This window comes from Diabrotica virgifera, chromosome 8 (assembly GCF_917563875.1).
Source record: "Diabrotica virgifera virgifera chromosome 8, PGI_DIABVI_V3a".
Classification (NCBI taxonomy): Eukaryota; Metazoa; Arthropoda; class Insecta; order Coleoptera; family Chrysomelidae; genus Diabrotica; species Diabrotica virgifera.
The window spans coordinates 131,337,498-131,914,213 of record NC_065450.1 but is presented as its reverse complement, the minus strand read 5'-3'; the positions used below and the strand labels follow the sequence as shown (position 1 = coordinate 131,914,213).

Here is a 576,716-nt window from a genome sequence, read left to right as displayed (position 1 = left end):
ATTATCTAGAACATTATTAATACCTTTGGCTAACAAATTCATGTCAAGTGATTTTGCCTCTTCTAAACAATTAATATTTTGAATAAAACTTGGGAAAAGAAGTACTAAGGAATCTACTAACTTATTTTTATCATTGTCTGTATTAGAAAAACTTTCCTTGTTTAAGGGAGGTAAAGGTTGAGACGGTCCAAATCTGAAAGGGATGAGATATGGTGTAGGATCTTCGGAAGTTGGAGATGATACTTTTCTTTTTTTATTTGCACTATACTCAGTGCTTGATGTACTACAGCTTGGTTGGCTAAAATTTTTGGGTTTCTGTAGATGAGGCCTCAATGGCTTGAAATAAGGAGATGTACTAACTTCAGAGGAATTAGGTAATTTTGGAAATTCTTTGTCTGAATTTGACAATATTTCAAATCTGTTATTATAAATAAGACCAGAAAATGATGAGTCGCTCAAATTTTTTGCCTCCAAATATGAGATTTTATGTTCAATCATGATATTTTTTATTTTTTTTTGATGTTCGAAAAAAGGACAGTTTTTAGAGATCGATATATGCTTATCAGTTTTACAGTGTATGCAATACTTTTTTGTTTCATCACATGTATGTATGTCATTTTTAATTTGTCCACATTGTATACAGTATTCCTGTGTACCTTTACACTGTCTAGAAATATGTCCATATTTGAGGCATTTATAACATTGCGTCACTTTACCCAACAATTTTTCCTCTTGGAAAAATACATAATTTATCACAACATAGTTTGGCAAACAATTGCCTTCAAAAGTAATTATAACATTACGTCTAGGGACGTATTCTGTATTTCCATCTTTTTCTACTTTCCTGTGCATTCTTTTAATATCAATAATTGGTGAACTAGAGCTCATATATTTTTTCAAATAGTCAACATTATATTTGGTATCAACATCGCGTATCAGTCCTTTGATTTCCAAGAGGTGATTTGGAATGTACGCTTTTAAATTATCGTCCTTTAAGTGACTATTATTGACTAAATTATTTGCATCCAAAATAGATTTGAGGATTACTTTAACACGGTTTCTTCCTATACCTTTAATTTGCTTAATATTATTAATCTTTAATTTTTGATGTAAAATATCTGCAACAACCATTGGATGCAAACGGAAAATATTCTGATCATTGGTCTTCTCAACATAAACACAACAATTTTGAAAGTCGTAACTATTACAATTAATATTAAAAAGTTTTACCTCCCTTGTAGCAGAAGAATTTGTGGTGATAGTTCCTGTATACATGTCTTGATTACTAACACTAATAACTTCAGCAGTATTTAGTTCGCACACTGGCGTCTTTTTTATATTTTCCCCCATCTGGGGAGAATATTTTCACTTTTGTATCACTATTCTACAATATGTAAATGTTTTTACCCACGACGAAATTTAAAGGTTTTAATTGTCACAAAAACTGCGAGCTGAATGTCAATATTTAGGTACGTTTAACCGTGGCCAAATTTTAAACTGTTCACACAAAAGTTAAACACCGTGAAAAGGAGCCTAGGCTGTTTAACCCATAGGACCGAGACTTCTTATCAGTGATAATTAAAACCACTATAAAATTAATTTAAGTTAAACTACTAAAAAATTAATTTTTTCTGGAGCTATTTTAGATGCAACCGTATTTGACGTTTATTAATGTCAAAGTGCGATTAGATATATTTAACGACATAATTATCAATAATTCAGTTATTCATGAATTTAAAGAAGTAATTATTATTCCTATTCTCAAACCAGGTAAAAATTCCAACTTAGCAGATTCGTACAGACCCATTTCCCGTATGTCTTGTTTACTAAAAACATTAGAACGAATGATCAAACATAGACTAGAATGGTGGTTAGATAGGAATAACTTACTTCCCGAATTTCAATTTGGATACAAAAAAGGATGTGGTTCTATAGACGCTATTGCTACATTAGTAACAGACATTCAGGATACATTTACCAATAATACATATCTATCTACAATATGTTTAGATATAGAAGGTGCATATAATAGTGTTTGTCTTGACATCCTAATGGAAAGAATGATTAGAAATTTTCACATACCAGCTGCATTAGCGAAAACCATACTCAACTTTTACACCTGCAGAAAAATTTATCTGAGATCTAATAATAATAAACTAATAGGTCCCCGATATAATAACCTAGGACTTCCACAGGGATCAGTTTTAAGCCCTCTATTATTTAATCTGTATACAGCTGACTTGCACAATATTTCAATGGTAAATAACAGCTTTAATATAATACAATATGCTGATGATTTTCTGATATACTCATCTTCCAAATCATACGAGAAGTGCATACAAATTTTAGGAAAAATGGACGACTTCTCTAATAGCTGGTTCAAAGAAAATGGATTTGAAATAGCACCGAGCAAATCCAGTATATGTATTTTCACGAGACATAATCTCCCAAAAATAGACGAAATAAGAGTAAGGAGTCGTGAGTATAATTTCTGGGCCTCAATTAAGTATTTAGGGATGATTCTTGACCGTAAATTAACTTGGAAGCTACACATGAATTCACGTTAAACAGATTCAACAAGGGATTAAATTTCCTTAAAGCAATTTCTAAAACTTGGTGGGGAGCCGATGTAGAAACGGCATTGCTTTTTTATCGATCGTACATAAGATCAATCATCGATTATGGATGTGTTTTGTATGGTTCAGCAGCTAACTATATCTTGGGAAAAATAGACGTGTTTCAAAATACAATATTACATATTTGCCTGGGTACTATGAAGTCAACTCCAACCAGTTCGTAATATGTTGAAGCTCTTGAATTTCCATTGAGGTATAGAAGAGATTTCCATTAATATTTGTCATAGAAACCCCTCTCTCTACTCCAATATTAGCAAACTTAATAATGCATATTTAATAAATAAATATTGGATCCACAAGAACTCTCCTCCACTTTGTGAGGCTTTTAGAAATCTCTCATATTGCGATTACGCCAACTCACATACATATAATAGCTCAAACTTTGAAGACTTTGAGGCTTTTTTGCAAACTATTACGGTAATTAAACCAAGATACCATGTGAATACTGTAATCAGCTTCAATATTTTAAGAAATTTATTAGAAAACTGGCCAGAATCAACAGTTATTTACACAGAGCATCAAAGTCTTCTTTTGGCACTGGATGCGCTTTTTATATCCCCTCAAAAAGTATAGAAAACATGTTTAAACTGGATCATAATTTTTCAATTTTTACTGCTGAAGCCATAGCAATTACAATACATTACATTACTAATCAACAATGATCACTATCAAATATTTAATTACTGTCACCAAAACTGTCAATGTCAACTTTTATTGGGTTGCTGAAAACATAATTGATTAAAATTATGAGATTAGTTAATCAATTAACATAACAATTATTAACATAATTGATTAAGTAATTTCATAATTGTAATTAATTATGTTTTCAGCAACCCAAACAAAGTTGACATTGACAGTTGGTGACAGTAATTAAATATTTGATAATGATCATTGTTGATTAGTGATCGAACAACCGGCCCTAAATCTATTATCAGAATGAGATCTGGACACGCGTGTTATCCAGCCCATCTGGCAAAACTTAGAATTTTAAGTTCCAATTTATGCGGAGATTGTCAAAAAGAAGCAGATTTAAACCATATTTTCTTTGAATGTACAAAATTATACAACACACTGATGACTTAATAAAAAATTTAATCAAACATAAAATCCTTCCTCCCTATAACATTTGCTACCTTTTGTCATTAAATAATAAAACCGTATATGACTATTTAACAGAATTTATTTCAAAAAGTAACCTTAACTTGTGAGCACAGTTAAACTAGTAACCTTTGTTTTACCCCATTTGTTTAAAACCTTCTTTCCGTGACCCAGTCTAGTTTGTGTATTAATTTAATGTCTTGATGGGTCCCTAGACGAGAAGCGAGGAACCATGTGTATTCCTTACTGATAATCAAATAGGTATTGTGATAATTACTTTCTTTTCTTTGCTTTAGGAAGAACTTAAAAAGTTGTGACTGGCTGAATGGCAAAAGCCTGTGCCAAAAAAAACTAAGGCATGTGATATCGTACCACTGTGTAAATTATGGCAAGTCCTGGAAAAATCCCCTATTAATATAACTTTAATAAAAGCAGTGCAAAACTTATATATAACAACATCGAAGCAATCATAAAAATCAACCACAGATTATCCGATAGCTTCATGGTGAATAATGGACTACGGCAGGGATGCAGCTTATCGCCAACACTGTTTAAAATCTATATACAATAAATGAGGTCTCGAATTAATGGCGGAAATGATGTTCTGGCATGGGTATTTTAGCTAAACGACGACCCAACACTATACACACTACATTTTGCTGACGATCAACTGGGGATTGCCCAGGATAAAGATGACCTATTACATATTTATGACAAACCAGCTGTCTCGAGAATACAAAAAATGGGGCCTATATGTTAATATAGAGAGAACTAAATACATATATTTATAGGAGGAGAGAAAAATGAGTTAAAACTAAACGTGATATGGTTATCGAACCAAGCTCAGATTAGGTATACCCAGGGCGGCGCGAAGGCTTTCCAGCGCCCCGGTGCAAGTAATTTTAGGCGCCCCTTCTCTCGTCCATTTGTAATAGTAGTTGTTTACAACTTAGTAAATAAGTCCATGTACTCACGGTTTTTGCTCCGGATTTTAAAGCACCGCTTGGATTGACATGAAATTTGGCATATGGATAGCTAACATGTCAAAAAAAGTGATATTGTGCCGATGTGTGCTTTTGCTATAAATTTCTAGGAATGAGTTTTACCCCTTCTTGGGGGTGAAAAACTATACGTTTAAAACAAGTCCGGAAATGGATAAACTGACTAATTCTAAGCAAATTTTGTTCTATATAGTTTTTTCACTAAGTCAATACTTTTCGAGTTATTTGCGAGTGAATATGTCCGTTTTGCAACAAAAAACATGTTTTCGCAAATAACTCAAAAAAGTATTTAATCAAAAAAACATTAATAGCAAAATGGTGTATGCATGAAGTCTGTAGACCCAGTAGAAGCAGAGTTGCAGCTAATAAAAACTATGATCTTATTCATCAAATTCCAAATCAAATATTTCAACGTGAAATAAACAAAAAATTAACTCTTAGAGGAAAACTCATTAAAACTTTTTTAAAGTATTTAAATCATCTTTATTTTTGTTTTTTAACAAGTTTCTAGCATCAAAAGTAAACAGGTTACTCTCAAAATCATGTTGGTCCCTTTTTTAGTAAACAAAAATCGTGAAAATCTCCCCTTAATTAGCATCTCAAATGACATTATTCCTTACGGCTTCACAAGTTGCTTTACCTATGTATTAAGTTTCATCGGTACAAAGTGCTTATTTTTGAAAAAAAAATGGTTTTAAAGTAATTTTTTTTAATTTTGAAAAAATGCCATTTTTTCAAAAAAAACTTAAATTAATAATAGTGATACCAAAAATCTCAGAGTAAAAAATGTACGTTTTACTGTTCTGAATATTTTGGATTTTTTGTTTCTCTGTAAGACAAAAATTGGTTAAGATATGGTTGATCAAAAGCATACTCTCGTGATTAGTCTAGCTAAAAAGGGCTCGTCCAAGCCCTTTCAACTACAGCCCTTTAATAAGCACTTTGAACCAATGAAACTTACAGATCATAAAATTAATACATAAGTAAAGTAACTTGTGAAGCAGTAACGGTTAATTTCATTTAGGATGCTATTTAGGTAATGACTTTCACGTTTTTTTTACAAAAAAAGGATCAACTTTATTTTGAGCGTAACTTTTGGTGCACTTTTCAGGGTAACACCCCGAAAAGTGCTTCATCTTTGGTTATTTCATGTTAAAATATTTGATTTGGAATTTGACGAATAAGAACATACTTTTCATTGACTACAACTCTGTATTTTTTCTAAGAATATTGTTTTCGATAAAATACTTAGTTTTTGAGTTATTTGCGAAAAACCGTCTAAAGACCTGTTTTTTTTTTGTTGAAAAATGGACAAATTCACTCGCAAATAACTCGAAAAGTATTGACATCAGTACAATATCAGTTTTTTATTTGGCAGGTTAGCTATTTGTATGCCAAATTTCATGACAAGCCAAGCGGTTCTTAAAAATTCGGAAGTTTTCCAGTATTTTACTGGGAGTGAATGGGCTAAATCGGTATTCGGTATTCGCTCCGTGCGTGACCATGGTGGGGGTACCTTGAAACGATGCCAGCGTGAGTAGTGGCGAAATGTGACAATATTGGAGCTATCTTTGTAATGTCATTCGCATTGTTTGTATAACAAATTTGATCAAAAATGGTAAATCAATGTTACCTATTTATCATATGCTTAACGTCAATTTGTACACTCAAATGTCAGGTGAAGCTAGCTGTCGCGTCAGTCCTACACGGAATGAATTACTACAAACTATTTGTTATGTATTAGTAAACTAATAAATATACCGATAAGTTATTATGAATACCACAAATACATATAAAAAAAACGATTCCACTATCAGATAACTAATAGTTCAGTTTAATAAGAGAAATAAGGGTTCGTACAATTATGGGATCAAAGTAATACTAACTGTTATTTTTATATTTGCCTGCGATTGGTAAATTTTTAATTTTACAAGATAATAAAATATTACTAATTGTTCCGGTAATTTCGTTACTTTCAAAAATCTTTTTTTTCGGCACCTACTGGCGCCTTTTCGAATACGGCGCCGGGGGCACCGGCCCCCTTCACTCTTATGGACGGGCGGCCCTGGGTATACCTTGGAACGAGAATCTAATAAAGTGGAAGGACAGAATTTGAAATAAAGGAGAGAATTATGAAAGGAAAGAAAGTAGTAGGAGCGTTGAACTCACTACTTTAGTCAAAAACCATATCAAAAGAAAAGAAAACACAGCTATATGTATAACAGCATCTTTAAAAGCGTGGTAGTGTATGGATGTGAAACCTGACAACTGAATAAGTAAACAGAACAGAAATTGCTCACACTAGAAATGGACTTCTGGTGATTATCGGTCTAGTCCAGAGAAATAAGGTTTTTGTCGAGACACTTGAGCAGCCAGGTTGCAAATGGGTTTTTTGGATACTATATACCTAATACATTATACATACAAAAATGCCCGTCACAGTTCAGACGAGAATTTTAGTTATTAACAAATGAGGGTCAAAAATAGCAGTTTTTTCGTTTAAATCGCTACAGGTAAAAATAGGATTATTAAATATCTTATTTATAGTATTTTTCTTTTAGTAGATGAGCCAATGTTTAAAATGGCAGTTTTTTTATTTTTGTCCGATCATTTGTTGCTTCGAAAATTGCAAAATAATACTAAAATTTCGAAAATAAAAAATTTGCTGTAACTTTCGCGAAAGTGACCTTACAACTTTTATATTTCACAAAAAGTTGAGCCAAAGAGTCCATATATTGCACAAAAAATTTTAAGACGATTCGTCAATTAGTTTAAATTTTATTCAATTTGTTTATCCCAAAGAGCTTTACTTTGTAATGTTATTGTTCAGAAAATAATAATTATATAGAAATTATGTGAAAACCACATGAAAGAACAATGGTCTTGTTTTCAAATTACTGAAGAAAACCATTAAAAAGTAATTTTTGTCACTACAAAAACATTTTACTAAAGTAGAGTCATTTTTGACTTGTAAACAATTTGAATAGCTTTGTTAATATTGACTGTAAAGTAAATTTACCTTGTAATTTCAAAAGCTGGTATTGTTACACAAATTTTCAAAAAAAAACTTTTTGCCTAGGTTAATTACGATCAAAGTTAGCCACTTTTAGTATTTAATTCACAGGTACTTCAATATACATAAAATTCTCCTGTAACAGTGTTGGTTACCATACTACTCCAAAACGGCTTGGCCGATTTTTATGAAATTTTACATGTATATCCTATGGGACTGAGAATAGGATTTAATCTATTTTTCATACCCATAAGTTATAAGGGGGGTTGCCCCCTGACATTTTTTTTTTATTTTTTTTGGACAAAATTGTCTATTTTAATTTTATATGATGTAGGATTAAAAAATACATACAACCCTTAATTTACACTTTTCCATCACCAACCCCTATTTGTTAATACCCATCTATATATTTACATCTATAAAATTCTCCTGTCACAGTGTTAGTTGTCATACTCCTCCGAGACCGCTTGACCGATTTTTATGAAATTATATATGTATATTCGGTAGGTCTTAGAATTGGTCGTAATCTATTTTTCATATCCCTGAGTGATAAGGGGAACTCCCCTAACATTTTCAAATGTTAGGTGGGGATTTACGTACATAACGTACTCTACAAGACTACGAGTACATACAATTTAAAAAAATTATGATCAAAATCCATCAACAAGCTCTGGAGATATTAATTGCAGCATATGTTTGAAGAATCAGTTTTATTTTTTGAGTGCACGGATTTTAATAATTTATTTCCACCGACCACAAATCGATTTCGTTAGAACGTTATTTTTAAAACTTTATTAACAACTCTGTTGAAGCTTAAAGTTTACACAAACTTTTACACATAAACTATATACCTGCATCTTCGAAATGGTGCTAGTTGGGTTGCTTATTTGTTATAAACAAAGTAGCTGTCAATTAAATAAAAAAAGTGGCTAACTTTGACTGTAATTAACCTAGGCAAAAAGTGTTTTTTTTTTGAAAATTCGTATAAAAATACCAGCTTTTAAAATCTCAAAGTAGTTTTAATCTACAGTCAATATTAATAAAGTTATTGAAATTGTTTATGAACTAAAAATGACCCTACTTTAATAAAATGTTTTCGGAATGATAAAAATGACTTTTTAATGATTTTTTTAAAATACTTTGAAAACATGACTTTTCTTCTTTCATGTGGTTTTCACAGAATTGCTATATCATTACTATTTTCTGAACAATAATATTGCGAAAAAAAAGCTCATTGGGATAAACAAATTCAATAAAATTTAAATCAATTGACTAATCGTCTTAAAATTTTTCGTACATTATACGGACTATTTGTCTCAACTTTTCGTGTAATATGAAAGTCTTAAGATCATTTTCACAAAAGTTATAGCAATTTCTTTATTTTCGAAATTTTAGTCTTATTTTGCAATTTCTGAAGCAACAAATGATCGAACCGAAATTCAAAAACTGCCATTTTAAACCTTGGCTCATCTACTAAAAGAATAATAGTATAAATAAGATATTTAATTACCCTATTTTTACCCGTAGCGATTTAAACGAAAAAACTGCCATTTTTGACACTTATTTGTTAATAACTAAATTTATCTTCCGAACTGTGACGGGCATTTTTGTATGTATAATGTATTAGGTATATATTACCCAAAAAACCCATTTTCAACCTGGCTGCTCAAGTGTCCCGAACATGGTATATTTTTGCCTTATTTCCCTGGAGTAGTCTGCTTCTCTAGGATCTAACACATAACGAATGAACTCGTACGAGACATGATGAGGAAAACAAACGTAATAAAAAATCCAAGAGAAACAACTTTGTTGGTATGGTCATGTACAAAGAATTAACGAATATCTACTCCCAAAGCTAATAATGAAATGGCAACCCTCAGAACGAAGGAAAATGGGCAGACCGAAAACTACCTGGATAAGTGGAATCCAAAAACCATGTCTGAGAGGGAACTAGGACCAGGAGATTGGGCAGATCAACTCAGCTGGAAAATAAGAACCGGAAGGCACAGGACGCCAAAACCGGTGTTATATAATATATACTTTACTATATAAACTTTACTACTAAACTGGTGAATAGTGAAGTGATAAAAGTTAATGTACAAGACGGTGAAGAGTACAGAAAATTAATAAAAGCTTTAAGAGAGGAAAATATCCAATATCACTCATACGAAAACAAACAAGAAATACCGATAAAAGTTATAGTAAAGAGATTACATCACACTTGCTCGTCCCAAAAAATTGTTGAAGATCTGCAAAAAAGAGGCTATAAAGCCATAGACGCAGTTAAAATGCTTAAGTGGCAAACCAAACAGCCATTAGACATGTTTATGTTAACCTTCAAACCAGACGAAGATATCAACAAAATATATGGGATAACGGACATCCTAGGAACAAAAGTTGAAATTCAGCCTTTTAAAAATTCCAAACTAATACCGCAATGCAAACGATGTCAAGCATATGGTCACACATGGAAGTTCTGTGCTAGAGGGCCAAGGTGTGTTAAATGCACAAAAAAACATCTTACTAAAGATTGCGACAAACCTGAAAATGTTAAACCAAAATGTGTCCATTGTGGCGAAAACCATCCTGCCAACTACCGAGGATTTATCGTCGCAAAGGAAATGCAGAAAATAAAAAACAGAGGTCTGAAAAAGACGAATTTGCCACACCCTCCAGACAGAAGGTCAACTGAAACCAAGTCAAATGCTGGTGAAAGAAAACAAACACAGAAAGTTACTAGTAATAAGACATATAATGCGGTAACAAAAGGTCACAATGAAAATTATCAGAATGATAAAAACCAAAAAACAACAGAGATTGAAAAAGAAACAGAACAAACCCTACAAATAATATTACAGGAGTTGAAAAAATTAAATGAAAGGGTCACTTCCCTGGAATATAGAGCTCAAGGTGCTATTCCAAAGGTAAGAAATGGCTAATGATCTTAGAATTGTCGCATGGAATGCCAACGGGTTGCTTAATCATCATCAAGAACTACAAGCAATCCTTGACATCGAAAAAATTGATTTGTTTCTTGTCTCTGAAACGCATTTCACAAATCAATCCTACATCAAATTTAAAGGATATAAGGTATATCATACAATACACCCTGACAATGCGGCCAAAGAGGCAGTGCAATCATCATAAAGGATAATATATGTCATCATGAAGAGTTGGAATATAAAACTGAACATATTCAAGCCACTGCAGTACACATAAAAACTAAAACTTTTAAAATAAATATAAGTTCAATATACTGCCCACCTAAACATTCCATTAAAAAAGAGTAGTATAATGAATTCTTGAAAAGCTTAGGGGAAAGGTTCATTATTGGAGGTGACTTCAATGCAAAGAACACACACTGGGGCTCTAGAATCACTACTACTAAGGGAAAGGGGCTTTTGTTAGCCATTAAAGAACAGAGGTGTGAAGCACTATCAACTGGTAGACCAACCTACTGGCCTACGGATAGAAACAAGACCCCTGATTTAATAGACTTCTTTATTATTAAGAATATTTTAACTAATTTCATAGACATTGATGACTGTTGGGACTTAAATTCTGATCATTCCCCTATAGTACTAACCATGAGTGACAGGATTATTAAAAAACAAAGTAACCCCACATTAACAAAGAAATGGACGGATTGGGATAGTTTTAAGCTAAGCCTTGAAGAGAGAATAAATCTAAGTGTACCAATACAAAACGCAGAGCAATTAGATAAAGAAGCAGAATTGTCGGTGAACAATATCCAGCAAGCAGCATGGGAAAACACTCCTACGCTGAAACCTAGGCTAAAAGAAAATAATTATCCAAAGGAAATAAGGAACATGATAATTGAAAAAAGAAAACTGAGAAGAATCTGGCAACAAACAAGGTCTCCTCAAGATAAGACTAAACTAAATAGTGCAAGTCAACAACTCAAAAGAACTATCCTACAATTAAAGAATGACTCGATTAATTCTTACTTACAGGAGCTAACAGATGACGGTAGTACAGATTATTCCTTATGGAAAGCTACTAAAAGACTGAAAAGACCTATTATGCACTCTCCTCCTATTAAACTAGAAAATGGTAACTGGGCCAGAAGTAGTGCACAAAAAGCAGAGCTATTTGCCATACATCTTGAAAATACATTCAAACCAAATGAACCTCAAGGGGATGAAGAAAGATGGGAGGAACCTGTTCAATTAGAGGAATAAATTCGGCTAACTACACCAAAAGAAGTACTTGAAGAAATAAGGGAAAATATTAATCAGAAGAAAGCTTCGGGCTATGATCTAATTACGGGTGAGCTGTTGAAAAATCTTCCCCGAAGTGCTATCGTAAAATTAACAAACCTCTTTAACGGTGCATTCAGATTAAAATATGTACCAATGATATGGAAGATGGCGGAAGTCATTATGATTCCTAAACCAGGAAAACCAGCACATGAGGTTTCGTCATACAGCCCGATATCTCTGCTTCCTGTAATATCGAAGCTGTTTGAGAAACTGCTCCTTAAGCGAATAAAACCAATTATTGAAGCAAGGAATTTGATACCGACACATCAATTCGGATTTAGAAATAAGCATTCAACAATTGACCAGGTGCACAGAATCACAGATATTATCGAAAGATCCCTAGAAGAAAAGAAAGTCTGTTCAACTGTATTCCTTGATGCTGCACAGGCTTTTGATAAAGTCTGGCATGAAGGTTTAACATACAAACTAAAATGTTTTTTACCTATACAGTACTCAAAACTTTTACAGTCATACATAAAAGAACGACATTTTAGAATTAAGCAAGAAGACTGTTTTTCAGACTTAAAAGAAATTAGAGCAGGTGTTCCACAAGGCAGTGTGTTGGGTCCGGTCCTATACCTACTATACACGTGTGATATACCTGTACTGGAAAACAACACAGTTGCCACCTTTGTTGATGATACAGCTATTCAAGCAGTAGGGACGACAAGTGAAGAGGCGACCAACAAGGTCCAAATAGCAGTTAACCAAATCTATAAGTGGACACAAAAATGAAGAATCAGGCTAAATGAAGCTAAATCTGTCCATGTTAATTTCACCAACAAAAAAATACAATATATACCAGTTATAATCAACAATATCCAAGTACCATATGCAGATACTGCTAAGTATTTGGGTATAACATTAGATGCAAAACTACGCTGGAAGGTGCACGTTAAGAAAAAAAGGGAAGAACTAAATATAAGATATAAAAAAATGTATTGGCTAATTGGAAGAAACTCCACACTGTCGGTGCATAATAAGTTACTAATTTACAAACAAATATTGAGACCTGTATGGACTTATGGATGCCCACTATGGGGGTGTACTAGACCAAGTAATATAACAGTAATACAAAGATTCCAGAACAAAATACTAAGAAATATTGTAGATGCTCCTTGGTATGTTACAAACAGTGATCTCCATAAGGACCTAGGAATGTAAACTGGATATAATCATCAAGAAGATGGCAGGAAGTCACGAGCAACGACTTCACATGCACGAGAATATTGAGGCAATCCAGCTCCTCGATACTAATGGGCAAGTTAGAAGACTGAAGAGGACAAAACCTTATGAACTAGTTTAAGTGATAGGTGATAGTGAAAAGCAGAGCATAGTGCTTGTGCGCGTTAGTGTGTATGCTAGAATAGTGCACTATCTTGTTAGGTTAGATAAGAGACGCTATGGGGCAAGCTCTTAATTTTAAGGAACAGTAATAATTTAGGTTAGATTAAAATTGCTCATTGGTCAAGTATGACCAGATTGTAATTGTAATAATCATCATCGTAGTGATGATTATGGAAAAAAAATATATAATATATGATAATTTCAAAATATGCAATATTTTTTCCACCTACCTCTACCGCACCAAACAGATGCCAGTAGGAAAAAGAACAAGAGGAAGACCGAAGCTGAGATATTTAGAACAAATAGAAAATGATATAATAATCTTAAAAATAAAAAACTGGGGAAAAAAAGCACGAAATAGATCAGAATGGGGAAGAATCCTGGAACAGACCAAGACCCAGAAAGGGTTGTCGAACCAGTGATGATGATGACCTCTACCGAAAGTATACTTGATTGTAGGGAGCAAAGTTGTACTTTTTCTCCCTAGGGAGGAAAAGTAAAAGTGACATCATGATATTTCATTCATGAAATATAATTTATTGACGCCCTGTACAATATCGATTTTCTATTACGTAAGTATCTATACATTTTAACGTTTATTTATAAAACACCCTGCATTTTGCAGAATGGTAAAAAACAGTAAATTGTTATATAGTCCATTCTTTCACGGTTTTTGCTCTAACTTTTAAAGAACCGCTTGGATTGACATGAAATTTGGCATACATATAGCTTACATGTCAAAAAAAAAAGTGATATTGTGCCGATGTGTGCTTTTGCCTGGGGGTGACTTTCGCCCCTTCTTGGAGGTGAAAAAGTATATGTCCAAAATAAGTCCGGAAATGGATAAACTGACTAATTTTAAGTAACTTTTGTTCTATAGAGCTTTTTCGCCAAGTCAACACTTTTCGAGTTATTTGCAAGTGAATATGTTCATTTTTCAACAAAATAACCAAATTTTTAAACGGTTTTTCGCAAATAACTCAAAAATTAAGTATTTTGTCGAAAAAAACGTTCTTAGCAAAAATATAGCCTATAAAAAAGTAAAAAAATGGTGTACGCGTTAGGTCTATGGATCTCGTAGAACCAGAGTTATAGCCAATGAAAAATAGATTCATATTCACCAAATTTCAAATAGAATATTTCGACGTGAAATATCCAAAAAATTAAGCACTTTATGGGGAAAACCTATTATAACTTTTTCACTATTAAGTGTTTAAAAAAAGCTTTATTTCTGTTTTTACAAAAAGTTTTTAGCATTAAATTTAAGCAAGTTACGCTCAAAATAAAGTTGGTCCCTTTTGTTTTTGCAAAAAAAAAATCGGGAAGACCACCCCCTAATTAGAAACTTAAATTAAATTAATCGTTACCGCTCCACAAATTATTTTACTTATGTTGTGTTTATATGATCTGTAAGTTTCATCGATTCAAAGTGCTTATTTTTGAAAAAATTTGGTTTCAAAGTAAAATTTTTAAAAATTTAAATTTTGAAAAATATGCTTTTTTTCAAAATAACTTAAAATTTGTTAGAGATACCAAAAATCTCGAAAAACAAAAAAAGTTAGATTTGTTTTTCTGAATATCATTATTTTTTTGTTTTTCTGTTGGACAAAAATTGATTAAGATTTGGTGTTTCTAAATTTGCATACATTCGTGATCAGTAACTCGTTTAACCCCTTTTAACTACAGCCCTTTCAATAATAAGGACTTTGAACCGATGAAACTTACAGATCATATAAACAATATATACAGGAATCAAGAAACTTATGAAGTCCTAACGATTAAGTTCATTTAAGATACTAATTAGGGGGTGATTTTCTTGATTTTTTTACCAAAACCAAAAGGAAATAACTTTATTTTGAGAGTAACTTGTTTAATTTTGATGCTAGAAATTTTTTTTATAAAACAAAAATGAAGCTTTTTTTAAACACTTTAAATAACTTTTAATGAGTTTTCCCCGAAATGTGCTTCATTTTTGGTTATTTCACGTTAAAGTATTTCATTTGGAATTTGACGAATATGAACCTATTTTTCATTAGCTATAACTTTGCTACTAGGTGTCGAGACGTGATATATACACCATTTTTTTAAATTTTTTACAGGCTATATTTTTGCTAAGAATGTCTTTTCGACAAAATACTTACTATTTGAGTTATTTGCGAAAAACCGTCTAAAAGCGTGGTTATTTTGTTGAAAAAATGAACATATTCACTGCCAAATAACTCGAAAATTAGCCAGTTTATCCATTTGATGACTTTCTTTGGACGAAAATTTTTTCACCCCCAGGGGAAAAGCACATATCGGCACAATATCACTTTTTTCCTTTGACTTGTTAGCTATGTGTATGCCAAATTTCATGTCAATCCAAGCGGTTCTTTACAATTTAGAGGTTTTGCAATATTTTACCGTTAAAGAACGGACTAATATTGATTTAACAATGTTTACATTAATAATTTGACTTATATTTGACAGTTGACAGTAGTTTTAGTTTTAATAAATTTTGTTGGTTAGTTACATAAATAAATTAAGTAAAAATGAAAAATGACTTGTTATTAATTTGAGGAAGATGGAAAAACCATATAACCAGTAAAGCGCCTTTTCGTCCCTTGAATGATTAATCCGCTACGCGTCGGGCAGTAAACTTCATTCTGGGGAGGAAAAGTAGCACTTTCCTCCCTTGTTATACAAATAGCTAATTTCCGTACTTAAGTATATTTAAATACATTTTCTATACGACTTGATAGTATACTAAGTATACTGATAGTAAGAGTAGTAATACAGTTAGCGTAAGTTATTATGTTATTATACGATTGAATGTATTTACTCTCCCATGCGGATAAAACTATGGACAGGCTCTTTATTGCTTGCAAACAAAGGAATAAATAATAATGAATTGTGAAATCATTATCCATGAAATATTAACAAATAGTTTTAATTTTAAAGCAATCAAAGCCGTTTTCTTAATTTGAAAAGTGGTATCTGTAAAATTTGCATAACCTTCTAAAAGAATCGAGGCGTGACGTTGATGGTACTTCCATCTTGACTTCAAGCGGAAGTTGTGATACGATCAGTTGTGAACAGAGAACATTTTCAAGGTACCTAAATAACAGTACACTGAAAAAGGCAATAACTTTTCTATTGTTTGTTACGTTACCCTAAATCGACCGTGTACGATTATATTTAGGATCCAGGTATTACTAAATTGGACGGAACATCAATCATTGAGCTCGTTAAGTTATGCCTTTTATGTTCACAATTTTTTAAAACATTATTATTCTATATATTATATATTTAACAAAATATTAAACAGGCGTATTTTGTAAGTACCTAATACTTACGAAATAAAAACTATTACCTACTTGTAGCAAAACAAAAAAACTAGTTTTATACTAAGCTAAAATGTTATACTTACTAATAGCAGTGGCGGATCCAGAAATTTTTTTCGGGGGGGGTCATGGGGTGGTTGAGGGTGATTTTAATATAGGATTTAGATTTTTGCACCTTTACGATTGATATACAGTAGACTCTCTCTATAACGAACACGGGTATAACGAGGTTTAGCTTATAACGAGGTACACTAGATGTCCCATGAAATTCCTATCGAAATATAGCACCTCTATAACGAGGCATATTTGGTTATAAGGGAGCGTTCAAGTATTACGTAACGCGATTTCTGAAGATTTTTGACCCCCTTCCCCCCTATGTATCACACCGTAATTGGGTGTTCAAGTATTACGTAACGCAATTTTTGAAGATTTTTGACCCCTCCCTCCTCCCAACCTGCGTTACGTAATACTTGAACGGCCCCTAACTAGGAAAAATTAAATCGAAGAATATGATGATTCTTTACCTGTTTTTGGCGTGATGATGGCTATAAATAATTACCCCAACTGCGTGTATATAGGATTTCTCAACATCTTTGTGTTTACCGAGACCAGTACTGTAATAAATTTCACCGCCTGTAATAAACTTCTTCCTGTCTATTTATCTATCAACCGATATTGAATTTTACAATTTACGATGGCCAAGTTTCATTGTTGAAGTCGTTCATCGACACCTAATAAACTATGTAAGAGGCATCAAAACATTTCAATAGTGGTCGTATGCACAATATTATTGTTGTCTGATATAACGAGATCCGCTTATAACAAGGTAATTGGTCCGCCATTTCAGTTCTCTTTATAGAGGGAGTCTACTGTAGTTTATCCCTCATGTAAGGGAACCATTTTCTCAATAATAATTATTTTAAGAGATAGTAAAATCAAGTGGACCTACAATCAAAGGAAAGTTATTAAATTAATATAAATATTGAAAAATCAAAAACGGTCAATTAAAACTATTTTAAGATAATTAATTTAAACCCACTTATCCTATGGCTACAAAATCAAGAATAAAGCAAGGATCAATAAGTATAAACCACAGTTGCCATTTAAATGACAGCTAAATAAACAGAAGGAGACTAGGGAGGTGGAAACATTCGTGGCTCCAAAACTTGCGGCAATGGTTCGGATTGTCATCTGCCGTAAACAAAGTCAGAATAGCCATGTTAATTGCCAACGTTCGGAACGGACCAGTACGGAAAGCATTTTATTTAAATTAATTTATTCAACAAAAAAACATAATGCAAATTAAAAAATAGTTATTTAACTAAGGCATAATATTAGGCTACAAATAAGTGAAATATTTTTTTACTCGGTAGGTAAATATTGCAATTTTTCTTACGAATTGTCAGCGCAATAGCCGGCAACGAGTGGTAAATAAAAGTTCACATTAAATGCTTTCTTGAGGTACGTACGGTTTCGAGGTATGTACATACCAAAGATATGGAAGCTGACAAAAATCATAATGACACTAAAACCAGGAAGACCTTAACAATTACGACAGTTGCAGACACGTGCATTTTAGCAGTCGGAAAAACCACGAGGAAACAGCAACCATGCTACAGAATTCTGTTTGGACACTAATTAATATCTGGACTAGGCGATGGCATATCAAACTGAATAAAACAAAATCTGTTCATGTCAATCTTACTAACAAAAGAGAATATTAACATATTCCAGTCAGTATAAATAGAAAACATATAGAAGTATCGGAAATGGATTACTTACGTAGAGCATGCAGGGTATCTAGATTAGAACACGTACCAAATGAGGAAATAAGACGACGGACAAAGAGTTTATATTCCACGGTTGACCATATAGAAACAAAGAAATTGCTATGGTATGGTCATGTTATGAGGATGTCAGAGAAAAAATGACCAAAAAGAGCATTAAATTACACACCCATAAATAGAAGAAGAAGAGGAAGGCCTACAGAAACATGGAAGAGAGGCATAGAACAGTCTATGACAGATAGAGCTATTGACGAAAACAAATGGATGGATAGAAAACGATAGCGAGCGAAATGTGGGATGCGGAGGAGAACGTAGGAACCCCACTACTTATATATATATATATATATATATATATATATATATATATATATATATATATATATATATATATATATATATATATATATATATATATATATATATATATAAAACAAGAAACTACAAATATAAATATACAGTATTTAACAATTAGTCTAACTAAAATCAATAAAAATTGTTATCTTTGTGCCATCAAAAATCCAAAACACCATAGTTTTCTCTCACTAAACTAGGTGTCTAGGATCCCCAGAAACACAAAAATAACAAAATATTGCTCTGAGAAATGCAGAGCTAATACTCTCACTATAAACACCGCACATCACAGAACAACCTTACTAAAAAATTATTTATATGTTTTGGTACTTACATTATTTGAGGATGTAGAGCCTAGTTGTTAAATACTGACATAACAATGAAATTTTGTCTTGGTAAATAGTAAATAATATAAATTAAAGTAAAAACTATATAAAAACTTATAAAAATCTGAGTATAAAGCGATAAAAGCTAAAATATTTTTTAAAAAATTATGTATGTCTAATTGGCATTTTACAAAATGTCTAACAAAATGTTATGGATGTTTATTCATTTTTCTTTGAATTCATACGGAAACGTCACATTCACTGAACCAATTACAATTTTGTTATAAATTTCTAATAATTTTGAAATAGGAAAAGAGCGAAATGATAATATAAAAGTTTTAATAAATGCAAAATTGTTTCATAGTCCTTGTCTTTTATTATTATGTAGTATACTGAAAAAATCTACAAATTATGTATCAAATTAAAGAAGAATCTGAATTATTAAATTTAAATTGGTTATTTTTGTCTAAAGTGAGCAAATAAGAATAAATTTCACTGAGATGTCTTACATCTGATTTTTTGTTTATCGAATTTTCTTCTTGAAAGATAAAAGCCATTTCCAAAAAAAGTTTATAAAAAAATATAAAAATATAAGTTTATAAAACTCCTGCATTGTCTTGTTCAAATGTAGTTTATAATATACCATGTCGTAGTTGTAATATGAGCTATATAGGTATCACCTCGAGAACTTTATCATCTCGAATAATTTCACATAAAAGTGATTCTAGACTACATCCTGAACGTTGTGCTTTAGCAGAACATGTTTCCAAAGAGGGTCATGTAATGGATTATCAACATACTAAAGTACTAGCTTCTGAGAACTCATATAAAAAAAGACTTTTTTTGGAAATGGCTTTTATCTTTCAAGAAGAAAATTCGATAAACAAAAAATCAGATGTAAGACATCTCAGTGAAATTTATTCTTATTTGCTCACTTTAGACAAAAATAACCAATTTAAATTTAATAATTCAGATTCTTCTTTAATTTGATACATAATTTGTAGATTTTTTCAGTATACTACATAATAATAAAAGACAAGGACTATGAAACAATTTTGCATTTATTAAAACTTTTATATTATCATTTCGCTCTTTTCCTATTTCAAAATTATTAGAAATTTATAACAAAATTGTAATTGGTTCAGTGAATGTGACGTTTCCGTATGAATTCAAAGAAAAATGAATAAACATCCATAACATTTTGTTAGACATTTTGTAAAATGCCAATTAGACATACATAATTTTTTAAAAAATATTTTAGCTTTTATCGCTTTATACTCAGATTTTTATAAGTTTTTATATAGTTTTTACTTTAATTTATATTATTTACTATTTACCAAGACAAAATTTCATTGTTATGTCAGTATTTAACAACTAGGCTCTACATCCTCAAATAATGTAAGTACCAAAACATATAAATAATTTTTTAGTAAGGTTGTTCTGTGATGTGCGGTGTTTATAGTGAGAGTATTAGCTCTGCATTTCTCAGAGCAATATTTTGTTATTTTTGTGTTTCTGGGGATCCTAGACACCTAGTTTAGTGAGAGAAAACTATGGTGTTTTGGATTTTTGATGGCACAAAGATAACAATTTTTATTGATTTTAGTTAGACTAATTGTTAAATACTGTATATTTATATTTGTAGTTTCCTGAAGATGATAATAAACATTATCGAAAGCTTGGAATTATTATAAAGAGTTTTCTTTGAGATTGCTGCTACCCCAATATTTCAACCTTGTTTCCTAACTGTTCAGCAAAGATTATATACCTGTTATATATATATATATATATATATATATATATATATATATATATATATATATATATATAAATAGAAACCAAGTAAGTAGCTTACGCAAGTACGGCAAAATATTTGGGTATGACATTAGATTCAAAGCTACGCTGGAAAGCGCATACATATTAAGAAAAAAAGGAAGGATTAGAAATTAATTTCAGAAAGATGTACTGGTTGATGGTGAACTAATCCACTCTGTCTACTTACAACAAATTGTTTGTACAAACTTGCTTATTGATCGTAGTAAAGATCAGATGGCAATCAGCAATAATCATAAGATTCCTCAAACATTTTTTTTTCAAATTTACAATAATATTTTGGTCTAAATTAAATAGTTCGGAAAATGTTTTACCTAGGTAGTACTTAAACTACTTCAGAAAGAACCTGTTAATCACTCTTTTTTCCATGCTTGCTTTAAAATTTTTGTAAAATCTCCTTTCCAATATTACCTTTAACGTTTGATTACAATGATTCAAATTCATTGGAATCTTGAAAATATCAAGATATGACTGTGATAAAAAAATAAACAAATAAAGGCAAACGGAAATTACAAAAATGCCATGAAAAAAATACATCGATTTATTGCGAACCACACTTGTATTACCACGTATTAAAAGATATTACAATTTTTAACCTGTAAATATTTAAAATAAAACAAAACGTGTTCAGGGATTCAATTTTACAACCAAAGTTATTTTTAAATGTACCGTCAATATAATTTTTTTTACCTAAACCCTTATTTAAGGGCCCCCTGTTAAAAATATTTCCCCCCCTGTTAAGACATTTCCTTACAGTAAGGAAGTCCTGACGTTTTCTTCAAGAAATTTTGACAGGAATGTCAAAATTTCCTGGCGATTTGCGGAAAAAGAGATTTGTTCCTTCATAAATCTTCTAGTTAAAATACAAAGAGGGGTAGGGTAGGTAGGAAGATTTTGTTTTTTTTTTGCTGCATGCTCAAATCGGTTTATTCAACTTGAAATAACAGAGAAACTGTCGATTTTAGGTGTCTAATGACACTTATAACTTTTGTAGGACTTGAAAGGACCTATAAAATGAGCAATACTAAATGTCGATCACATTCAAACTAAGCGAGATATTGTGCAAAAAAGTTGATGACTAATGTATTTTAAGAAGAAATGAAAAGTATATTTAACCCCTCATCAATCATAACTTAAATACATTGTGTTCCTTCTACAATACTTTTTATTATAGCGTTATTTCTATGTTCAAAAAGTTGGACGGGATTAAAATGAACGGTTTTTGAAAAAAATAAGATTAAATTATAGAGCGCACTTTTAAATTTTCTTAAAAATCTTCCTTTTCCTCCATGTAACTCGAAAAAGATAAGAGATACGAAAAAAAGATACCACACAAAAATGTAGGGATTTTTTAGGAAGAGACATTTTTATTTTTTATTACTGTATCTCTTATCATTTTGAAGTTACATGGAGGAAAAGGAAGATTTTTAAGAAAATTTTAAAAGGCGCTCTATAATTTGATCTTTTTTCCAAAAACCATTTATTTTAAACCCGTCCAACTTTATGAACATAGAAATAACACTATAATAAAAGGTATTGTAGAAGGAAAACGATGCATTTACATTTTGGTGGATGTGGCTTAAAATTACTTCTCATTTGTTCTTAAAATACATTAGCTATCAATTTTGTTTGCAGCGTCTCTCGCTTAGTTTTAATGTATTTGACCTCTAATATAGCTTATTAAAGAGGTCTTTTCAAGCACTATAAAAGGTATTAGTAGCATTATATACCTAAAGTTAACTGTTTCTCTGTTATTTCAAGTTGAATACACCAATTTGAGAATGTACCAAAAAACAAACTATTTTCACCTAGCATATCTCTCTTTGTATTATAACATGTATAACTTTGTATAATATATAAAATTTATGAAGGCAAGTGTCTCTTTGTTTTTTATAACCTACAAAAATGTTTACTATATATTTTTTAGTTAGATGCATTGTTTTTAAGGTATTCGCAAAAACCGTTCGAAAAGTTATTATGCTTTAATGAAAATGGCCAATTTTCAACCACGAATATCTCAAAAAGTATTGAGTATTCAAAAAAATATATAGAACAGTTTTTGCTTAGAATAAGATTCTCTAGAGAATTCCGTGGTAATTTTAACCAAAACTTTTTCCACCCCTAAGAAGGGGTGGGCACCACCCCCAAGATAAAAGCACACATCGGCATAGGGTAGACTTTGAATTAGGAGATAAGTAGAGGCTAGGCCCAAAATTTCATTAAAATCCATGCAGTAGGATAGAATTCGGAGGTAATATCCTATTGATATACTCCCATTGACTGGCGTATAAATTTCTTATCGTTAAATACCTAAATATATTATACCAACCTAATCAAAACGAAAAAGGAGCCACTAATATTGAATATAAATTGTTTATTGCATTGGGCAGGAATTTAAATATGCACGTCCACCCAGTAGACACAGATAGTTTTATCTTCGTTTTTTCTGTATTCAGTAAAAAAGCAAAATTTAATAACATTTTGGAATCATATTTTTTAATCCGTTATTGAAATTTGGTCGATATTAATGTTAAAGTTGCTAATTAATGATGGATTTTGATTTGATTGGAAGGCCCCGAAGGCGCAGAATGTATCTCACAGAGATTCAAATTGCTAGGGCAATAACTGTCCAGCAGGTTACTTATGCAGCCGTACAACAGAAGTCTACTGCTAAGTTATTGTAAGGAGGTAGTGATTATTCAATGCTTAAGCGCTATAAAATGAGTTGGTAGAAGCTACGAGTACAATAGTTAATACTTAACCTATACTTAGCTTTACGAACATGGGTTGAATGCAAGAATCATAAGAGCTAGAGTACCTCCTTTGACCCCTGCACATCGTAGAGCCAGATGCTTGTTTGCAGACACATGAATTGGACAATTAAATGGCACAATGGAGTAACGTGATGTTTACTATCGAGTCCAGATTTCTCTTAAATAATATTGATGGACGTGATAGAGTCTGGAGAAAGTTAGGGAGTTAGGCTAGCGCTTTTAGATTCCACAATTCAAGAAATCTGGGCTTTGGGCGGAGGTTCAATTATGGCTTAGGCTGGGATATGTTTTAGTGGTCACTTTGACCTAGTCCTTATTTGGCGAGGGGCGATAACGGCAGAGCGGTACATTAACGAAGTTCTTGAACCACATGTCCCATTTGCTGAAAATATTGGTCTAGAATGTATTCTTCGATAAGACAATGCGAGACAGATGTGGCCAGGGGTCGTATTTTAGAATTCATTCGAGCATAATTTCACATACGAAATTAGAAGAAATTCGGTCGAAATACTATTTCTTGTATTTTTTTCGAATACGAATTTTTTTCGTATACGACGACTCGAATGGGTCTAAACCATCCGAATTTCGATGCTCGTATACCATTTCCGTTGTCACCGGGCCCGTGTATGTATATCAGATAAGATATCAGCTGATAGTTTTGAATCGTTGTTGTATACAATATTTTTACATTGAACTTACATTTTAACATTAGATGCGTCTCAAGAAATTCGATCAGCTCTTTTTTTGTTCAGTCGATACTGAACCACCATGTTTCATGTCCTTTTTTGCTCCTTGCAGTTAATTTACAAGAAACGAATCGTTTCAGATAACAGAATTGTAGCAATATGAATGCTTGGTCAGATGGGGTCAGGGGTTAACAGAAACTACTCAGATACTGGGGTCGGAATGGGGCTTTAAAGAAGAAGATGCAAAAACAATCAATCGTTCAATGCGAACGGCGCTCAGTGGGTTGTTCGGAGAAGTATGGGCATGGATACGTTTTAGGGGATGAAGGGGTCTGGGAAGTACTAACTACCATCACCAAATGAAACAAGGATACTTACACATACATTGCAGGAACCTCCTACTGTTTTAAGAGAACGGTTTGGAAAGGTCCTCTACTTCCCTATCGGATACTAACTGGATAGATACTTTCATGATAACTGATTGATACAGTCGAACCCGCTTATTGAAATAGCCTTCTTGACAATCAAACGTATTTCTATAACCGGTATATTCTAATAACCGATATCTGGTCCTCTTTCGGGTTCAACTGGGGGGACTCACATCTCTTACTTGGGCTTCTTTGCAACATTCTTTTTTCTTTTCACTAAAACTCATTACAATGTTCGTGAATATTTTTAGCAAGGGTAGTATAAATAAAAAAATGGAACCAGATGCCATAATATGTGACAAAAAAACAAATTACGTTTTCTATGTAGGTTCGCCAAATAAAGCCCGGTTCCTAATAAAGCCCACTCGCCCTTATTCCTCAGGATGGACAAATAATGGCAGTATGCTGCAATGTACAGACGCAGTAGAGCCATCTAGGTGCAAATTGTTACACTAAGTTGAGCAGCGACGCGAACTGTCGCTTTTAAGGCGCATTTAAATCAAAGCGAACACGAACGAACGAACGAAGGAACGAATTCGTAGGTGTTCACTTGGTCATTCGTTCGCTACAAAATAGGGCCATTTACATTGAAGCGAACGTTCGCATTCGTTGATGATCCGGAGTGCATATTGCCCGCAGATGTTTTTAAGATGGGCTGATGGGCCAGTGCCAGTCACACATTGTGTTTAAGTTTATTTTCGTGTCTCTTGCTGGGTAAATTTTAATACAATAATTAGCCCTGTGATGTAACAAACCCGTTATACATAACGTGTACACGTTATGTTAACATAACGTTTGATTATAACAGCCTGTATAACGTGTTGCCAAAAATTAGATGTGATGTATCATGTTTTTAACGTGCACGTTATCCAGAATGTTATTTTCAAAACGTTAAAGTATCGTCTTGCGCGACAAGAATAACAGTATAGAGAAATTGAATACGTTAGAGGAAGACAGACATAAACATGCAGCGTGCGGCGAAGTACGCATCTTGTTCATCGCACTTTTGCACATCTGGCCTGACCCTGGCACCAAAACCAAGATGTTATTTGAAATTCCCAGCCCTCGGCCCGTGAGGTGTTCTTTCTATTGTGCATTGTGCAGTTTATTTAATTTTTGTTTGTAGTGTTGTTTCAAGGATTGAAATAAACAACAAAACGAACATTCAAATGGATTTACCGAATCTGGCCAAACTGGTCTCTTATATTCTGTATGTTTTCTTCATTTATATGAATAAAATGTTTTTGTTTACAAATAACATAACCTCAAAAATAATACACTATTTCTAAAAAATAACTTTACAAAACTTCTAATAGCATCATCTAATTATTTTAATAACCCTACGTTTACAATCTGACAAAATTCTGGACTAAATTGTCCATTTTTTATATTTATTTATTCTTTATACTACACGTTATTTTATACCAAGAGGTTAAATAGGTGGCGTTAAGTTGAACCTGTTATGTTACCAGATAACGGCTACACGTTATGAGGTAACGCTTTTGAGAAACGTTATCTGTCATACATCACATCAATTTGTAGAATTTAACGTAAATGCAGGATAACGTGCATGTTATTTATAACGTGTTTGATACATCACAGGGCAGAATAGCTTACAAAAATAGCAGGTAGCAGGTATTATACGCTGATTGAGGGAACTTAGAAAATAACATATGTAATAAAGAACCAGCTTTCTTAAAATTCTTCCTCGATGATATTATGACTATATTATGTTCAAATAATAAATTGTAAAATTGGTGTATCAAAATAAATTTGCTTTTAATTAATTTTAGCAATTAATTTGATTATCCAAATTTATCCAATAAAAACATTAGGCTTTTAAAAGCAAACCACTTCGAACCCTCTTTTTGTCTTTCTCGTCTGAATGATGCCAGAAGCTAATTCATTTTTTTAGTTCAGAGACATCACAACCCATTCCTATAGAAATGTTAAAACAAGCATCAGTTTTTCTGTTTATTATTTTATATAGCTTCGATTTTGGGTTTCATAGGTATATTCCATATTGCAAAATTATGTTTTCACAACTACACAATAAACAACCTTCTCAAACTAATGTTTGTAAATAAATTAAATCAGTACTTCTAAACGAATTCGTTCGCTACCGTCTATCCACTGTCCACATTGAACAACGATTTCCTTTGATGATTCGCTCACTTACCGACATCGGTTGGAACATGTGCGAATGCGAACGAATTCGTTCGGTCGTGCTCGATTCGCTGTACAAATACAATAAAGTTAACGAACGAATTCGTTCGTTCGTTCGTGTTCGCTTTGATTTAAATGCGCCTTAAATATGATCATACGTTTACAGTGGTCAATGGGTAAATATCCAATCCAATATTGAGGTTAGTATACTTTTGTAATTTAATACGATTATGAGTGCGATTTTTTTTATTCTGCATGACATTTGTGTACTTATTAGTTGTACTTTCATAGTACCTGAATTACCTTATGTTTATTAAAACGTGAATAATTGTAATGTCTAAAAAACATTAATCACCTACAGTATTCCTAATAAGGCCCGGGTGGGCCTTATCAAGACTACGGGTGGGCCTTGTTAAGACCGCTACAATAACACGTTTTATAAGTTTTTAACTTTGTTTCAGAAAGAATACTAAAAAGCTTAAGATGCCTAGAGCTTTATGGACTGAAGAACAAATGGCTTTGGCCTTGCAAGCAGTTAAAAATGGGATGTCAGTAAGAACGGCCGCCAAAGAATTTAATATTGCCCGTCGAACACTTAGGAATCATTTGCTTAGTGGAAAAGCGGAAAAGAAACTTGGACGCCCTTCATGTTTAACCCCCCAACAAGAATCTGAATTGTGTGGAAGAATTTTTAGGCTAGCTGACGTTGGAATGTCTCTGAAATCAACAGTCATAAGACGTTCTGTCCATGAATATTGCCAAAGAAATGGCATAACTGCACCTTTTATCGATAAAAACTTAGCTGGTCGAAAATGGCTCAAACTTTTTTTAAATCGACATCCCGAAGTAGTTAAAAGAAAATCTCAATTCACGAATCCAGCTAGAGCCGCCAAATTAAACAGATTCATAGTCAATGACTATTTTGAAAAGCTACGCGAAGTTATGTTGAAGCTTGATATCCTGCAAAGCCCTCAACGCATTTTTAATATTGATGAGAAAGGTTGCCGCCTAAACCTTCATAAATCACAACAGGTATATGCACGTAAAAGTGTCAAACGAGTTCATTTGATTTCGCAAGAGCACGCTGAGAATGTGTCAATCGTCGGTTGTGGAAATGCTATAGGACAAATAATTCCACCTATGATCTTGTTCAAAGGAAAAAGAAAGAAGAATGAATGGTATGACAATCTTCCTGCTGGAGCAGTTATTGAAATGACCGAGAAAGGAAGTATGACTACGCCAGTTTTCATTAAGTGGGTACAACATTTTGCTAAGTACAAGCCAATAGGAAGAGTACTGCTTATTTTTGATGGAGCATCGTCCCATTTGGATGCAGGTATTGTTGATGAAGCCGAGTCGCATGAAATTACGCTTCTTTGCCTGCCAAGTAATTGCACACATGAACTGCAACCTATGGACAAGGCGGTATTTAAAGCCTTCGAATCTTACTGTGACGACGAAGTTATCACCTACTGGACAAATAAACCAGATCGAACGATCAATCAATTTTCGTTTGGCATAATTTTCTCAAAAGTATGTCCAAAAGCAACTGCAGCATCAAATGTTATTCCAGGTTTTCGTGCTACGGGAATATACCCGTATGATCCGAGTGTCACTCCTGACATAATTTTTGTGCCCATCAGACATAACAGAAAATAAATTAGACTCAGAAGATTCTGCTATTCCATCAGCTTCGACTTCCGCAACGAATAATCCTATTGGCAGCTCCACTCCAGACAGAAAAAAGAAAATAAAAGCTCTAAAGGAGACAAATACGCAAGATAGCTCTGAGAGTTCTGACGGTTCTGACAATGAATTTTCAGTACATGACAGCTCAGAAGAAGAAAACGAAATGTCAGTAAGTTTCAACGCAGTGTTAATAACATCAGAATTATTGAAAACTGGAAAACGCAAAGGTGCTAGAAAGAAATCCCTGAACTATCGAGCACAGGAAGTCACAAAATCATTGTTTGATGAAGCTGGTTTAAATGACCCTAAAAACCAATCAAGAAAAGGAAAAACTTGGCAAACAGAAAAATAGTCAAAAAACAACTAAAAAAAGGAGAAGAGAAAAATAAACACTGCTCACTTGAAATCTCAAAAAACAAAGAAGAACGAAAAGATAGTTGGTATTGTTTCGTCTGCAATGAGGATGTCGTTAAGGATATGAGACTTTGTGACAGCTGCAAACGATATATTCATGAAGAGTGTGTAGGACTTTCAGCAGATGATAAAGACTTAGTTTTCATATGTCCAGACTGGTTGCAATAATTATTTTAAGTACCTATTATTTTTTACAAAATAAATGTCCTACATGTCACCTTTGTTTAATTAGATTAATGTATAGTTGCACCAATAGACCTTAAGCTTAAGACGTGGAACGTCAATGCGACATAAGCTGAACTGGGCTAAACTGGAGCTGAAGATCTGTTGGTGCAACCAGGCATAATTGTCACATTTAAAAAGTGGGCCTTATTAAGAACATGAAGTGGGCCTTATTAAGAACATGGTGTTCCTAATTAGGCCCAGAAGCAACCATTTTTTAAAGACTAAAAAGTAACAACTCATAAAACATTTGACAAAATTTAACAATCTCATATTAAATTTAATTATGTGATTTACCTTCTCTGTGGTTTTCAGATTTATATCCTGATTTTATTTATCAAAAAACAACTAACAAATATTAAGTGGGCCTTATTTGGTCAACTTACCTTATTAGTCTGGGCTGATTATCGGAGAATAGGCCATTTTTGGGAAAAGTTATTTACCAGCAATTTTATTGCTGGAATCGAATCTTATGATTGTATATATTAATAATATAGGTATGTCCGCAGATAGTGTGCTACTTTTTTTATAAACAAAATGGCGCCCGAAAATCGTGTTTTTTTCAATTTTTGCTTTATAACTTTAAAGATTTTAACTTTACACCAAAAACATCCAAATAAAAATTCACCGCAATTAAATTCTGCATAGAGACGTGTTTTCCTCGATTCACTTCGACGAAAAGTTTCCCCGAAAAAAGCGGATTTTTCCAACAAAATCTTTAATTTTCAACTAAAATTTTAGATAAGTAATTGTTAATCGATAATTAAATAACTTGGTAATGTAAAAGCCCTTTTCGTATGGATTATAATTCCAGAAGCCGATGGAAATTGAATGAACAGTTTAGCAACAATTAAATTGTTAATTAAAAATTTAAGGTCACTATAATAACGACAATAATTATGATGCATAAGAATAACTATGATTTTTTCATAAAAAGATACTATACCTATCTAATGTACTTTACAGAATTGCCATTGGACTATTTAAGCGGCCTCAAGAATATTTTAAAATCATAAAGAATTTTTTGGCTTATAAACAAATAGAATATTTCGGGAAACATTAAATTAAATTAAATTGTAAAAACAATATTCGAAAAACAGTGGCAGGACGCTTCTTTCAAAAGAATAAACGTTTAATTATGATGAGCAGTTCCTGAGGTACAACCGGTCAAAGTTGACCGGAATTTACGGCAAAGATATAAACAATAGGATCATAATTTTTCAACAATCGCCTTTTTATTTTTGTCCTCTTTCTCCACACCAATTTTCATATCCTTAAAATACTCATAACATATATTATTATAATAAAAACGATCGATAATACGTGCGAAAATTGCCAAAAATAGCAAAATTCCAATCAAAAATTAGGTTGCAGAAAATGTAACCCTCAAAGTTCAAAATCGGTATACGTTAAAAAATGCATTTTCTCGGCTTCCCATGGAGCAATTTCCTTCATTCTTTTTTTGTTTCCAAGTAACTCGAGTAGAGCCATCGAACTAACGTATTACTAAATGTCAGACTTGCTTTTGTTTTGTTATAATAATTTAATTTATTTATTATAACACAACATTTTAATTTGTTTAAATAAAAATTGTTTAAATAATTATAGAGCTTTCAAATTAAAATATTTGTGTGTTTAACTTTAAAAGGTACACTTGTAGTAAGTTTATCTAAAAAAAAAGCCTACAACTGGAAAAAATATATAGTTTTCTGTTCTTATAAATAAATTAATATATTATAACAAAACAAAAGCAAGTTTGCCATTTAATAATGCGTTAGTTGGATGGCTCTACTCGAGTTATTAGGGAACAAAAAAAGAATTAAGGAAATTGCTGCATGGGAAGCCGAGAAAATGCATTATTTTAACGTATACCGATTTTGAACTTTGAGGTTTACATTTTCTCCAACCTAATTTTTGATTCGAATTTTGTTATTTTTGGCAATTTTCACACGTATTATCGATAGTTTTTATTATAATAATATATGTTATGAGTATTTTAAAGATATGAAAATTGATGTGGAGAAAGAGGACAAAAATAAAACGGTGATGGTTTGAAAATTATGATCCTGTTGTTTATATCTTTGCCGTAAATTGCGGTCAACTTTCACCGGTTGTATCTCAGGAACCACTCGTCATAATTAAACGTTTTTCTTTTAAAAGAAGCGTCCTGCCGCTTTTTTTTCGAATACCGTTTTTACAATTTAATTTAGTTTAATATTTCTCGAGATATTCTATTTGTTTTTAAGCCAAAAAAATTGTTTATAATTTTAAAATTTACCATGTACCATACATATTTATAGACCTAATACTATAACATAATAACTAAACCTAATGGGGAGTTATAAACGCTTAATTCTGTACTTTGTTATCTTGCAGTTCTTTAATATTATTTAAACTACATTGCTCTCGTAACACGAGTTATTCGCACTTTTTGTTTTCACATATTTTTGGATCGAATACCCATTATGACATTTAAAAAGTTGAAAATATTCGGATGTGGGTAGTAAAAACTAGAATTTAAAACACACTGAAATGATGCGCATGCATTTCAAGTGCGGCACATATAGGTCTGGATCCCGCGTATGAAAAAAAAGTTGATTAATAGCAAGCTGAAAATTTGTTAATAGCTTAAGGGTGTCTATACGGATAAACTTTGATATATGGGAACACTGGAACAGGGGCAGTTTTAATTGTGGAACAGGTTAAAAATTTGGAACGGTCAGATCACGAAAACGGCACATTTATTTTGTCCGACAGAATAGACTTAAACTCTCCGAACAGAAATTAAACTCTCATGCAAATATCAGATTTCTGTTTATCACCTATCATAATTTCTACATATTCTACATGTTCCACTCATTAAAACGCCCATTTGGTGATAAATAGCAGTCTGATTTTTTCATGAGAGTTTAATCTCTGTTCGGAGAGTTTAAGTCTGTTCTGTCGGACAAAATACATGTGCCGTTTTCGTGGTCTGACCGTTCCAAATTTTTAATCTGTTCCACAATTAAAACTTCCCCTGTTCCAGTCTTCCCATATATCAAAGTTTGTCCAACTAGACACCCTAAAGCTATTAACAAATTTTCAGCTTGCTATTAATCAACTTTTTTTTATACGCGGGATCCAGACCTAATACTATTTGTACTACTTGCCCTTTCTGGGGAAAACCTATATTCTTCCAAATAGTTTTCAACAACTATGAAATCAGTAAAATTCTTTACACGTTTGTCATCCGGGATTTTCACAAATAATTCAACTTCCAACTTTCGTTGATTGTAAAAAATTAATCCAAAAAATAATTTTAAAAATTTCCCAGTATCGGAATTTTTGTCATTATATTCAGAAACTGAACCTAAGCTTTGGATTTTGCGATACCAAGCTTGACATATTACAATCGAGAACCAGTTATTTTTTATTCAGGCCACAATGCTTTCACAGCATTGTGAATCCCTTTTCAAAATCTATTATGATATTTTTTGTATTCATTTTAAATTTAACGACCTACATTTTTCCTCGATTATGCGAAAAGAATTGAAATAAGTGTCAGTATTTTTATTAGACAAAAAAGCGAAATCTACTGGTACATAAAAACTGTTTTTAATTGCATTTTTTTTTAATGGATTACCCTATCTATAATTACATTTTTTTGTCTTACAAGTAATTTCAATTGTCCTTGAACTGTCGCCGTTTGAAAACTTGCCTTCTGGACACTTTGAAGGTTGAGAAAATGCAAACCGTTTGACTTAATCAAAACGACTTAAAAATATAACCAAAATATTATGTATTTTAAAAATTCGATATTGTTTAAGGTCTCTTACAATGTCAGTATATATTATTGAACTAAAAAAATAAAGTTAAATAATAAAAACCAATTTTTCTCAAAAAAGTGCAAGAGTCTTGCAGGTTGGTCTTGGTCTTGAGTGGTCTTGCAAGGTTCGGTCTTGGTCTTGGTCTTGGTCTTGGTCTTGCTGCAAGACCAAGACCAAGACCGCAAGACCAAGACCAGTCTCGCTCATCACTGCACACAAGTAAGGGCTTCTAATTTATTTGACACGCAATAAGAGTACGCCACACCATATAACCTCCATCGAGAGGTTATATGGTTCCAAACATTACACCATCCAAATGAACTATTACACCCACATCTCATATCACAAAAGATCAAATCCTTCAAAAAGCATTTATTGTGGGGTTTTTGTCGGGTTTTGGGACTGCTAAACCTTGAGATGACCCCATCTTGTGAGTTCCACCGCTGGCTAAGATAGGTATTATACCAGCGTAGATGTTAATGTCGAACTGAACTATTTCATAGTCTGACGTTTTCGTAGTCTGACGTTCAAAACCTGTAACCTGTTTCACAATTAAAAGTTTCCTGTTCCAGTGTTCCCCTTCATCAAAGTTTGTCCGACTAGACACCGTTAAGCTATTAACAAATTTTCAGCTTGCTATTAATCAACTTTTTTTTGGTACGCGGGATCCAGGCCTAAGGGTACTGTAACCGAGATTCTCAATATTTAATGGATTCATAAAAAAATTTTCTATTGTAAATATATTTATTAATAAAAACAAAATGAATGTATTGAACTTTTTATTTATTTTAGTTTATCCCATTTTTTATAGACCTGGATTCTACGTACCAAAAAAAGTTGATTAATAGCAAGCTGAAAATTTGTTAATAGCTTAACAGTGTCTGTCGGACAAACTTTGATGTATGAGAACACTGGAATGGGGGGAGTTTTAATTGTGGAACAGGTTAAAAATTTGGAACGTAAAACTACGAAAACGTTCCACATATTTTGTTGGACAGAACTTCCAATTGATTTGTTACCATTCACTAAATTCTCATGCAAAAATCAGACTGGTGTTTATCACCAACTGGGCATTACCTGGGCAACAGGGAGGTAGATGGCGCACGAGTAGTACGTTGTAGTTTTGCAACCGCTCTTCAAATTTTTCCCGATATAGTTAATTGCATACAGTTTTTAATTACAAAAGTTAGTATAAAGTGTAGTATAAACTATTGTTTTGTGTTTACAATACATTTTCAGTGAGATTCGCTATTATTTGCTTGCAAAATTTGGTGAATATTACAAAATCTAAAGTGGTTCAGTCGCCATTATGGTAATATCGACGACAGACATGCGCGAAATCAAAGGTGCCATAATAAGTATTTTTAATGATAAATACTTTCAAGAAATCGCTGAAAAAGTAGCAGGAATTGTAGCGAGCAAGCTGGAGGAAAGAATGGGCAACGTGGCATTAGATAGAAAACAAAGTGTTTTAATTTTCGCCTGCATTTTACCCGATTTTCGCGTGGTGCAGCGAACATTGAATGCTGAGTGAGTGAAAAAGGTAAGGTATAAACTGTGCCCTACCTAATGCAAGAATAATATAAGTAAAAACGGTAAAAAATAGTATAAAATACTAAACGGACAAATAAAAGTGAGGTTAACAGCTAACAGATAAGCTTATAAACACTGGCGAACGCTGGTCAAATTTCAAGCGGTGTTGCCGGATTTAAAAAAAATAGAAACACCTGCCGAAAAACAAAAGCAATTTTGGTGCGTGGATAATTGGGCATACCTCCTCGTGGTTGAAACGGGTGTGCCCAGTTAACGCTACGTACAAAATGGCTGAGAACGAGTATAGTGTGGACGAAAAGACAAGAAAAAGAGGAGATGAATCGGAAGATGAGGCAGACGATAGCAGAAGTAAAAAAGTACATCGGTCGCCTGGGAATGATAGGCAACTAGAAAAAATATTGGAGAGCCTAAATATTATCACAATGGAAATAAGGGAACTAAGAGAAGAGCAAAAAGAGTACAGAGCGGAAATGAAGGAACTCAGACAAGAAAATGAAAAGCTGAAACAGGAAAACAGAGAAACCCAACAAAAAGTGGAAGAATTGGAAAATAAAATAGACAGAATGGAAAAGGACAAAAGACGAAATAATATAATACTGCAGGGAGTAGATATGGATACCTACGATCAAAACATAACAAAAGATAACGTCCAAGATTTTTTATGCAATGCCTAAAAGTTGAGACAAAAATAAAAAGCGCAAGAAAAATTGGAAGTAAATCCTGCTTGATTGAGCTCGAAAATGCAACGGACAAAGAAGAAATTATGAAAAATAAAGGCAAATTGAGATAAAGGGAAAAGAAATATATATTATTGACGACATGGACAAAAATGAACGGATGATACAGGGTAAAATCAGAACGAAGGCAAAAGAGGCTAAATTGGAAGGAAAAAACGTCAAGGTAGGATTTCAAAAAATAAAAATAAATGAGGAGGTATGGACATGGAATAAACATCAGCAACAACTCTTAAAAATAGAAAACCAAAACAGAAACCAAAAAAACTAAACGACGTAAATGAAACGGTAGCAACAACGGCAATGGACAAGGAGACGATTGGGATTAAAAACAAGAAAATGAAAACTAATTTGGGAACATGGAACGTAAGAGGCACTTATGAAACGGGAAAACTTAAAGAATTAATTAGAGAAACAAAAAGATATGAAATAGATATATTAGCTTTACAAGAAACAAAACAATTAGACACAGAAATAGTAGAAATAGATGATATAGTATTTTTTAAAAGTGGGGGGAATAACAGATTGCTAGGAACAGGCTTTATCATACAGAAAAGATGGAAAACCAGAGTGATGAATTTCAAGCCGATATCAGATAGAATGTGCACAATCAGGTTAAAAGGGAATCAACGAAACATAAGCATAATAAATGTACATGCACCAATAGAAGACGCCACCGAAGAAGACAAAGATGCATACTATGAGCAACTAGAGAGAGAATATGACAGATTACCAGCATTTGATATCAAAATAGTAATGGGAGACTGCAATGCTAAAGTGGGAAAAGAGGATATATATGAAAATATAACAGGAAAATACAGTAAACACGATGTATCAAATGATAATGGTCAACGAATTATAGGTTTTGCCACAGAAAGACAAATGGTAATAAAAAGCACATACCAACGCAGAAAAGATATACATAAAGGAACGTGGATTTCCCCTGACAAAAGGACAATAAATCAAATAGACCACATATTAATAGAGAAGAAGCACGCCCATAATATAATAAATATAAAAAGTATGAGAGGAGCGGAATGTGACTCAGATCCTTTTTGGTAAGAGCAGCCTATAGAATAAATGCTAATATAAAGAAAGACAATCAAAGGGACAAAGAAATCAAAAAACAATTCAACACAGCAATACTAAAAGATAATATGACACAGAAGAAGTACGAACAACAAATAACCAGCAGACTAAACGAAGAACCAGAAACACTAGACCCGGAAGAAAAGTGGGAAAGCATAAAAGAAGCAGTTTTAAACACCAGTAAAGAAATATTAATTAAAGGTAATAGAAAACAAAAAGCAAAAGAATGGTATGATGAGGAATGTCAAAAAATAGCAGAAGAAATTAGAAAAATAAGAATAAAAAACTTAAGAAATAATAGTGACATTAGCACACAAGAATATAGAGAATTGAAGAGAATTATGAAGAGAACATGCAGAAATAAAAAAAGAAAATACAACGAAGAAAAACTCAAAGTGATAGAGGAAAAATTCAAAAAAAAGGAAATAAGATCCTTTTACCAGGAAACAAGAAAAATGGAAAGGGGATATCAGAAACATAACCCATATATGAAAAATGAGGAAGGAATATTAATAAATGAACCCGGGGAAATAATGAGAAATTGGCAAACTTATTTTACACAACTTTTAAACAAAAACGAAGAAGAAAGGGGAACAATCCAGGAAATTGAAGATGACCATATAGTAATAGAAACACCTACGAGGGAAGAAATAGAAAATGAAATAAGAGGGCTAAAAAACAATAAAAGCCCAGGAATAACGGAAATATCGGCGGAAATGATAAAGGCAGGAGGAAAAAGACTACACAAGGAGATACATAGCCTGATAAAAAGTATATGGGAAACAGAAAGAATGCCAGGAGAATGGACCAGGGCAAGGATATGCCCCATACATAAAAAAGGTGATAAAATGAGATGTGAAAATTATAGAGGTATCGCGTTGCTAGAAGTCGTGTACAAAATATTGACAAACATCTTAAGAAAAAAGCTGAATCAATACACGGAAAAGATATTGGGCGAATATCAGGCAGGATTCAGAAGTAATAGGTCGACGACAGACCAAATATTTGCGTTAAAAGAAATCCAAACTACGTGCTACGAACATAAAATAGCAGTATACGTCCTGTTCGTCGACTTTAAACAGGCCTATGATACGGTAAAGCGGCAACAGATGTACGCACTAATGAAAGAAATGGGCATACCAAGTAAAATCGTCAGGATGGTAAAGATGACTATGGATAACTCCACAAACGAAATAGCATGGAAGGGACATAAATCAAATAATTTTGAAACAAAGGAAGGATTAAGACAAGGAGACCCACTATCAACGACTCTTTTTAATGTAATACTGGAAGGAATAATCAGGAAAAGTAAAATAAGCACACAGGAAACGATTTTTAAAAATGGCCACCAATGTATTGCATTCGCAGATGATCTAACATTATTATCGACAAGTAAGAAAGAGCTAACAAAATTAATGAGCAATATAATAAAACAAGCCAAACCTTTTGGTCTTCTCATAAATAAGGAAAAGACAAAATACATGATAATGGGAGAAACAGATAAAGAAAATGAAGACAATTTCACATTGGAGATAGAAGGAGAAAATGTATGCGCATTTAAAAGAGTTTCAGAATTTACATACCTAGGTGTAAAAGTAGATGAAAAGGGACATGGGGAAGGGGAAATAAAAGCAAGAATAGCAAAAGCAAACAAAAAGTATGGAGCATTGCGTCCATTAATGAAATCCAAAGATGTGTCAAGAAAAACAAAAATAAGAATCTACAAAACAGTTATCAGACCTACAGCTACATATGCATGTGAAACAAGGGTGCTTAAAAAATCAGAAATAGACCTTTTAGAAAGATGGGAGAGGAAAATACAACGAGCAATATATGGAGGCGTGAAAATAGACGGTCAATGGAGAAGAAGAAATAATAAGGAACTTGAAGAATTATATAATGAACCAAAAATAACGACGGCAATCAAAGCACAGAGAATCCGATACTTAGGACACATAGAAAGAATGGGAAAGGCGAGAATGCCAAAAATGGTTCTATTACGTAAGCCAATACAAAAAAGAAGAATAGGAAGACCAAGAAGGAGATGGAAGGACAGCGTATATGAAGACTTAAAACAAAGTAATATTGTAAACTGGAAAGAAAAAGCTTTGGACAGAAAACAATGGAAGGAAGTGGTGAAGAAATGTATGGAAAGACTATAATGTTAAGTGTAGTATTAAGTGTTTTATACAAACAAATGTAATATTGTATATATTATAGTAGTATAGGATATAGCATTATATATAAATATGTAATAGTAATTGTAAGGAAAAATTAAATCTTTCAGCCCTAGGCCTTCACGGCCTGTTGAGCTTAATAAATAATAATATAAGCTGGAGGAAAGGCTTAATCAGCAGTCGGCGGCAATTGATGCCCTTCAATCCCAAGTAAACACATTGGTTGAAGAAAACAAACGACTCCTGAAAATGTCTGACGACCATGAACAAATATCGAGAAATCAAAACATCAGAATCTTCGGTCTAAATAGTGAAAATGAAGAAAACATTGAAGTAAAAGTTTTAAGCCTGTTTAAAAATAAATTGAAAATAAACTTGGAAAAAAGTGAACTATTAAAATGCCATCGTATACCTAATAAAACCAAAATGATAACAATTTGCCAAGCGGAATTTTAGTCAGGTTTACGACGTGCCAAGTGAGAGAGTCGATTTTGAGAAACCGAAAAAATCTCAAAAATTCGGGAGTGCAAATCAAAGATTTAACAAAATTGCGTCTTAGTTTGTTTAGGAAGGCCATACAGCTTTTCTCAAAAAATAGTGCGTGGGTGTTTAACGGCAATGTTTTCGTGAAAAATAAAATTAACAAAGTTTTTCGCATTCACAGTGAGCCCGAATTGGAAAAAATTTATCATGGAAACTAACCACTATGCTATGAATTAATAAAACACCGAATTATGGTATGGATTAACGTTATTTACATCTCTTCTTTGCTGAAGGTAACCTTGTATGCTGTGTTTTATGTTGATTGTTTGTGTAGATAAGTGATATTTGTCTATAATAATACAATATTTAATAATAAAATTATTACATTATAAGACTAGGTACCTTTCTAACATTTAAAAACTGGCTCTTTTCTATACTGTTTATTATTCATGTCTTCATTTTTTATTATTTTTTTCTTCCGAATCGATATCAAAAAATATCAAAACTTTTCGTTAACTAATATGCTAATATTAATAGCCTAGTAGCAAACTTACATTATAATAATATAATAATGGGTAGGCTTATCGTTCCATCTTATTCAAAAAGTCGAAAAATGTATGTATATGTATACGCATACTTACTTTGTAAAATTGTAAACAATAACAAAACAAACAGAAACTCTTTAAAAAATGTTATTATCTATTAGTAGATTTTCTTTTTTGTATATATTTTTTTTCTTTCTTTTTTCCGGGACATTAGTAACTACTTAGATAAAGTTAAATAGGCGGGTTTGAGATAAAATTGAAAAATATGAATTATTTAGTTAGGGCAATTTTTTTAGTTATTAAAACTTTTTTAAATAATCTTTTGGGCAAAACTGAACTGTGTAATCTGGGAAGAGGTAATTTGACCTACATTGGTGCGGGGAGAGGAGCTATTATGGGATATGGCTAATTATTTGGGCACTCGACAGTTGGAAAATAATAACGACGATTTTTTAATAAGCAATTTGAGTAATTTTTCAGTAGGCCATTTAAATGTACGATCTTTAAATACTGGTTTTGACGAGTTTACAAACTATATGATGGAATTGGACATTGACATGTTGGGGTTGACTGAGACTTGGCTAAACTCCGACATGCCAAGTTTCACCTACAGACTTCCGGGATATAGGTTTGTAAGAAAGGACAGATTAGCAAGAGCGGGTGGCGTTGCACTTTATATTAAAAATAATATAAAATTTTCTTTGATTAATTTAAACTTTCCCTTTTTTGAACACATTGCCATAGAATTCACTGTAAAAAATATAAACTATATACTTATTAATATTTACAGGCCACCTTCTGTAAGCGAATCTGTTTTTCTAGACCAGTTTGAGGATTTACTGGGTTATGTAACCGTTGCACATAAGAACATTATTATTGTCGGCGATTTAAATATCAACTTTTTAAGTAGTACAACATATCCAAACAGACTAAAAAACTTGTTACAAACTTTACAATTTGATCAACATATTAAAGAGCCCACGAGGTTTAATTTTACAAATAACACATCTAGTTTAATCGATATAATTATTACTAGTCAAAACATACAATGCATAAAATCAGGATCATTGGCAATATCTCAATGTGTGACGGATCATAACCTGGTCTATACAATACTGAATCTACCTAAAATAACCTGCCACAAAAAAACTGTAACGTACAGAGACTACAGTAACATCATTTATGATTTATTAATGAAAGAAGGAAGAATGCTCGATTGGCAGCAGCTTTTCGTGACTGATAGCATTGAAGAAAAAGTGGAGATTTTCACGTCTCACATAAATAAAATTTTAAATAAGCATGCTCCAGTGAAAACCAGGAAAATTTCCGAAAAACCTTATTTGCCATGGATATCTACCAACATAAAGCAGTTGATTAAGCTTAGAGATAAAGCACATAAAAAATATATGAGAACAAAAACGGAAGGGTTTCTACAGTACTACAGACAATTGAGGAATTTTACCAAACATGCTATAATACGGGAAAAAATCACATTTTTTAATACATTTGGACAGAGTAAAGGGAGGGAATTTTGGAAAACAGCAAAAAAACTCAATCTTACTTATAACGAAAATCAATTATATATACCAGATAATCTTAACAATGCGACAAATATACACAACTTTTTTTCAGAAAGCGATAACAAAAACAACACAGTTTCTACAGATTTGATAGAATTTTATAAAAGCAACAGGCTTACAGACAACACTGACGAGTTTAATTTTACACTATTGGACAGGGAAAATTTAAATAAAATCGTATCCAAAATATCGTCTAATGCAGCTGGTGATGATGGGTTAACAATAAAAGATATAAAATTATGCTACCTTTTTGTGCAGATGCATTATTGAATATAATTAATTCGTGTATTTTGAATTCATTCTATCCATCTGGCTGGAAAAAAGCTATAATTAAACCATTACCTAAAATACCTGAACCAAAGGAGCTGAAAGATCTGAGACCAATAAGTATACTTCCTGTCTTATCTAAAATTTTTGAAAAGCACTTATATAATCAAATTGAGTCATTTGTTGAAATTAACAAAATAATACCTGATTGCCAGTCCGGTTTCCGGAAAAATTTTAGTACCACTACAACACTTGTCAGCATTTTGAATGACATCAGAGAAAATGAAGAAAAACAAAATAGTACTTGCATGACCCTTTTGGATTTTAGTAAAGCATTTGATACTATTGGTCACGAGATGCTGTTGGCCAAACTTCATTACTTTGGCTTTTCCAACAGTGCAGTCAATCTCATGCAAAACCTACTGACGAATAGATTTAGTTGTGTTCTTGTTAAAAAAGACTCGAGTGTTGATAAGTTAGAATTTAAATTAGTTAAAAATGGCGTCCCACAAGGTTCGGTAATTTCACCTCTGTTATTTTCCATTTATGTTGCTGACATGAAAAACTGCATTAAATTCTGCAAATTTAAGCAGTTTGCTGATGACTCCCAGTTAAAAATACCTATAAATAGACACACTATAATAGACACTCAAAATAAATTAAATGCGGACCTTAAATGTATATCTTCCTATGCAGAAAATCACAATTTACAATTAAATGCATCCAAATCGCAAATAATAATTACAAATAAAAATAAAAATGCCAGAGAGCTTATCGAAAATACATTACAAATTAACATTAATAACAATCCAATCCCCATTGTAAAACATGCAAAAAATTTGGGTATTATCTTTGATAATGAACTTTCTTTCCAAAAACATGTAAAGAAAAAGTTAACTGCAGGATATCTCAGATTAAAAAATTTATATAAAATAAAAAAATACTTAACATCTAAACAAAAATATTATCTTTGCAATACTCTTGTCTTGTCCCTGTTTGATTATGGTGACGTTGTTTATGGCGACTCTATATCTTGGTTACTTAAAAAGTCAATCCAAAAAATCCAAAATAGTTGTGTAAGATTTTCATATAGAATTCCGTATAATCGCCATATAACACCTTACCTTAATCAACATAACTCCCTAAAAAGGGTTTATCGAAGGAGGCAACATATGTATAATTTTATATACAAAATTGTTAAGACTGGGAAACCTCCATATTTAAATGAAAAATTTTCAGATTTGTCTAGAATACATACTACACGGAACACTGGAACATTTCTTCTTCCGCGTCACAGAACTGCGGCTTTCCAAAAATCATTTTCTTATCTAGCTGTCAAAATGTGGAACGGGCTGTCAAAAAGAACAAAAAACTTGTCTCTGGTTAAATTTAGAAAGTATATAAGAAACATGTTATTACAAGAACAACTTAACTAAATTAAATTATTAACAACTATTTTTCTACCATCGATCCAGCTGTCGAGAATCTGCACACTGTCCGGCTTCTCGTCCTTGGCACTTTTTCGTTGGGTCTAGAAGTTATATTATAAATATTATCGTATTTGATTTGTTAGTGCCCTTCTCCTTCAACACAGTTCAGTTTTGGTTTAGTTTATTAAATTTTTCTTTTGTCTTATATTAAATATTACTTCTCATTGGGGTCTTTTCGCAAAGGTCTACCTTTGTGGTGGACTTTCTGTAATCGGTTTTATAATCGTGAGAAGATCCTTTTTTGTCTAAAAACGTTTTGTATATTCTCTGTTGTATATTGTAATATTCTGTTTTTTTGGCAAAATAAACTTTTTGTATTGTATTGTATTGTATTGTATTTTAATGAGTGGAACACGAAGAGCATGTCAAATGACAGGAATCATGTTGGTTAGTAATAGCAGTCTGATTTTTGCATGAGAGTTTAATGAAAGGGAACAAATCAATTGGATATTCTGTCCGACAAAATATATGTGACGTTTTCGTAATCTGACTTTCCAAATTTTTAAACTGTTCCACTGTTTCCATACATCAAAGTTTGTCCGACTATACACCGTTAAGCTATTAACAAATTTCCAGCTTGCTATTAATCAACTTTTTTGGTGTGCGGGATCCAGGCCTATTAGGTAGTTTTATTTTTAAATCCAATAATTTTAGTTTTTTATCTGCCTCTTCCCTTTCTATCTTCTTTCCTTCTGTTCTGAAAATATGCAATGCAAATGAACATTAGCTTGCCTGTACATGATACTCAATTATTTAAATAATTTAAATGATTTTTAACAAATAAAATATTGTACCAACCTTTCTTTTATTCTTCACTTTTATTTATTATATTTCTATAACTTTCTACCTTTTGTAACAAAAGAAGTTCCTCCTCTTTGCTAAAGTTTGTAGAAGTAATTTTTTGTTATCTCGTTATATGTCCATTTTTTTAGATTTCACTTTTTATTGATGAGTAATTAAGTAATAGTAGGTGTATATATAATTATTAAATAATAGTAATACCTATACAATAATAAAATTAAAAAGTAAGTATTAGGTGATTAAAACGAAAAATAGAGTAATAATAAATATATAGAAATAGTAATAATAATTAAGTAATAATAAGTAACTTTTTGTAGTAAAATCAAAAATTATAGGAGTAGTATCCCAGAATAGGTATTCTACAAAACGCTACAAACTGGCAAAATGTATGACATTCAAATGTCATTATTTCCATTCTAGTTCAAATATAACATAATTCAGTTTAACCAACAGTATAAAATTTCATTAAAACAGACTTTACTAAAAGCATCCTTTAAACAGTGCCGCGCCAGCACGTGGTAGCGCCTGTGTGCAAAATATTTAATGGCGCTCAAAAATACGCAATTTTTTTAAAATCGTCTCATTAAATAAAACAATGTGAATAAAAATGAACAATTATTTATTGTAAACAACCAAACAATACATACATACATAATCGATGTTCCTCTTGTACCGGAAGGTGTCGAAATGTCTTCTTTATTCGTTATTCTCTGCGAACTTAGGCCATTTTTTCCTGTGCCTAGCTAATTCATTGGCTTCCTGTCGCGATTTTCCTCTATTCTTCAATATTTCCATCACACTTGTATCCCAGGTTTTCCTTGGTTGACCTCTCCTGTTTTTCCCTATCGGCCTCGCTTCCCATGACATTTTAACTTGTCTGTTGTCATCCATTCTAAATAAGTGTCCAGCTCATTTTAATTTCTTTTCATGAATTTTTTCCTTTAATGTTTTTACTTTTAATTCTCTTTTAATATCATTTGCAATTTGTGTGTCCCCTTCTTATTTAAAATTATTCCAAGGTATTTAAATATCTCTACCTGTTCTATTTATTATTGCCTTGGATTTCAATATTTAGGACAGCCGCTTTAAAGTCCACTTTAACATAAAGCCTCCTTTTACTAAAGTCCATTTTTTCGAATGATTATGAAATCGGCTGTAAGAAACCTACAACATGTCGAGCAAGTTCTCATGGAAGAATGGGAACGACTAGAGAGTAACTACCTATTCAAAAAGCGATTGAAAACATGTCTGGATGTTTTGCAGAAATTCGGTGAGTTACAAAAGCCTATACAGGCTATTAGTTTTGTATTAAAATAATTTTTAGTAACGCTTTTATTAAAAAAGAATTCTTCACATTTATCACTTTTTTATTTCCACAGGAAAATTTACACTATAGTAATAAAAACTTTGCTATATTTATAGCCTTAGATGTAATTGAATAAAAATGATATACCTAAAAGTCCACGAGAAAATTAAATTCCTGTACCTGCCTCTGTACCATAGATCACAAAAAAAATCAGTTAAATTCCTTTGTAAAAGGTATATTTATAAAAAATTTCCGAAACGGGCTGTATCACAGAACGTTTTTCCTAATAATGATTCCATCATCAGTGCTTATTAAAGGTCACATGACATGTTTGAGACACCAAGAGATATAGGTAAAAACCCTTTACTTTTACCCTTTATATAATGCGACCTGTACTAAACACTGATGATGGAATCATTATTCCGAAAACTATGTATGATGTATCCCCTTTTAGGGATTTATTATAAATATACTTTTTACAGAGGAATTTAACAAATTTTTTTAAATAATATAATCATAAAAAATTAGTTAAAACTATTAAAATATTTCAATATTCAAATAATGATATCAATTTTATACAGACGTTTTGATTAGGAGGGGTATGATGAACTTTAAGAATACTCTCTGAAAATTTCAGATGGATCGTAATGAGAAAAATTTAGCAGCTGTTCCCTTGTCTTTTGTAAATTACTCCGCGATTCAAAAACATATTCAGGTGTGCATCATTTTACGATTAGACAGACAAAAAAGAAACTGAAAATAAAAGTTATCAAAACTCTAGACACGTGTTTTTCTCAAAACTGCTTTTTTTGAAAGGCGGTGGACATACTAACTCAAAAACTACTTAACCCATCCACCATGGATTTTCTTTAGATATTTCGTGAGGTAACCCTGTCGAGACATTTTTTGGTTTAGGCTTATTTTTTGTTTAGCAATAATAAATATGTTGATTTTCATCCTTTTTTTACAAAAATTTTCATGAATTTGACTTCATAATGATACCTTCTTCTTCATTACGTGCCATCTCCGCGACGGAGGTTGGCAATCATCTCGGCTATTCTGATCTTAGATGCTGCTGCTCTGAATAGTTCGATTGATGTGCATCCGAATCCGCACCATGTATATACAGAGTCCGTAATTTGGAATAAATTCAATAGTTAAAATACTAATTGTTTTTTTGAAAAATACTCAGACCTGTATTAGTATTTCAAATTTAAATTTTTCACATATAATAATAATGTATACAGAGTGTCCCAATTTAGAGATATGACTTCATCGTTCATTTCATTAAATGGCAACACTGTTATTTTGATAACTATTTACATAGATAGGGCGTGCAAAGTTATACATAGCTGCAAAATATAAAATTTTTATTTCCTACCATTTACAAGATAATAAAAAATAAGGTTATGTCTGTAATTTGGAATAAATTTAATAGTTAAAATACTAATTGTTTTTTTTAATGCTCAGACCTGTCGATTAGTATTTCAAATCGAAATTTTTTACATACAATAATAATGTATATATTACAATAATACAATAATAATGTATATATTATAATGTATATAATACAAAATGTCCCAATTTATAGATTGAATATTATGTTTTATTATCTTGTAAATGGTAGGGAATAAAAATTTGATATTTTGCAGTTATGTATAACTTTACACACCCTATCAAAATAGGTATAAAAATGACAGTGTTGCCATTTAAGAAAATCAACATGACGTCATACCTCTAAATTAGGACACCCTGTATACATTATTATTGTATATAAAAATTTAGATTTGAAATACTAATCGAGAGGTCTGAAAATTAAAAAAAAACAAATAGTATTTGAGCTATTGAATTTATTCCAAATTACAGACTCACTCTGTATGAATGATAGCAAAAACTCAAAAATCACTAAAACTAAAAAAAACTCGACAGGGTTACCTCGAGAAAATCATAAGCTAATTTGCTGATCAACTCGAGTCTGGCTCTATATCCTTTTAGTCCAGAAAGCCACTGCGCATCCGCTAGGAAAAATATTCCGATTCGGATTTTTTGCACAATCTTACTCAAAAAGGACCCCTTTTAACAAATTTGCATGTTGCCAGGACCAAAAGTGAGTCACAAATTTTTTAAACGTTTTTTTTTGTTTTTCTCCTAAAATTATTTTTTTTTCATGGAACAAAGTTTTTTTGGGTTTTTTGGATCATTCCAAACAGAAAAGTTCTTTAGTGACTTTTCTCTAAAGTTGATATTTATTGACATATTATAAGCGATTAAAAATTGAAAAATTGCGAAATCGGCCATTTTTAACCTTCAAAAAATATGTGAAAAACTTAAAATTTGAATTTTGCCAAGGTAGGAAGATATTCTTTAAACATCGATTGATGAAATCCCGAAGAGTTTTTTGCAATACAATATTCAAAACTCCTTTGTTTTTTAATTGCTAATCAAGCGTGTGCGACACTATTTCCCACCGTTGCATGTGTATACAGTATGGTGCAAATGAAAGGAATAAATTCGTTATTTCGTAAACCGGCGACTTTAAGGAAAAATCCGAAAGAGTTCGATTTTTATTTTTAAGTTATGATATTGTGGTATATATGGTATACTAGTGACGTCATCCGTCTGGGCGTGATGACGTAATCGATGATGTTTTTAAATGAGAATAGGGGTCGTGTGGTAGCTCATTTGAAAGGTTTTTCAATTCTCTATTCAGTAATGTAAACATTTACATAATTATTTATACAGGGTGTCCAAAAAATTTTTATTAAATTAAATTATTTGACAAAACAAGAAGTAGAATGACACCCTGTATAAATAATTATTTAAATGTTTATATTACTGAATAGAGAATTGAAGAACCTTTCAAATGAGCTAGCACACGACCTCTATTCTTATTTTTATAAAATTATTTATTATTTATTTTAAAAATCATCGATTACGTCATCGCGACCAGTTGGATGACGTCTCTAGCATACCATATATGCCACAATATCATAACTTAAAAATAAAAATCGACCTGTTTCGTGATTTTTCCTTAAAGTCGCCAGTTTACGAAATAACGAAGTTATTCCCTTCATTTCCACCATACTGTCGGTGGAAAATAGTGTCGCGCACTCTTGATTAGCATTTAAAAAACAAAGGAGTTTTAAATATTATATTGCAAAAAACTCTTCGGGATTTCATCAATCGATGTTAAAAGAATATCAACCTACCTTGGCAACATTCAAGTTTTCAGTTTTTCACATAGTTTTTGAGGCTTAAAAATGGCCGATTTCGCAATTTTTCAATTTTTAATCGCTTATACATATGTCAAAAACTATCAACTTTGTAGAAATGTCACTACAGGCCCTTTCTGTTTGGAATGATCCAAAAACCCTAAAAAACTTTGATTCAAGCAAAAAAAATAATTTTAAGAAAAAAACAAAAAAAAACGTTTAAAAAATTTTTGACCCACTTTTGGTCCTGGCAACATGCAAATTTGTTAAAAGGGGTCCTTTTTGAGTAAGATTGTGCAAAAAATCTGAATCGCAATATTTTTCCTAGCGGATGTGCAGTGGCTTTCTGGACTATTTGTAGAATACTGATCAGGTTAATGTATTTCATAGGTAGTCCATTTAGTTTCAGAATCTTCCACATTTGTTCTCTGTTTATACTATCGAAGACCTTTTCAAGGTCAATAAACATTATAATTATATTTCTTTGCCATTCACTAACCACTAACCTGTTCCCAGATAATTCTAGAGTACCAATGTGGTCGATCGTGGAGCGTTTAGCACGAAAGCTTGGTTATTTGTTTCTTAGTTTCTTACTTAGCTCTGGCTTCAGTCTACTCAAGATGATCTTGGACAGTATTTTGGAGTTACTCAGCGGTGTTATTGCTCGCCAATTCTCGCATTTACTTTTTCATTCTTTTTCATTCCTTTGGTAACTCCGTCTTAGCCCAAATTTCGAATGGTGGTGTATTGTCTTCTCAGGTCATTTTCTTACGCAAACCTTTTCTGGCATTTTCAATAGGTATATCGTTTATTACATATTTCCTTTTTTCTTTCTGGTTAGCTTTTTAACTGCTATTTTTTGTATTTTCTTTCAAGAACTTTCTTTGTTCGCTTTCTTCCTTTTGTATCATTTCTTCTTTGAATTTCTTTCTTTCTGGAACGTTTTCCATCCCAATCGTTTCGTTTGCAATTTTTGACATTATGTCCTTAAACTTATTCCATATTTTCTCCACTGTTTCCTATTTTTGGGGCGATGCTGTGTTTGGTTTAAGAGCTTCGACATCGTATCCTCTTCTTCTGTCTACCATCTGGTTTTTGTCTGCTAATTTCATCCTTATTTTGGTCCTTACTAGCATTTGGTCTGATCCCACATCTGCTCATCGTAGGCTCCTAATTAACTTGTAGCCAGCTTTTTCATTTTGACTGGATCAGTACATAGTCGATTTCTATATCTTTCTCCTAGAGATCTCCACGATTGTTTGTATGTCTTTTTGTGCTAAAACATAATTCTACCCATTATAATCTCAATTTGTTCAAAAAACTGTATCAGTCGACATCCATAACCATTTTTTCCTAATAATTCCTTTCCCAAAACTGATTTATGTCCTGTATTAGCATTTACTACCTTGACAAGACTATGACAAACCACGAAGACAAATTAGAAATAGTAGTCAAACAGAATAAATTAGAGGAGGTGGCAGATAATATACCTAAGACAGATAATAAAGCTGAACAGGGAAAATCAAAGAGAAGAAATAAAAAGTAGAACTAGATTAGCGTGGGTATCATTTGGTAAACTATCATATTGGTTGGGTATGCTAAAATGTGCAGTCACTAGAGCGTTATGGGGACCAATTGGGTTGTGAAGAGTAGGTCCTAAAACCAAAAAGAGTTAAGTAAAGTTTTCCATTTTAGTGCGAACTTTCCATTTGTGATTTAATTTTCCATTACCAACAATCGATTTTTTAGATTAAAGCACTATCTATCCATAATTCGAAAAAATGTCTCAAATAAAAGTTACTTATTTTTACGTAAGGAATACAAATCTGCAAAAAAAAGTTTGGGCTCCCATTTAAGATTTTAAAGTAACCCCCCACCCCACCTCTGTGGGGGATAGTGTTTGGTGCCATTCGACAGATTTTTTAAAAATATTTAATAAGTGTATTTTTCAGTTTTTCGATCTGATGTTCATTTCGCGAAATATCGCGGGATTCGTATTTAAAATTTTAAATTTACCCTCCGCCATTCTTCGCGGGAAGTCGTGTTTGATATCATTTGATAGATTTTAAAAAAATATTGAGCACGTATTTTTTAGATTTTTGATCTGTCATTCATTTTGCAAAATATTCGCTTTTTTCTTGTGAAACTTTGGGACTCACTCATTTCCTTACGCCCAGCTCAAATCGTCAGATTTTTGAAATATACACTGTTTTGCATGTACTTAACTTACCTTATCTTAATCTGACGAGTTCGTGTTTTTCTAAGGATAGATTTTTTTTCGGTCCCCCTTAACGACCTCCCCTGCATTAAGAGCCAATATATGGTAGAGGTACATTTTCAGGCTACAAGGTTTCTCCCCATGTAATAATCTGACGCGCTTGAGTAACTGCAAAAATCCCCGCTTGGGCTCCCCTACCATATTATTCTAAAAATAAAAAGTACCCTTAATATATGCACACGAAAGTATTCAACTAGTGGATATTACCAGCTGTCACATATGGCTCACAAACATGGACTTTCACAAAGGACAACATCGACAGGATATCCTAAATACAAATAGCAACGGAAAGAGAGAACGGATTACAGACAAGAAAAGAAACTCACGGATCAGAGAAAAACCAAAGGTGAACAATGTATCAAGACAGGTTACAAAACTTAAATGGAACTTCGTCGGCCACACTCTGCGGCAAAAAGATGAAAGATATAATAAGCGAATTCTACACTGGCGACCATAGGAACAGAAAAGAAAAAGAGGAAGACCACAGATGAGACGGACGGAGGATCTTAAGAGAACGGCAGGAAAGGACTGGATGCAGATGCCCAAAATAGAGACCAAAGACCAATGGAGATTAACAGGGGAGGCTTACACCCAGTAATGGAAGTTTAAGGCTGATTAGATAGATAGACCTTGACATTCAAATCCCTAATTACTATTTTTAAATCTCTATTGTATTTACTATTCATATTGTCGTATGTGACCTCTATATATAGCGTTCATAGATTTCGAAAATGCTTTTGACGTTGTCGAACATTGGGCAGTGAAAAGTTCTTTGATTAACAGCAGAATTAACCACAGATATACAGACCTAATAGCCAATATACATATATATAAAGAAGCCACAACAACAATTAAAGTATACGAAGGAACACAATCAATTCAAATAAATAGAGGAGTAAGACAGGGTGACACAATATCATCGAAACCTTTCAATCAAGCTCTGGAAGATATCTTTAAAAGATTAGAATGGGAAGTGTGTGTGTGTGTTTAGATTTATGACCTTGGTTTGAACCAATTGGCCAGCTCAAAGAATGGGAAGAAAAAGGATAAAAATTTGTGGACAACGCTTGAACCACCTAAGATACGCCGATGACATCGTATTGATAACCGATAAAAAAGAAGAATTGTTTGAAATGATGAAAGAACTGGACATAGAAGCCGGAAAGATAGGCCTTAATATGAATTACAGCAAGACCAAAATCATAACAAATACAGATGAGGACATCACATTATGAGGATCGGACAAGATGAAATAGAACAAGTTCACGATTATATATATCTGGGTCAAATTATAAAACTTAACAAGGAAAACCAAACAGCAGAGATCAAAAGACGAGTTAGACTGGCATGGGCGGCATTTGGAAAACTAAGCTACATCCTTAAAAACAAAAGATATCCACAACATCTTAAGATCAAGGTACAATCAATGCGTACTTCCTGTTCTCACTTACGCTTCCCAAACGTGGACGTTTACAAAAGCAAACATGGACAAGATCATAAAAACGCAAAGAGCAATGGAAAGGCAAATGTTGCACATAAGACTGTTGGATAAAAAGAGAAACGAGTGGATAAGAAAGAAAACCAAAGTTAGGGATGTTAGACAAGAAGTTGCAAAGTTGAAATGGAGATTTGCCAGACACACTTTAAGACAAAAAGAAGACCGATGGAACAAAATTCTCATAAGTTGGAGACCGTGGGAGTATAAACGAAGCAGAGGAAGGCCACAAATGAGATGGGCAGATGATGTCAAGAAGCACGTGGGCTCTAAGTGGATAACTGTAGCGACAGACAGAGAAGAATGGAAAAGGATTGGGGAGGCCTATATCCAAAGATGGACCGAAGAAGGCTAATTAGATAGATAGAGATTGTCGTATGTAGCTTGACAATACTACCCTTAATAATTTCCTTTTTAATAATTAATAATAATTTCACTTTTGTGTTTAAAGACTCTTCACGGCAGTGGCGCACCCAGACTTTTCCTCTAGGGGAGGTTGGCTTGGGTGGGGTTTGGACAAATAATCCCTGACAAAAAATCTCCACAAATTATCTCTGGACAAAAAATCCCTAGAACAAAATCCCCGGACAAATAATCCCAGAGCAAAAAATCCCCACAAAAAATTCCGGACAAATAATCCCCACAAATTTTTTTCGATAAAATATCCCCACAAAAAACCCTCATGAAATATTTGCTTCCGGATAGTTCTCTAAAGGTTTTCCCGTGAACGCAATCGACTCGAATATTTTTCAGCCTCAGTGCATAAGAGTTATAGCGACGGAAATGAAACAGCTTTTCGGTACGACAATAATGATTAGTAATTAAGTTTAAGCATGAATTAATGTAATTTCGATTACCAAATTTCTAATTATAGTTACATGCCGAAAACTTCAAATTTTACATGACCAACGAGTGTGAGTTTTATCAAAAATCTTGGAAGATATGGTGAATTAGCTAAGGCTGTGGGAATCATGTTGTAATTATTCACTTAAATCTTTTGCTCACTTTGCCTTGAATAACTAAGTTTAAAACATTGCCTATTATCTGTCTGCATCCATGAAAACATTTGCGCTATTAAGAATGTTTAGCTTTGTTTTGAAAACGCAGAACACAGGTTTTTGACATAGCTTTTGAAAGCTTTTGAAGCAGGTTTCTGAAATGTTGCTTGCAGTGAATTGAAACTGATGACTAAATATTTTTCGTTATGTATTACTAAAAAGATTACTACCATACGCCGAAGAAATACTTGGTGACTACCAGTGTGATTTCAGGCCTGAAAGATCGACTGTTGATCAAATATTTACTATTAGACAAATGCTTGAAAGTATTGTGAGTATAATCAAGACGTGCATCAGATCTTTATAGATTTCAAACAGGCTTATGATTCAATTAATCATCCTACACTATGGAATACAATGGTCGAGCTGGGCGTACCAAAGAAACTAACTGTGGTAACGCAAATGTGTGTAAGTAATTTCTTTGCACAAGTTAGAAGAGGTGGGGAAATATCAAATGCTTTTTGTGTAAATTCTGGACTCAGACAGGGAAATCCGTTATCCCCGTTGTTGTTTAACCTGGCCTTAGAATATGCCATGCGAAAAATTTATCCAAAAATCAAACCAGACATAGCTGCTCGGGGAGAGGCCAGATGGGAGAAAGTCTGTAGGACGGCCTAGAAAAAGGTGGAAAGATGCAATCAGAGAAGATCTGGAGAAAATGGGAGTGAAACAATGGGAAATAGTGGCACAAGACCGACACATGAAAGGCAATAGTAAACCACTCACAAGGACAATCGAAAAGTTATAACGCCATTAATGATGATAGTAACTAAATATTTTTGACGTTAAATTTACAATAAGTAACAGGATATTTTGGATTACAATCAATATTATCGTTTTCAGGACCAGCAGTTTTCATCACGAATAGGCAATGTTTTGAACATAGTAATTCAAAGCAGAGTGAGTAAAAGGTTTAAGCGAATAATTACAACATGGTTCCCACAGCCTTAGCGCATTCCCCATATCTTTCGCGATTTTTGAAAAAACTCACGATCGTTTGTCATGTAAAATTTGAAGTTTTCGATATGGAATTGAAATTCAAAATTTGATAATTGAAATTAAAATTCATGCTAAATATTAATTGCTAATCATTATCTTCGTGCCAAAAAGCTGTTTCATGGCGATTGCTATAGCTCTCACGCACTGAGGCTGAAAAACATTTCAGTTCATTGCATTCACGGGAAAATTTTTAGAGAACTATTCGGCAGCAAATATTTCTTGGGGATATTTTGTCCGGGATTTTTTTGTGGGGATATTTTGTAGAAAAAAATTTGTGGGGATTATTTGTCCGCGATTTTTTGTCCTGGGATTACTTGTCCGGGGATTTTTTTGTCCGGGGATTTTTTGTCTGGGGATTTTTTGTCCGGGATTATTTGTCAAGGGATTATTTGTCCTAGCTTCGCTTGGGCACCGAAAATTTTTTATTGTTTCTGAAAGACAAGTTACATTTTCATACTATTCTTTATATTTTGTATATGTCCTGGGAGGGGGTTTAACCCCCAAAACCCCCCCTGGGTGCACCACTGGACTTCACGGCATTTTCCACTTTTCATTAATTTTTCACGTACCGTGTTACCTACTATGCGGAATTTTAAATAGCTATAGGAGTAATAGTAAATTAGCTCAGGATGTTGGATAATTTTGTATGTAACGTTTATCTTGCAAGTTCGATCTATTTCCATTCTAAAAACTATAACTTGCGATGCGTCTACAGCTAATTAAATTTAACGATATCGACAAATAATATTTATAGTCGTTTTCAAAATCGGCTACTCACCAAACTAGGAAATAATGCTTTTTCTAGATCAGTGCTTGATTGTTCATTGGTAAACGATTTAATTTAATTTATAATAAAATTATCTCGGGACTCGAATATTCGTAAATTACAAAGTCGGCGATTGCCTTTTAAGATATTCCACCTAACCGCCGGCTAACTGACCGTAATTTATTATTGTGAGCTACACGTCACTTCTCTTTTTTTACACAATCATCGTGCGCCTGCTTGATATAAGGACATTCAGAACTTGGTTTATAGTTAGCTCATACCAAGCCAACGCAACATCAGAAGACCATTGCTTTACGCAAATTTAGGTAAAAGCCATTGTTTTAAAAATCGTCACTTGTTACACTTTCGCCACAGTAAATTGTCTGGCAGTCTTAAATTTAGTAAAGCATCTGTCGTTTTAATATTAAATTAAGAATGGCTTGTGCTCAAAGTTACTTTTGCCGTTTTATTAAATTGATTAAAATAATTCACAAATAAGATAAACAACCCTGACGAACAACTTCTTACTATTCTAAAGATTAAAGGATTTTCTTGTAGTGCGCAGCTTACTAACATTTAACTATTTATGCCCACTGTCGGACATAGGTCCCCTCTACATCAAACGATGGACAATGTTTGAGGTACACAAACTGAACGAGGCTGCGTTACTCTGAGTTGGAAGAGATTTGGGAGTGGTTTTTACGACCTTTCTACACCACGTCGAAGAATATAGCATAATATAGGGAAACGAGACACCAACGGTTCGTTATCCGTGATTGCATGTATCATCAGTACCGGATTAACCAATAGGCAAAGTAGGCAATTGCCTCGGCCCTCGACCTCAAAGGGGGCCTCGCAGGGCCCAAAATGAAAAAAATAATAATAATTAGATTTAAATACAAATTATAAATCATATTATGTGGAAAAATTCAAATATCGCGCAATGCCATAAAAGTGATGGTGGGCGTATAAAACTAAATTACAATGCTTACTTGTGTTTACATAGAAAGCCTGTGTTGTGAGAATGAGTCGCTAATGAATGCCGTTTGGTAGAAGGAACAGTATTGCCTATCAGTTTGCACAGTTTCTTAGAAAAGTATGTTGTAAGAAAGAGCAAGAAATGAGTCAGCGCCCCCTTGCTACTCTCTCCTTCATTACCCATGCATTTCGCTACATGTCAGGCAAATACAATGGTCTCCAGGCTCATTCATCTAAGATTAACAAAATTGCAATTTACATTTTTTGTGCCGCACACTCGCTTTAGTTGAAGTAAGTGCTGCTAAAAGTCAGTGTTGCCAATCGCATTTCTCTAGATTATCCGATGATCGCTCGAAAAATATCCGATTTGTCACGAAAAGGTACGCTAGGTCAAAAATTATTCTGTTATTAAAATTAATGTTGCCAATGTTATTCTTTTAGTCCCCTTAACAACCATCAAATAACAAAATCCGTTGTTCGTACGCCAATCAGTTGATTGTAATCAATTATCATTATGATAATTAACATAATTGATTGATTAATTAATTATTAATTATCAATTAACGTAACAATTAGGGAGCGTTCAAGTATTACGTAACGCGATTTTTGAAGATTTTTGACCCCCCCCCCCCGCGTTACGTAATACTTGAACGCTCCCTTATTAACAAAATTGTAATCAATTATGTTTTCAGCAACCCAATCAAAGTTGACATTGACAGTAATTAAATATTTGATAATGATCAGTTGATTCCATTTCTGATTAGCGTTCGAACAACCGGCCCTTTAATCTACTGGATTCTCTATTTCACGGTTTAAAAATTTTCGTTTATAGATGAAAATCTCGTATCCTAGCTGATTATTACCTAATTCATGTATGTAAATGCTATTTACTTACTATTATTACTATTCGTATTTTGTATTATCGTAAGTGTTAAATTCTAAATAAATAAATACATAAATCTAAATATTTCATTATTTGGATCGTTATATACATATATAGACAAGGCGGAAACGGCGGGTTCGTTGGGAAACATATTCCCATGAGATATTTTTGTATAATCACATTCGTGAGACATCCCAGAATAAGCTTCAAGAAGTCGCCCACGTGAAAAGTTGGCCAATTTTTTTTAACAATTTTTTTTAATCAAATTGTAAAAATCAATATTTTTGGTGCGGATTAATTTTTTTTGGGTTTTCTGAACCATTCTGGACAAAAAAGGTCTCTTATAATTTTTCTCTAAAGTTGATCTTTTTAGAGTTATAAGCAATTTAAAATTTGAAAAACGCGAAAATGACCATTTTTAAGACTTAATAACTCGGTTAAAAATTATTATTATGAAAGTCAGAAAGTGACTAAATCAAAGTTTAAAGTCTCCGCTACATGATCCTAAAGAAATCTGTGTCATTAATTTACCACTAAGCTGTTATTTTTAATTAATAACAATGAGCGGTTAGATCGTATTGACGCGATTGTAAATGTGAGTGCGAGTAAGATGCACAATTGGACTGCTGGAATGGCTTCTCTCTCGCACTCAGCATTTATAGACGCCGCACACGTGCAAGGCGCTTATTATTATTACTTAAAAATAACAGCTTAGTAATAAAATAATGACAAAAATTTCTTCAGGATCTTGTAGGGGGGGCTTTAAACTTTGATTTAGTCTTATATTGACTTTCATAATAATAACTTTTAACCGAGTTATTAAGCCTTGAAAATCGCCATTTGTCGTTTTTTTCAATTTTAAATTGCTTATAAGTCAAAAACGATCAACTTTAGAGAAAAATTATAAGAGATATTTTTTGTCCAGAATGGTCCAAAAAATTAAAGAAAAAATTGTGCGGGCCAAAAATATTTATTCTTGCAATTTGATAAAAAAAATTGTTAAAAAAAAATTGGCCCACTTTTCACGTGGGCGACTTCTTGAAACTTATTCTGGGATGTCTCACGAATGTGATTATGCAAAAAAATCTCATGGGAATATTTTTCCCTTCGAACCCACCGTTTTCGCCTTGTCTATTAATTTATTATAATTATTTAAGTAAAAAAAAACACTTTTAAATATTATTTTAATAAAACGTAATAACTACCTAAAACTAGGTACTGGAAAAATAAATAATAAGTAAATCAATACAAAATAAATTACAGCTACATTAATAGCATAGGCGCAAAATTTCTGGTCAATGCTTTTAAAATGCATTATTTTTATCGAGTCCTGAGTTACTTAAGCACTGCACTACATAAAATGAAAATAAAACTAAATCGTGCGTGAACTAGCTTTCATAAATTTAAAGATACTAAAAACTAAAAACTCATCGGACGGCAATAAACTCATATTCATCGAACTAATACTCATCAAAGCAATAACATCGGACGGCAGACGGTTTTTCAAATTTGAATTGTATTAGTATGCCTTAAGTGGATGCACTTGTGTATTTAAATTCTAAACAAAAGAATCGGCACATGTCCCTTTTGTCAAAAGATGAAAAGTATCGGATGTCAGTAACATTCATCCAGTATAGACTATTTATAAAAATTTGGGGGAACCAAACAAAATTATTGTGTTGTTGGTGTTGCGAATATATGGATGAGAAAGTTTTAGTGGATGGTAGGTAGATACACTGAAAAATATCCGCAAATATCCGATTTATTTAAAGATACGAAGAAGATACGACAACTCTCAAAAAGGTACGCAAATCGGATAATTATCCGCCGATTGGCAACACTGCTAAAAGTTGCGTTGGACCCGTATTTTGGATTTTGGAGCAATATCGTATTTTAGATTTGTTTAGTCCGTGTACAACTTTTTTTCAGCCTCGACCCACCGTTGGGAAGCTACCATCAAATTCTTAAATCTTAAATGAAACTCAACTAAGCAATCCCATTCGCCACGATCTAAACCTTGTCCTTAACCCGCCGTTACACGCGTCTTCTATTGTGACGTGGTTGCACGCGTATGAGCGTCGCCCTCACCTACATAAGTTCGACTTATTTCGAGGAAGAATGAATGTCAACATGTATAAATATAAAATGGGTTGTACTCACATATTATACAAAGTCTCGAAAACCAATTTTTTTTATTAATTTAACAAAACAAAAGTAAAAATAATATACATAGATCAAAAGCAAGTTTTCTTAATTTTGAATTTCAGCAAGCCACTGAAGAAATTAACGTTCTTTACGCGAATTCATTTTACTAAAAATACAAATTAAAATTAACAACTGTTCTGAGGCTATTTCTTTGTGGTGTTTATGTAATTAACTATTAATATTTTGTATTTTGATAACGACGTCCAAGGTGGAATTCGAAACGTCAATAAAATCAATTTTTCAAGTAAAATTGTGGCTTATTTCCCAATTAGAATAGGTAAATTTAAAAATGGTTTCTTAACCAGTGGCGCACCTAGAATTTTCCTCTGGGGGGGGGAGGGGGGTTGGCTTGGGCACCGAAAGTTTTTTGTATTATTTGTGAAAGACAAGTTACATTTTCCTACTTCCTTTTATATATATTTCTATACGCTCTGGGTGGGATTTTAATCCCCAAACCCCCCACTCGGTGTGCCACTGTTCCTAACCTAATCCAAACAATAATACTTTAATTAAACCTACCTAAATATTAAATAAAAACCTAAAAGTTTCTTTGAGATAACAGAAACGTGATTTCACCGTGATTGCACGCGCAGTGAGGAATTCCCTCACTTTAAGAGGGATGTCTCATCTTTCAACTATCACACAGCACACTGACCGCCTGAAATATTCTATAACTTTTTCATACCCTCTCATGAACCATGCTAAAGGCATTCCTGGGTGCTTAAAGTTATCGTATTAGTTTACACAATTTCATTGGTTATAAACAAATATGGTGAGGGATTCCCTCATAGCGCGTGTAATGGCGGGTTAAATAAACAAGCAGCACTCGATGAACTGCAACGGCTGATGCAACAAGAGCTTTGTCTAAAGGTTACAACGCCTTTAAATCTGCTCTTCATACCCTGGCTGAAGACCCTAATCAGAAAGCTGAAACAGTTCTTGCCGTAAGTGTTTGTTGAAAGAAATATCAAAACAGAAAAATTCATACTGAATGAGTTTTGGACAACAATTTTAAAACCCATAAACGCTGTCAGTAAATCATTACAGAGAGAAGAGATTGAACTTGAAACTGCAGTACAGCTTCTAAAATGACTTTTGGAGTTCTTAAAATCCCAAAGAGTTAATTTTGCTTATTACGAGCAAAAGGTCAGCGATCTACAGTACTCTGAATATACCGACGCACGAGAGTAAACAAACGCGAGCAAGAAAACTCCATTTTGATGATGCTCATTCCAATAAAGTTTTTCTGCAGGGTGGAGAAAAGATAAAGGTTGAAACTAATCTACCAATTTTGGATAAGCTAATTATTGAGCTGAGTCGTGAGTTGACAGCGTACTAGTCAGTAACTCCAGTATTTGGCGTTTTGTGTGTTTTTCCTAAACTGAGTGATACTCAAATAAAGGAATGAGCAGTTCAAATATTTTATAGTCCATCTTCAGGACTTGTAGCGAAATAGCTATTTGTATAACAAGGGAGGAAAGTTCTACTTTTCCTCCCGAGAATGAAGTTTACTGCCCGACGCGTAGCGGAGGGCAGTAATCATTCAAGGGAGGAAAAGGCACTTTACTCCCATGTTATACATATGGTTTTTCCACCTTCCTCAAACATCAAGTCATTTTTTCATTTTTACTTAATTTATTTATGTAACTATCCAACAAAATTTATTAGAACTAAAACTAACAAGTAGGTACAATATAACTGTCAACTGTCAAATATAAGTCAAATTATTAATGTAAACATTGTTCAATCAAAATAACAATTTACTGTTTTTTACCATTCTGCAAAATACAGGGGGTTTTATAAATAAACGTTAAAATGTATAGATGCTTACGTAATAAAAAATAGATGTTGTACAGGGCGTCAATAAGTTATATTTCATGAATGAAATACCATGACGTCACTTTTACTTTTCCTCCCTAGGGAGCAAAAGTACAACTTTGCTCCCTACAATCAGGTCCGGAAAAGTATACTTTCGGTAGAGGTAGGTGGAAAACAATTTATTCTTGCTTCATAGTCTTTTTGAGCTATTTATAAGAACAAATTCGAATCGAAGTTTCGAAATTTGTCACTAGCTTGAAAGGTTTATCTTAAGGCGGGTATACATATGCGCTCTGCTCGGTGTGCGAGCCGCTCGCGCGCAGCATATTTGTTAGATTAGTACGTGTTTTCAAGTGGCACACAAACGGCTCGCACACGACGCACCACGATCTAACTTCTGTCGGCTTTTCAACAGATGCTTTGATGGTTCGCAATACGTATTTGGACGGGTTTGCGAGTGGTTTGTTGGTTTTGGGGCGCCTGAGTTGAATATTTGTTAGTAATGGAGTGTTAGGAAGGAAATATCAAACTTATTGATGTTTACCGTGGAAAGTGAAAATGAGATGATGACATTGAATATATTTAAACATGTTAGCTTGCAACCCCCAATTTGTAACCAACTTGCAACCATCTTGCAACCAATTTGCAACCAAGTTGCAACCAATTTGCAACAAACTTGCAACCAATTTGCAACCAACTTGCAACCAATTTGCAACCAACTTGCAACCAATTTGCAACCAACTTACAACCAACTTGCAACCAATTTGCAACCAACTTACAACCAATTTGCAACCAACTTGCAACCAACTTGCAACCAATCGGATTGAAACCAAACACTTCTCGATGAGAATAGGAGAAGCTACTCCCGACGTCGGCCGATATCGGATCTGATCTGATCGGAGAAAAACGGATCCAATGTAGGCACCCACATTTAATACTAATTATCTACAATTACTAAATGTTCGTAAGTTTCCTCTGGATCGCGGAAGGTTCGTCAAAATAAAAAATTTTAACGAACATTAACCGCGCCACGAACGCGTGGCGCTCACACGGCGCGGAGTTCGCGGCGCGGATATGTATTTCCGCCTTTACGCTAACGATTACAAATGCAACAGGCAAACGGTCATTTTCAAAAATGATTATTATTAAAAACTGTCACCGTCCGACAGTGGGACAAAATAGACTAGCATTTCCTTCAATTATTATGAGGCTATTGAGAATGATGTGCTCGAAAATTTGGAAGTTGAAGATATTTTAAGTAGTTTTGTTTCTAAACTCAGATAAGTTGCTTTATAATAATTACAAGGCTTTGAAAACTCAAACTAAATTTAATCAGTAATTATTTATTATTATCAGTAGTAATTGCACAAGAGCTCTGAAATTCTATATTAATTTCAGAGATCGTGTGCAATTTGTTGCGATTATTTCATGAATAAAACTGTTCAAAACCAAAATTTAATTGTAATTTATTTTTGTAAGTACAAAGTACCATTAAACACACAGTTTTTATAAATATAATATGAAGATTGAAAGTCATCACTTTTATAATTTTTAAAACATTAATTGTCATTAATGTCACTGAATCTATTTTTTCGTAGCAACGAAGGGCATCTGACGTAATATGCTTAAAGACGGGATATTATCAAAAATTATCACTTTAATTTGCATTTCTGTAGCTTTCTATTGGTCAGAATCTCCTATGAATGAAATAATCTACATAATTATGTAATAAGTAATAGTATATTATTCAACGAGCATCTAATGATGGGTATTACTCACGATGATGAAGTTTGCGATACGAACCAAAGGCTAGTGTCGTTATTAATCAGAGTGAGTAATATCCATTACATGTGAGTAGAATACTATACTTTTTCTACGACCTCCTTTTTTTCATTATTAGGAAAATTATTACACTTTAAAATGAATCGTTCGTTTATTGATAACTATAACAAAAAAAAAACTAAAATTATTTTTTATTGCAAAATTTAAGCAAAATTATAAAAATAAACAGTTTATTGACAATTTCTTTGTTTTATCTCTTCAAGCAACAAATGAAACAAAAATTTAAGTATAAATGTACAAAAAATGTCCACTAATATATTAAAGTAATACCGCTCGGAGATAGAGGAGTTATCCGAGGTTTTGGAGGAAAAAGACAAAAGGTTCTTAAGGGGCCTCCTAGCTTGGGTTGCCTAGGAGCCTCAAGATTCTTAATCCGGGATTGTGTATAATGTATAGTCGCGGTCACTGAATAGTTTACACCTTCATTTTTATATTGTAATAAGTACTGTAAAATCGCAGTGTCATACGGATTTACTATAAATGTCAAATTTCTTGTAAAAAATTTCGCGCGTATTGAAAAATAAAATAAAAAGCTATTAAACGCGTCCAAATGGCGAAAAAAATCAAGAGCAGTTGCCAAACTCAATAATTGTAACACAATTTTATTAAAAAAACTGATTTCTATAATTTCCATTTTGTTATATTTTGTAAAATTTATTTAGTTTATTTTGATTTCCTAATTTTAATTAACCTATTCTGGGTCCGCAACTGGTAACGTCACTTTGAGGTAAAAGGTGGGTGTAAGTAAACGAGGGAAAAATTCAAAAATTTGGTTACTGAATATTAAATGGTGTAAACTATTCAATGGCCACAGCTATACACTAAACAGAAAGTACCAAAAGTCTGAAAACGCCTAATTTTCTCTTTCATTGATGGTCCTAATTGTACAAAAACCAGGATACGTCTATTCTGCCATATGGAGATTTCACAATTGATGCTTGCAATGTTGCCAGATTTGCCATTTTTCTGATATTATTAGACACTTTTGTTTTTTAAACATAGCACTCTGTATATTGCCATAGTCAAGAACATCATAAAAAGGTGAAACAAAATCCTAGAAAAATTTTTTATTCAAACTATGTACAACAACATTTTAACATAATAAATAAAACTTCACTACATTGCTAAATTAATGTCTACCTAATCAAGTCTTCAAAATGTCCTCCGTCATTGATTTGATAGTATCCTAAGTCCTAAACGATAATAGAATACGGTTATGACATTTCCGCATGTTTCTCTAGAATTAATATGGATTTACCGATAATGATTTGCCTTAGCTCTGCAACATTTGGTAGTCTAGCAGTAATAAATTCTACTTTTCAAATACTCCAATAAAAAAAAAAGAAAAACAATAAAATCCTTTATAAAAGGTATATATTTAAAATCCCTAAAAAGGGCTACATCACAGAACTAGTTTTCGATTGGTTGACCAATCATCATCAGTGCTTACCTAAAATGAATATAACATGGTAAAATAATGCAAAGATTTTGAAATTTTGACTACGAATAAGAAAAGTTGTAGGTTATACTCACGTGAAATTTACATGCTAACAACCAAGATATAGTAATACAAAAATATGCAGGTAAAAACCCTTTACAAGTAATCCGTCAAGGAAACATCGGTTAAAAATATGGACTTAAGTGAAGTATGGATGTTTAAAATATTCCGTTACTACGCTCCAGGTAACATCTGAGCTATGGTTTAATTTGTTTACATGATGACAGTATGGCAGCGAGTGGCAATGAAATGGATGGGGACTCCTGAACGATGACATGACAGAAGTGACAGTTCCACAGGGAGTTGAAAAATTAGCCTGTCATATTTAAAGACTATGGTGTAGAGCTACAGTTTGTCTAATTTACTGACCGTTGCATGTCATTATCTATGTCAGAGATCTAAGTTGACATTGTTGCCAAAGTACAAAAAAAATCCTGAATCCATTTTAAATCAAATAGATCACATAATTATTGCAAACTTGGATTATATAACTTGGTGTATGTAACTGTGAAAGTTACAGCGTCTTGAAACCATTCCCTTATCACAATCCAATTACAATAAAAAATTAAATATACTTCATCAAATAGCCTTTAATAACGGTTACGATCCACACATCATAGACAGGCTCATTCATAAAGGACAGCTTAAAGTCTTAAGACATGCTGCGTTCCCTAGGGATTTGACAACCAAACCTACTTATGCTTCTATACCCTTCCACCACGATAGGCTATCTGGGGATATTGCAAGTATTATCAAAGATCAGTAGACAACACCCAACTTTCTTTTAAAATATCCAACAACTTAGGACAATCTCTATCCAATTCCAAAGATAGTATCAATTAGTGGTGTTTATAGACTACAATGTTCTGACAATGATGCTACTTACATAGGAAGAACTTGTAGATCACTTGCTTCTCTCTCTCTTGAACACACCAAAAGAGAGAACACCTCTACCTTTTCTTAACATCTTAAACATAAAAAGCATAAGTTGAATATTCCAGATGATGTCTCTCTACTTCACAATATCCCACAGAAAGACTTCTTAAAATTAGACTTGTACGAGGACCTAGAAATAATAAAAAAAAGTCCGAATTGTGTCAACCGCCATGTTTCGTTCAATCGGGACTTCCAACCACTCCATCGACAACTGCTTTCAAATTAACACATTTACAATATTATTTTTCACCTCCTTCTACTGCTTCGTTTACGTGTTCACATTCACACTTATAATTTATCTGGTACAATTCAAAATAATGTTTTTTTCATCTTCACTCATTAAACCACTTTCATCTATCCATAACATACATATAAATTACTGATATCATCATCCACACACATCCACATTATATAAATTTTCATCTATATACAACCCACTACCATATTTCTACATATGACTATTCTCACCCTATCTATTCAATCTGTCATTACCAACATATAAAACTCATCTATATTAAAATCAAAAACTCTTATTTTCTCTCTGGGTCCCGTTCATGTTCCATTCTCATTAATTTCCTCACAGACATTTAATACCCATCCCCTCCTCCCGCCCTACTGTCACCTTCATCGTATGACGGTTTGGTTTTTAGACCCTTAGGGATCCGGGCAGCCTACGGGGTCTTTAGGAATTAGTCGCCTAAGTTTGAGCTTGGGCTTTCTTAATGATACATTTACCTAGATTATTTAATACACTTTTACACTTCAGTCACCCCTACTGTGACCTCTTTTTTTAAACTTACACAAATTCCAACAGCTACCAAAAAGTTAAATAAACTCGATAACTTTAAATCAACACAAAATTGCTTTTTTAAATCTTAGGTCTTTTCACAATAAGATTTGATTACTGACTTTAGTTTTCGAATATAACCATTTGTGTAATGTAGTTTGCCTAACCACCTCTACTGACAATATACGTGAATACATTTTTAACTACAACATCTAGTTTATTTTATTTTAAATGGTTATTTTTCGCAATAGAGTGAGTGTTGTTACATCATTTCTTATTTTAACTAGCTGTACACCATAGTCTTTAAATATGACAGGCTAATTTTTCAACTTCCTGTGTAACTGTCACTTCTGTCATGTCATCGTTCAGGAGTCCCCATCCATTTCATTGCCACTTGCTGCCATACTGTCATAATGTAAGCAAATCAAACCATATCTCAGATGTTACCTGGAGCGTAGTAACGGAATATTTTAAACATCCATACTTCACTTAAGTTCACATTTTTAACCGATATTTCCTTGACGGATTACTTCTAAAGGGTTTTACCCACATATTTTTGTATTACTATATGAAGAGCTCAAGAATAAAAGGATGAGGGTCCATTATTTCTCATTATGGAGATAATACTAGTTTCTTGTACTTTATCCCATGTAAAATATTGCATGGTATCTAACTAAGCAATAAAGATGACGGTGTACAAGCCATTCAGCTTTGAAAAATAGGTCTTCTAGGCTAAAAGAATGAAGGTGCTACAAACGCAGGCTAAAAGGATGACAGTCCGCCTACTTCAGATTTCTGACCACAAAGATCTCTGCTATTAGAGTTGTTTGTTGCCCAGAGGTTTGTAAACGTACATACCTGTGTTTATAGCTTTTTGTTATTTTGGTGTAGATTGATGTTATTACATTTTTAAACTCCTGTGCTGTTTAAAATGTCTGACAACGAATATTCTGCAGCAATTGAAAATTGTTCAAGGAAAAGAAAAAGTTTTGGTCGCTAGTTTGGTCTTGGTATGCAAGATGTAATGAAAAAATTGAGGTCGAGACTTGATAAAATAACAATTTTTTTCCAGTCAGAGGCCACTCGTACCTCGAGTGTGACAGGAACATGGGCTTAATCAATCAAAAATCTGTAGTTAAAACCCATTCGAAGTGTAACGAAATTATTGAACACTCCAGATCCAAACCAACACCATTTAGAGTTATTTCTTGCGAGAACCAGGAAATATTTAAGTCAAGGACTAAGTTTCTTTCTCCTTTGTATCCAAAAAGTTGTCATTTCAAAACACAACCTGTACGGCAACTAAGCATCGTTTCTCATCACCCTCGAATGATGTTACATCGTCAAACTGTTAATGGCCCAAATGAAGAAAGTATTGTTACTAAGCCTAAGAGGAAACAAATTTCACTACATGAAGGCTGTTTCCACCTACCAGAGCTAGCATATTGTGAACTTTTACCTTTAAATAAAACAAAATTCGACGATATTTAACATTTGAAAAAATTTTGCTCTGTAAAGCCTCAAGCATATTTTGACGCACTGCCACATGCTTAAAGCGTTTATTTTTCATTGTATATTATTTATAGCTATTTGGAATATAAACTATTTGTAATATAGACTACTTTATCTGTATTTTTAATTTCATTTTAAGACACGTTAATGGACCCTCATCCATTTAGCTTGAGATTTCGTGACATCAAAAGATAAATAAATTTATATTTATAGTAATTTGTAAATTGATAACACAAAAACATAACCTATACATTCTCTGTAAGTTATTGAATGATTTAGTAACCAAAATCAAGTGCCTCTCTGTTAATTATTTTTATATCTAGTTTTAAATCTTAAAAACTTAATATCTCAAAACTTGTCTTTTTGGACCATCATCCTTTTATTCTTGAGCTCTTCATATCTTGGTGGTTAGTATGTAAATTTCACGTGAGTATAACCTACAACTTTTCTTAATCGTAGTCAAAATTTCAAAACCTTTGCATTATTTTACCAGCTTATATTCATTTTAGGGAAGCACTGATGATGATTGGTCAACCAATCGAAAACTAGTTCTGTGATGTAGCCCTTTTTAGGAATTTTAAATATATACCTTTTATAAAGGATTTTATTGTTTTTTGTATTACATGGTATACATCCAACTACAGGAAAACGTGTTTCCTTGTGAACTCCAATAAAAATAATCTGTGGGATTCAAATCGGGTAACGAGATTGTCATTCAATCTACCTAATCTACTAATCCATCGTCCGGGATAATATGTTTTAGAGTCCTTTTACACGTAACGTTTCTCTTTTTACACAATCATCGTGCGCCTGATTGATATAAGGACATTCAGGACTTGGTTTATAGTTAACTCATACCAAGTAAACGCAACATATGAAGACCAATGCTTTAAGTAAATTTAGGTAAAAGCCATTGTTTTAAAAGTCTTGTCTGCAAGTCTTAAATGTAGTGAAGCATCCATCGTTTTAATATTAAATTAAAACACCACAAAAAGTGGTTTGTGGTTTTATTAAATTAATTAAAATAATTCACAAATAAGATAAACGACAGTGGCAAAAACTTACTACTACATGCTACTACTACTACTATTGGTTTACAGCGGTCTCCGACGCCTTCCGACTCCTAACCGCCATTTAACCTCTGTTTAACGATAGACCTGGAGGGATTTCTCTTTCCTCTAGTTCTTTTTCAATTCCCTCCCTCCAGCTTCTTCTCGGCCTTCCTCTTTTTCTTCTCCCTTTTGGTGTCCATGCCAAAATCTGCTTAGGGATCCTGTCATCTGGCATTCTCTGTACATGGCCGTTGTTTTGTTTTTATGTCATCAATTATTGTATGTGTGACTCCCATCATTTCTCGTATTCTCTCACTTGGTATCCGATCTCTTCTTGATTTGCCTGCTGCTCTTCTCCAGAAGTTCATTTCTGTTACTAGTAACATTTTTCCGTTCTTTGTATCAGTGCCCAAACTTCACTGCCATATGTGATTATACTTTTAAGTATGCTATTGTATATGAGCTGTTTGTTCGCTTTAGATATTGTCTGGTATCTAATATCTATATCTAAAACTTATTTACTATTCTAAAGATTATAGGTGTTTGTTATAGTGCGCAGCTCAAATTTTTATCACTATCATTTAACTATTTGTGTTAACCTAAAACTCTAAACGTTTTCGAATTTATTTATCTTATTATAAATATGCAGTTGCTATCCAGTTTATAACACAATAAACTATGGACACCGTTTGAGATGCTACAATGTTTGTACAAAAAATGAACGGGGCTGCGTTACTCAGAGTCAGAAGAGATTTGGAGGTCGTACTTACAACATTCTTACAACAAACAAAAAAATTTAAGAGAAAAAACTTGGGAGATGATCACTACTAAAACTCGGAGACACTACAGGTAGAAGATTGGCTTTATAGGCTCTGGGCTAATTAGCAAAATTCATTGAAAAGTTATTTGCCAGCAATTTTATTGCTGGAATCGAATTATAAGATCCTACATATGAATAATATACGTATGCAAAGTCCGCAGATAGTGTATTACTTTTTTTATAAACAAAATGGCGCCGACAAATCGTATTTTTTTCAATTATTACTCTATAACTCCGAAGATTTTAACTTTACAACAAAAACATCCAAATAAAAATTCATCGCAATTAAATTCTGCATATAGATATGTTTTTCCCAATTTGCTCCGACGAAAATTTTTCTCGGAAAATGCGGGTTTTTCCAACAAAATATCTAATTTTCAAATAAAGCTTTAGGTAATTATTAATCAATAATTAAATAACTTAGTGACATCAAAACAATTTGGTATATATTGTAATTCAAGAAGCCGGTGAAAATTAAACGAATATTTTAGCAAAAATTCAATTGTTAATTAACAATTTACGATCGCAATAATAACCAAAATAATCACGATACATTGATCAAACTTATTAAAATTATAAAGATGAGATACTTATTTAATATTTTATCGACAAAATATAAATTTTTCGTTTTTTTGCATAATCTTAAAATTTTGAAAGAAAAATAGTTATAATGCGCTGGTTTAATTAGTAAAGTACAAAGAAAGGTTATTTACCAGCAATTTTATTGCTGGAATCGAATATTATGATCCTACGTATTAATAATATAGGTATGCAAAGTCCACAGATAGTGTGCTACTATTTTTATTAACAAAATGGCGCCTTCAAATCGTGTTTTTTTCAATTATTGGTCTATAACTCCGAAGATTTTAACTTTACACCAAAAACACTCAAATAAAAATTCACCCTAATTTAATTCTGCATAGAGGCAAGTTTTTTCGGATTTGCTTCGACGAAAATTTTTCTCGGAAAATGTGGGTTTTCCCAACAAAATCTCGAATTTTCAAATAAATTTTTTGTTCAAGTAATTATTTATCAATAATTAAATAACTTGGTAAAATAAAAGCTTTCTTGATATAGATTATAACTGCAGAAGCCGGTGAAAATTAAACGAATATTTTAGAAACAATTCAATTGTTAATTAACAATTTACAGTCGTAATAACAACCAAAATAATCATGAGACATTGATCAAACTTAGAGAGATTATAAAGATGTGATGCCTATTTAATATTTTGTCGACAAAATATAAATTTTTCGTTTTTTTGCATAATCTTTAAATATTTAAAAAAAATAGTAATAAACAAATTAACATTTCTCAGAAATTGTTTATTATATTATAATTTTAAAAAATAATTAAAATGCTTATTTCAAATGTCTTGAAAATGAATGCTTTAAAAAAATTTTCCAACCATTTGCAAAAAATTTATGAAACAGCAAAATAAACATACGATGGCTCCGTTGTTTATAATTTGTTTTAATTGTTTCAAAAGTGAGTTTATGGTACAAACTAATTACTCTCAAAAAATACCAAACATTAGTTCAATGGTTATATTTTATTCAAAAATAAAAATGTCTTTTTTTGTAATTTTTAGCGCGAAAGTAGGCTTGATACAGAGCCGTGGACGGGTTATAATACATAATTTTATTTATTAACTACTCAACGTCGCGCGGCGGTCGTGAAAATTTTAGCTACGGTACTGTATTAGTCTATATTCGGTATTAGTTTATATTAATAAAAAAAATATTTATAATCTTTAATTAAAATATAAATATTAAACTAATAATCGATATTTTTTGTATGCAATTAGCTTATACTTTGAACTCACTTTTACGCTTTGAAAGAATTAAAAAAATGATAAACAACGTATGAATCGTATGTTTACTCTGCTGTTTCATAACTTTTTTGCAAATGGTGGAAAGCATTATTTTTAAAAGCGTTCATTTTTAAGATAATTGAAATACGCATTTTACCTATTTTTTAAAATTAGAATATAATAAAAACTTTCTGAGAAACGTTAATTTGTTTATAACTATTTTTTTAAACAATTAAAGATTATTCAAAAAAATTAAAAATTAATATTTTGTCGACAAAATATTAAATAGGCATCTCATCTTTATAAGATTTCAAAGTTTGATCAGTGTATCATAATTATTTTGGTTATTATTGCGACCGTAAATTATTAATTAACAATTGAATTGTTGCTAAAATATTCGTTAAGTTTTCACCGGCTTCTGGAACTATAATCTAAACAAATAAAGCTTTTATGTCACCGAGTTATTTAATTATTGGTAGAAAATTACTTATCTAAAACTTTATTTGAAATTTAAAGATTTTGTTGGGAAAACCCGCATTTTCCGAGGAAAATTTGCGTCGGAGCAGATCAGAAGAAACATATCTTATGCAGAATTTAATTTTGGTGAATTTTTATTAGGGTGTTTTTGGTGTAAAGTTAAAATGTTCGGAGTTATGAAGCAAAAATTGAAAAAAAAAACACGATTTGGGGGCGCCATTTTGTTAATAAAAAAAAGTAGCACACTATCTACGGACTTTGCATACCTATATTATTATTATATATAATCATAAGCTTCGATTCCAGCAATAAAATTGCTGGTAAATAACTTTTCTCAAAAATGGCCTATTCTCCGATTAATCAGCCCAGACTATTAAGAAAGAATAGGAAAAATACGGCAAAATGGAACACCTCTCTTTAAACCAATAAGTAGGTACACATAATGTATCCAAATAGCAAAAAAAATTACAATTACCTTGTATGGTCTTTCAACAGTCCCGTTAGAACTATTTAGTCATTACTCAAAATAAAGGAAGATTGTAGGGGAAATTAAACAATACAAAAGTTGTTTGAACAATATATTGTAAACAAGACAAGTTTTTATTATTTGTTAAAAAAATGGCTTTACCAAATGTCTCCATAGAAAATTTGATAGGCGTGGATACCGCTTAACAAAAAAAAAAAAGAATGTGTGTGTACTTTGTACGCACGTAAGAAGTTATACTTCTATTACTTATATGATTATATGATTATATACGAAATTAATATACTTTTTATTTATATTTTATTTAAATATTAAATTAATTTATACTTACTACTTCTCAAACATTTTTATTAAAACAGTGCCAAAAATTAAAATAATAAAAAAATAAAACACACACAAACACATTAAAAATGCCACAAATGATTTCTGAACATTAATTGTCGGAAAATTTTTTAACTAAATACGTATTTTCTGAAAATAAAATTATATAATAAATATACTTACAATCATAAAATGTATAAAAACAAGAATGTGTGTGTACTTTGTACGCACGTAAGAAGTTATACTTCTACTACATATTATGTGATTTTTAAGACAATACCAAAAATTTAAAAAAATAAAAGAATAAAACGCACACAAACACATTGAAAAATGCCACAAAGAAAAAATGATTTCTGAACGATAATAATTGTTGGCAAAAATTTTAAATACGCATTTTCTGAAAAAAAAATTATATAACAAATATACTTACAATCATAACATGCATAAAAAAATACAAAAATAAAACCTGCATCGGGAATTGAACCCGTGAATTTCGTGGCACTTTGATTCGTAATCGAAGCGTAGACTCACTCGTCCAATCCCACATTATTTATCATGTGGAAAAATACGGTAACTGAACGTTTTACTGTTTGACAGTTGTTTTGAAAATTAAATTATGTAGTTTAAATTTTGTGGAAGAAAATATAAAAATATAAAAAAACAGTAAGAAAACAATATATTAGATGAAGATTGGTAGAACTTTTGTTGGTAATCAAATTAAGTATGTAAATCAAAGCATTACATACCTACAAGATAAATAAATCTACGCCAAAAAATCATAATTTAAAAATAAAAATCGAACCTAATTTGGGATTTCTCTCTAAAATCCGCATTCTTGAGAAAATAAATGTATGTATTTCAACCTAATCCAAATGTACAATTACAATATGATTATAATAAAAACTAGTTACCAAATTAGAATGAGTTTTCCTTGTCCAAAATAGTCCAAAAGTCTAAAAATATAGGTATATGAAAACTATTTAAAAACGCAGTATAACTATTAAGTAACTTTTGTTTGTTGTTTCTTTTCACACAAATTTTAAAACGCAACAACCATAAATAATCTAACTACAGCTGTACCACAGCCGCCATATTGAATAATTTTTGACATGTCATTTGAACATCCAATCAGAACAAAGTTATAATGCGCATGCGCCCGGTCGCTAGGTTTTACCATATATAAAAGTCACCCTCTATCGCCGGTAAAGAAGTGTAACTTGATAAAATAAAAAAATAAAAGTTTCTATTGGGATTCGAACCAACTTACCACGCGGCTGGTATTTGCGTTGTATTGGGATTCACTCGCATTAAAACTTCGCCACAGAGACAGTTTGTCATTATGTGCGAAGATCGCCTAACTAAACAGATTAACCTTTTGACATTTTTAACTTATGTAATTTTTTTTTTTTATTTTGAATTGAAATGATTTAGAATTGAAAAAATACAACAAAACATAGAGTAAGAAAACAATATATTAGGTGAATATTGATAGAAATTTTGATGGTAATCAAATTATGTAAATAAAAGTATTACATACTACTTATGTATTTTGGTAGGTTCAAGGTAGGTATCGGAGCCCGTATAACGACTAATAAATTTCGCAATCACTTGCGTCGTGCAAAGTGGCTATGTTCAAATATCATAACAAAATTTGATCAACTATTTATAAAACACTTACTAGTGAAAGATTCTTTAGCTTTGAATAAGCGAGATCTGCGGCACTCATACTAGTCACAGTTTGATGAGCTTTCACATTGGCATGCAACAATCATCTCTTCTATGTCAATAAGTCCAAAAATATAATATGAAAACTATTTAAAAAGGCAGTATAACCATTAACTAACTTTTTGTTTGTTGTTTCTCTTCCTACAAATTTTAAAACGCAACAAGCATACATTATAACCAAACCACAGTCTTACAGATGTGCCACAGCTGCCATATTGGATAATTTTTGTCATGTCATTTGAACATCCAATCAGAACAAAGTTATAATGCGCATGCGCCCGGTCGCTAGGTTTTACCATATAAAATTTCACCGTCATTACGCCCGTAAAGAAGTAAAACTTCAAAAGTTGATTAAAAGCAAGCTGAAAATTTGTTAATAGCTTCGGTGTCTAGTCGGACAAACTTTGATGTACGGAAACACTGGAACAGGGAAAGTTTTAATTTTGGAACTGTTTAAAAATTCGGAACGTCAGATTACGAAAACATCTCATGTATTTTGTCGGACAGAACATCCATATTGATTTGTTACCCTTTCATTAAACTCTTATGCAAAAATCAGACCGCTGTTACTAACCAACATGATTCCTGTCATTTAACATGTTCTTCGTGCTCCACTCATTAAAATGCCCAGTTGGTGATAAACACTTGTATGATTTTTGCATAAGAGTTTAATGAAATGGTAACAAATCAATTGGAACGTGGAAAAACTTTTACATACATGACTTTCAGATAGACTAAGAGGGAATTTAAGGTACTGGGATACTCCCAGCACCTGGCGAAGAATCATTTATGACTTTGATAGCGGCAATTTTTAATTGAAATAAATGATTGGATTTTTTTTTATTCTAATCGAAGAGATAATGAAGTGTTTTTATTTGAAGATTAAGCTGAAATTCGAATGAATAACAAACTACTGTGAATCTTTTTTCGTTGACAAGTGACTGGAACATATACATTTTCTATTCTATTTCACTTATACAAACAATATTCTCAAATAAATTCTCCGCGGTTCTTTACCGCTTAACGTGCTTACCCGAGTTAACTCGGTTTTAAACTACGTTTCTATTTTCGCTTAACCGAGTTAACTCGTGTTTAAAATATTTGTACGATATATAAGGCATCTACGCGTTTTAACCCCTCTAGCGCTAAATAACGGTATCCCCTCTTTCTTGGACGCCCATACCTATGGGACGTGCCCCCCTAGCTTTTCGGATGCTTTAAACTATAATATCGTTATCCAAAGTATACGAAATGTAATCTGCAACATCTTCACGTCTGGCCCCCCCTAAAATTTTTTATATGGGGGCCCATGCCCACTTGTTTTCTCGTTTATAATTTTAAACTTTCTACGATCGACTGCCGACTGGGGTGTGATCACGATGAGTAGAATTCTATTTTGCTGACGTCACGTTCTGCTCTGACTGTGACGTACCTCTGTGTGTAATCCTTTGTTTTAGAATGTACCACACTGTTAGCAATATTTAACATTATTATACTTGAATAATTGCGATTTTTTTTTCTTACTTGTAGTATTTTGTATGTAAAAAGTTACGACCGAGTTAACTCGGGTGAGCGCATGAGGGTATTTGTTATTTTATATTTTTCTAATAAAATATGCGTATTTTTACTTTATATTATATCTAGTGGCAATAGTCTTGTTCGTAGTTTATTTTACTGTAATAAAATAAATAGATACTTTTTTGACGTATTTTTGCAAATAAATGTGTGCGTTAAGCGGTTAAAATATCTTCGTTACTTTGACTATTTCTATGCTCGTTAAGCATAGATCGTTCTATTTTCCCTTGCCATAATTTTAGTTTCATCGTGGATAATTTTGTTATAATACAGTCTCCTACCCGTGTTATTATAAACGCGTTAAAAGTTTTTTTTACTAAAAATAAATGTGTTTTCCAATGATAAACCATTTGTCCGTCCATTCCATTTAGTCCAGAGAAATAAGGTTTTTGTCGGGACACTTGAGCAGCCAGGTTGAAAATGGGTTTTTTGGGTAGGTACTATATACCTAGTACATTATAAATACAAAAATGCCCGTTTCAGTTTTGACGAGAGATTTAGTTATTAACAAATAAGGGTCAAAAAGGCAGTTTTTTCGTTTAAATCGCTACAGGTAAAAATAGGGTAATTATAATATAAATTATTTAGAGTATTCGTATTTTAGTAGATCAGCCAAGGTTTAAAATTGCACTTTTTGAATTTTGGTCCGATCATTTTTTGCTTCGGAAATTGCAATAGAAGACTAAAATTTCAAAAATAAAAAATGTGCTATAACTTTTGCGAAAATGGCCTTAAGACTTTCATATTGCATGAAAAGTTGAGTCAAACATTCCGTATAATACGCAAAAAATTTTAAAACGATTCGTCGATTAGCTTAAATTTGTTCAGAAAATAATAATGACATAGCAATTGTGTGGAAACCACATGCAAGAAGAATAGTTATGTTTTCAAAGTATTAAAAAAATCATTAAAAAGTCGTTTTTGTCATTCCGAAAAAGGCTTAGTAAAATAGAGTCATTTTTGGCTTATAAACAATTTGAATAGCTTTGTTAATATTGACTATAGAGTAAATCTACTTTAGGATTTCAAAAGCTGGTGTTTTTCCACGAATTTTCAGAAAAAAATTTTTGCCTAAGTTAATTAGGCTCAAAGTTAGCCACTTTTATTATTTAGTTCGCAGTTACTTCTATATACATCAAATTCTCCTGTAACAGTGTTAGTTACCATACTACTCCGAAACGGCTTAGCCGATGTGTATGAAATTTTACACGTGTATCCTATGGGATGGAGAAGAGGTTTTAATCTATTTTTTATACCCATAAGTTATAAGGGGGGCTGCCCCCCTGACATTTTTTTTTATTTTTTTGAACAGAATTATCTACCTTAATTTTATATGATGTACACTTAAAAATACATACAACCGTTAATTTTCACTCTTTTATCACCAACCCCTATTTGTTAATAGCCATCTATATATTTACATCTATAAAGTTCTCCTGTCACAGTGTTAGTTTCCATACTCCTCCGAGACCGCTTGATCGATTTTTATGAAATTATATATGTATATTCGGTAGGTCTTAGAATCGGTCGTAATCTATTTTTCATATCACTGAGTGACAAGGGGAGTTCTTCCTAACATTTTGTAATGTTAGGTGGGGATGTGTGTACATAACGTACTCTATAAGACTACGATTACATACAAATTAAAAAAATTATGATCAAAATCCATCAACAAGCTCCGGAGATATTAATCGCACCATATTTTTGCAGAATCAGTTTCATTTTTTGAGTGCATGGATTTTATTAATTCCCTCCAGCGACCACGCATTAATTCCGTTCGGACGCCATTTTTAAAACTTTATTAACCATTCTGTTGAGGTTCAAAGTTTACTCAAACTTTTACACATAAACTATATATCTTCAACTTCAAAATAGCTCAAGTTAGGTTGCTTAATTGTTATAAACAAAGTAGCCGTCAATTAAATAAAAAAAGTGGCTAACTTTGACCATAATTAACCTAGACGAAAAGTTTTTCTTTAAAAGTTCGTATAAAATAACCAGTTTTTAAAATAATATTGTAGTTTTAGCCTACAGTCAATATTAACAAAGTTATTCAAATTGTTTATAAGCCAAAAATGACTCTATTTTAATAAAATATTTTATGGGTGACAAAAATGACTTTTCAATGATTTTTTTAAAAGCTTTGAAAGTATGACTATTTTTCTTTCTTATTGTTTTCACAGAATTGCTATATCATTATTATTTTTTGAACAATAACATTGCGAAAAAAAGCTCTTTGCGAAAAACAAATTGAATAAAATTTAAACTAATTGACGAATCATTTTAAAATTATTTGTGCATTGTTTGACTCAACTTTTCGTGCAATATGAAAGTCTTAAATTCATTTTCGCAAAAGTTATAGCAAATTTTTTATTTTCGAAATTTTAGTTTTATTTTGCAATATCCGAAGCAACAAATGATCGGAACAAAATTCAAAAAGCAATATTTTAAAGCTTGACTCATCTAATAAATGAAAAATATTATAAATAAGATATTTAATTACACTATTTTTACCTGTAGCGATTTAAACGAAAAAACTCCCATTTTGACCCTTATTTGTTAATAACTAAATTTCTCGTCCAAACTGTGACGGGCATTTTTGTATTTATAATGTATTAGGTATACAGTGTGTCAATTTTAAAACTTACAATGGCTATATCTCACGAACAAAAGCTGATATCGAAAAATGCTTGAAACCGTTTCTAGGATAGTAAGGGGGAACTAAAATAACATGAAAGAGAACTCACCCCCATCAACCCCCTAGGTCCCACCCATCACAACCAAAAAAGTTTAAATTGCAAACCCCTACTTGTGATACATCATTGAAAAGGCTATAAAAATTGCTATTCAATGGTATAAATGGTAATTATACAGGGTGAAGCAATAATTGTGAAACTTTGGCTTAAATGAAAAATTTAATAAAGTTTTGTTGAATTACAAATTTATTAAAAATGTCAATTAAGTAAATATGTAATGTGAATTCCGTTGTTTGGTAAACAATAATACAGCCTATTTTCAAATCCTGCACGAAATTTAGCAAATGTTCTAGTAATAGGGCGACATGCTTGAGTAATTCTTTCTCGCAAATCCCCCAAGTCAAGCAAGTTGAGTTTTATAAACAACTGATTTAGGGTAACTCCATAGAAAAAACTAATATACTATCCTACTATAAAAAGTACTATCCAATGGTATAAATAATAATTATACAGGGTGTTAATATCAGCTGGCTTACTATGACTTTTGTATTTGTAATGCTATCTCCCGGACTATTATTTCAAATGGTAAGTGTCCGCTCGTACTTTTTTTTGTTAATTAAAACTTAATTTGCCATTTTTGCCTTAAATCAGTTGTTTATAAAACTTAACTTGCGTCACTTGGGAAATTGCGAGAAATAATCACTCAAGCATGTCGCCCTATTACTAGAAAAACATTTCTCAAATTTCGTGCAGAATTTGAAAATAGACTGTATTATTGTTTACCAAACAACGGAACCCACTTTGAACATTTACTTAATTGACATTTTTATCAAATTTGTAGTCCAACAAAACCTCATTAAATTTTTCATTTAAGCCAAAGTTTCACAATTATTGCTTCACCCTGTATAATTATTATTTATACCATTGGATAGCATTTTTTATAGCCTTTTGTATCACAAGTAGGGGTTTGTAATTTAAACTTTTTTGGTTGTGGTGGGTGGGGTCTAGGGGGTTGATGGGGGTGAGTTCTCTTTCATGTCATTTTAGTTCCCCCTTACTATCCTAGAATCGGTTTCAAGCATTTTTCGTTTTCAGCTTTTGTTCGTGAGATATAGCCATTGTAAGTTTTAAAATTGACACACTGTATAGTACCCAAAAACCCATTTGAAACCTGGCTGCTTAAGTGTCCCGAACATGGTATATTTTTGCCTTATTTCCCTGGTGTAATTCTCACGTATTCACTTCACTTCAGTTCACTTGTTGATTATTTCTACATATCCTTATTTTGTATCTTTTGTAGGTATATATGTTTTTTAAAACCGGATCTATTTGTGTTCCAATAATCTAAACGTTTTCACTGAGGACCAAACTATATGAATCCTTGTTTTGTTTAGTTTATCCTTAGGTTCCATAGCGTCGGACCCAAGACAGATCCCTGGGGTACACAGTACACCTATACCGTCACATCGACAATCGTGTCCGTCTCCACCATATTTCTTCTCTCAGACAAATACTTTGCTACCACGTTCATCAGGTAATCAGGACATTCTATTTTCTTCATTTCTTTAATACCTCGTTCCACTGCAGCGTATTGAATGCATTCTTAATATCTAACAACAACAGGACCGCCCAATGGTATTTATCCCATCTGTTGTACCCTCTGAGTACGTCGAATATACTCACAATTGAATCAGTCGCGCTTTTCCCAGTGCAAAAACGAAATTGCCTCAGGCACAAGCTTCCCGACCTCTCAATCATGCCATCGATGCGTCCTCGCAACATCTTTTCATACACCTTACCGACGGGAACGCTCGCAAGCTTTGGGGAGTAGTACCAACCTCGATGTCCTCCAAGGCTCAGGAAAGGAACTAGACTCTTTACCGCCTCAGGTGATATCTGATCCAGACCGGTGGACCTGCGAGTCTTGAGTGCGCACAATGCCTCAACTAGTTCATCCATGGTAAGGGGTACGGCCCGTTCAGCTCCCTCGTCCCTCAGTTCTATCGTACATGCCATCTGACGGCGGGAAAGAGCTCTATAGCTTTTTGTTCATAGGCATTTTTTACGAGGGGTACGCATGGAACTTTTACGTGTCAGCATGGGGAAAGTAGATGGAGGAGTAGGTCAAAACTTAGATTGGAGGATGGTGCAGAGGAAGATTTTAGAGAAATAGGTGCAGCAAACGGATAATGATTAGCAATTTATATGGCTGCCGCTACCGGCTAAATTATACTTGACAAGCTCAAAGATTTACTATAGGGCTGTAGCACAATTGATGATAATTTGATCTTGTGCTTGTTTAGGCATAAATTTGTATTTTAGTTACTGGTGGTCCTCAAAGTTTTATGGCTTCTGCCATTATTCCATTCTTTACGTGTACACATTTGTTCCTCATTTCAAGAAGTGCATAGTAGTATATTTCTTCTTTTGTAATCTCTGGTATAATCTTATTCTCTCCCTGAGTTGATATATTTGCTTTTTAGCCATTATCCGCTAACTTTCGTGCTTTTGGTGTGTTTCGTTATTAATTACCTCCCCATTTTTGTGTTCCCTTTCATCCTTTATTACTATTAAGATATTTTCATGCTTCGTTATTCTTGTTTGTTTATATTTAAATATTCTTCGATTAGTATTTTTTTGCTCTTATATTTTCATTCTGTGATCTGAACTGATTTTATTTTGGTTGCATTTTGTGAGACTACATTTTTGTTGTATTCTGTCTATTGTTTAGATTATGGTTTTATTTGAAATGTTTGTGTCTTTAGTTTCTTCCGTTTCTTCTACAGTTTGTTTATTTGTGGAGTTTTTGCACTCATGTCTTATTTCTATACCTCTAAATGGTATTATTGTCTTCTTTCTTATCTTTCTGTCCCTCTCATTGTTAATGTTAATATGTTTATAGTTATCTAACAATAAAACACTGAAAATGTTTGTTTTCTATACTTCCACAAAATTTATTATAACTATGTGACTACAGCTGTTTCGGCAGAGTGCCTTTCTCAAGTGATTTAGTTTACTATGTGTTTGCCTTTTTAAAGCCTTTAACTGAACAGGTTGAGGAGTGGGGAGCTGTTTGTCTCGAGTTGGTCATTCAGAATTATATCTGTATTTTTCAATTTATTAATTTCCATAGATTCTAATAAAGATAGCTTAAGGCATTTATTTTGAATATGCAGGATTTGAAACTCTTCATTAAAAGAATGATTATGATCTAGAAGGTAAAGTGCATATTATACAGAAGTGTCTGTTTTTCTACTGTTAAAAGCTCTTTGGTGTTCTGCTATCCGTTTGTCAAAGGTTCTGCCAGTTTGAGTGATGTAGGTTTTCGGACAGTCCCCAAAAGTTAATTTGTAAACACCACTCTGTAGTAGCTTTCCTTTTCGGCTCTTATTGTTCTTAATATATTTGCTTAAATTGTTGTTAGTTCTGAAAGCTGGTGGTATTCCTTTCTTATTTATGCATCTGGCTATTTTTTTGTTATCTTGCCAGTATATGTGATAGAGCAGAAGGTACTGGGTTCTTTCTGTGGTGGTGGATAGACTAATTTTAGGGCTTTCTTATGGAGTTTTTGGTTTAAAATTTTGTTAATAGTTTGTTCGTTATAGCCGTTGTTTACTGCTATTTGCTTGATGATGTTCAGTTCTATCTCGAAGTTATTTTTTGACATGGGAATTTCTGTCAGTCTATGTATCATGCTATGGTAGGCTGCTAATTTGTGTTGTGTAGGATGGGATGATGAATTGTGTATAGTTGTGTCATCATCCCATCCTACGCAACACAATTAGCAGCCTACTATAGCATGATACATAGACTGACAGAAATTCCCATGTCAAAAAATAGCTTCGAGATAGAACTGAACATCATTAAGCAAATAGCAGTAAACAACGGCTATAACGAATAAACCATTAACAAAATTTTAAACCAAAACCTCCATAAGAAAGCTCTGAAATTAGTCTATCCACCACCACAGAAAGAACCCAGTACCTTCTGCTCTATCACATATACTGGCAAGAAAACAACAAAAATAGCCAGATACATAAAAAAGAAAGGAATAACACCAGCTTTCAGAACTAACAACAACTTAACAGAACCTTTGACACACGGATAGCAGAACACAAAAGGGCTTTCAACAATAGAAAAACAGACACTTCTACATACGAACTTCACCTTCTAGATCAGGAGTGGGCAAAGTGCGGCCCTCGGGCCGCATGCGTCCCTTTACACATTTTTTGCGGCCCGCGGAAAAAAGTGAATTATTTTTATTTTAAAGATTTTTTTTTAATTATTGCTTATATTAATAAATAAATATAGATAATGTAATTAATACTTTCGCAGCGGGAGATTTTTCTGCAAAGTTTCAATATAACGCGGGAAATTATTTGGGTTTCCGGCAGAGATTTGTCTTCTGACTGAATGAAATCCACGAAATTTCAACAAATGGAAACGATATTTTTTTGAAGTAGTCTGGAACTGTTTGGAAAATTTTAAATTAGCGCTGTAACCACCTACTAAGTGAAATAACTGACGGAGCATCAACTTTAAGAGGAGCAAAAAATATTGTAATGTTGAGAAAACTTAAAGATTACGTCCATAAACAATTTTCAGAACATCAGTTATTATTTTTCACTGCTTAATCCATGAGCAGGTTGTGCAAAAATGTTTTGCAAGTAGTCAACGCCAACGTCATTTCAATAATTATAACTAATATTGTTAATAGGATTCGTTCAATAGAATTAAATCATCGTGCATTTTTATATTATTTAATTGAATCAACGAAAACAAAAACAATGAAGGGAATCTAAGAATTTTCAAATTTATAACTTTGTTTATTTTGATTTAAATGAAGCGTGTTGCATATTACGTATGATGCGTGTTTGCATCGATTTAAGCACGGAATTTCCTTTCAAATATTTAGAATTTACTATTTTTTTTGGGAATAAGCCACAATTTAAGTTTGTAATTAAATTTATTTGAAGTTTCCATTTCCACTTCGGAAATCGTTATCAAAATACAAAACAATAATAAATTGAAATAATTAAATAAATGCTTAATTTGTTAATGTTCTGTATTTTGATAACAATTTCCGAAGTGAAAATCGAAACATCAGATAAATTTAATTTCAAACTTAAACTGTGGCTTATTCCCAAGTAAATTGCATAATATGTCACAAGGAAATAGGTTCAGAACAAAATTAGGGAAAAAAGGAATAGGTTCATGGATAAAATAAAAATAAATAAATATATAGATACATATATATTTGAGGGAAATACCATACTTAATTAAGTGCGAATGCTGTTTAGGGGAAAGGGGTACGGTTTGAAAAATTTGAAATTTTTGATTTTTTTATTATTTTAAATGAAAGTACATAAATAAATAAATAAATAAACTTCAATAATACTCTCTAAAATTTTCAGCTTGGCCGGAGTCAAATTACCGGAAGTAAAACATGTTTAATGCGACTCGCTTTGCAGTAGCTTGAGCGTAGTGAGAAACGTTCAACATCTGTTCTCGTCTCTTTTGTAAATTACTCTGCGATACAAAAACATATTCCGGCGTGCATCCCTTTACCATGTGACCCACAAAAAACAAATTGAAATAAAAGTCGTCAAACCAAACGCGCCTTTCTCAAAACTGCTTTTTTTCAAAGGCGGTGGACATTGTACCTTACTCAAAAACTACCTACTTGACTGATCCACCTAAAATTTTTCACATATTTTCTTTAGACATTTGGTGAGGTAACTATGTTGAGACATGTTTTGGTTAACAATAATAAATATGTTGATCTTCACCCTTTTTTACAGAAATTTCGTTATTTTAGCTTGTATTTTGAGTGATATCAAAAACTCAAAAATCGTTAAAACCAAAAAACCCAACAACGTTACCTCGAGAAACTCATAAGCTAATAAAATATTTTTGAATTTTTTGTTTCATATGATCCATTCACGAGTTCTACTTCCAAATCTATTTTTTTGGAGCTGCCTGAAAAAATTTGCCACCGCGTTGGCCTATTTTTCAATATTTGGTCTTGAATTTTTTTTGAATAATCTTTGAATTGTAGTGAATATATTTATCTAATTTAAAAATAAAATAATTCTACCATAATTTTAAACCAAATTCAAGAAAAGGTGCTTGAAATGTTGATTTCAAACCATGCCCCTCCCCTTAAACAAAATTAGTAAAAAGTTAAAAATGTTAAGGTAACAAATATTGCGGCCCTCGGTAATTGACCAAAAATATTTGGTGGCCCTTACTTAAGAAAGTTTGCCCACCCCTGTTCTAGATCATAATCATTCTTTTAATGAAGAGTTTCAAATCGTGCATATTCAAAATAAATGCCTTAAGCTATCTTTATTAGAATCTATGGAAATTAATAAATTGAAAAATACAGATATAATTCGGAATGACCAACTCGAGACAAACAGCTCCCCACTCCTCAACCTGTTCAGTTAAAGACTTTAAAAAGGCAAACACATAGTAAACTAAATTACTTTTATGGTGTAACCGTCTGCCGAAAAAGCTGTAGTCACATAGTTATAATAAATTTTGTGGAAGTACTTATAGAAAACAAACGTTTTCAGTGTTTTATTGTTAGATAAAATGAACTTCCATAAAGTAACGGTCGAATCCATCAATTGTTTATAGTTATATTATATTATAACAAGTTCCGTATCGTGACAACTTCTTTATGATACAAACAACGTTTTGTCAACCAAGCATCAGCGACACAGATCAAAAAATATTAGCTTAGATCAGCTTTATAAAATTGTTTTGTAATTTCTGGTAACAGTTTTCTATTAGTTATTTCGTTGCCATATACGCCTTTTAGTTTAGTAATTTTCTTTTCTTCTCTGTTAACTTTCTTTGCATAAACTTGCATACGTTTATTTTTCTCAATGCTTTGTTCTATTTTCTTTTTTTTTGTATATTCTTGCGAGTTTGCGTATCTCTTTCGAATTTTGTTTGATTTCTCTTAGTTGTTTGAATCTTCTTCCTTATGAGCTCCCTTTACTTTACTTCAGATTTGTCTCTTTTCAATTATTTTTCTGCCGTTCAAACTTAGTTTATAGTCGTTTGTTTCTGGTTAGTTGCAAAATTTTTCTTGTTCTGTTAGTAATATTTTTGCGGTGTTGTTATTTAATATTTTGATGTCAGACGCGGCTTGGTGGTTCAGACCTATAGTGATAAAGTTTTCATACTGAACAGTGTTTTCCGGTCTATCCCATTTTTCTCAGTTTTTTTTGCAAGTATCATCTTAGTTCTTTCATGTTTCAGATTTATTTTAGCTGTTTCTCTTACTGCTATATTATCGCTTCCTATTCCAAATTTGTTTCAGTATTCTAACACAAAAAGGGGAAACAAAAGAATTCGAAATAAATAAAGGAGTGAGACAAGGTGACTCACTGTTACCAACACTATTTAAACTGGCAGTAGATTTTGTATTAACCCGGCACCTGCCACGTGGGGTGCTACTAGCACCCCATAACACATTTTTATCAAATGTTTGGTATTTCAAGTTTGGTAACCGAGCTATGCGTCATAGTAGCTTTCTATAATATTATATAACATAGATGTGTTAGTGTTTGAAGTAGTTATTTAGTGTCATTCTGAACTTGTAGCTCTAAAGTCGAATTGGGGTGTCATCGTCTGGCACTTAAAGTTTTAAATTTTTTTTTGTACTTTTGATAAACAGGTCAAATTTACATTTTTTATTAAAATAACTGATTTCAATTATTAATATAGACACTCTATATTCACTAAATATTAATTTTTTTAGATATTTTACTTGACTTCATTTATTATGGCTTGGTACTTGCTAATTTAAATTAAACATAAAAATTTTAATTTTAATTAATTAAACATAATACAAGTTTATGCTCCGACTGCGGACAAACCAGAGAGCGATATTGAAACTTTCTACGAAGACCTAGACAATATTATAAAATCCATTAAAACGCAGGATGTTACAATTATAATGGGAGATTTTAACGCAAAGGTTGGAGACGAAAAAGTAGAAGAATATACAGGAGGATATGGTCTGGGCAACAGAAACGAAAGAGGTGACAGGCTTATCGAATTTTGCCAAAACAATAATTTTGTCAGAACTAATACATTGTTTAAAATGCCAAAGAGAAGACTATATACCTGAAAGTCACCAGCAGATCAAGAAGGGAGAATTGTAAGAAACCAAATAGATTATGTATTGATTAGACAAAGATACAAGAACGCAATTATATCTTCAAAAACCTATCCAGGTGCCGACATAGGATCAGATCACAATCCAGTAGTGACCAAAATTAGGCTCAAAATGAAAATAATAAAACGCAGAACAACAGATGTAAAAATCGATACAAGTAAACTAAGAAACCCACTCATAAAACAACGCCTGACAGATGAAATTAATAACCGTTTAATGAATGTTAAAGAACAAATCCAGCAAAATACTGAAACAGACACAAAATGGTTATTAATAAAGACAGAAATAGATAAATGTCAAAAAGAAATTCTTACACCAACCAGATACAAAAAGAAACAATGGATGACGGAGGAAATCTTAGATTTAATGAAAGAAAGACGTCAGCATAAAAACAAAGATAATCAGATGTACAAAAATGTGGATAAACAAATAAAATCCAAAATTAAACAGGCTAAAGAACAGTGGTTAAAAGAACAATGCGCAGAAATAGAAGAAAACCAGAAAAGACATGATAATTTTAACACACATAAAAAAATTAAGGAATTAACGCAGATCAACAGAAAAAGAAAACCGGGAATACTAAAAGATACAGATGGGAAACTTGTGTTGAGTACTAACGAAAAATTAAAGAGATGGACAGAATACATAAATGAATTGTTCAAAGACAATAGAACAGAGCAGATGGAAGTCGAAGTAGAAGATGATACGGTTTTGAAGATATTAAAAGAAGAAATTAAATCGGCATTAAAAAACAGCAAAAATGGTAAAGCAGTAGGTCCAGACCAAATCCCAGTAGAAAGCTTAAAATGTATAAATGATGAAACCTTAGACATTATCGTAGACTTGTTTAACACAGTGTACAAAACAGGAAACATACCAAAACAATGGTTACTCTCAACCTTTTGTGCTATCCCTAAAAATACAAACGCTAAAGATTGCAGTGAATACAGAACAATATCATTAATAAGTCACATTCTCAAATTATTCTTGAAAATAATACATGGTCGTATAAACAAAAAACTAGAAGAAGGAATAGATGATAGTCAGTTTGGGTTCAGAAACGGACTAGGAACCAGAGAGGCGTTATTTGCTTTTAATGTGTTAGCTCAAAGATGCATGGACATGAATGTGGATGTGCATGTTTGTTACGTTGATTTTGAGAAGGCTTTTGACAAAGTAAGACATGAAAAATTAGTCCAAATTCTAAAGACAAAAAACATAGACAAAAGGGACTTACGAATAATAACAAACCTTTACTGGAATCAAAGAGCACAAATTGTAATAGATAACGAACCCAGTCCAGAAATTGAAATCAGGAGAGGAGTTCGGCAGGGATGTATTATGTCTCCATTACTCTTTAATGCATATAGTGAAGCCATTTTTGAAGAAGCATTGCTATCTCAAAGTGAAGGAATAATAATTAACGGAAGATCTATTAACAACATAAGATATGCAGATGACACCGTGATTATAGCAAGCTCTGCTGAACAACTCCAACTACTACTGAACAAAACAAACAATTTCTGTAAAGAATATGGACTAAAAATGAATATAAAAAAGACCAAATACATGATAATAACTAAGAAAACAAACATACAAACAAGCATATATTTGGAAAATGTACCGATAGAAAGGGTTGATAAATACAAACACCTAGGAACCTGGATTTCAGAGAAAAATGATCAAACAACAGAAATAAGGACCAGGATAGAAATAGCAAGAAATGCGTTTGTAAAAATGAAAACAGTTCTCTGCAACAAAGACCTTAGCTTAGAACTGAGAGCAAGAGCTTTGAGATGCTACGTGTTCTCGATACTACAATATGGACTTGAAAGCTGGACATTAAAGCAAGAACACATAAATAAGCTACAGTCATTTGAAATGTGGTGTTACAGAAGAATGCTTAGAATAGCATGGACACAGAGGAAAACGAACACGGAAGTACTGCGAGAAATGGGTAAAGAATGCGAAATAATAAACACAATAAAAATAAGAAAGTTACAATATCTGGGACACGTAATGAGGGGACCGCGATATGAAATGCTAAGACTGATAATACAGGGAAAGATAAGAGGCGGAAGGAGTATAGGAAGAAGGAGAGTGTCATGGTTAAAGAATTTAAGGGACTGGTTTAGATGCAGTTCTATAGAACTCTTTAGAGCAGCGGTGGATAGAGTAAAGATAGTGATGATGATATCCAACCTCCGATTAGGAGACGGCACTTGAAGAAGAAGACTTGCTAATTTGCTAATAACACCTTTTTCATTTTGTTTTTTAACTTTTATAACATATTAGTAGCTAATAAGTTAATAAATATGTTTTTTTATATTATTGTGTTACTCAACACATTATTTTGTTTTTTAAACAAGTAGATCACAGAAAATGTTTAAGGGATGCTGTGAGCACCCCACGTGACAGTTGGCGCCTTGCAAAGCCACGTGGCAGGTGCCGGGTTAAGAAAGATCCACAAGGGAAAACTGAGAGCATCAGGTTACCAACTAATTGCCTATGCAGATGATATAGCGATAGTAACAAAAACAAGAAAAATCATGAAAAAATTATTAATGGAGATTGAAGAAGAGGGAAAGAAGGTGGGACTAAGAATTAATGAAAAGAAAAGAAAACTAATGAGACTCGGAGAAGCAGAACAAAACAGAGAGAAGAACAGAAGTACAAAAACTTAAATACCTGGGCGTTATGAAACAACAAAGGGGAAAGAAAAACGGAGATCGAAGAAAGAATAACTGCGACAAACCGGGTATACCAAACAAATAGAAAACTACTAAAGAGTAAAATATTGACCAAGCAAACAAACATGGATATAGTATATAAAACAATAATCAGACCAATAACAATGTATGCAGCAGAAACGATGATTATGGCAAAAAAGAAAAGAAATTAAGGATAAATGAACGAAAGATAATAAGAACAATACTGGATCCAGTGAGAATCAAAGAACAAGAGTATAAAAGGAGAACGAATAAAGAAATTTTAGAATAATTAAAAATGGAGAAGATATAGTAAAGAAAATAAGAGAACAAAGAACCAAATGGATGGGTCATATATGGAGACAAGGACCAGAATCAGTATCAGAAGCTATGGATATTATGGCAACCAGGAGGAAAAAGGAGACGTGGTCGACTCAGATCGAAATGGTTAACTGAAGTAGAGAAGGACCTAAGAGGAGCAGAAATTACAAAATGGAAACAGAAGGCAATAAACCGGAAGAAATGGAGACTTATTAGTGAACAAATACAATGATCATGGGGACTGATCCATCCCATAAAATGGATCTAGAAAGCGAAAGCGGCGAAACCCCACATGGGGTGTTAAGACATATACTATATTATTCCAAATTTGTTTGAAACTGTGACATCGGTTACAATTCGCCTGTATAAAGAAATCTATTTCATTTTTAGTTATTTCATCTAAACTAACGTAAATCCATCTTTTGTGACATTTCTTTTTCTTTGTCTCTACAGCACTCTATTCTCCCAGTCACCTTTTCTGATGCCTTTATTTATCATAGCATTTCCTATGTATATTTTCCATCTCATAGCAGGTCTTCTCCTTCGTCTTCTTCCCGGCGGACAGTCCAATATTCTTTTCGACCACCTGTGCTCTAGCATTCTTTGTACATGCCCGTACCACTGCAGGGCTCTGTTATCTAACTTTATTGTACCTAATTGAATATTCCAAATCCATTCTGTTTTATAATAAGAATATTATTTCCTCTGTTCTTATTCTATCCTCTCTGATGATTTGTAGATATCTTCTCATATTAATTCAACTGTTATTTTTTTGTTTTGTATTATTGTTGTTATTGACCATACTTTCGTTCCATATAGGGTAATATTCAGCACTGTGGTCTGTAAGATCCTTTTCTTGTTTCCTTTGGTTTAGTGGTGTTGATTATAGTTACTTTCGAGTATTCGTTACAAATCGTTACTTTTGTATAAAGTAATCGTTTACAGTATTCGTTACTTTGATTACTTTGATTACTTTTGTTACTTTTCGCATTTCCTAGCACATATAGTCGGAGAGATAGAAGCGGATTTTGTGCGTGATAAGTAATATGGAAAAACTATACGGGGATATGTTGAATTAGTTGTGTACATGACTTTCACCAACGGCCAGAAACCAGAGTTGGGGCCGAGGGTAGTTATAAGGGGTCAAAGTCGCGGATTTTATTATTTTTTTTTATGACGCTCATGACCGAGATAGTGCACCAAAATTTGGGAATAAGTAGGTCATTACGTAACTAAGTAAAACTTCTAGGGGCGGAACGCTGCGTGGCCGACAAAGGGGTGGGGGTAGGAATGAATATAAAAAATATAAAGGGTTTTTTTGCGACGTTCCTGATTGAGATAGTGGACCAAAATTTGGGAATAAGCAGATAATGACATTACTAAGTAAAATCTCCAGAGCCGGAAACCAGAGTTGGGGATGAGGGTAGTTATAAGGGGTCAAAATCGCCGTTTTTATTATTTTTTTTGTGACGCTCATGATCGAGACAATGCACCAAAATTTGGGAATAAGTAGGTCATGAGGTAACTAAGTACAATCTCCAGGGATGGAACGCTGCGTGGCCGATAAAGGGGTGTGGGTAGGTGTGAATATAAAAAATATAAGGGGTTTTTTGCGATGTGCTAGATTGAGATAGTGCACCAAAATTTGGGAATAAGTAGACCATGACTTAGCTAAGTAAAAGCCCCAGAGCCGGAAACCAGAGTTGGGGATGAGGGTAGTTTTAAGGGGTCAAAGTCGCAGTGTGTATTATTTTTTTTGTGACCCGGCACAACATTTGTCCCCAACGCAGTGTTCCGCCCCTGGAGAGTTTACTTAGTAATGTCATGATCTATTTATTCCCAAATTTTGGTGCACTATCTCGATCACGAACGGCAGAAAAAACCCCATATATTTTAATACTCACCCCTGCCTACCACCCCTTTGTACCCCAAGCAGCGTTCCGCATCTGAAGATTTTACTTAGTTACGTCATAACCTACTTACTCCCAAATTTTGGTGCACTATCTCCATCATGAGCGCCACAAAAAAAATAATAAAAACCGCGACTTTTACCCCTTATAACTACCCTCGTCCACCACTCTGGTTTCCGCCTCTGGGGATATTACTTAGTTATGTAATGGTCTACTAATTCCCAAATTTTGGTGCACTATCTTAATCACGAACGTCGTAGAAAACCCCTTACATTTTTTTATATTCACCCCTGCCCCACCCCTTTGTCGGCCACGCAGCGTTCCACTCCTGGAGACTATACTTAGTTACGTCATGACCTACTTATTCCCAAATTTTGGCGCGCTATCTCGATCATGAGCGTCACAAAAAAAAATAATAGAAAACTGAACTTTGGCCCCTTATAACTACCTTCCTTCCCGACTCTGGTTTCCGGCTCTGGGGATTTTAATTATTTATGTCATGGTCTACTTATACCCAAATTTTGGTGCACTATCTCAATCACGAACGTCGCAAAAAACCCCTTATATTTTTTATATTCACCCCTACCCCCACCCCTTTGTCGGCCCCGCAGCGTTGAGCCCCTAGAGATTTTACTTAGGTACGTCATGACCTACTTATTCCCAAATTTTGGTGCACCCTCTCGATCATGAGCGTCATAAAAAAATAATAAAATCCGCGACTTTGACCCCTTATAACTACCCTCGGCCCCAACTCTAGTTTCCGGCCGTTGGTGAAAGTCATGTACACAACTAATTCAACATATCCCCGTATAGTTTTTCCATATTACTTATCACGCACAAAATCCGCTCCCAGCTCTTAGACTAATAGTTTGTATTAGTATTAGTAGGATACTTTGATTATTATGATTACTTTTGTATTTGAGTAACGGTAATCATATCAAGAATCGCATTTCTCAGTATTTGGTATAAGATCCGATAATATAACAACGACCTTCACCGATCTATTTAATGGATGGAAATTCTGGATAATGGATCTATTATGCTAAAAATTATTAAAAACAAGGGGTGCCCGATATAATTTTGTCCAGACTAATTAAAGTAGAGCGTCGATTATCCGAACGTCGATCAACCAAACGACCGCTTATCCGAACTCCCGACATGTGTAAAAATTCGATTGAAAATTCCTAAGTGTAAGCGTATTGTCCTTCCTATGAAAAATAAACACGAGATAACAAATGGTTAGAGGGAGGTGAATCTGCAACCAATGTATCCAATGAATACAAAGTTAGTAGGCTGGTAAGACGAATAAAAAAACAAAAGACGTACATAAGTAACTTTATGTTCCGGCTTAATTCTTCTGACGGATCCACAAATCGTAATGCGATAAACCTTGCCTTAAACACGGATTTAGATGATGCTGTATATAAGAGCTTTACTCAAAAAAGATCCCGGGAAGAACCTATTTCTCCTCCCTAGATTCCAGGGAGTTTTAGCTTTGTTACCTATAGTTTGTGATGCCAAACTGACATCGAAAATTAAATTTCGTATTTTTTAATCCATTCTGAAATACTTTGCCAGACACATGGTTAAAAAACACGTAACCCAGCCGCTCGTAAACAGGTAGGATTGCTTTATCAGAAGAAAATTGAAAAAATCTTCATTTTGTTGCAAATGCAGACAGCACTTGTTTGTTTAATTTCTGTCCTATTTGTCACTAAAGATATATATGTATGTCTGTAAGTATGTAAAGATGTATGTAAATAAGGCTTTCATTCACCTATAGATAAATAGTATTGCTGTATCAATACAGTTCGATTATCCGAAAAAATCGATTTACCGAACACCCATGTCCCCCAATTAGTTCGGATAATCGACGCTCTACTGTAATAATTAAAAATGATTTTTTTTATAAATTCTACCAATTTTTTTGGCCCGGGCAGATATTATTTTAGTTTTATTGGATCATGACAATAAAATACACATAGACTAAGACAATTAGGAAAAAATAAATTATTTTTAGGGAAATAGTGAACAAGGAAATAGTTTTCAATGGAAAATGGGTGGAAATGCAAATAAGAATAATGTATATTTATTATTAAAATCTAATGTATTGTATTTTTATTTTCAAAGGAACTAAGATCTGTGAAATTGTGTGAATTATCTACCTCGACAAATCGTATGTATATACATCTGTTTCTGGGTGCATGCTTTGTTAAATGATACCTCCCTCTGTTTCAGCTACTTCTCAGCGCCCTGTAATCCTGTAAAACTCTTCATAGCCTTCGCTCTTCATAGATACCATTTTAGTTAACTGTACTGATACCGAACAGTCGTGGAATACCGGTCCGATTCCTATATCAACCGATTGTTGTAGATACAATACTCAAAATAGGTACTCGCTCTGATACGATTGGTACTTTGTTACGAAGTAATCAAAGTAATCAAAGTAACAATTTGCCTCTATGTATAGTAATCGTTACTTTCTGTATTCGTAAGTAACGAGTATTTTATAACGAATAGTTACTTTTTCAACATCACTAGTTTGGTTAGAGTATTGTTTCATATCACTCCTCGAGTACATTATTGGCTTGTTTTCCCCATGCTATACCATTTCTTTTTGAAAAAGTTATGCAAGTTTCTGAGGTGTCGGAAGAATATCAGTGCCTGCTTTGGTATTAAAGTCGCCTATCAACAAGCTGTAATGTTTCTGTTAGAAACAATTCCATGTCTTCATAGAAATTACCTATGACCACGATCAGACATGATTTTTATTTTTATGTTTTTTTGTTTTTAATATTGAGGAAATATACTACGCCACCATCTGAAATACTGTCAATTGCCTACACTTTCTGACTACACTTACTGACACACAGATCTGACTGTACGGTAATAAGTATTTCTACGCGTCGTCTCAATTCGCAGAAGTCGAATATGTCCCATTTTATTTTTTTAAACCTTCTTTTAATTGTAGCAGTTCTTCCTTAGATAATAAAGTTCTTACGTTATATGTTAGGATTTTAATTACACTGGTGTGATTTCTGTGTATGTGAACGTCTCTGTTTGTCAATCTTCTGTACCCCCAAAATTCGTGAGATTTTGAATTTATTTTAGCTGTTCGTTCAGTGCAAGATTCTAGATAGTGTGTCTTACTCATCATCATAAGTGGTGTTACAACTCTTCGTGAGTCGTTGCTGTGTCGTTTACTGTTGCCTTCCATGTTTGTCGGTCCTGAGCCACTGTTTCCCATTGTATCACTCCCATTTTTTTAGGTCATCTCTAATTGCATTTTTCTACCTTATTCTAGGTCATCCTCCATCCTTTCCATCCAATAGACCTTCTCCCATCTGGCCTTTCCCAAAAACACACTGTTTTAAGGCAATTTTCGTTACTGCGTATTATCACAAGCCCTGCCCATCTGAGTCGATTTGCCTTAATATATCTGACTAGATTTTCCTTTCCGAAGAGAGACTCAAGGCCGTCAGCACATGGGGCGACGCTCGAACGACTTGACTCGATTCCAATAGCGTAGGTCTCTCCCCGCCAGTCAAGTTCCTTCGTTGTGGCATTGAGCTCCGTATACGGAGCGTTTAAGATTGCAAATCTCCTCGTCTTGTACGACTCTCGTCCCTTGCGATCCGTAGTGCACGAGAAAGTTCGAGTGAGACGCACGTTTCCAGTCATGGAGGTAGTTTATTTTAAAAAGACTAAGTTTTCAATCCAATGGTATATAAAACAACATAATGTTATTCTCGGAAGTATGTATGAACCTAAAAAAATGAACAATATTATACAAGAGATGCAAAGGTTAAATATCGATATTTTAGGTATCAGCGATACAAGGTGGTCGAGTTCAGGCAGCTTCGCGACAAACAACGGAATGATATATTTTTCAGGAAATAATGACCCACACCACAGATATGGAGTAGCAATTGTTGTATCAAAAAAAAATGATGAAGTCTGTTATTAACTTTACACCAGTGTCTGATAGAGTAATATTCCTTCAACTTTATACAAAAACTGTAAATCTTAATATCATACAGGTCTATGCTCCTACTGCAGAAAAATCAGATGAAGAGGTTGAGGAATTCTATGAACAAATTAACCATGTTCTTAAATCTATAAAGCCAAGAGACGTCACAATTATCCTTGGTGATTTTAATTCCAAAACTGGGGAAGGAAAAAGCGGCAAATATGTAGGAAATTATGGTCTCGGGTTAAGGAACGAGAGAGGAGACCGAATGTTACAGTTCTGCCAAGAAAACGATATGATTATTTCAAACACATTTTTTAAACTCCCCAAAAGAAGGCTTTATACGTGGACATCACCTCAACATAACGCACAGAAAATAGTTAGGAATCAAATAGACTTTGTGTTGATAAATGAAAGATACAAAAACGGCATAAAATCGGTTAAGGCGTACCCAGGCGCAGATGTTTCTTCGGACCACAATCCCTTGATAGCGCGTGTAAGCATTAAACTTAAGAAACCTTCACAAAGGGTAAAACCAGATTACATAGATACCAGCCGCTTACAGAACTCAAAAATCAAAGAAGAATTAAAGCAACAGATAAATGGTAACCTAAGAATGTTGTCTACAAAGGAACCAAACACGCACGTGGAAAACAAGTGGCAAGACTTAAAAGAAGCCCTAATAAAACCCGCTCAGAATATCCTTAGCAGAGGAAATACGACAAAAAGACAAGAATGGATGACAGAGAAAATTTTAAGCCTCATGGAGGAACGAAGACAGTTTAAGGGAAAATGCAAACAAAAATACAACGAGATACACAAGCAAATTAGAGATGAAATAAGGTCAGCGAAAGAAAACTTTTACAAAAGAAAATGTGAAGAAATTGAAGAACTGCAATTAAAACATGATACGTTTAACCTACATAAAAAGGTAAAAGAATTGGCAGGTATACAAAAAAGGAAGCATCCCAATGTGCTCATACAACGCAAATGGACAAATAATAACTGACCTACAAGAAAAGCTTACGACCTGGAAGAATTATATAGAAGAACTCTTTGCCGATGAGAGAGAGGATCATGATATTGGTAACATACAAGGTGAGGAAGGACCAAAAATCTCTAAAGAAGAAATACTATATGCTATAAAAACAATGAAAAATAGCAAATCACCGGGTCCAGATGGACTTCCATCGGAACTTCTTAAGCTTGTGGAAGATGAAACAGTAAATGTTTTGGTTGACCTCTTTAACTGCATTTATAAAACGGGAGAAATACCTAAGGAATGGCTTCTGTTAACTTTTGTGATTATTCCAAAGAAAACAAACGCAAAACTGTGCACCGACCATCGCACAATAAGCTTAATGGGACACACACTAAAAGTATTTCTTAAAGTGATACATACAAGAATTCACAAAAAACTAGACGCTGACATCAGTGATACTCAGTTCGGGTTTCGAAACGGGCTTGGAACAAGGGAAGCACTATTTGCACTTAATATCATGTGCTAAAGATGCCTGGATGTTAACCAGGATATATATATATATATATATATATATATATATATATATATATATATATATATATATATATATATATATATATATATATGTGCTTTATTGACTACAACAAGGCGTTCGATAAAGTTCGCCACGAACACCTGATGAGACTGTTGGTAGAGAAAAACTTGGATAAAAGGGACCTCAGAATTATTTTCAATATTAACTATAACCAGAAGGCGAATATTAGAGTAGAACCGGAAACAACCGAGGAACTCGAGATCAAAAAAGGCGTAAGGCAGGGATGCATACTTTCACCAACCTTGTTTAACTTATATTCAGAAGATATTATAAACAGAGCCCTTGCTGACCAAGATATAGGAGTTAAAATAAATGGCACTTTAATAAACAATTTGAGATACGCTGATGACACAGTATTAATAGCAGAAACCCCGGAAGATCTCCAAACACTGATAAACAGAATAGTAGAGTGCAGCGAAAAGTTCGGTTTATCACTTAACATAAAAAAAAAAACAAAAATAATGATGGTGTCGAAATCTCCACAAAATTTTTCTGACATAACCGTACATGATCAAAGAATTGAGCGTGTTAGAAAATATAATTACCTGGGAACTGTGATTAATGAAAACAACGACAACTCTGAAGAAATCAAGATCAGAATAGAAAAAGCTAGAGCTACTTTTACCAAAATGAAAACAGTTTTATGCGTAAGAGAGCTAAGTTTAAATCCTTAAATTCGCCTGATGAGATGTTACGTGCTGTCAGTTCTTTTCTATGGAATGGAAGCTTGGACACTGAAAAAGATCGATACAAGGAAAATAGAAGCATTCGAGATGTGGATGTACCGCAGGATACTGAGAATATCGTGGACAGAGAGAGTGACAAACATGGAAGTGTTGCGAAGGATGCAGAAAGAAAAAGAACTTGCGCTTACTATTAAATAGCGAAAACTGCAATACTTGGGACATATAATGAGGGGACAAAAGTACCAGCTACTACAATTAATTATTCAGGGAAAAATAATAGGTAAAGGATCCATTGGCAGAAGAAAACATTCATGGTTGAAGAATTTAAGAGATTGGTACAGCAAGTGCAGCAGCTGCCAATTATTTAGATCTACGGTATCAAAAATACGCATAGCCTTGATGATAGCCAAACTTCGGAACGAGGACGGCACCTGAAGAAGAAGAATGTTATTCTACATCTAACCAGACTGAAAACAATGGGAACCTTCTCTGGTTACACCTCCGAGGCTTCTACAATTTGCAAGCCATAACGGATGCTGAGACTAAGGAAGATGAGGGAATTTTACAATTTATAATTCACGTTCCATCTGCTCAGCGCGTAGTTTATTTTATTTGTTTCCTTCGTTTTTTGTTGTTTTTTGCGCTAAATTAAATTTTAGTTTTATTTAAAGATCGGTGCATCTTATGTTCGTTGATTGTAGTACTAGTAGCTATATGTAAATATATTGTTTGTAATATAAAATTCTGAAGACATTGAACTTCTGTTTCTAGATGTTTATTATAAAATTCGTTGGGGAACTAGAAAAATATCCTCAATTGTATAAGGCTCATTGCATACAAATTATACTAAAAATGTAACAATGCCGTACTTTTCACATATCGAAATAGTTCTTTGGGTTGATATATAAAAAATGCGTTCTTCTTGGTTGGAATATGTAGGTGGTATGGTGTGGAGAAAACTGAACCGACCAGCATGCACTGTTATCTTTAATGGCAATTACGGTTCATTCTCTTTAATTCTTGACTAAACTGGAAAGGTGGCGCCACTAAAGACTTTTCCAATTGCGCATGTCATCGCATCTGCAGAAACTGCAACAGTGTTGCCACATTTAGTAGATTTCTACTTTTTTGGTAGATTTTTGATATTGTTTAAAAAATTCTAGTATATAGGCAATATTTTTTAGTAAATTTTTGGTATATTTCAACATTTTGTTATGACTGAAATAAAATTTGCTTTTTATAGTATTTACCCCATTTCTAAATTAGTTTTCAGACATGTTGTTACAATTTCCCAATGTCATTACCGAAAATAAGATTCAGGACGTAGATGATGAATTTAAAGGCCGCGTCTCACCATCAAATAATTTGATCAAACAGTTTGAGCAAACTCCGGAAGTACGTCAAAGTGACGTCACAATTGCAGTTTTTTTGAAATTCTCAAAATCTGTGCTCTCACTATCAAGGGCGCGTCCCACCATCAAATAATTTGATCAAACTGGTTTGAGCAAACTGAAAGTGACAGTTAGTGACGTCACATCCTGAGTGTTCATTGTGGATAATAATGAAAAATTTAAATTTTAAATAAAGTACAAACAAGTTAGACAACTCAATACAAAAAATTTGATCAAACTAGACTGATAGTGAGAGCACAGATTTTTAGAATTTAAAAAAAAATGCAATTGCGACGTCACTTTGACGTACTTCCGGAGTTTGCCCAAACTGTTTGATCATATTATTTGATGGTGAGACGCGGCCTTCAGTCTAGTTTGATCAAATTTTTTGAATGGAGTTGTCTAACTTGTTTGTACTTTATTTAAAATTAAAATTATTCATTATTATCCACAATGAACACTCAGGATGTGACGTCACTAACTGTCACTTTCAGTTTGCTCAAACCAGTTTGATCAAATTATTTGATGGTGGGACGCGGCCTTTACAGAGAAATGAAACTGGATTCTGGTGCAGTTTCAACAAACTTGCAGATTTCAAGTAGTAGTGCAAGCAGTATATCAGGTGTTATTGAAGAGTTATGGCATTCGGTGAGCCTATTAGAAGCTAACGATGGAAAACTAAAATATCTAAGTATATGTAACTTTGCAAAACAAAAAATGTTGTGTTTACGTGTTTCCAATGTAAAATGCGAAAGAATTGTGTGAAGAATTTGATCCCGACATGCAGAAATCAGTGGATGACAAAATATTATATACAAATATTAAATATGAAACTGATAAAAATTAATTGTAGTTTTTTCCCAGTTAAAATCTAAAAAAGTTTGGTTTTTTTACAAATATTCATATTATATTAATTTCTAGTTAGTCAGCTGTTGTTTTATTATAAAAAGTTTTAAATTATATACAAATACGTTAATAAAGTTTTATAGTATATTTTAGTTTTTGATTTAGTAGATTTTAGCTAAACTTACAAACCGTAGATTTTCTAAATAAAATGTGGCAACGCTGTGAAGAAATGTCATTTTATTTTGTCTTGTCAATGGCATCTGATGACATCGTTGTTTGTTTTGGAATTTCTTAATTTTGGAATTTCTTAATGAATTTTCAGCTTCATATGGAAATTATACATGGGTATTTACAGATGGTTCTTTAGATCCCGAGTCGAGGACAGCAGGTTTTGGGGTACACATACCTTCAATCAATTATAACTATGCATCCAGATTACATGAGCACACTCAAATATGCACTGCAGAAATTATTGCAATTAACAAGGCAGTATCTGTTTGTATTGAAAAAAATATTAAAGAAGCAATAATTTTTTCAGATGCTAAAAGTGCTATCCAAAAATTACATAACACCACCTGGGGGACAAACAACCATATTGTAAACCTAACTAAAAGACTTATTATTGAGTCAATGGAAGCAGGATTTAATATAATCTTAGCTTGGATTCCAGGCCATACTGGAGTAAAGGGGAATACAGAGGCTGATAAATTGGCAAATATAGGCAAGACTTTAAATGTTCCTGCAGACATTAAAATAGATAAATTTGACTTTTTGCCTTTTATTAAACAAAAAATTGTAAACGAGTTTAAAGTTGAATGGACAAAGCAGTTTAAAACTAAAGGGAAATGGTATCAACAATGCCAAAGTGATTTTTCTATGAACCCTTGGTTCCACAAATTCACATTTGTGGATCGAAGGCACTTAACATCTATTATTAGAATGCGAACGGGCCATTGTCACACACCAGACCATTTGTTTAAAATTAATTGTAGTGATACTCCTTTTTGTGAATGTGGACAGATAGGAAGTATAACTCATATGTTACTTGAATGCCCAATTAACAAAACAAATCAATTTGACCTGTATCAGGAACTAGTTAATATAGGAAGTCCAACCCCTATTTCAATACAAAATCTCTTACATAATATTAATGACCAAACCTTAAGAAAGATCAATCAATTTTTAACAATATTTCAAATTAAAATATAAAATAAAAATAGTTATTTGAAAATCATATCACAATGAATTTAAAGAAGGGAATATGGAAAAATCCAGACCCTTTGAAAAGAGGATTCCCTTCCAGTTAGTCTAAATACGAGGACTGGCCAAGTACCTAAGAGGTGGAGGCCATGAAACTACAAGAAGAAGAATCGTTGTTTGTTTACATACGTGTTTGGATTTATTTTATTGAATAGTTTTTTTAGTTTGTGTGCAAATTTTTGAATCAATGGTGTTTAAATGCTGTGTACCAAACAGGACTGAGAAGTAAGGAATATTCTTTTGGGTTACTTTGCATCCATGTAATTTAAAAATTTTGTGTTAATTTCGGCGCTGCCTTAATGTCAGGATTGATGTGTTTATAAACTCGGCAATGTTACAAAAATATATTGGAAATATTTTAATTTTATTATGAGCTTTAATTTTGGTACTTTCCTGTAAATTGTGCCGTTAATTTTTTAAATAAATATTTTAATTTTTGAATTTTTTTTTCTACCTTTCCTATTGTATGAACTATATTTATAATTGCAGTAAAAGACTCCATAATGTAATGCAAATTACAAAAATAATCGCTAATGTAAGAAACAATTGTCGATTATTTTTATAATTTGCATTATGTTATAGAATCTTGTTTTACTACAATAATTAGCAACAAAGCTTATTTGAATGTTTAAAATTCCCGCCATTGTCCATTTAGTTCATGACTAAACCGGACAGAGGGCGCTGTATACATTGCAATTTTACGTATTAAAGAGTTGCCTATCTATTCTACTTATATATACCTTATCTATGATCGACCAGTGTGCGGAGAGCAATCGCTTGGGCCGCAGGGTTCATACAAGACGAGCAAGACGCGCGAACTTCGAGACGTGTCTCCGATCGACCCATGTGCGGAGGGCCTTCTCGACTCGTTCGTCACGCTGTCTCGGAAAGGGCCATAATTATATTATTCGAAAGATTTTACGTTCCCACAGCAGCAATTTATTTACTTCTCTTTTTGTTAGCGTCCATGTTTTGCTTCCTTACGCGACAGCTGGTGTATTATGGTCTTATATATCTGGATTTTTGCACTTCGTGAGAGAAGTTTTGACTTCATTAGATGTTGTATTCCAAAGTAATATCTGTTGCATTGCGCGTTAGTGTGTGTCTTAATAGCCTGGGGTAATATGTTTGACATTTCATCACGCAGATTTTGGCCAGTCTCAAACCCTAAGAAAAAGAGATTTGGAAACTAAAGTTAACTTTTTTGACCAAATAATCCGTATCAAAAATGTAATAATGGCTCAGGCTAGAAGAAAAATTGGACAGAAATAAAATAGCATATGTTCTTATTGTTAATATATTTTCCCTTGTTTAAAATTATACAAAGTATAATAATATACATAAAACTTTTTAACTAAAATCATTTAAATAATATATTACACAATGTACAAACTTTGGTTTTTACAGGATATATTTATATAAATAAAAATCATTAACAAAATATTACACATACCATAGTTTTACTCAAGTTGAGATAAATGCTCACAAATATGTAGTAAAAAATATTACAATAGGGATAAAAATAACATGCACAGACAGGTCTACGTATGTACTTATATCTTTCAATTTCATATTAATTATATTTTTGATAATTTGAAAAATAGTTGATGACAGATGGAACAAAATTAAGATTGACAGTATAGTCAAAAGTTCCCTCCCCCTCGTATTTTTGGAAGTTTATACTTATAACTGAGGTAGGAAAACGGACGTATGCTTGTCAAATAGTCAGAACAGGTGACAGAATAGTGAAAAATGACTGTGCAGAGCCTTCTTGACCGATAATTTTAAGTGGGACCTTATGGCAAGTGATATCTCGTTTGAAAATTATTGAAAATACCTATTCAATCATACTAATTTTGTTTGGGTTTGAAAGTTGATTTTGATGAATAAATTAAATAAATATAAAATGGTAGTTTCGCATGTAAAGATTCAAAGATCTGCCTATGGTTAATTGTCAAAACAGTTGACATTGACGTAAAAACAACAAAACAACTAGAAAATTAAAAAAACCGTCAATTTTTTTGACAAATAACCATAGGCGGATATTTAAATCTTTATTAATTAAATGCGAAATTACAATTTTATATTTATTTAATTTATTCATCAAAATCAACTTAAACCCAAACAAAATTAGTATTAGTGAATACCTTTCAAATGAGATATCGCGTACCATAAGGTCCCATTTAGAATTATCGGTCAAAGTGGCTCTGTAACGTCATCTGTCACTATTATGTCACCTGTTATGACTATTTGAGAAGCCTACGTCTGTTTATTTCAGGATTGTTCCAACACAACAAAAAACCGTCATGTAAAGATCACGCTCCTGCGCGCAGTAAACAGAAGAATACGTTCCATGGCTTATTTCGTTTACTGCGCAGGATGGTGATCGTTACATGATGGTTCTTCGTTGAGCTGGAACAAACCTTTCCTCCCCCTAAATTTCACTTTTATAAGTAGATATTCTATAACCGTTCAAAAGATACGAGGGGGAGGAGACTTTTGACTAGCACTGTATATAGCTTTTAGTGTTTAATATTTTATTGTTTTTGGAATGTCTGCTTCTTTTTACTTTACAACAATAACAGCACAATTTAAAAAATATTATTAATTGTTGGTAAAACAAAATTCCCTGAAAATTTGAGATGAATACATACGTATTTCTGTGTTAAATAATCTCAATATAAGTTTACTATATAATATTATAAGCTTGTTTGTATACAGTTTTAAATAGGTTTTCCTACATCTTTGCAATACTTTTATAAATAAGTTAATTTGTTATTACAATTAAATTAAATATGTAGAGGTTGCTTTTTAGATATTGAAATTTATAGTTAAGTTAATAGAAAAATGGCAGTAACAATAAAACTTACAATGTCAAGTATCTATATAAATTTGTGCACGGCATTCGACCACAATAAAACTAATTATTCTCTCTTTGACACTTAATGCTATTTAAAGCCTGAGCAGTAGTTACATTGAATTTTATTGACAAAATTCACAGATTATAATAATAATAGTCACGTGCATCATTCATTAAACTTAAAAAGTGTCTTTGCTGTCGAGATATAAGGTTAGAACAACGTCTAAGGATGCTTCGGTGTTACGTGTTCTCTACTCTTCTTTATGGCTTGGAAGCGTGGACATTAAAACAAATCCATCTGAATAAGTTGGCCGCCTTGAATTTTGGTGTTACAGAAGAATCCTACGAATATCATGGATTCAATGAATGTCAAACGTGGAAGTAACTAGAAGCATAGGAAATGAAGCGGAAATAATATTGACTATCAAAAGACGAAAACTTGATTACTTAGAACATGTGATAAGGGGGCAAAAATATTCATTATGACAGCTTATTATGCAGGTCAAAATCCGAGGAAAGCGAAATGTTGGGAAGACGAAGAACATCCTGGCTTAAGAACTTACGGGAATGGTTCGAATGCAGTAGTGCAGAGCTATTTAGAGTGGCAGTCAACAGGGTCCGCATTGCCATGATGATTTCCAACCTTCGATAGGAGATGGAACTTAAAGAAGAAGAAAAAGAAGAAGAATTCACGATAGCTAACTACATTTCATATGGTCATATGGTTACTAAAGCGTTATAGATACCTATTGGGTTTTGAAGATTAGGTCCTAAAACTCAAAAAAATATAACCGCAAAACAACTTTGTAATAATAAATAGTTAAAATATTCTTTTTTTTATTGGTAGCCCATTTTGCTTATTTAAAGTTGGTACTCCTCAGCGTGTTTAAATTCGACTTTGAAAAACGCGCGTGTTTTAAAGTTACCATGGCAACATCAACAGTTTTAAATATTGATCTGACAGGAGTACATACCTTGTAACGTCAAATAAATAAAATATGAATAAAATATCACTAACAAATGTTTTAAAAGCTTTATTCAAATATTTGAAAATCTTAATCTTTTAAATGAATGTGAAAAGTACAGTTGGTATTGTTTGAAATACTTATATTTCCGTTTTTAAATCAGAGGAAATTATGTTCAAATTAATACTACCACTAAGCAAGCGCAACTCGTTTATCTCTATCTTTTACCTTTCGCTCTTCCATCCATTTAATGAACTTGTCTTTCGTATAAGCATCTTCTGATTTTTGCCGTATTAACCGCGATTCTGCTAGTATTCTTTTTCTCATGATCATCTTTCAGTGCGTCACAGTTTTTCGATTTCTTTCTAACGCATTAAATTGTATGTGACAGAAAAAAGGCACGTCCGTGATTACAGACATTTACAACATTTATTCTAGTTATTCTAGTTGTCGATAGATGGCGCCATAATAAAAAAATAATTTTTTTAATTAGATAATGATATTACAAATATAATCTGTATAATTTATAAGACTATACAAATTAAAGAAAATACCATTTTATAAATGCAAGAAACACATTTGATTTGTTTTTATTCCAAATGGAAAATAAAATGTGATAACTGTCTATGTGATTTAACTAAAATGTCATGTTAACATAAATGTCATAAATGTGTATTATCACGGGACTTACCCTTTTTCCTATCATTTGTTACGCACTGAAAAATGCTCATGAAGAGGACTATATTTAAGTAATCACTGTTAGAACTTATTTTTAAGCAATATACACTATACAGTCGGAAAAATGAAAGAATACCCATGAACGATCACATCAATCACTTATTTTGTAATTGCTGTCTTTTTCTATACGCTCTGAGCTTCGCTGGTGTCGCTCCTAGCGGTTACTAATTCAACTTTTACTAGTAATTTTTAAATTTATTATTTAATTGTTATCGCTTAATATTTACAACGCAAAAAAGCAATTAAATTGTAATCGATTTTTTTTTAAGATTTTTCTAATCATTTTGACGTTCTATTGATAAAATATCAATTTCTTACATCGGATACTTTGACAATAATCGTGTAGATGGCGCTAAAATTATAATAGATTATTTATAATTAGATATTACGGAACATTAAAAAAACTTAAATTCAGTATTTAAAACGTAAGTATATTTAAGGTAAAAATTATATACCACAGCTTTGACCAACTAATATTGTTTATAATTAATGTTTTTAATTTTAATTTTAAATTAATCACTTTGACATTTATGTCAAATTTCCGGTAAACGTTTACAAACTTGTCATTACTGGCGTTCGCGAATTTGTAAATATCCCCTCTACGTACGAGCTCACAGCGTATAACAAACGTTTGTTATTTATAGAAAAATGCAGCAAATACAAAATAAGTGATTGATGTGATCGTTTATGGGTATTCTTTCATTTTTCCGACTGTACAACCAGTAATAACAATTAATCTTGTGTGACAGATTGCAAAGTAATTTTTGTTTTTCTCATTTCCATAACAACGAAGGGTATACATCACAAATTCAACCATTTTACATTATTGGCTCTAATTTAAATTTTTCGTAGTAATAATACATGATTTCAAAGTGTAATAATAAAAAAATAGTGTAAAATGTTCGTGGAAAACGCGTTTGAAAGATCTCAATATTAACTTATACTTTAATATACTATTTTTGGACTCGATTTCCGTAGAGGAGGTTGAAATGTCACAACAATTATAAAATATATAGTACAGAAAGCCACTGCGCATCCGTTAGGAAAAATATTCCGATTCGGATTTTTTGCACAATCTTACTCAAAAAGGACCACTTTTAACAAATTTGCATGTTCCCAGGACCAAAAGTGGGTCAAAAATTTTTTAAACGTTTTTTTTTTGTTTTTTTCCTAAATATATTTTTTTTGCATGGAACAAAGTTTTTTTAGGTTTTTTGGATCATTCCAAATACAAAAGGTCTTTAGTGACTTTTCTCTAAAGTTGATAGTTTTTGACATAATATAAGCGATTAAAAATTGAAAAATTCGGCCATTTTTAACCCTCAAAACCTATGTGAAAAACTGAAAACTTGAATGTTGCCAAGGTAGGTAGATATTCTTTAAACATCGGTTGATAAAATCCCGAAGAGTTTTTTGCAATACAATATTCAAAATTCCTTTGTTTTTTAATTGCTAATCAAGCGTGCGCGACACTATTTTCCACCGACAGTATGGTGGAAAACGGCGACTTTAAGGAAAAATCCCGAAACAGGTCGATTTTTATTTTTAAGTTATGATATTGTGGCATATATGGTATACTAGTGACGTCATCCATCTGGGCGTGATGACGTAATCGAATATTTTTTAAATAAGAATAGGGGTCGTGTGCTAGCTCATTGATAGGTTCTTTAATTCTCTATTCAGTAATATAAACATTTATATAATTATTTATACAGGGTGTCCTTCTACTTCTTTTTTTTGTCAAATAATTTAATTTAATAAAAATTTTTTGGACAGCCTGTTTAAATAATTATGTAAATGTTTACATTACTAAATAGAGAATTGAAGAACCTTTGAAATGAGATACCACACGACCCCTTGTCTCTTTTAAAAAAATCATCGATTACATCATCACGCCCAGACGGATGAGGTCACTAGTATACCATATATGCCACAATATCATAACTTAAAAATAAAAATCGACCTGTTTCGGGTTCTTTCCTTAAAGTCGCCGGTCTACAAAATAACGAATTTATTCCTTTCATTTGCACCATGTATGTGTATACACATGCAACGGTGGAAAATAGTGTCGCGCACGCGTGATTAGAAATTAAAAAACAAAGGAGTTTTGAATAATGTATTGCAAAAAACTCTTCGGGATTTCATCAATCGATGCTTAAAGAATATCTACCTACCTTGGCAATATTCACATTTTAAGTTTTTCACGTAGTTTTTGAAGGTTAAAAATGGGCGATTTCGCAATTTTTCAATTTTTAATCGCTTATATGTCAAAAACTATCAACTTTAGAGAAAAGTCACTAAAGACCTTTTCTGTTTGGAATGATCCAAAAAACCTAAAAAAACTTTGTTGAATGCAAAAAAAATAGTTTAAGAAAAAAAATCAAAAAAAAAACGTTTAAAAAATTTTTGACCCATTTTTGGTCCTAGCAACATGCAAATTTGTTAAAAGGGGTCCTTTTTGAGTAAGATTGTGCAAAAAATCCGAATCGGAATATTTTTCCTAGCGGATACGCAGTGGCTTTCTGGACTAGTAGTAAAAATGTGTTAATTACAACCAATTGTGGCTTATTTAGTGCAGTCACTGAAGGTTTTCACCTCCGATTCCGTTTAACCTCCATCGATTTTCATGAAAATTGGTGAGAAGTTAGAGGATACCTCAAGGAACAAAGATGACATGATGCCAACTTGCGCTTTTACCCTGGAGGTGGATGCCACCCCTTATCGGGGGTGAAAATTATTTTATTAAAAATAATAACATAAGTCGATAGAGAGACAACTTATAGGCAAAATTTGTTATATAAAGTTATTAAAATAAATTAACACTTTTTGGGTTATTAAAAACCAAAAATTTTATTTTTTCGTAAAAAAATACATGTTTTAAATTTGTTTTTCACGCATAAATCAAAAACTATTAGCTTTTGCAAAAATGGTATTATTACTGGAATTGAAGATAATAAAAAAAATACATTACTCATATAAAGAACTAAGCTAATAATAGTTCAAAGTGAGTTATTGGCAATTGAATGTGTAGTTTTTTCGACGAGTACTCAAATCTAAGTATTCAAGCTTAAATAACGTGAAAACGATGCAATGTATAAAATATTCTTGCTAAACATTTGCCGAAGTACTTCGGTATACCTATCAAATGAGCTTCAGAACAAGGTAAGCGTCAAAATTAGGCAAGTTATAATGAAAATAAAAGAACCGTTTCGAAATTTTTTGGAAAAAGTGAAAAATAAAACATACGCCATTTCCACAAAAATTAAAATTTATCGTAATCCTTACAAGAACTTCTTTATATTATCATAAGTAATGTTTTTGATAATTTTGACTGGTTTAGAATGCATATTTTTGAAAAAAATATAATTTAAAAAAATCGTAATTTTTAAAATTATTGTAATTCTTATATTATTTTGATAATAACTCTAAAAATACTCAATATACGCAAAAAATTATATTTAACCAAATTTTAGTTTTTTCTGTGCCAAATATTTTAGCTGTTTTACTATTTCTATAGGGTAAAAAATAACCGAGATAGAAACGTTTAAATCTTAAATTTTGCTGTGGGGACCATGCAACCGGGGTCATTTAATCTTTTATTTTTAAAAAAGTAAGAGGTTTAAAAGATTAGATTCAACGTACACTTCGCGTCATATAAAACTGGTACACTTTTTTTCCCAATGTAAACCTGTGTTCAGACTGACAATTATTGTTCGTGAATCACTTTGTTGTTGCCATCACAGATAACGGAATTGCACTAAATCTTAATACAAAAAAATAACGTTTAAAATGTATATTTCGAATTGTAATACATATATTTAAATTACACACTTGTTCACTGTAAAAGTATTCATTTTGTATTAATTTCAAATTAAGTTTTTAATTTTTCCAGTGTGTTTTATTTATTCTACACAACTTAATGCAGTTTTGTCCTACAATTTACGAGAAACCAATCACACCTCTCGATTTGACATTAAACATAATAATTTAAAGTCATGTCAAGATTTATTATCTATCATTATTTTTGAATTGAAATATTTTCATAAATTATAATAAAACACGAATCAATGCATGGATACTTGATTGAGATGACGGAAAATTACAATTGTTTTAGTTTTTAGTATATTAAAAAATGCGGTCAGTCGCACAGCCCCGTTTTTACCTAGTTTGATATAATATTTTCGTTGAACTGGCAACGTTACCCTAGAAATTAGAATGACACTTGTGACAAGATCAACTTACACAACTTGAAAAACACGATTTTCGGTTATAAGAGTTGTACCAGTTTTTTTTTTGACGCGAAGTGTACTTAAACTGCACTTGGAATTAGCCTTCAAGCAGTTTTTAGATGAACCTGATATCGTCAGAACCTATTTTACTTCAAATTAGGCCCGAGGCACTACATAATTTTCGGGCCCCTAAATATAATTTATTAATAATATTAATTAAGTTAATTAGTTAATATTGATATCAAATTTTTTAATTGTTCTAAGACCTTCTTCTTCTGCTTCTTAACGTGCCCTATCAAGTCCTCTTGACGTTGGCGATTAACATGGCGAAACTGTCTCTGTCTCGAGCTATTCTAAATAGTTGTTCTGCTTTCTTTATTCTTGTCCACTCCCGGATATGCTTCAACCAAGATGCCTGCTTTCTACCAATTCATCTGCGTCCTTAGATTTTACCCATGATAATAAGTTGAAGAATATTATACCGGTCTCCCCTTACTACGTGTCCAAAATAGGCCATCTTTCTATATTTGATGTTATCAAGCAGCTCGCGGGCAGCATTTGCTCTCTTAAGGACTGCCACACTTGTCAGAGTAACCGTCCATGGTATTTTCAGTGTACGTCTGTCCAGTCACATTTCAAAGGCCTCCAAACGATTAATCGTCGATATTTTTAATGTCCATGCTTCGACACTATACAAGAGGACTGACCAAATGTAACATTCAATCATGCGCTTTCGAAGTTTAAGTTGCAAGTTATCATTTCAGAAGAATGACTTCATTTTTAAAAATGTCGTGCGGGCTATCTCCATTCTACATTTTATCTCTTTATCTGGATCTAGTTTTTCAGTAATATGGCAACCAAGATTGTATTTAAAACTGAGTACTCTTTGAATTATATGATCATCAACATATAACTGTGAATATTGATGGGCCAAACGGCTAAATACCATGTATTTTGTTTTTGAACAGTTTATGTTTAGGCCAAACTCTCTTCCCACTGTGTCAATGGCATTTAAAAGGTGTTGTAATATGTTCATATCATCACTTAAAATAACTGTATCGTCTGCATATCTGATTGTATTTATCAGAATTCCATTCACTTTTACACCCTATTCCAAAATATGGAGCGCTTCCTTAAATATTATATCTGAATATAAATTGAATAACAGTGGGGAGAGTATACAACCCTGTCTGACACCTCTTTGTATTTTGCATATTTCTGTTCATTTTCTTTTTATGCAAGCTGTTTGACGCCAGTATAATTTTTCTATGATTCGTACATCTTGACTATCAACTCGTTAATCCTTTAATATTTTAATTAATTTGTGATGTTGTACTCGATCGAAGGCCTTCTTATAGTCAATAAATACAGCAAATACGTCTTCTTTTGATCTCGGCATTTCTGCAATAATACATTTAGTGCAAAGAGTGCGACCCGGGTTCCCAGTCCATTTCTGAAGCCAAATTGTGTTTCATCCTGGTCTTCTTCACATGTATCTCTGATTCTACTGTGTATTGGTAGGGGAGCAAAGTATGCTAAATGTGCAGTCACTCGAGCGCTTTGGGGACCTCTTGGGTTGTGAAGAGTAGGTCCTAAAACCAAAAAAAGTTAAGTAAAGTTTTCCATTTTAGTGGGCGCTTGCCATTTTTTAATTTAATTTTCCATTTCCAACAACTCTTTTTTCCGATTATAACGCAATCTATCCATAATTCGAAAACATTTTTCGAATAAAAGTTACTTATTTTTACGTAAGGAATCCAAATCTGCAATAAAAAATGAGGGTTCCTATTTAAGATTTTAAAGTAACCCCCCACCCCACATACATGGGGGGTCGTATTTGGTGCCATTCGATAGATTTTTCAAATATATTGAATAAGTGTATTTTACAGTATTTCGATCTGATGTTCATTTCGCGAAATATCGCTGGATTCGTATTTAAAATATTAAATTTACCCCCCACCCCTCACCGTGGGAAGTCGTGTTTGGTATCATTCAATAGATTTTTAAAACATATTGAGCACATATTTTTTAGTTTTTCGATCTGTCATTTATTTCGCAAAATATTCGCTTTTTTCTTGTGAAACTTTGGGACTCGCCCATGTCCTTACGCCCGGCTCAAATCGTCAGATTTTTGAAATATACACTCTTTTGCATGTACTTAACTTGCCTTATCTTAATCTGACAATTTCGAGTTTTTTTAAGGATAGACTTTTTTTTTCGGGCCCCCCTTAACGAACTCCCCTGTGTTAAGAGCCAATATATGGTAGAGGTACATCTGAAGGGTACCAGGTTTCTCCCCATATGCTAATCTGACGCGCTCGAGTAACTGCAAAAATCCCCGCTTGGGCTCCCCTACCATATGATACGTAGAATGATTTTCAAAGTGTGGCTCATGTGGTTCTAAGACCGCAGTTGACAAATTTGAAAATGTATCTTGTTTTATTGCAATATAACAATTTTTTAATGATCTTTCCGGGCCCATTAAAATGCGGGCCCGAGGCAGGTGCCTCATTGGCCTAGTGGTAAAATAGGCCCTGGATATCGTAAACATGAACGGAGTTTTTAAAAAGAAACAATAACATTTTTTGGAAAAAATTTTAAAAGATAAATTTTGAAAAAAAATTTGGGCATAAATTTTAACGCTATCAACATGTTCGGTGGCTCATTTAATAGATATTTTTAATTACTTTGACAAATGTTAAATAAGTATATGTTATAAAATGCATCAATTTCCTGTTATTTCAGCTTGAATACTTAGAGTTTTTTACTCGCCGAAAAAAATATACATTAAATTACCTATACCTATACCTCACTTTTAGTTAACATTAAAAGGTTTTTGTAGTAAAGGGTTTATTTCATTTTTATTGGCTTCAATTTTGATAATAATAAATTTTTTGTAAAAACTTACACTTTTTGAGTCATTGATGAAAAATTGGTTAAAAACATGTATTTTTCTCAAGAAAAATTAAAATCTTTGATCTTTAATAACTCAAAAAGTTTTGATTTATTTTAATAACTTTAAATACTTAACAAATTTTGCTTGAAATTTGTCCCTCTATCGAATTATGGGGTTAGTTTTAATAAAATAATTTTCACACCCGAGAAGGGGTAACATCCACCCCCAGTATAAAAGCGCAAGTTGGCACCATGTTACCTTTGTTCCTTGAGCTATCCTCTAACCACTTACCAATTTTCATGCAAATCGATGGAGGTTCAACGAAATCGGAGGTAATAGCTCATATCCACCTTCAGTGACTCCACTAATTCCCATATAGGCATAATTATTAATGTATATTTGCCACAAGAAAAAGTTTCAGAACATTTTTATATCCTCCTTCAATGAAGAAAAGATCGAAGTTTAAAGACGACGAAGTGTATGTACGCCAGTGGACCAACAAATTATTTTTATATGATTGTGGTATGACAATATTAATTATGAAGTTATATAGATCCATAGTAAGAAAGATAGAGTGAGTGGATGTAGTTATTAACTAACTTGTCCTAATGAGTACAAAATGATTACACAGAATGATTGGGAGTTATTTGAATTGTATTTGTATTATGTTTAAAAATGTTTTTCAAACAGTGATGTTTTGCAACATCTCTTAACTAATTCTATCTGTGATTATAACGGGCTGCCAGTTTGTGTAAATTAGAATTAGATTGCTGAATTTCTCTTTTTTCAAGGTAATCATTACATATACGTCATTTTCAACAGTTTAGACGTCATTCGTTCATATTTTATGGCAATAAATATTTCTGCATTACTATAACAGTCCTTTAAGGGCCTTACCTATTTAATAGGTACTTCATAAAAGTAAGTAGAATTTCTGATATATTCTAAACATCTAAACAGAATATTTTATTTTAAAATATCTTCATCTTATCTTATTTTAGTTAAATTTTTGTTGTAAGTAAGGGGATTATAATATTTACTTGGTAACTTTACATAAATATGTAAATATTACAAAATATCTCAAGGCGAAAATAATACAAATTAATTTGATGTTGGAGTGATTTACGATATGTATTCTAACATCAATTCTAACATTTGTAAAATCAAGAACTTTCCGAAAAGTTTTGTTTTATACCTTAGAAACACAAAAAGTTTGTGTTTTAATAACAATCACTTAGATTATTAAAACATATAAAATAAATAAGAAGATACACTATAATTGCAATATCTAAAAAAACAGAAAAATTTTCAACAGAAAATCCAAACTAACAACTATACCTTTTAGCAAGCCACAGAATTCACTTATTATGATGAATTATTGCTCGTAAATACAAAAAGCACGACAAGTAACGCAGTAAAAAAGGCGCATAGCATTAATAGCAAACAGCTATCTCTATATATTCAGAACCAAAATTTTAGACCGGTTTTAATATATAGTGCTGAAGCATGGACTTTATCCCAAAACTACGAGAGATACTCGGGTAACTTTCAGAGAAAAATACTTCCAAAGATTTTTGATGCCGTAAATGAAAATAGTATATGACGTCGAAGATACAACTTTGAATTTTACCAGCTATAAAGGAAAGTTGCTAAGAATTAACGAGAGTGACGAATTGTCTGCGATCAGGCCAAAATCATCAAAAAATTGTCGAGCCAATTACGATGAGAAAATAAAAAAAGGAAAAAAATGGTGTTTCGATACTTAAAAAAAAATTGGGAGTCTATTAGCAGAGAAATAATATTATCATGGAGAATTTCATAGATTTGCCTGGTACATATTACAAATGATACATTATATTACCGGGTGTCCATTTATATTTTCCCCCATTTTAACTACCTATAACTTCTAAACGGCTCAAGATAGAAACATGGGGTTTTCGCTGAAATGTTTTATTTTACTAAAAGTTTTGTATGAATTGATTGAGTTTTTTATATCGCTTTCAATTACGAAAATAAAAATGGCGGATTTTTGAACAAAACTTTGTTGACTTTTTTTTAATGGAACACCCAGTATATTTTTTTGTAAATTGAAAGAACGATCATTCACCTATCCAGCGATATAAAGTTTTTTAAAATCGGTTGTCAAATCACTGAGTAATTAATTTTTAAAATGAGAGGTGCAGCGTGGATAATCACATACCTAAATAACATGTAACTAAGCAAAATGATATTATGTTGTGATTTTCATATTGCATCTCTCATTTTAAAAATTAATTTCTCAGTCATTTGACAACCGATTTTAAAAACAATTATATCGCTGGATAGGTAAATAACCATTTTTTCAAGTTACAAAAAAATATACTGGCTGTTTTAATAAAAAAAAGTCTACAACGTTTTTTTTTTCAAAAATCCGCCATTTTTTATTTAAAGGCGATATGAAAAATGGCCATTTACCTAAAAAATTAAAAAAACGATCATTTACCTATCTAGTGATATAAAATTTTTCAAAATCGGTTGTCAAATGACTGAGCAATTAATTTTTAAAATGAGAGATGCAATGTGGAAATCACATAACATAATATCAATTTGCTTAGTTAGAGAGTTGCACCTCTCATTTTAAAAATTAATTACTCAGTCATTTGACAACCGATTTTGAAAAACTTTATATCGTTGGATAGGTGAATGACCTTTCTTTCAATTTACAAAAAAATATACTAGGTGTTCTATTAAAAAAAAGTCAACAAAGTTTTTTTCAAAAATCCGCCATTTTTTTTCGTATTTGAAAGCGATATAAAAAATTTAATCCATTCAGACAAAACTTTTACTAAAATAAAACATTTCAGCGAAAACCGCATATTTCTATATTGAGCCGTTTAGAAGTTATAGGCAGTTAAAATGGGGGAAAATATAAATGGACACCCGGTATAAGACGATAGATAATAATTAGGTGACGTATACATATTATTTCTAGACCAGGACTAATCTGTAAAAAACCTTTGGATGTGAGAGGTGGCATTCGAATTTTTGCAGATAAAGTTAGGTGACACCTTCAGTAATAATAATTGACTTATACTCCTTCTCAAATATGCCCGGAACATTAATAAAAAAAATAAAATATTTAAAAATTTCGAAAAACGTCGATTTTTTTCTGCTTTCTTTGCTTATAACTTTAAAACGATTCGTTTTGGAACAAAGTCGTAGAGAAATAAAATAAATATAATTGAATTTTGTATGATATACGACTGGTCAAAAATTTCTTAAGGTATTACCTTTTCTGCAATATAGCAATATATACGAAATAAGGGGGCAAAATACGCCTGTTGTTATTCAATGTTTCTTAACCCCCTTGGTGGCACTTAGAACCTAAGTAATTCGCTTAGAAAATTCTTATAACTTACTTAAACGATCTACCAAATTTCATTAAAATCGACCTAATATATTTTGCATAATAAATTTGCAATATAAATGTTTTTAAAAAAGTTCAAATTATTTTAAAATCTTTCTGAACCAAAAGTAGACCATTCAGAAGTTGGCTAATTTTTCTACATATAAAGAGGTGCTTTACCTATCTAATACACTTTAAAGAATTAAAATAGCATTATTTAAGGGGCCTCAGTAATGTTTTAAAATTATAAACAATTTTTTGGCTTATAAACAAATAGCTTTATTTAACCTTTAACTACCCGCGCATCGAGTTATAACATAACTACACGCGTGGCGTACTTTATACGCCACAAGAAAATACACTTAAAAACAGCGGATTTGTTTATTTTTTTTTAATACACTTAGTTGTTTGTTATAAACCTTATTCGGCATCAGTGAATAGTTGGAGTTCCTTCTCAGTAAGCCAATTGGGATTTATAACTGGAATCATGAAATAACTGGATTCCATCATAAATACAATTACTAATAAACAATTTTTTGAAATGTGATTTTTTACAGGAGAAAAAGTATTATTTATAAAGAAAAATATATTTTGTGCCATAATGACTAAAAAACAATTGAAATATGTACTTATAATTACTACTTATATTAATGTAATCGTGGCGTATATTGTCCACCACCGGAAACAACAAATAATAAACTGTAAATTACGATCTTCCTAGAAAGCCGATTATAACGAAACTAAAACCAAATTGTAAAGCACATTCCAGTGATAGGTTAGAGAGATAAACAAGGTCAAAAATTAAATTTTTAAATATATTTCCAGTAGAATTCTTATATCTGGCGTACAAAGTACGCCAGCGCGTGTAGTTAAAGGTTAACATTAGGCAAAGTAGGCAGTTGCCTAGGGGCCTCTGCCCCAAAGGGGGCCTCGCGGGGACCAAAACGAAAAAATGTTGAAATATTCAAATATCGCGCAATACCATAAAAGTTATGGTGGACGTATTATAAAGCTACATTACAATGCATACTTTTGTTAGAATTTGTCAGTAGAATTCTTATATCTGGCGTACAAAGTACGCCAGCGCGTGTAGTTAAAGGTTAATAATAAAAAAATTAAATTTTAGCAATGCAAATAACTAAAGCCGGTATAATTTGACTTAAACTTTCAAATGCTGTCGGCAGAATTGCTAATTTATTTTTTAATCAAAAGTTATTCGCGTTCAAAAATTGCAATTTTTCGATTTTTTGAAAAGTTCCACCGCGTTTATCTCGAAAACTATGTATCATACGAAAAAACTTGTAAGAACATTTTTTGCTTAGAATTACCCAAGAAATACAAAAATGTTTTATTTTGCGAAAAATCGATGGTATGTAATTCCTCAAGTTCTTTGTTTATAACAATCTTATCAACATCCGGATCAACTGTTACCCAAAAAATTCGTGTTCTACGGGTCAAAATACATAAAAAACTTGGGTAAACCACCTAAATAAAGAAGCCCGTAGCCCCCCTCCTGGCCACAGCATTAATTTAAAACATTGCTCAGGCTGCTTAAATAATCCGATTTCAATTCGGTAAAGTGCATTAGATAGGTGAAGTGCTTCCTTATATGTAAAAAAATTGACAAATCTTTGTATGTTCTAGTTTTTGTTGTGCAAGATTTAAAAAAAATTAATTTAAAAAAAAAAGTTTAGATTGAAAAATTATTATGCAAAATCTAGTAAGTCAATTTTAATGAAATTTGGTAGACGGTTTTAGCACATTACAAAAATTTTCTAAGCGAATTAGGAAGGTTCCAAGTGCAGCCTAAGTGATGGAAAAACATTGAATAAAGACAGGCTTGTTTTGCCCCCTTATTTTATATTTATTGCTATTTTGCAGCAAGGGTGATAAATTCAGACATTTTTAATCAATCGTATCTGATAGAAAATTTAATTGTCTTTCTTTAATTCCTATACTACTTTGATCTAAAATAAATCGTTTTAAAGTTATAAGCAAAGAAAGTAGAAAAAACGAAGTTTTTTGAAATTTTTAAATACTTTATTTTTTTTTATTAATGTTCCGGGCATATTTAAGATGGAGCATACGTCAATTATTATTAACGAATTTATCACCTAACTTTATTCGTAAAAATCCGAATGCCACCTCTCACATCCACCTAAAAACAGATCATTCTTGGTCTATTCTGGCTGTGTGTTCTTAATAATTTTCAAATAATTTTAGTTTTCGCATTTTTTAGGAGTTTCGTTGTTGTTCAAAGTTTGTTGCCTCTTCACGTACGAATAAATCCTTTATTGTTCATATTTATCTATTCCTTGTCAAAGTTTTATTTTATCCTATAGGTATTTTTTCATATAAATATACCACCTGATCGTTTGTGAACTTATCTTTACAGACAATGGGGGTATCTTCTTCTTCAAGAACCGCTCTTAAGGTGGTTAGAAATCCTAAGTGGAGAATAGAGCTTCAGTGAAAACGCGCCATCTGGTTCTATTTTTCGCTAGGCCTTCACCTCATTGCAAGACTTTCCTTGACCTCTTATTTCGTCCATGATGAATCTTCTCCACGTTTGTGCTGAGTGACCTCTTTTTCATTCTCCTTGGGGGTTTTACTCTAGGGCAGTATTTGCAATACTAGAACTATATTTTGGAAGTTTGTGACCGATCCAACCTCACTTGCTGGACTTTATTTCATTTTCTACCCTCTTTTGTTGGGTCGTTTGTGTGTAGTAGATATTCGTTTCTGATGATGTTTGGCCAGAAAATGCAAACAATTCTTCATAGAGATTTGTTGACGGAGACCTTCACTTTGTGTAGTAAGGGTTTTTGTCACTTTCCAGGTTTCATATCCGTAGAGTAGAACAGATATGACATTTGACTAAAATATTCGGTTCTTGTTTACACTAGTATAGTCGCCAAACCTCCAAACAGAGTTGAGCATGCTAAATGCTTGTTGAGCTTTTCGTATCCTCATACAAATATCGTCTTCTCTACCTCCGTTTTCTGTTATGACACTTCCAAGATACGTAAAGTTTTTCACATTTTCAATCTGCATGTTGTCGATAGTAAATAGCGTGTTGTTCCTTGCATTTATTTTCATGGACTTGGTTTTAATAATATTGATTTTCAAACCTATTTTATTGGCTACAGTTGAAAGTGTTTTCAATTAGTCAGCCACATTTTGAAACCTTTGTCCTAATAGGGAAATATCCTCGGCGTATTCTAGATCGCTTAGTCGTGTGGTTAACGTTCATTGTACCACTGTTGTGTCGGAGTCTAGTTTGGAAAGAACATAGTCTGTAGCTGTGTTAAACAGAAACGGCGAAAGCACGCATTAATGTCTGACTCCAGTATGTACGCCAAATTCGTCACTGTTGATCCCATTGTGTGTCACGTTGCATTTCGCCTCAGATTCAAAATAGACTATGGATAATTTCTTCTCTTCTTCTTCTTCTTCTCGCGACTAGGATTACTCCTGTTTGTCTGCCTCTTATTCTGTTTCAGTTGTTGTTGACTGTACATTGTCTTTCCACCTTTTCGGCGGCCTTCCAACGTGTCTTCTGCTATACGGCTTGTTGTTTTTACAGATGTTCGCTAATCTATCTGGTTACATTCGGTTTACATGTTCGTTCCAGTTTTTCTTTCTTGTTTTTATTCACCTGTTAATATTTTGAATTTTGCATCGTTCTCGTATACTTCTGGCTATTCATGGTTCTCGCTATTCATCTTAATACTTTCATTTCGATATTGTTGACTTGTTGTTTCTCTTTCTTGTATCGGTCCTTGTCTCCGCTGCATATGTTAGGATCGGTCTTACTGTTGTCTTGTATACTTTTATTTTGCTTTCCTGGTCGAATATTTGTTTCTCCATATCGTTTCTCGGAGGCAACCACTTACTCTGGCCTCTTTTGTTGCTTGTGTTGTGGTCTCTGTTCTTATATACCTGTCACTAGTGATCTCTACTCCTAGGTAATTGAATTTCATTACTTGTTCTACAATTTTGCTGTCTATTTCTAACTTGCATCTACGCGGCTCTTTATTTGTCACTATACATTTAGTTTTTTCTACTGATATTCTCATATTAAGTCTATTTGCTGTGATATTGAAAGTGTGGAGCTGCCTTTGTAGGTCATTCTCGTTATCAGCAATTAGTACTGCATCATCGGTATAGCATAGTATCGCGATTTTATGCGCTACCATGTGATATACATGATACATGTCGTTTTCTTACTTCGTGAATTTGGATAATTTAACAATTGCAAATCAATAATTTAAATCAAACTTACCAAATACTCTAAAGGCAAAAAGTTCAATCCGTACGTGATACCAGTTCTTACATACGGAACTGAAACTTGGGCCTTTAACAACAAGTGAGTAGTCAACGACCTTCAAGTGACTCAGAGAGCTATGGAACGGAGAATGCTTAACATTAAGTTCAGTGATCGTAAGTCCAATGAAAAGATAAGAAGACGATCAAAATAACAGATCTGATCCAGAAGATTGCCATGTTAAAATGGAACTGGACACATAAGAAGAATGGAAGACAACCGTTGGACAAAGCGAATTCTCGAATGGCGACCTAGGGCAAGCAAAAGAATTAGAGGCCGACCTTAAACAAGATGGACTGATGACATCAAGCGAATGGCTGGCCACCAGGGCCGCCGCTACCATGTGTGCAAAGTGTGCATCGCACACGGGCGGCTGATTATAGGGGCGGCCAAAAGCAGGCCACTGATGATAATACTTTTTTTAAAACGAAAATAAATTCAAAAATAAATAGTAATAATTCAGATAATTCTATAATAATCCAAACCATCTAAACAAAAATACCAGAAAATATTATTTATTATATGAACTGCCCTTTTGCCACTGTATTCATAAAGTAGTTCCGGGAATGCTTTTTAATTCTAAATGGCTGTCGGCTTTCGGACTTAAGATATTTTTATGTAGGTGGTCCATATGCGATTTTTTCAAATTCTGAACATTTATGATTTGTTAAGAGAGTACGATACGACAATAGGTTACTTTCCAAGATTTTAGATATGTACTTGTTAGTTGCTCTAGTTGAGTAATAAAAAAGTTTTTTTTATTACTGGATGGTTTAAAAAAATCTTTTTTATTACTCGATGGTTGCTCTGTTATAATATTGTTCCTTTATGCTTATGTATGGTCATAGATGAGTTATAGTTCACTCAAGTTGAGAATTTGATGATTTTAAACACGCTTTTGATAAACGATTTTTTTTTGTAATATAATATAGTAGTGTGCCTTTTGCATAATACCTACTGTATTTCAAAGTAACGTCGAGATCAGAGCAATTATTCATATACGCTTTACGGTTACGGATTATTTGGATAAATTATGTGAAGTGTCTTCAACTGGACTGTCACTGGAATCATTTTTGACGAAAAACATCTGCGAAAATAAAGAATAGTCGCATATAAATTTAGGACCTTCAAATTCAAACGAAGTCCAAACTATCGAAAAAAGTACCAAACAAATGAATTTTACTGCGGATAGAGATGGGGGATTTGATGACAATAATACCGATAGTGTGAGAGCTGATGCTGAAACGCCTGAACCTGAAACCACCAACCAAGATAGAATAGTTAATGTTCCAGTTATTTTGGATTGCAGTGCAGGAAGCTCAAGCTTATACTTGGTTTCAGATGATCCCGGGAAATGGCCTGCAAAAATTAATCCAAGTGAAGTTAAATTTGTTGTTGAAAATTTTCCTCAACAAATTAAAAAAATTAACTTCCCCAGAGATACAAATAATAAAAAAATTTCAGAGACTTATTATTATCGCACATTACCAAATTCATCGCCCTTAGCGTAAACTCATTCATGTGTTTATGTTATCTATTCATAGTTTATTTTAATTAAATGGACGTTTAAATTAGGATATTAGATATTAGGATGTACATAGAATGGACTTTGGATCATGGATACTAGTCTAAATGTTCAAGTAAGTATCTAGGTATTTACAAATTAGGTATTATTGTTATGTATCTCCTGCACATTTCTTTAAATACTAGTACCTATGTTGAAACGCCTAAAGTGTTGGAAGGGAGGCGGCAAATATTAAGTTGCACACGGGCGGCCCTGCTGGCCACGAATGGATGCAAAAACAGCAAACAGATATGAATGGACACAACTAAAGGATGCTTACATCCGACGATGGATGGAATAGCTGTTGATGATGATGATTATTTACCAGGACTCATCACCTGCGCATAAGGCCAAAAACTACTCAACAAGGGGTTGAAATTCATGTACTCATATTGATTAGTAGTGACATTGACCGTTATCCAGCACAGATCCTAATCCACTCCACTACATATTGCGGTCAGTTTTAGTGGGCATAGTCTCTACAAGACGTCACCATAATGTGGAGTCATTGAAGCGGGCGCACCATTCGTACCATGATCGATGAATCGATGATCGATGAAAAGACTTCAGTGCTCTATTCAAGACAAATGTGTAGTACGTTATAGAAATGAGTAATAAAAAGTGCAAAACTTTTTCCATAATACCAAAATTTAAACAAAACAAAAATATATACAGTATGTCCCTTATAAGTTGTAACTATATATGGAAAACTTTTTTATTATTAATTTGACGAAAAAAAGTTATTCTTCATAAACAGTTCTGCATGTTATACTATACGATATATTATACGAGGTATGTCAAAATTTTTGAATTTCACTCGAAGAGTAAAGTAGCTTTATTTTTCACAATATTGAAAATTGCTATAACGAAAAGTTGTTTGGAATTAAAAATTATATTTTAATATGCAATATATCCTTCTAATTCAAAAAAAATTGTTTTTTGAAAAATTATGGATAACTCAGTTCTGTCAATTCTGATAACTCTTTTATTATTAATTTCACGAAAAAAAGTGATGCTTAATAAAAAGTTCTGCATGGTTTAAAACATAAAATACAACCATCTTATGTGAAATTTTATCCATTTTATACGAGGTATGTCAAAAAATATGAATTTCGCTCACGAGTAAAATACCTTTATTTTTTACAATATTAAAAATTGCTATTATGAAAAGTTATTTAGAATTAAAAACTATGTTTCAGTATGTAATTACATCCTTCTTGATCCTTCTTGACCTAAATTTATCTTTTTTGACATACCTCGTATAAAATTGATAACATTTGTTATAAGATGGCTGTATTTTAGATTTTAGACCATGCAGAACTTTTTATTAAGAATCACCTTTTTCGTAAAATTATTAATAAAAGAGTTTTCAGAATTGAAATTACTGAAAATACAACTGTAATATAGTTATCCATAATTTTTCAAATTTTTTTTCAATTAGAACGATATAATTGCATATTAAAATATAGTTTTTAATTCCAAACAACTTTTCATAATAGCAATTTTTAATATTGTGAAAAATAAAGCTATTTTACTCCTGAGTGAAATTCAAACTTTGTGACATACCTCGTATAATATTCATACAATTTGATATTTGATGGTTGAATCTTAGGTTTTGGACCATGCAGAGCTTTTTATGAAGAATAACTTTTTTTCGAAAAATTAATAATAAAAAAGACATCCATATGGATACACCTTACAGGAACATATTGTATATAATGCTGACATATTTTAAATTGGCACTAGAACTTTAAATTTCAAAAAACTAGGGACTATTAGATTCTTGACAATTATTTTGTACAACGGTTGTAAATAAAGAAAAAAACATGGGTATAAATTTTTTTTACTTACAAATCGATATGATATTTTTTACAATTTCTTTTTGACAAATCAATATAAACATTATTGTCATACTTTTTATGTATTTTCGCTATGTAGAGCATTTGTCAATAAAAAATCTGTAACAACTGCTCCATTATTTTACTTTTAAACATTTAATGTCACCTTGCTCATTTGATTTATATTAAGCAAGATATTAGGTCTCAATAACATTAATCCACATATAAAAATAATGGGTTGTTTAAAACAAATTTAAAAATTGATATATGCAAGTGTAGGTACCTATTATATGGGAAATATCACAGTAAATCATAGTTACTTTAATTTACCAATCTCTATACCAATAATAAATTAAAATATGGTCGACATCAAATAGTTTTCCATCTTATTCTGGTGTAATAAATAATATGTTTTTAATTATGTTTTAAATTAACTAAAATTATTATTAACCACAATGATTAATATTACACATGTAAGCATCTGAATTATGAAAATGTATTAAACTTAATATTTACAGTATAATTCTGGTTATAAATATGTAGGTACAGCACCAAAAAGTACAACTCTGACGTTTATTTAAACACATTGTCCGTTATTTCAATGTGCAAGTTGCAAATAGCAAGAATGATGATCAATCGAGTAAGGAACATATTAGGAAAATACTGATTCACCTTCTAAATTACTAAAGTTTTATCGAAGACAACAAGTATTTCAAATTTTATGTATATTATTTTCTCCCCTCCCTACTTCGAGGAGACTTCAAATTCCTTCCCTTCCCGACGTAATACGAAGGATAGGACAAGGCGCAGAAATTTTGTTAAAGATAATACGAAGAAAACTCGAATATTTGGGTCACCTGATGAGAGGTCATAAATAAGCATTTATTAAAAATAGAAGGAAAACGGAATCCAGGCCGTAGAAGAATGTCATGGTTGCGGAATTTGAGAGAGTGGTTTATCTGCACCACTAATGAACTTTTTAGGTCAGCTGCAAGCTGTAAACAAGGTTAGGGTAGCCTTGATGATTTCCAATCTCCAATAGGAGTGGCACAAAAAGAAGAAGAATAATAATAATAATACAGAGGAACTACCCTACATAATAAAGGAGCTTAAACAGTAATCTGCGAAAATCAGTGTGAAAATTAATTTAAATAAAACAAAAGTGATGACAAATCAAAATATCACAATAGTGTTACACAGAAGTGAGATCGTAAGTATTGAAGAGTATCTAAAAGATGCCAAAATCCCTAAATAAAAGGAGATTCAACAGTGTTCTTCTGAAGAAGTCTTCTATATTTGAGGAGAAACTCAAGGGAAGGCGTTTGTCCAGGAGTAGATGCAAAGAGGCTGAGAAAGATATGATACGGATTTTATAGAATCAACCTATTGGCTTGACATTAATCTATCCCTTTTTTAAGGGCACTATTAGTAAGGGACAGTCAAGCAGAAATAGTTGCGACTTTCTTCTTTAAACAAAGTAGAAAAAAATGTGTAAATAATATACGAAAAGGAATATTCACACTTCGTCTAACTCGCCATTCTGTGACACATGTTTCGCTATTTTTAGCTCTTTAGATAGAACTTGCTTAATAGACGAGCAAAGAGAATATCCTTTTCATATACGGGTGGTTAATACAGAAGCATGAAGTCATTTGAAGACTAGTGAAATCTGGATTTTATAGAAGCAACCTTCTGGGTGACATTAATCTGCCCTTTTTCTCTAAGGGCACTAGATGACTTGCACTGGTTTTTAAGCCTTTGAATGCTGATGACTTCTAAAAAGGTCATACCGATACTATTGTCGAGTTATCATGACGTCTTCAGGCGTCATATGCAGATATGCACAACATTCGTTTAGAGGCTAGTATTTGTTTGACGTTGACTAAAACAAGTTGTGTTTCTATTGAGTACATGGATAAAAGTGTATTTTTTATAGCGTCAGTTTAGATTTCAGATTAACGTCAGTTTATATATTTATATGGATATTTGTTTTATGGAATCGAAGCTTGGACCTTGAATGCTGCATCAATGAAAAAACTAGAATCATTCGAGCTGTGGGTGTACAGAAGATTTCTGAAAATATCGTGGACAGAACACTTCACAAACAAAGAGGTTCTGAGAAAGATGAATAAAGAAATGGAAATCCTAAATACCATCAAAACCAGAAAATTGGAATATCTCGGACATATTACACGTCGAGAGAGATACAGCTTGCTCTAATTGATTAAACAGGGAAAGATTCAAGGAAAGAGAAGCACAGGAAGACGCAGAATATCGTGGCTGCGCAACCTGAGAGTGGTACGGATGTACATCAAATGAACTTTTCAGAGCAGCCGTCTCTAAAATACGAATAGCTATTATGATTGCCGACCTCCGCCGCGGAGATGGCACTTAAAGAAGAAGAAGATAGATATGGATAGGATGAAGCAATTCCAGGGCAATCTCGACCTGAACACTACAATGTAAACGCAGTGAAAAATCGAGTTAGCACCCAGGTTGCGTTAGGTACTTTAGTCAGCAATGAAAGAGTTAAGAGATGTAAAACTTTTAATAAACTGATACTTTTTTACAGGAATAAAGTTAATATGGAAACAAATCATATGTGCCTGAATCCTCCAGCGAAATACTTGTCTACTGAAATGCTACACATTAGTACACATGGTATATTCCCTATCTACAATTAAAAATTTGTCGCGATGGGAGGATTTTAGAGCAAGTCCTAAAGGCTTGCTCGTTCAGTTGCGTTTTATGTTGTATTGTATTCGAAGTTTGTCGAAGTGGTCATATATTTGGGTGGTCAGGGTGATCTTTACATAAAGACTATTGTAATATTCTGCCGTAAAAACTGTGCTATTTGCAAATCGAATATAATAAAAATAGGTAGTGAAAATTACTAAGAAAGAAAATATTATATCCAGTAAATAAACTAAATAAAACTTATATATTGTCGTGGCGAAAATAAGAACGAACTGAATTTGTATATTGATATTAATGGTTCAATTTTGCTGTTGGCCAAAATAATTTTGACAGAAAAAATAAAAACCTTTTCTTGTAAAAGGTATATTTAAAATCCCTAAAAAGAGCTGTATCACAACAAAACGTTTTCGGAATCAATATTCCATCATCAGTGTTATCACCTAAAATAAGTATAACTCTATAAGTAAAACAAACGTGAGGTTAAATTTTGACAGAGGTAAAAAAGTGAATAGATAGTTATACTTACATGTTTAAATGCTTTAAGCCACCAAAATGTACGGGTAAAAACCCTTAAATTGATTTTAAACAGTTGGGGTTACATTATATTATCCGAATTTAAAGGATGTTAAAAATATTTCCAGATTAACCCCTGGCATCACATGACATCAACCATATTGGTTGGGAAATTGTAGGTAGAAACTTACACCGCAGAGTTTAAGTGACAGCTGACCGGAATGGCCCTCTGAAGGATGTCAGCACTATATTGATATCGTAACTTGACAGAATGTAATAATATGTGTAGTTACTTTAACCAAAAGAATTTAAATTTTATGTTAATATTTAAAATATTAACAGTAGTGAAAAAATATTTGTTGGGATTAAAATTAATCTACCCTGAACAAGTATGACGGATAAAAGTTAAAAATTATAGAATCAAACAGAAGTGAATTAATACTTTCTTTAGGGTAGGCAATTATCATTATATATTATTGAAAATTATAAATGTGTAATACAGAGTTGTATTTTTCTAAGATATTAGTTAAGCTGATGTTATGAGCTTAATATTTGGTGTAATTTATTAATAGAAGGATCCAACAAAATAGATAAAAGATGATTTAGTTTGGCTGAAGGAGAAATATGTATTACAAAATTTGAATGTAAATAAGAAAAGTAGTAATGAGGAGACTGAGAAATTCAGAGACCCGACATCAAAGCATCTGGAGATGAAAAACTAGCAATGATGGGACAGGAAGGATATAAGGTTATTAGTGTGTAAGAAAGGAAAAAGAAGTAGTGATGAAAGAAGGGAAGTAAGTTGATATTGGTGAGTTAGAACTTCTACAAGATAAGGATTTTATTTTTTGTGATTTATGGTATACAGCCAGTACAGGAATTTTTCCTTGTGTTAATTTTGACAGAAACTATCAAAAATATAAAAAAAAGTAATGGAAGTAACTCATTTTTTTTATTTAAAGTTTTCTTGAGTTCAAAATAGAATGGAAAAACATTTGATGTAGAATTATAAAATTATATATATAATTGCACTTAGTGTTTCATTAAATTGTAAAATCTATTAAGTACTAAAACAAGTCTTTCTAACACCAGCTAAAATTTCACTAAAATCGTCCTCGTTTTTTGTAACACCGTTAGCAGCTAGTTCATAAATCTCTGGGCAGTGTGGGATAAAGGGTTCAGGCTTTATATTTGCATTGGGTAAAATCACAGACGTTTGTTGAGCTGGATAATTATATACATTCGAACTCATACCCTCATTTCGATAGTTGTGATTGGAGTCAATTACGTTTGGATCAGAATTAGTAAACTTGAGGTACTTGTCAAATTCCCTAGTGTCTACATCATCACCATCAACATCACTGCGATTTTCGGGATTAGAATTTGAAATAAACGATTGAGTTAAGTGATTTTCATGACTGTAGTCATAGTGCTCTTCGATTGGGTTAGGTTTGTATATAGGGATATATTCTGGTTTTTCCATAACTTTCATAGATTGATATCCCAGAAATGTGTCCTTGCTTTGGTCATGTTGCTCATAAGGATATTCTTTCCCATAGTAAGACTGTACATTTGAACTATAATAATTTAAGTTACTAGTTGTGTTAATGCCACTGCTGTGTGAGCTTCCCAGTAATTGTTGATCCTGGGAAGTAGCCACTGGAGGATAAAATGTTCCTGTAACTATTTGTCCTTGCTCCACACTACTCTTATTGGCACACATAATGTACATACCGTTAGCCATAGGTACCGAAGTGATGGGTTGTGTGTTGGTGTACTGTGAACCACTTTGTTGATAATTATGTACTCTGATGTTGTAATTTGGCTTACTAGATGAAACTGTGCTTTGTGCGGTTGATGATCTTGGCTCTTCTTTGTACGTCTGATATTGGTCTTTATCCTGATCCATTGGCGAAAGATCTGGAGTAGGTAAAACACTACTTTTGTCGATTTGTTCTTTTACGTCTGAAGGGCTACCGGGAATGTTTTTAGGATCAGGACTTTGAGTTGGGGAATTATCAGGGGATTGCGTCGAATAGGGACTTTTTTGTGAATAGTTTTGGTAGGGTAAGTAGTTATAATGGTTATTAAATTTATAACTATCAGGACTATATCTTTTTTCATTGGTATAATCAACACTATTTCCTGGGCTGGGAAAATCGATAGACGTGTAACCTTGTTGTTGAAGACTGGGTGAAAGACTAGTGTTTGGAGGAATATATCCAGAGTATCTCGGTGACATATTAGGCAGATTAGGACTGGACAGAGAAGTTCCTACACGTGGTCCTGGTCCAGTAGTGGCTCTTTGTTTATTATGCTTCCTGCGCCGGGGTCTGTACTTGTAATTGGGATGCTCAGTCATGTGAATCACTCTCAAACGTTCAGCTTCTTCCACAAAGGGCCGGCGATCTTGTGGCGTCAGGGACCGCCATTTTTTACCTGAAACAAACAAAGTCATTTAAAATACAATCGACTGATAGATAGAGGTGCTATAAAAATAATTGTCAATTTAATATATTTTATAAAGTTCTTGACGTTTAACTTTGATTAATAGTCAAGGAACCGAAGCTTTTCACCTCGCAATTTTTACAGAATGGATCGATTATCTTGAAAATTTGCGAACATGTAGTGGATAGTCTAAGGATCAAAATCTATATGATGCCGAAAGGCGCTTTTACCATGGGGGTGGTTGCCACCCCATCTCGGGGATGGAAATTTTTTATAATATTTTGATAGCAAAAGTTGGTAAGCAAATCTAAGTAAGCATTCTAAGCAAAAGATGTTCTATACATTTTTTTGATAAAATTAATAGTTTTCGATTTATTCGCCATCGAAAGTGTTAGTGTTATATCGAAAAAATCAATGTTTTTCGATATACTCATTTACGATTGACTTAATTTTTGCCGTAGAAAAAATTTTTTCAAACCAATTTCTTGGGCACTAAATAACCTACAATCTCATATTTAAACATTTCTCTGATGCTACCATTTCTATTCTGAAGAAAGTTGCATTTTTTACCAAATTACAAAAATTCGTTATTCGCTTTTAACTCCAGTTTTTTTTTAAACTAATCATTCTAAGCCAGTCAAACTTCTAGAATCTATTAGTAATACATAAATAAAGAAGAATGAATAAGGCCAATGACTAAAACTGCCGGAAACTTACATTATTATGCTTCCAATTGAATTTCTTCTTTTTTTTTTTCAAAAAAATGTATTGATTTTTTAACCCTAAGTTTTTTACTTTTTATCTTAGAAAGTTTGCTAAACAAGAATTTTGCAGGCTTTTACAAGATCTGTAAGCCTATTAATATTAAATCTTTTTAAAATCCCCAGTTGCAAAAAGAGGTGACTTTGAAAGGATTGGTAAAGGTGGTTTTTGCATGTTATTACAAGTTTTAATTATCAATAGCTCACTCAATTTTTGCCATAGAAAACATTTTTGCAAACTAGTTTCTTGGGATAAATAAGCTACAATTTCATAATTAAACATTTTTTCATATCTCCGATGCTAATCTTTCTATTCTGAAGACAAGGCCATTTTTTTCCAAACTACAAAAATTCGTTATTCGCTTTTAACTCCATTTTTTTTTAAAACTAATCATTCTAAGCAGATCAAACTTCTAGAACCTATTAATAATACATAAATAAAGAAGACCAAATTAGATCAATGAGTTATTTTAATTAGGGTGGTGATTAGAGGGTTGATTCCGTTCACTTTTTCGCTGAAAAATATTGGGACTGATATTCTTTTCATTAAAAGTCACTTAATATTCGAGCTGGAGACATTTTTTTTATTTCTGGAGATAGATATTTTTAAATACTTTAAATTAGTTAACCAAGTTATCCTCGAAAAATGCATAGTTTTCCCGTCTTTTGACCTGGAAACTACAATATTTAGCATTTGACGAAGAAGTCATTACGAAGGAGTTATTAGCAGAAAACTTATTAAAAACATTGATTTTTTCGATATAAAACTAACACGTTAGATAGCGAATGAATCAAAAACTATGAATTTTATCAAAAAAAATTATAGAGCATTTTTGGCTTAGAATGAATATTTTTACCAACTTTTGCGGTCAAAATATAATAAAAAATTTCCACCCCGAGATGGGGCGGGGGAAGGGGGGGGGCAACCACCCCCAGCGCCTTTCGGCATCATATAGATTTTGATCCTTGGACTATCCAATACTTTTTCTCAAATTTTCAAGCAAATCTATTCATTCTGTAAAAATTGCGAGGTTTTGTCACAGCTTCATTACTTTGACTATAAATTTTAGTAACAAATTTCATTGATGAAGATGTTTTTGATGTATAATGGCTAATGGATGAACTCTCTAATCTAATATATCAGACGCCACGGTAAGAGTTGATAACTACAATACCCAAGATACTACGCTCTCAGATTCAATAAAAAGCATACCTATATTTATATGCTTTCGTTTGAAGGCATATTTTTATGCCTTTAGCAATCAATGCCATAGTTTTTAATAACTTATGTTTGCAGACGATACAGTAAAATGACAGATAACAACAATGATTTACAGAACGTAATGCAACGCGGTAATGAATGCTGTGGACACTAAAACAAGTGCATCTGAATAAGTTGGCCGTCTTTTAATTTTGCTGTTATAGAAGAATCCAACGAATATTATTGCTTCAAACAATGACAAACGTGAAGGTAACTAGAAAGATAGTAAATTAAGCGGAAATAATAAACTATCAAAAGACGAAAATTGAGTAGGTAGGTACTTAGGACGTGTGATCATAGGGCAAACCTTATTATGCAAGAAAAAATTCGAGAAAAGCTAAATATGGCAAGACGAAGAATATTCTAGTATAAAAACTGAAGAAAATGGTTTGAATGAAGTGGTGCAGAACTATTTCAAGCGACAGTCAACAGAGTCCGCATAGCCATGATCATTTCCTCATTCGATAGATAATGGAACTTGAACAACAAGAAATTTTAGTATTTGTCTTTATCGTAAAACGTAAATACAATATTTCTTCCACTGGTAAACCTCCCACCGAGTATTAACTTTAAACTTAATAATTTAATTACTTTTAACATAAAGTAAAAACTCCTCTATGTAGGTAATTGGTATAATTTGATCAAGAATTCTAAAAAATCCAAATGTATTCGATTATATTCACATTCGATTATATTACATTCGACTATATCAGTCGTTCAGAACGTTTTCGGACTTATTAGTTCATCTTCAGTGAACTAATTGTACTTGCTAAATAGCTCCAAAACCAAACAGTGGTTGGACTAATATGAAATTTACATTATAAATTTTGGTAAAATAATATGACTTGAAGCTGATGAATATGCATAACTTTCCGGAAACATGAGATTTATTTAGGTACTATGACATTTTTCCCGTACGCTTTGGACTACATACGTCTACCAACCTAGGTTGGTTAAAATGGTGGTGGCTCTGAATCAAAACTAAATATTTAGATTACTTTCGTTTACTCACAAATTCAGTACTAGTAATCAAATTCTAGTAAATGAGTTTTGCCTAAATAATTTGACGTGTTATGAATGCAGTTTTTAGATTCCCTACGTCTGTTTATGTATCTGTTACAGTTCAAGTTGATTATCCAGTTGGAGTCGACTATTCCTAATTCGAGTCAACTCAAACGGCTGGTTTCAGTAAAAGTTGATTATAGATATAAAATGAAGATTTTTATTCAACATTTACTAGTAAAAGTAGACTCCAACTAGTTGAAGTATACTCTTCCCAATGCCATTTAGTACGAGTTGATTCACACAAACAACCGATTCTAGAAATTCATTAATGTTACTGGATATTAGGCCAGGAAATACAGCCGAATCATTTTCTATATTATGCCGCTGTACGCTAAAACCTTAGGGTTGGTTGTCTCTCCATCTTGGGGCGGGAATTTTTCATTATATTTTAACTATGGAAATCGACGGAAAATGTAATTCTAAGAAAAAAATGTCCTTTACGTTTTTTTCGTAAAACTAATATTTTTCGAGTTATTCGCGGTTGAAAGTAACAGTTTTTCGACGAAAAAATCGACTACGTTAGAGGGTTTTTTGAGAATAACTCAAAAATATACATTTAATAAAAAAACTGTAGCTTTAAAAATTATATCTTTTAGAAACACAAACAAAATCCTTTTTTTATATAATGTTTCTACAACCAATAAAAACTGAGATACGGCATGTTAAAGGTTAGCTTTTTTCGTCAAATGCATAATTTGAAATATTCAAAGCCAAATAACGGAAAAATTTTTAATTTTGCAGAATAATTAGAAGTGTGCAATTAGACCTTCCAAAAAAAAGTTTCTAGCATAAAAATTGAGCGACTTATGATCAAAATAAGGTCGGTACCTACTTTTTTCTACGAAAAAATCAGTGAAAACAACCCCCTAACTACGCTCCTAATTAAAATTGATATTCGGCCTTCTGTAAGTCTTTTTAGGTATGTATTATCAATACACTCAAGAAGTTTGACCTAATTAAAATTTAGAAAAGTTTGAGTTTAAAGATAAAATGATTTTTTGCAATTTCGTAATTTTCACCCTTTTTTTGTCAGAACCGGTTTTTTGGCACTAATACGTTATAATATATTCCACTTTCTCCATTCAAATCGAAAGACAGAAAAGAAAAAACATATGCTCATGTGTTGCGTATGTGTGTATATTTCGTTGATTCCTCGCCAATGTGTTCTACAGTTCCAAGGAAATAACATGTGCTCTGACAATTTTTGTAGAATTATTCAATTGTGTTTATTATAGTAAATCAATTGCTTAGTTTCTTTGAAAATTGGAGTTATACTTCAATCTCACTTTTTCTGGGTGCTCGGGGGATGATTGCAACAATAGCCCATCAGTTATAGAAAAAGATGAAGATGACATCGATCTCGATGAAGATGACTAAAAATCTATTTGTATTTGTGAACTCGTGTTACTAAATGTTTTTTGCGCATAATTCTACTTTTATTTGTGTATAGATCATTGAATTACTTATAAAAATTGCAATTGTATTAAGGGTGATTTTTAAGGGTTGAAATATCATATTATATCCTAAAGCGGAAAACAATCATTATTTAACCAATCAAAACCAAATTTTACTCATATTAAGGTTATATACAATGTTTTTATATAATTTTTGACAATAAGGGGTAGTTTACACCCTAAAAATAATCAACGCCCATGAGCATGATATAGAATATGAAGTACAGGTTGACATGATCATAATCCCAAATTTTTAAAGTTTAAAATGTTATTTTATATTTTTTTTTAAATTAGAGGTAGTTATCACCCTTAAAAAACCAAAAGCATACAACGGCTCAATTATAGAAAATGAACTAGAGGGTAAAATGAATCTAACACCAATTTTTTGTACAAATCGATGCTGGATGAAAAATTTTTGAGGTTTTGCCATTTTTTCATCTTCGTTTCCTGGCCTATATTTATGTTCGAATCATGATAAGTACTTGAAACTTTGAAACGGGCACGACAAAGAAACGCACAGTCATCAAAAAAAGCACGTGAGATTATACTGGTATAATCAACTTACTGAATCGACCCAGGAATAGTGAACCCAAACTAGTAAAAGTTGAATTAAATTTTTCAAATCAACTTTTACTGCTCGTTTTAGTTGGAGTTAACTCGAACTAGGAATAGTCAACTCTAACTGAGAATCAACTTGAATTGTTATCGGATAAAGCTCGGATTTTAGACCAGGGCGCATCTGTAAAAATATTAGTACATTTGGACGTTGAGAGGTGACTCAAATTTTTTTGCAGAAATTGCTTGAAAATAACTCAAATAATAATATTTGAGTTATCCTTCCTCTCAAAAAGGTCCGGAACATTGTTTAAATAATTAAAATGTCAAAAAATGAAGGAAAAATTCGATTTTTTTTTCGTTTTTTGATTATAACTTTAAGAGTATTCATTTCCGAGAAAAGTTGTATTAACATAAAAGTTGTGTAATTAAATTTGCTACAATATAGAGTTGGTTGAAAATTTAAAAAATAGTCACCCTTGTTGCAAAATAGCAATAATTGGGAAAAAACTATACAAAAACAAGTATTCGCATTTTACGTTTTTCAACCATTTATGCTAAACTTAGGACCTTCAAATTCCACCCAGAAAAACTATATGATACAGTTAAACGATACTGTAAATTTCATTAAGATCGGTTAAACAGATTTTGCAAAATAAATTTTGCAATCCAGCTTTCGCAAAAAAAATTCATTTTTTCAAACTGTTACAGGACTGAAAATAAAGCAGATAGCAAATTGAATTTTTTTTTGCTTATAGAAGTGTACTGTACCTTTCATTTGCAATTTGCAAAACTAAAATCGATTAACCACCACGGTGTCAGGAATTTTTTTAAAATAAACATTAATTATTGGTGTTGCGCGCAGGACACCGGATAGTTTGCTCTGATTGGGCATTCCAATGACCTTTGATAATTATTGATACATTTTAATTTTTATTACATTTCGATGTAAATAAATAAATTTGTTTATTGCAAAATAAAAACCCATACTCTATCCTTTGAAATAACACTTTTTTTAGCAAAAACTTTCTTTGTTCATATATTTTAACTTGAGAATAAAAGTTTAATATTTTTAAACATATACAATTGTTTAAACAATATTTCACAAACAATAATAAAATTAGTTTGATTTTTGTGGAATTAAAATATTAAAATACAACAAAATATAGAGTAAGAAAATAATATATTAGATGAAGATTGGAAGAAATTTTAGTGGAAATCAACTTCATGTGAATCGAACACCGCTGTCCTGCGCGTAGCACCAATAATTAATGTTTATTTAAAAAAATTCCTGACGCCGTGGTAGTTAATCGATTTTAATTTTGCAAATTGCAAATAAAAAATACAGTTCACTTCTATACGCAAAAAAAATTTCAACTTGCTATCTGCTTTATTTTTAGTCCTGTAACATTTTGAAAAAATGAATTGTTTTTGCGAAAGCTGGATTGCAAAATTTATTTTGCAAAATCTGTTAAACCGATCTTAATGAAATTTACAGTATTGTTTTACTGTATCATAAAGTTTTTCTGGGTGAAATATGAAGGTCATAAGTGTAGCATAAATGGTTGAAAAACGTAAAATGCGAATACTTGTTTTTGTATGGTTTTTTCGCAATTATTGCTATATTGCAACAAGGATGACTATTTTTTTAACTTTTAACTAATTTTATATTGCAGGAAATTTAATTACGCAACTTTTATGTCAGTTCATCTTTTCTGGGAAATGAATACTTTTAAAGTTATAATCAAAAAACGAAGAAAAAAATCGAATTTTTCCTTCATTTTTTGACATTTTAATTATTTAAACAATGTTCCGGACCTTTTTGAGAGGGAGGATAACTCAAATATTATTATTTGAGTTATTTTCAAGCCATTTCTGCAAAAAAATTTGAGTCACCTCTCAACGTCCATCTCAAAACAGATGGGCCCTGGACTATTTAGGCTGTGACCAGAATTTGCTTTCCTACGTAAGAAATCTTTAGATCCCCCGTTCTTTGGATTTCGTTTTGTTTATTAAAAAAAAACTAGAAACCTCATTAAAAAATATACATTTTGTAAATTATTAATATGAATAATTTGTTGTTATCACATCGTTTTGTTTCAAGAACTATTTGTTGTTAAGTCTGATTAGGAATTAGTAAACTAACGAGGTAATCTCCACACATAACTTAAGTAAATACTCTGATGTAAATATAGCGAAGATAGAAGAGAAGTTAAAATATTGTTATCATAATGTTACAAAGAATTATATAGATAATGTCAAGTAGATAAATAAAATTGTTTTATTTGATTATACTTAGTGTTAAAAAATATGAAAAGTATTGGTTGAAATGTTAAGCATATTCTTAAAAACAAAATATATCTATTTTTAATAATCGATTTACGATTATGTACCTACCTACTGACAAAACAGAAATAAAATGATTATTTGACATAAAATCAATGCTTTTCGCTTTTCGCCCACCTTTTTCTTCGTCTTTAAAGAGGGGGGGTCTGGAATCTTCAAAAGACACCTCAGTCCAGAACGCCGCCTGACTAACCTTAGTACACGATTCATTCTTCGTAGTACCAGCGATAGTTCCCGAGGTGCTTTAAAACGCTCTCTCGTCGCCGAGGCTACGCCGAACGCCTACCTGCTAAACCAGACCCTCCTCTGTCATCCAGCGCTCCGAAAACGGAATGGCAGCTGCAAGGTCGACATCGCTTCCGAAGCACTTTACCTTCATTTATCCACAGACTGTAAGCAAGGAGGCCCTTCATTTTCCCCGTTCCCCCTTTTTTTTGGTCCCAAGATTGGGCCTTTTTTTTAATTAGAGCTTCTTTCCCACAGTCTGTCTCATACAATATATCTCACTTATTCGCCTCTCGTCAAAACTTATTCCCTCTGCCTTCTACTCGCTATATATTTCCCTCTCATCCCTATCGTTGGTACAGCTGTTTTTCCTCCTCTTCTTTCTTCTTGATCACTACACGGATATAGTTGTGTATGCTAGTCCAACCAGTTTTATTTTCAATCATTCTCTCAATCATTTCTCGCACTGTCAACAAATTCACACCTGTCTCTCTTTCCATTCTATTTTTTTCTACTATCCATCTGTTGCACTCTAGCATGGTATGTGTAACAGTGTCCGGGTGTCTGCAGTATAGACATTCGTCAGTGTCAGCCTTTCCAAACCTAGAGAGGTAGGGTCTAAAACACACGTGTCCTGTGAGCACCTGCGTCAGGAAATAGTCCAGTCGCCTGTGACCACAGTCCATCCAATCTTTCAAGTTAGGAAGCAACATCTTTGTTCACTGTGCCACATGCTCCATGTTGTTCCATTCTTGCTGCCATCTTTCAATTGACCTTTCTCTTTCCTGTCTTCTCTCGGCCATAGTAAGCTCAAGGTCTCTTCTCCCATACAGTTTTTTTCTTTCTACTACCAACACATGCAGCGGAACACATCCAGTGATGGCCTACAAGGCTGCGGCAGACACAGTCCTGTAGGCGCATGCCACTCGCAGCAGACTTGTTCTGTCCACTCGTGTAATGAGCCCCCTGTAGGCCCGTATCCCTACCGCCTCACTCCAGACTGGGGCTGCATAGAGGACGATCGACTGCACAACACCGTGCAAGGCCCTCCTCCTTTCGGATTTGGGTCCCCCAATGTTGGGCACCACACTGTTGCAGCCTTCCGGGTCACCACCTGCACGTGCTCCCCCCCATTTTCCATTCTGGTGCATCGTCACTCCTAGGTACTTTACGTGTTTCTTGGGTGTTAGACACGCTCCTGCACATTGTAGCTCCACACTTTGCCTGTTCCTTTTCCCCTTCAGAATGATGGCCTCTGTCTTCTCTGCCGCGAGTTTCAGTCCATGCTGTGTCATCCATTTCTTCACGACGCCGCCCGCTTTCCGTACCCGGTATTTAAGATCTGGCTCGTCCCGCGCCACTACCAGCACAGCGAGATCGTCTGCAAACGCGAAGGGAGACGTACCCTCTCCATATTCACAGTTCAGAATCCTGTCATATGCTAGATTCCATAGCGTCGGGCCCAAGACAGATCCCTGGGGAACACCTGCCGTCACATCCACGATCGTGCCTTTCTCCACCATAATTCTTCTTTCAGACAGATATTCCGCTACCACGTTCATCAGGTATCCAGGACACTCTCTCTCCTCCATTGCCTTCATTACCTCGTTCCACTGCAGCGTATTGAATGCATTCCTAACATCGAACAACAACAGGGCCGCCCAACGGTGTTCATCCCCTCTATTGCGCAATGCGTCGAATACACTCACGATTGCATCAATCGCGCTTCTCCCTTTACAGAAACCAAACTGCCTCGGGGACAAGCCTCCCGACCTCTCAATCATGCCATCGATACGTCCCCGCAGCATTCTTTCATATAGCTTACCGACGCACAGAAGAAGGCAGATGTCCTCCAAGGCTCAGGAAAGGTCTGTGCTTCCAGAAGTGCATTCATGTGCTCCAGAAGCCACGCGGGCTCCGCCCATCCTAGACACCTCACTGCCTCAGGTGATATCTGATCCAAACCGGGGGACCTGCGCGTCTTGAGTGCGCCCAATGCCTCGACAAGTTCATCCATGGTAAAGGGTACAGCCCGCTCAGCTTCCTCGTCTCTCCGTACACCATGCCATCTGCCCGCGGGAAAGAGCTCTCGTGTTACCTCGAGCTTCTTATCCATAGGCATTTCATACGAGGGGTACGCATGGAACTTTTTCATGGCGATCCTGTATCCTTGACCCCAGACGTCCTCATCCAGTTTTTCACACAGTTCTCTCCAGTGCCTTCTTTTTTCTGCACGAATTTTCCTGTAGAGTTCCCTCTTCCGTAGGCGGTACTCCTCCTCGATGACATCAGGATCGACTCCTGCTGTACCCCTTGCTCTCGTTAGCCTTCTTCTCATGACTATACATTCATTTCTTTGTGTCTCGATGTCCGCGTTCCACCAGTAGGGCATCTTGTTTACATCTCGGCGACCCCTCCTGCTTCCCTCCATCGCTTCTTTAATTACCCTCTCCAGGTTTTCGACTGTCGGTGATTGACCCTGCATCATGCTAACTCTCCATTTGATCAGCTCCTCGTATACTTTCCAGTCATTTCCATCGCCGCATCCGCCTCCCGACGTACCAGACGCGCGGACTGCGTTAGTAGTTCCCGCCCCGACTATCGAGAATCCGATGTACTGATGCTCCGTTCCGGTGTAGTCTGATAAAACCTTCCCGCCTCTTGCTTTCGCCGCTATTCCTTGTGTCGCCATAGTAACGTCGATGTACGTACCTGTACCTCTCCTAACAAACGTAGGCGCCAGACCTGTGTTCAGTACTACTAGATTCAGAGTACCCACCCAGTCGGTCAGTATCCTGCCGCGAGTGTCGGTGATAGGAGATCCCCACTCCGCTGCTTTTGCATTAAAGTCTCCCAGCACTACGCATTCTCCTCCTGTGTTCCCCACTTCCTGCAAGATCTCGTCCATCTGCCTCTCATACTCACCCACTGTTATGTTCGGAGAAACATAACAGCAGACCAGCTGCATCTTCTCCATCCGGACGATCACGTATCCTTCTTTCGGTTTAATTTCATACACTCGCAGCTTTCTATTGTAGATTCGTACTCGCCCACATGCCAAGAGGCAGGTGGGTGGTGGCAGTTTGAACATATAATTTAAGCGAGAAGCAATGTTTATTTGTGAAACAAACATTTTTTGTCTGTTTTCTGACAGCAGTAAGATGTATTATGTTAATGTTTATATTACTAAATAGAGACTTGAATAAACTTTAAAATCAGCTAGCACACGACTCCTATTATCATCTAAAAAAATCATCGATTACGTCATCAGGCCCAGACAGATGATATCACTAGGATTCTTTAAATGAGAATAGGTCTCGTGAACTCACTTGAAAGGTAATTCAATAATTTGCATTTACTAAATACTAAACTTTGCATTTAAATAGCATTTTTACTAAAAATCCTAATTATAAGCAAAAAAGCAAAAAAGGCAAAATGCTTATAATCCGGACTTTACTTATAATAAAGATTATTTAATGCACCATTCACATTTACACATTTAAATTAATTTTTTGTAATAAATACTATTTAGATATTCTAGTTTTTTATATATCTGTTCATTGATTAAAGACATTTATGTCACAGATGCTTTAAATACATAAATATCTATATAAGATTAAAAATAATTTTTATCCAAGAGGGTCACCTACTCTGAAATATAATATTTAAGTATCCTTCTGAATTATTTGAATATTTATCGGTTCCTCTCAGTAGGATTCAATCCGACTACAGATTTCAAACACCCACCCATGTAAACGGCTTCTTTGAATAATTTTAAAGGTACAACGTGGATTATTTTTATGAATTTCAAAAGCGATAGACAGACCAAAAAGGCGTTGACTATAAAGTCTGAGAAAAACAAGCATTATGCGCGGAAGCAATTCAAAAATGAATTAGGGGGAACGGAGCAAAATGCAAAGTTCCGACGCATGTCAAAATTTTAAATGCGTTTTGTATTTTTGAAAAATCTAATCGCATCATGAAAGACTACTTTATTATCGATGGCCGAAAGTCCCTTAAAATAAATAAAAAGTATCTTTTGAATGAAAGATTTGCAATTAAAAATCACACTAAATTTTCTCTTTTATCACCCCTGTAATTTATTAAAATAAAATTATAGAAGTTTTCAGCGACTTTCAGCCCTCGGTAATAATGTAGTCTTTCATTCTGCATTTAAATTTTTCAAAAATATTTATTAGTTTTCTCAGGATTCGAAAAAAGTTAATACATTTAAAACGTTTAAAACATATTGAAAATTTTGACATGCGTCAAAATTTTGCATTTTTCTCCGTTTCCCTTATACGCTGTGAGCTCGTACGTAGAGGGGATATTTACAAATTCGCGAACGCCAGTAGTGACAAGTTTGTAAACGTTTACCGGAAATTTGACATAAATGTCAAAGTGATTAATTTAAAATTAAAATTAAAAACATTCATTATAAACAATATTAGTTGGTCAAAGCTGTGGTAGATATTTTTACCTTAAATATACTTACGTTTTAAATACTGAATTTAAGTTTTTTTGTATGTATATACACCGTTCTTAGGCGTCAACGCCCTTCGGTAGGGATCTATGGGGGAGTATCACCGAGCCGCAAGCCCTTATCCCTTGCCGTACTGCTCCCTCATAGGTCGATCAGATGCCCGCATATTCAGGTCTAAGCGCCAGATTCATATTTAGAATTTTATACTGACGCGTTAGCCTTTTTGTTTTCCGATGGCCTGAGCTGGGCTTGAACTCTCGTACCTCACGGCGAAGTGAAGTGGGGGTCAGCCGCTAGTCGCACTGAGCTATCCGATCGACATTAAGTTTTTTTAATGTTCCGTAATATCTAATTATAAATAATCTATTATAATCTTAGTGCCATCTACACAATTATTGTCAAAGTATCCGAATTAAGAAATTGATATTTTATCAATAGAACGTCAAAATGATTAGAAAAATCTTAAAAAAATCGAATACAATTTAATTAATTTTTTGCGTTGTAAATATTAAGCGATAACAATTAAATAATAAATTTAAAAATTACCAGTAAAAGTTAAATTAGTAACCGCTAGGAGAGACACCAGCGAAGCTCAGAGCGTATAATCCAGAAAAATAAGTATTTTCTCAGGACACTGAAATATCCAGAGGTAGAGGTTTCCTGCTTAGAGTTTGCGTCCGTTTTTTTAATTATTAACAATTTAGTGCAAAAAACGCGATTTTTTTCGATTTTTTGCACCCAATTAAAAAGCTAAATAGTTGACATAAAATTAAAAAATTTGATTTATTAGAACATTGAAAGAGCTTCAAACTGCCGATTTTTGAATGTTGAAAAGTCAATTTGTTGCTTCGCAAATTGCAAAATTAATGAAAATCGATATTTGTCATAAATAAATATAAAGGTTTACTAAATTTAACTTATAGTCGAGGCATTGAAGCCCAAAAAAAGGCCTTACTGTCGATTTTTGGCGCAGTAAGACGGATTTTAATGCAGTTTGGTGCGTCGGATTCGTGAGAATGTCAGGGAATTTTGTGAACTAATGTAATGAATAAGAAATCTGAAATTGCATTTGTGCATAAGAAAAATGCATTTCAAAAGTGCATTTTGAAATAGTCAATTATTATAAATTTGCAACTCGGTAAATAGTGGGAACAATTGACTCGATTTTCTTACTCGTGGGTTTTTGGGGTCGCTGAAAACGAATATGAGGTAGGCGAGAGTGTGCAAACTAGCTGGTGCCTGCAGCGGGTGTAATAAACGTCTTTCTCTGGAGTATTGTGGTAATTTATCATATAATTGGCTTAAACTCATTATTCGGGGGTTTTTGGGGTCGCTGAAAATGAATATGAGGTCGGCGAGAGTGTGCAAACTACCTGGTCACTGCAGCAGGTGTAATAAACGTCTTCCTCTGGACTATTATGGTAATTTGTTAAATAACTGGTCCAAACTTGTTACTCGGGGGTATAATATTCTGTAGTTGTAAGTTAGACTGCGGCAACTCATGCGGGTGCAGGAAGCATGGGTTAGTTTGTAATTTAGCCTGCAAAAATTGTGCAGGCTCTGATTGCACAAATAGTGCATTGGAATCGAGAGATGAAGGCAATAATCAAGAAGAAGATGATAATGATGAAGAAAATGAATTTTAAATATAAATTAGGACAAATTTTGTATAATAAACTTTTTTAACCATAAATATATTATAATAATAAAAATTTATGTTTATTTATAATAAAAATACCACCCTTTTCGATCACTATAGTTACATCGAAGAAAATAGATTACCCCAAAAACCCCCGAGTAACGAGTTTAAACTAATTATATGATAAAGTACCATAATACTCCAGAGGAAGACGTTTATTACACCCGCTGCAGGCACCAGGTACTTTGGACACTCTCGCCGACCTCATATTCATTTTCAGCGACCCAAAAACCCCCGAGTTACAAGTTTGGGCCAATTATTTAACAAATTACCATAATACTCCAAAAGAAGACGTTTATTACACCCGCTGCAGGCACCAGGTAGTTTGCACACTCTCGTCGACCTCATATTCGTTTTCAGCGACCCCAAAAACCCCCGAGTAAGAAAATTGAGTCACTTTTTCCCCCTATTTACCGAGTGCACCTTTGAAATGCATTTTTCTTATGCACAAATGCAATTTGAGATTTCTTATTTATTACATTAGTTCACAAAATTTCCTGACATTCTCACGAATCCAACGCACTAATCCGCATTAAAATCCGTCTTACTGCAAAAAAATCGACACTTCAATCCTTCAATGCCTCGGCTATTAGAATTTTACGGTTTCACCCAAAGTTGAGCCAGAGGCCTTTGTTTGGCAATAACATAAGACAGAAAGTAATAAAAATAGGGCAATTCGGCGTACCTATGCCAAATGAAAGTAGAAGAGTAGTCTGGGCTGATTATCGGAGAATAGGCCATTTTTGGGAAAACTTATTTACCAGCAATTTTATTGCTGTAGTCGAATCTTATGATTGTATATACAGTGAGCACGTAAAGGTTGGAATAAATTCATTTTCTCGAGAATGGATAATTTTGGAAAAAAACCCCGAAACAGGTCAATTTTTATTTTTAAATTACGACTTTTTGGCATATACATCATACTAGTGACGTCACCCATGTGGGCGTGATGACGTCATCGATGATTTTTTTAAATGAGAATAGGGGTCGTGTGATAGCTCATTTGAAAGGTAATTCAATCCTCTATTCAGTAATATATACATTAACATAATTATTTATACAGGGTGTCAAAAAAATTTTTTTGCATTAAATTTATTGACATAAAAAGAAGAATGTATGTAATTTATTTAATTCAAAATACATTTTACTGCCCTCGGAAAACTGAAAAAAATGTTTATTTGAAAAATAATCATTGCTTTTCGTTTAAATTAGATGTTCAAACTGTCACGAGGCTGGTGGGTGGCGGCTTTAATATTGAATTTAAGCAAAAAACAATATTTATTTGCCAAATAAACATTTTTTACTGTTTTCTGATAGCAGTAAAATGTATTTTGAATTAAATAAATTACACACATTCTTCTTTTTATGTCAATAAATTTAATTCAGAAAAATTTTTTTGGGCACCCTGTATAAATAATTATGTTAATATTTATATTACTGAATAGAGAATTGAATTACCTTTCAAATGAGCTATCACACGACCCCTATTCTTATTTAAAAAATCATCGATGACGTCATCACGCCCAGATGGGTGACGTCACTAGTATGATATAAATGCCAATAAGTCGTAATTTAAAAATAGAAATTGACCTCTTTTGGGATTTTTTTCCAAAATTGTCCATTTTCGAGAAAATGAATTTATTCCAACCTTTACGTGCTCACTTTATTAATAATATAGATATGCAAAATCCGCAGATGGTGTGCTACTTTTTTTATAAACAAAATGGCGCCCGAAAATCGTGTTTTTTTCAATTTTTGCTCTATAGTCCTGTCGCCAGGGGGGGTACAACGGCCTCGTTAATTCAGATGGACTTACTCAAGTTTTTTTTATGTATTTTGACCCGAAGAACACGAATTTTTTGGGTAACAGTTGATCCGGATGTCGATAAGATTGTTATAGACCAAGAACTTGAGGAATCAAATAACAGCGATTTTTGGCAAAACAAAACAATATTTTGTATTTTTTGGGCCATTTTAAGTAAAAAATATTTCTACAAGTTTTTTCGTAGGATGCACAGTTTTCGAGATAAACGCGGTTGAACTTTAAAAAAATCGAAAAATTGCAATTTTTGAACCCGAATAACTTTTGATTAAAAAATAAAATAGCAAGTCTGCTTACCGCATTTGAAAGTTTAAGTCAAATTATATCGGTTTTGATTATTTGCATTGGTAAAAATTTATTTTTTTATTGTTTAACAAAGCTATAAACACGTAGGGTTTCCCGTGCTTTTACATGCGTTTTAACGCATGTAACATAGAAATAGTCTTGATTGCACTAGTACCTATTCTACCTACTCGTTCGATTTTAAATGAGAAATCATAGAAACATCACTCACGCACTAGTTGTTTGTAGCTTTGTTTAACAATAACACAATAAATTTTTAGCAATGCAAATAATCAAAACCGACATAATTTGACTTGAACTTTCAAAGGCGCTAAGCAGAATTGCTATTTTATTTTTTAATCAAAAGTTATTCGGGTTTAAAAATTGCAGTTTTTCGATTTTTTGAAAGTTCAACCGCGTTTATCTCGAAAACTGTGCATCCTACTAAAAAACTTGTAGAAATATTTTTTGCTTAAAATGACCCAAAAAATACAAAATATTGTTTTGTTTTGCCAAAAATCGCTGTTATTTGATTCCTCAAGTTCTTGGTCTATAACAATCTTATCGACATCCGGATCAACTGTTACCCAAAAAATTCGTGTTCTACGGGTCAAAATACATAAAAAAAACTTGGGTAAGTCCATCTGAATTAACGAGGCCGTTGTACCCCCCCTGGCGACAGGACTACTATAACTCCAAAGATTTTAACTTTAGACCAAAAACACTCAAAAAAAATTCACCGAAATTAAATTCTACATAGATACGTGTTTTTTCCGATTTACTTCGACGAAAACCTTCCCCGGAAAAAGCGGGGTTTTCCAACAAAATCTTTAATTTTCAACTAAACTTTTAGATAAGTAGTTGTTAATCAATAATTAAATAGCTTGGTAACGTAAAAGCCCTTTTCGTGTATATTATAATTCCAGAAGCCGATGGAAATTGAATGAACAGTTTAGCAACAATTGAAATGTTAATTAAAAATTTACGGTCGCTATAATAACGACAATAATTATGATGCATAAGAATAACTATGATTTTTTCATAAAAAGACACTATACCTATCTAATGTACTTTACAGAATTGAAATTGGAATATTTAGCCGGCCTCAGGAATATTTTAAAATTATAAACAATTTTTTGGCTTATAAACAAATAGAATATCTCAGGAAATATTAAACTAAATTAAATTGTGAAAACGGTATTCGAAAGCCAGCGGCAGGACGCTTCTTCTGAAAGAAAAAACGTTTAATTATGACGGGTGGTTCCTGAGATACAACCGGTCAAAGTTGACCGAAATTTACGGCAAAGATATAAACAATGGGATCATAATTTTCAAATAATCACTTTTTATTTTTGTCCTCTTTCTCCACACCAATTTTCATATCTTTAGAATCCTCATAACATATATTATTATAATTAAAACTATCGATAATACGTGTGAAAATTGCCAAAAGTAGCAAAATTCCAATCAAAAATTAGGTTGGAGAAAATGTAACCCTCAAAGTTCAAAATCGGTATACGTTAAAGAAATGCATTTTCTCGGCTTCCCATGGAGCAATTTCCTTCATTTTTTTTTTGGTTCCCAAGTAACTCGAGTAGAGCCATCGAACTAACGCATTATTAAATGTCAAACTTGCTTTTGTTTTGTTATAATAAATTAATTTATTTATTATAACACAATATTTTAATTTGTTTAAATAAAAATTGTTTAAATAATTATACAGCTTTAAAATGAGAGTATTTATGTTTTTAACTTTAAAAGGTACACTTGTAGTAAGTTTATCTAAAAAAAAGCCTACAGCTGGAAAAAATATGAAATTTTCTGTTCTTATAAATAAATTATTCTATTATAACAAAACAAAAGCAAGTTTGACATTTAATAATGCATTAGTTCGATGGCTCTACTCGAGTTATTAGGGAACAAAAAAAGAATGAAGGAAATTGCTCCATGGGAAGCCGAGAAAATGAATTTTTTTTAACGTATACCGATTTTGAACTTTGAGGGTTACATTTTCTCCAACCTAATTTTTGATTGGAATTTTGCTACTTTTGGCAATTTTCACACGTGTTATCGATAGTTTTTATTATAATAATATATGTTATGAGGATTTTAAAGATATGAAAATTGGTGTGGAGAAAGAGGACAAAAATAAAAAGGTGATGATTTGAAAATTATGATCCTATTGTTTATATCTTTGCCGTACATTTCGGTCAACTTTGACCGGTTGTATCTCAGGAGCCACTCGTCATAATTAAACGTTTTTTCTTTTAAAAGAAGCGTCCTGTCGCTGTCTTTCGAATACCGTTTTCACAATTTAATTTAGTTTAATATTTCCTGAGATATTCTATTTGTTTAGAAGCCAAAAAATTGTTTATAATTTTAAAATATTCCTGAGGCCACTTAAATAGTCCAATTTCAATTCTGAAATATACGTTAGATAGGTATAGTGTCTTTTTATGAAAAAATCATAGTTATTCTTATACATCATAATTATTGCCGTTATTATAGCGACCATAAACTGTTCATTCAATTTCCATATCGGCTTCTGGAATTATAATACATACGGAAAGAGCTTTTAAGTTACCAAGTTATTTAATTATTGATTAACAACTACTTATCTAAAAGTTTAGTTGAAAATTAAAGATTTTGTTGGAAAAACCCGCTTTTTCCGGGGAAAGTTTTCGTCGAAGTAAATCGTAAAAAACACGTCTCTATGCATAATTTAATTGCGGTGAATTTTTATTTGGGTGTTTTTGGTCTAAAGTTAAAATCTTTGGAGTTATAGAGCAAAAATTGAAAAAAACACGATTTTCGGGCGCCATTTTGTTTATAAAAAAAGTAGCACACTATCTGCGGACTTTGCATATCTATATTATTAATATATACAATCATAAGATTCGATTCCAGCAATAAAATTGCTGGTAAATAACTTTTCCTTGTATTTTGCTAATTAGCCCAGAGTAGAGTGATACTGTCAAAATGTATTCAAAAAACATAAAAAAATTATTTAATATAGTCAAAAATCCTTATGCCCAATGTTTGAACTTTTGTAGTTTCTAAATATTGTCAGTAGAAAAAATATTTTTATACATTCGAAAAGCTAGTATTTTAAGCATACCTTCACTGGTTACAAAGATATCGGAGATGTTGTTTCTCCAAATGACACTATCCTTGTTGTTCTTATACATATAAGCTCTTAATCACATTTAATATTTTGTCCTCTACACCTTTTTTCTTCAGTATTTCCCACAATTTATCCCTCTTCACCTTATCAAAAGCCTTCTCAAAATCTATAAATGCCAGTGACACTTTGTCAGTTAGAGGCTGACAGAAGAGGCTTTGTTGGTTAAATTTTTCTATTATTTGTTTCAGTGTGAATACATGGTCCTGGATGCTTCTTACTTTACGGAATCAATCAGAATTTCAATTTTCTTATACAGTGGTCTCTCAATTATTAAAAAAAATGTATTTAATATTACTGTCATATTATTGGACATCGCACACATCTTATGGAAAATATAATGTCACTCAAATTCAATAAAGTTTATACGAATAGATTTGTTTTAAATTAACGGTCAAATCTTATCATTCCGCCAACTCCATATTTTCAATAATAAGAACAGAAATTGATATAAATAAATCTGAAATCAAATGGATACGTACATAAGTTAGAGAGAGAAAAAATATTTTATAATACGCAAATTGTCAGTACTCCATAAATCAGCGGATTAGTTTCACTAATCCTCTTAGGCCCAGCGGGGTTTAAGCTCTTTTGAATAGCACCCAGAGCAATACTGACACTTTTACTGACTAAAAAATTTGATTTCGATAAACTTTAATTGCAATTTGCGCCGTAATTAATCATAATTAAGAATTGGCGCAATGATAAGATTTGACCGTTAATTTAAAACGAATCTATTCGTATAAATTTTATTGAATTTGAGTGACATTATATTTTCCATAAGATGTGTGCGATGTCCTTTTTTGTTTTATTTATATTCATAATTATAACTTTTAGTATTTCTTCAGTCGACGAAATCACTAGCCTTTGTATTTTATTTTATTGTTCACTACACTAATAGTATTATAATATCATGCCCTGTATTTTACTTGTAAAGTATCTGATTACTTCATTTATGCCATTTTTACATCTTTAAATAATATTAAAATATATAATTTACGAAAGGTATTACATTGATTTAATCTTTCCACTACACCCCCGACTTATAGTAAATCTTTTAAGGTGTGATATCTTGCTGGCTACCAAAATACGAAGACGTCATGTGGAGCTTGAGGTATTAAATGTATACCCCCAACGCGTTTGTTAGACCTTAGTCATTGAATGGATTGGTATATCGAATGCAAGTTTTAAAAATATTTCATATGATTCAGGTTATTTTGACAAAAAAAACCGAACAAGTTTATTTTAAGTTAATTTAAAAAGTATTAAAAGATATAATTTCCAATAATTTTTTTAAATAACAAACCATAAAATGAACGGAAAGTTTTCAAAATTTGATTATCTTCTCATCCTTTCTTACATAGACTGAATTCACTTGACACTCCTATACCAGCTCCTGTTCCAACGGTAACCAACGGTAATACCAAAGGTTTCCGTCATAACTCGTCATAATTTCCCCAATTTTTCCCAATTAGTCCCACATGCTATCTGGGGGTTAAGGTATGTACTTCTAGTCTAGGAGACCAGGCTAGTACCCGAAAACCAACAGCTGTAAATTATTGCGTTGTTATCCTGACTAATGTGCGACCAAGGGATATCCTGATTATCCTGCTGGAGAAAATGTTCACCTACAAAATGTATACTCGTATAAGGTACCTACTAAATTCCAGAAATCATAATAGGATCTGTACGTGCTTTCAAGGAAATGCTGTCCCATAATACTATCTGCCAAACTGTATTCTAAGAAAAAAAGCAGAATTGGGCATAGCGTTCACCAGGCCTGGTTAGAAGAAAGGATACCAGCAAGATGGAAGGAAAACATCATAGTGTCTATCCACAAAAAAGGGGACAAAACAAAATGCGCGAATTACAGAGGAATTTAACTCTTAAACACGGCATATAAAATCCTCTCAAACATCATTCTTAGTAGACTAACCCCTTATGCTGAAAATGTCCTAGGAGAATATCAAGCCAGTTTTAGGGCAAACAGATCCACTATAGATCAACTATTCACGCCGAGACAGCTTCTAGAAATGGGATGGGAGTATAACAGACCCACACACAATCTCTTCATAGATTTTCGACAGGCATATGACAGCGTAGAAAGAAGCCAAGTATGGAATGCCATGGCGGAGTTCTCAATACCAAAGAAACTCATTCGGATGACTAAAGTCTGTATGGAGGGTGGAATATCAAAAGTACGTGTAAATAATAAACTGTCTGACAGCTTCGAAGTCAACAGTGGACTCAAACAGGGTGGTGCATTATCTCCACTACTTTTTAACCTTGTATTAGAGAAAGCCATGAGGTCGGCCGAAATAAAAACAGAACTGCTATCGGTTCAAGGTTCCAAGATATTACTAGCATACGCAGATGACATTGATCTCGTTGGAGACTCCATCCTATCCACAAAAGCCATTTTCAACAAGGCGGAAGGAGCAATCAGCGAAGTAGGGCTGAGGATTAATGAAGAGAAGACGAAATATATGTGTATAAATAGAACGACACGACGAGACAGGATAGGACAAAATGTGACGGTCAACATCTTCAATTTGGAAAGAGTACAACGTTTTAAGTATCTGAGGGCCGTAATCACAGCTGACAACGATGCTACTGAAGAAATAAAAGACAGAATCCAATCAGCAAATTGCTGTCTATTCGCACTGGATAAGCTTATAAAATCAAAAAATCTTACAAGAAGTTCCAAGATCAAAATCTATAAATCTATCGTCAGACCTGTACTAACATATAGTTGCGAAACGTGGACCATGAGCAAATCAAACGAAGAAAAGCTCAGACGTTTTGAACGAAAAATACTTAGAAAAAATTTTCGGGCCTCACCACGACATTAACACAAACCAGTATAGGATCAGAACCAACTTCGAATTAAAAGAACTCTACAATGACACCGATATTGTCCAAGAAATTAAATCACAGCGACTAAGATGGGCAGGCCACGTGCACAGACTTCATAACGAGAGACTTGTAAGACTGGTATGGGAAGAGATTCCTACTTGCAAAAGACCACTCGGACGTACCAGAATGCGACGGAGAGATAACATCCAAGCAGATCTCCGAAATTTGAACATCCCATTTGACCCTAGGTTGATGGAAGACCGAACAAATTGAAAGAAAGTTGTACTGTCAGCCAGACTCACCCAGGGTTGTAGCGCTACGTGATGATGATGAGTGCTTCTTCACCTCTTTGTTGATCATTAGATGAATATCTCTTCTATATCATTAAATTATTATATCGAACAAACTAGCACAATCCGTCTTCTTCTTCTTTCTCTGATAATCCTTGTATTCTTAGGAAAGATGTTAGACGGTCGGGATTCAATTATTCAATATTTAGCAGAAGTGCGAAGCAATTCCTAACTATGGACTCTTCTCCATTGGCGAATATTACGCAGTTACGACATTTTTTACGTCCTAGAATCTAGACCCCAAGAACTCTCTGACTAACAAAATCTGGCCCTTAATATAGTTATTTTGACACGTTTATGCATTTTTGGATGCATGGTATGCACTTTAAAATGCAATTTATGCATTTCTACCCATTTTTCTATTGTAGACTTTTTTCCTGGCATCATCCTGAACACAATGCAAAAAGGTGCAAGTCTCTAGGTGCTGTAATAAAAAATCGATTTATTCCGGTGTTATTAGTGCTAAATGCCCTGGTCTAATTTTTATTATTTAAACAATGATCCCATTATACAGGGTGTCCCGAAAAGATTGGTCATAAATTATACCACACCTCCTGGGGTCAAAAATAGTAGGATTGAACCTACCTTACCTTAGTAAAAATGTGCTCATAAAAAAAGTTACAGCCCTTTGAAGTTACAAAATGAAAATCTATTTTTTTCAATATATCGAAAACTGTTAGAGATTTTTTATTGAAAATGGACATGGGGCATTTTTATGGCAGGAACATCTTGAAACAAAATTATAGTGAAATTTGTCCATCCCATAAAAACTTTACGGAGGTTTTGTTCCCTTAAAGCCCCCAAACTTTTGTGTACGTTCCAATTTATTCATTATTGTGGTACCATAAGTTAAACACAACGTTTCTAAAACTTTTTGCCTCTTGGTGTTTTTTAGATAAGCCAGTTTTTATCGGGATGCGGCTTCTTTTTTAATATGTTTACATAAAAATTTTATGGGGGTTTTTTCCTTTAAACCCCCCAAATGTTTGTGTACGTTCCAATTAAACTATTATTGTGGTACCATTAGGTAAACACAGTGTTTTTAAAACTTTTTTGCCTCTTAGTATTTTTTTGATAAGTTACCTTTTATCGAGATGTGGCTGCTTTTTCAAAATATACCTAATAATGTAAATTATAAAAAAATTTTCAGTAGTAATTGCACAAGAGCTCTAAAATTATTGAATTTTTCCCAAGTGACACTTGACAGTTTTATGTCAAAGTGTCACGAGGGCAAAAATTCTATATTAATTTTAGACATCGAGTGCAATTTGTTGCGATTATTTCATGAATAAAACTGTTCAAAACCAAAATTTTATTGTAATTTATTTATGTAAGTACAAATTAGTTGTTATAAAATATTTTAAAGTTAAACACACAGTTGTTATAAAATATTTTACGGTTGAAAGTCATCACTTTTATAACTTTTAAAACATTAATTGTCATTAATGTCACTGAATGTATTTTTCGTAGCAACGAAGGGCACCTGACGTAATATACTTAACGACGGGATATTATCAATAATTATCGGGTATAATATCACAAGAGAGTGAGAATAACTTGAAAATAATGCGACAGTTTTTCGCAAATTTGTTGTCTGGCAATAGACACGAGAGTCCGCAGGGCTCGAGTGGCTATTGCCCAATGACAACAAAATTTGAGTAAAAATGAAGCATTATTTTCTTATTTATTCTTACTGTCGTGTGATATTCGTAAGATTATTTTTTAATACGTATATTATGGATATTTTTTTAAATGTGACAGTTGTCAAAACTAGGAAACTGGTTGCCATTAAACAGAAACAATCTACTTAAAAAAATTTTATCGGTAATTTTCTACATTAGATAATTCTCAGTATAATTTTAATCTGATTGGACAGAACTAAACATGTGATCAAATATCTTACTATACGATTGGAAGTTAAAATCATCAAAAAATAATCACCTTAATTTGCATTTCTGTAGCTTTCTATTGGTCAGAATCTCCTATGAATGAAATAATCGTATATAATATCACAAGAGAGAAAATTTTGCCGGGAATATTTTCGACTGGTATGAAAGTTTGTTGCCTGGCAATTTTCGCGAATTAAATTTTGACTTAAATCACGAGATGTCAGTCGAGTGATTTTGTCAAAATTTCATAAGCGACAATTACCAAAAGGCAACGAACTTGAATGAAACCAGGAGAAAATTTTGCCGGTAAATAATTTTCTCTTGAATGATATTCGACAAGACTATTTCACGAGACAATTAATGCACCATATCAACGAAATATAATCTTTATTTATTTGTTTATTACCAGACACTTTCGTGATGGATCTGTCATAATTTTGTCGCTAAGAAATCACGTCGCTAAGGAGTTTTGTCAGTAGAAAACGATGCGTTGCTATGCCGTTTTATCAAAGGTAATACCACGAGTCCTCTAAATTTTATCGATAAATTTTTTTGTTTTCACGAAAACTTCTTTATTTGGTAAAATTACGAAAACAAACCGAATGATAAAATCACGAATCCGAAGGACGAGTGATTTTATCCATTTCGGTTTGTTTGAGTGATTTTACCCTAAATAAAGAAGTTTAAGTATGAAAACGAAAAAATTTATCAAGCAAAATTTAGAGGACGAGTGGTATTTGAAAAGATTATTTTGTGAACTAATATGTATTATTAGTAAATACGGGCATCTGTGAAATATTTTTAAGACAACTAGGATCAGTGTCTTAAGTAGGTTGTAGATAAATTATTTTATATTTTTAAATTTAGGGTACCTTAAGTTTTATCAGGGAAGAGACTGTTTTATCAAGGAAGAGGCTGTTTTATCAGTATTACACTCAATGATTGGCTAGAACGACGCGTGGTGATTGGCTGAAAAAGCAAAAACGTCAGAAGTTGACAGGTGAAAAAAATAATCAGTTAAAAACAGTCTAGTGAAATAGTCAGTTTAACATCTTTCTCTAATCATACTAAACCATATACAAATATGTGGTGCATTCGCAAAAAATATTCAAAATATCTCGATAAACACTGGCTTATCGAAAAAGTACTAAGAGGCAAAAAAGTTTTAAAAATATTGTGTTTACCTAATAGTGCAACAATAATAATTTAATTGGAACGTACACAAAAGTTTGGGGGGGGGGTTTAAGGGACAAAACCCCCATAAAATTTTTATGGGCTGTACAAAGTTCACTTTAATTTTTTTTAAGATGTTGCTACTATAAGAATGCCACATTTCCATTTTCAATAAAAAATCTCTAAGAGTTTTCGATACATGAAAAAAAATCGATTTTCAGTTTGTAAGTTCAAAGGGCTGTAACTTTTTTTGTGTGCACTATTGTATATAGGTAAGTGCGGTTCAATCAACCTATTTTGACCCCAAAATCTGTGGTATAACTTATTACCAACCTTTTCGGGACACTCTGTATAAACCATTATACTTTCTCTAAAATTTCTTTTGTTTTTACCTAAACTTTGATATAAAATTTATTTAAACCTGTACATAATTACATTTTGATTTACATGTGTTGTAAGATTAATAAATAAACTAAGTAACAAATTCAGTATTATATTCATAAGCATGTATATTTTATTACATAATTAAAATAGAAGTTTGATGTTAAAAGGCTATTATTAGTGTAATGAATACTGCTTGTACATGAATATAAATAACTTTAACAATTGAGATATTTTGTCGTACCTATATCACGATAATAACTGTTAACATATTTGGCATTGTGGGTAAATATTTTAGTCTTTTATACTGCACATGGATTAATAGGCAGGTGTATAAGATCGTGCCGACAAAAACTCTTCTTAAATTTAGGCACTCAGATATAACTTTATGTTAAGGCTGTTTTATCAGTTGAAGCACATTGCAATGTTAAGTGGGCGTATCACTTACTTTCGTAGACTGCTGACGTCAGACACACGTGACTCCCTATTTAAAATTGATTTGAAGTAGGGAGTGCGACCGACAATTCGATCTTTACTCAGTGGCGCCGGCGGACAAGTATTTTAATGACAACAAAATGCATTATTCTCCATTCAAATTAGTTTTGTCGGGAATACCTTTTTAGATTGATTTTATCGTAGGTAATATTTTAAAAAGAATTATCACATTTTTGTCACATAGTTTGGCCTAGGATAAACTAGTACGGCCTTCTTCTTCTTCTTCTTGTAGTGCCTATCCGTTTCGGATGTTGGCGGCCATCATGGCAATCTCTACTTTTCACACTGCTGCTCATAAAAGATTTGTAGTGGTTGTGTTGAACCACGTACGTAGATTTTTCAGCCAGGAAATCCTTCGCCTAGTACGGCCTAGCCTACACTAATTTAGCCGAGTCGAAAGTAATTTGACGAACATGTAAGGACTTTTACATGCGGGGAATTCCCAAATTACGTCCTTTATAATCCAAGGATGGTACTAAAAGTGAGAAATTTGACCTAGGCTGTCTGTCCGTCGGTCCGTCCGACCGCGAATATAACTGCTCCGTCACTATACTAGGTGGAATGACAAATAAGGTGTCAAATGAAAGCTTATAATCCAAGGATGGTACCAAAGGTGAGAAATTTGAACTAGGCTGTCTGTCCGTCGGTCCGTCCGACCGCGAAAATAACTGCTCCGTCACTATACCAGGTAGAATGAAAAATGAGGTGTCAAATAAATGCTTATAATCCAAAGATGTTATTAAAGGTGAGAAATCTTAGCGAGGCTGTCTGTCCGTCTTTCCGTCCGATCGCGAATGTAATTCTTCCGTCAATATACCAGATATAATGACAAATGAGGTGTCAAATGAAAGCTTATAATCCAAGCCTGGTACTAAAGGTGAGAAAGGACCCCGCAGAAACCTTATGGGAAATGGCTCTCTGTCAAATGCTCTGATACTTTGGATTCTGGTAGTCCTTGATATGTAGAACAAAAGACTCCATGGGCGCGTAGCTCCAAAAAATTATAGTTGTGAGATATAAGCCTCTGAAGTTATAGGTACAGTGAGGACGTTTGAGTTGAAATAAATTCATTTTCTCGAGAATGGGAGACTCTGGAGATAAATTACGAATCAGCTCGATTTTTATTTTTAAATAATAATTTTTTGGCGTATATATCATACTAGTGACGTCATCCATCTGGGCGTGATGACGCAATCGGTGATTTTTTTTAAATAGGAATAGGGGTCGTGTGATAGCTCATTTGAAAGGTAATTCAATTCTCTATTCACTAATGTAAACATTAACATAATTATTTATACAGGGTGGCCAAAAATTTTTTTTAATTAAATTAATTGAGACAAAAAGAAGAATGTATATAATTTATTTATTTCGAAATACATTTTACTGCTGTCAGAAAACAGAAAAAAAATGTTAATTTGAAAAATAAACATTGCCTTTCACTTAAATTAAATGTTCAAACTGCTAAGAGGTAGGTGAGTGGCAGCTTTAATATTGAATTTAAGCGAAAAACAATATTTATTTATCAAATACACATTTTTTTCTGTTTTCTGACAGCAGTAAAATGTATTTCGAATTAAATAAATTATATACATTCTTCTTTTTGTCTCAATTAATTTAATTAAAAAAAATGGGAAACCCTGTATAAATGATTATGTTGATGTTTATATTAGTGAATAGAGAATTAAATAGCCTTTCAAATGAGCTATCACACGACCCCTATTCCTATTTAAAAATATCATCGATTGCGTCATCACGCCCAGATGGATGACGTCACTAGTATGATATATATGCCAAAGAATTATAATTTAAAAATAAAAATTGACCTGATTCCTAATTTATCTCCAGAGTTGCCCATTCTCGAGAAAATTTATTCCAACTCAAACGTCCTCACTATACCTATATCTTCAGAGGCTTATATCTTAGAACTATGATTTTTTGGAGCTACGCGTCCATGGAGTCTTTTGTTCTACACATCAAGAACTACCACAATCCTAAGTTTCAGAGCATTTGACAGAGAGCCATTTCCCATAAAGTTTCTGTGGGGTCATTTGTTCTAGGACTTCCGGTTCTAGACGCTCACTTCAGGCCAAACTAGTTTGGGCTTTAGTAACATTCTTGGATTATAAGCTTTTATTTGACACCTCATTTTTCATTCTACCTGGTATAGTGACAGAGCAGTTATATTCGCGGTCGGACGGACCGACAGACAGACAGCCTAGGTGAATTTTGTCACTTTTAGTACCATCCTTGGATTATAAGCTTTCATTTGACACCTCATTTGTCATTCTACCTGGTATAGTGACGAAGCCGTTATATTCGCGGTCGGACAGACCGACAGACAGACAGCCTAGGTCAAATTCCTAACTTTTAGTACCATCCTTGGATTATAAGCTTTCATTTAACACCTTGCTGAAAAATCTACGTACGTGGTTCAGCACAACCACTACAAGTCTTTTCAGAGCAGCAGTGAGAAAAGTAGAGATTGCCATGATGATCGCCAACATCTGAAACGGATAGGCACTACAAGAAGAATAAGAAGAAGGCCGTACTAGTTTATCCTGAAGTGTGAATCTTTATTATATCAGGATAAACTAGTTTGGCCTGAAGTGCGTCTTTATATCAGGATAAACTAGTTTGGCCTGAAGTGTGTTTATTTATATCAGGATAAACTAGTTTAGCCTACGCGTGATATGATAAACTAGTTTGACCTAGGTCATACTAGTTTATCCTAGGCGGTTAGGACAAAGTAGTTTGGCCTAGGCCAAACTAGTTTGTCCTGAAATCGGGTTTGGCCGGTAATATACATTATTTTAATATATTTATAGGTTGCAGTTACATAAGAAAAGTATCCAATTGAATAAAACACAAATCGTGGATAATAGTATAATTTTCTGTCTTATTTTAAAACACCCTGGGACTCATTTCTTATCTTGTCAACTTATATCCCTAAACTAATGTAAATACTTAAAAATACGCGTAAACTAAAGAACTTGTAACTTATACCACTAAACTAATAATATATTAAGTACTTAAAAATACCCGTAAACTAAATAAGTTTAATGTTTTCAAAATAACTAAGAATACTGTAAACTGTAAACACTAAGCAAGTTGATGAAGAAAATACAAGAATGAATAACTGGAAATGGATTCTAATTCAAGCGAACTGACCGACTGACGGTACGTTCATGAGATTTGTCGTCACGAAGGCGATAACGATGAAACTAAGCGCCAATGCTGCGTACCGCGTTTCATTATTAGATTTCAATATTTTTAACAAATTTTCTTCAAAGTTGGAACACGCTTTTCTCGATTATTACTGGACACAGAAAGGTGAAAAAAAAATCAACGATTACAGAAAAAAAAACTCTTTCAAGTGATGGGAGTAAAAAGTTTGGTTATAATAGAACGTTAAACATTATAATCTAATTTTTCAACAGAATTTTCAAAAAAATAAAAAAAGTAAAACCATCATTTTAAAGGCAACATAATTTCGAATAACGTGTCCAAATTTCAAGACATTCTGTCGGTAAATAACCGAGAAAACACTGTCCCTAGGTTTTGGTGCACCGATAAAACAGCCTTAACGAGAAGTCGAGAAGTTATGATAGATGAAATAAAACACCCCTGGTATATAATATATGACCGGTCATATTATCGTATGCGCGCCAATGGTGAATATTAAATTAACTGTATACCTATCAAAAAATGTGCAGTAACTACGTCTTAAAACCCACCAAATTTCATTTGCACATCACAACCGGTTTTAAAGCAATAAATAAATCGTGTGTTTGTAAGAAAAATTCCAACACTCCCTATCTCGGAAACGAAGCATTTACGGACATACGGTTATAAAGCAAACTGTCATTATTTTTTCATGTAGAATTTCCCCTTACAGTTCGCCTTACTTATTTAAAAACACACTGTATTAATGAAAAACATGGCTAGTTGTTAATGTACCTAACTTTTTTATGTCCAACATAGGCGAATGAATAAAAAAACAGAATGTTGAGAAAACATGAGGCTATAGTTGGGTTTTTACCTGTTTAGCAACAATATTATTACAGCGGTATTTTTAGAATAAGGCTATATCATATTAAAAAAATCACTTAAATCGGACAACAGGTTTAGGAAATTCAAGACACAAAAAATGACCAAATTTTTAAGTGGGCTGATTTCTATGCACGCAAATTTATTTTCTTAATTTTTTAACCCTTAATAAGATATAAGGAGAATTAATTTGTTTGTTTATATACTTTTGGTATCTGAAGGAGGTAAATAAAAGATATTTTGGTTGAAATAAAAAATAATTTGAAAAAGTAATAAAAAAAAGTGGTGGGAACTATTTTCCCGTTGTTCCTTAAGGAATGTTTGTAGGTGGGAAATTAAATATCTGTAAATAACTGTACCCTTGTACAGTTTGTGAAACAATTATTTTAATTAAAAAATACAAAAATGCATAATATGGGTGACAAAACTAATTTAGGTCTCAACTGCAGCAGTCTGAAATAATTTAAAACATTTTTTTGGGCATAAAGCTACTTGACAATAACTACATATAATGTTAGTTCGTTTTTCTTCTTTTTTTTGTTGAGCAAAATCTGCATCTTGTATAAGTTTTTTGAACATCTGGTAAATGTGGTCCTACATTAAGTTCCCGTTCTAATAATCCCTTTCTTGAATACACAATTCTAAAATATAACATAAATTTTAATGTTTCTGATGCATCACTTTTGCATTTTTTTTATGGATTTGGACAAGGGGAATAATTTTCCCACCAACTTCAAAGTCAAAAATCAGTATCTTTTCATAAATTTGTATAACCAATTACAATGTATTTAGCTTGCCCAAACATCATATGTATCAAAAATACAATTACTTTGTACTTACCAGAATTTTTGGAGCAGATTCACCAAATAATTTGCAAAATTGTAATAAAAATAAACTTTTAGCGGCAAGAAATATCAAAACCTATAAACATCTAATTGTCGATTGTCAACTAAACGTCAGATCCGTCTAATAAGTGTCAGAATAGTTTGTGTATTCATCCATGCAACGAATACGTAATATCACAAAATTCAACATTCTGTGTATAGACAGCGACAATCGAAATTTGGCGGCAAAGTAAAGTGGGAAAATTGTTTCCGTTGTCTTATTAAGGGTTTATAAAAATTTGTTTCAATGCTCTTTCGCAGTTTTCTTTTGTGCCAATATTTATCACATCATTATAGAAAAAAAGTTGTGAAAAAATTGTTTATAACAAATTATTAGTGATCATTTATTGCAAATAGGGTCATACAAATCTTATTAATGTGATGTGCTACCCCAATTTAAAAAAAAAATATATTGACATTGGTCTATTATAGGCAGCGTTATTGCAAACTACTCCTCCACCACTTTTCAGAAAAAGGTTTTCATTTAAGGTCGCTTCGAAAATCCTTATTATTCAAAATATTCTACAATTTTTACTAATATGTATAAATGTCATTGTTAAGTGGTAACTCACGCGGTTTTCAATGTTAAGATTGATAAATAAACAAATTATGAAGTTTTAAAATTAGTCCTAGTTAAAATTAGTAAAAAAATAGTCCTAGAAAAACTTTTTAATGTGTGAAAAACTATCACTCAATCGAGTAGCAGAATTTCAAAAAGGTTAATTTCCTCGACGTTATTAGAAAAACAACTGATAAACAAACAGCAACAATTTTCAAACGCTATTTTGGAAGAGGGTTTAATTGATATTTTGATTTCTCACTGCATTTATCGAAAACATACATAAAAACGAAAAAAATAAGAGGCTATAAAAGTTTATAGGCCTGGATCCCGCGTACCAAAACAAGTTGATTAATAGCAAGCTGAACATTTGTTAATAGCTTAACTGTGTCTACTCGGACAAACTTTGCTGTACGGGAACACTGGAACAGGGGAAGTTTTAATTGTGGAACAGTTTAAAAATGTGGAACGTCAGATTACAAAAACGTTCCATGTATTTTGTCTGACTGTCGGACAGAACATCCAATTGATTTGTTACCCTTTCATTAAACTCTCATGCAAAAATCAGACTGCTGTTACTAACCAACATCGTTCCTGTCATTTGACATGTTCTTCGTATCCACTCATTAAAATGCCCAGTTGGTGATAAACACCAGTCTGATTTTTGCATGAGAGTTTAATGAAAGGGTAACAAATCAATTGGAAGTTCTGTCCGATAAAATACATGGAACGTTTTCGTGTATTGACGTTCCAATTTTTTAACATGTTTCACAATTAAAACTTACTCTGTTCCAGTGTTCCCATACATCAAAGTTTGTCTGACTAGACACAGTTAAGCTATTAACAAATGTTCAGCTTGCTATTAATCAACTTTTTTTTGGTACGCGGGATCCAGGTCTACTATACTGGATCTGCCACAACCGCGTTTTTGAAATTGAAAAAAATTGTAACATTTTAAACAAATTAAATATCTCATAGATTTTTTAATATTTTTCAACCTCTTATTTTGTGTTCTATATTCGTAACATATTCTTTTATAGTTCATACTTGCAATTATTAACAATTTTTTCGAATTTGTTTTTTGAAACTTTATTTAAAATTATTTAAATAATTTAATGGTCAAAGGAAAAAAAGGTGTGTGTAAAAATGACCTATTTTTATTATGTAATTTTCTTCAAAATATCTTTTGTTTTCGCCTGAACTTTGATATAAAATTTGTTTTAACCTGTACGGAATTACGTGTTGATTTACGTATAGGGTAATTTTTTTTAATGTAATATTTACAATCTGTCCTCAACTAAGGACAATAGGTAAATTATTTGACAAAAAATTGAAAATTTGACCTGTAGAGGGAGATCCAGTGATTACCCTCTTTACATAAATTAAATTAAAACAAATTAAAATAAGTTTAGTTATCACAGATTATTCGAATCTTCTTGCTAGGTCCACTACTTTGAATCTCTTCAGGCGTCGTACATCATTGTGGTCATCAGTGAGGTTGCTGGCTAACTCGTTTGGATGAGATTCTAGTCTCTTGGAATATTTTTTGTAATATTCCGTTATTACTGTTTTTATGGATGGCACATTGAGGTCTTGCTCTATCACATAGTTTGGCACGTACCAAGGGGCATTCAGCATTGTTCTAAGGACTTTTTTTCTGGAATCTCTGCAATATTTCTAGGTTAGTTTGACTGGCTGTCCCCCAAAGTTGGATACCATAGGTCCACACTGGTTTTAATATAGTTTTATATATCAGCAGTTTGTTTTCAAGTGATAGTTGAGATTTACGACCGATGATCCAGTACATTTCTCGAAATTTTATTCCTAGTTGTTTTCTTTTTGTAAAAATGTGTTTTTGCCAAGTTAATCTCCTATCAAGATGGATTCCTAGGTACTTGACAGTATCGGTTTGTGGGAGTTGCGTTTTATTTAGTGTTACAGATGGACATGTTTGTCTTCTCATGGTGAAGGATACATGGATGGATTTACTCTCATTCGCCTTTATCTTCCATTTTTTAAGCCATATTTGTATATTATTAAGGTCTTTCTGAAGGGTTCTGGATGCTGTATTTGGATCATGGTGAGAGGCTAGTACAGCAGTGTCATCAGGAAAAGTTGCACACGTTGTTTTGTTACTTGTGGGTAGGTTAGCAGTGTAGATCAAGTACAATATCGGTCCCAAGACACTTCCTTGTGGTACTCCGGCTTTTATTGGTCTTAGGCTTGTGTATTCATTATCCTGCTTGACTAGGAAATGTCGGTTGGAAATATAGCTTTTTAGGATTTGATAGAAAGGATGAGGAAGGTTTTTATTTAGTTTAAAGAGCATACCAGCATGCCATACCTTGTCGAAGGCCTGACCAATGTCCAGGAATGCAGCAGAACAATACCTTTTATTTTTTAGATCACTTCTGATGTGTTTTACTAGTCTATGTACCTGTTCTATCGTTCCTTGTTGTGTTCTGAACCCAAATTGGTGTTGGGGAATTAGTTTCCTTTCTTCTATAACTGGGGATAATTGTTTAAGGAGAAGTTTTTCCAAAATTTTTGATAGAACAGGTAGCAGGCTTATTGGTCTGTATGAAGTCACCTGAGTTTTATTTTTCCCTGGCTTAGGTATGAGAATAATTTGAGCAACTTTCCATTGTTCTGGGTAGTAACCTAGCCTAAATATTGCATTAAATACTTGCGTTATCATTTTCAGACCTTTGCATGTCAATTGCTGCAGTACTTTCCCGTTGATCAGGTCATACCCTGGAGCTTTTTTTGGACTGATTTCATGCTGGATCATATTTCTAACTTCTTTAGTGGTGATTTTTTATAAAGCTAAGTCCATCTGGTAGGGCGATTCCAGGAAGTCATTTATTTCTTCCTCTGTGTCACCATCTTCCATGGGATGTGGCTGGAATACATTAGTGAGGTGATTTGCAAATGCTTCGGCTTTTTCCTTATTATTTCTACACCAGTTTCCTTCTTGGTTTCGTATTGGTGGTATTTGTTGTTTCGGGTGTTTGATTTTTCTCGTGTGGCGTTCCAAAAGGAATATTCACTATCTGCGTTTGCTGATAAACCTGTAAGATATTCTTGTATTTTGTTATTTTTGATATTATGCTATTGTAGTTTAATTTCCTTGGTGATTTTATTTAATTTCGTCTTGATCTCAGGTGTTCTTTTTCTTCGCCACTCCTCCTTTATTTTTCTCTTTCTAGCAATCATTTCCTTTATTACAGTTGGGCAATTCTCTTTAAATTCTGTTTGGTAGCAGTCAGGGGTAGCATACCAAGCAGCTTCTTGTATAGTTTTCTGAAGATTTTCTACTGCTGCGTAGATGTCACTTTCTGTTTTCAATGGGATGTTTATGTCAATTAGTTCATCTAGTTTAGTCTTGAAAATGCTCCAGTCTGTTTTGTTACTGTATAGTGATGGTTGTTTAGTACTGTTTGTTATTTGTGCATACCATGTCGCGATTACGCTAGAGTGGTCAGAGGGTAGATCGTAACAAGATTCTACTTTTGCCAATTTAACATTAATTCCTTTAACAATATAGAACTCGTGTAGATCAGGTATTTTTACATTGTCGGTAGGCCAGTAAGTTGGTTCCCTTGTGGTGAGGTAATTTGCATTGGTCGCATTTATAGCTTTAAGAAGTTCTCTGCCCTTTGTGGTAATAATTCTGGATCCCAGGTAGTATGCTTAGAATTAAAATCTTCTCCTGCTATAAATCTATTTCCCAATGTTTTAAAGAAATTTTCAAACTGTTCCGTTTTGTTATTGTGCTTTGGCGGACAGTATATAGCTGATACTGTTAGTGGGCCTAGTTGATCTTCCACAACAATGCTGGTGGCCTGTAGATAGTCACATTCATGTTTTTGTATTTCGTAGTGCTTTAGTTTATTACTAACTATTATTGCAGTGCCTCCATGTGCTTTTTCTTTGGGATGTTGCGTATGATAAGTTGTAAATCGTGGAATATTAATGTGGTTTTTGGATGTAAAATGAGTTTCTGTAATCAGCATTATGTCAATTTTTTGTGTGTTTTAATTCTTCTACATGTTGACTTAAGCCAATGGCGTTCCACAATACTAGCTTTAGTAACTGAGTCATTTCTGGTTGAAAATCATGGTCAGGAGGTTGAGCATAGTGCTCATTTGTTCTGTCAGTCTTTTTAACATGTCTTTCAGTTCTGACATGTCTTTGTGGTTATTAGTTTGATTTGGTATATGTTGTGTAGTAGTTTGGTTGGAGGCTTGCTGGTTAACTGCTTGCGTTGCTTGCGTATGTTATTCCAGGTTGCACGTAGTTGACTGTTGTAGTTCTATCTTGGTTTGTCTTCGCGTTATGTCGTCTCAAGTTAGGGAATTTAAGTTTTTGTAATTGTTTGTGAACTTCACACCCTCTATAATTTGCGGGGTGATTTTCACCACAGTTAGCACATTTAACATTACTGTCTCTGGTTTTCCTTGGACATTCTTTAGTGTAATGAGCTTCTGCGCATTTGACACAGCACGGTTGTTTATTGCAGAAGTTTTTTGTGTGGTTGTATTTTTGACATCTACTACATTGCGGAATTATTCTCTTGACATGCGGTGCTTCGAATTCTACTATGGAATGCATTACTTGTTTAATGTTATAGATGTCCTTGTTATTATCTTTTGTTTCTAGATCAATGTAGAACATAGGCAGCGATTTTTTTGTTTGGTTATGCAGTATATTCCATATATTTATAACATTATGGTTTTTGGTTTTAAGATCTCCTTTTATCTCTTCTACATTTGTCGTGGGGTGCATGCCTTTAAGAACCACTCGGTAGTGTCTTTCACTTTTAGGTTTATAAGTGTAGAAGTCCGTGTTTTTTGTTTTTAGAGCATTTATTATGGCGGTGTATGCTGTGTCTGATTTTGGTTGAATTTTTATTTGTTCGCTGTCGATAGCTTTAGTGATAAAATCATTTTCTGCTACTTGTTGCAATAGATCGATAAGAGGCTTGCAGATCTGCACGCCTGATACAAATATTTTATATAATAATTTTATTTTATATTACATAATAATTTTATTTGATTAGATTATTATTAGTAGTTATACGGCTTAGTTAGAAAAAAAAGTAATAAATAAACTAAGTTAAAGTCAATAGGTATTTATATTCATAAGCATGTGTATATTTTATTACGTAATTAATATAGAAAAAAAATTATCCTATAAAAGTTTATACTCTAGCGGAACAACCGCGTTTTGCAATTCAAAAGTTATAACATTCAATAAGCAACTTAAATATCTCATAAAGTTTTGAATATTGTTCAACCAATTTTTTTCTTCTGAACTCGTAACAAAACGCAACTTCTTCTGCAAAAAAATAAAATATTTTGTAGTGCTTATTTATAATTAAAGTAATAAATTTTTGAAAATTTGTTTTTCAAGCTTAATTTAAAATTATTTAAATAACTTAAGGGTCAAGGTTAATTCAGTAAGTCTTAAATGAAAGCTTTTTCCGCAGCTTTGCAGAAAAAAATCGTAAAAGCCTTCATAAAAATATGAATTACAGCAGCAGTTTAAAAAAATTAATTGTGTGTTAACATGACCTATTTTTATTATTTAATTTTATTCAAAATATCTTTTGTTTTCACCTAAACTTTGATATAAAATTTGTTCCAACCTCTATGTATATAATTACATTTTGATACGTGTATTTTAATTTTATTTAATTGGACTATTAGTTATACTGTTTAGTTAGAAAAAATATTAATAAATAAACTAAGGTAAATTCAGTATTTATATTCATAAGCATGTATATTTTATTACGTAATTAATATAGAAGTTTAATGTTAAAAGGCCATTATTAGTGTAATGAATACTGCTTTTACATGAATATAAATAACTTAACCATTACAATTGAGATATTTTGTCGTATATCACGATAATAACTGTTAACATCTTTGGCATTGTGGGTAAATATTTAGTCTTTTATACTACTCACGGATTAACAGGCAGGTGTATAAGATCGTGCCCACAAAAACTCTTTTAAAATTTAGGCACTCTGATATAACTTTATGTTAACGAGAAGTTATGATAGATGAAATAAAACACCCCTATAAAACAGATTTACTGCATTCGAAATGTCATAATATATTCATATTAATCGGTCCACAGCCCGTAATTATCACTTTACAACGAAAATGTTAACAAAAAAGTGACAAAAGTGATACATAACCGGCCAGTCTTGTTAATGAGAAAATATTACGGGTTTGAATGTGCATATAGGTAGTTGACGAATGGTTTTTTAAACGTGCCTTGTTGAATGGGATACGATAAAGGCTTGGAAATTTAAGATGACATTTGGTTGGGGGATCGGGCCAAGTGTTTGAATAATTTCCTTCAAAATTTCTTATGCATAATAGAATATACGTAATAATGGCATTTATATTTTTTATTTTCTTGCAATAGTTATATAGGTCTGGATCCCGCGTATGAAAAAAACTTGATTAATAGCAAGCTGAAAATTTGTTAATAGCTTAAGGGTGTCTAGTCGGACAAACTTTGATATATGGGAACACTGGAACAGGGGAAGTTTTAATTGTGGAACAGGTTAAAAATTTGGAATGGTCAGACCACGAAAACGGCACATGTATTTTGTCCGACAGAACAGACTTAAACTCTCCGAACAGAGATTAAACTCTCATGCAAAAATCAGACTGATATTTATCACCAAATGGCCGTTTTAATGAGTGGAACATGTAGAATATGTCAAATGACAGGGATTATGACAGGTGATAAATAGCAGTCTGATTTTTGCATGAGAGTTTAATCTCTGTTCGGCATAGTCGTAACCAGGATGATCCTAAAGGGGGGGGTTACAACTACCTGAAAGGGGGGTTACAACTACTGGAAGGTCTCTGAGAGCTATGGTGTTATGCGTATAGAGCTCAAAGTACATCCCAATGTATTAGAAATAGTAGATAATAAAAGGTACAAATAATACTAAACAAACTATTTATTTTAACCGAACCGTATTATAATAATATACAAACAAAGAAATTAAGATGTGTCTTCTACAACGTATACTTCGAGACTACTGTAAAAATATCAAAAACAAAACTACTAAAATCGCTTTCACATCCATATGTCTTGTAACACGATACTTTCATGTAATCAATCCTATGTAAGAGTTTTCGACCTAAAAGGTTCGGGGAATTAGCCCGCCCACTTTGACTGCTATGTCCATTTTAACACTAATAAGAATACCATAATTTATAGTTGAATATATTCTAACATCCCCTCGCAACTAAAATTATTTTTGAATTAGTCAAACAGACCCCCTTTACTACTTAAGTACTCTAACTTAACCCTATTCAGCGGCTTAGTCAACATATCAGCTATCATATCCTCGGTAGGACAATACTTAAAGTTAACAACCCCTTTTTCATGCAATTCTTTTACGAAATGGTACTTTGTATCGATATGTTTTGTCCGATTACTGAATTTGTGATTTCCAAAAAGTTTAAGACAGTTTTGATTGTCTTCGTATATAACTATTTCCGGCTCTAAACCCACAAATTCCTTTATAACCTGCTTTAACCAAATTGCTTCCTGACAGCTTTCAGCCAATGCTATGTACTCTGCTTCAGTTGATGATAGAGACACGCAATTCTGTTTTCTACATCCCCAATTTATAGGCGAACCCCGTAATAAAAATATATACCCGCTATTGGATTTTCTGTTCCCCTTGTCTTCTGCCCAGTCAGCGTCTGCATAGCCGTATAATGCATTATCTGTTCCTTCTTGTCCTAAAATAAGCTTTTTATATCTAGTTTTCTTTAAATATCTTAACACCCTCTTTGCTTCGTTCCAATCTACTTCTTTTGGATTTTTATTCTGTTGACTTAATATGGTGACGCTGGCCAATATATCCGGTCTAGTATTTACCGCAATATATAATAAACCACCAATCAGTTGTTGGTATATTTCACTGTTTTTCATCGGCTTCTCTCTGCTAAGCTTATAGTATCCAACATCCAGCGGTATATTGGACTCTTTTGCATCTTTCATCTTAAACTTGTTCAGCAATTTGTCAATATAACTGGCTTGATTTAAACTATATATCCCTTGATCGCACCTTTCAATCTTCATACCTAGATAATTTTGTAATAATCCCAAACTCGTTATTTCAAAATTACATTTTAGATTCTCTTCAAATGTATCAATTACCTGTGTATCCTTTGCTGCTATTAAAATGTCATCCACGTATATAAGTACGTAAACCCTTTCATTATTTATTACCTTGATATATAAACATGTATCAATATTGCTTTTACAAAAATTCTCTTTAGATAAAACTTCATCAAGCTTTTTGGTCCAAGTTCTGGCAGATTGTTTCAAACCATATAAACTTTTATTTAATTTGCAAACACAACTTGTATCCTTTTCTTCAAATCCCTCAGGCTGTTTCATAAAAATTTCTTTTGACAGTTCTCCATTTAGAAAGGCTGTTTTTGCATCTATATGCCTTACTATGAGATTTTTTCTCCATGCCTCTGTCAATAAAATTCGAAGAGTAGCTTGCCGCGCAACCGGAGCGAACACTTCATCGTAGTCTACGCCGAATTTTTGGCTAAAACCCCTTGCTACCAGCCGTGCTTTGTACTTCTTCGAGCTTTGATCTTCGCCTGTTTTTAACTTGAATACCCATTTACATGAGACTATATTCTTTCCCTTTGGTGCTTGTATTAAATCCCAAGTTTTATTTTTCCTTAATGACGTGATTTCCTCTTCCATAGCTTGCTTCCATTTTTCACTATCACTTCTTTTAAGAGCTTCCTTAAAGTTTCTAGGTTCTACTTCTTCGAGTTCTGTCAACTTTGCTATGTAGCGCTCAGGTGGAATACCTTTATTTATTCTGCTAGATCTACGATCACCTGAATTCTCTATATCGAGATCTGTATCTAATTGATAGTTAGAATCACCGTCATCGTCATGGGATTCTTCCCAACTTAAGCTCTCATACGTGTTAGATGTGTCCGTAGAATTTTCTATTTCCTCCGTGCTTTCAAAATTTGCAACCTCTCTGTCTTCTACGTCGTTTGGCTCTATTTTTCCCGTTCCATCATGGACCCAATGGATATTTCCTCACTTTTTGCCTCCTTTTTCTCGACGCATATATTTCTCTTGGAAAACACCACACTACGGCTAATTGTAATACGTTCTGTATCTACGTTTAACAATCTATACGCTTTTGATTCATCAGAGTAACCTACAAATATCAGTGACTCACCTTTTGGATCAAATTTATCCTTCATTTTTTCTTTGGGAATGTGGCTATAAACCGTAGACCCAAATATTTGCAAATTCGACACATTCGGTGTTACTTTATGCCACAATTCATAGGGCGTTTTTTCTTTCGACTTAGTAGGTAATCGATTTTGCAAATAATTGGCTGTCACTATCGCTTCCCCCCAAAATTTCTTTGCTAAACCCGCATCGATTAACATGCACCTAGCCATTTCAACTAGAGATCGATTCTTTCTCTCTGCAACCCCGTTTTGTTCTGGAGAGTACCCCGCTGTATATTGAATTTTTATACCTTTACCCTTTAAAAATTCCCTTAAATTATTATTTACGTACTCGCCACCCCTATCCGACCTAATTACTTTTGGAACCCTACCTAACTGATTACTCGCAAATTCTATAAACTCTTTTATACATTTTACCGCTTCATTTTTATGATTTAATAAATATATAGTTGTATATCTAGAAAAATCATCAATTAAAGTCAAAATATAACGTTTACCCCCTGGAGTAACAGTCTTCATGGGCCCGCAAATATCCGAATGTAATAAGTCAAGAATATTAAATGTATTGCTATGAGAAAATTTTGGAAAACTCTTACGTAAAATTTTACCTTTCATACAGCATTCACAAGTTTCCCTAATCCTACAGTCTGTCATATCAATCCCGACTGCCATTTTCTTTTCCATTAAGTGTTTGACTGCATCCATGTCCCTGTGTCCAAACCGTCTATGCCATGCATGTTGACAGTTGCTGGAGTGCTCCACAGCACTCAATCCATGGTCCACAGTTGAAAGTTTGTATAAGTCCGGTGAAGGCACCGCACTCGCGACGACTTTTCCGTGTAAAGCGATTTTACACTCGTTTTTATCGAATTGCACATTATGTCCCGCACTTGTTAGCTTTTTCACCGAAAGCAGATTTGAGTCTAATCCCGGCACATACAACACTTCGTCGATTTTTAAATTTTCCACTCCCGATCCAGTCACGCACTCAATAAGTCCTGTTCCTATACCCTGAACCTCGGAGTATTGCCCTTTCTCCGCCAAACTTACAACGCCTTTTCTGCTACCGTCAAATTGGGTATAGAATCCTTTGTAATTAACCATGTGGCTCGAAGCTCCTGAGTCCACATACCACGAAGCAGAATCCCTTTTTCCGTCCCTTGAGCTATAATTGACCATAAAACATGCATTATCAGTACCTTCAGTGACTTTATTGGCCTTTTCCTTCTTAAACGCTTTGTACTTAAAGCAATCTCGTTTAAAATGGCCCTTCCGGTTACAAAAATAACACTGCCTTGCTTCTGCCCTTGCAGTACCATTATTTTTGTTACCCTCGTATACTAACTTCATCACCGACTCCTCCTGATTTCTTCCCAAAGCTCCCTGACGTCTCCTGTACTCATTTATTAATTTACTGGTAACAAATTCTAGAGTAAATTCACTCGATGGCCTACTTTACAGCGCTGTAATCAAAAAACTGTATGAGTCTGGAAGACTTCCCAGCAAAATTCCTGCTGAGAACCTGTCCTTAATTTCTTCCCCTAAGGCGGCCAGTTTATTCAACGATTCTAGGAATAAACTAATGTGTGCTTCCATATCACCATTCTCCTCTAGCGAGCGATAGCCTACAGATTTGCTTTAACAAAAACACCATACTAGACAAACTTGATTTCTGATGATACTCCCTTAGCGCTATCCACGCATCGCGCGCGAATTCCCTGTTCCGGATATGCACTAATTGATTAACGTCAACAAGTAAGGCTATAGTTGACAAAGCCTTATCATTTTGTTTTTTCCAAGAACTGCTTCGATCTGCTTCTAATGGTAACTCACTCGAAACTATGTCCCATAGATCAGCATTGATGAGTAACATTTTCACTAAATAACTCCAGGATTGATAGTTATTGCCGTTCAACTTTTCGACGTTATATTTCGCACTCTCCGCCATTATGTATTCGGTTAACACGAAAAATTTCGCGAATGTACACTTTTAATTATTATCTTAATACAGGTGAGCTAACAACGTAACTGGGCCCAGAACCTATTAGAAATAGTAGATAATAAAAGGTACAAATAATACTAAACAAACTATTTATTTTAACCGAACCGTATTATAATAATATACAAACAAAGAAATTAAGATGTGTCTTCTACAACGTATACTTCGAGACTACTGTAAAAATATCAAAAACAAAACTACTAAAATCGCTTTCACATCCATATGTCTTGTAACACGATACTTTCATGTAATCAATCCTATGTAAGAGTTTTCGACCTAAAAGGTTCGGGGAATTAGCCCGCCCACTTTGACTGCTATGTCCATTTTAACACTAATAAGAATACCATAATTTATAGTTGAATATATTCTAAAACCCCCCAATAATAATACCCCCCAAACCCCCCTGGTTACGCCGATGCTGTTCGGAGAGTTTAAGTTTGTTCTGTCGGACAAAATAAATGTGCCGTTTTCGTGGTCTGACCGTTCCAAATTTTTAACCTGTTCCACAATTAAAACTGCCCCTGTTCCAGTGTTCCCATATATCAAAGTTTATCCGTCTAGACACCCTTAAGCTATTAACAAATTTTTCAGCTTGCTATTAATCAATTGGCAATTAACATGGCAATTCTGACTTTGTTTACCTCAGATCGGAATAATTCGGCAGATGACAATCCGAACCATTGCCGCAAGTTTTGGAGCTACGAATCTATTTTCTCTTGGATGATTAGCTGTAGTACTCTCTATTTACTGCGCCTCATAACGTGACCCAAGTATTCCAACTTTCTTGTCTTTATAGTTATTCCTACCTCTCTCGTCCATTTTTTTTTATTAATGTGGCGGTCATTGTCCATACCTCCATTCCATATACCAAAACCGGTAATACATAACACTTCAGAAGTCGGAGTTTGAGATGTAGGGTGAGGCTGTTAGAGGTGAAAATTTGCTTTTGCTTTTGCTCTTGCTTTTTCTATTCTTATACGTATATCTTTCGGTTGATCCCAACTTGAATTAACTGTTGTTCCTAAGTAGATGTACGAATCTACGTGTTCAATTCTTTGATTTAGTTTTCTCAGGACTCGAAAAAAATTAATGCATTTAAAATGCATTGGAGCTGAAATTTTGCGTCTACCCTCTTAATTAAGTTTAATATATGCATCATTTGTAAGTCCGTTCAAAAAATCCATAAACAAATTGATATACCGTTGCGATTCGGCATATACAGCCTTTACCAACCAAACTTTAAAGTTCCAAATACATTGGTTATTTCTTACCCACAAGTTGAATCTTGTTTTAATCGAAAAAATATGATGCTGCATTAATACAATAACAATTTGACCCAAGTTTGTCACGGGTACCTTCTTATTACTAACAATTATTCAACAAATAAAAAATTTCTTTTTTATTTGAAACCATTTATTCTTCATTAATATTTTGTGTTTAGATAGATAGGCACCTCCGAAGTGGAAGTCGAAACGTTAATAAAATAATTTTTCAAGATAAATTGTGGCCTATTTCATAATTAAAATAATAAATTACAATTATTTATTCTTTTGTTTGAGCAGAATCCCGTAGTAACCTTTGGGTAAACTTTTTACTGTAATATTACAGCATCATAATAGTATATTATGCAACGAGCATTTAATGATGGTCATTATGAAGCGAGTATGAGGGTTACGAAACGAGCCGTATGCGGCGAGTTTCGTATAGAGTACGAGCTTCATAATGATAATTAAATGCAAGTTGTATATATACTTACACTATTTTTTCTATGATCATTCACAACAAAATATACATTCAAATTTATTAATTTTGTAACACAAATAAATTCAGTAGTTTGTCAGTTTGACGGTTTGTTTACATATTGAGAACTGTCAAAGTATATGTATTTGACTCGCCATTGGTCACTGCGCGTGTACCACCTTTATTGCGAATGCCATATCGCGATTCTATTGGTTAAAAATCTGTATCTTAATGAAAATCTGTATCATAATGAAGATCATTATGATACAGGTAGTGAAATCATAATTGATATATTACAGTATGAGAAAATATATCAATTATGATGTCACTACCTCTAGCATAATGAACTTCATTATGATAGAGATTTTCATTAAGATACAGCTTTTTAACCAATAGAATCGCGATATGGCATTCGCGATAAAGGTGGTACACGCGCAGTGCCCAATGGCGAGTCAAATACATACGCTTTGACAGTTCTCAATATGTAAACAAACTGTCAAAACTGACAAACTACTTAATTTGTTTGGGTTACAAAATTAATAAATTTGAATATATGTTTTGTTGTGAATGATCGTAGAAAAAATAGTGTATACAACTTGCACTTAATTATCATTATGAAGCTCGTACTCTATAAGAAACGCCGCATACGGCTCGTTTCGTATCCCTCATACTCGCTTTATAATGTCTAGAGCTCGGGAAATATGCAAAATGCATATTAAGTGCATATTTGCATATTTTAGATAAATTTTATAAGTGCATATGCAATTATTAAAATTGCATATTTTTAGACTTTTTTGCATAGATGCATTTTAAAGAGAAATGATGTCTTAGATCTAAACAATAGGTAAATGTGAAAATTCGCGTGGATCCACTTTCTGGTAATATCCTTAAGAGGAAACAGTAGCGATCAACAGGTAGCGAAAACGCGTTCCAAGATTGCGGCTGTAATTTTGAATATTTTTTCGAGATATTTGGCACACGTATTCGTAATATAATAAAGAATGGCGGTACAGAGCCCAATTTGAAAAATATATTAATGTGTAAAAATTACTCTGTAATTAAATACAATATTAAAAAAACGAGCCTGTACCGCCATTAAGAAGAACAAAAAAATACACTTTCTTCAAATAAACTTTTTTATCCGATGCCTAGATTTTGTGTCATATTGGAACTACTAAAATTTTTTATTTCATTAGTAGTTCCAAAATGACACAAAATCTAGGCATCGGATAAAAAATTTATTTGAAGAAACTGTATTATTTTGTTCTTCTTAATGGCGGTACAGGCTCGATTTTTTAATATTGTATTTAATTACAGAGTAATTTCCACATATTAATATATTTTTCAAATTGGGCTCTGTACAGCCATTCTTTATTATATTACGAACACGTGTGCCAAATATCTCGAAAAAATATTCAAAATTACAGCCGCAATCTTGGGACGCGTTTTGGCTACCTGTTGATCGCTACTGTATCACCTTAATATATATTTTTTGTACTCTATAAGAGTTAGATATTAATATGTAAAAAGTTTTATGTTCATTTCTAATAAAGGTTCTGAGAAAAAAATTCTTGAAAAAATGATCATTTTTGGTCTTCTAACTAAAGTGTACTAGTACCTTAAAGTAGCATTTTTAACGCTCCTATGGAGTGCTAAAAATTGCATTTTTAGCACGATTGTAGAAAAATATTATTTCGCATAAAACAATATTCAGCTTGTGAGTGAGAAATAAACAATGTGTATGTGTTTCGAACGTTCAATTTCAGGCGTTCGTTAAATCTATATATTCCGAACCGCAACGGTATAATATTCATTTCTTTATGGATATTTTAATATGTAATAGCATTGTACATTTTGAAACTACTTGTTTTAAGCTTTCATCTCCTATTTTTTGTTTTTGTTTTAATTCAATATCCAACCTATTGAAAATTGGCGTAGATAGGCGTTATTCGCCTAGATCATTCAGCTGTTTAGGTTTTCGGGAGTGAACTTTTTAATGACAATATTTGTGAGCATGTGTTAGGTATATCGGAAATAGCCCCCAATTTCGTTATTTGGTTTTCATTGCATTTTTAAATTTCTCATTGAATTCTAGGTTTGCTTTGTTGCATACATTCGAATTTACGTAAGTGTTGCCGTTTTAGCGTTATTTGTCTTGTTTGAAAATAATAGCTGGTTTTGTATACTTGATAAATTTCTGAAATATCTAAATAACAGGAAAAACTCAAAACTTCGAGAATGTTTCCCCTGCATAGAAGACGAAGGAAACTTAATTTTCTACATGCCCATTGATCTACAGTTCATGGCAACATTGGCGGGAACTTTTAAACTTTAGATAATTAGCAATTTATTGACTATAGTAATAGGAATCAAAATGCTCAAGTCCAATTTCCGGGCATTTATAATTGACCAAAGCCGACTTGATGAAATAATATCCTGTGAAAACAGCCAAAAAATTAAAAAATTACTACTACTGCTACTATCGGTTTACAGCGTTCCCAATGTTGTTCTGAAGCTATTTCTTTGTGGCGTTTTTGTAATTAACTATTCTAATTGAGAAATAAGCCACAATTTATTAATATTGTGTATTTTGACAACGACGTCCGATGTGGAAGTCGAAACGTTAATAAAATTTTTTCAAGTTAAATTGTGGCTTATTTCATAATTAGAATATGTAGTTAATTAGAGCGTTCTCCGACGCCTTCCGACTCATAACCGTCATTCTTCTCTGTTTAATCATAGACCTGAAGGGATGTCTCTTTCCTTTAGTTCTTTTTCAATTCCCTCCCTTCAGCCTCTTCTCGGCATTCCTCTTTTTCTTCTTTCTTGTGGTGTCCATGCCAAAATCTGTTTAGGGATCCTGTCATCTGTCATTCTCTGTCATGGCCGTACCATACTGGTTGTTTTTTTTATGTCATCAATTATTGCATGTGTGACTCCCATCATTTCTCTTATTCTCTCATTTGGTATCAAATAAACAAAATACCTTTCTTATTTACCTACCACGGAGTGCATGTACGGCAATGATCAGTTTGGAAATTTCTCCGAGTCTATTGCAATGATGATTGTGTACTATCTACGAGAGATTTTGCGCTAATGCTAATTGGTGACCAGTTTACATCTACCAGTCTACCCCTAGCCATAAACGAGTTTATTTTCCTCTTCTGGTGGATATTTCTTTGACTTTTCCCAAAGCTTCTAAAGAGGCTTCTTTTATAATGCGTTTTAGGTGCTCCTATATTTTTTTATTGTCAATGAAATCAAATTCCTGTAATTTTGGTCTAGAGATGCATCAAGTCAAACTAGTTGGATTTAATTCAACAAACTTGACTTGACTTGAAAACCAAACTTTTTTTGTAAAAAAGTTTGACTTGATTTAATTTCGATATCTTTAGGTTTGACTTGAAATCAAACTTCTTCAAAGAGTTTGAAGTTTGAATATCATTGCGCAACGTGTTTATTTCCAATTCTAATTGAGAGCGTACCGACTTTTGCTTTGACTTATTTGGATAGGTCTGAATCTGTACTCTGCTACTCCGCAAATTAGTTTGTAGTTCATATTAAGAAGTATAATATGCTTGGCTTGTTTATTACGTTCGTTTTGAAGTGAACTTTGTGAAATAATATCTAAACCTGAATATTTTTCGGCCCAGAATAAGTACCAGATCAAATTGAGTCTAATTTGAAGGTATTCCCACTGCAAAAATTAAGAGAAAAAAATCTGTAGTCCAAGCAGAATTAATTAAGAAAGATAAACATACTGATTTATTTGATATTGCGGCAGGTGATTTCAAAACAATGAAAATTGAAAAGTGCATACTTGTATTATGTAAAAATAAAGAACAGCGTTATACAATGACAAATAGTGAACTAATTCTTTAAGACGACATTGCAAAGTCGCAAAAAATTCATTAAACCTACTCTATCTAAAATATAATATTTTGTTGTTCCTCCATAAATTTTTGTTAAAGTATTAGGAAACGTAATTTTTGGAACAACCTCTTTATTCCATCTGTATCTTTTCATCTTTTGTTGTAAAGAAAGGTCCAGCTACTTATTGCAAATACGTGTTACTGTGCTTGATCTGGTTAATACAAATTTTAAGATCTTTTCACTTGAATACTATTGTCCTATTGTAACATGAACGGAGCGTGAGGGGGAATATAATACAATCCAGGGGTTCTATGTAAAATATAAACGAAAGTTGAAAAGTTGGGAGATTGTGATTTCGTAGTTTTTTTATTTAAGTTAAAAATTAATGTTACGTAACGCGCTGTTCGAACCCCCTCCCCCGGTATAACGCGCCGTAACGTTTTACATGACCCCCTCCCCCCAAATTGCGTTACGTAATACTTGAAAGCTTCCAAAGTAGATTAAATTACACTTGGTATGATAAAAAAAACTATCCGACGAATTCTTTGTTTTAATCTAGACTGGAATGTAAAAAAGTTATATCGATGAAACGAAACATGCCATCCCGCAATTCTACGCATACAGGAATCATTTTCAAAAAATTTACCCTATTTTGATTATAATCGCTTCCTGTATCAAGATACTTTTATGTGGCACTCATTGTATTATTAATTTTCTTATCTTACTTGGCAACTAACATGTCAATCTCAACAAAAAAGTATATCTACTAAATAAATTATTTTTCAAACTCTTTCAAATTAGTTTGACAAGCAGTTTGAATTTTCAAACCTGTACGATTGACCAGTTTGACTTACTTGAATTATTTGTCAGAAGGATTGACTTGAGTTTGACTTGAAATTAAGTCAAACTCAAGTCAAGTTCAAACATTCAAGTCAAACTTGTCCATTGGACTTTGGTCCAATCTCTTATAAAATAATTTTTAATAGAAGTATGCATGCTCAATTTTTTATTATTCTTTATTTCCGCTTTCTTTTTTTTTTAGTAATAATTAAACCAGACAAAATCTTAATACCTTAATTACGTTGATACACTTTTTTGAGTCGCTTGTTATCGCTTTGGTTTGATTTGTTAAAATAGTCAGCTTCTGCTCTACTTCTTCATAAACTGAAATGACATCCGATTAGTTAACACTTGATTTTTGCGTAGGATGAATACATTACTTAGTTGATGTTGCATTGTATCCAATTCATTAGTTTACGTCAGTCAGGTGTTACTACTCACAAAGTTTTAATTTGAATGACGCGGTGACGCTTTCGCCGAGCATCGTCTTAGTTATAACGAACAGAAGAGAATGTATTAAATGAACATGAATTTTCAAAACATAAACCCATGAATTATTTATGGCCACCATCGCAAGCATTACCCGTCATTTTCCGTCTCTCTTTAAGGAGACCGTATTTTATTTAGGGTGCGGCGATACCTACTTGTTATGATACCGAACTTAAAATTCCTTCTTCAATTAAGTATATGGATTGAAAATGGAAGTATCACCCTGGAAGACAAGATTTATATTATTACATTATTTTTCTATTGATTTGGTATACAGGGTGTAACAAAAATGCAGGTCATAAATTAAATCACATATTCTGGGACCAATAGATCGATTGAACCTAACTTATCTTAGTACAAATGTGCACATAAAAAAGGTACAGCCCTTTGAAGTTACAAAATAAAAATCGATTTTTCCAATATATCGGAAACTATTAGAGATTTTTTATTGAACATGGACCTGTTGCATTCCTATGGCAGGAACATCTTAAAAAAATTATAGTTAAATTTGTGCACCACATAAAATTTTTATGGGGGTTTTGTTCCCTTAAACCCGCACAAACTTTTGTGTAAGTTCCAATTAAATTATTGTTGTGGTACCATTAGTTAAACACAATGTTTTTAATATTTTTTGTCTCTTAGTACTTTTTCGGAAAGCCAGTTTTTACCGGGATATTTTGAATATTTTTTGTCAAATCAACCACATATTTGTATATGGTTAAGTAAGATTATAGAGACCTGGTTAAAATATGAAAATTCATTTTAGTGGAGTCACTGAAGGTGGATATGAGCTATTACCTCCGATTTCGTTCAACCTCCATCGATTTGCATGAAAATTGGTGAGTGGTTAGAGGATATCTGAAGGAACAAAGGTGACATGGTGCCAACTTGCGCTTTTACCCTGGGTGTGGATCCCACCCCTTCTCGTGGTGAAAATTATTTTATCAAAAATAACCCTACAATTTGATAGGGGGACAAATTCTAAGCAAAATTTATCATATAAAGTTATTAAAATAAATAAAAACTTTTTGAGTCATTAAAGATCAAAAATTTTTATTTTTCGTAAGAAAAATGCATGTTTTTAACCGATTTTTCATAGATAACTCAAAAACTATAAATTTCTACAAAAAGTTATTATTCCCAAAATTGAAGCTAATAAAAAATTAAATAAACTTTTTATCAAAAAAACCTTCTAGTATTAAGTAAAAGTGAGTTATAGGTAATTGAATGCATATTTTTTTCGGCGAGTACCCAAATCTAAGTATTCAAGCTTAAATTACGGGAAAATAATGCATTTTATAACATAAACTTATTAAATATTTGTGAAAGTACTTAAAAATATCTATCAAATGAGATACAGAACAAGTTAATAGCATTCAAATTCATGCTCCAAAGATTTTTCAAACTTAATCTTTAAAAAAAAAATTTCCAAAAAATGTTATCGTTTTTTTCTATTAACTCCGTTAACTTTTAGGATATCAGATTCACCTGAAAACAGTTCGAAAGGTAATTCTAAATGCTATTAAATCGAGTTAAAATTAATCTTTTACACCCCTTACTTTTTTAAAAATCAAAGATTAAATGGCCACTGTTACATGGTTCTCGCAACAAAATTTAAGTTTTAAACGTTTCTATCTCGGGTATTTTTCATCCTACAGAAATAGTAAAACAGGTATAATATTTTATATAGAAAAAACTCAACTATAGTGGGTATTTTTATAGTTACTATCAAAAGAAAATGAAAATGACGATAATTTTAAAAATTCTGATTTTTTTAAATTATTTTTTTTTTTTGAAAAATATGCATTCTAAACCGGTGAAAATTGTTAAAATCATTACTGATGCTAATAAAATGAAATTTTGGTAAGGATTACTATAAATTTTAATTTTTGTGGAAATGGCGTATGTTTTATTTTTCACTTTTTCCTAAAAAAATCGAAAGGGTTCTCTTCGTTTGATCATAACATGCCTAATTTTGATGCTATTAACTTCTTCTGGAGCTCATTTGTTAGGCATTCTGAAGTACTTTGATAAGTGTTTAGCAGGTATATTTTATAAAATGCATCGTTTTCCCGTTATTTAAGCTTGAATACTTATATTTGAGTACTCATCGAATAAAATATACATTCAATCACCCATACCTCACTTTGAATTAACATCAGCTTAGTACTTTGAGTAAACAATGTATTTAATTTTTTATTGTCTTCAATTTTGGTAGGAATAACTTTTTTGTTAAAGCTAATAGTTTTTGAGTTATACGTGAAAAAAAACTTTAAAACATGCATTTTTTTAAGAAAAAATAAAATCTTTTACAAAAAGTATTGATTTATGTTAATAACTTAATATAACAAATGTTGCTTAGAATTTGTCCCTATATCGTTTTATGGTATTATTTTTAATAAAATAATTTTTACCCCAGAAAAGGGGTGGCATCCACCCCCAGGATAAAACCGCAAGTTAGCATCATATCGCCTTTGTTTCTTGAGGTGTCCTCTAACTGCTCTACAATTTTCATGAAAATCGATGGAGATTCAACGAAATCGGAGGTGAAAACCTTCAGTGACTGCACTATTTATAATTTACATTTTGGGTATATTTTGAACCATATTAAAAAAGAAGCAAAATTTCGATAAAAAGTGGCTTATCGAAAAAATACTAAGAGGCAAACACTGTGTTTAAATAATAGCACCACAATAACTGTTTAATTGGAACATACACGAACATTTGGGGGGTTTAAAACCATAAAATTTTTATGTAAACATGTTAAAAAGAAGTCGCTTCTCGACAAAAACTGGCTTATCGAAAAAATACCTAAGAGGCAAAAAGTTTTAAAAACATTGTATTAAACTAATGGTGCCACAATACTAATTTAATTTGAACGTACACAAAAGTTTGGGAAGGGGGGTTTAAGGGAACAAAGCCCCATAAAGTTTTTCTGTGGTGCACAAATTTCACTGTTACTTTTTTTAAGTTAAGATGTTCGTTCCTGCCATAAGAATGCCACATGTCCATTTTCAATAAAAAATCTCTAAGAGTTTTCGATAAAATAAAAAAAATCGATTTTGTAATTTCAAAGGGCTGTAGCTTATCTAATGTGCACATTTTTACTAAGTACTAAGGTAAGTCAGGTTCAATCGATCTATTTTTGGTCCCAGAATATGTGATTTATTTTATGACCTGCATTTTTGATACACCCTGTATCAGTATGGTGCAAATGAAAGAAATAAATTTGTGATTTTACGCGATTTTTTTAAATGAGAACAGGGATCGTGTGCTAGCTCATTTCAAAGGTTATTCAACCCTCTATTTAGTAATATAAATATTTACATAATTATTTATACAAGCTGTCCATAAAATTATCTTTTATATTAAATTAATTGTCACAAAAAGAAGAATGTATGTAATTTATTTTTGATTCAAAATACATTCTACTACTGTATCAAGCGCTCATTCAATAAAAAGAGATGAAACTAGTAGAAGTGGTAAATTATCGGTATAAAACTATAAAACATGATCACTTAAAATAATGGTTTCCCACCTTTAGACATTATGGTAGGAGAGCCCAAGCGGGGATTTTTGCAGTTGCTCGATCGCGTCAGGTTATCACATTGCGAGAAACCTTGTACCCTGTAAATGTACCTCTACCATGTATTGGCTCTTAATACAGGGGGGTTCGTTAAGGGGGGTCCGAAAAAAATCTGTCCTTAGAAAAACTCGAAATCGCCAGATTAAGATAAGGTAAGTTAAGTACATGCAAAAGAGTGTACATTTCAAAAATCTGACGATTTGAGCGGGACGTAAGAAAATGGGTGAGTCACAAAGTTTCCCAAAAAAAAGCGAATATTTCGCGAAATAAAAGTCAGATCGAAAAACTAAAAAACAAGTGTTCAATATTTTTCAAAAATCTACCGAATGATACCAAACACGACTCCCAACGGAGAGAAGTGGGAAGTAAATTTAAAATTTTAAATACGTACTCCGCGATATTTCGCGAAATCAACATCGGATCGAAAAACTGCAAAATACACGTATTCAATATTTTTGAAAAATCTATCGAATGGCACCAAACATGACCCCACACGGATGTGGGGTAGGGGGTTACTTTAAAATCTTAAATGGGAGCCCCCAATTTTTATTGCAGATTTGGATTCTTTGCGTAAAAATAAAAAATTTTTATTCGATACATATCGAATTATAGGCCAGGGTAATAAGACAAAAATATACCCTGTTCGTGAAACTTCAACATCCCGGGTACTGAAGCGTTTTTTCGACAGGTAATACCTATAAAAACAAATTGTAACTATTTCCTGCGTAGGATCTGGCGACCATTTTTATATTAAGCATATATTAAGCCACATTAAGCACCAAAGAACCCTCATTTGACAAAAATTTCAAAGCTGTACACTTATTTTTACAATAGTTATTGCGTAATTTTTTTTTTTTTGAAATTTCGACCTTTTTTTGCAATATTATACTCACAATAAATGAGTAAGGGAAAGTGGAGGAATGGTGCGCACTTAAGCAGAAATCGATTCTGTTGTAAATTCTTTCAATCTATCATAACATCCAGTACGTTAGAGTAAGCCCTAACTATTCTATTTTGCATATGTAAAATAAGTTTTAGAGAAATACACAGTGCAAAAGCATAATATTAAAAAAAGAAAAGAAGTGCCTTTGCGCACGATTCCCCACCCATGAGGGTAATCATGCGCACAGATTGGGAAATGGTGCGCACTAAATTAATGTTAGAAAAAAAACATTAATTTAAAATTAATGTAATAAAAACACTTCTTTCAAAAATATAAAAGTATTATGAAGAAATAAGAATTGTATGGTATACTTAAATGTCATATTTTTAACGTAAACAAAAATTGCATTTATAATTTTCTGGGGTATTTGCAGCCGTACATTCTGCGTGTACAGCCGTACATTCTTTCCCCACAAATAGAGCATGTCTCGTTACGTGCAGCTGGTTTTTCTAATGGTGGTGGAATGAAGCTTCATTCAACATCATCTAATTCGTCTTCATCGATAATATCTGACAAATAACCGTCTGTTACATCAGACGACTGAGGTGTTAGCTCTTTATGCACTGTCTTCTTTTTTTGTTTGCCTTTTTTTGTTTTTTTCTTTTCTCTGTCTGGCGAGATATCTGGCGATTCTTTATCTTCAACAGTTGCCTTTCTTGCTGCTTTCTGTTCCTCCTTTCTCTTAAGATTCTCGTCCATTAATCATCTCTTTTCATGGGCTTCCTACAATTTTGTCTTCATTGGTGTACTTGTAATTGTTGTCTTAATGTTATATCAGGACTCCTTTTTGTAAACCCATAAAGCGAATCTTTGCTTCTTCTCTTTATTAAAATTATTTAGGATATTATTTTCTTCGGCATACCTGAATACCAACCATCTAAGTTGTTTATGTTAAGCCATAGAATAATTTAGCAAGCGTTAACACAACATTCTCTTAATTATTTTTCTACTTCACCTGAAACACAGCTGTACAGCTGTGCGGCCTAAAAATCAATATTGAAAGCTCTCCCGTTTCTTATATTTTCTGCCATCATTTCAGATTACATCCATTTTTAAATCTTCGTCAGTATATTTAAGAATCGTAGATTTTCTAGAGTAGGTTCGTGGCATCTGGTAATAAAAATGGTAATTTTTATATTTACCATTTCATTGTTTGTTGGGTAATCGTGCGCACTCCTGCGCACTATTACCCCTTTGTGCCCTAAATACTAATCATCATCGCAAACGGAAAACTACTGAACCATATTAACAAACAGATGCACCAAAATACACGTTAAACAACATGATTTAAATCAAGAATAAGTCCAAAGCAATTGAATAAAGCCTAAGGACTTACCTTCCTATTTTTTTGAGCAGAAAGACAAGAAGAATTCTTGCAATTTTCAATAATCGGATCTGACTTAGTTCACGTGCAGTGGTCGACTGAAGATAATGGCGTAAACCGTTCATGAGATCGGTTGAAAGGTGTAGGACTGGTTGAGTTCGTAAAATCTTCCACGGAATTTGAAATACAATTCAGCGCACGATTACCCGCCGCGCACCATTCCCCCACTTTCCCTTATATCAAACTTTGTAATAAGCCATTTTAAAGCTTTTTCCATTTTCTCGAAGCTGTTTGTACAAAGAAAACCGAAAAAAATTACAATAACGTTGTGAAGTGAGGTTATGTTTAAATAACGATAACGATGCCACGATAAACCTACTTGAAAGGCTGCAAAAACTCTGCATTTTAACGTTACCGTAATCGTTATGCTTAATAAAGTTAACCATAGCGGAGCCAAAATCAGCGATTATTTTAAGAGGTGCAAAATCTCTCTATTGTAATAAATTCAGTAAAACTAGGAGTCGTTTTTTATGTCGCTTAGTATAATATATACTTGTAAGCTCAAAACAAAATTTGCATCTTATTTCTCATTATGAGTTTCTTTCCACGAGCTTTATTTATATTTTATTTGTGTCCCACGTGTATATAAAAACGGTTCAATATTTGGTACCTATGAAACTTACATTCTGGCATGACAAAAAGTATCTCTGTATAATTAAATTTTTTTATGTGATCCTTTTTGTGAGGCAATTATTTCTGCATCACTGATATTCATGGGTGATTTCTTAATTTCAAACTGGAAAAATTGAACCGTGCTAAAAAGAACTTCCGTACCTCTTAGACATCCTGTATTTGTTCCACTTCATGGCATACGCTTCCTAATGAAATACATTTTGCCACTTCATACAGTATACAGTTTGGTGTGTTAACTATTAGTATGAGCACCACTATAATTTGTATGTTAACCAATTTATTTTAATGTATTTAAAGATTTGTTTGAATAATAGAAACGTTATTAAAAATCTAAGCAAATTAACAGTTTCTTAACATATTATTGGTAACATAAACATAGTTTCAAAATTTATGCATCACCTAAAATTATGCTCATTTTCATAGCTGGTTTTTTCATGAATATGAAATTAATTAAATTACCATCAAAATTTCCATCAATATTCACCTAATATATTGTTTTCTTGATCTATGTTCTGTTGTATTTTAATATTTCAATATTTCAGTATTCTACAAAAATCAAAATAATTTGGTTAAATTCAAAACTGTCAAAAGTTTAAACCGTTTAGTACGTCGATCTTCCCACATGATGCAGGTGTCTCCGTAGGTAGAATGTAAGTTTTTTTTATATATTTTATGATTGTAAGTATATTTATTATATAATTTTTTTCAGAAAATACGTATTTAGTTAAAATTTTTTCCGACAATTATTGTTCAGAAATTATTTGTGGCATTTTTCAATGTGTTTGTGTGTGTTTTATTCTTTTATTTTTTAATTTTGGTACTGTTTTAATAAAAAAATTTTAAAAGTAGTAAGTGTTAAAATTAGTTTAATATTTAAATAAAATATAAATAAACTGTTTAAAGTATATTAATTTCGTTGAAATCATATAATAGAAGTATAACTTCTTACGTGCATACAAAGTACACACACATTCTTTTTTTTTAATTTCAAACTATTTTAAAAATGTGACTAATGCAATGATATCTTAAAGTACGTTAATAAATCGATATCTACAAATTGATGGTGGCTCAGTGGCATTAGACAGCAGATCGAGAAGTTCCAAGTTAAGACAAGGCTTTGGCTGTTGCGTATCTTTTTTAATTATTTTAATAAATAAATAAAAGTTGATATAATTAAAATTCATATTTTATAAGTTAATTATTATATAAAAATTATATATACCATTTTAAACAACCGTGGTATTATAAAAAGTACTTTTTTATACTAGTGTAATTTTTGGAATTTTAAGCATTTTATATCGTCAAATTATTTTATATTCTCTCCTATAAATAATAAAAACGTTTTATTATAAAAAAGTTATTTTTTATAAAAGTGTAATTATTTCTACTAATCTCAATGTGAATTTAGCATAGAAATTTGAGCATTATCCTTCTCTCTACTAAAGAAATCCTCTAAAGCTGACGATAATGTACCATCAACACCTGAAGTGACGACAAACGAAGAAATAAGCGTTAAAAAGGGAGAGGTAAAGGAAGCATTAAGAAAATTAAAAAATAGAAAATCACCAGGGAAGGACAGAATATTGAATGGACACATAAAGTACGGGGGACAAGATCTGACCAAACACCTACTAAAACTAATCCAAAAAATTATAGAACAAAACACAATGGAGATCAAGCATCCTAATACCTCTCTTCAAAAAGGAGATAAATCGGACCCGGAGAATAAAAGAGGAATTATATTATTAAATACGATATTAAAATGAAATTACCAGAAGAGCTAATATTATCAGAAAAGCAACAAGGTTTTAGGTCGGGAAGATTATGCACTGAAGCCATATTTAAAATGAGGGAAGATCAAGTGAAATTATTAGAATACAACAAACCGGTAGGTATATTTATGTTTCGTGGATCTTAAGACGACTTAAAGGACGTTATTCATTTACTGAACACAAGGGAAGTACCTCTAGGAATAATTAAGACGATCGAAAATATCTACCAGAAAAACACAATAAAAGTAAAAGTAGCAGAAGAACTAAATGATCCAATTGAAGCTGGCAATGAGATAGGACAGGGGGATTCCCTGAGTCCTCTGTTGTTTAACCCGATCATGGATGAAATAATACAAAAAGTAAGAACTAGCAAAGGATACCAAATGGAAGCGAACAACTTAAAATAATCTGCTATTCAGACGATGCAATACTAATCTCTCAAAGTGAAGATGATTTACAACGTATGCTGCACCAATTTATAATAACTGCCAGAAAATTTAACATGTTAATTTCCCCAAAAAAGACAAAATGCATAGTTATAACAGCAAATCCAGTAAGATGTAAATTAAAGATGGAGGGTCAATTAACGGAAGACGTGATGTAGTTTAAATATCTAGGCATCACACTATCTAGCTAGGGAAATCTCGAAACGGAAGTGGAAAATCCACTGAATAGAGCAAACAGAGCCTAATTTTGCCTGAATGAAACAATATGGAGAAATAAAAATATCGGAAAAAATTGAAAGGCAGGACGTACAAAATAGTCATTAGATCAATAATGACATTATGCGTCTTATGACCAAGTGCCAGAGACTAACGAGTCTCGCCTGAGTTAAGAAGAAGAAGAATGACATTATGCGGCAGAAACACGACCTGACACAGAGAGGACAAAAATAATGCAAGAAACAGCAGAGAAGAAAACCCTTCCAAAATCGATGGTAGACACTATGGAACAGAGCAAGAAGTATAGATACACTCAACGAAAAAGGTACGTAATATTAATAAAAATGTTAATTCAGACAACAAACGCAATACTTAAAATTTGTCCAATTCTTGGTTTTATTGGAACAACAAAGCGATGTTCATCCATTCATTATTTTCGTTAGTTGAGCCAATGTATTACGATTATTGAATGGATGTGCATTCATTATGTACAAGGTGAGGCAGATAACTGGCCTATTAGAAATATCTCGAGAACTAAAGGCAACAGAATCATGAAAATTGGAATACAGGGGTTTTGAAGGATGATCTATTAAATGAAAATATTTTCATCTCTTTGCAACTTCCGGTTATACCGGAAGTTGCTTATAACTCCGTTTTTTTAAATGGGACACCCTCTATATTTTTACATTTTTGGATTATCTTCAATGTCTTCTTTCTTAAAATATGAAGTTTTGTAATGTTATACAGGGTATTTTAAATGATAATTACGTTTTTTTTTATTAATTTCGTAGCAATGTTCACACCCTGTAGAATTGTAGTAGTTTAACAACTGAAACTTTACTTACGTTCAAATGATTTTTAATATAGTCTCCTATTGTTAAGAATCATTAGTATAGCAAAATTTTTAATTTTAGTATACAGGGTTGGTCGAAACTCGGAATGAGTATTTTCTGAGTTTTCTTAAATGGAATACCCTGTATTTCAGTATTGTAATAAAATGATGTTTTATGGTACTTTTTTATTTCTTAAGCATTCCCTATACCTAACTGCTTTAATTTGCGCTTAATTGTTAATCGCACCAACAATCTTAACTACGTAGGTATTTTGATAAACCATTCAAGCTAAACCATTATTGGTAATTTTAAGGATCAGTCTGGATTAATATGTAATTATTTCTGAAAAATTATTTGTGATTGAATATTTTCACAGCCAACCTAATAAAATTTTAAGTATTTTTTGTTGCAATTAATGTTTAAAATGAGTAAAAATAAATTTCGACCACGAGTCAGTATTCTGTTTACCGAGATACAGTAGTACCAAGCGGCAATTAATGTTTAGCTTGAATCACCAATAACTCACAAATTAAAGCAGTTAGGTATAGGGAATACTTATAAAATAAAAAAGTACTATGAAATATCATTTCACTACAATACTAAAATACAGAGTGTTCTATTTAAGAAAACTCAGAAAATATTCATTCCGAGTTTCGACCAACCCTGTATACTAAAATTTCAAAAATAGTTATACTAATGATTCTTAACAATAATAGACTATATTAAAAATCACTTGAACGTAAGCAGAGTTTTTAATGTCAAACTATTACAATTCTACAGGGTGTGAATGTTGCTACGAAATTAATAAAAAAATCGTAGATATCTTTTAAAATACCCTGTAAAATATTACAAAATCTTATATTTTAAGAAAGAAGATATTGAGGAGAATCCAACAATGTAAAAATATACAGGGTGTCCCATTTAAAAAACGAATTTATAAGCAACTTCCGGTATAACCGGAAGTTGCAAAGAGATGAAAATATTTTCATTTAATAGATCCTCCTTGAAAACCCCTTTATTCCAATTTTCATGATTCTGTTGCCTTTAGTTCTCGAGATATTTCTAATAGGCCAGTTATCTGCCTCACCCTATATATACCATAATAAGACCTTATTGATATTACAAACTCTGTTCATTGAGTCAACGAACACTATTCATTGAAACAACAACGTCGTTAATTGACCAACGAAGACTATTCGTTGTGTCAATAACAGTGATATTTCTCCTAACGTATTTCGTTTATTTCTACAATTATTTCCGTTTATTCTTACAATTAATTCCGTTCATTCCCACAATAAATACGGTTATTCTTACAAGCAATTCTATTCATTCTTACAATCAGTTTCGTTCATTGCTACTATGAACGTATTTTATATTAATAATTACTGAATGCATTAGCCCAATGTATGATATTGATTAATAATAATTTTTTAAATCCCCCTTTTTTGTCCTAAACCTAATGGACTTTACACTGTGTGATTTCTCATAATATGAGAAATCATATTATGATTTCAATTATACAGTGCGCTGGAATAGGTAAAATATATTCCCCCACCCCCTTATTTTATTTATCTTTAGCACATAGGCAAAACGCTCGGACAGGTCGATTTTTAAAATAATCAAAGTATATTATAACATCAATTTTTCGAACTTTACACGATCCCTCCTCAGGTGACAGGCATAACTTTAATTTTTTTTAATGGGAAAGTACATCCTGTGACAGCTCGTTTAAAAGCGTTTGAAATAGTGATTCCAAAAATGTATAACACTTTAATCCTTTTTGAGAGCGCAGGTGCAAAATTTCGATCGAATCCTTTTTAAACGCATTCATTTTTTTTGGAATCCTGAGAAAATTAATAAGTATTTTTGAAAAAATTAAACGCAGAATAAAATATTACATTATTACCGAGGGCTGAAAGACCCTTAGAATAAACAAGAAGTTTCTTTTGAATGGTATATTTGAAATTAAAAATCATACCAAATTTTCTCTTTTTCACCCCTGTGACTTATTAAAATTATCATTATAGAAGTTCTCAGGGACTTCAGACCCTCGATAATACTGTAATATTTTATTCTATGTTTAAATTTTTAAAAATACTAATTAGTTTTCTCAGGACTCGAAAAAAAATTTAAAAAGAATTCGAACGAAATTCCACGATAATAGACACGAAAACTTCCTTCTACTACGGACTACACTTGGAAACGAAATGAAATTATTATTCGGCACTTCGGCAGAGATAACAACATTGTTTAACAAAAGATTATTTTTTAAACAATGGTAATACAGAGAACCTAGGGGTATCACGATAAGGAAAAGCCGTTACATTTCAAATGGTCAACCAAAACATTTACTGTCTCAACAACTACGTTTATTGTCACCATGAACGCATTGATTGTGGTTATTAAACGCAGTAGTAGATTGATTAATGCATTCGTTGTCACAACAATCAGTTTACATCTATACAATAATCATATATTACTCTATTTAACAACATTTGTATATTATTTTAATGAAATATGTACGTTGTCACGATAAACCAAGATAATTGCTTGTCATCTACAAAATCAAGAAAGTTAGTTGCTGCCAGAATTAACATTATTTATTTAATATACGAAACTAAGTTATTGGCTGAATAAATTGAGTGTTATTGATTAATGTACTCTAGTTATTTTCACAATTATTATTCAATCATTGTGACAATAACCAAATACATTAGTCAATGTCTAAAAGTTCGTTGAAACAAAAAATTAAATTGTTGTTACAACGAAATACTATTCAATAATCACTGTTAATCAATATTACGAACTAATTTTTTTTGAGTGTATACGACTGAGATGCAAGGCGGAGAACATTAGTAACTGAGTAAGAAACAGAAGAGTAGAATAGAATGACCACATAAGCCGAATGACAACAAATAGAGTAGTAAGGAGGCGAGAGGCGGTTCTCCAATAGGAAGACGATCAGTGTGAAGACTACGAAAACGATGGAACGACAACGACAGCTTACTGCAGGCACATTAAAAAAAACAAACAGTCATGTCTATACAAAAAGAAGAATCCATTGACTCTCCAAACGGTACACTACTGACTAATATAGGTTCATAAAATAAAGTATTGAATAGTTTATCTGGTGCGTACTCCACTGATCAGTTCGTAATATCCCGAACGTGACCGCCCGCGCGCTTCATTGTGATGCAGAGTGTGACTCGGCGCGTGTCGGCCCGCCCGGCTTCTTGGGTGCGCCCTTCTTAAGCACTGCTAATGTCAGTCTTCTTTCATATTTTTATAGACCAAGAAAATATTGTTGAATAAATATTTGTGCAAAGTAGAGATCTTTTCAGTTTCTTGATTTATGTATAAAATTGTATAATAAATAAAATAAGACGATTTCTTTCGGTAAAATTGTACAGGAATTACCAAATACCGATTTTCAACTTAGTTCTGAAATTGTTGATTATTATAGGTGGCCAATTTTCGGTGCTACTATAGTTAGCGGTCTACCTGTGCATATCTATTATAGCGTGCGGTCTGCCCATCGCAATCTGAAAATTTCTGTAAGATTTGCGGAATATAATGAAATGTAATAAAACGCTTGTAGAAAAAAATATCTATTCACAAGTAATAAACATTTATAGGTAAATAAATGTGCAATGAACAAGGACGCTAATAATTTACAAAAAACATGCGCACAACAGATTTACAAACAAAAATTAAGAAACAAGTTTATTGTACCTATATTCCTGACAATGTTTATTACTACTTAGCAACAACATTTTGCCTACAAACCACTTGTTGCCTTTCATTATTGTGTGCAAACCGTTCTGAGAAAAGATCAGGTTGGCTGCCAACGTCCATTATACTGGACGCAAGGATTTCTAATGAGAGCCCATGTCCAGTTAACTGGACATCCGTTTAATATTAACTATATTACGTGTTCCTTTAAATAATGGGATCTAGCGCTATATTACAGATTTTGAAACGGAGCCTGGCCTAAGATTTGCGCTAGAAATGTTTTAGGTAGATGATATTTTCGGCCTTGTGTTGTGTTTTGTTTCTTGATCAAAGTTTTTTGCAAGTTCAAATAGTTGTTTTGTTTGTATTTCTTCTTTTATTCTAAATACTTATAAAAAATCAGTTTTTCTTTGTGTCCAGTTAACTGGACGCTGGCAAAACTAATTCGGAGCTGACATATTTTATACATCTATTGCAAAATAATCATTGGGTTCTGGGTAGACATTGCTCTAACCAAGTTTGCACTGAACCTGTTATGGTGTTGTTACTCGGTGCCACCCAAAATCCCGACAGCCAAAATCCCGACAGCGAAAATCCCGACGGCCAAAACACCGACACGCCAGAATCCCGAGAGACCAAAATCCCGACATGCAACAATCCTCGCATAAGTAAAAATCCAGACTTTTGTTTAATACTTTTAATACAAAATACTTTTGTTTAGTAACAAAAAATAAAAAACAGATGGTCATAAACAAAAAACAGGAAATAAATGTAATTATATGTTAAAAAGATGCTTATCAAACCTTTCGGGACTCTGGCCTGTCGGGATTTTGGGGTAGACTCGTTGTTGTACACAGTGCCGGCAAAAAATCTTTACAGTGTGAATAAAACGCATAAATCAGAAGAATTATTATTTTTATTTTACAAATTAATACTTTCTCATATCAATTTACCATTTTAGACGGGAATGAGCTATTATTGATTATTAAATAACTAACTAAGTAATTTTTAGAACATTATTAGTGCACCATCCATATCGGTAAGGACGATGTCATCTGCGAATCTCAAATGACTGAGCTTCTCTCCGTTTATTGAAGTTATACTTCTTTACGCGCGATATGAGGGTGAATTTTTATATGTTAAACCTACGATCCCGGCGCATGCGCATTATAACTTTGTTCTGATTGGATGTTCAAATGACATGTCAAAAATTATCCAATATGGCAGCTGTAGCGCAGCTGTGGTTTGGATGGTTGACGGTTAGGTTATGTATGGTTGTTGCGTTTTAAAATTTGTGGGAAGAGAAACAACAAAGGTTAGTTAATAGTTACCTATACTGCATTTTTAAATAGTTTTCAGATTATATTTTTGAAGTTATACTTCAAAATGTTTTAATTTATGTATGTATCAGTCCAGAAAAGGTGTGGAAAGAATATATCAGTGTTTTTATAGTATATTGTGCAACAAGTGCAGAAAGGTACTAATTTCTCACGAGTTTGAAAAGTTGCGGTACGAGCGCAAGCGAGTGCCGCAATTCAAACGAGTGAGAAATTACCTTTCTGCACATGTTTCACACTATACTTTTGCTACAAGCACAGTTTTTCCTAAAAATAAAAATCACAATTTCCAAACGACGATTAATTATAATAGGTACCTATGTGATAAATTTTAAACTGTATTTAATTAATACCTACTAATCAATTTAAATTCCTTATACCTAAATAAATTGCACAGAAATCAGTTAAAAAATTAATGCACTGCCTTAATTTGTTTAAATTTAAACAATTATTACACATTATTGACATTATATTTATGCAGTCACGGATTTACACAAAACCTACTTCATTCGACGTCTCTTGCACAGGTTGCTAAATCCTTATTGGTTATTTGATAATTATAAAATGTTTAATAAGAATAAAATTGTAAAATAAAACAGTTGTAACATCCATAATTTAGTTTCTATGCTATAGTTAAATATAATAATTGTCTTATAGGTTATATATTTGTCTAAAGTTTAACCACGGATGTAAACAGAATATAACGTTACTCAGAATGCGGTAGTCCACGGATGTAAACAGAATATAACGTTACTCAGAATGAGGTAGTCAACTGTGCAGAAAAGAACTTTGCGGCACAGAAACGTCACTTTGCGGCACAGAAACGTCACTTTTCTGCACACTAATGTCAAATATCTTATACTGTGAGAAAATATCAAGTTTGCTAACATAAAACCGTGCAGAAAAGTGCACTTTGAATAGTGTTTGTAGAAAAAATATATTTTTCTACAAACGTGTTAAAAATGAAATTTTTAGGACTCCATAGGAGCGTTAAAGATGCTACTTTAAGGCACTAGTGCTTTAAAAATTTTAAGGCACTGCAGTTAAAAGTGAATTGTCAAATTGTGAAACGTCAAAATATTTATATTTCATTTATTAACATTAATATTAATAATACAACTCGCGCAATTTGAAAAAGGTGGTTTAAAAGGTTTTTTATTATAATTTTGTGACTTTTAATTTGTCTTCCTTGGGCGTAAAATAATAAAACATCTATTTTTATATTTCACTTGTCACCGTGATGTATAATTATGTATATCTGAAAGGTAAGTAGCATGCGGCTTGATGGCCTTGTTGGTAGAGCATTGGACCAGAGATCAAAAAATCGCGAGATTGCGGGTTCAAATCCCGGACGATTCATATTTTTTTCTTTTTTTTTTAATATTTGGCATTGTTAAGTTTTGGTTCATTTTTGGTAATTATTGTTAATTTTTTGTATTGTAACTGTTAAGTAGGTATATTTATTTCGTTGAAATTATATTATAATAGAAGTATAACTTCTTACGTGCGTACAAAGTACACACACATTCTTTTTTTTTGATACCATACTTGTTTACATCTGCCTTCTTACAACTATGTTCTAAATGTGTGAATAGCTTTGGAAAAACTGTGTCTCCTTGCCGTATTCCTCAATCTATACAGAATTTATTTGTTTCTTATTCAAATACTCTTAAGGGTGTTGTGGTATTGTCTAGATATATTTGGCTATGTTAGTGTTGCGATGGTTTATTAAGCAATCTGTCAATTGTTTTAAAATTGTCTGCTTATTTATGGCATCGAATGCTTTCTTGAAGTCCACAAATATCACTGCCAATGGTTTGTTGTATTCTGCAGAGTTTTTTATCACTAGTAAGAGTAGTAAGTGGTCGTTGGTGCTGTATCCCGATCTAAATCCAGCTTGTTCTCTAGGCTGATAGAGGTCTAACTTAGCTTCCAGTTTTTTTATGATTTGTGTGAAATGTGTGATAGCAAACTGATAGGACGGTAGTTTTTTAGATCTGTTATGTCTCATTTCTTGTCAAATAATTTAATGACTACATTGTTACATTGAAAAGGAGTTCTTCTTCGTAGATGCATTCGGTGAAAAGTTTGGCCAAAGTCTGGATAATTTTATTTCTACCTAGTTTGATCGCCTTACTCACTACTCCGTCATCGCCAGTGGATTTGTTATTTTTCATTTCTAAAATTGTTTTTTTATTTCGTATGGTGTTATTTCTAGCACTATCTCTAATGAACCACAAAAACTGAGACGTATTCCTGGACTATTTGTATACAAAAATGTATTCTGCGAACTAGCTGGGGCCATATTGCGGTCTTAATAATCAAAAATGCATGTCAACGTGCAAAGTATAAGGACACCTTTCATGACTTAACCATAGATTTGGGAAACTTATGGTTTGCATTAAACATCTTTACGGAGAATTTGAACTAATTTTAAATACAGATATATAAAATATATCAAACAAGGAGAGGTTAATATGAGTTAATAGTAGATTCAAGGTAGGAAGTATATATCGGCATGGCTCGCAACAAGGATGAAAAAAAAACAAAATATACATAGGATGGAATGCAACCATAGACTTGTGTTTCTGACTTATTAATCGTCATCAGTATGGTACAGCCAAGTTAGAATAGGTGTATGTCAACTTGGGAAAGATCACTACAGGAGCAATGCAACCAATTTGTGGCTGTAATGTTAGAAGATCCTCAGGATTCGAGAGCAACAACCAACACATCCACGGAGGAAGCTACAGCTACCTGAGAAAAGGAATGCCAAACGTGTAAAACGTTTCAAACAATCAAATAACAAGGAGAGGCTAATGCGAGTTAATAGTACATTCAAGGTAGGAAGTAGGTATATATCGGCATGACTCGCAACAAGGATGAAAAAAACAACATATGCATAGGATGTAATGCAACAGGGTTGTTTCATTTTAAACATTTTTTAAACAACTGTTTTAAACATGTGTATATGTTTAAAACAGTTTTTTTTTAAACAGTTTAAAACACGTTTAAAACACTTAAATTAAACAAGCGGTTTTTTTTCATTCTCAAATACATTATACAAACTTTTTAGCATACATATTATTTATTTATTAATAACCGGAACTTAACAAAATTGGAAAACTGAAAACATTTTGCATACAAGACTTAATAAATTTCTCAAAACTGTTCCAGTCTCATAGTCCTAATCTTGTAATCTAAAAGTAGTATTAATGTGATATCTGATCAGTCACGTCATCACTGATGCAATTAAGCTCTTTAAAAATTGAAACCAACTTAGCAGCTTTGATATTGACTAGCTGATTACGTAGTTTGGAATAGAGATGCATCAAGTCAAACTAGTTTGATTTTATTCAACAAACTTGGCTTGACTTGACAACCACTTTTTTTGTAAAAAAGTTTGACTTGACTTGATTTCGATATCTTTATGTTTGACAGTTTGAAGTTTGAATATCATATTGCGCAACGTGTTTATTCTCAATTCTAATTGAGAGCGTATCGACTTTTGATCCCCCCCAACAAGGTCCAAAATTTTTTTTTTCAAATTTCAATAATCATAGAAATGTATGATAATATTTAAACCACAACACCCAATAAACCCGCTAGTTAGGATAATTAAGAAAACTTAATTCATCTACATTAATTTATTTAAAATTTAAATCCACACATAACATTTTGTTTCCTTTATCCAAAAAAAATGAAATTATAGATCTAAAATCATAACCCTATGCTATTATTAGTTTTGAATTTTAAACAATTACTTTTGTATTGTGGTGTTTTCGAGAGAATTTGAATCTTGGTACCAGATGTTTTTTCGAACGGGCCCAAGATAAATAAATGCCTCTTTTAATAAAAGAAGATCATAAAAATTCCAAATGATTTTATTTTTAACTGTCCATTGATACACTATATAGTATTTTTTATTGTAACCATTAAGGACATAGGCGTAACATGTAGCCTGTCAAAATGTTCAATGTGTTTTAAATGTATTAATTTTTTTCGAATCCTGAGAAAACTAATGAATATTTTTAAAAAAATTTAAACGCAGCATGAAAGATTACATTATTTATGAGGGACGAAAATCCCTGAAAACTTCTATAATGTTTATTTTAATTTATTTAAATTACAGGGGTGAACATAAAAGTTAAAATTTAGTGTTAATTGCAAATATTTCTTCCAAAAGAAACTTTTTATTTATTCTAAGGGACTTTCGGCCCTCGGCAATAACGTAATAATTCATTCTGCGTTTATATTTTTCAAAAATACTTATTAGTTTTCTCAGCATTCCAAAAAAATGAATATCTACTGAATACTGAATATTTAAAACACATTAAAAATTTTGACAGGCGACATTTTGCGCCTTTCGCCTTAACGAGAACTCGGAACAATAAGCGCTTTATTTCTGTTCGAAACTCAAACTATCCGTGTAGGTTCATTTCTTCATATTAAAAGTTGTAAAACTCCCGTTTAGTAATTCCGTTCTTTATATCTTGAATGTACTAATCTGGTTACATTTAAGCTCAAAAAATCTCCTTTTTTTTTAAATATCATTTTAAGCGATTTTACTGTGATTTGGTATTTATTTAAACAAATTTGCATTTTTTTATCGTAAAATATTAATGGAAAAAATAATGTTTTAATAGTAGAGATTCAAAAATGTCATTATAACGCTTTATAACAAGTTATTTTGATTAAAAACAAGTTTTTGATCAAATTTTAGTGTAGTAACCGTTAAAATACCGATTTTTAAAATATTCCTCCATTCCCAAAACAAGTAATTGGACTTCGTAAGTCCTAGGTTTTCACCCAAAGTAATCGAAAGTAGAACTGGAAGACGATATTTGAATTTTACGTGTAACTTTGCGTGGATTGATATACGAATTTACTAATTTTGAGTCATTTTTACTAAACTTTGACATTTGTCACCTCATTTGTAATTCTACCCGGTATAATGGCGGAGGAGTTATATTGGCGGTCGTAAGGACCGACAGAAAGATTGCCTAGGTCAAATATCTCACCTTTAGTACCATCCTTGGATTATAAGCTTTCATTTGACACCTCATTTATCATTCTAGCTGGTATAATGATGGAGGAGTTATATTCGCGGTCGGACGGACCGACGGACAGACGGCCTAGGTCAAATATTTCACCTTTTGTACCATCCTTGGATTATCAGCTTTCATTTGACACCTCATTTGTCATTCTACCTGGTATAATGACGGAGAAGTTATATTCGCGGTCGTACGGACCGACGGAAAGACAGGCTAGGTCAAATATCTCACCTTTAGTACCATCCTTGGATCATAAGCTTTCATGTGACACCTCATTTATTATTCAAGCTGGTATAATGATGGAGGAGTTATATTCGCGGTCGTACGGACCGACGGAAAGACAGCCTAGGTCAAATATCTCACCTTTAGTACCATACTTGGATTATAAGCTTTCATTTGACACCTCATTTGTCATTCTACCTGGTATAATGATGAAGGAGTTATATTCGCGGTCGGACAGACCGACGGACAGACCGCCAAGATCAAATATCTCACCTTTAGTACCATCCTTGGATTATCAGCTTTCAATTGACACCTCATTTGTCATTCTACCTGGTATAATGAGGGAGGAGTTATATTCCCGGTCGTACGGACCGACGGAAAGACAGCCTGGGTCAAATATCTCACCTTTAGTACCATCCTTGGATTATAAGCTTTTATTTGACACCTCATTTATCATTCAAGCTGGTATAATAATGGAGGAGTTATATTCGCGGTCGGAGGGACCGACGCACAGACCGCCTAAGTCAAATATGTCACCTTTAGTACCATCCTTGGATTATAAGCTTTCATTTGACACCTCATTTGTCATTCTACCTGGTATAATGACGGAGGAGTTATATTCGCGGTCGTACGGACCGACGAAAAGACAGCCTAGGTCAAATATCTCACCTTTAGTACCATCCTTGGATTATAAGCTTTCATTTGACGCTTCATTTGTCACTCTACCTGGTATAATGATGGAGGAGTTATATTCGCGGTCGGACAGACCGACGGACAGACCGCCAAGGTCAAATATCTCACCTTTAGTACCATCCTTGGATTATCAGCTTTCAGTTGACACCTCATTTGTCATTCTAGCTGGTATATTGACGGAGGAGTTGTGATTACAGACAGACGGACGGACAGACGGACGTGGATAATACAAAGTTTTCACATTTTTTCAAAATTGGGTGAAAACAATACATGTCCTACGATTTGACTGAAAATTTTCCCAGAGATAGCCAAAATAGGGCTTTTTCGGCTATTTTTCAAACTGCTTTGACAAACAGTTTGAATTTTCAAGCCTGTACGATTGACCAGTTTGACTTGACTTGAATTATTTGTCAGAAGGATTGACTTGAGTTTGACTTGAAATTAAGTCAATTTCAAACATTCAAGTCAAACTTCTGCAACTCTAGTTTGGAATGACAAACCGTGTGTTGAGGAGAAGAGTCTTTCTATGTTGGCTGACAATGCATTAGCTGTGTGGAGCTGTTGAGCAAGTTCCAATGCTGTAGTATTTATATTTTTCATAGAATGCCACCATAAATATTACATTTTCAATTAAATGTTTAGATAATGTATATGGTTTAAAGGGTACACACTTTACCTGATAATTAATAATAATTGACAATGCTCCTGGATGATAATTTATAATGGATGGATGGTAAGTTTATTTCTACTAAAGAACTTATCAAGGAAATTTGCCAAAAAATAAGCTGGGGTCAAAGCCAGTTCCATACGCTCCTTGAGCTCCTTCGTATCATGTACAAAAATTCGCGACTTACATGTTTCCAAAAAACACTAATCGCCACAAAATAACTTACAGTAGGCGTTATTGCAATAGCCAACTTGCAATGCAAATTTATAAATAATAAATAGTCTGGGGTTCCCCCAGGCAATAGCTCCTAATTGCAATTGGTCTTCTTATTATTATTAAAATCAAAGTTATTAATATTATGTTTAAGAAAATATTATTTAAACAATGCTTTTTTTAAGTTTCATTTGTTTAAAACATAAAATTTAAAACAAAAACGCATGTTTAAAACAAAAGAACATGTGTTTTAAACGTGTTTTATGTGTTTAAAACAAAAAATTCAAAACCAAAATAAAACATGTTTAAAACAAAAAAAACGTTTAAAACAAAAAAAAACATGTGTTTTGTATAAAATAAAAAAAACATGTTTTTTCCACCCCTGTAATGCAACCATAGACACGTGTTTCTGACTTATTAGTCGTCATCAGTATGGTATAGCCAAGTTAGAATAGGTGTATATTAACTTGGGAAAGATCACTACAGGAGCAATGAAATCAATTTGTGGCTGTAATGTTAGAAGACCCTCAGGATTCGACAGCAACAACCAACACATCCACGGAGGAAGCTACAGCTACCTGAGGAATGGAATGCCAAACGTTTTAAACGTTTCAACAATTAAATAACAAGGAGAGATTAATGCGGGTTAACAGTATCTAGATTCAAGGTAGGAACTACACATCGGCATGGCTCGCAACAGAAGTGAAAAAAAAAACAAAATATGCATAGGATGGAATGCAACCATAGACACACGTTTCTGACATATTAGTCGTCATCAGTACGGTATAGCCAAGTTAGAATAGGTATATGTTAGCTTGATAAAGATCACTAAGAGCAATGCAACCAATTAATTTGTGGCTGTAAACTTAGAAGGCCCTCAGTATTCTAGAGCAACAACCAACATATCCACGGAGAATACCTGAGGAAAGGAATGCCAAACTTTTAAATCGTTTCAAACAATCAAATAAGGAAAGGTTAATGCAAGTTAATAGTAGATTCAAGGTAGGAAGTACCTACATATTGGCCTGGCTCGCAACAAGGATGAAAAAAAAACAAAATATGAATAACATATTTGGCAGTACTTATGTAGTTATTAGATTTTAAAGAAATTAAAAAACAGGTCGATTTTTGTTCTAAGGGGGACAAATTTATACGATACATACATCTGTCATTTATCAATCCCCTCCCTTCCACTTCTTCAACCCCTTATTTTTAAAAAGGTAATATACCATGTGCGGCACATCATTAGAAAGACATTTAGATGGAGTAGTTAGACATAATGATCGTTCAGGATTTTTTTTCGATATTTGTAGCGTTTTTGCAAAAAAAAACTTGTAAATATATTTGAAGTACAACACCTATTAAAAAAGTAAGGTAACGTCTATGGTTTTGCTAACATGGAATTTTTCCTGTTACGACACATTTACTTTTGATGTGACAGATAAAATGACATATTAGCAAACCATAGGCGTTACGTCTCATTTTTAACAGATGTTGTCCTTCAAATGAATTAATAGTTTTTTCAAAGACGATTGAAAAAAATCTTGGACGGCCGTTATAGGCTATTGATTATGTACTATAGAAAGGAACTAAAACGTTAACGGGGTTTTATTATTTCATATGGTCAATGAATCTCCATATATGAAAAAACCGCGGAGTGCTACCATTTAAAGGGGTGCCTTTTTGAGAAATGGGTGAATTAGTCCCTGGGCACATGTTACATTAGGGTGAGTTCTATGCACTTTTGGTACAAACACGTCTACATAAAAATTGTTGCTGGTTAAATTTCCTATCTAAATATAACTTTTTAAAGTCAAAGATACTTTTTTTTACAAAAATATATTCAAAAGAAAAAGCACAAAGAAACCCAAAAGAAAGAAATTTTGTTTTTTGTCCCATAACTTTTGTCCACGGGGATAGAGGTATAGACATTGCTTCACAGAAAAAAAAAATTACATATTTTGTCTTTAAAATGATGTTTGGTAGAGGTCATTAGGATTTACAGTTTTCAAAATATGATTTTTCAAAATTCGCGACTCACAGCAATTTTGGCCAATTTTCCTTGTTATTTCGCAAATATTGTTCTGTAACTTTTTTCTACGTAACTTTAGACATATGCAATGGTACATGTAAGAGGAATAGAAATCAATTACTTTTAAAATGTTCTATTGTATAATGTTGTACGACTTTTTTTAAAAAGGTTATCTTTTTCAAGATTTTATACTTTTAACGAGTTTTTATATTTTTTACGATTATTTTTTAAATTTCCCATTATAACTTTTCTTTTCTGCATTTAGGTATTTATTATATAATAAAAAAAGAAAGCTTATTCTGTTTACTTTAAAATGGTGTATTATAAAAAATTCTAGGATTATTTTTGAATAAGATATGCTTTTTCAAAATGTAATAAGTACTTGCAACGATTTTTGATTTTAGGATTATTTTTAAATTTCTCATTATAACTTTTTTATGTGATTGTGTGTTATGATTGAGTCTTTATTTTTTATAGGTGATACTTTGGATCCACTTGACTCGAGCAAGAAAACTTCAAAATATAGATTAATTCCAATATTTACTGTCAAAGCTCCTGCACCACAAGCTTTACTTGAAAAAATAGCATGTAAATGTACCAAAGGATGTACAAAAAACTGCGGTTGTAGGAAGATAGGAATTAGTTGTTCAATATTCCGCCAAGGGTGCATGTGCATGGGTACTAAATAATTGTGGGAACTCTAAGATAACTGAGGTGTCAAAGGAAGATATTGAAGCTAATGCTAACAAAGAGATGGATTTTTAAAATTTTTTAAATGTCATCGTTTAAACAATTTTAACTAAAGTGATGTTTTCTAAGACTAATGTTTATGTAATTTTTGTAAAAAAAATTATTTTAAATAATACAGGTAAAAAAATATCAAAGAATCACTCGGCTTCCATTATTTAACTATAGATGATATACCATTTTAAAGAACAGAAAGTAATCCCTCTTTATTGAGCAATATATAGTATATTCATGTACAAGAAAAAAAAAGTTATAATGAGAAATTTAAAAAATAATCCTAAAATCAAAAATCGTTGCAAGTACTTATTACATTTTGAAAAATAATATCTTATTCAAAAATAATCCTAGAATTTTTTATAATACACCATTTTAAATTAAAGTAAACAAAATAAGCTTTTTTTATGTAATATAAAATATACCTAAATGTAAAAGAAAAAAAGTTATAATGAGAATTTTAAAAATAATCGTAAAAAATGTAAAAAATAATATTTTTTTATATTAGGTACTATATAATATATACTATTATATTGTATATACTATATATAATATAATATTATATAATATATAATATATTATATAACAATATTACTTTATTTTTATATTATATTATAAAAAATCGTTAAAAGTATAAAAACTTGAAAAACCATAATCTCTTTAAAAAAAGTCGTACAACGTTATACAGTAGACCATTTGAAAGGTAATTGATTTCTATTCCTATTACGTGTACCATTGCATATACCTAAAGTTACATAGAAAAAAGTTACAGAACAATATTTGCAAAATAACAAGGAAAATTGCCCAAAATTGCTGTAAGTGGCGAATTTTGAAAAATCATATTTTGAAAACTGTAAATCCTAATGACCTCCACCAAACATCATTTTAAATATAAAATATGTAAGTTTTTTTTTCTGTGAAGCAATGTCTATACCTATGTCCCCGTGGACAAAAGTTATGGGACAAAAAACAAAATTTCTTTCTTTTGGGTTTCTTTGTTCTTTTTCTTTTGAATATATTTTTGTAAAAAAAAGTATCATTGACTTTAAAAAGTGATATTTAGATAGGAAATTTAACGAGGAACAATTTTTATGTAGATATGTTTGTACCAAAAGTGCATAGAACTCACCCCAATTTAACCTGTGCCCAGGGACTAATTCACCCATTTCTCAAAAACGCACCCCTTTAAATGGTAGCACTCCGCGGTTTTTTCATATATAGATGTCCATTGACGATATGAAATAATAAAACCCCGTTAACGTTGTAGTTCCTTTTAGTTATGTTATTTTGAATATAATCAATAGCCTATTATGTCTGAATACTTCATCGAAATGCCTTTCCAATGATGTTCAGCCATTGACATATTAAGCGTAGACAAGGCATACTCACCAAATGGTATATTCCCTATTTAAAAATATGGGGTTGGGGAAGTGGAAAGGAGGGAGTTGACAAATGACAGATGTATGTATCGTAAAAATGTGGATTGACATATTAATGCTAGATAAGGCATAGGTACGGAGCAAAAAAGCGTAACGCGGAAGCAGTCGATCGGTGGAATATCTATCTCTTTTTTAACCAAGCGATCCCGCGCATGTGACAGACAAAGATGCCTAGACCACTAAATTCTTAATATTGGCGTTACACCTCGATGCACAGAGCGGGACATACCTTGCCTAATCTACTAGTTATTATATCTATGAAAATGTGTCCCTCTTAGAACAAAAATCGACCTGTTTCGTCATTTCCTTAAAATTTAATAACTATTGCCAAATATCGATATGGACTGTTTTCTTTGGCCCACCCTGTATACTGTTTTTATAATAATTAACCACCACCTACTAGAAAATTCTACGGATTATGTGTTAAATAATTAATGTGTAGATGTTATTTTTATCCTTAAAGTATTTACTCTGTAAACATAGTTGAGACAGTAACCTACAAAGAAAAAGTAAACAAACAAAACACTTCATGCAGACCTACTGTTAGTTCTTAGCACTTACTGAATCTTATAATATTACCTATTATTACCTATGTAATATATTTAACCCTTTATTTGGTATGATCAATTCAGTGTTATTTACGTGATGCCGAAGTCTAATAATTTTGGCTCTTTTTGATCATTCGTCGATACCATTTTTATGTTTTTACACCGAGCTTTGTTAATCTGTTTCTTAAAAACATTATTAACACCTACGTCATTTACTTCCAAGAATTTTAGTGTATTTTTTTTATTTAGCTTATTCCTCGACAACTCAGGCCATTGGCATGGTGATGGTACTGTATGGATTTTTCCAGTTAGGTACCTAGTGTAATGTGTAGTGTGTGTGTGTTGAGTAAGTGTCTTTGAATAGTGTTCAGGAAGGAACTGAGGGAGACCTATGTCCAGCAGTGAACGCGATTGGCTAATTCATGATGATGATTAACCTTTGTTTGTGAGTTGTCGCTTCTAACAGAACGACACAAGAGCGATAAAATACAGGCAGTAGAAATGCATGAAATACCTGAGATGAGTTCGAGGAGTTACCAAAACAGATAGAGACTATGGAACACTCAAATAAGAGAAGATTTGGAAATACAAAACTGGAAATGGAGACTACAAAACCGGTGAAAGCAATTTGGCAGTGAAAAACGTAATAAAGGAAGAAGAAAATTAGACCACGGCAAACATGGGATAGAACCCTATGAAACATATTCAAAAAAAAGGGGAAAAGCGTTGACAGAAGCAAAGACGCTGACCAGAAATAAGAAGGAATGGGTCAGTTTGCACATAATGTAAAGATATGGCGGAATATTAGTTACGGTTAAGATTAAGTTTGACATTAATATTGAGTTGTTTTTGTATTATAATGTATTGTCACCCTACACCACAATGTAATAACAAGGTTATAAATACAGGGTGTGACAAAAATAGAGGTCATAAATTAAATCTCATATTCTGGGACCAATAATACTTCAATTGAACCTAACTTACCTTATTACAAATGTGCACATAAAAAAACATGGGTTTTTACCCGTACATTTTGGTGGCTTAGAGCATGTAAACCTGTAAGTATAACTATCTATTCATTTTTTTCACCTTTGTCAAAATTTAACCTTATTATACTTATTTTAGGTGATAACACTGATGATGGAATATTGATTCCGAAAACGTTTTGTGATACAGCCCTTTTTAGGGATTGTAAATACATATACCTTTTACAAAATAAGGCTCTTATTTTTTCACATAAAAAAGTTAAAACCCTTTGCAGTTACAAAGTAAAAATCGATTGTTTCCAATATATCGAATACTATTTGAGGTTTCTTATTGAAAACGGACATATGGAATCCTTAATCCTTAGCACAGGAACATTTTAAAAAAAATATAGTGAAATTTGTGCACTCGATAAAAATTTTATGGGGTGGTTTTGTTTCCTTAAACCCTCCCCCAAACTTTTGTGTACGTTACAATTAAATTATCATTGTGGCACCATTAGTTAAACACAATGTTTTTAAAACTTTTTTGCCTCTTCGTACTTTTTTAAAAAGCTAGTTTTTATCGAGATATTTTGAATATTTGTCAAATCCACCACATATTTGTATACGGTTAAGTACGATTATAGAGACCTGGTAATAATATGAAAATTTATTTATAAATTACAGTTTGGGGTATATTTTGACCCATATTAAAAAAGAAGCCACATCTCGATAAAAGGTGCCTTATCGGAAAAATACTAAGAGACGAAAAAATTTTAAATTACTGTGTTTAACTAATGATACCGCAATATTAGTTTTAATGGAACTTACACAAACATTTAGGGGTTTAAAGGCACAAAAACTTCCCATAAAATTTTTATGTTAACATTAAAAAAAGAAGCTGCATCTCGATTAAAATTGGTTTATCGAAAAAATTCTAAGAGGCAAAAAAGTTTTAGAAATATTGTGTTTAACTAATGGTACCACAATAATAATTTATTTGGAACGTACATAAAGGCTTGGGGGGTTTAAGGGAACAAAACCCCCATAAAATTTTTATGAGGTGCACAAATTTCACTATAATTTTTTTAAGATGTTCCTGCCATAAGAATGTCACATGTCCATTTTCATTAAAAAATCTTTAACAATTTTCGATATATCGGAAAAATCGATTTTCATTTTGTAATTTTAAAGGGCTGTAACTTTTTTTGTGTGCATATTTGTGCTAAGGTAAGTTGGGTTCAATCTAACTATTTGTGGTCCCAAAATATGTGACTTTATTTATGGCCTGTATTTTTGTTACACCCTATATACATCGTATATTAACATTATGTAATTCACCACATCTTTCACTTATTTTTTGCCATACTAAGATAAAAATAACAGACTGACATAAGTTTACTTAATTTATTTTGCTTCCAATTTAAATATGTACTTTTAAACCCGTCTTGGTATATTTGATACCGGGGTTTCCTTTTTTGCTATTTCAACACAAACGCTCAAAATGGAACGTCTAGAGCTCGAATCTTTTAGTTCTTGCTATGCTAATAAATAAGACTAACTGATTTTAAATACACTTATCAGTAACTATATTTCCCAACATTGTATGTGACTGATTACGAAAGCGTTGGCTTAAAGGTATGTTAAAAAAATAGGTGAACAGTTACGTGATATGTTCCTTTTGACGTATGACTAAACGCGAAATATCAATTGTAGAGTATATAATAAACCTAGTAGACTCATAAGTGTAGTTATGTTTTATATAACTTGTGTGATTCTTTACGAAACTTCGGGTATTGTTAAAAAAATAAAACAGTTGACAAACATAGTGAAAACTAATTAAAATACTTATTTAAATAGCCGAACGCGATATACTAATTAAATAAAATTCAATTATCACTCATGGTTTTTTATATGCACTTCAATACGTAAATCAATTTTCCCGTTCAATAATACTACGAGTAAATCTTATATTTGCACTTAACCAAACGCTTTTATTAGATCTGTTATGCACAGTGCCGGATTTAGGATACTTGCGGCCCTAGGCCAAATTACTCCGAGCGGCCCCAGATAACTTCACGATTATGTAATTAAAGCATAAAGCACATTTCATATTAATACATAACGTTTATTTTAATTTAACTTTTTAAAATTGGTACCACAAACAAAGCATAACATAAATGAATAGAAATGCCACTAAATAAATAGATTGAAATGTTGTATTCGCTAATTAAATATTCTTGGTTTACAAATTTGGCTAAAACCCCAAAACAGCTCTACCAACAATTTCTATTTTTATAGAAAATATATAATTCAAAAAGTTAGCAAACAGCAGTTATTTGAAAAATTATTAATATTGCTAAAATTATTATATTATAAATTAGTATTGCAGATAATTCTTAAAATTAAATAACATTTGTTTCATTCGGGGGGAAAAGTACAGGTGACAACAAAAGACTAAAAAAGGCCGAGTTGAAAAGACATGATAAGTAAAAGAACAAGCAAAATCATATGAACTGTAATAGTAATAGGCTACGATAGATTGGTCAATTCTCACATTATTCTCTTATACTGAAAAATGTCAATGTCATGTTCTTAATTTGGATAAAGTTGTATTAGTGATTAACATTGACACTCACTCCACTCCATACTCATAATAAATCTCATATCTAAACTCTAAACACACCAGCTTTTTTGGCTGCAAAATCTTTAATCAAATCTTTAAAGTCTATGGCTTAAAAAAGCTCAGCATTTGAAACAAAACTAGCCAAACTAGACAATCTAGAATCTTCGTCAGAAGTCGAGTTCCTCAAGTAGTTTTTGATTATTTTCAACACGCTGAATGATCTTTCTCCAGATGCATTAGATGTCATCATCCATAGTAGAATGCGCAAAGCCGTGTCCATATTCGGAAATAAAGTTGTTAACTGTTTTTCACGAATGAGTTTCAGATACAACAAAAGTGTATTCCTCGGAGGCTTGGTAAATTGGTAATCTTGTTATGATGAGGTTCTCTTTCTTCATCAAATATACTTTCAACAAAGCCTTTGAACTGTACCTACACACTCTTCTCCAAAGTCACCGTATATGTCGATTCGATACGTTTTAGCCAAAATAGAAGCTTTTCCCCTGATTTCTTCATTGGAAATTGACGATAACTTAAAAATCAAAATTGTTCATTAAGGCTGAAATAAACTTCGGACCTTTTATTCAATTCTGAATAAAGCCTGTCAATTACAACATTGAATGTATTAATATTTAAGTCTTCTTTGCCATTAAAGTGGGGTTCAGTGGATTCATCTTCTTTGTCTTCGCCAGGGAGAGCTTGTATTTTCGGTCGTCTTTTTATTTCAAGAATATAGGTTTCATTTTTAGACAACTCTTTTCCTCTTTTTTCATAGGAATCAAAGTTGTCTCTCAGACTCAACACTTTCCTTTAGGGATTTGTATATGTTGCAAGTCACATTCAAGTCTGTAGCAGTCTTTTGCAATGTTTTGCCACTCTTGTCAAAACGTTGTAAAATATCGTACCACATTCTCTAATTTGAAAAATTGTTTACTGATTCCATTAGCTTCAGTTCGGCTCACATTTGTTTCCCCTGTATCGGCTGATATTTTTTTAATTGCATCGTAGTAGCTCCAGTAGTACTAAAATAGCTTTTACAGCATGCCATTTGGCATCTTGTAACGTGTACTCTTTTTGGAAGGAGTTTCTTTTCGTTATTGCTATTTTTGACAATGTTTTCCAACACGGCCCATCTTGAAGTAGATGCACTCATGAAAACGTAAAATTCTTGAATAAACGTTATTTTTTTATTTATTAATAAATTGTAATAATAATAATTGTATATAAGTATTAATAAGCGGTAATATTTATTTTTGATATGAACGTTGGTTATTTTAATTAGATTGTACCTATTGTTTATATACAAAAGTAATGTACTCGATTTACAGTAGAGGTAATTATTAATTAATTTTGGAAAATTAAAATTAAATTTTTTTACCAAAAAAGTTTTTTTTTACAAACAGCTGCGGCCCCCTTTTGCTTGCGGCCCTAGGCCGCAGCCTAGTCGGCCTAGTGGTAAATCCGGCACTGGTTATACACCTATATTAATATTATACCCTATTATTACCTAAATATATTCCAGAGCTTCCGTATACAGGCTAGGTATCTGGTAACTATTTTGAGTTTTATGGACCTTGATAGCCCAAACTGTTTCTTGTGGTGGGTTCGATGGACTCTTTAAATGTTTAATAATTATTTTAGGCCAAAAATGCACCATTTTAAGAACTTTCGTCTAACACCAGTAAAATGTAAAGCATTTTAAAAGAATTTTGAGGTAATTATTACCTATTTGACGTAAAACAGGTTTAAAGCTTTAAAATGGCAATTTTTGAATGTTGATTTACTAATTTGTTGCTTCGGAAACTAGAATAAATCTGAGATTACTGAATTTTCAATGAATGTATTATGTTGTTCGTCCGCTATAACTTTTCCCATGCGTCGCGATTAATTTTCAAACAAATTAAGTCAAAACACAAAGTGAAACTTACGCCGATGTGTGTAGTATATTATAACGTGTGATCCAAAATTATTGTCACCATAGGTGGCTCTGAACGACAGAGATAGCTATACAGTGCATGTCTATTCCTAATTCAGATATACTTTCCAGTTTACGTCAACTTTGTAGTGTACGTCAACTTAACAAGGAAAGTTAGGTTATGCAGAGATGGTGGTGGACATATTACAAGCATCTTGTTTGATTTTATTTATTATTGTTACTTATAATTTTGTTAATTCTTTTTATTTTTGATTAAAGTTCTGTGTTAAAAGTTTTGACTGATTTTTTATGTTTTATAATGTTAATCAAAATTAATTGATAAACCAATTATATAAATTCAGATTAAAACAAGACATACGTAATTTTTTGAACGGCTAGCTTTGATCCCAATAATTGTGGATCGCTCGTTAGTATACACAGTATACAAAATGTATATACACATCGACGTTCGTTTCACTTTATGTTTTGACTTAATTTGTTTAAAAATGAATCGTGACGCATGGGAAAACTTATAGCGGACGAACAATATTACGAGAGTCAATATAATATAACGAAAACATGCATTGTTTCGGAAAAATTCAAACAAGATTATATTTTTCTAAAACTTCTTTTGTTAGTTTATATCTATATGTACATGTTAAAGTAAAAAATCCTACTCACATATTTTGCGCTAATTGTTTATTAATTGTTTTAACAATAACAATTGTTTTGTATAAATAATTTTAAAAATCTCGTTGAATTCATCATTTTACTTTGATCAAATATGTTCTGTTTTGATTTTGATTATGCTGAATCCCAATATGGCATTACAACTTGAATATTCTTATACAGAAGCTCTTATACAGTAGGTATGTCTGCGTAGCTAGGAACCATACGGGAAACTTTCTTATTATCAATTTTGCGAAAAAAAGTTATTCTTCATAAAACGCTCTGCATAGTCTAAAATCTAAAACTCAACCATAAGATATCAAGTTTATTAATTTTATACGAGGTATGTTAAAAATATGAATTTAGTTAAAGAGTAAAGTATCTTTATATTCCAGAATATCAAAAATTGTTATTATGAAAAGTTGTTTGGAATTAAAAACTATGTTTTAATATACAACTAGATTCTTTTTTTTTTTTTTTATTTAAAACACAAAACCACATCAACCGCGCAGGGTTATTAGTGGATATGACAATACAAAGTATTACATTAAATATATAATACAATTTAATTTAATATTATACAATTTGATGTCTTTTAAATATGTTAACACTGATGAAACTTTTTTGGTGAGGATTGTCTTGAGGTCATCGTCTGTGATTCTATGGGATCTTCTTTCTTTTTGAAATTGAGGACACTCTTAATGTGATTGGCTTAGCTTCTAGGTCTGTTCTTACAAGGATGGCTACTCCGCCACTTGCCTGTTGTGCTATTCTATTTTTTGGAAAACATTGGTAGTTTTGAAGATTAATATTGTATTGCTTAAAATGGGTTTCTTGAAGACATAAGATCTTAGGGCATGTTTCGTTTATTAGAAGTTTTAATTGTTCTAAATGGGTGTAGAACCCATTGATGTTCCACTGTAATATATAGGGGTTAGATTAGACATTTTCGAGTTCTGACTGAGAATGTGTTTCATCGGTCTCTTCTGTGGAAGAGAAATTATTGGGGCTTAGTTTCTTTCTTAATCGAGTTATATTATTCTTTAATTTTGAATTGTGGGTATAAGAGTGAACAAAATTAAGGATCTGAATTAATTCGGCTGTTTCGTTCGAATAGTTTTTTGAGGTTATTTCGGGATGTTTTGCGTTTAATGTGTTTTCGAGAAAGTCACATATTTCGTCGAAGTTAAGGACAAATGGTGGTGATCTGTTTGCGATTTTGTCTTTAATTGTCTCTAGGGAAAGTAAAAGTTCATGTCGAGAATTTCTTTTAGACGTTTTTGTTTTTTTCTTTGATTTCCTTGTTACTGGAGAAGTGAAGATATGAGAATCGGTCTGTGTGGTATTTTCGTTGATTTCTGGAGACGATGAGATGAGCCTTTTTGGATGTTTTGTGACGTTTGGAATAATTTTAGGTTGTGTTATTTCTAATGGAGTAAGATTGCTGATCTTGTTGGAAGTTGATGATGTTGTTATTTTAAAAGTGTTTGTTTCATTTGTATTATTTGTAGGTCTTGACATGTCGTCAGTTTCTATGGTAGATTCTAATTGGTTATTAGAACCTGTACGTCTGGGATCTGATCTAATATGTTTTGGGAAGATGCTGGGTGATCGTTAGAGGTGGATATTAAGGCTTTGTCAGAAGGTTTTTGTTCTGTTTGGTTATAAGGTAGATTTGTTATATATTGTGTGTTTTGGGAGGTTTCTGGAAGAGCTTTAGAAGTGGTTGGATTAGAATTGGTTGGGTCAGGATTTGTTGTATTAGAAGTGGGTGGATTAGAATTGGTTGAGTCAAGATTGGTTGTATTAGAAGTGGTTGCATTAGAAGTGATTGTATTAGCATTGTCAGGACATTCTGTTTCCTGGTGACCAATAGTCTTGCATTTTGAACAGTTGAATCCTTCTATAGAAAGGTATAGTCTGTAAGTGGTATTATCATGAGAGATCATGAAAGAATCGGGAATGGACATATTTTCTAAAGGTGTGATAAATGTTTGCCTTCTAAAACTCAAGACATGGCTGTATTCGCTTTCAGGCATTCCTACCCTAAGAAAAGTCATTTTAGAGACGGCGCTTATACCCATTTTACGTAGTTCTTGTTCAATTAACGTGGTTGGAACAGAAGGACCAGCGTTTGATATTATCAGTCTTTGAGCTGGAGTGATAAGTCTTCTTATTTCTACTTGAGTTTCTTTTATATTGACGTATTTGTGGGAATGCAGCAATGAATCAACCATATTTTTAGAAGAGAGATATATACATATTCTATTATTGGCTATTCTGGAAGCGAAAGATACGTTACGTGGACCAACTATTGAACCGACGGCTATGATGTACTCTTGAACTTTGGTTCCTTCAATACTAGAAAGAACTATGGCTTCGTCTTTTGTTGGTTGTTTAAACGTGTTAACAACACTGGAATATGAGATGTGAGATGTAGTTTGTGTAGTGTTCATGGTGTTATTCGAAGTCATGTTTGATTAATTTTGGAGACGTTGCAAGGCCGGCCCTGTCGCCGGTTCAAAAACCGGTGTGGATCTTGGCCCAAAACTGGTCCTATTTATATTTCTTGGATATTTTATAGGTTATATTATTATTAATATAAATATAATAGATGTGGTTTTTGGTACTCACGTCAGGTTTGCGGGGTTTACATGGTGTTTCCACTATAACAATGTGGAGGAACTAACAAAATAATTTTAAACTGTGTTTTTATCATTTAAAAACTGATAAATATCGCAGCGGTTTACAACGTGATGTATATTATCATTTTCAGGACCGTACTCCAACTAGATTCTTATAATTAAAAAAAATTTAAATTTTTTCTCAAATTACGAATACCCATCATTATTTTATTACAATCATGATAACTGTTTTATTATCAATTTTACTAAAAAAGGTATTCTTCATTTTCAATTTTATACGAGGTATATAAAAAAATATGGATTTCGCATAACAAGTAAGTGGCTTTATAGTTCACAATATTTCAATTAGAAAGATGTAATGTAACATTGAAACAGCGTTTAGTTCCAAACAACTTTTCTTATTAAAATTTTTCGATATTGTGACATATAAAGGTACTTTACTCCTGAGTGAAATTCATATTTTTTGACATACCTCGTATAAAATTAATAAAATTTGATATCTGATGGTTGCATCTTAGATTCTATACAATGCAGAGTATTTTATAAAGAATAACTTTTTTCGTAAAACTGATAACAAAAAAGTTATCAATAGGTTCCATGTTCCGCAGACATACTGTACTTATAAGAGCTAAAAAAATTTTTTTTGTTGAACATTTATTATTGTTGAAGCTTATTATTAAAAATGTATTTTTGGTAAGTTTTACAGAAAAAGTTTTGATCACTTTTTATAAACATATTTAGCTGGTAATTTTCGATTTTTATATTTCATTTTTTTATCTTTCTTGATTTCCTTAAATAGATATTGTTTATTTCATTTCTACAGTAAAATAATTTAGTGAATTTTAAAGATTACATCCTAAGATTTGAAATCTGAAAATTTGAAAGAAATCTGTTCAAACTTGAGTAATCCCTCTTAAAGTGATAGTAATTCTGTGAAACTACGAAGTTTTCAAAAATTACATTTTTTGAGACGTTTGAATTAAATTTTTGAGATTTTTTTTAATAAATCATCGTTTAGTACGATATTTGTAAGATAAGTAGTGCAAATTTGAGAGTTTTATAGGTGAAATTGTATTAGTTACACATTGTTAAATCATTTTTAAACAAAATTCATGTAAGTCTCAATTTCCGCCCACACCGTACTTATGTCCATACATTTGGTTTCTTTTTATTATAACCCTAAGATAGCTTAATTATTCTTCTTTCATATCCGATTTCTAAAATTTCATTTGATCCATTTAATTAAAGAATTTTATCAATTTATTTATTTAGCTAATCCCTCGACAACTAATGACCATTGTCATGGTAGGTGCGGTGAATTTTTGCAGTTAGGTACCTAGTGTCATGTGTAGTGTGTGTGTTGAGTAAGTGTCTTGTTACTTTGCAAAGTCGACGTCATTGTCTTTGCAAAGAGACGCTAATTGTATACGAACGTCTGCGGTCCCTCCTAGGTAAAGAATTATATTAAAATAGTTACGAAAATAGAACGCTAGTTTACAGTGCGCCAATGTTTATGAGAAGGGTTTTTTTTTGTAAAATTTTCTGAATTTTTCAAAGCTCAAGTCAGTTTTTTTCTGAGATTTATATTTTTGGAGTTATTTTAAAAAACAACTAATTTCTCAGTTCATTTGTTTGATAAAAAATGAAACACCCACTTTTGGAATAGAACTTTTTAATATGTTGTTTATTAAACATTTCTTAATGAAATTACAAAAAATTCTATCTTGTTTGATTTTTTCCGAAGTCATAATCTCTATTGACTCTATTGAGGTTGCGTGGAATATCGGGTATTAATAGTTCTAAAAATGTGGTTAAAATTTGAAAGAGATTTATCATTAGTTTCAAAGTTATTCAATAATTTGTTTATCTAAAAAACTGTTTTTGCAATAAATTTTGTGGTCAGTTCGTCCACAAAATAGCATCCGCAAGCAGACATAAAATTTTTTAACCCACATAATAACGGGCTTTCAGAACAGTTCACTTCTATCCGCACTTCCCAAGTGCCACTTTTATCTCTTTTTTTTTTTGTTTTTTTCCTAGTTATTTACTATGGGATCACTATGGCAACTTTACTGTAATCATTTCATGTGGTCTTTAACTATAACCATTTAGACATCGGATTTAAGTTGTTATTTAAACAGTCCTTATTTTGAAGATCCCATATCAAGGATTTCCCACGGTAAGCATCAGTAAGTTTGAATAAGTTTGATAATATATTTCCTTCCGACCACTCCATTACTAAGAAATATTCAACCCAGGTGCGCCAAAACCAACACACCTTTCGCAAACCCGTCCAAATACGTATTGTGAACTATAAAGGGATTCGTTGAAAAACCGACAAAAGTTGGATAGCGGTGCGCCGTGTGCGCGTCGTTTGTGCGCCACTTGAAAACACGTACTAATCTAACAAACATGTTTCACGCGAGCGCACTGAGCGGCGCGCGTTATATATACATACCATTAGGTAAAATTACCGATTATTCTTGACCAAATGACTGTATTATTTACAAAATACACCCAAACAAAAGACTTAATTCGCACCACAATAATATCTGGCAAAATTATTCGAAAATGCCTGACCGAATAAATAGCAGAAAGTACGGAGGAGATGCAATAAATTGCATATGAACGCAAAATATTGCTTATGCACGTAAATAACTCGAGTGGGTCCAAGGTACCCATACCCATATTATGCCAAAGACGCAAAAATTACCAATTTTACATAGTCCAAGTTATAATGAAGCTTAAAATAGGACAAAACTTCGCAATTTTTACAGAATGGATCGATTTGTTTGAAAATTTAAGAATAAGTAGGTAGTGGATAGTCCAAGGATCAAAATCTATGATGCCAAAAGGCGCTTTTACTATGGGGGTGGTTGCCACCTCACTCCGGGGTTGAAATTTTTTATTATATTTTGACCGCAAAAGTTGGTAAAAATGTTCATTATAAGTAAAAAATGTTCTATACATTTTTTTCATTCATTTTGGAACAGTTTTCGATTTATTCGCTATCGAAAGTGTTGGTTTTATATCGAAAAAATCAATGTTTTTAATCAGTTTTCTGCTAATAACTCAAAAAGTTTTCGTCTAATGAAAACAACTTTGTTTAACAAAAATGTACCATTTAAAAAAATAGACAATTTTGTTTTTTTTTAATTTCCTTTAAGACCAACAGAATCGAGCTATACTTTATTATATGTTAGCTCTTCTTCGTCAAATGCTAAATATTTTAGTTTCAAAGTCAAAAGACGGGAAAACTTTGCATTTTTCGGGGATAACTTATAGAAACTAGTTTAAAGTATTTAGGAATATCTGCCTCCAGAAAAAAAATCTCTAGCTCAAAAATTAAGTGACTTATAATGAAAACAATGTCAGTCCCTATTTTTTTCAGTGAAAAAGTGATCGGAAGCAACCCCCTAATCACCAGCCTAATTAAAACTAGTCATTTACCTTATTTGGTCTTCTTTATTTATGTATTATTAATATATGTTCTAGAAGTTTGACCGGCTTAGAATGATTAGTTTTAAAAAAACTGGAGTTAAAACGAATAATGAATCTTTGGAGTTTGGTATTAAAATGCCCTTCTCTTCAGAATAGAAAGATTAGCATTAGAAAAACTTGGGATTTTCCCATTGATTTTATTAGCATTAGAGATACGAAAAAATGTTTAAATTATGAAATTTAGCTTATTTAGTTCCCAAGAACTTAGTTTGCAAAATTTTTTTCTACCGCAAAAATTGAGTGTGCTATTGGGAATTAAAACTTGTAATAACATGCAAAAGCCACCTTTTACCAACCCTTTCAATGTCACCACTTTTTGCGACTGAGGATTTTAAAAGGATTTAATAGATCTTGTAAAAACCTACAAAATTATTTTTGATAAAAAAGGACAAATCTAATTGGAAGCATAATAACGTAAGATAGCGGTGTTTTTAGTCATCGGCCTTATTCATTCTGCTTTATGTATTTATGTATTATTAATAGATTCCAGAAGTTTGACTGGCTTAGAATGATTAGTTTTTAAAAAACTGGAGTTAAAAGCGAATAACCAATTTTTGCAATTTGGCAAAAAATGCCATTTTATTCAGAATAGAAAGATTAGCATCAGATATACGAAAACAAAATTTGGATATGCAATTGTAGGATATTAAATTCCCAACAACTTGGTTTGAAAAAAATTTTTGTATGGCAAAAATTGAGTGAATAGTAAATGAGAATATATCAAAAAACATTGAGTTTTTCGATATAAAACTAATATTTTCGATAGAGAATAAATCGAAAACTATTAATTTTATCAAAAAAATGTATAAAACATTTTTTGCATAAAATGAATGTTTTTATCAACTTTTGAGGTCAAATATATTAATTAATTTCCATCCCCGAGATGGGGTGGTAACCACCGCCATGGTAAAAGCGTCTTTCGGCATCGTATAGAGTTTGAACCTTGGACTATTCACTACTAATTCTCAAATTTTCAAGCAAATCGATCCATTCTGTAAAAATTGCGAGGTGAAAAGCTTCGGTTCCTGGACTAACAATATTTATTACGTACATAACATTTTCCTTTTAGCAATAATTTTATTTTGTTTTTGTGTGTATATCGAACGAATATATTAAGCCCTAGTTAATTATTTGCAAAATTATATTATGAAAAAATTGATTATATGATGATATTATTATGAAAAAACGTTCTGGATCGAAATTACCCAATATATGCACCCTAGGGTTAAAGGGTGTTTGACATTCTTCAAAATCTTGAAGAGATCCTGAAATGAATCAATGAATTAATGGACTTATGTGATTCCCTAATATTGCAACAAAATATCATGTATCACCGGATGTGTAGTCATCCGAAAGGGAAGTTTTTATTACTTGGAAGATACACCTTTCTTAAGTAAATGTAATTTGCAAGTATTGAAGTAATAACCATTTCGATACTGCCATCATTAAAATTCATTAAAAATTAGCATTTACATGATTATCCAATTTGGACTTATTTAAACTAGCTTCTTAAATTTATTTAAAGGTGAAAAACTCATATATTGTGTTCAAAGTTAATATATGTGACTGTGAACACCTCCTACTTACTTAATACTTTTAATGCATAAAGTGGTATAACATGTTGCTCGAAGGTGCTAACCGATGGTGAAATTATAATCAATTTAAAGGATTAATGTTTCTTGTAATAACAACTCCAAATATAGTCATTTTCGTCAAATGTAATGCATGTTATTGACCAGATTTTCTAATCATTACTTAAATTAACGCACAATTATTCTGAAGGTATTTGATTTTATAGAACTCACGGATTTTGATGTAAATTTTAAGAACCGCTTGGATTAACATGACATTAGGCATACACATAGCTAACATGTCAAAGAAGAATGTGATATTGTGCCGATGTGAGCTTTTGCTCTAGGGGTAAGTTTCACCCCTCCTTGGGGGTGAAAAACATACGTTCAAAATAAGTCCGGAATTCGATAAACTGACCAATTCTAAGTAACTTTTATACCATATAGTTTTTTCACTAAGTTAATCATTTTCGAGTTATTTGCGAGTGAATATGTCCATTTTTCAACAAACAAAAAACACATTTTAGACGATTCTCCGCAAATAATTCAAAAAGTAAGTATTTTATCGAAAAAAACATTCTTAGCCAAAATAGTGTAAAAAATTAAAGAAATAGTGTATGCACGAGTTCTCCAGACCTAGGAAAAACAGAGTTATAGCTAATAAAAAATTGGTTCATATTCGCCAAATTCCAAATAGAATATTTCAACGTGAAATATCCAAAAAATGAAGCACTTTTTGAGGAAAACTCATTACAACTTTTTTAAACTGCTAAACTGCTTTATTTCTGTTTTTATAAAAAAAAGATTCTAGCATCAAATATTAGCAAGTGACGCTCAAAATAAAATTGCTCCCTTTTGTTTTGGGAAAAAAAAATCGAGAAAATCACTCCCTAATTAACAACTTAAATAAAATTAATCGTTGCCGCTTCACAAGTTGCTTTATTTATGTTGTGTTTATATGATCTGTAAGTTTCATTGATTCAAAGTGCTTATTTTTAAAAACATTTGGTTTTAAAGTAAAATTTTTAAAAATTTTAATTTTGATAAAAATGCTTTTTTCAAAATAACTTAAAAATTGTTTGAGATACCAAAAATCTCAAACAGTAAAAAAAGTCGGCTTTCCTTTTCTAAATATTTTGTATTTTGTGTTTTTCTGTAACACAAAAATTTATTAGCATTTGGTGTTTCTAAATTTGCATATATTCGTGATTAGTGACTCGCTCAAGCCCTTTCAACTAGCGCCCTTTCAGAAATAAGGACTTTGAACCGATGAAACTTACAGATCATAAACAATACATATATACACGAGTAAAGCAACTTGTGAAGTGAAAACGACTAAGTTCATTTGAGATGCTAGTTAGGGAGGATTTTCCCGACTTTTTTACCAAAAAAGGGACCAACTTTATTTTGAGCGTAACTTGTTTACTTTTGATGCTAGAAATTTTTTTATAAAATAAAAATAAAGCTTTTTCAAACATTTTAAAAAAGTTATAAAGGGTCGTTCAAGTATTACGTAACGCACGTTGGGGGGAGGGGGTCAAAAATCTTAAAAAATTGCGTTACGTAATATTTAACACCCCATTACGGTGCGTTACGTAGGGGGGAGGGGGTCAAAAATCTTCAAAAGTCGCATTACGTAACACTTGAACGCCCCCTAATGAGTTTTCCCCAAAAAGTTTTCCATTTTTTGGTTATTTCACGTTAAATTTGGAATTTGACGAATATAAACCTATCTTTTATTAGCGATAACTCTGCTTCTACTAGGTTCAGAGACCTAATATATACACCATTTTGTGACTTTTTTGCAGGCTACATTTTTGCTAAGTAAGTATGTTTTTTTCGACAAAATAGATAGGTACTTACTTTTTAAATTATTTCCGAAAAAACGTCTAAAAACGTGGTTATTGTGTTGAAAAATGAACATGTTCACTCGCAAATAACTCGAAAATATTGACTTGGTGCGTGGTCAAAACCCTCTATATAACAAAAGTTGCTTAGAATTAGTCAGTTTATCCAATACTGGACTTATTTTGGACGTATATTTTTTCACCACCGAGAGAAGTGACACTCACCCCCAGGACAAAATCACACATCAGCACAATATCATTATTTTTCTTTGAATTGTTAGCTACGTGTATGCCAAATTTCATGTCAATCCAAGCGGTTCTTTAAAATTTAAAGGTTTTGAAATATTTTACCGTTAGCGAATATACTATTAGGCGAGGCAATGAAGCAATAAAAAGGACAAAACCAAATTTTTACAGTTGCATGAATCTCAATGATACTTTTTACTTTTTGCATTCGGTTCAGAAGAGCCTTAGGAATCTTTGTGAACAAAACTGATGGTGACGAAATGAAAATTGCCTTATTAACCCGGAAGCAGTCGCGCTCACTTCTGTAACGTAAATAGTCGCACGTAGAGAAAAAATCTCACAATGTAGATTTAAATACGAATTTAAATCAAATTTCTATTTTATAATATTTTTATTTACTTGTTATGTTAAAAATATCTACTTCTAACAATTCTAAAGCTAATTTTTTCTCACCAAAGCCATAAGTTCCACAAAAAAAAATTAAAAAAATAAAACAAAAATTTAAAAAAAAAATGTCCACGCATTACTACGATCTTCCTCGAGGCACTTACAAGTGGAACGCAATGTTGAAAAAATTTTCAACTAGTTATCACGGAAAAGGATAAAATGTGAGATTTTTTCTCACGGCGAGACTGCTTCCGGGTTAAACACGGAAAATGACAATTTCCAAGTGATGAAAAATGATAAATTTGTAATTCGAAAATAATTGAAGGAAATGAGTTCAGTTTTGCTACTCAGGTGTTTTTGGGCTCAATAAATATAAATATCATGTTGGCGAGATTGTTTAAGACACATGGTGCCCATAATGGGCCTCATCTGGAGTTTTATGGTAATTAGACACAAAATAAGTACACACTCATTACTCCGGACGTTTTTGGGGACGCTGATCACGAATCTTATGACACTGATAGTCTCCGAGGTACCTGGTGACCAGGACGGGCCTAATCTCCTTGAGTTTTGTAGAAAAACTTGGAACATATTTTATAGAGGATAATAAATTTAACTCAATGTGTACTTCTCGGAAAAGGTCCCGTTCAAAACTTTGGAAACATTAGATAAAAACGAAAAACTTTGAACATATTTAATTTTTCTGATTTCACACATTTTGACAAAATGTGAAAACCTTGAATTATCAATGTCTGTCTGTCCATTTGTAAACACAACTCTTCTGGTACTAGACCAGATAGAATTACAAGTGAGGTGTGAGGTGTCGAATGAAAGCTTATAGCCCAGTGATGGTATGGGTGAGAGAAATTTGACCTATGGCTTTCGGTTTTAGAGTTGAAACTGGAAGTACTGTTTTTAAGTCGCCGAAATAGTACAAGGGGTATATTATGCGACGCGCCTTAGCAAGATGAAAATAAATATGTACTTCCGCTTTTATGCCTGTCCGTCCGTCTATCTGTCCGCGAATATAACTCTTACGTTATTAGAACTGATAAAATGACAAATGAGGCATCGAGTAAGAGCGTATAATCTAAGGATGGTATTAAAGGTGAGAAAGGACCAGGCAACACTCCTTATGGAAAAGTGGTCCCGGTCAAATTTGATGAAAGTTTGGTCAATGATACTTCTTGATGTGTAGATTAAAAAAGTCCATGGCACCTGGGTCTGAATAACTACTATTCTCGAGTTACAGCCTTCTGAAGTTATTGGATTCGGGTGCTCGGTTTACGTTAAGTGCAGGGCCTATTTTACCACTAGGCCCGTGAGGCACCTGCCTCGGGCCCGTATTTTAATGGGGCCCGGAAAAATCACCAACAAAAAACATTTTTATTACAATAACAAAATAAATTTTCAAAATTCTTTCATTTTATGAACAGGAAATAATAAATGACAACAATAAGAGTTATAATTAAACAATGTTTAATTGTTTAAATATACATTTTATTTATTGTTACATAATTAATACATTTAAATAAGTTATTATTAATATGTATTAAATTATTTAGGGGCCCCAAAAATTGTGTAGTGCCTCGGGCCTGATTTGAAGTAAAATGGGCTCTGGTTAAGTGCACTAATTTACGGTCAAGTGAACGAAAATATTTATTATTAGAAGAAGAGAAAATCATGTTCTTCATACATATTTGCGTGTTGTATATGAATTTGTGGTCAAAAATAGTTGGATCGTATTTTAGTCTTCAGAAAACCTCCGAAAAGTCTTCAGAAAACTAAAGAAGTACGGTATTAAATGTGCTGCTATATCGATATAAGCATTATCATGTTTTCATGAATGCTTCTCAGTTACGAAATACCAGCAAAACCGCAGTTCGGCTTTATCTTTACAAAACTACTGAACAGTGGCGGATCTAGGGGGGATAGGGGTAATTCTACCGGTAACATGTTCCAGAATTAATGAAATAACTTTATTTAACGAAAATGAACGAGATGGAGCCATCAAAACACATTTATAACCAAAAAGCGGATAGTGTGACGAAAAGACGTAAGCCCAGAGCACGGGCGCCCATAAAAAATTTTTAGGGGGGTGGCAAACGTGAAAATGTTGCAGATTACATTTTGTATACTTTGAATACCCATATATAATTCAAAGCCCCCGAAAAGCCAGGGAGGTCACGCCCCCCCCCCTGCCCATGGGTATGGGCGCCCATGGCCCAGAGTACGATTTAAGGACCAGAGAAGATGAGTTACGGGTGTTAAGAGTACGAAAGTGGAAAACCAAGGCGGAGGATAGAATGGAATGGAAGCTGATTCTCGAACAGACCGAGGTCCACCAGGGGTTCTACAGCCAATGATGATGAGCTTTTTAATACAAAATATTATGGAGAATAATTTTGTAGGGTTATTTTTATAACAACTATAATATTCAAACTTAGGTATAATCATATAGAAGAAATGGTCAATGGAGAAGGCTTCATAATCATGATTTTGCTAACTTTCCTGTTTTCGACTTAGACTACCTAAAAGACCTTACGATTGGGATATATAAAATTAAACTGGCACCATCTTACATACAAGATAAAATAATAAGGGAAAATGACGAAGAGTTTCAAATTGATAAGAATATGGATGAACCGGGATTCATAAGAGTTCGAATATTTTCTAGGTTTCGGCAAGCTACAAGACACCAAGTATTCATTTCCTATACGGTTGATGAAGATAGTGATGAAGATAAGCCTGTAGAAGAACCGATTAACGGGTACTATTGTACATGTTAATCTGGTGCGAGAACTGTAGGTACTTGTGCTCATATCACCAGTGTGTTATGGTTTTTAAGCTTTGCAAGACATCAACCCAATGTTAAGTATCCTGATAGGTCGTTAGTTAACACGACGTATGGTGCATCTAACCGAAATTAGCAAAATGTTAACATACGAATAGTCGAAGATGATTTAAACCCGATTTTTCCATAGACAATTGTAATTAATATTTAGCATTTACAAACTACCATTTACTTTATTTTTTTTTGTATTGAAATCAAGTCCATGTTCTCTACCTGTCTTATATCTGATATGCGGCACAAGTTTCATGTCAACTAATGTATTTTTTATGTTTCAACAATTTTTTTCTTTAATTATTCTGGAACATGTTACGAGTGGAATTACCCCCATCCCCCTAGATCCGCCACTGTTCAGTAGTTTTCTAAAGATAAGGCGGGACTGTAGTTTTGCTGGTATTCCATAACTGAGAAGCACTCATGAAAACATGATAATGCTTATATCGATCTAGCAGCACCTGTTATACCGCACTTCTTTAGTTTTCTGAAGACTTTTCGGAGGTTTTCTGAAGACTAAAATACGATCCAACTATTTTTGGCCACGAGTTCATATACAACACGCAAGTATGTATGAAGAACATGAGTTTCTCTTCTTCTAATAATAAATATTTTCGTTCACTTGACCGTAAATTAGTGTACTTAACGTAAACCGAGCACTCGAATCCAATAACTTCAGAAGGCTGTAACTCGAGAATAGTAGTTATTAAGACCCAGGTGCCATGGATTTTTTTAATCTACACATCAAGAAGTATCATTGACCAAACTTTCATCAAATTTGACCGGGACCACTTTTCCATAAGGAGTGTTGCCTGGTCCTTTAACATTATGATTTAACCTTAACCTTTAATATTACATCAAAAGGAAAATAGGTTAAAATGGTCAAAAGAGCATAAATATTGGACTCATTTACAATAAGATGCAATACAATGGAGTGATGAGTCCATATTTGAAGTGTATGTTGGAGACAGTAGAAGTCGCAGAAAAATGAAGCTTTTCAACCAGAGTGTCTCAAGAGAAAAGTTAAAATACCTGCGTCATCATGGTTTGGGACTGCATGTCGCCTAAAAGTGTAGAAAAGTTGCATTTTATCGATGGAATTTTAAATATGGAGAAATATTTGAAACTTTTGAAAATAGTATAGAATAGTTAGACCCATACCCAGACATCCAAAGTGAAAGTTATCCTCCAACACCAAATTGTTCTATATGGTCCACATAATGTTCAGAAAAAAGTCACACCATTTTGAGCGTCGGGTTTGGGGGGAGGGGGAGAAATCTGTAAATTCGTAGTTTTTTAAGTTTTTCGTCAATATTTCTAAAACTATGCGGTTTAGCATGAACAACCTTCTATACAAAATTGTTCTACATTAAATTTGAAATATAAAAGGCCCTATGCATAACTCTTCTAAAATGAACGGTTCAAAAGTTACAGAGGTAGTATATATAGTATAATTGGTCCAAAAAAAGGCCTAACCCAGACATCCAAAGTAAAAGTTTTCATTCAACAGCAAATTGTTTTATATGGTCCACATATTGTTCAGTAAAAAGTTACACCATTTTGAGCGTCCGGTTTGGGGGGGAGATGGGTGAGAAGTCGGTAAATTAGTAGTTTTTTTTAAGTTTTTTGTCAATATTTCTAAAACTATGCATTAGCGTAAAGAATGTTCTCTAGAAAAATATTCTACATAAAATTTAAAACAAAAAAAGTTTTATACATAATTGTTATAAAATCAACGGTTCCAGAGTTACGGAGGGTGAAAAGTGGAGGTTTTCGATACTTTTCATATTTACCGATTTCTTCACCGTCTCCCCCCCCCCAGACCCGACGCTCAAAATGGTGTGACTTTTTTCTGAACAATATGTGGACCATATAGAACAATTTGGTGTTGGAGGATAACTTTCACTTTGGATGTCTGGGTTTTTGGTATAGTTATACCACACATTGCCCAAAAAATATAAAAAGTATCGAAAACCTCGACTTTTCACCCTCCGTAACTCTGGAACCGTTGATTTTATAACAATTATGTATAGAACATTTTTTGTTTTAAATTTCATGTAGAACATTTTTGTTTACAACATTATTTACGCTAAAGCATGGTTTTAGAAATATTGACAAAAAACGTAAAAAAACTACTAATTTACCGACTTCTCCCCCATCTCCCTCTCAAACCGGACGCTCAAAATGGTGTAACTTTTTACTGAACAATATGTGGACCATACAGAACAAAGGAGGAAAACTTTTACTTTGGATGTTTGGGTAGACCTTTTTTTGGACTAGTTATACTATACTACCTCCGTAACTTTGGGAATATTCATTTTAGAAAGATTATGCATAGAGCCTTTTTTCTTTCAAATTTAATGTAGAACAATTTTGTATAGAAGGTTGTTCATGCTAAACCGCATAGTTTTAGAAATATTGACGAAAAACGTAAAAAACTACGAATTTACCGATTTCTCCCCCCTCTCCCCCAAATCCGACGCCCAAAATGGTGTGACTTTTTTCTGGACATTGTGTGGTCCATATAGAACAATTTGGTGTTGAAGGATAACTTTCACTTTGGATGTCTGGGTTGTGCCATCTTTTGGACCAACTATACTATACTAAAAATATCTTGCATATACCGATTATGGGACAAAGTCATTTCAAACATGTCAAAATCAGCGGAAGATTTTATCTTCCAACAAGACGGCGTACGTTGCCATACCTCAAAAAGAGTTTAAACTGGATTGAAGGGCAAGATAGGTATACCTCTTCAGAAATGCGTTTCTAATAGGATAGAAACTTTATGGCGTGAAAAAAAAACCATTGAGGAAATATCCTGCCAGGTCCGTCAAGGATTGAAGCAAAACTTGTAAGAAATATGGGATCATTTACACCAAAATTTTACCAGACGAAGTATAGTACAATCCTTTACACTAAAATTTTGCCAGAACTTTTTAAAAACTCTGCCTAGAAGAATTTTGGATGTAACTAAAAATAAAAGGGATGTCACCCAATAGTAAACTGTCACATTTTTTTGTTAGTTCCTATTTCATATTTTATGCTTTTTTTTTAATTTTTTGTTATTCTGTGTAAGTTAACATTTAACCCCATCCCTCGTTGTTCTTGTATTAATGTCTTTGCCATGAATTGCAGATCTTCCTGGTCATGAGTAGTCTAAGAGCTAGTGAACCCTCCGACTAACGGTCGTCCTGTAAGGCTAAACATTTTTCTAGTGATAATTCATAGCACACCAAGGCTAAAAACCATGACCTGGCAGGCCTCAGCGGTGCACGTGTATCTACCAGGTGAATCGAAAAGTGCAAATTTAGGGGGTAAAATAAACTTTCTCCTGTAAGGTTTAAATTTAAGTATGTGTTTGAGTAAGTCATTTAGAAGAAATGTGTACAATGACAGGCGATTCTGAAGAGCATAAGACCTTGCCAGGCGAGAAGAAAAATTAGGGGTTTTTCCTAAAATTGTTCTTCTTGCATCGAACAAATTTTTTTAAGGTTTTTTGAATCATTTCAAACAGAAAATGTCTTTAGTGATTTTTCTCTTAAGTTGATAGTGTTTGTTATATGAGCGATTGAAAATTTTGAAAATTGAGAAATCGGCCATTTTTAACCCTAAATCGGACATTTATCTAAAAATTTCAATGTTGCCAAGGTACGTAGATATTCTTTAAAAATTGGTTGATGAAATCCCGAAGAGTTTTTTGCAATAAAATAACGAAAACCCCTTTGTTTTTTTAATTGCTAATCAAGCGTGTACGACACTGTAGTATAAGTGAGGACGTTTGAGTTTGCATAAATTCATTATCTCGAGAATTAGCAAATTTCAAGAGAAATCCTCAGACAGGTCGATTTTTATTTTTGAATTAGGACTTTTTGGCATATATATGATACTAGTGACATCATCCATCTGGGCGTGATGACGTAATCGATGATTTTTTTAAATAAGAGTAGGGGTTGTGTGATAGCTCATTTGAAAGGTTATTTCATTCTCTATTCAGTAATATAAACATTAATATAATTATTTATATAGGGTGTACAAAAAATTTTTTTCTTCTATTTGTCAAATTTAATCAAAGTTAATTTAATAAAAAAAAATTGTACACCCTGTATAAATAATTATGTTAATGTTTATTTTAGTGAATGGAAAATTCAATAACCTTTCAAATGAGCTATCACACAACCCCTACTCTCATTTAAAAAAATCATCGATTACGTCATCACGCTCAGATAGATGACGTCACTAGTATTATATATATGCCAAAAAGTCCTAATTTAAAAATAAAAATCGACCTTTCTGAGGATTTCTCTTGAAATTTGCCCATTCTCGAGATAATGAATTTATGCACACTCAAACGTCCTCACTTATACTACAGTGTCGCACCTGCTTGATTAGCAATTAAAAAAACAAAGGGGTTTTCGATATTTTATTGCAAAAAACTCTTCGGGATTTCAGCAATCGATGTTCAAAGAATATCTACGTATCTTGGCAACATTGAAATTTTTAGATAAATGTCCGATCTAGGGTTAAAAATGGCTGATTTCGCAATTTTCAAAATTTTCAATCGCTTATATAACAAAAACTATTAACTTAAGAGAAAAATCACTAAAGACGTTTTCTGTTTGGAATGATTCAAAAAACCTAAAAAAAATTTGGTCGATGCAAAAAGAATAATTTTAGGAAAAATCCCTAATCTTTCCCCTCGCCTGGCAAGGTCTTATGCTCTTCAGAATCGCCTGTCATTGTACACATTTCTTCTGAATGACTTACTCAAACACATACTTAAATTTAAACCATACAGGAGAAAGTTTATTTTACCCCCTAAATTTGCACTTTTCGATTCACCTCGTAGATACACGTGCACCGCTGATGCCTGCCAGGTCATGGTTTTTAGCCTTAGTGTGCTATGAATTATCACTAGAAAAATTTCTAGCCTTACAGGACGACCGTTAGTCGGAGGGTTCACTAGCTCTTAGACTAGAGCGATGACTATTTGATCATCCGTAAAATGAGGTGTATATAGGATTTTGTTGTCGTTGAATAGTGTACCCATTCCAGAACATTATGTCCTCCATTTCTTCGGTGCCTCATTCAAATAGATTTTGAAGAGTGTTGGATATAAGCTGAAGCCTTCCCTTAGTTCCTTATTTACCCTAAAATTCTCGGAAAACTGGTTGCTAATCTCTATTTTTGATCGAAGGTCGTTGTAGAATCGTTATATTGCTTTCTCAAGTGTAATATTAATATACGAGCTTTCCAGTGCTTGCCATTGTCTAGATATTAAATCATAATGTATGCTTTCGTCAAGTCTACAAATAATAGATGATTGGTCTATCCCCAGCCATTACTTTATTATTTTCTTGTGTTAACCAGTAAATGTGGTGTGGTCGATACAAGATCGTCCAAGCCGTAAAAGATAAAAATTAAAATAGAAAGAGATCCAGAAAACCTATAGAAACCATTACTTTACCATTCATTCCTGATTTCACCTATAACTCTTATAAAATGCATTCCTAATTCATAACCAGGCTAAAATTTAACCACCGTCTGTTCCCAGAGCATATTCTATAGGACTGAAATCACTCTTCTATTAGACTTAATTTATATCAGCATTAGTCAAACAGTTAACAACAGAAATCAGTTATCTTATTCAGACAAATTATTATTATATTATAATAAAGTCCTGTGGTCAAAATATTCTTATCTAATGACATGTTTGCCTCCAGATGGACAAAATAAACTAATAGTATACATTAGTATACATTAAAAATATTGTATAAAACAAAACCGGATATAGAGGTCGATTACTTTTCATTTCATGCTGTCTCAACGATATCTTCTAAAAGGTACCATAATTTGTTTGTAGACTTGTACCCGTCATTCAGAGTAAAGTAAATGATTTTCAGGGGTTTTACACTGCATAAAATTTTGTATACCTGCCATTAGGCTTTGACACTGCATTTATCAGACTTCTAAAATAGTTATATTCTCTGTCCGTCTGCTTCAACATCGATATCATTATTAATATCTGTCAGTCAGCAGGGACTATTCGGTACATACGTACCATGACATTTGTATTCATTTTTCTCTGGCTTGTGAATAAAACCAAACGAGTTGTAATGGAAATGAAGAATAATGTGTTCAGGAAGTGCATTTCTTTTTTATTGATACACTGAGTAAACTTTTGTTAGAAATACCTATGTTTTATTAATTCGCTTTTGACGATTGTTGTATTTAACAATTTATGTATTTCTAAGTACTTTGACAAGTATTTAGTAAGTTATAAATGCACCGTTTTCCTTTTATTTAAGCTTGAATACTAAACTTAGATTTGAGTAGGTACGCGCAGAAAAAAATATATACTTTTAACTACCTATAACTCACTTTAAATTAATATTAAAAGATTTTTCAAATAAGGATTTTATTCTATTTGTTATTAGCTTCAATTTTGGTAATAAAAACTTTTTTGTAGAAACTTATAGTTTTCGAGTTATTTATGAAAAACCGTTTTAATACATGCATTTTTTTACAGAAATTAAAATCTTTTATCTTTAATAACTCAAAAAATATTGATTTATTTTAATAACTTTATATAAAAAAAATTGCTTAGAATTTGGAGGATGGGGAAGTTTTCTTGCGAAGGGGTTGTAGCTCAATAATCGAAATGCGCGTATTTTTAGAGTTTATTCTTAGAAATTATACGCTTTATGAATTATATCCGCAATACGATATATTTTAATTTTTGGCAACATTTTTCCTTAAGTTCTTCTTCTTTTTTCTCTAAACTTCTTATGCCCCTCAGGGCGTCGGAGGTTTTATTCATCCTCTATCCATATCTTCCATTTCTTGCGGTCCTTTGCTAACTCTTTCATTTTTTGATGTGTTTTTCCTTTTTCCTGCCCAATTTCTATAATCTTATCGATCCATCTCTTCCTTGGCCTCCCTTTCCTTCTTTTACCATATCTTTTTGATTCCATCACCTGCTTTGGTAGTCTTTCTTGGTCCATTCTGTTAATGTGTACATACCATTTTACCATCGATTCCTGTTTCAGTCTTTGTCTAATATCTTCATTTCTTATTCTGTCCAATTTCGTTTTTCCTGCTATTTTTCTCAACTGCTTCATCTCCGCTACGTTTATTGTACTGTCTATTTTTGCATTGTTTACCCATGTCTCACTTGAATATATTAAAGTTGGTACAGATATTCCATTGTATACCTTCAGTTTTATTTCGTTATCTATTTCTTCCTTTCCAAATGTTGTTTTATTTAGTGCATAATAAATCTTATTTGCTTTTTTCGCCCTGTGTGAGATTTCTTGATCTAGCTTTCCATTCTCTGATATTATTATTTTCAGGTATTCAAACGTCGAGACTGTTTCTATTATTTCGTTTTTGCTCCTAAATATCATTTGGTTTATTTCTTTCCTTTTCTTTTGGGCTACTACCATGGTCTTCATTTTCTTTACATTTACCTCCATTTTCAAATTTTCTATTTCTTCCACCCAGATATCGATTAATTTTTGCATTTTCTCTTTATTGTCTGCTATTATTACTAGGTCATTTGCATATAGTAATACCTCCATTATCACTGGTACTAAATTCATGTACCCTATTGTTTACTGTAATTGCCTTGACCTTCTTTTAGCGCTCTTCATTACTCTATCCATTACTAATACAGTTTAACCCCGATAAGTCGGCCTCCGATAACCCGGAAGTCCGGCTAACCCGGACCGATTTTCATCAGACAAAACGAACATTTTTTCACTTTGACTGAGTTTTTTACCAAGAAATAAAGAATACTGTATACTTTACAACTGTACGTAATTTAGATGTACATACTGTGAATATGTACCTACTTCATGTTTTTGCAATTATAATGGAGTTTATCTGTAAGTATACCGTATTTTATCAATTTTTACCATATTATTCGGCTAACCCGGATTTTCGATAACCCGGATAGGCCACGGTCCCGATTAATCCGACTTATCGAGGTTCCAATGTATAAACAAAACTGGGCTGAGACTGTCCCCTTGTTTTATTCCTCTCCTTAGGTTTTTTATTGGCGATCTGTTTCCGTTTATTTGTACTTTAGCAAGTACGTTTCTATAATATATGTATTTTTTACCATGCTTACTATCTTTTGCGGGATTTGCAGGTCTTCCATTACTGACCATATTACTTCTCTATTTATAGAATCAAAAGCAGCTTTAATATCTACAAACGTAATATACAAGTCTTCTCCTATTTCGTTGTTCCTTTCAATTATATTTCTCAGTATGTATATATTATCTGTTGTTCCTCTTTCCTTCCTAAAAGCAGCTTGGTCTTCTTCTAGTTTTCCTTCCAATTCCTTCCTGAGCTTCCTTTCTATTATCCCGGTGTAGACTTTATATGCCACTGATGATAAGCATATAGCCCTATAGTTATCACATTCTGCTTCACATCCTTTCTTGTGTATTGGTATCAATAAATTTTCTTCCTAGTCTTTCGGTATCTTTTCTGTTCTCCATGCTTCCCTCATTATTTCCAGTAGCCAAAACTTGCCTCGTTCTCCCACGTACTTCATCATCTCCGGATCTATGTTATCTGCACCTCCCGCTTTTCCAATCTTTATTCTTCAATATCTTTGATATGAATTTCGTCTACTTGATTGTCCCTATCCTCTTCTCTTTCCTGCTGTCCTCTCTCGCCATTTTGTTAGTTGCTTGCCTCGAATTTTTCTCTACAGTGCTTATTCCATATGGTTAGTATGTCCCGTATGTTTGTTTTCAATTAATTTCGCTCATTTCTAATTCCTCTTATTTGTTTCCTTTTTGTTCCTTTCTGTTAATAAAATAAAAGCATTTCTTATTTTATTCCAAAACTGTTTATTGTTATTCCCAAAACCTTCGTTCAATTCTTCACCGAATTCCTTAAGTTAAATCACTTAAAGAGTTGTTTGGGGGTTAAGGCCCAAAAATCGAAACTATATCAATTCGAAAACTCATAAAAAATAGCTCTTAGTTCTGTCGCAAAGATCGATTCAATAACTACTTTTATGTTATGGAGGGCTGAGCCCCCCCTCAATAAAATATTAAATTACTGTCCAGTGTAATGAGCTAAAAAAATTTAATTTGCGGAACATGAAAGCTCATAAATATCTCGTAAATCAGCGCTATTTGTTTTTTAATTTTTGCAAGTGGGGGCAGATCCACAGGGTTGGGGGTCTGTCCCGTCGGTACAGTGACATTCCTTTATGTTTTTTGATAAGTAGATCCGATTTTTCAATGGTACCAGGCTGGAAACCCGTCAGATAAATTGTTATTAATAATTTAATTCTTTAAATGATTGTATCTGATAGACTATTAAGGCCACAGCATATTATCATGCATTCATCGTTTCCAGCAAGTAGCGTTTAGTTTCCGAAAAATATTGATTTTAATGGTTTTAAATATGAACAATTCACACTGTCTGGAACGTATCGTATCAGACACCTATTTTTGTAAAACCAGGTTTTTCGGAGACTACGCTACGTGCTGGAAACGATACGTGCATGATAATCTGCCGCGACCTTTAGAGATATTGGATCGTACTAAAATAAAAGTTGTTCCTTCTGAAAAAATTAGCAAAATGGTCTTTGGTAAACTTTAATCCGATTATTAGAACCGGAGTCATAGCAAATTTCGTGAAGAACGGTTGTAAAATACGCAGTCAAAATTTCGTGAAACACAATTGCTGTACAGTAAGGGAAAACACCCTATAATATAATATGTATCTGAAAAATATATATAATTTAAGTATAATTAGGTCGTTACAAAAGATGTTTCTACAATCACAAACAAAACGAAGGTTGATTGATGGAGATTGTTTGTGTAACCTCGCGGAGACTCACGTATCGTTTACTTTCAAAGTCCAAATTATAAAGATATAAAAAGCTAAAAAAGGGATTAATATTGGCATTATAGTATTATTATTATTCTTGTTAAGATTAAGATCGTTACTATGCTAGTTAGCAGTCGTGCGAGATGGGGTCTGAAGGACTACCCCACAAAACAGGCAGTTTGTTTGTGTAACCTCGCGGATACGTGAGTCTCCGCGAGGTTGCACAAACAAACTCCGTCAATCAACCTTTGTTTTGTCTGTGATTGTAGAAACAACATCTTTTTAACGACCTAATTATACTTAAATTATATCATTTTTTATATACATATTATATTATACAGTAAGGGTTTTTCCCTTACTGTATAAGAACCCAGAACCTTTTGCTATATCACATATACAGGCAAGATAACAACAAAAATAGCCAGATACACAAAAAAGAAAGGAATAACACCAACTTTCAGAACTAACAACTTAAGCAAATATATTAAAAACAATAAGAGCCGAAAGAGAAATCAACTACAGAGTGGTGTTTACAAACTAACTTGTGGTGACTGTCCGAAAACTTATATCGGTCAAACTGGCTGAACCTTTGACAAACGGATAGCAGAACACAAAAGGGCTTTCAACAATAGAAAAACAGACATTTCTACATACGCACTTCACCTTCTAGATTCTAGACCATAATCATTCTTTTAATGAACAGTTTCAAATTCTTTATATTCAAAATAAAGGCCTTAAGCTATCTTTATTAGGAACTATGGAAATTAATAAATTGAAAAATACAGATATAATTCTGAATGACCAACTCGAGACAAACAGCTACCCACTCCTCAACCTCTTCAGTTAAAAACTTTGAAATGCAAACCCATAGTAAACTAAATCACTTGAGAAAGGCACTCTGCCGAAACAGCTTCAGTGATATAGTTATAATAAATTTTGTGGTAGTATAGAAAACAAACGTTTTCAGTGTCAACGTACCGAGAAGACACAAAGTGCATACTCAACCCTCCTGGCTCCAAGACTAATAAGTTTTGTGTATATTATATTGTAATTATAAAAAATATGTTACAAAGGTTGGTGGTCTACATATTTTGTAATTGCGCAGATGTAAAAGTAATCTTACCGTTTGCAGTAATAATTTTCAGGAACGTACCTAGAACAAAAATGGAAATATTATATAACATACAAAATAAAATCGATTGAAATAGACTAATAAGAGTAAAAAAGGGCGACAATATTAGTAATTGCAGATGATTATGAATCTAAATAAGTAGCTAATAACTATAGTCGAGGAAATGAAGCATTTTGGCTCGAAATTTTTTCGTCCAGCATGGATTTCTTGAAATATTCACAGAAGGTAGGACATAGTCCAAGGATCATTTTCAATATCATACCGCTGTACGCTAAAACCTTGGGGGTGGTTGCCACCCCATCTCGGGGGTGGGAATTTTTATTACATGTTAACCATGTAAAACGATGTAAAAAGTAATTCTAAGGAAAAAATGTTTTTTACATTTTCTTCGTAAAACCAATATTTTTGAGTTATTCGCGCTTAAAAGTAACATTTGTGACGAAAAAATCGACTTTTTTAGAGGGTTTTTTGAAAATACTTGGGAAAATATGCATTTTATCAAAAAAACTGTAGATATCAAAATTGTATCATTTAGTAATACAAACCAAGTTCTTTTTCTATAATATCTTTAAGACCAATACAAACCGAGATACGGCACGTTAAAAGTTATCTTTTGTCGTCAAATGCATAATTTGAAATATTCAAAGCCAAATAACGGGAAGACTTTGCATTTTTCGAGGAAAACTTAAATAATTTTTTTAAGTATACAATTAGTCCTTTAAAATAATAATAATAAAATGTTTCAGGCATGAAAATTGAGCGACTTATTATCAAAAAAAGGTCGGTACCTGCTTTTCTCTACGAAAAAAATCAGTGAAAACAACCCCTTAACTACCCTCCTAATTAAAAATTGGTCTTCACCTTTCTATAATTCCTTCTATATTTATAATATTAATACACCCAAGAAGTTTGACCTATTTAAAAGGCCAAATTTTAGAAAAATTGTTGTTTAAAAAAATTGATTTTTGAAATTTTGTATTTTTGACCATTTACTTCAAAATATCTCCGAAAATACTGGAGATACGAAAAAAATGATAAATTACTAAATTGTAGCTTTTATAATATATACAATTTCCTTGTATACAGATTTTTATTAAAGTGAACAGTTAGCGAGATGTAGCTGTTTAAAACCTCTATTTACCAGCAAACACCCCCTTATTCGAGCCCTTTAAACTAACTTCAATTAAAAACTCAGGGACCTTACGGAATTTAGTTTACATAGTACAGTCTTACAGCTCTTTAAAAATCCAACAAAATCATTTTTGAAAAAACTTTTTATCGCCAAAAATGAAGGCGCTACGTTTATAAAACCATTTTTTTTTTCGAAAAATTCGAATAGTCCACTTATGGATCATTTTCAATGTAGGTATAATACCACAGAACCGGTTTGTATACTGGAAGATGACTAAAAAAATATTTGTATGTGTATTTGTACATATTTGTAAAATCGTAATTTTGTGTAAATAAATGTTTTTGTAATTCTTTAATTCTATTTTTTTTCTTTATAGATCTATTAAATTATGTATCTACTTATAAAAATTGTAATGTTATTACTATTAAGGGAGGTTTTTAAGGGTTGAAATATTCTGATATTATATCTTAAAGTATAAAACAATAATTATGTAACTAATAAGAACCAAATGTTGACAATATTAAAGTTTAAAATGCTATTTTATAATTTTTTACAATTAGAGGTAGTTTTCACCCTTAAAAAATAAAAAGCGTACAACGGCTCAATATAGAAAATGAACTAGAGGTTAAGATGAGCAAAATCACCAAATTTTTGTACAAATCGATGCTGGAAGAAAAAATTGCAAGGTTTTGCCATTTTTTCAGTTAAATTTCCACGACTACTATGTTCACATACAAATTTTAAGGCCATCTCCTTATCATAAATGATGCATAGCTATCATAGTTTAAAAATGAATAATTCTTTTAATAATTCGCGGAATCGGAAGAAAAATACTTTATGCTGATCTTAATTCTTCATCGTTGTGATAAGCTGATAAGCTACTGCAGTTATGGCTGTAGTAATCTCCGGACGCACAAAGGGCTGCACTAAACATTTTCTAACTAAGAATTGGTAATAAAGTAAATATTAAACATGGCTCCCTTGAGAAATGTAAACTTAAGATAGAAGTAATACCATAAAAAGTATACAATTAAAAAAAAAAAGGAAATTTAGAGTTGAACCATGCTGTGTTTCTTAGAAATCGAATATTACTTATTTTTCGTAACTTTTTCAAGGTAAATCTTCTCGTTTTCGCGACCTGTCGCGTCGTTATGAATTTTTTTGCAGGTTCCTTATCGTGAAAACTTTTAAGTGGTATGAAGGAAAAATCACGGACCTCTTAACATTGTATGCTTAAATCATAACTAACACAATCACACCAGTTGCTCTTATGCCAAGATTTTTAAAATATCAGCAATAATCCTCTATCGATTCGTAAAATGGCGTAAGGGAGAAAATCTTCACAGAGGATGAGATTTTCTTTACAAAAGAAAATTCAATTTTCCTACAAAGTTCCCTAGTAAATTCCACAGTAATAACATATTTTACTCTCCTTGGCATAAAATCGTGGTTGAACTTTGTCGGAAATCTGACAGTCTATATCGGCGATTTCTAACCTTTCTTAGCTTGAGGCACACTAACTTAAAAACTGGTTCAGCCACGGCACACTTGGGTAAATAATCTCTATAATGATAGTGAGTATAATCAAATTTCGCGGCACACCTACAGGGACTTCAGGGCACACCACACCAGTGTGCCGCGGCACACTGGTTCGGAACCTCTGGTCTATATGAAGATAGTAGAAAAATTATCAGGATATACTTATAGTGAAATATGCTAAAATAATTGAGGACATGAGAGTCAGAGTGGTCTAATTGATTTTAACATTATTTTACATAATCAAAGAAAATGATCAGAAGCTAACAATGTCCGATTGTTTTAGTAGTTTTATGTTGACCAAGAAATAAGAATAATTATTGGTCAACATACAATTTCTTAAATAATCAGACATTGATAGCTTCTGATCATTTTCTTTGATTATGTAAAGTAATGTTAACCTTCCGATGACCAACCTTTCTTTGTTACACGGATGACCAAGGGGGGGGGGGGAATGACCCCAGGTCAAAAATGTCAAAAATGACAATTAACAAAAAAACGGAGTTTTTTTTTTAATTTTTTTTTATGGCATGGACTTTATGTCATTCAGCCAATCACAACATGAGTATTAGTGTCATGTGTAGTGTGTATGTTGAGTAAGTGTCGTGTTATTTTGCAAAGTCGACGTCATTAGCGTAAAACTACTTGGAATTACACATAATAGACGCTATTTTACTAAACATCAACTTCAGAATATATTTTTTATTTGTAAAATATAGGGAATTTTTTTTTATTTCAAAATATGAGGATATCTAGAATGATATTAAAGTCAAATAAAAAAATAATGAGTTAAAAATTGAAAATACTTTTGAATTTATTAAAGAAAAACATACGCTGGGGTCACAATTTCCCTCGCTTGGTCATCCGAAGGTTAAAATCAGTTAGGTCACTCTGGCTCTCATGGCCTCAATTCAACATGAACAGTATAATACGGTGAATAGTAGAAACAAACATATCATCTTACATATATTATAAGTTAAGAGAATATTAAATATGTATTTTGTATATTCATCAACACATATGGTACATTCATAACATAAAAGCAATGGTGAGAGTGATAATCGATCTGAAGTTAGAAGAAGGAAAACTATAGGTATTGTAGGTACATCCCTAACTTTGCGTTATATCAAAAAAAAAAATAAAGAATAATAAAAAAAACTAGAGAAGTGAAAATAAAAAAGGTTTAAATATAAGAAAAATAAGAAAAAAGAAGAAATTATGACCGAGATAGAAATAGATAGTAAAAGACACAATTCAAAACCAATGTAACAATACTTAAAACTAGGTAACCGAAAACGGAAAACGGAGTAGAAATGTAAAAAGAAACAGATATAGAAGAAGAGAAACAATAATGAGCCCAGAATAAGGCGAAGAAGAAGAAGAATTTACCTATAGAGAAGTGAAAGATAAAATATGTAAATTAAAAAACGGGAAAAGAGCAGGAGACGACGGAATAAGTGCCGAACTTATAAAATACGGAGGGCAGGCACCACTCGTATGCAGAAAGATTTATGAACTAATACAGAATAGATGGAGTAAGGAAACAATGTCCGAAGAATGGAAGAAGAGAATTATAATGACAATCTCAAAACAAAGAGACAATAGAATATGTAAAAACTACCGAGCAATTAATTTAGTGAATGTAATATATAAAGTAATGACTGTTATAGTAATTAGACCTACTATTTAACAATATACACAATTACAAGGCATGGGAGACTAACAGTATGGTTTTAGACAAGGAAGATCCACGATAGATGCTATTCGTACTCTAAAACAAGTGACAGAGAAATCATACGAGTACGACGGAGAAACACAAGACATATGAAAAATTATTCAAAAATCCAATAAAATTATAAAAACCATAGAAATCACAATGTGAGATTCTCAAGCAATAATAGACACCAGAAGAAAGAGAACATAAATAATAATAAAAATGGAGCACGACAAGTTAATAAAAATACTGTCAAACGCAGGAACTATAAATAAGAATGCAGTACAAATAATAGGATAGGCGGTCGATATAACCATAGTAGCAACAGATAAAAGGGCATTAAGGAAAACCTTCCAAGAAATAGAAAACGAAGCCAAACTGAGAGGACTGGAAATAAATGAAAATTAAACAAAATACATGAACGTAAACAAGAAAAAGAAGACACAAATAATGACAGAATTAACGTACACAGGTTCGAAAAGGTTGCCACGTTCAAATATTTGGGAGTATTAGTCAACAGAAGAAATGAAAGTGTAGAGACGAAAAGAAAAATTCAAGAGGGAAATAAAGTGTTTTATGGAAATAAACAAATGTTTAGAGATAAGAAGATAAACCGAAACACAAAATTTAAAATCTACAAAAGAACCATAAGACCAGTAGTCTTATATATAGAGAAACTTACATTAACAGGAAGAGAAGAAGAACAGCTAAAAGTTTTTGAGAGGAAAATTATGAGAAAAATACTGGGACCAAAGGGGAAAATCAAGAGGATGCAAGACAATGGATGAATCACGAAATACAAGAATGGATGGGTCAAGAGAACATAGTTAGAGCAATAAAAGCACAGACAATTTGATGGTATGGACACCACATAAGTAGAAGACAGAAGAACAATATATTAAGAGTTATAACGCAATGGATACCATGAGTTAAAAGAACCAGAGACATACCCAAACTGAGATGGAGACAACAAGTGGACGAAGACTTAAGGAGCATGGAAATTAGAAATATATATTAAAAATCGAGAAGAATGGGAAAAAGTAGTGGAAACTGCGGAAAATAGTCACACCAGCAACTATAAAACCAATCCCAGAATGGGATGATCCCTCACACAAAAAGGATATAACCTATAATAAATTTGTTAAATATAATATCGAATTGATTCATATTTTCCATTTTAATTATTATCTTTTGTTTATGCTTTTCATTATAATGGATATAAAAAAATTAAAAATTTCTCCTCGGCTGGGAATCGAACTCCAGCCATTAGTAAATTGTAGTAAGTAAATAGACGTGCAGAGAGTCACGGTTTTAGCGACGTAAATACAAAGCGATAAATATAATTGTGTATATATAAATATAAATTTATTGTTTATATCTTATGTATATTACTGTAGGTATACCGCACGGTTACTGCATGCGTCTCGATATTTCGCGTCACGCTAAACATTATTTCGGTCCCGTGCAGGAACGTCATACCGAACGAAAAGGAGTATTCACTTTAAAAAGAAGAGAGGACTATAAGAAACTTTTTAGGCATCACAATATTAATATATTTTTATTGTCTTTGAGGAAAAATGATCTTTTCGAACTTATTATTGCCATTCTGAACCACAAGTCATAACTAAAAGCTCACACGACAATAAAAAATAAATAAACTATCTCGCAGAAGTTAAACATAAAATTATCATAAAATATTGGCTGCACAACAATAAAAAGGCCACTTTTATGGTTTCTGTTTTCTAATACCTGGCCTAGTAATAATAATTTTAACCATAAATACTTCGCCAAGATATTTTTAAACAGAAGTTGTTCTCAGAAGAATAAAATATACTGCTGTTGAACGATAAAAAATAGTGTGTAACTGCTAATAACGTAAAGTTTTAATGTATTCTTTTACATCACTCATTCAAAAAGTGCGGGGGAACAAACTTTCAGTCAAATACATATTTTGTTCAATAAATTTCAATAATTACCTAACGGATTTTTCAAAAATTATTTCTATACAGTACTTTACTTTTATGTGACTAATAACATAACTTAATCTTTAATCTTTATTCTTTACTTAAAATTTGTACTCTTATAATATCATTATAATGTAATGGAAATAAAAGACATAAAAAGCATGGTAATTTACTTTCATTATGGTAGGGGAGCCCAAGCGGGGATTTTTACAGTAACTCGAGCGCGTCAGATTATCATATGGGGAGAAACCTGGTACCCTGCAGATGTACCTCTACCATATATTGGCTCTTAACACAGGGGCGTTCATTAAGGGGGGCCCGAAAAAATCTATCCTTAGAAATACTCGAAATTGTCAGATTAAGATAAGTAAGTTAAGTACATGCAAAAGAGTGTATATTTCAAAAATCTGACTAATTGGGCGGGGAGTAAGGAAATGGAAGGGTCAAAAATTTCACAAAAAAAGCGAATATTTCGCGAAATAAACGTCATCTCGAAAAACTAAAAAATACGTGCTCAATATTTATCAAAAATCTATCGAATGATACCGAACATGACCCCCACGGAAAGGGGTGGGGTGTAAATTTACACCCATTTAAAATAAACATCAGATCGAAAAACTGCAAAATGCACTTATTCAATATTTTTGAAAAATCTATCGAATGGTACCAAACACGACCCCGCGGAGGTGGGGTGGGGGGTTACTTTAAAATCCTAAATAGGAGCCCCAAATTTTTATTGCAGATTTGGATTTTGTACGTAAAAATAAGCAACTTTTATTCGAAACATTTTTTCAAATTATGGATAGATAATCGAAAAAAACGATTGTTGGAAATGGAAAATTAAATTAAAAAATGGAAAGTCCCCACTAAAATGGAAAATTTTACTTAACTTTTTTTGTTTTAGGACCTAATAGTCACAACCCAATAGCTCCCCATAACGCTCGAGTGACTGCAAATTTAGCATACTTTCCTCCCCTACTTTTGATATTTGAAAACAAAAAGTTTACCTTATACCAGTGGCGCACCCGGGGCCGTGGGTTTGGGGGTTAAAACCCCTCCCTTATATAAAGAATAGTAGGAAATGTATCTTGTCTTTCACAAACAATACAAAAAAATAGCGGTGCCCAAGCCATGAATAAAATCAACCGACATTGGAATAAAATAATTATTTAAATAAAATTAATAAACATGTAATGTTTATAATGTTACAAATCGAAATAATCTACTAAAATTTGTGAACTGTTGTACTACAAAAACCGTTTAAAATATTTTTCTTTTCAAGGCATGCTCGGCTATCTACCGCTTACCGGACAATTTGAATGAACTGCTCCAGAGCTTTGTAACGATGTATTAACTCTCAGTCATACGTTCAAATCCATCTTAATAAATTTTGATTTACATGTTATGTTATGGCTTTGTATGATGAATGAAACGTAAGTGACTGCTATAAATCAGCATAAATAATTCATTTAATTATATTCGACATGAATCATGTTTTACACCAGTTCAGATCGTGTATCTGTTAATTTTGATAAATAGAAATGATTTCCTAAATTTAATAGGACATTTATTTCATTAAAAAACTTCTTTTTTTAGCGAGCGTTACAATATCCTCATCTAGTCTGGAGAGGGATTGAGTATCCACTTTTATGTCCCCTCGGTACCTCGACGTTGTTTTATGTTTGTAGTGGTACTTATATTCGATTTTTAGAGGTTACTGGGTTGAAAACCTGTCCGAAAAAGTGTTATTAATAATTTAAGTAACAAAATCAATGGGAAAATCCCAGTAACTGGCTGTATACCATAATTAAAAATCATACAGAAGTAAAAAAGTTCATTGGTATATTGGTATACAAAGTTTATTAAAAAAACTATTAAAAAGTCATCCAAATGGATTGCAAAACGTTTTCGATCTAGATGAGATCATCTTCAGTGCGTTCTGCTTAGTAGATGAAACTAGCACACTTTTAAAATTGGTAACATTGAGATATATGATTTACACGTTAATATTATGATAAATGTAGCGCAGTGCCGGATTTAACATTAGGCAAAGGCCTCGGCCCCAAAGGGGGCCTCGCGGGGACCAAAACGAAAAAATGTTGAAATATTCAAATATCGCGCAATACCATAAAAGTTATGGTGGACGTATTATAAAGCTACATTACAATGCATACTTTTGTTCACATAGAAAGTATATGCTGTGGGAATACATCGCTAATGAATGCCCTTTGGTAGAAGGACCAGTACTACAAATGGAAACAAGAATCAAAAGTGAGCAAAAAACACAAGAAAAATCAGGAGAAAGAAAAGATCCTTAATCAAAATCCAAAACAGAAGCAAAACTTATTTTAAACTCAGTTTCACACGGAAATCCATAGCTAGTGAAGCAGCAACCAATGAAAATGAAAATGCAAATAACTGAGGGAGACATAGCTTTCGTAACTGAAGAAGATGAAAAACATGTAACGACAGTTCTATTCCAGTTCAAGAAGTTAAAGAACCAGAAACCGGAACTAAATTAAAAATTAAAGTTAAAGATAAATTGTGTCCTAAATTCGGAAAACGGCATATGATTACGGAATACAGCAACTAAAGAAGTAAGGACATTTTGGATTGGGAAAGGTCTTCAGAATGTAAAAACCTTGATGGAAGTATTTCAGCGCCAAAAAGAAATTTTGAAGGCAGTACAAGATTTTTATAGAATCTATGGTTTTTCGAAAACAAATCAGTGGAACAAAAATTAAAAGAGATTGGCTGACATATTTTCCCTCAAATAGAATATCGTATTTTGAGTTTGTTCAGTCTGTGTACAACTTTTTTTCATCCTCTGCCCACCGTTGGGAAGTTATGATCAAATGTTTAAATGAAACTCTACTAAGCGATCTCATTCGCCACGATCTAGTCCTTATAAGAACAAGCAGCACATGCCATATGTCCTTTGCCTAAAGGTTAAAACGCTTTCAAATCCGCTCTTCATACTCTTGGTGAAGACACTAATCAGCAAGCTGAAACAGTTCATGAGGCTAACAATTTGTTGAAAGAAATGTCAAAAAAAGAAACATTCATAATGAATGAGTTTTGGGCAACAATTTTGGAACGCATCAACGTTGTCAGTAAATCATTGCAGATAGAAGAGATTAACTTCAAACTGCAGTTCAGCTTCTAAATTCACTTTTGGAGTTCTCAAAATTCCAAAAAGATAATTTTGCTTATTACGAGCAGAGGGCGCTTCTTCTTCTTCAAGTGCCGTCTCCTAATCGGAGGTTGGATATCATCATCACTATCTTTATTCTATCCACCGCTGCTCTAAAGAGTTCTATAGAACTGCATCTAAACCAGTCCCTTAAATTCTTTAACCATGACACTCTCCTTCTTCCTATACTCCTTCCGCCTCTTATCTTTCCCTGTATTATCAGTCTTAGCATTTCATATCGCGGTCCCCTCATTACGTGTCCCAGATATTGTAACTTTCTTATTTTTATTGTGTTTATTATTTCGCATTCTTTACCCATTTCTCGCAGTACTTCCGTGTTCGTTTTCCTCTGTGTCCATGCTAGTCTAAGCATTCTTCTGTAACACCACATTTCAAATGACTGTAGCTTATTTATGTGTTCTTGCTTTAATGTCCAGCTTTCAAGTCCATATCGTAGTATCGAGAACACGTAGCATCTCAAAGCTCTTGCTCTCAGTTCTAAGCTAAGGTCTTTGTTGCAGATAACTGTTTTCATTTTTACAAACGCATTTCTTGCTATTTCTATCCTGGTCCTTATTTCTGTTGTTTGATCATTTTTCTCTGAAATCCAGGTTCCTAGGTATTTGTATTTATCAACCCTTTCTATCGGTACATTTCCCAAATGTATGCTTGTTTGTATGTTTGTTTTCTTAGTTATTATCATGTATTTGGTCTTTTTTATATTCATTTTTAGTCCACATTCTTTACAGAAATTGTTTGTTTTGTTCAGTAGTAGTTGGAGTTGTTCAGCAGAGCTTGCTATAATCACGGTGTCATCTGCATATCTTATGTTGTTAACAGATCTTCCGTTAATTATTATTCCTTCACTTTGAGATAGCAATGCTTCTTCAAAAATGGCTTCACTATATGCATTAAAGAGTAATGGAGACATAGTACATCCCTGCCGAACTCCTCTCCTGATTTCAATTTCTGGACTGGGTTCGTTATCTATTACAATTTGTGCTCTTTGATTCCAGTAAAGGTTTGTTATTATTCGTAAGTCCCTTTTGTCTATGTTTTTTGTCTTTAGAATTTGGACTAATTTTTCATGTCTTACTTTGTCAAAAGCCTTCTCAAAATCAACGTAACAAACATGCACATCCACATTCATGTCCATGCATCTTTGAGCTAACACATTAAAAGCAAATAACGCCTCTCTGGTTCCTAGTCCGTTTCTGAACCCAAACTGACTATCATCTATTCCTTCTTCTAGTTTTTTGTTTATACGACCATGTATTATTTTCAAGAATAATTTGAGAATGTGACTTATTAATGATATTGTTCTGTATTCACTGCAATCTTTAACGTTTGTATTTTTAGGGATAGCACAAAAGGTTGAGAGTAACCATTGTTTTGGTATGTTTCCTGTTTTGTACACTGTGTTAAACAAGTCTACGATAATGTCTAAGGTTTCATCATTTATACATTTTAAGCTTTCTACTGGGATTTGGTCTGGACCTACTGCTTTACCATTTTTGCTGTTTTTTAATGCCGATTTAATTTCTTCTTTTAATATCTTCAAAACCGTATCATCTTCTACTTCGACTTCCATCTGCTCTGTTCTATCGTCTTTGAACAATTCATTTATGTATTCTGTCCATCTCTTTAATTTTTCGTTAGTACTCAACACAAGTTTCCCATCTGTATCTTTTAGTATTCCCGGTTTTCTTTTTCTGTTGATCTGCGTTAATTCCTTAATTTTTTATGTGTGTTAAAATTATCATGTCTTTTCTGGTGTTCTTCTATTTCTGCGCATTGTTCTTTTAACCACTGTTCTTTAGCCTGTTTAATTTTGGATTTTATTTGTTTATCCACATTTTTGTACATCTGATTATCTTTGTTTTTATGCTGACGTCTTTCTTCCATTAAATCTAAGATTTCCTCCGTCATCCATTGTTTCTTTTTGTATCTGGTTGGTGTAAGAATTTCTTTTTGACATTTATCTATTTCTGTCTTTATTAATAACCATTTTGTCTCTGTTTCAGTATTTTGCTGGATTTGTTCTTTAACATTCATTAAACTGTTATTAATTTCATCTGTCAGGCGTTGTTTTATGAGTGGGTTTCTTAGTTTACTTGTATCGATTTTTACATCTGTTGTTCTGCGTTTTATTATTTTCATTTTGAGCCTAATTTTGGTCACTACTGGATTGTGATCTGATCCTATGTCGGCACCTGGATAGGTTTTTGAAGATATAAATGCGTTCTTGTATCTTTGTCTAATCAATACATAATCTATTTGATTTCTTACAATTCTCCCTTCTTGATCTGCTGGTGACTTCCAGGTATATAGTCTTCTCTTTGGCATTTTAAACAATGTATTAGTTATGACAAAATTATTGTTTTGGCAAAATTCGATAAGCCTGTCACCTCTTTCGTTTCTGTTGCCCAGACCATATCCTCCTGTACATTCTTCTACTTTTTCGTCTCCAACCTTTGCGTTAAAATCTCCCATTATAATTGTAACATCCTGCGTTTTAATGGATTTTAAAATATTGTCTAGGTCTTCGTAGAAAGTTTCAATATCGCTCTCTGGTTTGTCCGCAGTCGGAGCATAAACTTGTATTATGTTTAATTTGGGTTTATTCTGATTTAATTGTAAGAGGATAATTCTGTTGGAGTATGGAATGAAATTTACCCCTAGCCTGCGATTTTTGGAAAAAAATCCCTAGCCTGCGACCTACAATACTCTGAATATTCTCTACTATACTCTAATTACTGAGCTGAGTCGTCGGTTGACAGTGTCGGGTCAATGAACTCAGTATTTGGTATTTTGTGTTTTTCCAAAATTGAGTGATACTCAAATAAAGAAGTGTGCTTCAAAACTACATGAAAACTGTCCTGATGATATTGAATCTGAACTTGAAAATGAACTAGAATATTTCAAATATTTTATAGCCCAGCTTTAAACTTGCAGGGAAAACAGTTTATTCCTGCTTCACAGTCATTTTGGGTTATTTCGCAACAGGAGAACGGACATTTTCAAAAATAAAAATTATTAAAAACGGAGAGACCTAGGTTTCTTAAGGGGCCTCATAGCTTGGGTTGCCTAGGAGCCTCAGGATTCTTAATCCGGCACTGATGTAGTGACTCCAAGATTATTTATTAAAAGTGTTCAAAGGGCAATATGGTTCCCTGCTCGAAAAGAACGTGTGGTTCAGTGGTTCTTGCCAGTTCAATGGACACAGACCAAAACAGTCTGTGCTAGTTTCATCTAGCAGCGAAACATTTAAAGTGTTGTGTTCTGGATCTGGAGCAGAAAAAGAAGGTAAGAAATATAGCTGAAATCCACAAAATGCTTTCATGACATAGGAATTGAAATAACAAAATTGTTTATAATTTTTTATTGTGGCCTGTAAATAATAGAAACGTGGCATTATAAAAAGTTATTTTTTATAAAAGTGAAATATTAAATAATTCGAAGTTATAGCGCTTTCTAAAAATATCATTCTCACAGATTGCGCCCATTATTCTTCTTAGTATCTTGCTTTTGAAGACGAGCAGATGAGTTGCGGCTGTTTTTAAGCATGTTTTTGACCCATATGTCAGCACTGAAAGTATGGTTTTTTGGCTTAAATTTTTATTTTTAGATGCTTGGTTAGTCCAAAATGATATTTATCGCTAGCAGTATCCTTCGTTTTATTGCTCCGGGTGTGTCATTATCGCTTATTATCAGAGAACCCCGATAGGTAAACTTACTTACGACCTCAAAATTATACTGGTCTACGTTAAAGTTTTTTTCATCGTTTCTAGTACTATCTCTGTTACTTGGAATTGATGCCAATATTTTGGGTTTTTTCCTCGTTTATTTTAAGGCTCATACTATGCTGTTGTGCGCCTGTTAAGAAGGTTAAGGGCCGGTTGTTCGAACAGTAATCAAAAATGGAATCAACTGATCATTATGAAATATTTAAATACTGTCCCCAACTGTCAATGTCAACTTTGATTGGGTTGCTGAAAACATAATTGATTACAATTATGAGATTAATTGATTAGTTTATCAATTATGTTAATAATTGTTATGGTAATTAATAATTAATAATTAATAATTAATAATTAATAATTAATAATTAATAATTAATAATTAATAATTAATAATTAATAATTAATAATTAATAATTAATAATTAATAATTAATAATTAATAATTAATAATTAATAATTAATAATTAATAATTAATAATTAATAATTAATAATTGATAATTGATAATTAATAATTAATAAATATTAATTAATAATTATTAATTAATAATTAATAATTAATATTTAATAATTAATAATTAATAAATAATAACTAATAATTAATAATTAATAATTATTAATTAATAATTAATAATTATTAATTAATAATTAATAATTAATAATTAATAATTAATAATTATTAATTAATAATTAATAATTAATAATTAATAATTAATAATTAATAATTATTAATTAATAATTAATAATTAATAATTAATAATTAATAATTAATAAATAATAATTAATAATTAATAATTAATAATTAATAATTAATAATTAACAATTAATTAATCAATCAATTATGTTAATTATCATAATGATAATTAACATAATTGATTACAATCAACTGATTGACGTACGAACAACGGATATTGTTATTTGATGGTTGTTAAGGGGACTTGATTATAATCAACTTCTTGATTAGCGTTCGAACAACTGGCCCTTAGTCTTCTTGTGGTGTGTGCGATCAAATCTAAAACATCAGCGTAAGCCAGAATCTGAGTTGACTTAAATTAAAGAATATTCCCCTATAGTAGAGGATCCGATATAAGGTCGATTTGCACCGATCTGTTTAATGGATAAAAATTATTGGATATGTAATTTAGCATGTTAACAATTACAAAAAATAAGGGTTGCCTGATCTAATCTTGTTCTAACTATAATTAATTAATAATTAAAAAATGACATTTTTTATGAATTTAAAAAAAAATTGACCGGGGCAGATATTATATAAGATTTTTTGCATCATTCTAAACAAAAAGGGTCCGTTGTAATTGTTTTCTTACCTTGATCGTTTTCGAGTTATAAACAATATAAAACTGAAAAAAGAACAAAAGATGACAATTTTCAAGGCTTAAAAACACAAGTAAAAGATATCATTTATGTAATTGTCAAGTACATAAATTCAAGTTCAAACCTTTTTCTATCAGGTCTCGATAAGAATTTTCGCCATGTTATATTCTAAAACATATTTTTTTAATTGTTAATGAGGAAGGCTTCTTATGGAGAGACAGGCATTAACAACTAAAAAAGAATTTATCAGAATGAAATAAGTCCAAAAGACTTACCAATAACTGATAGAATAAGGTGTGAACTTGAATTTAGGTACTTCATAATTTCTAAAATGATATTTTATACTTATGTTTTTGAGCCTTGAAAATTGTCATCTTTCGTTCTTTTTTCAGTTTTAAATTATTTATAACTAGAAAACGATCAACTTTAGAGAAAAATTACAAAAGATCTTTTTTGTTTAGAATGATCTAAAAAATCTGAAATGATATCTGGCCGGGTCGAATTTTTTTTTTATAAAAAAATGTTATTTTTTAATTATTAATTAATTATACTTAGAACAAGATTAGATCGGGTAACCCTTGTTTTTTGTAATTGTCAACATGCTAAATAACATATCCAATAATTTTTATCCATTAAACAGATCGGTGCAAATCGACCTTATATCGTATCGTATCTTAGACTACTATAAGTCTGCATCCCTTGTAGTCTTTTAAATCTATATTAAAGAGAAGACTTAGATATTGATCTAAATTCTCAGTTTTCATATATCGTTTTCTTTATAAAAGTTTCTGTAAATTTTTTAAATCATTTCAAAGAGGAATAAGGAGTGATGGCTCTGTTAACTCTGATACAAAAAATATTCTAAACCACTTTTTAGCACTGATCATTATCTGTTTTAAACGTGTGACGAAAACCTAGTGTTAGCATTCCATCTTAAATTGATTGAATAAATTTTCACTATATGAAATCGCTAATTTGATGACAAAATAATTCCCTGTTAGGAGCATCGCCATTAATCTTCAAATGAATTTCTAAACACATCTACCACTAATTGCTATTTATTGAGAAATACAAATCATAATTTTTTCTATAAATCACCAAGTGCGTACAATAATTACAGATCTAATGATTCCCTCATGTACTTATAAAAGCTGTCAATAAAACCTTGAAATCATTTTTATCATATTTGCTATATGCACGTTTTTACTTTCAAAAAAATGTCTACTTATTGCTTAAGTTATTACACACCTACACATATCTGTGAATATCGTAATTTGGAACTTTTATGAAGATGAAATAACAGAGGCATTTCAGAATTTAGAATTTCGGAAAAGACAATGTATTCAATGATTTAGCTACAGGTTTCTGCATCATTATTTTAACATGCATTATCAATATTTAATTGCCACTTTTTAAGTGGAATAAGATTGTGATCTCAGTTAAGTAGCGAGGCCAAGCACGTGGCGGTTGGAATTTTAAAGAAATAGATCTTGAATAAGAGAAATTTGATTTATTAAAAAAACACCAATTTCAATCAAAAATATAATATTAAGCTAAAATAGTTTGAAGTATAGAACCAACACAAGTATAAAACCAACACTATAGTTAATTCGCTTTCAAGATGAGTAACGACGCCAGTTTCAGACGCCTGATTCAGTGGGGTACTGATAGATCAGCGGGCCCTGGTTCCAGTTGGGATGCGGGCCCGCCTGCCCAATAAAACCACACATTGTATATCAAAAGTTTTTAATAAACATTGAATATAAATCATCATATATCATCAAATGTATCATACATTTTTTATAAAAACTCAAGCTAATATATAATTTATATTTTATTTTAATTACGGTTTTTATTCCAGATTTTAAAGAACCGTTTGGATTGACATGAAATTTGGCATACACATAGCTAACACGTCAAAGAAAAAAGTGATATTGTGCCGATGTGTGATTTGGTCCAGGGGTGAGTTTTACCCCTTCTCAGGGATGAAAAAACACACGTTCAAGATAAGTCCGGAATTGGATTAACTAACTAAATCTAAGCAACTTTAGTTCCATCTTATTCGTAAAATTCCAAATCGAATATTTTAACTTACTACACCTTTTAGTGGTTAAAAAAGCTGAATGTCTTTTTTTTTTTTAGTTTCTAGCACCAATGGAAACAAGATACGCTCAAAACAAAGTTTGTCCCTTTTCTTGGTAAAAAAAATTGTAAAAATCACCACACAATTAGCATCTCAAATGAAACTAATCGTTACTCGCTTCACAAGTTACTTGATTTACCTATGTATTGTTTATATGATCTGTAAGTTTTATTGGTTCAAAGTTCCCATTTTTGAAAAAAATTGGTTGAGTAAAAATTGTTTTTTTAATTATGAATTTTCTTTTAAATATCTTAAAAATTATTGGTTGCTACCAAAAATCTCAAGTAATAAAAAAATATAAGTTTTGCTATTGTAAATATTTTGGATTTTTGTTTTCCTGAATACAAAAACTTGTTAAGAGGAAACAGTAGCGATCAACAGGTAGCGAAAACGCGTTCCAAGATTGTGGCTGTAATTTTGAATATTTTTTCGAGATATTTGGCACACGTATCCGTAATATAATAAGGAATGGCGGTACAGAGCCCAATTTGAAAAATATATTAATATGTGGAAATTACTCTGTAATTAAATACAATATTAAAAAGATGAGCCTGTACCGCCATTAAGAAGAACAAAAAAATACATTTTCCACAAATAAACTTTTTTATCCGATGCCTAGATTTTGTGTCATTTAGGAACTACTAATGAAATAAAAAATTTTAGTAGTTCCAAATTGACACAAAATCTAGGCATCGGATAAAAAAGTTTATTTGAAGAAAGTGTATTTTTTTGTTCTTCTTAATGGCGGTACAGGCTCGTTTTTTTAATATTGTATTTAATTACAGAGTAATTTCCACATATTAATATATTTTTCAAATTGGGCTCTGTACCGCCATTCTTTATTATATTAAGAATACGTGTGCCAAATATCTCGAAAAAATATTCAAAATTACAGCCGCAATCTTGGAACGCGTTTTCGCTACCTGTTGATCGCTAATGTTTCCTCTAAAGGTATGGCTATTCAAAATGTGTGTACACTCGTGATTAGCGACTCGTTTAGCCCATTTAACTACAGCCTTTTCAATAATAAGCACTATGAACCACTGAATCTTACAGATCTTGTAAAAAATAGATAAGTAAAGTAATTTGTGAAGCGGTAACGATTAATTTTATTTCGCTAAATTGAGGGTGATTTTCACGATTTTTGTTACTAACAAAAAAGGGACCAACATTAATTTGATGGTAACTTACTTACTTTTCATGTTAAAAACTTTTTTTAAAAAAAAAATTAAGCTTTTTTAAATAAGTTAAAAAAAGTTGAAATCAGTCTTCCCGAGAAAATTGCTTGATATTTTGGTTATTTCTCGTTTAAATATTCGATTTGGAAATTAACGAGTAAGAACTTACTTTTTATTAGCTACAACCCTGCTTCTATATATGGTTCTACAGACTTTATATTATGTATGTACTCCACTTTCTTCACTTTTTGATGAGCTATATTTTTGCTAGTAGTATTTTTGTAATATAACAGTTACTTTTTAGAGTTATTTGCGAAAAAACGCCTGAAAATGTGTTTTTTTTTGTAGAAAAATAAACATTTTCGCTTGCAAAAAAGTGGCTCCGGCAGGGCCAGGGCCCTAGTTCCGCGGAACTCGCGGAACCATGCTCAGTACGCCACTGGCCTGATTCGTGGGGTTTTCGTGTCGTCGCAGCTAGTTATTGGTTAGAAATTAATTTATAATACAGAATAAATGAATTTATAACACCCTTATAATAAACAATAACCTGTCATTTGTTATAAAAGGACAGAAAAGACAGCATCACAACATTCTTAGTTTTATGCCACGAGTGGTGTGGCTCTTGAAGAAGGCCCCTATCCGCTCGAAGGTGGTTCTAGCTTTTGTGATGCTCGCTCTTATCTCTTTGTTGTTGGTCAATTCTTCATTTATTACGCTACTGACGTAGTTGTAGTGCGTCACTATTTCTACATGAGTTTGGTTGAAGTAGAGTTATCCTTACAAAAGTTAAGCAAGCCTAATAAGTTTACAACGCCAACAGTTTCCTCATTGGTAATTTTTGGATCTTTTCTGGTTCAATCATCAGTTGACCAGTAAATTCCTGCCTCATATAACTTCGTACATTGCAATTATATAGGATGACTATGGACGTGTCATATTCATTTCGCATTTTCTGAACCATAGTTCATTGACATTATCTATTTTGTAAAAATGTTTTCTTCCATTTTGGTGATCGTTTTAATCTCTCATTTATTGAGGTTTATCAAATTGTCAGAAAGTTTTATATTCTTGATTATTTTTTAGTCTGGATTTGTCCATGAGTGGTTCTCCATTTCTTTTGACGATGCCTTATCGGCCACTTCTGAATCTCTTTTTTGCAGTATATTTGGTAATGGTTCTGAGCTCATAAAAATATATGTCGATCTTTTTTGTCAACAAATCTGCTTTATACCCATATTAAAGATGTTTTGTTGTTTTTGCCAGATTGTTGAGGAGATCTTTGCAACACATATATTTCTTCGGAAGTGAACTCTTTTCGGAAGTGAATTCGTTCTTTTAAGTTTTTCATTTTAGCTCTTCTTAAAGAAAGAGGTATATTGATACTTTCATGTCAGTCATCAGTCTCTACCATTAATTTTAAGACTTTTTTGAGTATTGTGAGTTTGTCATCTAGTTCTTTTACGTCATATTTTAATAGCCCGTAAGTATGCCGTCTAAAAGTCTGAGGACTGTCTGTATTTTAACTTATTTGTCCTTGCTTAATCTCTGAGATTGAAACTTTTTGGCTTCGGCAAATCCTTCTTTTAGCATTCTATCATCTTTTTGTGTATTATATCATCATCATGGCTTCTACACTCCTAGCGGAGTGATTGCCGCCCTCTTTGGGCTCTTTCGATTCATTTGTCGCGGTGATTCAATCCGCATTAATATTTTGGTTTTACAATTGGTTGTGTGACTTGGCATCTTCTACAATTTTTCTCCATTCGTTCCTGTTTTTGCTTCTGGTTGCCCATTCTCTGACTCCCATCTTCTTAAGGTCCTCCACTATCTGGCTCTCCCATCTTTTGGGTCTTCCTCGTGGTCTGCCTGATACAGGTCTCCATTTGGAAATTTTCTTGATAACAGCTTCTGGATTCCTCCTTTCTATATGTCCCATCCATCTGAGTCTCTGTGCCTTGATAAATCTGACGATGTCTTCTCCTTTTAGAAGTTCTCTTACTTCGTGGGTCATGAGTTTTCTAAATTCATTATTACCTTAGTTTAGTGGTCCTGCTATCCTCCGAATTATTTTCCTTTCTAGGATCCTCAATATTTCTTCCTCTTTCTGTAACAGATACATTACTTCAGCACCATATGTCATTACTGGCCTAATTGCTGCTTTGTAAATTTTAAGTTTTGTATTCTGAGTAAGCTTCTTATCTTTAAGGAAGTTACTGTATTTTCAGTAGGTTCTGTTTCCTGCCTGGATTCTTTCATTAATTTCGGTACTTCTATCATTAGTTCCATTAACTGAGACTCAAAGATATTTAAAATATTCTACCTTTTCAAATTCATATTCACCAATATTTAAGCTTATCATATTAACTGGGTTTTTTCTTGAGCATATTAGGTATTTTGTTTTGTTTTGATTTATTTCTAACTCCCTTTTGGATGCTTCTTTGCATAACTTCATAAATTCTTTCTATAAACTGTTTAGGTTTCTGCTAATTAATGATATGTCGTCAGCATACGCCACAAGTTGCGACGTCGATGTTATGATGGTACCTTTTATTTCTGTAGCTCTTATTGTTCCTTCTATAGCGACATTAAATAGTGACGTTGATAGAGAGTCGCCTTGTCGTACTCCACTTGCTATTTATATATTCTTGGTGATTCCGTTATCTGTAATTATTGCTACAGTCGATCCTTTCATTGTCATTTTCGTAAGCTTTATAAGTTTCATTGGTATATCTAGGTTTTTCATGTCTTCTATTAGGTCGGGTCTTGTTAAGCTGTCAAAGGCTTGCTTGAAGTCTATGAAAAGGATGTGTAAGTCGATGTCATGTGTATTATATAGAGTTTCTAAAATCTTGTTTCTGGATTCGTCCTATAAATAGCGCTTTTCTAGTGTCCTTTTTGTGCTGTGATATTTTATCAGATATGATCTTGATTTATAAATATAACATTTGTTAAAACCTTTGCCATGTGCTTAAATATTGAAAAATACGTATAAAAATTAAACAAACAGTGAGAGTGTGAAAACTTAACGAAAAGATATTTTTAATTTTAAAGTAATTTGCGAAAAAAATGTTATAATGTTATAGTATAACATTTTGTTAAAATATGATGCAAGATACTCTTAACTACTTCTTCTTAAGCTACTGTGCATTTCTGCATATGCGTCCACTCTAAATTGTCTTGTCAGCTGAGATGTTAGATAGTCAGGATTTAATAATTCTAATTTTAGCAGCATTGCAAAGCATTTCTTAGCTATGGATTCCTGTGTATTGGCGATTATTATGTAACCATGACATCTTTTTACGTCCTAGACCACACTTACCGTCTATCTTTCCTTCGAATATCAGTTGCTGAAAAGTGTATCGTTCTCCTCTTAATATGTGTCCTAAGTATCCTGAAAGCCTGTTCTTCTTAATACTCCCTCATATCTGACTCTGCGTGTCAATGATATTCTAAGCATTCGGCGCAAGCATCACATTTCAAAGACTTCATATTTGTTAATGGAGCTCTCCTTTAACGTCCATGCTTCCATTCCGTACAAGAGAACAGGCCAAGCGTAACACTTTAGCATCTTGTATCTCAGGTTTCTCACAAGAAGCTTGTATGTAGCCGGGAAATTAATAAACGGAACAACAGAAATGGAAAGACTACATGTAAAAATACTTGGTATCAGCGACGTACAGTGGAAAGGATCCGGCAAATGTCCAACTAGAAACGGCATGTTCTACTATTCGGGAACTGATGATACAAACCACCGTTATGGCGTCGGAATAATAGTCGAAAGGGAAGTCAACAAATCGGTACTAAGTTTTACCCCATATTCAGAACGAATCATAGCAATCCAACTAAAGTCGAACAAAGGAAAAATTAACATTATTCAAGTCTATGCACCGACAGCAGAGAAAGAGGATGAGGAAATAGAAAAATTCTACAAGCAACTAGAATACATTCTGGAATCGACCAAAAAAGAAGAAGTCACCGTAATCATGGGCGATTTCAACGCTAAAGTTGGTAAGGTGAAAGCTGATGGATGCACTGGTGAATTTGGACTTGGACAACGAAACGAACGAGGTGAACGTCTCGTACAATTTTGCCAAGAAAAAGAATTTGTAGTAATGAATACAATGTTCAGATTAGCAAACCGTAGATTGTACACGTGGACATCACCAAGGGATAATGCAGACAACATCGTCAGGAATCAAATCGATTATATACTAATCAGAAGCCAGTTTAAAAACTCCATCACGTCTACAAAAACCTATCCAGGCACTGATATAGAATCGGATCACAATCCGGTGGTGGCTGTAGTAAATATAAGATTCAGGAAACTACAGAAAAATGCAGCTGGCTATACTGGAAAGGACAAGAGAACAGGTAAACAACAATCTTCGAAACCTCGCTGCAAAAATTAGTAACACAGGCAATGTAGAGGACAAATGGATGGAGATAGAAAAGGCCCTTATGACAGCTGGTGAAGGCTCCTTAGCTCCAAGCAAAATTAAGAAAAAGGAATGGATGACAAACGAAATTTTGTACCTCATGGAAGAAAGGCGAAGAAATAAAACCAACAAGACAAAATACAAAGCAGTGAACCGTGAGATTAAGAGAAAAATTAGAGAAGCCAAAGAGAAGTGGGTTCTGGAAAACTGCAAGGAAATAGAAGAATATGAAAGACAGTACGATAGCTTTAACATGCATAAAAAGATCAAGGAAAGAACAGGTAAAAAAGTGAAACAAGCATCCATGGTAAAGGACAAAAAAGGTGAAATAATTACAGATTTAAATGAAAAACTGGCAAGATAGACAGAATACATTGAAGAACTTTTTGCATACGAAAGACCAGAAATAGCAGTTGTAGAACCTACAGACGACACAACAGGGCCTGAAATCCTAAAAAGCGAGATAGAATATGCTATAAGGAACACAAAAGGGGGTAAAGCTGCAGGACCAGATGAAATTCCTGTAGAATTGTTGAAACTTATAGACGACGACACACTTGAAATAATGGTGAACCTCTTTAACACAATTTATAGAACAGGCATCATACCAAAGAAATGGCTCTCCTCTACTTTTGTCACAATCCCGAAGACGAACAACGCCAGAGAGTGTTCAGACCACACTATAGCATTGATGAGCCACACACTAAAAGTATTTTTAAAAATAATTCACAAAAGAATATTTAATAAATTAGAAGAGGACATAAGCGCCACACAGTTTGGATTCAGAAGTGGCCTGGGAACACGGGAAGCTTTGTTTGGTCTGAGTGTGTTAATGCAAAGATGTTTGGATGTAAACCAAGACCTCTACGTAGGTTTCACAGATTTTGAGAAGGCCTTCGATAAAGTCAGACACCAAAAGCTGTATGAAATCCTAAGAAGCAAAAACATCGACAGTCGCGACATCAACATCATATCCAGGTTGTACTGGGGACCAACAGCAAAAATCAAGGTTGATAATAAGTTAACCGAAGAAATTGAGATTCGTCGAGGTGTGCGTCAGGGTTGTGTGCTTTCTCCACTACTATTCAATATATATATATATATATATATATATATATATATATATATATATATATATATATATATATATATATATATTGCATTTGCGTCCCTCGTGGCTTCTGTATAGTTTTGACTCTTCGTGACTTCCGATCAATATACAGCGTGTATATTAACAAGAATGATTCCATACAGTTAGCGCTCGCTTTGGCATCCGTTATACTGGCAACAATGTACTTATAATATCAAGTAAAATATTTAACCTTGGTCGTGTTTACGTGAGAATTTAGTTGAAGAACCCAGACAAATTCTATTTATAACTTTTGCCAACTAGGTGGTTTGCTCGGATGTACGATAAAGATTTGCTGTAAATTCTTTGTTTTCGTTTTTATACTCTTAAATCAGGTTAGAAAAACTTATTTCTTGGGTGTAGTTATGAATAATGTATTTTCTAGACTTTAAAATTTTCTATTTTATTTCGATGGAAGATTATGGATTTCGGAAGATTTCGATGGAATAAGTTAGAATGTAATATACCTAATACCACTATATACCCTTGACAAATGTTTTTTTTTTTAGTTAATAATTGTTTGATGAGCCTTTCGATAGGTTAGGTTAGGTTTACCTTAAATTTTATTTTGATAAATAATCAGTATTGTTTCTCTCTCTCTCTCTTTCTCTCTCCCTCTCTCTGTCCCTCTCCCTGTAATACCTTCCCTTATTATGAAGTATTGGGCGCTCTTGCGTTTCTTAGCCAAAAATCAAAGATGGCTGATTCGCAGGATTAGCGCATTCTTTTCTATTTTATTCTTTCGAAATTTGCTATACAAGTATTTTCCATTGCTCTCTGTTTCTCGCTCTTTGTTTGACTTCTCTTCATCTCAACGCCAATTCTTTCATGATCTCTTGTAACAGTTCTTCTCCAGCTATTAATATTTAGATTTTGGTTAACTGTGATATATCGCCTGTGTTCCAGATTTTCCTTAAGAGGAAACAGTAGCGATCAACAGGTAACGAAAATGCGTTCCAAGATTGCGGCTGTAATTTTGAATATTTTTTCGAAATATTTGGCACACGCATTCGTAATATAATAAACAATGGCGGTACAGAGCCCAATTTGAAAAATATATTAATATGTAGAAATTACTCTGTAATTAAATACAATATTAAAAAAACGAGCCTGTACTGCCATTAAGAAGAACAAAAAAATACACTTCCTTCAAATAAACTTGTTTATCCGATGCCTAGATTTTGTGTAATTTTGGAACTACTAAAATTTTTTATTTCATTAGTAGTTCCAAAATGACACAAAATCTAGGCATCGGAAAAAAAGTTTATTTGAAGAAAGTGTATTTTTTTGTTCTTCTTAATGGCGGTACAGGCTCGTGTTTTTAATATTGTATTTAATTACAGAGTAATTTCCACATATTAATATATTTTTCAAATTGGGCTCTGTACCGCCATTCTTTATTATATTACGAATACGTGTGCCAAATATCTCGAAAAAATATTCAAAATTAGAGCCGCAATCTTGGAACGCGTTTTGACTACTTGTTGATTGCTACTGTATCACCTTAATGCATTATATGATTATATAATGAGTGCATATTGTGCCTTTACTATCCTTTTTTCTACAACTGCTCTACTAGCGCCTTTTTTCCATGATCGATCCCAGATATGTAAAGTTATCTACATACCTCCTGTATTTGTCTTCCTTGTATTTTAATTTTAGTTTCTTGGTTGCTGTTTTTTTTAAGTTTGGTTTTTTTTTGTCTTTATCTTCAGGCCCATTATCTTGGGAGTATTTTGCAAGCTTGTCGATCTTCTTTTGCTTATGGCTGCTATGTTCGATTAGAGGACAAATGTCATCTGCGAACTACAAATCGTCCAACTAGTTATGCAATTTCCATCTAATACCTGTTTTATTATCGCTTATTTTCTGCATGATTCAGTCCGCTTTTATTATAAATATTGTCGGGGATAGCACACATTTTTGTTTAACTCCGCTTTGTATAGCTATATCTACTACCATTTTTCCCGCATGTTCTAGTCTGGCTCTATATTTCCTGTAAAATAGTCTGATTAAGTTGATTTATTTTATCGGTAGTCCATATAGTTTTAGAATCTTCCACATTTGTTCTCTGTTTATACCATCGAAGGCCTTTTCAAAGTCAAAGTGAAAGTAAACATGTTTATATTTTTTTGCCATTCACCAGCTTGTTCCAAGATAATTATAGAGTACAAGAGATACAGAGCTACAGGGACAAGATACAGAGGTAGGTACAGATATAATACAAATGTGGTCGATAGTGGAGCGTTTTGCGCGAAAACCTTCTTGGTTGTTTCTTAGTCTTAGTTTCTTGTCTATTTCTGGCTTCAGTCTATTCAATATGATATTTGACATTATTTTGAATGTGGCACTTAGCAGTGCTATTTCCTATTTCTCGCCAATTCTCGCATTTATTTAAATCGCCCTTTTTTGGTATCTTAATGGTTAAACCCACGTTCCATTTCTGTGGGAGCTCCTGGTCGGCCCATATCTTGTTAAAGAATTTGTGTAACATTTGTACTGATTCGTTTGCGTCCGCCTTTATTAAATCTATCGGTAGTTTGTCGCTTTCAGCGGCTTTGCCATTTTTTTAGTTGATTCAGTGTGTTTTGTATTTCTTCTTTGGTAATTTCAATTGTTCTAATGTTTATTTCCTGTATTACATTATCTCCGTCTATATGTGGTGTTTGGAATATATTTCCTCGCAGGGTTCTTTTCATCTTTGTATTATTTTATGTTCTGATTTAATTATATTATTTCCTTGTTTATCTTTGATTTGTTTATTACTGTTTAGTGTTTTCCCTGTCAAATTTCGGATGATATTGTACTGTATTTGATGGTCGTTTTCTTGCGCAACTTTTTCTGACATTTTTACCATATGATTTACGTAATATCTTTTGTCTTTTCTGGCTTGCTTTTTAACCGCTATATTTTTCTTTGTATTTCCTTTCTACTACTTTTCCTTAAAATAAGGTTTTTGTCAGGACACTTGACCAGCCAGGTAGCAAATGGTTCTTTTAGAGTTATACCTATTACATTATAAATACAACAATGCCCGTCACAGTTCGGACGAGAGTTTTAATTATTAACAAATAAGGGTCAAATATGACAATTTTTTCGTTTAAATGGCTACAGGTAAAAATAACGTAATTAAATATCTTATTTAGATTATTCATCTTTTAGTAGATAAGCAAAGGTTTAAAATGGAAGTTTTTGAGTTTTGTCCTGATTATTTGTTACTTCGGAAATTGCAAAATAAAACTAAATTTCGAAAATAAAGAAATTGCTATAACTTTTGCAAAAATGAACTTAAGACTTTGATATTGCATGAAATGTTGAGTCAAACAGTCCACATAATGCATAAAAAAATGCAAGACGATTTGTCAATTAGTTTAAATTGCATTCGATTTGTTTATCACAAAGAACTTTTTTGCAATGTTGTTGTTCAGAAAATAATAATGATACAGCAATTCTGTGGAAACCACATAAAAGAAGAATACTTACATTTTCAACTTATTTAAAAAATCAATAAGAAGTCATTTTTACCATTCTGAAAACATTTTACGAAAGTAGAATCATTTTTGGCTTATAAACAATTTGAATAACCATATTAACATATTGACTAAATCTGCGTTGGGATTTGAAAAGCTGATATTTTGACACGAATTTAAAAAAATAAACTTTTCGCCTAGGTTAATTACGAGCAAATTAAGCCACTTTTATTACTTATTTAATTTACAGTTACTTCTATATACATAAAAGTCTCCTGTAACAGTGTTAGTTATCATATTCCTCCGAAACGGCTTGGCAGATTTTTATGAAATTTTACACATATATTCTGTAGGATTGAAAAGAGATTGTAATCTATTATTTATACCCATAAGTTATAAGGGGGTTACCCTCTGCCACTTTTTTATTGTTTTAGAAAAAATTGTCTACCTTAATTTTATAGTATGTACCATTAAAAATATATATACAACCCTTAATTTTCACCCTTCTATCACCAAGACCCTATTTTTTAATAGCCATCTATTTATTTACATCTATAAAATTCTCCTGTCGTAATGTTAGTTGCCATAATCCTCCGATACCGCTTGAACGATTTTTATGAAATTATATATGTATACTCGAAGGTCTTAGAATCATAATTATCGGCCCCATAACATTTTGTATTGTTAGGTAGGTATATGTGTACATAACATACTCTACAAGACTACAAGAAATATATATAAATTTTAAAAAAATAATGATCAAAATCCATCAACTATCTCTGGAGATATAAAGAGCAACATATCTTTGAAAAATAAATTTCATTTTTTGAGTGCACGGATTTTAATAATTCCCCTCCACCGACCACGAGTCGATTTCGTTAGGGCGTTATTTTTAAAGATATATTAACCACTCTGTTCAAGTTTACTCCAACTTTTACATATAAACTATATACATACCTTGAACTTCAAACTAGCGCTAGTTAGCTTTCTTAATAAAAAAAAAGTGGCTAACTTTGACCGTAATTAACCAAGGTGAATGTTTTTTTAACATTTATGTAAAAGTACACATCGAAAACAATGTGATAACTACATGGGTATTTCCTGTACACCAACAATCAGCAAAATATACGGAAGGATCTTAAAAAACCGAATAGAGACGAATACAAGAAAATGGAAGCAGAAGAACAAGCAGGATTTAGAGCCGGAAGATCTACAATTGATCACCTTTTTGCAATCGCACAAGTCATGGAAAAGAAAACAGCGATTAACCAAGAGATTCATTTCGTATATTATATTGATCTGAAAAAGGCATACGACAGTGTACCTTCGGTAAAGTTATGGGAGGCAATGGAGAATACAAATATAAACATAGAAATGTGAAAAGTGAAAATTACCCCTAACTGTAAAAAATTATAAAACAACATTTTTAACTTTAATATTGTCAACATTAGGTTTTTATTAGGTACATAATGATTGTTTTATGCTTTAAGATATACTATCATAATATTTCAACCCTTAAAACCACCCTTGTTGAAGCTATATATAAAAAAATTACTTATCCTAAAAGAATCATTTCGGCTTGCATCGATTTACATAAAAATTTGGGATTAGGATCATATCACCCTGTACTTCATATTCTAGATCATGCTTAAGGGCGTTGATTATTTTAGGGGTGTAACCTACCCCTTATTGACAAAAATATATAAAAACATTGTAAATTTTAATATGGGTAAAATTTGGTTTTGATTGGTTAAATAATGATTGTTTTATACTTTAGGATAAAATATCATATTTCAACCCTTAAAAACCACCCTTAATAACATCACAATTTTTATAAGTAGATAGTTTAATAGATCTATACAGAAAAAAAGTAGAATTAAAGAATTACAAAAACATTTATTTACAAAAAAATACGAATTTACAAATATGTACAAATACAAATAGTTTTTTAGTCATCTTCCAGTATATCAAGCGGTTCTGTGGTATTATACATACATTGAAAATTATCCATAAGCAGCCTATTCGATATTTAAAAAAATCGTTTTCTAAACATGGCTCCTTCATTTTTGACGATAAAAAGTTTTTTCAAAAATAATTCTGTAGGATTTTTGAAGAGTTCTAAGACCGTGAAAACTAAATTCTGTAAGATCCCTTAGTTTTTAATTGGGGTGAGATTAAAAGACTCGAATAAGGGGGTGTCTGCTCGTAAATAGAGGTTTCAAATAGCCATAGTATCTCGCTATCTGTTCACTGTCATGAAAATCCATGCACAAGAGAATTTTACTTATTAAATAATAAGCTACAATTTAATAGTCCATAATTTTTTCGTATCTCCAGTATTTTCGGAGATATTTTGAAGTAAAAGGTGACATAGGAAATTGCAAAAAATCAATTTTTCTTTAAAGTCCAATTTTTCTAAAATTAGGCCTTTTCAATAGGTCAAACTTCTTGGGTGTATTGATAATACGAATATAAAGGGAATTACAGAAAGGTGAAGACCAATTTTTAATCAGTAGGGTAGTTAGGGGGTTGTTTTCACTGATTTTTTCATAGAGAATAGCAGGTACCGATATTTTTTGATCATAAGTCGCTTAATTTTCATGCTAGGAGCTTCAAATTATTATTTTTTGAAAGGTCTATCATTATACTTAAAAAGATTATTTAAGTTTAATTTAATTTGTGTTACTAAAAGATGCATTTTTGATATCTACAGTTTTTTTGATTAAATCCATATTTTTCGAGGTATTCTCAAAAAACCATCTAAAAAAGTCGATTTTTTCGTCGAAAAACTGTTACTTTCAAGCGCGAATATCTCGAAAAATACTAGTTTTACGAAGAAAATGTAAAAAACATTTTTTTCTTAGAATTCATTTTTACATCGATTTACGTGGTTAAAATATAATAAAAAATTCCCGTCCCCGAGATGGGGTGGCAACCACCCCAAGCTTTTAGCGTACAGCGGCATGATATAGAAAATGATCCTTGGACTATTCCCTACCCTCTGTGAAAATTTCAAGTAAATCCATGCTGGACGAAAAAATTGCGAGCCAAAATGCTTCATTTTCTCGACTATAGAAGAAGGAGAAACAATCAGTAAATGTAACGAATATAAATACCTGGGTATGAAAATCACGAATGATGGAACACTGGACGGAGCCATTAAAGAACGAAATACTCAGGGCAGGAAAGCAATTAGGCTCCTAAACTCAGTACTCTGGGACAAGCAGATAAACAACCAAAACAAGAAAAAATCTATAACGCCGTAGTGAAAAGCATTATAACATACAGCTGCGAAGTATGGCATATCAAGGAAAAATCAAAACAAATGTTAGATGTCACTGAAATGGATTTTTGGTGAAGAGCTGCAGGAAGATCAAGAAGAGAACATGTCACCAATGAACGGATACGAGAAATAATGAAGGTCACACATACAATAAATGACGAAATCAACGAAATAAACTACGATGGTTGGGTCACGTACAAAGAATGCATGAAGATTGAATCACAAAACAAGTGCAAAACTAGAAACCGCAAGGTAGAAGAAGAAGAGGTAGACCGAGAAAAAGTTGTCAGGCAGGAATAAACAAAACCATGGATGAAAGAGGTCTGTAAGTAGATCAATGTGCGGACAGAGAGGAATGGCGAACGGCGAACGGGTATCGGAAGATGAAGAAGGTTATAAACCGATAATACAATAATAATGTAAAAGTACCAGCTTTTTAAATCCTAAAGTCTAGGGATGGTGCATGGCGGTTGTTGAACAAAAAACCGGGTTTCGGTTATACCGTTTTTTTACTTACGGTTTAACCTGGCGGTTATAACCGGTCAAATAACCGGTTTTCGTTTTTTTATTCAAAAGCAAATAGGTTATAACGTTACATTTATATTGCACTTTAATTTGCTCAATTTTCCTCCCGAAAAATTTCCCAACCAATTCAACCTATAAAAATTTTCCTAGGCGCTCTCAAATTACCCTAAAAATGGGCGAAAGTACCCCAATCTCTGATTCGTCGCTCGTTGTAGACGGCTTCGGCGTATAGTGCGTTGTCAATAATTGGGATATTCTCAAAAATGATGATCCTACCCGATCTACCGAATGTCCCTTAGATCTATCAAGTTTAGAAAAATATCCAAATGACTTATATTTTACTTAAAAATAAATTCGATAAACCAATTCATTATTTACTTCTCTATTGCCATCAAAAAATTTCAGTAGGTTATATTTTTTAATACGTTTGTAATACCTACCTTTTATTTCCTAATATTTAAAAATTACATATTGGAAATTCCTAATCGTATTTCGGTATTTTTCATACAAGACTCTCAAGTCTCAAGTACTCAAGTATAAACAATTTTTAGATGATGGTTGGAATATCGATTTCAAGCAGATCACTTACTTTTTTACGTAACTATATTATCATCTAAATAACTGTTCCCAAAATTGTTTCATAAAAGCTGATGTGACAATTTCGTCCAGTTCTCTATTAGTAAATAAAAGTTGAATTATGGTTGTTTGGGTTAATTACTAATTACTTCGCATATTATTTATAATACATATGATTGAGATCGAAGATAGATAGAAATTTCTTCATTTTTCTCTAAATAAATTTTTTTCCACAGGTAACTTATTCGGTTTTTCACCGGTTATTACTTTAAAAAGAAAAAACCGGTTATAACCGGGACAAAAAAAAACGGTAAAACCGATTATTTCGAATTAAAAAACCGGTTTTAGGTTATAACCGGTAGGTTTTTCCCATCCCTAAATCGATTAATTTAGTTTGGAGTCAATACTAACAAAGTTATTCAAATTGTTTATAAGCCAAAAATGACTCTACTTTACTAAAATATTTTCGGAATGATAAAAATGACTTTTTATTATTTTTTTAAAAACTTTGAAAACATAAGTATTCTTTTTTCATGCGGTTTTCACATAGCAAATTTTTTATTTTTGAAATTTAAGTTTTATTTTGCAACTTCCGAAGCAACAAATAATCGTACCAAAATTCAAAAACTGACATTTTTGACCCTTATTTGCTAATAACTAAAATTATCGTCCGAACTGTAACGGACATTTTTATATTTATAATGTAATAGATATATAGTATCCAAAAAATCCATTTGCAACCTGGCCGGTCAAGTGTTCCGAACGTATATTTTTGCCTTATTTCCCTGGAGTACAATGTGTCTCCGGTTATCCATTTCTTTTCTCTTTTTTTTTCATCCCTATAATTTCGTTTGCAGTTTTTGCATAATATCCTTGAAGTTCTTCCATATTTCTTCCACTGTTTCCTCATGTTGGGACACTGCTGTTCGGTTTAATTTCAATCTTTTTGTGAATTCGATTCTTGTGTTTACTTTCCGGTTTTTGTCTTTGGCTAATTTCATCTTTATTTTGACCCTTACTTCAAAGACGCATGTCTTTGATATGTTTAATTGCAGACCAAATATTTGATTTTCGTTTTCAACCAGTCGTGTAAGATCAATCAGCTCTGATTGACTATTTGCAAGAAGGGCTGTGTCATCTGCGAAACGTAGGTTGTCTGTTTTATGATTATTTATTGAGATGACTTTTTCCCATCCTTCAAGTGCTCTTCTCATAATATGCTCTTCATATATGTTGAATAATCGTGGAGATAGTATACATCCCTGGGTGTCTGACACCCTGTTCTGGATGAAATTCCTTTGAAAGTGTGTCAAGCACTTTAACTGATCCAATAGTGTGTTCGTATAGTTCAGTTATAAGCGAAATAAGGTGTTGGGGTACGCCTACTTCTTTTAGTATTTGCCATAAGTGTCTCCACTTGACCCTGTCGAACGCCTTACGATAATCTATAAAGCATATGTACAGTGGAATATTAAATTCCCTATATTTTTCGATTATCTGTCTTATATTCAACAGGTGTTCTCGAGTACCTCTACCTTTGGTAAATCCAGTTTGCTCTTGTGGAATTTCTCTTTGAAGGAATGTTTTTAGTCTCTCATTGATTATATTTAGTATTATTTTACTGGCATGTGATATAAGAGAAATAGTTCTATAATTGTCGCATTTATGGAAGTTGCCTTTTTTATGAATTGTTGTTATTGTAGATTTTGTCCAGTCTTCAGGCCATTGTTTAGAATGCCATATTTGGTTACAGAGTAGATGAAGTAATTTTACGCCAGTTTCTTCTGTGGCTTTGAGTATTTCTGCTGTTATCATATCTGGACCTGGTGCTTTATTATATTTAAGTTTAATGATCACTAGTCTTACTTTATTTTCAAGTATATCAGGTTCTCCTTCTACTTCATCAAAGATTTGGTTAACAGGTTCTTGGGGTTAATCATCTTTATATAGGTACCTGCAATACGATCTCCATGTCTCTGCTATATCTTCTCTGATTGTTCTCAGAGTTCCAGTGTTGTCTTCAATGGCCCAAGTTCTGGCTTTGAAGTATCTTGTTAAGTAGCGTATTTTTCTAAATAGATCTCTCGGCTGATTATTCTGATCATGTCTCTCAATTTCTTTGCATATACTTTGATAGTACAGTTTTTTATATGCCTTGCATCTTCGCTTTACTTTTTTATTGAGGTTTCTTAAACTAGCTTTTTTCCTTTCACTATGCATACCACTTTGACAAAGATTTCTTCTATTCTCAATGATTTGAAAGGTTCCATCTGTTATCCAGTGTTTCCGTTTCACAGGATTAGGTGTTGTTACACAATGTTTAAAAGTCTCCCATATTTCTTGTGATGTTCCGTTACGAATAGAGGGCATTATTTTATGTAATTACTTCTTGGAGAAGTTCGTCCTGCGTTTTTAGTTCTATCTAATGATCTATCTGATTATATCTATTATACAGGTGGTGACATTATAATTGATATATTATAGTATGAGAATAGAAAAATTATATTATTAAAAATATTGTAATAAATAATTATATCTATGCATCTATAAGCGAGGTTACTATAGCCTCTGCTACTTCTCGCATTTCGACCGCTATCTTTTTCTGTCCATCCATTCGTCTTCTTTGATGGCTTTATCTCTCATGATGTACTGTACATCTTCTTCCCAGGTAACTGAAGGCCTTCCCCTTCTTCTTCTTCTTTGTTGTGGTATGTAATTTAAAGCTTTCTTTGGCCATCTATCTTCATTCATTCGTTTGACGTGACCATACCACACTAGTTGTCTCGTTTCAATTCTATCTACACTGGAATATACAGTTTTTGTCCTCCTTCCTGATGCAATCTTTTATATACCACACGCTCTCCTTAGATAATCTATTTCTACTACCTACTTCTATTCTCTTTTTATCTTTTTTTGTGATCTGCCAAACTTCTGCTCCATAAGTCATAATAGGCTCTACCAAGGTACGATAGATTGTCGTTTTTTGTCTTATCTCTTTAGACCATAGTAGAGAGCTTAGAATGTTTACCGCTATTTTGCCCTGCTGTGTTCTGTTTTCGATGTCTCTTTTGCCTTCTTTAGATAATATAGATTCGAGATATTTATATTCTTTAAATGTATTTGTTGTTCTAATTTCTAAATCTGGATCTCCTAATAAAGAATTAAGAATTAAATTCTAACACTTCTATAATATGTTACAATTGAGCAATTAGACTACCAGTTTCGGCAACTGGTTATGATAAATTCATCAATTTTAATGAACATACTTCTTAATTGTTTTTATTCTTGCAGTAAAAAAATACACTGTTAATTATACAAAGAGAATATCATTAATCTGTCACAACAATAATTGTTTTAACATACTACAATAATCATTTATAAAAATATCCGAAGTCTAAATACCAACATTTGAGGTGGCAACAGCGTAGTAGAAGCCATGAGGACATTAACTGAAATATACGGATTCCGCGACAACCTTAAAATGAATAAATATATATTTGGACGTCATCAAAACCGTTAAAGTGATTTTAGATATACAGCAAGCGAACGTGGCGCGCCTGACGGCAACTGCCTCAAGTAACGTGTATATTATTATACAGATAACGTGTCTGAGGACATCCGGCCAATAATTTGTTCAAGCATTGTAGGAAGTGGTACCTTTCACCTGCGATAAATTTTAGAGAAAATCCTCGTGGCAACCGTATATCGGAGTCCACCAAGACCTGGACGCCACGAGAGACTACAGTTTAACATGGGGGGACGTCATGAGATGCTAAAAATAAATATATATATATATATATATATATATATATATATATATATATATATATATATATATATATATATATATATATATATATATATATATATATATAGCGAAACAATATGTCAGGAAGCGCTCCTAGAGCAAAACATTGGTATGAACATTAACGGAGAGTTAATTAACAATATACGATACGCTGATGACACGCTAATAGTAACAGATAACCTAGCAAATTTACAGTATTTGATGGAAAACATAAACACTCATACCAATAAGTATGGTCTAAAACTGAACATCAAAAAGACTAAATTCATGATTGTTACAAAGAAGCTATACACCAATATGAATTTAACCATAAATAATCAGCCAGTTGAAAGAGTTACGTCCTACAAATATTTAGGGGTTTGTTTCACTGATACTAATGACCAGACGGGAGAAATCAAGAGGCGAATTGAGATAGCGAGACAATCGTTTGTCAAAATGAAAAAGTTCCAATGCAGCCGGGACATAAATATAAACTTAAGAACGAGAATGTTAAGGTGCTATGTTTTCTCCGTTCTGCTGTACGGCATGGAAGCTTGGACTCTGAAAAAGATAAACATCAAAAGCATTGAGGCATTCGAGATGTGGTGTTACAGAAGGATGTGGAAAATACCATGGACAGAAAGAGTAACAAATCAAGATGTTTTACTGAAGATGGGGAAGGAATGCGAAGTCATAAAAACCATACAAACGAAAAAACTGGAGTATCTAGGCCACATAATGAGAGGAGAAAAGTACTCTCTGCTTAGACTCATAATCCAAGGACAAATATCGGGAAAGAGAAATGTGGGACGTAGGAGGATTTCCTGGTTGCGAAATTTAAGGGAGTGGTATGGGTGCAGTTCAATACAGTTGTTCAGAGCTGCAGCCAACAAAGTTAAGATTGCTGTGATGGTAGCCAACCTCCGATATGAGACGGTACTGCGAGAAGAAGAAGATCTCAGGTTGAAATACAATTTGAGATCAGTCAGAAATATTCCAAAGCATTTTTCCAGTCTCAAAAAAAGCATTACTGACTAGTTCTGCTCTACTCTTGATTTCAGTCCAAGGGTCCTAACTCTCGTTCAGCAGACAACTTCCTATTTAAACTGCGTGAATTGCATGATTTTTCTTCTGCGACATATCTTTGCGTTTGGGTATTTATTTCTACTTATAATCATTGTTTTTGTCTTATTGATATTTATTTTCAAACCCAGAGATTCACTTGCAAGAGTTAGATCATTTACAAGGTATTGAAGATCTTCGCTGCTATCTGCTACAATCGCTACGTCATCCGAATACCTGATATTGTTAATAAATATGCCGTTTACTTTAATACCCTCATTAGAGTCTGGAACTACTTCTGCGAAAGCTTTTTTATGTATGAGTTAAACAACATTGTAGAAAGTATACAATCTTGCTTTACTCCTTTTTTAATTGAGAAATCTTCTGTTTCGTTGAAATTTTGAAGACGTACTGTTGCTGTCTGGCTCCAATACAAATTGGCGATATTTCTTATATCCTTGGTATCTAATCCCAACTCTTGTAGCTATTTTATCGTTATAGACCTGAACCCTGCGTCCCAACAAAAGATGATTAATAGTAAGCTGAAAATTTGTTAATTGACTTAACGGTGTTTAGTCGGACAAACTTTGATGTATGGGAACACTGGATCAGGGTAAGTTTTAATTGTGGAACAGGTTAAAAATTTGGAACGTCAGACTACAAAAACGTTTTATGTATTTTGTCGGGCCGAACTTCCAATTGATTTGTTACCATTTCATAAAACTCTCATGCAAAACCAAAAATCAGACTGGTGTTTATCACCAACTGGGCAGTTTAATGAGTGGAACACGAAGGAAGATCATATCAAATGACAGGAATGCCAGTTTGATTTTTGCATGAGAGTTTAATGAAAGGGTAACAAATCAATTGGATGTTCTGTGCGACAAAATGCATGGGACGTTTTCGGAATTTGAAGTTCCAAATTTTTAAACTGTTCCACAATTAAAACTTAAACTTCCCCTGTTCCAGTGTTCCCGAACATCAAAGTTTGTCCGACTACACAACGTTAAGCTAAAAACAAATTTTCAGCTTGCTATTAATCAACTTTTTTTGGTACGCAGGATCCAGGCCTATTAGTTTGAAGTAAGACACAAATTACCAATAAATTTTGTCATATACGTAATCCAAATGGAACTTGTAAACGTATGGAACTGAAACAGGCAACGAAAAGAGTTAATTCAGTTAGTGATGAATACGGCCTGAGCCTGAACTTCAAGAAGACAAAATGGATGCTGATAAGCAAAAAGCAACAACCTGCTCGATAATTACGGATAAATAAAATACTAATTCACCATGTAGAATCGTATGTCATACCTTGGCATCAACGTAAATGTAAAATGGGAACAGGGCACAGAAATTAAGGCGATAATAGAACGGGCTACAGCAGCATTTAACAATATGAAAAAGAAAAAACCGTAAAATCCTGTATAAAAGGTATATTTAAAATCCCTCAAAAGGGCCACATCAAAATCACATAACTAGTTTTCGACTGGTTTACCAGTCATCATCAGTGCTTACGTGCAATGTACATGCTAACCACCAAGATATTATTTAACAAAAATATGTGGGTCAAAGCCCAGTAAAAGTAGTCCGTCAAGGAAACATTGGTTTAAAATGCTACATTAAGCGTGGATGTTTAAAATATTTGCTAATCTGCCCCAGGTAACATCTGAGCTGTGGATTTGACTTGTTCACATGTTGAAAGTATGACGGCAGATTAGCAAATATATTAAACATCCACGCTTAATGTAGCATTTTAGAACAATGTTTCCTTGACGGACTACTTTTACTGGGCTTTGACCCACATATTTTTGTTAAATAATATCTTGGTGGTTAGCATGTACATTGCACGTAAGCACTGATGATGACTGGTAAACCAGTCGAAAACTAGTTATGTGATTTTGATGTGGCCCTTTTGAGGGATTTTAAATATACCTTTTATACAGGATTTTACTGTTTTTTGTATTACATGGTATACAGCCAACTACTGGAAAACTTTTTCCTTGTGGATTTTTTAATATGAAAAAGCTTCTCATAAGCATTCTTTCTCTTCCCCTAAAACTGCGTCTAGTTAAATGCTACATTTTTCCGATCTTACTATGTGGTGTGAAGGGCTGGACTCTGACAGAGACGCTCACGAAAAAACTAGAAACACTCGAAATGTGGATGTACCGACGCATTATTCGTATATCCTGGACCGAACATGTCACCAACATAGAGGTAATCCACAGAATCGTAAAAAAGAAAGAAATCGTGAGCACAATTATTATTAAACAAAAAAAAACTTGCATATCCAGGCCACATATTGAGAAACGATAAGTAGGCCGTCTACTGCAGTTGATTGTCCAGGGAAAATAGACAGTAAGCGGGGGACAGGCAGGAGAAGACACTTGTGGCTCTAGAATCTGCGCAAGAGGTTCGGGCTTACATCAGTCGAACTAAAAGATATTATACACATAGTTTATACAAGGTCCGAAAAATAGTGTAAAGTAACGTTTACACGTATCCAGTAACTGGCGTGAGTCTCACTGGAATGCGAGTGCTTGACTAAACCAGGAAACCCATTATGAGCGCCCGGCACGGCACAGTTCGGCACGGCACAGCCCGGCACGGCACAGCACAGGCCGGCACGTCCAAAAACCCATTTGTAACGGCCAGCACGGCACGGCACCGGAAAAATGATCATTTGCCATGGAGACCTCGTCAGAAGAGTAAGTGAAATTTGTGCTAAAATTGAAACAGACGAAAATGCAAAATTACGACGGAAACATCGGTTTTGGGTTCACGAAATATTAAAAAAGAAGAGAATATGGCGATTTTCATCATCTTTTCCCGCATAAAGATGATCCAAAATTTCTCAAATATTTTGAATGTCTCAAACCAAATTTTATATTTCCATATTTCAAAACAAACACGCGTTTTCAATTAAAAAATTAACAATATCTGCTTACTACCAACGCACTGTCGCCGACTGGTCGTTCAGGCCGTTCGAGTTCAACGGATTTTATTCTCCTCGGAGAATTTTGGCCATTCCGTTTGCGTGCTGGACTGTGCCGGGCCGAGTTGGCCGCTCATAATGGGTTACGTTGCATTTAAAACTATACAAAGGAATTTGGACTGTCCTGTGCCATGCCGGGCTGTGCCGTGCCGGGCGTTCATAATGGGTTACCTGCTTTAGACAGCGCTGGATAGGTTCGTTTACACGTATCTAGTAACTGGCGCCAATCTCACTGGCACTCTTATTAAAAATCCAAAGGCAGGTTTACACGTTAAACGAACCTATCCAGCGCTGTCTTAGTCAAGCACTCGCATTCCAGTGAGGCTGGCGCCAGTTACTGGATACGTGTAAACATTAATTAAAACGTTACTTAAAGTACCGTTTACACGTATCCAGTAACTGGCGCCAGTCTCACTGGAATGCGAGTGCTTGACTAAGACAGCGCTGGATAGGTTCGTTTACACGTATCCAGTAACTGGCGCCAATCTCACTGGCACTCTTATTAAAAATCCTAATACTGCCACTGAAACCACAGGTACGACAGCACCAGCGACTGGAACGCTGTGTTTACACGTGTCTACAACCACTGGCACGGGGTTAAAGAGGACGCGGACGAGGGCCACTGGCATGAAAAATAGACCAGCTTTCTATTCGAGACAGCGCTGGCAGACAGCGCTGGACTGGAGCAAAAAAGCGTTTAAATGATGCCACTACCCACTGTCGTTTCAGTGCGACTGGCGCCAGTTACTGGATAAATGTAAACCTGCCTTAACGCGGAGCAGTTCGGGTCGGTGGTCTAGATATCTCTCTACCGGCGCTTAGCTTTCCCTCTCTAGCATATGATGGCCGCCGCCTCTGTGTTTGTGTCGTTCCATTACTCCCACCTCTTGGCAGATACGCTCACACTTGCACGACAGACAAAGATAGCTAGACCACCGTAGGTACTTGATATTAGGGATGGGAAAAACCTACCGGTTTAAACCTAAAACCGGTTTTTTACTTCGCAATAACCAGCTTTACCGGTTGTTTTTTTGTCTCGGTTATAATCGGTTTTTTCTTTTTAAAGTAAAAACCGGTTAGTAGGTTTTTACGGTGATTAGGATTAGGTTAGGTATTATTTTGGATCCCAATCCTAATTATTATTTTCAAGTAATTATTCCAAACAAAACCATAATTCAAATTTTATTTTATAAAATACAGAAGCAAACTGAAAGTGCAATCTCACATCAGCAAGAAACAATTATTAAGTTTTATTATAATATTTCCTTGAAAAGGTATTTGTAGTCATAATATTTACATAAGAAGTGATCTGGTTGAATTAGACGCAAACATCATCTATTTTTCACACTTAACTCTTGACATTGAAAGTGGGTGAATGACTTTTTCTGATTACCAAAAATAATGCTCTGACTATGAATATCGAATTACTGACTAGGAATATAAATCTCCAAGAATTTCGCTACGTTTTCAAAACGATACACTCATACAGGAAGTATTAAATGAGTTAAAATTCTACAAAATATACAAACATGTTAAAAGTAATACATGTTCTTTCCACTTTCGATAGTACTAATTATGATCATATTGATATCGAGTCTAATGGAGTATCGCAAACTAAAGTGTATTGTGAATGTAACTTTGTAACCTATTGGATTAAGAAAACCGAAAACCGGTTTTTCCAAAACCGGTTTTTTTGGCCGGTTATAACCGCCAGGTTAAACCGTAAGCAAAAAAAAACCGGTATAACCGAAAACCGGTGTTTTGTCAAAAACCGCCATCCCTACTTGATATTGGCGTTACACCCCGATGCATTGAGTGGCATATAACTGGCCTGGTCTATGGTTAACATGTCTCTGGTCGAACTACTCAGAAGTGTCATTAGCAAGATAAGAATTGCCATGTTAATAGCCAACGTTCGCAATGGACAGGGCACTTGAAGAAGAAGAAGGGAATTGAAAGTTTTAATTTTATTTTTACATATCTATTGTTCAAATATTCTTAGTATGCTTGTTGTTGTTAGGTTACTTAACTTATTACCTGTGCTTCCGTCTGTTTCTTATAATTCGACACTAATTCAATTAACATTCCAGCTACTGGAAGTGCCCCTTTTATTGCTTTTCGTAATCGAAAATCATTTCTCAGCTGAAATATATTGCGAGGAATAAAAATTTCACACCTCCAGCCATCAATTATTGTTAAGTTCACAAAGATGCTTTGATTCAATAATTAAAATCGCCCCAAAGCTTGAGAAACAACTAATAAGTATAATTTCAACATTTTCTACTGTACATTTATCGCCGACCATTTCTGACTTTATGCCTAAAAATGTTTTATAGGCGTCTACGGAACACGGTGCTGTTTATACGATAAGCACGGACAGAAAGACATAAAGTGACGTCACAACTCATAAATCCTTGTAATAAATTATTTTGATTTGTTTCGCTTGATTGCAAACAAGAAGTGTTATTGAAGAATCGAAGAAAGAAATTCAACAAGTTGCATATATTCGACCACTAACTCCTTACGTTTTATCTGGTTTTCTGAGAAAATTGTGCAGACACAACTTTTGCTTTTTACTATTTGTGTTTAGGAAAAAACTATAATCTGTAGAAAAATTAATAAACCAGTCACTTTGCGGGCCAGACAATTGCATATATAGACCTGGATCCCGTGTACCAAAAAAAGTTGATTAATAGCAAGCTGAAAATTTGTTAATAGCTTAACGGTGTCTAGTCGGATAAACTTTAATATATGGGAACACTGGAATAGGGGAAGTTTTAATTGTGGAACAGGTTAAAAATCTGGAACGTCAGGCTACGAAAACGTTCCATGTATTTTGTAGGACATAACTTCTAATTGATTTGTTACCATTTCATTAAACTCTCATGCAAAACCAAAAATCAGACTGGTTTCATCACCAACTGGTCATTTTAATGAGTGGAACACGAAGAACATGTCAAATGACAGGAATCATGTTGGTTAGTAGTAGCAGTCTCGATTTTTGCATGAGAGTTTAATGAAAGGGTAACACATCAATTGGAAGTTCTGTCCGACAAAATACATGGGACGTTTTGGTAATCTGACGTTCCAAATTTTTAAACTGTTCCACAATTAAAAATTTCCCTGTTCCAGTGTTCCGGTACATCAAAGTTTGTCCGACGAGACACCGTTAAGCTATTAACAAATTTTAAGCTTGCTATTAATCAACTTTTTTTTGGTACGCGGGATCCAGGCCTAATAGTGGTACCAAACATACGTACATAAAATGTGGAATCGCTGTTATTTTATGAGTTGATGATTTTATATGATAAAGCTCGAGCAGCTCCATTGTGTACTTGAGTTTTCTACTTCTTTTGAAAAAGAAAACATTGTTTACCCCCATTAACTGCAAGACATCAATATTTTTTTAATAGAGAACTGCACATTTTTGTTTTATTACATAATAATCTTCAATTTCGTTTAAAAATAAGATTTTCAAAATTTCACGCCTCAAAACCTCATAATAACTTTAGTTAGAGTTAGAAGTACAAATTTAAAATCTTACGTGTATTTAAATCATTTCAAACGATCGAGAAAGCGCGGGAACCCTTCTGACGTCATATCGTAATATTTTGTAATGACATTTCTCCTGCCTCATATAAAATTATGTACTATTTTGTTTACTTTGGAGTTTAATACAGTTTTGGAAGAGATAGTATTGCATTGGGTATGTGTTTACTATGGAAAATACATGTAAATACTATAAGTGTTGTTTAGTACCATTGTGTTAAAGTACAACCATTAAATCCCCCAATAAAATATTTATTAGATTACCAGTGGATAAGAAACGGTGTTTAATAAAGTGGTTATATGCATGTTGAAAGAACATTAAAGACATTTTAGTTCATTCTCAAGGTCTTCATGTATGTGAAAATAATGTTAATGTAATTATTTAATGTCTGTTGTCTGCTTAATAATATTTTTTAATAATTCAAGTGTATTTTGAACAAAAAGAAAATATAAGTTTTGGTATATTTTGGTAGATGTACATTACAGATTAAATGATATTTACCTATACCTACTTACAATATTTATCTATAGTCCGTCCGACCTTGACTTTACAGTATAGTGAACATAGGGAACGTAACAACGTAGCATTCTTGTGCGGATCTCTAGATTAAGGTTACGGTTGCAAAGTAAGTTCTTCAATTTTATGAACGTGTTTCTTGCCATTTCTATTCTAGATCTGATTTCTTTTGTTTGATCTCTATCTTCGGTTAGCCACGTTCCTAAATATTTATATGTTGTTACTCTTTAGATCGTTGTATTATTGATGATCAGGTTATCTACATTTTGTGGTTTTTTTTTGAGAATATCATTGATTTCGTTTTCTTGAGATTCATTTGCAGTCCGTACCTTTCACATGCATTGTATACATATTGTATTATGTACTGTAGATCTTCTATGTCACTTGCAAATATAATCGTATCGTCCGCAAATCTACTATTATTAATGCTATTTCCGTTGACCAAAATACCTTCCACAATATCCAATAAAGCTTCTTGAAATATCACTTCACTGTAGACGTTGAATAAGAGTGGTGAAAGTATGCACCCTTGTCGAACTCCTCTAAGTATACTTACTTCCTCTGTCAGTTCTCCTTCGACTCTTACTTTTGCTTTCTGATTTTGATACAGATTCGATATAATTTGTAGGTCTCTACTATCTATGTTTTTGGTCCTAAGAATACTTAGAAGCTTTTCATGTTGAACTCTGTCAAAAGCTTTTTTAAAATCTATGAAACAAGCATATATGTCCTGATTCATATCCATACATCGTTGTGTCAGAACATTGACTCCGAATAATGCTTCTCTAGTTCCTATAATCTTTCTAAAACCCATCTGTGAATCACTTATTTCTTGTTCTAATTTCACGTGGATTCTGTTATGTATGATTTTAACACCTCATAATAGAGGCGAAATCGCCGAAAGAAGAGGCCCAGGTCGAAGAAGAACATACTGGCTCCGACATCTCCGAGAGTGGTATCAAGAGACCACCGCTAATATATTTCAAGCTACTGTAAAGAAAGTCATTATTGCCAATGTGATCACCAACATTCGATAATCGGATACAGGGTACTGAAAGAAGAAGAAGATTCAGGGCGAAGGCGAAATAGAAAGAAAACACTAAATCGAAAGAAAAAACTGCTGTTTATTGGCTGCGTATTATTAGACAATGGACTGGTAGATCGGTCGAAGAAATGTCTTATATAGCTACTGACCCAGAAGCATTCTAGCAGCTTCTTAACTTGACGATAGCCAATGCTTGAAAACAAGTATGGCACACAAAGAAGAACAACTATTTCCATGGAAAACCAATAATAAAACAATTACTGCGTAATTCAAAACCTAGAAAATAATAAAAGGCTGGCATATCCATTGATGTTTTGGCGTTAAATATATTTATGCTACCTATTTATTTTTTAATTTATTCAATACCAGTAATTACTATTCTAAAACTTTATGGTTGTTTAAAAAAATTGAGTTTTAAACAATTTTATCTACACTGTTGTCACCTTGTGCCCCCCAGAGTTCAAAATAATATACATATTTTTCTAATGACTATATACGACTAAAGTCCCGCCAAAGACTCTAACGGATATCTAAAATGGTTATTAAGTGATCAAAAAAGACAAAAAACGAATCACGTAGACCACGATTCTGCCTATATTACATAGACATACGCATGTTAATTTTAGAGGGTATCTACTAAAGTCTGTTTTTAGTAATTTGTAGGAAATATAGAGAATAAAGTAAGAATACTCGATACTGAAATTAGAAAAAAAATAAGGGAGGCAAAAGACAAACGGCTAAATGAAAAACAAAAAAAAAAGAACTGAAAGGCTGAGAAAAGAAAAGAATTTTTGGAGTGTTTAAAATTTATTAATTCCTAGCTGAGCCTAATTTTGGCTTACAAAGTCATCTTCAGAGCTATGGTCAAATGTTTTTGAGTAGGTACCTTGAGTTTTTGCTTTTGAGTTTTTGGTGAATATAAAGAGAAGCATCTCATTACAGAGTTGGAATGGAAGTGTTTGAAGATGACAGAAATAGTCTACCAAAATTGTGCTGACGGCCCGGAAATTATGAAATCAGAAGTAGAACACGCTATAAAAAATGCTAAAATTAGGAAGCTTGTGGTCCTAAAAACTGAGTCGATGAAGCTAATAGATGAAGATAACAGACATAAAAGTAGTAGTAAAACTTTTTAATACAATATATTCCGGAGTATTAACACCGGAGTGATTCCAACAGACTGGCTCAAGTCCATCTTTGCCGCAATACCTAAAACACACAATGCTAGAAAATGACCAAAATATCGTTTAATTAGCATAATGAGCCACATCCTCTAAATTTTCCTAAGAATACTTCACAACAGGCGCAACTGCGAAGATCTCGAAGATCCCAATTTTGTTTTAAAAATGCTATGGGAACCAGGGAGGCACTTTTTGCGCTAAATACCCTATTACAAAAATGCTGTGATCAAAGGGAAGATGTATTTGCATGCTTCGTGGACTTCGATAAAGTACAAGCATGTAAAATAAATGCAGATGCTAGAAAATATAGGAATAATTGACAAAGATATTTGGGTAATTAAAAATTTGTACTTGAATCAAACTGCTATCGTAAAAATTTAATATTTGTATACACCGACGAAATCTCCATACAAGGAGCAGTCAGACAAAGTTGCATTTTGTCCCCAACATTGTTCAATGTTTACTCGGACCAGTTATTTAATAATGTACTTCAGAGACAGCCATATGGAATAAAAAGTCAACTAGGAACTACTTAATGTTCTCTTAGCTAGATTTCTGAGGACACTGTACACTAATAGATGGACGGTTTTAAAAATCAACAATTCCATCTCCACTCCACGTCTTACAAATATAGGACTACCACAGGGTAGCATATTAAGTCCAATGTTATATATTTTATATAATATTGATTTAGAAAATTGTATTAATAGCACAACAAAGATTATTCAATATGCTGATGATGTAGTAGTTTACACATCCCACAAATCATTGGATATATGTAAAAATAATTTTAATGTCTCAATTAAGGCTGTTCTTAATCACTATCAAAATATTGGTTTAGCAATATCAGAATCTAAAACAGAAATTTGCATTTTCTCCAGAAATCGTCAAATTCCACAAGGTCATTTGGCAGTAGGTCAAATTCAATATCCTATTAAAAATTGTATAAAATATCTCGGTACTTATTTGGATAGAAAACTTCTATGGAAGGATCACATGCATCATATCATAAAAAAGTCTGAAAATGCAATGAATATTCTACGAGCCTTTTGTAGAACTAATTGGGGTGCCGATCCAAATATAGCACTTTTATTTTACCGTACTATGATTCGTCCTATTTTCGATTACAGTTGTCATCTGTATGGAACTGCTGCAAACACACATTTGAATAAATTAGAAATACAAAAAAATAAATGTCTTCGACTTTGTCTTGGATATTTGAAGTCTACACCCGTTAATATAATGGAAGTTGAGGCGATAGAACCACCCCTGGAATTTCGACGACAGTTTTTAAGTGATAAATTTATTACTAGAGCTATAGGAAAAAATACAAACTATCTGCAGGATATACATAAGTTATCAATTTTAGATCTAACTCATAAATATTGGACAAAGAAAAAATGTCCCCTTCTTGTAGATAGTTACTTGAAAATATCTCAATACCGAAGTACTTTCTATACTTATGAAAATCAAGTTTCACCTATGTATTCCCATGTATTAGAAGAAATTTTCTCAAAACAAATTAATACTTTTTTTATGGATATTAATTTAAATCCAGCCGTTTTTCAATCATTTATACTTCATAAATGGCCACATTATCAGTTTTACTATACAGATGGATCCAAAGTACAAAACAAAGTAGGATGTGCAATAATCAATATTCAAAGTGGATTTAAAAAATTATTCAAATTGCCTTGTGAATCATCGATATACACCGCTGAAATGATAGCGATACTTTTTGCTTTAAGACACATATTTAGTAACGAACCCTATAGCTGCATAATATTTACAGACAGTAAGAGTGTCGTTGATAGACTAACTAACGTACATAAGTACCAACAACTCAATCATATAGAACTGGAAATTATGACTCTTTATAATAAAATTGCAAATTTAGGAAAAAACATCATTATATCATGGATAAAGGGACACGCAGGCATTAGGGGTAACGAAATAGTAGACAGGCTAGCCAAATCCGCCCTAGAAATAGGCGAAGAACTTCCCATGAACTTACTACCCATTTCGGATATTGATATTATTAGTAGACGACACCAAAAAGAAAATTGGCAAAGGTATTATCGAAACACGAGAACTGGTAGTAATTACAAACAAATGCGACCTGAAATTCCCATTAAAAGATGGTTTCATTCTGTATCAAATCGCCATTTCATAAGAGTTATAAATAGATTGAGATGTAATCATGCTCTTACCCCCCTTCATATGTACAGTCTGGGTCTCACAGAGTCACCTAACTGTGAGTGTGGAAAAGAAGGTAATCTACTACATATTCTCCTCGAATGTTCACATCAATCAGTAAATATAAACAAATTTTATGATAATCTTAATATATTAAAAATTCCACTTCCCGTCTACCTGAACAATTTGATTTTTTCTGAAGAGATTAATATATTAAAAACAATTTACGAACATATCAAAAATTGTAAATATAGATTGTAGCAATAAAATTTACCCTGTATTTAAGAAATTTTGTTAAAACAAAGCAGGCATGTTTGTTAAAACAAAACAAACATGTTTGTTTTGTTGTTATTTTGTTTTAAATCCTGTAGATTTAAGTAATTATTGTATATTATAATTGAAAAAAGAAAAGAACAAAAAAAAAGAGAAAAAGAAAAGAAAAAAAAAAACAAAAAAAAAATAAAAAATGCAAAAAAAACAAAAAAATAAAAAATGCAAAAAAAAAACTAAGAAGATGTAAACCTCCGCGAGGATGAATCGGATTTACGTCTTAGCGTAGCAAAAAAAAAACAATTTATAAAAAATAACAATAAAAAAATTAATAAAAAAAAACAAATTAACAATATAAAAAAAAATGCAAAAAAAATACAAAAAAAAAATAAAAATTTACAAAAAAAAAATGAACAACCAAAACAGAGTATTATTTAGATAATAATTGTAGATAATAATGGTAGTTTGTTATGTATTTAGAGTTAGAAATACAGAAAAAATTCCTCTGATTGAAAAATCAAATTTGTTTGTTTTTAAAATAACAAAATGTCTGGCTAATTGGCTCGGCCAAGGCCATCAAATTCACTCAAAAAAAAAAAAATACTTAATGTAAGTAGATAGATACGCGGACGATACAGTAATTCTGTCAAAAAATATAGAAGGTAAATTCTGCTTCATCGTATTCAGGAAGTAGGAAAGGAAATCTGTACATATTAAAATAAACTGAAACAAAACTAAATTTTAAGTTTTTAAACAGAGTTTAAGTTGAAAATGACATATTTGGGAACTGTCATAACGGACCAAGTAGATAAGGTAGTGGGAGCACGCAAAATAGAATTCTACTTTAGTGACGTTACGTTGCCTAGCAACCATCGATTCTTGCATTGTGAAATTCGTTTTGTGACGTCAGCAAAACAGAATTCTATTTTGCGTGCTCCCACTGCTGACATAGAAACAAAAATCAGAATAGCATTGAATAAAACTATAGTTACTATAGTCTCATCTTCTTCTTCTTTAAGTACCGTGCCCAAATTTTTAGGCGTGGGTGGCTTCCGTAACAATTTGCCGATATCGTTCTCGATCTTGTGCGGCATGTTGGCATGTAACAATTGATCTGCTGATAAGCCAGTCCATTGACGAAGGTTTCGGAGCCATGAATATTTCTTTCGACCAATTCTTCTTTTTCCGTCGATCTTTCCAGTTGAGTATTAACTGCAGCATCCTGTATCTGCTACCTCTCATTATATGCCTCAGATATTCAAGTTTTCTCTTTTTTATCATCTTCATTAAGTCACCTTCGCCTTGACCTACTCTGTTTAAGACTTCTCTGTTTGAAAAGCGTTGAACCCAAGATATTCTGAGCATTCTACGATACGACCACATCTCAAAAGCTTCTAATTTGTTCATCATGTTAACCTTCATGATCCAGGTTTTTCACATCCATATAGTTTCATAAAAGTATAGTTTCATAAAAGTATACTTTTATGAAAATGAAGTCATTTCTTGGCAATAATCATCTCAGTTTATAACTACATAAGACAAAGAATAATTAAGTGCTATGTTTGGTCTGTACTTTTGTATGGTGCAGAAATGTGCACACTAATAGTATCGACCATGGACAGAATTGAAGCATTGGAAATATGGATTCATAGACGGATGCTGAAGATACCTTAGAAGAAGAAAAACTAATGAAGAAGTACTAAGGAGGGTAAACAAAGATAGAGAACCGCTAAAGACTGTTTAACGTCGGAAAGTGTCTTATCTTGGAACCAGTACCGGCGCTAGGGTATAAGACGCCTTCCTGCAACACTAGCATAGGCGCCCTTCGGTTTTTTAATTAGTATTATGAATAGCAAAATTAGAAGATATAATCCAAAATTTATCCGTGGAAAACGTGTACAAAAATATAATAGACAGTATGCAAACAGCCGCAAAAAAAGCGCTTGGTTTAAAATCCGAGAGCCACAGTAAAAAGCTATGGTGGACCGAAGACATACAAAACCTAATCATGGAGAAAAAGAAAGCGTACGCACGGTGGCTAAGTACTAAACATCAAGTAGACAAAGACAAATATTTGGACCTACGAAGAACAACAAGAAGAGCAGTAACAGCAGCAAAAAAAGAAATGTGGGATAGGAAATGCCAAGAGATCAACACTTACATAGGCGGAAGGAAGTGTTCAGAGACATGGAAATTTTTAAACAAAATAAAGAACACAGAAAGAAATACTACTTCTATTCAGTTAATATCAACAGAAAAATGGAAAGAATACTACGAGAGTTTGCTAACAGAAAGTAGAGCCGAATATACCACACAATCACCAACAGAAGTATTCGTTGAAAGCGAAGAGATAGTAGTGGGAGTTGATATGGTGAAGAAAGCTGTAAATGAACTAAAAAATGGTAGAGCTCCAGGGCCAGAAAATATTCCTGCCGAATTAATAAAATGTGGCACAGATAAACTCTTTCAAGCACTTACTTGGTGTATGAACAAATATATAAACGGTGTCACACCACCCAGTTTATGGAAAGTGGCTTATATTTCTTCCATTCATAAAAAAGGAAATACGTTGGATTGCTCTAATTACAGAGGAATATCGGTAACTAGTACACTAAGCCGGGTGTACGGGCGCATTCTTAGAAATTTCATTGAGATGGAGTATATGGAACAAGAAGAAGAAGAACAGGCTGGCTTCCGCGCTGGAAGGACTTGCACAGATAATGTCTTCTGCCTAAAACAATTAATTGAAAAAAAATCAGCAACCAATCAAGAGGCCCATCTCATGTTTGTTGACCTCCGTAAAGCATACGACAGCGTTCCTGTGACTAAATTGTGGAAATCACTACAAGAAACTAACATCAGCTACACTCTAGTCAAAGCCTTAAAAAATCTATATGAAAATTCTACATCACAAGTAAAAATTGGCAACACACTATCTAAAAAGTTCATAGTTAACAAGGGTCTGCGCCAGGGCTGCTGTATTTCACCAACTTTGTTCAAGATATCTGTTGCAAAAGCACTTAACCAGTGGAAACGTAAATGCCACGGTATGGGTGTAGACCTCGGAGAGGTTTGTTTATATATCTTATAATTTGCTGATGACCAAGTCATTATAGCTAATAATAAAGACGACCTACAGTATATGGCAAGAAAACTAAAGGAGGAATATGAACAGTGGGGCTTGGAAATTAATGTGGAAAAAACTAAATACCTACCCATAGGAGCTGAGCTATCCAATATCGAACTAGAGGATAATGAACAAACATCATCCTGTAAGTGAATACAATTACTTGGGAGTAATCTTCGATAGAACGGGAAAAGACGATGAAGAAATAAAGAAAAGGGTAACACAAGCTAGAAGAATAATTGGCTGTCTAAATAGAATACTTTGGAGCTCCGAAATAGGAATATAGCGAAAATACAATATCTATGAAACACTTATTAAAAGCAGCCTACTTTACGGAGCAGAAACTTGGAGAATAACAACAGGAAAAAATTAGAAGCTGTAGAAGTGGATGTGTTTAGAAGATCGTTAGGTATATCCCGTAGGGAAAGAGTTCGAAATGAGGAAGTTAGACGACGAATTGGAATAGATGGTTACTTAACAACAGACATTGAGAGGAAACAGTTGATTTGGTATGGTCATGTTCAAAGAATAGAAGACACAAGATTGCCCAAAAATATCATGCAGCGGGTACCACCAAATCGAAAAAAACGAGGAAGACCCAAAAAGACATGGAAAGAAGGGGTAACCAAAGCAATGAGTACAAGGGATCTTGGAGATGGCCAATGGGATGATAGAAGGACGTGGAAGTTAGGCATCAGACAACGTCGAAAGACGTTCTAAAACCGATACATACATACATTATGAATAGCACGAGCAGAAGAAAAGCTCAGTTCGGCGCTCCCCAAACAGGGGCGCCCGCCTGCAATGCATCCCTTGCAGGCCCGTTATCGCCGGCCCCCTGTCTGGGACATATAGTGAGGGGAAATCGATATAGAATACTACAACTGATACTTAAAGGCAAAGTAGAGGGCCGTAGAAGTGTAAGAAGAAAACAAGATTCTTGGTTAAAAAATATTCGTGAATGGACTCAGATGTCAAACGCAGACCACCAATTATTGCATGTTGCAGAACTTCGAGAAGCCTTCGCAATGGTCATCGCGAACGTCGGAAAATTATGATGTCAGGTGAAGAAATGAAGAAGTTAAACTTTTTGCTTACATTACAAAAATATATATTTTCTTTTTATGACCCACGTAAAAAGAAAATTTTACTTCAATGAAAGTTATTATTTCTAAGGAAGGACTCTTAAGAAATAAAATAAAAACAATAGTTAATTTTTCATACCTACGCTTATGATATCTAGTGACCATTGTGGGATCGGTCAATTGACACATATATTAGTGTGGCACTAAGTGTCGGACTACTCCGTGATTGCCCAATACTCTATGTTTATGCCGCTCGCGTAAAGCTAACACTGGACGCGAGACGTGTTATTAAGCCGCTCTGTTATTAGGGCGGCCGCTGTGCCGCCCCCTTCGCCCAGTGCCCATACATCACCGCACACTCACATACAAATATATATACGTACATGAATATATATACTCATCTTTGTATCACTGCATACAAAAGTCCTTATTCGATTTCTCTTTCCTGCAAACGTTTATATGCGAATGAACTTTAAAGCTTCAATGAATATTAATACTTGCAGACTTATGACATTGTTACCTGCATTTGACCATAAATTTTGAAGCCTCAAGCAGCATAAATATAGCTTTATATTTTCGAGATTCTAAATAATTTTAGTTGATCTTGGGATTCAAAGTGGAAATAAAACAAAAGTATATAATTGAAATAAATGTTATTATCCAAAAAAGACGAAGGGAAACTAGGAATAAAGCAAATGTGGCGTGTGGCAAACTACAAGGGATGCAATAACTAGAGCAAATGTTAGAATTATTCCGCTAAAGAGGCAAATGAACGCAGAGAAGAATTATTTTGATGAATATTGCCTTAAAATAACAAAGGAAAAGAAAAGTTAAGGACAATTTGCATTAACAAATAAACAGACGTCAAAAGTTAGGGATATAGAAAATTCTGCTGATTTTCATAGTTGATTTTTTCGCTTGATTTTTTCGCGAACAGACGGATTCCGCTATTATTTTTTATTTAAGCCTTTTCTTTAGTATTTACACAGTTGTGCAAAGGTTTACTCAAACTTATTTTTTGTACTTATACCGGGTGGAAAAAAATATGTTTTTCTTGTGTTAAATTTGAGACACCCTGTAGGGAGAACGAGGTACAAATGTGAATATACATCAGAATAATATTGTAGTCTTACGTTTTGTAAACATGCTGTTGTTTGAATGTCCCTGATATCTTTAGAAACAAAAAAAAATAGACGGTTTTGTAATTTAACATGTGTTTTAACCGAAACAAAAGTTTGAGACACCTTGTAGGGAGAAAAAGGCACAAAGGTGAGGATACCCCGATATTATGTTGCAGTCTCATATTCTTTGAATATTTTATTTTTTTAATTTCTCTGATATCTTTAATAACAAAGAGACTAGACGGTATTACTCTTTAATATGTTTTTGTATGTTTCACATGTGTGATGTGACGCATGTCGTTAGTTAAAACACATATTATAGTTCAGAGAAATAATGAAAAAAAAAATAGCATGTTGGTGACACAACCCCCTTCAGGCCGAAACCAATTTTTTTGAGTAATATGGACATCTATAATAATAACCTATATATTTCCTGCAGCCGATTTTGATGATATACATAGTTATAAACAAATGAAGGTCAAAAAACGGTAAATTTTCGCTTTTTTCGTCTATTACTAAGAAAATAGGTATTTTAAACAAATTTGAGAGTAAGAAACTCATAAACGGTATAAAAAACTTCAATATGGCGTTTGCTTAATATGTCTATCCTTATTGGTTGCTTAGAAAATTGCAAAATAAATCATAAATTTTGAGTTTTTATAAATATTTATAACTTATGTAAAAATTAACTTAGAACCTTCTTATTACACGGAATGCTGAGACTTATGGTGCTTAATTCATACCCTAAATTTCGAAGAAATTGGTCAAATAGTTTAAAAGTTATTTAATTTGTTTTTCCCAAATTTATTTTTTTTGCAACACTGTAGTCAGAAAATGATGAAGATACAGTAATACTTTGGATAGTTTATGAAAGAAGGAAATTTACAGTATTAATTTAATTAAAAAAAATTACAAAAAATAATTATAAATATTGCAAAATTATTTTGCAAAAACATGTGAATTAAATAAATGGGGGGGCTAACTTTGCCCTAATTGTCCTAGGACAGTTGTTTTTTTTTCTAAATGTGTATAAAAATTCAGTCTTTCTAAATATGAAAAATAATTTTTCTACAGGTAACGGTTAAAAAGTTATTCTAATTGTTTTTAAGTAAGCAAAAAATCGACATGTTCTTTCAAAATAATTTTACACTGTTTAAAATTATTTTTTGTCATTTATTTTTAATAATGGTAATAGTATAAATGTTCTTCTTTCATAAACTGTCCGAAGTATGATTGTAGCCTCATAATTTTCTGACTTGTAGTGTTGCAAAAAAAATGAATTTGGGATAAACAAATTCAATAACTTTTAAACTATTTGACCAATTGCTTTGAAATTTAAAATATAATTTAAGTACAAGAAGTGTCAGCATTCCGTGTAATAAGAAGGTTCTAAGCTAATTTTTACATAAGTTATGAATATTTTTAAAAACTCAAAATTTATGATTTATTTTGCAATTTTCTAAGCAACCAATAAGGATGGACATATTTAGCGAACGCCATATTGAAGTTTTTTATACGATTTATGAGTTTCTTACACTCAAATTTGTTTAAAGTGCTTAACTTTTTGGTAATAGACGATAAAAGCGAAAATTTAGCGTTTTTTGATGTTCATTTGTTTATAACTATGTATATCATCAAAATCGGCTGCAGGAAACATATAGGTTAATAATCTAGATGTCCATACTACTCAAAAAATTTGGTTTCGGCCTGGAGGGGGATGTGTCACGAGAAAAATCTTATTATTTCTCTGGACTATTAAAGAGTAATATCGTCTAGTTTCTTTGTTATTAAAGATATCAGAGAAATTAAAAAAATAAAATATTTACAAAATATGAGACTACAACAAAATATCGAGGTATACTCACCTTTGTGCCTTTCTCTCCCTACAAGGTGTCTCAAACTTTTGTTTCGGTTAAAACACGTATTAAATTACAAGACCGTCTACTTTTTTTATTTTTAAAGATATCAGGGACATTCAAAAAACAAAATGTTCACAAAACATAAGACTACAATACGATTTCGATATATACTCCCGTTTGTAGCTCGTCCTCCCTACAGGGCGTCTCAAACTTAATATAAGAAAAACATTTCTTTTCTTCCACCCGGTATAAGCACAAAAAAAAGTTTGAGTAAACCTTTGCATAACTGTGCAAATACTAAAGAAAAGTCTAAAATAATAAAAAAAAATTAGCGGAATCCGTTAATCTATTCACAAAAAAATCTACTATACAAATTCAGCAGAATTTTCTATATCCCTAACTTTTGACGAGCAGTTTACTAATATAATGGGAATGAATCAGTGTTACAAAGATCACAAAAGAATAATTCTATGTAGACGAAAAAAAAAAGAGAATAAAACTAAAAAATAATACAAGAAATAGACGAAAGATTTCAGAAAAAAGAAATATAGTAAAACCTCCGTTAACCGAAATAATTGGGGGGAGGCCGTTTTGGATAACAATAATTTCGGTTAAAAATGACATTGTATTTTGTATTCTTCTTGTATCAAATTACATATTATTGGAGTGATAGAGTTGTAAAACATCACTGTCAAAGAGAAACACAAAAGAAAATAGAAGATTTCTTCAAAAAACACTCTTAAACATGTTCATTTTCCTTAATTTTATTGCAGTTTTTAAATTTACTTTTTATTGATGAAATAATTGAACTGTCATCAATTTCGGTTAAACGATGTTTCGGTTAACGGAGGTTTTACTCGTCGTTTAATAGAGAAGTAAAAAACTGAGTGAATGGTATCGTAATTCGTAGATGAAAAAAGAAGGTGTAACTAACACTCATGGGTGAAAAAGAATCATAGTCCAGGGCGGATCTGTTTTGAGATGGACGTTGAGAGGTGACTCAAATTTTTTTGCAGAAATTGCTTGAAAATAAATCAAATAATAATATTTGAGTTATCCTCCCTCTCAAAAAGGTCTGGAACATTGTTTAAATAATCAAAATGTCAAAAATTGAAGGAAAAATTAGATTTTTTTCTTGGTTTTTTTATTACACCTTTAAAAGTATTCATTTCCGAGAGAAGTTGTACTGACATAAAAGTTGCGTATTTAAATTTCCTACAATATAAAATTGGTTAAAAATTTAAAAAATAGTCACCCTAGTTGCAAAATAGCAATAATTGCGAAAAAACCATACAAAAACAAGTATTCGCATTTTACGTTTTTCAACCAGTTATGCTACACTTAGGACCTTCATATTTCACCCAGAAAAACTTTATGATACAGTAAAACAATATTCTAAATTTCCTTAAGATCGGTTTAATAGATTTTGCAAAATAAATTTTGCAATCCAGCTTTCGCAAAAAAAATTCATTTTTTCAAAATGTTACAGGACTGGAAATAAAGCAGATAGCAAGTTAAATTTTTTTTTGCTTATAGAAGTGTACTGTACCTTTCATATGCAATTTTCAAAATTAAAATCGATTAATTACCACGGCGTCAGAAAATTTTTGAAATTAACAATAATTTTTGGTGCTACGCGCAGGACAGCGGTGTTCGATTCACACATGTTGATTTCCACCAAAATTTCTTCCAATCTTTATCTAATATATTATTTTCTTACTCTATATTTTGTTGTATTTTAATATTTTAATTCAACAAAAATCAAACTAATTTTATTATTGTTTGTGAAATATTGTTTAAACAATTGCATATGTTTAAAAATAATAAACTTTTATTATTTAAGTTAAAATATATGAACAAATAAAGTTTTTGCTAATAGAAGTGTTATTTCAAAAGATAGAGTATGTGTTTTTATTTTGCAATAAACAAATTTATTTATTTATATCGAAATGTAATAAAAATTAAAATGTATCAATCATTATCAAAGGTCATTGCAATGCCCAATCAGAGCAAACTATCCGCTGTCCTGCGCGTAGCACCAATAATTAATGTTTATTTAAAAAAATTCATGACGCCGTGGTGTTAATCGATTTTAATTTTGCAAAATTGCGAATGAAAGGTACAGTACACTTCTATACGCAAAAAAATTTTCAACTTGCTATCTGCTTTATTTTCAGTCCTGTAACATTTTGAAAAAATGAATAGTTTTTACGAAAGCTGGATTGCAAAATCTATTTAACCGATCTTAATAAAATTTACAGTGTTATTTTAATATGTCATAAGGTTTTTCTGGGTCAAACATGAAGGTCGAAAGTATAGCATAAATGGTTGAAAAACGTAAAATGCGAATACTTGTTTTTGTATGGTTTTTTTCGCAATTATTGCTATTTTTCAACAAGGGTAACTATTTTTTAAATTTTTAACCAATTCTATATTGTAGTAAATTTAATTACGCAACTTTTATATCAGTACAACTTTTCTTGAAAATGAATACTTTTAAAGTTATAATCAAAAAACCAAGAAAAAAATCGAACTTTTCCTTAATTTTTTGACATTTTGATTATTTAAACAATGTTCCGGACCTTTTTGAGAGGGAGGATAACTCAAATATTATTATTTGATTTATTTTCAAGCAATTTCTGCAAAAAAATTTGAGTCACCTCTCAACGTCCAAATGTACTACTATTTTTACAGATGAGCCCTGGTCTATCAGTGATGGGTAGGTATATGGGAGAGACATTTTCGCGAACTACTAAATTGGTAAAACACAAATAAGACTGAAAATTTCCTTATAGAGGATGAAGGCATAATAATAGAACTGCCTAGTGAAGAAGAGTTTGAAAGTATAATCACTGAGCACTGACCCAATGCTAAAGAACGATAAATAAGAACTCAAAAATAAAATATACAGAGTGGGCCAAATAACTCCACATTTAGCAGTATTTATTAGATTTTAAGAAAATGACGAAACAGGTCGATTTTTGGTCAAAGGAGGACACATTTGTACGGTACATACATGTGTCATTTGTCAACCCCCTCCCTTCCACATCCCCCACCCCTTATTTTTAAATAGGGAATAGGGGGAAAACAGGCAAAAAAACTTTTTTTGGGAATAAACGACAACAGTTAAGTGTGTTCCAGAAGCTGTTTTTAAAATATATTAAAATATAGTATAGATATCTTCTTGAATCGAATCCATTTACAAATTCTAAGCATTTGTGCAATAATAAATAACTCACGTGTTACTCTCGAAATCACTAATCTTTTATGTCTCAAGTATTAAGATAATTATGGGAATCAGTCTTGTGTAAATAACAGATCTGTAATATTTTTATACTGTATAATTAACTCCTGTATTACACACCACAAGTTATGTTCTGCTTGTTTAGTTTTATCCGAATAAAATGTTTAAGGTTTTAAAAATTAGTAAAACAAGAACTCAATAAGTTAATGATGGTATTGTAAATCTACAAATATACTTCTTTCTTACGTAGTGCAGTCATAACAAGATACTAGTAGAGTGTTTTGTATACGAAAACCCCTAATAAAAACTCAGAGGTACTTCATCAACATCATCATCATCAACCTGAACGCGTCCACTGCTGCACATAGGTCTCCTTCAGTTCTTTGAATCTGTCTCTATCGTATACTGCTTACATACAGCAGTAATAACACGCTTCAGGTCGTCAGTTCATCTGGTTGGTGGATGTGCTCTGCTACGCCAGGGAAATAAGGTAAAAATATACTATGTTCGGGACACTTAAGCCGCCAGGTTGCAAATGGGTTTTTTGGAAACTATATACCTAATACATTATAAATACAAAAATGCCCGTCACAGTTCGGACGAGAATTTTAGTTATTAACAAATAGGTGTCAAAAATGGCAGTTTTTTTGGTTTAAATCGCCACAGGTAAAAATAGGGTAGTTAATTATCTTATTTATACATATTATCCATCTTTTAGTAGATGAGCAAAAGTTTAAAATTGCTGTTTTTGAATTTTGGTCTGATCATTTGTTGCTTCAGAAATTTCAAAATAAAACTAAAATTTCGAAAATAAAAAAATTGCTATAGCAAAAATGACCTTAAGACTTTCATATTACACAAAAAGTTGAGTCAAGCAGTCCACATAATGCACAAACAATTTTAAACCGATTCGTCAATTAGTTTAAATTTTATTCAATTTGTTTATTCCAAAGAGCTTTTTTGCAATGTTTTTGTTCAGAAAATAATCATGACATAGTAATTCTGTGGAAACCGCGTTAAAGAAGATTACATAGTTATGTTCTCAAAGTATTTAAAAAAATCATTAAAAAGTAATTTTTATCATTCCGAAAACATTTTACTAAGTGAGTCATTTTTGGCTTATAAACAATTTGAATAACTTTGTTAATATTGACTCTAGACTAAAACTACTTTAGGATTTGAAGAGCTGGTATTTTTACACGAGTTTTCAAAAAAAAACTTTTCGCCTAGGTTAATTACAGTCAAAGTTAGCTACTTTTTTTATTTAATTCACAGCTACTTTGTTTTTAACAATTAAGCAACCTAACTAGAGCCACTTTGAAGAGCAAAATACGTACTTTATGTGTAAAAGTTTAAGTAAACTTTGAACTTCAACAAAGTGGTTAATAAAGACTAAGTTTTCACTCTAATGCCATATAAAACAACATAATGCTATTCTACATCCCACCAGAATGAAAACAATGGAAACCTTCTCTGGTTACACCTCCGAGGCTTCTACAATTTGCAAGCCATACGGATGCTGAGACTAAGGAAGATGAGGGAATTCTACAATTTACAATTCACGTCCCATCTGCTCAGCGCGGTAAAGTTCCAACGAGAATGGTTGAAATTGAAAGTGGTTATTCATTTTTGGTTAATAAAGCTTTAAAACTGACGTCCTAACGAAATCGATTCGTGGTCGGTGGAGGGGAATTATTAAAATCCGTGCACTCAAAAAATGAAATTGATTCTTCAAATATATGCTGCGATTAATATCTCCGGAGCTTGTTGATGGATTTTGATCATAATTTTTTTAATTTGTATGTACTCGTAGTCTTGTAGAGTACGTTATGTACATATATCCCCACCTAACATTACAAAATGTTAGAAGGAATCCCCCTTACCACTCAGAGATATGAAAAATAGATTACGACTGATTCTAAGATCTACCGAATATACATATATAATTTCATAAAAGTCGGTCAAGCGGTCTCGGAGGAATACTGCAACTAACACTGTGACAGAAGAATTTTATAGATGTAAATATATAGATGGCTTTTAAAAAATAGAGGTTGGTGACAGAAGAGTGAAAATTAAGGGTTGTATGTATTTTTTAATTCTACACCATATAAAATTAAGGTAGATAATTTTGTCCAAAAAAATATAAAAAAATGTCAGGGGGCTAACCCCCTTATAATTTATGGGTATGAAAAATGGATTGAGACTTATTCTCAGTCCTACAGGATATACGTGTAAAATTTCATAAAAATCGGTCAAGCCGTTTTGGAGGAATATGATAACTAACACTGTTATATGATAATTTTATGTATATAGAAGTAACTGGGAATTAAATAATAAAAGTGGCTAACTTTGATAGCAATTAATCTAGGCAAAAAGTTTTTTTTTGAAAAGTCGTGTAAAAATACCAACTTTTGAAATCCCAAAGTAGATTTACTCTACAGTCAATATTAACAAAGCTATTCAAATTGTTTTTAAGCCAAAAATGACTCTACTTTAGTAAAATGTTTTAGAATGATGAAAATTACTTTTTACTAATTTTTTAAATGCTTTGAAAATACAAGTGTTCTTCTTTTATGTGGTTTCCACCATAACCTTGCAAAAAAAAGCTCTTTGGGATATAAAAATTGAATAAAATTTAAACTAATCGACGAATTCTCTTAAAATTTTTGTGCATGATACGTACTAGTTGTCTCAACTTTTCATGCAATATCAAAGTCTTAAGTTAATTTTTGCGAAAGTTATGGCAAATTTTTTATTTTCGAAATTTTAGTTTTATTTTGCAATTAGCGAAGCAACAAATGATCGGACCAAAATTCAAAAAGCGCTATTTGAAACCTTGGCTCATCTACTAAAAGAAAAATATTATATATAAGATATTTAATTACCCTATTTTTACCTGTAGCGATTTAAACGAAAAAACTGACATTTTTGACAATTATTTGTTAATAACTAAAGTTCTCGTGCGAACTGAAACGGGGATTTTTGTATTTATAATGTATCAGGTATATAGTACCCAAAAAACCTATTTGCAACCTGGCTGCTTAAGTGTCCCGATAAAAACCTTATTTCTCTGGACTATGCTCCGTAGTGCGGCTTGATGGTTTTTTCCACCGGTTGTCTGATAATCTGGTGTTGTGCCAATTTCCATTTTTAACGAAGCGATTCCTTCGATAGCGTATATTATAGCGTCTGTTGTTTTTGTTCTACAACGTATTTCTTCGTTTGAGATTCGGTCTCTCGCGAAGACATACAACATCTAGCGCTCCATAGCCCTCTGTGTCATGCGAATCTTGTCCACTACCTTTTTTGGGGGTGTTTTATCCGCTCCATAAGTGAGTAAAGGTAACACACACTGGTCAAAGATTTTCCTTTTGAAGCATATGAGTAAGGCCGATTTAAATACATAGTTTAATTTACCAAACGCATGCCAGGCTAATCCTACGCAACGCGGGAGCTCACATGTCTGGTTATAACTGTCCAACCGAATTTCATGTACTAAGTACTTATACGATGCAGTCTGCTCAATATCCCTTCCATCAATAGCAATATTACGATTTAGCACCAGACTAATCATTATTTGCGTCTTGTTCATGTTAATCTTTATCCCTCTCTAAATTCAGCTTTTCTCTAGGCTGATGAAGTCTAACTTAAGCTCCAGTCTTTTTTGATAATTTTTGTGGTCACGAAAGTTTATACTTGTGTGATATCAAACTGATAGGAAGTATTTTTTTAGATCTGTTATGTCTCCTTTCTTTTATAATAAAACGGGGAAGGGGGTTTGATAGATGCAATCGATGAAAAGTTTGGCAAAAGCCTGGATAATTTTATTTCCACTTTGTTTGATCGCCTTGATCACAACTTCGTCATCGCCACGGGACTTGTCGCTTTTATTTATACGCCAGTCAATGAGACCAAGAACAGATTAGTACCTCCTAATTATCTCCTACTGCAAGGATTCTAATGATATTTTAGGAATAGCCTCTACTTATCTCCTAATTCTAAGCCTACCCTATATACTGCAAGGATTCTAATGAAATTTTAGGAATAGCCTCTACTTATCTCCTAATTCTAAGCCTACCCTATATACTATGGCGCTTTTATCTTGGCGGCGCAGCGGGGTAAAATTTTTTGGTTAAAATAACCACGGAAGTGCAAGAGAACCTTATTATACGCAAAAACTGTTTTATATATTTTTTTTAAAACTCGATATTTTTTGAGTTATTCGTTGTTGAAAATTGGCCATTTTCATTGAAAAATTACACCTTTTCGGACGGTTTTTTGCGAATGCCTTAAAAACTATGCATCTAATTAAAAAAACTATACAAAACATTTTTGTAGCTTATAAAAAAACAAATAGATGTGTTCTTTGACAAATGTCCTAGTTATAATACAAACAGAGATATGGTAGGTGAAAAGGTTTGTTTTTTTTTTGGTGCATGCTCTAATCGGTTTATTCAACATGAAATAACAGAGAAACGGTCGATTTAAAATGTATAATGCTACCGTGAAGTGCTTGAAAAGGCCTTTAAAATGAGTAATATTAACTGTCGATTACATTCAAACTAAGCGAGATATGCTGCAAAAAATTGAAGACTAATGTTTTTTAAGAAAAAATGAGAACTCTATTTCATCCCTCATTCATCAGAATTTAAATGCATCTTTTACTTCTACAATACCTTTTACTATAGTGTTATTTCTATGTTCAAAAAGTTAGACGGGTTTAAAATGAATGTTTTTTGGAAAAAATAAGATAAAATTATAGAGCGCATTTTTAAATTTTCTTAAAAATCTTCATTTTTCTTCGTCTAACTCGAAAACGAAGAGACACAGTAATGAAAAACAAAAACAAAATTTTTATCTAAAAAAATCCTACATTTTTGTACTGTATCTTCTTTTTGTATCTCTTATCATTTTCGAATTACATGGAGAAAAAGAAGATTTTAAAGAAAATTTAAAAATGCGCTCTATAATTTGATCTTCTTTTTTTAAACCCGTCCAACCTTTTAAACATAAAAATAACACTATAATAAAAGGTATTGTAGACGGAAAATGATGCATTTAAATTAATTCTGGTGGATGAGGGGTTAAATATACTTTTCATTTTTTCTTAAAATACATTAGTCATCAATTTTTTTGCAGCATATCTCGCTTAGTTTGAATGTAATCGACATTTAAGACTGCTCATTTTAAAGGTCTTTTCAAGAACTATAAAAGGTATTGGTAGCATTATACACCTAAAATCGACCGTTTCTCTGTTATTTCAAGTTGAATACACTGAGTTGAGCATGCACCAAAAAAACAATGTCTTTTCACCTACAATATTTCTTTTTTTATTATTTATAACTAGAAGATTTATGAAGGAAAGAATCTCCTTGTTTTTTAATAAACTACAAAAATATTTTATATAGTTTTTTTAGTTAGATGCATAGTTTTGAAGGTATTGGAAAAAATCCGTCCGAGTAGGTGCCATTATTCAATGAAAATGGCCAATTTTCAACCACGACTAACTCAAAAAGTATTGAGTTTTCACAACAAAACTATAGAACAGTTTTTGGTTAGAATTAGGTTGTCTAGCCAACACCTTAGTTATTTTGACCAAAAAAGTGTCCACCCCCTTGAAGGAGTGGAAACCGCCCCCAAGACAAAAGCGCCGTAATATATAGGGTAGACTTTGTTTCTTGAGCTATTCCCTACTTACTGTGAAAATTTCAAGTAAATCGATGTAGTAGGATGGAATTCGGAGCCAAATACCCTCATTGACGCTATGAGCTCTATTAGAATGGTGGTATATTTGGTATTAATTCTGATTCCTGGTTTGTGATTTTGAACAGGAGCTGTTCTTGACTTCGGTTGGTGCTGTCATACATTTCGCGATAAAAGGATTCGACAACCTTGAGGATTTAGTTTCTCTCCGTAGTAATGTTTCTACCTTTGTTTCTCATTCTTCACATATTTTTGTTGCCTATGTTCCCAGAGACATTAAATGGCTTCGATATGTTTACGCTAGACGGCGCCTATATACTCATGTTCATTTAGTAATAAGGAATATGGATGATGGTTTCTCTCATTATCTATTTGAGTTTGTCTTTAACTTATCACTATTTGATGAGCATCGATAGGGTAACACATGTCACTGCATGGACGACGATGATATGTTTATTCATTCATTCCTTGTTCATACACCGATCTCTATATTATACAATTAGTTTCTTTGAGAATTTTGCAGCTGCACAGACTAAGTCCTAGCGCTGACTAACTATATAGAAAGCGGCTTTCAAAAACAACTAAAAATATCTACTGTTTTCTTTGATTTATCAGTAGTGTACGATACCGTGTGAAGACAAGGGGTAATAATATAAATTAATGCGAGCGAGTCCATACAGAAAGATTACTGATTACTGATGGCATTAATACAATGCTATGCAATAGAAGTTTTCAAGTCATCATGGGCGATAAGACCAGTACCCAAACGAACCTGAACAATGGTCTCCCGCAAGGATCGGTTCTGGCCCCTCTACTCTTTAGCCTTAATATAGCAGACATGCCTGAAACCACATAAAAGAAGTTCAGATATGCAGGTGACTGGGCACTTGCTACGAGCCATGAAGAAATGGCGACTACTGAGCAAATATTAACAAACGACCTGGTTACCCTTGGAAGATATTTCCGTCACTGGAGATTACAGCCCAATATCTCCAAGACGGAAGTATCATGCTTTCATTTAAACAACAGATTGGCTAATTACCAATTAAAAATCCACTTTGAACACAGACTCCTCAATCATACCAAATACCCAAAATATCTTGGTGTGACACTCAATAGAACACTAAGCTTTAAAGAACATCTTACAAAGACGACTACAAAACTTATAACACGAAACAATATTCTACAGAAGTTATGCAGTACCACATGGGGTTCCTCAGTGACTACACTTAGGTTGACAGCGCTGGGACTCATGTATCCCGTTGCAGAGTACTGTGCTCCGGTATGGCTCAACAGCCCACACACCAAATGTGTTGATACCCAACTAAAGCAAGCTTTGCGTATTATATCAGGTACAATCAAGGCCACGCCAACGTATTGGCTACCAGCACTAAGCCACATAGCCCCCTCACACATCCGTCGAGAACATCCCTTGTCAGGGAGTATAAAAAATTAACGCCGATCCTGTGCTCCGCTCTCACGTTGGTGTTAACGACAGAGACATAAGTGGGCTTCGTTCAAGAAAAAACCCTCTGGATTCTGCAAGGATACTAACTGAAAGGAATTTCGAAATAACCGACTTTTGGCAAGAAGATTGGGAGAAGAATGCTCCACCTGACATCCGGAATATGCCATGCATTACAAGCAAGCCAGAGGGTTTCATTCAAGCAAGACGGATCTGGGCGACACTAAACAGAATTAGATACTGTGGTAGGTGCTCTGACTCACTTTTTAGATAGGAAAATACCTTCTCCAAATTGCGATTGCGGTGCTGAAAGGCAAACGATTAAGCATTTGGTGGAGGAATGCCCCATCAGATCGTACAGTGGCAATTGTGTTCCGATTTTTTAGTGGTGACTAGTGAGTCGATTGAATATATTTACCAACTAAATTTTCGTTTATAAAAATTAATTATTATTTATAATGTAGGCATTGTTATCTTTATTTATGCAACAAAATTGCCAAACATAATCATTATTATCTCAGTTATTACAATAATTATGAATATGTTGTCAAGAAATATTTAAAAAGGTACCTTAGTACTATTTATAAATTTCAAGATTATTAGATTTATCTTGATGATAAAGTTATTACGATCAATTTAAAAACTGGCGATAAATAAATAAACATAATCTAATTACCTAGTATTTTAAACATTTTTTAAATTATCAGATTCTTTTTTTTTTCGTGGTCGTTCGTTCGTGTATGAGCACTCTGACAGGTTGTAGTTATACAGTGCTAGCCAAAAGTCCCCTCCACCCTTATATCTTTTGGACGGTTATATGTACTTATCACAGTGATATTTAAAGGGAGGAAGAAAACAGACTTACGTTTCTTAACTAGTCATAAGAGGTGACGTAATAGTCATAGATGAAGTTACACAGCCACTGTGACCGATAATTTTAAATTATGTAACCTTATGGCAAGTGATAGCTCGTTTTAAAGGTATTGAAAATACCCATTGAATCAGATTAATTTTGTTTGGGTTTAAGCTGATTTTGATACATAAATTTATAGTAGTTCTGCATTTAATTAATAAAGATTTAAGAATCAGTTCTTATATTAAGAGTGTAGGCAAATATTTTAGGGCTATCCCTACTTTTTCTGTCTTTACACGGCAAATTACGTGTAGTAAAATTCTCACTGGTATGGATATATAAACATTACTTGACAATGTCATCATTAACTTTAAAGAGATGGCTTTTGAATGTTCTTGAATAACTGTTGCTTGTATAATTGCTTAAATTATTAATTCAATTAATTAATATGATAATTTTTTCACTAACTATGCATTCGGTGATTGTAATAATTTATATACTGAACAACAAAAACTAATACTCAGTCGAGAAAAGAGGAAAAGTGATAAAGTGATTTTTTAATAATATGTTACTATAGAACGCTACAATTTTGAACATCTTTAACAAGAAATTACTTGGATCACAGAATATATCCTGGTGTATTCTATGCTTGGATCTTCCATAAATAATAAACAATAAATAACTTTTTATTAAGTTCACGTCTTAAATCAATTATTTACCAAATGCACTATCAATATATTTTAATCAATAACTCAAAATATTCCCGATGCCATGTCAAATATTTAAAATTGTCACTGTCTTGTCACCATATTCTATTCTACTCAGTGCGTTGTATGACAAAGATAGCGAATGTTTGATTTGGAAAATATCACCACGGACATGGTGTCCATTTTTTTCGAATCCTGAAAAAACTAATAAATATTTTTAAAAAATTTAAACGCAGAATGAAAGACTAAATTATTATCGAGGGTCGAAAGTCCCTTAGAATTAGTAAAAATATTCTTTCGAATGAGATATTTGAAATTAAAAATAACACTACATTTATTTCTCTTAGTTTTTCACCCATGTAACTTATTAAAATAAACATTATTGAAGTTTTCAGGGACTTTCGGCCTTCGGTGAGAACGTAAAATTTCATTCTGCGTTACAATTTTTCAAAAATACTTATTAGTTTTCTAGGGACTCGAAAAAAATGAATCCCATTTAAATAGCATTGGAGCCGAAACTTTGTACCGATCCCCTTAAGTATTCAAAATGTGCTCCATCTACTTCCTGGCAGCAAGGCATTCTATTGCTTAACTTTTATGATACTTGTTCAAATGGCTCGGGAGAAGCTGCCGTACATTGTTACAAAGTGTCAATACTGTCGGGTGCAGGAAAGTAAACCTCAGATTTCAGGTACCCCACAGAAAAAATGTAATGGTATGAGATCCGGTGATCAAGCTGGCCATTCTATTGAACCTCATCTTCCAATCCATTCACCAAGTTCTTTTTCATCAGGGTAAAGTCTTGCTGTACCATAATAGTGTTCAGGAGCACCATCTTATTGAAACGTTATTTACAAGTTAAATTCATATGGATTTGTCTCCAGAATTTCAAGAATTAACGGCTCAATTGCGTTTTGTATCATATCCAAATACACTTCACCGGTTAAGTTAACATTGAGAAAAATAGGCCCAACTATGTAATTTTCAAAATACCTGCCCAAACCTTCACTTTTTTTGGAAATTGAGGATGTTTTTAACGAAAGACGTGAGGATTTGTATCACTCCAATACCTCACATTGTGTTTGTTAATATTTCCGTTGGAAGAAAAAATACTTTCGGCACTAAAATAAATTGATTTTATGTAACCTGCTTTTTCGTTAATTTTATTGGACATATTTACAGAATTCTAATCTACGGTCAAGGTCATCGTCTGAAAGTTGGTGTACAATTTTTAATTTGTATAGATAAAATTTGTTTTTAACCAACACTCGGTGTACTGTCCTTTGACTGATTACACATTTAGACGCAACTTGGACTGTGGAAGAAGTAGGGGTCACTACCATTTCTGCAATTACCTATTAGAAAGGCGAAAACGGCGGGTTCGTTGGGAAAAATATTCCCATGAGATTTTTTTGCATAATCACATTCGTGAGATACCCCAGAATAAGGTTCAAGAAGTCGCCCACGCGAAAAGTGGTCCAAATTTTTTTTAATAATTTTTTTTAATCAAATTGCAAAAATCAATATTTTTGGCCCGGACAAATTTTTTTTAGGTTTTTTGGACCCTTCTGGACAAAAAAGGTCTCATAATTTTTCTTTAAAGTTGATCTTTTTTGAGTAATAAGCAATTTAAAATTTGAAAAACGCGAAAATTGACATTTTTAAGACTCAATAACTCTGTTAAAAATTATTACTATGAAAGTCAGAAAGTGACTAAATCAAAGTTTAAAACCCCCGCTACATGATCCTAAAGAAATCTGTGTCATTAATTTATTACTTAGCTGTTATTTTTAATTAAAAACAATGAGCGGTTAGACCGTATTGACGCGGCTGTAAATGTGAGTGCGAGTAAGATGCACAAGTGGACTACCGGAATGGCATCTCTCTCGCACTCAGCATTTACGGACGCCTAACACGTGCATGGCGCTCATTATTATTACTTAATAGCTTAGTAATAAAACAATGACAAAAATTTCTTCAGGATCTTGTAGGGGGGGCTTTAAACTTTGATTTAGTCACTTTCTGACTTTCATAATAATATCTTTTAACCGAGCTATTAAGAGAAAAAATATAACAAACCTTTTTTGTCCAAAATGGTCCAAAAAATCTAAAAAAAATTGTGGTAGCCAAAAATATTGATTTTTGCAATTTGATTAAAAAAATGTTAAAAAAAATTGGACCACTTTTCGCGTGGGCGACTTGTTGAAACTTATTCTGGGATGTCTCACGAATTTGATTATGCAAAAAAATCTTATGGGAATATTTTTCCCAACAAACCCGCCGTTTTCATCTTGTCTATATGTAAATTTTTTTTTCATCACTAATTGTTGGTCGACCAGATCCTTTGGCATCTTGAACACTAAATTGAAGAAAGACTTCTGTGTAAAAGGTATATTTATTAAAACCCCAATAAAGGGCTACATTAAAAGACAGAACGTTTTCGCTCTAAAGAGAGCATCATCAGTGTTCTAAGCAAGCTCTACATGCTAAGCCACCAAAAATACATAGGTTAAAACCCTTAAAACGCCGACCAAAAGTCTTACATTGGCGTGTATTACGTTAAACCCTGGCGATGGGTGAAAATGAAAAAGATATACCTCACAGCATTATATGACTCTACCACGTGTATGTGGGAACCACCCATGTGGCATATAATGCTGTGAGGTACCTATATCTTTTTAATTTTCACCCATCGCCAGGGTTTAACATAATACACGCCAATGTAAGACTTTTGGTCGGCGTTTTAAGGGTTTTAATCTATATATTTTTGGTGGCTTAGCATGTAGAGCTTGCTTAGAACACTGATGATCCTCTCTTTAGAGCGAAAACGTTCTGTCTTTTAATGTAGCCCTTTATTGGGGTTTTAATAAATATACCTTTTACACAGAAGTCTTTCTTCAATTTTTGTAATTAATGGTATACAGCCAAATACGGGAAATTTTTCCTTATGGATTTTGAACACTAAATGTTTCTTCAAACTGCCGAATAAGCAAGCAATAAGCAGGCCTTTTCTAAAACGTTTATCCGTTGGTGATCTCAAGTGAACTAGAGCTTTTTTAAGCTCCTGTCCCTATTCTTTTACTTCTTGGAGATATTTCGATCTGTTTAATTCTGAAACTGCCTCTAGTTAATTTCCTGAGAGGTAGATTGCCAACTATCCCTCCATATTTTAGGTGGTTTTCCGGGAGGGTCTTGAACTGGGCGGGTTGTTTTCTAGTGCAATTTTTGGGAGTATTCTCATTCATTTGTCTTACATGGTTGTAATACATCCTCTTGCGCTACCTTCCACATCTTACAATACCTTGAATTTTGCATTGTTCTCTAATGTTTGTATTTCTCACCCTGTATCTTCTTGTTTTTCCCACTATTGTTCTTAGGGTTTTCATTTCGGCAACCTTTAGCATCTGTTTCGTTTTGTTGGTGTCTTCTCTTACTTCTATGCCATAAATATGCCATGATCGGTCTAATGTAAGGCTTGTAGATTCTAATTTTAGACTATCTCCCAGATAGACCAGACTATCTCCCGCAGACATCCTGACAATGCAGATGCTTTGTGGATCTGACTCCTCAGGTTCTTTACTGGGTCGTGGATGCTTGATATATCTATGCCCAGATATCTGAATTGCATCACTTGTTCTATGGGGTTGTTCTCAACCACTAACTATATTACATTGAGCGGATCTTTTGCTATTGTCATACATTTAGTTTTGTTGGTAGAAATGTTCATATTTAGTTGGCGGCTTATTCGAAAAAACTGAAAGAGCTGTCTTTAAAGATCATCTTCTGATTCGGCAATAATTACTTCATCATCTGTTTAACACACCATATTAATTCTTTTGTTGCTCATTCTTACTTCGTTTATAATTTTGTTCATGAGTAGGTTATACAAGAAGGGGCTTAAACTGTCGCTTTGTCTAATTCCTCCCGGTGTTGGAATATTTTCAGTGAATTAGGCTCCTGCTCTAACTTTGGTTACGTTGTTGTTATTTAGGTTATGGAATATCTTTGTTATGCTTTTCGGTGTTTTATTTTCTATTAATATATCTAGAATGTCTCCCAGGTCAACCGTGTCAAACGCCTTCGTCAGATCAATGAAGTAAATATACGCTGGCATGCCGAACTCTATAGCTTTGATTTATTTATTTGCTTTTTTAAGCAAATCTGCAAAATTAGTTTATACTATATGTACAATCCAGATGCAGTAGAAATAAACAAACCAAGACACGTTAAATGCTACTAGGAGCACTCCCGTATCATAATTTACAATGTATACATTGTAAACCCTAAATAATGATTTCCAAAGTTTATACATTGTAACTTATGATTCGAGAGTGCTCCTAATAGCATTTAACGTGTCTTGGTTTGTTTATTTCTACTGCATCTTGAATGTAAATTTAGTATAAATAACTAAAATAGGTAGCTATTTACATTCAGGTCACTACCACCATTGCTCAACATTGCTTTTTAGTTGTTACACCACATACACTTAATAACTTGGCTATCTCGAAAACATATTTGGAAATTTCCATATTTTAACATTCGCTTTTAATCTTTTTAAAAGATTAAGTGCCTATATCTTATCTAATAAATAGATGCCTTTAAGATAATAAAAACTCAGGAGATGCATATACGTAAACAAATAAGGTGGGTAAATCTAATAATTTTAGGTTACCTTAGAAAACTGTTACTCTACCCGTTAATGTTAATGTATACAAAGCAGGTGATCCATCGGATCCAATATCTCACATTCGTACATTAGTAAACGACACTGTAATTTTACATGATTATGAGAATGTAGACTTGCAGACGTTTTTCTGGAAAGCAAACATTTAGACGGAATAAGTATATATCCAAGTTGGACGACAGTCAACAAGAGGGATATTTGTCCAACACTACAAAATATATATCTATAGTAAGGGGCAAGATTATGGAATAAATTCATTTTCTATAGAATGGGCGATTTTGAAGATAAATTCCGAAACAGGTGATTTTATTTTTAAATTATAATTTTTTTGCATTTATCATACTTGTGACGTCATCCGCCTGGGCGTGCAAACGTAATAAAATGATTTTTTTAAATGAGAATACCGGTCATGTGCTAGCTGATTTGTAAGGTTATTCACTCTATTCGATAACATAAACATTAACATAAAACATAAACATAGACATAAACATAGACATAAACATAAACATAAACATAAACATAAACATAAACATAAACATAAACATGAACATGAACATGAACATGAACATGAACATGAACATGAATATGAATATGAACATGAACATGAACATGAACATGAACATGAACATGAACATGAACATGAACATGAACATGAACATGAACATGAACATGAACATGAACATGAACATGAACATAAACATAAACATGAACATGAACATGAACATGAACATGAACATGAACATGAACATGAACATGAACATGAACATGAACATGAACATGAACATGAACATGAACATGAACATAAACATAAACATGAACATGAACATGAACATGAACATGAACATGAACATGAACATGAACATGAACATGAACATGAACATGAACATGAACATGAACATGAACATGAACATGAACATGAACATGAACATGAACATGAACATGAACATGAACATGAACATGAACATGAACATGAACATGAACATGAACATAAACATAAACATGAACATGAACATGAACATGAACATGAACATGAACATAAACATGAACATGAACATGAACATAAACATAAACATAAACATAAACATGAACATGAACATGAACATGAACATGAACATGAACATGAACATGAACATGAACATGAACATGAACATGAACATGAACATGAACATGAACATGAACATGAACATGAACATGAACATGAACATAAACATAAACATAAACATAAACATAAACATAAACATAAACATAAACATAAACATAAACATAAACATAAACATAAACATAAACATAAACATAAACATAAACATAAACATAAACATAAACATAAACATAAACATAAACATAAACATAAACATAAACATAAACATAAACATAAACATAAACATAAACATAAACATAAACATAAACATAAACATAAACATAAACATAAACATAAACATAAACATAAACATAAACATAAACATAAACATAAACATAAACATAAACATAAACATAAACATAAACATAAACATAAACATAAACATAAACATAAACATCATTATTTATAGAGGATGCCCAAAAAATAATTTTTGAATTAAATTAATTTAAGCAAATAGTACATTATATACCGCGGGACTGAAGTAGTACATTTAATCCTGAAGGTAAAGTTTATGGCCCGACCGCAGGGAGGGCCATAATTTACCTGAAGGATTAAATGTACTTCAGTCGCAAGGTATATACGATACTTTTCGTACTTCCGGTATGATTTTATTAATTATTTCAATAATTTCAATCAGTTTTTTCTCTCTTCAACTCATTTAATAAACTGTCTTTAAAATAAGTTACCATAGTAACATTGCGTTGTGACAGTTATAATTTAGAAACATTGTCATTACTAGTGTCATTGTAAAGAAACATTGTTATTGATAATTATTGGTATCATGAGTGAAGAAGGTGTATCTGATATTGATAAAAGAGCAGCCGAAGTAGGTGAAGAATTGTTACCACCGAAATCTAGAAAACTATACGAGCAGCAGTACGATGCTTTTAAAAAGTGGTGCCGCTTAAAAAATGTGAGACAACCTACTGAAAATGCGCTGTTAGTCTACTTCGATGATAAATCAAAAGCGGTTTGTGCCTCAACTCTCTGGGCACATTACTCAATGCTGAAATCGGTTATTAACATTAGAGAAGATATTGATATAAGTAAATTTCCAAAATTATTAGCTTTTTTGAAGAGAAGAAATGAGGGATTTAAGCCAAAGAAGTCAAGAATTCTCACGTCTGAGCAGGTAGATCAGTTCTTACGGGAGGCTCCGGATGATAAATATTTAATGCTTAAGGTAAATTTGGAAATTTGTTTATATTCAGAAATTTTAAGAAATCAATTTTTTTGTAGGTTGCACTTATTTTGGGCGTTGCGGGAGCTTGTCGTGGAAAAGAGTTGGTTGATTTAGAAATCGACGATGTGAGAGATTTGGGCGATTCCTTCCTAATTGCGATTAGAAACACCAAAAATAAAATTGACCGAAATTTTGTGATCAAAAATTCAGAAAACAGTGCCATCAGTTTTGTGGCGATATTTCGGAAATATGTGGCATTGCGAAAGACAGGGACAACTCATTCAAAATTTTTTGTTCAATACATCAACAAAGAATGTACTACGCGAGTAGTAGGAAAAAACATGTTTGGTACAATTCCACGGCAAATAGCAGCTTTCTTGAAATTAGAAAATGCGACGTCTTATACGGGACATTGTTTTAGACGCACATCTGCGTCTTTGTTAGCTGATTCGGGAGCAACAATAGACGTGCTGAAGAGACATGGAGGATGGAAATCCTCCAACGTGGCCGAGGGATATATTGAATCGTCTATTAAAAATAAACAAAAAATTTCAGATAAAATATTTGGTCAAGTCGCCGATTCGTCCACTATAGTTATGCCACAGTCCTCATTCTCGCTTCCTGTTTCCGCAGGATCTTCGAAACAAACACCAGTTCAATATGAAAAGGACCTATCTGTTACTCGTCAGTTACCTGCTGCATTAACCCAGGAAAGACTGGTCAATATGACGAACTGTCACAATATTAATTTGAATATTAACGTTAATTACCATTCTAATTAATTATATTTTTCAATAAAATATCCCTTAAATTCGTTTGTTTGTGATTTAATCGTTCCGGGAGTTTCGTCAATATTCGTCACACTTTAGTACCTGTCACAAGGGAGTGAAGTTGTCACTTTAGGCCCGGAAGTACGAAAAAGAATGTATATAATTTATTTAACTCAAAGTACATTCTACTTCTATCAGAAAATAGAAAAAAATGTTTATTTCACAAATAAACATTGATTTTTGCTTATAAATTTATTAATTTGTCAAATTAAATGTCAAACAGTCTCCCATCTGCCTCTTGGCAGTTTAATCATTATAATTTAAGCAAAAATACTGTTTATTTATCAAATAATCATTTTTTTATATCTTCTCACAGCAGTAAAATGTATTTTGAGTTAAATAAATTACATACATTCTTCTTTTTACGTAAATTTATTTAATTCAGAAATTGATTTTTTGGGCAATAATCTTATTGAATCCATTACATTAAAACGCAAATAACTCATACATTGAGACAAAAAAAATGATAATAACGTAAAAAGTAAAAAAGAATCAGAAAAACATGCTGAAATGATTATTGCGACAGTTGAGTAGATTGTAAAGGGGGAAAAGGGGCGAAAAGGAAGTATATATCCCTACAGCACGCCTCTGGTAACAGCGGTAACTAGCAATGAGCTAAAATCGTTTTAGAACATTTGTAATAAAACACTCTGTACCTCGGTAAGGAAGAATATTTTATTTAAGTGTTTTGAGTTAAATCTTCGTATTTTGTGCTTAGGTTTCTCCAGTTATGATATGGAAAATTCTTAATGAAACACCCTGTATATCATACTAGTGACATCATACGTCTGGGCGTGATGACGTAATCGATGATTTTCTTTTAATGGGAATAGAGGTAGTATGGTAGCTTATTTGAATGGGTGTTCAATTCTCTATTTAGTAATATAAACATTGACATTATTATTTAGGTAGGTATATAGAGTGGCCAAAAAATCAATTTCTGAATTAAATAAATCTACGTAAAATGAAGAATGCATGTCATTTATTTAACTCAAAATACATTTTACTGCTGTCAGAAGATATAAAAAAAAATGTTTATTTGATAAATAAACAGTATTTTTGCTTAAATTAGAATGATTAAACTGATAAGAGGCAGATGGGAGATTGTTTGACATTTAATTTAACAAATTAATAAATTTATCCGCAAAAATCAATGTTTATTTGTGAAATAGAAATAAACATTTTTTTCAATAAACAAGTAGAATGTACTTTGAGTTAAATAAATTATATACATTCTTTTTGCTTCAATTAATTTAATTCAAAAATTATTTTTTGGGCATCCTCTATAAATAATGATGTTTATGTTTATGTCTATGTTTATGTTTTATGTTAATGTTTATGTTATCGAATAGAGTGAATAACCTTTCAAATCAGCTAGCACATGACCGGTATTCTCATTTAAAGAAATCATTTTATTACGTTTGCACGCCCAGACGGATGACGTCACTAGTATGATAAATGCAAAAAAATTATAATTTAAAAATAAAATCAACTGTTTCGGGATTTCTCTTCAAAATCGCCCATTCTATAGAAAATGAATTTATTCCATAATCTTGCCCCTTACTAGGTATAGATATATATTTTGTAGTCTTGGACAAATATCCCTCTTTTTGACTGTCGTCCAACTTGGATATATACTTATTCCGTCTAAATGTTCCATGACTATCGTTGCATTTAATGAAATTGTTTTAGTAAAATAATTTTAAAGTATATACAGACTATCTTTAAAATTTTAGGCACTTTTTCTTGACAATTTAAAGCCATTATTAATCATACGAATTTGAGGCAATACTTGATTAATTTTCACGGCATGCACGGCATTCTAGAGAACAAATTTTCAAATCGAATGTTTTATTGAAAAAAAGTGGAATAATACTGATGTTGCTTTGATGTGTATATTAGGTATATTTATAACCCTGCTATCGCAGATAGTACCAATTTCGTTATAGCAATAAACTTGAAAAAAAAATTATTAAAGTTAAATCAAAAATAACGGAATAAAAAGCTTTAAAGGTATTTTCGAACGACAATAATCCACTTCCGCTTAAAGGTGGGTTCGACAACAGCGATCCAGCATCGGAATAAGTCAAGTCCATCATAGTTCGTTGTCAGAGTCTCAGTGGACGTAAGATCCATCCACCATGGGGGTGCCTCAAAAGGAGTTTAAAGGTAAATTTTGATATATTTCTGTATTCTTAATTTTGTTAAAAAATTGAAAAAGCTGATGTTTTTGTACATAATTACGAAAAATGAATGAATGGCAAAAGAAAAGTATTTTTGAAGTGTGTAAAAATATTTACTTCCTATCTGAGCTCTAATACCAAAAAAATCACTAGTCCACTAAAACCTCGATAGAACGGACCTCTATTTAACGGTCTTCGGATGTAACGGAAAAAAAATCTGATCAAACGTAAAAAGAAATTTTGAATGCAAAAAATATGAAAAATCGAATTCTGGAAGAAAAATCAGCAAGGACATGATTTCAGCACTGCTTTGTTTGTACTAACGCAGATGGATCGCATATATTTGCCAACAATTAGAGGAGCATCGTAAACCTAGCTCGTAAACCTAGAGTTGTCAAAGATATAATGCATCGTCTGCCCGTTTCAAATTATAGCTCTAATAAGGCATGGTTCACCACAGATATTTGTAGAAATTGGCTTTATTAAAAAATTTGAACCTGCTGTTCGAAAATTTCAAGAGAAGAAACTGGAAATACAGCCGAAAGAGGTGGTGAAATGTTTATTAAATTTAGACAACGCTTCTGCTAATCCTCCTAAAACTATTCGATATTGCGCAGACGGCAACTTTAATAATTGTATGTTTTTGACAAAAAATACATCGCTTTTTCAACCCATGGGTCAGTGAATAATTTTGGCAACGAGTATATTGCAGAGAGTTCTTAGATGAAGTAAAAAATTAAAAAATATTAAACAAAACTTGATTCCTTTTTTAACTCACAGATTTATACACTGTGTCTAAATACAGTACATATTTTCAAAAATAAATTTTTGATTGATTTTAAACCTATTTTTATATAACGGACTTTCGGCTTTAACGGACATACCGTCCCCCCAATTAGTCCGTTATATCGAGGTTTTACTGGAAAAAAAATTAAGTATGAAGAATATCAGTAGATAATTTGTGTCCATTTACAAATGGAAAACTGTCTCATGGTATAGTATCGTGAATATGCAAAATATTCTTGTTTATCTTTGGGACCTCAGACTACGCACAGGGTTAAAACAATTGGCCTTTTAAAAACATCATGATTAAAAACATAATCAATGAACCTGTCTTTGCAAGAAAAAATATATATACCTACAGTAAGCGCAACCCTACTAGATACATAGGAACATTGAGCTATTACAGTCCTGGATCCTTCACTTGTTGCAATGTTTATTTTTTTGTCTAGTTACGTTTAGAACGTCAGAAAATGTATAGAAACTGAATATTAACATAGAAAGTTGGCAAATAATAGATCAGCCGTATAGGGCTTTTCATCGATTGTCATTTGTTTCGAGCTTCTGTCTTATGTCGTATAATCCGTGTATTTTAATATTATACAAATGTCTGTGAATGAAAAGCCCTACATGGGGCTTTTCATCGATTGTCATTTGTTTCGAGCTTCTCTCATATGTTGTATAATCTGTGTATATGTATTAACATTATACACGGATTATACGAAATATGACAGATGCTCGAAACAAAGGTGCTGAAAATCCCAACAATGTAGATTATTTATTTTTTAAAAACTAACGTTTTATGTCATGGCCTTGGCCTGATAGTCAGCTACTTTAAAAAATATATATTATTATGTCTGAATTGTCAATATGGATAAGTCAGATAAAATTAAATTATAAGAATTGATTTACGAAGCAACAAAAACAAAAGTTGTTTAATATATTAATGTTTTGTATTTTGATAACGATTTCCGAAGTGGAAGTCGAAACATCAAATAAATTTAATTTCAAACTTAAATTGTAGCTTATTCCCAAATAAAATAATAAATTGTTTTTTTTTTATTGACAACTCATGATTAGAAATCAATAGAAGCTTAAGAAATGACTTTTTTCTATCTGCAAAAAGCCCATACTAGCTTGTCTCCAGAGATGTTTTAAATAATTGGATGTGCTAGGGAAAAAGAAAGACATTCTTGAAATCAAAGCACCAAAAATATTTAGATTCAGTTCTTATTGTTCTGGTACTAAAATGGCTGTTGTGCTGTGAAATAAATGAGAAAAGACTGGTGAAACAAATACCTATACGAATATAACAGATTAAATAAAATTATTAAAGAGACAACTTACATAAGATATGACATGAGGATAAAGGAGGAGAATTGAATAGTAAGAACAGAGTTATGAATAATAAAATGTTTAATATATTGTTTATTAATCTAATATATTATTTATTATTGCAGGCAATACGTATACCGTATACGTTAATAAAACCTATCTCAAGAATTAATTTATTCAAACACAGTTATTCAGAAACTTTTTAATTAGAGATAACATTGAAGCAAAACAATCATTTGTTTATATAACTCGTGACTATATGAAAAAATCATTAAAGTTAATCTAGTTTTCAGTCTTAATCGACAGTTCTCGTGTAACATAATATGTTCACATCTGATATTTCACATCGTTACTCTCTTGGGCAAATACTTATGTATCCTCATGGAGTTGTACACGCCGTTCCTATCCATCAACTAAATAATATTTCTGTATTTTTTCAGTTTAAAAATTATTAGAATAGCTACTTCTAAATTGTGAAAAATATATTGGGTATAACTCATTTATGGGATACAACTATTTCTGTCTTTATTTTAAAAAATTATAAAAAACGCTGAGACCCGTCCATTTTCATAAAATATATACTTAAATGTGCGCTTTTTAAACATGAATTTAAGTGTATTCATTATGACTCTGAACGTAATGACTTAGTGGGCATGAGCCTGTATTTTTAACATTTTTAATATTGTTTTAACTGTAACGTCTATTTGTGTATTTGTTTCGAAACCAAATTTATGAATGTTTGTCAATCATAATTATTTTTAAAAAAGGCAAGTATATCCTGCCAAAACGTCGAAAATATGTAAATAAAAATGTCATAATATCATAGACAATACTTTTTATGAACATATGCCCAAGAAACTCTGGTAAAAAATATATATCGGTTTTAGAACGTCTTTCGACGTTGTCTGATGCCTAACTTCCACGTCCTTCTATCATCCCATGGGACGATAAAACATAATACCCCTATTTTTTAAAGTGTGATCAATTATAAATTTCAAAATTTGATGTATTTAATGTCTTGTCGAAAATTATATCTATATAATTTCTAAATTTCACCATGTATTATTTGTAATAACATAATATACTTTTTTGAGATAAGGTTTTTAGGTAGCTTCAAAAAATATAAAAATATACAGGATTTTTCATAAAAACTAAAGATGATTGGTTACCCCTTATAACTACCCTCGTCCCCCACTCTTGTTTCCGGCTCTGGGGATTTTACTTAGATATGTCATGGTCTACTTATTCCCAAATTTTGGTGCACTCAAATCTCAAATCTCAATTACGAACGTCGCAAAAAACCCCTTATATTTTTTATATTCACACCTTCCCCCACCTCTTTGTCGGCCACGCATCGTTCCGCCCCTAGAGATTTTACTTAGTGTGTCATGACCTACTTATTCCCAAATTTTGGTGCACTATCTGGATCATGAGCGTCACAAAAAAAATAATAAAAACCGCGCCTTTGACCCCTTATAACTACCCTCGTCCCCCACTCTGGTTTCCGGCCGTTGAGGAAAGTCATGTCACAACTATTTCAACATATCCCTGTATAGTTTTTCCATATTACTTATCACGCACAAAATCCGCTCCCAGCTCTTAGACTATATGCTAGGCTTGCGTGAATTACACTCTACATTTAAATTTATGTTTAAAAAGCGCCGATGCGTGGAGCAACTATTGGAGGAAGAAAAATCAAAAACCTACGTTATGCTGATGACACTGTTATATTGGCGTTTTTACCAGAAGAACTGGAGGAAATTATGAATAGGCTAGGAACGGTGAGTACGGAATATGGTTTGAACATAACTATACAGAAAACCAAAGTAATGATCATCGATAGAATCAGAAACAACCAAACGGAGATAAGAAACTTGACAGGTTACGAAGTGGTCAGACAATTTAATTACTTAGGCTCCGTTATTACTAACAGAGGAGGATGCGAAGACGACATCCGTAGATGTGTTATAGTCAAAGCCCGAATTTCAGGCACTCCTAGGTTTGACTAGGCAATCCTCAGGACTGACTGACGGTCTTAGTCAAAGCTCGAAATAAATTACAATTTCGGCCTTTGACTAGTCAAACCTAGGAGAGACTAAGTTGGTTAGGCAAAGGTCGAAATTTAATTTTATGAAATCGGGGTTTGACTAGTCAAAGAGATACGGCTAATAAAAGGTCATCTACATAGCGTTTAATAAAAGGGACTTAAAAATCTAATAACCCCAATCGGTCAGACACTAAATCATCCAAGACCTATTTATCCAGGATAGGAGAAATAGAGGAACCCATAGGTGTCCCAAAAATTTGTAAATAATAATTGCCATTGAAAACTAAGAAATTAATATCAAAGCCTAATTGTAATAATTCTGAAAACACATTCCACAAAACAGATGAGTTAGGTGGAATATAGCTCCAGTGGTTCGGTAAGGAAGCAAGGAAACTAGCCAGTGGTAAGTTAGTGAAGAGTGAAATTACATTAAGACTTTCTAAAATTACCCTTTTGGTAACTTGAATTCATTTATGAATTCGTTAAATTGAGATATACTATCTAAAAAAGCTATACGCAGAGAAAGAACAAATAACGTTTAATAGTTAATATAAGTAAAGAGTAAGTTCAAGAAAATCACTTAAAAAGATGAAGAACAGAAAATCTGCAGGTAAAGACGGAATACTAAACGAATTATTGAAATATTGGAAACACAATAAAATACCGGAAGAATTGAGAATGAGCGAACTAATTCTACTATTAAAAAAAGGAGATGAAAACAGCAAAAAAACTACAAAGGCATGCACCAACTTAAATGCTACCCTAAAACCAACAACTAAAATTTTACAAGAACTAATGAATCATAGGATAAGTTTAGCAAATGGACAACAGGGTTTTCGTACTGAAAGATTGTGTACAGATGTAAAATTCGTCATAAATAGAAAATTACTGAGAAATACTCTACAGTATAAAAATAGACTAGCATTGCTGTGTCTGATTAACTTGAAGAAAGAAAGCATTTGACAGAGTAAGGCTCAAAGATGTTCACCTAGATATCATTAGAACTATTGAAAACATCTATCAAACAACAAAATGGAAGTCAGAATAGATGGACAATGCATAGAGCCTATTGAAATAAGCAGCAGAATAAGGGCGACTCACTGAGCCCTGTGCTCTTCAGTTTAATCATAGATGAAATCATCAAAAGCGTCAACAAAGGAAGGGGATACAGAATGAAAAACAAAGAAGTAAAAATACTTTGTTACGCAGACGACGCAATATTAATAGCCAAAGATGAAGATAGTCTGCAAAGATTAGTAAGTACACATATTTACGGATTTAAGATAAGAGCAAGAGAATTCAGTATGACAATTTCATTTCAGAAAACTAAAACAATAGTAATCAGTAAAGAACCAATCAGATATAAAATAGAAATTGATGGGTTGGAATTACACTATCCAGTTATGGAGACGGAGACCTGGACAAGGAAGTGAGAAATCAAGTACAAAAAGGAAATAGACTTGCAGGATGCCTTAATAACACTATAATAATGACGAAACCCACTTATTAACACTGAGATAAAGTCAAGAATTTATAAAGCCAGTGCAAGGCCAATAATGACATATACATAGGTATGCATCAGAAAGAAAGACCCGATACAGCCACAACACAAAGATTACAACTGGAAACGGCAAAGATAAAAGTAGGTACTGAGAAGAATTACAGGAAATGCGCTAAGAGATCGAAAGAAGGGTGAAGACAGAAGAAAATGAAACGTACAGCGTATAAACGAATGGACACTTAATAGAGAAAAAATGGAATAACGACATAAGCAGAATGGGGGAGACACGTGTGGTCAAAACAGCAAGAGATAAATCACCAATCAGTAGAAGTATCGGCCGACAATCTTCCATAGAGGTATCAATCCGCCAATGAACAAGCATAATTGCTTATAAAGAGGAGTAGGAGGAAGAAGAAGAAGAAGAAGAAGAAGAAGAAGAAGAAGAAGAAGACGAAGAAGAAGAAGAAGAAGAAGAAGAAGAAGAAGAAGAAGAAGAAGAATAAGAAGAAGAAAAAGAAGAAGAAGAAGAAGAAGAAGAAGAAGAAGAAGAAGAAGAAGAAGAAGAAGAAGAAGAAGAAGAAGACTAAATTGAAAAGATCATCTACATAATATATTAAAATCATTCTTAAAGATAGGATTATAGTTTTATCAGTTATATCTTCTCGGCCTTTCTATTAATCGTATCGTTGCGTAGAGTTCGTTAAGTGCTCTGACATACTTTTTCCACTGATATCAATATCAAATCGATTTGGCTACGCCAATGTGCATTATTGAGCTGTGAAGATAAATCCAGGGCCGGCGGCAGGGAGGTTAGGGCAAGCGTAGCGGGGGCAGCACAACATCATACAGCCTCATCAGACGGTTTCGATGAGCGGCGTGCCGCACCCCAGACAGGATGGGAGTTCCTCGTGACCCCCCGTGACCCCCGGCCCGAGCCAGCGAGCTCAAAAAGAACAAGAGGGTGTGGCGATTTAAACCATTTCGTAATTCATGATTACACACACAAAACGAAGAGCATGGGCTTTTTTATTATTTAAAATGAATTAAAAATAGGCGGGCCTAATGAATAAACTTATGGAAGGACACCTTCGAGAACTTTGCATTCGGAATCGAAAATTAAAATGATAAATGGATTCACTTCTCCGTTTTCCGATAGTAATAAACGGACAAGTAATATTATAAGTGTTATTTAATCTTTCTTAGATTACTGTGTAGATATCGAAGTCTATCATGCAATATCAAGAGATTCATACAGCTATCAAGAAATTTATAAAGTGTGAGATGATTTGACTTGGGGCACAATAAGGTATCTTTTACGTAACTCTAAAGTAGTTGGACCATACACGTTTAACTTTTTAAATATAAGATATTGGTTTAAAAAGCAGAAATTATTTCAATGGTACTTTTGTACTGCACGCTTAATTTTAGGCACTAATCTATTTTGCATGTTGATCAGACAAAAACATCAAAAACAAAGTATTAACTACACTTTGGGGCAAAATTAACCGCCACCTTAAACATGGGTAATATTTGATGTCTCGAATTTCCTAAACCTGTTGTCCGATTTAAGTGATTTTTTTAATATGTTATATCCGTATTCCTTAACAATATCGCTGTAATAATATTGTTACTGAACAAGTAAATTTTCATTGTATACCGGGTATACGAATCAAACTGTGTTTTTTTTGTCAAAGTTCGCATCCCCTGTGGAATATTCTAGCATGTGTAAAATACTGAAATTAAAAACCAACTATAGCCTCATGTTTTCTTAACATTCTGTTTTTTAATTTATTCGCTTATGTTGGACAGTAAAAAAGTTAGGTACTTTAACAAGTAGCCATGTTTTTCATCAATACAGGGTGTTTTTAAAATGAGTATGGAAAACTTTAAGGGGTAATTCTGCATGAAAAAATAATGACAGTTTGCTCCATAAACGTCTGTCCGCAAATGCTTCGTTTCCGAGATACGGGGTGTTGAAATTTTTCTTACAAGCTGACAATTATTTATTGCTTTAAAACCGGTTGAGATATGCAAATGAAAAATGAGACGTACTTATTGCACATTTTTGACATACAATTAAGAATTTAATATTAACCATTGGCCCTCTATAATTTGATCATATTTTTTTAAAAAAACCATTAATTTTAAACCCGTCCAACTTTTGACTCCATTTAAATTCTGGTGGAGAGAGGGTTAAATATATTTCTCATTTTGTTTTTAAATACATTAGCTATCATTTTTTGCAGAATATCTCGCTTAGTTTGAATGTACTATTTATTGCTCATTTTAAAGGTCCTTTCAAGTTACTACAAACAGTATTATACATTAGTAGCTTTATACACCTAGAATCGACCATTTCTCTGTTATTTCAAGCTGAATACACCGATTTGAGCATGCACCAAAAAAACAAACCCTTTCACCTACCATATCTCTTTTTGTCTTGTAGCTAGAAACTAGAAGATTTATGAAGGAACGAGCCTCTTTGTCTTTTTCAAAAGCTACAAAAATGTTTTATATAGTTTTTTAGTTAGATGCATAGTTTTTAAGGTATTCGCAAAAACCGTCCTAAAGGTGTTATTTTTCAATAAAAATGACCAATGTTCAGCCACGAATAACTCAAAAAGTATTGAGTTTTCAAAAAAAAAATATTAAACAGTTTTTGCTTAGAATTAAGTTTTCTAGCCACTTCCGTGGTTATTTTGACCAAAAAGTTTTCCACCCGCTTAAAGGGGTGGGAACCGCCCTTAAGATAAAAACGCCATAGTATATAGGATAGACTTTGTTTCTTGAGCTATTCTCTACTTACTGTGAAAATATCAAGTAAATCGATGTAGTAGGATGGAATTCGGAGCCAAATACCCTCATTGTCTGCCCTATATTTGTATTAAAAACAAGACCCGAAACTGACACAACACAAAGACTACTGGAAACAGCAGAGATTAAATTAATGAAAAAAAAAAGAATGTGTGTGTACTTTGTACGCACGTAAGAAGTGATACTTCTATTATATGATTTTAACGAAATTAATATACTTTAAACAGTTTATTTATATTTTATTTAAATATTAAACTAATTTAAATACTTATTACTTTTCACAAAATTTTATTAACACAGTACCAAAAATTTAAAAAATAAAAGAATAAAACAAACACAAACACATTGAAAAATTCCACAAATGATTTCTGAAAATTTTGTCGGAAAATAATTGTCGGAAATTTTTTTAACTAAATACGTATTTTCTGAAAAAAAAATTATATAATAAATATACTTACAATCATAAAATGTACATAAAAAAATAAAAGTTTCTATTGGGGTTCGAACCCGCTTATGTTTGCGCAGTTAGTATTGGAATTCATTCATTTTACACTTTTACCCACGGAGGCACATGCATTATGTGAGAAGATCGACGAACTAAATGGTTTAAACTTTTGACAGTTCTGAATTTAACCAAATTAGTTTGATTTTTGTAGAATATTGAAATGTTAAAATACAACAAAACATAGAGTAATAAAACAATATATTAGGTGAATACTGACAATATATATTAGGTGAGAAATTTTGATGGTAATCAAATTATGTAAATCAAAGCATTACATACTATTTTGGTATGTTCATTTTAAATTTTCCAAATAGGTAGGTACCTGTGTAATTTTTTATTGGGATACTGAAACATTTACAATTATTACGTACCTGTCGCTTTTAAAAACTATTTAAAAAGTCACTACAATTGTAAACTTGCTTTTTTCTCTGTCATCACAACAATAAAAACTAATATACACAACATTTGTTTATTCATAATATCCAACAATTATTGACAGATGATTTTAACACCCAATAAGATCCCGTATAACGCATGAGCGACTAATAAGATAGCGTCGGTGCGCGCATGCGCCAGGGAATGTAAAAATTCAGCCTCCCGCCTAAAGAAGTATAATTTCAAAAATTACAGGAAATACGCTGAGCGATCCGAAGGTGGGTGAAGACATTAGAAGGAAATGTAACGTACAGTGTATAAACTATATAAAGAGAGTCATGGTCGCGCCCGCACCAGGAGAGCGTGGGGGATGGGTAATCCTCCAGTACCCGTGGGATCTCACCGTCTGCAATACTGATCACTTAGCGATACGTCTTGAATTGAATTTCGTCGAGGAACCATGCTCTATGTGTAGACTATCTTCCGGTCTACGAGCGGCCCTGCTGCACGCGTCCCGCGTTCTCAGGACGCATATGCGCAGCACGTGGGATTCGAGGTCATGGAAAACCTAAGAAAACCGGACGCCATACCCTAAAGAAAACCGGACCCCATACACAGTAAAACCACTTCTCCGTCGGCGCTTTGATCTCATAAATTAATACCGGCAGTACGCAATTGGTAATTCACCAGTGGTGGATGCAGGTTTTCCCTGTTAAAATCCTTACGTTTCTATGCGACTAGCAATGTGAGAGTGGGGCAAAAGCGACTGCCAACATTGCGCGGTCGCCATGCGCGACTACAGATTTTACTTCCAATTTTTCGGAGAGTGGTTCTACTGTCCCTCTTTATACTGTGCCCATACCCTAAAAACCGGGCTCCATACCCTAAATGGACATTAAATAAAAAAAGAATGGAATAACCACATAAGCAGAATGGGGTGGACCCGTGTGGTCAAAATATCAAGAGATAAATCATCAATCGACAGAATTTCTAACTATAAGAATAACTAAGTTCTAAGAATAACTAAGAAATTACAGTACCTTGATATATAAGTAGGTAACCAAAGTATTTTTATCCATATCTGGGTATCATATGCTGCGATTTGGTTGTATGTATTATGTAATTTGCAATTTATTTAAATTTTGCAATATATTGTTTTACCTTATTTCATTATCTTTTATTTTGTAATATTGACGATTTATGTAACCTTTGCCCATAAAATTGTGGAATTTTTAGTGACAATAAAGCATATCTCCAAGATGGAGTGACAACCTTTCGTAGAGGTACCTACCAATATGCCAATGAACAAGCAGAATTTGGTACTTATAATGAGAAGGAAAAGAAGATATAAAATTTTGATAGTGAGTTCACTGTTCTGTCCAGAAAAAAAGTACATAGTCTAGGTATATTCCTTATCTAGGGCTATAAAGAATATTCCTTAAACCGATATTAGTTTCTACATGCTCTTTACGTCGCACTTCTATTACAAAATGCAAAAATAAAACAAACTGCATACTCTTCCACTGAAAACTGTTATGGCATATCCTTAGTTCTTAAGTTCTCTAAATATTTTCGCTTCTATGTTTGCTGTTAAGAAACTTAAAATAAAGAAACAGACCGACAGGTTCTTTTTATCTCGCCCTGCCCCGCATGTGCATTCTTCTGCAGAATTGAAGATTCTGTTAGGACTGCCCATATAATAATTTCGGTGACATTCCCTTGATTTTTGCAGGTGCATAATTCTTCCCGAAGTGAGAAAGGGTTTACTGTAAAGAGACCGAAATCATTAGACCGAAAGCAGTAGACCGAACTCATTAGACCGAAAGCAGTAGACCGAACTCATTAGACCGAAAAGCACGTTATCGAAACCTGACTAGACCGAAAAGCAGGAGACTAAAGAGCATTAGGTACATAATACAGGGTGCTCAAACAGGATTGTAATCTGAGCAAGGGTATCATCAACCTCCCTTCTCCCTTTATCCTGGCTTAGGCTGGCAGCACAAAGTACTGGCGAATTTAGAGGTTGTTGTTTTTGCTTTGTTTCTTTTTATTTATGTTTTTGTTTTTATTTGTTTTTGGTTTATTTTTTATTTATTATGTATAATACCAAAAATTAAATACTAGTTTGAATTAAATACTAAAAATAGTTTAGAGGTTGTTTTTTTGCTTTGTTTTTTGTTTATTGTTAAATTCAAATTAGAAGCAAATAAAATTTACCCTTAATTTCTTTTTATTTGTCGCAGTAAAAGAGATAAGACAAATGTAATTACAACTAAATGTTATTTGGATGGTTATTAGAAACAGTTAAAATAGTGTTAACGTCACTCTACCCTTAATTTATTTTTACCTTCACTAATTTGTTTAACGGATGAAATTTATTTCATATCAGACTGTACAGAGTAACAATTTACACAGTCTATATATAAAATAACACAAAAAAATACAATAAACAAAAAGACAGATATAAAAAATTTTAGCATAATTTACTGTAATATTTTTTAATTTATGTACCATTTCGGTCTAATGCTGTTCGGTCTAGTGAGGTTTCGGTAAATTGCTTTTCGGTCCAACGAGTTCGGTCTACTGCTTTCGGTCTAATGATTTCGGTCTAATTGTCGTGTACCGTGAGAAAGGACCTAAAAGCGGCAAGATTAGCTTCCACCTCAGCTGGACCAATTCCATAGGCATCGTAAAAATTCTAGAAGAAATTTTTGTCTTAGTAGGTAGTCCTTCTGAAGCCAAAAAGAGTTGGTAATCGGGTAACGCTAGTGTTGGTATATCCATCATAAAATACTGAAGCGGGTTGGTCGTGTAGAAAAGCAAGATATAGTTTAATTGTCTTTAAGATACCCGGTTCCCTTAATCTTGCTAGAAGATTTCGACTTCGAATTCTTGGTTAGTCTAACTCTTGGTGTTGTTAAAGGATCCAAATTTATGGATGGTTCCAAAGTAGCTTTCTTAATGAAATTAATATGGGAACGAAAAGGATCTTTAGATTTGCAAATTGTATACAGGGTGAGGCAAATCAAGGGCCTATTAGAAATATCTCGAGAACTAAAGGCAACAGAATCATGAAAATTGGAATAAAGGGGTTTTGAAGGATGATCTATTAAATGAAAACATTTTCATCTCTTTTCACCTTCCGGTTATACCGGAAGTTGCTTATAACTTCGTTTTTTTAAACGGGACACCCTGTATATTTTTACATTTCTGGATTCTCTTCGATGTCTTCTTTCTTAAAAGATGAGGTTTTGTAATATTATACAGGGTATTTTAAAAGATAATTACGTTTTTTTTTATTAATTTCGTAGCAACATTCACACCCTGTAGAATTGTAATAGTTTGACATCTAAAACTCTACTTACGTTCAAATGATTTTTAATATACTCTATTATTGTTAAGAATCATTAGTATAGCTAAATTTTTAGTTTTAGTATACAGGGTTGGTCGAAACTCGGAATGAGTATTTTCTGAGTTTTCTTAAATGGAACACCCTGTATTTTAGTATTGTAATGAAATGCTATTTTATGGTACTTTTTTATTTCTTAAGCATTCCCTATGCTCTAATTTGTGCTTAATAGTTAATCGCACCAACAATCTTAACTACGTAGGTATTTTGATAGCTAAACCATTATTGGTAATTTTAAGGACCAGTCTGGATTAATATGTATTTATTTCTGAAAAATTATTTGGGATTGAGTATTTTCACGGCCAACCTAATAAAATTTTACGTATTTTTTGTTGCAATTAATGTTTAGCTTGAATCACCAATAACTCACAAATTAAAGCAGTTAGGTATATGGAATGCTTAAGAAATAGAAAAGTACTATAAAATATCATTTCACTACAATACAAAAATACGGGGTGTTCTATTTAAGAAAACTCAGAAAATACTCATTCCGAGTTTCGGCCAACCCTGTATACTAAAATTAAAAATTTAGCTATACTAATGATTCTTAACAATAGTAGAGTATATTAAAAATCCTTTGAACGTAAGTAGAGTTTTAGATGTCAAACTATTACAATTCTACAGGGTGTGAATGTTGCTACGAAATTAATAAAAAAACGTAATTATCTTTTAAAATACCCTGTATAATATTACAAAACCTCATATTTTAAGAAAGAAGACATCGAAGAGAATCCAAAAATGTAAAAATATACAGGGTGTCCCATTTAAAAAAAAACGAAGTTATAAGCAACTTCCGGTATAACCGGAAGTTGCAAAGAGATGAAAATATTTTCATTTAATAGATCATCCTTCAAAACCCCTTTATTCCAATTTTCATGATTCTGTTGCCTTTAGTTCTCGAGATATTTCTAATAGGCCAGTTATCTGCCTCACCCTATATATGTAAGTACAGAACTGCCCATAGCTGGATAGGATAAGGCTCAATAAATTTGATCATTATCAACTAGATCCCTACAACTTTGGCACCTAGACCATAGTAGACTTTGTTAAAAAGGTTGAGCTGAAAGAACAACTTTAACCTAGGGATGAGCCACAATAGACCAATTAGGTCCAGTGGAAGGGTGTTCAAGGACTCTCATATTGAATCTATCCTACCCTATCTGCTCTTTGAGTTCTCCATTGATTTTGCTTTTGCTTCTAAAATATGTTTTCTATGGTTTTGGTAAGAAAAAAAACTAAAACACAAAAATGTATGCACACATAAACAAGAAGCGCTATAAAGAATATTTTATCAAATAAACTAGAGTTAAGATAGATAATTAAGAACGTAATAAAATTCCTATTTTGAAGTTCCTTAGGGCACCCTTAGGTCATAATATATAATTAAAAAATTTCATATTTATAAAGTTTACAAAATGATTAACTATAAAGAAATAACATATGATTAATGCTGGGGAGCCCAAGCGGAGATTTTTCAGTTACTCGAGCACGTCAGATTATCACATGGGGAGAAACCTTGTACCCTGTAAATGTACCTCTACCATATATTTGGCCTTAATACAGGGGAGTTCGTTAAGGGGGGTCCGAAAAAAATCTATCCTTAGAAAAACTGGAAATCGTCACATTAAGATAAGGTAAGTTAGGTACATGCAAAAGAGTGTGCATTTAAAAAATCTGACGATTTGAGCAGGGCGTAAGGAAATGGGTGAGTCACATAGTTTCACAAAAAAAGCGAATATTTCGTAAAATAAATGTCGGACCGAAAAACTAAAAAATACGTGTTCAATATTTTTTAAAAATCTATCGAATGATACCAAACATGACCCCACGTAGAGGGGGTGGGAGGTAAATTTAAAATTTTAAATACGAACCCCGCGATATTTCGCGAAATGAACATCAGATCGAAAAACTGCAAAAAAATGCAAACACGACACCCCACGGAGATGGGGTGAGGGGTTACTTTAAAATCTTAAATAGGAGCCCCCAAGTTTTATTGCAGTTTTGGATTCTTTGCGTAAAAATAAGCAACTTTTATTCGAGACATTTTTTCGAATTATGGATAGATAGCGCTATAATCGGAAAAACGATTGCTGGAAATGTAAAACTAAATTAAAAAATGGAAAGTCCCCCCCTTTATGGAAAACTTAACTTTTTGGTTTTAGGACCTACTCTTCAGAACCCAATAGGTTCCCATACCGCTCGAGTAACTGCAAATTTAGCATACTTTTCTCCCCTACTATAAGAGACCATTTGCAGTTTTCAATTTAAAAACTGTAAAGATTACTCAATACCTTATAAAACGTAGAATTACGATGTTAATGTAAATGCATGATAATAAATAAGATTGTTCTGTAATTATACTTGAGGTGTTCTGTAAATGAGTAAGTAATATTTATCGGTATCTTCGATCTTTTTGCAATATTTTACGAATGAATTTATTATCTTGCATAAGGAAATTATATATTTAAACATTACATTATTTGCATATTATATTTTGCTAAAGAATTAGTTTCCGAGGTAACATTTAGTTTTTTCATTATTTCATTGTTTATTACCATTAGTTTTAATAATTTTCACAGTTTTTTTTGACTTTGCATACCTTTATTATATTAATCACCTGATAAACACCAAAGTAAGTACGGTATCCGCCAAAATAAACAGTACCGAAATTAAGATGGCTGTGAAATTGCGCATGCAAGTTGCATTTATCATTATTGGTATACTTGTCATTAGCTGTCAACTTGACATTACGTTACTGTTAAAATCTTTATCATTATGGTTCCTTCTACCGAAGAAAAAGTTTTTTCAGTAGAACATTATTTTCGCTCATACGTAGTTGGACGGAATAAAAGCCCTTGTTTAAAGCAAGTGTCAGAAAGATATCAACAACATTTTAACAAGGAATCCCTTAGTAAAGCTGTAATGCTAGGGGTTGATGAATAGCTTTATAGTGCAGTCACTGAAGGTTTTCACCTCCGATTTAGTTGAACCTTCATCGATTTTCATGAAAACTGGTGAGTAATTAGAGGACACCACAAGGATCAAAGGTGACATGATGGTAACTGGCGCTTTTACCCTGGGGGTGAAAATTATTTAAAAAAAAATAATACCATATGTCGATAGAGGGACAAACTTTAAGGAAAATTTGTTATATAAAGTTATTAATATAAATCAATACTTTTTGAGTTATTAAAGATCAAAAATTTTATTTTAAAAAAAAATGACTGTTTTAAAGCACTTTTTCACGTATACCTCAAAAACTACATATTATAAGCTTTTACAAAAAAAGATATACAAAGTTATTAATGTAAATCAATACTTTGTGAGTTATTAAACATCAAAAATATAATTTTTTCAAAAAAAAAATGCCTGTTTTAAAGCAGTTTTTCACGTAGTATACCTCAAAAACTATAAGCTTTTACAAAAAAGATATTGCCAAAATTAAAGATAATAAAAAATTGAATAGATACACTCCTCACTTAAAGAACAAAACTGATTCTTACTTAATTCTCACTTAATTCAAAGTGAGTTATGGGTAATTGAATGTACATTTTTTTCAACGAGTACTCAAATCTAAGTATTCAAGCTAAGTATTCATAACGGGAAAACGATGCAATTTATAAAATATATCTTCTAAGCACGTGTCAAAGAACTACGAAATACCTATCAAATGCCTTCCAGAAAAAATTAATAGCATCAAAATTAAGCAAGTTATGATAAAAATAAAAGAACCATTTTGAATTTTTTAGGAAAAAGTGAAAAATGAAACATGCTATTTCCACAAAAATTTAAATTTATAGTAATCGTTAAAAGAATTTATTTATATTAGCATAGGTAATTATTTCAATAATTTTGACCGGTTTAGAATGCATATTTTTGAAAAAAAAATGTAATTAAAAAAAACAGAATTTTTAAAATTATCGTAATTCTCATATTATTTTGATAATAACTCCAAAAATACTCAATATACGTAAACAATGGTATTTAACCAAATCTTAGTTTTTTCTGTATCAAATAATTTACCGTTTTTCCTATTTTTGTAGGGTAAAAAATAACCGAGATAGAAACGTTTAAAGCTTAAATTTTGCTGCGAGGACCATGTAACCGGGGTCATTTAACCATTTATTTTTAAAACAGTAAGGTGTCTAAAAGATAAAATTTAACGTGGTTTAAAGTTCCCTTGGAATTAGTGCATTCAAATGGATTTTAGTTGAACCTGATATCATAAAAATTAACGAAGTTGTAAAAAAAAAACAATAACATTTTTTGGAAAAAATTTTAAACGATAAATTTTAAAAAATTTTTGGAGCATAAATTTTAACGCTATTGACTCGTTCGGATGCTCATTTGATATATATTTCTAAGTACTTTGACAAATGTTTATGTTTAGTTTATGTTTATGTTTATGTTTATGTTTAGTTATAAAATGCATCATTTTCCCGTTTATTTATTTAAGGTTGAATACTTAGATTTGGGTAGTCGCCGAAAAAAATATACATTCAATTACCTAGGTATAACTCACTTTAATTTAATATTAAAAGATTTTTCTAGTAAGGAGTTTATTGCATTTTTTATTAACTTCAATTTTGGTAATTACAACTTTTTTATAAAAATTTTATAGTTTTTGAGTTATTTGTGAAAAATCGGTTAAAAACATGCATTTTTCTCATGAAAAATGAAAACCTTTGATCTTAAATAACTCAAAAAGTTTTCCTTAGAATTTGTCCCTCTAACGAATTCTGGGGAAATTATTAATAAAATAATGTTCACCCACGAGAAGGGGTGGCATCCACCCCCAGGGTAAAAGTGCAAGTTGGCACCATGTCATCTTTGTTCCTTGTGATATCCTCTAACCATCCACCAATTTTCATGCAAATCAATAGAGGTTCAACGAAATCGTAGGTTCATATCCACCTTCAGTAACTGCGCTATTAATGCTAGGGAACCCCTTGTTAAAATGTTGTTGATATCTTTTGACACTTGTTTTGACACATGGGCCATTATTCCGTCCAACTCCGTAATGTTCTACTAAAAAAAATTGTTCTTTGGCAGTGGTGTCAATGCAAAATTAGCAGTGCCGGAACGCACTGCTAATTTTTGTTTGCGCAACCTAAATTCTCTATTATTTTTTTTCTTTTCTTAACCAGTGCCGGAACGGCGCGGCGTTCCCACGCGTTCCCGCACCATTACACCACTGTTCTTCGGTAGAAAGAACCATAATGACAAACATTTTAACAGTAGCTTAATGTCAAGTTGACAACTAATGACAATTATACCAAATATGATAAATGCAACTTGCATGCGCAATTTCATAGCCCTCTTAATTTGGGTACTGTTTATTTTGGCGGATACCGTACCTATATGAAGACAACGTAGAAGTAAAATATAAAAAAAATTAATATTGTGTGTATTTTAAATGATGACAGCATTATAGTAATGAAAACTAGATGACAGCAATATGTAACGAACGTGTAAAAACCCTATTGATGACATAAAAACAACTGGTTATAATGAGAACTATGTACCTACACACCACCAAACTTATATGGAAACATATTATTATGTCTCATTTCAAGCAAATTTAAGAAAACCAACATACGGAGTCAAACAATATTTATTTGGCACCACATTTCAAAAACTTCAAGTTTGTTAATGGAGCTGGTCCGAAGTATCGAAGAACCCGAAATAATCTTTCGAGTTTTGGCCGGGCTTTAACGTCCATGCTTCCGTCCCGTTCAAGAAAACAGGCCAAATTAAACATTTTATATCTCAGGTTGAATTACATCTTGTGATCACTTCACTTGCAAGAGTTTCATTTAAAAGGCATTGAAGATCTTCGATGTTATCTGCTATTATCGCTGTGCCATCGGCATACCTGATGTTAATAAATATGCTGATTACTTTAATGCCCTTATTAGAGTCTAAAACTGCTTCTGCTAAGGCTTTTTCTACATATAAGTTAAACACTATTGGAGAAAGTATACAACCTTGCCTTACTACTTTTTGATTTGGGAAATCTTCCGTTTTGTTGAAATTTTGAAGACGTACGTACTGTTACTGTCTGGTTCCAATACAGATTGGCAATAATTCTTGTATCCTTAGCATCCAATCCCAACTCTTGTAGATATTTTATCATTAGTGCGTGTTTTATATAATAATTGAATGCTGTCTTATAATCGATGTTCTCGTAACATTGATAAGTTATCCCATTTAGAGCCCTCTTGTATATTTCAAAATAATTTAAACCTATACTCTCAGTGGCGGATCCAGAAATTTTCTTGGAGGGGGTCATGGATCTTGAGGGTGAGGGTGATTTAATTACTTTTCTCTGATACAAAGTCACTTAGTCTTACCACCCCTGGGATAAGTGGGTATTCAATTACTTTTTGGATGGGCCTAAATTTTTTTTGTTTGACAGCTCTCGGTTTTTCTTTTTTTTGGATTATTGAATTGATATTTATCTTCGTTTTGGAGGGGGGGTTTCATGACCCCGTGACCCCCCCCCACTGGATCCGACGCTGTATACTCTTTGTTAATACCCACATAATTACCGAATACATAATTTTTTATCAGTGAACCATTATGGATCGTGGTATCCACAGTGGCTTGTCCTGTATAGTTCGATTATGTGTTCTTGGATACGGTTTTAAGTATTGAACTGATTCAATAAATAATAGGACAGAAATAAAAAAAACTAAAATAAAAAGCCATTCTTTATATTTATTTTTTTAAATTGCAGTTTTAATGTAGTCATAAACAACTTTCTTTTTATGTAGAAAAATGTGGATAATAATATAAAACGAAAATCATTATTTTAAGAATTGGCTCAACAATTAATAAAAATAATTTAGAAGAGAAATTTCTCCACATAGTTATGGCAAATATACTGTAATCTAAAAAAACCACTACGGTAAGACAAGTCGAAACAGTGATTTCTCAACTTCCTGTTTCAATTACGGGGTAATTAGCGGATAGCTCCTCTGCCCCCCTGCATAGCAAAGGCCGCCGGTAGCACAATGGTGGGAACGCCCTGGTGAGAGGTCGACAGGTCATATTCCCATAAGAATACTCCCACACTCCATATTAAATTATTATGTGGAGTAATAATATTCAAACACTCTGTGTTGTCGAGCTACGCAATATACTTTGGTGCTACGTTAAGAAGATTGTGCTAAAAAATTTTTCTAACGGTGTAATTTATGGGGTCAACTGTAAAGGCAGGTCCGGACTCTCGTATTGAAAATTTAGCGGTATTTAAATATTCTACCCAATAAATTCAAAACAAAGAAATTTCAATCTTTTATCAAGAAAAATAAATAGATGACATATGTCTTGAAATTAATGGAACAACGTCGACTTACAAAATCGAATGAAACAGAATTTGGAGATCTACCTAGAAGAATTAAAAGGGAAAATTAGCCAAAGAAAAATGGATGAGAGAAACGTGCGACAAAAGCCAAATTGTGAAGCGGCTAGCTCACCCTTCTTCGAGTTGAAACAACTCAGGGGTGTTGTTCGGCATAAACTAATTAATATGAAGAAATTAGGAATTATGAATTATTGACGGAACAAAAAGTTTTCAACACATATTCTTTATTCAACTATTAGATACTCAATTACATTTTATTGCTTAAATTTATCATGTAACCAAATTAATAATTGACAACTTGAAAATTAAAATCAGCGAATCAGGGATCGATGCTCAAGCCAAGAAAGAAACTATGGACTTAACTGAACTTTCCCAGGAGTTCCCGTTGTTGTGGACTCTAGTCGACGGATGTTCGGCCGACTTCTCCTGCTTCTTGGGTGAGTTAGCTTAAATTAGATTTCTCATGTGATGTTCTTGATGTTCGGCCGGCTTTTCCTTTGCTGATTGATTGTTGCAGCACCCTAGGGTGGTCTTCGGCTGGTGTTAAGCCTTAACTTCGGAGGTTGCCATAAAGTTGATTGGAAACGGTTCTAAGTGGTCCCAAATCGCCAGGTTGGCAGGAGGACTTGGCCACGAAATAATTTTAACTTAATATAATTATTATGTATTTTCTCTATGTAGAAAGAATTGGAAAAAAAGCTAAAATAAACTTTAGTCGCAACCCACATCAGGATGCAGAGCTTCATTTAAATGGAGGTTAAGTTAAAAAGTTCAAAAAACTACATATTTGGGAACTGTCATAAAGGACAAACTACACTCGAGTGCAAAAAAATCGATCCACTGAAAATTTGGTCATATTTGTTGTCTCGAATTTCTTAAACCTGTTGTCCGATATAAGTGATTTTTTTACCATGTTATAGCCTTATTCAATAACAATATCGCTGTAATAATATTGTTGCTAGACAGGTAAACTCAAGTAAACTGTCATTGTATACCGGGTGTACAAATCAAACTGTGTTTTGTTTTCAAAGTTCGCATCAGCCTGTGGACTACTCTAGCGTTTATAAAATACTGAAATTAAAAACCAACTATAGCATCAGATTTTCTTAACATTCTGTTTTTAGATTCATTCGCTTATGTTGGATAATAAAAAAGTTAGGTACTGTAACAACTGGCCATATTCGTCATCAGTACAGGGTGCTTCGAAATAAGTGCGGCAAACTTTAAGGGTTAATTTTACACATAAAAATAATGACAGTTTGCTTTATAATCATATGTCCGCCAATGCTTCGTTTCCGAGGTACGGGATGTTCAAATTTTTTTTTGCAAACTGACGATTTATTTATTGCTTTAAAACCAGTTGAGATATGCAAATCAAATTTGGTGGGTTTTAAGACGTAGTTATTGCACATTTTTTGACATACAATTAAGAACTTAACATTCACCATTAGCGCGCAAACGGATATTATGACCGATCATATTACCCGTATGCACGCCAATGGTGAATATAAAATTCTTAATTGTTTATCAAAGAATGTGCAATGACTACCTCTTAAAACCCTTGAAATTTGATTTGCATATCTTAACTGGTTTTAAAGCAATAAATAAATCGTCAGCTTGTAAAAAAAAATTGAACATCCCTTATCTCGGAAACGAAGCGTTTGTGGACATAATTATAAAGCAAACTGTCATTATTTTCTCATGTAAAATTACCCCTTAAAGTTTGTCGCACTTATTTACAAACACCCTGTATTGATGACGAACATGGCCAGTTGTTAAAGTATCTAAATTTTTTATTATCCAACATAAGCGAGTGAATCTAAAAACAGAATGTTAAGAAAACCTGAGGCTATAGTTGGGTTTTAATTTCAGTATTTTATAAATGCTAGAATAGTCCATAGGGTGATGCGAACTTTGAGAAAAAACACAGTTTAATTCGTACACCCGGTATACAATGACAGTTTACCTGTCTAGCAACAATATTATTACAGCGATATTGTTAATGAATAAGGCTATAACATGGTAAACAAATCACTTAAATCGTACAACAGGTTAAGGAAGTTGGAGACATCAAAAATAACCAAATTTTCAGTGGATCGATTTTTTTGCACCTGAGTATAGATCCAGACATTGAAATAAAACGCAGGATAGCAATGACTAAAACTACGTTTATGAAAATAAAGATATTTCTTTTGCAATAATCAGTTGTAACGTTACAAACGTCACATCTTTGATATTTTATTTTTAAATAATTATTTTACTTTATTTTCTTTAATATTTCATTAGTAATAATGTTCTTCTATTCGTTTTAACTTTTTCTTTTTCGTTAAAAACTAGATCGGCGCCCGTTCTATAGACAACCCTATTTACATTGTATCATCTCTTGTGTTCCACGTTCGTTATTTCAAATTTCGGTCCAAGGTTCGTTGACATGTCGTTTTAATGACAGTGACAACCCCCATATTTCATTCTCAAAATGGTGGTGGAAATGTCATAAAAGGCAAAGAAGCTTCAAAAATAAATCATTTTTATTCCAAATCAAATCTTTTCTTGGGGTGAGTCTTCATACAGCGTTTTTTAATAATTTATTACAGTCATTATATTCCAACCATACCTAGCTTCTTATAACATTTTTTCTAATATTTTTTATATCTAACCTCCAATGTCAGAACATGTGTTCTGATATTTTAGTTTTAAATATATCTTTTTAATTTACATATATACACGTTTAGTGATCAAATTTTAACTATTCTGCTCATCTAAATTCCATTTAATTTACCCTTGCCATCTACTATTTTTGGATACTATTTGGCAAAGGTACAATTTGGTTATTAACTTCTTGATTGTTGATATGTGTTTTTATCTTATAGGTTTTTTGGATAAGATCAACCTTTTCTCCCTTCGGGAGCTTCAAGCCAACCTCACCGGTGATGGAACATAAGACGAAGACAACCATGACATCCAGACTGCAACGACCACCATCTATACCTGCAGGGGCCTAGGGCCGAACATCCGCCTAGGCCTACAAGAAGTCTACAGCAGTACCATTCAACATCAAGAAGTTACCATCAGCTACCAAAAGCCATAAGTATAACCCAGAATTGTTAGTTTTTGGCAAGAATTTGAATATATTTGTTAATGCAATTTACTAAGTCATATTTTTATTATATTTTTTATGAACAATAAACATGATTAGTTAAAAATAATGTTTTGTTTTCTTTCATTCCAAACTTTCATAGTTCATTTCTAAGATTAGGACAAGACGAACACACACCTGAGTGACTGAGCTAAGCTAAGGGTATAACGATGGCTATCTTGGATGATTGAGGTAATATTTTCGAATATTATTTCAATTAGCTGGGGTAGTCCATCGCCTTTCTTATTTCGTTTCACATTTCACTTCAGAACTATAAGACAAAGAATGGTTAAGTTCTATGTTTGATCTGTGCTTTTGTATGGTGCAGAAGCATGGACACTAAAAGTGTTAACCATGCACAAAATTGGCAATGTGAACTCATAGACAGATACCGAATATACACCTTGGACAACAAGAAAAACTAATGAGAAAGTACTAAGTAGGGTCAACAATTACAGAGAACTGCTAAAGATGTTAAACACCGGAAAATATTTTATTTGGGACATAATATAGTGAGGGGAAATCGTTAGAGAATGCTACAATTGATGGTTAACGGCAAAATATAGGGCCCTAGAAGTGTAGGAAGAAAACAAGCTTCTTGGTTAAAAAATTCTTGAATGGATTTTGATGTCGAATGCAAGACAATAATTATTCCATGTTGCAGAAAATCCCTTCGCACTTCGCAATGGTAATCATGATCACCAACGTCGGATAATTATTCTTATATGGCACACGCGAAGAAGAAGAAACATTTTACAAAAAAAGTTACAGAAAAAAAAACGTTAAAATTGCGTTTAATATGTCGTATTTCTTCAAACCTATGCCCACATACGTTTCATAGTAAGTGATTAGAATTAAATTATATTTCACGAAATCAAAACTTATAATGAAAAAATAAAAGTTAATAATCAGATCTCTGTGATATTTACACCGTTATTATCGGAACGATTGAATGTTTTTCTTTAGAACTCCTACACAGCAACAACTTTTGAATTTTGATTTAGTAATGACTACGCGGTTTTTGTTAATTCAGTTATTTGTTTGAATATTGTTAACTATAGCTTCTACAACGGTTAATTGTGATTATAATTATGTGATACAAATCTTGCTAAGTTCATCCTTTAGTTAATTATCGTATTCACAATAATTACCAATATAATTCAGTATTATTTATTTTAGGATATCATAAGAGTTAGTTAGTTGCTGGGGAAGCTATGTAAGCATTTTTTGCTTCACAAGGAAGAAAAATATAAATAAAATTTCCAATTTTTAACTGAATTTAGATTTAGATATGTCTAATTATTTATCTGTTATACATACAAAACGATTTATTATACAGAGTGAATTTTATGTATGGAAACCCTCAATTATCTCGGAAACGGCTTCGATTTTTATAGACTTTGGTGGGTAATGGTTTTCTAATGCGGCTGATATTATAGTGGTAATTACATTGTTGTCAGATCTTCCGTTTTTATGGAAATCTAATGAACTTTCTTATTTCAACTGGAACGCCCTGTGTATTTTTTGCGCTTTGAAACTTAAGAAATACTGATTATTTTTCATGTGATATTCTCTATTCCTAAATGCCATATGTGATATTCTCTATTCCAAGGTCAAATGCTATCCCGATTGGACTAATATTTACTTTTGAATCTGATATTACTGCATGTAACATTTTTGGTATTGTAATATAATTCAAATCCTTCTAACCACTTAAAGTCCTATCTTTTGGCTATCTGTGGGCAAATTTTCAGCCAAATCGATGATGATTTATTTTGGGAATGGAGGAAAATGTAAAAAACGGTATTTTAACGTTTTTACACTATAAATTTTGATCAAAAACTTGTTTTGATTAAAAATAACTTGTTATAATGCCATATAATGACATTTTTGAGTCCTTTCTATTAAAATATTATGTTTTTCATTGATACTTTACGACAGAAAATGCAAATTTGTTTAAATAAACACCAAATCACTGTAAAATCGCATAAAATAACATTTTGAGAAAAAAATAAGAAGAAGATTTTTTGACCTTAAATATCTTATATTTACGTCCCGCAGAAGCTATATACCAATTTTCAGACAAATCGGAGATCCAAAATTTTTTGCCTGAGTGATTTGACATGGAATGTACGATTAATTTGTACTTACATAAATAAATTACAATAAAATTTTGGTTTTGAACAGTTTTATTCATGAAATAATCGCAACAAACTGCACTTGATCTCTAAAATTAATATAGAATTTTAGAGCTCTTGTGCAATTACTACTGATAATTCGTTGAAATAGAATTATTTTGACATAATATTCAAATATCAAATCAGTAGAAAATGACAATGGTTTTGAATCGTCGTCATGGAAACCAATATCGTCGTCATGGTAACTAATATTACTGAAAGTTTGGTTTTGACAACCTTGTCAAAGAACGTATTATTGTGTATTTTCACTCCTAAATAAAAATTAATATAACTTTATTTGTTGTGTCTTTTTTCCAAACGTAGAGCCCTAGAAAAAATATTGTTCCTAACTCATGCGGAAAGTGTCTTTCCCGCACTTGACTACTTGTCCGAACTCCGCTATCGCGTCGTCCGGGTCAACGGCATTCTCGTGCGGGAAAGTATCACTTTCCGCTCTAGTTAGGAAGTAGAACTATTTCTATTTCCTAAATAGTTTTCTAACTATTATAAACTATTTCTATTTCCTAAATAGTTCTATTTCCTAACTAGTGCGGAAAGTGATACTTTCCCGCACGAGAATGCCGTTGACCCGAACGACGCGATAGCGGAGTTCGGGCAAGCAGTCGAATGCGGGGAAGACACTTTCATGAGTTAGGAACAATATTTTTTCTAGGGCCGTACGTTTGGAAAAAAAGCCACAAAAAATAGAGTTATATCAATTTTTATTTAGAAGTGAAAATACACAAATTAATTCTATGACACGGTTGTCAAAACCAAACTTTCAATATAATGGGTTAAGACGACGACGATATTGGTTTCCATGACGACGATTCAAAACCATTGTAACGCAATGGACGGACGATGTAAAAAGAATGACCACTAATTGGATTCCAAGCGCCCAGGACAGAAGACAGTGAAGAGAAATAGGGGAGGCCTATGTATAGCAGTGGATGCAAGGGGCTGATTGATGATTGATGATGATGATGATGTTTGTAACGAAAATGACTTTTTATATTGGTTTTGACGTTTCGATTTCCACTCAAAAAAATTTTTTTTTAAACGAGTACGAGAGCGGAAGACAAATACTTTTCAGGAAATTGTATCAAACAAAATAAATTCTTTCCAAAATGGAATAAACCATGGTAATAAATTTTCTAAATTTCTTTCTGCTAAATACTACAAATTATTGCTTACTGATATTCACAAAGGAGTTCTGTAATTTCACGTCCTCTATCTGTTCGCATCATATCATTTTTATTTAGTGTGACAAATGTGACATAAAAAACAAAAACTATGCGAGAAATTACAATCTAAATCAGTGATTCCCAAAGTGGTCCAGGTGGACCCCCAGGGGTCCACGAGGGACTCAACGGGGGTCTACGTTGGCATGAATTAAAAATGGGGGTTCACAAGTTGCAAGTGGGGGTCCACGAAAATTTTATAGCGATTTGGTATTTATTTAAAAAATTTGCATTTTTTTATTGTAAAATATCAATGGAAAAAATAATATTTTAATAGTAGTGACTCAAAAATGTTATTATAATCCATCATAACAAGTTATTTTGTTTAAAAAGCAAGTTTTTGATCAAATTTTAGTGTAAAAAACGTTAAAATACCGTTTTTACATTTTCCTCCATTCCCAAAACACATGTCTTTAGATTTGACTGAAAATTTGCCAACAAATAGCCAAAACACAGAACTTTAAGTGGTTAAAAGAATTTGTATCGTTTTACAATAAAAAAAAAATACGTGGAATAACATCAGAGTCAAAAATATAGGCGTCTACTGTAAGTACAATTAATTCGGAAAATATCGACCATACGAAAAAATGGTTAAGAAAATTATAATAATTATTGTAAACACAATTTATTTGAAAATGTATAAACATTCTCAATTTCTTTGCAAAACGAAAATGCAGCAGCTGCATAATACTCTGGTTAAAGCGGAGAGTGCAGGAAGAGTCTATACCGGTTTCGGAGATCTTTTTCCCCTCATCAGTAAACCCATATCCTCTTCTCTCCGCTTTAACCATTTACCATAGCTTAGGGCCTTCCCGAATTGCAAAGAAAGAAATGTCAGGGATGAACTAGGGCCATCTACCGGAAAACAAACTAAGTTATCAATCGAAGCAGCGCAGAAAACGACAATAAATATCGCCTCCGTACCACCAGATTGACAACAGGTGGAATACTTTCTTTGGTTACACCTCCTGAGACTTTTACAATTTATAAGTCATACAGGTGCCGAGAAAATTAAGATGAGAGAATTTTAAATAATTCACAACTCATCTACTCAGCATGGTAAAGTTCCAACAAGAAAGATTCCTTAATACTCAAAAGAGTAAATGAATTAAAAATGTATAAACATTCTCAATTTCTTTGCAAAACGAAAATGCAGCAGCTGCATAATACTCTGGTTAAAGAGTGGTTCCGAAACCGGTATAGACTCTTCCTGCACTCTCCGCTTTAACCAGAGTATTATGCAGCTGCTGCATTTTCGTTTTGCAAAGAAATTGAGAATGTTTATACATTTTTAATTCATTTACTCTTTTGAGTATTAAGGAATCTTTCTTGTTGGAGCTTTACCATGCTGAGTAGATGAGTTGTGAATTATTTAAAATTCTCTCATCTTAATTTTCTCGGCACCTGTATGACTTATAAATTGTAAAAGTCTCAGGAGGTGTAACCAAAGAAAGTATTCCACCTGTTGTCAATCTGGTGGTACGGAGGCGATATTTATTGTCGTTTTCTGCGCTGCTTCGATTGATAACTTAGTTTGTTTTACAATTTATTTGGATCAATTTCAGTTCCTACCATTTTTGTCGAAAAGTTAAGAATTGCGGAGATATTGAACAAAAACCACTGCTATCAAATCAATCAGTGCTTATGCTCGCGCATAAGCGCGAAATATTGATAATATTGATATAATAAATATTGATTTTAGCAAAAACATTAAAGAAATCAAAATTGTATAAAATTTAACTCTCTCCATTTTTGTATAGGTACATTTTTGTATAGGTACATTTTTGTTATAAAACTAATAATAAACGAGATAATTCAATAATTATGCTGTAACTGTCACTCTTTCCCCCATAACTCGGAAAATATCGACGGCACAAAAAATTTATAATAGAATAAATTATACGAAATCATATTTTCCACAACTTCAGTCCTTACACTTGTTGTCAAGTTAAAAGTTAAATATGGCAGAGATATTGATCAAAAACAGTTCTCCTTTATTCGCGATTTTAAATTTAGAGTTCCAGGCGATATGCAGGGATCTTGAGAAATGGTGGCATGTATCTTAGCTTGTATTATGTATCCCTCCCAGATCAGAAAACAGTTCTACATCTTTATCACCCACACAGTGATTTTTACGGTACTTCCACATACTATAACAACTTCCAATTATTCTAATATAATTGATAACTTTTAAATAAACACACAACTGCTTTTCTAAGCCCTAGATATCACATATAAAGGGTTTGATAATGTTTATTAAGTTTTCTGTATTATGTGTAATGTGGTTTGCCTACTTCCTCCATTACAATATTTTAACATTTACATCAAGTCTATTTCCATTTTTACAGACTATCTACCAGAGTGGGAACGACTGTTTTTATTGTTATTAATTTAACAAATTTTACAATAAATACCACAAAACAACAGGGAAATTATAACTTCCTGTGGAACTGTCATTCCTGTCATGTCACCATTCAGAATTTCCGTTATCAAAATCACTTGCCTCCGTACAGTCATGATGAGAACTTGTCAGATAGAGCTCATTGGTACCTCGGGCGAAAAACATTGGATATCTTAATCATCCATGTTATAATTCACATCTTTGTCATATGTTCCGATGACGGATCAATTGTAAAGGGTTTTTACCCTGTTATTTTTACTTTGGTGGTTTGAATGTAGATTCTAAGTGAGTATAACCTATAACTTTTTATAACCTTAGTCAACATTTTAAATACTTTGCATCATTTTATCTGGTTATGATATATATTATATAATATAACTTGTGTCACTCACACTTGACAGCGAAGAACTTGATGTATGACGAAGATTTGACAAAACTGAATTAATGTCAGATATTTTACGATACTTAGCCATTAAGGCTGCAAAAGAAATGTAACATTTTTTATGGTATCCATCAGTGGTATTCACTTGGTCCGGTAACTGTACATACATTATTATATTTTAAATTGTATTTAATACGCGCACTCAAAACGTCTTTACACTTGTAACAGTATTTCTTCCACAAAAGTTATTACATTCTCGTTTTTTTTCCTTGCAAAACACACATTGTATTTTATTTGCCATTATATTGTTTCACAATTATTACTTTTCACTAAATAAACTCGACAAGAATCGTTAACAAACTGTGAATTTATTGTGACTGACCCATCTTAATAACATGTGCGGACAACATTCACCCCCGAAATTGTCGTATCTTTTGTTTGTCTAGTTTCTTAACCCAACCAGCGATCGTTTTGCTGAAAATACACATTATTTTTATGATTTTAAATCCATCTGGCTGGTGAATGCAACCGAATTAATGCCTAGCAAATTAATTTTGCATTTATTTATGTGTAAATAATATAATATTAAAATTTCAGACATACTAAAATGATTTAAATTTTTCAATTATTATTTACAAAAAATAGCGTCTGGCGCATATTTAGCAACCACAGAAATGCCTGGCAATTATAATTCATATTTCTAATAATGTTTAAAAAGTAATAGCAAAAAAATTTTTCGTCTTAAAATAATTTTAAATTCGATATATTTACCTGTACAGGTGCGCTGCGCAGTAATGAACGCAACCTGTCTCAGTAGCCAGATGGTCGGTAAAGTGTTCAAGGAAGCATAGGGAATAATATATTAAAAAACCAAGTGTCTTAAAATCACTGTTTTCCCGACTTGGTCCATTAAAACATTATTTTTTCAATTGATAAATTACGATAAAAAATGCCAATTTGTTTAAATAGATTCCAAATCACTGTAAAATCGCTTAAAATGATATATTGAGAAAAGAAAATAAGACGAAAAAGACCTTCAATATCTTATTTTAACTCCCCCCCCCCAATGTAGCAGCGGGGGTCCACCGAAACCAATATATTTTTTAAAGTGGTCTACGAGAAAAAATAGTTTGGGAACCTCTGATCTAAATCATTGGAGTAACTAATTAAGTACAGTCCGTACAATATACATACCGATGCACGTCATCCGCGTCATAGCTGTCACGTCACATGATACTAATACCAAATATTTAAGTCGTAGGTGTGTTCCTTTTTAGAATCGTTTAGCTAAGTAGGCTGGAATTACAGCCACTAGACATACCTATTTTATTATATACGCATAGAAATATTATTGGAAGATTTCTAGTAATGTAAATTTAAAGAAACACATTATAACTTGTTTCATTTAATTTGTATACTTAAGTGTAATACAAAGCGTTTTTATAAACCACACTTGTTCGGATTACACTCTAACTGCGATCGATCAAAGGTGACATATTGGCATAAAATGGTAACATTTATTTGACAGTTGCGATATTGACACTTCAGATTTGTTTTTGTTCTTTACTTTACTAAAGTAGTTGTTTTATTATATTTATTGTTTTTATTATTTACTTTAACGTAAGATTATAACTTAATTCTTGGTTTCTATTCCTAATGTTTTTATTTATTTACATTGAATCTTAATTTGTTTTGTTGTATAATCCACTTCGCAATAATTATGTGATACAAATGATTTAAAATGAATTCAAGAACTTTTGTAATTTGGCAACAGTGTCAACTTAGATCTCTGACGTAGATAATGACGTGTAACGGTATGTATATTGTACGGACTGTATGTATTCTTTTTCTCATGATCATCTTTCAGTGCGTCACAGTTTTTCGATTTCTTTCTAACGCATTAAATTGTATGTGACAGAAAAAAAGGCACGTCCGTGATTACAGACATTTACAACATTTATTCCAGTTATTCTAGTTGTCGATAGATGGCGCCATATCTTTAAAAAATAATTTTTTTTAATTAGATAATAATATTACAAATATAATCTGTATAATTTATAAGATTATACAAATCAAAGAAAATACCATTTTATAAATGCAAGAAACACATTTGATTTGTTTTTATTCCAAATTGAAAATAAAATGTGACAACTGTCAGATTTAACTAAAATGTCATGTTAGAATAAATGTCATAAATGTGTATTATCACGGACTTACCCTTTTTCCTATCATTTGTTACGCACTGAAAAATGCTCATGAAAAGGACAATACCTACAATTTTATGTGTTTTTAAATAAAAATGCAATAAATTTTTAGTCCGAGTTTAAAAATTTAAACACTTATGTATTGGGAACTGCATGTCAGATGCATATACAGTGCTAGTCAAAAGTCCGTACCCCCCTCGTATCTTTTGAACGGTTATACCTATAATAGTGAAATTTGGAGTGAGGAAATAAACGGACGTAAGCTTCTTAACTAGTTATGACAGGTGACGTAATAGTGACAGATGACGTTACAGAGCCACTGTGACCGATAATTTTAAATGGGACCTTATAGCAAGTGATACCTCGTTTGAAAGGTATTTAAAATACCTATTCAGTCATACTAATTTTTTTGGGTTTAAGTTGATTTTGATTTTGGTGAATAAATTAAATAAATATAATATTGTAGTTTCGAATTTAATTAATAAAAATTCAAATGTCCGCCTATGGATTTTTTGTCAAAAAAGTTGACGTTTTTTAATTCTCTAGTAGTTTTTACGTCAACGTCAACCTGTTTGACAAGTAATCATAGGCGGAATTTTGAATTTTTATTAATTAAATGCGAAACTACAATTTTATATTTATTTCATTTATTCATCAAAATTTGCTTAAACCCAAACAAAATTAGTATGACTGAATAGGTATTTTAAATACCTTTCATACGAGGTATCACTTGCCATAAGGTCCCATTTAAAATTATCGGTCACAGTGGCTCTGTAACATCATCTGTCACTATGACGTCACCTGTCATAACTAGTTAAGAAGCTTACGTCCGTTTATTTTCTCCCTCCAAATTTCACTATTATAGGTATAACCGTTCAAAAGATACGAGGGGGGGTACGGACTTTTGACTAGCACTGTATAATTCATTGATAGAAGCAAAATTGTAACAGTTCAAAATAATGTGATAACCAGGGCCGCTTTATCCATTAGGCAATATAGGCAGTTGCCCAGGGCGGCTAATTTTGAGAGGGCGGCAAAAGTAAAAATAAACAAAAATGGTACATGTTGAAGTACGGCTACTAGAGAATTAATTGCCTAGGGCGGCAATTGACCTAAATGCGGTCCTGGCGATTACAGATATTATTGCTCTATTTTCTAATCTACAAATATGGAATTTATACGAGTATTTACCTCTCCGATCTTTAATTTGATAGATTCTAGTGATTCACTTGTTTTGACTATAACAATAACATGTGTTTTCTAGGAAACTAAATTTATAAACATTCTGGTGTTATCGTCTAGTTATATTTTTAAAATTTTTAGATATCGCTAAGCGGAATGGAATTATCATTTCAAATAAAACTATAATATAAATTTCTTAATACAGAGGTTGAACTGTTAGATCCTGCGGGAAGAAAGTGATTGAATTACTATTCGAAAGAAACAATTATTAATATAAAAAGGGAAATCCCTCTAACTGGCTGTATACTATAGCAAAAATACTGTAGAAGCAAAAAAGACTTCCTTTTGTGGCTGGCATACAGGCTATGGTAAAGAATGGGCCATAGCTTAACCTTAAATTCCTGAGGTAAAAATTTAAGCTAACTTACCTTAGTACAAAAGTTGATAATAACCGAAATACAGGGTGTCAAAATTAAACTTTTATTTTATTTATTTTTAAATATTTCCTGACAGGCATGGGACAACAATACGAAATTTGGTAAGTGGTGATGGTATCATATAATCTACTAAATTATGTTAAACAAGCGTTTCTGGCTACTACCAGAGGCGTACGACGGGGGAACGTGAATGGTTAACCCTTCCCAAATTCTACGCCACTGGGGAAATTGCTATTTTAGTGCAATTCTTTGATTCTCCAATACTTTCTATGTAAATAACATACTCTTCATTCGTAACGATAAAGCCATTAGTTTTCGAGATATTTGGAGCTAAAACGAAGGAGCATAATACTGCCGTCCGTTAGCTAAAACATCGCTAAGCCACCATAGGCCGATTTTGAGTTATAGATGCCACACTATATAAAAAAAAATTCTCTATCGATCTGTCCTGGATTCGTATTTCTAAGTTTTGTAGTTTCAAAGATAGCATAAGCAAAAACATCGTTATCTACAACAAAAATTTAACTTTACACAGCTTAAACTACGTTTATCCACATTACTCAACTAAAACATCAGGAACCGCCTTCAATGATAGTATTTTGTTTAAATTTTCATTTAAGATACTTAGCTAAAACCACGTTGCCCAAAGCTATACAACTATAAGACCGTTAACATACTTTAACTTTTTTTTAGTCAAGGTTTATTTCACTACATCGCGAAACAATACTTAACTAAAAACCCGTTATACACAATTACTACACTAAAATATCGATAAACTTTCTTAACGATATTAAAGCTAAGGAACATTTAAAATATTGCTGTACGATGTTAAACTTAAACATCGCTAACCTCCCTTAGCGTGTTTTGCGATAAATAATCTCCTAGAAGTTCCATAACTAAAACACCTTTAAGTAACAATACTACGCTAAAACATCACTAGGCGACCTCCCACTCACCGTCTCACCTGTCCTACACTGCGGTCATATGTCATATCGTGTATCGTCAGTGTCAGTATTCTATTGTTGGTCGGAGAAAGTACGTCACGCGCTTTTGGTGAACAGGATATTTCACGCCAAATCATCAATATGGCTAAGAAAATTTCTTAGTAAGTTCCTCCTTGCTATTATTACTAAAATTTTTAACAAATGCGCTTAAAAGTTAATGGAATCTTAATTACTACTTGTACTGTACAAGATGAAAGATTGTATATTTTTTATGTTTTCATGATAGTGTGTTTGTGTGTATGACAGTTTATGTTGTTTAAGAAATATTTACTTGTTTTCTAATCCTATTCCAATAATACCTATTATTATTCCTAGTAAATGTAATTTTTCGTTTTTTGCAGTTCTAAAATTTCCCGGCGATCTCAACTCATATTAGAATGGTAACGCCAAAAATACCAAGTTCGGATTACTTTAAGATGCGAACAGGAAACATAATTTGTAAACAATTTGTATGCTCGACCATATTCCATGACGTCGGCAGTTTTTAACAAATTTAGTGAGATTCAAAATAGTTTAACATCTTACCAATCCCGAAATTTGATAAACGAAATTACTATGCTAAACAAAGCCTCTCACAACGTATCGTTAGAAAACACTGATATGTTTTGTAATGAAGAAATGCCAGCAGATGATTTTCCTTCTGATAATGTACCTGATTCTATCCAACATAATTCTTTTCACCTTGATAATAATACAAAACCATCATTATGCCCTAATATATTAGATTTTAATTCAGACGACTCAGTTCTTGACGAAGATTATATTCCGGATTCAAGCGAAATTCAGACGATTTAAATTTGCCAGAAAACGTTCCTTCGCACCGAAAATTCCCAAAGAAAAGTCAATTACGAACTTTTCCTACAAATTTAACTGAGCCTTCTACTTATACAGCTACACTCACCAAATCTTCACCATCTCATACATTCCGTAATTCACTGTCCTCAAATAAACATAAAAAAAGACGCGTTACGACAGATTTTCGAGAACTAAGATGCATTTAAAATGGGGAAAAAAAAAGAGCCAAGAAAACACACTGTAGATTGGACTAATAAAAACAAAAATAGTCACACTATGCAAACGAAAAGCACTGGTACGGGGAGAAGTGAACTTGATGTCCAACCATAGAAACGAAAGAAGTATGACACTGGCCTAGGTGAACGGATTAAAGAGAAGAGAGCTAAAAAGCAATTAGAATACTGAGCAATTTACTGAGCAAGATAGAGCACAGTTAAACTCTGATTTTTGGAGTTTGTCTTTTGAACAGCGAAGGGTTTTTGTTATGTCTCAAGTGGCTGTAGCAGTTCCGAAAAGAAAATACACAAGTGAACCTAAAAGAAAGCCGAAAATATGTTTTGCGTTTAAGAAGAAAAGAAGTGGATATGTTATTGACGTGTGTAAATTTTTTTTTTGACTACCTTGGGTTAAAAAAAATAACGACGCGATATTGAGGTCACTTGATGTTACAAATCCCATTCATTCCGACATGCGTGGAAAACACCAGAAAACGCCTCGTATAGATCGCCAGTTAATTAATAACCACAAACAATCATTCAATCCTGCATAGTGCACTACAGACGCGAGCACGCGTCATTGAGACGATATTTACCGAGCGATATCAATATAACTTCTATGTACAAAGATTTTTGTTCAAAATATCCAGAAGAAAATAAAATATGTCCTATGAGGTTTATCGCAAACAACTCAAAACTTTGAATATTTCATTCACTCGACTTGGTAATGAGGAGTGCGAAATGTGTGAGTCTTTTAATTTACATAAAAAGCAAACATCACATGATTGTAATACTGTAGTAGATTGCAATCCTTGTGTCGAATTTCGAAAACATCGCCTTAAGTATACACACGCCAGGGAGTTGTATACTAAGCATAAAAATCTGGCTCAAAGTGACAATGTAATTTATATACCTTCAGATTTAGAAAAGATCATAATGCTACCAAGATTAGAATCCTTTAAAAGTAAAATATTTTCCCCACGTTTAATTACTTACAATCAAACTTTTGCTCCACTGGGAACAATAACATCTAATTAAAAACCGTTAACCGTTTTGTGGCATGATGGCATAGCTGGACGGACACAAGAAGATATAATGAGCGCCTTCTATGTATGTTTAATGAAAAATCGCGATGCGATATCCAGAACATTAATATATGGCTAGATAATTGTACAGCGCAAAATAAGAAATGTATAAATACTTACGTAATAGAAAACGAAAAGCAAACATCACATGATTGTAATACTGTAGTAGATTGCAATCCTTGTGTCGAATTTCGAAAACATCGCCTTAAGTATACACACGCCAGGGAGTTGTATACTAAGCATAAAAATCTGGCTCAAAGTGACAATGTAATTTATATACCTTCAGATTTAGAAAAGATCATAATGCTACCAAGATTAGAATCCTTTAAAAGTAAAATATTTTCCCCACGTTTAATTACTTACAATCAAACTTTTGCTCCACTGGGAACAATAACATCTAATTAAAAACCGTTAACCGTTTTGTGGCATGATGGCATAGCTGGACGGACACAAGAAGATATAATGAGCGCCTTCTATGTATGTTTAATGAAAAATCGCGATGCGATATCCAGAACATTAATATATGGCTAGATAATTGTACAGCGCAAAATAAGAATTGGCTAATTTTATCTAAATTAGTTCATATGGTAAACAGTGACTTAATATCTACAGAAGAAATTTCCTTATTTTATTTTTAACCTGATCATACGTTTATGAGCGCTGATCAAGTTCACCATCAGGTAGAACTTGCAATGAAGAAGAAGGGTAATCTGTATGACTTTACCGATTTCGAAGACGCAGTTGCTTCGATAAATAACTCCAAAGTGATAGTCAAATCTATTTCACCACAAAATTTTGTTAATGTTCAAAATTTGATAAGTGAGAGGCGTATACAAAAAAGTAAGCCAAGAGGTCACTCATAAAATATGAAACATGTTTGTTTTAAACGAAATTCATTCGGGTTACTATATAAAAATAATTTTAATGAAGATTTTATATATCTGCAATTTATGACTGACAGATATTTAAAAAATCCAAGTTGTATGATCCTCACATTTAGCACTTCTCCAAAAGGCGTTGAACTTAACCGAAAAACTACGTCAATTGACAAATTAACGCCTATAGTACCGCCACATAAATTGACATTTTGGAAAACATTGCCAACAAAAACTGATGACGAGGAGGGGAATGAAACTAGATTTATGTTAACGTTGATAACTTTTAAATATTGTTAATGATAATATTAAAAGATAAACAATTTCTATGATTGGGAGACGGGAGGAGAGGACGGATAACAATGTTTTAAAATACGACATTTAAAAATAAATCTAGTTCCTGATTTATGAAACAAGTATAAGTATGTACTATATTATTAGTGCTTTCGGATTCACGCGAAATACAGTAGGAAAAATGAAAGAATACCCATGAACGAACATATAAAACACGCTGTATTTTCCTGTGACCGTGTCACACAAAATTTTTTGTGTGACACGGTGACAGGAAAATACAGCGTGTTTTATATGTTCGTTCATGCATATTCTTTCATTTTTCCTACTGTATGTCTCATCAAAATCTTATCCACCATATCCACTCAATCCCTTATGTGTTTTGTTATTTTTCTTAAACCAGTCTACGAAATTAAGTACATAAATAATTACATCCTTTTCATCTAAGAATTTGATATTCATTTGATAAGTTTTATTTTTTGTTCGATTTTTTATTTTGCCTATGACTTCTACTTTGTTTTTATACCTACCTTCTTCATTTCTTTAATAATAATAAATGTTTCTTGTCCAAAGTTTGCCGTTTTATTTTGTTGGTTAACGACATTTTGCTGTATTGCTTAAAACCTAAGGCATTATTACTTAGCTAAAACATCGCTATTAAGGAAAGGTTATCAAATAAGTGATGTTTTAGTTAAGCATATAATATAAAAAATGGCTACTGGAGTAAACTATTTTAGCCAATAAACAATTAAACACCTTTAGTGATGTTTTAGACAAGGTTTTGTTTTAAAAATTAAATCAAAACCTTAACTATAACGTCATTAAATACCGTAGCGATATTATAGTGTTGGAATTATTGATAATTTAGTTATGTAAAAATTGTATCAAATATTTGTTCCAAAATACTAAACTAAAATGTCATTAAAGTACGGTTAGCGATGTTTTAGTAAAGGTTTTCATATGTAATAAATAATAAATGACACAGCTAAAACCACTTCTATTGTTTTTTTATACCATAAAATAAGTAAATTTTGTTTGAAACTCTATTTAGTTGGAAGAGAATTAAAACACGTTCCTTTCGAAGTAACATACATACTTCTACGATAAATAGTTGTAAAGTAGCAATGTCTTGAAAATTTTCCCCCGTTTTTTGCTCATATCTCAAAATCGGTCTCTGTGGCTTAGTGATGTTTTAGCTAACGGACGGCAGAATACATTAATCAAAATATGTGTGCCTTTTCATTTTTAACTTCAAATATCCCGAAAACTAATGACCTTATCGTTACGAATGAAGAGTATATTATATGCATAGAAAGTATTGAAGAATCTAAAAATTATACTTAGCAGTTTCATCAGTGGCGTAGAATTTGGGAAGGGTCAACCATTCACTTTCCCCTGTCGTACGCCTCTGGTAGTAGTCAGAAACGATTAATTTAACATAATTTAGTAGGGTGTACAGTGCCTACACTTTCCGCCAAGTATCACACAGATACGTCAAATTATTTTAAAGAATTCTTGTTTTTAAATAATTTATTCGTTATTTAAAACTTTAAGAAATATGTGTGCCCGGAATTAAAAACTATTTGACCTATCCTTATGGTACTTGGCAGAAAGTGTAGGTACTCTACACCCTACTAAATTATGTTAAATAATCGTTTGTGGTTAATGCCAGAGGCGTACGACAGCGGAAAGTGAATGGTTGACCCTTCCCAAATTCTACCCTTCAGAGGTGTGCACGCTAGCGCTGTTAGGGAAGCCTGCAATGGCAGAAACAGCTGTTCAGCGATTGTGCATCCCTCTGAATCGAAAGCAAGTAAAACCATCTTTTTACTAATATAGAACCTCTCGCACTAGCTAGTAGACGGAATCATAAGCTCAAAGGGAAAACCTTATTTCTTAACCGCAAGTACAATATATCATACATTCATAGGAGGCGTGGATCCACACTACTGGTTTGTTGGAAAATATGCCACTAAAATAAAAAATAAAAAGTGATAGGTATACTGGCCAATATTCACACGACTCATTGATTTGGTTAGGAAATTCATGGTTTCTCTAAAAACGTCAAATATTACTTTATTATAGATTTTCGTCGATCTGTGGCAATTTTCTACCTAAAATTGACTCTTAGTACAAGAAGTATAGTAGAAATATCAAGAACATCTAAAGTATTTTTTTAAAAAAAGTCGGTGAGAAAGAATACTTCATAGAGAAACGTGAAGAGCAGTGACGATGTCCAGGAGCAAATTGGAAAGCCATACTGTGTAAATATGGTGTAAAAATTGTTTTATGATTTTAAGGCTGACAGCCGAAATGTGACGTCACGACTGTCATAATGTTATTTGTAAACAAAGGTTGAAAAGCCAGAATTTGCCCAATGCCAACCAAGCCTTTTTAATTCCTATAAAGTTAAATTTGGTTTGCTCTGCTGCTTTTTCTACTTATGTATAGTGTTTTTAAGATAATACCACCATAATTCGGTGTTAAATTTCTATGAATTATAGTTTTTTAGAGATATTCATCAAGCAAAAGTTAGGAACTTATGTGAACTATTGTATTATGTTTAATAACAATGGTATGTGCTTTGCGCCGGATTGTAAACACTATAGTGAAAGAGGGATGTGTAGTTTCTTTGTGTTTCAAAAGAGTCTGGTTGAAAAGAAGATGTAGATTTTGTTGCTAAGGTAAGAAAATATAGTGAAGGAAAATAACAGAATTTGCCCGTGGGGGCTTACAAATTACCTATACCACCATGAGAAGCATTGTCGACATGCCATATTCCCTCCATGTCAATCGCCTTCAGTAAAATTGTGAAATTAAAAAAAAAATAGATTGGGGATAATAAACATGATTACACATAAGAGAAATCATCAAGAAAATTTTGAATCTGCTTGATTTATTTACTGAAAGGTATGGTAATAATTTAAATATATCCACAAACTGTTATAGTAAGTAGGTATAGCTCTTTTTATAAACTACATAAAAACCTAAATATTACGCCAATGTATTTGTAGAAAGATCCTAAAAAAACATACTACGTTTTTATCAGTCTAGCTTAGAAACTCACATTGAATGATTGTAGAAAATCTACAAACAACGAAATATATTCTAGAGTTTGAATTATATTTCTTCACCTGAATCCTTGGTGCCTTCAATTAGGTACTAAAACAATTCTGTATATAGATCAACTGTTACAAGAACAGATGTTTTCTCAGCCACGAAGCAGGGTCGTCAATAATCAGTGTTGTTCAAATCTGACGTAGGCAGTTCAAATATGGAAGAGTTTTATGTGCTGTGTGTGATATTATACGCTCAAAAGTAGACTAAGCTTCGTTAAGGAATTATAAACGGTTGGCTGCCAAGTCTTGTTGACTAGCTTATTTATGTGTCTTATTTTCGCAGAAATACGCGACAGAAATACCAACGCAATCAATCACAAATAATATTAACGAAGTGGATACCGAGCGTCCCATTTCGAGAACTCAAAAATGATATTTAAATAAATAGTTATTTTATTATGGAAACTCATATACTTATACTAAATTTACAATCAAGATGCAGTAGAAATAAACAAACCAAGACACGTTAAATGCTATTAGACCTGGATCCCGCGTATGAAAAAAATTGATTAATAACAAGTTGAAAATTTGTTAATAGCTTAACGGTGTCTAGTCCGACAAACTTTGATGGACGGGAACACTAGAACAGGGGAAGTTTTAATTGTGGAACAGTATTAAAATTTGGAACGTCAGATTACGAAAACGTCCCATGTATTTTGTCGGACAGAACATCAACTTGATTTGTTACCCTTTCATGAAACTGTCATGTAAAAATCATACTGCTATTAGGCACTAACCAACATGATCCTGTCATTTGACATGTCAATCGTGTTCCACTCATTAAAATGCCTAGTAGGTGCAAAACACCTGTCTGATTTTTGCATGAGAGTTTAATGAAATCATTACAAATCAACTAGAAGTTCTGTCCGACAAAATACATGAAACGTTTTCGTAGGCTGACGTTCCAAATTTTTAACCTGTTCCACAATTAAAACTTCCCCTGTTCCATTGTTCCCATACATCAAAGTTTGTCCGACTAGACACCGTTAAGCTATTAACAAATTTTCAGCTTGCTATTAACCAACTTTTTTCATACGCGGGATCCAGGACTATATGTACAGTCGGAAAAAATGAAAGATTACCCATGAACGTTTGTTATTTATAGAAGAAGACAGCAAATACAAAATTAGTGATTGATGTGATCAAACGTTTGTTATTTATAGAAAAAGACAGCAAATACAAAATAAGTGATTGATGTGATCTTTCATGGGTATTAATATTTCATTTTTCCGACTGTATATACATTGTAAATAGACCGTGATAGTCGTGACGTCAAATCAATATTGGCTACTCTGGGAAGGTTTCCAAACAAAGCAAAAATCTCAAAAATTCACACGTGGTATTAATTTTCGTTTTTATGATTGGAATATATTGCTTGTAGGATGTTTAATTATTAAAAAATGGTAATGTGTTGGGTACCCGTGATTGTAATCAATGCTCATAGCATATTTCCCACCATATTTCCAAATAGGACTGGTTAAGAACCTGTAGTAGGGACATTTATAAAATTAAAACCAATATGATTGATATGACTAACAAAAATTGTGTCTTTAGAAAAAATGTGCAGATGATTGTTAAAACAAAATAAAATTAAAAATGACTACACAAATCACGTGTAGGTATGGGTATATACTAGTTCGCTCCGGCGGCCAGATTTTAATACCTTACAGAAAAGGGGCATAGGTAAATTCGCTCCGGCCATATATTTCTTAGAAAAGATAGTTTACAAATGCCTTTACTAGATACACAAGGTGAATAGCGAGGGTCAGCGTAAATAGATAATATTACTTTCATACAGCAGGTACTTTGATACATTTTATTAATAAAATTTTTAATAAATATTTCTCAAACTTTGTATTTACCTAAATATAAAACTATTTCTTACTTAAAATTATATTAAAATTGTAACGATATTATCAATAAAGTATTATGGGCGGAGGTAAATTCCTCACCAACCAGTAAAAACATATAATCCGACAGGTATTTTCCTCACCAAATTTAAAGGTTCCTATTAATCCGGTAGGTATTTTCCTCACCAACTCACTCAGGTAATAAAATAAAAATATAGGTTTAATTTAAGAATGTCTATTATGAAAGCAAGCGAAATCCGAATACAAGACATTAATTTTCTTACATTATAATAATAGTTTATAATATAGATAATATGCAAGACGTATAAATTATTATTTAATATTTACTATAATAAGACAGACACTTTACAAAATCCATTCTAGTCATTTGTTTAGACTGATATCTTATTAATAAATTTACTATATTTTTCAATTTCAGTTTAACTTGTTTATATTTGATAGGTTTTGCAATATGCAAACTTTAAATTTTAACATACGTATCTACCTGAAATTGTTTAATTTTTTCAAAGAAAATATATATGGATGGATGCGTATTACAAAACGATAAATTAAAATGCGAATGAAAAGATTCGCAAGCATTCGTAATACGAATAACAAAAGAATTTGCCTCTGTCCACAAATATGGGGAGAATATGGCATTTTCGTCTATATAAGTTTAAACTAAATAATCAACATATCTATCTTAAATTTCATTTGGGGGCGTTCAAGTATTACGTAACGCAGTTTTTGAAGATTTTTGACCCCCCTCCTATGTAACGCGCCGTAACGTTATGCAAGACCCCCTCCCCCAAGGTGCGTTACGTAATACTTGAACGCTCCCTTTCCTGGTTTGCATGACATTAATCAAACACAAAACAATCTGATACGTCTTCTGGTTTTATATGTAAGGCCAAAAGTGTGTTTGAGCCACTTGCCTCTTTCAGAATCATTTTTATATTCTGATATCAAATTAAGAGACCAAGACATTTCTATACCAAGCTTAGTGTAGGTGAAATTTACAACCATGTATTTCAGTGTTCGGACAAATTTCAATAATTGCATTCCTTTTTTAAATCTTCAAAAATTTACTAGCATTAAACTCAATTTAGAGGCTTTAAAAATTTCTGATTTTAAAAAATAAAAAATATTGTTGTAAATTTCTGTTTTTTGTTTGGCAGTAAACAGTATAATAAAGAAATATAGTGCCCATTAATTAGCCCATGAATAATGAATAATTGCAATGTGCCATCCATATAATAAAATTCAATGTGGCTAAAAGTCTTATATTTGTTTCACAACTAAATACAATTATCCTACTTTTGACACAGTTTATAAAGAGAAAATTTTCTTTCTTAGTTGTTTTTTGAGCACACCCCGTCACAAATTCTTGAACGTCATCAATATTGGAAGGAAGTCGACCAGGCATCATTTTTCGTCGATAATTATATATTTTTTCTTATGTAACTGACAACAATCGTAGTAATTGTTTCAGACAAATTAGCTGCAAGTGCTTGGCGTATAATTTTTGCTGGTTTTTCAATTCTCTTGGGCTTAACGTTTACAATAGTTATAAACAATTTTTCGATCTAACTTCTGACAATCTGGTTCATGATTATGTTGTCGGCTACTTCTAGATATTGTAAAAGTTGCACCAATAGGAAAAAATTTCGCACTACAAGTTGTTTTATCCTCCAGAATACTTCTTTACTTTTTAAAACTTTCACTTTATAAAAAATAAAATTTTCAAATACCAATACCGCGTAAGGTTTACCGCTTTCACTTTCTATTAAACATTCCATTTTTGTCAAAATTCCAATTGTGACTAAAAATAAAATACTATAATTAATTAATCAATTATTATAATTATAGGTACCTCCTGTAATTTAATAGTAGATAAATAATGCAATTGAATGCCTTTTAGTAAAATCTACCTGAAATAACCATTTTGGTTTTGGTGAGGAAAATACCTGTGGGATTATGACATACCCTTATAAACGCAGGTAAAAGATTATTTTGGTGAGGAAATTACACCCGCCGAGTATTATAATGTTAGAGCTCATATGCTATAATTAATATTATCATATATTTAGATTATTCTAATAAAAGTTATGAATTTTTTAAAGTAAACGGTGAAGATTCTTGAATTGCAAAGTTTATTCGCAAAAGTTGAGTGACGAACTTTGAAATTTAGCTTTTTAATCACGTTTATGTAAAAATATATAAAATATAGAGTACAAAGAAGTTTTCTGAAAAATTTTAGATAAAAATGTTTTACAGAAAAAAAATGGTGCAACTTTTAATATCGACCTTATAAATTACCAAAATAACGCTTATTTTTCGAGATACTGACCATGGGTCGTGAATGTCTAATTAGTCAATTTATTCGTTTCTTATTTCAAACGTATGTTTTTTCACCTCCGATAAAGGGTGTCTTTCACCCTCAAGTAAAAGCAACCAACGGCACAAGTCCAACTATGAAGTGGAGGGTAAGTACTAAAACCAAATTTTCTAGCAAATCCGTCGTAACGCGGAAAATTACTCTCCAAAACGGTCATTTATTCGGCTAATCTAAATAATCTAATTCCACTGTCTCATAATATTTATATAAATGTGTTACAACCAATATTTTATATAATTTCTATATAAAATTCAAAAGTCACAGTACCAATTTTGCTGATATTAGTTTTCCTAGAACTTAATAAATAAATTCTTAATCCGCTTGACCATGGGAGCGAAGTAGGTTATGGTTTTCGGAGCGAACTATTATGTAATTAAGAGGGGTGTTTGACCTTGGGAGCGAACTGGTGTGCTCTGGTAGGTATAATCAATTGACAGACGTCAAACGTTTGATTTGTTTGGAAACCTTTTTGACGATTTGACTTCACACTATCATGGTCCATTATGATTCGGGAGTGCTCCTAGTAGCATTTAACGTGACTTAGTTTGTTTATTTCTACTGCATCTTGATTGTAAATTTAGTATAGTTTTGGAGCCTCAGCGTCGCATCTACTAAAATTTTACTCAGGTGAGAAAATAAATATTTTATATATATGTTAATATGAGATCAGCTACAATTGATTGTAATGACAATTAGGTACATTTTTACCTAAATAGATTTGACGTTTCGATTCCTCTTCGGAAATCATTTTCAAACAAATTTGATAAAGAAAAAAAATTTTATCTATTGAAAAAATATAAACACCAAGTTGTTGTTGAGGTTATCTATGTTTTATCACAAATAAAAAAAAACTGAGCTTTGAAGTAGGTACATACTTGCCTATGGTCTTTTAGGCCACAGCCATGCTTTGGCTGAAAAGATATGAGGGTGAAATCCAAGAAATTAGCGCACCGCCTTACAAAGGGTTATTTTTGATGTCTTGAAATTCCTAAACCTGTTGTCCGATTTAAGTGATTTTTCATTATGTCATAGCCTTATTCTTTAACAATGCCGCTGTAATAATATTGTTGGTAGACAGGCAAATTGTCATTGTATACCGGGTGTACCAATCAAACTGTGTTTTTTCTCAGAGTTCACCACACCCTGTTCAGCATTTATAGAATACTGAAATTAAAACCCAATTGTAGTCTCAGGTTTTCTTAACATTTTGTTTTTCATTCAATCGCTTATGTTGGATAATAAAAAAGTTAGGTACTTAAACAACAACCCATGCTTTTCATCAATACAGGGTGTGCGATAAATTTTAAGGGATAATTCTGCATGAAAAAGAAATGCTCCGCAAATGTTTAGTTTCCGAGATACGGGGTGTTGAAATTTTTCTTACAAACTGATGATTTATTTATTGCTCTAAAATCGGTTGAGATTATGATGCACATGAAATTTGGTGGGTTTTAAGAGGTAGTTATTTCGCATTTTTTGACATACAATTAAGAATTTTATACTTACCATTGGCGTGCATACGGGTAATATGACCCGTATGCGCGCCAATGGAGAATATAAAATTCTTAATTGTATGTCAAAAAATTTAATTTAATTTGCACATCTCAACCGGTTTTAGAACAATAAATACATAAATTGGGTTTGAATTTCAGTATTTTATAAATGCTAGAATATTCCACAGGGTGTGGTGAACTTTGAGAAAAAACACAGTTTGATTTTTACACCCGGTATACAATGACAATTTACCTTGCTAGTGACAATATTACTACAGCGACATTGTTAAAGAATAAGGCTATAAGATACTAAAAAAATCACTTAAAGTCGGATAACAGGTTTAGGGGATTCGAAACATCAAAAATGACCCATTTTTAAAGGGGTGCGTTAATTTCTTGGAATACCTAGTGTAGGTTATGCATTACTTCTACGTGTTTTGCGATTCTGTGTTTGGGAGTTAAATAGTGAGTTTTTAATGTATCAATTTTAAATTGTGTATTGTGTGCTGCATATGCATTTTGTTTGATTGAGACCTGTCTTTCACATTTTCTCATCCGGTATTGTTGGTATATAGGTACTTGTTGTTCACCTCTTCTTTAAGTATTGGTAATCTAAGCCTGCTGCATTCTGCTGATGGGTTTAGTACACATTTTTCTTCATTTAGTAGGATGAGGGCTGCCTCATCCTACATTTGATTTCTCTACTTTTTATGACTCTTCCTTCATGTATGTATTTTATGCATGCAGTTTTGGATCTTTCTTGTTTGTTGTTTGGTTTGGTTTTGGTCAGAATAGGTCTCAGAGTGTTGGTTGTTTTGAATGTCGTTGTGATATTGTACTTATTTCCTATCATTTTCAATTATTTGGATAAGCCCTTTACATAATTGTCATCTTTGAATCACTTCTTATGAGTGACTCTGAAATGCTTGTGGTGTTTTGTTGCATCTTTTCTTCAATCTTGTGGAATTCCTTGTTTATAAATGACAACAGGTTGTCATTTTTAATCAAAACCTTTGTTAGAAGGTTTTTTCCTCCTGAACTGCATTTTCATTAAAGCAGGTACTGCTTCGGCCCTAGCATATTATAGGGATTTGATAATTCCTTTCTTGATGTTTATATTGTGATTGGAGTGGTAATTTAAATATCTGTTGGTGTGGGTTGGTTATCTTTAGACTTTGTTTGAATATCCAGTGAAGTGAATAATTCATTTCCTAAGAATAATTTTTATTATTGGTTTTCTGTTCCATGGTGAATTTAATGGATTCTTCTTTGTTGTTGATGACCATCAGAAATTTGTGTAATGACTCTGCTTGGTAGGGCCAATGGAGAATACATCATCTACATATCTCCACCATACTGTGGGTTGAAGTTGTTTGTCTTATTTGTGTACTGTGTTGTTTTAGAAATCCTGCATGAATAATACACAATGAATTCCATAAGACTAAAGACAAGAAACAACAAAACACAACAATCATTCCAGAGACACTCACAAGAAAGGATTTAAGATGACAGCAATACCATGTTATGTAAAGGGCTTATCAGAAAAATTTAAAAGGATAGGAAATAAGTACATCACAACAACGTTTAAAACAACCAACATTGATCTATCATGACCAAAACCTAACCCAACAAACACACGCGAAAGATCCAAAAACTGCATCTATAATACACTATGTGAATGCAACAATTTCTTTCTCCAATGTTGTTTAACTTATACGTATTAAGTATATTTAATACGTAAGGGTATTAAAGTAAACGGCATATTTATTAATAACATCAGGTATGCTGATGACAAAACGAACCTGGCTGATAACATCAAATATCTCCAATGCCCTTGGAATGATCTAACTCTTAAGCAGGCCGCGCACTGAATCGGCATAGAGCGATCGGCTCGGCCACAGAATAACTAACCATACACAAGCTAAACTCAGGCCGAAAACGGTAACATCAATTTCATGCTTATGCGTCACGTGCCTGGTGCAACTTCGCTTTTGCGACTGACAGTGACAGTTGTTTTGAGTTAAATATTATATTTACATATGTTTTATTTTATAGTTTATTTATATTTTATAGTTAAATTTTATATTTCATATTTAATTAATAACTACTTGTTAAAAATATATCATTATTTGGAATGGTCTATTCCTTAGAACATCAAGTTCTCTTCTGTAACTAGTGCATAAGGTCAAATATTTCGGTCCCCACAAAATCAATGGAAACGACAGTAAGATTCGCTTCTGTGTGGTTAGTTTTTCTGTGGCTCGGCTAAGAGCAATCGGCAGATTTTGCTATACATGAAAATAATGAGCCACCGCGCACCGCCTAAGAACGTTCCACTGTCGAACGTTCTTAGGCGGTGCGCGGTGGCTTATTTATTTCCCTGTATAGCAAAATCAGCCGATTGCTCTTAGCCGAGCCGATCGCTCTATGCCGATTCAGTGCGTGGCCTGCTTTACAAGGAAAGCTCTGGGTTTAAAACTAAATATCACGTCGGCAAAAACAATGATTATAGGTAGAAACAGTTACACAAACGCAAATATACAGGGTGTCCCGAAAAGATTGGTCATAAATTATACCAGAGATTCTGGGGTCAAAAATAAGTTGATTGAACCTGATTTACCTATATACAATTGTGCACAAAAAAATAGTTACAGCCCTTTGAACTTACAAAATGAAAATCGATTTTTTTTCATATCTCGAAAACTCTTCGATATTTTTTATTGAAAATGGACATGTAGCGTTCTTATGGCAGAAAAATCTTAAAAAAAAATTAAAGTGAAATTTGTGCACCCCATAAAAATTTTATGGGGGTTTTGTTCCCTTAAACCCCCCAAACTTTTGTGTACGTTCCAATTAGATTCTTATTGTGGCACCATTAGTTAAACACAATGTTTTTAAAACTTTTTTGCCTCTTCGTACTTTTTCGATAAGCCAGTGTTTATCGAGATATTTTGAATATTTGTCGAATCCACCACATATTTTTACATGGTAAGTACGATTATAGAAACCTGTTAATAATCTGAAAATTTATTTATAATTTACATTTTTAGGTATATTTTGAAAAAGAAGCCAAATCTCGATAAAATGTGACTTATCAAAAAAAGACTAGGAGGCAAAAAGTTTTAAAAACACTGTATTTAACTAAAGGTACCTCAACAATAGTTTAATTGGAACGCACAAAAACATTTGGGGGGTTTAAAGGAACAAAACCCCCATAAACTTTTTATGTAAACATATTAAAAAAGAAGCCGCATCTCGATAAAAACTGGCTTATCTAAAAAATACTAAGAGGCAAAAAAGTTTTTAAAATGTTGTGTTTAACTAATGGTACCACAATAATGAATTAATTGGAACGTACAGAAAAGTTTGGGGGGGTTTAAGGGAACAAAATTCCCATAAAATTTTTAGGGGGTATACAAATTTCACGATAATTTTGTTTTAAGATGATCCTGCCATAAGAATGATACACGTCCATTTTCAATAAAAAATCTCTAATAGTTTTCGATATATTGAAAAAAATCGATCTTTATTTTGTAACTTCAAAGGGCTGTAACGTTTTTTATGAGCACATTTGTACTAAGGTAAGTTAAGTCCAATCGAACTAGTTTTGACCCCAGAATGTGTGGTATAATTTATGACCAATCTTTTCGGGACACCCTGTATATTTAGCTGGAGAAGAAATTGTACAGGTTATGAAGTTTAAATACTTGGATTGTCCCGCTAAATGAGAGTTGAGACCCTGAAACTGAACTAAAGAGCAGAGTAGAACAAGCCAGAAATGCTTTTTTGAGGCTTCGTAAATTTCTGACTGATCGTAAATTGGATTTCAACCTGAGCTAAAAGATGATGCTAAATTGTTTCGTTTGGCCTGTTCTCTTGTACGGAATGCTATGAATAAACTTGAAGTTGCAGTGCCTGCGTCAAACGCTTAGTGTATCATTGACGGAAAGAGTCACAAATGAGTAAGTATTAAGAAGAGAGGACTTCCAGGACAGGAAACTTTTTGAATATGTAAAAAGTAAGAAGAGTGAATACTTAAGGTACAAATTACAAGAAGAACGATATCTACACTTTTCAGCAACTGGTACTCAAAGGAAAGATAGAGGGTAAGAGAGGTCTAGGACGTAAAAAAATGTCATGGTTGCTTAATGTTCGCCAATGGGCAGCAATCCACAGCTTCTCGTGCTGCTATAAACAGAATAATTTCATCTTATCTAACATAGCACCTGAAAAGACAATGTATGATGTACGCCTATGCGGAAATGCAGTACACCTTAAAAAGAACAAAAACAAATCCATACAATTTTTCATTATTTATACAAATCCAGCAATAAATCTGTTGATCAGTTTTCCAAAAATATTTCGTACAACTTCGTACAATCGCAAAGTTCTTTAATGCTTCTTAACGTAATTCAAATAAAGTATGAAAAACTACTGTTTAAATTAAATTACTCAGCCGTACCGCATGCCGCATACAATAGTAATATTAGCATTACATCGTCTATTTCAAAACACAGTAATAAATAAAGTATTCATCTAAATTGCTTCAAGTACATAAACGAAAAATGTGTATCAACGTTAGCGCAATCCATTCTCTTGTTTTAAACGTGTGACAATACAAATACGACTTTTATTCATTTGTTCGTCATTCATTTGTTCTACATAACGGTCTCATACCACCAGATGCAAGTGAGTACCAAGTGATAGACGACTGACATGTTTATTAACTTCATTGTGATACACTCGGCATTGTCTTTGGTCTGTCTACTGAAGTGCCACCTAATTGTGATCTGGAAATTTTTTGCAACGCTCTAAAGACACATAAATTTAGCGAGCAACTTTATGTATGCTGCACCTAACATCGGTTAGTATTCATTAGATTTATCGGAAGTTCATAATTAATAACGAAGCGCTTCTGAACAATTCTATATTTTACTGGTGAGTTTCATCTGTAACATGTACAGGATGCGGCATTAGTGCGAAGAAGTCGAATTTGTCGTAAGAAATACGAAAAAAGTTTATTTAGGTAAAAGTTGGAGTATAGGTAGGACCATGGCTTAAAAATATTTTGAAATATGTAGGGCCACCCGTATTGAAAGAGTAAAACAAACTTAGTTATAGTGGATTCGCTAATCAGGGACACAACTGTCTACACTACAATCACAATAAAAATGCACTATATAGAAATAAACAAACCAAGACACGTTAATTGTTCGAGGAGCACTCCCAAATCATTATTTGGGAGTGCTCCTCGTGCTTGATTATTTCTATTGCATCTTTATTGTAATTGTAGTGTAGACAGTTGTGTCTCAGATTAGCGAATCGACTATACATTTTTTTTAATGGAACCCCCTACATATTTTGACATTTTTGGATTCTCCTCCGTGTTTTCCTTCTTGAATTATATGGTTGTGCAATGTTATACGAGGTCGTTTAAAAGATAATTACTTACGTTTTTTTATTAATTTCGTAACAATATTCACTTCCTGTAGAATTGTAGTGATTTGACATCATAAAATCTATTTATGTTAAAATGATTTTTAATATAGTATACCTACTATTTTTAAAAATGATTAATAAGTATAGAGAAATGTTTAATTGTTATAAACAGGGTAGGTCGACAATCGGAATGAGTATTTTCTGAGTTTTATTAAATGAAACTCCTTGTGTTTTAGTATAACCAGAGAACGGCAGTTCTCGCCAGTGGCGCACACCCAAACACTACACATAGATACACGAAATTTTCGATTTTCTAAATTTGACTGAATTGAACTCCCATCTTAAAGTTCAGGAAAAGACTCACCCATTCATATGTCAACCATCCATTTTGGTCCAAAGGTGTGGATTTTACGGCCCTTCCTTTAGGGTCTGTTTTCGTTCTCGTCCCCAAGACTCCCAAAAACTTCAATAATTTTAAGTCCGGCCTTTGCGGCTTCTGATAGTAATGATCATTGCCTTTCCAACGCTTGTTTAATTTTGAAAATCGGTTATACCTTTCAAAAGTTACCGAGCTGAGAATTATGACTAAATTTTTATTTAAAAAAGGGAAAACGTTTGTGGATATGTATGTATGTGTCTGGAAAAGTTAAACCGATTTGAATTTTCTTCTGTGTTTGAAGAGGGGGCCAGGGCTGATTCAGAACCGGTGTAGCTTGTGACTTTTGACCACCCATAAGCCAGCTATAGGAATTGGTAAGTACAAAACGGTTTATTTTTTGGGGGGATATAACTTCGGATCAAGAAGAGACAGGAGAACCGCAGATACATCAAATCAATAGTGTTGAGTTAAGCTTTCAGATGGTGCTTAATCAGTTAGGATCAGACATACACACGGCTCAGTATAGCCGAAAAACTGAAAAACTAAACTTTGAACATTTTGGTTTATCGACAATTACTGAAAATTTCAACCTAAAAATTGCGCCAATAACTGAGCGTTTGTAGAAGGACTCGAGATGAATCTAACGGTGTATACCCCATATCCGGGAAAATTCGAATTTTTAAGTTATAGGCTTCATAAGTATGATCAAATCTATTTGCTATGGGAAAAACGGTTTCTCAAGCTCAATAATTCCTGTAATAGCTTGAGTTATCATACTTGACCTTAGATCCATCAGATACTACTGGTCAATACGTTTTAAACTCATGTTTACTGATCAAAATCGGTTAAGCTGTTTAGACGTTATTAAGCTGCAAAAGTATAATCCAACTATTAACGATTATTCCCGAAATGGTTTATGTAGTTGTAGTGGTTACGACGCTAAATTTGATCTCGCAACGGGCAATCCGACTTCATTTACCGGCCATCTCAATATTTTTTTCAATCTATTTCGAATAGAAAAAAATCTAGTGTACATTCGATTGACACTAGATCATTTGGGAGATAATGCAACAAAGGTGACCATTTATAAAGCTTAACGTGTAATAGACGAACATTGCATTCAACTTCATACATTTAATTTATAAATAACTTTGAAAAACTCCTGATACAAGAATAAAAAACCGCTAAACGCCGTAAAAATGAGTGGCGCATACAATATTCCAGCTACAAAAGACCTGATATGAATATTACGTGGCGCGAAAATGTATTTCATTTTGACGCATAACAAAATTCTAGTTTAATTTTAAAATATTTTTCCATAATATTTGCTAAATTTGAAGCAAGAGCGCAACAAAAGAGTTTCCAAATTCAAACTGTATCATAGTTACTCTTTTGTGGCGGGTTTACTTCAAATTTAGCAAATATTATGGAAAAATCTTTTAACATAAAACTAGAATTTTGTTTTGCAACAAAATAAAAATACATTTTCGCGCCACGTAATATTCATATCAGATCTTTTGTAGCTGGAATATTGTATGCGCCACTCATTTTTACGGCGTTTAGCGGTTTTTTATTCTTGTTATTATTAAAAGCTATTTTATGGCATTTTTTATTTCTTAAGCATTCCCTATACATAATTGCTTTGATTTATGATTTGTTCGTGATTTTTAAGCCGAACAGTAATTTCAACAACAATTACGCGAAATTTTATTGGGTTGGCTGTGAAAATATTCAATCAAAAAGTGAATCAATTAATTAAAAAATTAATCAAAACACGCAATATATTACCTAGTTGGCTATGACTTTGACACTAAACATGCTTAAAAATTTGTCATTAGACTATTTTTTTAACATTACATCAGGTTGTAGTTAAAGTTGCTCACTATTACCATTTACCATTGTTTATATATAGGCATAGTTGGTCAGCCCAATAGGGAAATTTGTTTGATTCAAATTGAGACAGTCACCAGATATTCCCACAATTTCTGTCAGGGTCGCAACGTCAAAATGCATAGACACCAAGTTGGATACGATCCTATTCATAACACGCCAACTCGGATACATATTAAGAAAAACAAATATATATGGAAGAATATAAATATTTAGAAATTGAATTAATGAAGTCATGCTATTATACAGTGAGCACGTAAAGGGTGGAATAAATTCATTTTCTCGAGAATGGACGATTTTTAAAAAAATCCCGAGACAGGTCTATTTTTATTTTTAAATTACGACTTTTTGGCATATATATCATACTAGTTACGTCACTCATCTGGGAGTGATGACGTAATCGATGATTTTTTTTAAATGAGAATAGGGGTCGTGTGATAGCTAGCTCATTTGAAAGGTTTTAATTCACTTATCTATTTAGTAGTATAAACATTAATATAATTATTATTACAGGGTGTCCAAAAACATTTTTTTGGATTAAATTTATTGACATAAAAAGAAGAATGTATGTAATTTATTTAATTCAAAAGACATTTTACTGCCCTCAGAAAACAGAAAACAAAAAATTGTTTTAAAAATAATCATGGCTTTTCGCTTAAATTAAATGTTCAAACTGTCAGGAGGCTGGTGGGTGGCTGCTTTAACATTGAATTTAAGCAAAAAACAATATTTATTTGCCAAATAAACATTTTTTCCTGTTTTCTGATACCAGTAAAATGTATTTTGAATTAAACAAATTACACACATTCTTCTTTTTACGTCAATAAATTTAATTCAAAATTTTTTTTTTTTGTACAAAATATGGGCAATATCATTTTAAAGTCATCTACTTTAAAATGCATAATATATGTCTGAATTGTCAATATGAATGAGCCTGTCGGTATACTTGGATGTAACAGTGTGTATCGTGTGTGGCTATATTTTTTCCAATACAATTCACATTTCCCCTAAGTTACTCTTAGATATGATTAAATATTCTTGAGCTCCTAAATTGTTGTTCATATGCTGTCCAGTTATAAAGCTTACTTTGGCTAAAGGAATCTTCAACTTCATTTCCACGAAGCCCTACAGCAGCGTTTCTCAACCTTTTACCCTTTGCGACCCAATCTTCCATAATTATTTTCACCGCGCCCCTCCTCGTTCAATAATTTTTACAAAAAACAGTAAAAAGTTTTAGTATTGAGTGCTCTTTACGATTATAACTCCTATTCAGTGTTCATGTGTATTTTATTTTTTATTTTGTCAGAATTTTGTTTTGCTTTGATTTTAGTAAATTAGTTAATGATGTTGGTGTATTTTTTTATATGCTCACGCCCCCCAATTACTAAAAGCGCGCTCCCTAGGGGGGCGCGCCCCACAGGTTGAGAATCGCTGCCGTACAGTTTATCCCAAACCCTTTTTTCAGTGCGTCATTAATTTTGACGTCATATCTATACGATTTTAATATTTTAAGAATGTCGTGAATCACTGCATGACATTTTAGTTAAATCTGACATTTTTACATTTAGAATACACTTTCATATTTCAACTATACAATATCCGAATATACCAATGACATAAAACATTTATAGTTAAGTCGTTGACAAAGGACCCCGCAGAAACCTTATGGGAAATGGCTCTCTGTCAAATGCTCTGAAACTTTAAGTTCTGGTAGTCCTTGATGTGTAGAACAAAAGACTCAATGGGCGCATAGCTCCAAAAAATCATGGTTTTAAAATATAAGCCTCTGACGTTATATATAGATACAGTGAGGACGTTTGAGTTGGAATAAATTCATTTTCTCGAGAAAGGGCGACTCTGGAGATAAATTACAAATCAGGTCAATTTTTATTTTAAAATTATAATTTTTTGGCATATATGTCATACTAGTGACGTCATCTATCTAGGCGTGATGACGCAATCGATGATTTTTTTAAATAAGAATAGAGCCGTGTGATAGCTCATTTGAAAGGTTATTCAATTCTCTATTCAATAATATAGACATTAACATAATTATTTATACAGGGTGCCCAAAATTTTTTAATTAAATTAGTTGAGAAAAAAAGAAGAATGTATATAATTTATTTAATTCGAAATACATTTTACCGTTGTCCGAACACAGGAAAAAATGGTTATTTGATAAATAAATATTGTTTTTCGCTTAAATTCAATATTAAAGCTGCCACCGCCACCCACCTGCCTCTTAGCAGTTTAAACATTTAATTTAAGCGAAAAGCAATGTTTATTTTTCAAATTAACATTTTTTCTCTTTTCTGACAGCAGTAAAATATATTTCGAATTAAATAAATTATATACATTCTTCTTTTTGTCTCAATTAATTTAATTTAAAAAAAATTGGGCACCCTGTATAAATAATTATGTTAATGTTTATATTAGTGAGTAGAGAATTAAATAACCTGTATTTTATTTTATGAGAATTTTATCGCACAACACCTTTTGCTTAAATTAAATGTTCAAACTGCTAAGAGGCAGGTGGGTGGCGGTAACAGCTTTAATATTGAATTTAAGCGAAAAACAATATTTATTTATTAAATAACAATTTTTGCCTGTGTTCGGGCAACAGTAAACTGTATTTCGAATTAAATAAATTATATACATTCTTCTGTTTTTCTCAATTAATTTAATTAAAAACTTTTGGGCACCCTGTATAAATAATTATGTTAATGTTCATATTATTGAATAGAGAATTGAATAACCTTTCAAATGAGTTATAACACGACCCCTATTCTTATTTAAAAAAAATCATCGATTGCGTCATCACGCCTAGATGGATAACTTCACTAGTATGATATATATGCCAAATAATTATAATTTTAAAATAAGAATCGACCTGATTTGTAATCTATCTCCAGAGTCGCCTTTTCTCGAGAAAATGAATTTATTCCAACTCAAACGTCCTCACTGTACCTATAACTTCAGAGGCTTATATCTTAAAACCATGATTTTTTGGAGCTATACGCCCATTGAGACTTTTGTTCTACACATCAAGGACTACCAAAACCCAAAGTTTCAGAGAATTTGACAGAGAGCCATTTCCCATAAGGTTTCTGCGGGGTCCTTTCTAGCCTAGAATTACAATTGTCATTTTATCCGTTAAAATTGTGAAAGTACTGTCGCGATAGATTACTTTTGTTTCAAATTATCTTTATTCGCATCAGGGATTGGTTATCTATTCAGAGTATTTTAATTGTCAAGCAATTATAGATCTGTAAGTATAAGTCGCTTTATTATGGAAATACACTTCAACGAATTCATAATTTTCGAAGTTTTATGTATAATAATCATGGACGTACTTTTTTTTGTCACTTCGGGCCTAATGCGTTACAGCAAATTCGACATATTTTGACGCACTGAAAGAAGGGTTTTGGATAACTAAGACCTCATATTATGAGGTTTTACCCAAGTGAATTTTATTTCGTATTGAATTTTTTAATTCATGAATTCTTACTTTTAATTTTCTAATAAAACGATTTATGTCAGTAGCCATCACATTATTTGGGTTAGAGATGCATTAAGGAACAGATAAAAAGTAACTCATAACGTGTATTTTTTTAAGTTAGATAATATAATCGCAGGCTTTAATAATACCAATCATTTCTGCAGAAAAAAATGGAAGTGTTCAACAGTGTTGAATTCCCGTAAAACGCGATCGATTATTCATCACCCTGTAAAGATAAATATGATTTATTTTCTAATAATTTCACCGACAATAGACATGTCTGGAACCCCATAAAAATATAAGTTTTATTTTTGTGTGCGTTTACTTTATTTACTCATATATCCGCCGATAAGAAATGTTTTGAGTGATGTACATAATCTTTAAACCAAAACACGAACCCTTGCTAGTCACGTGTGTTGACATCCGGACGATGCGACACACTGACTTTCAGTAACGGAAAAAGAATATTTAACTTGCTCACACCTCTTCTGATGAATATACCGACAAATATGCAGCAGAAGAACCCGTGAATGTTGTTGTGAAGCAGACACTGAGAGACCTATACTAATTTTGTCTGTATATTTTAACTGCATTATTATTTTTTCTTTAATTCAATTTCCATAATTTATCTAGCAGTATTCATGTACCTATGTTTACAAATTCACCCGTGTTGAGCTGCCCCCCACCCCCACTTGCAAAAATTAAAAAACAAATAGCCCTGATTTATGAGCTATTTATGAGCTTTCATATTCCGCAAACTAAAAATTTTGAGCTCGTTCCACTGAGCAGGAATTTAATACTTTAGTGGGGGGGCTGAGTCAGCCCCCCCCCCCCCAAACTACTTAAAAATAGGAATATTGAATCGGTTTTTGCGGCAGAATTACGAGCTATTTATGAGCTCTTGAAATTATATAGTTTCGATTTTTGAGCTCATCCCCTTCACCCCAAACAACCCTTTAATTGATTTAACTTAAGAGAAAAATGCTGAGAAAACTTAAAATATATCGTATTGCGGATATAATTCCTATAGCGTATATACTCTAAGAATAAACTATTAAATCACGTGCATTTCGATTATTGAGCTACAAACCCTTCGCAAGAAAACCACCCTATCTTCCCGGCTTAAGAGAAAGTTGTACTTAAAATACATTAAATTAATTATTTGGCGACTACATATCATTTAATAATTTATAAGGTTCCAAATTACGCGCATTTAAATCAGTAAATTGCAATTTATTTTGTATAGTGCAGTCACTGAAAGTAAAAATTAACGATTACCTTCAATTTCGGTGAACCTTCATCGATTTTCACGAAAATTGGTCAGTGGTTAGAGGATACGTCAAGAAACAAAGGTGACATGGTACCACCTTGCGCCTTTACCCTGAGGGTGGATACCGCCCCTTCTCGGGGGTGGAAATTATTTTATAAAAAATAACTGCACAAATCTATAACAGAACAAATTATTAGCAAAATTTATTATATAAAGTTATTAAAATAAGTCAATACTTTTTAAGTTATTAAAGATCAAAATTTTTAATTATTCGTGAAAAAAATGCATGTTTTGAAGCGGTTTTTCGTAAATCACTGAAAAACTGTAAGTTTTTACAAAAAAGTTAATAGTACTTTTATTCGTATAGCTTATATTCTAAGAATAAACTCTTAAATCACGCGCCTTTCGATTATTGAGCTACAACCCCTTCGCAAGAAAACCATCCCATATTCCCGGCTTAAGAGAGAGTTGTACTTAAAATAATTTAAATAAATTATTTGGCGACTAGATATCGTTTAATAATTTATGAGCTCGCAAAATATACGCATCTCAATTATTGAATTGCCATTTTCTTTCTACAGTGCAGTCACTGAAGGTAAAAATCAACTATGACCTTCGATTTCGGTAAATCTCCATTCATTTTCACGAAAATTGGTGAGCGGATTTTGATGCTATCAACTATTTCCGGAGCTCATTTTTGATAGGTATTTCTAAGTACTTTGACAAGTATTTAGTACCTAAGTGTTATAAAACGCATCTCTTTCCCGTTATTTAAGCTTGAATCCTTAGATTTGAATAGTCGCAGAAAAAATATACATTTAATTACCAATAATTTACTTTAAATTAACATTAAAGGGTTTTTCAAGTAAGCAATTTATTATATTTTTTATTAGCTTCAATTTTAGCAATTAACACTTTTTTGTAAAAACTTACAGTTTTTGAGTCATTTATGAAAAATCGCTTTAAAGCATGCATTTTCTTTCACAAAAATTAAAATATTTGATCTTTAATAACTCAAAAAGTATTGATTTATTTTAATCACATTATATAACAAATTTTGCTTACAATTTGTCGCTCTCTCGATTTGTGGGGTTATTTTTAATAAAGTAAAGGTTTCGGTTCTATTTGGTAAACTTCTTATAGACTATTGATTATATACTTTAGAAAGGAACTATAACGTTAACAGAGTTTTGTTGTTTCATATGGTCAATGGACCTCCTATTTTTCATTCTCATAATCCTTAGTGCCCTTCAGGACGTCGGATGAACACTGGACCTCTAAATATGAAAAAACCGAGGGGTGCTACCATTTAAAGGGATTCATTTTTGACAAAGGGGTGAATTACTCCCTAGGCACAGGGTGCTTTAGGGTAAGTTCTATGCAGTTTTAGTACAGACACATCTACAGAAAAATTGTTCCAGATTAAATTCACTATCAAAATATCACCTTCTAAAGTCAAAAAATTTTTTTTTACAAAAATATACTTACCTATTAAAAGAAAGCAAAAAACAACACGAAACAAATCAACTTTGTTTTTTGTCCCATAACTTTTTTCTACGGGATATAGGTATAGGCATTGCTTTACGGAAAAAAAACTTTCATTTTTATTCTTTGGAAGAAGTCTCTAGGATTTACAGTTTCCGAAAAATGATTTTTCAAAGTTCGCCACTCACAGCGATTTTGGGCCATATTCCTTGATATGACCCAAACATTGTTCTATAACTTTTTTCTACGTAGATTTAGATACATGTAATGCTACATTTAATAGGAAGAAAAGTCAATTACCTACTCTTAAAATGGTCTATTGTAAAAGACTGTGTGACTATTAAAGCAAGATACGGTTTTGAAAAGTTTCATACTTTTAATGATTTTTGATATATTTTCCGATTATTTTTAAACTTCTTCTTATAACTTATTTCCTTGTACATTTAGGTATATACATTGTGCAATAAAAAAGAAAGCTTCTTTTGCTTTACTTTAAAGTGTACTGGAACCATATGGAAAACTTTTTTATTATAAACTTTATGAAAAAAACTATTCTTTATAAAATGCTCTGCAAAGGCTAAAACCTAAGATGCAATCATCAGATATCAAATTTTATCCATAGTATGCGAGGTATGTTAAAAACTATGAACTCAAGAGTAAAGTACAAGAAAATTAAAAAAAAGTACAAAAGAGTACAATTAAATGTACAAGAAAAAATGTTCTAATAAGAAATTTAAAAAATAATCGTAAAAAATGTAAAAAATGATTAAAAGTATAAAACTTTGAAAAACCATAACTTGTTTAAAAATAGTCGTACAACCTTATACAGTAGACCATTTTAAAAGTTTCTCTTCCTACTAAATGTACCATTGCATATGCATATTAGACCAGGGCGGATCTGTAAAAATATTAGTACATTTGGACGTTGAGAGGTGACTCAAATTTTTTTGCAGAAATTGCTTTAAAATAACTCAAATAATAATATTCGAGTAATCCTCCCTCTCAAAAAGGTCCGGAACATTGTTTAAATAATCAAAATGTCAAAAAATGAAGGAAAAATTCGATTTTTTTCTTCGTTTTTTGATTATAACTTTAAAAGTGTTCATTTCCGAGATAAGTTGTGCTGACATAAAAGTTGTATAATTAAATTTCCTACAATATAGAATTAGTTAAAAATTTAAAAAATAGTCACCCTTGTTGCAAAATAGCAATAATTGCGAAAAAACTATACAAAAACAAGTATTCGCATTTTACGTTTTTTCAACCATTTATGCTACACTTAGGACCTTCATATTTAACTCAGAAAAACTTTATAATACAGTTAAACAATACTGTTAATTTTGTTAAGATCGGTTCAATAGATTTTGCAAAATAAATTTTGCAATCCAGCTTTCGTAAAAAAAATTCGTTTTTTCAAAATGTTACAGGACTGAAAATAAAGCAGATAGCAAGTTGAATTTTTTTTTTCTTATAGATGTGTACTGTACCTTTTATTTACAATTTGCAAAATTAAAATCGATTAACTGCCACGGCGTCAGGAATTTTTTTAAATAAACATTAATTATTGGTGCTACGCGCAGGACAGCGGATAGTTTGCTCTGATTGGGCATTTGAATGACCTTTGTTAATGATTGATACATTTTAATTTTTAATACATTTCGATATAAATAAATAAATTTGTTTATTGCAAAATAAAATCACATACTCTATCCTTTGAAATAACACTTTCTTTAGTAAAAACTTTCTTTGTTCATATATTTTAACTTAGAGAATAAAAGTTTATTATTTTTAAACATATGCAATTGTTTAAACAATATTTCACAAACAATAATAAAATTAGTTTGATTTTTGTGGAATTAAAATCTTAAAATACAACAAAATATAGAGTAAGAAAATAGTATATTAGATAAAGATTAGAAGAAATTTTGGTGGAAATCAACTTGTGTGAATCGAACACCGCTGTCCAGCGCGTAGCACCAAAAACTAATGTTTATTTAAGAAATTTGCTGACGCCGCGGTAATTATTCAATTTTAATTTTGCAAATTGCAAATGAAAGGTACAGTACACTTCTATAAGCAAAAAAAAATTCAACTTACTATCTACTTTATTTTCAGTCCTGCAACATTTTTAAAAAATGATTTTTTTTTGCGAAAGCTGGATTGCAAAATTTATTTTGCAAAATCTATTAAACCGATCTTAATGAAAGTTACAGTGCTGTTTTACTATATCATAAAGTTTTTCTGGGTAAAATATGAAGGTCCTAAGTGTAGCATAAATGATTGAAAAACGTAAAATGCGAATACTTGTTTTTGTATGGTTTTTTTCGCAAGTATTGCTATTTTGCAACAAGGGTGGCTATTTTTTAAATTTTTAACCAATTCTGTAATGTATGAAATTTAATTACGCAACTTTTATGTCAGTACAACTTTTCTCAAAAATGAACAGTTTTAAAGTTATATTAAAAAAACCAATAAAAAAATCGAATTTTTCCTTAATATTTTGACATTTTGATTATTTAAACAATGTTCCGGACCATTTTGAGTGGGAGGATAACTCAGATATTATTATTTGAGTTATTTTCAAGCAATTTCTGCAAAAAAAATTTGAGTCACCTCTCAACGTCCATCTCAAAACAGATGAGCCCTGGACTATATATCTAGAAGTGCGTAGAAAAAGTTACAGAACAATGCTTGCAAATAATCGGAAAAATGGCCCAAAAATGTTGTGAGCGGCGAACTTTGAAAAATCATAATTCGGAAACTATAAATACAAGAGACTTCTACCAAACGTTATTTTAAAGAGGAAGAATGGATGTTTTTTTTCTGCGAAGCAATACCTATACGTGCATCCCCGTCGAAAAAAGTTATGGGGCAAAAACAAAATTGATTTCTTTCGTATTTTTTTTCCTTTTTTTTTAATATACATAGATATTTTGGCAAAAAATAATTTTTTAATTTAAAAAGGTGATATTTCGATAGCAAATTTAACCTGGAACAATTTTTCGGTAGACGTATTTGTACTAAAAGTGCATAGAACTCACCCTAATTCACCCTGTGCCTAGGGACTAATTCACCCCTTTCTCAAAAACGCACCACTTTAAATGGTAGCACTCCGCGGTTTTTTCATATTTAGAAGTCCATTGGTCATATGAAATAAAAGAACCTCGTTAACGTTGTATAGTTCCTTTTAGCTCTCTGCTCTCTTATTTTGAACGTAATCAATAGCCTATTAAGGTGCCGTGCATTTTTGCGTAGGCATCCTCACCGTACATTGTCTCATCAGGTGAGATGTTAGATAGGCCGAATTAAATTATTCTGTTTTAAGCAGCATTGCAAAGCATATCCTAGCTATGGATTCGTGTCCGTTACCCTCTATATTTCCTTAGAGTACTTGTTGCGGAAAGTGTATCGTTCTCCTATTAATGTGCGCCTTAAATATGCATTTTTTTTACTTTTTCCCTATCCTGGAAGCCCGCTCTTCTTATTATTTCCTCATTTCTTTGTCCGTCCATGATATTGCACGAGTTAGATCATTTAAATAGGCAATAAAGATCTTCGATGTTGTCTACCAGTGTCACTGTGGGTACCCCGTCAAAAGAGCTCCGACAAAATAGCCCCGACATAATATCCCACAACACAAAGCAGCTCCGACAAAATAGCCTGCAGACAAAATAGCCGCGGAACAATAGCTCGCCCACAAAATAGTCCCGACAAAACAGTCCCGACAAAAAAGCTCCCTTCAGAATTCATCATGAAATAATCCCTTAAATAATTATTTAAGGATAAACTTTAATGTACGGGAACACTGGAACCGGGGAAGTTTTAATTGTGGAACAGTTTAAAAATTTGGAATGTCAGATTACGAAAACGTTCCATGTATTTTGTCGGACAGAACTTCCAATTGATTTCTCGCCATTTCAATAAACTCTCGTGCAAAAATCAGACTGGTGTTTATTCAGTTTATCACCAACTGAGCATTTTAATGAATGGAACACGAAGAACATATCAAATGACAAGAATCATGTTGGTTAGTAATAGCAGTCTGATTTTTGCATGAGAGCGTAATGAAAGGGTAACAAATCAATTGGATGTTCTGTCTGACAAAATACATGAAACGTTTTCGTAATCTGACGTTCCAAATTTTTAAACTGTTCCACAATTAAAACTTACCCCGTTCCAGTGTTCCCATACATCAAAGTTTGTCCGACTATACACCGATAAGCTATTAGCAAATTTTCAGCTTGCTATTAATCAACTTTTTTTGGGTACGCGGGATCCAGGTCTATTAGTTTTAGACTACTGAGAAGCTAGACTGGGGTAATTAAAAAAAAAACTCGCTATTTTGTCTTCGCCGATAAGAAACAGAAAAGTCCTCTAATCGGTAGGTGCCTATACAAATTCCGTGAAATTCTGCTTGGTGGTAGGTACCTACTAGTTTTAGACATTGTCTAATAAGTATATAGGGTGAGGCAGATAACTGGCCTATTAGAAATATCTCGAGAACTAAAGGCAACAGAATCGTGAAAATTGGAATAAAAGGGTTTTGAAGGATGATCTATTAAATGAAAATATTTTCATCTCTTTGCAACTTCCGGTTATACCGGAAGTTGCTTATAACTTCGTTTGTTTAATGGGACACCCTGTATATTTTTACATTTTTGGATTTTCCTCAACATCTTCTTTCTTCAAATATGAGGTTTTGTAATATTCTACAAGGTATTTTAAGAGATATTTACATTTTTTTATTAATTTCGTACCAACATTGACACCCTGTAGAATTGTAATAGTTTGACACTAAAAATTGCTTACGTTCAAGTGATTTTTAATATAGTCTACTATTGTTAAGCATCATTTGTATAGCTAATTTTGAAATTTTAGTATACAGGGTTGGTCGAAACTCGGAATGAGTATTTTCTGAGTTTTCTTAAATGGAACACTTTGTATTTTAGTATTGTAATGAAATGATATTTCATGGTACTTTTTTATTTTATAAGTATTCCCTATACCTAACTGCTTTAATTTGTAAGTTATTGGTGATTCAAGCTAAACATTAATTGCAACAAAAAATACGTAAAATTTTATTAGGTTGGCCGTGAAAATATTCAATCCCAAATAATTTTTCAGAAATAAATACATATTAATCCAGACTGATCCTTAAAATTACCAATAATGGTTTAGCTATCAAAATACCTAAGTAGTTAAAATTGCTGGTCCGATTAACAATTAAGCACAAATTAAAGCAGTTAGGTATAGGGAATGCTTAAGAAATAAAAAAGTACCATAAAATATCATTTCATTACAATACTAAAATATAGGGTGTTCCATTTAAGAAAACTCAGAAAATACTCATTCCGAGTTTCGACCAAACCTGTATACTAAAATTAAAAATTTAGTTATACTAATGATTCTTAACAATAGTAGAGTATATTAAAAATCATTTGAACGTAAGTAGAGTTTTAGATGTCAAACTACTACAATTCTACAGGTTGTGAATATTGATACGAAATTAATAAAAAAAAAACGTAATTATCTTTTAAAATACCCTGTATAACATTACAAAATCTCATATTTTAAGAAAGAAGACATCGAAGAGAATCCAAAAATGTAAAAATATATAGGGTGTCCCATTAAAAAAAAACGAAGTTATAATCAACTTCCGGTATAACCGGAAGTAGCTAATAGATGAAAATATTTTCATTAAATAGATGACTCTTCAAAATCCCTTAATTTAAATTTTCATGATTCTGTTGCCTTTAGTTCTCGAGATATTTCTAATAGGCCCTTTATTTGCCTGACCCTGTATAAATGGTTGGGACCATCACACTAAAACCGTTAATAGGTAAACTTGATAATCGGCTATAAAAAAATCAACTTAGCTTATAAAAAAGCATGCAGCACGTTGCGAATACAAGGTGATTAGGAAATAATATATTATCGCTAAATTAATTTCGTTTCATTGACGTGTTTGTGTTAATTAACATGGGAACCCTAAGTTACGTAGAAATAAAAAGAATACCTACCTACAAAAAAAATTTCCGGTCTATAACTTGCATAATAACTACAACTACAACGGATAACGGATTAACTATATTTAAATCACAATTAAGGCTTTTTACGAATAAATTCACTTGAGTAAATTTTAAAGATCACACCAGTACGAAAATAGTATATTGTGCCTACAACAAGTGAGAAAAAAGACATATTTCTCACGAGCGCAGAAGTTTGTTGGAATGAGCCGAGGCACCAGGCGAGTGCCGCAAATCAAGCGAGGGAGAAATATGTCATGTTCTCACGTGTTTTACACTGTACTTTTTCTATGGATGCGTTTTTGTCAAGAGTTCAAACTTCAAAATTAAATAATTTAGGTGGTTTATTAATAATATTAATAATTTAATAATATTATATACATAAATTGAAATAAAATACATATACATGTAGGTATTTAATATTCTTAAAATTTATATACTTTATTTATTCAAAATTATAATTAGCAGTTATATTTTAACAGTTTTGAAAGGTAATTTCTGGCAAGTTTTGACACATTTTGTTTGACAAAAATAATTGTGTTTGTATTGTGCATTTTACCATTAAAACGGCGATCATATTATATACTTATGAAGAACCCGTGAGAAAAAATATTTCTCACTGCAATGGCCGACTTTTCTCACTGCGTGAGAAATTGTTCGTTTTGAATGTATGTAAGTAGTGAGAGAAGTTGCACATTGTATAGCATCCATAGAACAAAAAATTCTTACATATACAGTGTGTTTGGTAAAGAATGGGCCATAGCTTAACCTTAGATTACTAAGCTTAAAAAAAGGTCGATTTAGGCTAACTTACTTCAGTACAAAAGTTGATAATAACCGAAATACAGGGTGTCAAAGTTAAACTTTTATTTTATTTATTTTTGAATATTTCCTGAAAGGCATGGGACAACAACACGAAATTTGGTAAGTGGTGCTGTTACTGCTGTTATTGTAAAATCTACTAAATTATGTTAAACAAACGTTTCTGGCTACTACCAGAAGTGTACGACGGGGGAACGTGAATGGTTGACCCTTCCCAAATTCTACGCCACTGGCGGAATTGCTATTTAGTGCAATTTTTTGATTCTCCATACTTTCTATGTAAAAAACATACTCTTCATTCGTAACGATAAAGCGATTAGTTTTCGAGATATTTGAAGCTAAAAACGAAGGAGCATAATACATTAATCAAAATAAGTGTGCCTTTTCATTTTTGATTTCAAATATCTCGAAAACTAATTACTTTATCGTTACGAATGAAGAGTATATTATTTGCATAGAAAGTATTGGAGAATCTAAAAATTTGGCTAAAATAGCAGTTTCATCAGTGGCGTAGAATTTGGAAAGGGTCAACCAATCACTTTCCCCTGTCGTACGCCTCTGTTAGTAGCCAGAAATGATTATTTAACATAATTTAGTAGGGTGTACACAGTGCCTACACTTTCTGCCCAGTATCACACGGATATGTCAAATTATTTTAAAGTATTTTTTTTTAATATTTAATATTTAAAACTTTAAGAAATAGGTGTGCCTGGTACTATAAAACTATTTGACATATCCTTATGGTACTTTGCGGAAAGTATAGGTACTGTACACCTTACTAACTTATGTTAAATAATCGTTTCTGGCTACTAACAGAGGCATACGACAGGGGAAAGTGATTGGTTGACCCTTCCCAAATTCTACGCCACTGATTAAACTGCTATTTTAGAAAAAATTTTAGATCCTCCAATACTTTCTATGCAAATAATATACTCTTCATTCGTAACGATAAAGTAATTAGTTTTCGAGATATTTGAAATAAAAAATGAAATGGCACACTTATTTTGATTAATGTATTATGCTCCTTCGTTTTTAGCTTCAAATATCTCGAATACTAATGGCTTTATCGTTACGAATGAAGAGTATGTTTTTTACATAGAAAGTATTGGAGAATCAAAAAACTTACGCGATTTATAGCATTACTATATTTATATTTATATTTATTATGCCTTTGAGCATGGGATCACACATGTTCATTAACTCGGCCCATGGAGAGTTAGAGCCATCTTCTCTAAAGGTGGACTTCCGCACCAAGCGACCGAGACAGGAGACCGCGACAGGCGACAGATAGGCGAGGTCTCCCCACGACTGCTCTCAATGCAATTATATCAGGGTAGTTCTGCAGCCCGCGACCGAGACCAGCGACCAACTATCGTCTAATCGCGACCTATCTGTCGCCTGTCGCGGTCTCCTGTCTCGGTCGCTTGGTGCGGAAGTCTACCTTAACACTCACATGGGTAATTCCTACCTGGCGCGTCCATGTCGCGGGGGTGGGCACCTCTCACTTCAGTAGGCCGGAGTGAACAGGTGGCGAAGTTCAGGTAGGGACCCAGTTCTGTGGGGTATAACGCGGACCCCTGCCCAGGGATACGGGTGAAGACCACAACGGCGGAGACGGCGTAGAAGAGGATCTTCGGTTCGGCGTCAATGGCGGAAGTGGCAGGCCTGTTTTTTCGGCATACCACTGCAGAATCGGATCTAAAATGGGCGGTTGTGTATTCTGGTTGACGAAGAAACATCGACGGCGAAAGAAAAGGAGCAGATTGGGCTCTTTAGTCCTGTAAGACAACCAATCTAAAGGAAGAAAACCTTGATTACAAATTACCCGGTCCTCCAGGTAGGGGGTTAAGACGTCAGGCCGGTTCCCTATCACTTGTAAAAATTAGAAAAATACCAAAAAGCCTAAAGATTGCCTCGGAATCTCGGACGGATTAAATAATAAACGACTTCGGTGACGGAAAAGGATTATGAACAATGGCACCTGGAATGTGCAGAGTATCAGCGGAAAGATGGAAGAAATAACTGAAGAAATTAAAAAACTAGATATGGATATAGTTGTCTTAACCGAAACAAAGAAGAAAGGAATAGGTATAGAAAAAGTAAACAATTATGTACATATATTCAGCGGAGTTTCAAAACACGAGAGAGCGAAAAGAGGAGTATCCGTTCTAATACACAAAAAACATAAACATAAAATCACTGACTTTGAAGCAATAGACGAAAATATAATAAGAGTAAACATAACGATAAAAGAAACACCTATTACAATACTTGGAATTTATGCAATCAGTGATGATGAACCTTACACAAACAAAGATGAGTTCTTTGCTAAAGTTAACGACGAAATTACGAAAATTGGAAATAGAAGAGAATTGATAGTTATGGGAGACCTGAACAGTAGAGTAGGTCGTAAAGTAGATAATAAGGTGGTAGGTCCCTACGGAGAAATAAACCAGAATGATAATGGTGAGAGGCTAATTGAAATATGTGAAAACCATCAATTAAAAATAACCAATGGATTTTTAAACATAGAGATGTACACAAGTACACCTGGACCCAAACTACAAGAAATTTAAAATCAATTATAGACTATGTCATCATAAAACAAAATACTAATATGCAAGTACAGGACACAAGAGCATACAGAGGAATAACATGTGGTTCAGATCATTATGTCGTAAAATCAAAAGTAACCTGTCCATTTAGATATAAAATAACACATAATCAAACAAATTGTCAACCCCAACAAGAAGAAACTTTGGAAAAAAGAAGTTATAATTTGGATAGTTTGACCCAAGAGAGTACAAGAATACTATATCAACAAAGACTGGATGGCAAACTAATGAATATAACAGAAACATCAACAGTAGAGGAGGTATATAGAAACGTAGTCGTTAGCGTTAAAAAAGCTGCAGAAGAAGCACTCGGCTTTAACACTCAAAGACAAAGTGAAAAACTATGGTGGAACAAAGAAATAGAAGCACTCGTAGAAGAGAAAAAGCAAGCGTATAACAGATGGCTGAGCAGTAAACAACAAAAAGATAGAGATGAATACCTGGAACTCAAAAGAATAACAAGAAGAACAACAGTAAAAGCAAAAAGAGAAATGTGGGATAAGAAGTGCCAGGAAATTAATACCTACCTGGGAGGCAGAAAATGTACAGAAACATGGAAGTTCCTCAATAAAATAAGAACTAACGAAAGGAAGAGCACAAACATTCAATTAATATCCACACAAAAATGGGAAAAGTACTATGGGGAACTACTGACAGAAAATAGGGACGAATACTTAACTCAATCACCAACAGAGGTTAACATTGAAGGAGAAGATATAACAATACAAGTGACAGAAATTAGAAAAGCTATAAAAGAACTGAAAAACGGTAGGTCTCCAGGACCAGGGGATATCCCAGCCGAACTAATAAAATGTGGATCACAAAAATTGTTTGAAACCGTCACTTGGTGCATAAATCAATTTATAAATGGTTCTCCCGTACCCGACGAGTGGAAAATTGCTTATATTTCGTCGATCCATAAGAAAGGAGATAAGCTTAAATGTGAAAACTATAGAGGGATATCAGTGACTAGTACATTCAGCCGTTTGTATGGACGAATAATTAGAGACCGCATTGAGAAGGAGTACAAAGACCAAGAGGAAGAAGAACAATCCGGTTTTCGAACAGGAAGAAGCTGTACTGATAATATCTTCTGCCTCAAACAACTAATAGAAAAAAACTTAAGCACAAATCAAGAAACCCACCTCATGTTTATTGACTTGCAGAAGGCGTACGATACAGTTCCTGTAAACAAACTCTGGAACGTGTTACGACAGACGAATATTAGTGTCACCTTAATAAAAGCCTTAAGAAATTTGTATGAAGGGTCAACATCACAAATAAAAACTGGAAACAGATTATCGCAAAGCTTCCTGGTTAATAAAGGTCTACGTCAGGGGTGTTGTGTATCACCGACCTTATTTAAAATATATGTTGCAAAAGCATTGAAAGAGTGGAAACGAAAATGCAGAGGCATGGGCGTAGACCTTGGAGAGATTTGCTTATATACATTGCAGTTTGCTGATGACCAGGTTGTTATAGCAAACGATAAAGATGATTTAGAGTACATGGCAAGGAAATTACAAGAAGAATATAGAAAGTGGGGACTAGAAATTAATACAGAAAAAACAAAATACCTGCCAATAGGTACCGAATTATCGAACATCACATTAGAAAATAATGAAATCATCATGCCCTGCGACCATTACACATATCTAGGAATCGTTTTTGACACAACGGGGAAAGATGATGAAGAAATAAAGAGAAGAATAACACAATCCAGAAAAACAATAGGTTGTCTAAACAGCGTACTGTGGAATCATGAAATAGGAAAAAGAAGAAAACACAATATCTACGAATCTCTTATTAAAAGCAGTCTATTGTACGGAGCAGAAACTTGGCGGATAACCGAAAACAACAGAAGAAAACTGGAGGCAGTAGAAATGGACGCTTTTAGAAGATCAGTAGGAGTGTCACGCAGAGAGAGAATACGTAATGATGAGATAAGACAGCGAATGGGGGTTGACGGCTCTCTAACAACAGACATAGAAAGAAAACAGCTGATATGGTACGGACACGTCCAGAGGATGGATAACTCAAGACTCCCTAAAATAATTATGCAATGGGTACCACCAAACCGCAGAAAGAGAGGAAGACCCAAGAAATCTTGGAGAGAGGGAGTAACGAAGGCGATGAGCGCAAGAGATCTTAGAGAGGGCCAATGGGATGATAGAGTGTCATGGAAATTAGGCATCGGACAACGTCGCAAGACGTTTTAAAACCGATTGATATATATATATATATATATATATATATATATATATATATATATATATTTATTATATATTTACCTACTATATTTATTATATATTACTCGCTCCGTTGTCTCTCGTGCTCTAAAAATCGCGTGCGTTCGCAAAAACGAACTGTACGAACTTCACGAACTGTTTCATAAATAACTATTATTTTTACATTATAATAATGACCTCTGAGTACATGTCAAATGTGTCCAGTGTTTTTTAATGGATATTTTGATTCGCTATGTATGTTTATGGTATTGTTCGTAATGCGCATAAATCCAATTTTCAAAAATTTTTTACAATTTTTTTTGTTTCTCATAGAGTATCTAAGAATATAGCCGAAATTATATACTCCCTAAAACGACCCTCAGTTCTAACTGCAAGACGCAAGAGTTTCGCAGGATTCGACAGCAAGACTACAAGAGATTTTTAAGAAATTATAAAGGAACAACATGGGTATAAACACTGACGGATCAGACTTAACCATTTGGGATTCGAGATGACAGGACCAACCATACGACAATAGGTAGGTAATACAAAACCAAACCAAAGAAAATGTTGAACATTAGGTATGTATATCCGGGCCATGTCATCAAACTGTGAAAACCAAATCAAGATGCTGAAATTAAAAGAACAACACAACTGGCATGGGCCGCTTTCGTTAACTAGCATAGGATCTTGAAAAACACCTCAATTCCTAAAAGCTTAAAAAAAAGATGTAAGTACCTATAACACATGTACATTTGTATTATAATTAGACAGAACATATTTCAATGTATTAAGATGACAGTATTGGAAGTGGAAGCAGTGATGAAGATGGAACTAAACTGACCATTGAACCTCTACACGTTGCTGTTCCTGGGACCTCTAAAACGATTAAAGAATACGATAGTTACCTTGAAAATGGCAATTGTAATCCTGTTGGTGATTACATTAAGTTGCTACTAGAAAATAGAGGGAATTGCTTACGAATATAAGGATTCCACCCTTTCTAAATATTCTTTGTAAATAACTGGCATTAGTTCTGGTGTCAGCCATCCACAAAAAAAATTTAACCGTCGCTGGTTAGATCAATATACCTACCTACTGCTTGGTTTGGTGTAGAGACTCTAAGTCATTTAAAAGGTGCTCTTTGTATGCACTGTATTATTTTCCTCTTAGTTGCTGCAGTTAAAGGAGTATCGGGGTAATTCGTGGGCAGGCTATATAGATATATATGAAGTTTAAAACAAGTCGACAATCACTAATAGACACCTACCATACAACTTCAGCAACTGCTGCAAAAGGGAAAATGTTCTAGTTGATGTCCAGTTGCAAAGTGGTCACCAGAATATGATTGAAGAAATCCAATAAAAATATTGTCATCAATTGTTTCTTTTATGGAACTCATGCATTGCCACTAAGGGGATGCAAAAGAGATGGGGAGATTTTCTTTGACATTTTAAATTTGATAATTGCCTGTGGTGATGAGAAGTTAGTCACTTGGATATATTATACCTATTGAAAAAAAGGTATAGGTATACACTTAGATAAAAATATTATGATGCAAATTGTAAAAATTGACATTAAAGTTGGTATAAGTATAGGTAGGCATCAAGGCATCTACCTACGTCAAAACTATTTACTGGTTGACCATTTTAAAAATTACAGAGATGAAAACGTTTTTGTAGAATTAATTCATCAAGCGGAAAAATTAACGGCTCATCTTAAATTATAGAATAGAACAAGGTGTTCCTTCGTTAAATAAGTATAAATATTGTAAGACGAAAATATAAACCAACATTTTTTGGTTAGGGACCGTTCAAGTATTACGTAACGTAGGTTGGGGGGAGGGGTTCAAAAATTAAGAATCCTCACTTTACCCGTGTCTTTTCTTTCTGGTAAGAGATCATTTTCAAAATTATCTAGATAAGTAAGCACCTATAAATAAGTAGTTCATTAAAAATTATTTGAGGTCTACTATGGGTAGGAAAGATTATCTGGTTTGGCAATATCCTACAGGAAAGATTATCTGGTTTGGCAATATTAGCTATAGAACAAGAGTTCGTCAATAAAATTGACTATGAAAGGTAAAAAGAGAATTTGCTCCAGTCAAATCTAGAAAAAAACTCATTTAATTCCATTTGATAGAACAACAGAAATTAGCAACAGAAATCGAATACAAATCGCGAGCTCCTGGATTACCAACAATGGAAACTCACCTACCATTTACCGTTTATTACTTATCGGTCGTTATTGGTAGATACTTAATATCAATCAAATTAAATATATGTATCAGTAAGATAAAAGCCATTCATTAAAAACAACGAGGTATCTATCTATAGGTAGTACATAATTATTAAGGAAAAAACACAACTGCATACAGCAGCAATCAAGCAGAGTTAAACGGTTAGACGCTAATAGCAACATAATTACATAAATAGTCATTAGAAAAACTAACTTCCCAAACAACTTGTAATGTAAATAGATACGATAGCCAACAAAGTGTACAGTACACACTGCCATTTTCTACATCAGATGACCTCAAAACGAAATAAACAGGCATAATTGGAGACCGGCCCTGATTGGTTGAAAGTCGACTAGTCAAACCAATGAGATGCGAGGGCCGGCCGATCTCGCAGTCTCCTAAGCCTATTAATCCCTGCCTAATGAAATGCACAAATCTTGTTCTTTGCAAGCATCTGATGATCTGCGGCGTTGCCAGCCTTACGTGGATCTGATTACCCTACCGCTTCATAAATTTATTGACTACGCTAAGCCACCGACTGTTTTCTCTTAGTTTAAGTAGGCAACGACAGTTGCGCACTCCGAAATTTCAACGACTAAAACACCTGGGCCGCTGGTCGCTGACTGCGACACAATATAAATATTATTATTTGTAGTTGCTTTATAAATATCAAAAATAGCATCCTCGCTCTTACTGATTTTTTTCTTTAAAAGAAACATCAAATCGGTTATTCTTCCTAATTTAATATTTTTTTAAAGCATGATGAACCTTCTTCTTTTGGTGCCTATTCGTTTCGAATATTGGCGATCATTCTGGCTATAACTATTTTATTAACTGATACTTTAAATATATTAGTTGTTGTTATGGAGAACCATTTCCTCAGGTTTTTTAACCATATTATTTAATATTCTTATTCTCCCAATTCCTCGCTTTCCGAATACTGTTCCTTGAAGGTTTACCTTCAGTAAAGTAATCTGTATTTAGTGCCGTTTCTTATTATGTGTCCGATATATTCTAACTTTCTCTTTTTAATTGTAAATATCACTTCTCTTTCTTTTCCCATTCTTCGTAGTACGGGCTCGTTGATTTTGTCCGTCCATGATATCCTTAGGATTCGCCTGTATAGCCACATCTCGAAGGCTTCAAGTTTTTTCTCCATTGCTTCAGTGAGTGGTCGGGAATCAACTCCGTAGTACAATGTTGAGAAGATATAACATAATGGAGCTTTACATTTATCTCCAGATTAAGGTTGTGGCTTTTAAAGAGTTTGGCCATGTTGTTGAATGCACATTCTACATTTTACTTCTTGTGATACTGTTTTACTCGGTCCACTGGTGTATTCTTACACCAACCAGATACAAAAAGAAACAATGGATGACGGAGGAAATCTGAGATTTAATGGAAGAAAGACGTCAGCATAACAACAAAGATAATCAGATGTACAAAAATGTGGATAAACAAATAAAATCCAAAATTAAGCAGGCTAAAGAACAATGGTTAAAAGAACAATGCGCAGAAATAGAAGAACACCAGAAAATACATGATAATTTTACCACACATAAAAAAATTAAGGAATTAACTCAGAACAACAGAAAAAGAAAACCGGGAATACTAAAAGATACAGATGGGAAACTTGTGTTGAGTACTAACGAAAAATTAAAGAGATGGACAGAATACATAAATCAATTGTTCAAAGACAATAGAACAGAGCAGAGGGAAGTCGAAGTAGAAGATGATACGGTTTTAAAGATATGTACCTATTAAAAGAAAAAATTAACTCGGCATTAAAGAACAGCAAAAATGGTAAAGCAGTTGGCCCAGACCAAATCCCAGTAGAAAGCTTAATATGCATAAATGATGAAACCTTAGACATTATCGTAGACTTGTTTAACACAGTGTACAAAACAGGAAACATACCAAAACAATGGTTACTCTCAACCTTTTGTGCTATCCCTAAAAATACAAAGGCTAAAGATTGCAGATACAGAACAATATCATTAATAAGTCACATTCTCAAATTATTCTTGAGAATAATACATGGTCGTATAAATAAAAAACTAGAAGAAGGAATAGATGATAGTCAGTTTGGGTTCAGAAACGGACTAGGAACCAGAGAGGCGTTATTTGCTTTTAATGTGTTAGTTCAAAGATGCATGGACATGAATGTGGATGTGCATGTTTGTTACGTTGATTTCGAGAAATATTTTGACAAAGTAAGACATGAAAAATTAGTCAAAATTCTAAAGACAAAAAACATAGACAAAAGGGACTTACGAATAATAACAAACCTTTACTGGAGTGCTGGAGTCAAAGAGCACAAATTGTAATAGATAACGAACCCAGTCCAGAAATTGAAATCAGGAGAGGAGTTCGGCAGGGATGTATTATGTCTCCATTACTCTTTAATGCATATAGTGAAGCCATTTTTGAAGAAGCATTGCTATCTCAAAGTGAAGGAATAATAATTAACGGAAGATCTATTAACAACATAAGATATGCAGATGACACCGTAATTATGGCAAGCTCTGCTGAACAAATCCAATTACTACTAAACAAAACAAACAATTTCTGTGAAGAATATGGACTAAAAATGAATTTAAAAAGGCCAAGCCAAATACATGATAATATCTAAGAAAACAAACATACAAACAAGCATACATTATACATTTGGGAAATGTACCGATAGAAAGAGTTGATAAATACAAATACCTAGGAACCTGGACTTCAAAGAAAAATGATCAAACAACAGAAATAAGGACCAGGATAGAAATAGCAAGAAATGCGTTTGTAAACATGAAAACAGTTCTCTGCAACAAAGACCTTAGCTTAGAATTGAGAGTAAGAGCTTTGAGATGCTACGTGTTCTCGATACTACAATATGGACTTGAAAGCTGGACATTAAAGCAAGAACATATAAATAAGCTACAGTCATTTGAAATGTGGTGTTACAGAAGGATGCTTAGAATAGCATGCGGACACAGAACAAAACGAACACGGAAGTATTGCGAGAAATGGGCAAAGAATGCGAAATAATAAACACAATAAAAATAAGAAAGTTACAATATCTGGGACACGTAATGAGGGGACCGCGATATGAAATGCTAAGACTGATAATACAGGAAAAGATAAGAGGCGGAAGAAGTATAGGAAGAAGGAGAGTGCCATGGTTAAAGAATTTAAGGGACTGGTTTAGATGCAGTTCTATAGAACTCTTTCAGCGGTGGATAGAGTAAAGATAGTGACGATGATATCTAACCTCCGATTAGGAGACGGCACTTGAAGAAGAAGACTGGTGTATTCTTGATAAGCAGTTGGACATCTCTTATTTTATTTTTTCTGATGATCATAAATTTAGTTTTTGATATGTTTACTTGTAGTCCAACCTTTCAACTTCATTTACTTTGTTTATGAGTTACTGTAAGCTGTTCAAACTGTCTGCAAAAATAACGGTGTCGTCTGCATAGCGGATGTTGTTTAGGCGTTCTCCATTTAGGAGTACCTACCTATTCCATATTCGCAATTTTTCAAGGCTTTCACTAAATATTTCCTCTGAATATAGGTTAAATAATATAGGTGAAAGTATACATCCTTGTCTAACACCTCGCAGAAGGTGATGAACCACCATAACCAAATCATACCTTCTTATCTTTTCTTTATCAGATTTTTTTCTTTTTTTTGCAAAAACAAAAAAGATAAAGTTTATTTTTGTGTATATTTAACTTTAGTTTATTTTAAATTTTTAGTAAGTTTGGATCCTTCATAATTTACCCAAAAAAATTAAAATGCCAAGAGTTCGCAGTCGTCGACAATTTCGTCATTTAACCCGGCACCTGCCACGTGGGGTGCTAGCAGCACCCCATAACATATTTTCATCAAATATTTGGTATTTCAAGTTTGTTAACCGTGCTGTGCGTCATAGTAGCTTTCTATAATATTATATAGCATAGATCTGTTTGAGTTTGAAGTGGTTATTTAGTGTCATTCTGAACTTGTGTAGCTCTAAAGTCGAATCGGGGTGTCATCATCTGGCAGTTTAAGTTTAAATTTTTTTTTTGTGTTTTTGATAAACAGGTCATTTACATTTTTTATTGTAATAACTGATTTAAAATATTAATATAGTCTCTATACTCATTAAATTTTAATTTTTTTAGATATTTTACTTCACTTCATTTATTATGGGTTGGTACTTGCTAATTTGCTTATAATACCTTTTTAATTTTATTTTTTAACTTTTATAATATATTAGTAGCTAATAAGTTAATAAAACATGTTTTTCTTTATATTCTTATGTAACTCAACACATTATTTTGTTTATAAACAAGTAGATCACGGAAAATTTTAAAGGGGTGCTGTGAGCACCCCACGTGGCAGTTGGCGTCTTGCAAAGCCACGTGGCAGGTGCCGGGTTAAGCGACTTGCAAAAAGGAGGCATTGTAGGCATACAAGTGGCCAGTTATATTTTACGGGAAATTTCACTAATAGTCTAAGAGCTGGGAGCGGATTTTGTGCGTGATAAATAATATGGAAAAACTATATGGGGATATGTTGAATTAGTTTCCCCAACAATGACTTTCCCCAACAATGACTTTCCCAACGGCCGGAAACCAGAGTGGGGGACGAGGGTAGTTATAAGAGGTCAAAGTCGCGGTTTTTATTATTATTTTTTGTGACGCTCATGATCGAGATCAGATCGAGATGCGAGACATGAGTGCAGCAAAATTTGGGAATAAGTAGGTCATGACGTAACTAAGTAAAATCTTCAGGGGTGGAACGCTGCGTGGCCGATAAAGCGGTGTGGCAGGGGTGAATATAAAAAATATAAGGGGTTTTTTGCGACGTTCGTTTTACTTAGTTACGTCATGACCTACTTATTCCCAAATTTTGGTACACTATCTCGATTATGAGCGTCACAAAAAAAAAATAATAAAAACCGCGACTTTGACCCCTTATACTACCCTCGTCCCCCACTTTGGTTTCCGGCCGTTGGGGAAAGTCATGTACACAAGTAACTCAACATATCCCCGTATAGTTTTTCCATATTACTTATCACTCACGAAATCCGCTTCTATCTCTCCGACCATAAGAGTTGAAGCTAATCAATCAACGGTATTAAGAGTTTGTAGGAGGTGGTCTAATGATGAGACTTATCATGAGCCGTGGAGAGTCTGGACGTAATAGAATATTGTAAGGCCGTGATTTGCGCCGTCTTAGACTTATTGCTCTCATAAATAGACGAGGCAGTGCACATCAAGTAAAAGATGAGTAAGATGACTTAGTTGCAGCTACAGGGAGGGTAGTCTCAAGGAGAACAGTTAATCAAAGATTACTTGGAGTGGGACTGAGAGCTTACCGTCCGCTTTTGGTGTTACCTTTGGCACCACAGCATAAGGCTTTGACGCTTAAGGCTCGTTTTCACGCTACGTCTTACTGTACGTTTTGTGTGATAGGATTTGTCCTATCACACAAAAACCTACAATAAAACATAGCGTGAAAACAGCAAAACGTACGTCTTGTCGAATCGAAAAAATCAAATCCATTTATGCGCATAACGTACGTTTTGTCGTACGTTTTGTATGACACACAAATCGTACAATAAGACGTAGCGTGAAAACGACCCTTTAGAATAGTGCATCAGAACTCGGTAAAACTGGTAGTGCCAATCGAATTTTCTCTGATTAATCTAAGTTTTGTTTCGGTGGCTCTGATGGGCGCATAATAAGGGTGTCCTTCAATGGGTAAGGAAAGTTCATTGGGATCAGCGGAGGAAAATTAATGACAAAATGGTTAGAAAAAGTGGTAATATATGTGAAACAATTACATAGATGTTACCACAATAATAATTTAATTAGAACGTATACAAAAGTTTGGGGGGTTTTAAGGGAACAAAACATCACTATTTAATATTTTTTTTGGGTGCACAATTTTCACTGTAATTTCACTGTATATGTAATTTTTTTAAGGTGTTCCTGTCATAGAAATGCCGCATGTCCACTGGCAATAAAAAATCTGTAATAGATTTCGATATATTGGAAAAAATCGATTTTCATGTTGTAACTTCAAAGGGCTGTAACTTTTTTTTATGTGCACATTTGTACTAAGTTAGGTTCAATCGAACTATGTTTGGTCCCATAATATGTGAATTAATTTATGACCCGCATTTTTGTTACACCCTGTATAGTTAGACATAAATCTATCTCAATTAATACCGATCTACACTTTGAATTTTACTCTGTGCTTTCCACGTATTTTCCATTGTTGTTAAAACTGCCACGCCCTACTATTATTTATTAATATTATCTTCACAGGTTTCTTTAGATAACTTTACAGATTATTTTTATTCGTTTTTGATATGCATATGAAACGTGTAATAGTATTTCGAAATATGAAATGAATAAATATTTGTAATTTATCAATCTAGTTTTTTTTCTCATAAATCTAATTGACTAATCTGGCGACAATTTCAAGTTTATTAACTGATGCGATTAACAAAAATGTGGAATTGGGACAAAATCGAGATGAATGTAGAAGCAGTATCTTGTTGTCGTTACTATTAAAAAATATATTACCTCCCTCATCAGACTTTCGTTATTCAGTTATTCATGTCGAATCTGACAATTTTTCTATTTCGTTTCTAAACTTTCGTGCGCCCGACAACTGGTGTACCTACCCTTAAAAATTTGTCGGACAATATTACCAGTTAATTGTAAATATTTTTATCAAACAATCCTACAAAAATCAGCCGTGAGGGTAATCGCGGTGTGCAAGTAGGTACTTGGAGGGGATACGAGAAACGATCGTGCGCGAATAGCGGAGAAATCTTTAAATTTCTTAAATAATTCATATTGTCAATTGAACTTGTCAAATTGACGTATATTTCATACCTACTGGCATTGAAGAAGAAAAATTATATGTTGCTCACAATATTGATATGATATGCAATTATTATACTTATAAAAGTATATTTAAGGCAGGTTTACATGTATCCAGTAACTGGCGCCAGTCCCACTGGAACGACAGTGCTGGCATGGTAGTGGCATCATGTAAACGCTTTTTTGCTCCAGTCCAGCGCTGTCTGCCAGCACTGTCTCGAATAGAAAGCTGGTCTATTTTTCATGCCAGTGGCCCTCGTCCGCGTCCCCTTTAACCCCGTGCCAGTGGTTGTAGACACGTGTAAACACAGCGTTCCAGTCGCTGGCGCTGTCGTACCTGTAGTTTCAGTGGCAGTATTAGGATTTTTAATAAGAGTGCCAGTGAGATTGGCGCCAGTTACTGGATACGTGTAAACGAACCTATCCAGCGCTGTCTTAGTCAAACACTCGCATTCCAGTGAGACTGGCGCCAGTTACTGGATACGTGTAAACGTTACTTTACTTAGTTGTACTTTGCTTGCAGTACTACATTTTAATAATTAATTTTATTTACTACATACAATTGTTTACCTTTTAATAACATAACCTAAATCTTACTTTTTCTTTTTATAATTTTTTTGGGCTACGGCCTTGACAATTATCCAGCAACCAGGACCAATATGATTGGCCAATATAATTAAAAATTCGAAAAAAGTTGCCGAGCTTTTCCGAACTGGCACGGTCTCTATACATTTTATGACTCCTTACGATGCGTGCGCCCCCTCCCTTATGGGTTCGCACTATGGAGTCATAAACGAGGATTTTTTGCATCAGGATTAAAGGATTATGATAGTAATACTTAACATTTACTGGTAGTATTGTCCGACAAATGTTTAAGGGTAGGTACTTCAGTTGACAGACGTTTAGAAACCTCTGTTTTAAACATTTACGAAACGTCCCCTACCGAAAATTTTCCGAAATAGAAAGTTGTCCGATTCGTCATGAACCACTGAATAGAAAAAGTCTCATGAGGGAGATAATATATTTTTCCATCTACCTCCACCGAAAGTAAACTTTTCCTGGTCTGATTGTAGGGAGCAAAGTCGTACTTTTCCTCCCTAGGGTGTAAAAGTAAAAGTGACGTCATGCTATGTCATTGATGAAATAACTTATTGCCGCCCTATACAATATTCTATTATCTATTACGTAATTTTCTATATATTTTAACGTTTATTTATAGAACCCCCTGTATTTTGCAGAATAGTAAAAACAGTAAAGTGTTATTTTTATTTAACAATGTTTATAGACAAGGTGAAAACGACGGGTTCGTTGGGAAAAATATTCCTATAAGATTTTATTGCATAATCACATTCGTGAGACATCCCAGAATAAGGTTCAAGAAGTCGCCCACCTGAAAAGTGGTCCAATTTTTTTTTAATCAAATTCGGAAATCAATATTTTTGGCAAGGACAAATTTATTTTTAGATTTTTTGGATCATTTTGGACAAAAAAGGTCTGTCATAATTTTTCCCGAAAGTTGATCGTTTTTGAGTTACAAGCAATTTAAAATTTGAAAAACGCGAAAATGGCCATTTTTAAGGCTTAATAACTCAGTTAAAAATTATTATTATGAAAGTCAGAAAGTGACTAAATCAAAGCCTAATACCCCTAGAGCTTCACAATACGATACAATATCGATACTTTTTAAGTATTGAGTATTGTGTTGGTTATGCCAATGAAGTATCGTATCGGGTATCGATATAGGCAATACTTTCGTATAAAAATATCGTATTGATATTGATTTCGATACGATATCGATACAATACCTACTCGATAAAATATCGACATAAAGAAGATTATATATCGATCTCCGAAGGCTCTTTATGCCCACTTTTGCATGCTTGGCAAATGGACGATATTCAAAAAATATTATACTTATAACTTATAGATTCTTATAAAAATTGAATAAGTATGGCTGAACGCTTCTTTGAAATGTTTTAAAAGTCGACTAATACTTACCAGTTCTGTATTGTTTAAAATCTACTTTTGAAAATTATAGGGAAATTCTCGAAGATTCGGAATAAATCGCAATTCAGTATTTGCTGAAAATTATTTTTGCGTCATCATCACTCAATTCCACAATATTGCCACAAATGTCACATGATAGTGTAAGCATAACCGTTATTTACTCACTCTCAAGAGTTTTAAGTTCAGGCACTCAAGTGTAAAAATAGCTGATGCTTGGGTTGCAGATCACTTATACTTTTATGTAAATAATTATTGTTTACATTCTTTTTCTCGATATCGATATCGATATTTTCTATAATATCGAGGCAAGCGTATCGACAATACAAGAGTATTGTATTGATTTCAGATAATGAGTACACTAAACGAAAAAGGTACGTAATATCAATAAAAATGTTAATTCAGACAACAAACGCAATACTTAAAATTTGTCAAATTCTTGGTTTTATTGGAACAACAAAGCGATGTTCATCAATTCATTATTTTCGTTAGTTGAGCCAATGTATTACGTTTATTGAATGGATGAACATTCATTATGTATACCATAATATCAGTTTATTGGTATTACGAACTCTGTTCACTGAGTCAACGAACACTATTTATTGATATTACGAACTCTGTTCACTGAGCCAACGAACACTATTTATTGAAACAACAAAGTCGTTAATTGACCGACGAAGACTATTCGTTGTGTCAATAACAGTGTTATTTCTCCTAACGTATTTCGTTTATTTCTACAATTATTTCCGTTTATTGTTACAATTAATTCCGTTCATTCCCACAATAAATACGGTTTTCCTTACAAGCAATTCAATTCAGTCTTACAATCAGTTTCGTTCATTCCTACTACGAACGTATTTTATATCAATAATTACTGAATGCATTAGCCCGATGTATGATATTAATTGATTAATAATAATTTTTTAAATCCCCTTTTTTGTCCTTAACCTAATGGACTTTACACTGTGATTTCTCATATGATTTCGCTTATACAGTGCACTGGACTAAGTGTTACACTCCCCCCACCCCCTTATTAACTTATTTATTTTTAGCACGTAAGCAAAACGCTCGGACAGGTCGATTTTTAAAATAATCAAAGTATATTATAACATCAATGTTTCGAACTTTACACGATCCCTCTTCAGGTGACAGGCGTAGCTTTGATTTTTTTAAATGGGAAAGTAGGTACGTCATGTGACAGCTCATTAAAAAGCGCTTGAAATAGTGATTCCAAAAATGTATAACACTTAATCCTTTTTGAGAGCGCAGATGCAAAATTTCGATCGAATTCTTTTTAAACGCATTAATTTTTATGGAATCCTGAGAAAAATAATAAGTATTTTTGAAAAATTTAAACGCAGAATAAAAGATTACATTATTACCGAGGGCAGAAAGTCCCTTAGAATAAACAAAAAGTTTCTTTTGAATGGTATATTTGAAATTAAAAATCGTACTAAATTTTCTCTTTTTCACCCCTGTGACTTATTAAAATAATCATTATAGAAGTTCTCAGGGACTTCAGACCCTCGATAATACTGTAATATTTTATTCTGCGTTTAAATTTTCCAAATATTTCACGATAAGAGACACACGAAAACTTCCTTCTACTACGGACTACACTTGGAAACGAAATATCCGGCACTTCGGTAGAGGTAACAGCATTGTTTAACAAATAATTATTTTTTAAACACAGAGAAGCTAGGGGTATCACGATAAGGAAAGGCCGTTACATTTCAAATGGTCAAGCACAACATTTATTGCCTCAACAACTACGATTATTGTCACAATGGACGCATTGATTGTAGGTATTAAACGCAGTAGTAGATTGATTAGTGCATTTGTTGTCTCAACAATCAGTTTACATCTTTACAATAATCATATATTACTCTATATTAACAACATTTTTACATTGTTTTAATGAAATCTGTACGTTGTCACGATAAACCAAGGTAATTGCTTGTCATGTACGAAATCAAGAAAGTGAGTTGCTGCCACAATTAACATTAATTATTAAATATACGAAACTAAGTTATTGGCTGAATAAATTGAGTGTTATTGATTAATGTACTTTAGTTATTTTCACAATTATTATTCAATCATTGTGACAATAACCAAATACATTCGTCAATGTCCAAAAGTTCGTCGAAACAACAAATTAAATTGTTGTTACAACGAAATACTATTCAATAATCACTGTTAATCAATATTACGAACTAAATTTTTTTGAGTGTATCGTATCGACATTAATATTGCTAAGTTATGTATTGTATCGGTATCGTATTGGTTTTCGATACGATATCAATACAATATCGATATTTTTATCGAATATCGTGAAACTCTAAAAGCCCTACATGATCCTGAAGAAATTTGTGTAATTAATTTATTACTAAGCTGTTATTTTTAATGAGCGGTTAGATCGTATAGGGCTTTTCATCGATTGTCATTTGTTCCGAGCTTCTGTCATGTGTCACATAATATTAATATATCTACGTCATACGTCTTTGGTTTGTATCATTGTAAAATACCAATAACGTATGACGTAGATATATTAATATTATGTGACACATGACAGAAGCTGGAAACAAATGACAGTGAATGAAAAGCCCTATTGACGCGGCTGTAAAAATGTGAGTGCGAGTAAGATGCACAATTGGACTCGCACTCAGCATTTACAGCCGCGTCAATACGATCTAACCGCTCATTGTTATTAATTAAAAACAACAGCTTAGTAATAAAATAATGACAAACATGTCTTCAGGATTTTGTAGGGGAGACTTTAAACTTTGATCTAGTCTTATTCTGACTTTCATAATAATAACTTTTAACCGAGTTATTAAGCTTTGAAAATCGCCATTTTTCGTTTTTTTCAATTTGCTTATAACTTGAAAACGATCAACTTTACAGAAAAATTATGAGAGCTTTTTTGTCCGGAATGGTCCAAAAACCAAAAAAAATTGTCCGGGCCAAAAATATTGATTTTTTGCAATTTGATTAAAAAAAATTGTTAAAAAAAATTGGACAATTTTTCACGTGGGCGACTTCTTGAACCTTATTCTGGGATGTCTCACGAATGTGATTATGCAAAAAATTGTCATGGGAATATTTTTCCCAACGAACCCGCCGTTTTCGCCTTGTCTATTACATTAATATAATTTGAATTATATTTGACAGTTGACAGTTATATCGTACCTACTTGTTAGTTTTAGTTCTCTAATAAATTTTGTCAGTTACATAAATAAATTATTTAAAAATGAAAAAATTGATTTGTTATTTGAGGAAGGTGGAAAAATCATATGTACAACAAGGGAGTAAAGTGACTTTTCCTCCCTTGAATGATTACTGCCTTCCGATACGCGTCGGGCAGTAAACTTCATTTCTTCCTTGTTATACAAATAGCTATTTTTAAATGGTGGGCCCAACGACCAATAGTACTAGATACATAAATACACGAAATCAAAATCTGTGTTTAACAGTTCATAAATAAATAATTATGTCGTAAAACTATTTGGGGGTATTATAAAAATACGGGACACAGAGACAGTAATAGATACATGGGGAAAATTTAACGTTGATAAAAAATAAATAAACAACTGCTGTCAGCTGTAACCTATAACCAAAAAGGTCAAGATGCAAACTTCCAATGGAATGGAAGAACTTTTTTTTTTTTTTTTTTTTTTTTTTTTATTTAACGTCCTAATTTATTTACAATCTGTAAAACAAGTTACAATAAGTAAATGTTGTGACCACTAGTGTATGTGACTTGGAGAAAATGATTCAATAATCATTTTCTTTACAAATATTTTACATAGATATAAAATTGTTTGTCTCTGGGAATTACGGCACATATAACTAAAATCGCGATGGTAAATCACTAGGTGTATTTCGTCTAAGTCTCCGTCTGACTGGTTGGCTCATCAGGTTTCTGGCTAGTACATTTGGATGTTGTGCCAGTCTGTCTTCGTATTTCTGTGCAAAGTTGGTAATTTCTTCTTTTACTGTTGAAATTTCTAGATCGCGTCTAATAATAATATTTGCAACATACCATGGGGCATTTGTGATTATTCGAAGAACCTTCGACTGGAACCTCTCCAAGATTTCGATATTGGAGTTTGATGCAGTACCCCAAAGTTGGATCCCGTAAGTCCATATTGGCTTCAAAATTGCTTTGTAGACAAGTACTTTATTTTTCATCGAAAGTGATGATTTGTGACCAATCAGCCAGTAAAGATTGTGTAATTTGAGACCAAGTTGTTTACGCTTCATAAAAATGTGTGTTCTCCAGTTTAATCTTTGGTCTAGATGCATTCCAAGGTATTTGACTGTTGCTTGCTGTTTTAGTTGGTGGTTGTTGATATATACAGGCGGGCAGTGACCTTTACGGTTTGTGAAGGTAATATGAACCGACTTTGTTTCATTTGTTTGAAAACGCCACCGTTTTAACCAAGTTTGCATTTTGTTGAGGCTGGTTTGCAGAAGTTGAGAAGCTATCCGTGGGTCCTGATGTACTGACATCACTGCTGTGTCGTCTGCATATGTAGCTGTAGTGGTTTGAAAGTTTGTTGGTAAGTCTGCTGTGTACAATAGGTATAACACTGGCCCCAGAACACTGCCCTGTGGAACTCCAGATCCAACTGGAAATAGAGACGTGCACTCATCTCTATGTTGTACAAAAAAGTAACGGTTATGGAGGTAGGATTTTAAAATTAGGAAGTGAGTGAGAGGAAGCATATTTTTTAATTTGTATAGAAGGCCTGTGTGCCAGACTTTATCGAATGCTTGCGAGATGTCTAGAAAAGCGGCAGTGCAGTACATTTTGTCTTCCAATGCTTGATTAACAGTTCTGCATATCCGATGAACCTGTTCTATGGTTGCGTGTTGGGATCTGAATCCAAACTGGTGTGCAGGGATTAGTTCTCGATCTGATAGGAGTGGTTGAATTCTTGAGAGTATCAGTTTTTCTAGGATCTTTGACACTATCGGCAGTAAGCTTATGGGTCGATATGATTTGACATTTTCCAGCGGCTTTCCTGGTTTGGGAATTAGTATAATTTTTGCGACTTTCCAGAGGAGAGGGAAATATGCGGTTCTTAATACTGCATTGAATAATTGAGTGAGGTACACAATTCCTTTCCTGGGTAGTTGTTTAATAATTTTACTGGATATAAGATCGAAGCCTGGGGACTTTTTCGATTTAAGATTTTGTATTATTTTGATCACTTCGGGAAGAACTTAACAGACACTACGTTACAAATAAGTAAATATGAATTCAACAAAAAGGGCCAGAAAAAGAAAAAAACTTGATGACCGATGAAATAGGTACTGAAGTTAATGGAGAATAGAAGGATCATTATAACTTTAGACAAAACAAGATATGCCAAGATACATATAAAGAGATGCAAAAGAAAATAAGAGAAGCAAAGAAAATCTACAAGAATTACACGACTCGTTTAACATACATAAGAAGATTAGAGGAATCACTGGAAGCTACAAACGCAGGGACGGAAATAAACTAATTGACGGCAACAGGCAGATAGCAGCACACAACGAAACAAAAATACGAACATGGAAAGAATATAAGGAAGGCCCCTTTTAAGATGAAAGTCTTGGTCCAACAATATCAGAAGAAATAAACAGCGGCTCAGTGATAATAAGGAGGCGCTATACACTCAAAAAAATTTAGTTCGTAATATTGATTAACAGTGATTACTGAATAGTATTTCGTTGTCACAACAATTTAATTTGTTGTTTCAACGAACTTTTAGACATTGACGAATGTATTTGGTTATTGTCACAATGATTGAATAATAATTGTGAGAATAACTAGAGTACATTAATCAATAACACTCAATTTATTCAGCCAATAACTTCGTTTCGTATATTTAATAAATATTGTTAATTCTGGCAGCAACTCACGTTCTTGATTTCGTAGATGACAAGCAATTACCTTGGTTTATCGTGACAACGTACAGATTTCATTAAAACAATGTACAAATGTTGTTAATATAGAGTAATATATGATTATTGAATAGATGTAAATTGATTGTTGTGACAACGAATGCATTAATCAATCTACTACTGCATTTAATACCCACAATCAATGCGTTCATTGTGACAATAATCGTAGTTGTTGAGACAATAAATGTTTTGCTTGACCATTTGAAAGTTAACGGCTTTTCCTTATCGTGATACCCCTAGCTTCTCTATGTTACCGAAATGCCGAATAATAATTGCATTTCGTTGTCAAGTGTAGTCCGTAGTAGAAGGAAGTTTTTGTGTGTCTATTATCGTGAAATTTCGGTCGAATTCTTTTTAAATGTATTCATTTTTTTCGAATCATGAGAAAACTAATTATGTATTATTTTTGAAAATTTAAATGCAAAATAAAATATTACAGTATTATCGAGGGTCTGAAGTCCCTGAGAACCTCTATAATGATTATTTTAATAAGTCACAGGGGTGAAAAAGAGAAAATTTAGTATGATTTTTAATTTCAAATAGGCATACCATTCAACAGAAACTTTTTGTTTATTCTAAGGGACTTTCCGCCCCTTGGTAATAATGTAATATTTTATTCTGTGTTTAAATTTTTCAAAAATACTTATTAGTTTTCTCAGAATTCCAAAAAAAATGAATGCGTTTAAAAAGAATTCGATCGAAATTTTGCACCTGCGCTCTCAAAAAGGATTAAAGTGTTATACATTTTTGGAATCACTATTTCAAACGCTTTTAAATAAGCTGTCACATGACTACTTTCCCATTAAAAAAATCAAAGTTACGCCGCGCCTGTCACCTGAAGAGAAATCGTGTAAAGTTCGAAACATTGATGTTATAATATACTTTGATTATTTTAAAAATCGACCTGTCCGAGCGTTTTGCTTATGTGCTAAAAATAAATAAGTTAATAAGGGGGTGGGGGGAGTGTAACACTTATTCCAGTACACTGTATAAGTGAAATCATATGAAAAATCACACAGTGTAAAGTCCTTTAGATTAAGGACAAAAAGGGGGATTTAAAAAATTATTATTAATCAATTAATATCATATAGGTCTGGATCCCGCGTATGAAAAAAAAGTTGATTAATAGCAAGCTGAAAATTTGTTAATAGCTTAAGGGTGTCTAGTCGAAAAAACTTTGATATGTGTGAACACTGGAACAGGGGTAGTTTTAATTGTGGAACAGGTTAAAAATTTGGAACGGTCACAGCACGAAAACGGCACATTTATTTTGTCCGACAGAACAGACTTAAACTCTTCGAACAGAGATTAAACTCTCATGCAAAAATCAGATTGCTATTTATCACCAAATGGGCGTTTTAATGAGTGGAACATGTAGAATATGTCAAATGACAGGAATTATGACAGGTAATAAATAGCAGTCTGATTTTTTCATGAGAGTTTAATCTCTGTTCGGAGAGTTTAAGTCTGTTCTGTCGGACAAAATAAATGTGCCGTTTTCGTGCTGTGACCGTTCCAAATTTTTAACCTGTTCCACAATTAAAACTACCCCTGTTTCAGTGTTCCCATATATCAAAGTTTATTCGACTAGACACCCTTAAGCTATTAACAAATTTTCAGCTTGCTATTAATCAACTTTTTTTTCATACGCGGGATCCAGACCTAATACATAATAGGAATGAACGAAACTGATTGTACATAAGAATGAATAGAATTGCTTGTAAGAAAAGCCGTATTTATTGTGGGAATGAACGGAATTAATTGTAACAATAAACGGAAATAATTGTAGAAATAAACGAAATACGTTAGGAGAAATAACACTGTTATTGACACAACGAATAGTCTTCGTCGGTCAATTAACGACGTTGTTGTTTCAATAAATAGTGTTCGTTGACTCAGTGAACAGAGTTCGTAATATCAATAAATAATGTTCGTTGACTCAGTGAACAGAGTTCGTAATACCAATAAAGTGATATTATGGTATACATAATGAATGTTCATCCATTCAATAAACGTAATACATTGGCTCAACGAACGAAAATAATGAATTGATGAACATCGTTTTGTTGTCCCAATAAAACCAAGAATTGGACAAATTTTAAGTATTGCGTTTGTTGTCTGAATTAACATTTTTATTGATATTACGTACCTTTTTCGTTGAGTGTACGCGCTCAAGAAAATGAAAAATCTGGAAAGGCTCTTGGTCCAGACGGAATGTCTGTTGAACTACATATCGTGGGCGTACTGGGAAAATCCACTAACTCACAAAAGTAAAGTTTTGAAAAAAACGCATTTAAACATTATTATACATTATGGCTTACCTCTTAAAAATCGGGTACACTGGCTGTTCAAGTTTTGGTACTTGATTTTGAAGGATGTTAACCACAGGTAGTGTGCACATACATGTACAAAAAAAATTTTGAAAAAACAATATTTTATTCATGAAAACTTAGAAAAATATGGAGTTAGTTTATTTTCTTTGTCATTGAATGTATCGATTTAAGCACGGTGGATGACGAATTTAGAGATAGGTACGATTTTCCCTGTTAGCATATTGATGTTTGTGGATTTAATGGTATTAAAATGTCAAAATTGAAAAAAAAGGAGTTAATGGATTTTCCCAGTACGCCCACGATATTAAAGTGGTTAAACGAAGACAAATATATGTGTTTAATAAACTTTACTGGCTGATTTCTACTTCCATTGCAATCCCTAAGAAAACAACGGTACATAATGTATCTAAAGATCATAGAACAATAAGTTTAATGAGCCACAGGCTGAAATTATTTTAAAAAATTACATACACCCAACCGTATTTTACAAAAACTTAGATCTCAGTATAAGTAAGGATTCCGCAATGGAGTGGGATTCCGAAAGGCTTTATTCTGTTTAAACGTATTGCAACGCTATTTGTACGTGAATAAAGATATGTGTGACTGCTTTTTAGATAATGAAAAGGCGTTTGGCAGAGTGAGGCACGACCAATTCATGACAATTTTAAAACAAGAGAATATAGACAAGTGAGCTATAAAAATAATAGAAATTATATAACCCGACAGCGCACATAAAAATAGATAAGGCACAATTGGAGAACATCAAAATTAAAAGTGGTACGGCAAGGTATTGTCACGGTCCCAGGCCGGTCCTGTCAACGCCAGAACTCTCTGGCGCCGAAGTGTCTGAAACCCTGTTCGTCGGCGAGACAGCTGTTTACGAACGTATCGGCATATCTAGAAGGTCACCTAATACACCTTTCTTTTGTTGCTTTGTAAATAATACATATCTTTCGATTTTTTCTGGAAATCAGTAGATTAATTTTTATAACTATATAAAGAGACATTTTTGAAATTAGAGTGAGTTATAAATTTGTAGTCGTCGGTCGAGTAACATTTTTCGATGTTCGGACGCGAAATAAATGTAAATGTAAATGGTACATATTAGACATTTAGATAAATTGTTGTTTTAGTGTAATCTTTAATAAAGCCGTGGTTATTTTGTAACGAATAAAAATAATGTAGTATTTTAATGTTAAGTTTGTAAATTAGTGTTATTAAAGGATATAAATTCAGTGTTCTTTATGTCTTTAAGTGTAAGTTATTAAAAATAAATAAAGTCAATTGAATTAAACTTAGTGCCTAAAAACATAAACAATAAAATAGTAGAGTCAACCACGTAAAAAGACAATCGCGTAACAAAATGGTGCAGAAGTGAGGATACTTGAAATACATAAATTTAACGTAAATTTTCGGTTTAAATAGAGTGTGGAACTTTTAAAAATAAATAAAATATAAATCGTAATAAATAAAGTGTGTGACAATGTCTTCACAACATAAGAAAATCACTGAATTGATCGTTAAGGAGCTCCGCAACCAGTTAGAAGAGAGAGACATGGACACTACTGGGAAAAAGGCTGATCTAGTCGAACGTCTAAAGAACGCTCTTCAGGAAGAGGGTCAAGATCCAGAAACCTATTTGTTTGAAGACAAGCATGCTGCTGTGATCTCGTCGATTTCGAAAGTTTCTTCCGATGTTTCTAAAGTTTCGACAGACATTACATCGTTAGAGAACAAAGTTTCTAGTGAAATCTCCCAAGTTTCCTCGGATGTTTTGAAAGTTTCGACAGACATTGCATCGTTAGAGAAGAAAGTTTTCGGGTGATATTTCATCCCTTGAAAGCAAAATGACTAACGAGATTTCTGCTAACATCTCTAAGGTCACTTCGGATTTTGACGACAAGATATCGTCCATAAAATCTACTTTTGAAGAAAAGATCAAGGAAATAGAAAAGAAAATGGAGGAAACGGAAAAAGTAGACAAAGGTATGGAACCCATCTTAACAGACATTAAAAATGATGAAACCAAATACAAATTGGAGCCACGGTCGATAGTTGAAGGGAGTGTAGGTCATGCTCGTGTTAAGGTGCCAAATTTCGACGGAAAGTCATCATGGAACAACTACATGAAACAGTTCGAATCGGCGGCCAGAGCGAACGGATGGTCCGAAAAAGAAAAAGCTGTAAACCTCACTATTGCTCTTCGAGGCGACGCTTTGGATGTCCTCCAGACCATAGCCGTAGAGGAGACAGATGACTTCGAGCAGCTTAAAAAGAGACTGAATATGCGATACGGGCACGAACATTTAGAGCATGTCTATCAGTCGCAGTTTAAAAATCGAAGACAAAAGAAAGATGAAGCTCTTCAAGAATACGAGGTCGATATTGCCAGGTTGGTACGATATGCATATCCAACAGCTCCCGAAGACATGATGGAAAAGTTGGCTGTTCAAACATTTATTGATGGCCTTCGTGATCATGAAATGCAAAGAACACTGCGATTAGCTCGTCACAAGACGTTGGTCGATGTATTGTCCGCGGCCCTCGAGTTCGAATCAGCTACGCAGGCCTCTGATGAGTACAGTGCAGTTCGAACTGTGAAAGAAGAAGAGGATGAAGACAAACTTGACCAGCTGGTAAATATGATGAAAGGCTTTACATCGAAGAAAACGAAGACCATGAATTGCTGCAATTGTGGTGAAAAGGGGCACGCACGGAGGTTAAGGAAGAACGCAAATCAAGAAACTCGCCAGCAGGAAATAAGAGAGCGCACAGACCCTAGGGGGGCAGCCTCGACTCAGAACTACCCTAAAGACCATCTCATACTAATAGCTTCTTTGAAATGTCGTGAAGATAGTGTATATGTAGATGGAGAAATAAATGGTAAAAAGTATACATTGTTGGTGGATACCGGAGCGACCAGGACCATTATACGACCGTCAGTTATAAACAGCCGTAAGAAACTCTTACCAACGAGGTTGCGACTGCGGACTGCCACAGGTGAAAATGCCAACACCCACGGAGAAATCCAGATACAATTAGGGATTGGAGCAGAAAAGTTCGTCCATACTGTCATAGTTGCAGACATCGAAGAAGATGTTATATTAGGAATGGACGTAATGAATTTGCATGGATTTCAATTGGATTTTAAGAACAGGGTAATCAAAGTTGGCAACGAGGAGGTATTTCTTCATCCACATGATGACAGCACTATGCTATCAGCTATTAGAGAAGATACAGTTGTGCCTGCGAGGAGTGAAACGATCATCGTAGCGCGGCTACAGGGAATTGTAGAAGAAGGAACGCCTGTTATGATGGAGCCATGGAACCACGACGAGGAGGTTGGCCGAGGAATCATAATTGGAAAGGAATTGGTTACTTCTGCTAAAGAAATTCCCGTGAGATTGATTAATGTCAATGACTACCCGGTGACCATCAAGAAGGAGACAAAAGTAGGAACTTGTGTACCCGTGACGTCCATAATCCGTCAGACGACAACATCAGATAATTCCAACGACAAGTTCGACCAAATGGTTGCAGTTGCAGGCCAGTCTCTAAATCAAATGGAAAAAAGGAAATTAAGGGAATTTCTTAGGCAATATCGTGACATATTCGTACCGAAAGGAGGAAAGACAGGAAGAACGACAGTTGTCAAACATAAAATTGACACTGGTACCGCTAGGCCAATTCGTCAAACAGCTCGACGATTACCACAGGCGAAGAGAGAGGAAGCTGAAAGGATTGTTCAAGAAATGAAGAAAGACGGGGTGATAGAAACTTCTACGAGCCCATGGGTCTCTCCGGTGGTCCTGGTCAAGAAGAAAGATGGAACTACGAGGTTCTGTGTGGACTACCGTTTGCTGAACAATGTTACCAAGAAAGATAGTTATCCTCTGCCTCGGATCGACGACACGTTGGACACATTGGCTGGAAGTAAATTGTTTTCTACGTTGGACTTGAAGTCTGGATATTGGCAGGTAGAGATGGATCCAGTGGACAAAGAGAAGACGGCCTTTACGACAGGATCTGGATTATGGGAATTCAACGTTATGCCGTTTGGAATCTGTAACGCACCTGCGACATTTGAGAGGCTTATGGAAAATGTGTTGAGAGGGTTATCTTGGAAGACGTGCCTGGTGTATTTAGACGACATAATCGTTTTGGGGGAGACGTTTGAAGACCACCTGAAGAATTTAGAAGACGTTTTTAATCGACTTAAAGCTGCCCAGTTAATGTTAAATCCCAAGAAATGCCAGCTATTTCAAAGTAAAGTCAATTACCTAGGCCATATAGTCAGCAAAGAAGGAGTGGCCGTGGACAAAGGAAAAATCGATTCCATTAAGGAATGGCCGGAACCAACTGATAAACATCAAGTGAGAAGTTTCCTGGGACTATGTACTTACTACCGGAGATTCATTAAGAAGTTTGCAGATATCGCTAAGCCATTAACGCGACTTACAGAGGAAGCAAGGGATTATTGCTGGGATAGAGACTGCCAAACGGCCTTTGAAACTTTGAAGAGGCATTTAATTACAGCGCCAATATTAGGGTATCCACTGCCAGAAGGAGAGTTCATCTTAGATACGGATGCAAGCAATGTGGGAATTGGAGGAGTGCTGTCGCAGATCCAAGGAGGACAGGAACGAGTCCTTGGATATTTTAGTAAAGTGCTTTCAAAACCTGAACGAAATTATTGCGTCACGAGAAGAGAACTTCTATCAGTAGTAAAATCAGTGGAACACTTCTATCAATACCTCTACGGAAGGAAGTTTCTAATCCGAACCGACCATGCCGCCCTTAAATGGTTAATGCAGTTTAAGAATCCAGAGGGTCAGATAGCCAGATGGATTGAACGACTTCAAGAATATGATTTCAAGATCGAGCATCGGGCCGGAGTTAGCCACAGGAACGCTGATTCTCTATCTAGAAGACCGTGTCCAGCAGAATGTTCCCATTGCAACAAAACAGAGTCAAAGGAAGCAGCAGTACTAAGAACAACAGTGGTCAACGACGAGTGGACGCCTACCAAGATCAAGGAAGAACAAGAAAAAGATCCAGTTTTACAGAAGATTCGACAATGGAAAGAAGAAAATGTCTTGGCAAGAAATATCAAGCCTAGGCTCAGTAGTTAAGACGTATTGGGCCCAGTGGGACTCATTTATCTTGGAAGACAGCTTGCTTAAACGAGTAATAGAAAATGATGATGGTTCGGTGAGGAGAACACAGTTGGTGATTCCAAAGAGCAGAGTAGCCGAAGTACTTCGTCAGTTACACGACAGTCCATCAGGAGGGCATTTTGGTGTAAAGAAGACCCTTCAGAGAATTCGGGAACGATTTTATTGGATGAATAGTTCCGACGATGTGAAGGACTGGTGTAAGAAATGTACTACCTGTGCTACAAGTAACGGGCCCTACCGGAAAAGAAAGGCTCCTATGAGACAGTACAATGTTGGAAGTCCGTTTGAAAGAATAGCTTTGGATATTGCCGGGCCATTTCCAGAAAGTGACAATGGATGCAAATACATGTTGGTGATAATGGATTACTTCACGAAGTGGGTGGAGATCTACGCAATTCCAGACCAGAAGGCCGCCACTATTGCAGATGTGTTAATCAAAGACTGCATCAGCCGATTTGGAGTACCTCTGGAGATCCATAGTGACCAAGGAAGGAACTTTGAGAGCGATCTATTTCAAGGAATCTGTGATAAACTAGGCATGAAGAAGACAAGAACCACGGCCGATCACCCGCAATCGGATGGAATGGTGGAGCGTATGAATAGGACAGTCGGCAAGTATTTGACAAAGATGGTGTCCAATCATCAACGAGACTGGGACCAGTACCTTCCGTTCTTCGCAATGGCCTATAGATCTGCTGTTAATGAATCAACTGGCCAAACACCAGCAAAAGTCCTATTTGGACGTGAGATGCGTCTACCCTGTGATCTAGAGTTTGGATGTCGACCTGGAGAAGATGTTGCTGGTGAGGATTACGTGAATGAATTACGAAGAAGAATGGACGATATACATGAGTTGGTCCGTTCTAATCTTCAGATCGCTAGCGACCGAATGAAAAAACGATACGATACCCAAGCTGAAAAGGGATGTTTCAAGGAGAACGACAAAGTCTGGCTTTATAATCCAAAGAAGCGAACAGGCTGCTCTCCCAAGTTGCAGCAGTTCTGGGAAGGTCCGTACCTCATTGTCAAGAAAATCAATGACGTTATCTACCGAATAAGCAAGATTCCTAGGGGAAAGCCGATGATAGTCCACCATAACCGGTTGGCGCCGTACGAGGGAGACCACGACGTAGATAAAGAAGCGGAAGTCAACCAAGTTCGAGAAATACCTGACCTTACCTTTGAAGAGTTCATGGGTGCCTACGGAGGTACCGGTAAAGCAAGACATGGTGTTACCACTGAAGAAAAGCGAGATTTTCTCGCACTTCCCGATGTCTATTCACTGGCCCATACCATCCCGGCCAGTATCAAAGACGCACGAGGGTTGGCATCCGCCTTCCGAATGAAGTTTGGTCGAGTTGCAGAACTTCAATGCCAACTGCCAGCTCCTGGCAAAGCATTGAAACTCCAAGATGCATCACGTTACCTATTCTATCTGGTAACGAAAGACACTGTCCATGACCAACCTACCTACCAAGATGTATGGGATGCATTAATTCAATTGAGAGAGCACGTGTTGGAGTCCGACGTGCAAAAGTTAGCCATGCCAAAGTTAGAATGCAGCCAATTAGACTGGAGAGTTATCCGAAATATGGTAGAAGAAATTTTCCAAGACACCGAGGTCCAGGTGTTAGTCTGTTGCAATCCGCATAGTTACTGGTGCGGAGAGAAGACCGTCCCCTGTCACTTTTATACAACTGGGAGTTGTAAAAGAGGGTCCAGTTGCAGATACCAGCATCCAGTTCCAGTCCCGACAAGGTTCCAGGAGGAACCATCTTTTGAGGAGGGGGCAATGTCACGGTCCCAGGCCGGTCCTGTCAACGCCAGAACTCTCTGGCGCCGAAGTGTCTGAAACCCTGTTCGTCGGCGAGACAGCTGTTTACGAACGTATCGGCATATCTAGAAGGTCACCTAATACACCTTTCTTTTGTTGCTTTGTAAATAATACATATCTTTCGATTTTTTCTGGAAATCAGTAGATTAATTTTTATAACTATATAAAGAGACATTTTTGAAATTAGAGTGAGTTATAAATTTGTAGTCGTCGGTCGAGTAACATTTTTCGATGTTCGGACGCGAAATAAATGTAAATGTAAATGGTACATATTAGACATTTAGATAAATTGTTGTTTTAGTGTAATCTTTAATAAAGCCGTGGTTATTTTGTAACGAATAAAAATAATGTAGTATTTTAATGTTAAGTTTGTAAATTAGTGTTATTAAAGGATATAAATTCAGTGTTCTTTATGTCTTTAAGTGTAAGTTATTAAAAATAAATAAAGTCAATTAAATTAAACTTAGTGCCTAAAAACATAAACAATAAAATAGTAGAGTCAACCACGTAAAAAGACAATCGCGTAACAGTATCATTCTCTCTTCATTTCTATTTAACTTGTATTCGGAAGTTAATATGCAAGAGGTACTAGACGAGGAAACAGCTGGCATCTGGCATTATCGTTAATGAAATCCCTATTATTAAATTGAGGTATGCAGATAACATGGTGGTAATAACAGAGATTATTGAAGGTTTGAAGATAATAGTAAGTTTACATTAATTAGGTATGGCTTAAATATGTATTGATTGCGAAAATATCGGAATTTTATATAAATATCTTGGAACTGAGAATAGTGATTGTGCAAAACTCATTTATAATTACTGTTTGCATGCATTGTACATACATTGCATGCATTGCAAGCTTCGACCGACCATTTACTGCTTTTACTGGACAGTCAGGGCAGTGGTGAAAAAGAACTAAAAGTAACAAAAAACATTTTTTGTATACCTCGAGACCTTCTTAACAATCTACAAAAGAAAATTATAAGCATAAATATAATAGTTTTTTCTTTAAAAATATTTAAAAATTGATTTTTTTTTTCAGTTTGGAAAGTCAATGTCCCCCTAAATTATGTAATCGGTTTTTAACGCTCTCACAAATTTTGAACAACTTGATGTCATTCATAAATATTTTTAATATCTGTAATCCCTTAATTACACTATTTTCTAATAATTGCAACATATTCCACGTATAGATCCATTCAGAAATTTTCGATTAAATTGTCTTACATAACCCCAAAATTAATCTTCGTTTTATGTAGATTCTTTATGCAAATTACTTTTATATAAGATGTTCAAGTTCCGTCTAAACATCCACATTAAAATTTTGATTTTATCTAGAGCTTATCATTAAAACAAGTATTTAAAATGTAGCAAAATTATTATTAAAGTCCGTTTTTAGTTGTTTTTTTAAGAATCAGGAACAATCTAATCATATTAGTACCTATCTACGTTGTCAAATATCTACTTGTGAATTTGTTATGGTCATGTATTATTATTATGTATTATTACTATTACTATGTGTTTTATGCCTTTTTATTTCCAGTCTTTCTGATCCTTTTTTTTATAAAGGACCCGCAACACTTCTTATGGAAAAGTGGTCCCAATCAACTTTAACGAAACTTTGGTCAATGATAGTCCTCAAAGAGTAGATTAAAAAAGTCCATGGCACCTAGGTCTGAAAAACTATTATTCTCGAGCTACAGCTTTCTGAAGTTCTTAAATTCAGGTAGGTACTCGGTTTACGTTAAGTGCACCAATTTAAGGTTAAGTAAATGAAAGTATCTATTACTGAAATAAAACAGACTCATTTTCTGTATGCATATTTGCACGTTGCATATGAAGTCGTGGTCAAAAATAGATGCATGGTATTTTAGTCTTCAGAAAACCTCCAAAAAGTCCTCAGAAAACTGAAAAAGTGAGATAGAAAATGTGCTGCTAGAGTGACAAAAATTATCATGTTTTCATGAATGTTTCTTATTCATCCAATATCAGCATAGCTGCAGTTCCACCTCATCTTTAGAAAACTACTGAACAGTGGCGGATTTAGGGGGGAATAGGGGAATTTCCCCCGTAACACGGTCCAGAGTTCAAGAAAACATTGTTGAAACATGATTATTACACGTTGAAATATCTTAGCTTACATGCAGCTTATTACAGAGAGACAAATTCAACCCAATTCACACAACAGTTAGGAAAATAAAGGGAACTTATTGCATATTATCTATTTTATATATTTTGTAGCAATCCCCCTCTCCCAGTGCAAATGTTCCGCCACTGTTACTGAAGCGCCTTCAGAAAATTGAGGAACAACCACAATAAGTGCTGCTAGAGCACAACAATGCGTCTCACGTTTTCACGCATGAAGAATAGAGTACCTATAAAGATCATTAGATATGCCGGCGATGCAGTAGTTTTTGCAAATAGCTTAGGTGATTTACAAAGAATAATCTCCAGCATCTTATTTGAGGTAAGTTTGCCCCCCCTAATATGAATTTCTAGATCCGCGCCTGTATACAACTGATTATTATACAGAGAAAGGTCCCAGGAAAGATAAGCATAGAGAGACGTAGGATATCATGACTGCACAACCCGAGAGAATGGTACGAATATGAACATTTCAGAGCAGCCGTCTCTAATGTGCGAATAGCTATAATGATTGCCGACCTCCGTCGAGAAGATGGCACTTATAGAAGAAGAAGGAACAAAATAATAAGATAAATAGTAACACTTTAAGTGCATATACATAGTAACCATTAATCTTACATAGTAAGTTACGATACATAGTAAAAATTTTAGTACATAACGTTGTATCAACTTGTACAGGTCTAATGGATGGATGCAATATTTTTGTAATTTTTTTAAGAAATTGTTTATTTCGTAAATTTAAAAATTCGAAATTTTTAATATTATAATATAATATGGTATAACTAAACCCAAACTCAGACATCCAAAGTGAAAGTTATCCTCCAACACCAAATTGTTCTTTCTATATGGTCTACATAATGTTCAGAAAAAAGTCACCATTTTGAGAGTCGGATTTGGGGAGAGAGGGGGAGAAATCGGTAAATTCGTAGTTTTTTACGTTTCTCGTCAATATTTCTAAAACCATGCGGTTTAGCATGAACAATATTTTATACAAAAATATTCTACGTTAAATTTGAAATAAAAAAGGCCCTACGTATAATCCTTCTAAAATGAACGGTTCCAAAGTTACGGAGGTAGTATAATATGTATAATTGGTCCAAAAAAAAGGCCTAACCCAAACATCCAAAGTAAAAGTTTTCCTCCAACACCAAATTGTTCTGTATGATCCACATATGGTTCAGTAAAAAGTTACACCATTTTAAGCGTCCGGTTTGGGGGGAGATGGGGGAGAAGTCAGTAAATTAGTAGTTTTTAAGTTTTTCGTCTTTATTTCTAAAACTATGCTTTAGCGTAAACAATGTTCTATACAAAAATGTTCTACAGAAAATTTAAAACAAAAAGTTCCTATACATAATTGCTATAAAATCAACGGTTCCAGTGTTACGGAGGATGAAAAGTGGATGTTTTCGATACTTTTTATATTTTATGGGCAATTTATAATATTATTACTGATGAAGGAAATTTTCTTTAACAGGATTGTGTTTTGTAAATAAAATTTGCTATTTCAATGGCCGATGGTATGTTAGTGATAAGCCCTTGAAGAAACGTCAACTTCACCACCCATCAATTGCCCAAAAAATATAAAAAGTAACAAAAACCTCCACTTTTCACCCTCCGTAACTCTGGAACCGTTGATTTTATAACAATTATGTATACGATCTTTTTTGTTTTAAATTTTATGTAGACATTTTTGTATAGAACATTGTTTACGCTAAAGCATAGTTTTAGAAATATTGACGAAAAACGTAAAAAAAGTACTAATTTACCGATTTCTCCCCCATTTCCCCCCCAAACAGGGCGTTCAAAATGGTGTAACTTTTTACTGAACAATATGTGGACCATATAGAACAATTTAGTGTTGGAGGAAAACTTTTACTTCGGATGTCTGGGTTAGGCCTTTTTTTTGACCAATTATACTATACTACTTCCGTAACTTTGGAACCGTTAATTTTAGAAGGATTATGTATAGGTCCTTTTTATTTCAAATTTAATGTAGAACATTTTTGTATAGAAGGTTGTTCATGCTAAACCGCATAGTTTTAGAAATATTGACAAAAAACGTAAAAAACTACGAATTTACCGATTTCTCCCCCCTCTCCCCCTCAAACCCTTCACTTAAAATGGTGTGACTTTTTTCTGAACATTATGTGGACCATATAGAACAATTTGGTGTTGGAGGATAACTTTCACTTTGTATGTCTGGGTTATACCATCTTTTGGATCAATTGTATCATACTAAAATGAATAAATATTTTTATTTAAGTAATAAGCCATTTATTTTTGATATTTAAAGTTAAACTTCCTTAAAATTTTACACTTACCTAACATTTTACTTAAATCTGCGTTATGGAGATCAGGATTTTCATCAGCTAACTTCTTTCGTTCCACCTTAGCCCACACCATAAAAGCGTTCATCGGTCTTCTTATCCTGGCTTCTTTTGTCACTTTCTGTCCTTGTCCACTAATTTTTGGCACGAAACTAGTCCGTTGAGAATACACTGACATAGTATCACTATAACTTTGCCTAATATAGTCATTTCCACTAAATCTACTATTGTCGTATTGTCTGTAATCGTAATCTGACATCGTTGTCCACAGTTCCTGTGTTTTCGGAATTCCCTGGGGCATAAGTTGCGTAGTGGGGATCATCTCGTCTTGGTATTCGTATCTGTATTGAGGCTGTAGAAGAGGGGATGGAGTGTTTGATGGTGAAAGGCAGTTGGTGTAGTGACTGTTTGGAAGCGGTGAAGATGTGGCATCTTCCATAATCCTGAAATAAAATAATTCGTTTAATAAATTAACTTAAAGGTATTTCAATATGACTATTAATTTATCAGTATTCTAACTATAAATTATCCTACTTTTGCATAACCTCTAAATATTGAGAGTGTTATTTGACATAAACCCATCTGCTTTTAATTAGATCTACTAATATGTTTACTGTATCCCTTTTAGAGAAAGGGATACAGCACAACAGACCACTTGCTAACAATGAAAATACTCATTGAACGCGCTATATGAGTATAGAATACCGCTATATATTGCTTTTCTGGATTTTGAAAAGGCCTTTGACAGTACTGAACACTGGGCCATACAATCCTTGCTAATAAATGGAAGGATCGACAATCTATACACAGAGATGTTGAAAAACATCTACGGAAAAGCAACAATCACAGTAAAACATCCACACCAAAACACAAAACCAATAAAAATAAATAGAGGAATTAGACAAGGGAACACAATACCCCAAAATTATTTATACAAGCGCTAGAAGATATATTTAAGGAACTTGAATGGCACCTCAAAGGAATCAACATCAATGGAAAACTGCTGAATAACCTGAGATATGCGGATGACATAGCGGTGATAATGAGACAATATGAAAGATCTTAACGAAATGATTGGACAAGAAACAAACACGATAGGTCTAAAAATGAACTACACAAAAACTAAACATATGACAAACCTAGAAGAGGACAACGAAACCATGAAAATTGGAACAATTACAATACAGAAAGTCAAGGAGTACATATACCATATACCTAGGGCAAATAATGAAACTGAGTAAAGAAAATCAAACAGCAGAAATAAAAAAGAGAATAAGACTCGCATGGGTGACATTCGGAAGATGAGCTGTACCCTGAAAAACCAGAAACATGTCCAATACCTTCGCACAAAATTATATAATTAATGTGTTCTACCAGTACTTACATATGGAGAACAGATATGGACCTTCACAAAGGAAAATATGGAAAAGATGGCCAAGACTCAAAGGGCAATGGAAAGGCAGATGCTGGGTATCAAGCTAAGTGATAAAAAGAAAAATACATGGATCAGAAACATAACCAAAGTGAAAGACGTAAACAAACATGCAGCTACTCTCAAATTAAAATTTGCAGGACACTACAGCAGACAAAGAGACGAAAGATGAAATGAAGCGATAACCCACTGGAGACCTTGGGAATATAAAAGAGGAAGGGGCAGACCACAGATGAGATGGTCGGATGACCTAACAAGATACGCAGGAACCAGATGGACTGGATTAGCACTTAACCGAGAAGAATAGAAAAATAAGGGGGAGGCCTACGTTCAACTTTGGACAAATGAACGGCAATAGATAGAATATGTTTATTAGTTTGTATACAGAGTAGACCAAAAGTCTGAAAACGTCTATTACGGAGCTCTTAAATGGACAGTTCGAATTGCATAAAAACCGAGATACGCCTATGCTGCATTGTGAAGATTTCAAATCTGATGTTTGCAATATTGGCAGATTTGCAGTTTTTGATATTAGTAGTCACGTTCATTTTTTAAATATAACACTCTGTATATTGTATTATTATTGGAATTATAGTCCAGGGTAATAAGGTTTTTTCCATGATACTTCAACAGCCAGGGTACTAAAGCGTTTTTTTTTTTGATAGCTAATACATATAAGAACAAATTGTAACTATTTTCTGCGTAGGATCTGACGGCTATTTTTATTTATAAACAATTTAGTACCAAAAAACGGTCTTTTTTCCTTTTTCTGCTAATTAATGGAAAACAGTAAGACTTATAGTTTTCTTAGTACAAACATCTTCAAGAGAATGGAAAAATCTTTAAAATGGAGTATTACAAAGTTTAATACACTCATTTATTGTTAATATAATTGCGAAAAAAGGTCGACATTTCAAAAAAATTAATTTGGCAATAACTATCGTAAAAATAAGTATAGAGCTTTGAAATTTTTGTCAAATGAGGATTCTTTGGTGCTTAATACGAGACAAACATTTCAAATCGATTCATTAAATTATTGTTTAAATTTTATTCAAATTGTTTATCCCAGAGAGCTTTATTTTGCAATAACATAAGTCAGAAAAAAATAATGTTAGAACCATTCTACAGATGTCAAATGAAAAAGCATGAGCTAAACTTTCAAATTGGTTTAAAAAAAGTTAATAAAAAATGCATTTATTAGTAATAAATAATTATGGAAAGTATGTTCAATTTTTCCTTATAAACTTGATATTTTTTATGTAATAAATTATATACAGTGAGCACGTAAAGGTTGGAATAAATTCATTTTCTCGAGAATGGACGATTTTGGAAAAAAATCCCGAAACAGGTCAATTTTTATTTTTAAATTACGACTTTTTGGCGTATATATCATACTAATGACGTCACCAATCTGGGCGTGATGACGTCATCGATGATTTTTTTAAATATGAATAGGGGTCGTGTGATAGCTCATTTGAAAGGTAATTCAATTCTCTATTCAGTAGTATAAACATTAACATAATTATTTATACAGGGCGCCCAAAAATTTTTTTTTTGAATTTAATTTATTGACATAAAAAGAAGAATGTTTGTAATTTATTTAATTCAAAATACATTTTACTGCTCTCAGAAAACGGAAAAAAATATTTATTTGAAAAATAATCATCGCTTTTCGCTTAAATTTAATGTTCAAACTGTCAAGAGGCAGGTGGGTGGCTGCATTTAATTGCATTTAAGCAAAAAACAATATTTATTTGTTAAATAAACATTTTTTTTCTTTTTTCTGAGAGCAGTATAATGGATTTTGAATTAAACAAATTACATACATTCTTCTTTTTGTCAATAAATTTAATTCAAAAAAATTTTTTTTGGACACCCTGTATAAATAATTATGTTAATGATTATACTACTGAATAGAGAATTGAATTATCTTTCAAATGAGCTATCACACGACCCCTATTCTCATTTAAAAAAATCAGCGATGATATCATCACGCCCAGATGATGACGTCACTAGTATGATATATTTGCCACAAAGTCGTAATTTAAAAAGAAAAATTAACCTGTTTCGTAATTTTTTTCCAAAACCGTCCATTCTCGAGAAAATGAATTTATTCCAACCTTTACGTGCTCACTGTACATTTATATTACAATTTTTCATCAATTATCATATAAATAACAGTACTTGTTAGTTATCACCCAAAAAACGGCAAAAAATAGATTTTGTTGAAAAACGTTATTCAAAAAGTTTAAAGAATTCACAAAAAAAAACAAATTGACGATACTTTTTCATAATTATTTATTACTAATAAATGCATTTTTTATTCACTTGTTTTAAACCAATTTGAAAGTGTAGTTCATGCTCTTTCATTTGACACCGGTAGAATGGTTCTAGCATTTTTTTTTTCTGACTTAAGTTACTCCAAAAAAAAGCTATCTTGGATAAACAATTTGAATAAAATTTAAACAATTGAATGGATCGCTTTGAAATTTTTGTCACATTTTAAGCACTAAAGAACCCTCATTTGACAAAAATTTCAAAACTCTATACTTATTTTAACAATAGTTATGGCGAAATTAATTTTTTTGAAATTTTGACCTTTTTTCGCATTTATATTAACAATAAATGAGTGTATTAAACTTTGTAATACGCCATTTTAAATCTTTTTCCATTCTCTCGAAGATGTCTGTACTAAAAAAACCATAAGTTTTACTGTTTTCCATTAATTTAAAAAAAAAAGGGAAAAAGGCTGTTTTTTGACATTAAATTCTTTATAAATAAAAATGGTCGCCAGATCCTACGCAGGAAATAGTTACAATTTGTTCTTATAGGTATTACCTGTCGAAAAAACGCTTCAGTACCCTGGCTGTTGAAGTGGCACGATCAGGGTATATTTTTGTCTTAATACCCTGGCCTATTATCACTTCAATATGAGTTCAACCATATTTAACACTTGGCATTTTATTTAGTCACGAAGATCTTAAATAAATAAAACTTGTAGTGCCAAATTTGTAGTTTTGAAGTGTCTAACTCAGTAAATATAGAATGCTGTGATTTGGGATCAATTCATAAAACTGACAAGAGCTTGACGTTTATTGAAAAGTATAGTAAAACAAATTATATTAATCACTAACGGTGATAATGTTTCATGTGTCTCTAAAAGCTCTACAATAAAGATTAGAAGGTTGAAGGTAGAAGAATGAAGAGTGCATTAATATTTTAGTAATGAGAAGCAACGGTGATGGCGGTGAAAAAGGATCTTATACTAAAGTAGCCAACTTGTTTATACATTTCCAAACCATTCTCCTATTCATAGGCCGGCATTATAAACAATTGTAAAGCGCTTTGAGGAAACACTGATGAACAAGAAGCCTTTGAACTCTGGTTTATAGAAGAATCTTGAAAATACCTTGGACAACCCACACCACCAACGAAGATGTTCTGAGGAGGATAGGTACAGATAGGGAACTGCAAAAAATCATCAAAGTCAAAAAAGTTAGCCACCTGGGACACATAATGAGAAACAAAAAATACCGCCTCACGCAACTGATCATCCAGGGTAAGATTGAAGGAAAACGTGGTCCCGGTAGGCGCCAGATTTCATGGCTTAGAAATATCAGAGATTGGACCGGCCTTGATTCAACATCTTTGTTTAGAGTCGCATTGGACAGAGACATATTTGCCAGTGTAGTCGCTAACCTTAACTAAAGGAGAAAGCACCACAAGAAAAAGAAGGACGAGTAAAGAATGGCATTCGAACAGGTATACCAAAAAGTGTTATAAATTACAACGAAACTTTAGATTTTATGCAGTTTTATTGAAGATCCACATGCATCTTCACGTAATGCAGCACAAATACATTATGTAGATCATTCTTCAGTCTTGCGTCTACTAGGTACATAAGAATTGATTTAAACCCTGCAGAATCCAGTTGTTGCAAGAATTAAATGAATATGACTACAACCGTAGATTACAGTTTAGTCAGGTAATGACGAATAAAATTGTAACTGTAGAGAAATTCCATAACAAGATATTTTTTCGACGAGAAAATCGCCAAAATTTAGGGAGGTAAATCCACAATGGATACGTGAAAACCATATATACGCAAAGACCACAAAAACTAAATGTATGGTCGGGTATAGTATATTTTATGCTGTCAGTAAGACGGATCTCCAGCGTATAAAAAATGTTCGGCGTTGTGTTGGTTAGATCAGTCATTTCCCTGACGAAGGATTGGTAGATTATGTAGTATTGAATGGTCTCCTCGTTCACCCGATTTGAATCCTGAAGATTATTTTTGTTGGGAATACTTCAAAAGTACCTAGAATTTATAAAACTAACCCAGCAAATGTTGTAGAGCTAAGGCAAGGAATTATCGATGAATCCATATTAATTTCTAGAGAAAGATGTAATCGACCCATTCTACCATCGTTAAGGATACTGTCAAATTAACAACGACGGACATTTTAAGTTGATTAGGTAGAAATTAATTTAGTAACGTAGTAGTCTTTTAATTATTAGATACGTTCAAATTTAGTTGTAGGTAGATACATAATGAATCAAAAAATTTATTGAGACGATTACGCATTTCCAGGCTTTTGGTTTATATTTTTAAGATATCAGGTACCTGACTACATAAAATCGAAAGTATTGTATACAGTTGAACTGGCATGGAAGTAAATATTTCAATAAAGGTACAATTCAGGTTGTTGTACCTATTAGAAAAACAAAGTTACTAATGGCATAAGAAAATTGGTACATCTGGCAACAATGCAAGCATCAAATTTGAAATCCTCATATTGAAAAATATGCATATTATTCCGCTTTTTGTATAATTCGCACCATCCATTTAAGAGTTAAGAGATAAGCGTTTCCAGACTTATTGTCCACCATATACAATACAGTGATATAAGTAGTTGTAAACTATAAGTCAAACAATTAGGATAGCACGTCATAAATTTAATGACATCATAACATAACGGCACAAACTTGACGCCAAACAAATTCAACAAATTTTTCCTCATATACGACATATTATTTTTCGCTACCGTCAAGTTTAACAGGAAAGCGCTGTTGCCAAATAAAAAACATTTATGTATTTGTCTTTAAGAGTGTGAAACAAAGATAACTAACTACCTATACTCATAGAGTTATATATTAGCATAGAGAGAGTGTCATTCGGAGCGAAGTGACGACACCATCTTTTTTATTTGGATTAGTGCTGTTTCACTCTTACGCATAGTAAAGCTGCTGCAGTTGTCCTCCTCTTCCGTACCTATATTCACACTGAATGTCATCATATATTTTCGATACAATGTGTTAGAAAGAGATGCAGCAAACCAGTCCATGAGATCTTGTCGTCAGGAAGCGCGGAAGGTAGGCTCCCTCTATGTTAATATATACCTCTATGCCTATACTATATATAAGTGTCGAACTGACATTGTCTTGTAGAAGGTTATGTAAGATATTTGTTTGTTTATTTTTTTCTTCTTCTTTTTTTGGCCTTTGAGAGCTGTATCCATATTAACGCATAACTAAACCTACCATACAACAAAACTATTGCGAACCTAATCGACCAATAAAGGACAGGGAAGGGAAAATGAAGTTGGTTAAAAAATAAACTATCGGTAAAATATAAATGAAATAAATAAAATATAATTTGAAAACAATAATGTGACATTAGGTATATTTAACATACAATATTATGACAGACGTCAGTTATCATTTACAATCTCAGCAAATATAATAATGACGTCATTTAAACTCGTCACTAATTCTAGCCAATAAAATGCTCGCTGTAACAGGAATCGCATGTCAAAAAAATCTGTTTATTCCCTATATATTTTTTCAAATATATAATATGGCAACAAGGGGAAAATTACGTGCATTCCTTATTGTTTGAATTTTCCTTTATATGATTTAAAATATTGATATTTATTGCAAAATCAAGATATATTGTAACTCTGTTATCTGTTTTTAGAAAATAATGCAGATAAACACGTGTGTTGGTTAAGGTTTTTGTAGATATTAAAATTCTTAATCAAATTAATGTTTTTGTAATATATTGTTGACTTTCTTGAAATACACATATACAATTTTTACTACAAAAACACTCTTACGTCATTCAAGATTTCTGGCGTTAGAGCATTGCCAAAACATTAGAATATTACTTTTCATCATGACCATATATTTCTTGTACAGTGAGATGCTAGGCATCATTACTAGTCAGAGGTATTTTTCTTTGTTTTTGTTTACTGTACAAATAATATCTATAATTCTTTATTCCAACGAATGATGTTAACGGTTGTCATACTTGCCGAAATATATTAATAGTGTGCCGAAATATATTAATTAACTATGACGTCACGAAGGATGTCAAAAGCTCGGCCTAGAAACCAACAACGCGGTTCAACACGGAAGCCTGGTGAGTTCAGTTTTAATAATAATTCTTTTATTGATATTGATTTTAGCTTTATAGACAAGGCGAAAAAGCGGGTTCGTTGGAAAAAATATTCCCATGAGATTTTTTTGCATAATCACATTCGTGAGACACCCCAGAATAAGGTTCAAGAAGTCGCCCATGCGAAAAGTGGTCCATTTTTTTTTTAATAATTTTTTTTTAATATTTTTTTTTAATTAAGTTGCAAAAATCAATATTTTCGGTCCGGAGAATTTTTTTTAGATTTTTCGGACCATTCCGGACAGAAAAGGTCTCATAATTTTTTTTAAAGTTGATCGTATTCGAGTTATAAGCAATTTAAAATTTGAAAAACGCGAAAATGGCCATTTTTAAGACTTACATTTATATAGCTCGGTTAAAAATGATTATTATGAAAGTTAGAAAGTGAAATCAAATTTAAAGCCCCCTCTTCATGATCCTGAAAAAATTTGTGTCATTAATTTATTACTAAGCTGTTATTTTTAATTATTAATAAGATCGTATTGACGCGGCTGCAAATGTGAGTGCGAGTGAGATGTGGCATTGGACTGCCTGAATGGCATCTCTTTCGCACTCATCATGGACGGCCGCCTAATACGTGCAAGGCGCTCATTATTTTTACTTAAAAATAACAGCTTAGTAATCAAATAATGACAAAAATTTTTTCAGGATCTTATAGGGAGGCTCTTTAAACTTTGATTTGGTTGCGTTCTGACTTTCATAGTAATAACTCTTAACCGAGTTACTAAGCCTTGAAAATCGCCATTTTTCGTTTTTTTTTCAATTTTAAAATGGTTTTACCTCGAAAACGATTAACTTTAGAGAAAAATTATAAGAGACCTTTTTTATCCAGAATGGTCCAAAAAAATTGTTCCGGTCAAAAATATTGATTTTTGCAATTTGATTAAAAAAAAATTGTTAAAAAAAATCTGGACCACTTTTCGCGTGGGCGACTTCTTGAATCTTATTCTGGAATGTATCACGAATGTGATTATGCAAAAAAATCTCATGGGAATATTTTCTCCAAAGAACCCATCGTTTTCGCCTTGTCTATTAAGTCTCATTATATTAAGAGCTCACGCGCAAAAATTCCGGGCCAATACTTTTTAAATGCATTTATTTTTTTCCAATTCGAATGAATGATTACATTATTACCGAGGGCCAAAACTTTCGTAGCATTATTGTTTTACATGATAAAGATGCAGTCAACGAAGATCTACAGAAAACGGAAGTGCAACAATGGGAATTAGTGGCGCAGGACCGACAAACATGGAAGGCAATAGTAAACGCGGCAAAGACTCACTAAGAGTTGTAACGCCATTGACGATCATGATGAGGGCCTAAAGTCCCTTAGAATAAATTTTTTTTAATTAGATATATAAAATTAAAAATCACACTCAATTTTCTCTTTACCCCGTTTTTACCCCTGTAACTTATTAAATTAATAAAGCTTATAATATCCTTTTAAGCTGACTATAAGTAAGCTTCAAGTTTTCAGGGCAGCTGCCTCGAAGGTCAGAATAGCCATGATACTACGGTCTTTCTAGATAGATAGGCATTTGTCATCTACGGAACTTGGGGAAAGATGTTGTAGATTTAAGTTGTAAGAGGAGATGGTTGTATAGTTGTTTTGCAGAATATAATAGGTATACCTGGATTTCTTTACTAACTCAGTGGACGGTGTCGACAAATAGACATCAAAGGTGGAATTTCTGATGGAGTTGTCATGATTTTATCATATTTTCAGGTGGTTTTCAGGTGTTAGTAATGATTTCAGGAGTTATTATAATCAATTTATAAATAATAAAATCTATGATAATGCCAAAAAAGAGGAAAAAGATGAATTCTTTGAAATATTACAAGCAGAGATGGATAACGAAGGAGAAAACATTATATTAATGGGAGACCTAAATGGTAGAGTGGGAAGAGACAATAAAGGGATACTTAGGGCAACATGGAGAAAAAATGAAAAATGATAACGGAAACAGAATCATAGACCTATGTATAGCAAATGATATGGTTATAACGAATTCAAAATTTATGCACAAAGACATACACAAATATACTAGAGAAATCTCATCGAGAAAAGAAAAATCCATAAGAGACTATTTCCTAATAAAAAGACAAGACCTAAAGATGATAAAAGACGTAAAGGTAAAAAGAGAGGATGAAATAAGCAGTGACCATTACTTGCTTATAATGGAACTAAGGGCGCACACATATAACACAACAGAAAAAAGAAAGAAGATAACTAAAGAAAAAATAGAAAGCTACAAATTAAGAGAAATAGACAGTAAAGAGGACTACCAGAAGAAGTTAACCAAACAGTTCGAGACTATAAAGGCAATTAATACAGGAATAGAAAATAAATGGAAGCAATTTAAGGAAATCACATTGAAAACAACAAAAGAAGTATGCGGAACAACTAAAATCACAAACATATATTCGAAGAAAAGTAAATGGTGGACAGCAGAAATACAACGTAAAGTGAAAGAAAAGAAAAAAGTATGGAAAAAGTATCTAAAAACCAAATCGGAGGACGATTTCGAAAAATATAAAATGGCCAGAAACGACATTAAACAAGAAATTAAAACGGCAAAAAAGAAGTCTTGGGAAGATTTTGGACACAAAATGAATGAAAACTATTTTAATAACCAGAAATTGTTCTATGGTACATTGAAACAGCTAAGACAAAAGAAAACGCATAGATTAAGAAACATAAGGGATAAATAAGGAAATATATTAACTCCAGAAAGAGAAATAATGCAAAGATGGAAGCAGTACTTTGAAGAACTAACAGAATGGAAACACTATCAACATGAAAGAGAGGAAGACATGATCGAAAATACAGAGGAAATGCAGCAAATAACAAAAGAGGAAATTGCAGAAGCCATTGACAAATTAAAATTGGGAAAATTTCCAGGCCAAGATGAAATCACAGCTGAAATGTTAAAGTACATGAGTGAAAATTCAAAAGAAAAATTCCGAGAACTACTACATGAAATAATCACAGCAAAGGAAATACCATCTGATTGGAAAACAGATATAATAGTAACATTGTTTAAGAAAGGAGACGCAAGAAATTGCGAAAATTATAGGGGTATTAAATTGACAAGCGTTCCTGCCAAAATATTCAACAGAATAATTAAAAAAAAGATAAGGGAAAAACTAGAAATAAAATTAGAAGGATCCCAGCATTGCTTCAGAAAAGGAAGGAGTACCTACCCAAGATCTGATATTCATATTGAGACAAATAGGAGAAAAACTATTGATGAAAGGCAAAGAGATACACATATGCTTTATTGATCTGAAAAAAGCTTTTGATAGAATAAGAAGGGAAGATATATGGAAATGTTTAAAGAAAAATGGAATATAAAAGGATATGTTAGAAATAATTAAAGCCTTATATAAAAATAATAAAATAAAAATAAGGACTCACAATCAAGAATCTGATGAATTCCAGGCAAAGATAGGACTAAAACAAGGCTGCGCACTAAGTCCATTACTTTTCTCAATGGTACTAGATGACGCAATAAAGCAATGCAAGGAGAAATCTAAAGACATGATATTGGGAAAGTGGAAAATGAACAATGTACAAATACAAGAATTACTATTTGCAGATGGTATGGTATTGTTAGCTGACACGGAAGAGAAACTGCAACAAATAATAAACAAAGAACAACAAAAGAAAAATCAAAGCTACAGAGATGAGATTCTTGAGAAAAATAGAAGGGGTCACACGAAGAGACAAAATAAGAAACGACACAATAACTCAAGCTCTAAAGATAAAACCCATAGAGACAATTATAGGGGAACGACAGTTACGATGCTTGGGCCACATCCACAGACTAAACGACACCAGAATAACGAAAAAACTATATGAAGTCAGAGTACAAGTAAAAAATAAAGTAGGTCGCCCTTGAATGAGAACGGGAAGAACAAGTTAGACAAGAAGCAGAGAAGAGATGACTGCAATGGAGTATGGCAAAACAATTAGCTCAAAATAGAACAGCATGGAAAAGATATATCAAAGAAGCACTACAAGATTAAAACATATGGACAGAAAGATGGGTCAAATAAGTAATTTATATTCATTAAAATTGTATTGTTAAAATAAAAGTATTGTTTATTGTATAATTATTAAAATGTATTGAAATGTAGATATTGAACTAGTTGTAAACAGCCCAACACCGAAAGGTAAAAATGGGCTTAACTGATTAAATAAAATAAATAAAAATAAAATAAAATCTAAAAAATATTCATTATAAATTTCATTATAAAATTGTTCAATATACCTACAGTCCGTCTAATAGTCTAATTTACTTATCGTTGCACGTCATTCTTTATGATAGAGATATAAGTTGACATTGTTGCCCAATTACAAAAAATTCTTGAATTCATTTTAAATCAAATACGTCAAATAATTTTTGCGGAAGTGGATTATACAGCAAAACAAATTAATATTCAATGTAAATAAATAAAAACTTTAGAAATAGAAAACAAGAATTAAGTTATAATCTTACGTTAAAGTACATAATAAAAACAGTAAATATAAAGAAATAAATACTTATAGTAAAGAATAAAAACAAATATGAAGTGTCATCACCGCAACTGTCAAATAAATGTTACCAATTTATGCCAAAATATCACCTTCGTTCGATTACAGTGACAGTGTGTTCCGAACAAATAAAAACGCTTTATAATCCATTTATACAAATTAAATGAAAAATATTATTGTGTATTTATTACACATTAAGTTAACAGTAATAAAAATCTTTAAATATTATTTCTACGCGTACCTACATAATAAAATATGTCTAGTGGCTGTAATGCCAGTGTTCTCGGCAAAATGATTCAAAAGGAACACACCTACCGCCTAAATATTTCGTGTTGGTATCATGTGACGTTACGGGCTATGACGCGGATGACGTGCAACGGTAAGTAAATTAGACGGAGTAGGTATACATACTTTTTCCAATATACAATCTAGCTCATTTCACTTCATACTTGGTATAATATTTTTCTTTATTTAGATTGAAAAATATACTACATTAGCTAAAAATAACTATTAATCATAGTTTATCTTAATTAATGAATTGAAGTAGGTAATAAACAGATTTATATCTCATTGATAACTTTCAAAACAATTTAGAAATAAGTTTTACGAATAGAAAACACCTTTTCTACGTATATGGCGGTAGTAAAATGGTATAAACAAATAAATTTTATATTTATACCTTCTTTGCAATTGATATTCTTCAAGCTGAAGGGACTTGAAAGGTGATAATAATTTCACTGTTACAGAGAGGAAGTATCCAAGAAGAATTTGTAGGAACACAAAATATAATAGAATAAAATATAAAGTAAATTATATTTTGACATACCAAATAGATTATGAAGAACATAAAATATATACCTACGAACACAAAAATATTAAGTGCAATAATATACAGTGTGTCGCATTTAAGATGCTATATTTCGGCTAACAAAATAAATACAGATTTGAAAATTTACACAGTCAGGTTGATGGTTCACATTTTAAAGCTAGTCAACTAAAATTTAAATTTTAAACGCGGCCCACTGCGAATCCACAAACAGGGTGAATTTTCGATATTTTGCTTCGCCTTAGAGATATTGGAAAAAGTTATTTGGTAAAGTTGATTCTAATATTATTATAACCTCACATATCAAATTTAATTACAAAATTCGCACTTTTAGTCTTTTCAGTATTTGTAGTCAGGATCCCAAAACCTGAGATGCATCTCGGGATTACCAATTTTGCGATCGGGGCCGCCAATACTGAAAAAATTAAAAGTACGAATTTTGGTATATGGCGTTACAATAATATTTTGGAACAAATTTTTCACATAACTTTTTCCTTTTCACCCTATTTGTGCATTCGCAGTAGGCCGTGTTTAAAATTTAAATGTCAGTTGACTATCTTAAAAAATATTAATCATCAACCTGTAGGACTGTGCAAAATTTGTATTTATTCTGATAGCCAAAATATAGGGGTGTCTTCATCTTAAATGCGAAAACGCTGTATAAAGGTAAAGCATGACAGATTATTAAAACAATCAGAAGGAATGTTAGCACCAAAGAATATAGACCTAGCACGTAGCACATTCTCCACTGTTGGAGAGAACAAAAAAGTTAAGGGCGAGCTCGACAGAAATGGAAATCTTTTTCCAATTTAAATAAATCTAAAGGAACAGAGCATGAAAAAACAGAACTATTCTATGATGAGATACAGAAACTTATTGATGAGATACAAGAGGAAAGCAAAAACATCATTTTATTAGGAGACTGGAATACACGAATAGGAAATGATGAAAATATGGCATTAGGCTGCTTGGGAAGGTATGGAGAAGAAACGATAAATAGGAATGGTAGAAGAATAATAAGTTTCTGCCAAATAAATGACTTGTTAATAGGTAATTCTTTCTGGTATCAACCGAGAAACGAGAAATATAAATACGTAGCAGAAGAAAGAAATGCGAGAAGCATAATTATTGACTACATAGTATATCCTCTAGACGCAGAACTAACGATACAAAATATAAAAACAGAGAACGAAGCCGAACTCGGTACCCAACAGAGAATAGTGACAGCAGAGATAAACATGAAACTAATGGAAATAATAGAGAGTCCTCAATATACAAGAATAGCAATACATAAGATGAAAAATATGGAAATGAGGAAGTTATACCAAAGAGAGACAGATAAAATACTGGAACAGCATGAAAACAATGAGGAAATACGGAATATGGAAGAGAGATGGAAAAAATTGAGAGACACGTTATGGAACACTGCAAAATAAGTATGTGGAATAAGAAAGAATGGGATGAATAATAAAAGAACTGGATGGTGGAATAAGGAAATAAAGCAAGCAGTAAAAAAGTAGAAAGAAATGTGGAAGCGATACATAAACACAAATGAACAGCAAGACAGAGACGAATACAGAAGAGAGAGAAATATAGTGAAAGAACTAGTCAAATATGCGAAGAAGAAGAGCTGCAAGGAATTCGGTGAAGAATTGAACGAAGGTTTTGGGAATAACAATAAACAGTTTTGGAATAAAATAAGAAGCATGAAAGGAACAAAAAGGAAACAAATAAGAGGAATTAGAAATGAGCGAAATGAATTGAAAACAAACATACAAGACATACTAACCATATGGAATAATCACTATAAAGAAAAATTCGAGGCAAGCAACCAACAAAATGAGGAGAGAGGACAGCAGGACAGAGAAGAGGATAGGGACAATCGAGTAGACGAAATTCATATCAAAGATATTGAAGAAGGATTGGCAAGAATAAAGACTGGAAAAGCGGGAGGTGCCGATGACATAGATCCGGAGATAATGAAGTACGTGGGAGAACGAGGCAAGCTTTGGCTACTGGAAATAATGAGGGAAGCATGGAGAACAGAAAAGATAGCGAAATACTGGGAAGAACATTTATTGATACCAATACACAAGAACGGAGATGAAGCGGAATGTGATAACCATAGGGCTATATGCTTATCATCAGTGGCATATAAAGTCTACACCGGGATAATAGAAAGGAAGCTCAGGAAAGAACTGAAAGGAAAACTAGAAGAAGAACAAGCGGCTTTTAGGAAGGAAAGAGGAACAACAGATAATATATACATACTGAGAAATATAATTGAAAGGTAAAACGAAATAGGAGAAGACTTGTATATTACGTTTATAGATATTAAAGCTGCTTTTGATTCTATAAATAGAGAGGTAATATGGTCAGTAATGGAAGATCTGCAAATCCCGCAAATATAGTAAGCGTGGTAAAAAGTACATATAGAAACGAACTTGCTAAAGTACAAATAAACGGAAACAGATCGCGAGTAATAAATCTAAGGAGAGGAATAAAACAAGAGGAGAGTCTCAGCCCAGTTTTGTTTATATTAGTAATGCATAGAGTAATAAAGAGCGCTAAAAGAAGGTCAAGGCAATTACAGTCAACAATAGGGTACAGGAATTTAGTACCAGTGAGAATGGAGGGATTACTATATGTAGATGACTTAGTAATAATAGCAGACAATAAAGAGAAAATGCAAAAATTAATCGATATCTGGGTGAAGGAAATAGAAAATTTGAAAATGGAGGTAAATGTAAAGAAAACGAAGACCATGATAGTAACTCAAAAGAAAAGGGAAGAAATAAACCAAACGATATTTAGGTGCAAAAACGAAATAATAGAAGCAGTCTCGACGTTTGAATACCTTGGAGTAATAATATCAGAGGATAAAAAGATAAATCAAGAAATCTCATACAGAGCGAAAAAGCAAATAAGATCTACTATGCACTAAATAAAACAATATTTGGAAAGGAAGAAATAGATAAAGAAATAAAACTGAAGGTATACAACGCAATCTCTGTACCAACTTTAATATATGCAAGTGAGACATGGGTAAACAATGCAAAACTAGACAGTACAATAAACGCAGCGGAGATGAAGCAGCTAAGAAAAGTAGCAGGAAAAACGAAATTGGACAGAATAAGGAATGAAGATATTAGACAGAGACTGAAACAGGAATCGATAATAACCAAGATACAAAAAAGAAAATTAAAATGGTATGGACACATTAACAGAATGGACCAGGGAAGACTGCCAAAGCCAAATAGATATGGTAAAAGAAGAAAGGTGAGGCCAAGGAAGAGATGGATCCAACAGATTATAGAAATTGGACAGGAAAACGGAAAAACATATCAACAAATGAAAGAGTTAGCAAAGGATCGCAAAAAATGAAAGATATGGATAGAGGATGAATAAAACCTCCGACGCCCCTGAGGGGCATAAGGAGTTTCGAGAAAGAAGAAGAAGAAATAAATCTAATCACTCATAATTAAATATAACAAATCTAAATTTTACTACTATATACTGAGGATTTTCACAGTTTTCACTGTATTTCTTCACTCAACCTTTCTGTCTAGCTCTTTCTATCTTGCCAGTCACCTTCCTGTAGATTTCTTCTCTCCATTGCTTCGTCCACTTCATTTCTGAAGGATTTTCGGGGTCTGCCTCTCTTCCTTCTTCCTATCGGGCTCTGTTATTCTATTTATCTAACGATTTTGGTCTCCTCTTCTGACATGTCCGTACCAGGTTAATCTCTTCTGTTCGATGTAGTCTATTATGTCTGAGTTCACTCCCATTCCCATTCTACTCTTAATCTGCATGTTATTTATTCTATCTCGTCTTATTACTCTGCCGCTGCTCCTTGTAAATTCCATCTCTGTTGCTCTTATTTTGTTTTTGGTTCTCTTATTTATTGTCAAATTTTCACACCCATTAGAACCCATACTTCTTATCATGGTATTATATATTCTTTTTTTTTGTTTTTATGCTGAGGTTCTTATCCCACAGTACAGGGTTCAATTTTTGAATGCAGTTTCTTGTTTGTCCTGGTCTATTTTTTATATCTTCTTCAGATGTTCCTTTGTTTGATATTATGAAACCCAAACACTTGTACTTGTCTGTTTCTCTGATTTGTTTACCTTCGTCCATTTCCAGCTGTTTTATTTCTGTATTCTCCGTTGCTAGTTATTCAGTGTTTTAGGTTTATCTCCATTTCATTCTTTGTATATTCCTATTCCAGTTTCCCCATCATAAAACTGAGGTTATCTTCGTCTTGTGCGATCACTATTTGGTCGTCAGCAAAACTTAGGGTATACAGATATTCGTTCCTTACTGGTACACCCATTCCTACGCACTTTCTATTCCTTGGTTTCAGGGTTTTTCCAGGAATATTTTGAATAGGGGTAGCAGCTGTATAGTAGTCCCTTTGTCGTCTGAAATGGACTGCATAATATTCTATTGCCCGTTTTGATGGTTACTGTGTTATTCTTGTAGAGTGCTTTTACTGCTGTTATTAATCTTCGTGGAACTTCGATGTATTCAATTACTTCCCATAGTTTGGTTCTAGATATCGAGTCATATGCATTCTAAAGATCTACGAAAGCCAGATGGAAGGATCTATTTTTGGCCATTCTTTTTCTATTAGTTGTTCGACCGTGTAAATGTGATCTAAGTGTGCTTTCCTCTCTGTGAATCCTGCCTGGTCTTCTCCGATTTTATCCTGTGTATATATATTTCTAATTATTCCTTTATGATCTTTCCTTGCAGTCTACCTATACACGACGTAAGGCTGATTGCTCGATAGTTTTTAGAGTTTTTTGTATTTCCTTTCTTATATATTGATGACATTCAGTGCTCTCTCAAACATTTTGTGTATCATGCGGAATAGCTTTCCACTACTACTCTAATCTATTAAAACCTACCCTCTATCCTAATCCAACGACATTAGATATGCGGATGATACTGTCGTCTTAGCCGAAAATATTGAAGATCTTCAGAGACTCCAGAATAGCGGAGTATGGAAAATATTACGGTCTAACAATAAACATCAAGAATTTATGAGAATACCTAAACCTCACAAAATAACGAGAATCTTCTAATAAAATCAAGCAATGTCGAGTGAATGGACTAATATGCATATCTTGAAACAACTCCACAAAAATGATTACTTCCAGGAATCAAAATCAGAATAGAAAAGGCTAAATCAAATTTCAACAAAATGATAAGAGTGCTCTGGACACGAGATTAAAAGTTAGAGCTAAGAGTTAGGGGTGCTACTATAGTACGCGGTCTACCGTTCCCTATCTAGGTATTATAGTGTGCAAAATATGCCAATTTTCTAGGTTATTTCCAACTAAAATAGTAAATTGGTATGACAAAAGATTAATTTGTAAAATTAAAATAATAATTCTTCTGATGTATGCGTTTTATTTACTTTGTAAATATTTTTTGTTGGTACTGTATACCTAGCTGTGTGGCCAAACACTACCATAATCTTTCTCAGAAGGGTTTGCACTCAATAAAGGAAATCTTTAGAAAGTGAATAAAACTCATAAATCAGAACAATTTATACTTTAATTGTACAAATTAATACTTTGTCATATCAATTTATTATTCTGATTAGGAATGAGCCATAAAATTAGCTTATTTCCATCTAAAATAATATAATAAAATTTAAACAATAATTTTTCTTATTTAGGCGATTCTAAAAGCGGCAGGCGACGGTAGACCACATACTATAGTAGCACCGAATTAGGTTGGCGAGGTACTAAGTTTTCTCGCCATTATTTATGGAATGCAAGCTTGGACCTTGAGTGCAACATAAATAAAAAACCAGAATCATTCAAGTTCTGAGTGTATAGACGAGTTCTGAAAATATCGTGGACAGAATACGTCTCAAAAATAAAGGTTCTGAGAAAGATCAATAAAGAAATCTTGAATACAATAAAAACAAACAAGAAAATTTGAGTATTTCTGGCATAATACGTAAGGAGAAAGATACAATTTGCTCCAACGTATTATACTTAGCCCAGGGCATTTAGTACAAAATAAATCGATTATTTAAATACAGCACCTAGCGACTTGACAGCACCTAGAGACCCCTGAAGCACCTGGTTCCCAGGGTCACTGCATGCGACGTCACCTTCTGGATTTTCGAAGGTTTTCAGCATTAAATTGATACAAACCGATTACTCATGAGTTTTTGGGGGCGCTAAACACGAATATGTCATCAGAATTGACCTGCGAAATACCTGGTGCCCAGGGTCACTACTAAATCACGTCATCTTCTGGAGTTTGGGGTTTTTCCGCATTAAATTGAAGCAAGCGGATTACTTATGGGTTTTTGGGGTTTCGGAACAAGAATATGCCATCAGAACCCACCTCCGGAGTACTTGGTACCTAGGATCCCTACTAAGGCTGATAACATTAACATGAAACCCTAGGAGACCAGGTCTACCCTGGGATCCAGCTCTATGACAATTGTCGTTATCGTATTTGTGCTCGGCCACCTCTAAAACCCACGAGTAACAATGGATTTTCCTTATGCACCAAATGCAATTTTCATTGAACCACAAACTTTGTTCACGAATTTTGTACACAAACTTTTCTGGCACTTTCCCGAATCGAATGCAAAAAGTTGCATGACGAAGACTTCCACGATCTTGCTGTGGAAGATTGGTAGGTTTAGTGCTATTTAGTGCTTCATCGCCTCACCTATTTAATATATTTACAGTAAGGTCTTAAGGGGAAATGCACAAAATGTCGCCTGTCCAAATTTTCAATATGTTTTAAATTTATTCATTTTTTTCGAATCTTGAAAAAACTAATAGTCTAAGACCCAAATATAGTGTATATCTGTACCCATCTGATTGCCGGATGAAACATTTTTTTTTATTAAATTTCAAACAGACAAATATTTCTAGCATGGGTTGCCTTTCAAAAGCGTGTCAGAGCTATCCTTAAGAGGGGTCCGTAGGGGTTGAAATCAATATTTCAAGCACATTTTTTGAAAAGATGGTAGAATTATTTTATTTTTAAATTAAATAGGTATATTCAGTTCAATTCATAGATTATTCAAGAAAAAATTCAAGGAAAAATATTGAAAAATAAGCCAACGGTGGCAAATTTTTGAAGACACCTCAAAATATAATGAATTTTGCGGTAGACATCAGAACTCATCATTGGATCATGGTAAACAACAAATTCAAAAATATTTTATTAACTTATGAATTTTTCGAAGTAACGCTGTCGAGATTTTTAGCTTTATCTACTTTTGACGTTTTGATATCACTCAGAAGTTAAAACAACGATTTTTTTTTTCAAAAAGGGCGAAAATCAAGATGTTTATTATTGTTAAACAAAAAATAAGCATTAAACAAAAATATCTGGAAAGCATTACCTCAAGGAATGTCTAAAGAAAATATATACAAAATTCCAGGTGGGTCAGGTAGTTTTTGAGTTACAAGGTCTACAGCCTTTGAAAAAAGCAGTTTTGAGGAAAAAGCGTTTAAAGTATTGTGATCTTTTATTTTCAATTTTTTAATTTTTTTGTCCGTTGCATCGTAAAATGATGCATACCGGAATATCTTTTTGAATCGCGGAGTAATTTACAAAAGAAAATGAGAACAATTGTTGACCGTTGTTCAACAAGCGAGTCGAAGGTAGGGATATTCAATACTATCTCCCTACCTCCCTACCATCGACTTGCTTTGCAGCAAGTTCGTGCCAGCGCGCTTGAGCGTGGTAAAAAACGGTCAACAGATGTTCTCATTTTCTTTTGTAAATTACTTCGCGATTCAAAAACATATTCCGGCGTGCATCACTTTACGATTTGACAGACAAAAAGAAATTGAAAATAAAAGTTGACAATATTTTAAACGCGATTTTCTCAAAACTGCTTTTTTTCAAAGGCTGTAGACATTATAACTCAAAAAATACTTGACCAACCCACCTAGAATTTTGTATATATTTTGTCCAGACCCTCCCTGAGGTAACGCTGTCGAGATATTTTTTGTTTTATGCTTATTTTTTGTTTAACAATAATAAATAATATGTTGATTTTCACTCTTTTTTGCAAAAAAAATTTCACTGTTTTGATTTCTGAGTGATATCAAAAAGTAAAAATTCGATAAACTAAAAAAACTCGACAGTGTTACCTCGAGAAACTCATAGGATAATAAAATCTTTTTGAATTTTTTGTTTAACATGATCCAATGATGAGTTCTGATGTCCACCGCAAAATTCATTATATTTTGAGGTGTTTTCAAAAATTTGCCAAAGTTGGCGTATTTTTCTATATTCTTCCTTGAATTTTTCCTTGAATAATCTATGAATTGTACTGAATATACCTATTTAATTTAAAAATAAAATAATATTACCTTATTTTAAAAAAAACATGCTTTAAATGTTGATTTCAAACATTACGCAACCCCCCTTTACGGATAGGTATAACATGATTTTGATAGGCAACCCATGCTAGAAATATTTGTCCATATATGAAATTTAATAAAAAAAATGTTTTATCCGGCAAGCGCAAATGGGTACAGATCGACCTATATTCGGATCCCGTACTATAATAAGTATTTTTTAAAAACTTAAACGCAGGATGAAAGATTACATTATTACCGAGGGAAACCCTTAGAATAAATAAAAAGTTTTTTTGAATAAAATATTTGCAATTAAAAATCACACTACATTTTCCCTATTATTTTCACCCCTGTAGCTTATTACAATAAACATTATAGAAATGTTCAGGGACTTTCTGCCCTCAAAATAATGTAATCTTTCATTCTGCGTTTAATTTTTCAAAAATATTTATTAGTTTTCTCAGGATTCGAAAAAAATGAATACATTTAAAACACATTGAACATTTTGACAGGCGACATTTTGCGCCTATACCCGTAAGTATATAGTTTTACACTCTTAGGTATTTTTAAATTGGGGTATATGCTAATATTAGAAAACGTGAGATTTATTAGTAATTTAAATGATCTTATTAATTAATACGTAATTTTCCACACCTTTACTCCATAAATCACGAGTTTCAATATTAATTTTTACTTTTTCGTTACCTTGAATATCGTAAGTGATCTAATCAGAATGATTAAGCTTATAAACTTCGAATTCGAAATTAATGTTGTTGAGGAAAGATATCTTATAGTAATTAAAATAAAAGCGTGCATCAAGTTGTTTCTTTCTTACGTTACCGATGTAAAGGATGTGATTAGTATCGATTCACCTTTATTAATTTATTCTGAAATCGAAGGTTGCAGGAAATTCTGACTTACCAAGAAATTTATAAATACAATTTAAACAACGTTACGTCTTTGTACTATGACGCTCTTTTAAATAAAGCAAAAAAACTGTTGTTTCCGAACTTTGACAAAATTAAATGACGATACTATCTCAGTCTCACTTTCTAATAACGATAAATACAAAGAGAATGTCATTTGCGAATCAATTTAGCACTTCTGAATTATTTGTCAGAAACATTAGTTGAAATGTAATGTAATTGTTCGTTAAGCTGACGAAAGGAATATCTACGGATGCGATAAAATTGTATAGTTAATTTGCAAAATTGGAATAATAATCTTCTTTAAGTGCCATCTCCGCGAGTGATATCGGCAATTATCCTAGTTATTCAGAATTTAGAGACGGCTGCTCTTAAAAGTTTATTTGATATAAATCAGATGTACCTGAGAGAAATTGTACAGACTCTGCGAAATTGTACAGAGTCTGTACAATTTCTCTCAGGTTGCGCATCCATGATATTTTATGTCTCATTATGCTTCTCTTTCCCTGAATCAGTCTCTGCATAATAGACCAGGGCATTTAACACTAAAACACCTAGTGCAGTCACTGAAGGTGGATATGAGCTATTACTTCCGATTTCGTTGAACCTCTATCGATTTGCATGAAAATTGGTGAGTCGTTAGAGGATATCTCAAGGAACAAAAGTGACATGGTGTTAACTTGCGCTTTTACCCTGGGGGTTGGTGCCACCCCTTCTCGAGGGTAAAAATTATTTTATTAAAAATAATCCCATAATTCGATAGAGGGGCAAATTATAAACTAAATTTGTTATATAAAGTTATTAAAATAAATTAAAACTTTTTGAGTTATTAAAGATAAAATTTTTAATTTTTCCTAAGAAAAATGCATGTGTTTAGTCGATTTTTCATTAATAACTCAAAACCTATAAGTTTTTACAAAAAAGTTATTATTACCATAATTGAAGCTAATAAAAAACGAAATAGGTAAACCTTTTATAGAAAAAACTTTTACGGTTAACTGAAACTGAGTTATAGGTAATTGATGACTTTAAAATCATATTGCCAATATTTATGAGTTCTGTTCCTGGAATGAGTTTATTGGAACATATAAGATTATTTATCAGAAAAAATCATAGTGTGTGATTTGTCTTTCCAAGGGAACCACATACAATCATGACAGATATCTCATAGTAAATAATGAGGAAAAAACCAGGAAAAAACCTCATAATACTGTCCCGACGTAGAAAGTATTTGGCCTTTGTTTTAATGACATTTATGACATTTATTTTACTCTCAAAGTTAACACCAAATTCTGATTTTATGTGTATGTTATTTTAAGATATAAATGATGTTTCCTCGATACAATATTGGCTTACTTCTTCGTCATGTGCCTTGTTCGTTGCGGACGTTGGCTATCATCATATCAATTTTAATTTAGTTTGCGGCGTTTCTGAATAACTCGATTTATGTTAGTCCAAACTCAAGTTTTGAAGCCATAAGTGTCTTCTTCTTTCGGGTCCGCGTTTGCTGTCTATTTTACCCTGTATTATCAGCTGCAGTATACGATAGTTATCAAGTCGTATAATATGACCGAGGTATTCAAGTTTCCATTTCTAGATTGTGAAAGAGATTTCTTTTTGTTTTCCCATTCGGCGCAATACCTCTACGTTGGTGGTGTGGGTCGTCCAAGATATTTTGAGGATACGTCGGTACACCCACATTTCGAATGCCACTAGCTTTTTCATTAATGTTTCCGTTATTGTCCAGGCCTCTGTGGCATACAGCAAGACTGGAAATACATAGCATTTTAGTAGCCGTATTTTTATTGGGAGAGATATGTCGCAATGGGTGAATATATTTCATGTTGGTAAATGTTACTCTAGCCTCTTCAACTCTAGATTTGGCTTACTAATAGTGGTGATTTCTTTATTTGATTTCCTCTTTTAATATAGATAACCAGACCCTACTACATTTTGCCGAAGAATTTGCGGCACAATTGGTTTTATTTAACATAATTAGAGCCGCTTCTTTGATTTTTCACTTTTTACCACCTGTCTCTTTCAGGACTTTAATATAAGATTGAATATACCAGGGGTGGCCAAGCTCCTTAATAGTCCGAGCCATTTCTTAAAATTTGAAATTTTTCGCGAGCCGTAATTAAGCAATTATCTAAAAAGTGTATAAAAGGTATTAAATTTTTCTCTTACCGTTTGGATTTCACGAATTTTAAAGTGAAATAAAATGCTTTACATCGTTGTTTCAAATATGCAAATAATTCTACAAGCAGCTTTTACTAATTCAGGATATATCGATTCTTCATCATCCTTCTTTCTTTTTCTGGGATGGCCTATTGATCTTCTATCGCCTCTAAAAAAACACCGTCTTTAACACTCTGTCTTCCTCTGATCTACCACATGACCTGCCCATCTTATCTTAGCATGAATGGGATTAGAGATTAATACCAAAAAGACCAAACTCATGATCATCTCCAAAAACATGGATGCACTTTAAAACTCCACCATAACACTGAATACCAAGTCCATTGAAAAAGTGAGCAAATTTAAATACCTGGGAACGTGGCTAGTTGAAGACTGGGCATCGGACAGGGAAATAAAAGGTCGCATTGAGCAAGCTCGACAAGCTTTCGTAAAATTCAGGAAGGTACTGACCTGTTCAGAGTTCGATCTTCAACTGAGACTAAGATTTACTAAATGCTATGTATGGTCGGTGCTGCTATATGGCGTAGAGGCTGGATACTCAAAACGAGGGATATAAACAGATTAGAAGCCTTCGAAATGTGGCTTTATCGCCATATCCTAAAGATACCATGGACAGCGAAAGTCACAAATGTAGATGTCCTTAAAAGAATCAACCAAGAACGCCAACTTTTCGAAGCCATTAAGAAAAGGAAGACTGTATCAAGGTAGCACCATGCGAAATGAAAAATACCAGTTGCTTCAACTTATAATCGAGGGTACAATGTAAGGCAAGGGGGAAATGGGACGCAAGAAAATATCATGGCTCCGAAACATAAGTCAATGGACAGGGATTTAACGACAATCAATATCTGATATATTTTGCAAGAAATAGAGAGTTAATTAAAAATGCGATCGCTAACTTCCATTAGTCGATTTGCATCTGAAGAAGATTTATTTCCCACCGATGGAGTCCAAGTTTCACTTCCATATTTAAAAATTGGGCGAATAATTGGATGCATAGTCCTAATTTAGATTGTTTTTTAGCAGCTTAGATCTTAGTAATGATGATAGAGAGTATAATGCTCTATTCCACGCAGCTATCCTTGCTAAGACCTCTTTTTATAATGTGATTTTCATGTGTGATTACCGCGCCTAGATTTAAACTCTTTTACTACTTCGAAGTTGTGGTCATTAAAAGTTATGTTCTGCCCAACTCTTGATCTTAGATTTTTGGTTACTAGCATGTATTTCATGTTCTCTTCATTTATTCGAAGGCCCAGACTACCTGTTTCTTCCTTGAGTTGTGAAAACACCACTCTCACGTCTCTTGTAGAATGATCGACTGCACCTATATCATTAGCAAAGGACAAAACAATAGTTTTGATCCTTGATTCGCAAATCCTCCTGTCAGCTCAATTGATATTTTACTTATTAGATATTCTAAGGCCAAACTGAATAGCAGCAGTGAAAAGGGGTCTCATTGGCCAAGTCCTGATGTTACGCTGAGTCTTTTATATTTGTTGCCACATTTTAAAACAAAAATTAAAAGTAATTCAGGGACATTTATTGAGAGCCACAAATAATCCTTCAAAGAGCCACATGTGGCTCGCGAGCCACAGTTTGACCACCCCTGGAATATACCATTAAACATTAGAATAAATAACATCTTATAAATAAAAAAAATAAAAATAGAAAATTTTATAGATCTCAAATATGTACACACGCATGGGAAAATGAACATAAAGTTTAGTGGAAAGATTCAAAAGTATAATCTTAAAGACGCATATGGTAAAAAGAAAAAAAATTCGAAGAAGCAGTTTTAATTATCTTAAATTAAACCAATTGTATCGCCAATTCCTCGGCAGAAGGTAACAGGATCTGCGGTTACCTATTTTAAAAGAGGAAATCAATAGAAATAAATTACCAATATTTAAGCCAATAACACATCGAGGATATACAATTTTTGTTTTAAATTAATATACATGTAAAATTAGAGGAAGCGAAAATACTGAAAAAAGTGCGTTAACAGACATCAACAAGAAAGTGTCAAAGGAAATCAGAAAAGATCTAAGGAAGTTTAAAATTCAAGGCATCCATAAAACCATAGAAGAAAATAAACGTTTGAAAGTTTTACGAAGGAAATTGAACAACGGAAAATGTGAAATACATAAATTAAAAAATACAAAGGGCAAAATAACATCAAACAGAGAAGATTTACTAAATATCGTAGAAGAATTTTATTTGGAACTATGTATATAGGAGCCAAAGGCTAAATCAAAATAATATAAGGGAAGCGGTTTCAAAGAAAATAATAAACCAAGGCTCCGAAATACTACCAGAGATACCCACTAGCGAAATCCATTAAGCACTGAGAAAAATGAAAAATGGAAAAGCACCAGGTGAAGATGGAGTCGTATTTCGTATTAGATGCCAAATGTAAGACCAAATACCTACTTATACTTACCATGCCGTGATAATCTCATGAGGTTTGTTTCCTGGTTTTTTCCTCATGGGATCACTAACAGCAGAATTTGAGTGTCATCAATGCACGTGGTTGTCTTTTTAAAGACAAATCACATGCTATGACATTTTTTCTGATAAATTTTCGTAAGTTAATATTGATTTCATGTAATCGAATGAACTATCTTCCAATAAAATCGTCCCAGGAACGCAACTCATAAATATCGGCAATATCATTTTAAAGGCTTCTACTTTAAAATGTATATTTCCGAATTTCCCATATGAATAAATCAGATAACATTCAATTATTTGAGGACTTTTTTACCTAGCAATAAAAACAAAATGTGTTGACTTTATTATTGTTTTGTATATTAAGGACGATTTCCGAAGTGGAAATTCAAACGGCAAATAAACCTAATTTTAAACTAGAAATGTGATTAAGTAAAAAGATCCCAGTAAAAATAGGAAATCATATTAAGATGCCACAACAAAATAGCTTCAGAACAATATTAAAATTATATTTAGGTAGGTATTTGATAAAAATGATTTGTTTATTTGGAATAAATATTGCGAAATCTGTACGCCAATGATTCCCAATATTATGTCAAAAGTTCGATTCAGGTTTCGAAAGCATTGAGCCGAACCATTAAATGGTGCTTTTATGTCTTAGCTTGTTACGCTAAAAACGTTGATATATGACAAACAGGTTTATATTTACAAGGATTTGTTGGATCTCAGTTTGCTCTTATGTGTATAATTATGTGACTGACAGAAGCATTCATCATTGCAGATGATCAAATAAGGAATGTACGAGATACAATTTGTTTCAATAGACATGACACAATTTGTAACGAATTTGTAAATGGCACTTAAACTTATTAATATGAAAAGTTACATCAAAATATTAATATGTATCAAAAACTGAGACATACATTGAATCTTATAAATATATCTAAATAGGACACCGAAAACTGTTAACACATTCACGACAGCAGTTCAACTATATCACAGCATTCTCAAATGGATCATTTTTACATATTTGATACTGCCATTAATAAGTTGCTGGTGTAAAGTGAATTAAAAGAATTGAATTTTTGGTCTTTAGAATGAAGAGAAATGTTGACATCAGCATTATTTGTGTGTTTGCCAAAGAAAGTACATGCCAAAGAGTGCAGTGAACGATAAGCTTAATGACACACAACTTGAAAATTCTGTTGAAAATTATCCACGCCAGAATACACTCTAAACTGGAGCTGGATATTAGTGACACTCAGTATGGGTTACGCAATGGTATGGGTACCAGAGAGACATTATTCTCTTTCAACGTGCTGACACAGAAATGTTTGGGTGTTAACCGTCCTCTTTACTTCTGTTTTATAGACTAAAATAAAGCGTTTCATAAAGTAAAATATGATCGACTCGTAGAAATTCTAAAAAATAAAAACCTAGATGAAAAAGATATAAGGCTAATAACACACCCCTATTACAATCAGCGAGCAATAGTAAGAATTGAAAAAGAAATTGAAAAAGTTGGATCAGAGAGAGCAGCATATTATGTGCCTCCTGATAAGAGACTAATAAGTTTAGAAACCGGTAGAGGTGCTTGCTGCACTCTCTGATTGGACTAGAATATGGTGCGGCTGTATTTTCGTTTTGCAACCAAATTGAAAATGGTTATTCATTTTTGATTTACATGTTTACTCTGATTGGAGTACAAAGGGAACCATTCTCGTTGGAACTTTACCGCGCTGAGCAGATGGGACATGAATTATAAATTGTAAAATTCCCTCCTCTTCCTTAGTCTCAGCATCCGTTATGGCTTGCAAATTGTAGAAGCCTCGGAGGTGTAACCAGAGAAGATTCCCATTGTTTTCAGTCTGGTGGGATGTAGAGTAACGTTATGTTGTTTTATATGTCATTAGATTGAAAACTTAGTCTTTTGATAGCAGTTGCCGCTAGGGCATCTATGCCATTTCATTCGTTGCAATCCGTGACTGCACGCCGGGGTTTGTTTTGGTTGAATCAGAGAGAGCAGCATATGTGCCTCCTGATGAGACACTAATAAGATTCGAAACCGGTAGAGGTGCTTGCTGCACTCTCTGATTGGACTAGAATATGGTGCGGCTGTGTTTTCGTTTTGCAACGAAATTGAAAATGATTATTCATTTTTAAAAAGAAACATCTGAAGAAATGGAAATAAAGAGAGGAGTCAGGCAAGGCTGCATACTATCACCTCTATTATTTAACGCTTATTCTGAAGAGGTAATTCGAGAAACTCTGCACGATGAAACAGTGGGGATATGAGTAAATGGAGTGTTAGTTAACGATATCAGATATGCAGATGATACAGTAATAATAGTCGATAGTTTACAAGACCTGGAAAGACTCATGAGTACGGTGTAGTAGGGAGTACGGACTCTCTCTCAATATCAAAAAGACGAAGTTTATGAAAATTAGTAAAAACAACCATAATAGTAACGAAATCTTGATAGTAGAGTGCCAGCAAATAGAAAGAGTAAAACAGTACACTTACCTGAAACAAGGAACATTTTAAGGAACACTTAAAACAGAAAATAATGACTACATTGCAGAAATCAAAGTCAGAATCGAAAAAGCACGTTCTAATTTTATGAAACTGAAAAAGGTTCTATGTAGCACAGATTTAACATTAGCTCTTAAAGTACGCCTAACAATATGTTACGTAAACAATGTACCATACTATGGAGTGGAATCATTGACGTTAAATTTAGAGACAATGAGTCGACTTAACGCCTTTGAAATGTGGACCTAGAGACGAATTATGAGGGTTTCCTGGGTAGGTAGAGAGTTACTAACAATGAACCACTGAGAAGAATATAGGTAAAAAGAAAAAACCTGAATTTACAATTAAAGAAAGAAACCTACAGTATCTCGGACATGTAATGCAGGACAAGAAGTAGACATCCTGCGACTCATAACGCAAGGAAAGATAGATGGCAGAAGAAGCATCGGAAGAAGACGAACTTTATGGCTGAAGAACCTGAGAGAATGGTTTGAGTGCAGCTCAAAACAACTATTTAGAGCTACTGCCTCAAAAATTAAAATAGCTATGATGATTGCCAACCTCCGTAGCGGAGATGGCACCTGAAAAAGAAGAAGAATGAACAGCCTTTAGCCCATAATACCAGGAATCTATTTGTCTCTAATATCTGGATCATTTAAATAAATAAGTTATATAATCACAAAACTTCAAATCAATATTAAAAAAAAGTTGAAGAATGTACAGTAGGATACGGTCTGGGGAACAGAAACAGAAGGGGTCATAGGCTCGCCAAAACAATTTATTTTATTTATTTTATTTAGCGTATGGCACCTGACACATTTACATTTACATATATTTTGTATAAGACAATACATAGGTTCACAAACGCACATCTAACTTATTTACATAGTCTATCGACTCTGGAGTCGCCATCAGGAAATCCTCTGACCTGCCATGATATAATCTTGTGGGACACTGTTCTGTGATGTGATAGATGGTTTGTGGTTGTCCACAGTCACAGAGTGGGGATGGTCGTTTACCCCATTTGTGCATCATGTAACCACATCTGCCGTGTTGGGTTCTGATTCGGTTCAGCACAGACCATGTGCTGCGTGGTAAGTCAAAGCCTGGTGGTTTTTGTGTGATGCAGGGTAAGTTGCTATTTTGTTGTTCCATCCATTCTCGAGTCCATGTTGTCGTTAAATTGAACTCACCCTCCACAGCAACCTTTGCTGTTTTTATTGGTGGTCGTCTGGAGCGTAGACGGTTACCGTTGGCGGCATCTATATCTTGATGGATTGGCAGGTTCTCGTTACCTACTATCTTTCTGTACTCACTAGTGAGTGCGTGTATGCGTCGTAGTTTGGGTGGTGGAATGTGGCTCAGTACTGGGAGCCATTGCGTAGGGGTGGATTTGATAATTCCAGCAATCATTCTCATTGTATTATTCACTTGGACATCTACTTTGTGTATATGTGGGCTGTTAAGTCATGCTGAAGAGCAGTATTCCGCAGTTGAGAAGACTAGGCCCAAGGCAGATGATCGCAAGGTGGAAGCCGATGCTCCCCATGTTGTGCCGCACAGCTTCTGGATGATGTTGTTTCTGGATTTAAGTTTTTCCGCTGTTTTTGTCAGATGTTCCTTGAATGATAGGGTTCTGTCAAGAGTCACCCCAAGGTACTTTGGTGTTTTATTGTAGGCGAGTGTGGTGTTTTTGAACTGAATATTGAGTATTCTTCCTGCAAGCTTGTTATTTAGGTGGAAACTGGAAACCTCTGTTTTCGTAGCGTTTGGTTGGAGCCTCCATTTACGGAAATATTTTCCCACTATGTGTAAGTCCGCCGTGAGGATTTCTTTTGTTTCTTCAAATGACTTACACCTTGTTGCAAGGACCCAGTCATCGGCGTAACCAAACTTTCTTGATCTGGTTTCTGGTATATCAGAGATGTATAGGCTAAAGAGAAGAGGAGCCAAGACAGATCCCTGAGGCAGTCCATTCTTCAGTTTCCTTGGGGTGCTGATGTCAGATCCCATGATCACTTAAATCGTTCTGTCGGCTAGCATGCTGTTGATTATTCGAGCGGTGGATTTACAGGGGATTGTACGGAGGAGCTTGTATATCATGCCTTCTCTCCAGACTGTATCGTAGGCCGCTGTTAGGTCTATGAATGCGGCTGCAGTTTTAAGGTTTCGCTGGAACCCGGCCTCGATAAATGTGGTAAGTGAAAGAACCTGATCCAAAACCTGAACCTGAAGCCAAAACAATAATTTTGTTAGACTACGTATTATTGAGACAAATGTACAGGAAAGCAATTATATCAACAAAAACATATCCAAGTACTGACATAGGATCAGGTCACAGTTCAGTGGTGACCAAAATTAGACGCAAAACGAAAGTAATAAAACGAAGAACAACAGATGCACAAATCCATACAAGTAAATTAAGTAACCTACTCATAAGACAATGCCAGACCGATGAAATCAATAATCGATTATGTTAATGTTAAAGAACAACTTTTGCAAAATACTGACATTGATACAATACGATACAAAAGTAAACGATGGATGACGGAGGACATGTTAAATTTAGTGGAAGAAAGACGGCAACACAAAGTAAAGATAATCAGATGTCAGATAATGTCAGTTTGGGCTCAGAAACGGAGTACAAACCAGAGAGGCGTTATTTGATTTTAATGTAGCTCTAAGATGCATGGATATGCAAACCTTTAACAAAGTAATAAGACATGAAAAATTAATCTAAATTCTATACACAAAAAACATAGGCAAAAGGCACTAAAGAATAATAACAAACCTGTACTAGAATCAAAGAACACAAGACCCCAACGGCAACGTTATAAATGTTGTTAATTTCGATTGAAAATTCGTAACAAAACTCCAGAAATGATCCACAACGTTCAAGAAGATTGTTTTCGTCGGTTTCGTTGGTACTGTCAAGAGGCAGGTGGATGGCAATTTAAATATTTCATGTAATAAAAAAGCATACTAAACATTTTTTTCTGTTTTCCGACAGCAGTAGAATGTATTTTATATTAAATAAATTACTGATACACATTCTTGTGTATATTAATTTAATTTAAAAAATAAACATTTTGTGCCACCCTGTATATTAGTCTTTATAATAATTATCACTGAATAAAGAATTGTGCCATCACGCCATCATCAAATTTCATCACACCGAGATGGATAACGTCACTAGTATGTATAATATATACTAGTGATGTAACGAATGTCATTTTTTGAACATTCGCGAATACGAATGCGAATGCGAATATCTGCTACCGACATTCGCGAATGCGAATATGCAGTTTTTTAATTTGTTTCTATTTTTGTAATGTTTCCTAAATTTATAATGAAAAGTTAATTGATATTTATAGTCCTGTCGCCAGAGGGGGTACAACGGTCTCCTTTATTCAGATGGACTTCTTCTTCTTCTTAAGGTGCCGAGACCGCTTGTCGATCGTTGGCTCTCATGTTGTGCAGCATATTAACAATCATTGTCTTATTTACAGCCGCACGAAATAGTTCAGTGCTAGTTTTCCCAAACCATTGGCGTAGGTTTTTAAGCCAAGAAGTTGTACGGCGGCCCACACTTCTTTTTCCCATTATTTTACCTTGCATGACAAGGTGAAGTATGTCATATTTTTCTGGGTGACGCATTATATGACCAAAGTATTCCAATTTGCGCCTTTTAACCGTGTTCACTACTTCGCAACTTTTATTCAAACGTTGCAAAACCCTTTCGTTTGTGACTCTTTCTACCCAACTGATCTTCAGAATACGGCGGTAGACCCACATTTCAAATGCTTCTAGGTTTTTTAAAAGCGATTCTGTCAGTGTCCATGCTTCAACCCCGTAAAGTAGTACTGGGAATATATAACATCGGACCATTCTTATGCGAAGTTCCAAATTTAGATCATGACTGCACAGGATTTTCTTAAATTTCATAAAACTTGTTCTTGCTTTGGCAATTCTACTTTTTATTTCTGTACTAGGGTTCCAGCTTTCATTAATATGAGTACCCAGATATACAAGATTACTTACTCGTTCAATTGAGTCATTACCGATTGTTACGTTATAGTTATTATTATTTACGGCTGCCTGTTTACTAATAACCATAAACTTTGTTTTTCTTGCGTTGAGTTTGAGTCCATATATCGCGCAGAATGCCACCATTCGATTCAATAACGCTTGAAGATGTTCAATTGATCCAGTCAGCAACAAGGTGTCATCTGCGTATCTGATATTGTTCATAAGCATACCATTAATGAGTATTCCCTCTTTTGCGTTTTCCAAGACTTCATTTAAGATTGTTTCAGCGTAAATATTAAACAACGTTGGTGACAATATACAGCCTTGTCGAACTCCGCGCTTGATTTTTACTTCTTCAGAGCACTGATTCGCAACCCTAATACATGCAGCCTGGCCCCAATACAAATTTGCGATTATTCTAATGTCCCTACCGTCCAGACCGGTAGTTTTGAGAATATGTAGCATTTTTTCATGGCGAACTTTATCAAAGGCCTTTTCAAAATCAATCGCGCACATGAAAACGTCATGATTTACATCTCTGCATCTCTGAATTAAAACTTGGGTTGCGAATAGTGCATCACGCGTTCCAAGGCCACAGCGAAAACCGAATTGAGTACTTGAGATTCTTTCCTCAATTTTTCTATATGTTCTTTGATGAATGATTCTAAGAAACGTTTTCAATACATGACTCATTAGGCTGATGGTGCGATAGTCGCTGCATTTTGTGGCTCTGTGTTTTTTTGGTAGTACAACAAATGAGGATTTAAGCCAATCTTTAGGAATTTTTCCGCTTTCATAGATTAAGTTGAACAATTTCGTAAGTATCTTAATGCCCTCGACACCTAAAAGCTTTAGTGTTTCTACGTAAATCCCATCTGGTCCGATCGCCTTCCCGTTTTTTGCGTTCTTTATAGCGTATTGCACTTCTTCCTTAGATATTGGAGGACCGCTTATGTCATTTAGCGTTTCTAGTTCGCTTCTTTCATCATCGAATAATTCCTTTATATATTCTGTCCATCGTATTAGTTGACCTTCGATATCGATTATAATTTTTCCGTTTTTGTCTTCGATTAGTGGAGGATTACATTTTTTATTCAGTCCTGCAACTTCTTTCAGTTTTTTGTGCATATTGAATGCGTCATAGATACGCTCGTAGTTCTCAATTTCTTTACATTGTTGTTTATGCCACTCTGATTTAGCTGATCTTATTTTTCTTCGAATCATACTGTTTAGCTTTTTGTATTCTGTCAGATTAGCATTCTTATATTTTCTTCTTGCATCCATTAAATTCAATATCTCTTCTGTCATCCACTGTTGCTTATTCCTACGCTGATTTTCCACTAGATGGTCTTCTTGGACTTTTTCCAATGTTTCTTTGCATGACTCCCATAATTGTTCTTCTGAATTTTTATTTCCCAATTTCTGAAACTGATCTTCTAATTTATCGGTTACTATTTCTTTCACTTCCGCATTTGAAAGTTTATCTTTGCTGATCCTAGGAGATATTTTGGGTTTTTTAATCTTTTTAAATTTAAGTAATACTTTAGCTGCTAGTAAGTTGTGGTTGGAGGGTACATCCGCTCCTGGATATGTTTTGGAGGACAAGATAGCATTTCTATATCTTTTTGATATACAGATATAATCAATTTGATTTCTTACTATTCTTCCGTAAGTGTCCATAGGAGATTTCCAGGTGTAAAGTCGTCGCTTAGGCAAGTCAAAAAAAGTGTTGGAAATTACTAATTGTTTTTCTACACAAAATCTAATCATTCTATCTCCACGGTCGTTTCTCGTTCCTAAACCAAACTTGCCAACGACATCTTCTTCACTACCTCTTCCAACCTTGGCATTGAAATCCCCCAATACAATGTTTATATCTTGGCTTCCTGTGAGTGATAATAAATAGTCTAGATCTGAATAAAAGCTTTCGACAACTTCATCGTCATATTGTTGTGTAGGTGCATATACCTGAATGATGTTTAAGTATGTACGATTTGTTTTTATTTGTAACATTATTAACCTATCTGAGTATAGCACGATATTTTTTACTGATTTTGCGACATTTTGTTCTAAAATAAATGCCACACCATTTCTATGTTGCGGACCTTCTTCACCAGTCTTACGGACTTACCCAAGTCTTTTTTATGTATTTTGACCCGTAGAACACGAATTTTTTGGGTAACAGACTTTTGGACCTTAAGATGGACTTACCCAAGTCTTTTTTATGTATTTTGACCCGTAGAACACGAATTTTTTGGGTAACAGTTGATCCGGATGTCGATTAGATTGTTATAAACAAAGAACTTGAGGAATTACATAACAGCGTTTTCTCGCAAATCAAAACATTTTTTTGTATTTTTTGGATCATTCTAAGCAAAAAATGTTCTTACAAGTTTTTTCGTAGGATGCATAGTTTTCGAGATAAACACGGTTGAACTTTCAGCTTTCAAAACTTGGGTAATTCCATCTGAATAAAGGAGGCCGTTGTACCCCCCCTGGCGACAGGACTATTAGTGTAAATCAATCTGAATCTTACATAATACCAAATAATACAAAAAAAGTAAAGGCTGATAATGTGACAATACAAGATTTAGTTATATCTATCTATTGCCCTTCATTTGTAAACAGTTGCACCTTATTCCACTTTTCTCGGTTCAGTGCTAATCCTGTCCATCTGGTCCCTGAGTATCTTTTTAGGTCATCCGACCATCTCGTCTGTGGTCTGCCCCTTCCTCTTTTGTAGTCCCAAGGTCTCCAGTGAGTTATTGCGTCATTCCATCTTCCGTCTCTTTGTCTGCTGTTGTGTCCTTCAAATTTCCATTTGAGAGTAGCTGCATGTTTGAGGTTAAGTTACCTTTTCTTAATAAAAAAAGATGAGAATGAATAGATTTTGATTTTATTAACCTAATATTATCTTAAAATTATTATTTTTTCTGGTTTTCATATTCGCAAAACATTCGCACAAATTTCGCGAATGCGGATGCGAATGCAAATATGCAAAAACATGCGAATATTCGCGAATGCGAATACGAATGCGAATACGAATATTTTTACATCACTAATATATACGCCTTTTTTTCGTGCCGACTCCAATAATGAAGGTTGGCTACAACCATTGCTAATTCGCCTCTATATTCTGCTTTTCTTAAAAGCCTGTGTCTGTTTAACCCGGTAAAGTCGCGAATATTTTTTAGCCAGGATATTTGTCGTCTACCAGGACCCTTTTTCCTTCGATTTTACCCTTCATGATCAGCTACAAAAAATCGTACTTACCATTTCTAAGCACCTAAATGTTCCAAATATGCTGTCTTTCTCCTTTTAATGGTAATCAAAAGTTCTCTGTCTTTTCCCATTCTATGCAACCCCATTTTGTTCGTAATATATGATCGGTCCATGGTATTTTCAAAATTCTCCTAAAAAGCCACATCTCAAAAGCTTCCAGCTTTCTCATGAAGTCAACATTAACAGTGCAAACTTAGGCACCATAAAGACGAATAGAGTGGATATAACATTTTACCATCCGATATCAGATTTGCAGATTGAGTCTTTTTTCCTCATCTTTAAAACGACTGCTCTTGATTGCTATATTCATCTAATTCTCCAGACTCATACATATGTATTTAATTTTGACCACTTGTGTAATATGTATCTTCATTTTTTATCTGGCCTATGTATCCATCTATATGCCAAAAACCAGAATTTAACAGTAAAGATCAATTTCAGGATTTGCGTCCAAAGTCTCCTACTCTCGAAAAAATGAATTTATTCCATAATTTTGCTTCACACTCTATATTTTATGTAGGTATTCTAACACAATAATTTCTTTTATGTTTTAAGTGCATTCGTTTAACTCAGGCTACTGGTGTATTATAATACGCGATGGTAAATTGGATTAACCCTAGGTTATAAGTATAGGAAGTAACATTTTTAAGTTAAGGTATGTATGGTATAAAAAACGCATGCTGTTTTGACAAAGACATGTAAATAAGGTTAGGTATATTTATGATACCGGATACGCATATCACTAAAAGAATCAGCTAGACGTTATAAAGTAATTATTTGCATGTTATAAACTGTGAAGTGGATTTTTAATTTCGTTTCTAATTTTGTTTTTTTTTATTTTCTAGTTATAATTTAAAAATAATCACAGGAAAAATGTAAATGACCAAAGGTAACGTTGACCTGTCGGTAAACAATTAAACAAATACACCAGCGAAATAAGGCAAAAATATACCATGAGCATCCAGGTTGCAAATGGGTTTCTTGGGTACTGTGTACCTAATACATTGTAAATACAAAAATGCCCGTCACAGTTCGGACGAGAATGTTAGTTATTAACAAATAAGCGTCAAAAATGGCAGTTTTTTCGTTTAAATCGCTACAGGTAAAAATAGGGTAATTAAATATCTTATTTATAGTATCCTTCTTTTAGTAGATGAGCAAAGGTTTAAAATGACAGTTTTTGAATTTTAATCCCATCCTTTGTTGCTTCGGAAATTTCTAAATAAAATTAAAATTTCGAAAATAAAAAAATTGCTGTAACTTTTGCTAAAATGACCTTGACTTTCATATTGCACGAAGAGTTGAGTCAAACACTCCGTATAATGCACAAAAGTTTTTAAGACGATTCGTCGACTAGTTTAAATATTATTCAATTTGTTTATCCCAAAGAGCTTTTTTTGCAATATCATTGTTCAGAAAATAATATTGATATAGCAATTCTGTGGAAACCACGTGAAAGAAGAATAGTTATATTTTCAAAGCATTTAAAAAAACTAATTAAAAAGTAATTTTTTTCTTTCCGAAAACATTTTTCTAAAGTAGGGTCATTTTTGGCTTATAAACAATTTGAATAACATTGTTTTTATTGACTCTAGACCAGAACTACTTAGGGATTTAAAAAGCTGGTATTTTTGCACGAAAAAAACCTTTTCGCCTAGATTAATCAGGGTCAAAGTTAGCCACTTTTTTCATTTAATTCACAGCTACTTTGTTTATAACAATTAAGCAACCTAACTAGCGCCATTTTGAATTTAAAGGTATATAGTTTATGTTTAAAGTTTGACTAAACTTTGAACTTCAATAAAGTGGTTAATAAAGCTCTAAAAATTACGTCCTATCGAAATCGATTCGTGGTAGGTGGAGGGGAATAATTATTAAAATCCGTGCACTCAAAAAATGAAATCAATTCTTCAAACATATGCTGCAGTTAATATCTCCGGAGCTTGTTGATGGATTTTGATCATAATTTTTTTAATTTGTATGTACTCGTAGTCTTGTGGAGTACGTTATGAACACATATCCCCACCTTACATTACAAAATGTTAGGGGGACCCCCCTTCTCACTCAGGGATATGACAAATAGATTACGACCGATTCTAAGACCTAGCGAATATGCATATATAATTTCATAACAATCGGTCAAGCGGTCTCAGAGAAGTATGGCAACTAACAGTGCGACAGGAGAATTTTATATATGTAAATATATAGATGGGTATTAACAAACAGGGGTTGGTGATGGAAAAGTGTAAATTAAGGGTTGTATGTATTTTTTTACACCATATAACATTAAGGTAGACAATTTTGTCCAAAAAAATAAAAAAATGTCAAGGGGGCAACCCTCCTTATAATTTATGGGCATGAAAATAGATTAGAACCTATTCTTAATCCTACAGGATATACGTGTAAAATTTCATAAAAATCGGTCAAGCCGTTTCGGAGGAGTATGGTAACTAACACTGTTAGAGAAGAATTTTATGAATGTAGAAGTAACTGTGAATTAAATAATAAAAGTGACTAACTTTGACCGCAATTAACCTAGGCAAAAAGTTTTTTTTCTGAAAATTCGTTTAAAAATACCAAATTTTAAAATCCCAAAGCAGATTTACTCTACAGTCAATATTAACAAAGCCTTTCAAATTGTTTTTAAGTAAAAAATGACTCTATTTTAGTAAAATGATTTCGGAATGATAAAAATGACTTTTTATAGATTTTTTTAAATGATTTGAAAATATAAGTGTTCTTATTTTATGTTCTTTCCACAGAATTGCTGTATCATTATTATTTTCTTAACAATAACATTGCAAATAAAAGCTCGTTTGGATAAACAAATTGAATAAAATTTAAACTAATTAACGAATCGTCTTGAAATTTTTTGTGCATGATATGTACTGGTTGTCTCAACTTTTCATGCAATATTAAAGTCCTAAGTTAATTTTCGCAAAAGTTATAGCAAATTTTTTATTTTCGAAATTTTAGTCTTATTTTGCAATTAGCGAAGCAACAAATGATCGGACCAAAATTCAAAACTGCCATTTTGAACCTTTGCTCATATACTAAAAGATGAATACTCTAAATAAGATATTTAATTAACCTATTTTTACCTGTAGCGATTTAAACGAAAAAACTGCGATTTTTGACGCTTATTTGTTAATAACTACAATTCTCGTCCGAACTGTGACGGGCATTTTTGTATTTAACATGTATTTGGTATATAGTATCCAAAAAACCCATTTGCGACCTGGCTACTCAAGTGTCCCGACAAAAACCTTATTTCTCTGGACTAAAACTTCAATATGAGGAAGTCATAAATTGGAGATTATTAAAAAAAAATTTAAAAAAAAATTATTAAATGAAGTAAAAATCCTTTAGTTCTTCTAATATTGCGTTCAGTTGGCAGTTTCATGCGTTTGTTCATTGCAAATCTGCGTTGTATCATCAAGAAAATCATACAATTTCTTATCTACACTCATAACATCAAAATCATCATCAGTGGTACTACAGCCCTAATTGAACCCTACCTTCTCCAGTCTATTTTGTCAGTAATTTCTGTTCATCAACAACCGTTGCCAATTTGCTGCGCCGATCTTCCTCGCGTCCTCGTCCACACCATCCCTCTAACTCTAACTTGTTCTACCTCTACTCCTATTTTCTAACTTGTACCGCTAACAAGACTCGTCTGGGTAGTAATTTTCATTTGCTCTTTATACCTGTCCAGCCCATCTAAGCCTACCTATTTTTATGAAAAATATTACATTGCTACTACCATTTACTATTTCTTTATATTTCTCGTAATATAACTAGGAGCTATATCGCCTTCTCCAAATACCATTCTTACATATTGCACCCATCATTCTTCTTAGTATATTCCTTTCGAAGACGAGTAGAAGATTTGCTTCTGGTTTGGAGATGGTCCATGTTTCTGAGCCATATGTCGGCACTGGAAGATGAGTGTTCTATATATTGTTCGCCTCGTTTTACTTCTTCAGATGTGTCATTATCACTTGTTATGAGGGTAATCAGATAGCTAAACTACTTTACTACATCAAAAAGCAATATGTGAAGTCGTGCAACAAAAATGGCACAAATATCATATTTTACTTCTGTGACATTAAAGTGTCATTAGCCCAGTAAATGAACGGGAAATTCGGCGATACCGTGTAATTTTCAGGGGCAACTCCGAATTGCATGAAAATTTGGATTTAGGTTCTACTTACCCTCCACTTCAAAGTTGAAATTGTGCTGTTGGTTGCTTTTACTTGGGGGGTGAAAAAACATACGTTCAAGATAAGACCGGAAATGGATAAATTGACTGATTTTAAGCAACTTTTGTTCTATAGAGTTTTTTACTTAAGTCAATACTTTTCGAGTTATTTGGCATTGAAAATGTTGATTTTTCGACAAAAAAACTACGTTTTCAGACGGTTTTTCGCAAATAACTCAAAAAGTAAATATTTTATCGAAAAAAATATCCTTAGTAAAAGTGTAGCTTATAAAAAACCCAAAAAAAAATGGTGTATAAGTAAAGTCTATCAATCAAATAAAAACAAAGTTGTAGCTCATGAAAAATACGTTCTTATTCGTCTAATTCCAAATCGAATATTTCAAGGTGAAATCAGCGAAAAATTAAGCACTTTTCGGGAAAAACCCATTAAACTTATTTAAAGTGTTTGTAAAATGCTTTGTTTTAATTGTTAACGAAAGTTTTAGCATTAAAAATAAGCGAATTACGCTCAAAATATAGTTGGCCCTCTTTTTTTTTTTTTGTAAAAAATCATGAAAATCTCGCCGTGTTTAGCTCCCCAAATGAAATTAAACGCTACTGCTTTACAAACAATTTACTTACCTATCTATTTTTATATGATCTGTCAGTCTCACCGGTTTAAAGTGTTTATTTTTGAAAGGGTTATAACTGAGAAAGCTTGAATGGGTCACTAATCACGAGTGTATGCAAATTTTGAACAGCCATATCTTAACCAATTTTTGGCTTACAGAGAAACAAAATGAAACTAGCGTATTTATAATAGCAAAACCTACATTTTTTTACTCTTTAAGATTTTTCTTATCACTGATAATTATAAGTTATTTTGAAAAAATTAAGTAGTTCAAAAATTTTTAGAAATTTTTTTTTACTACACCGAGAGAAAAAAATTCTTGACATAAAGAAACTTTATTAATATTTAAGAAAGATCGACTTGGCATATTGCCTAAGAAATATATCTTTGTATATAAGATATAATTTTCTAAAATATTTCAAATAAATTCTACTATAGCCAAAGAAATATATCTTAAGCATGATTAAACTATCACTTTCTGGCAAACTTCAAACCCATTTATCAGAAAGAAATTACACTTGATGTGAATTAATTTTATTAGTCATAAAAATATATTTTCTACAAATTACAAAACTATTCTTTCTGAGCAATAATATTTCTTAGTAAGGAATATTATTATTTTACTATTATTAATTAATGTATTTAATGTTAAGAAATATATTTCGCAGAGATAAACGTATATTTAGAGTTAAGTTAATATTTCTTGAAAATAAAGTGACATTACATACGGCGAAATAAATCATTGTGTTAAGGTAAAATCATTTTTTATTAATAAAACAAGATATAAAACGTTATTATTACATACAAATATTATTTTCTCCACTCTTAAACCACTGGCTTCTACACAACAATAAAAGGATGGAGTGGCAAATCCAACTTCCTCAAATTTTCCTTCTTTTGTTAATAGTACTTTGTATATCAGTAATTCACTAAAACAAAATCGTTATGTAGAAAGAGTAAACTTACTTTATTAATTTTTTTTATAAAGATATAGATATTTATTTTGACAAATTTAGGAAATACAAAAAAAAACAAATACACGGCCCCACATAAGAACTATTAATACTAATAATCAATAATATTTAGCTCAAACATGGCATTATTTAACCTACACATCTTTATTTATTTTTTTCTTTTTGTTAATAAAATATTAATTATTTATCTGTATAATATTAAGTCACACAATAAACATTGTTTAGCTAAAACAAGAGAGAAAATACAACCAATGTAAAACATTGAAGCAGACATAATAATACGTAATTTTCTTAATTTGTATAATCTAAAAGAGACAGCATACCTAATCATTAAGAAATTTTATTACGGGAAAGTATTATTAGTTTACATCTAAGTCATTTAATACATATTAACTAATTCACGGTTTTCGGCAATAACATTTCTTAACCATAAACATATATTTCTTTTAGACTAACTGATTTCTTTATCTCAAATAAATTAACAGAAAACATCCTCAGCGTTGCACCCGCTATGTTTGATATAGCCTTGTATTGTATATTTTTATAGAAGACGATACATTCAAGAAACCTATTATAGTTGATACATAAGTTCATAAGTATACACATTTTTAAAAAGGTACTTACATGTATGAAATTCTACCATTTCTGGAAGGCCCCGCAGTTGGTTAATAACTCCTTTCTTAATATTGTTCTGAAGCTATATATATTATATCATTCTGTCCCAGTTTTAAATTGTGGCATATTTCCCAGTTATAATAATAAGCTGCTTTATTTCAGAGTCGTCCATCATTATACCTAAAAAGCATATAAAGATACTATTATGTTTCTTTTTTAACCATTCGGATACGCAACAATATTATTATTACATCTTAAATTACTCAATTTACTTTTATTTAATACCAATATATGTACGTACCTTCAAAATATCCGTTAATTTTTAAAGAACACCAATAAATCAAAAATCCATCTATATGAACATGAACATATCACGCCATCTTGACAAACACTTACGACTAAATCATAAATAGTTAATCTGCGCAATTCTTTTGTGGAAGAAAATCTGTTTGCAAGTAACATTTCGACATTAATGACAAAGTTTTTATTTTATAACCACAGTTACTACACAGGGTATTTCTGAAGAATTATTTCTTGTGGTTTAAAATATTTATTTGATTGCAAGAAAATTTCTTGTTCACAAATATAAATATGGATTAACTTAACATTATATTTCTTATACTGCAAAATATTTGTAGTTTTCAATTTAAGAAATAAAAACTTTAGGATAAGAAAATTAAATGTAACCATTAATGTATTTCTTAGTATTGAAGAAATTATCTGTAAGAAATTATTGAGTTGTGTTTAAAAAACTCGTTTCTTTATATGTGAACCGGTATGTTTAAGTTAATAGGATATGTTAACTTTTAAGAAATATTGCTCAAAGAAATCGGTGTTTTAGGAGAAAAGAAATTGTTCTCTCGGTGTATAAAACCAAATGTTTTAAAAAATAAACACTTCAAACCAATCAAACTTACAGATCATATAAACAATACACATACAGTTAAAATAGATGGTAAAGCCAAACGATTAATTTCATTTAGGGTGCTCAATAGAGGGAGGTTTTCACTTTTTTTTCCAAAAAAACGGGCCAACACTTTTTTCAGTGTAACTCGTTTATTTTTGATGATGTAAACTTTTGAAAAAAACAAATAATAAGCTTTTTTCGATACTTTAAAAATGTTACTAAGGTTTTCCCGAAAAACGCTTCTTTCTTCGGTGATTTCGCGTTGAATTATTCGATTTGGAATTAGACGAATAAGAACGTATTTTTCATGAGCTACAACTTTGCTTCTACTCAATTTGTAGACTTTATTGGTACACCATTTTTTTTTCGTTTTTTTATAGGCTACACTTTTGCTAAAATATTTTTTCGATAAAATATTTACTTTTTGAGTTATTTGGGAAAAACAGTCTGAAAACGTAGTTTTTTTGTCGAAAAATCAACATTTTAAATCGCGAATAACTCGAAAAGTATGGACTTACGTAGAAAACTTTATAGAACAAAAGATGCTTAAAATAAGTTAATTTGTCCATTTCCGGCCTTATTTTAAATACGCGTTTTTCACCCCCCGAGAAGAGTTAAATGTCACCCCGCAAGTAAAAGCAACCAACGGCACAAATTCAACTTTGAAGTTGAGGGTAAGTAGAACCTAAATCGACATTTTCATGCAATTCGGAGTTGCCCCTGGAAATTACACTCCAAAACGGTCATTTATTGGGCTACATTTAAAAGAGCATTTGAAGATTGTAGTGCCAAATGTTCTTGACGTTAGTACACATGAACAGCCACTAATACTGTTCGGAGTATAGTTTCTAAGTGTTCGACAATGACCGGATTTGAAGACGCAATCATTTATAGACTTTTTGAAACAACGAAAGTAAGACACAGGGAAGAAGCACCGAAAACGTCGATATGAAGAGAACACCAACAAATAAACAATATTGTAAAACAAACGATTCGAAGAAAATTGCACTAATTTTATTGTCAAAATAAGATACATTTGGACAAAGCTTTAGCAGACAAACTTTGCCAAATATAACAAGAGGCAAAGGACACCACATACATTTTATGGAAAATGTAATATCACACAAATCCAATAAAATTATATGAATAGATTCATCTCGAAATTACAATAATTTCATATCATTGCGCCAACTGTGAATTTTGATTAGTAACGTATTTTTCTCCTAATTAAAATAAAAGGGGTCGTAGAAAAAGTATAGTATTCTACTCGCATGTACTGGAGAGTGTGGTAATTCATCAGTGTGAATAATAGCCATCATTACATGCTCGTTGAATACGAATGTTAATACGAAAAATTTTCGGGAGGGGGCCTTTCGTAAATATTTCGTGCGTCCGACAATTAGAGTACCCTTAAAAATTTGTCGGACAATATTACCAGTTAGTTGTAAATATTTTTATCAAACAATCCTGCAAAAATCAGCTGTTAGTGTATAAATTTTATGACACTTTATGATGTGTGCGCCCTTCTCCCAAACACAACAAAGTTCTAGAGTCATGCAATTTATACCAGCACAGTTGCTTTTTGCAGCATTGTTTGATAAAAATACTTACAATTACTTGATAATATTGGCCGACACAATTTTTTAAGGGTACTCTAGTTGTTGTAGAACGCACCAAAGTTTAGAAACCTCTATACAGGGTGATTGATTAGTGGGGTAAAGCTCCGTAGGTCCGTTATAGTAATAGATAGCAGTTAGAAGTTAATAACAAAAATTGTAGCCAACTTTGAGCTTCACGTTACAAAATTAGTTAGAATATAACAGGGTGTTCGATAATATACAGTCAGACCAAACTTATGTTTTTTAAATGGAACACACTTCCTTTTATTTTATATTTGAGATCCTGTTAACTTCTTCATCACAAAAATGTAAAGGTCTGGTATGTTATACAGGGCATTTACAAAGTTATAACCAATTTTATATGAAAATCGTAACAAGTTCAACTCCCTGTATAAATAAAAATAAGCACAACGGCAATGGTTTACTGATGCCATATTTTTTTTAATTTACCTGTTATCAAAATTTAAAAAAATTATTTAAATTGCTAATTATCTTTATATTTCTCAGTAATTTTAAATGGAACACCCTGTATTTTATATCACTATTGAAAAGTACCATTACCGCACTTTTAACTATTCTAAATGGTAACTAAGCCACAATTTAACTAAAAAAATGATTTTATTTCCCATTTAGAATAGTTAATTACAAAAATGCCACAAATAAATAGCGTCAGTACTTTAATTTGTATACAACATTCCCGAGGTACATCTAAATTTATTAGTTTTCGTGATATTTTCATTTTTCAATGAACCAGTAGCGTGGCTACCCAGATTACCAGAATTTAATAAACTGGACTGATTTTTTTGGGGTTACTTTAAGAATGAAGGTTATAAAATGCCTCCAACAACAAAAGATGGCATTAAAAATAGAATACGAATTGTATTTCGAAGTGCTAATTTACAAATGCTTCGTAGAGGCATGCATAAATGTGTTAGGAGGTCATTTTGAACAACTTATGTAATTATATATTTAAAATATTTTATTAAAACTAGCATTTAATTTTTTCAAAAATGTTGTATTTTGTGTTCATGTTTTTTTTTTGTAACATTTTATACTGATAAATTATTTTTCGTTCTTTATTTGTTACAATGACTGCGTTCACCAGATCCAAACACGTTCACAACTGTTTTCGCTTTGATTCTTAAACTTGTTGACAGCGAGCTGAATGGTTGGTTGTTTAGGTTAAAATTTGACATTTTGCTTGCTTGTTTTGAACGTAACCTAAAATAAATTTTCTCAATAAATAAGTTTTTGAAATTATTTTTTTTATTAAAGGAAAAAAGAAAATGGATTTAATAGATAATAACGTAGCTGAATGTCTTCAGTAGTCGTTATTTTATATATAAAGCCCTTATAAATATATTCTACAATAATATATACAATTTAAATTCCCGCCATATTTTTTCAATATTCAACACGTTTGTAAAGTTCAACTTAAATATTTTATGCTTGCAAAAATGGCGACCGCTTTCCAAACATGTTTGACGTTAGTAAGTCGTTCAGAAGCATAAAGCGCAAACTGATTGCCAACGTTTGCATCTGGTGAACGCTCCCATTGTTACATTAACATACAAAAGTAGTTTTTAATTGTTTTCACAAAATGTTGTATTTTGTGTTTGTGTTTTTTTTTTTGGAAAGTTTATAACTAATAAATTATTTTCTTTTTTTATTTGTTACACTAAAGGTATGATTCCGACAACCACTGGAGACGGCAGACGGCAACTGCAAGCGGCAGTTAGAGTTGTTGTCACCATAACGACTGCGTTTTAGATTTTTTTAAGTTTGAAAGAAAAAGTCGATGTGGTTCATTATGGAGAGAAGCATTAGTTAAGTAAAAAAAACAGTAAATCCTGTATAAAAGGTATATTTAAAAAACCCTCAAAAGGGCCACATCAAATTCACATAACTAGTTTTCGACTGGTTTACCACTCATCATCAGTGGTTACGTGCAATGTACATGCTAACCACCAAGATAGTATTATACAAAAATATGTGGGTCAAAGCCCAGTAAAAGTAGTTCGTCAAGTAAACATAGGTATAAAATGCTACCTTAAGCTTGGATGTTTAAAATATTATCTAATTTGCCCTAGGTAACATCTGAGATCTAGATATTACTTGTTCACATGTTGGAAGTGAGACTTGCCGTCATATTTTAAACATCCAGGCTTAAGTTAGCATTTTATACCTATGTTTCCTTGACGGCCTACTTTTACTGGGCTTTGACCCACATATTTTTGTATAATACTATCTTGGTGGTTAGCATGTACATTGCACGTAAGCACTGATGATGACTGGTAAACCAGTCGAAAACTAGTTATGTGAATTTGATGTAGCCCTTTTGAGGGTTTTTTAAATATACCTTTTATACAGGATTTACTGTTTTTTGTATCACATGGTATACAGCCAACTACAGGAAAACTTTTTCCTTGTGGATCATTAGTTAAGTGTTAGACAGTTAGCTGAAATATTTGGAATTGAAAAACCTCAAGCCAGTGAAATTTTGAAACATAAAAGTGATTTAATCAATCAGTTTTCTGAAAACGGAAACCTGGAAGCGAAAAGAAAATTTTTGAAAACCGATGGTACTGCATTAGACCTATAAATAATTGTATTCGATTGGTTTTGTGAAGTGCGGTCTAAAAATATTCCTGTTTTTGGTAAAATTATTACCAGAAACAGGTACACTTACCTGACGTAAATTATTCAAGAAAAGGATTAGAAGTTGCAAGGGAACTAAGCAAAAGCGTTGACATGAAAGCTTCTGGTGGATGGCTCGAGAAATTTTATAAGCGACACAATATTTCCTTCAAATCTGTACGTGGAGAAAACTTATACCCTGAAAAAGAGAAAAGTGCTTTGGAGGCAAGGCTTCTAAAGATAGGATCATAATTCTATTTTGTAACAATATGATATTTTGATAGACGAATGCAGAGAGAAAATCGAAAAGTTCAATAGTCACTGTTCATAGACAATGCTGATCTTTTTATATATACATACATACATACATGCACTTATTTTTAAAAACTTAAGTTAACATGTTTTTTTCTCTTCAACGGACACCTCCTTTAAACGAACACTTTATGCGGAACGACTACTGTCCGTTCAAGGAAGAGTTCACTGTAGTTGGAGACAGATTTCCATAAGAAGTAATGGTTCTACATTACTAAATGACAAAGAGAATATTATCCTCTTTGCCTTTTACCTCACCCCAAACACCATTTCTTCTTGTCATTTTTATCTCTTCTTAAGCGAGGTGTTCTTTTTCCCATTGCTCTTTTTATTTTTCCGTTCCACTGTAATCTAGGACGTTCCCTTTTCCTACTTCTCTTTAGTTTCTATTTCCGAGTTCTTAGCGGTATTCTTGTCTCGTCCATTCTTCGAATATGTCCATACCAGAGTAATTTTAGTTTCTATATTTCGTACTTCAGTGTCTCCTTCACATTCATTAGTCCTCTAATTCGTTCATTTCTCACTCTGTCCATTAGTGTTAATCTGCAGCTTTTTCTGCAAAACATCATTTTTATTGCATTTATTTTGTTTTCTATTCTTATATTTATTATCACCCACGTCTCTATGACACACAGTTAGCAGCTTTCTATTATTGTCTTAAATATTTGGTGTTAAGTTTTGCTTGTAATATCGTCGCTCCATATTATCTAGTGTAATTGTCATGTTATTGTATTTATATTCTTTTTTTTTATTTAATGTATGCCGTATGTATCCGTTTCATCTAATTCTGTGTGTGTTAAAGTAACACCAAAGCATTAAAATTTATTTGTTTGTTTTATTGAATTGTTATTTACCTAGGACTACTGCTATGTTTGCAATTACCATGTATTGAATTTTATCATATTTAATTTCCAAACTCCAGCTTCTAAATTATGCTTCCAGTTTTTTTTATGATGTAGACTTGTAGACTGTAGACGATGCCTGGTCTTCCGCTAAAATTACTTGATCATCGGCAAGCTAAAAGCTGTGGATATAGTGTCGTCAATTTTTACTGCCATCTGGCCACATTTCTTGTTGCAGTTTTTCTGTGATTCGTCTATATAAAGCTTAAAACTTAGGTTGGTGTGAGGTAGCATCCGTATCGAAGTCCTTTATCCACTCTAAACGGTTTTGAATAGTTTTGTCTGACTTGTATTCAAGATTCATTGGCTTCGTAAAGCGATTGTACGGCATTTTTGTGTAGGTGTTTTTTACTTCGTGATTTTCCATTGCTTTCCACAGGATGTTGACTGGAATACCAGCATGGACCTTTCGGAGGTCTACGAATACAATGTCCAATTAAGCGTTGAATGCTAATAGTTTTCCTCTGAGCTGTTTTATATAAAATTTACTTTCAGTACATGAGCGTCCAGGACGAAAACCACTCTGTTTTTCGCAGCTGTTCCTCTATCTTTCCTTTAATGATTCTCCGCACAACATAACCACAGAAGTGTGACGTATATTACTCCATAATCGCAATTATTATATGCATATATATTATTATATACACGCAGGAAACAAAATGCATTACCATTACGAAAGATCCAATTAGATGCAAGCTCGTGGTAGAGGGGACACCCATAGAACAGATAAACCAGTTCAAATATCTAGGTGTAGATTTATCAAGTTATCATGACCCAGTCAGAGACCTAAGAGGACAAATAAACAAGGCCACAGTCATGTCCGGATGTTTGAGAGATGTGATCTGGAATACCTCATCTATGAGAATAGACGGCAAAGTTTGAATTTGCATCAGACCTGTTATGAACTATGGTACTGAATCAAGAGAAGACACCAATAAAACCAAAAGCAGGCTACGAAGAGCCGAAATGAACACATTAAGAGCAATAGCAGGGAAGACAAGAAGGGATAGAATACGAAACAATATCATCAGGCAACAATGTGGCGTGCAAGATGTAGTAAGATGGGGCAGGCAAAGACGAAGAGAATGCTTTAGTCATGTAAAAATAATGGCGGAGCACAGACTACCAAAAACTGAGCTAGAAGGAAGACCAGCTGGCAAGCGTCCACCGGGGAGACCACCAAAAAGACAGAGAGATAGCTGGCAGTCTACCTCTCAAGAAATACTTCAACGTCGCAATAAACAGATCGACAGATCTACAACAAGCATAAGAAGAAGAAGAAGATTATTTTATTCAAATACGCTCCTATCTATTATGAATGTCTTAAGATTTTCTTTGTAAATCAAGATAGTTTGATGTAGTTAATCTTAAGTCCCATATTTTTGCAACGTACTACTAAAATCCACATAAGTGATGAGGCAATTCCCATTTAATAAGCAACCCAGCCCATACTTGTTTAAACTAAAAAGGTGTTCTGAGTTATCCACTTAGATTTCCAAGAACTGTTTTTAGTAAGAATATTATATCTGCATAATATTCGAGATTTGTGTAAATGTATATAGTCCTGTCGCCAGGGGGGGTACAACCGCCTCCTTAATTCAGATGGACTTACCCAAGTTTTTTATGTATTTTGACCCGTAGAACACGAATTTTTTGGGTAAAAGTTGATCCGGATGTCGATAAGATTGTTATAAACAAAGAACTTGAGGAATTAAATAACAACAATTTTTCGCAAAACCAAACATTTTTTTTGTATTTTTTGGGTGATTCTCAGCAAAAAATGGTCTTACCAGTTTTTTCGTAGGATGCACAGTTTTTGAGATAAAAGCGGTTGAACTTTAACAAAATCGAAAAAGTGCAATTTTTGAACCCGAATAACTTTTGATTAAAAAATAAAATAAAATAGCAATTCTGCTTACTGCATTTGAAAGTTCAAGTCAAATTCTATCGGTTTTGATTATTTGCATTGCTAAAAATTAAGCTTTTATTTGTTAAACAAAGCTATAATCACATAGTGTTTCCCGTGCCCAATGCATGCGTTTTAATGTACGTAATCTACGTAGCAATTGTATGTATACGCGCCTACTCGTTCGATTTCAAATGAGAAATGCATTGAAACCATCGTTCAATCACTATGTGTTTATAACTTTGTTTAACAATAAAAAAATGATTTACCGATAGAATTTGACTTGAACTTTCAAATGCGGTAACCAGAATTGCTATTTTATTTTTCAATCAAAAGTTATTCGGGTTCAAAAATTGCAATTTTTCGATTTTTTGAAAGTTGAACCGCGTTTATGTCGAAAACTATGCATCCTACGAGAAAAAATTGTAAAAACATTTTTTGCTCAGAATTACCCAAAAAATACAAAAAAATGTTTTGTTTTGCGAAAAATCGCTGTTATGTGATTCCTCAAGTTCTTTGTTAGCCAAAAAATTCGTGTTCTACGGGTCAAAATACATAAAAAAAACTTGGGTAAGTCCATCTGAATTAAGGAGGCCGTTGTACCCCCACTGGCGACAGGACTAACGATTTAAAAAAAGTAAATCACGAAAAATCGTTGCTAGCCCTCCATCAAAAGAAGACGGTAACAAATACTACCTATTCTTTATTTTTAAAAGCATAGGCGCAAAATGTCGCCTGTCAAAATGTTCAATGTGTTTTAAATGTATCCATTTTTTTTCGAAGCCTAAAAAACTAATAAATTTTTTTAAAAAATTTAAACGCAAAATGAAAGATTGCATTATTACCGAGGGAAGAAAATCCCTTAGAATAACCAAAAAGTTTCTTTTGAATGAGAATATTTGAAATTAAAACTCACAATAAATTTTCTTTTTTTTCACCCCTGCAATTTATTAAAATAAACACTATAGAAGTTTTCAGGGACTTTCTGCCTCGGTAATAACGTAATCTTTCATTCTGCGTTTAAATTTTTCAAAAATACTTATTAGTTTTTACAGGATTCGAGAAAAAATGAATAAATTTAAAACACATTGAAAATTTTGACAGGCGACATTTTGCGCCTATACCCTTAAGTAACAAAAACAAAATTTGTTTAATTTATTAATGTTTTGTATTTTGAGAAGGATTTCCGAAATGAAAATTGAAACGACAAATAAACTTCATTTTAAAGACAAATTTTGAATTTTTCCCAACAAAAATAGTACATTGCATTCAGATGCCACAATAAAATAGGAACAATAATAATTAAAAAAATCTACGAGGAAATTAAATTCATGTAGCTCTGTATACCATGAATCACAAAAAATGGTTAAATTTGTTTGTAAAAGGTGTATATTTATATTTAGTAGTTATTTATGATGTAAGTGTTAAAAGTACACGTTTAAGGCATGCATGTGAAAGTTTGCAGAATGAGCGAAGCGAATTCTGCAATTCACATGAGTGCCTTAAAAATGTACTTTTTAACACGTATATCATAATAGTTATTTATGATATAAGTGTTAAAAGTACACGTTTAAGGCACGCATGTGAAAGTTTGCAGAATGAGCGATAGCGAGTTCTGCAATTCACATGAGTGCCTTAAAAATGTATTTTTTAACACGCATATCATACAATATTTTTTCTACAAACGTAATTACAGGACAATATCTACAAGAACCTTTACTTGAACTTGACTGACATTCCATTTTTATATTTTTTTGACATTACATCAAAATTGCCTATACGGTCAATACGAACTGCAGTGCCTTAAAATTTTTTTTTCTACAACCACTATTCAAAGTGCACTTTTCTGCACGGTTTTATGTTAGCAAACTTGATATTTTCTCACAGTATAAGATATTTGACATTAGTGTGCAGAAAAGTGACGTTTCTGTGCCGCAAAGTGACGTTTCTGTGCCGCAAAGTTCTTTTCTGCACAGTTGACTACCTCATTCTGAGTAACGTTATATTCTGTTTACATCCGTGGACTACCGCATTCTGAGTAACGTTATATTCTGTTTACATCCGTGGTTAAACTTTAGACAAATATATAACCTATAAGACAATTATTATATTTAACTATAGCATAGAAACTAAATTATGGATGTTACAACTTATTAAACATTTTATAATTATCAAATAACCAATAAGGATTTAACAACCTGTGCAAGAGACGTCGAATGAAGTAGGTTTTGTGTAAATCCGTGACTGCATAAATATAATGTCAATAATGTGTAATAATTGTTTAAATTTAAACAAATTAAGGTAGTGCATTAATTTTTTAACTGATTTCTGTGCAATTTATTTAGGTATAAGGAATTTAAATTGATTAGTAGGTATTAATTAAATACAGTTTAAAATTTATCACATAGGTACCTATTATAATTAATCGTCGTTTGGAAATTGTGATTTTTATTTTTAGGAAAAACTGTGCTTGTAGAAAAAGTGTAGTGTGAAACACGTGCAGAAAGGTAATTTCTCACTCGTTTGAATCGCGGCACTCGCTTGCGCTCGTACCGCAACTTTTCAAACTCGTGAGAAATTAGTACCTTTCTGCACTTGTTGCACAATATACTATTAAAGCACTAGTGCCTTAAAGTAGCATTTTTAACGCTCGTATGGAGTGCTAAAAATTGCATTTTTAACACGGTTGTAGAAAAAATATTTTTTCTACAAACGTCTTATATATCAACAATTATAATTTATTCATTCTCAATTACAGGACAGTATCTACAACAACTTTTACTTGAACTTTACTGACATTCCATTTTTATATTTTTCTTGACATTACATCAAAACTGCCTATACGCTCTGAGCTTCGCTGGTGGCGCTCCTAGCGGATTACTAATTCAACTGTCACCGGTAATTTTTAAATTTATTATTTAATTGTTATCGCTTAATATTTATAACGCAAAAAAGTAATTAAATTGTAATCGATTTTTTTAAGATTTTGCTAATCATTTTGACGTTCTAAAAATATTTTTATTTTTCTTTACTCGGATTTGAGTACTGAAAGTTCTTCTTCTGTCCTTTTTTCCTAGACGAATGAAAGCGGAATGTGATCGTTTTCTTTCCGTTTTGTATATTCGTCGTCCGCGGTCTTATTAATTGAAAAAGTCGCAGATTAAGGATGTACCAGAAAGAACTTTCAAAAGTCTCAGATTTAAATTACTATTTACCATTTTAATTTTTATTAAATTGGTGGATTCTGCATCTGAGACTCTTCAATTTGTTAGGAGATGTCGCTGTATCGTGTCCTAATGGGGAATTTGAATTATCTTTCAGATTCCCTTTAAAATGATGGTCCAGCTGTTTTTCGATTCAGAGGAGTGCACGCTAACGAACGCTGCTGAGGACGCCTGAAATGGTAGAAACAGCCAGAAACGGATGTGCAAACCTCTGAATCGAAAACAAGCAAAACCATCATTTATTATTTTTATTTTTCTTTACTCGGATTTGAGTACTGAAAGTTCCTCTTCTGTTCTTTTTTCCTAGACGAATGAAAGCGGAATGTGATCGTTTCCTTTTCGTTTTCTATATTCGTCGTCTGCGGTCTTATTAATTGAAAAAGTCGCAGATTAAGGATGTACCAGAAAGAACTTTCAAAAGTCTCAGATTTAAATTACTATTTACCATTTTAATTTTTATTAAATTGGTGGATTCTGCATCTGAGACTCTTCAATTTGAAATATAAATATTTTGACGTTTCACAATTTGACAATTCACTTTTAACTGCAGTGCCCTAAAAATTTTAAAGCACTATGTTTGTTTTTTAACCAAGAGGAGTGATTCAAATTTACCGCGCTGTATTGCTTGTTTGTAATTGGTCCAACCACAGGCACGTTTACTCCACTCTTATAAAATTTTGACACTAATGACATTTATCAAATTTTGACACTAGTGATATTTCATAGGTTAATTAAGTTATATCGGCAATTTTTGTGTTTTCTGTGTTATTCCTTTAATTTTTAGATTGTTAGTCTGCTTTTATATACAAAGCAGTTGTTTTTGGAGCTCTTTAGCGAAGTATTAATTTAATATAATATTTATGGATTACCGTTGAGGGCCGACTAGTGAGTTTCTTGGGTGTGAATCTGTCTTTTTAATTTAGGTACTCCTCCTGGTTAAAAAATAAACTATAGTGCTTTAAAGTAGCATTTTTAACGCTCCTATGAAGTGCTAAAAATTGCATTTATCTACTCTATGTCATATTATGTATGTTTTTAGTTCGTGAAAACTGTCATTATAGATAGCAGTGCGTGAAGGGTTTAAAGTGTGCGTGAAGTAACAATGTATTTTAAATGGGATTTACTTTTTCGCACACTTTCAATGGGTTTTTGGCACACTTTCATATTAATCAAATATCCTTAACATTCGCGTTGTTATGGTGATGACAATATGAGCAATGACTTACAACAAAATTTTTGACAGTTTTGTGGTTTGAAAGTAGTTAGGATTTTTAAATGTCAAAGTTCTAAAAATTGTAGAATAGAAATGAATTCCAGTGACGAAGAGTTACAGTTTTTTTATTTGTTTATCGTAGATAAAATATTGTATGAAACTGTGCGTGAAATACTTTTTGCGAACTTACGCGATGTATAACCAAAGATCTTTACATGTATCTGTGTATAACACTCGCTCCGTTGTCGCTCGTGCTCTAAATATCGCGTGCGTTCGCAAAAAGCATACTTCACGAACTGTTTCATAAATAACTATTATCTACTCTATGTCATATTATGTATAAGTTTTTAGTTTGTGAAAACTGTCATTATAAATTTGATAGCAGTGCGTGAAGGGTTTAAAGTGTGCGTGAAGTAACATGTATTTTAAATAGGATTTACTTTTTCGCACTGTTTTTGATACACTTTCATATAATCAAATATCCTTAACTTACGCGTTGTCAGGGTGATGACATAATGAGCAATAAATTACCACAAAAATTTTGACAGTTTTGTGGTTTGAAAGAAATGAGAATTTTTAAATGTCAAAGTTCTAAAAATTGTAGAATATACCCTATTCCACGAACATACGCCTGTTTTGGATTACTTCGACAACGAATATTTTACTGTGCAAAATAAGAAGAACGAAAGTAAATTGCAAATTACATTGTTGTTTATTGGAATAATTATTAGCGCCGTTTACTTTCGTACTTCTTATGTTGCATAGTATAAAATATTCGTTGTCGAAGTAATCCAAAACAGGCGTATGTTCGTGGAATGGCCCATAGAGATAAAGTCCAGTGAGAAAGAGTTACAGTTTTTTTATTTGTTTATCGTAGATAAAATATTGTATTAAACTGTGCGTGAAGTACTTTTTGCGAACTTACGCGATGTATAGCACTCGCTCCGTTGTCGCTCGTGCTCTAAACATCGCGTGCGTTCGCAAAAAGCATACTTCACGAACTGTTTCATAAATAACTATTTTAGCACGGTTGTAGAAAAATATACTTAAATATACTAATTAAAATATACTGTAGACATTTATTATAGAAATCCATTTTATGAAAAATAGTATATTTTTGATGAAGGAATCTAGTTTGAATAACACAAAATTCTATCACTATCTAGATTTGGTAGAGAAATTTATTTTAACGCTGGTCTGTTCTATTGGACAGCAAGCACACTAATACCGTATCATATTTGATTTAAAAAGGATCAATGGTCTATAATTTTCTATCAATTAAAAAATCCCCTATATCTAAGTAATTACGATCCTTGTACATAATTGTGTTGATAACATAGATTAACATATTTTTATATAATTATCAGCTGTCGCTAACGTGCACATAGTTAATAGAATAAAATAAACATTTTCTCTAGATTGTTTCGTCTTATTATTATAAAGAATATGACTCTTTTCACATTCTTGACAACATTACTGAGAATCAATAACTCGCAGTGATTGCCGGTGGCTTGAATCTGCGCCACTGGGACTGCAAAGCAGTGCCTATAACTTGATACAATATAGAAAATAATTGTGAAAAAGTATCTCCCTTAAGTACTAGCCATTAACATAGTTGTTGCTTGATTTAAACGTGATGCCGTGCAGCAAATGTCTTAATTATTGGATGGTGAGGCGGTGCGAATTTAAACGGGCTGCTAAATCCTTTTCAGGAGAGCTGAATTAACCAACTTTCAGGCAAAAACGCAACGAGTCTTGAACGTGATGGGACTGCAGAGAATTCATTTCATATGTGAATTATTTCCCATGAAAAACTACCTCTCTATCAGCTACCAGTTTTTATATGGAGGATTTTAGTGTTGTGGAATTTTTGGAGGTTATTTTGTTTTTGGTTTCTTTTGGGTGCATTGCCAGTTTGGTAATGTGTAGCGCAGATTGTGTTTAGACGGCTTTCGAGACCTCGAGAGATCGAAACTTGAATAAAAAGTAGTTTTCGGTTGTAGCTCAGTTTGACTAAACAATATTTATGGGGACGGACAATTTCGTGAATCATTTCCTTTGTTAGTAGTAAATTCAAATTATATATAAAAGCTTAAAAGAGCTTATAAAAGATAGATCTCAGAATTACCTAGAATCGTGTCTTTTTTATAGAAATTCAGGTTAACAAAAAATATGAATATAAATCAAATAATGTTTTTAGTTTGCATTTCTACATTTGCTCTTCTGAATTTCGACCGCTGTCATTTTCGGTCCCTGTCATTTTCGGACCCTGTTATTTATTTATTTATTTATTTATTTATTAAGCTCAACAAGCCTTGTAGGCTTAGGGCTAAAACGTTTACATTTCTGATTACATTTTATTTTAGTCTTATAAATTTCATTTAATTAAACTTCAGTCTTTTTATACACTCACTACCTCCCTCCATCTCCTTCTGTCCAATGCTAGTTTTTTCCATCTCTCATTGTTACTTTTCTTGAGGTCGCAGACACTGTCCTTCCATTTTTTTCTTGCCTGCCTTTCCTCCTATTTTGTATTGGTCTTCGTGAGAGTACCATTTTTGGCATTCTTTTACATCCCATTCTTTCGCTATTTTTTTTATATTTGTTGGATTTTAGAACCGTCTTTATTAGTGCTGTCGCCAGGGGGTATAACGGCCTCCTTTATTTAGATGGACTTATCCAAGTTCTTTTTATGTACTTCGACCCGTAGAACACGAATTTTTGGTAACGGTTGATTCGGATGTCGATAAGATTGTTATAAACAAAGAACTTGCAGAATTACATAACAGCGATTTTTTGCAAAACAAAACATTTTTGTATTTTTTGGGTCAATCTAAGCAAAAAAAAATTCCTACAAGTTTTTCGTAGGAAGCATTGTTTTCGAGATAAACGCGGTTGAACTTTCAAAAAAATCGAAAAATTTCCATTTTGAACCCCAATAACTTTTGAATAAAAAATTAAATAGCAATTCTGTTTACCGCATTTGAAATATCAAGTCAAATTATACCGATTTTGATTATTTGCATTGCCAAAAATTAATTTTTTATTGTTAAACACAGCTATAAACACATAGTGTTTGAGTGATGTTTTCAATGAATCTCTCATTTAACATCGAACGAGTAGGTACAAGTGCAAGCGCCTGCAAACAGGTTATTTGCATTGGGCACGCGTCAAAACGCTCAAACACTATTTGTTTATAGCTTTGTTTAACAATACATAAATTAATTTTGAGCAATGCAAATAATTAAAACCGGTATTATTTGACTTGAACTTTCAAACGCGGTAAGGGAGCGTTCAAGCATTACGTAACGCGATTTTTGAAGATTTTTGACCCCCCTCCCCCCTACGTAACGCACTGTAATGGGCGATTAACTATTCCGTAACGCAATTTTTAAAGATTTTTGACCCCCCCCCCACCTGCGTTACTTAATACTTGAATGGTCCCTAAACAGAACTGCTATTTTACTTTTAATCAAAAGTTATTCGGATTCAAAAATTGCAATTTTTCGATTTTTTGAAAGTTCAACCGCGTTTATCTCGAAAACTTTGAATTCTACGAAAACATTTGTAAAAACATTTTTTGCTTAAAATGACTCAAAAATACAATAAAACGTTTTTGTTTTTCGAAAAATTGCTGTTATGTAATTCTGCAAGTTCTTTGTTTATAACAATCTTATCGACATCCGGATCAACTGTTACCTAAAAAATTCGTGTTCTACCGGTCTAAATGCATAAAAAAACTTGGGTAAGTCCATCTAAATAAAGGAGGCCGTTGTACACCCCCTGGCGACAGCACTATATTCCATTTTCTTGAAAAAGTTTACACCTACCTGGGTGATAGATCTATAATAGATATAATAATTCCTTTCCCAAAATCTGGCATAGGACAAAGATCTGGTTTATTTTTAATCACCCCTTTTTCGAAAAAAATCTGCCTTAGTTATCCACATTGTTAACTTATCTCATTCTTCTTATTTGACTTATTCGTCTTGGTTCCCTTATTATTTATTTATGTCTTGTTAGTAACTTCAATACTTTATTGGCTTGTGCTGTGAGCTGTGTTCACACTCCTGATCGGAACACTGTTTTTTTTTATTCTTTCTCTCTATTATGTGGTTTTTACTGCAGCTGTTTCTATGATCTCTCATATGTTTTGCAACTTCTGGTCTATGGTCAGCTCCGAATGATAACTAACAGATCTGGTGGTGGTATAAACATTATTGGCTGGCAAAGAACATGCTTATTTCAGGCTTTTGTTGGTAATACATCCACGAAAAGCATTTAAAAGTATAGACAATATGTCACCAACAATTAAAAAATGGAAATCCTGTATCTCTTGCGGGTTGCTAATTTACAAAGAAAATTAGAAGCTAACGATTTTGTTTGAAATGGATGAAAAAAAATAAACACACGACAGTTCTTTTGATATGTCTGTATTTCATAATTCACAAAAGTTTTGTAATTTTCTTGTATTGTCTTTCGTGTCTCCTATAAGATTCTTTCCTGTATCTTAAGATATGTTCTTATCACTCTGGTTTTAATCTAAAAATGTCTTGTTGTTTACAATTGAATTCATTTTATATCGGTATTTAAAATAATCGTAAACAGAAATTATAATTAAATAAAAAACCAAAAGAGCAATTCCAACCAATCATAAAAAACTACAAAAATTATATAGTTTAAGATGGAAATTAAACGCAATTTTATACTTATTTAAATAAAATTTAATAGTTTAATTTTGAAATCCATTAAAAAATTAATTAAAGTGGTAGGACGATTATTAAAAAGTAAATGGGAAATGCAGATAATATTTTCGGATCTGAATGGACGTTTCAAATAATAAACAAATAATAACGTAAATGAATCGCTTATTTATGAAAGGATATAAGTCACAAATAGGCTATTGATTATGTATTTTAGAAAGGAACTACAACGTTAACAGGATTTTATTGTTTCATATAGTCAATGGACCTCTATATTTGAAAAAACCGCGGAGTGCTACCATTTAAATGGGTGCGTTTTTGAGAAAGGGGTGAATTAGTCCCTAGGCACAGGGCGAATTAGAGTGAGTTCGATGCACATTTAGTGCAAACACGTCTATAGGAAAATTGTTTCAGGTTAAATTTACTATCGAAATATCGTATTTTAAAGTCAAAAACATGTTTTTTCACAAAAATATATCTAAAAGAAAAGCAAGAAAAAAACATGAAAGATAGCAATTTTGTTTTTTGCCCCATAACTTTTTTCCACGGGGATATAGGTATAGGCGTTGCTTCACAGAAAAAAAACTTCCATCCTTCCTCTGTAAGCTGGCGTTTGGTAAAATTCCCTGTGATTTATAATTTCCAAAATATGATTTTTCAAATTTCGCCACTCACAGCGGTTTTGGAATATTTTCCTTGTTGCTTCGCAAACATTGTTGTGTAACTTCTTTCTATGCATCTCCAGGTATACGCAATGGTAAATTTAGTAGAAAGAGAAGTCAATTACCTTTAACATTTTCTATCGTAGAAGGCCGTATGGCTATACTTAAGCAAGATATGGTTTTTAAAACTTTTATACTTTTAATGATTTTTGATATATTTTACAATTATATTTAAATTTCTCATTATAACTTTTTTTATTGTATATTTGGGTATATACATTGTGTAATAAAAAGGAAAGCTCATTTTCTTTACTTTAAAATGGTGTACAATAACAAATTCTAGGACTATCTTTAAACAAGATATATGCTTTTTCAAAATGTGACATAATATACACATGCAATAGTTGGAATCAGATGGAAAACTTTTTTAGTATTAATTTTATGAAAAAAAGTTATTCTTTTTAAAATGGTCTGCCTAGTCTGAAATGCAATCATCAGATATAAAATTTTATTAATAGTGTACGAGGTATGTTAAAAAATATGAATTTGCTCAGGAGTAAAGTACCTTTATATTTCACAATATCGAAAAGTGTTATTAAAAAAAATTATTTGGAAATAAAAATTATATTACAATATGCAATTATATTCTTCTAATTAGTAGTATATCCCTAAATGTACAAGAAAAAAAGTCATAATGAGAAATTTAAAAAATAATCATAAAAGATATCAAAAATCATTAAAAGTATAAAAGCTTGAAAAAGCAGAACTTGCTTCAAAATAGTCAAGCAACCTTATACAATAGACCATTTTAAAGGTAATTGACTCATCTTTCTAATAAATGTACCATTGCATATAACTAGAAATGCGTAAAAAAAGTTACAGAACAATGTTTCCTATTTCGGGAAATATAAATCCTAGAGACTTCTATTAAACGTCATTTTAAAGAGAAAGAATGTATGCTATTTTTTGCTGAAGCAATGTCTATACCTATATCCCCGCGGAAAAAAGTTATGGGGCAAAAAACAAAATTGCTTTCTTTCGTGTTGTTTTTTTGCTTTTCTTTTGAATATATTTTTGTAAATAAAAACATTTTTGACTTTAAAATGTAATATTTCGATAGTAAATTTAACCTGAAAGAATTTTCCTGTAGACGTCTTTGTACGAAGAATACATAGCACTCACCCTAATTCACCCTGTGCCTAGGGACTAATTCACCCGTTTCTCAAACACGCACCCATCTAAATGGTAGCACTCCGCAGTTTTTTCAAATTTAGAGGTCCATTGATTATATGAGACAATAAAATCCCGTTAACGTTTTAGTTCCTTTTAGTTATCTTATTTTGAACATAATTAATAGCCTAAAAATTTGAAGTTTTGAGATGATTTAAGTGTTTTATAAGAAGTGTTTTATATTTGAAACAAATAAAAAATTTGTGATTATTCTTGGAATATGTATTTGTTTATTATAAAAATAAATAGAACTTGACTGACTTGGCTCATAGCTCGCCTATGAGCATAATAATTATTGTTAAATTTGATAGTACCTATTAGTTTCACTGTCACTGTCGTACTGCCGACGCACTGTTGCCGTATTGTTGAAAGTTTGCAGAACTTTCGAAAAAAAAAATATTGGTGACGCGCTAATGTAACAATATTAATGTCTCAGTATTCGGTAGCTATAGTTGGATCGGTAACTTAAAGATAAGTTTTCTTTTACGATTAAAAATATTAAGTGTTACATAAGTTAAAATAATGATTAATTCGATATCAACCTTTTTGGCATATATCTAAAGATGTGACCCACTTTGTAAGTAGGGTACATTTTAGTGTATACAATTTGAGTCGTCTGATTTACCTCTTTATTTATCTGTTAACCAAGTGAAAAGTGGAAGCGTAATCAACTAGGCTCCGTATATTTTCAAATCTTAAGTATTATTACTTTTATCTAATCTGATATATATTTAAATTATTGTGTCATTATTGACGCCTAATGTAGTGACGAAATAATGAGGTAGCTCTTATAAAATATTTATTCTGCTTGATAAAACTGGTATATTGGTTACATATATTTTATATAGGTAACTGTTGTAGGTATTAGATAAGAGTTTTTCACAAAAAAAAATATAAATTTAGAAATTAAAAACGACCTAATGTCTTTTGTAACAATTAGTCCATTTACTTACTGTTTTTGCTTCGAATTTTAGAAAACCACTTGGATTGACATATACATATTAGCTAATTATCAAAGAAAAAGTCTGGTTGTACCGATGTGTGCTGTTGCTGTTGCCCTGGGGGTGTGTACCACCCCTTCTCTGGGGTTAGACAACATACGTTTAAAATAAGTCCGGAAGTAGATATACTGACTAATTTTAAGAAACTTTTTTCTATAGAGTTTTTTTCACCAAGTCAATACTTTTCGACACTTATTTGCGAGTAAATGTTCATTTTCGACAAAAAAAAAACCACGTTTTTAAACGGTTTTTCGCAAATAGCTCAAAAATTAAGTATTTTATCGAAAAAAATATTCTTAGCAAAAATATAGCTTATAAAAAAGTAAAAAATGGTGTATGTATGAAGCCTGTAGACCCAGTACTGCCCAGTAGAAGCAGAGTTATAGCTAATGAAATGTGGATTTTTATTCATCAAATTCCAAATCAAATATTTCAACGTGAACTAACCAAAAAATGAAGCACTTTTCGGGAAAAACCCACCACAACTTTTTTAAAGTGTATAAAAAAGCTTGATTTTATTTTTTTTTTGTAGTTTCTAGGATCAAAGTTAGCATGTTACGCTCAAAATAAAGTTGATCCTATAAAGCACCCCCTAATTAGCGTCCCAAATGAAATTAATCGTTACCTCTTCACAAGTTACTTGATCTATGTATTGATTTATACTCTGGGCTAATTAGCAAAATACAAGGAAAAGTTACTTACCAGCAATTTTATTGCTGGAATCGAATCTTATTATTGTATGTATTAATAATACAGGTATACAAAGTCCGCAGATAGTGTGCTACTTTTTTTATAAACAAAATGGCGCCCGAAAATCGTGTTTTTTTTTCAATTTTTGCTCTATAACTCCAAAGATTTTAACTTTACATCAAAAACACCCAAATAAAAATTCACCGCAATTAAATTCTGCATAGAAAGGGTTTTCCCGATTCACTTCAACGAAAACTTTCCCCGGAAAAAGCGGGTTTTTCCAACAAAATCTTTAATTTTCAACTAAAATTTTAGATAAGTAATTGTTAATCAATAATTAAATAACTTGGTAATATAAAAAAGCCCTTTTCGTATAGATTATAATTCCAGAAGCCGATGGATATTGAATGAACAGTTTAACAACAATTGAATTGTTAATTAAAAATTTACGGTCGCTATAATAACGACAATAATTATGATGCATAAGAATAACTATAAGTTTTTCATAAAAAGACACTATACCTATCTAAGGTACTTTACAGAATTAAAATTGGACTATTTAAGTGGCCTCAGGAATATTTTAAAATTATAAACAATTTTTTGGCTTAAAACAAATAGAATGTTGTTCTGAAGCTATTTCCTTGTGGCATTTTTATGATTAATTATTTATATGGGAAATAAGCCACAATTAAAATGAAAAAAATAATTTTATTAACGTTTCGACGCCCAAATCGGGTGCCGTTTTCAAAATACAAAATATTACTAAAATAAACAAAAGTGTTGTTGCTAAGCAAAAAAATTCTTCTAATAATTTATTTAATCTCACTCATTTATATTGGCAATTCAGACATATATTATACATTTTAAAGTAGAAGACTTTAAAATGATATTGCCAATATTTATGAGTTGCGTTCCTGGGACGACTTACTGAAAGATAGTTCATTCATATAAACATAGTCGAAACGTTAATAAAATTATTTTTTTCATTTTAATTGTGGCTTATTTCCCATATAAATAATTAATAACAAATAGAATATCTCGGGAAATATTAAACTAAATTAAATTGTGAAAACGGTATTCGAAAAACAGCGGAAGGACGCTTCTTTTAAAAGAAAAAACGTTTAATTACGACGATTGGTTCCTGAGATACAACCGGTGAAAATTGACCGGAATTTACGGCGAAGATATAAACAATAGGATCATAAATTTCAAACCATCACCTTTTCATTTTTGTTCTCTTTCTCCACACCAATTTTCATATCTTTAAAATACTCATAACATATGTTATTATAATAAAAACTATCGATAATACGTGTGAAAATTGCCAAAAATAGCAAAATTCCAATCAAAAATTAGGTTGGAGAAAATGTAACTCTCAAAGTTCAAAATCGGTATACGTTAAAAAATGCATTTTCTCGGCATCCCATGGAGCAATTTCCTTCATTCTTTTTTTGTTCCCTAATAACTCGAGTAGAGTCATCGCACTAACGCATTATTAAATGTCAAACTTGCTTTTGTTTTGTTATAATAGATTAATTTATTTATAAGAACAGAAAACTACATATTTTTTCCAGTTGTAGGCTTTTTTTTAGATAAACTTACTACAAGTGTACCTTTTAAAGTTAAAAACATAAATATTCTCATTTGAAAGCTGTATAATTATTCAAACAATTTTTATTTAAACAAATTAAAATTTTGTGTTATAATAAATAAATTAATTTATTATAACAAAACAAAAGCAAGTCTGACATTTATTAATGCGTTAGTTCGATGGCTCTACTCGAGTTACTTGGGAACAAAAAAAGAATGAAGGAAATTGCTCCATGGGAGCCGAGAAAATACATTTTTTTAACTTATACCGATTTTGAACTTTGAGAGTTACATTTTCTCCAACCTAATTTTTGATTGGAATTTTGCTATTTTTGGCAATTTTCACACGTATTATCGATAGTTTTTATTATAATAACATATGTTATGAGTATTTTAAGGATATGAAAGTTGGTGTGGAGAAAGAGTACAAAAATAAAAATTTGATGGTTTGAAAATTATGATCCTATTGTTTATATCTTTGCCGTAAATTCCGGTTAACTTTGACCGGTTGTATCTCAGGAACTACTCATCACAATTAAACGTTTTTTCTTTTAAAAGAAGCGTCATGCCGCTGTTTTTCGAATACCGTTTTTACAATTTAATTTACTTTAATATTTCCCGAGATATTCTATTTGTTTATAAGCCAAAAAATTCTTTATAATTTTAAAATATTCCTGAGGCCGCTTAAATAGTCCAATTTCAATTCTGTAAAGTACATTTAAGGTATAGTGTCTTTTTATAAAAAAATCGTAGTTATTCTTATGCATCATAATTATTGTCGTTATTATAGCGACCGTAAATTTTTAATTAACAATTCAATTGTTGCTAAACTGTTCATTCAATTTCCATCGGCTTCTGGAATTATAATCTATACAACAAGGGCTTTTACATTAGTTATTTAATTATTAATTAACAATTACTTATCCAAAAGTTTAGGTGAAAATTAGAGATTTTGTTGGAAAAACGCGCTTTTTCCGGGGAAAGTTTTCGTCGAAGTAAATCGGAAAAAACACGCCTCTATGCAGAATTTAATTGCGGTGAATTTTTATTCGAGTGTTTTTGGTGTAAAGTTAAAATCTTTGGAGTTATAGAGCAAAAATTGAAAAAAAAACACGATTTTCGGGCGCCATTTTGTTTATAAAAAAAGTAGCACACTATCTGCGGACTTTGCATACCTATATTATTAATATATACAATCATAAGATTCGATTCCAGCAATAAAATTGCTGGTAAATAACTTTTCCCAAAGATGGCCTATTTTCCGATAATCAGCCCAGACTATTATTGATGTGTGTAGGTATATGAACTGTAAGTTTTGAAAGTGCTTACTTTTGAAAAAAACTGGTACTATAGTAATTTTTTTTAATTTTGAAAAATATGCCTTTTTTCATAATAACTATTAATTAGTGATACAAAAAATTTAACAGAGTAGAATTTAAGAATATTTTTGATTTTTGGTTTTCTGTACGCCAAAAATTGGTTAAGATATGGCTGTTCTAAATTTGCATTCAGTCGTAATTAGGGACTCGATCAAGCCCTTTCAACAGATCATATATTATAAACAATACTTACGTAAAATAACTTGTGAAGCAGTAGCGATTAATTTCATTTGGGATGCTAATTAGGGGGTGATTTTTACGAATTTTGTTACCAAAAAGGATTTAGCTTTGTTTTGAGCGTAACTTGCTTATATTGAACGCTAGAAACTTTTTAGATAATAAAAATAATGCTTTTTTTAAACACCTTCAAAAAAATTTTCTTGGCAGGTTTTCTATAATATTCTATTTGGAATTTGCCGAATAAAAACCTACTTCTCATTAGCTACAACTCATGCCTCGGGTGGATCTACATACTTCATACATACACCATTTTGTTTAACTTTTTTAAACTATATTTTTGCATAGAATATTTTTCTAATATAAATACTTACTTTTTGAGTTATTTGCGAAAAACCGCCTAAAACGTGTTTTTTTTTAATGTTGTTCTGAAGCTATTTTCTTGTGGCATTTTTATAATCAAGTATATTCAAGTGGGAAATAAGCCACAATTTTACCTAAAAATGATTTTATTAACGTTTCGACGCCCAAGTCGGGTGTCGTTGTCAAAATACAAAATAATACTAAATAAACAAAAATGTTGTTGCTTAGTAAAAAATTCTTCTAATACTTTATTTAATCTGACTCATTTATATCGGCAATTCAGACACGTATTATACATTTTAAAGTAGACGACTTTAAAATGATATTGCCAATATTGATGAGCTGCGTTCCTGGGACGACTTTACTAAAAGATATTTCATTCGATTACATGAAATCAATCCCAACTCAAGAATATCCGCCACAAAATATCCATGGGATAATGAACATAGAGTTCAGTGGAGAGATTAAAGTATAGTCCTAAAAGAAGCAGATAGTAAAAAGAGAAAAATCAAAGAAGCGGCTCTAATTATGCTAAATGAAACCAATTGTGTCGCAAATTCCTCGGTAGAATGCAGTAGGATGTGGTTACCCATATTAAAGGAGGAAATCAATAGAAAGAAAATACCACAATTAGTAAATCAGTAACATATCGAGTTAGTACGTTGAGTATTTTAGTATTATTTAAAATTTAAAATATCAAGTCAGAATTCGGTATTAGTTTTGAGAGTAAACTAAATGTAAACCCAAATACTTACGATGTCCGGATAGTATCACGAGGTTTTTCCTGGTTTTCCCTCGTGATTTACTATGGAATCTCTAACGCGAGAATTTCAGTGCCACCGTTGCATTTGGTTGTCTTTTTAAAGACAGATCACATTCTATGATTTTTTGTGGCGGATATTCTTGAGTTGGGATTGATTTCATGTAATCGAATGAACTATCTTTTAGTAAAGTCGTCCCAGGAACGCAACTCATCAATATTGGCAATATCATTTTAAAGTCGTCTACTTTAAAATGTATAATACGTGTCTGAATTGCCGATATAAATGAGTCAGATTAAATAAAGTATTAGAAGAATTTTTTACTAAGCAACAACATTTTTGTTTATTTAGTATTATTTTGTATTTTGACAACGACACCCGACTTGGGCGTCGAAACGTTAATAAAATCATTTTTAGGTAAAATTGTGTTTTTTTTATTAAAAACTGAACATATTAACTCACAAATATCTCGAAAAGTATCTATTCACTAATTGAAAAAACTCTGTAGAACAAAAGTTGCTTAGAATTAGTCAGTTTATCCACTTTCTAATTTATTTTGAACGTATGGTTTTTACCTCCCGAGAAGGAGTGGTAGCACCCTCAGGGCAGAAGCACACATCGGCACAATATCACATTTTTTTTTATTTGGCATGTTAGCTGTGTGTATGCCAAATTTTATGGTGGTCCAAGCGGTTCTTTAACATACAAACAAAACTCCATAGAACAAAAGTTGCTTAGAATTAGTCAGTGTATCCACTTCCTTAATTTATTTTAAACGCATGTTTTTTTAACTCCCGAGAAGAGGTGGTTCTCACCCTCAGGGCAAAAGCACACATCGGCACTATATCACTTTTTTTCTTTGATTTGTTAGCTGTGTTTATGCCAAATTTCATGTGAATCCAAGCGGTTCTTTCACAGTCGGAGGCTTTGCAATACATCGTGAGTGAATGGACCACCACAACCAGATAGAAAAGCATTACAATAAAGCAATGAGTTGTAGGAGAATCAGGGTTTGACGGTCATACCCTGGTTTATTCTCTCTTTCTCTCTTAGCTACTGTAAATCCAGAATTAAACACAGATCTCCTTCACGATTTATGTCCGAAATATGAACCACTAGAGTAGTTATTCAGTGGAAAATGGAAAGTAAACTTGGTCTTGGATCCAACCAGTGCAGTGGTGTAGAGTTTGCACCACGACACTATTTAGTAGGCCCGCTGTAGGCAAAGTAAAGATTATGTAACTGTTCACCAATGTTGTTGGGGGACAAGGCACTTAAAAGAAAAAAAAAAAGGATTTTGTACGTGTCTGTACTTTTGAGTATTAAGTTGATATTTTTTAACATTGTCTTGTACCTTTAGAGATACGGTGTCAGCTTTTATTTGACGGCGCTGTTTTTTTACTAATTCTTACCTTCACCAATCAATTGAATAGTCTAATTAATTTCAAATTGTTCAATTGGAGAGAAGTAAACTTATTATTTATTTATAGTTATTGTTCAATTGGAGAGAAGTAAACTTATTATTTATTTATAGTTATTACGCGATACGCCTTGAATATATCAGTAAGATTTTTTGATAAAATATATTGATTGTAATTTATGATACCATCTTTGTTTAAATCAAATTTAGGAAATTTAAAAGCTTCTGATGTCATCATATTATATTTATGTGTTTGTGTGTTGCAATGAAAACTATAATTATAATTAATCTCCTTCTTAAAATAATTAATATACTAATAGTTAAGTACCACGGGTGCAATTAAGTATGTATCACCATAGTCGATTAGAATGATATAGCATAGCGTATTAAGCTACAATTATTTTTCTTGAAAGTTTATATGCATTCATGTTTTATTCCCCAAAATTTTCAGTAGTAATTTCACAAGAGCTCTAAAATTCGATAATAATTTTAGAGATCGAGTGCAATTTGTTGCGATTATTTCATGAATAAAACTGTTCAAAACCATAATTTTATTGTAATTGAGGAGGTTTCCGGACAAGGGGCACATAGGCCTATGTGCCATTCTCCGGTAATCTTTTTAAATGAACGGCCATGTTTTAAAAAGTAACTCTACAAAGTTTCATTTCTGTATCTTTGTTCTATAATGTGTGGGAGATTTTTGAATGCAAGTTGGTACACCTGTTTTGGGCAATATCATGTGGTGTTTGTTGACAACAAACTGTTGAAGGTCTCTGCTTTGTTATTGAGTTCAAGATTACAGCCTTGGCTCCTTTTTTCAAAAAAATTCCAGTTTCTATTCATGAAAAATTTACCATCATGAAGTATGTGATGATAAAGTTTAATCCAAATGGAACAATTCTCACTTCTAAAAACTACCACCCAGCATTTACTCCCTTCCAGTACATGAACAGAGTGAGCATTGAAAAATTAGAAGAAGTTCAACCTTTGACAGTTCCTTTTCCAGAAGTCAGTGAGGCAAAGATTAAGGATGTGAGAAGTTTGTATAAACATTTGGACATGTATAGTGCTGAATGGCTTGAGTGTATGCTTAACGAGAAACAGTAAATGAGGCTACTTTAATATCTTTTCCTTTCAGATTTCAAATCAATGTATTGTTTTTTAATAGACCTTAGTATAGTGTACATATTGGAATATTTATGTTATTTTCTATCTGAATTGTATAAAAAAAGTTTTCTAATATAGCCCGATGTTGATTTATAGTACTTTGTTATGATCAATAAAGGAATAGCTGTGTAATTCTAAAAGATGTTAATATATTTATTTGTTCTACCCATGATCTCACAGTACAGTTTGTAGAAAATAACCTTAAATCACACAAAATAAATGAAAGTTAGAATAATTTGCACCAAAAAAGTCTATTTCCGGAAGAAGGCCACATAGCACTCATATTTAGACATTTAACTGTATTCATAAATATATTACAAACTACTAAAGGAGTTTAAAAAACTGTAGCTAAGGTTATATAAATTATGTAAAATATTATCACACAAACAACTTCATAAACGTGATTAAGTTAAATAAAACTTAATTTTAAATTGGGTTTTTCTCAAAACCACCATTTTGGCTATGTGCCCTTTGTCCGGAAATGTCCTCAATTTATTTATGTAAGTACAATTTAGTACAATTAAACAAACAGTTGTTATAAATATTTGACGGTTGAAAGTCATCACTTTTATAAATTTTAAAACATTAATTGTCATTAATGTCACTGAATGTATTTTTCGTAGCAACGAAGGGCATCTGACGTAATATACTTGACTGACTTGAAAAATTATCAGTTTAATTTTTATTTCTCTAGCTTTCTTTCTATTGGTCAGAATCTCCTATGAATGAAATAATCAGTATAGTATTTTAAAATGGTATTGTATTTAGTTACTGAAGAATATCCCTTCGATAGTTTTGAAATTTTTCTGAAGGACAGCTCCTACCTCCTTCTACGACCAAGTAGACTCTAAAAATAGTTCAACTTTGGGCATCAGGCAATACCTTAGTTGTCTCAAGGTATACATGGCTGTGAAAAGCGGTACCATCAATTCCCTAGTTTCTTGTGGCACAAGCATGCATCAGACACAAACAAAATCTCAATAACTAACACTACTGAGGTAAGGTTGTCACTCCATCTTTTGCGCGGTCGGCAAATATTTCTGCTACCGATTGGTAATTTACCTCTTGCTATTTTGACCACACGTCTCTGCGTCTCTCCCCATTCTGATTATGTGGTTATTCCATTATTTTTGCTATTTAGTGTAAATTCGTTCATACACTACGTTAGATTGACTTCTAATGTCTTCACTGCCGTTTCCAGTAGTCTTTGTGTTGTGGCTGTATCGGGTCTTGTTTCTGATGCAAATGGCATTATTGGTCTTACACTGGCTTTATAAATTCTTGACATCATGTGTTAATATGTCGGTTTCGCCATGTAAAGGGTGATTCATTTAGAGGTACTTTTTTGGTGAGGATTTGTTGGGAGATCGTGCATGAATGGTATCACCTAAAGTTCCTTTCTTATTCAGTATTGTTTGACATTTCGTCCTGGAAAGACTTAACTCGGCACAACGTCTAGAAATTATTTAGCTGTATTACGATAACAGACGTTCAATGAGGAATGTGTTTCGTGCGCTTAGAGCAAAAAAATTGTTTTCCGATGAGGTCCATTTTTGGCTTAATGACGATGTGAATAGACAAAATTCCGGCATTTGGGTTGATGAGCAATTCAAAGAGATTCAAGAGTTGCCATTACATTCAGAAAGAACCACTGTTTGGTGTGGTTTATGGGCAGGTGGCATCGTCGGTCCATGTTTTTAAAAACAGAGGCCGGTCAGAATGTTACTTTGAATGGAAAACGTTATTGCATGATAACTGACTATTTGGTACCAGATTTGAAGTTTGTAGTTTGAGTGACATTACAAACAATTTAATCACAGACAATATAAGTTTACAGACAATATAAACATTTATTAAATACACAAAGATGATTATTACACGTTACACGATCAAATCACGCACCGTCAAGAATATATAGTTTTATATTCAACCACCTAAAACATACTACAATAAATACATTACTGATCTATCACTGTGACCACGTGTCATAACCGAACTACTCGTTGTTCTGAAGCTATTTCCTTGTGGCATTTTTATGATTAATTATTTATATGGGAAATAAGCCACAATTAAAATGAAAAAAATAATTTTATTAACGTTTCGACGCCCAAATCGGGTGCCGTTGTCAAAATACAAAATATTACTAAAATAAACTAAAGTGTTGTTGCTAAGCAAAAAAAAAATTCTTCTAATAATTTATTTAATCTCACTCATTTATATTGGCAATTCAGACATATATTATACATTTTAAAGTAGAAGACTTTAAAATGATATTGCCAATATTTATGAGTTGCGTTCCTGGGACGACTTACTGAAAGATAGTTCATTCGATTACATGAAATTAACCCCAACTCAAGAATATCCGTCATAAAAAATTATAGCATGTGATATGTCTTTAAAAAGACAACCAAATACAACGACAGTAAAATTCTCGCGTTAGAGACTTCATAGTAAATCACAAGGGAAAACCAGGAAAAACCCTGTGATACTATCCCGACATCGTAAGTATTTGGTCTTACATTAATTTACTCTCAAAAAATAATACCAAATTCTGACTTGTAACATGTTTAAATTATAAATATTATTAATAATACTAGATATATAAGTAATACTAAAATATAAAATATGTACTAGCTCGATATTATTGACTTACTAATCTTGGTATTTTCTTTCTATTGACTTCCTCTTTCAGTATGGGTAACCATACTATCTATATATAGTAATATAGAATATAATATATATATATAATATAGTAATATAATATATATATAATATAGAACTACTCGTATCCCTCTATCGCTCTGTCACAAGCTGATAACCATGTAATACCTAAGGAAATTAGTAGCTCAAGCCGATCACCATATTAGGAATTGAATGTGGCTGCACAATGTCACAACAGAACTACCAGTATTTCGTCTTAAGCTGATTAGGACATTAGAAGTTAGTGACTTAAGCTGATCAGCGTATTAGGATGATAGTGTGACTGCAGTAGGTACTTGATTTCTCACTTCTTTGTCTAGGTCTCCGTAGCTTGACAATATAATTCCAAGGCATTTTATTTCCATTACTTGTAAATTTCCATTATTTCTAATTTGCACCTATTTTTATTTTTTTTATTACTCCCAATTACTCCTATTACTCATATTTTTATTACTCTTTAAATTGAATGTTGTAACTTGGCAACCTCAAAAATAATAATCTACATAATATGAGTTTTCAAGCTTCGAAAATGCATATTTTCGCATTTTTCAAATTTTAAATCGCTTATAACTCGAAAACTGTCAACTCATGAGAAAAATTACTTTTTTGTATAAAGTGACCCAAAAAATCGAAAACGAAAAAAATATTTTTCAGAGCAAAACAAAGGCGACTTTTGAATTTGTTTAAAAAAATTGTTTAAACAATTTCTGTCCGAAAATTTCGCCGGCACCCTTCAGATTTGTTTCGAGCAATTTTGAAGCGATTTTGAACAGGACTTCGCAAAGAAACCGAATCAGAATTTTTTATACGGAAGCGGCCTCATAACATGGACTAAAATAGGAAATAGTCACTGTGAAATAATCACAGTAAATAAAAGAAAAAAAGAAAAAATAATTATCAATTTTCAATAACCAGTTTCTAGAATTACAGTTTTATTTTGTAAACATTTGAGTTTATGAAACACTTTTTTTATCGAGATAACAATCGGTTGTTGACAGAACAAAAGTATGTTCATGTAATCAATTAACGCAATACCAATAAAACAAGTTTACAAACCTTGTTCAATAACCTGGAGTAAATATAAAATTCTACAAATACGAGGCAGTGAAAATACGAATACTGTTAAATGTGATTCTAAAATTTTTTCTTGTTAGAATACAACCTTAAAAAGGTAGCATGTTGGTATAAGTGTAATATACATATAGTTTTTTAAATTAAATACTTATCGTTCGATATGGAATTTTTGCGGGTGTAAATTCATATTGGGCGTCATTCAAAATCGTGACGCAAGAGCGTCTCGTGACGCTAGAGGTTAGCTTGAGGTTAGCTAAAAAATTATTAAAAAAGATAGGTGAAAAAACAAGGTCTGGGGTGCAGCCGCACCCCGCACCGCCTTACGAGCTAGTAATGTCTGTCAGCTAGCGCGCCTACGGGACTTTTAGGCAAGAAAAAATAATATGAAAGTAGATGGAAAACAACCCTAGAACATATTATATATTAACTCGGTCTATATAGACATTTTAAATAACAAAAATTGCCGGAGAGCCAAATTTTGGCGGAGAGCTAGGGTATACCATAACAAATAAAGTTTTAAAAGTCTCCATCGATCCCATGTGTGCAACAAAAGTTATTCGGGGTCAAAGGTCAAAATTTGAGATTTTTTGGATTTTTTTCGAAAACGATAAGTTTTATCAAAAAAGAACCTTAAACCAAAGTTGTAGATCTTAAAATTCTCTACAAAAATAATCCCTACTATTTTTTTCCTAAGAGTTGCCATTCCTGAGATATCGCGATCCTAAGGCTACGGCTCCACGGGCGAGAAATTGACGCTAGCAGTAGCCGTAAAACGAACTTAAGGTTCCGTGGAACAGAATAGGAATAGCCGAACTGAACCGACTACGACAAGTCCTGTAGTCGGTTCAGTTCGGCTATTCCTCTTTCGTTGCGCGGAACCTTAAGTTCGCTTTACGGCTACTGCTAGCGTCAATTTCTCGCCCGTGGAGCCGTTCGCTAAGAGTCACATTATACATAATATGCACACGTTTCCACACCACCTGTGACGTAGTGTACTCGGCGCGTTTTTTTACCGTGGTTTCCCCTGTAGGCCTCCTCCACTAACTGTTTTGACAATTTTAGGATAATTTAAGGAAACGATACCGGTAAAGTTCTAGATAATACCTTATTATTGATATTGATTATTGATATTGCTATTGACTATTAGGTTAACTATGGTTTTGATTTCTTTAGATATTTTAATCAGATTCATATACTTGAAAGTATACTTCAACAGTCTTCTTCGATTTCATCTTCTTCCTCTTCCTCTTGCTGGATGTTCAAAAATTGTTCAAATGTGACTGAGTCATTGGTCTCTTCATTAAAATCAAAAAGGAGTCTTCCTCTGTTGTACTAAACTGGACATTTGAGCAAGACTGACCTTGGCAGTTGGTACACGCTAGAGAACACAGCAACCCGACTTTTTTACATCCACATTTGGCACTACAACCTTTTTTGCAATTGTAAAAATAGTGTTAAGGAGTTTTTCTGGAGCACGTGGGAGTAAGGTTTTAATCGGTTCCAGAGTATTATCTATTAATTTCCAACCCCAGTCTTCTCGATTCAGTTCATTGCCTAGCCATGTTTGAACTTTTATACTCGATACAAATGTTGAAAAGCAGATGCTGATGTTGGAGGAAGACATGATAGTTGTACTTCTTTCTTGTTTCGCGTATTTTTTACAAAAGTTAAGTATCGGTATTTATCAAGACAACTAATTTTTTTTGGAGCTTCATAAACAGCAAGAAGAAAGCGAATTCCTTCCGTAATTATTGTTTGCGGTGTGGAATCAAGTTCTGTAAAAACTTTACAGCAGTCAGTCAAATCTTTTTTTTTTTGAATAATTTAAGTACTGACGTTTTGCCCCTTCTGTACATTGCTGACCTATTGTCGCAGCCGGTTATCGCATGTAAAATAAAATGTAGTTTTGGCATTTGGGATAAGCCGATAAACTTTTCGAAGAATATATCTCTGTTCGTTGTTGAGCCCTTCCAGGTTTCAGAAAATAAATAACTTTATCTACTGGAGTCCTTGCAGTAAGCAGTACTAACAAATCAACATCTTCACCAACTACAATAATTGTTGTGTTTGTTGCCTTAAATTTTTCAATTGCTGTCTCAATTATAAGGACACCTGCGTCATTTTTAGCTTGTTTCACTTCAATATTCGCAGCTGTTAATTTGTCAGTTAACCTGGAATTGAAACGAGATTTATTATTAATGTTAGCGAAAAATTGTTGTTGATTCGCTGGAACTGTTATATTTTCATCAAAGATAATCTCGGAACCCGATGATGATTTTGTAGTTCGACGACGTTGTTCTGCAGCTTTAATATTCTTTGTCGAGTCACTGTAGCCGTCAAATACCACTGTCACTGTAAGCCTGTAATACCTGCTATATGGTAGACGCTTGTAATAAGTACTTATATTCACTTGAACTGAACCTTTAGCACTAAAAGAAACAGATAATATGAACAAGACCTACGGACAATACTGTACCCATTGTTTACAATAGACAATCTGTTCTTTTTTAAACAATGGTATAACCAAATGTTTTTCAAGGCCACGTAGATAGAGGAAATTCAGTTTGGTTTGGGACTGATTATCTTTTGAAGAAATATTTTCAGAATAGTACAATATATTATATAAAAGAGACAAAAATAGGCATTTATACTTGTCTTAAGTGCCACATTATGTATATACGCGTGCGTATAATATGTGAGTATAATGTAACTTTCAAAATCGCGGTATCTCAGGAATGGTAACCTTTAGAAAAAAAATTGCAAGGATTAGAGAGGACTAGAGAAAATTAAGATCTACAACTTTGGTTTGATGTTTTTTTTTATATAACCTACCGTTTTCGAGAAAAATCCAAAAAAATCTCAAGTTTTGATCTTTGACCCCGAATAAGTTTTGTTGCACACATGGGATCGATGGGGACTTTTAAAACTTTATTTGTTATGGTAAACTCTAGCTCTCCACCAAAATTTGGCTCTCCGGCAATTTTTGTTATTTGCCAACTATTTTGATGTCTAAGTTGACCGGATTATATGTCAAATATTTATCTCGATGTCTCACATCTAAATGTCTATTGGCTAGGATACCTGGCTTTCACCCAGATGGCTCGGGTTCGATTCCCGCAATCGGAAATCCTTTTGCTTTTAAAATATTTTGATTTGAAAAATAACTGTTTTTATAATATTTTTGAAGTGAATACTGCTTATCGTTCGGTATGGAATTTTGGCAAGTGTAAAGTCATATTGACGTGATTCAAAATCGTGACATCCTAAAATTAACGTGTAGAATCTCTGGTACTTATATATATTTATATTATACAGTATTGTGCAAATGAAAGGAATAAATTCGTTATTTCGTAAATCGGCGACTTTAAGGAAAACCCAAAACAGGTCGATTTTTATTTCTAAATTATATTTTGGCATATATTATGGCATACCAGTGACGTTATCCATCTGGGCGTGATGACGTAATCGATAATTTTTTGAAATGAAATTAGCGGTCGTGTGCTAGCTCATTTGAAAGGTTATTCAATTCGCTATTCAGTAATATAAACATTTACATAATTATTTATACAGGGTGTCCAAAATTTTTGAAGATATTCTTCTTTAGCGGCGAATTGATTTAAGGGTAAAATTTGATTGATCCCCGCGCATGCGCACACTGACAGTATGGTATTAGTGGTTATACGGGCTCTGATTGGGTGTTGAAATTTTGAAATGATCTGTCAATAATTGTTCAATATGGAGATTATCGGTAAACAAAAATATTGTATAATATTAGTTTTTATTGATGTGTGGACAGAAATAAAATCAAATTTATAATTATACTGATTTTTTAAATAGTTTTGAAAAGCAGCAGGTACGTAATTCTAAATGTTTCAGTTGGAAATTCCTAATAGTTTCAATACCTATCTATTTGGAAAATGTAAACAAAATAATGTAGTTACCTATTAGTAGGCAATGCTTTAATTTACATAATCTGATTACGAACAAACTTTCTACAAATCTTCATCTCATATGTTGTTGTTGTTCTGAAGCTATTTCCTTGTGGCATTTTTATAATTACGTATTTTTTATGGGAAATAAGCCACAATTTTACTAAAAAATGAATTTATTAACGTTTCGAAGCCCAAATCGGCATAACGTTTCGACAACGAAACCCGATTTGGGCTTCGAAACGTTAATAAATTCATTTCATATGTTGTTTTCTTACACTATATTTTGTTGTATTTTATTTCGACAAAAATCAAACTAATAATTTTATTAAATTCATATAAATTTATGGTGTAAACGTTTAGTTTGTGTATATTCCCACATGACGTACACGCGAATGTGGTCTAGTTTGAAATGCCGTCAGCTTTCGTACGGCGCGGTAGACGTGAAATGGGTTCGAGCCCCAAGTAAGTTATTATTTTTTTTTATTTTTTTATAGATTTTATGATTGTAAGTATGTTATTATATAATTTTTGAAGATATTTTTCTTTTTTGAAAGTGGTAGATAAGAAAGTTAGTTTGATTTTTAAATAAAATAAGTACAAATAACCTTTTAAGTATATTTACTTTGTTTAAATTACCTATTATATAATAGAAGAATATCTTCTTACGTGCGTACAAAGTACACACACATTCTTTTTTTTAAATGAAATTATTTGACAAAAAAAAGGAAGAATGTATGTAATTTATTTAATTTAAAATACATTTTACTGCTGTCACAAATAAGAGAAAAATGTTTATTACCCAAGTAAACTTCAAAATGTTCAAACTTCCAAGAGGCAAGTGGCTGGCGGGAACTGGCTTCAACATTGAATTTAATCGAAAAGCAATGTCTATTTGTGAAATAAATATTTTCTCTTATGTTTTTGGGCAACAGTAAAGTGTATTTTGAATTAAAGAAATTACATATTTTCTTCTTTTTTTGTGAAATAATTTTATTAATTTTTTTTGAGGCCCTGTATAAACAATTATGTAGATGTTTATATTACTGAATAGAGAATTGAATAACCTTTCAAATGAGCTAGCACACAACGCCTGTTCCTATTTAAAAAAATCATCGATTACGTCATCACGACCAGATGTGGCCGTGCAAAAAATCATTTTCAAATTGCTGTACCTACCGACGTGACTTTTTTGATCTCATTTATTTCGTAATGTCTCAAATTTTCACGTTTTTAAAAAGTATCTAATTTTAAATTATTTATTTACAAATAAATTGATGCCTAATGAAGTACCATTTTTCGCTTTGTAAACAATTAAATTATCTGAGCCATTTTAACCTTTACAAGAAAACAAAATACACGATCTGAAAGGTTGACGAAAAAACACATCTTAAAAAAGAAGCTTGTACAACCCACACAACCCGAGATATATTTTTTGTTTTTAAATCAGAGCACAGTTGTTTATAAAATTTAATTATCTGAGCTGTTTTATCTTTTACAAGAAAACAAAATACACGATCTGAAAGGTTGACGAAAAAACACACCTTAAAAAAGACGCTTGTACAGTACAACCCACAGAACCCGAGATAAATTTTTTGTTTTTAAATCAGAGCACAATTGTTTATAAACATTAAGAGATAAACTTTGAGCAGTTTCTCAATAAAATCTTAGGTTTTCATTTAAAATTTAATTAAGTTTACTTACTTACTTAGTCCTAAGCCTTTCTACCTTTAGGCGTAAGGCTGGTGGAGTTTAGTTTGGCATTGTAGTCTTCATGCTTTTCGATATTGTGTAAGGTTTCTTGCACTTTCCAATGTCAATCCCCCTTCTTCTCGACTTGTTACCTGATTTCATCTACCCACAAGTATTGGTCTTTCTCTTTTGTTTTTCCACTGCACTCTCGTTTCGAACACTCGTTTTGTTAGTCTCTCGTTCGAGATTTTACACACGTGCCCGAACCATCTAGCCAATTCCTCTACTATTTTTTCATTGATTGGTTCTAGTTTTAGGTCTTGTCTTATTGTTTCGTTTCGTATTTTGTCTGTCCTCCCTCCACCATATAAAGAACACAGTACCTTCTGCCCTATCACATTATACAGGCAATATATCAACAAAAGAAGCCGTCGTCTAAAAGAAGCTTTCAGCTTTCAGCTTTCAGAACTAACAATAACTTAAGCAAATACATTAAGCAAAATAACAGCAGAAAGAGAAAGCAACTACAGAGTGGTGTTTACAAACTGACTTGTGGTGACTGTCCGAAAACTTACATCGATCAACCTGGCAGAACTTTTGACAAACGGATAGCAGAACACAAAAGGGCTTACAACAATAGAAAAACAGACACTTCTACATACGCACTTCAGCTTTTAGATCATAATCATTCTTTTAATGAACAGTTCCAAATTCTTCATATTCAAAATAAAGGCCTTAAGCTATCTTTATTAGAATCTATGAAAATGAATAAATTGAAAAACACAGATATAATTCTGAATGACCAACTTGAGACAAACAGCTCCCCACTCCTAAACCTCTTAAGTTAAAGACTTTAAAATGCAAACACAAAGTAAAATAAATCACTTGAGAAAGGCACTCTGCTTAAACAGCTGTTTTCATATGGTTTTTTAATAAATTTTTTGGAAATATCGAAAACAAACGTTTTTAGTGTTTTATTGTTAAATAAAGGATTGTTTCATTTTTGATCTTCTTCGTTTTTGACTAACTAAAGTCTCCTTATGACTTGGGCGGCCAGCTATTATTCGACATCCTCCAGCTCCCAGCTCGCATTTTACGTCCAATATAATTGATATACCTACTCTGAACTTTGATTACCTTAGTAGTGTTAATTTTTGTATGTACGAATAATTGAGTTAATGTTGCTAGGGTCGTAATACGCTTGAGTGATTGAACAAATCTAAATATTACATCCGTATTTTCTTTATTAATACTTTGTTCTGCCAGTGCAACTATTCTGGCGTATTCTGATTTGTGACGCCATTGGCGCTGGAATCGGGTATATTTAATTAGATGTGTTGATAGCGGGTAAGGATGGTTAAGTTCTGGATGACGTATGCAATCTGTGGTCAATTTTAATAGAAATGGGCGCACCAATGCACCTGGTGACACTTATTAAAAATCTGTACCAGTCTAATATAGCGACAGTACGACTAGATCAGAAGTTCTCAAACCAATTCAAGACCGAGAGAGGTGTTAGACAAGGATGCGTGTTGTCACCTGACTTATTTAACATTTATGGTGAACAAGTCATGAGGATGGTTTTAGAAGGATGGACCGGTGGAGTAAGAGTAGCTGGTAGGAAAATTTCCAATTTAAGATTTGCTGATGACACTACACTTATAGCAGCAAATGAACAAGAAATGGTTGATATTCTGTTGAGTACGAAAGCAATAAAGTTGGTCTGAAAATCAATAAAGCTAAGACAAAAATAATGGTGGTCGACAGATTCGACACTATTCAACTGACTAACATGTTACAGGAATACCAGATAAAAACACCTTTGTCTATCTCGGGTCTAGTATAACTAACGATGGTAACTGTGAAGCAGAAGTTCGGAGACGTATTGGTATGGCAAAAAATGCGATGAGTCGTCTAACTAAAGTTTGGAAAGACAGATCTATCTCTCAAAATATCAAGATGAGACTGGTGAATGCCCTTGTATTCTCAATATTTCTATACGGAGCAGAGACTTGGACTCTTCGCGCATGCGAGCGCCAAAAAATTGATGCCTTTAGATGTGGTGCTGGAGAAGAATGCTACGCATACCTTGGATAGCTCATAGGACAAACGTTTCCATTCTAAACCAACTCAATATTAAAAAAAGGCTGTCCACAACATGTCTGCAACGAATTCTGCAATTCTTTGGTGACGTGGTTCGCAGAGGTGACGACAGTTTGGAGAGATTAATTGTTTCTGGAAACGTTCCGGGGAGAAGATCAAGAGGACGATCGCCAACTAGATGGTCTGACCAAATAAAGCATTCAGCTGGAAACTCATTCTGCGAAGCTCTTAGAGCAGCTGAAGATAGAGACCAATGGAGAAACATTGATAGGAATATTGGAGGAAATCACGATCCTCAGTAATGGGGAAACGACAAGAGAGAGAGAGAGAGAGAGAGAGAGAGAGAGAGAGAGAGAGAGAGAGAGAGAGATGCATAGAAGGCAGAGCTTGTGCTCACAGCGGGTATATTTGGTAAAATCGCTTCCTGTTTAAAACTGTTTAAAAACTCTGGCTACCTCTAATAGTTGAAAGTTGAAAGTGAATAATTGAGAATGTTCAATTAAAAACAAGAAACTCATTAAAATTAAGAAATTGCTACTCATTGCCAATCACCTACAAAAAAAGTAACCTGCATTATTAGATTTTAAAGCGAGAACCATTGTCTTTTTTCCACTTTACATTTAATTACGTATCTTGTGAAATACCTACTTATACGCGACCAAGTATTACAACTTTCGGATTATATTTGTACACATAATTGTCTAATTTATAGTGTGACAAATATTTGAAGTATTTTCCTATACAAATATCTTTTGAAGGTATACGTTCAAAATTAAGGATTTTGGAACATAATATAATTTATAAAATATACGGAGACTAATAACTAGATACATCATATCACACTAACCTAAAGTTTCAATCATTATCAGCAGTCGACCCGCCGTATCTACTGTTGGACATATACTCGTAGTCCAGGGTAATAAGGATTTTCTCGGGACACTCAAAGATCCAGGTAGTTGACTACTTTTTTAGTTATTGTAGACCTATAAGAAGAAAACCTACCTGTTTCCTGCCTAGAGTTCGCGTCCGTTTTTTAATTATTAACAATTTAGTGCAAAAATCGCGATTTTTTCGATTTTTTGCACTCCATTCAAAAGCTAAATAGTTGACATAAAATTACAAAATTCAGTTTTTTAGAACATTAAAAAACCTTCAAAATGCCGATTTTTGAAAGTTAAAAAGTTAATTTGTTGTTACGCAAACTACAAAATAAGTTAAAATTATTATTAGTTAATAACGTTTACTAAAACTACCTTAGAACTTTAGTGTTTCACCCAAAGTTGGATAATGGGGGTACTTAACAAATCCTCGAAATTTGAGACTGATCCATTAATTAGTTTAAGAGTTATTCTATTTGTTTATCCCAGAGACTTTTATTTTGCAATAAGATAAGACAGAAAATAATGAAGATCGAGCAATTCTGAATATGCCAAATGAAAGTAGAAGAGTGATACTATTAAAATGTATTAAAAAAAGATAAAAAAATGATAAACATAGTCAAAGATCCTAATGCCAAATTTTAGTTTGTAGTTTATAAACATTTAGAATAGCTTTAAAAATGTTGTCCGTAGAAACAATCTTTTTATATATTCGAAAAGATAGTATTTTAGGGGAGTAGGGGATTTGTATTTTTTCTTAAATAATTTGCACAAACATTATACCTTCACAGCACCCTCTACGATTTTTCAAAAATGTAGTGCAAACGTTTACTAGGGGGACACTTTAATAAATAAATGATTTTTATTAGATAATTATTTATTGAAGATCATTTATTTATTAAAGTATACCTTATAGGTCTGGATCCCGTGTATGAAAAAAAAGTTGATTAATAGCAAGCTGAAAATTTGTTAATAGCTTAAGGGTGTCTAGTCGGATAAACTTTGATATATGGGAACACTGGAACAGGGGCAGTTGTAATTGTGGAACAGGTTAAAAATTTGGAACGGTCAGACCACTAAAACGGCACATTTATTTTGTCCAACAGAATAGACTTAAACTCTCCGAACAGAGATTAAACTCTCATGCAAAAATCAGACTGCTATTTATCACCTGTAATAATTCCTGCCATTTGACATATTCTACATGTTCCACTCATTAAAACGCCCATTTGGTGATAAATAGCAGTCTGATTTTTTGCATGAAAGTTTAATCTCGGTTCAGAGAGTTTAAGTCTGTTCTGTCGGACAAAATACATGTGCCGTTTTCGCGTATTCGTGGTCTGACCGTTCCACATTTTTAACCTGTTCCACAATTAAAACTTCCCCTGTTCCAGTGTTTTCATATATCAAAGTTTGTCCGACTAGGCACCCTTAAGCTATTAACAAATTTTCAGATTGCTATTAATCAATTTTATTTTTATACGCGGGATTCAGACCTATTAACTTTTTCTATGATTAATAGGGATAGTATGATTAAAATTATGGATTTTTGGGAAAAAATTATTTTTTCAAAAATTGTTTAAACAAATTAGACTGTTTGTTAATTAATAAATGTCTAGACAAATTACATATTTGTAATGTACAGAAAAATTACATGCAAATTAAAAAAAGAACGATCAAAATATGTTCAGTAGATCCCGAGATATAGAAAATGACAGTAGTTTTAAGTTGCTTTTTTTAGTTTTTAGCTAATTTTTAAAAATTCGTGTAAAATACCAGCTTTTGTAATATGTAAAATGACTTTTTTTCAGACAATATTTTTAAAGTTATTCTAAATGTTTTTAAACTACAAAATTTCACAAATTTGGCATTAGGATTTTTGACTATATTAAATAATCTTTTTATCGTTTTTTAGTACATTTTGATAATATCAGTTTTCTACTTTCACGATTTTCATTTATTTTGCAGTTTGCGTAGCAACAAATTAACTTTTTAACTTTAAAAAATCGGCATTTTGAAGGTTTTTTAATGTTCTAAAAAATTAAATTTTGAAATTTTTTGTAAACTATTTAGATTTTAAATGGGGTGCAAAAAATCGAAAAAATCGCGATTTTTGCACTAAATTGTTAATAATTAAAAAACGGACGCGAACTCTAGGCAGAAAACAGGTAGGTTTTCTTCCTATAGGTCTACAATAACTAAAAAAGTAGTCAGCTACCTGGATCTTTGAGTGTCCCGAACATGGTCTTCTAGTTTATTACCCTGGTCTAATAATATGTCTTTCTCAAATGTATCCACTCTCCTTTGTTCTGACTCGATTGGACCTTGCACTTTTTTCAGTTGATCTGTCGGGTGTAAATATAGTCTTTCTCTATCAATATTTTTAGTTTCCTATCACTATTACGATATCAATACAATACCGAATACATCAGAAAAACACAATAAAAGTAACTAAAAGTAGAAGTAACTAAAATTTAACATATTAATTTCCCCAAAAAAGACAAAATACATGGTTATAATAGCAAATCTACTAAGATTTAAATTGAAGAAAAGAAACTATGAAAAAGAACCACAAATACTGAAGTCAAAAACTGAGGCGGCGATAAAAAAGCTAAAATTCAGAAAAACAGAAGGGGAAGATAGAATAAAAACTGAGACACTCAAAGACACTCAAACTAAGAATGAAAGATGTCAAATGGAACATGATTTTTATTGTGTCCATAAGGAAATATGGCGCTTTATAAGAGGTCAAAGAACGGAGCTAAAGGAACTAATAGAACTAAAACACAAAGGATACATGAATTGACTATCTAAAAAGCTCTGTGCAGATGAAGAACAAGTGTTGCTAGAACCGGAAACACCAGAAATTACCACAAATGAAGATATTAATATAAGTACACAGGAAGTTCGAAAAACACTTGAAAAGCTAAAGAACAGAAAAGCTGCAGGTAAGCAGGCGTGGATCTAGAAATTGATAATAGAGGGGGCTGGACTTCCCGAAAATATTATCCAGATTTAACCATACGGCTCGCGCTCCCCCTAAGGCTCTGAGTTGCGGTCCCAGTATAGCTTGTAGTTGTCGTTTTGAAGCATTTAGTCAGGGATGTATTGGTACCAAGGGAGATGGTCGGTTTGGAGAAGTCCCAGTGTATTAATCTGGGACTTCTCCAATTAAATTCCTGGTGAATAATCTTTCCTCTGCTTCGGCAAATACCCTTCCAGGTTTGCATTTCTTGCTTAGAAAAGTGGTGTATGCTCATTACTTTTTCCATCAGTTTAAGCCGCGCTGTTTCATCTAATGCCCAAATTGGGCGATTTAAAGTAGATATTTCGGCTTGCGTCTGAAAATATGTCCTTAAATTAGCAACCAGCTTTTCTATTTGCTTGCCTATACACATAAGTCCTCTTCCTCCTAGATACCGCGGTAATGTTGTTCTCTCTACTGCACTCAATGAATTGAGCTCTGGTGCTACTATCTCTATCCTATCACTTTCCGTGCTACTGAGCCCTAGGTGACTTAGTATGCTGGAGTATCTCCCAAAAATAAAATTTTCGTGTATATCTGGTCGATGAAAGTGGCACAGCTTCCAGCATGGTCTATACAGATGTTCATTTAGACCCAACTATTTTATGTTTTCTAGAAGGTTCTTCGGAATGACTCCAGTAGTAGAGAGAATAATAGGTTGGTATTGTTTCGGTACTTCCAAATCTCCGTACTAAGCTTTCTTTTCATTATATTTGACACACAGATTATTGTTGTTAGGTATCGCCACATTAATTAGTGTTTTGTATCATCAATTTATTAACGAATGAGATCTGTTCTATTATATGCCACTGTTTAGTCTGCTGTCCCAGTAATTTTAATTCTCAAGCATACTCTCATGGACGTATTTATAATATGAGAGATAAGCCACAATTTTACTAAAAAATGATTTTATTAACGTTTCGACGCCCAAATCAGGTGTCGTTGTCAAAATACAAATAAGATTAATGTTTTTTGTATTTTGACAACGACACCCGATTTGGGCCTCGAAACGTTAATAAAATCATTTTTTTTAGTAAGACTGTGGCTTATTTCCCATCAAAACTAGTTAATTGCAAAAATTCCACAAGCAAAAAGCTTCAAAACAACATTATAATATGGGATATGGTTGGTTTGGAGAGGTCCCACTTTGATATCTTATCTGATATACCTGATATATCTGATTTGATATACCTGATATATCTGATTTGATATACCTGTCTCTTAATGAAGGATCTTTCCCACGGAGTCATGCCGTTCCTTATTCAGTTGCAGTAAACGCCTGGCATCCCCGGGAAAGATATTGGATGGTTTCTTGGGATTGACATATCAGAAATTGTCGATTTGGATCTGATTGTCTTTAAATACCGCTAATTTTGTTACACCCAAACCGACTTATAACAGTAAATAAACTGTATTGAATGTTCCAATGTTGCCACATAGGCTCGACCGTTGTGTGAATGCATTCGGACATACTGTTCATTGTTTAAAATGTGGAAAACATATTGTTGCATAAATTAATAATTCAAATCAAATATTCTGCGTAAAACAGTTACACAAAATGATAATTTATAGCAGTAACGTTCCTTTGCTTACGTCGTCGGGACAATTGTAAAACTGTAAAAAAATAATATTTAGAGACTAAGTACAACAAGAATAAAAAACCGCTAAACGCCGTAAAAATGAGCGGCGCATACAATATTCCAGCTACAAAAGATCTGATATGAAAATTACGTGGCGAGAAAATGTATTTTCATTTTGATGCAAAACAAAATTCTAGTTTTATTTTAAAAGATTTTTCCATAATATGTGCTAAATTTGAAGTAAACGCGCCACAAAAGAGTAAATTTGATACAGTTTGAATTTTAAAACTCTTTTGTGGCTCGTTTACTTCAAATTTAGCAAATATTATGGAAAAATCTTTTAAAATAAAACTAGAATTTTGTTTTGCATCAAAATGAAAATACATTTTCGCGCCACGTAATTTTCATATCAGATCCTTTGTAGCTGGAATATTGTATGCGCCACTCATTTTTACGGCGTTTAGCGGTTTTTTATTCTTGTATCAGGAGTTTTTCAGGTTATATACAAATTCAATGTATGAAGTTGAATGCAATTTTTCTCGATTACACGTTAAGCTTTATAAATGGTCACCTTTGTCGCATTATCTCCCAAATGATCTAGTGTCCATCGAATGTACACTAGATTTTTTTTCTAGTCGAAATAGATTGAATAAAAATATTGGGATGGCCGGTAAATGAACTCGGATTGCCCGTTGCAGATCAAATTTAGCGTCGTAGCTCTATAACTTCCGAACGGCTGAACTGATGTTGATCACCCCCTACAACTAAAATCTGCACCATCTTTTCCCAAATTCCGTAAACTGACAAAAGCCTACCTGTCTGAAAGACCATATTATTCAGTAGAAGATTAATTTAGTCAATAACTAAGAAATTACAGTACTCTTTGCACAAGTAGTATTTTTATTATTTTTTTATCTATATTTGGGTGTCATATGCAGCAGCTTAACTTTTTAACTTTTAAACCTTTTTTATTAACCCCTTATAACGGAGGTTATTAGGTAGACTATGGATTTGCAATTTATTTAAATTTTTGCAATTGATTATTTCTGTTTTAACTTCGATTTATTTATTTATTTTATTTAACTTATTGACGATTTATGTAATTTTAGTAAATTGGATTGTTACTGTTTTGTTTTTTTTTTTACTATTTATAAGCTTTGTCGATAAAATTGTAAAATTTTTCATGGCAATAAAGCATATTTCTATTCTATTCTATCACTAAACATGAGTTTAAAACGTATTGACAAGTAGTATCTGATGCATTCGAGATCAAGTATGATAACTGAACGTATTACAGGAATTATTGGGCTTGAAAAACGGTTTTTCCCATAAGAAATAGATTTGATCATACTTATGAAGCCTATAACTAAAAAATTCGAATTTTCCCAGATATGAGATATACACCGTTAGATGCGTCCTGAGTCCTCCTACAAACGATCAGTTATTGGCGCAATTCGTAGGTTGAAATTTTGAGTAATTGTCGAAAAACCAAAATTTTCAAAGATTACTTTTTCAGTTTTTCGGCTATGGTGAGCAGTGTGTATGTCTCAGGTTGATCGTTTAAGCACCACTTCAAAGCTTAACTCAACCCTATGGATTTGGTGTATTTGCGGTTTTCCTGTCTCTCCTTGAACCTTAAATATAAACGCCAAAACATATGCTATTTTGTATCTACCTAGTCCTCTAGCTGGCTTACGGGTAGTCAGAAGTCAAAAATTAGACCGGTTCTGAATCGGCCCTCACACCCTCTTGAAACACAGAAAAAAAATTCAGATCGGTGTAACTTTTCCACACACATACATACATACATACATACATACAAACATTTTCTCTTTTTTAAATAAAAATTGAGTTATATTTCTGAGCTCAATAACTTTTGAATGGTATAACCGATTTTCAAAATTAAACATGCGTTGGAAAGGTAATGATCTGTGCTATCAGAAGCCGCAAAGGTCGGGCTTAAGTTTTTGAAATTTTTGGGAGTTTTGGGGACGAGAACGAAAAACAGACTCTAAATGGGAAGGGCCGTAACAATCCACACCCTTACACCAAAATGGAGATGTAACATATGGATGGACGAGTCTTTTCCTATACTTTAAGATGGGATTTGGCCCAATTTTCAATTCAGTCAGGTTTAGAAAATCGAAAATTTCGTGTATTTATAGTGTCGCTTGTAGGGGTGTTGTGCGCCACTGGTGAGAACTGCCGTTCTCTGTGGATAGGGGGTCTAAAGCCCCGTTGACCCCCCTTTGTATCCGCGCCTGCAGGTAAGGATGAAATACCAAACGAATTACTGAAATATTGTGGAGCAGCAATGACAGAACTATTAACAACATTATTTAACAAAATCATAAAACACAATAAAATACCCTAATAATGGAGAACGAGCGAACTAATTCTACTAATCAAAAAAGGAGATAAAAGAAGCCAGAAAACTACAGAGGTATTAACCTGTTAAATAGTACCCTAAAACTTACAACTAAAATTTTACAAGACCTAATGAATCAGAGGATAAGTTTAGTAGATGAACAACAGAGTTTTCGGGGTCTAGGACATTTCGGCGTCGCCGTTTCGGCGTGGCCATTTCGGCGTGGCCGTTTGGGCGTAGAGCCGTTTCGGCGTAGGCCGTTTCGGCGTCGGCCATTTCGGCGTCAGAGATTTTATTTTAGTTGACTAAATACCTACATTGGAGTCTATTAGTAAGACATTAGATTATACCTACGTTACTTTTTTAGAAATTTAAGAGGCTCTTGATTTATATCTATACCACACTAAAAAAATATATTAAATGTTATTTTTTCCAACTTTTGTAAATGTAAGCTATTTAATTGCACATAATTAATTAAAAAATTAATATATTATATATATTATATATTATACAGTACAATTTTCAAAGGAGGAAGACCTAACCCTTCGGTCCAAACCTAACTTTCGGGTATTATTTTACATCTTCTAAAATTAAAATGTCGAAAATTGTTCTCCTGACTCTACATTTTTTGTTAAAGAAAATTTCAGACTATCATACATTAACAACTATTTTTTTTCTCTCTCACTTTGCCAAAGTATCTGTCGCCGAATCAGCCGGCGCCGAATCGGCGGGCGCCGAACCGGCAGGCGCCGAAATGGCCGACGCCGAAACGGCCTACGCCGAAACGGCCTACGCCGAAACGGCTCTACGCCCAAACGGCCACGCCGAAATGGCCACGCCGAAACGGCGACGCCGAAACGTCCCATTCCGGAGTTTTCGTACTGGAAGATCGTGTACAGATGCAATATACGTCATAAAGCAAATTACTGAGAAATCGCTACAGTATAATAGACCAACATTTCTATGTCTGATTGACTTAAAGAAAGCATTTGACAGAGTAAGACTCAAAGAATGGAATAACCACATAACCAGAATGGGGGAGATACGTGTGGTCAAAACAGCAAGAGATAAATCACCAATCGGTAGAAGAAGTATCGGCCGACCACGCAAAAGATGGAGTGACAACTTTCCATAGAGGTACCAATCCGCCAAGGAACAAGAAGATTTGCTTATAAGGAGGAAGAAGAAAAAGAAGAAAAACACAGTAAAAAAAGAAAATATTGACTAAAAAATCTTATAAATCTCTTCCCAAAATTAAATAAATATTTTAAAATTTAATCATAATTCATGGAGTCGATGATGGCGGTGGGTCATTAAACTCGTATCGAGATATATTTATAATAGGTAACTATTATGTTTTGTTAGAATTCAACCTCAATTATATTAAACATTTCAATATGGTCGTAACTCCTTATTGTTATATTCAGAAATGATTTCTATTGTTTCATGTAGTCAATGAAATTTATTACAATGCGAACCTTGACCTAGCGTTTTATAAGCATTATATTTAAACTCTTACTTTAGTTGGTAAATAAAAAGCATCCAAACTTGTGGTACCGAAAGGTCCTGTTTAATAAACACAAGACTTTAATTTAATAAATCAAAACAAATTTATATTATTAAATTACTTGCACACCCCACCCCGTATATAAAATATTATCAGTAAGTCAGTGGTTTCCAACCTGTACGGCGCACCCCCCTAGGGGGCGCGAGACTGTTGCAAGGGGTATGCAGCTGTTTTCAAAATATTTTCGAATACAAACCAAAAAAGTCGAACAGGTGTCAAAGAAATGAATCTGCATAATAGGTATACGTAATCCACAATCCTCTCTGCGAATTTTTCTGGAACAAATGCTAAAACATACATCCATACTCTTGCTGGAACAAAAACGTCTCGTTTTCGCGTTTGGAGCCGAGCGCCAAATCTTCTTCTTATACTTATTGTAGATATATGTCGATCTTTTAATTCCGACGTTGAAATATTTCTTGAGAGGTAGACTGCAAGCTATCTCTCCCGGTGGTCTCCCCGGTACTCCCCATACCTTTTGGTGGTCTTCCCGGTGGACGCTTGGCAGCTGGTTTTCCTTCTAGCGCAATTCTTGGTTGTCTGTGCTCCTCCATTCTTCTTACTTGACTGAACCATTCTATTCGTCTTTGTCTACTCCATCTTGCTACATCTTGTACGCCACATTGTTCCCTGATGTGTTGTTTCGTATTCTATCCCTTCTTGTCTTCCCTGCTATGGCTCTTAGTGTCTTTATTTCGCCTGTACGTAGCATGCTTTTGGTTTTGTTTGTGTCTTCTCTTGATTCAATGAAATAGGTCATAACAGGTCTGATGCAAGTTTTATAAATTCTAACTTTGCTGTCCATTTTCAAATATGGGTTATTCCAGATCACATCTCTCAAACATCAGGACATGACTGTGGCCTTGTTTATTTGTCCTCTTAGGTCTCTGGCTGGGTCATGATAACTTGATAAGTCTACACCTAGATATTTGAAATATACTCGTTTTGGCTAAGAGTACAGGACGAATTTCCTACTTTGACAAAGTTTTAGAAATTTTATTGACATTTGTAACATCTTACCTATGTGAAACAGATTTGTCTACAGTAGCTGGCTTAAACAATGATACCACGTTCTGAGAAAATTTGTGCTGAAAAACAAGCTCAATCGTCGCATTAAATTTTTATAATGTATTAATTATATGTTCTTTTTTTATAATTTTTGTAAGATTTGTTTTTATTACATTTAAAATTATTATTTCTTATAATAAATAATTATTTTTTATGTATATTTCTATATGATATTTTATATTATTTTTAGCCCATTAAATAAATTACAATATCAGTTGAGTATTTACGAAATTACCTTGTTTGAAAAATTAAGGGGGCGCAACAATTTTTTCTTTTTAAAGGAGGCGCAATTACAAAAAGGTTGGAAACCACTGCAGTAAGTGATGGATTCGACCGTTGCTTGATGGAAGTTCATTTTATCTAACAATAAAACACTGAAAACTCTAGTTTCCAATACAAAAATGTATTAAAAAAATTAATGTCGCAACAGTTGTTTCTGCACAATGCATTTCAGTACTGAAATGAATTTTGAAATGTTTATGATTATTTATATAGGCCTGGATCCCGCATACCAAAAAAAAGTTGACTAATATTAGCTGAAAATTTGTTAATAGCTTAACGGTTCTAGTCGGACAAACTTTGATGTACGGGAACACTGGAACAGAGGAAGTTTTACTTGTGGAACAGTTTAAAAATTTGGAACGTCAAATTACGAAAACGTCCCATGTATTTTGTCGGACAGAACATCCAATTGATTTGTTACCCTTTCATTAAACTCTCATGCAAAAATCAGACTGCTATTACTAACCAACATGATTCCTGTCATTTATTGACATGTTCTTCGTGGTCCACTCATTAAAATGCCCAGTTAGTCCAAAAAGCCACTGCGCATCCGCTAGGGAAAATATTCCGATTCGGATTTTTTGCACAATCTTACTCAAAAAGGACCCCTTTTAACAAATTTGCATGTTGCCAGGTCCAAAAGTGGGTCAAACTTTTTAAAACGTTTTTTTTTTGTATTTTTCCTAAAATTATTTGTATTGCATCGAACAAAGTTTTTTTTAGATTTTTTGGATCATTTCAAACAGGAAAGGTCTTTAGTGACTTTTCTCTTAAAGTTGATAGTTTTTGACATATAAGCGATTAAAAATTTAAAAATTGCGAATTCGCCCATTTTTAACCCTCAAAAACTATCTGAAAAACTGAAAATTTTGGTGTTGTCAAGGTACGTAGATATTCTAAGAATATCGATTGATGAAATCCCAAAGAGCTTTTTGCAATACAATATCGAAAACTCCTTTGTTTTTTAATTGCTAATCAAGTGCCCACTACACTATTTTCAACCGTTGCATGTACATACATTGTATGTAATATGCGTAAATATATGTGCGGAAAAATATTCTGATTCAATTTTTTTTTCACCATCTTGCTTAAAAAGATTCCACTCTTAACAAATTTGCATGTTGCCAGGGGCAAAAATGTGTCAAAAAATTTTAAACAATTTTTTTAAAATTGTTCTCCGATTATACAGGGTGTCCCGAAAAGAATGGTCATAAATTATATCACACATTCTGGGGTCAAAAATAGTTCGATTGAACCTAACTTACCTTAGTACAAATGTGCTCACAAAAAAAGTTACAGCCCTTTGAAGTTACAAAATGAAAATCGATTTTTTTCAATATATCGAAAACTATTAGAGATTTTTTATTGAAAATGGACATGTATAATTCTTATGTCAGGAACATCTTAAAACAAAATTATAGTGAAATTTGTCCACCCCATAAAAAATTTATGGGGATTTTGTTCCCTTAAACCCCCCCAAACTTTTGTGTACGTTCCAATTAATTCATTATTGTGGTACCATTAGTTAAACACAACGTTTTTAAAACTTTTTTGCCTCTTAGTATTTTTTCGATAAGCCAGTTTTTATTGAGATGCGGCTTCTTTTTCAATATATTTACGTAAAAATTTTATGGGGGTTTTGTTCCTTTAAACCCCCCTAATGTTTGTGTACGTTCCAATTAAACTATTATTGTGGTACCATTAGTTAAACACAGTGTTTTTAAAACTTTTGTCTCTTAGTCTTTTGTTCATAAGTCACCTTTTATCGAGATGTAGCTTCTTTTTCAAAATATACCTAAAAATGTAAATTATAAATAAATTTTCAGATTATTAACAGGTCTCTATAACCGTACTTAAGCCATATACAAATATGTGGTGGATTCGACAAAAATATTCAAAATATCTCGATAAACACTAGCTTATAAAAAAAGTACTAAGAGGCAAAAAAAGTTTTAAAAATAATGTGTTTAACTAATAGTGGCACAATAATAATTTAATTTGAACCTACACAAAAGTTTGGGGGGGTTTAAGGGAACAAAACCCCCATAAAATTTGTATGGGGTGCACAAATTTTACTTAATTTTTTTTTAAGATATTGCTGTCGTAAAAATGACACATGTCAATTTTCAATAAAACATCTCTGAGAGTTTTCGATATATGAAAAAAAAATCGATTTTCATTTTGTAACTTCAAAGGGCTGTAATTTTTTTTTATGCACTATTGTATATAGGTAAGTGAGGTTCAGTCAACCTATTTTTGACCCCAGAATCTGTGGTATAATTTATGACCAATCTTTTCGGGACATATATATACACATATGCAACGGTTGAAAATAGTGTCGCTCCTGCTTGATTAGCAATTAAAAAACAAAGGGGGTTTCTTTATTGTATTAGAAAAAACTTAGAAAAAGGATTTCATCAATCGATATTATTGCAATATCTACGTACCTTGGTATCATTGAAATTTTCGGTGATTCAGATCGTTTTTGAGGGTTAAAAATGGCCGATTTTGCAATTTTTAAATTTTCAATCACTTATATCTCGAAAACTATCACATTTATAGGAAAGTCACTTAAGATCTTTTCTATTTGGAATGATACAAAAGACCTAAAACAAAAATTCTCCGATGCAAAAAATTAAATTTAGGAAAAAACAAAAAACAAATTTTAAACTTTTTGACTTTTTGATCCTGGCAATCTACAGATTTGTTAAGAGGGGATATTTTCAAGCAAGATGGTGAAAAAAAAATTGAATCGAAATGTTTTCCGCACATAAAATATTTACGCATGATACATATACATGCAACGGTTGCCAATCAAGCGCACGCTTGATTGGCAATTAAAAAACAAAGGGGTTTTCGATACTGTATTGCAAAAATCTCTTCGGGATTTGATTAATCTATGTTCAAAGGATATGTTCTTACCTTGGCAACATCAAAATTTTCAGTTTTTTACATAGTCTTTGAAGGTTAAAAATTGCCGATTTCGCAATTTTGTATCGCTTATATGTCAAAAATTATTAACTTTAGAGAAAAGTCACTAAATACCTTTTCTGATGATCAAAAAAATCTAAAAAAACTTTGATCGATGCAAAAAAAATAATTTTGGAAAAAAATAAAAAAAAACGTTTTAAAAAATTTTGACCCACTTTTGGACCTGGCAACATGCCAATTTGTTAAAAGGGGTCCTTTTTGAGTAAGATTGTGCAAAAAATCCGAATCGGAATATTTTCCCCAGCGGATGCGCAGTGGCTTTCTGAACTAAGTTGGTGATAAACACCAGTCTGATTTTTGCATGAGAGTTTAATGAAATGGTAACAAATAAATTGGAAGTTCTGTCCGACAAAATACATGGAACGTTTTCGTAGTCTGACGTTCCAAATTTTTAACCTGTTCCACAATTAAAACTTCCCTGTTGCAGTGTTCCTATTTCCCATACATCAAAGTTTGTCCGACTAGACACCGCTAAGCTATTAACAAATTTTTAGCTTGCAATTAATCAACTTTTTTTTGGTACGCGGGATCCAGGTCTAATATATTTAGTATAGATGATAATATACTTGCAAATATTATTAACGACGACGTTCACGATGAAAGAGATGTTAAAGATGCCCTCTAGGACGAAAAAGATCTTTGATTCTAGTCCGCAATTCCGGAATGTCAGACTGTGGATCGATCTGCCTCCTTCAGCATTCCTCTTAAATACGGATCAGATGGCATTAGGTGTGTTGAGTGGCGATCTCCCAAAATGACCGCGCAGTATTCAAAGAGACTCCCTGGCCATGTGACAGGTTGCCCCGTCATGATGAAGCCGTTATTGATTTTAAGCTTGGACCGTTTCCGCCACCTTTTCCGTATTACCGAGAATAGTACTCTGCGGTAAAAAATTTTTCTACAAAACTGAGAACCATTCTGAAACAACTCACATTAACACGACATTCACATACGTTATACCAACGTTCTGAAACTACTCAGTACGTTTCGGCGCCTGACACATACATTTTTGAAACTTACGCATTTTAGTAGGTACTGTTTATTTTGCCGCGTACCGCATTTTACTGTGGCTACACTTTTAGGGGTCGACAAGACAAGAATTCTTGTCTTGACAACAACTTCTTGCCTTGTTTTGAGAAAAAATCAAGAAATCTTAAAGAATCTTGTCTTGACGTTTTCTTGACATCGTATATCTTGTCTTGACTCAAGAAATTTCAAGATCTTGAAATTTCTTGACTACCCGGTCCGGTGATTCACCGGCGACCTTTTTATTGCGTCGCGTGGTAGGTAACACGGCCTCCACTGCCACTTGGGGGAGTGCCCGATCTGCATTTGTTTCCTGACGAACGCAAAATTGATGTGTAGTTGCATGCTTAAAATAAGCATTTTGTATGTTTCGCAATTGGAAAAATATTGCACACTCCCATTGGTGGTAATTGGAGTAAGCTTACTTTTAGATAAACTGGAAATATTGGGCTCATGAATTTGATAATAAAATTGATAAAGGCGCAACCGATGAAACATAATAAAACTAATTGGATATACTGTATAGTTCTTATTTTGGATCCTCGGCATAAAGTAGTGGCATTTCCTCTTCATCTTGGGGAAAGCTTCTACAATCAGAAGCAGTACAAAAATTTGAAGAAATATTTAAAGATAACTACTTTAATAAATCCCAGAATGATCTACAATACCAGACAATACAGAATCCAATACAGAAGTCCAATACCACTTAGTCTGAAAAAAGAAGATAACGAATTTGATTGAGATGTTACTTACCTTTTTAAGAAGGCTGATAATGATAAAATGATAACTTACAGTATTGGAAGTATGAGACTGAAAAATAAATAAATGAGCCTAGGTCAGAAGATTCTGAAAATATACTTGATTGGTGGAGAAGACACGAAAATATCTACCCGTCATTATCGAAAACGGCCAAGGATTTTCTTGGAACGCCAGCAACATCTGTATCTGCGGAAAGCCTATTCTCAAGCACAGCTTTAACAAAAACAAAGCCAAGAAATCGGCTAGGCGTTGACTCCATGAGAAGTGTTATCTGCCTTAATTTATGGCTTATCAATTCCGATTTAAAAATGTGCTAAATTTGTTATTTGACATAAAATCTAGTTTGCAATTTTATTTTCAACAGGATGAAGTACTTAATTATTAGTAATTATTATTTTTAATTTACATTTTTGTAAATTGTTTTAGCAAAAAGAAATGTTCAACGATTTAAAATATGTTATGCTATACTAAAATAATGTTATCTTTTTCACAAATAAATACGTTTTAGAGTTTTCATTATTAGTCAAGATATTTCAAGATTTCTTGTTTTCTTGACAAGAAATCTTGGTATTGACACACAATTTCTTGTCTTGTCTTGAAACCGAAAATTACTTCTTGTCTTGATCTCGTCTTGAAATCAAGATAAGATCAAGACAAGATCTTGAAATTTTCAAGAAGTTGGCGACCCCTATACACTTCATAATCCTTAACTGAATAAGTTGAGGAGTTATGAGCTATTTTTTTCAAGTTGGTCATTCAGAATTATATCTGTATTTTTTTATTAGTTTCCATAGACTTTGATACAGATAGCTTAAGGCCTTTATTTTGAATATGAGAATTTGAAACTGTTGGCTAAAAGAATGATTATGGTCTACAAGGTGAAGTCCGCACGTAGAATCTGTTTTCTATTGTCAAACAAGTCAAACCCCGATCAGTTATTAAAATATCGTAATTTGTTAGATTAGGTTTAATAAAACGTCATTTTTTAATTTTAATGTTTATTATTTTTTTATTGTCGTAATTAAAATAAAAAAATTAGTGTTTATTCTCACATGTGGAGGCATTGTGGCATTTAGAGTTGCACAATACGTTAGACCTTTTACACTTACGTAATTTGAAAGAGCATTTCTCATTGCAGTAGCATTTTATAAATAATACTTGTCCTCCAAATTTAGAATCTTTTGTACTAATTTCTCTTAGAGACGGAGACAGCTTAATGTCTGGAACATCTTCGAAATTAGGAAATTTCTCTTTGCATTCTCTTATTTGATTTCTTGAAAAAGGTGTGTATATTGTTCCGTATTTCGTACCAACTCTATATTTATAAATGAAATGGCAGATGAATTGGCTAAAAACGCGGTGAAACAAGCAGTATTAACACATTATCTTTGTACGTCTAGAGATATTGCATCAGATTTATTCAAAAAGCTTAAGAAAGAATGGAAAGAAAGGTATATTGATGAGAACATAAATACAGGAAACCACTACAGATCAATCAAAAACTCTATGACAGATAAACCTTGGTTTTCTAAAATGGAGTCGACAAAGGATATGACAAGAACCATATGCAGAATGAGATTTAACCACTGTTTTACACCATCATTTTAAACTTAATATAGCCGATATTCCACAATGTATTTGTGATCGTATATTTAGTTAAGTATTAGGTTTAATATTTTAGATATTAAACTTAAATTGTAATTGTAAAATATAGAGTATTTCATGTAAATTGTTATATATTAAAAGAAAAAAGAAAAGAAAAAAAATATAAAAAAATATATACAAAAAAAATATAAAAAAATAATAGAAAAAAAATATATAATAAAAAAATATAATAAAAAAATATGTAGATAAAAATGAATGACGAACTTGAACAGTCCATAGTAAAATAGCTTTCGAATTAAGTAGAGGGCTAAAGAAGAATGTTGCAGCTTTTGATGTGGAACTCTGAGAACATGATTTAGAAAAAATAAATATAAAAAAATATATTATGAAAAATTATAAAAAAAAAAATAAAAAAATAATTATTTATTAGTAGAATTGTTTATTATAGATTATTATTAGTATTAGTTTTAGGATAACATACGAAAAAATAATCAAGTATACTCAAATGGGAAATAAGCCACAATTTTACCGAAAAATGATTTTATTAACGTTTCGACGCCCAAGTCGGGTGTCGTTGTCAAAATACAAAATAATTATAAAAATGCCACAAGAAAATAGCTTCAGAACAACAGTACGAAAAAATGACTAGTAAAATAAAAAATAGTAAAATTGGCGAATGGATTTAGTGTCCGCAGTCATATAAACCCAAATAAACAACAAATATATTCATAAACCGTCAATTGTTTTATCTTGTATGCTACGCAAAATATTTCAAGCATCCTCTTTGGCTCTATCAAAGCTGGGGATAGGTATTGTTACAGTTTTTCAGATTGAAATTGAAGGAAATTTTTTTTCACTTAATTGTTTCATAGCATTAGCCTGGGCATGAATGCCTTCAATCGCATTTCCTTTATTTATTTTAATCTTTTCTGTCTGTGCACAACGCATGCTCGAATGCGTGCGAAAAGAGGCTCGAAATATTTTGGGTATCATACAAGATAAAACAATAATTGACGGTTTATATAGAGTTGGTACGAAATACGAAACAATAAACACACTTTGTTCAAGAAATCAAATAAGAGAATGCAAAGAGAATTTTTCTAATTTCGAAGATGTTCCAGACGTTAAGCTGTCTCTAAGAGAAATTAGTACAAAATATTCTAAATTTGCAGGACAAGGATTTATAAAATACCACTGCAATAAGAAGCGCTCTTCAAAGTCATGTAGTGTAAAAGGTCTAACGTATTGTGCAACTCCAAATGCCATAATGCCGCAAAATGCGAGAATAAACACTATTTTTTTTTTATTTTAATTACGACAATATAAAAATAATAATCCAACATTACAATTAAAAAATGACGTTCTATTAAACATAATCTAACTAATTACGACATTTTAATAGCTGATGACTGTAGCTGTTTGACTAGTCAAAACCCGATTTCATAAAATTAAATTTCGACCTTTGCCTGACCAACGTAGTCTCTCCTATGTTTGACTAGTCAAAGACCGAAACTGTTTTCGTTGATTATTTCGGGTTTTGACTAAGACCGTCAGCCAGACCTGAGGATTGACTACAGCATATTATACACCACTCTGTAATTGCCTTTTTCTTTTGACTCTCATTGCTCTTATTGTATTTGCTAAGTTGTTGTTTGTTCTGAAAGCTGGTATTATTCCTTTTCTTTTTATGTGTTTGGCTATTTTTGTTGATATCCCGATTTTATCGGTTTTCTCAATTACATATACAGGCAAGATACCAACTTGAGACTAACTTCAGACAAACAGCTCCTCACTCCTCAATCTAATCAGGCAAAAATTATAAAGTGTGGACACAAGGTAAAATACATCACTTGAGAAATGCACTCTGCCGAAACAGCTGTAACGACATTAATTTGTAATACATTTTGTGACAGTTTGAAATAGGGATGGCGGTTTTTGTCAAAACACCGGTTTTCGGTTATACCGGTTTTTTTACTTACGGTTTAACCTGGCGGTTATAACCGGTCACAAAAACCGGTTATTCCAAAAACCGGTTTTCGGTTTTTTGAATCAATATTCAATACCCAATAGGTTAAAACGTTAAATTTGTATTGCACTTTAGTTTGTGATACTCCAGATGTCCATTTTTAATATAAAATCCTAACAGTTTTCGATATATTGCAAAAAAATGTATTTTCATTTTGGAACTTCTAAGGACAGCAACTTTTTTTATGTGCACTTTTGTACTAAGATAAGTACTTAAACTGTGGCTCGCGAACCACATGTGGCTCTTTAAAGGATTATTTGTGGCTCTCAATAAATGTACCTGAATTACTTTTAATTTTTGTGTTTCAAAATGTCTTAAATTAGTGACAAGAAATAATATAAAAGACTTAACATCCGGACTTTGACAAGGAAACCCATTATCACTTATCACCGTTGCTATTCAATTTTTCCTTAGAATATGTAATAAGTAAAATATTATGTGATTTGACAGGGGGATTTGCGAATCGCTGATCAAAACTATTGTTTGCGTTTACTGATGATCTAGGTGCAGTCGCTCGTTCTACAAGAGACGTGAGAGAGGTGTTTTCACAACTCGAGGAAGAAACAGGTACTGCGGGCCTTCGAATAAATGAAAAGAAGACCAAATAATTGCTAGTAACCAAAAATCCAAGACCAAGAGTTAGGCAGAACATAACTATCAATGGTCACAACTTCGAAGAAGTAAAAGAGTTAAAATATCTAGGGGCGGTAATCGCAGATGAAAACCCCATATAAAAAGAGTCTCCGCAAGGATAGCTGCGGGGAATAGAGCATTATACTCCCTATCATCATTATTAAAATCTAAGTTACTAAAAAGACAATCTAAATTAAGACTGTACAAGCCAATTATTCGCCCAATGGTTACACATGGAAGTGAAACATGGACTCATCAGCGGGAAATAAATATGCTGCTGGTTTTTGAAAGGAAAGTTCTCAGAATCATATTGAAAAGCCCTCAAAGAGAGGAATTGGCAGGAGAGTGGAGAAGGTGCCGCAAAGCTGAATTGGTGACTGTGGATGGTACTGAAAACATCGTGAGACATGTATAAAAGCTAAGATAAGATGGACAGGTTTTGTGGTAAGATTAGAGGAAGACAGAGTGTTAAAGACAGTGTTTTTTCAGAGACGGTAAAGATCAGTAGGCCGTCCCAGAAAAAAATGGAAGGATGATGAAGAATCGAAGTATTGTGAAATAGTAAGGGCTGCTTGTAGAATTATTTGCATATTTGAAATAACGATGTGAACCATTTTATTCACTTTAAAATTCGTGAAATCAAAAAAATTGAATACCTTTTTTACACTTTTTAAATAATTGTTTGATTGCGGCTCGCGAAAAATTTCAAATTTTGAAAAATGGCTCGGACTATCATGGAGCTTGGCCACCCCTGTACTATACCATAAAGTTTTTCTGGGTGAAATATGAAGTGCCTAAATGTGGCATAAATGGTTAAAAAAAGTAAAACGCGAATACTTGCCTTTTATGGGATTTTTTGCAATTATTTCTGTTTTGCAACAAGGGTGATAATTTTTAAAACTTTTAACCAATCCCTTCTTATAGGAAATTTATTTGCGCAACTTTTATGTTAGTGTAAATTTTCTCGGAATGAATACTTTTAAAGTTATATTAAAAAAAAACGAATAAAAAAATCGAATTTTTTCTTAATTTTTTTGACATTTTGATTATTGAAACAATGTACCTTTTTGAGTGGGAGGATAACTTAATTATTACTATATGAGTTATTTCCAAGCAATTTCTGCAAAAAATATGAGTCACCTCTCAACATACAAATGTACTTATATTTTTACAGATGCGCCCTGGACTAGTTACAATGTAAATTTCCCGAAATATTTGACGCTTCTTTTGGCACACCTGTATAGTAGTAACTAAATAATTTATCTAATTGATTTAAAAATTAAAGTCTAGTGCTTCCGTTTACACAGCTTTACTTTTTAAAATAAATTGTTTAAATAAATTGTTAAGAATTATATCTTTCTTATCTTTTTAGATAGTTGTTTGATATGAGATTGAAATAACATACTTTACATCAAATTTAATATTATTATGTATAAAAAATTATATTTATTAATTTTTACAATACATTTTGAACGTAAATTTAGCTTAAATCATGTCAAACTGAAATTTCTGAAAGCAGATGACAGCTTGCGGACAACCTAAAAGACCTACAAATCCTTATGAACAAAATCACGTATTACGATCAACAGTATGGACTCAATATAAACGTAAAGAAGACAAAGCTTATGATCATCAACAAGAAAAAGATAACAGAAAGTTAACTCTACGTCAACCAAACGTCTGTAGGAAAAGTAAAGCACCACAAATACCTCGGCACTATAATAAATGAAGTATATACCAACAACCAAGAAATAAGAGCGCGCCTCGGAAAAGCTAGATTCACCTTCAACCGGATTAGGACTTTCTTCAAGAGCCACAACCTCTCACTTGGCATAAAAGTTAGAATTCTGTGGTGCTAGGTCTTCTCTGTCCTTTTTTATGGTGTTGAATCGTGGACATTGAACGAAGATATGTGCAGACAATTGAAAGCATTTGAGATATGGCTGTATCGTAGAATGCTTAAAATCCCGTGTATCGACCAGTCAAAAATGAGGAGGTCATCAGAAGAATCAAAAAGAACGAAACGTACTGATCACCATCAAATCTCAAAAGTTACTGTATTTCGGACACATTATGCGAAATGACTACAGATATGCCCACCTACAAGCAATCCTGCAAGTATTTTCCTGAAGCGTGGTCCAGGAAGAAGAAGAACATCCTGGTTGAAGAACCTCAAAACCTGATTCAACACAACATATGTGTAGCTTTTCCTGCTGCACGTAACATAAATATTGCCATGATGATTGCCAATATTCGTCACTGGCAGGCACATCAAGAAGCAGAAGTATCCTTTAATATTTTATTAAAAAAATCTCCTAAATTGGCTACTATAAAATTCATATAAGAACCAACACTTAATATAAATCTAAGATAATTTGCCATTGGTACAAGTAGATAATATAACCAAGTACAAGACATTAATGCCAACAGGAGACTATATGCCAGCATGTGTATGGGTGCTCTTTTTTCTACTTTATTATACATGCACGGCCTCACTATACCGACGGTACAGTCCCGTCTAAACAGATTGCACAAAAATCGCAAAATGACGAAAAATTGACATTCATCGTTTTTCCCTCTGACCGTTCATATGCTATTTACGACCAACGGATCAATCTGAAGCCTACAAAATTATTAATCATTCAAATAAATTTTTATTGGACAATATAGTATATTATAGTCCCAGTATAATATAGTCCCAATATAGTATATTATAGGTAAGAGTCTGGAGTTAGTGGATGCGCTCAAACGAAGAAGAGTCCAAATTGCTTGTATTCAAGAAACTAGGTGGAAAGGACAAAGGGCGAAAGAACTAGGTGATGGATATAAATTGTGGTATGTAGGGAGTAGTAACACTAGAAATGGAGTTGGTATAATTGCTGATAGTGAAATGAAAGATAACGTAGTAGATGTTGTAAGAACGAGTGATAGAATGATGTCAGTGAAATTTGTAATTGATAAAGAGGTATTGAATGTTGTGTGTGTGTATGCTCCTCAAACAGGTCTGGGTGAGAATGAAAGAAGAGCTTTCTATGATCAATTGGGAGACATACTGAGTGATATTCCAGCGGAGGAGAAAGTTATAATAGGAGGTGATTTCAATGCACATGTGGGCCAAGCCAAGACAGGATATGAAACAATACATGGGGGATTAGGCTTTGGAACTAGAAATGAAGCTGGAGATGACATGCTAGAATTAGCAACAGCATTGGATATGGCGATTGTTAACACATTCTTTAAAAAGAGAGAAACTCAACTTATTACCTACAAAAGTGGACAACATCAATCCCAAATAGACTACTTCATGATAAGGAAAGAAGACATACGTGAATGCAAGGACTGCAAGGTAATAGTTAGTGAGACAGTAAGCCAACAACATAAGCTGCTTGTTCTGGACATCGAAGTAAAAAGCGAAACTAAACAAAAATATCGGAGAGGACCACAAAAAATCAAGTGGTGGATGCTAAAAGATGAGAAGGAAGGTCTATTCAGGGAAAGAATAGTAGAAAAAATATGTTGGAACATGAAAGGAAGCCCTAACACAATTTGGAGAAAAATGGCCAATATTATTAGAGAGACGGCTATTGAAATACTTGGGAAAACGTCAGGAAAGAAGTTTGAAGATAAAGAGACTTGGTGGTGGTCAAATGAAGTACAAGGAAACATAAAAGAGAAGAGAAAATTATATAAAAAGTGGCAAGAAACCAGATCGGACATAGATCTTCAAAACTATATGGTCGCCAAAAAGGAAGCGAAAGTAGCAGTAGCAAAAGCTAAAGCAGAAGCGTATTCAAACCTATACGATCAACTTGATACCAGGGAAGGCGAAACGAAGATATATAAAATAGCCAAACAGAGAGCAAAGAAAGCAAAAGATTTTAATCAGATTAGATGTATCCGAGATGAAAATAATAAAATACTAGTTCACGAAAGGGATGTCAAAAAGAGATGGAGAAAGTACTTTGACAGCTTATTAAATGAAGAATTTGACAGACAGCCTGTAGAGTCAACGGAGACAGTAGCAGCAATGGTCACCAAAATAACCAACAAGGAAGTGGCTCAAGCGCTTCAAAAAATAAAGAAAGGAAAAGCGGTAGGACCAGATGATATTCCTGGGGAAGTATGGAGAGCATTGGGAGAGACAGGAACAAGGTGGCTAGCAGGTCTATTTAATAGAATTATGGAAGTTGGACAAATGCCAGACGAATGGAGAAGCAGTATACTGGTACCTGTTTACAAAAACAAGGGAGATATACAACAATGTACAAACTACAGGGCTATAAAACTGCTTAGCCACACCATGAAAATATGGGAAAGAGTAATTGATAGACGGATACGTGAAGAAACCGAAATATCCGAGAATCAATTTGGCTTTATGCAGGGTAGATCAACAACAGATGCAATTTTCATTATAAGGCAGTTGATGGAAAAATACAGGAGTAAAGAAACAAACGCTCATATGGTATTCATTGATCTTGAGAAAGCATATGATAGAGTTCCTCGAGAGATTCTGTGGTGGGCACTCAATAAGAAAGGAGTCCCTGGTGAATATGTAAAGATTGTGAGGGATATGTATGAGGGAGTAACGACTAGTGTTAGGACAGGTGTGGGAGAGACTGATAAATTTCATGTGAAAGTAGGATTGCATCAAGGTTCTGTGCTTAGTCCGTATTTATTCTCATTAGTTTTGGACCAGATAACAGCGAAAATACAGGGTAACATTCCATGGTGCTTAATGTATGCTGATGATGTCGTGTTAGTAGGAAATAGTGAAAGAGACTTAGAACAAAAACTGGAACAGTGGAGACAAGCTCTGGAGGCAAAAGGTTTAAAACTTAGTAGGACAAAAACAGAGTATTTGGAATGTTCATTTAAAGATGGAGCTACTACAAATAAAATGGTATCTTTGGATGGTGAAATGATTGTAAAAAGCAATAGTTTTAAGTACCTAGGATCGGTATTACAGAGTAATGGAGAAATAGATGGAGATGCATGCAGTAGAATTAGGGCTGGATGGATGAAGTGGAAAGAAGCGAGTGGTGTGTTGTGTGACAGAAAAATTCCAATGAAGCTGAAGGGAAAATTCTATAAAACAGCCATAAGACCAGCTATGATGTACGGAACTGAATGTTGGGCAGTGAAAAAGAAAGAGGAACAGCGAATGCATGTGGCGGAAATGAGAATGCTTAGATGGATGAGTGGAGTGACAAAGAAGGATAAAATTAGAAATGAGTATATTAGGGGAAGTCTAGGTGTGGCACCAATTGATGCCAAAATGAGAGAGCATAGGTTAAGATGGTTTGGTCATGTTCAACGTCGAGACGTTAACCACCCAATACGAAGAATAGCTGAAGTGCAGATTCCTGGAAGGAGTAGGAGAGGAAGACCAAAGAAGAGCTGGGGGGAGACGATAAGGCAGGACATGTTGGTAAAGGGGATTAACATTGATATGGCCCAAGATAGAATTGTGTGGAGAAATGCAATTAGGGAAGCCGACCCCGCATAGGGATAAGGCAAAGAGAATGATGATGATGATGATAGTATATTATAGTCCCAGACTAATTTATCCAGGCTATATCTCGTAAACGAATAGAGATTTTCGAATAAGACAAAAACTGATCTATTCCATTTATACTATACTTTAATATGGCGTAGAAAAAAACCGTGACCAGACATCTCGTAACGCGACAGTTCGTAACCGGACAACTGGTAACGGACAATTCGTAACAGCGAAAGTTCGTAACGGCGACAGTTCGTAACTATACAAATTCGTAACGGATAATTCGTAACGTCAAAATTGAATTATTCTGTTTATTTTTATTAACGTGGAAACTAACTGGTATTACAGTTATAATTGAAATTATGTTTATTAATTTAACGAATCAGTACCGGGATAAACATGTTTAACACATTTTATGTTTCGTGTTTCAGAATATATGTATTAAAAGTCTTTAAACACAAACAAATATTCAAATACATACAAACTTTTAAAAATATTTTTAAAAGTTTATCCCTCTTATCGTTCCTTTTTGCATATACCTAGACAACGGAATAATGAAGTAATTCGTGAAATCTTTAAGCCGACAACCGTCTTTATTCAGACATTTCCAACTTTCTAAGTAAACATTTTGTAAAGGAAAGATTATAATAACCTGTTATTATAATAAACCTTGTGATTGGTTATAGCGTTGGAGTATTCTATCAACGGTTACATACACAACTATACAACGGTTGTATAGTTGATACGAGGGATGGCTTTTAATACTTTAATACTTGGTTTAAATACTTTTATTATATTCTGAAACATGAAATATGAAATGCCTTAAAAACGTTTATCCTGATACTGATTCGTTAAACTGATAAACATAATTTCATTTATAATTGTAATAACATTTAGTTTACTCGTAAACAAAAATAAAAAGAATAATTCAATTTGGACGTTACGAATTGTCCGTTACGAATCTGTATAGTTACGAACTATCGCCGTTACGAAGTGTCGCCGTTACGAAGTGTCGCCGTTACGAACTGTCGCTGTTACGAATTGTCCGCTACCAGTTGTCCGGTTACGAACTGTCGCGTTACGAGATATCATGGAACCGATAAGCCGTCGGTCCCCCTGGTCTAGTGTACATATCGACACTAGTTACTTGAAACAGGGTTAAAGATGTAATTGGCGCTGGAACTATCCGAAAGGATCTCCCCGGCAAAAATGCCGTACGATATTATTATTATTATGGAACCGAAAAAACATCCCGTAAATATTCATCCCTTAGTTACAACCCCTAACTTTACTTTTTTTAATAGCACTCTGTAAATTTTTTTATAGTTTTTGATGTGGTCTTTTATTGTATATTCAACATATTTTTTAAAAATAAAATTGGTGCCTAAGTAATCAAGAAAATATCAGTTTATTTTTGTCAATTATGTGTCCCAGACTTATTTATGCAGGCTATATTATCCAGGCTATCCAGACAAAAACTGATATTATTCCATTTGTAATAAACTTTAATATGGCGTAGAAAAGATCATCCCATCTCCTAAATATTCATCCCTTAGTTACAACCCCTAACTTACCCCTGTACATTTTTTATAGTTTTTTGGACTACGGCACCGCTTGGCACCCTTTGGATTTGTTATAAGTACCTCTTTTTGAGTAAGATTGTACAAAAAGATATACTCGGAATAATTTCGTTAACGGGGGCGACGGTATAGCCCCGTCTAAACAGAATACATAAAAATCGCAAAATGACGAAAAATTTACATTCATCGTTTTTCCCTCTGACCCTTCATATGCTATTTATGACCAACGGATAAATCTGAAGCCTAGAAAATTATTAATCATTCAAATAAATTTTTATTGGACAATATAGTATATTATAAATAATTTTTAAATATTATTTTTAAACTATTAGTTGGGACAGGCAATACTTATGAAGTTTTAAGTTATATTATTAATTACTTAAAAAGAAAATATCACGAAAACAAACTCAAACAGATAGAAAGTCAAACTTAAGACTCAAAAAAAGCAAAAAAAAATTCTTTTACCAGGACACAAGGAAAAATTGAAAGAGGATATCAGAAAGATAACCCAAACATGAAAAATGATAAAGAGATATTAGGAAATAACCCATGGAAAATAATCAGAAAATGACACACAACTCACTTTACACAGTTGTTAAGTAAAAAAAAAAAGAAAAAGAAAGGGGAATGATCCATGAAATTGAATAGGGTCATATAATACTAGAAATGCATAGAAAGGAAGAAAGAAAAAATAAAATAAAGGAAATAAAGAACAATAAAAGCCAAGGGATACAACGGCGGATCCAGCAACATTGCAAGGAGGGGGCAATGAAATAAAAATTTTCTCGTCACTCGCGTACGCAGGATTCTTTTTGGGTTACTTTATTTTTTTTCATGTACCATGTCCTTTCAGAACGTTGGTTACTATCATAGCAATCTTAATTTTATTCTCTGCCACCCTAAATCAACCACGAAGTGTTTTTCGTCCTGGACTGCGTTTGCCTTCTATTTTCACTTGCATAATATTTTGTAGCAACCTATATTTGAAACTTCTCATTACATGTCCAAAATACTCCACTTTTCTCTTCTTGACGCCTTCTATAATCTCAGTAGTCTTGCCGAGACGTTCTAGTATTGTGGAGTTTCGAATCTTCTTCACCCAAGATAGTTTTAAAATTCTACTATAGAACCATATTTCGAAAGTCTCAAGGCGATTTAGGTAAGTAGATCGATTTTATTCACAGTCCAAGACTCGACACCATACAGTAAGACCGAGAACACGTACTTTGGAGAAGGAATTCCGTTTTATGTTGCATTCCGTTATTCAGTTGTCAACAGGACACAAAACTCACTATTTATTTTCAATCGTAATTATCTCTTTCTTAAAAAAAGGCGACACCAGGCGAAGTCTCAAGGAGGGGGCAATTGACCCCATTGATCCCCCCTTGGATCCGCGCCTGCAGGGATAACAGAAATAGGAAATGGGAAATAGAAAAATGCCAAGAAAGTGGACCATAGCAAGGATATGCCTTATATAGAGGCATTTCATTGCTAGAAGTAGTTTACAAATTCTTGACACAAATCATAAGGAAAAAGCTAAATTAATATACGGAAAAGATATTGGCCGAATATCAGGCACAACTGTGAAACAATAGGTCGACGACAGACCAAATATTTGCGCTAAAAGATATCCAGAATACGTGCTACGAATATAAAAAATAGCAGTACAGTGGAACCTCGATAACTCGGATTAATCGAGACCGCGGCCGATCCGGGTTATCGAAAATCCGAGATAGCCGGAGAATATGGTAAAAATTAATAAAATACGGTATACTTACAGATCAACTCCGTTAGAATTGAAATAACATGAAATATATTTATAAATATGCACAGTACCTACTCATTAAAATTACTAAAAAAAACACCAAACACAAACGTAAGCAAACGGAAGCGAACAATACAAGACACACAATACAGTCACAACGATGTAATGTTATTTAAGAACAGTGAAAACTAAAGACCATTGTTTATAAAATAATTTTTTAAATAGTCTTTCCTAAACAATGCTGACAGTTTGAAATAAAAAAGAATAGGTACTACAGACAGGTGGCTGTTGTTTCTGCGGCGTGTGCTATGAGTCATTTTTAATATCGTATAGTTCAAATTACACACATACACATTATCTCTCAAATATTATATTACATACATTTTTATTGTTGAAAGGTTTGTCTGATAATTAACTATTTTGATGGGAAATAAGCCACAATTAAATTGAAAAATACAAAATATTGAAAATCAAAATGTTTATCTGATGAAAATCGGTCCGGTTTAGCCGGACTTCCGGGTTATCGGGGGCCGACTTATCGGGGTTCCACTGTACTTAAATGTCCTGTTAGACGACTTTAAGCAGGCAGGTGAAGAAATAGTGTATATATGTACGAATTCGTAAAAGAGATGGACCCGCCAAGTAAAATCGTCAGGAAGTTAAAAATGACTGTGGATAGCACAACAAACGAAATAGCATAAAACATAAATCAAACAATTTAGAAACAAAGGAAGGATTACGACAAGGAGACCCACTATCAACGACTCTGCCTGTTATTTCGGGCAGATTGCAATTGCGCGCGGCGGTCAGTGTTCTCAACAGGGTGTCTCAAGTTTTATTTACTTCTTATTCGTTTTGAACGGAAATTTTGCTAATTTTAAAAAATTAATTAATTAAAAAATTAATATATATTATACAGTACAATTTTCAAAGGAGGAAGACCTAACCCTTCGGTCCAAACCTAACTTTCGGGTATTAGAGTGTAGAGTACCCCAGGAGGTATTTGACCGCTGCGCGCAATCACAATATACCGGTTATTTCAAAGTACCTCCAGTCGTTCCATCGTTTTCGTGGTTTTCTAACTGATTGTCTTTCTATTGAGAAATGGTCTCTTGCCGTCTTTACTACTTTAGTTGTTGTCATTGCTTATGCGGTCGTTGTATTCTACTCTTCTGTTTCTTACTTAGTTCTTAATGTTCTCCACCTTGCATCTCTTGCATAGTGTCTTACCATCGATTTTTTGAAGGGTTTTCATCTCTGTTGTTTCTGGCATTATTTTTGTCCTCTCTGTGTGTTTCTACCGCGTAGGTCAGTCATTATTGGCCTGATGACTGTTTTGTAAATTTTGCCTTTCATTTCTTTCCCGACATGTTTTTTTCTGTATATTGTTTCATTTAGGCAACTTGCGGCTCTGTTTGCGCTATTCACTAGATCTTCCAATTTTGTTTTGAGCTTTCCGTAGCTAGGTAGTGTAATGCCTAGATATTTAAACTCCACCACTTTTTCTCTTATCTGACCCTCTAGATCTATGTTACATGTTAGATGTAGATTTGCTGTTGTACCCATGCTAGGTCTAGATCCCGCGTATGAAAAAAAAAGTTGATTAATAGCAAGCTGAAAATTTGTTAATAGCTTAAGGGTGTCTAGTCGGACAAACTTTGATATATGGGAACACTGGAACAGGGGAAGTTTTAATTGTGGAACAGGTTAAAAATTTGGAACGGTCAGACCACGAAAACGTCACATGTATTTTGTGCGACAGAACTTCTAATTGATTTGTTACCCTTTCATTAAACTCTTATGCAAAAATCAGGCTGGTATTTATCACCAAATGGGCATTATAATGAGTGGAACACGTAGAACATGTCAAATAACAGGAATTATGACAGGTGATAAATAGCAGTCTGATTTTTGCATGAGAGTTTAATGAAAGGGTAACAAATCAATTGGAAGTTCTGTCGGACAAAATACATGTGACGTTTTTGTGGTCTGACCGTTCCAAATTTTTAAACTGTTCCACAATTTAAACTTCCCCTGTTCCAGTGTTCCCATATATCAAAGTTTGTCCGACTAGACACCCTTAGGCTATTAACAAATTTTCAGCTTGCTATTAATCAACTTTTTTTTACATACGCGGGATCCAGACCTATGCATTTTGTCTTTTTTTGTGGAATTAACATGTTAAATTTTCTGGCAGTTATATTAAATTGGTACAGCATACGTTGTAAATCATCTTCAATTTGAGAGATTAGTGTTGCATCATTTGCATAGCAGAATATTTCAAGTTGTTTTTCTCACATTTGTTATCCGTTTAGTTCTGACTTTTATTATTATTTCAATACTAGAAGGAATAATCAGAAAAGGCAAAATAAACATGTAGGAAAAAATCGTTAAAAATAGGTTCAATGTACAGCATTCGCTAACATTCTAAGTTATATCACTTGTATATATGTTATAGTCAAAGCCCGAATTTCAGGCACCCCTAGGTTTGACTAGGCTATCCTCAGGTCTGACTGACGGTCTTAGTCAAAGCCCGAAATAAATTACAGTTTCGGCCTTTGACTAGTCAAACCTAGGAGAGACTACATTGGTCAGGCAAAACTCGAAATTTAATTTTATGAAATTGGGGTTTGACTAGTCAAACCCCGATCAGCTATTAAAATGTCGTAATTTGTTAGATTAGGTTTAATAGAACGCCATTTTTTAATTTTAATGTTTATTATTTTTATATTGTCGTAATTAAAATAAAAAAATTAGTTTAATTCTCACATGTTGAGGCATTATGGCATTTAGAGTTGCACAATACGTTAGACCTTTTACACTTACGTAATTTGAAAGAGCATTTCTTATTGCAGTACCATTTTATAAATCCTTGTCCTCCAAATTTAGAATCTTTTGTACTAATTTCTCTTAGAGACAGAGACAGCTTAACGTCTGGAATATCATCGAAATTAGGAAATTTCTCTTTGCATTCTCTTATTTGATTTCTTTGAAAAAAAGTGTGTTTATTGTTCCGTATTTCGTACCAACTCTATATAAACCGTCAATTGTTTTACCTTTTATGCTACTTAAAAGATTTCGAGCATCCTCTTTGGTTCTATCAAATCTGGGGATAGGTATTGTTACAGTTTTTCCAATCGAAATTGGAGGAATTTTTTTTACTTAATTGTTTCATAGGATTAGTCTGGGCATGAAGACCTTCAATCACATTTCCTTTATTTATTTTAATCTTTTCTGTCTGAGCACAACGCATGCTCGAACGCGTGCCAAGGAGATGCTCAAAATATTTTGGGTTTCATACAAGATAAAACAATAATTGACGGTTTATAATATAGAGCTGGTACGAAATACGGAACAATAAACACACGTTTTTCAAGAAATGAAATAAGAGAATGCAAAGAGAATTTTCCTAATTTCGAAGATGTTCCAGACGTTAAGCTGTCTCTAAAAGAAATTAGTACAAATGATTCTAAATTTGGAGGACAACGATTTATAAAATACCACTGCAATAAGAAGTGCTCTTCAAAACCATGTAAGTGTAAAAGGTCTAACGTATTGTGCAACTCTAAATGCCATAATGCCTCAACATACGAGAATAAACACTAATTTTGTACAGGTATTTTTTAACACGTATTTTAATTACGATAATATAAAAATAATAAACATTACAATTTAAAAATGACGTTATATTAAATCTAATCTAACAAAGTACGACATTTTAATAGCTGATCGGGGTTTGACTAGTCAAACCCCGATTTCATAAAATTAAATTTCGACCTTTGCCTGACTAACTTAGTCTCTCCTAGGTTTGACTAGTCAAAGGCCGAAACTGTAATTTATTTCGGGCTTTGACTAAGACCGTCAGTCAGACCTGAGGATTGCCTAGTCAAACCTAGGAGTGCCTGAAATTCGGGCTTTGACTATAATATATACACCGTTCTTAGGCGTCAGCGCCCTTCGATATTGATCTATGGACGAGTATCACCAAGCCGCAAGCCCTTATCCCTTGCCGTACCACTCCTCCATAGGCCGATCATTCTCCAGTTTATTCCATACCAAGTCGTAGATTTTATTGAATTTTATACTACGACGTTAACCTTTTTATTTTTCAAATGACCGGGCTGGGGCTCGAAACTCGATCGTAAATCCGCTAAATTTGTCGATCGACTGCGCCTCAGCCCACTGAGCCATCTGACCGACCGAACTTATATTAATTAACGACAAATAAAAAGGAAATTAAAAGATTAGTGAACAACATAATAAAAGTGGCAAACAAATTTGGGCTTATAATAAACAGGAAGAAGACAAAATACATGATAATGGGAGAAACATATAAGGAAAAAGAAGTCAATTTCACATTGGAGGAAGGAAAACAACATACATGCATGTTCAAAAGCGTTTTAGAATTAACTTAACTGAGTGTAAAATTAGAAGAAAATGGGAAACGAGGGAGGGCAGATTAAGGCAAGAATAGCAAAACGAAACAAAAATATGGAGCATTATGATCCTTATTGAAATCCAAATATGTCAAAGAAAAACAAAAATTAGAATTTACAAAACATTTATCAGGCCTACTAGGTCTGGATCCCGCGTATGAAAAAAAAGTTGATTAATAGCAAGCTGAAAATTTATTAATAGCTTAAGGGTGGCTAGTCGTACAAACTTTGATATATGGGAACACTGGAACAGGGGCAGTTTTAATTGTGGAACAAGTTAAAAATTTGGAACAGTCAGACCACGAAAACGGCACATTTATTTTGTCCGACAGAACAAACTTAAACTCTCCGAACAGAGATTAAACTCTCATGCAAAAATCAGACTGCTATTTATCACCTGTCATAATTCCTGTCATTTGGCATATTCTACATGTTCCACTCATTAAAACTCCCATTTGGTGATAAATAGCAGTCTGATTTTTGCATGAGAGTTTAATCTCTGTTCGGAGAGTTTAAGTCTGTTCTGTCGGACAAAATACATGTGCTGTTTTCGTGGTCTGACCGTTCCAAATTTTTAACCTGTTCCACAATTAAAACTTCCCCTGTTCCAGTGTTCCCATATATCAAGATTTGTCCGACTAGACACCCTTAAGCTTTAACAAATTTTCAGCTTGCTATTAATCAACTTTTTTTCATACGCGGGATCAAGACCTATACAGTTATACAGTGATGAGCGCGCTAATAATCGGCAAAATAGCTCAAAAGATGGAAAACCTAATACATTGCGAAACAAAAAGAGATGAAACTAGTGGAGGTGGAAATTATCGTTATAAACGTCTAAAATAACATTAAATTACATAGTTTCCCACCTTTAAACGTATCAGAGGAGTATGACAACTGTCACTGTGACAGTAGAATTTTATAAAATACTCCTGTCACAGACGTCTAAAGGTGGGAAACTATGTAATGTAATGTTAATTAATACGTTTATATCGATAATTTCCACCTCCACTAGTTTCATCTCTCTTTGTTTCGCAATGTATTATGTTTTCCATCTTTTGAGCTATTTTGCCGGTTATTAGCGTTCTCATCACTGTATATGCATGCGAAACATGGGTGATTACAAAAATCAGAAATAGATATTTTAGGAAAATGGGAGAGGAAGATAAAAAGAGCAACATATGGAGGTGTGAAAGTAGATGGTAAATGATGAAGAAAGAATAATACAGAACTTGAAGAACTATATAACGAACCAAAAATATCGATGGGAATCAAAACACAGAGAATACGATATTTAGGATACATTAAAAGAATGAAAAAGGAAAGAATGCGGAAAATGGTAGGAACTGTCACGAAAGCCAATACAAAAAGAAGAAAAGGTAAACCAAGAAAGAGATGGAAGGCCAGTGTATGGGAAGACTTGCAAAAATGTAATATTGAAAATTGTAGAGAAATTGCATTGGACATAAATCAATAGAAGAAAGTGCTTAAAACAAATATGGAAAGGTATGGCTATTAAATATATTTTATATAAATAATGTAAATAGATAGTACCTTATTGTAATGGAAAATTTAATTTTCAGTCCTAGGCCTTCAAGGCCTGTTGAGCTTTATAAATAAATTAATATGAAATAAATTTTTATAGTCCAAAAACCGAAGCTTTTCACCTCGCAATTTTTAAGAAATGGATCGATTTGCTGGAAAATTTGAGAATAAGTAGTGGATAGTCCAAGGATCAAAATCTATATGATGTCGAAAGGCGCTTTTACGATGGGGGTGAGTGCCACCCCATCTCGGTAGTGGAAATTTTTAATTATAATTTGACTGCAAAAGTTGATAAAAATATTCATTCTAAGCAAAAAACATTCTATACGTTTTTTTGATAAAATTAATATTTTTCGTTTTATTCGCTATCGAAAGTGTTAGTTTTATATCTAAAAAATCAATGTTTTTCGATGGTATACTCATTTACGATTCACTAAATTTTAGGCCGTATAAAAAATTTTTTCAAACCCAGTTCTTGGGACTTAAATAACCTACAATTTCATATTTAAACATTTTTTCGTATTTCTTATGCTAATCTTCCTATTCTGAAGAGAATGAAATTTTTTACAAATTATAAAAATTCTTATTCGCTTTAAACTCCAGTTTTTTAAGAACTAATCATTCTAAGCCAGTCAAAACTTCTAGAATCTATTAATAATACATAAATAAATAAGGATGGATAAGGCCAATGACTAAAAACACCGCTAACTTACATTATTATGCTTCCCATTGTATTTATCCTTTTTTTTTTAAATTGATTTTTTAACCGTAATTGTTTTATTTTTTATCTTAGAAAGTTTGGTAAAAAAGAATTTTGTAGCTTTTTACAAGATCTATAAAGCTATTAATATTAAATTCTTGTGGTTTTTGCATGTTATTACGTTTTAATTGTGAATAGCTCACTCAATTTTTGCGGTAGAAAAAATTTTTGCAAATCAGGTTCTTGGGAATGAAATAAGCTAAAATTTCATATTAAAATATTTTTTCGTATCACGGATGCTAATCTTTCTATTCTGAAGAAAAGGGCATTTTTTACCAAACTACAAAAACTCGTTATTCGCTTTTATCTCCATTTTTTTTAAACTAATAATTCTAAGCCGATCAATCTTCTAGAACCTATTAATAACACATAAATAAAGAAGACCAAATCAGGTCAATGACTAATTTTAATTAGGGTGGTGATTAGGGGGTTGTTTCCAATCACTTTTTGCTGAAAAAAATAGGGACTGACATTTTTTTCATTACAAGTCACTTAATTTTTGAGCCAGAGACTTTTCTTTTATTTCTGGAGATAGATACCTATTTTTAAATACTTTAAATTAGTATTAACTAGTTTACCTCTAAAAATGCATACTTTTCCCGTCTTCTGACTTTAAAACTACAATATTTAGCATTTAATATATAAATTTAACATTATAATAAAGTATAGCTCCATTACTATTGGTCTTAAAGAAAATTAATAAAAACCATTTTGTTTAGTTTTTCAAAGGGTACATTTCTGTTAAGTGGTTGTTTTGATAAAACGAAAACTTTTTGAGTTATTAGCAAAAACTGATTAAAAACATTGATTTTTCGATATAAAACTAACACCTTTGATAGCGAATAAATCGAAAACGGTTAATTTTATCAAAAAAATGTATAGGACGTTTTCTGCTTATAATGAATGTTTTTAGCAACTTTTGCCGTCAAAATATAATGAAAAATTTCCACCCCCCGAGATGGGGTGGCAACCACCCCCATGATAAGAGCGCCTTTTGGCATCATTTCTATTTTAATCCTTGGACTATCCACTACTTATTCTCAAATTTTGAAGTAAATCGATCCATTTTGTAAAAATTGCGCGGTTTTGTCCTATTTTAAGCTTCATTACTTGGAGCTTCATTACTTACTCATGTTTGTATGAAAATTAGGTCTGGATCCCGCGTATGAAAAAAAGTTGATTAATAGCAAGCTAAAAATTTGTTAATAGCTTAAGGGTGTCTAGTCGGACAAACTTTGATATATGGGAACACTGGAACAGGGGCAGTTTTAATTGTGGAACAGGTTAAAAATTTGGAACGGTCAGACCACGAAAACGGCACATTTATTTTGTCCGACAGAATAGACTTAAACTCTCCGAACAGATATTAAACTCTCATGCAAAAATCAGACTGCTATTTATCACCAAATGGGCGTTTTAATGGGTGGAACATGTAGAATATGTCAAATGACTGGAATTATGACAGGTGATAAATAGCAGTCTGATTTTTGCATGAGAGTTTAATCTCTGTTCGGAGAGTTTAAGTCTATTCTACCGGACAAAATAAATGTGCAGTTTTCGTGGTCTGATCGTTCCAAATTTTTAACCTGTTCCACAATTAAAACTTCCCCTGTTCCAGTGTCCCCATATATCAAAGTTTATCCGACTAGACACCCTTAAGCTATTAACAAATTTTCAGCTTGCTATTAATCAGCATTTTTTTTCATACGCAGGATCCAGACCTAAATGGTCATGGCAGTATTTTTAAAATATTAGTTGGGAGAGGCAATGAAATGTTCTCTTTAAACTGTCTAACCTGACCATACAAAATGTGCATAGAGTATGGTACTGTATATAGTGATCTATAACCTTGCGTGAGAAAACTAAAGACAATGCTTTCAAAAAACAAACAAAGGAGAATTAATCGTTTCAGTTCCTGCTTTTACCATCCATTTATACGACAAGATCCCAAATTATATTATATTCTATTACATGAACATTCATTTGTACACTCAAATAGTGGTGAAGAATGATGCAAAAAGAACAAAATCATACGAAGTAACTGAATGGAAAAAAGAAACAGCCGGGCAAAAGTATCAAGAAGAAATAGAAAAATTGTTTTTGGAAACAGATAATGAAACCACAGGTGTAAAAGAAAAATGGGAACAAATAAAGCACATTACAGATGAAGTAAGCAGAAAATTGATACCCAGAATTAGAAAACAGGCAAGAACTAAGGAGAGGTTTGATAGGGAGTGTGTAGAGCTGTCAGAAGAGAAGAAAAAGTTAAGAATAAGTATGTTCACCAGTCCTAATGACAAAAACAGAGAAAAGTATAACCACGTACGAAAACAGTTAAAGAAAAGTTGCAGGACGAAAAATAGAGAATTCAATGAAAAAAAAAATTGAAGGAGATAGAAGAAAAATTTAAAAACAATGAAATAAGATCATTTTTTCAAAAGGTAAAAAAAGTAGAAAAAGGTTATCAAAGTAAAACAAGCTACATAAAGACCATAGAAGGAGAGCTAGTAAGTGAACCGGAAAAAGTTATGAAAGAATGGAAAATGTATTTCGAAACTTTATTAAACAGAGATGAAGTAGATCAGGGAGAGGACGAAGACAGAATAGAGGAAGCAGATATAAGAACAGCCGAACCAACCAAAGACGAAGTGCAAAGAGTTGCAAGCAAATTAAAAAACAATAAAAGTCTAGGTGAAAATAAAATATGTGCAGAAATGCTGAAGGCAGGGGGAAGAAACTACTGGAAAAGTGTATGAACTGATAGAACTTATATAATATGGAAAGAAGAAAAGATGCGTGAAGAGTGGGGCCAGAGCCTGGATAATCCAAAATTAGAGGGGTACTGCTCTGCTGGACGTGTGGATTGTGAGAGAAAGATTAGAGATATAGCAGAGAAACTAATAGGAAAATACCAAGCAGGCTTTAGAGATAACAGATCGATGACACAGCAAATATTTAAGATAAAACAAATCTAAACCACCTGCTACGAACATAAAATGGTTTTATATGCACTATTCATAGATTTTAAACAGGCTTATGACAAAATTAAGCCCTAGAAAAAAATAGTACGAAGCCCTAAGGCAACTGAGGATACCAGAAAAACTAATCAAGCTGTAAGAATTACCTTAACCCGGCACCTGCCACGTGGGGTGCTACCAGCACCCCATAACACATTTTTATCAAATATTTGGCATTTCAAGTTTGTTAATCGTGCTGTGCGTCATAGTAGCTTTCTATAATATTATATAGAATAGATGTCTTAGTGTTTGAAGTGGTTATTTAGTGTCATTCTGAACTTGTAGCTGTAAAGTAGAATTTGGGTGTCATCATCTGGTACTTTAAGTCTTAAATTTTTTTTGTATTTTTGATAAAGAGGTCCAATTTATATTTTTTATTGAAATAACTGATTTAAATTATTAATATAGACTCTATACTCACTAAATTTTAATTTTTTTAGATATTTTATTTGACTTCATTTATTATGATTTGGTACTTGCTAATTTGCTTATAACACCTTTTTCATTTTATTTTTTAACTTTTATAACACATTAGTGGCTAATAAGTTAATAAAACATGTTCTTTTATATTCTTGTGTTACTCAACACATTATTTTGTTTTTTAAACAAGTAGATCACAGAAAATTTTTAAGGGGTGCTGTGAGCACCCCACGTGGCAGTTGGTGCCTTGCAAAGCCACGTGGCAGGTGCCGTGTTAAATATGACACCCAACGAAATTGTGTGGAACATTCACAAATCGGAAGAGCTTGTAGTCAAAAAAGGTCTTGGACAAGGTGACCCTCTATCAACTGTGTTATTTAATCTAGTTTTGGAAATAATTGTAAGAAATAGCAGAACAGAAACACAAGAAACGATCTACCGTAATGAGCATCAATGCATAGCCTACGCCGACGACCCTACACTGCTAGCAAAAACTAATAACGAGTTAAAGAAAATCATGAGAAGATTAGTCAGAGAGGCAAAAAAATTCGGCCTAGAAATAATTAGAGAAAAGACGAAGTACCTATATGGTGCTAGGCAACACAGAAAAACAACCTGAAGATATGCTAAAGTTAACAGCGTTCGATGGAAAAGAATATAAATTTAAAAGAGTAAAGCACTTTACATATCTAGGTGTCATCTAGATGACAAAGGACACGAACAAAATAAACTAAAGAACAGGTTAGCTAAAGGTAACCGGCAGTTTAAAAAATTATTAAAGTCAAAGTATGTAATCGAGAAAGACGAAGATCAGAATTTACCAAACCGTAATAAGAGCAACAGTCACCTACGGATATGAGACATGGGTACTAAACAAAACAGAAGAAGAAATGATAGAGATGTGGTAACGCAATTTACTGAGGACTATTTTCGGGGGAAAATTGCGGCAGACAGTTGGCAAAGAAGAAACAATCAAGAGTTAAGGATGATTTACAAGGAGCCAAGTGTAACAAGATACACAAAGGCACTAAGAATCAGGTGGGCAGGTCATGTCGAGAGGATGGATAGGTCAAGAATGCCAAAAAGGTACTGCTAAGAAGACCAGTTGGGACAAGGAGACAAGGTAGACCAACAAAAAGATGCCACGAAAAGTTTCAGGAAGATATAGGATCGATGGAAATTACAGACTGGAAAGAGAAAGCGAAAAATAGAATACAGTGGAGAAACATAGTGCAGCAATTTTTACATAGACATTAAATAAAGTTATATAATATATATAAGACATTAGTTAAATTGTAAAGCCCTAGGCCTATAAGGCCTATAAGGCCTGTAGAGCATATTAAATAATTAAATAAATTTGTACACAATTAATGAAATGTTTAGTTGTCATTAAATAAAACTTTGCTGAAAAAGAGATTGAAGAGAAGAACATGAAAACTAAGTCACTACAGTTATAATCGAAAATATACAATACAAAATGATAAACAAATGAAAATAGGATAAGAAGTTTAAGATTTTATTAAAATAGAATATTAAAATATCACAGATTTGATCATTCACATAGAACCGAAAACAATAAAATGCATAGATAATTTTTTGTTTTTTTTTTGTATGTATTTAGTTTGATCATCATCACGCAAAGACAAAGATCATGATAGTGGATAGACTACATAACAATCATCCGCACACATAACCACAACTGACCGGTTTGAGGTTGTGAGCTCATACTGGGATCACTGATCACAAGCACAGGGTCATTACAGGAAGAGATTAAACGTAGCTGTGATCTAGCAATAGTTGCCACAGCAAAAATGACCAAAATATGGAAGGACGGTCAAATTTCAAGTGCTTAATATTTCCAATACTGACCTACGCACGTGAATCTTGGACCCTAAGACAATCCAAAAAAAGAAAGATAGACGCCACTAAAATGTTGTGTTGGAGACGAATGTTACGAATAGAGCTTCACGATACGATAAAATATCGATACTTTTTAAGTATTGAGTATTGCATTGGATATGTCAATGAAGTATCGTATCGAGTATCGATATCGGCAATACTTTCTTATAAAAATTAGTCCAGGGTAAAAAGGTTTTTTCCATGACACTTGAACAGCCAGGGTACTGAAGCGTTTTTTCGACCTATAAGAGCAAATATGTAATACTATATATCTGTGGCTTGGTACAAGAAGTGCCTATGTCATTATTTTAAACAAAAGACATATGTCCACATAAGTATTTCTAGCACCAATTTTAAAAGAGATATTGAGGAGATTTTTGAGGTATTTCTTGATCTTCTGAAGATACTATTTTAAAGGTTAGATATACTTAGGATGCATTGAAACCATTGTCTTTTGTAAAGACACTAAAGTCAAAAATGTCAAAAGTGAAGAAAAGTGACTTTAGGCACTTCTTGTACCAAGGCACAGATATATGTATAGCTATTAGGTAATACCTATAAGAGCAAAGTGTAACTATTTCCTGCGTAGGATCTGGCGGCCATTTTTATTTATAAACAATTAAGTGTCAAAAAATGGCATTTTTCACTTTTTTTTTAAATCAATGGAAAACAAGGAAACTTATGGTTTTTTAGTACAAATATCTTCGAGATTATGGAAAAAGCTTTAAAATGGCGTATTACAAAGTTTGATATACTCATTTATTATTAATATAATTGCGAAAAAAGGTCGGAATTGCAAAAAAAAATTATTTTCGCAATAACTGTTGTAAAAATTAGTGTACAGATTTGAAATTTTTGTCAAATAGGGGTTCTTTGGTGCTTAATATGTGATAAAAATTTCAAAGCGATTCATTAAATTGTTTAAATTTTATTCAAATTGTTTATCCCAGAGAGCATTTCTTTTGCAATAACATATATACAATTTTTTATCAATTATGTTATAGATAACATTACTTGGTAGTTGTGCACTTAAAACAGGGTAAAAAAGTTATTTTTTTTTGAAAAAAGTTTATAAAGAAAAATTGACGATACTTTTGCATAATTATTTATTATTAATAAATGCATTTTTTATTCACTTTTTTAAACCAAGTAGAAAATGTAGCCCATGCTCTTTCATTTGACACCTGTGGAATGGTTTTAACGTCATTTTTTTCTGACTTATATTATTGCAAAAAAATGCTCTCTGGGATAAACAATTTGAATAAAATTTAAACAATTGAATGAATCGCTTTGAAATTTTTATCACATATTAAGCACCAAAGAACCCTCATTTGACAAAAATTTCAAAGCTGTACACTAAATTTTACAACAGTTATTGAGAAAATATTTTTTTGACATTCCGACCTTTTTTCGCAATTATATTAACAATAAATGAGTATATCAAACTTTGTAATACGTCATTTTAAAGCTTTTTCCTTAATCTCGAAGATATTTGTACTAAAAAAATCATAAGTTTCACTGTTTTCCGTTGATTTGAAAAAAAGGGGTAAATGCAATTTTTTGACAGTTAATTGTTTATAAATAAAAACGGCCGCCAGATCCTACGCAGGAAATAGTTATAAGGTTTGTTCTAGCAAACAGTCAAACTAGTCAGAAACCGTCAGCAAACAGTTGGTCAGTGAGAGAACATAATACAGTCACCAGTGCTATCTCCTCTACTCGCGCTGGTCCGCTATTCGCTGATGGTTTCAATCCGTTTGAAACTGATGCTAGAACAAACCTATAATTTGTTCCTATAGGTATTACCTGTCGAAAAAACGCTTCTTTACCCTGGCTGCTGAAGTGTCACGAACAGGGTATATTTTTGTCTTATTACCCTGGCCTAACTATCGTATTGATATTGATTTCGATACGATATCGATACAATACTCGATAAAATATCGATATAAAAAGGATTATACATCTAAGCTGTGTAGGACCTTCATGCCCACTTTTGCATGTTTGAAAAATGGAAATTATTCTAAAAATATTACGAATGTTGCTAATAACATATGTATATTCTTATAAAGATTGAATATGGCTGAATGCGTCTTTGAAAGTCGACAAATACTAATTCTGTATTGTTTAAGAACTACTTTTAAAAATATAGAGAAATCCCCGGAGATTCGGAATAAATCGCAATTCAGTATTTGTTAAAAATTATTTTTGAGTCATCATCACTTACTTCCACAATATTGCCACAAATGCTACATGATATAAACAGTGTAATCATAACAGACATTTACTCACTTTCAACAATTTCAAGTTCATGCACTCAAGTGTAAAATATTATACCAGCTGATGCTTGGGTATGCTTGGGTTGCAGATCACTAATACTTTTATGTAATAAACAATTATGATCTAAATACCTATTCCACAAAATATAATCAAACAACTGTGGCGTTTTATTTATTTTTTCTCGATATCGACATTTTCAATAATATCGAGGCAAGCGCATCGACAATACAAGAGTATTGTATTGATTTCAGATAATGAGTATCGTATCGACATTAATATTGCTAAGGTATGTATTGTGTCGGTATCGTATTGGTTTTCGATACGATATCAATACATTATCGATATTTTTATCGAATATCGTGAAAATATAGTTACGAATTACTTGGACTGACTGACTTGGACTTATAAGAGAGCCAAAAGTTAGCCAACGACTCTCCAGTAAAGTCCATCTCCAACAATTAAAATACTTTTGACATGTTATGGGAGCAAACACAGAAAACATGAAAAGACTCGTTATACAAGGAAAGGTGAAAGGCCGAAGATCACGAGGAAGATCCCCAACAAGATGGATCTATCAAATTACAGGAATATATGAAAAAGACCTATGCATGAGTTAAACGAAATGACAAGAGACAGAGATCACTCCCTCCGGGGGTCGGTATTTAAGAGAGAGATTTAGCTTGATGTTGCTTGTAATTTTTTTCTTTCAAATTTTGTAGAATAATTCTGAATGGATGACACATGGAAGGAACAAAGTGTGTTTAGTTTCCACGTCTGGATATCACAAAGTAGAATTGGAAAGGTATAATAACCTTAAATTTTCTTGATATTTTGGATATATTCTTGCTTTAATTCTTCTTGTACCTATATTCACTTGACTCACTGGTATTTGTTCATTTGTTGTACTCTTAAAAACGAAGTTCTTTGTTTATAGTATTTATTTTATTCGCTATAATCTACACTGATCACTATCCATCAACACTTTTTGATAAGTAATTACTCTATTCGCATATCTAGAGAGATATCACAAATGTGTGAAACAAGGCGAATAATAATATAAGTACAGCTTTCTTACTTTTCTTTTGCTATTTATGTTATCACTATGTATCCGCATTATTACTTTATATCCTTAGTACTATGAGCGTGTATAACCTCTTTATATAATACATTTATTTGACGTTTCGATTTCCAGTGTGGAAATTGTTATCCAAATACCAAACTTTAATAAATTATTCGAATTTTGTTTTTGTTGCTTGATAAAAAGAATTCTTCTAATAATTGAATTTTATCCTATTCATTCATTTTGACAATTCAGACATATTATATTCAGTCATATTATTGTAAAGTTGTTTAAAGTAAATGACTTTAAAATTATATTGCCAATATTTATGAATTGCGTTCCTGGGATGAGTTTATTGGAAGCTAGTTCATTTGACTATATGAAATCAAGTTAAACTCACGAATATCCGTCAACAAAAATCATAGCATTTTTCTTTAAAAAGACAATCACGTTCAATGATGACAGTAAAATTCTCCTGTTAGTGATCCCATAGTAAATCATGAGGAAAAAACCAGAAAAAAAACGTAATGCTATCTTCTAAAAAACCTAAGTACTTGGTATTACATTTATTTTACCCTCAAAATTAACAACAAACTCTGATTTTATATGTATGTTATTTTAAAACATAAATGCTGTATCCTCGATATGTTATTTGTTTAGTAATATTTGGTAATTTCTGGGTAATTTTTGGTAATTTTAATATGGGTAATAGTGATGTGTGATGTTGATTATAGTTACTTTCGAGTATTCGTTACAAATCGTTACTTTTGTATAAAGTAATCATTTACAGTATTCGTTACTTTGATTACTCTGATTACTTTTGTATTTGAGTACCGGTAATCATAATATGAGGTAATCATGATATTATCGAAAATCGTATTTCTCAGTAGGTAGGTATTTTGTATAGGTATTCCGATATAACAAGTAATCATTTACAGTATTCGTTACTTTGATTACTATGATTACTTTTGTTATGGTAGGTATTTTGTATGCCTCCCCTAAATTTCCTGGTCTAATTCTAATAAAACCAATGCAATACATACAAAATTAAAGTTGTTGATCATACTGTAGAAACATTATTATTTCCACATTTTTCCGGTCAGTCTAGAAAGTAATCAAGTGTACTGGTTGTAGATACAATAGTCGTTACTCGCTCTGATACGATTGGTACGAAGTAACGAAGTAATAAGAGTAATCAAAGTAATCAAAGTAGATACAATAGTCGTTACTCGCTCGAATACGATTGGTATGAAGTAACGAAGTAATCAGAGTAACCAAAGTAACGATTTGCCTCTCTGTATAGTAATCGTTACTTTCGGTATTCGTAAGTAACGAGTACTTTGTAACGAATAGTTACTTTTTCAACATCACTAATGGGTAACCAGATCTTAGCCGAGGAATTTGCGACACAATTGGTTTCATTTAACATAATAAGAGCAGGTTCCTTGATTTTTCTTTTTTTGCCATCTGTTTTTTTTAGGAATATACCTACATGCTACATGAATCTTTCCACTTAACTCTATGTTAATTTTGAAATTCGCGGTTACATATTTGAGATCTGTCAAATTCTTTATTTTTAAAATAAGATTGATGTTTACATATTCTAACGTTTCAAAGTTATATGTGATATGGGATCACAATATATTTGAAATCTGCAGCTTTTGGAAGCTATAGATGTAAGTATTTTAGTTGAACCGATAAGAAGAAGAGTTGCCATGCCCAATTACTATATAGCAGGAGAAAGTTACGGGATCCCGAGTTAACCAGGCAGTACAAGATTGATCATGTAAATTGGTGTCTTCAACACCAAGACTGAAACATTTGAAATTGGAAAACTGTGCTATTTTGGAAATTGGAAAACGAAATTAGGATCTGTAAAATCAGTTGATTAACGAATTCATGTACTTATAGAGGACGAGGAAGACAAGCAAGAACGAAAACTGCCAAATGTGTTCACAAATATAAAAGAGAAAGGGGTCATCTTCTGGGGAAGAATTATGATAGGTACAAAAATCCTTTAATTTTCATCCAACCAACTATAATAGTACGCAGGTATGTTGATTTCGTACTATAATCTGTAGTTAGGCTCTGGAGATGTGCAATGAAAGAAAATTAAATTTAGCTTTAATTCGCTTAAAATAATAAAAAATATCAGATGATTCCATATAAGTTTGATGGAGTGCAGATATTGACGTTTCACCTAATAATTAAAAATGTTAGAAATTACAAAGTAAAAAGTAATTTATAATACAATTCTTTGTTCACTCTTGTTCATTGTTAGGCTTAGCTTTCGATAAAATATACCTCAATGTTGTTTTTATTTTGAATGTGGTTGAAATGTTGAATTTATTTTCAATCGTTTTAAGTTTTTCGGATAATCCTTTTATTTTCCACGTATTATTTCTGGTGAATGTTATAGGATCCCGTTCTAAGATATTCTGTTCTATTCGGTCCATTCTGGAAAATTCCTTATTTATAAACAACAAAGGATTATCAGTAATTTTGGCTCTATCGTATAAAGATTTAGTGATTCCCTTTCCAACATTGGTGTTTTGACTTGATTTTTAATTTAGATATCTGTTGGAGTGTATTGGTTTTCTATATACCTGAGCCTCATATCAATCTTTGAGATTAAAACATCGAGGAAAGGTAACGTGTTATTAAATTCCTTTTCCATAACAAATGTCATTGTCTCTTCTTTACCGTTTATATTATTTAGGAACGTGTCCAACAACTCCATGAATGATCCATGAGGCCAGACTGACAACACATCATCTACATATCTCCACCATACTGTGGATTTTAAATTTTGTATAGAAATATATTATTTGTTTGGAAATGTTCCAAAAATATATTAGCTAATAAATGAGATAAAGCAGAGCATATTGAAAGATATTGCCTATTATTGCCAAAATTTTTTTTATAGAATTCAGAACAATATTATATAGGTACTCATTTATATTTGAACATTCTGATGTAAAGACAAATTATAAAGAAATGTAATGTTAAATTCCATTGTTTATTTATGCTACAATATGTGATTTTTCAAAATATTATATAACACGATGCATTAAAAATGAAACAATGGTGTGATATTTACTATATTTTATTTTTTTACTATAGATGCTATATTAGACAGTTGCAATATACATTATCTTTTTCTTTCCTCTTGTACCAATTATAGGTCCAACATAAATAGTGAGGAAAGTTTTCAGTGGAGTTAATAGTACTACAAGTGAACCGACAAAACTTTTAAAATGGATAAAAGGAAATAAGGGAAATCCGACGCATTCATTTGACAGCTCCGTTAACAAATATCCTTTTGCCAGTCATGGTTCTTTAAAGCGTATACCTATATTTTTGTGGATTAGGTACTATAGCAGTATCCTTTCTTTGTAGTATATTCGGTAAACACAATTAATGCTGACATGACTAAATACCAGGACTGGAATTGAGAGGCTAAGAAACCATTACAATTTTTTTTTAATTTCACAATAACTCACCCATTTGAAGTAAATTGCGGAACATTTTTTTGTGTCCTAAATTAAGATATTATTTTTATTAGTTTTGTACTTACGGATAGGGAAAAGTTGTGTTGCAATCTTCGTCCGAAGCCATCATATACGTTAAATCCCTTTGGCACCACTTCTATAGATAATACCACTATTTAAATGACATATCAGTTCAATTGTCACACAAAAACTGCTTAAAAGTCAGATCAACAAATCTCAAAGGAACCAAAACTTTTATTTATTACGAGATACATATAAAACTGCTAAAATATATTTATAAAATCATATAGACACCACATATTAATATCGTCCGGTAAACGTTTTCCATCCACGAGTTCACGTTACTGAGATCTTCGTCGAATTCGTGAAGAGGGTACTTAAACTGAGTAGGCTAGGCGCAAAAAATACGCAACAGTCACTTGTTGCATTACCGTCGTACCTATTAAGGTGAGGCAGGTAACAAACGCGTGCGCCCGCTATCAAGTAAACGGCAGTACTGATGTTCGGTACGGATAGTAGACTCTGACTTTGCCCGCCATGCCTCAATAGCAAGGGTTTCTACTCTACCTGTAAGGTAGATAGCCGGTTGTTTATGCGAGATTACACGTAATCAAGGAATTAAGATTTTGGTGTTTCTTCGTTGTTAATCAATTATTTAAGTAATTTCGCCACACTTTACTGATAAGTTAAGTAGTGTGCGCCTACTTGGATAATATATATTATAGGTATATAATATATTATATGTAAACTAATTTTCGCAAAAATTTTAGTAAGTAATAGTTGTTTAATTTTAATAAGAGTTGTAGGAAAGATGTAACTCGAACTATGATTCTTCTTCTTGTAGTGGCTATCCGTTTCGGATGTTGGCGACCATCATGGCAATTTGTACTTTGCACACTGCTGCTCTAAAAAGATTTGTGGTTGTTGTGTTGAACCACGTACGTAGGTTTTTCAGCCAGGAAATCTTTCGCCTTCCTGGCCCTCGCTTTCCTTACACTTTTCCTTGCAAGATTAGTTGCAGCAGTCCATATCTTTCACTGTTCCTCATGATGTGACCGAGGTATTCGATTTTGGCTTGTTTTTATGGTGACTAACAGCTCTTTTTCTTTTTGCATTCTCAGCAAAACACCCTGATTAGTAATGTGGTCGGTATAAGATATCTTCAGAACTCGACGATAAAGCCACATTTCAAACGCCTCAATTTTCTTGCAGGTGGCGTCTGTGAGAGTCCACGACTCAACTCCGTAGAACAGTATAGGAAAGATATAACATCGTAGTAACCTGATTTTTATGGGTATCAACAAGTCATGACATTTGAATAACTTTGCCATTTTTTGAAATGCAGATCTTGCTTTCTCTATCCGACATTTGATTTCTATGGAATGGTCAAAATTTTCATTGACGTTCGTACCAAGGTAGGTGTATGTTTTTACTCTTTCTATTTGTTGACCGTTCACACTGATTCGTCCAAATTGCTGTTCCTTCTTAGAGATCATCATACATGTTTTCTCAGTGTTTAGCGAAAGACTGACTTCTGCGATTCTATTCATTAACTCTTACAGGGCTTCAGCACTGTCAGCGAATACCACTGTGTCGTCTGCGTATCTTTTGTTATTGATACATTCTCCGTTAATTCGAATTCCGGCTTCAACATTGTCCACTGCGTCTTGAAAGATTTCCTCAGAGTAGATGTTAAACAGCAGGGGTGATATTATACATCCCTGACGAACCCCACGTTTGATTTTGATATCGTCGGATTCTCCTGTCTCTGTCCAGATAGATGATGTTTGATTCCAGTACAGATTTCTGATAATCCTTAAATTACAGGTGTTTATTCCAATATTGTTTAGTATCTCTATCAGCTTGTCGTGCTTTACAGTATCGAACGCTTTATGGTAATCAATAAAACATGCATAGATATCGCCATTTACGTCTCTACATCGTTGAAATAGCACTTGTATACTAAATAGAGCCTCTCTTGTACCCACTGCATTTCGAAAACCAAACTGTGTACGGCTGATTTTTTCTTCGCACGGTCAATATATCCTTTGATGTATAATTTTTAGAAACAGTTTTAAAATATGGCTCATTAAGCTGATGGTTCGGAAATCACGGCAGGATACGGATTTTGTTTTCTTTGGTAAAGCAATAAACGTCGACTTCAGCCATGTTCTTGGTATTATTCCGCTTAAATATAATATTTCATGATGAACTGTGTTTAACTGTGTTGTATTTTCTTCTTTCTCTTCTTTTTCGTCTTCGGGTTTTTCCGATTATGAGTTCGCCATTTTCATTCTCCACAGCACTCTATGATAGAGACCTTTTCCGAGGTAGATTTAGCATATTCGATGTACATTTTCCATCTCATAGAAGGTCTTCGTTTCCGTCTTCTTCCCGGCGTGTCTTATAGGTCTGGATCCCGCGTATGAAAAAAAAGTTGATTAATATAGCAAGCTGAAAATTTGTTAATAGCTTAAGGGTGTCTAGTCTAATAAACTTTGATATATGGGAACACTGTAACAGGGGCAGTTTTAACTGTGGAACAGGTTAAAAATTTGGAACTGTCAGACCACGAAAATGGCACATTTATTTTGTCCGACAGAACACTTAAACTCTCCGAACAGAGAATAAACTCTCATGCAAAAATCAGATTGCTATTTATCACCTGTCATAATTCCTGTCATTTGACATATTCTACATGTTCCACTCATTAAAACACCCATTTGAAGATAAATAGCAGTCTGATTTTTGCATGAGAGCTTAATCTCTGTTCGGAGAGTTTAAGTCTGTTCTGTCGGACAAAATACATGTGCCGTTTTCGTGGTCTGACCGTTCCAAATTTTTAACCTGTTCCACAATTAAAACTTCCCCTGTTCCAGTGTTCCCATATATCAAAGTGTGTCCGACTAGACACCCAAGCTATTAACACATTTTCAGCTTGCTATTAATCAATTTTTTTTCATACGCGGGATCCAGAACTATTACTCCAATATTCTTTTCAGCCACCTGTGCCCCAACATTCTTTGTACATGCCCGTACCACTGCAGGGCTCTATTTTTCAATTTATTGTAATTGAGTTCCACTTCCATTCTATTTCATATTTCATCTTCTCTTGTGATTCGTCAACATCTTCTCATAACGTCATATTATTTAACTGTTCTCAACTTATTTTATTTTGTCTTGTTCTTGTTCTTGTCATTGGCCATACTTCCGCTCCTTATAGTGTAATATTATTCAGCACTATGCTCTGAAATATCCTGTTTTTATTTTCTTTAGTTAGAGTGTTGTTTCATATCACTCCATAGAGTGTTTTCGTGGCTTGTTTTTCGTGCTATTTTAATTTCTACATCTTTCATACAAGAACCATATCGTCTTATCGTTGATTGATAAATTATAGAGGGGTATATTTATCCCCTATATTTATTAATCAATGGTCTTATTAATTAAAAGTCTTATAACTCTTAATAGTATTTTAATATAAATATAAAATAATAATCAACTATTTTCAATGGGAAATAAGCCACAATTTTACTAAAAAAATGATTTTATTAATGTTTCGACGCCCAAGTCGGATGTCGTTGTCAAAATACAAAATAATACTAAATTAGACAAAAATGTTGTTGCTTAGTAAAAAATCAAAGAAGCGGCTCTAATTATGCTAAATGAAACCAATTGTGTCGCAAATTCCTCGGTAGAATGCAGTAGGATGTGGTTATCCATACTGAAAGAGGAAGTCAATAGAAAGAAAATGTCACGAGTAGTAAGTCAGTAACATATCGAGTTAGTACATATTTTATATTTTAGTATTATGTATATAATATCTATGTATTATAAATATTATTTATAATTAAAATAGCATATACATATATCAGGTAAAAGGGGGAGAAGTGTACTTTTGAAGTATGTAAAATTAATAATTCTTAGCTGAGCGCTTTCGGCTTATAAAGCCATCTTCGGAGCTATGGTCAAAAAGGTCAAAATACCACTATGAAGAGAGATGGGTTCCATTTATAATATGAAATACTTCTGCTTCTTATGTAGTTTTTTATTGGTTGGAAAAAACCTTGTCTGTCTGTTTAAAAAATTGTTCAATTTGTTGTTGGTTATTTTTGTATCCAGAAAAGTTAAACATCAAGAACGAGCACAAAGGACTTTCACACGAAAATTACATTATATATAAAACGAATATTTGATCATGGTAAGGTCAAAAAGACCTTACCATTTGAATACTGCGGTGTCAGATACAGAATGTCATTCTGACAAAAAACAAGAGGAAAACCTTAGAATACAAGAAAGAAAAATACTAAGAGCAATACTAGGACCAATAAAAATAAGTGACAATGAATTTAGACAAAGAACGAACCTTGAGCTACTGGATGAAATTAAGGAAGATATAGTGTGTAAAATAAAACAGCAAAGAGCAAAATGGCTAGGACACATATGGAGATCCGGATCAACTACGACGATATTCTCAATATTGGAATGGACACCAGCTGGCAAGAGAAGACGTGGAAGACTACATGGTTACAAGAAGTAGTAAGTGATCTCAACAAGGCGGGCATACGCCATTGGAAAGAAAAAACCAGAGACAGGAAAGAGTGGAGAAAAATAACCGAGATAATTAAATAACGAACATGAGGACTGATCTACCTCAAACCATAGATCTAGAGAGCGTAAGTGGCGTAACCCCTAAAGGGGTGTGTATCCACTATATATATATATATATATATATATATATATATATATATATATTATACTACAATCACAATAAAGATGCACTAGAAATAAACAAAACCAAGACACGCTGAATGTTACGAGGACCACTCCCAAATCGTAATTTGCAGTGTATATACATTGCAAATCCCAAATCATTATTTACAAAATTTGTACATTGTAAATCATGATTTGGGAGTGCTCCTCGTAACCTTCAACGTGTCTTGGTTTGTTTATTTTTAGTGCAAGTGCACCGTTATTGTGATTTTAGTATAGTGTACAAAACGTTCTTAATAAAAAAATTAATACTTACGGAGTCCAACCTCCAGAATACACAATGGCAGTATAAAAACATTTAATGGAGGGTTATTAGACCACAAATACTGCTCAAAAAATCCTCAAAATCGCAAAGTCAAAAAATTGACATCCGCGAGTGGGATAAAAATAGATTGGATCCTGTGGGATAAAATGTGACTGCGGCTAAAAAGAGGTAGCAAATTATGGAATTTCATGTTAGTTATCGAAAAAAATACAATTTTTTTATCTATACTGTTTACTTTTCGAATACGCAATAAAAATTTTAAAACACATAATACTATTATAATAACACACAGACGGTTTAGAAATATAAATTTATCAAAACTAATTATCATAAAGATTACAGAAAATATTATGGTACTAGCTGGATCTAACTAGAAAACTATAAAAACAGCAATAATATTTATTTTATTTATACAGTAAAAATTTAATTTTCGAAGTCATTTATTTTGCACATAAAATATATAATCAAATTTAGATATCTACATTTTAATTTAATTTTATGTATAAATAAGAACACATTAAATTATCAGAAAATTATAACAATTTTAATTGCCATTAAACAAAAATTACTTTCTTTTTTAATCAATATCCTCAAACTGTCCCCATTCATATGTCAAAAAACAGCAGCAACCGGTATGATTTATTGAGGTTCTAATTTATTTCAAAAATTATTATATTCTGGATCAAAACATAGTAAATTGTTTCAGATATTTATGGTTTGTCGGTGTCTTAATATCAATACTGCTTTTAACATTACCCAATGCTTTTGCAAGCTCGAATAAAAATTATGTTCTACGTACTCCACCAGTAAACAAACCATGGCATTCACGACTTTCAAAAAATGTTTTCTTATGGCATGTCGAAATTAAATATCATAATGAAAAGTATCTCTCTAACGTAGCATGTGAAGTAATAATGATTGTCTGATTGTTAATCTCTAAGTGAACCCACAAATAGTAAAATTAATATTTATTTAAAAAGTTTGAGAGGTTGAGTGGCCCATGCCGTAGGGAGCCTCCCGAATACACAACTACTGTATAAAACAACAACATTTAATCGAGGGTTATTAGAATCACAAACAAATCCAAACGTACTGCTGTGGTACCATTTTGAAAATAAAAGTTGGTACCAGAACGAGTAACAATAATTGTCATCATAGTCGTTCTGTATCTCTATTGCCAAATAGTTTTGATACCGATTGACAGAACGATTATAATGATGATGATACTTGTCACTTGTTCTGGGCTCTAGGAAAGTTGGTCGAGAACACTTCGTCGACGGAAAATTGGTCGACAACATTTGGTCGACAAACAGTTGGTCGAATGCACAATTATTCATCGAATGGTCAATTCGTCGACGAACATTTGATCGAATGGAATTTTCGTCGACAAACAGTTATTTATCTTTAGGGTAAAGGGATTAATGGTGACAAACGACCGACGGGTTGTTGGTTTTTATTTTGTGAACTGGAATATTGTGTTAGGGTGATTCCACTTCAAATCACTCAATTTTGGATCAAAAAAACTTTTGGATCTCCCTTTTTTCTGAAACTTGGTGTATAGCTTCTGCGGGACGTAAAAATAAGAGATTTAAGGTCAAAAAATCTTCTTCTTTTTTTTTCTCAAAATGTTATTTTAAGCGATTTTACAGCGATTTGGTATTTATTTAACAAATTTGCATTTTCTCTCGTAAAGTATCAATTGCAAAATTGATATTTTAATAAAAGGTACTCAAAAATGTCATTATATGACATTATAACAAGTTAATTTGATTCAAAACAAGCTTTTGATAAAATTTTATAGTGTAGAAAACGGTAAAATACCGTTTTTTTACATTTTACTCCATTTCCAAAATATATCAAAATCGATTTGGCTGAAAATTTGCCCGCAGATAGCCAAAACATAGGACTTTGAGTGGTTAGAAGGATTTGAATTATATTACAATAACAAAAAAGTTACATGCAATATCATAGTCAAAAATATAGGCGACTACTGTAAGTACAATTAACTCGGAAAATATGGACCTCACGACAAAAATTGTTAAAAAAGAAATTTTAATAAAAATACGATTTATTTGGAACAATTTCAGTTCCTACCATTTTTGTCGCAAAGTGAAAAGTGGTGGAGATATTGAGCAAAAACGGTTCTCCTTTTCCAAAAAAAATCAAGATGCGGCTAACGTAACGGAGGAATTCATTCGCGATTTTAAATTTAGGCTACTATTGACCCCCCTAAAGATTAGAAACAGAAAATTTTGGGCAGCTCGGCATGCAAGGCCAAATGCTATCCCGACTGGACTAATATACTTTTAAGTCTGATATTTTTGCTTGTAACTTTTTTAGTATTGTAATATAATTAAAATCCTTCTAACTACTTAAAGTACTATATTCTGTCTATGTGTGTGCAAATTTTCAGCCAAATCGATTATGACGTATTTTGGGAATGGAGGAAAATGTAAAAACGGTATTTTAACGTTTTCTACACTATAAGATTTGATCAAAAACTTGTTTAAAATCAAAATAACTTGTTTTAATGCCATATAATGACATTTTTGAGTCCCTTCTATTATAGATAGGCAAAATGCCCTCACTACCAGAATTCAATTTTTTTCATTTTTTTACGTTCTATGCAATTAAAACATGGGATTACGCGGATTTTTAGCTCGCCATCTCCCTTACCCCTCCCCCACAGCTAAAAACTTAGATTTTTAGATTTAATTTTTTTTTAGTTGGGCTGAAATTGATTTACAAATTTCAAAAAATTTACACGTATAGCTGAGGCTTTCACAAAACATGTCCATTTTTTATGAACTCATCGGTCGAGTGTACATAACCTCAATTTTTGTTTTATTATTTTAAAACTTATAACTTTTTTTTGAAGATAGCTGCAGGTCCAATTTTTTTGCATTTTGTGTATTTTATCAAAAACTATCTATCTGATTTTTTTCAGATTTTTCCGTCAACTGGGCGATCTTGAAAAATCCGGAAAACTGTTTTTTAGGGTGTTTTTGGGGACTTTCTCCATTTTATAGACTTCAAAATAGATCAACTCAAGGTTTTGTTGATAGATCATGTATAATTTGAAATAAGTGAGTATTTTATGATATTTAAAACTTGTGCGAATCACTTTTAAACCCCCCAAAAACCATGTTTTTTTAAGTTTTGTAAGGGTTTTTGCAGGTCTAATCATATTTTTGAGGTCAATACAGCCTGAATATTTTTTTTTATTTTTTTACGTTCTGTGATTAAAAAAATTAAGACTCACCGCAAGACACCCGATTTGAGCGTCGAAACGTTAATAAAATCATTTTTTTATTAAAATTGTGGCTTATTTCCCATCAAAACTAGTTAATTGCAAAAATGCCACAAGAAACTAGCTTCAGAACAACAACATGTAGGAAGTTAATTTTTTTTTATTCGACATGTTGGTATTCTTATACAAACTGAAACAAAAATTTAATCCCCTACAACCCTTAAAACCTGAGTTAGCCACTTTTTTTCAAAAATTCACCGGGGCTTTGTTTATACATATTAGAAAATTTGAAAAGCAACATTTAAACGACTGAAAGAGCATGTTTATACCAAAAAAAAAAAAAAATTAAAACGATTCTTGTAAAAATGAGCCGTCCATGATGCTCCAAAAGTGAAGAGTTTAACAGTAAAACGATTCTTACCCTCTTGATTTTATTATCAAACACTTAATTTACAACTACACATTTATAAAAGGCGCAATACCCCCGGTTCTTACCAACGAAAATTGATGTTCTTTTTGAAGTGAATACTTGGTATGGAATATCGCTTGGTATGGAAATTTGACGCCAAATACTAAATTCGTATTTGGCTTTATTCAAAAGTCGTGTCGTGAGTGGTAGTGGTAAGCTTGCGGTATACCGTATATATATATATCACTTCTTTTAACTTTCATAGTAAACCTGATACCGAATTTTCTACTGTTTGAATGGTTTCAGGGTGACTTCAACTATACATCGCGAATTTTAAATAATTAATTGGGATTAGGTCGTTTCAACCCTAGAGGGGTAATGTATTAAATTTTTCTTAAAAATAAAGTGCGACACATGCTTTTATGGTAAAACTAAATATAGATTCCAATTTTTTTATGATCGGCTGTCTTCGGGGTGGTTTCAACACTATAGGGGTAATTTGTAAAAATTTTTCAAAAATTCTAGTAGATACTACACACATGTTTTTATAATAAATCACCCTGAAACCACTCAAACAGTAGAACATTCAGGATAATACTATGAAAGTTCGAATAAGTGTATATTACAGTGTAATAATAAATATGTACATTAAGGTATAGCGCACGCTTACCATTCGCGCCACGATTTTTTTATAACGCCAAATACGAATTTAGTATTTGGCAACAAATTTCCACACCAAGCGATAAGAAGTATTCACTTCAAAAAGAACATCAATTTCCGTTGATTATTCAGTTGTGAATTCAGTTTTTGATAATAAAATCAAGATGGTAAGAATCGCTTTACTTTTAAACCCTCCACTTTTGGCGCATCATGAATGGCTCATTTTTACAAGAATCGTCTTGGATTTTTTTGTGTAAAAATGATCTTTCAGTCGTTTAAATGTTGCATTTTAAATGTTCTAATGTTTATAAAGAAAGCTTCGTTTAGAAAGAAAGTTTATTCCAGTCGAAAACATTGTACGGAATTACGTCGATTCCCTAACAATTTATTGACCTCAGCATCTCGCATATTTCGTCTTGTCCGCAAGTGTCCCCAAATTTGACTTGTACGGAAATGCTCCGTTCGCAAGTACGCCGACACCAAAAAGAAGAACGGTACAACATCAGTAATTAAAATATCAAAAACGAAACGAAACGAAAATTTTAATCAAAACGAAACCGTAGATTTTCTTATTTTGTTAATGCCATACTCTGCATAGAGTACAAAGACTCGTTTCATATGGGCTCTCTGAACCGCAAAGTGGAATGTTTTCCTGGCGGTGCCTTTTGGTATGTTATACCTGGGTTAAGCAGAAAGCTTGAATTGAGTCGAAATTCATTTCGCTTATTCCCCGTTAGAGGGCGTTCTATCCATACTGCGATATAAATTATTTTAATTTATATCGACAATATACGGTCGGAATGGTAAAAATCTGTCTTCTTAGAGCCTCCTTGACAACAGGTAGACCTAGAAATAGTGCTATCGGGGGATGGAGGAAGACAGATTTTAATTAAAAGGAAACCGTAGATTTTCTTATTTTGTTAATGCCATACTCTGCATAGAGTACAAAGACTCATTTCATATGGGCTCTCTGAACCGCAAAGTGGAATGTTTTCCTGGCGGTGCCTTTTGGTATGTTATACCTGGGTTAAGCAGAAAGCTTGAATTGAGTCGAAATTCATTTCGTTTAATTAAAATATCGGTTTATATTTGCTGTCTACTCTCCCACCGCAGCCAATTTTTTCATTAAATTTAAAAATAATTTAGATTTAGAAAAAAAAATTAACAAAACCCAAAAAAAATAAAATAAAATGTATAATACAATATTCCAGTTAACAAAATAAAAACCAACAACCCGTCGGCGTCGTTTGTAAAAATAATTAAGGTTTAGAAACAAAATTAACAAAACCCCCCAAAAAAAAATAAAATGTTTAATACAATATTCCAGTTACCCGTCGCTTGTCACCATTAATCCCTTTATCATAAAGATAAATAACAGTTTGTCGACGAAAATTCCATTCGACCAAATGTTCGTCGACGAATTGTCCATTCGATGAATTGTGCATTCGACCAACTGTTTGTCGACTAAATGTTGTCGACCAATTTTCCGTCTACGAAGTGTTTTTGACCAACTTTCCGACACCGCTTGTTCTGGTACCAACTTTTATTTTCACAATTTTACAGCAGTAAGTGTATCGCCAACTAGCTTTGATACCGATTGGCAAAGCGACTACGATGACACTTTTATTATTTTTAAAATGATATCTACAGCATCCAATGCTTTGTCATTTTTTTTTATTTTTTACGGCAAAATTTTTGAAACCTTTCGGTGTTTTTGGCGAGTTATAGAAAAAATATTTCATGGATTATACATCTAAGCATATACTAAGCTACACATACTAAGCTACAGATACTTTCTTTAAAATACGTGGCAGAATGAGATAAGCTGTCAAAGGCACGTTGGAAATCAACAAAAACCATGTAAAGAGGTGTGTTCCATTCAACCGATTGTTCAGTTATTACCCTCACAGTGTTCATGTGGTCTATGCAGGAGGATTCTGGTCTAAAGCATGCTTGATTAGCTCAAAATTCAACCATTTTGTTAATCTTTTAATTATGATAGTCGTGAAAATTTTATTTATGGCGGTAAGCAATTTTATTCCTCTCCAATTTTTGCACAGTGTTAAGTTGCCTTTTTTGGAAGCTTAATATTTTTACCTTTTCTCCAGCCCGATGAGGTGGTTTGTTTCCCACACCTCTGGGAGTGTGGAGAGCAAAAGTTCAGCAGTTAGATGCAGTCCAGTTTTAAGTATTAGGACAGCAATGTTATCGATTCCTGAGGACTTATTATTTCTCAGAGATTTGATAGCTGTTATTATCTTCGTTTTGGAAGCGACCTCACAAGATATAATATGCAAGTCTATATTATGCGGGTTTTCGACAATTTCTATTAAAAATACTCTTCCCATCTCTCTACTTGGTCATCTGTTGTAGTAAGTAATTCGCCTGTCTTAGATTCCACAATTTTCGAACAGCTGGGTCCTTTTTTGCCAGTTTTTCAGCCCACGACACTTCTTTTGTCTCTTCCTGCATTCCTTTTAATTTATTTATTTATTGTTTCATATTCTTGTTGTCGATTCGCTCTTACTTCTACAATTTTTGCTTGCAAAATATCTATTTCTCGTTGTTTTCTTTCCTAGATAAGATTCTCCGTTTCATCTGATGTCCATTTTTTTCTATATTTTTCTTTTTACCCAGTTTATCTTCAGTTATTTCTGTCAAAACATGTGCCAAATCTTCCCAGTTATTTACTTCACGTTCTCTTGTTTGAGTTGAAGGTCCTTCCTAAATATGTGTCTTTCTGAGGCCGTTTTTAATTTGTATAGATTGTATGGTAGTATTGGCGTTTCCCGTGATTTTGTTTCTTACCATCTTGATTTTTATGGTACCAATTGATCCTCTTTTATTATGTACATGTACATCAAGAAGAGATTACCTCCATCATTTTGATATGGCGATTGTGGTCTATTTTATTTTATCTTGTATGACCAAGTACAGTCCATATTACCTTGTGAATATGTGTTATATTACCTCCTAAATGTGTGTCTTCCTGGAGCCGTTTTTAATTTGTCTAGATTGTATGGTAGTATTGGCGTTTCGCGTGATTTTGTTTTTTACCATCTTGATTTTAATGGTACCAATTACGACAGATGGTCATATGCGATGTCTCATCATCATCTTGGTGCTACAGCCCTTAGAGGGCCTCGACCTTCTCAAGTTTTCTACGCCGTTCTGTTCTGTCCCTTGCTTGCATTTTCCAGTTGCCGACTCCGATCTTCTCGGCATCTTGTGTTACCCCGTCCATCCACCTCAGCTTTGGTCTACCCTGTCTTCTCATTCCCACGGGTTGAGCTGTTAGAATCTTTTTTTATCATGTTTGATTCAGGGGCCCCGGCTACATGTCCTGGCCACTGCAGACGGTTTCACTTAATTACAGTGATTATTTCATTCATAGAAGATTCTGACCAATCGAAAGCTACAGAAATAAAAACTAAAGTGATAATTTTTGATAATATCCCGTCGTCAAGTATATTACGTCAGATGCCCTTCGTTGCTACGAAAAATACATTCAGTGACATTAATGACAATTAATGTTTTGAAAATTATAAAAGTGATGACTTTCAACCATCAAATATTTATAACAACTGTGTGTTTAATAATTGTACTAATTTGTAATTACATAAATAAATTACATTAAAACATTATAACAAGAACCAGGGCGAGAACATAAAATTTTGGTTTTGAACAGTTTTATTCATGAAATAATCGCAACAAATTGCATTCCATCTCTAAAATTATTATTGAATTTTTGCCCTCGTGAAATTTTGACATAATTTCACTATCCCTCGGGTCGTAAAATTAAAACTGTCAAAGTGTCACTCGGGAAAAATTCGATAATTTTAGAGCTCTTGTGCAATTACTACTGATAATATCTTTTCCACCAAACGTATGCTTGTAGATATTCTGCAGTTTAAAGTTATATCTACACCTCCATATTCCGTTCTCACAGACTGCTCCGAATATCTTGCGTAGCCCTTTTCTTTCAAAAATCGATAGAGCGGATTCATCTGATCCTGTATGATGATCCTGTATGTATGTTCTATACAGCCTTATACGAGTTTTCTGAGACAGACGTTTGTTAGATAAGTACTTCGATAGACCATGATAGCACCTGTTTACAATTATTATTCGCCTTTTTATTTCCTCAGATGTGTTATTATTGGGGTTAACCGATATCCCTAGAGATATGAACTCTTTGACCTCTTCGAAGTTTTGGTCATTGATGATTAGATCTGCGTCAACATTTCCAGCTCTTGTGTTTGTGTTAATAACTTTGGTTTTATTCTGATTTATATGTAACCCCATTCGTTCTGCTGCTGCTACTAGATCGGTTAGGATTTCCGCGGTTCTCGCCCTGGTTGGAATCTATTGGTGAATTTGGACTAATCTATTAAATATTGTTCCCCTGCTATCTAAATTAGCGTCTGGTACAACTTTTTCTAAGGTTACATTAAAAAGTTGACACGCCAGCGCATCTCCCTGCCTTAACTCCCTATGTATTTCAAATGGGGTTGACGAGTCGTTTTGAATTTTTACTGCTGATAGTATCTTCGCCATTGTCACTTTTATCAAACATACGAGTTTTTTTGGAATTCCTAACTCATTCATAGCGTTGTACAGACTTGGTCTTAAGACACTGTCATATGCCGCTTTAAAATCGACAATGATATGGTACATATCTATGTTAAAGTCTTGCGCTTTTTCAAGGATCTGTCGTAGTGTAAATATCTGGTTAATGGTTGAACGTCCACGCCTGAATCCTCATACGCGATGTCTGCTCCTTCTGCGAAGAGAGATTATCTCCATCTTTTTGATATAGCGATTGTGGTATATTTGATTTTATCTTGTTTGAACAAATACAGTCCATATTACCTTGTGAATATTTTTATGTGGGAAGATGGTTTCACCAATAACTAAAGTATGATTGAAACAAAAAAAAGTGGTTAATTTTGAGTTGTTCTTAAATGAAGAGAAATGATGTATTTTAGGCGAACAACGTAAACAATATCCTGACAACATTAGATAAAAACATAAAGCGAAATTTGCAGATAAAATCCTTGTCTGTGGCTCAATTTCTAACAGGGGTGTATCCCGACCTTTTGTGGGAAGAGTGAGGAGTGACGCTTTAAATAGTCAAAGCTATATTAATAACTGTATTTCCAAACTGCTTCAGTTTGTCCAATAACATAATCCTAATGACATTATTACGTATTGGTCAGACCTAGTATCATGCTGTTATTCAAGAGATCCCCAAAACTGGCTTCGACAACACCACATAATTTGTTCTTTAAAACGATAATCCTCCCAACTTACAGCAGGCGCGACCAATAGAAGATTTTTGGGCTTACCTGTCTAGAAAAGTTTATCATGAAGACTGGGAAGCCCAAGATAAAGAACAACTAAGACGACGAATTTACGAAAAACTGAAAGAAATTAATCTGAATTCCGCCCAGAACCTCATGGGAAACAATCGAATAAATTTGTGTCTGGTAATTCAGAATGGAACACTCCAGATAATTCGATAGTATAGTTTAATTGAGTATTTTATGTTTACTAGTTTTTCACTAGTGTCTCAATAAATTTCTTCATTAATATAAAAATCCAATAAATAGTTTGTGCCCAAACTTTTAGGACATACGTTCTTCTTAAAAACATTTCTTTAAAATTGCTTATAATAATAATTATTATAGTTGTTGTTGTTGTTTATTTGGGTTTATATGACTGCGGACACTAAATCCATTCGCCATAATTATAGTTATTGCACCTAATATAAACGAAAAGATAAAAAATATCGCAGTACTTTTCATTTCATAAAACTACATAGATAGAACGACTGCTCTACTAAAATTGTACTACCTACTCAAGAACACAATAAGTGAAGCGAATTTATAAATTGATCTAAATGTTTTACCCTAAATTGTTTTATAATCGTAATTACTCAAATTTTTTCTTGTCATAAGAGAAAGTAACGAATAGATGTTCTACAAAACTACGTAAATTTCTAAGGTGTCGTATGCTCTATATGTCACACTTAACGTGTTCACCTGTTCTCGACAATTATGTTTTATGCTTCAGATCACTCCCTTCACGAAGTTCGAATTTAAACGAATAAGCTGTTTTAATTATTGTTGTTCTGAAATATCTTAGCGGCAAAACTACGTGTCCCTCAATTAAATAAGAGTTAAAGTATGGAGGTTGACCCCATATTAAACTATTTTATTTATGTTAAACCTCAAAAAATATTTTTCGCTACAGGCGACGACACACCATAGTTTAGAAGCGAGGGGAGTTGAGTAATATGAACTTTTATGTTCCCTCGTTACCGTGATGTTTTTTTTATGTGTTTGGTGTGTAGATTTAGTTTTTCGAGGGTACCTGCAGTCTATTAACTAAATGTTTTCGCTCTGATTTTAAAGAACTATTTGCATTGACATGCAATTTGGCATACACACAGGTCAATGAAAAAAGTGATATTGTACGTATGTGTGATTTTATATGGGGCGAGAGTTTCACCCCTCCTCGTGGGTGACAAAATATCAAAATAAGTTCGGAAGAGGATAAACTGACTAATCCTAAATAACTTTTGTTCTATAGAGTTTTTCACTACGTCAATACTTTTCGAGTTATTTGCGAGTGAATATGTTCATTTTCGGACAAAAAAAAAAAACACATTTTGAAAAGGTTTTTCACAAATAACTCAAAAAGTAAGCATTTGAACGAAAAAATGTACTCGGCAAAAATATAACTCATAAAAAAGTGAAAAACATGATGTATGCATGATGTCTCTAGACATAGTAGATGCAGAGTTGTACCTAATGAAAAATAGATCAAGTTCCAAATCGAATATTTCAACGTGAAATAACCACAAAGTAAAGCACTTTTTGGGGAAATCTCATTACAACTTTTTTAAAGTGTTTAAAAAAATGTTTATTTTTGTTTAAAAAAAATCTAGAATCAAAAGTAAGTAAGTTACACTTAAAATAAAGTTGGTTCCTTCTTATTGTAAAAAAATTTTAAGGCACTCGTGGGAGTGCCGACAGAAGTAAAAACTTCTGGCGAAACAAGCGTCTTTGTGTACACACACTATCACTCTTCCAATATTTATAACTTCGGTCGAACTTATAGGCAATTCAACTTATATTATAAAAATTACTAATATCTCGCCGTAGCGATGACGGTCGCGACCTATACGATAAAATATGTACAAAATTTATTTCGGCGAAGTGATGACGGTCGCAAATTCAATGTTCTTCCCTCATCCAAAAAGTTCTCAACATTCCTAAAGAAGTTTTCACTTCAAAAATTTATTTCGCGGAAGCAGTGAAGATCGCGATAACGGCAGCTAATTCAATATTTTTCCCCATCTAAATAGTGCACAACGTTCCTAAAGAGGTTTTCACTTCAAAAATGTATTTCACGGAAGCGATGATGGTCGCGATGACGGTCGCTAATTCAATAGATTTTCCCCATCTAAAAAGTGCACAACGCCCCTCAAGAAAATTTCACTTCAAAAATTTATTTCGCCGAAGAGATAACGCTCGCGAGGACGGTCGCGAAATAAATCCTTCTTAAAATAGGTTCTACATTTTTTTTAAATATAAATACCTCTACACAATTTATATATACATACACATAATATTTAGCATAAGCGATGACGGTCGCAATGACGGTCGCGATGACGGTCGCGAATTCAATGCTTTTCCCCTATCTAAAAATCGGGAAAATCACTCCCTACTTAGCATCTCAAATGAAATTAATCGTTACCGCTTCACAAGTTGGTTTAGTTTTATGTATTATTTATATATGATCTGTAGTACAGAATACATTTTAACGGTTCAAAATGCTTTTTTTTTAATTGGTTTTACAGTAAAATTTGTTAATTTTTAATTTTGAAAAAAATTCTAGTTTTTACAAAATAACTTAAAAATTATTAGTGGTAGCAAAAATCTCAAAGAGTAAACAAATGTAGGTTTAGCTTTTCTGAGTATTTTGGATTTGTTTTTCTGTGAGAAGATATGGTTGTTCAAAATTTGCATACACACATGACTATTGACTGGTTGAAGCCCTTACACACCTTTTAAAAATAAGCACTTTGAACCGATGAAACAAATTATAAAAACAATATATACAGTTATAAAGCAACTTGTGAAGCGGTAACGATTAATTTCATTTGGGTTTGGGATGCTAGTAAGGAGATGATTTGCACGATTTTTTTTACAGAAAAAGGGACCAACATTATTTTGAGCCTAACTTGCTGACTCATTACAATTTTGTAAAAAAGTGCTTAATTTTTTTGATTATTTCACGTTGAAATATTCGATTTGGAATTTGACGAGTATGAACCTATTTTTCATTAGCTACAACTCTGCTTCTGCTGGGCCTAGACACCTTATACATACACCATTTTTTTAAATTTTTATAAGCTATATCTTCTATAAAAAGAATGTGTGTGTACTTTGTACGCACGTAAGAAGTTATACTTCTATTATATGATTTCAACGAAATTAATATACTTTAAACAGTTTATTTATATTTTATTTAAATATTAAATTAATTTTAATACTTACTGCTTTCCAAATATTTTATTAAAACAATACCAAAAATAAAAAATATAAAAGAATAAAACACACACAAATACATTGAACAATGCCACAAAAGATTTCTGAACAACAATTGTTGGCAAAAATTAAAAAAAAAATAAAAAATAAAAATTTGCATTGGGGATCGAACCCGCGTATATTAAGGCGGTTGGATTTAAAATCCAAGCATCTTAGATTTTATCCACTTCGACACTCTAGTTATGTGGGAAGATAGACGAACTGAACGTTTTAGATTTTTGACAGTTGTGAATTAATGAAATTAGTTTGATTTTTGTGAAATTAAAATATTAAAATTAAAATACAACAAAACATACAGTAAGAAAACAATATATTAGATGAATATTGGTAGAAATTTTGTTGGTAATCAAATTATGGAAACTATAGCATTACCTACTAGGTAGGTACATTTTAAATTTTCAAATAGTTAGGTACCTATGTAATTTTTAAAAACTATTAAAAAAGTCAATACAATTATAAATTTGCTTTTCTCTCTGTCGCCATAACAATAAAAACTAATATATACAACATTTGTTTACCCATAACCGACATATTGAACAATTATTGACAGGATATTGTAATTACCCAATCAGAGCACGTGTAACGTTCCAGCTGCTTCCAGGACCAAGACTTTTGATGAATTCGCGCACATATAAATTTACTCCCAACGCGCTTAAAGAAGTATAACTTCAAAATGTTTTTTTTTTTTGATAAAATACTTACTTTTTGAGTTTTTTTATTTTGTGGCTTTATCACTAATGTTTGAGTTATTTTGCGAAAAACCGTCTAAAAACGTGTTTTTTCTTTTGTTGAAAACTTAACATATTCACTCGCAAATAACTCAAAAAATTATTGAGTTGATGAAAAATGTGATAGAACAAAAGTTGTTTAGAATTAGGTACTCAGTTTATCCATTTTCGGACTTATTTTGAACGTATACTATTGAATTCGTGAGAATGGATGAAACTCACTCTCAGGGCAAAAGTACACATCGGCACAATATCACTTTTCTTCTTTGACATGTTAGCTATGTGTATGCCAAATTCCATCTCAATCCAAACGGTTCTTTAAAATTTTAAGGTTTTGCAATATTGTGCCGTAAGTCAATGGACTAGAATAAGCTGTGTTAATTTTATTGTTGTTCTGAAATGTCCTAGCGATAAAACTACGTGTCCCTCAATTAAGAGTTAAATAAAGCGTGAGGTTGACCCCATATTAATATATTTTATTTATGTTTTGTTTATGTTAAATTTCAAAAAAAATTTTTTGCTACAGGCGACGACATATCATAGTCTAGGAGTATGCACTTTTATGCTCCATCGGTACCATCATGTTTTTTTGTTTTGCTTTTTTATGTGCCTCCGACGCCCCTGAGGGGATAAGGAGTTTCGAGAAAGAAGAGGTTTTTTTATGTTTTGGTAAGTATTTTTTTATATCCATTTACTCACGGTTTTTACTCTGAATTTTAAAAAACCGCTTGGATTGATATGAAAGGCATGCACAATGCACATAGCTAACGTTAAGGGGGGGTATGGTTTGAAATCAACATATCAAGCACATTTTTGTGAATTTTTTTCGAAGCTATGGTACAATTATTTTATTTTTAAATAAATTAAAGTACAATTCAAAGAATATTTAGAAGAAAATTCAATCCAAAATATTGAAAAGTAAGCCATTGGTGACAAATTTTGACAGGCAGCTCACAAAAAAATGGATTTTGCGGTGGACATCAGAACTCGCCACTAGATCATACGAAACAAAAAATTCAAAAAGATTTAATTAGCTTATGAGTTTCACGAGGTCACAACGTCGAGTTCTGTTTTTTTATTTTTAATGATTTTTGAAATTTTGGTATCACTCAGAAATCAAAAAAATGAAATTTTTGGTAAACGTTTGTTGAAAATCAACAGATTTATTATTGTTGAACAAAAAATAAGCAAAAAAAGAAAAATATCTCGACGTTGTTACCTCATGAAATGTCTAAAGGAAATCTGTGCAAAATATCAGGTAGATCGGCCGAGTAATTTTTCAGTTACAATCTCCACCGCATTTGAAATAGCAGTTTTGAGAAAAATGCGTTTAAAGTTTTGACAACTGCATCTTCATCGTTTTATTTGTCTGCCAAATCGTAAAGTGATGCCCATTGGAATATGTTTTTTGAATCGAGGAGTAATCTACAAAAGAGAAGGCGAACAGATGTTTAACGTTTCTCACTACGCTCAAGCGTGCTGGCGAGAAGTCGCGGCAAAGCAAGTCGAAGGTAGGAATATTCAACAAGCTGTATCTCTAGTAATTTTACTCCGATTATTTTGAAATTTTCAGAGAGAATTCTTGAAAGTATGCACTTTTATTTGAAATAATAAAAAAATTAAATATTTCAAACCATACTCCCCCCCCCCCCCAATGACATTGTGCCGATATGTTCTTTTACCCTGAGAGTAAGTACCTACCCCCTTCTCGGTTCCCGTCCCCGTCTCGATTCTCGACCCCGAAAATAGTGCGTTCCTTTAAGGCTTAAGCTATGGATATAAAATACAATGTAGAACAAAAAAGTCCTATAGCATTTTTTTATAAAGTTAACCGTTTCCAAAAAAAAAATACATTGTTCTCCATATAAGTGAACTTTTATTTTCATAAACTTAAATAATCTGGCATCACTGTACAAGAACTGTTTATGACTAAGGAAATGTAACATAATGAAATCCCTTGTTTATTTACTATTTGAGGTGTGAATTTAGGGTTGTTGACACCAGAAATATAGGTCAGATAGGTAGACACCTGCAAAATAGTTATATTTTGCTTTAATACTGTAAAATTTTCTATTATCTAAATTAATGAAGGTGTTGGATTAGGGCTCTAAGTTTTACTTAAATTATAACTTTTAGTTAAGTAACTATGGTTTAATTCCTAAAATGCAAATAATGCACCTATAAAATAATTTTTTATTTTTATCCTTTTGTTAAAAACAATTTCGTTTTTTTATTTCCGAGTGATACCAAGAACTGAAAAATCGTTAAAAATAAAAAACTCGACAGCGTTGTCTAGAAAAACCCATAAGCTAAGAAAATCTTTTGTTTCACATGATCCAGTGACGAGCCCCAAATTCCATCTCAAAATTTATTTTTTAAGGTGTCTGTAAAAATTTGCCACCGTTGGCTTATTTTTCAATATTTCTCCTTGAAATTGTTTTGAAATATTCTTTCAATTGTACTTAATAAGCTTATTTAATTTAAAAATAAGGTTTAGGAAAAATAAGGTTAAGAACAAAAAGGTTTTTGGTCGTGAAGGTCATGCACCGACGCTACATTTATAATGAGGAAGGTTCAAAGAACTCGTTGAAATAAAACAAAGATAGGTACCTTTAGGAATAATTAAAACGATCGAAAATATCTACCAGAACATTACAATAAAATTAAAAGTAGATGAAAAACTAACTGGCCCAATTGAAGCTGGCAATGGGATAAGACAGGGAGACTCCCTGAGTCCTTTATTGTTCAACCTGATCATGGCTGAAATAAAAAATACGCAGCCGAGACCGGCACAATAAAGACCAAACAAATAATGAAAACAACAGAGATGAAAGCCCTAAGATACATAAGAGGTATCACACTCTGAGATAGAATACGAAACGAAGACACATTGAGAAAGCTAGGCGTTCTAGACGTAGTGAGATGGACAAGAGCACGACGACGCATGTAGAGAGACCACGTAGATCGGATGGACTTTGAACGTATGGTGAAATGGGCGAAGACACAGAAGCCCAACACCACACGACCCATAGGAAGACAACAGAAACGATGATACGAGAGCTGGAGCTCCGGATCGCAGCAGAGACTGTAACAGAGAAACAGAGGACATAGTCCGATAAAAAACAGAAAAAGAAGATTATTATTTCTTTACTACCAAATACAACTGTAAAAATACAACGAATCCTACTATTTTTGAATTGTGACTGTCTATCTTTAGATTTTTGTATTGCACATAGATGCCAGATTTCAATTTGCATATCAAAATGTATTTTGGTTTTTTGGCCAAACGGTGGAATTTAGAAAAAAAATGTTATAAGACTTTTTTGCTCTATATGAGGCCTTCCACCTATAACTTTAAGAAACGCACTATTTTCGGGGACACCGTGTATATATATGGAAGATACTTTATTATCTAACATATCTAAGCCCCTCTTATCTTTATTGACGCCCTGTAAATATTACCAAAAAACAGTGGTATTTATAGAACGGTAATAGGTATTTATAAAAATAATACATTTAAAAATATTGCATTTTGTACGAAAAAATAATTATGTAAGACAAAAAATTAGAAATTAATAACATTTAAGAACTTTGCGACATGAAGAACAACACCAATAAATAGAGAATAGTGAAAACATTTAATTATTTTTTAAAGTATCTTATGCACAAAATACACTATTAACAACGAAGTAACAAATCTTCCAGTAGGCAATACAATCTTGGAAGGTCACAAAATATACTCAAAAAGAAAATGGACGAATCAGAAACGAAACGAATATTTTAGTGAGACAAATAAGAAGGGAATGCTAGCAGAGTTTCTCAAAACAGATGGAACTCGACTTCTACGGAACACAAAAAGAAGTATGGAGAATGATCAGAGGACAAAGAAAAGAGATGAACGAATTATAAAAAACAAAACACATTCAGAAGGAAATATGGGTAGCCAACTTCCGATCTCTTTTTGCTTAAGGCGACGATAATAAACCACCAACCCCTGAAGTTACGACAAATGAAGAAATAAATATCGAGGAGGGAAGGGAGGGAGTAAAGGAAGCATTAAGAAAAATAATAAATAGAAAGTCTTCAGGAGAGGACAGAATATCGAACGAACTCCTAAAACGGAGGACAAGATCTGTACTAAACATATATTAAAACTAATACAAAAAATAATAGAACAAAACAGAATAAGTACCACAAGAATCGGGATCAAGCATCTAATACCTGTCTGACAAAACGGACCCGGAGAAATACAGAGGAATTAACTTAAACAAAACATTAAAGTTAACAACCAAAGTGATGACAAGCAAAATGATAGAAATTATAATATTAGCAGAAGAACAACAAAGTTTTAGGTTCGGAAGATCATACACTGATACTAATGTTTCGTGGACCTTAAGAAAGCATTTGACAGGGTCAAATGAAAGGACGTTATCCATTTGTTATACTCAAGAATGGTACCTCTCTTGAGAACTGGGAGAAAAACAACTTAAAATGATCTGTTATACAGACGATGCAATACTGTAATAATCTCTCAAAGTGAAGATGATTTACAACGTATGCTGCACCAATTTAACATAACCACCAGAAAATTTAACATGTCAATTTCCCCAAAAATGACAAAAGGCATGGTCATAACAGCAAATCCAATAAGATGTAAATTGGAGCTGGAGGGTCAGATAATAGAACAAGTGATAAAGTTTAAATATCTAGGCATCACACTATCTAGCTACGGAAGGCTCGAAACAGAAGTGGAAGATCAAGTAAATAGAGCAAACAGAGCCGCAGGTTGCCTGAATGACACAATATGGAGAAATAAAAATATCGGAAAAGAAATGAAAGGCAGAATTTACAAAACAGTCATCAGACCAATCATGACATACGCGGCAAAAACACGACCCGACACATAGAGTACAAAAAGATTGCTCAAAACAGTTAAGATGAAAACCATTCAAAAAATCGATGGTAAGATTATATGGGAAAGAGCTAGAAGTACAGATATACGACGGAGATGCAAGTTGGACAACATTAATAACTGGGTAAGAAACAGAAGAATAGAGTGGAATGACCACGTATGCCGAATGACAACAAATAGAGTAGTAAGGACAGCGAGAGACATTTCCTCGATAGGAAGACAATTAGACAATGGAACGACTACTTATGGAAAACTTACTAGAGGCAATATTGAAAAAACAGAGGTCCATAAAAAAAGAAGAGGAAGGAGAAGAAGAAGATAAAATGGAACTCAGAGAAGCGAGAGAAATTAAATATCATGAAGAATTTCATTTAAAAAAGATTTTTTAAATGATTATTTGTAAAAACTAATTAAATCTAACAATAAAGTTTACTATGAAATTGTCTAGCCTTTCTTGAACCTCGTTTGTAATTTTTTAATAAATATTGATATTTCTACTATATGCACCTCTCAATTTTACAATATTTTTTGGTTGTGTTTTGTTAAAATCAATTATTTAAATATTCCCACATAAAAAAGCATGGAATTTAGATCTAGAAATCTCTCTGGCCATTTAATGAGTTAAGATCTATTATACCAATCCATCTTTTAAGGAAAAACTGATTAACATCATGTCGAACAGCTACAATATACAGGATGTCCCAAAATTAATTGGATATTAGCTAATGGGCGATAGTTGACATCAAAATAAAACGGTAGAGCTCAAATTGCTTTTGCAAAACGTTGCTGGTTTTCGTTCTACAGGATGATTAATGAATATTATTTTCTATTCTTTTTAAGGAGGAATTAGGAGGCCGAGATTAGACAAAAGAAGTAGAGGAAGACCACCTACTCGTTGGACTGACGATCTCAAGAAAATGTCTAGAAATTGGATGCAAAGTGCTCAAAATAGAGCACAATAGACAAAAATGAGGGAGGCCTATGTCCAGCAGTGGACGCAAAGGACTGGATGATGATGATGATGATGATTCTTTTTAAGAATATATTAAAATATATTTAACCGATTTAAATGAAAATTGGTATCTTGATATTATTTAGTATTCATAATAAGGAAAAGTTGTTAGTGTTTCCAATGACACCACCTACTATAACATACCTACTCGGAAAAACACATGAAATAACATTCAATTTTACACAAAAAAGTATTCTCCTTTCAAATCAAAAAGTACACCGTTTTCGAAATATGTTGTAGATCGTTAAAAATCTCCTTACCTGTCCTTTTTCTTACAAGAAGAAGAAAACTGACAGATGATAGGTTAGACTTAATGTTAAGAGATGATTTTGTATTTTTCAAGTAATCCAATATAATCGTCAGTATTTTTTTCTTACATTCTTTCACTATCTCATTTATTACATTTTATAAAAATACATTTTATAAAAATTTGTGATCACGAACAACAGTGCAAAGAATGGGAGAGACACATCAGTGACCTTTTTGACGATGCTTCTCGAGAAAATGCTCCAAATACTACCTGTGACAACCAACTAGACAGAGATCCCAGTATACTGAAGTCAGAAGTCATAAAAGCAATACAACAAGCCAAAAAGAATAAAGCACCTGGACCAGATCAAATCCCTGTTGAGCTACTTAAACTTTTGGATGAGGAAAACATTACCTACTTGACTATTTTCTTTAACAAAATTTACAACGAAGGAAAAATACCAGATGATTGGTTGGAGTCACTGTTTATAACATTACCAAAGAAAAGCAGGCCCACCAAATGCAGCGATTTTAGACTAATCAGTTTGATGAGTCACACACTTAAGATACTTTTACGTATTATACAAAACCGAGTATTCCTTCTGTGCGAAACTAGAATGGGTAATAAGCAATTTGGATTTAGAAATGGTCTAGGAACTAGAGAAGCACTATTTTGTATGCGCGTTCTATTACAAAAAAGTTGTGAATTCCGAAAGAACGTTTATGTTTGTTTCATCGACTTCGAGAAGGCATTCGACCGAGTACAACACGATACACTTTTCCATTGCCTGCAGGCAGCAGGACTTGACCACTACGATATAAGACTGCTGAAATACTTATATTACAATCAAGTAGCCTCTATCCAAATTGGAGACAGTCGTACTGAAAAACTGCCGATAAAACGTGGAGTACGACAAGGTTGTGTTTTATCACCCACCCTTTTTAATCTGTACTCTGAAGAAATCTTTAGGGAGGCTTTGGATGACAGACAAGAAGGAGTAAGGCTAGGCGGAGAAGTAATCAACAATATTAGATACGCTGATGATACAGCCATTCTTGCTGAAAATTTACAAGATCTTCAGACACTACTAAATCTAGTCAGTGAAGCAAGCTATCGGAGAGGCCCTAAAATCAACATTTTAAAAACAAAGTGGATGGCAGTTGGAAAGATTAATATAGATCAAGGTCAGCTTTCTCTTGATGGAGAGGAGTTAGAACGGGTAAATCATTTTAAGTACCTTGGCAGCTGGTTAAATGTAAATTGTGACTCTGATGAAGAGATAATAACTAGGATCGAAATATCACGGAAGGCTTTTATGACCTGGAAACCAGTTTTATGTAATAGAAACCTGTCGATGAATATTCGAAAGAAGGTGCTGAAATGTTATGTGTGGTCTATCCTATTGTATGGTTGTGAGACATGGACGTTAAAAACCACAATGCTAAACAAAATAGAAGCATTCGAATTGTGGTGCTATCGACGAATCCTAAAGATATCGTGGGTTTCGCACACTTCCAATGAAGATGTTCTTCAAATGATGAATTCGGAACGTCTGCTCATAAGCATCATAAAGAGGAGAAAAACAGAATACTTCGGCCATATAATTAGAGGACCTAAATACCATCTGCTTCGCCTTATAATACAAGGAAAAGTGGAGGGAAAGAGATGGATAGGTCGAAAGAAACTTTCATGGCTGCGTAATATTAGACAATGGTGTGGCTGCACAGTAGAAGAATTATTTCGCGCAGCAGCCGATAGAGAGAGATTTCAGGAAATTGTAAACATGATGGCGGCCAACGTCTGAATACAGACACGGCACCTAAAGAAGAAGAAGATAAAAATACTGGGCTTAAACTACTCCCTTGTCTAACTCTAAGCTTTGTTTCGAATGGCTTTTATTGCATATTTTGTACTCTTATTGATTAATTTTCTTTCGATTGAATTAAATGTGTTTTCATTTCTATAAAACATTTGTACAATTCTGTATTTTTCTTTAAGGCTTTCTCTATTACCTGTTGTATGGTGAATATAATGTGGTTTTGTGTGTTACGTATTTTTCTGAATAAGCTTTGTACCTCCTCTAATTTATGTGTTTAAGTAAAGTTATGATTTTTAAATCAATAGCAAATATCGTATAAAATGTAGGTATTTTCGCTATCATCATAAGGAGAGAACATGGAAAAGTTAATTTAAGATTTAGTCATACGACTCTCACTCCCTCTAAGGGGAAAATTCACTCATCCCAGATACCTACAGTATCAATGAGCTCTGGTGGAACTCCTTTCATGTTATCGAGTTCTAGGTGACTTGATATGCAGGAGTATCTCCCAAAAATTTTCATACACATCTGTCCGTCGAGAGTAGTACAGCTTTCTGCATTTTCTTACAGAGATGTTTATGCAGACCCAGCTTTTTTATGTTTTCTAGGAGGTTCTTCGGAATGTCTCCACCAGTAGAGACTATAAGAGGCATTGTCTGGGTACTATGCAGTTTCCAATGTCTGCGTATGAATTTCCAGATCTCTGTACATGGACAACTTTTCGGTGTATTTAGAACGCAGGTTATTGTTGTTAGGTATCGCCACATCAGTGAGTGTTGTTTGTCTCGTTAATTTATTAACTAATACGAGATCTGGTCTATTATGTGCCACTGTTTGGTATGTGAGCACAGTGCGGTCCCAGTATAGCTTGTAGATGTCATACTCTCCGGAATGTATTGGTAGTATGGGAGATGCGGTTCCTTATACTCAGTTGCAGCAAATGCCTGACAGCACTCGCTAAGATGTTAGATGGTTTCTTGTGCTTGACATCCATATTGGAATTTGTCGTTTTGGACCTGAGGGGCTGTGACGATATATTTCAAATAATTTTTGGTTGGTATAACCTGATCCTGAATGGCGAGTAATGCCATTCCGTTCCGTTCCGTTTCAGGAACATCTTTTCTGATGTCAACCAATAGTGTCGACATAGTTTTGGCTGACCTCATTGGGATGTCGCCCGTGCAGAGATTTACCATTCAGGTGCGCATTTTTTCGTCCTTTGTAATGGCGGCCCCTTCTTCTGCTTCTTAAGGTTCCGAGACCGCTTGTCGATCGTTGGCTCTCATGTTGCCCAGTATATTAACAATCACTGTCTTATTTACAGCCGCACGAAATAGTTCAGTGCTAGTTTTCCCAAACCATTGGCGTAGGTTTTTAAGCCAAGAAGTTGTACGGCGGCCCACACTTCTTTTTCCCATTATTTTACCTTGCATGACAAGGTGGAGTATGTCATATTTTTCTGGGTGACGCATTATATGACCAAAGTATTCCAATTTGCGCCTTTTAACAGTGTTCACTACTTCGCAACTTTTATTCAAACGTTGCAAAACCTTTTCGTTTGTGACTCTTTCTACCCAACTGATCTTCAGAATACGGCGGTAGACCCACATCTCAAATTCTTCTAGGTTTTTTAAAAGCGATTCTGTCAGGGTCCATGCTTCAACCCTGTAAAGTAGTACTGGGAATATATAACATCGAACCATTCTTATCGAAGTTTCAAATTTAGATCATGACTGCACAGGATTTTCTTAAATTTCATAAAACTTGTTCTTGCTTTGGCAATTCTACTTTTTATTTCTGTACTAGGGTTCCAGCTTTCATTAATATGAGTACCCATATATACAAGATTACTTACTCGTTCAATTGAGTCATTACCGATTGTCACGTTATAGCTATTATTATTTACGGCTGCCTGTTTACTAATAACCATAAACTTTGTTTTTATTGCGTTGAGTTTGAGTCCATATATCGCGCAGAACGTCATCATTCGGTTCAATAACGCTTGAAGATGTTCAATTGATCCTGTCACTAACAAGGTGTCATCTGTGTATCTGATATTGTTCATAAGCATACCATTAATGAGTATTCCCTCTTTTGCGTTTTCCAACACTTCATTTAAGATTGTTTCAGCGTAAAGATTAAACAACATTGGTGACAATGTACAGCCTTGTCGAACCCCACGCTTGATTTTTACTTCTTCAGAGCACTGATTCCCAACCCTAACACATGCAGCCTGACCCCAATACAAATTTGCGATTATTCTAATGTCCCTACCGTCCAGACCGATAGTTTTGAGAATATGTAGCATTTTTTCATGGCGAACTTTATCAAAGGCCTTTTCAAAATCAATCGAGCACATGAAAACGTCATGATTTACATCTCTGCATCTTTGAATTAAAACTTGGGTTGCGAATAGTGCATCACGCGTTCCAAGGCCACAGCGAAAACCGAATTGAGTACTTGAGATTCTTTCCTCAATTTTTCTATATGTTCTTTGATGAATTATTCTGAGAAAAGTTTTCAATACATGACTCATTAGGCTGATGGTGCGATAGTCGCTGCATTTTGTGGCTCTGTGTTTTTTTGGTAGTACAACAAATGAGGATTTAAGCCAATCTTTAGAAATTTTTCCGCTTTCGTAGATTAAGTTGAATAATTTCGTAAGTATCTCAATGCCCTCGGTACCTAAAAGCTTTAATGTTTCTACGTAAATCCCATCTGGTCCGATCGCCTTGCCATTTTTTGCGTTCTTTATAGCGTATTGCACTTCTTCCTTAGTTATTGGAGGACCGCTTATGTCATTTAGCGTTTCTAGTTCGCTTCTTTCATCATCGAATAATTCCTTTATATATTCAGTCCATCGTATTAGTTGACCTTCAATATCGATTATAATTTTTCCGTTTTTATCTTCGATTAGTGAAGGTTTACATTTTTTATTCATTCCTGCAACTTCTTTCAGTTTTTTGTGCATATTGAATGCGTCATAGATACGCTCGTAGTTCTCAATTTCTTTACATTGTTGTTTATGCCACTCTGATTTAGCTGATCTTATTTTTCTTCGAATCATACTGTTTAGCTTTTTG

At 32.9% G+C, this 576,716-nt stretch overlaps 1 protein-coding gene across 1 annotated transcript; it reads right to left on the bottom strand.

Moving 5' to 3' along the window:
• Positions 1-124,096: 124,096 nt before the first annotated feature.
• Positions 124,097-547,476, bottom strand: LOC114336746 (putative transcription factor SOX-15). The gene is made up of 3 exons (XM_050659641.1): positions 547,006-547,476; positions 416,545-416,993; positions 124,097-129,756 (listed from the first exon to the last, which is right to left on the bottom strand). The coding sequence occupies exons 1-3, from the start codon at positions 547,047-547,049 to the stop codon at positions 128,378-128,380; spliced, it is 1,872 nt and encodes a 623-aa protein (XP_050515598.1). The 5' UTR covers positions 547,050-547,476; the 3' UTR covers positions 124,097-128,377.
• Positions 547,477-576,716: the final 29,240 nt, after the last annotated feature.

What these genes read in the sequence shown, in the direction of transcription:
- LOC114336746 (XM_050659641.1), bottom strand. Translation starts at nt 547,049, where the DNA reads ATGATGGCTTCGGACGAAGATTGCAACACAACTTTTCCCTATCC. An exon ending in AACACAACTTTTCCCTATCC is followed by an intron (nt 416,994 to 547,005) that starts GTAAGTACAAAA and finishes ATTTTATTTCAG; the next exon opens with GATTATGGAAGATGCCACAT. An exon ending in AGATTTAAGTAAAATGTTAG is followed by an intron (nt 129,757 to 416,544) that starts GTAAGTGTAAAA and finishes TGTTTGTTTCAG; the next exon opens with GTAAAAAATGGCGGTCCCTG.